General features: G+C 44.9%; 6 protein-coding genes and 4 long non-coding RNA genes across 44 annotated transcripts; 3 read left to right on the forward strand and 7 right to left on the reverse strand.

Moving 5' to 3' along the window:
- Nucleotides 1-9,945: 9,945 nt before the first annotated feature.
- LOC139051227 (uncharacterized) lies at nt 9,946-14,888 on the reverse strand. Its single transcript, XR_011509278.1, has 3 exons — nt 14,537-14,888; nt 14,299-14,467; nt 9,946-10,104 (listed from the first exon to the last, which is right to left on the reverse strand). It is a non-coding gene; the product is annotated as an uncharacterized lncRNA (long non-coding RNA).
- Nucleotides 14,889-16,412: 1,524 nt separating this feature from the next.
- On the reverse strand, nt 16,413-17,295 carry LOC135910370 (uncharacterized). Its single transcript, XR_010567033.2, has 2 exons — nt 17,019-17,295; nt 16,413-16,499 (listed from the first exon to the last, which is right to left on the reverse strand). It is a non-coding gene; the product is annotated as an uncharacterized lncRNA (long non-coding RNA).
- Nucleotides 17,296-57,203: 39,908 nt separating this feature from the next.
- On the reverse strand, nt 57,204-179,071 carry Mvd (mevalonate diphosphate decarboxylase). Of its 9 annotated transcripts, none has more exons than XM_065442819.2 (13): nt 178,824-179,066; nt 178,642-178,712; nt 161,145-161,212; nt 159,018-159,085; nt 156,518-156,655; nt 147,870-147,924; nt 146,188-146,332; nt 141,396-141,566; nt 128,798-128,920; nt 127,311-127,469; nt 100,985-101,050; nt 71,620-71,687; nt 57,228-57,702 (listed from the first exon to the last, which is right to left on the reverse strand). In XM_065442819.2, exons 1-13 carry the CDS (start codon nt 178,903-178,905, stop codon nt 57,582-57,584), a joined length of 1,335 nt encoding a protein of 444 aa, XP_065298891.1. In that variant the 5' UTR covers nt 178,906-179,066; the 3' UTR covers nt 57,228-57,581. The 9 variants fall into 9 exon arrangements, 8 of the variants coding, with proteins under 8 accessions (XP_065298949.1, XP_065298957.1, XP_065298891.1 ...); XM_065442838.2 differs by having other exon boundaries at nt 57,336-57,702; nt 159,018-159,064; nt 178,824-179,063; XM_065442829.1 differs by lacking the exon at nt 57,228-57,702 and adding an exon at nt 67,551-70,611.
- A 192-nt stretch (nt 179,072-179,263) lies between these two features.
- Nucleotides 179,264-185,032, forward strand: LOC135910889 (disks large-associated protein 5-like). Of its 2 annotated transcripts, XM_065442954.1 has the most exons (6): nt 179,264-179,475; nt 179,577-179,702; nt 180,847-181,007; nt 181,510-181,632; nt 183,674-183,887; nt 184,697-185,032. In XM_065442954.1, exons 2-6 carry the CDS (start codon nt 179,585-179,587, stop codon nt 184,813-184,815), a joined length of 735 nt encoding a protein of 244 aa, XP_065299026.1. In that variant the 5' UTR covers nt 179,264-179,475; nt 179,577-179,584; the 3' UTR covers nt 184,816-185,032. The 2 variants fall into 2 exon arrangements, with proteins under 2 accessions (XP_065299026.1, XP_065299034.1); XM_065442962.1 differs by lacking the exon at nt 184,697-185,032 and having other exon boundaries at nt 179,267-179,475; nt 183,674-184,063.
- Nucleotides 184,855-276,749, reverse strand: Naam (Nicotinamide amidase). Of its 10 annotated transcripts, XM_065442933.1 has the most exons (4): nt 244,681-245,012; nt 234,847-234,879; nt 216,628-216,689; nt 184,855-187,736 (listed from the first exon to the last, which is right to left on the reverse strand). In XM_065442933.1, the coding sequence occupies exon 4, from the start codon at nt 187,697-187,699 to the stop codon at nt 186,662-186,664; it is 1,038 nt and encodes a 345-aa protein (XP_065299005.1). In that variant the 5' UTR covers nt 187,700-187,736; nt 216,628-216,689; nt 234,847-234,879; nt 244,681-245,012; the 3' UTR covers nt 184,855-186,661. The 10 variants fall into 10 exon arrangements, with proteins under 10 accessions (XP_065299005.1, XP_065298987.1, XP_065299008.1 ...); XM_065442915.2 differs by lacking the exons at nt 234,847-234,879; nt 244,681-245,012 and adding an exon at nt 276,598-276,749; XM_065442936.1 differs by lacking the exons at nt 234,847-234,879; nt 244,681-245,012 and adding an exon at nt 275,880-275,902.
- On the forward strand, nt 245,350-294,296 carry LOC135910677 (putative ankyrin repeat protein RF_0381). Of its 14 annotated transcripts, none has more exons than XM_065442784.1 (19): nt 245,350-245,456; nt 250,221-250,313; nt 250,376-250,519; nt 251,046-251,144; nt 255,294-255,341; nt 255,402-255,488; nt 255,570-255,653; nt 257,152-257,247; nt 266,228-266,344; nt 266,415-266,534; nt 266,609-266,737; nt 266,819-266,887; nt 266,968-267,066; nt 267,155-267,217; nt 288,100-288,223; nt 289,687-289,796; nt 289,870-289,971; nt 290,043-290,123; nt 294,052-294,296. In XM_065442784.1, exons 3-19 carry the CDS (start codon nt 250,478-250,480, stop codon nt 294,265-294,267), a joined length of 1,686 nt encoding a protein of 561 aa, XP_065298856.1. In that variant the 5' UTR covers nt 245,350-245,456; nt 250,221-250,313; nt 250,376-250,477; the 3' UTR covers nt 294,268-294,296. The 14 variants fall into 14 exon arrangements, 13 of the variants coding, with proteins under 13 accessions (XP_065298856.1, XP_065298880.1, XP_065298870.1 ...); XM_065442775.1 differs by lacking the exon at nt 245,350-245,456 and adding an exon at nt 249,653-250,086 and having other exon boundaries at nt 290,043-290,118; XM_065442727.1 differs by lacking the exon at nt 245,350-245,456 and adding an exon at nt 249,653-250,086 and having other exon boundaries at nt 288,106-288,223.
- Nucleotides 294,297-301,935: 7,639 nt separating this feature from the next.
- LOC135910873 (vesicle-associated membrane protein-associated protein B-like) lies at nt 301,936-344,849 on the reverse strand. 2 transcript variants are annotated; one of them, XM_065442943.1, is made up of 7 exons: nt 344,634-344,849; nt 334,857-335,009; nt 333,426-333,529; nt 325,796-325,876; nt 324,583-324,663; nt 304,670-304,768; nt 301,936-303,028 (listed from the first exon to the last, which is right to left on the reverse strand). In XM_065442943.1, exons 1-7 carry the CDS (start codon nt 344,683-344,685, stop codon nt 302,819-302,821), a joined length of 780 nt encoding a protein of 259 aa, XP_065299015.1. In that variant the 5' UTR covers nt 344,686-344,849; the 3' UTR covers nt 301,936-302,818. The 2 variants fall into 2 exon arrangements, with proteins under 2 accessions (XP_065299015.1, XP_065299019.1); XM_065442947.1 differs by lacking the exon at nt 324,583-324,663 and having other exon boundaries at nt 344,634-344,846.
- On the reverse strand, nt 314,004-317,283 carry LOC135910901 (uncharacterized). Its single transcript, XR_010567156.1, has 3 exons — nt 316,848-317,283; nt 316,457-316,588; nt 314,004-316,368 (listed from the first exon to the last, which is right to left on the reverse strand). It is a non-coding gene; the product is annotated as an uncharacterized lncRNA (long non-coding RNA).
- A 181-nt stretch (nt 344,850-345,030) lies between the features above and the next one.
- LOC135910658 (PWWP domain-containing DNA repair factor 3B-like) lies at nt 345,031-437,169 on the forward strand. 3 transcript variants are annotated; one of them, XM_065442693.1, is made up of 12 exons: nt 345,031-345,241; nt 352,148-353,613; nt 356,725-356,789; nt 358,362-358,426; nt 358,526-358,596; nt 358,673-358,736; nt 378,319-378,442; nt 397,789-397,882; nt 410,489-410,555; nt 410,639-410,770; nt 431,391-431,495; nt 434,174-437,169. In XM_065442693.1, the coding sequence occupies exons 2-12, from the start codon at nt 352,157-352,159 to the stop codon at nt 434,396-434,398; spliced, it is 2,469 nt and encodes an 822-aa protein (XP_065298765.1). In that variant the 5' UTR covers nt 345,031-345,241; nt 352,148-352,156; the 3' UTR covers nt 434,399-437,169. The 3 variants fall into 3 exon arrangements, with proteins under 3 accessions (XP_065298765.1, XP_065298780.1, XP_065298772.1); XM_065442708.1 differs by having other exon boundaries at nt 352,148-353,595; XM_065442700.1 differs by lacking the exon at nt 345,031-345,241 and adding an exon at nt 345,622-345,836.
- Nucleotides 417,425-444,227, reverse strand: LOC135910908 (uncharacterized). The gene is made up of 3 exons (XR_010567160.1): nt 444,156-444,227; nt 420,964-421,053; nt 417,425-419,555 (listed from the first exon to the last, which is right to left on the reverse strand). It is a non-coding gene; the product is annotated as an uncharacterized lncRNA (long non-coding RNA).
- Between the last annotated feature and the right edge of the window lie 27,217 nt (nt 444,228-471,444).

Below are 471,444 nucleotides of genomic sequence, written 5' to 3' on the forward strand. Positions count from 1 at the left end.
CCTCATCAACATCAATATCAGCAGCAATGGCGGATTTGCGCATGCCGTGGCGCTTGCAAAGTTTTCAATAGTGTTCGCCTATTAAGTGATTCTTTTGCTATTTTAACGTGTGGAGGTTCATTGTACGTCTGTTTTTTCAAGTTTGGCATGTGTTTTAACACATGTGAAGGTGTAGTCTTTTCTTCTTCAGCGGATATATGTACAAGACCCCGTTCACCGTCTATCAGGTAAGATGTGTACGTATGCTACACGCAAGCGTAGTGCTTCATTAAGCCACAGTGCACTACAAAGTTAAGCATGAACGGTACACAAAATTCACAAGTTCGAAGTATTGCCAAGAACAACCATTAATTGGCGAAGTTCTCACAGGCGTTGCAGAAGTTGTTGGGCGCGGCAGTGCTGAACGTAGCGTTAGCGGCTTAAATCGTGTTTTTTTACTAGTAACAACGTGTCACTATTTCATATTATTGGCGGCGTCTCCAGGACACCAAATCGGTAACGGGGACACCAGAGCTAGAACCCGGACTGGTCCATGGGTTGGGGCTCGCCGAGGCCTGCGCGTGCTAGTAGTATATCTATGATGCCCGTAGGCTGTGTGTAAGTCGTACTTCCCGAATTTACTGACGCATTTTAAGATCAGCTGTCCGCTTTCGCAGACAAAAAAGCAGGAGTCAGGGTGGTCCGTGGGTTGGGGCAACATAACCTGCTTCCAGTTTCGATCCCTCCGCTACCCTTTGGGTACCCTGCCGCCTCCTTGATTATAATCTAATGCTCTCCTGAGGCCTCTGTTTGCCGGTTACATGTGCCCTCCTGGAGCAGTACTTGTAAATGAATCCGATCTATCGTCGCAACGAAAAAAGCGCCCCGCGACTTCTACAACACCAGTCAGAACCTTGCCCATCGGTTTACCTATGTGTGGCCGCAAATACCTGAAACTCAATGCCAGTTCAACATATTTGTTGGCAAGGGTGTCAGGTCGTTGCTTTGTGTGGAATCGGCCTTTTCTCAATTCTTAAGAATTTAACTGGAATGCACCTGACCAGTGCTGCTCTGTGGTGCTTGCCACCAATCCCTTGGACAGGGAAGACATGAGTATCCCTGTGCATACACTTTATACGCAGTGGTGTGACCGCTTCCTTTGGGAAACTACCACGTTAGCGATATTGTGAGCGCAATGTGGCTTTCCTTCATCTTCCTCATCCGTACGTAGTGTGTCGCTTCTTCCTCGCCATAGCTCTAGCTCGGCAAGAACAAAGCGGTTCCTTAGAAGTGGTGAAGGTGCTGGGGTTCTGCATACCAAGGGCATATAAGGTAACAGTGCTTGTGCCTTTAATATGTCGCATTCGATCATTTTGAGACGTGGTGGTGTTCATGCGTTAGCACAATTCCAGGACATCCACAATGTAAGAGGTACATGATTCTCTAATTGTATACTCTCTCCAGGCCTTTCTCACAACCTCAGCACAAGTATTGGGAGCATAAAAAAACTGACAAAGCTGGTGCATGAATGTTGCCCGATCAGAAAGATCTGGCTCTTGGACCAAAGCCAATTTTTTTTTACATTGTAGAGGCAGACGGGCATGCTGTAAAGTTTCTAAGAACTGTCCCACCATTGCTGACTCTGTTGTACATTTATCAAACCACTTGATTCTCACCAAGCTCAAGCTATGGTGACAAAGACGCGCCACATGCTTTACAGTCACATATTGCACTCGCAATACATCTGTTATGCCAGTTTGCCGAAATGAGCATGCACAGTAGTGACGAATTCACTATGCGTGCACAGGGATTTGCCTTTCCTGTCCTATGGGCTGTTGGCAAGCATCACAATGCTACACTCGTCAGGCACACCTCAGCTTTCAGGATGTTTACATTCGGTTGCATGAACATGGAGGGAGTGCATTCGCTGTAATCAGTACCACACATTTTGCTAATGTAGGCTTGAGTGGCTTTCCCATGCCTCCACTAAATAGTCGGAATACTTCCATGTATGATAGAATGATGAGCATTTAACCTCCAGACATGCAGCAGTCTTTACACCACTGCAAGGCAGAAGCAGCCTTCTCACCATGTTCATGCTCAAATAAATCCCATTATTAAGGCATTTTATGGGCCTCCCAAACCGCCTGCACCACCTGAATGATGTCACTTGTTGTTGCACCTGGCTGTTCATTTCATTTGGCATCCTCTGTTCGCACATATTCGTTTCCAATACAAGAAAATTGCAGGGCTGGTTCGCAATCTTTTCTGTTTTCCTTATTTTTTTTATGGCCTTGTAAAACTGAGAAACGATAATGAAAAAAAGAAACAAAGGCTGCCTTCCTGTTCACCAGTGAAAGCATTGTTGCTTAGAAAGAGGCGCAGAAAAAGATGTATATGCATGTCGGACAGCCTGCACAAGGTTTTGTCTGTCTCTTCAAACATCGCGTACCTGCGTCAGTGGACTCGCTGTTCTGTAGCATTATCCCTGGCAGCGGAAGCACTGTCCCAGAGCTCTAAAGAGTCATCGGAAGCACAGTGCTGAACCTTCATCCTTGAAATGTGAAGAACGTCACTGGACAGGACGAGAGATGACAAGGTGAGACTGATTGGGGCAATGTTGTGGTGATGGGTGCCACCTGGTTGAGCGCACAGTATGGTCCCCTGTCCTGAGAAAAGCTTTTCTGGGAGCTCTACACAGTGGAAAGGGGACCAGAGAAGTACAAGCGCACCAGGGGAGAAATGAAAGTCTCATTGTGAAGCATGGTACTGTCATTTCTGGTTGCTTCATGATGCAGTAATGATAGTCGCAGCACAATATTTTCAATTTATTCTGGCAACTCACGATATGCAAGTGAATGCTGCTTACTCTGATCATGTGGCTGCGTTTCAGTGCTTGGATATTTAAGGCCACGTTGCAAAATGCACAAGAGATTTATAATCGACTTCGTGTACACAGAAAATACAAGAACAGTTCTAATAGCACTGAAAAGACAGAGCATTCATGGCGTCGTTCAAGCTCAGTGTCCTTGAGCGTGCACAAGAACTAGTCTAACTGATGTTATGACTGGCCTGTGTGGTCAACGATTTGTGTCGCGCCACCAAAGCAACAGCGAAAGGCTGGACCCTTTAGATATGCCGAGCCGCCTGCAACCGTTGGAAAACGCCTAGGAGGCCCCAATAGCAATAAGACCTTATCATTTGTGCAGGCATTTTCGCCAGCTTACCCACGGCTTGCACAACACCCTGATGTCTGCTTAGTCTCCACAGTGTTGTCTCCCTTCAGCAAGTGGGACGATTAAGCTTTGTGTGTGCATTCGTTCTTTCTCTGCGTCCTCGGCAGGGAAGATGCCAGCGTTGTGTGCGTGTGCACATGTCAGTGCCTTTCCTTCTACTGAGCCAGTGGGGGTTAGAAAATTCGTTGAACACTTGCATGTATCAAGCGGCAGCTGCCAGCGTGCAGAGTGTTTTCTCTCTCCTTTTCTTGAGCGAGGGTATTCCAAACACTATAAAGGATGTCTTCGCTAATGGACTTCAGCCTTCAGTTTTTGAGCAAACTAGCATGTCTGTCGCTCACCATCGGGAAACTTGCAGAGTTGACCACTCCGTAACAATGTGAACTAAACATTCATTGCTACTCGTTGAATTGTTGCCGTATCTCCTGCCTGGCCCCCTCGGCACTCATGAGCCGCTGCAAAATGCAGTCAGCGGCACGATCCGACAACCAATGGTAAGCTCCAGACCACCAAGCCCACGCTACTTCCACAGTCTTGGGTTCCCATCTTTAATACGGAGCAGCAGCAAAAAAAGAATTGACATCTGTGAATAAGGTATGCGGATGTGGGCTGCTTCCCTTGAACATAGGAGGCAAATGCCTTCAGGAAGTTCAGTTGCACTTTGTTATATGAAAAGGCGTCTCACCAAGATTGGAAGTTGCAAACCGACAAGTGCAGTGCATAGATCACACACTAACAATCCTGTCTCCAAATTATCAAAATTATGCACAGTGGGAAAACAACTGAAATTTTAAACAAAAGCCATCATGGTCTCAACGAAGCCCTGCTTCAGCCAGAGTCAAGGTTACATGCACAAATGTCTCTATGTAAAACGTGCTGCCTGCAATATCACCAACCATGGCACGTGACTTTCGTAAGCCAACCAATGTTAAGTGCCATCCCTGGATGTGTGCCCCACAGCAAAAAAGGAAGAGAAGAAAAAAAGGAAAGAAAAGACGGCTCGTCATGCGAGTGTGACGTGAACCCTTGGCTCCGTCATGGGGGAAGATGAAGAAGGAAGATCACTTGGAGGCAAAGGGGTTGAGTGCCGTCACTTTTAGCACTCGCCTCCTGGCAGCGTGAAAATGCAACATTTCAATTTCTTCCATTTCCTTTAATAATGAACTAATTAGAAATATTTGTTTGAGGAAATGCTCCCTTGACGGCATCTTACAACTTCCAATGTACCTATAACTAAAATTTGCCATGGTGCTTAATGAGAGGGGCTTTTCAGCCCAAATTAGATCCTGCAGACTATAGTACAGTATGGAAAATATGGTACATGGAACTGTAAAATTTAATTTTCCACAGCAATTTCTATCTGTGCAGTTGGAGTTGGCTTTGTCATAGCATAGATATGAGGACCGTGAAACAACCTTTATTCCCTAAAGATCCTGTCCTGTAGTATATTTGAGCATTTACATAAAGGCATGGAGACCCTCAGTGTGTTGCAATCTAAGTGGCAGCATATAGGTGGTGTGTGCTGCCTGTAGAGATGCCACTGTAAGCCATCTATGTATTGGCGGATTTCTGAATTGTGGATGGGAGAAGGCTCATGGCTGTTCTGCCTTTGCACCAAGCACTGCAGAGCACAGTGCTATAATTTTCTATTTGTGCAGTTCGAAGAAAATTATTCCTGCAGTGGCAGTCACTACACAGAAAATGCACCCTACGAGAGTGGACAGAGTTCCAATGTGACTGTGGTTTGAAATGGTCCAGCCCCTGTGTATACAAGCACCGATTTTCCCAGACAAGTGTGACAGTGCCTGGCTTTGAATGCAGTGTGCTGCTTCATAAATATTGCAGTTGCCCAGCACTAAGCTGCCTGGATTATGTGGTTGCCATAATGACTTCTCTGTACCCGTGGGACAAATATTTGCACTCGAAATAGCGACAGCAGCCATGCATTTCCTGCTGACATAGAATTAGGTTCCACAATGTCATCTGATGTATGCACATGCTGTGATGTGGTTGGTGTGGCCATGCTCTTTTTTCCTCCCTTCAAGTATGCTGGTAAACTGCCACTAGTTACAGATGTCCGCAAGGAGTGCACACTGTGTGAGTGCTGCACATGAATTGAAATTACGATCACCACAGTGATGATAAAGGACACATTAAAAGGTAATCTGACAACACTTATCAAGACTGTCTACAAGTTTTCTGTGAGAGATTTCCTCAGGGTTGACAAAAACCATCTTAGGGACCATTTAATGGGGTGTTACCGCCCACATTATGAGATGGAAGAAAAGGAAGCCATTAGGATTTCTCTGGTGGTGCAAGGTGCTCAAATAGATGGCTTTGAATTGCAGTAGACATAAATATTATCATTCTTTCTGTCTGGGCACATAACTTCTTTGCCAACCTCTCTGTCATCTCTGTAGCACATTAATTTAGGATAGTAACTCCACTCTGACGCAGGAGATGAAAGTGCATGCCAGACATGCTGACCACACTGACTTGGAGAGTGCCACTTTCTTAAATGTGGCAAAAGTCTGTGTTTTGGGCGAAATAAGAGCTCATAGGCAATTTTTATCTGTGATAAACAGAAATATGTGCTGCCAGTGGTCAGACGTCATTGAGGTCGAGCTTCTCAAGCAAGTAGATGCCATCGAGAAGACCAAAGAAGCCAGTGATTAGCCATTATGCGCAGCAGCTTCAGATGGCAAAGTCCAGCTGGGGTTTCTCTGCACAAGGTCACCAAGTGGCATTCCTAAGTAACAGATATTTTTTACCCTAAACTGCTACCCTAGAGTGGCTGGAACATGCACCGTTCGTTCCAAGCATGCAGCTGTTATCAAAGCTTAGTTTAGTCAATTATTGAGGCTTAAGATGGTTTTAATGAATGTACATTAGGAAACAATTGCAAAAGAATGTAAAAAAAATTTGAATTGTGTTGACTCTTTGGTGGCATATTGTTGCTATTCCTGAAGTTACGTCCTCAAATGACTTTTGCTCCAGGTATTTGAGTAAAAACTATGGGTGTGGAAATATCAATTTTTTAATTTCAAAGCTAATTCGAATAATGAAACCTAAGTGCAAAGCGAATATTTTTCGAATATGAATACTATTGGTATTGCAAAAATCCATTTCTTTTCACCAACCAGAGGTGCAAAATAGTTATACTACATAGACTGCATAGCAAATAATGTACAGGGATATTATGTTTCGTGGTTAACAAAATTCTCTAATACAACACTTTTGTTTGACAATGTCATAATTGTAGTTACTTAATGTTTCATGAAGCAAGGACAACAGCTCAACATGTTCGAAGAGCAATGACACCTAGTGCATGTCACCATCGATTCAGACATCAAAAAGAGCTGCTTAAGTGTCTGGTATCAGCAGGTCGCTCTTCGCAAGCCGAGCCAACAGTGGGCACCACGCTTACACCATCGCTCAAACGGATCTTCTTTTTGGACCAAAATGTCATCATGCAAATATCTTTGAACCTGCGATTGTGGCAGTGAAAATTTCTGCCACGAGTGAAAATTTCTGCTGGTTGATAAGCTCATCAGAGTCTTTCCACAGTGATGATGTGGAAGTTGCCCGTTCAGAAGCTTTTGTTGTTGAATGCATACTTCGGTTCCTTGGTGATGAAATTACCCTTCCTTTCTCTAAATCCAAGGGCGAGATCTCGCATTCTGAATGTTTGCTTGCGCTCTCACTATTCGCCTTCACTGTGCTTTCGTCAGCGGTCGTCTGCTTGGTGAAGCGGGAGCGCCAATTGAACACTGCCTACTCACTGATGTAGGAGGTGAAGCAAACATTCAGAAAGTTAGAAGCTGGCGCAATTTCATCCCAGGTTGTTAATCCAGTTTGACATTGAAGCATCCTGGTAGTATTAAAGTACTTTAGAATGAGGTTCCAGAAGCATTGCCAAGTTTGCCACTTGGTGAAATTTGTAGTTTCGAACAATTTAGGCTCTTGGCGAGATTAGCAGTGAACACAGAGGTTTTCACATGGCGATTGGTGTTGTCCAAATGCATGAAGAGGTCACAGTATAGGTACTTAAGCTAGTGTCGGGTAACCATAAGCACCCGCAGGGGCCCCGTGACAGTGTCTCCTTTAACTTCAGATATGCTTCACTGCATGATGATAAATATGCTTCGCCGCATAACACGACTTTGCTGCAGCAAAGGTGACTTAAACCGACAACAGCCGAGAAGGTGCAAATAGCACTGCACTGCCAGGTTCTTGCTGTTGGCCTTATTTTTCTTCTTTTCACAGTGTCCTTACTGTAAGTGCACTCCAGAGTTACAATGCAGGAATATGCATGTGTGCACAAGCTTTCTTTCAAGAGTAACTCATGATCATAAGTTACGTCATCATGGTTTCGTACTATGTTACGGCATCATAAGCGAGACATAATAAAGGGGGCCCCAAAGGCTGCGGGAGAGACTAATCTTTTGTGCGCGATTGTGCTATCCTTGCTGCACGCAGTGCAATATTATACGACTCTCATGTGTATGGTGGCATTGTCGATTATGAATGTTTCCTTACTGCGTTAAAAAAATGTGTAGTGCATCTTTCAGATAATGATGGCATTATAGCTTCAGAGTTGTTCCAAGTTTTGGGGACTTGTTCACTAAAAGTACATTATTAGAAAAGCTTTAGAATGTCTAGGTCATAATTGCATTTGAAGAACTGTAAGTCTTCCTATACATAGCAATTAGTAGCTTACTGTGCGATGTTGAAGGTGGTTTTTATTCATAGGCCCTACGCAGAGAGCAGCAACACAATGCCTGGCATGTGACCAGGGTTCGTAACAGTGTTTGCATTTCCAGTGCTCGTAACTGATTCAAGTATTAATGCATAAATTTGCTTTATGAATTCTTTGTAGACAGAAGGTGCTTGAATATTGGTTGCATGAAATGCGCCAATACACACTGTATACGTATAGGGTGTCTTTTATTACCATACAGATTTTCTTGTTCAAGTTATGAGCGCGGAAAATGTGGCATTCTTGCAGAGGAATTCCTCTAATGCACTCTCATTTCTTACAAATCTTGAAAGTTGCACCTAATTCAAGATATTCATCATTGAATTTCACTGGTAAATCGAGGTAATATTGGAACTGAGTGTGCTGGGAGTGCAGAAAAGAAGGTCCCGCTATCTCATCAGATGGAAACATCTTGGCCAGTCATTGTAGCTGCTGATACGACACACTTTGCCTGGCAAGCATGTGCGTCAGTGTGCCATGTCAGGCTATCATTTAAGCTTTGTCCCACACTTCTTGACAGGGCACTGCCGCCTGATGTGGACGAGGATGCACCAAGTTTTGATTATAATGAATATCTCAAAATAAGTGCAATTTTCGAGATTTAGAAAAAGAAAGGGTGTGCGTTCACATGCGACTGCCTCCAAATATGCCATTTAGAAGGCTGCCGCCAAGTTACTAATAAAGAAGCGACTGAATTTTTCAAAATTAATTTTCTGAAACTCGCATTATTAGCAGCATAGTGTGTCCACCTCACCTAGAAACTCCTTTGCAAAAACGCCGGGCTCTCCGTGCTCAAAACTTTTTGCTAAATATCTGCATGGTTAAAAAAAAGTAGATATGCACAATTGTTTATGCATGAAAGTCGTACACTATCACTTTTCAAGATTTTTGCCCTTCTATGCAACACCAGAAAAATTGGAAATAGAAGCTTCAGGTGACCTATCTGATTTGTTGCAAGTTGCATGGCCATATTATTGTTTTAATTTTTCGCTATTACCTTTTACTGTGATGTCGCCACTGCAGCAGCTCGATCTCGATGGCTGTGGCTTTTCATTCCAGGTCACAAAGCTGCACCCATGTAGAGGCAGATTCCAAAAATGCTTGTGTACTTAAGTATAGCTGCACATTACAGAATCCGAGGCCCTCAACAATCATCCGTAGCTCACAAGTTCCTTATATTTTATTGGGATTGAAGAGCAACGTTTGTGCTATATCCCTCTATTTCAGACGAAATAATGTGCATGCAAAATTATATCTTCATTACTTTACACCATAGTACCAATATCTGTCGTGCGTTGATTTTTGATGTCTGCATTTGCTATAGCAAGGATTTTTAAACATCAGCCACAAAAGAAAAAATAAATGGTCAAAGAACGAAGAAATGGTGTGTAGCAGCTCCCTTCTTTTTTTAATTGGTGGCAAGTTTTGCACTCGTTGTGTACTTCAATAGAAGTGTTACCTTCCTGCTTTGGAACTTTGTGGTTTTGTTCTGCCAGCTGCTTGACCAATACAAGCAAAATGTACTTCGGATATTCCACAATTCTGTATGCATTTGGTACAATAAAATTTGTTTCAAGAATGGACAAATGCAGTGATGGTTGTATTGAAAACTGCAACATGCCAATTTTAGTTTCATGCTTCATTAATTTTCTCAGAGCCCCAAAGAAAGCATGCGAGGTTTGAAAATATATCATGCGACGAAGTGCTGGCCTGCCATGATATTAGTGCACTCGGTCTAGAGAACTGATTGATGCTGCACATACATTGAACATGGTGGCCATGACCATCCCTCATGAATTGGCATTCCCTGCCTAAACCACCTCACCAACACAGCCTGTTAACAGCAAGAAAGCTGTTGAGGCTTCCAAGAATTTCTATGCACTATAAGTATCGCCCTACTGAAATTACTCCATTTGTTTGCTGACAATTGTCTTGACAAAAGTGAAAGCCGAATCAGTTGTGTTCGATCAGTTTTATTTACATACAACCTATTATAATGTGGACCTTTCTTCCCCTCTTCAACTGTTCCACAGCTGCTGCTGCTGCCATCTTGCATGCCACATCGAGGAGGGGGCGGGGGCAATGTACATGGCAGGTGCATGGGAGGATTTTCCAAGGAACTCTGGAAAGCTGTAATCAAATTGTGGGCAAAGTTTAAAAAGTCTTAAATACAAAAAGGGTGAAGAGTATTGTAACCCTGTACATGATCACACCACATGTTTCAGCTGCAGCTGTAAGTGCCTTGTCTCAACCAAGCTACAGTTCTTGCAATGTTCCACTTTGTGATACTCAGTATGAATTGATAAGACTAGCTGCTATTCTAGTGGTTGTGCAGGCCACAAGGGAACAGTGCCTGGCCTTTGTGCTCGTATGTGTAAATTTCTCTCTTTCGGTCTCGCCCAAGTCACACCAAAATGTTATCCACAAGTGTCGTGCCAAAAAGGCCTGGCAACATCTCGTATTAAGCCGTTTGACCCATTTTATTGCACTGATGCACACGGTGCAACCAAATGTAGGAAATGACATCGCCTAGGTGATTAGTAAATTACCCTTCTAAAATACCACAAGAGCAACTTTGCTGTGGCAAGAGCCTTAGCAAAAACATAAGAGACACAAAAATGAAGGAAAAGCGACACCTTCAAGTTCCCGCACCAACTCACCGTGACAAGCACAGATTTTGACAGTGTCTGCTTAAGCTTAGTTATTTGGAGATACATGCAGTTGAATGCTTTTACGAGCATTGAGATGCCCCACTATGCTAGCTTGCCTTTTATGGCTATAGAAAGTTGTATACTGCCACAAGTCTGCCTATTCCGATTAGAATCTATATTGAAGCTGCTTTGAGCAACAGGTGGTGTTCTATTTCAGCGCTAATGATACATTGAGAGTAGTGTGCCTGGAAGGAATAGAAAAAAGCATTGCAGAAGCTGCAGTACTTTGTGCTCGCTGAATGATCACACGAGAAGGTAAAGATGCCATCAGAAAGCATCTTTCGTATGGAGTCTCTTTAAAAGAAAAACACTACAACTAGACATGGTGACAGTTGTGGGCAAACTAAAATATAATGATAGTTCAAGGTGTGGTATGGCATGTTTATGCTATTTCTAAAAAAATAAACACGGCAAGTGTGTCCATGCCAACAATTGACACAGGATGTGCAGATGCAAAACTGCAATACAGCACCACGCCGTCAAAACGACAGTATGCAAGTGGTGGTCCAGCATCAAAACTTCAATGTCCCTACACTGCAACACTGGGAGGCCATGCTGCGTGACAGAAGCCTGGGTGGCCAGCAGGCACTGCTCTGTCGGGCACAGGACGTGGCAGCAACTATTTCTCCTAAGGATTCAATGAACGGATTTCTCTACCTCACCCACCATGCGATGCACCATGTGAGGGAATGACAGTGCCACTACTCTCACAGGATATGGATGGTGCACAACACCACCTTGAGCATCGGAGCGCACGTCTGCCTGTGAGCTCTGTGTACTACAAACACAAGTGGTGCATGCAAGGTAACATTTAACACATCACTGCCAAATGTCATCAATGAACAGAAGCAGCAAAGAAAGCTGCTTACATAATTTTCACAGTGTGTCGGAACTGCATATTTTTTACATCCTGTCTGCATGCCGCATTGTTCATCACTGCTAAAAAGTGCATAGTTGCATGGTACTTTTTTTCAATTTTGTGCACTTTCTTTTGTCTTGAAAAAATAAAGCAGATGTCTCTCAATGAGCCGTAAGTACTAAAGTTGCTCAAAAGGGTAGTTTACTGAATTGATTGCATTTGAGTACTGCAGGCCTAGTTTCTTTCGGTCTTTCTCTTTTAAAGCCTCGGCACAAGTTAGCTGAAACACCCTGTATACTGGACAGCTTGCCTGGCTGCCCGCACCACCGAGGCGGGGTATCTTACGTTTTTGTGGTGCACTTGTCGCCGTCTCGTAGCACCGGTCGTCCATCCTTATCGCGCACACACCAGCGTCGTCTGGTGTTCCAATTGGCTGCAGCAAAGCGGACAGTTCTGGCGGGCAGGAAAAAAGTGGTCCGCGAGCGATCGGGCTTGCTGCCTCGTTTAACGCCTGCTTTTATACGCCTGGCCAAGAGCTTTGCCCGGTTTAGCCGCTCCGTCTTCAGTATGAACGTGCCTTTAGAGTAAAAAATCAACAGCTTACGCTTCCCCATTTTTTGCTTGGTAGCTACATTCAATTTGCTTGCTCCTCGTCTTTTAGATGTCTAGGCTCCTCACATTTTAACGTGGCTGAATAGTGCACAAATCAGAAACGAGAGTTTCTGTGGCCTAGCCTTCTCACACTTGCAAGGATACCATCCAAAATTGACCTATTTTTCTTATGAGGTGCCCACTGATTATGAGGATGCTGACATCGAAGGATCTCGAGTGGTTCTCTAGCATTTTGGTGACAAACGGAATACAGTAAATGCCGAGCTACAACTGACTTGATATCTGTCAGCACCAATGAACGCAGTAGTTAGTATTCTCACTAAATTGAGAATCCAGCCCAACAGCAGATGGACACCAGTGGTTTGAATCCCCCGTGTTGGCAAATTTAACTGGCTGAAATCAAGCATTTAAAAGACACGCACTTAGTTCCATCCCTTCAATCTGTGAGCATAATGAAGATCAAAGGTCAGGTTATGTGGCTGCAGCACCTTCTGTTCATGCAGCATACCTTGTGTGCAAGCCACATCTATTTACAACAGAAACAGCGCTTTTTCCACCCGTGAGCAAATGTTTGGAGTTAAAATATGGTAGAATTTTTTATCCAGCCAACGCGTGCACGCTGAAATCCAAGTGGTACAGCCAATATGTGCCTGTTTAATCACTGCAATGCATTGAGACACTTCCGACAACGCACGGCTGTACCAGAAAAGGTTTTAATTTTTTTCACTAATGCTATGTACTTATGAACTTTTATGAATGTACCTGCAGCTTTCGCAGGCTTTTGAGTAGCTCGAGCGTAAAGTGGCCTGTGTGTTATTGCTATTCAGCCGGAGTGCAATTGGAGCCAGTCAAATGAGTAAAACATGAAGTCAATGTGCACACAAAGACTACATGTACCCTTGCATGACTTCGTGCTACAGGTAGCTAACAGCTTCCAATTCACAGTTCTTGTAATATGCTTGTGGCAGCCATCTACAGTGATCTATTTGATTTAACGGGGATGTGTATGTTGGCTGAAAAAGAGAAAATATGCCAGGAAATATATTAACACCGATGGATGCAATATATCCTTTCCGGTAGAGTTTTGCACAGAAAAGTTAGCAGATTCCATGCATATGTGAAAATCGGTTATAAGTGAAACCTTTGTAATGTTCAGTAAAATGCAACCACTCGTTCACTTCTATAACTCTGCACACAATGCATGACCTGGTCTCGTTTAGTTCATTTTTGTCCATACTCGGTTGCTTTCGATGCTGACTTTCCAACTTCTCTGTGGCTGACTTCTTAAATTTCCTGTTGTATACCTAATTTCTTGCCTCTTGTTCTACGTGTCTACCCAGTGGTACATGTTGAGCTGCACTTAACAGGTAATCCAAGTTGCCATTTGGACACATGCCAAGCAGCACATATCCAGTGCCATACACAGTGACCAATATTGGCAGGACTGCAGCAGCCACCACCCACTAAGCAAGGAAGAGGCAAAGAGGGTTTCGTTTTAAGAACCGCTCATTAAAGTTATTCAATCAATCAATCAAAAATATGTAGCAGCTTGCATATGTAGGAATGCGATTTATTCGCGATGCTAATAATTTGATCACCTGTTTTGGTAGCTGTGGGCACGAGAAATTTAGACACCTAACCGCACCAAAATTCAGCTATTATGAAAACGCGGAATTTCGATCAAAAGAGTCCATTTGCCGCTGTGGTGGTTTGAAGGACGGCGACAGAATAAACCAAACATTGTAGAAAGGGAAGTAAACAATCTGCGCAACCGCTCTATCGCGTGTTTCACAAAGAAATTGACGAAAAAATGTGCTTAACGTGATTCAGAAACATGTCTACACAGGAACGTTCAATGGTAGAAATCACACTTCACCGCTACAGAGTAGCGAAGTTGCCCTGAACAGTGGGACCAATATTTTCCGACCGCCCAACAAAGGGTGAAGTGCGCACAGTATGTACGGCAACACTTGCTTTGTTCACCGCAGTAATGCCACCCTGTAATGGAGACAACTACGACAAACGGTCCGCATTTCTTCAGCAGCGAGGAAAAGTGAAACATTTTTTTACCGAGTCAGAAATAAGCCAAGCGTGTTCCTGACGGTATGTAACGGCATGCCGCTGGAAAAAAGGGGTCCATACCTCGGGGTTCAAATTCCGCAGACACGGCATGCGCTTCAGCGTAGCCGTCAATTTGCGGTTGAGCAAGCGACGTTTTTGCATTTTCTGTTCCGCATCAGCATCTTCTAGCCAGCGAGAGAGCACCTTGAAAACCAGCACGACGGGCGCCGTCTCGCTGAACAATCAAGGCCTAAAATTTAAAAGAAAACACAACTATTAGCGCTTATTGTTTCAAATTCTGTGATTTCAGTAGACTTACCTTGATGTTGTTGCATATTTCTTGTAGATCCATGTTGCTTTCACGGTCATTTCCGCCAACATAAAGAACGGCGAAATCGACACGCTCGAAGCGCATCCTGGAGACAGCCCACGCCAGCCACACTGAATTGTAGCCAGCAAAACTGAATGTGCAGTCTTTAATAGACTCAATTAGGCGCAGGCGCGACCTATTAAAGAATTTAACCTGACTCGCCGACAATGACGCCGCGCAAGGACGGCATGAGTGAACACGATCCAGCGAGGCGTAACAAGACCACGCGAACGAACCTACGTGAGCCGGCAGAAACCACAGGGATTTAGCAGCAGCACCTAGCAGCGTCTTTCCCTAGGCTTACAAGTACCTATCTGGGGGCAGGGAGTACGGCACTGGCCTACGTCACATCCGGTTTGCCTCTAAACCGGGTACAGCCGGCCTGCGGGGATACGCTTCTCACAAATACAGGCACAAATCGCACAATGGATGGATGGATGGATGGCGGCTATACCCTTTGTATGGATGGATGGATGGATGTTATGAGCGTCCCCTTTGGAACGGGGCGGTGGCTTGCGCCACCAAGCTCTTGCTACTATGCTGTCTAATATCCTACCTAGGTTAACCAATGAAAAAAAAAAAAACACTATGAACTACCACATCCAAATTTTCTGATACCCTATTGTGAACTGTGCTTTTGTACGTCTCCGTCCTTTGTCGTTTCCCTACTTTTCTTCCACCAATCCTCCAATCGCCTCTTACTGATGTCTATTGCGGACCTGTTTGCTTTACCACTGCTCCCGCTGAACCCAAGGGCTTCAAGGAGGCCAGTGGTGCCTAGATCGACCGCTGGATAGACGTCTTCACATTCTAATAAAATATGCTCCGTCGTTTCCCTAGCTTTACCGCAGCAAGCACATGCTTCTTCTTCCTTCCTATATCTCGCTTTATAGGCATCCCGATCTCGCTTCGAAAAGTAATGAGCTTCCCTTTGAGTTATCATAAATCGTTTCTTTCCTAATTTCGTTTTTTCCCCTTAAGTAGTTACTCATGGCAGGTTTCTTTTCCATTGCCGCCACCCATGAGATTAATTCAGCCTCTCTGACTTTCCGCTTGACCTTCTTTGTTGCTGTGTTGCCCACCCCACAGGCCGCATACTTGCTGGTAAGCTTCCTAGTTCTTTTCCTCCACTGCGAATCAATGTTTTGCCTGTACAGATACCTGAACACTCTCCCAGCCCATTTACTTTCCTCCATATTCCTCAGCCGTTCTTCATACTCAATTTTACTGCGAGCTTCCCTCACTTCAAAACTACCCAGTTGAAAAAAACAATTGGACCCAATTGGAAAATTTCCACTTGTTTCCAATTGGTCCCATTTGTGTATTAGTACCCAATTGGGCCACTTGGAACAATTGGGCCAATTGGTTGTATACCATCTGGCTCAAATGGTGCAGTTGGCATAAAACCAATTGGTTGTATACCATTTGGCTCAAATGGTGCAGTTGGCATAAAACCAATTGGTTGTTGCCAATTGGGTCACATGGTGCAGTTGGCATAGAACCAATTGGGCCAATTGGCATGGAACCAAATGGTGCAAATGGAGCCGCTCGACGGGTCAAATGGTTTCGACTATGCACCGCCTGCCTGCGCTGTGTGAATCTGGCAAACTAGCACAGCAATAAGGAACCACATTATTACGTGTTGCTCGGCTAGTTGGTTCATATATATTGCGATCTAATATGATGCAATACAATACGAACAGCACAGAAAGAGAATCTCTTCATTAATACTCTTCCCCATGCTTTTCTTGCTTCACATCATATCGCACAAGCAGCCACTACCTCCTTAAGATGATAACTACATGTGACAATGAGGCAACAAGTGAAAAGTAGGATTTAAAGCTTTATTACTAAGAAAAATGCAATGCGGGATACTGTTCATGGTCCTTTTCCGGTCTAGTCGCGCCACAACCTGCAGAAATGGATAAAAAAGAAAGACAGCATTGTGTACGGAATCCTGAAAAACCTGTTGCCCTCAAAAGCTGGCACGACAGGCAAGCTGATATTAGATAAAAAGGCACTTCAATTTTAATATTCAGCAATCCAACCAGGTTGAAGAGAGTCACAATTTGCGGTTTATGTAGCTAAGGTTCAAGCAGCAAATGCAAGAAAATTGTTCTAATCAGTATACCTTTTCGCTGTTCTGTCAATGTCAGCAATGTTCTCCCTCACGTAAGTGATTCATACGTTTCACCAGTGCTGTCACGACGCTCTCGGGAAAACCTTGCTTTTAAAGAAACGCTCATGCAATACACTTGAAGCATTTTTGTCAAAATTAGTTCAGTGCATCATGCATATTTGCTACATTACACAAAAGCGTATACATATATATGTGCAATCATTTAACTCAAACGAGTGTGCGTGACCCGTGCACTCGTGTAGTGCAGTAATGTAAATTAATTACAAGAGCTTTGGAAACGCGGAAACTTACCTCCGATCTGCAAAATTCTGGCAAGGTAGTGGGCACACGTGCTGGCCGCGTTTGTCCACTTCACCATATAAAAACCCGCCGAAAAGTCGTCGTCAGGCTTGAAGTTCTTCATGTCTGTCACTGACACAATTGCCAAATGTTTGTCGATTTCGTGCCGCACGAAGCACGCAAGGCGATCAGGACAAAGCACAGAATGCAGTGCAGCACGCATGCACGACTGTCGGTTGCTGCCATGATTGCTGCACACACGAGCACATGTTGCTAATGTTGATGTCGATTATGCTGTCCCGTTCGGTCGCCAAGGAAAAATGACGCTGAGACAAAATTTAATTCCAAGGAAGAATTATTTCATAGATGTGAAATATAAAATTTAAACAATATTACTAAATTACAAATTGCATTATGCCTAAAAGTTGTTTGAGTCGTGTGTTTAAGAAACACATAAAAAGTGCAAGTTTTTTTTTTTTACTGTTTAATTCATGACCAATACATCGCGACCACTTTTTTTTACGGTTGTTCCCCATTTACTTGCCCTCCAAATGCCAAATAGTGTCTTCCAATCTCACGAATCCAATCTCGAATCTCACGTCCAAATCTCAAAAGAGAAATCTCAAAAGGAAAAGAGAAATATGCAAATTTTGTACACAAGAGACATTAACATTTTCTCACTTAAATTTTATCCAAATGGTTTTGATAACTCCAATTGGACCATGTGGCAATTCGGATTTACCCAAATGGTCCTGCTGGAGACTCCATCTGGCCCAATTGGAAGGGAGGGTTTCCATATGAACCAATTGGCCGTTCTAACTGGTCCAAATGGTCCTGTTGGAGAAAACACTTGGTCCAATTGGAAATTGCCGTTTCCAGTTGGACCAATTGATATTTCCAAATGGTTTCAATTGTTTTTTTCGACTGGGTAGTCCAGCCCATATCCCCTTGCACAGTTCATTTGTAGTCTTCCCGTGAGTGCCCAATGCGAGGCGACCCACTGACCTTTGGTTCCCGTCGAGTCCTGATTGTACCCCTGATTTAAAGCAAACAACCGCATTTCCAAAAGTAAGTCCTGGAACCATTACTCCTTTCCACATACCTCGGAGGACCTCGTACCTATTGTATCCCCATAGCGCTCTGTGCTTCATTATGGCTGCATTTCTCTTCCCCTTGACTGTTATGGTTTTTTCCTGTGTTTCCATATATCCGTTGCCTTCGTTTATCCATATACCAAGGTATTTATATTCTGTTACCCGAGGTATTTCTTGGCCCTGTATCTCCACTGTCTGTTCACTGTTTTCATTGAATACAATAACACCTGATTTTCTAACACTAAATTTCAAACCTAAATTGTTGCCTTCCTGTCCACAGATATTAGCCAGACGTTGCAAATCACTTTGCTTGTTTGCGAGCAACACAATGTCGTCCGCATAAAATAAACCTGGGAGTTATTTGCTGCTCTATTACTGTACCTGCCTGTTTGTATGAGAGATTAAACCCGATATTACTTCCTTCTAGCGCCCTCTCCATCCTCACCATGTACAGTCGCGGACAGAATATTATGGACCATGAAATCTGAGAAAAAGCTGAATATCTCCGCAACATCACAACGCAATCTGGTTTTTGCATTTTGAACCTCGACTAGAGTATGCTAACAACGTTGTCGTGGGCAGTTTTACTGGTTACTGCTACAGGCTGCTCGGGAATTGAACATTTTCGGAGACCCCGTGGTCCATTTTATTCTGTCCGCGACTGTACATCATAAACAGCAGCGGGGATAAAGGGCACCCCTGCCTCAGTCCCTTAATTTTGTTGATATGAACTTTCTCCGCGCTCCTCATCCCTTCCCATTCAACGCAAACAGTATTTTCAAGGTAAATCTCTCTCAAAAGCTGTATACAATCGTTACCTAAGCCTTCCCCTTCCAGAATATCCCACAAAATGCTGCGGTCTACGTTGTCGTATATATGCTCCTGTAATGTCCAAAAAGGCCACATACAACGGTCTGCTTTCTGCTTTTGATATTTCAATACACTGAGTAAGAACAAACAAGTTATCATCCAAACGCCTACCTATTCTAAAGCCATTCTGAAGCTCTCCCAAAATGCCATTATTTTCTGCTCATGCTTGAAGCTTTAATTTGATTGCCTGCATTGCTAGCCTATATATTACCGATGTAATGGTCAACGGTCTATACGAGTGAATTCTGTCTTTCTCCCCCTTACCTTTATAAATTAAATTCATTCTACTTTGTCGCCAACTGTCTGGTATTCGTCTATCTTTTAAAGTTTTTTCAACTGCTTTCACGAGAGCTTCCTTACTTTTTGGTCCCAGTTCATTTATCAGCCTAACGGGAACCTCGTCTAGCCCTGTGGCTGTGCGCTTAGGAATTTTCTCTTCCGCTTTCTTCCAGTTTAAATTTGTAAGCACTAGCTCCTTTCCCCCTTGGGTCTCTTTCATGCTCTTTTTTTCTTCAAATACAACCTCGTCCTTGCCTTGGAAAGATTCGGCTGTTACTTTTTGGATGTATTTTATTGCTGCTTCTCCCTCCAGTCTGTTTTCATCTTCGTCTAGGATATGTTGTTGTATTGTTGTTGCCTTCCTGCCTAATAATTTTATGTGATTCCAAAATATTCTAGGTGCGGCCTTCTTTTTTTCACGTATTTCTGACAACCAACTTTCACTTTCACCTTTTAATTTTGCTTGCACCAGTATTTGAACCATAGACTTTTTCTCCCGGTATATTTCCCATTTACTGGTTACTTCATCCTGTGGCAACTGCGCCTTCTTTGCCTGCCTGTGCTCTCGAGATGCTTTCTGTCGTTCGGCGATCGCTTCTCGTATCTCCTTGTTCCACCAGCTTTTCGGTTTCTTTTTTCCTTTCCAATGAACATGTTGTTTCTCTTTCCGTATTTCTGTCGTTACTACACTTAGAAGCTCACCATCTTCCCACCCCTTACTTGGCGACTTGCCAATTTCTTCCTCCACTCTAGTGACTATATTTGCTATTTGTTCAGCGTTCAAATTTGGACTGGCCATTTTGCTTTCGTTGCTCTCTTTCCCAACTACATATCCCATTTTCAAAATGATGCGTTTATGGTCACTCCCTATGCTGCTAAACCCTTCTTCATCGATGACCATTTCTCTCAACTTATCATGAATTCCTTCTGTCATCAGACAGTAATCAATGGTCGATTGCCGGTTTCCCACTTCCCACGTGATCTGTCCTTCACACTTAGGCCCTGTATTCACGATCACGAGGTTATGTTGCTCGCAAAGGTCTAGCATTGACTTCCCGTTATTGTCGGTATAGCCATCTAAATCCTGTATGTGGGCATTCATGTCACCTAATAGGACTATCTCAGCACCATTCCCGAAACCCCTAATATCAGCGCTTATGCATTCCACGAACTCTTTATTCTTCTCTGTGCAATTTATTCCGGTCCACAAATACGTAACTCCAAGCCAAGTTTCTCTCCCACTCATTGTACCTGATAACCAAAGATGCTCTTGACATTCCGACTCCCCCTCCCTTTCTTTCCGACTTAGTTCTGTTGCACCCTTCCCATACATAATTCTCAATAACTGGCGGCTCTTCTGAGTCTCTAAGGTGCGTTTCTGTAACCGCATACACCCCTATTAGTTCTCTATGTAACTGCTCCTCAATCTCTGCCCACTTTTCCTTTCTTCTGCCGCCCTGCATGTTTATGTAGCCTATTGCATGGCGAGCTCTTGTTCTTGCTTTCCTCCTTTTTCTCTTATCGAAGGCGATGCTCTTCTGCTGTTCCCCTAGGGGACCTTCTTTATTACTACCTACTCTGACCTCCTGAGCGCCCGCGGGCCCCCTAAAAAAGAAACAGCGCGACCCCCAAGTCGCCAGCCCACTTCTCGTGCTAGCCTGTAATTGAAGTGGATCCCATCTCGTTTAAAACCACCACAACTTTTCACTTCCCTGTTTACTTCGACAACCTCGAAGCCTTTCTCTCGGCTCATTTTCCATATTGCCTCATTGGCAGCCATTACGGCTCTTTGTACGTGACTGTCACGCACAGGCACCTCCGGCACCGTGCACACCACGATCTGCACCTGAGGGGATAGCTCGCGCAAGTCGTCCACCCCCTTCGCCAAGCGCTGGGCTAGTCCTGGCCCTTTCCTGTTCAGGACGTCATTTAGCCCACCTGCTACTACGACAAGGTTGCGCACGTGGGCATTTTCCGTGAGCTTTTCTTTTGCTCGCTCCATGACAGAACCCAGTGTCTGCCCTGGAAATGTCCCTACCGCCACTCTTTTGTCGCCTTTCACCCTCTCCACAATTGCTTTTGAGCACCCAGCCATGTTTGAGTCGCCAGCGATAATCACCCTTTCACTCTCTCCTACCTCTCCCTGCTTCCCGGCTTCCTGTGGCTGCAGCGTCGCCTCACTCGGGGCGTGTTGCGCTGCTTCGCTATAGCTACGCCGATTCACCGGCGGCGAGCTGGCGACCGCTTGCTTTGGCTCCCTGCCTCCCACGTCACCCTCGCTTTGGTGTCCTGACCCGACATTATCCGCTGCCCGAGTCTCAAGAGCGTCGAGCCGCCTTTGCAGTTCGGCGCTCCTTTCTTTCGCCTCCCCAAGCTCGGCCACAGTCCTCACCAACTGCGCGGCCTGGGCCGCCTCCACCTTGACGAAATTTTCAACCTTCGCCTGCAGTGCTAGCCGCTTCTCCTGCTCCTCCCTCAGGTTTGCCTTAAGCTCTTCAAACTTAGCCGCCCAATTCCCTTCCAGTTTTTGGACGGCTTCCTTGATGCCCTCGCACGACCTGCACGTGAAGCTAGACCCCACCGCTTCTGCTAAATTCTGGAATTCCGTCTCGTCGAGGAAGCACCAGCGCAGGCACTCGTCGCACTGCACTTGCTCCCCGTCCCCCGCGGCCTTCACGTTTTTCGATTTCATCGCTAGGCCTACGTCCCTAGGCCCAACGAGCAAGTTCGCCGAATCACTCACGCAAGCCCGACCTCGACCGCTATCCCAAACAAAAACAAAGAATTATCACTCCCTACAGCATGTAAGAATCCGAAGAGCTAGCTGAAAGAACTACCCCCTAGGCCTAACGGGGGAGCCGCCAGACCTAGACAAAGCCGGTACGTTTCCTACTCCTACCAAAAATTCAAAATTTGCGCCCCTACTCCATGCAAAAGAAAACACTTCAAAACACTAGCTAATAAAGATAAAAGAGCACTTAGCTACGAGCGAAGTCGCTGAAGCCTCGTCCACAGGAGCGTCCGCGAGCCACGACCAACCGACGGGCGGCGGCTGGCGCCACCTAGCCTTTTGCTCCCCCTCCTATTTTATTATTATTCTTTTTTTTCCTTTCTTTATATCCTCTTTTCCTTAAACTAGTTTTCACTCCCCTCCTTTCCCCTAAATAATTATCTAAAAAAGTAGAGGAAACATCATCTCCCCGATTTATTGTATTACCTCTCCCTTGACAATTCCTCCACCAATCCTCTAGCCTCCCCTTCGTTACTGCCACTCTTTTCTCGTCTATTTGCCCTCGTTCCCCGGGAAAACCTAATGCCCCTTCCATATCTGCCACTGTTCCCTCTGCCAGGGTCGGGCGAAGGTCTGTGCATCTCAGCACTATATGCTCAGTGGTCTCCATTTCGGCTCTGCAAGCTGTGCACCGAAGGTCCACGTCTTCAAATTTAGCCCTGTATGTTTTCGTTCTCAAAACCCCCGTCCTAGCTTCGAATAATAGTGAGCTGCCCCGCGAGTTATCAAATAAGAGCTCTCTCTTAATCTGTTTTTGTGACCTATTACATTGATAGCGCTGGCTTTCCGAGCATTCTTTCTTCCCACATTTTTCTTTCTGTCTCCTTCACCTCCTTTCCCACACTAGAACCACGTTGGACCCCCTCCCTCGGCTGTAGGTATCTATTCCTCAGCTTCCTCGTTCTGAGTGTCCACTTTGCGTTCAAACTTTTCATGTACAGATATTTGTACACTTTTCCTGCATGCCCAACTTTTTTCCTCCAGTGCTGGGAGTCTCTGTTCAAATTTTAGTTTACTTATTGCCTCTCTACCTTCAAATGACGTCCATCCCATGTCCCCCTGCACTCCCTCATTAGGGGTGTTCCCGTGTGCTCCTAAGGCCAATCTGCCTACACTTCTCTGTCTCGTTTCCATGCATGCCTGAACTTCCGATTTCATGCACAGTACTGAATTTCCGAATGTGAGGCCAGGTACCATAACCCCTTTCCATACGCCCCTAACCACCTCGTACCTATTATAGTTCCAAAGTGCCTTGTGTTTCATTACAGCTGAGTTCCTTTTCACTTTTTCAATCATAATTTTTTCCTGTTCCAAGTACTTTTTGCCATCGTTTAGCCATATGCCCAAATACTTGTATTTTTCAACATGATCAAGTATTTCCAATGGTTCCCCCCTTTCTTCATTGTATACTATTATCCCAGACTTCTCTCTACTGAATTGCAGTCCCAATTTTTCTCCCTCCTCTCCACATATGCTCATTAGTTCCTGTAGCTCTACTCGGGTGTCAGCAAGCAGTACAATATCATCTGCATACATCAGTCCGGCTAGTACTTGAGCTACCTTCTGCCCTTCCAGCATATAGTTTATGTCAGTTCCTATTGTGCTCTGTTCTAGTCTCTTTTCCATTTGGCTCATGTAGATCATAAAAAACAGAGGCGACAATGGACAGCCCTGCCTGAGACCCTTTTAGCTGGCTTTGTAGTTTCCCCCTCCCATGTTATCTCTACATCATTATCTGTATAAACTTGTTGTAGGAACTCAATCATCTTTCTATCTAGACCATATTCTCTCAACTGGCTCCATAATTTATCTCGGTTTACTTTATCATAGGCTCCTCTAATGTCTAAAAAAGCTATCCATAGCGGTTTCTGCCTGGCTGTCGCTATCTCTATGCACTGTGTTATAATAAATAAATTATCATCTAGCCTTCTGTTCCTTCTAAATCCATTCTGCAGTTCTCCCAAGATCTCTTCACGTTCTGCCCATTCCTCCATTCTCTTTTTCACCATCTGCATTGCTACTCTGTATATGACTGATGTGATAGTTATTGGCCTGTAGGATTTAATGTTGTCCTTGCTTCCCTTACCTTTGTAAACTAATATCATTCTGCTTGATTTCCAGTCCTATGGAACATCTCCCCCTACTACTATTTGTTCAATAAGTTGTCGCAATTTTAATTTACTTTTCTGGCCTAATATGCTTATCAATTTCATAGGTATGCCATCAAGTCCTGCCGCTGTTCCCACGGGGACCTTGTGTTCAATTCTGTCCCATTCCTTACTTGTCATCCTTCTGTACTCCTCCTCTAATTCTGACCTGCTGTTGTCATTGTTCTCCATTTCGCTACCCACTGGCTCTGCAAATGCTGCCTCTATTGTTAGCCTAATATATTCCTGAGCTTCCTCTCCCTCTACCTTCGTTCCTTCTGGTGTGGTCAGTGAGTGCTGAACCACCTCTGTCTTCTTACTCTGTTGCCTTGTGTGTTCCCAAAATTTCTTAGAGGCATTTCTGTCTTTTTTTCGTATCTCTAACATCCACTATACCCCGCCTTTTGCTATCTTGGCTTGAATTAATGCCAATGCTTCTCTTTTCATTGCAAGGTAATCCTCCCATTTTGTCTTCACCTCTTCTGGTGTGGCTCCCCTTTTCTTCGCTGCTCTGTGTTTTCTGCACGCATCTTTGTGTTGCTCTATGGCCTCCTTAACTTCTCGGTCCCACCAGCTTTTCGGTTTATATTTTCCCTGCTTACTTCCTAGTTTCCTAATCTGTCCCTTCTCTAGCTCTCGTTTAAAAATACCTATTAACTCGTCGTATGTCCATGCCCTTTGCGGTTGCTTGGATACCATGCTTTCAATGTTTTTCGCCACTTCTTGTAGCTGCCTGTCATTCAATTTGCTCCTACCTTTCCTCTCTTTAGTTTCTACCAGTGGTACTGTCCTTCCAAAACTGATTTTGATTCGTTTGTGATCACTCCCCAGGCTTTTTGTACCTTCCTCATTAATTTCTATACATCCCAACCGTTCATACAGCTTGTGGGACATTAGGCAGTAGTCGATTGTCGAGTGGGTGTTATTCCTTTCCCATGTCATTTTCCCGTCGCATTTAATTTCAGTATTAACTATCACAAAATAATAACGCCCTATGGGCGTCTTGCGCTGTAGTTTGAGGTATAGTAGCGGCGCCTGATGGCGGCGCGCGAAACGTCATCTGGGTAGTACCGGCTTGGACAGTATTGAGCCCTGCCTGTGGCGAAGCACGGTTCTAGCCCGAGTTTTGCGTCGATTCGCACTTTTTTCTGCCCTGTTGCAAGTGCGAAAAGGCTCGTCACTTCTCACAGACCACGCTGACCACGCTGCGAGTTGGCCGCAGCCTATAGTTTAACGAAAACGGACTCTCCGTGAGACGTAATGCTGGAAGCAGAAGTAATCGGAGACGCTGATCCGGAGAGACCTAGCTCAGCCTCAAAAAAGCGTCACCGTAGTTACTTCTGCGTCGCGGGCTGCCATGAACAAGAAGGCCAGTAACGAACGGCACGCGCGTTATCAGCATAGTACAGTTTACACCCTTTGGAGTGCCTCTTCTGATAACGCGCGTGCCGTTCGTCAAAGTTCCGGGCTTGCAGCGATAAAGAAAGGAAACGCATCAAGGCAGATGACGATTATTTTTGTGTGGCAGAAGGGGCAAGCCAAAGGGTGTAAACTGTTCTTAGAGTGTAATCCCTAATAGCACGTCACGCCGACAGGGGCGCCTGCTTTTCCAGTGGTGGAGCTCGAGGCCAATACCCGCTGTTTTTTTCTGCGCCAAATAACACAGTGTGCTGCACTGATAACTTGTGATAAGCGCATGTGCACATCTTCAGTCAGACTGTAACGCTTGGCAACCAATACAAATGCGGCATCGTGGCAAATAAGGCTCACGTCAGAAGTAAAAAAAAAATATATAAGTTTTAATTACCAATTTTAGCGGCAACATTGCATTTGCAAAATTGAAGGCCGACATTCATATCTTGCCCAACAACAACTTCACAAAAATCGTCGTAGGTACTATGGCCCGCAGTATTTTGGCAGTGGGCAGCCCTGAACGAAAACGAAAATTAAATTGTGTCTCAGTGACGATGATCTCCCCGCTATATTAGAGAAACGGAAAACGCCACCTGCCTCCCTGCTGCGCGGGCGCCAATGTCATGATAATTACGACTTCTCTTTATTGTGATCACAAAAACTTTGTTTTTATTTGCTTCTATACGGACAAACGTGATTATCCTAGCTGCGGTACCACCAAAAGATTGGGAACAGAATAGAGCACGCTTCGCGTCGATTCTTTGCGTCACCATAAAAAAAAGGACCTCGATGAAGCCCGTGTCAGCGAAACCTGTTGGTCTGCACTCGCAATGGAGAGGGTTGAGGGATCAACCTCACTGGTCCACTATTTCATATTTCTTTCGCTACTGCCATACTGGGCGCCGCCCGCAGTGCCAAAGTACTGTAGGTTGTAGCAGCCAAAACGATTTTGTTTAAGAAGTTTTTGTTGCGTTAATAATATGACTTTGAATTCTCTATTCTGGAATTGAAGTGCTTCCTCTATAAGTACTAATTAGGGGATTATTAAGGATATTGTTATTACTTACCTGCCATACTTTTCACGCTACCGAGTTCCTAGTAATCACAGACACATAACTTCATAGAATATCCGGAAACAGGCACGTACCCAGGGGGGGGGGGGGCGGAGGGGCCCGGGCCCCCCCCGAAATCAAGTGGCATACCCCCCCCCCCCTCCCCACCCACGCCACCTCTCCTCACACATTCCTAAAGCGCCACTAGATCAATATTGAGACTTGACAGCTGTTCATCGGTCATCATTATGCTGCCTTTTTCACTCCTTTTAGACGGCGGTAGTTATCGGCACATCTTGTAATGTGAAGGACAGGTTTCTCATAGATTCCGCACACGCGCGATTAACTCGCGATGCGTTCAGTCGTCACCATCTATTCAACCGTCACGCATTCAACCGTCACGCGCATAGCTGTTGCTTTTGTTAGTTCAACCTTCTTTGTTTAGGCTGATCCTGGGACCAGGAGAGGGATGCGGCTGTTACTCAGCTGGTCTGTACTCTCATGGAACGAGTTGCGGCCGGAGAAAACGCAAATTGCGTTTAACTTTTCCCTTTGCTTCATTATTTTCTTGAGTTACGGCTCGCCGCGACGCTGGCAGATGCCCGGAACCATATACACGTGATATGGGTTAGATAAGGTGGGAAATAAAATAATGTGAAAGAGCGTCCATCATGAAACCCTGCAATAACCCTTAAACCCATAAGCAAGATGACTGTCGCCCGTTACCTCGTCTGTTTTTCCCTAACTGTATAGCACTTTTCGTGCAAAATTGGCAACTGGAAACAAAAATCGCAACGAGTTGAGAAATTAAGCAATATACTAAGGGAGAGAGCCAAGGCAACAACCAAACTGCAAGCAAAAGCGAATAAAAAAAAGTTAGGCGTTGTTTATGAGACTATTTATGGATCAACATCTTTTTATTGAAAAAGGAAGTAGAGAAAACGCCGCCGGAAGTCGAGAACAATTACTTGTTTTGAATGACGCTTCTACAGTTATCGGTCGAACCGCCTCACGCAGCCACTTCTCTGCTGTGCTTATGTGGGTGTTTTTCTAACCTTTCGTGGTGAGCGCAGTACGTCTAGAATCGCAGAGTCCTGCGCTCTACGCGGTTGTATGGGACTGGTGGCCGCACAGCGTTACGCAATTCGCGGAACTGTCAAAACTGATCAACAAGGCGAAAATAATTGATATTCGAAACTATAACATGCGAAACATTGATACAGGAGCTGCGAAATGCAGCTTACCTGTGGCGAGGCCACACTGCTTTCGTATAGCTTCCCACGCGTTGTTCTTGCGCTCTGTGTCGCGGTAGTCCATGCGTTTCACATCGTATACACATGGAAGGTTGCAAATCGCTTCAAGCAGGCGTCCTCACTCGCGCTGTCATCCCGCACGGGTGTTGAAAAAACCACAGCCGCACTGTCAGTACGCGCACCGCAGGCCGCCATTCTGCCTTCTGCTCGCTGCCGCTGCAGCGCGCAGTGCATTCTGGTCTAGCGGCAGCCGCGTGAAATAGAGCACGCTCTATGTCCGCGCCGGCGGCGTTGTGCTCGCCAAGCGCGCCTGGGCACGCCGGCTACGCCGTGACGCCGGACTGTAGAGTGCGCGCTTTTCACCGACGTCGCTTAACCGCGACGCGCGTGGCCGCGCGCGCGCGTTACGCCGGACTATATAGGCCCGTTTATAGTCCGACGTTCTCGGCGCGTGGGCGAGCGTCGTTCGCGGTCAGTCACGCTACGTCGGTTGCGCTGCGCCAGCCGAGATGCCATCCCCTCTATACTTCAACGTGCGCGCCGTAGGCTGCTATCTTCGGAGCATGCGCAGAAGGTTCACCAAGTCGCGCGCCGTCCGCAAAAGCCGTCTGCGGAGTTGTGTTGGCGCCTTTTTCTTCGCGCGCAGTGCATTGTGGTGCGAGAGTTCCGCCGACTTCGACGCGCGAATGGCTCCGGAGCCAAATTGGCGCCGGGGCCGCCGGGGCGCGTTGGAAGCCGCCGGTTACGTTAGCTGCGCCGGTGCGCCCGACTATAGAGGTGTCGTTTTCGCCGACGTGACGTAGCGTGCGCGCGTGCGTTACGTTGGACTATAAACGGCCCTTATCTTGCCCTGTATTGGCGCCTTAACGCGTCCTTGCGGCGTCTGCCAAAGACGTCTACTACGGCGTGCGCGATTCGCGTGTCTAACGCCGTAGTAGACGCCGCGGTTGTGTCCACATTGTACCTAGCGGCAGGCGAGAAGAACATCGAGGCACCGTAGCTAGGGTGGCTAGAAAGGCGGCCCCTTCTAGCCACCCTACCGTAGCTGCCGCCGGAGAACGTGCCTCCTCCCTCCTCACCCCACTACGTTGCGTGCCACAGGACAGGGCACCCATCCGCGCCGCTTTCCTCGCTCGCACACGCGAGATCGAACTGCATTCACCGGCTCACCCTCACACGCTTTCACTCATACCGAACCTCACGGCGACGGCAGAAATCCGCCTGGAATACGATAGCCAGGTGGATGTAATGCACGAGAGTGCCAAGTTGGAAGCAGCCAAGCCACAATAGCGCACCGACTGTTGTGCCAAGTCATGCTGTATTAGCTTGTGAAACTTTATCAAAATATTTTGGATAAAATTTATACAAATTAAGTAATAACTTCACACATATTTATTGAAAGCTGTTGCTGTATTGTGATCAAGGGCACACGAAACTTTCGCCGGGCTTTAGTTTCGGATGCCGCGGTAAATTTGAATTGGAAGATATTGATACGCGAGCTGTAATCGAGCATAATCCTTGTGGCACACTGGTTGATTATTGTATTTTGCGGAGCGCTATTACATGACGATGACATACCGATGTAGTCATTCTATTGATGGTGTTGCCGAACGAATCGTTGCAAGCCGGAGGTAAAAGAAAGATGCGCTCAATTTTTGCTTGCAAGACTTGGAGATCGATTTTAAAAACGTAATAGAGCCTTTACATCTCCATCAGATCTTACAGCAAAGGTCTTGAAGACATTTAATATAAGCTGTACACAAGACGCCTAATATGGAGCTTAACTTTAAGCCGGGCCAATTCGAGTCTGGAAGGCTTGTAGGCGACTTTTGCTGGTTTGCTTCCTGGGGTACTGCAATCGGCAATGCACCAGCTGAAAGGAACCAATGAGTTAGGCAGAAATGGGAGGAGGTGGAGGAAAAAAGCTTTATTCAGGAGTTAATTGGAGTTATGGCAGGTCTGGGTAGAGCCCTCAGTCCATGGCTCCACTGGCTCTTGCGGCTCGCTGAGCTTGGTCCAGGAGGGCCAATTGGCTCCCCCGGTCCTCGCTTGCGAGCAGTGCCTCCCACCACCGTACGAAGTCCGTGACCTTTAGAAAAGGCGAGTTGACGTTGCTTGGCCTAGCCATACACTCCCACATTATGTGGGCCAGCATAGGTTTTGCGCCGCACCCCGGGCAGCTAGGTGTTTGTGCAATATGTTGGGTGCTTCTTATGTAAGAGGTTTAGGTGTGGGTATGAATTGGTTTGTATGCGACGCCAGTCCTGTGCTTGTCTTCTGTTTAGTCTGGAGTGCGGAAAGCCGTAGGTCTGTCTCTTTCTCCTCTGATTCTCTAATATGTCGCGCACTGCAGATGGAGCTTCCTCTAGGGTTCTGGCCACCACTCGGTCGTTACTTCGTCGAGCTATACGGTCTGCCCTTTCATTCCCGTCCAGTCCTTTGTGCGCGGGGCACCACACAATACCGTGGTCCAGGTCCAGGCGTGATCCGAGTATTCTTTGGGCACTGCGCGGTAGCATTCCCCGCATGAAGAGTCGACACGCTGCCTGCGAGTCGACATGAGCCGACTGACCCTTGAAGTCGGCGTCTCGTATTGCCAGCGATATTGCTGCTGCCTCTGCTGTGCATACCGAGGCATTAACCGTAGCGGTTATCGTGGTGATTCTGTTGGTTGCGACGATCGCGTCCCACAAAACACACAAGCAGCTAATGATGTCTAAAAGATGTCTTGAACGGCTAACTCAAATGTATAGTAGCTGTCTTGATCAAGACATCTTGTAGCCATGGACGTCTAGAAGTACTTCAGTAAGCCCTGCTAACGTTACGCTAAAATTTGGCTAATGGACAGCTTGACAAGAACTAAGGACTTCTTTTAGACATACTCTCAAATTTTTGCGGCAGCTGTTACAGTAACACGAGGTTTTCCCACAGTTACAATTTATATTAAATAAGGCACGGACATCAGAAAAAAAAACTTTTATTGTCGGATAGAGTGATGCACAAGTAGTTTTTTCAGATGTGGATCATGAGAATATTGTAGTACAGCCTCATTGGCCAATTAGTGCTTTTTACTTAGACCAATCAATTGAATGCCGCCTGTCAGAATCATTTTGCAAATAAAACAAGATCTGTATTGTATGCTGATATGCCATGTTCGCCCATTGATCTAAACAAGAACATATCTGCATGAAACACGTCATTATTGACAAAACTTCGCCCTGCTGGGTCTCCTCCAAATTGAAAGTTTCTAGCAGGGAAATATTTTGTCAGTGATGCTGCAGTTCAGGCAAAAATTACATGCCGGTTTCAGCTACAGGGGGCAGAATAGCCTGACACCAGTATACGAAACAGAACGCCGTGCTGCAATGAATTGTTAATAGAGGATAGTACACATCTGGAAAAACACTCTGCGAACCACTCTAACTGGTAATATACATATTTTTCTGATGACCATGCTTCATTTAAAAGTAAATTGTAACTTACTCTGTGGGTGCCCCTTGTAAGGTAACGCCATACTTGCACAGCATTACGCAGAAATAATGCGAGTTCTTCAGCATACCATCCATTAGTGAATTGCTTGCACGTTGCATGTTACCAGAACTGAAAGACAGATCATAATATGCTTTTTTTTTTCATACACTGTACGGTGAGTTTTTCATGCATAAAAGATGATTACAAGCGAAAGTGCAGCAAGACATCTCCACACCATGTCACATAGTCATATTTATTACCTAATAAAGTAGAAAAGATGCAGAAAGTGTAATTAACAAGAGTGACAAATAGCAGCAAAGGTGATCATGGATAAATCTTGAAGATGATTCGTGCCGCTGCCAGAGTAGGCCAGCCTTCGTAGGAGAGCACTGGCTGCCCACAAAGGCTTGCTGTCACAGGCCACGCGTGAAGGTTCTTGTGTCTCGACACAACAGTTCTTGTAGGCATAGGCAAGCAATGCCTGCAGAGAAGAGGAAAAAAGACGAGGGAGGAAATGGGAATGTTGAAACTGGAACTTCAATTAGCAATATGTGCTAAGTAAGAAGTTTGGCTCACATTAAAAATAATTTTAAGCACTCCTTTCTCTTAAATTACGGGTATCTTAATGTATGTATGCGATGATGTTTGAAATGACTAGTATATATCCTGGCATATATTTATTAAATTGCAGAGCAGAGTCAGATAAAGTCAGCCTTGAAATTAATAAATGGTGTTTTGTGGCTAAAAAGGCACTTATCAACTTGTCAAACAAGTCTGAGAAGCTTTCTGCAAAATATAATCAGTTTAAAACAGTAATCCACTCTGCGCGTAAATGATGTATTAACTTAATTAAAAAGTTAAATAGCATTTTGTATTGTTAAATTAAAGGTAAACTAAACTGCCTATATAGTTGTTGCCTTTTTTTTCAAACCTAAACGTGACACAGTACAGAGTGAGCAGATAGCATGCAAAGGAGGACTGGTGATAAAGTAGTGTTCCAAAGCAACTCCTAGGTGGATCAATCACTTTTGTTGACATATTTTCATGTGACCCTAATTGGCTTAGGGCAATACTTCACACCAATGATGCATCCCTTTGGATGATGCGTCATACAAAATTAAAAGTATCTCATGATGTGATCAAACGATAACATTGCCCACTGTTTTGGAAGTGTTAACATGCTGTTTGCGCGAGAAAGTGCAAAGTGATTCGTATAGTAGCAAATTCATTAGTGCACCTATAGCCTCAGGCAATTCTGAGAATCTACGTTGACTTGCATTTGAGAAGCCACTGCACACAAAAAGATGCATTCAAGTAATGGTCCATGTTGAATAATTGCCCACCTAGTGAAAAGTCAAATATGGCAGGCTAATGGGCCAGGGTAAATAAATTGCTGAATTCTGATAACACCTCCAATGATATTATTTAAATAGGTGACAAAAACAGCACAGGTAAAATTACAGTTATAACAAAATTTTAAAAGCACCTCTGCAAACTGCTGGAACCCTCAGCATCATGCCCATTCTACACGCACATATGTTGCAGCACAATCTCTATCTCAGACGCAGGCACCTCCACACATCACTGTGTGATCTCCTCACAATAAGGTTAAAAAACAGTCTGGCACAAGCTACCTGATGTGATTCATTTTGCAAGCGCCAGCCAAGTGCTGACAGCGGTAGAGCGAAATTGAAGTTCCTGCTTGTATGGAAGCCTCGGCCCATGTTTTGTCAATTGTAGCGGCAAAGCATACCTTTTACACCACACATAAATCTTAAATTAGACTGCTTGCCGATGCTGTACAGTAAATTCCTGTAAAGAAACTAAATCACACAGAAAACATTTAGAATACAGAACTAATCACATACTGGCTTGAATACATTTGTGCATTAGGGAAGCAAGCAAGGTATGTACACTGTTGTAGCAAATTTTTACTCATGTATGGAATACTCGTATGGCACAAGAGAGTTAATTTCTGAGTTCTTGCATAGCACTGACTACCTACAGTTAAATTTGGTAAGGCTTAGGGAAACTAATTAATAGTAGAACTGTGTGTGTACACTGGCACTGAGAAATTGGTTATAATAGTGGCAGCTTAGAAGGGACCAGTGCAAAAAAATGCCAGTTTGTGAGACACCAACTAGCTATTTTACCGCGAAGCATTCCCATGATGAGGTACCGTCATCCAGCTAGCGCCAAGATACAAGAATGATGTCCAGCTGTCTATGGAGTGAAAAGAACAAAAGAGAGCATCAAGTCAGTTGAAAGACAGATTTGCTATTACAAATGAGGTGACCCAGTCACAGTCATTCATTAATAAATGCCAAACAGTCGTGATTGTACTCCCAGATGAAGCACCTGCTAAGCTAAAAGCTTTGCTGCTTATTTAGAACAAAACACAAGTGAAATTTGTACATCAGCAGACGATTGCATTTGGAATTGTATAGATGAAGTAAACATTGGTTACATTTTTGTTTTGCTATAAAGTGGGAACGCTACAAGCTGCATAGTCACTGACACGCGCACGCGCACACGCAACGCTGTAACCCGTGCAAGAACAAAAGGACACAAAATAGGGCGAGTTCAGTCTGGTTCAGGATTACAGCCAGCGCGTCGTCTTCGAATGCACTCCCTTTCGGTTGATTCGATCGTGCTACCTTAACCACAAAGACTAACAAGCAGGGCAAAGTTCTGACCGGTGTTGCGGAAGTCGTGGAGCGCGGTAGTGCTGAACTGCTGAACACAAGCAGAACACTCGTATAAAAGATGACGAAAACCCGCAGGGCAGGAGAGCCCATCCATCAAGAATTGTCGCGGGTAACACCTAAAAATATTCACATTGTTGACAAAAACGAAGTGCAAACGAAGTGGTCCAACGTAAAGCTGTCAGGTTTATTTTTTCTAAATATAGACTGAGTGACTCTCCTACTAGCCTAATGATTCAACATAATATCCAAACGCTACAACTACGCAGGAAAATACGACTGAAATTTCTTTTCTTGCTTAAAAACAACTGTTTGTCCCTCCAGCCGCAGGCTTATGTTAAACCACTTACAGCGCGCCGAACACGGCATCGTCACGCTGATTCTTTGACGCCTTATAACACCCGAACTAACCTTTTCAAGTTTTCATTCTTCCCTCGCACTGTAACAGATTGGAACAGCCTGGCATTATCACAATTGATAAACACAGATTCTATTGACCGCTTGTGTCTTTGATACTGGGGGTTTGCCATATGGGCAAACCTTGTTACTGTTTTCTTTTTTTTTTACACGTGAATATTGTATAATACTTTCCACATCATCCTTATTCTATACAGTATTTGTAATGAACGCTCGTTCAACTTCTGGTACTTTTTTTTCCCCTGTCTCGATAGTGGTTGCCAGTGCTCACATATGCGTGTGATACAGTTCTAATGTTTGTCAAGTTGCCTTCCTTCAGTGTACTTTCTCTTAATCTTATTAGTCGTCGCTTTCATTTTTTGTTTTCTTATAATATTTACATATGTTGCATTGCTTTTGTATTTTCTTTTCATGTCTGTATGTATATATAAGCACGTGCATACGCAAATATTTATGTATTCTGCCCCTCCTGCTTGGGCCCTCATTTGGGCCTGCAGTATTGTATAAATAAATAAATAAATAAATATGTATTTCACTTACCGAAAAAAGTCTCCTCCAACGTGCGACGTACAAAGACGCACCGAGACACGAAAGCGGCGAACGCAGATCCCGCCATTGTGGTAGTAAGCCGTCGGCGAAAACACGCAATACAGCCGATGTCACGAAGCACTGATGCAAAACATACACAAACAGCATCAGCACAGCTAAATGACTCCAGTTAATATCCAGCATAAATGTACAGAACGGCTTAGAATGACGCACAACTGGCACAACGAACCCACGACCGAGACATTGCGGGCGGCAGTGGCCGTTTTTTCAAACTTCCTGGCTCCCAATGTCCCCAGCACGGAATGAGATGTCTGACAAATTTGGAGCGTGCCTACTTGACTGCCGCCGAATTTATCGCAGCACGGTGGCTCTGCGACACCGCTGTGGTCACTGCAACACCGGCGTTTCGCTCCTGCTGTTGTCAGTACCTGCTGCGCGAGCATAGAATGGTTTTCAGGCGTCGTGTGCACGCCCCGTATGGAAAACAATAACACGCCCTTGATTGTTGAAGTTCTGGTGTGAAATTATTGAACATTAAAGCCAACTTATGTTGCTTCCAGCGAGTCCGATTTGGCTGTGGCGTCTTTTATTCGTTAACGCCAACGGCCGACGGTAACCGCACTTTAACACGTCGTTTGGCATTTTATGCACTTTTAAACAAAAAGATATAAAAAAGTTCTTGCGTCAGACATTCTGAATGTGTTTACCAAAATAGGCTCTAGTGACACCAGTAGTGGGTTTTACGGCAGATAGAATATATATACTGGCATATTCCAAGTGTTGAGGTTATGTTTAGAAGAAATTCTATTTTGGTTGGTTAGTTGGGGTTTAATGGCACAAAGGCAACTAAGGCCATGCTGCGCCAGTCACAAGACAAAAGGAAATGCAAGGTTAGAGCAGGCAAACCTGCATTGCATTATAGTTCATGTAAATAACCAGTTGTCTCTAAAAAGTAGAACAGGTTAGTAAATGGCACTAGCGGGTCATCTGCCAGTAATAGGGCAGGGTGCATAGGTATGTTTAAATTATATAGGTTGTGTAAAAGCTTCCATCGCTGGGTTTCAAACTGTGGACACGAGGATATGTATTACTGAAAGAGGTTGATTGTATTTTTCGCAAGTAGGCGGGTTTTCTTTTCAGAGGAGAAAGTTGTGAGTTAAATGTGTGTGTCCAATCCGAAGTCGGCACAGGATCACCTCATAGAAGCGTTGCTGGTGAGTGCACAACTTCCACTCCCCAATTACGGGTTTAGTAAGATGTAGCTTATTGCTTAAGCAATGGTCCCATGACTGCTGCCATTTGGCCGTCAAGGCCTTCCTAATCGCCGTGATACTATCCCGATATGGAAGCGCCGTGTTTGTTATGTATTTGCGCGCTGCCATTGATGCACACCTATCCGCTGCTTCATTTCCCGGTATACCGACATGGCTTGGTACCCAGCAAAACCTAATTGACCGGCCGTATTTGTTTAATGTTACCGTGTTTATAATATCCCCTAACAGGGGTTCACATTCCGATTTCGCGTGTAGAGCCTTCACTGTGCTTAATGAATCAGTGTATATTACTGTGTTTTCGTGTTTGTCAGCTATGCTCTTTTTAACTACAGTCCATATTGCGTATACTTCGGCTGTGTAGACAGAGGCATGTTGTGGTAATCGAATACTTGTTTCCCAATTTTCCGTTACGGCCCCTAAACCCACGTGATCTTTTGTTTTAGAGCCATCAGTGTAATATTGCATGTTATTTTGATATTTGTCCTGAAGTGCACGGAATTCTTGTATAATGTGTTCGTGTGGGATGTCTCTTTTCTTTAGATGTGTTAACGTCCAATCACATAAGTGTGTGAAATCGTACCACGGGGCCAACCGTTGTGGTTTCTTGGCAACCTGGAGGACTTCATGGGGAATGTCATAGACCAGACAGTATTGCTCATACCGCAGGACAAGTGGCCTAATCACGTTCGGTTAATTTGTGTAGTGTAAGCGTGAGTTGCATTGTGTGAGGATGTTGTAGCATATGTGTTGCGGTGATGACTGAATTCTGAGTACTATCGGCGTCAAATGAAAGTTGAACAGCGGAGCGCGTGGCCCAAGCATAAGTGAAGATATAGTGCGCGCCGTCCAGTCATCACCATTGACAAGCGCGCACATCCAATTTGGCCACACTGCGCGATCCCCCTCTAGTGAGATAATTTCGCTTCTGTCCTGGTTCTTACATTTGAAAGGGAGGAAATAAAAATAAAAACGACGCTAAAATATTGCAATTTACGTCGAGTCTTGTCGCACATATCGCCGAAGCCACAAGTGCTGTCGGCATGAACAGCGGTGCGCGTGGTGCAGTTTGCACCGTCATCGCCCGCACCGTGCACCGTCGTCGCAAGGTAGATTCGCTCGCGCGGTGCGGGCGATGACGGTGCAAACTGCACCACGCGCACCGCTGTTCATGCCGACAGCACTTGTGGCTTCGGCGATATGTGCGACAAGACTCGACGTAAATTGCAATATTTTAGCTTCGTTTTTATTTTTATTTCCTCCCTTTCAAATGTAAGAACCAGGACAGAAGCGAAATTATCTCACTAGAGGGGGATCGCGCAATGCGGCCAAATCGGATGTGCGCGCTTGTCAATGGTGATGACTGGACGGCGCGCAATATATCTTCACTTATGCTTGGGCCACGCGCTCCGCTGTTCAACTTTCATTTGACGCCGATAGTACGTAGGAAAAAGTGAGGAATGCTCTGCGCTGCTGTAAGGAGGGTTCATTACACTCGACGTATAAACTTGGAATAGGTGAAGTTCTGTAGGCACCACTTGCCAGTCGCAGTCCAAGATTATGTGCTGGATCAAGTCGTTGGATGTAGGACTGTCTGGCTGAGCCGTAAACCACGGAGCCGTAGTCTAAAAGGCTATGCACAAGAGACCGGTAAACACGTAAAAGGCACGTTCGGTCGGAACCCCAGTGCTTATGAGACAAAATTTTAAGGATATTTAGAGCTTTATTTGCTTTAATCTTTAGTGCTTTTATGTGAATTAGGAAGTTAAGTTTGGTGTCAAAGGTTACTCCTAAAAACTTATGGTCTGGTTGCACCGGCAGTATGGTGTCGTTCAATTTTAGGACTGTATCGCTGTGTAGCCCTCGTTTCTGAGAGAACAAAACAGTAACTGTTTTCTGTGTGGAGAAACGGAAACCATTTTTGTTAGCCCATTGTGTCAGTTTATTTATTGTCATTTGAAGCTGCCTCTCACAGGTTGGCAAATTTGAGGCACGGCAAGCCACTTGGAGATCGTCTACGTAAACAGAGTGCAAAAGAGACGACGGTATAATCTTATTAACAAATTCATTTTCACTATAAACAGTGTCGTGCTGAGAACACAGCCTTGTGGAACGCCATTTTCCTGAGTAAATGTATGAGAATGTACTGTACCCAGACGTACCTGAAATGTTCTATTAGACATAAAATCAGCTAGGCAATTTAGCATTTTACCACGGATGCCGAGGTCAGCCAGGTCTTTAGATTCCATATCTCCATGTGGTATCATAGGCTTTTTCTAGGTCGAAGAAAACTGCAAGACAGTGTTGTCTGTGTAAAAATGCATACCGAATTTCATGTTCTAGACGGACAAGATGGTCAGTAGTTGAACAACCTTTTTTATATCCACGCTGGTGGGGGTCTATGAGGTTTCTTGATTCTAAAATAAATGAGAGTCTTATATTGATAATGCTTTCATATGATTGTGCCAAACAGCTCGTGAGGGCAATGGGTCTGTAGCTGCTTGCGGATGCTGGAGATTTACCGGCTTTTAGAAATGGAACTACTATTGCTTTTTTACACTCTTCGGGCATTATACCTGATTCCCAGATTATGCTGAAAAACTTAAGAAGAGCTTCTACAGATGCCTGAGATAGATGAGCCAGCATGGCGTAGTGAATACGGTCGTGGCCTGGCGCTGTGTTTTTTCCTGCAGAAAAAACTCTATTTCTTGATGTGTGAGGGGGGAATTGTATGGTTCATTTAACGCGCCAGTAGTGAGCAGCTTCTGTTTTTCAGCAGACTGTTTGTATTGTAAAAATTCCTTCGTATAATTCCCTGAACTAGATACATCACGGAAATGTTCGCCAAGTATATCTGCCTGTTCTTGTATTGTTGTTTGTGTGTCTGGACTTGTAAGTAACGGTATTGTGTAAGATGAGTAATCTCCCCGAAACTTTCTAACCTGTTCCCATGGAAGATAAGTATTTCTTCCACGATGATTTTTCTGCCTGCCTTCTGATAAATAGTGCCTTGGCTTTGGCCTGTTTAAAGCATAAAAGGTTGGTATAGGTGGGGTGTCTTCGTAACATACCCCAGGCCCTATTTTGAAGCTTTTTTGTTTCTGTGCACTCAGGAGTACACCAAGGGAAATGTCTTTTTCGCACAAGGCTGGATGTTTTAGGTCTTGATTTCTCTGCCGCTGAAATTAAAACCGCAGTGAACTTCTCATTAATTTCATTTACGCTGAGTTCATTTAAAAGGACTTCTTCGAGTTTTGCATATTTCATAAAAAGCGGCCAGTCGGCAAGATGTGTTTTCCAGCGACGTGGCTTAGAGTTTATGGTAGGTAATGGGGATGTTAGCTAGATAAATGCTGGCCAATGATCACTTCCATATGAAGTGTCCAAGACTTCACACTTAAAATCGCTGAAAACAGACGGTGAGCAGAAGGCTAAATCTAGACAGCTAAATTTGCGTGAGCTTGGGGAGAAATATGTTGGTGAACCCGAGTTTAAAAGACATATGCTGTTAGACAAAATAAAATCTTCGATTACTTGCCCTCTTTGGTCTGTTCTATCGCTGCCTTAGAGGCTACAATGGGCATTAAAATCTCCTACTAGAATAAAAGGCTCCGGCAACTGGTGTATTAGATTTTCCAGTTGTCTAGTAGTAAAACGAGTATGGGGTGGGAGGTAAAGTGAACAGATGGTGATGGTTTTATGCGATAGAACGGTGACGGCAACAGCCTCGAAAGAAGTATTCAGCTGAACATTTCGTGTAGGGGTGCCGGCCTGAACGACTATGGCGACTCCTCCTGACAAACGGCTGGAGTGTTCGCGGTCCCTTCGGACAACGGTGAAACCTTTGAGAATGTTACCATTTTTTGGACCATGATTCGTTTCTTGAAGACACACTGCAACTGGCGAAAAAGTGTTGATAATGTCTTTGATGTCACCTATATTGTGTATAAGACCTCTGCAATTCCAGTGTACAATGAAAGCCATGGTTGTAAAATCAAAAATGTACTGATGTTTGCCAACTTAAAGTTAAAGGTGACATGCGGTACGGGACAGTACACGTTTAATGGGCGGTAACCGTTCAGGTTGCCTGTCCCTTTTTCTGTATAGTATAATAAAGCGCTCAGAAGAGCGCTGTTCTTTCGGCGTCGATGGCGCCGGAGTTTTGGTATCGACCTCCATAGCCCTCTCTGAGGCGCTGGATGATCGAGAGCCAGGCGCCGAGACACGCGCCTCGGGCCTTGGCGTTCTGTTTAGTCTTGGGACCTGCGGAACAGCTGTCTGCAGGGCCGTCTTGGATGATGGTGGAGAAGCACTAGCTGCAGCCACCGAGGGGGCGGATGGAGTTGCTACAGGACCACTGACTGTGACCTCTGTACACTCCTGAGGCCGATGTGGTGCTGCCCCCTGCCGCGCCACATTGGCATGGCTTATTTGAGGTAAGAGTGAGAGTCTCTTCCTTGCTTCGAAAAATGAAATCTCTTTTACTGTGAGAGCAATCACTTATTTCTCCTTCTTCCAACAGGGACATGATCGTGAATACGCTGGATGATCCCCTTTGCAGTTCACACAGCGTGGGGGAGCGTTACAGTTTTCAGGTGGGTGATCGCTGCCGCTGCATTTCGCGCATGCTTCTTTGCCTCTACATGATTGTGATGCGTGGCCGAACCTCTGGCACTTAAAACACCGCCTTGGGTTCGGTATGTATGGTCTGACATTTATCTTTAGATATCGTGCGTCGAGAGAAGTGGGGAGATTGCTAGTACTAAATGTGAGGATCACATGTTTGGTGGGTAGTTTATTGTTCCTTCGGATTGTAATTCTTTGTACTTTAATGACATTCTGTTGTTGGAACCCCTCGAGGAGTTCCTCGTCACTCACGCTGAGAAAATCTTCCTCTGAGATAACGCCCCAGCAGGTGTTTAGGGAGCGATGGGGAGAAATCGTAACTTTGATTTCACCAATACTGGCGAGTTCGGGCAGCTTTGGTACTTGTTCTTTGTTTCTCGGTTCTATAAGTAGGTCTCCACTGGTCATTTTCGAGGTTTTATAGTCTTTGCCAATTTTTTCTATGAGGCATTTCGCCACCAAGAAAGGGGATAGCTTACGCATACTTTGTGTTCCTTCACTATGCAAAACGTGGTAACGTGGAAAGTTGTGTAGGTCGGTTCGGAGGGTGAATTGAAAAGGTGCATCGGTGCGGCCTTTTTTCAGAGGCCCATCTGGAAGTCGCGGAAAAGCTTCTGCCATAATATGGTTTAAAATTCGGCGGCGGTGGTAGCCACCCACCACCGAGCCCAACAAGGGGACGCTACAGGTTGTGAGCAACCTGCACACGCCAGCTATGCACCGCCACTATAACCTAATGCATATAACCAAGACTGGATATACTACACACGGTTAACCCTTGCCGCCAGGAAATTCGGAAGTAAGAAGAAGTGAAAAGAAGACAGGAAAGATGAAAAGGCTAGAGAGAAAGACGAAGGTTGAAGAGGAGGACTGGAAAAGGCGACTGCCGATTTCCTCCAGGTGGGTCAGTCTGGAGGTGCGGTCTGTTTGAAGCAAACGCCAAAGGGGTGTGTTGCCTCCGCCGGAGGGCCTGAAAGGTCCAAACACCCGGCATCGGCTCAACCCCCAGGATCCCCCTTTCCCCGGACACGGCAGAGCCGCGCACGGCTACACGCGGGAGGGTCCAACCCTCATGTGCTCGGGTACGTGGTGTCGCAACACACCAAACGCCTGCTGACGCAGACGCCCCTGCGGGGTAATTCTATTTTCAGTCTTATCATAGACCACGACGTCTATAGCCGTTTGTAGCCGTTTCAAGAGGTTTTCAAGAGGTTCTGTGTTTCGTGGGGTAGAAGTCCCTGCGAGTGGTTGCACTCGCGTCCGTGTAGTATGCGGCCGGATCCTTGCCGTATCGCTTCTGCAGAGTCCTCGTCCTGACCTGTCTGCGGTGTGCGTGGTACCTGGCACTCATATTTCTTGGTATGAGTGAGACATGGACGTGCTCCCTCAAGTCTCGAGACAACAAGTCGGCTTCGTCTCCACAGAACAGGGGTCTAGTGTTGTATCCGTGTTCGGAGAATAGAGCAGCCCTGGGGCGTAGAGCTCAACCTTTCTCTCTGCGATATCAGAGCTGCAGCAGCATATATGTTCTTATTTTTTGTAAATACCCAACCGCTCCAGGTGCTCTGTGTTGACTGTGTTCGGGAGTCCCAGAGCATATTTGCATTCTGATAAGGGTGTCCAACTTCTTTACTTCAGTTTGGTTAAGTTTTTGGAATGTGAGGCCGTAAGTGTGATGCGGCTAAGCAAATGCTCGCGCCAGCCTTATAGTATCTTCTTCCGCGAGCCCGTTGCCGTTCTCTCGGACACTTCTGTTCTAAGCCAAGCATCCTCAGTTGGGTGACTGCACTAATGGCCCAGCCGTCGAGATCTAAGTCTGTCCTTGGTGTGGCAGCTTTTTATGATGCTTGCTGCGTACTCGCATGAACTACGATTTTTCAGGTGCGCACGTCATACGCGCGTGCTTGGTGACGTTTACCGCCTTGTCTATGGCCTACTGTAATAGGTCTTGTTTTTTTTCCATAGGAACCTAAGTGTGCCCACAACGTTATGTCATCGGCGTAGACTGTACACTCGCCCACAAAATATTGCGGGGTGCGCGAGCGCATGGCAAAACGACTCTCCTCCCCTGCTAGCGGGGCACTCCTGGTGTCGAGACCGACGGCTGCACGCATGCACGTACTTACATACCTCCGAGACTGCAAGCGTGCACGTTTCCGCGCTTCCTCCTTGCGCGCCGGCGATATCAGAATGCAGCCGCGAGGTGCCCCTCTTGCGTTTGGCGCTGTGGCGGCTTCGCCGGGCAAAACTTCCTTTATGCAACGGAAATCAAGAGTTCATTTTCGTCTTGCCTGTCTCCTTCTATGGAGCGCCTTTCTGCCACGCTCTTCTGCGGGAGAACGCCCCGTTCGTAAAAAGAAACAACGAAGATTGGGCACGAAAAGGCGAAGCGCAGAAAAAAAAAATTTGCGTTCGCCACCGGGCCCTATGCGTCAGCGATCGTGACTCGACAAAAAGCGGCCGCAGCGGCGCGCCCAAGCCGCGCTTCTAAACACGCTTCATAGTTGTACCCGTCGAAGCCGTCACAGCGCCACTCGCAAGAAGGGCACCTCGCGGCTACATTCCATATATCGCCGGCGCGCAAGGAGGAAGCGCGGAAACATGTACACTTGTAGTCTCGGAGGGACACGCACGCGTGGAGGCGTCGGTCTCGACACCAGGGTTTCTTCGCTAGCTGGGGAGGAGGGTCGTTCCGCCACGCGCTCGCGCACCCCGCAATATATTGACACGTGTATGTACTGTACATGTTTATCTTTCTCGGGTGACCATGTTTCACCGCTTAACAAATGTTATCGCACAGCGCAGGACGCGCCTGCATATATAGGAAGTTTCTGAAATGTTATCGATTGTTACATCCACTGTCTGTCACCGAACTTTGCGTAATCAGTATGCGCGACGCGAATAGTGTAGAACTTTGTGGAAGACACGCGGCTCCAAGCGATTAGTCTGGAACATTCGACGACTGATGTATAAAAGCCGACGCGCTTGACCCGTTGATCTGATTTTCGACGACCGCCGACCGTGTTCGCCGCTATCGTTGTGCTATAAGTGTAGCCTGTTTTTGTGGGCACAGGTTCCCCCTAAAAGTTGGTTTTGTCATTCACAGTATTGCTACTGTGTTCTTCAACGTCACCACCACGTGACATCTGGTGGAGGTGCTTTACGTTCATGTACCGGACGCCCCCGACAAGCCGTAATCCAAGCCCGAACCGCAAAGACAACACCAACGTCGTCCTGGAACATCGGGCAAGCCGCCGGCTACAGCAGCTGCCCCCGGAACACGGTCTTCTACAAGATACGACCAAGACAGTCCAAGAAGATCGTCCAGAGACGACCAAGAAGACATCCCCAATGGCAGCCGCAGCGGCCCCAATAATTCTGCAGCAGCCCAGGGAACTACCGACGTTCCGCGGTTCCACTTTTGAGGACCCGGAAAGTGGAGACGTATGACAGGGCCGCTACGTTTAAAAGCTGGGACAGCGACGACAAGCTGAGATATGTCTATTTCGCATTGGAGGACGCCGCCGGGGCGTGGTCAGGACGCCAGGACCACCGTAGTTGACACAGGGGCCGATTACTCCGTAATGAGTGGACACATCGCCGCCAAGTTGAAGGAAGTTAAAACTGCGTGGGAAGGCCCTCAAATTCGGACCGCTGGAGGACACCTCATTACGCCGACTGGAATCTGCACGGCAAGAATTACCGTTCATGACCGGACTTACCCTGCCACTTTCGTTATCCTCGAACAGTGTTCACGAGACGTCATTCTCGGCGTGGACTTCCTGAACCAACACGGCGCCATCATCGACCTGAGGTCGAAGTGAATAACGCTGTTGGAAGATCAAGCGATACCACCGGATAGCTCTCGTAGTCACCACGCCTTGAGTGTGCTCGAAGATCAACTGAGCATCCCGCCGCGCTCCAGCATTATTATTTCCGTCGCCACCGAAACACCCGCTGACGTAAAAGGCGTCATCGAGGGCGACCAACATCTACTGCTCGACCGTGAAATTTGCGTCACAAGAGGCATCGCTCGACTCCACCGAGGGAAAGTGGAAGTGATGCTAACCAACTTCAGCCAAGAATTCAACCACATCAACAAGGGTATGACAGTCGCCTACATCGAGGAAATTGTGGAAACCAGCAATGCCTTTGTCCTCTCGGATTCTGCCGCATGTACCCCGATGACCATAGTCCGCGAACCAGACTTCGACGTAAATTCAAGTCTTCCTATGAGTAAGCAGCAACAGATCAGAAGTCTTCTCCGACGGTACAAAGACTGCTTTTCGACGTCATCGACGATTCGACAAACACCAGTTGCAAAGCATCGCATAATAACCGAAGAGTGCGCCCGATCACTCCGCCAGAGCCCTTACCGAGTTTCGACGCGAGAACGTGAAGCTATTAAGCAACAAGTCGACAAAATACTGCGCGACGACATCATCCTGCCGTCGAAAAGCCCGTGCTCCTGTAGTCCTGGTGAAGAAAAAGGACGGAACCCTACGTTTCTGCGTCAATTATCGTCGACTGAACAAGATCACGAAGAAGGACGCATACGCCCTTCCAAGGATAGACGACGCATTGGATCGGCTCTGCAACGCTAAATCTCGTGGATGGACCTCAAGCCTGGCTACTGGCAAATAGAAGTCGACGAGAGAGATCGCGAAAAGACCGCCTTCATCACGCCAGACGGCCTCTACGAGTTCAAGGTCATGCCATTCGGACTGTGCTCGGCGCCTGCAACGTTTCAGCGCGTCATGGACACGGTGTTGGCAGGATTGAAATGGCAGACGTGTCTTGTTTACTTGGATGACGTCGAAATTTCCGGCGAAGACAACGATCACCTTAGGCGGGTTGCGACAGTATTAGAGGCCATCAAGTCATCAGGGCTCACTCTGAAGCCGGAAAAGTGCCGCTTCGCTTACGATGAGCTTCTGTTCCTAGGCCACGTCATCAGCAAATCCGGAGTACGCCCTGACCCGCAGAAGACAGCTGCCATCGCAAAATTCCCGCAGCCAGTCGACAAGGCAGTGCGCAGATTCCTTGGCATGTGTGCCTACTATAGGCGCTTTGTCAAGGACTTTTCGCGCATCGCGGAGCCGCAAACACATCTAACCAAATGTGATGTCGAGTTCAAGTGCGGGAAACGCCGAAGGCCGACGCATTTCAAGAACTCAAACGACGCATGCAGTCGCTGCCGGTACTAGCACACTTCGACGAGGACGCCGATACCGAAATCCACACTGACGCCAGTAGCCTAGGCCTCGGTGCCGTCCTAGTCCAGAGGAAAGACGGACTTGAACGGGTGATATCTTATGCTAGCCGGTCGCTGTCAAAAGCGGAAGGCAATTATTCTACGACTGAAAAGGATATATGTCTCGCCATCATTTGGGCTACAGCAAAATTCCGCACTTACCTCTTGGCAGGCCATTCAAAGTCGTCAGCGACCATCACGCGTTATGTTGGCTAGCTAACTTAATGACCCTTCAGGACGGCTGGCGCGGTGGAGCCTCAGACTGCAAGAATATGACGTCACGGTAATCTACAAGTCCGGAAGAAAACACTCTGATGCCTACTGCCTATCACGCCCACCGACCCCCCGCCGTAAGACGACGAGGACGACGCCTTCCTTGGAATAATAAGCGCGGAAGACTTCACTAAACAGCAACGAGCAGGCCCTGAGCTAAAAGGCCTCGTCGAGTATTTGGAAGGGAACACCGACGTTGTCCCTAGGGCGTTTAAGCGCGGGTTGTCTTCGTTCACGCTACAAAACAACCTGCGCGTGAAAAAGAACTTCTCACCAGTCCGCGCCAACTACCTTCTAGTTGTTCCGTTAGCGCTGCGTCCAGAAGTACTACACGCCCTACACGACGCCCGGCACCTCGGATGCTCCCGGACGCTGTCGATGATGCAGGAAAGGTACTACTGGCCGCGTCTGACCGCCGACGTCGCCCGTTACGTCAAGACATGCCGAGACTGTCAGCGACGTAAGAGACCACTGACAAGGCCAGCAGGATTACTACAGCCGATCGAACCTCCTTGTCGACCATTCCAGCAGATCGGGATGGATTTGTTGGGACCGTTTCCGACGTCAACATCCGGAAATAAGTGGATCGTCGTTGCGACTGACTCTCCCACCCGCTTCGCTGAAACTGAAGCTCTTCCAAAAGGCAGCGCAGCCGAAGTGGCGAAATTTTTCATCCTGCTGCGACATGGTGCCCCAGAAGTCCTCATCACCGACAGAGGAACGGTCTTTACAGCAGAGCTCACCTAAGCCATTCTGCAATACAGACAGACAAGCCATAGGAGGACAACTGCCTACCATCCGCAAACGAATGGTCTCACGGAGCGCCTGAACATGACCCTCGCCGACATGCTAGCAATGTACAGCCGCGGCCACGTCTGTGTAGAGCGCGCGAGCAGACGGCCTTGCTCTGCGGGGCGACACCGCGCGGCAGTTGCGGGATCTGACGCACTGTGCCCAGGAGCATGCGCGGCCTAATATACATGCAGAACTGCATTGCACGAGTGGCAACGTTGAAACGGGCAGTTGTTTAACCGAATATGTACGCTTCCTCAGGGCCCTCTCGGTATCGCCATGGGCCAAAAGATTACGCGTTTCAGCTGATAACACGCGCCCGACTCTATCGCTCTTTGGGACATTGTGCGCCCCATAATAGCAATTGCGCGTCGCTCATCCGCTGTGACTAGGGGAGCCATTGCGAATAAATTCTGCGAAAAGGTTTGACTTCTAAGTCTAATATATAGGCAGCGCGCATGCGATGTTGTCATTTCATTGGCCGATAACATTATCTGGGATTGGTGAAGACATAGCTTTCCATATCAAGTGCCCTGACAGAATCGCACACGCTATCACTCACGTGCGCAATTCCCTTGTGATCGCGCGTAGTAAGATGGCGCCCTCAGGTAATGCGCACAACCGGCAAAACACGTGCGCTTACCAACATAATTTCTGGTTTAAAGCAGCGTGCGCCGACCTGCATGTCTATTAGGCCGCACATGCTCCTGGGCACAGTGCGTCAGATCCCGCAACTGCCGCACGGTGTCGCCCCGCAGAGCAAGGTCGTCTGCTCGCGCGCTCTACACAGACGTGGCCGCGGCTGTACGTCGACGTCGAGCACAAGACGTGGGACGCGGTCCTGCCGTATGTAACCTTCCCTTACAACACGGCGGTCCAAGAAACAACACAGATCACGCCGTTCAAGTTGGTTTACGGCAGGAACCCGACGACGACGCTCGACGCCATGCTACCGCACGTCACTGACGAAGAGAATCTTGACGTCGCTACCTATCTCCAGCGCGCCGAAGAAGCCCGACAGCTCGCCCGCCTACTGATCAAGAACCAGCAGCGTACCGACAGCCGACACTACAACCTCCGACGACGCTTCGTCGAGTACCAGCCCGGCGACCGTGTTTGGGTATGGACCCCGATACGCCGACGAGGACTGAGTAAGAAACTATTGCGACGCTATTTCGGACCCTACAAAGTCATCCGGCGTATTGGCGCACTGGACTATGAGGTCGTGCCAGACGGCATTTTGCATTCACAGCGGCGCCGCGCACGATCTGAAGTGGTCCACGTGGTGCGTCTTAAGCCCTTTTACGCACGCTGACGAACTTCCATAGTTTGTTGTTTCTTTGCGGGTATTTTGTTTATTACTTTCGTTTGTTTGCAGCATCGGGTCGATGCTTTTTTAAGAGGGGGGTATTCACACGTGTACATGTTTATCTTTCTCGGGTGACCACGTTTCACCGCTTAACAAATATTATCGCACAGCGCAGCACGCGCCTGCATGTATAGGAAGTTTCTGGAATGTTATCGATTGTTCCATCCGCTGTCTGTCGCCGAACCTTGTGTAATCTCATAGCATGTATGCGCGACGCGAATAGTGTAGAACTTTGTGGAAGACACGCGGGTCCCAGCGATTAGTCTCGAACGTTCCACGATTGATGTATAAAAGCCGACGCGCTTGACCCGTTGATCAGATTTTCGACGACCGCCGACCGTGTTCGCCGCTATCGTTGTGCTATAAGTGTAGCATGTTTTTGTGGGCACAGGTTCGCCCAATAAAAGTTAGTTTTGTATTTCACAGTATTGCTACTGTGTTCTTCAACGTCACCACCACGTGACAATATTTTGTGGGCGAGCGTACATCCGAGGTCCTGTGCTTGTTCGAGTTGTAGGGCCAGTCGCCTCATCGAGACGTTGAAAAGAAGCAGTGACAAGATTGAGCCCTGTGGAGTCTCTCGGTTGCGCATTGCAAAGATGTCAGAACGCGTACTGCTCGAACCAGTCGTTGCCTTCCTGTCACGAAGGAAGGTAAGGACGTACCGAAACACCCTTCTTCTGCAACCTGTATTCTAGGCCTTCGAGGATTGCTTCGTGATAAATCGTGTCAAACGCTTTTTAGACATTGAACGCCACAACTATCCTGACTTCTTTGCTTCGTCGCGGGTCCAAAACTTCGTTGCGAAGCATAAAAATGCGTCCTGTGCCGACACGTGTGGCGTGAAACCGAGCATAGAGTCGGGAAAAAGTTCATTCCACTTGATGTAGTTGCTCAGTCAAGTTTGGATCACCTTCTCAAAAAGCTTCCCTGCGCACGACATGAGCGATATTGGTCTCAAGTTGTGCCATCTCTGGGTTTAGCCGGTTACAGTATGAATATGATAGTAGCCTCTTTCCATTCTTCCGGTACTGCCGCATCGTCGAACCACACATTATCGTTGAAGTAGGTCGTAAGCTGCCTTAGTGATTCCTGACTCGGGTTGTGCAGCATCGCATTTGTATTTTGGTCCAGACCAGGTGCGGTGTTATTCCGGAAATATTGTGCGGCTCCAAATAGCTCTGCCATTGTTATGGGTGCGTCCAACTCCGCATTGTCTGGTCCCTCATAGTTGTATCGCACTGATTTTGTGTCATGTACTCCTATGTAGACGCTCTGAACTCTTTCGTTACCGCGAGAATATTTTTTATAGGTCTCGGCAAAAAATTATTCACCACTACAAATAATATTCCAGCACACATTGCAGCACAGCATAGCGTGCATAATTAAATTATATTTCCAAAAACATACGTTGCCAAACAGAAAGAGTTCCGGTAAAACAAAAAAACCTAGAAAGCGCCATTTTTGCTGCCAGTTGATAAAAACAAAAAACATATCTACAAAAATATCAAAGAAAATTCAGAATATGCATTTCAAATGTAAATAGCCCAGGAATAATGTCTGGAAAAATAAATGGTCAGTACACCGCCGTTTTTCGGATAAGAAAAAAAAAAACTAAGACCAGTTCATCGCTCAAGCCATTAGGGTGAAGCAGTTCCTGGATTTTGTGATGCGTGCACTCCACAATTTTCCCACAAAACGTATGGTTTTGCTCAACTTTGTGGTCCTCATAATACATTTGGCAGTTCCGCCTTTCCAGCATCTTCTGAGGATTGTTCGATGAGAAGTCCAAGGAACGTAGTACTTCACCAGTTCGTCTAGAGTCATGCATCTCTTCCAGGACCGGTCGCTATCAGCGTAGCTCAGCAACTTCACGACTATGCATCCAAGAATATGTTTGCATTTTCGCACACTGTCTTTATCACCTCTGCAGAGAAGAACGGTAGAAATAAATCTCACGCCGTTGTAAACTGCCTTGCACTGATCGGTAGCGCTGGGCCGAGATGTGCTACGGGCGGCCTTCTGCGTGAACGGAGAGAGAGAGAGAAACTTTATTGTACTTGTAAATATTTGAAGGAGGGGTGGTCGGAGCCTCTCAGTCCAGGGCCCCACTGGCCTCTGCCGCCTGCCTGACCTGGCTAATTAAGGACTTTTGTCCTGCCAGGTCGGAGCGGGCGAGCTGTGCCTCCCACTGCTCCATTGTCCTACTGGTGTTTGGCCTATGAGGGTGCTTAGTGCACTCCCAGGTTATGTGCATTAGGGTAGGTATGCCACCGCACCAAGGACAGTTGGCCCTATAACGAGTGGGATACATGGCGTTTAGCAATTTTAAATGGGGGAACACCCCGGTCTGTATTTTACGCCAATCGGCGGCCTCTTCCCCGTTAAGTTGTGGGTGAGGCGGCGGGTATTTTCTTCGGACTCCACGCTGATGAGCAAGGATGTCTTTGGCATTTAAATTGGTGGAATTTTGTGAGGGGTAATGCGGGTGGTTGGGGTTAGAAGAGGACGCCGTCGCTCGGTTAGTGAAACCTCGAGCTAACGCGTTAGCCTTTTCGTTCCCCTGTACCCCCGCGTGGCCCGGGCACCAGAGTAGGCGATGATGGTGGGTGAAGGATTTGGGGATTATCGCGAGGCTAGCCGCAGTCACGTACCAGTTCCTGCCGATGGCAGCACATCATAACCAAGCGAAGTATGCACTCTGAAGGTAATCAGTAGAGCTCTCAGGTCGTGAAAAAAAAATTGGAAGATAAGCGCACACAAGGAAAGAGACTGCTCAAGGCCGTAAGGAAACTCGCCGGTGAACAGCTGCGGATGTCCCATGCTAACTCAAAAAATCGTCGCCATCAGAACTTGAATCTGCTTTACTGTCACCTCCTGAATCATAACTCGATTCCTCATCACTAAATTCAAGTGCGGGTACAGAATAGTTTCGAGCAGGACGCTAGCTTTTCTGGCGACAGGGCTCCTCAAGGGCTCCGCGCGGAGGCAGTTTTTATTGAAAATTGAGATGGCGCCGCCGTCGCCTTCTTCTGAACGCCACGGCCGCGCGCGCCGGAACAGAAGCACGGCGCGCCTGAACGCAGCGTTGCACTTGCGTTCGAACATGATCGCAATCAGATGGATCGCGTTTGTTTTCCTTTTTAAACCTTATGTGCGTGTTTTCACTGTGACGTGAGGAAACGAAATTCTGAGCTCATATTGCGAAGAAATGGGCTTCATGTACAGGAATGGGACGAGGTACAGGAATAAATGAAATGTGTGGCTTAATTAGGTGTTAAATAAAAATTGATAAACAATACATCGCCTTTCTCAAGGCGATGTATTGAATTCTAACAAAATTTCCCCAATGCCGAAATAACGGCAGCAATTTGACATTTAGGGAGGATGTAGGCCACATTATTCGTTACGTGCAGCACTTTTTTTTTGTAGGTTGTGTGTTTTGAAAATATTTAAGGAATAGTCGCTTTTTTTCTACTTTTATGCGTCATACGCCTGTGATGTAGTTGGTTTTCCAGGTCCCCTGGGCGAATAAAGCAAAAGACCTTGTTTATATTTGCTTTAAATTAGGAAGCATGTTACCCGCTGTGTTTGGCTTCGAGCTCGCGCAGGTTTCCATTGTCACATGCCTCCAATGTCAATGACGGTTCAACTGAGAGCGGGAGCATTCTCTTTGATGACCGGCCTTATCTGTTGCATATGAGGCTATTCTCTTTCGCATGGGCTGTTTGCGTGTGGGCTGCTGGTAGAGATACTCCGGAAAATACGGCAAAAGATCGTGGAAAATACGGCAAAAGATCGTGGATACCGCATCAGACCGAAGCGCAGGCTTTCCATGCTGTGTAGGTACTTACTGGCCTTCAATGATATGCACATAATGTCTCAGTATGTACTTTTAATCAAATTGCAGCTCACAAATGGAGTCGGTGGCTTCCAAAGGGCCGACCGGTGCGGTGAAGATTGAGCTCCCGCACCCGGCGCCTTCCTTCATCTTTAGGGACTCCGAAGAGCGAGAGCTTGTCCTAACCTTTCAAGTTTTGCAACCCACTACACAACAGTACTTTCACCCAGGTGTGCTCATCCTCTCATCCTTCGAACACTCTGCCGAGTTCCCAGACAAAAGTGTAGACATATGCGAGGGCCGTCTGCGCGCGTATACATCGTGCAGACGGCATCGTTTGACCGAAGTGAGGAACTTCAATTCATGGCAAAGCAGTAATTTTATTGTATTCTTTTTTTTCGCACATACTACGTACAAAAAATGTGACGAAAAAAAAAAACACAATCACGATAGTGTGTCGAGCAGACGACGGCACGTCGAGGAGCACCGCCTGTACGCGCGGTTCCGCCGAGCCGCCGAGGCACCGGATTGGCCGGAACGTCAGAAGAAAGAAGGCAACGGCAGCGCCGCCGCAAATTTCAAATCTTGCCGCTTGCCGTGGCGTCCGCTGGACCCACTCCCTTTTTCTCATCATCATCAGCCTGTTTTATGTCCACTGCAGGACGAAGGCCTCTTCCCTGCGATCTCCAATTACCCCTGTCCTGCGCCAACCGATTCCAACTAGCGCCTGCGAATTTCCCAATTTCATCGCTCCACCTAGTCTTCTGCCGTCCTCGACAGGGTTTCCCTTCTCTTGGTACCCATTCAGTAACCCTAATGGTCCAACGGTCGTATCCAGCTTTTCTGGACACGAGGGTTTAGTTCGTGTGAGTGCCACCTCGCGACGTAGTCACCTTTAACTTTTCAAACTTCCCGCGATGACGCGTGATGACTTCAACAAAACAAAAATAAAATAATTAGAAGCTATCCCTGCGCATTGAACTTCGCCACGAGGCTTGTCCAGCCGGCGTTATCAGTGGTCTTGATAAAGCATAGCCTCTCGTCGCCTGGAAATGACTTATCCTAAGAGCGTTTAGTCGTGACGAGCGACAATTGATTCTGGGCTTTTGACACGGTTTTCTTTTTCTTTTTTTCCTTTATGTACTAAGGAGTAAACAAGCTAGGGTAATCGCCGGAAGCACCCCGCAGCAGCCTTTCTTCAGTCGGGACATTCTTAACGTCCGAACATCGCACAGCGTCTACGAGAGACGCCGTCGTGGACGGCTTTTGATTTTGACTTATCAATTTCGTTAAGGTGCCCCCAATTATTTGCCTAGCGACTCTGCTATCTGCACTCATGGGCTATCGCAGCAGCTCCCAATCGAGATGTGCTTACGTGTTAAAACATATACATGGATACGTTGGTTTTGCACCTTTACGCAAAAGTAACGAGAGAAGAATTGAGCAAACTGTCTCTGTTTGGTCGTCCGTTAACATGCTATGGCCGAAGCTGCTCACAATATTACGTCCCATTTACTGGCCGTCGGGCCAGGTACACCTTTGGGCATTACATATTAGATTCGTCGGACGATCCTACCGCTGTCAAGCAGATGTAGGAGTCGTCGGACGACATCGCCGCTGCCCAGTGGCGTAGCAACAGGGGGGGCCGGGGGGCCGTGGGCCCCGGGTGCAAGGGACCAGTTGGGGGGGGGGGGGGTGTCATATACGCCTGAAGACACCCCTCTTTCCGCCGGCTTGACAGGGTGCAAATTCCAAAGAATACTCCGGTATCCAGTAGCCTGAGCTCATGCACCCGATGCGTTGCGCCGCAGAATTGTAGGCTGCAGCTCTATCAACACCCCACGAAATGATTGCACGAATGTGCGGGCTAAAAAAATGTATTCCGCGACATGGTCGCTAAACTACTCGCCTTAGCGGAACGTTTCATGTGGGGTGCGCTCGTGATGTACGTTCATGCTGGGAGCAGGAGTCGCTAAACATACAGTGAGGTGTTGTAAGGCGTTGGGGCTCTTGGGTCCCACTTCCGTTCAGAACGCGCAGCGAAGACGAACAAGGACAGCAGCAAGAGGGTGTTCAACCAGCACGCCCGGCGCTCGCGTTTACGGCGAAGCGTTCGTTGAGAGCGACGTTGCATAAGTGGGGCCGTCAAAAGTCGCGAATTGGATTCTCTGGATCGTCTTCAGACTCGGTTCGGCCGATGAGTTAGGCGGCGTATGACCCGACAGGCTGTATAGTCGTGGGCCCGCCGCGATGTCCGGCTCGCTTTTACTTCCCCTCTCCCGCTCGCTCCGAGAAGCCGCTGCGAAACCTGCCGTTATTTTCACGCTTTCCTTCTTACTCTCGAAAGTTTCAGAAAACTTGTTGTTGTGTGACTTAATGTCACAAGTGTCTGTATCAGCTGCACAGAATTTAAAAAAAAAAGATGAATTTTGTAAGATTTCTCGACCGAAATATTCTGAAGTTAGAGGGAAGCTGAAGAGTCTGTCGAATTCAATTATACGCTCATATACGGATACGGGAACCTTATAAACTATGTAGGTAAAATTCGGGTTTTTTTTTTCAATTAGGAGCGACGTAATCGTCGGTTAAAATTGCGCTGTAGCTCCGCCCCCCGTTGAGTGAGCGAGTGGAGCGGAGACCGGAAACCGCGGTGTTGTGACGTCAACTCTAGTGTTTCGCTTCTTCGCAGCGTCCGCGACCGTGCCTGACCGCGCTTGTTTCTGCGTGCGTGCCATCGTAATCTGCTTCGATAGATCCTGCATTCCTTTGTTGGTGCGTCTGCGTGTATGTAGAGTGGTAGTCAACGTGCGTGGTAGTCAACGTGCGTGGTAATCAACGTGAGTGGTAGTCAACAGATGGTCACTACACGTACTGCACAAACCGGGAAGGTTTTCACGCGTTTAAACCGTCTTTGTAGATTGCCGACAGCTTTGGACAACGCACAAATGCCGACGATCGCATCACCGCTTACGTTCCACGAGGAGGCATGCAGGAACACAACACTACAGTTGTTTGACCGGAAACGAGCTCACTAGATCGGCGAAAGATCGGCGAGATCACTAGATCGCTTTGCAAAAAACATACTTACCAAAGAGCATTTCCAACACGAAGAGATCCCAAGACTTTGCTTTCGTTCGCGTCGAAAGCACTGCTCGCACCAGCATCGTTTGCTTCTTCGAGAGGCCGGCTCTTCGCGATCGGCTCGTACATGTAGGGAGTAACGCCGAACTCCTCAGAAAAACGCAGTCTCTCTAAATTTTCCATTACCGTCTCAGAAAAACAGCACCAAACTACCTGGCACCGCGCTTCATGTGTAGCGGCAGCAGTCGGTTACTAGAGTTGACGTCACGAGTCGCACCGACCAATCACAGGCGGAAACGAGACGCGCGAGCTGGGCGTGTCCGCTGCTGCACTTTTCGTCGAAATAAAACATATTTGCGCTTTCTTTCGCTCAATTTCGATACGATATTCGAATTCGGAGGGTTGAAAACCATTATGTACAGATGTTCACTCATTTTTTCTGGAAAACCTTTCAGCTCGGTAGCGCTGAAAGGTTTTCTCGGTAGCGCGAAAAATATGGCAAATAAGTAATAACCGTATCCCTAATAACCCCGTAATTAGTAATTATAGAGGAAGCACTTCAATTCGAGAATTGAGGACTCAAAGTCATATTATTACCTCAACAAAAACTTATTAAACAAAATGTTTTTGGGTGCTACAATCTACAGTACTTTGGCACTGCCGGCGGTGCCCAGTATATGGCAGCAGCGAAAGAAATATGAAATAGTGGACCAGTGACGTTGATCCCTTAAGCCTCTCCATTGCGAGTGCAGACCTACAGTAGTGCAAGCTTTCACTGGCACGGGCTTCATCGCGGCCTTTTCTTTCTTTCTTTATGGTGACGCCAAGAATCGACGCGAAGCGTGCTCTATTCTGTTCCCAATCTTGCGGTGGTACCGCAGCTCGGATAATCACGTTTGTCCGTATGGCAGCAATTGAAAACAAGGCTTTATTGATCAGAATGAAGAGAACTCGTAATTGTCGTAGCATTGGCGCCCGCGCAGCGGGGAGGCAGGTAGCGTTTTCTAATAGGGCGGGGAGATCAGCGTCACTGACAAACAATTTAATTTTCGTTTTCGTTCAGGGCTGCCCACAGATAAAATACTGCGTGCCATACTGCCTACGACGATTTTTGTGGAGTTGTTGTTGGGCAAGATTTGAATGTCGGGCTTCAGTTTTGCAAATGCAATATTGCCGCTAAAATTGGTAATTAAAACTTTATTATAAAGATATATTTTGTTACTTGTGACGTGAGCCATATTTTCCACGATGCCGCATTTGTATTGGCTGCCAAGCCTTACAGTCTGACAAAAGATGTGCACATGGGCTTATCACACGTTATCAGTGCAGCACCCTGTGTTATTTGGCGCAGGAAAAACAGCGTGTATATTTGCTGCATTCGCGATCTCTGGGAAAGAAGGCGAAGGAGAGGGTGACCCGGGGAACGTGCGCAGTATCCAAGGCGTCTGTACTGGTGCTGAAACCCGGAAATTGTCGATATCCTCGCCTTCCTCGACTACATCAGGGGGGGGGGGGGGTGACAAAAGACCTATGGGCCCCGGGTGCCAGACGACCTAGCTACGCCACTGCCGCTGCCACCATTTGAAGGAGTTGAAGGTCGTAGAGAGGAACTCGGTGAACAGGATTTATTGACATATTAACATTTTCGACAAGACATACATCGGCAGTCTAGCGTGACTCCTATATGGAGTACGCAAGACGACGCATACAGCAAACAGCTTACGAGCACACAGCTCACTAGTACATTTCTAGCATGACAACGAGCACTCAGCTCCCGACGACAGACACGCTCTAACAGCCGGCAAACGCTGCTTATAAGCACTTGATCCCCCCTTGATTCCCAGTGGACGGAAACGTTCGTCCAGCCATCGTTCGACGTCACCGTAGACCAGCCCTTTTGGAGGATGAGGGCTGTCATACACGTTCCGCACACACACACAGGTGTAAAGGTCCGGAGCCGACGTCTGAGGGGTTCGTAGAACTCTGTTTTGTCCTGGGTGGCGCGGCCGAGTACCACATTCCTGAGCTCACCCCGCGCCACGTGGCTGCCGGTTTATTCGCAGTTCTCTGAAGGGCGCCCCGTCCGGTTGGATAAGAACACGTGCAGCGGGCTGAAAGCTGGCACGTTGCCACCCCGTCCGGCCATTCCTAACAATATACAGTATTTGCGGTTAGTTGTGAAAGTACTCTCCTGTCACGGTTATTCACGTGCGTGAAAGAAGACCATTATTTAAGATTATTGTGCAGTAGAAGAACTTCAGTTTGGCCTAGTTGGTGTTTACTGCATATCACATTGACCGCAAATAAAGACGGTACAGTGGAAGAGAACACAAAAACAACACAGGCGGTGTTGTTTTTGTGTTCTCTTCCGCTGTCCACGACTATATATAGTCGTGGACAGCGTATATATATATATATATATATATATATATATATATATATATATATATATATATATAGTCATATAATGAGAAGCCAACAAACACTGACACCAAGTACAACATAGTGGAAATTGCATGTGCTTAATAAATGAAAATAAAGTAATGATAAATTAATGGAAATTAAAGTGGATGAAAAAACAACTTGCCGCAGGTGGGAACCGAACCCACAACCTTCGCATGTCGCGTGCGATGCTCTACCAATTGAGCTACCGCGGCGGCGTTTCCCCATCCACTTTCTTGGGTATTTATGTGTACTACTATTACTATTACTACTACTATTACTATTACTACTACTACTATTTATGTGTACTACTACTACATGCGAAGGTTGTGGGTTCGGTTCCCACCTGCGGCAAGTTGTTTTTTCATCCACTTTAATTTCCATTAATTTATCATTACTTTATTTTCATTTATTAAGCACATGCAATTTCCACTATGTTGTACTTGGTGTCAGTGTTTGTTGGCTTCTCATTATATGACTAATAATTATCGGGTCCCTCGGTTAAGCCCCTTTCTTCTCGTTTATTACATAACGAGGGTCTCGAATCCGGCAACATTGATGCCTTCAGGTAGCATATGTGGGTTTATTGACCAGTTGCCTTCACCCGAAAAGATCACGTTCTCGTGACGCCTGCGGCAAAAAAAGACGTTCCACGTCCGCCACCAAGGTCTGTGAGTGGGGGCGCTGGCTAACACTCCCAGGGTTCTACTAGTACACATAAATACCCAAGAAAGTGGATGGGGAAACGCCGCCGCGGTAGCTCAATTGGTAGAGCATCGCACGCGACATGCGAAGGTTGTGGGTTCGGTTCCCACCTGCGGCAAGTTGTTTTCTCATCCACTTTAATTTCCATTAATTTATCATTACTTTATTTTCATTTATTAAGCACATGCAATTTCCACTATGTTGTACTTGGTGTCAGTGTTTGTTGGCTTCTCATTATATGACTAATAATTATCGGGTCCCTCGGTTAACCCCCTTTCTTCTCGTTTATTTATTTATATATATATATATATATATATATATATATATATATATATATATATACATACACTGTGCAATATTAAATGCAGGATTTGTCTGTTCTATACAATATAGCCGCAATGTAGACTAGCAGATATCGAACGCCAAAATGGCTACCCACATACTTAAAGACCTCGTGCACAACTCCTGACAGTTACTTGTATTCAAAGGCTGTGCGACCCTCAAGGACATCCTTAAGGAATGGTAAATAATAAATTATGGGGTTTTACGTGCCAAAACCACGATCTGATTATGAGGCGTGCGGTAGTTGGGGTTTTTGCTATAAATTGGACCAGCTGGGGTTCTTTACCGTCCACCTAAATCAAAGTACATGGGTGTTTTCGAATTTCGCCCCCATCAATATACGGTCGCCGTGGCTAGAATTGGATTTCACGGCCTCGTGCTTAGCAGCTCAACACTACACCCACTAAGCAACTACGGCGGGTAACGAATGTTGGCAGTTCGAGGAAGGCGACAGTCGGGGGCACGTGAAAAAATTTCGTAGGGCGCGTTGCAAATTCCCGAGCCCACAGGGGTATGTGCCATTGAGCTTGGACCCTTTCTGCACTATCACCAGGATCGGCCCACATGATTTTTTCTGTTGACGGATTACGAAAAAAATTGTAAGGTTAGTCATATACAGCTCTCGGTTTGAAAGGCAGCAAAATGTTTACTGCCAAATAGATTGATTTGTCAGCGCTTTAGGAATGTGTGTGAGAAGCGACGATGTGGTCGCGGAGAGGGGGGGGATATGCCGCTTAATACGAAGTGTCTATCAACTGCAAGGGTCCCAGAAAACTGGAAGAATGCAAAGATTATACTAATTCACAAAAAGGGAGGCGTTAGAAAACTGAAAAATTATAGGCCCATTAGCTCACTCCCAGTATTACATAAAATATTTACCAAAATTATTTCTAATAGAATAAGGGAAACACTGGACTTTAGTCAACCAAGGGAACAACAGGCTGGCTTCAGGAAGGGATACTCTACAATGGATCACATCCATGTCATTAATCAGGTTATTGAGAAATCTGCAGAGTACAATAAGCCTCTTTATATGGCTTTCATAGATTACGAAAAAGCATTTGATTCAGTAAAGATACCAGCAGTGATAGGGGCATTGCATAATCAAGGAGTACAGAACGCTTACGTAAATACCCTGGAAATATCTAGATTCTACAGCCACCTTAATTCTACACACGCAAAGTAGGAATATTCCTATAAAGAAAGGAGTCAGACAAGGAGACACAATCTCTTCAATGCTATTCACTGCGTGCTTGGAAGAAGTATTCAAGCTATTAAACTCGGAAGGTTTAGGAGTAAGGATCGACGGTGAATACCTCAGCAACCTTCGGTTTGCTAACGACATTGTTCTATTCAGCAACACTGCGGACGAGTTACAACAAATGATTGAAGACCTCAACAGGGGTGTGTAAAAGTGGGGTTGAAGATTAATATGCAGAAGACAAAGATAATGATAAGTAACTAGGCAAGGGAACGAGAGTTCAAATCGCAAGTCAGCCTCTAGAGTCTGAAGGAGTACATTTACCTAGGTCAATTAATCACAGGGAACCCTGACCATGAGAAGCAAATTCACAGAATAAAAATGGGTTGGATCGCATACAGACATTGTGAGCTCCTGACTGGGAGCTTACCTTTATCATTGAAAAGGAAAATATACAATCAGTGCATTTTGCCGGTGCTTACATATGGGGCAGAGACTTGGAGCACTAACAAGGAAGCTTGAGAACAAGGACCGCGCAAAGAGCAATGGAACGAAGAATGCTAGGCATAAATTTAAGAAACAGAAAGAGAGCGGTTTGGATCAGAGAGGAAACGGGTATAGACGATATTCTAATACAAATTAAGAGAAAACGTGGCACTGGGCAGGTCGTGTAATGCGTAGATTAGATAATCGTTGGACCATTAGGGTGACAGAATGGGTACCAAGAGAAGGAAAGCGCAGTCGAGGACGGCAGAAGACTAGGTGGTGCGACGAAATTAGGAAATTTGCGGGTGCTAGTTGGAATTGGTTGGCACAGGACAGCGGTAATTGAAGATGGCAGGGAGAGGCCTTCGTCCTGCAGTGGACATAAAATAGGCTGATGATGAAGACGATTTCAAAAACAAGATTAAGAACCAGATATAAAAAAACTTATGCACAGCTTTAGTTTTTAAACAAAGTTCTGTAGCAATGACCAGCCGTCACTACGAAAAATGACATGCTATATCGAATGGGTGCACAGCGACTGGGGCGGTTCCCACAGCCGTTTCTTGCAGCAGCACCTTGCTGATGTTATCTTCTGTGTGCTGCATAGTTGTATGCTTTTTTTTTTTTCACCGAGTATCTGGCATAGCAGACATGAATAAATCATTTATTTAAATGGCTAATGAAAATTTATGTTTACATATAGCTCAAAGCACCAAGCTGAACTTTTGATATAAAATAGGACAGTTCGAATACCGAAATGTCCTAACTGAATATAAATATTCAAGAAAAAGGACCTTTTAATATAAAATAAAATATTTTATAATTCCTAAACAATATAGCGGTTGCATGAAGTCAATTTGGTAAAGAAGGCTGCTTATTTACACTAAGGAATTGCACTAGGGACACAACCCACCAGGGGCGGTATTCTGTATGAGTCCACCTACTGGACTGTCCATTTCGGCCGCAGCTGATTGGCTAGGAGCACTCGTCTCCTACTCACTCGTACAGCTGCAGCAAGTCAGCAGCGGCCAAAATGGACAGTCCACTAGGTGGACTCCTACAGAATACCCCCCCCCCCCCCCCCTTCTCATCCTCCATCCCTGGAGGATGAGTGTGTGACGAAAGAGTGAGGAGGAAAGGAGAGTGCCGCATGACACTACGAGATGGCACCATAGTATTTGTAATGCACCTGTATGTGCAACGCAAATTGTGTAGTACTTTCTGGAAGCCACGTGGGCAACAGAGATTACACTGGAACCTTCAACGAATCATGTATAAAAGCCAACACGCTTGGCCTGCTGATCAGATTTTCGCCGATTGCCGACTCTGCTCGCCACTATCATTGTGCTAGAGTGTTACTTGTTTTGCAACACTTCGCTCCATTTACAACGTGCCGCACGAGACAGATTGTCCAGTCCGGATTGCACAGCCAATACATCGCAAAATGAAAACGCTTATAAAGCTGCGCTCAAATTTTGCATTAGGGAGTATTGTAATCATTGGTGAATTTTAAAAATATGTTTTCATTAAAATAGATAACGCGGTATAAACATCAAATAGCTTGTTCAATACTGCATGCTTCACAGAAAAAGAAGCATAATGAGGAACTGATTTGAATGAATTCTGGGGTTTTATGTGCCAAAACCACAATTTGATTATGAGGCACACTGTAGTGGGGGACTACGGATTAATTCTGACCACCAGGGGATCTTTAATGTGCCCCCAATGCATGGGACAATGGCGATTTTGCATTTCGCCCCAATTGAAATGCGGCCGCCGTGGCCAGGATTTGATCCCACAACCTCTTGCTTAGGAGTGCAACACCATGTGCACAAAAGAATGCAAAGAGCACAAAACCCAAATGGCCTACAATAAAGCTTGGATTTGGGCGTACATGAACCAACTTGGGTTTTTTATTTCTGAAGCTCCCTGTTATTTGATACATGTAATGCCATTCAAAACTGGGCTTCTAGTTAGCTGAGGAGCAGGGGGAGGTTGATATAATTGCTTTGCCTGAATCAAGAAAAAATTGTAGCTTGCCTTGTATGCGAGGAATCCTTATCGAATGACCGAAAGTTATTAAGCATAATTTAGCTACTCCATGCATTCACTTAAGAACTGGTGCCTCCCAGTAGCAACCACAGCTATCTTGCAGCAAAATCATTTGGAACAGTACCACTTCCGTCTGGTTTCCCCCTGTAGTCTCCATTAAGTGCTGTTTACCTTATATTTGGACAGACACAAATATTGACACAGAGATGTGGGACTCCCGCACCGCAGGACTGCGCGCGCAAAGGTCGGCGCCACGGAAGACGAAGTGCACAAGCTGCATGCTCTTGTTCTGGCCCGCCATTAAAGAGAAGCGTATATTTTGCAAGACTCCGTCTGCAATCTATGTTACATTTTTCTGGTGGAGGTGCTGGGTACATGCTACCACTCCCAGATCAAACACCGTCTACAAGCCCAGTATGAAGTCCGGTCGAGCTGACTCCTGTGCACGTACGGACAAGCTGCCGACTTCAAGGACTGCCACCTGGGTACGAGCCTCGACTCAATCAAGTCAGAAGGATGAATGCATCGGTTCCATCTTCTTCCTCAACTGCGCCGACCGAGGTCGTTCTCAGCCAGCCACGAATCCCCACTTCCTTCCATGGGGGCTTCGGGGATGTAGAGGACTGGCTCGATCACTTTGAGCGTGTTGCAGAATTCAACGGCTGGACTCCAGAGCGCAAGCTACGCAACGCCTACTTTGCCCTCAAGGACTATGCGCAGACATGGTTTGAGAACCGTGAGGCGGCCCTATCGACATGGGACGAATGTCGATAGGCCATGTCGTTGGTCCTCAAGGCGTCCGACCAGACCCCGACAAGTTAGCTGCCATCGCCGAGTTTTCACCACCCACAGACAAGAAGGCTGTCCAACGCTTCCTTGGTTTGTGCGCATATTATAGGCCCTTCGTCGAGGGATTCTCGAGAATTGCTGAGCCTCTGACACGGCTTACACGTGACTATTCACCTTTCATTTGGGCGGACGAGCAGCAGCAGTCATTCAATGAATTGCGCAAGCGTTTGCAAGAGGCCCCAATACTTGCTCATTTCGACGAAGATGCTGACACTGAGATTCATACTGACACCAGCAATGCGGGTCTCTGAGCAGTTCTTGTGCAGTGGCTGGTGCGGAACGCACCATTGCTTATGCAAGCCGAAGTCTTACCAAGGCTGAGAAAAACTACTCAACCACTGAAAAAGAATGCTTAGCGGTTGTGTGGGCAATTGGTAAATTCCGGCCCTACTTGTATGGTAGACCCTTTATTAAGGCTGTCAGCGATCACCACGCTCTGTGCTGGCTTGCCAACCTCAAGGATCCTTCAGGCAGACTAGCCTGTTGGAGCCTGCATTTACAAGAGTACAATATTACAGTTGTCTACCGATCTGGAAGGAAGCACAGTGACGCCGACTGTTTATCACACACACCACTCCCTATGTCATCGAACCCTGACCATGACTGGCCATTTGTCGGCGTTATCGACGCCATGAAGATGGCTGAGCACCAGCGTACTGACCCTGAGCTGCCGCCGCTGATCGAGCACCTCCAAGGAGTTCAAGGGGTTTTACCTCACTCGCTCGTGCGCGACTTATCATCATACTACTTGCACAAGAACGCCCTTTACAGGAAAATCTGCGGAAGCGGTCCCAATACGTACCTCCTTGTCATGCCGTAGGCGCTACGCCAAGACATTTTGCAAGCCTGCCATGATGAGCCATACCTGGGGCACCTGGGATTCGCTAAGACATTAGCAAGGATACGACAGAAGTATTACTGGCCCCGGCTTCATTCTTCTGTGCAACGGTACATGAAGACCTGCCGCAATTGTCAGCGCCGCAAGAAACCACCAGTTAAACCGGCTGGCTTTCTCCATCCTTTGGACCCTCCTCAAGCACCGTTTCAACAAATAGGAATGGATCTACTTGGGCCATTCCCAGTGACCTCTTGGCACAACAGAAGGATAGTTGTCGCTACCGACTACTTAACCCGGTATGCCAAAACCATAGCTATTCCGCAAGCAAATTCGTATGAAGTGGCGAAGTTCTTTGTACGCCACATCGTCCTACGACATGGTGCACCGTCTGTTCTCATCACTGAACGCGGTACAGCATCTACAGCAGAACTTATGCAGGACGTTCTCCAGGTGACGCATAGCTCTCACCGCAAGAGCACTGCGTATCACCCTCAAACCAATGGATTAACGCAACGTCAGAACAGAACGCTGGCTGATATGCTTTCCGTGTATGTTGACGTAGAGCACAAGACGTGGGACAAGATCTTACCCTATGTGATTTTTGCGTATAACACTGCTATACAGGAGACTACACAGTTTACGCCGTTCAAACTTGTATACGGGTGCCACATCACATCAACACTTGACGCCATGCAAAGAGCCGAAGAGGCACGCCAGCTTGCTCGGCATTGTATCCGGAGCCAACAGCATACTGACACCCTTCGATACAATCAGGGTCGATGCGACGTCCATTACTATACCGGCGCCTGCATGTGGGTCTGGACGCCTGTTCGTCACCGTGGACTCTCGGAAAAGTTGATCCGCCAGTATTTTGGTCCTTATAAGGTTACACGCCGCCTCAGTGACGTGACCTACGAAGTCGTCCCCTGCAGTTCTTACCCCGGTTCACTCTGTCGTCGTCCTCACCCTGAAGTTGTTCGTGTAGTGCGCATGAAACCATACTATGCGCGCACGTGAACGCCGACATGCACCTGAGGAGCCCCATTTCTTATGTCGCTGAAAGAACTTTTTGACGCGACCGAGACGGTCGCTTTTCGCATGGGGGCGCAATTGACACAAAGATGTAGCACTCCCGCACTGCAGAACTGCGCGCGCAAAAGTCGGCGCCACGAAAGACGATGAAGTGCGTAAGCTGCATGCTCTTGTTCTGGCCCGCCATTAAAGAGAAGCGTATATTTTGCAAGACTCCATCTGCAATCTACGTTACAATATTCAACTACTTTGCATAGTGAATTCTTGAATCGAAGTTGCTAGGACTATTCAGTTTATACTCAAGCATTCTCACATCCATAATAAAAACGACAGCATTGTCTTACTCTCAAGGGTTGCAATTACATTTAAACCTTGATATAAAGAAGTCGGCAAAATTGGCAATTTGCTTCATTATATCAAATTTTCTTTTTGTATTGAAATTCGACCTTTTATGGAAATAAGTACAGTCACCGACCGATTTTTTTACGCGGAAAGGAGCCACATAGTTTTCCGAATTATGGGGCAATCGAAAAAAGCAAAGCTGAATGAGAAAACAATTCATTTTGATAAATTTATAAGTCGGCGTTGAATGATACTGTTTCATGCCATCTACGTCTACCATCTCTTCACATCAGTGGTACGAATTAAGCGATGCCAGCCACGCTTTCGCGTGCACTCTGCCCACGCGCTTGATAGCGACGTCGCCCGCAATGCGACGACGCTATCAGGAAAGGTGCCGGCAGCGGGGAGCGAATGCTTGGTCTGCCTCTTGCTCCAACGGGTCACCGAAATTTGAGATTACGCAACCTCCAGCACTAAACGCGCGGGAAGACAGCTTACAAGGTGCCACGCCCTCTCGACATGTGCACTCTTTGCACATGCGGATTACTTTTAAAGCAGGGTGCGCGGCTGTGTATGTGCTCAGCCGCGCTTACAGCCATGTGCAGCCACAGCCGAGACGCATGCCAACGTAACCCCCCTCGTGCGCGCTTGATCGCGTAATCGCGAGCTCGCTCCCCTCCCCCTCTATGCCTTTGTTTGCGCTGGAAGGCGGCACTCATGAAGCCACCATCTTTCATGTTTGACCCTCGCACACTTACACTTGCACCTAAAGCACATAGTGCGCACAGCGCGATATGATCTTATTGAACTTGGACTTTATACGGAACATGATGCGGCTCCACTTCGGTGGTCGCTCTTGTCAGGCAGTGCGCGATTTGAGAGGTGCGTTTGCGAGCAGCCCCTTGTAGTTCAATCATTTGACCATCAGCATCCACAGAAGTTTCCATTTATTGTCTCGGCATTCCTTTGCGGTGGCAGTGAAATTTCGTTATATTGAAATCACATACAAACATACTTCGTTATATTGAGGTGGTGTTCAATGGAAAAGATGTTATGAAAAGTTAAATACCTCGTTATATCGAGGTTTAAAATTAAATTATGGGGTTTAACGTGCCAAAACCACTTTCTGATTATGAGGCACGCCGTAGTGGAGGACTCCGGAAATTTTGACCACCTGGGGTTCTTTAACGTGCACCTAAATCTAAATACACAGGTGTTTTCGCATTTCGCCCCCATCGAAATGCGGCCGCCGTGGCCGGGGTTCGATCCCGCAACCTCGTGCTCAGCAGCCCAACACCATAGCCACCGAGCAACCACGGCGGGTGTTATATTGAGGTTTAACTACTGTAAACATGCCACATGTCATACAACAATGTCCCCTTATCCAGGCTAACTATTTCGTAGGCTAACTAGACTTCTTGCAGTTTGTAAGGTGCCAAGTAATGTCAGTAAGTCCTGCAAAAGCTGCAAGTAGCCATGTCATCTGCTAGTGTAAAAATTTAAGTTGGGGAAAACACCATCAGAGGTGCTCTTCGCAACAGCACCAGCGGCAGCACGCTCTTATGACCATGTGGAGCCTTACTCTATGTGCTAAAGGAAGGCACAAACATCTTCAATGCAATAAAAAAGGAAGATTATCTATGTAATAATATTTTAAATGTACTAATAATTTTAAGTGGTGAATGTTAAACTATCACGCAAGTAAGATCAAGGCATACACATGGATTTTATTGCATAAAAAATGAATTACAATGGTCAATTTGTTAAGATCCCTTTGTATTGGCTGAAATAAAAGTATCAAGCTTCCTATCACCAAACAGGGTAAAAAAAGTTACAAATGAGCACATCATTATTCTTTTGTGCCTTGCAAGTGAAATAAGGTGTAAGATGATTGTGCACAATCAAGCTTACCAGGCACTGCTACCAACAAGCAGAGAATGCGAGTAGGTGTGAAAATGGTTTATACCGACCATCGCTACACGAGAGCATCCCGCTAGAAAGGTCATTTATGCACAGTTCATGGCAAACATTATGTTCCGATCAGGCAGCTTTAAATTTGAACACCTATATACAGGGTGATCTGTTTTAATGAAAACAGATTTTCTAAAAATAATATCTAATCGATGTGATGATGCTTTCTTTACTATTCTTTCAGCATAGCTGTCACAGCCCATTTGCTAATTAACGAATTATTGTACATTAACTTTTGAATGTCTGGCTTTAATACCCACGTTGCAACGATAGTATTAGAGGAAAATGCTACAGGATGGAAAAGCAACTTATGCGACTTTAAAAGTGCCATTAATTGTGCCATAATCCATTGTGCCATAATCCATTGAGTGCCATTAATTCATAAGTGAAAATTCACTTTTCCTCGCTCCGATACCAAAACTGGGCACAAGAAGGGCACCAGAAGCACTGGATATGTGATGCTTGAAGCCTCGTTTGGTTTCCTTACATAAATGAATCACATGAACACGCCTTCGTCTTACTTCTCGAAGATCGTCTTGGCGACCTGCCATCCCTTGGAGTACAAACACACTATGATAGATTGAATGCCATAGCAGATCGCAGCAAGCTGTTCTACATCATGAGAGCATTAAGAATAACTTCGGTAGTGCTTCTGGCACTGTTTGTGTACCTTGTTTCGATAATGGAGTAAAAAAAGGCAAATTTTCATTGAAGAATATCTCACCAACGAATAGAGTTTTTTAGATTGCGTAAATTGCTCTAATCTCCTGCGGTGCCCCCCACTGCAACAGGGCCATTGTAACATGGGCCTTAAAACTTGTAACTGAGAAGTTAACGAATTTTAGTTGATAAGCAAACGGACGGCGACAGCTACTTTCCCACCGAGTGTCCGCTGTGCTGAAGGAATGTGCAGTGGAGAAAGCATCCTTGCAACAGTTAAACCTCATTTTTTGAAGCACAGCTCTTAGGCAGCCGTTCCTGCAGCGAGCGTCAGTGTTGTCCCTAGAAACCAAGCGAATGAGAACAGCCAAACATGAAAACGAACGCGGAGTGCAGTGGGAGATAAAGGAAGAGAGTGCGGGGAGGAAAGCAGAGGATGAGAGTGTGACGAAAGAGTGAGGAGGAAAGGAGAGTGCCGCATGACACTACGAGATGGCACCATAGTATTTGTAATGCGCCTGTATGTGCAACGCAAATTGTGTAGTACTTTCTGGAAGCCACGTGGGCAACAGCGATTACACTGGAACCTTCAACGAATCATGTATAAAAGCCAACACGCTTGGCCTGCTGATCAGATTTTCGCCGATTGCCAACTCTGCTCGCCACTATCATTGTGCTAGAGTGTTACTTGTTTTGCAACACTTCGCTCCATTTACAACGTGCCGCACGAGACAGATTGTCCAGTCCGGATTGCACAGCCAATACATCGCAAAATGAAAACGCTTATAAAGCTGCGCTCAAATTTTGCATTAGGGAGTATTGTAATCATTGGTGAATTTTAAAAATATGTTTTCATTAAAATAGATAACGCGGTATAAACATCAAATAGCTTGTTCAATACTGCATGCTTCACAGAAAAAGAAGCATAATGAGGAACTGATTTGAATGAATTCTGGGGTTTTATGTGCCAAAACCACAATTTGATTATGAGGCACACTGTAGTGGGGGACTACGGATTAATTCTGACCACCAGGGGATCTTTAATGTGCCCCCAATGCATGGGACAATGGCGATTTTGCATTTCGCCCCAATTGAAATGCGGCCGCCGTGGCCAGGATTTGATCCCACAACCTCTTGCTTAGGAGTGCAACACCATAGCCACTAAGCTACCACGGCGGGTAGGAACTTATTTGCAAAAGGTAAGTAACAGTACTGTAGCACAATGCAGTTTTGCAATGTCACGATTAACATAAAGAAGGATTTCGATTGCAATAAAGTTAAACATGTTATATGGTGAACTTATGAAGTGGCACATTTGAACCAAGAAATCTGAGGATTACGTCTTTATACATAAATCACTTGCACATGAAGAGCTGAACAAGTATTATTGCTTAATGTAACAATGCTCATTGAACATTGTTACATTATTCATTGAAAATGAAGCTTCCACAAACAGGATCACAACATAATAAAGTGCGTTGTATGGTTATTATAAACCATTTTTATAACTTTTGCCTAGGGCATACATGAACACAAATTCTAAGCAAGCATTATGTAGCAACAAATACTTATGTGTGCACAATGCACAAAGCATAACATAGATAAGAAAAGCAACATCTGCAGATATGATAAACAGCACAAGAGAGACATATACTGTGCAAATTATAAATGTGCATGCAGCTTGAAGCATAGATTTTTATGTTGGTTAGAGTGAACTTGTGAATACATGGTACTTTGTATCCAAACAATACATTCAGGTATGAAAAGGCATCCTTTCTCTTAAGCTCACATTGTCAAGCATGCACTAGTACATTAACACCAACACTATATGAGCACAGTTGGGGTCTTGTTACTGTAATTTTCTATACTGGTTTTCAGCCTGAGAATAAAAAGAAAACTATACATATTTTAATTGCTTAACAGTTTTAGGCCCAGTTTGGTTGGTTTACATGGTCAGAGGATCTAGCCTCTACAGAGAAAGCAGGAGAGGTCAGCCTTATAGGTGCTTAGTGGCACTCTTCACATGACACACTAAGAACATGTGCCAGCAGGGCACATAGTCAACAACACAGAAGAAGCTGTCAAACTAAGAGGCCACAGCAAGTAGCTGATTGGTGTCATCAAGGAACAGGATGTTCTTGGAGAGAGAGAGAGAGAGACAAAGCTCTAGGTAAATCCCACTACATGCTATGCAGTAATGGTAGTGCTTTTACTCATTGAAGAAAAGTTTGCGTTTTGAGTGTTACACTTTGTTCTCTCTAATGAGGTCACTGCAGTAACTGATTGGGTGTTGAAACTAACACAGTGTACGCTTGTAGTTGCTGCCATTCTTAGTGGAACATGATAGCGTGTCCATTCACCCTGAATACTGCACATTGTATGCCTCTACAACACTGTCTCTCAACTGGCCTGCAAGTGTTGACATGGTAACCACTTTTGCATAGGCACTTAGCAGACGAGCTGCTGGTCCTGCTCGTCCATTCATTTTCTACCTCAAAGACACATATTCTAGCCAAAACCTCAAATAAGGAAGGTACAGCAAAGGCAATATGAGCTTAGCAGACAACACATGGCACAGCTGATAATGCACAAGTGCATGCATAACAATAAGCATAAGAAAGATAACTGTCAAACACACAGACATATGTACTACTAATCAAGAGTTCATTGAAACAGTCTGGGAAGGTAAAATCATCGTTAATACAACAGGTTGACCAATACTAGTGGCCTGCCATTAGTAAGTTTGTGAACAAAGGACATATACAGATCCCGAAACGTCAAGTTTTGTTTTTTGACATTGGTCTGTGACCTGTTGTATTAATGACACAAACAATCAGTGGCTCATTATGGTGCTACTACTTGAGAGTGCGTACACTCACCTGTTCCTCTCAAACAAGATAAAGAGAGTACGAGTGGGTAGTTTCAGAAGTTTAAGAGCACTGCAAACTTTAGAATTACATCATATTAAAGGTATAACATTGCAAAAGTATGAGGCTTAAACTTTGATCATGTTATATTAGTTTGTTAAGTTAGTTCAAGCTAGATCATCAAAAAGGTCTATTTTTGTCACCAATAATGTAACCATTAATGCCATATTTGTTTTTACTGAGGTATCTCCACGCATGAGTCATCGTGGTGTGCTCACTTCGGATAACCATGAATGTCCAGAAGGTGTGCCTCAGGATCGCCCAGTGGCTCTGGTCCGTGACCCACCTAAGTGAAAGTCCACCAACCCAAAGCAAGATCAATGCAATATCCTCTAGAGCACACACACAAAAAGGACTTTTTAATGCCTAGCATCTAGACAAATTATGCTCTACTGGTGCATCACGTATTTTCTATTTAAGACGCTCACTGTTTTTATACAGAGTATGTAAGTGAAATTGTTCCTCTATCTGAATCAGTGACAAAGTGACCACATCTGACATTTTCCTATGATGAGGTTCACATATCAGTGTGTTAAAAGAGGCAGGTTGGTTCATCTTTAGAATAAAAAATATAAACAGTGCGACACAGGACGACGGAGTAAAGAGCCCATGTCAGAGTGCTGACTAGCAACCAAATGCTTTATTTGCAGAAGCAGCATATAAAGACATTAATGAATGTGACATAAAGAACAGAAAAAGGATAAGCATCAGCCATGGAGATAATCCAGTTCTTTTGTTGATAGCGTGAGGGATGCAGAACTGACACACGTGTCGCTACTTGTCAATATGCAATATGCCTCAAAGATTTCCCCCACACGCTTTTCACTATATCTTCCTATTATTTCGCACTTCTTAAAGATGGGGGTGCAACCACACGTGTTACAGTGGGCAGCCAGACGACTGAACGGGTTTCCTTTTAGTGAAGAGGCACGCTCGTGCAGGCGATCATTAATGCATTTCCCCGTTTGCCTGATATAGCAAGGTTTACAATCGAGGGTGATTTTATAGACGACTTGCATTGTACAGTCAATAAAGCTGCGAACGCGATTCTTATAGCAACTTTTACGCACGACAGTATCCACCCTGTTGACTATTTTGCACAACCTGCTGAGTTTATTAGGGGCATTGCAGACAACCCTCACTCCTGCCTTGGCCGCAATTTTAGTAATGTTATGGGAAACATGGTGTACATAAGGAATGACAGCAAGCCTAGACCTCGAAGGCAGTGACTGCATAGTTCGTTTTCCGACGTTCTTTAACTCTTTTACAAGGTCACCAGCAACACTGCACAACACGCTGGTGGGTAGCCTGCTGATGTTAGTCGGTTAACTTGTGCTGAAAAGCTCTGTTCAACAGAGTGCTCGCACGAATGCTTGAGAGCAGCTCGCAAACATGCCTTAGCGATGCCTCGTTTTATGAATTTGGAGTGTGCAGACGAAAATGGGAGAAGCCCTTTCTTTGAGCGAGGCGAGTAGCTCCAGCACACGTAATGAGGTTTAAAAAAAAATTTCAGTGTCTAGAAACCTTAAATGGTCATTGGTGGGCTCTTCCGTTGTCAATGCAAAATCCCTCATTATCTCCCTGACGGCGTCTATAATTGTCTTGGAGGTTAACTCTATGTCACAAGGGTCAACTGGATAAAATACAAAAATATCATCAACAAAGTGGAATATTTTTACAGTTGTCAGCTGTAGACGAGCGAGTAAGCCCCTGTCATAGCGTGCCAACAAAGCGCCGCTAGGTACGGGTGCCGAACATGAACCTATACACCCTCCCTGCTTTTGAATTAAAAGCTTATTGTCATGACAAATGAATGTGGATTTTAGGTAGTAGGTGAGCATCTCCATGAAGCTGCCGATACTCGTTCATTTTGAAACCTAACTACCCCGTGCTCATTGATGCAATCACCAACTTCCTCTAAAATCAGGTTACTTGGTAACGAATCGTACAAGTCTTTGACATCAACGGAAAAGGCGCGGGAGTGCAGCGGGCACTCACTTTGCAAGAAAGTAGACACTTCATGTGGCTTCCAGGTGAGGAAAGGGTTGTCCACTTCCAGATTTCCCAGGGATTTTTGCAGGAAAGCACCTAGGAGTCGCTGCCAGGTTCCCCACTCCAACACAGTCACACAAAAAAGGGCTTCCACCTTATGTGTTTTTGCAGAGAAGAACACAGTCAAAGTTGCACCCTTTGAAGTCCTCACAGAGGATGCCAGCTTGGTCAGACTTGATGATTCGCACAGTTTGGCTGCTTCGGCCTTCACCTTTGCTGGCTTGACACCGCTTGCGTCCTAGAAGTGGCTGCTCAGGCCTTGCTCAGACTTAAGAAGGAAGGTCGCTGCACAGGCGACTACGAAGCCACCTTCCTTGTCTGAAAAGAGCAGCTTCAGGCCCTCATCTCGGAGTGAGGAAACAACAGAGGCTGCCTTTTTGCATTCCTTGCGTCCATTGGGTCGCCCTCGAGGAAGACAATAGACACATTCCTTGATAACACGATACGCTTCCTCATCCTTGGTCCTAGAAGCCGCATTTCTGACCAAACAGAGCGTTTCAAACTGGTCTATTTTCAAGCGTGGGTAGTACTTTGGCCCCAATTTGAGGTAGTGCTGTACATCTTCAAGGACGCGAGCGTCGTCCAAAAGTACGATGTATTGTCTGCAAGCCAAGTTTTTCACCAAGATCTGCGCCTCGGCTCTCAGGCAGCCGAATTCCTATGGCGTCAGCAGCTGCTCCAGTTACCCAAGAGAGAATCCACCATTCAAGGCTTGTATTTTACCCAGTTGACCCTTGTGACACAGAGTTAACCTCCAAGACAAATATAGATACCTTCAGGGAGATTACGAGGGATTTTGCATGAACAACGGAAGAGCCCAGCAATGACTATTGAAGGTTTCTAGACACTGAAATTGTTTTTAAACCTCATCACATGTTATGGAGCTACTAGCCTTGCTCGAAGAAAGGGCTTCTCCTGTTTTTGTCTGCACAATCCAAACTTGTAAAATGAGGCATCGCTAAGGCATGTTTGTGAGCTGCTCTCACGTGGTCGTGCGAGCACTCTATTGAACAGAGCTTTTCAGCACAAGTTAACCGACTAACATCAGCAGGCTACCCAACCAGCGTGTTGTGCAGTGTGACCTTGTAAGAGTTAAAAGAACGCCGGAAAACAAACTATGCAAACAAGCTATGCAATCACCGCCTTCAAGATCTAGGCTTGCCGTCATTCCTTATGTACACCATGTTTCCCATAACATTATTAAAATTGCGGCCAAGGCAGGAGTGAGGGTTGTCTGCAATGCCCCTAATAAACTGAGCAGGTTGTGCAAAATAGTCAACAGGGTGGATGCTGTTGAGCGTAAAAGTTGCTATAACAATCACGATCGCAGCTTCATTGACTGTACAATGCAAGTTGTCTATAAAATCCCCTTCTATTGTAAACCTTGCTATATCGGACAAACGGGGAGGTGCATTAATGATCGCCTGCACGAGCGTGCCTCTTCACTAAAAGGAAACCCGTTCACTCATCTGGCTGCCCACTGTAACACGTGTGGTTGCACCCCGATCTTTAAGAAGTGCGAAATAATTGGAAGATATAGTGAAAAGCGTATAATGTATAGAGATTGATATAGTACCAGTGGCACCCACGACGATAATGGAAGAGAGAATAGTCTAGAGAAACTTGAAATCCCACAAGTAACGCCAGAAGAAGTAAAGAAAGCCTTGGGAACTATGCAAAGGGGGAAGGCAGCTGGGGAGGATCAGGTAACAGCAGATTTGTTGAAGGATGGTGGGCAAATTCTTAAAGAAAATATGGCCACCCTGTATACACAATGCCTCATGACCTCGAGCATACCGGAATCTTGGAAGAATGCTTACATAACCCTAATCCATAAGAAAGGGGATGCCCAAGACTTGAAAAATTATAGACCGATCAGCTTACTGTCTGTTGCCTACGAAGTGTTTACTAAGGTAATCGCAAATAGAATCAGGAACACCTTAGACTTCTGTCAACCAAAGAACCAGGCAGGATTCCGTAAAGGCTACTCAATAGACCATATTCACACTATCAATAAGGTGACAGAGAAATGTGCGGAATATAACCAACCCTTATATACAGCTTTCATTGATTACGAGAAAGTGTTTGATTCAGTCGAAACCTCAGCAGTCATGCAGGCATTACGGAACCAGGGTGTAGACGAGCCGTATGTAAAAATACTGAAAGATATCTATAGCGGATCCACAGCCACCGTAGTCCTCCATAAAGAAAGCAACAAAATCCCTATAAAGAAAGGTGTCAGGCAAGGAGATACGATCTCTCCAATGCTATTCACAGCGTGTTTACGGGAGGTATTCAGAGACCTGGACTGGGAAGAATTGGGGATAAGAGGTAATGGAGAATACCTTAGTAACTTGTGATTCGCTGATGATATTGCCTTGCTTAGTAACTCAGGGGACCAACTGCAGTGCATGCTCACTGACCTGGAGAGGCAAAGCAGAAGAGTGGGTCTAAAAATCAATCTGCAAAAAACTAAAGTAATGTTTAACAGACTCGGAAGGGAACAGCCTTTTGCAATAGACAGCGAGGCACTGGAAGTGGTAAGGGAATACATCTACTTAGGGCAGGTAGTGACCGCGGATCCAGATCATGAGACTGAAATAATCAGAAGAATAAGAATAGGCTGGTTTGGGTTTGGCAGGCATTCTCAGATCATGAACAGCAGGCTGCGATTATCCCTCAAGAGAAAAGTGTATAACAGCTGTGTCTTACCAGTACTCACGTACAGGGCAGAAACCTGGAGGCTTATGAAAAAGGTTCTACTTAAATTGAAGACGACACAACAAGCTATGGAAAGAAGAATGATGAGTGTAATGTTAAGGGATAAGAAAAGAGCAGATTGGGTGAAGGAACAAACGCGAGTTAATGACATCTTAGTTGAAATCAAGAAAAAGAAATGGGCATGGGCAGGACATGTCATGAGGAGGGAAGATAACCGATGGTCATTAAGAGTTACGGACTGGATTACAAAGGAAAGGAAGCGTAGCAGGGGGCGGCAGAAAGTTAGGCAGGCAGATGAGATTAAGAAGTTTGCAGGGACAACATGGCCACAATTAGTGCATGACCGGGGTAGTTGGAGAAGTATGGGAGAGGCCTTTGCCCTGCAGTGGGCGTAACCAGGCTGATAATGATGATGATGATAGTGAAAAGCTTGTGGGGAAAATCTTTGAGGCATATTGCATATTCACAAGTGGCGACGCATGCGTCAGTTCTGCGTCCCTCACGAGATCAACAAAAGAACTGCATTATCTCCGTGGCTGATGCTTATCCTCCTTTTTCTGTTCTTTATGTCACATTCATTGATGTCTTTATATGCTGCTTCTGCAAATAAAGCATTTGGTTGCTAGTCAGCACTCTGTCCTGTGCTCTTTACTCACTCGTCTTGTGTCACGCTGTTTCTGTTCTTTATTTTAAAGGTTCACATATACATGCATTACAATGTTCAATTAAGCAACAAATTAAAACATTACAAAAGAAATTTATAAATAATATGTAAAGACAGTTCATCGATTGGTGCACTGTGCAATGAGGTCAAAATATAAGTTAACACCAAGCAACACTGCCTGCTTAGGGGAAATTTATTTTGTTTATTAAAAAAGATACCCATTGGTAAACTTTTCTGAATGATTGCAAAATGCTATGTTCTGGCTCAGATCATGTCGGTCTTTTATGACATACAAAGCTATGCTTGGGCATGTCAAGGAAGTGCACCGACCAATACATTGCACATATAAATCAAACACAATGGCAACTAGAGCTCGAGGTACCCAAAAGCATGTCCCTGAGAAACAACCTTTTACATCGCAAGTACCACTGAGGCTCGAAGGCAAACACTCTTATCACAGTGCCTTTAAAAAGAAGGATGTTTGATTTTTCTCTCCATGAGGCTCATTATAAGTTTAGAAGCAGCAACCTCTGCATAAGAATCGCCAATTTTATTTGAGCGTTTCTAACTAACCATTCTTTTACCATTCAGATACCAGGCAGCAACTTGCCACATAACAATGCTGTAGGGGCACCCTGGTCGAAGTGCGCAAGAACAGGAGGCGTTCGCAGGCATTAGCGTAGTTCGCTGAATGCTACTTGCACATTTTCACCCCACAGAAAGGGGACATTGTCTCATGTTAGGCATGTTAATGGCGCAGCAATACATGAGAAGTTCGCAATAAAGTGCCGGTAATAGGCGCACAGCCCCAAAAGGTGCTTCACTGCCTTCTTGTTGGACGGTGTGGGGAACTTTACCACAGTGTCTGTTTCGTATGGGTCGTACACCCTCGTGACTAACGACTTGGCCGAGGAAGCACAGTTCACTGAAACAAAATGACATTTCTCAGGCTTTAGCGTCAGGCCAGCGAAGCATATGGCTTGGAGAACAGTGAGTAACCAGCTAAGTTGCTCCTCGAATGTAGCTCAGAGCACAATGACGTCATCTAGATAGACCAAGCAAGTTTGCCACTTCATGGCTGATAGTACGATGTTTATTAGATGCTGAAAAGTAGCAGGCACTGAGCACAAACCGAAAGGAATGACCTTAAATTCATGAACACCACCGGGGGTCACAAAGGCAGTTTTCTCACGATCTCTCTCATCGACCTCGATCTGCCAATACCTGCTTCGTACGTCCATTGATGAAAAATAATGTGCACGCTGCAGCCTGTCCAGTGAATCGTCAATGCGTGGCAGCAGGTAGACATCTTTATTCGTGACCTGATTTAATTTGCGGTAATCAATGCAGAATCACAAACTGCCGTTTTTCTTTTTGTCTAAGACCACAGGTGATGCCCAGGGACTTTTCAAGCTGTATCACATCATCCTTGAGCATCTTCTTCACTTGCTTTTGAATCTCTTCACATTCCTTTGGAGCTACACGATAGGTATTTTGTCAGTCGAATTGGCCACATAGTATAATCCGTGATTATACGGTGCTTGGTCAGTGGTGTTTGTTTGACCTTTGACGTAGTCGAAAAGCAATCTTCGAATTGGTGTATCAGCTCCAACAGGCACTGCTGCTCGGATAGCGAGAGGGTGGAGCTGACATTGACAGGCAAATGCATCAAGGACGGGACGGTCGTTTCTTGTAGAGCAAAACAATCTTTTACTTGGCTGATGTCGTCGCAATATGCAATTGTGGTGCCCTTGTGGATGTGATGGCGTTCGTTGCTGAAGTTCGTGAGAAGGACTTCCGCATGTCCATGACTCATGTCGAGTACGCCTCTATCAATGAAAACGCCTTGCGTGAGCATTAGTGCAACAATTTGCTTTGCGATCATATCCCCGTGGTAGGGCTTCTTGCATGTAGATACAAGGCGGCAGGATCGCGGCTGAATAGTCACATCGTTGGCGATTCGCAAATGCTCATGTTGCCCATCATTCATGGTGTCAGCATATGGGCTGGCTGAAAAGTCACCATACGTTCCGAAATATTCATCCGGAATCCAGAAAATCACAGAAAATCCATCCCCAAGAAGAGGTCTATGCAGCAGTCAGGGAGAATGATGAAAGCAGCAGCGAAGCTGGAATCACCAATGTGGATTAGGGATTAGGGCGGTGCATGTTCCCGTTAATGTCATTAGCTGACCTCCGGCACTTCTTATGCGGGGTCCTGCCTACAGTGTCTTTACTTTCCTGATGCGGTCGGCATAATCAAGAAGTCTGCGCCTGTGTCAACAAGTGCAGTGATGTGATGTCCATACACCAGAATGCTGAGATCGGCACGGACAACGTCATCGGCGTGAGTATTCGTCATTGTCATATCGTCTTCATCGGCATTAGTATTCGTCATTGTCTTATCTTCGTAGGGAGCGTGGGGGGCATTCTTGGCGTCTCGACGCAGGACAACTTCCCCCCTGGTGGTCGCTGCGGACAGTTTCCCCAGCGTGGACTAGGGGAACGACTAACCCTGCCGATGTCAGTGGTGTAACTTTGGCAGTTTGGGGAAGTGCAATGCACAGGTGATGGGGACTGCCAGCAACGACGTGGTAGAGTTGCTTGGCTACACGACAGCTGATCACTGTTCGGGGCACGATGGTCGTCGAAGTGCAGAGAAGCGGCAGGTGAAAAGAGGCAGACTCCAGCATCTAGATAGGGACAGTAATGGGCAGTATGGCCAGCTTCCCCGCAGTGGAAGCACAGTGGTCAATGGTCAGCCACACGCCACAAGTCAGTATGGCAACCTAAAGGTAATCTCACAGACTCCTGTTGCCACCACGGCAAGAGAACAGGCCATGGCTGAAATGGCGCTACCAGCGGTGAAGGGGGAGGACGTTGGACCATGTCAGCAGAGGTCAGCGGACGTGTCTCTGGACATGGGGCTGGTACAGAGAAGACTTGCCGCAACTCCTGGTGCACGACTTTAGCAAGAGAAATGATCGGTGACTCCGTAGCAGGAACGCCGAGGGCTTGCAGCTCTTAACGCAGGATGTCTCGAATCACGTCCCATAAAGAAGTCTGATCAACAATCTGAGCCGTGGAGCTTATTGGTGTGCTGTTGAGCTGGCGGTCAAAGTGGCAGCAACATTACTGAAGTGTCCGCTTGACGACAGTCACTTCCTTGATAAAGTTGTGGACCGTTGTTGGCGGGTTTTGTACAAGGCCGGCAAACAGACGGTCCATATGGTCCGCATACATGGCAACGGTTTCGTTGGGTTTCTGTATCCGAGCCTCGATAAGTTGTTGCAGGAAATCTCGCCGGTCTGAGTTCGAGAATGTATTGAAAAGCTGACGACGAAAATTGCCCCACATTTGGAAGATTGCTTTCCTGTTCGCATACCATGTACGAGCGCTGTTTTCTAGTGCAAAATAAGCATGAGCGAGTTTTTCTTGTTTGTTCCAGTGATTTACCAGAGCGGCACATTCATACTGGTCCAGCCAGTCCTCGACATATTCAAAAGCATCGCCGTGGAAGATTTTGGTGACATGAGGGTATTCAAGAGTCACTGGGAAAAGCTAGTCGCCATCTGTGAAGGAGGGGAAAGCACTGATGATGAAGCCATGCTGGTGGGAGTCGCAATGGAAGGCAAGTCTGGGTTCATGCTGAGCAGGCACTGACTGAAATGGCGGAATGGAGTCGTTACGAGAGGTGGAGCTTCGGGACTGGGTGTACAGGTGTATGGATAGGGGTTGCCAGCACGAGGTTGCAGGCTCTAGCACCTCCACCAGTGTCGCAAGGTAAAAAACAAAACAAAAAGAAACAGTGGTCGTAGCGCACTATTCAGGAGGCAATATTGAGCGAAACTGTGACTTCTTCCCTCCACCTTGATAAAAATGTTCATGCATATTCACATTATCCTCTTCTTCATCGGAGTACAGGCATGGCAATCTCAGCTAACCTAGCTCTCGACTCTCTTGCAATGGAGTTGGAGCGACAAGGTTTTATCCTGTCTTTTCAGCTTGTCCTGGTAAATGGTTGAGTGAGCTGCACTTAACTCTGTGCAGTGATGACACCCTCAGAACCAATGAAAGTGCATTTACTGATGAGTGCAAAATAATACAAAAGGGACTGGATGGTAGAGACGCCTTTGTGGCTAACAATGACATCAACCCCTTCCCCACAAAGAATACAATACAAAGTCCTGCATGTCACACCAAAGGACAACGCATCATTCCTGCTAAGATTTTGGAGACAGACACTAGAACGAACAAATCGACCGATACATATGTGTATGAGCCATTTTCTACCAACAACACCAGAAAAGTGACTGTGCTGCTTATAGACCTAAAAAAAAACATGGCACAAGATGTTACATTTTGAGAGATGGATTACCCACTGCAACAGAGGTGCCAGCGCTATTGCAGCCAAATAACTAGTCATGGCTCTGCTTCTATAGCATTCACAGTATGAGGCTTAGTAGGCCTCTTCGATTACCATTTCCCAATAATCCCAGACTGCTTGGGACTGCTGTCCCACATTCAATTTTCTCGGATAGCTTTGGAAGCTCACCCACAAGTCCGAGAGCTGCCAGAATTGCGTTCATTTTTCACAGACTGGAAGTCGTGGACTGTCTGTGGGATCTCGGAGTGATCAGCAGATTTTTGCTCAGATCAACACAAGCAGCTAGCAGACAACGGCTGTCTGAAATAGATGCATGCCACTTTGTCACCATGTTGTGAAAGATGCCACATGCTTATGCGTACTTTTCACATTCCAGATGCCAAATATTATGCACTTAGCTATTGTCTGTTACATCGGTGGTCTGTGTGCCATCATGCAGTATGTTCCTGAGCGCTGTAATTGCTGCAGCTTTAGTCTTCATAAGCATGTGCGCCGATCAAGAGCACATGCTTGCTATCCCTCATGCATTTCACAAAATCTGTCATGCTCATTGCTATACGTGTACCTAACAGGTGGATTTCGCCTTTCATGTGAGTAAACCTGGTGTGCGAGGAAGCATATTGTTAAGTCCAAGCGCGTAAAAGGGACGCAGGGATTAAGAAGAGAAGAGAAGAGAAAAACGAAGACTGTGCAGCGGCCATTCCTGCTGTTCGTAGCCTGCCGCTCCTGCTCTCGCACGCCTAAATAAACCCCTTTTCCCAGTGCTTGTAACAAATTGGTGGACGGTGCAGGGTACACCTCGTAACCACGAAGCCTACGCTGCTACAACTTCGCCGAAGCTGTCGACTTGCCGGACTTCCGCCACCCTCACCTGACATGCCTGAATATGCCTGCCAGATTCCCGAAGGTTCTGACGCAGCTTCAAGGCCAGCACCTGGCGTTCCGTGGCAATACTACCGGGTGCCACTCACTTTTGGAGAAAAAGCCGCAGAAGATGTCGACGAGTGGCTTACGTACCGAAGGGTGAGCCGATCTAACGGCTGGAACTCGACCGCACAGATGTCCAATGTTGTGTTTTCCCTTACCGACACAGCGCTCGTCTGGTATGAGAATCACGAAGACACGCTCACTTCGTGGGAGCTTTTTGTAGAGGAGCTCAGGGCGTGTTTTGGAGACTCTAGCGCAAAAAAGAAACGTGCTGAACAAACGCTTTCGCAAAAAGCTCAGATTCCCGGCGAGACCCGTACGACTTATATCGAAGAAGTTTTGAAACTGTGTAAAATAGTCAACTCTCAAATGTCTGAAGATGACAAAGTCGGACATTTGTTGAAAGGAATAGCCGAAGACGTCTACAATTTTTTGATCGGCAAGGAAAGCTTGGATTCCGTGTCTGACGTCATTCGCCACTGCAGGACCTTTGAGACGCTGAAGATGCGACAGATAATACCAAAGTTTGGTCGCTTGGCTAATGTCACAACGGTGGCAAGTGTAGACCCGAGTTCGTGTGTTGACCTTCCATCAACAATACGGCAGATTGTTTACGAAGAGTTGCTCCATCAGGAAGAGATGTTGCGTTGTACACCCGGCATCGCTGGTGCGTACTTACCACATGAGATGAGAAACACGGCCGTTTCGACCGCATGTCAACCCACGGTTCATTCAGCGACCGTCGAGTATAGGTCTACCTCACAAACGAGAGGCACCATAAGCTATCAAGATCATGACTACGACCAACGCCCTCGCCGCATGCACGCCTCCCGGCGGCCGATGCCTAGCCGTGATGAATGGGACCCACCTGCTGGCTATGCAGTCGACAGCAACATGCGTGACTACATGGAAGAACACCGAAATTTGCGGCATCTGCCGGTGTGTTTCCAATGCGGTGTCGCGGGCCACATAGCGAGATTTTGCAATCGTCGCCCAACAACGTGGAATTGTCGATCGGGGTCTTCAACAAGGACCACACCTCCTACGAGGACAACTCAACAGCCATACACCACCTCTTGGTCAGCTGGCATCCCTCCTGGCAATGATTACTGGCAGAGAAGCTTCCAGAGCCGCTCGCCGGCATCTGATAGGAGTTTGACGCCACTGCCAACTTCTCGTGCACCACGTTTACGTGAATCTCCATCGCCAGTGCACCGCTCCGCCTCGCCTTCACAACCGGAAAACTAGCTAGCGTGGCCAATGGGGGTGAGGTCGCTCGACACGTGCTATCGACAGAAATGCCCCCTGCAGTTGCTATTACTAAGAACAAAGTGCATGTACTTGTTGATGGTGTTTCTACAATGGCTTTAGTGGATACCGGAGCAACTGTATCTGTAATGAGTCTCGGTTTTAAAGGTCGGTTGGGGCACACAGTTGTATTTCCGTGGGACCAGGCTGCAACGTTTTGTGGAGTGAGCAGCGAGTCGTTATGCCGTTTGTGTGTGCACTGCTGAAGTATCCCTGGCTGGTGGAGTTTTCGCAACGGAGTTTGTAGTTATTGCCTGATCGACACACGAAGTGATTTTGGGCATCGACTTTTTGCGGCAGTGTGGTGCGACCGTTGATTGTCGCACGGGGAAAGTTTGCGTCGACGGCCATGTTTCGTCCGGGCTCTTAGAGGAGACTTGCAGTCAAGGTGAACTTTGTGTGTCTGCAGATACTGTTGTGCCTGCGTCCACCTCTGTGCGCGTGCCGGTTTCTATGTCGCGGTGAAGTTCCAGACAGTTTCGATGCCTCCGTAGAGCCAATGCATCTAAATTGTGTGAAGAAGAACATTTTTGTCCCTCACTGAGTGGTATCTATCGGCAACGGGCGTGCTGGCTTGTGGACGGCAAACTGCTCGGCAGAACCTGTCCTGCTTCCAGACGGCTTGAAACTCGCCTACTTTACAGAATACATGTCTTCGTCCGTAGCCGTACTAACAGACCCGCCTTGTGAACCTGCTGACCTTCGCCACATCTCAGACAAAAAGCTTCTGTCTATGATAAACAAGTCGCTCAGCTCAAGGGAGCGCCATACCTTGTTGGATATGCTTTCTAAGCATCTGTCAGTGTTTGACTTTGCGCAGCCGGACAAAGTGTTCTCGATTCCCGAGTCACGAACGCGCCATACTATCAAAATGGGATCTGCGCACCCGATCAGGCAAAAGCCTTATCGGGTGTCGCCTAACGAGCGCAAGATAATCGAAGAACAAGTGAGTGACATGATGAAAAATGACATAATACAAGAGTCCTCGAGTCCTTGGGCAGCTCCGGTCATACTCGCCAGAAAGAAAGCTGGTAACTGGAGATTTTACGTCAAGTATCGAAGATTAAACGCCGTGACTAAGAAGGATGTCTACCTGCTGCCCCAAATTGATGATGCAATTGATTGCCTTCATTAGGCCTCTTATTTTTCTTCAGTGGACTTGCGCTCATGATATTGGCAAATCCCGGTACACCCGGCAGACAAGGAGAAAACAGCCTTCATAACCCCAGATGGATTATTCGAATTCAATGTGATGCCATTTGGTTTGTGCAACGCTCCAGCAACTTTTGAAAGGTTCATGGACACCATTCTGCGTGGGTTAAAATGGAACATCTGTATGTGCTATCTTGATGACGTTGTTATATTCGGGCGCACATTCAATGAGCACAATACGCGCCTGGATATTGTCCTCGACTGCATCAAAAACGGCCTGGTTCTGAACTCCAAGAAATGTAACTTTGGTGACCGTCAAACCCTTGTGCTGGGTTATCTTGTTGATGACGGTATCCGGCCTGACCCCTTCAAGATGGCAGCTGTTGAGGCATTCAGAGCACCGCAGTCACTGAAGCAACTTCGTAGTTTTCTGGGTCTTCGCTCTTACTTTCGCCGATTTATTCCTGGTTTTGCTCACGTCGCTTATCCTCTGACAAATCTGCTACATAAAGACGCACGATTTGAGAGGACACCCGAGTGCGAGTCTGCATTTCATCAGTTGAAGTTCCTGCTGACCTCCCGACCTATCCTTCGCCACTTCAATCCTACTATGCCGACAGAAATCCACACTGATGCTAGTGGCGTCGGTCTGGGTGCCGTCTTGGTCCAACGTTATGACGACCGTCAGCACGTGATTGCTTATGCAAGCCGCTCATTAAGCAAACCTGAACGAAATTACACGGTGACAGAGCAAGAATGCCTCGCTGTAATCTTTGCAGTTCAGCGATTTCGCTCATATTGGTACGGACGCCCATTCCTAGTCGTCACAGACCACCATTCCCTGTGCTGGCTCATGAACCTTCGCGACCCTTGTGGTCGCCTTGCGCGCTGGGCTTTGAGGTTGCAGGAATATAACTTCACTGTTCAAACTTCAAAATCGTCTGCGTCGCAATCCGTCGTGGTAAGCGGCATACGGGAAAGGCAGTCTGCGTCAGCGTGTTTTCGGCCTACAAGAATGGCCAAAAACACGCTGACGCAGACTGCCTTTCCCGTATGCTGCTTACCACAACGGATTGCGACGCAGACGATTTTGATCATCTCGTCGCTTCTGTGACATCCGCTTTTCCAGATATTGATGCGTTCAAAGCAGAACAACGGACAGACACCAAATTGGAGCCACTCTTCACTTCTGCCCATTCAAGTGCAACAAGCAGCTACTGTCTACGTGACGAGCTCCAGTACAAAAGGAACTACTCAAGCACGAGTGCACGCTTCCTTCTAGTGGTGCCGGAGGGTCTCCGGCCAGCAATCCTTCAGGCTATGCACGATGACCCTACCTCCGGTCACTTAGGCACTGTGCGCATCCTTTATCACATTCAAGAATGCTTTTACTGGCCCCATATGCGACATTCGGTTGAGTTGTATGTCGCCAGCTGCATACAGTGGCAACGTCGGAAACGCCCAACCACTGCCCCATCTGGGCTCCTTCAACCTGTGCCACCTCCCAGCTCACCCTTTCGGCAAGTTGGAATTGATCTGTTAGGCCCTTTTCCAAAGTCATCTAAGGGGAACCACTAAATAATTGTCTGCGCCGACTATTTCACGCGATATTGCGAGACGGCGGTTATACCACCAGCCACCGCCACCGAAGTATCGCTCTTCTTACTTCACGCTATTGTTCTGCGTCATGGACCACCTGGTGTTATCATAAGCAACCGGGGACGTCAATTCACGGCGGATATCGTGGAAGAGCTTGTGCGTTTATGTAACTCGGCCCAGCTCAGGCACTCGACGCCGTATCATCCGCAAAGAAACGGCCTCACTGAGCGCACCAATCGAACAATCACAAATATGCTTTCCATGTATGTTGCGTCCGATCACAAGAATTGGGATGAAGTTCTACCATTTATTACTTACGCCTACAACACCGCCAAGCACGAGACAACCGGCTACAGCCCCTTCTTCCTTCTATATGCTCGACCACCCCGGTATACGCTCGACACTGTCCTCCCTTTTTACCACCACGACAATCCTACGGTCGCCGATACGCTATACCTCGCTTAAGAGGCTCGGAGACTTGCGCGACTGCGGACTTTGACATCACAAAAAAACTCCAAAGCCCGCTACGACGCACGACATCGGCCTGTTACGCATCACCCTGGTGACCTCGTTTGGCTTTGGACTCCTACAAGGAAGCGCGGTTTGTGCCAAAAGCTGCTGGCAAACTACGATGGACCGTATATTGTCATCGACAAAGTCAGCGAAGTGAACTATACTCTCGCGCGCCTCACGAACACTGGTAGAGGTTCTGCTAGGACACAAGTCGCGCATGTCGCACGGTTGGAATCATGCACGCCACAACAAGCTAGTTGACTCACCCAGTGGGCTTTGTCTGCGAGGATAGGTATATGTTACGTCCAAGCGTGTAAAAGGGACGCGGGGATCGAGAAGAGAAAAACGAAGACTGTGCAGCGGCCATTCCTGTTGTTCGTAGGCTGCCGTTCTTGCTCTCGCACGCCTAAATAAACTCCTTTTCCCCGTGCTTGTAACAATATCATATTTCATGTGGCTGCTTCTCAGCGGTAGCTGGGGTAATATACAATCAGAGCTTCACCAATTGCTTCTCACACATGCTGACCACTTCTGTCTTGTGGGGATGCACGACTCTCATGCATCCCCTGATACATTGTTTTCCCGCATAGCTCCTGTCTCCTGTGATCCGGCTTTGCCGCGTGGCCTCATGCCGGCGGCAGTCAATGTGGTTGAAGCGCATTGCGAGAGATGGCGCGAGTGTGGCTGTGCTAATGCCACCTAACGGCGGGGTTACTTGGGCGTGGAAAGGAGAAGGCTCTTCCTCTTCGGCTTGGGGTCGGAAAGTGGCGCAGACGTTCCGTGCGTGCGCCAATCCATGCTTCTGTGAGACCGTCTCACGAGGCCTCCTTTAAAAGCGCCACTGTTCGCGTGACCACACGCGAGAATGACCAGGTGTTGATGTCCAGCATGGGGCGAACATATTCACTCGTTATTCGGTCGCGGTGAGTCAGACTTTCGCGATTTGTCGCACGCCCACCGGCATGTTTTGTGAATAGCAACTTGGCTAGCAGGCATTGATCTATGAAAGGTGCAATAAATGCCCTTGTGATTGTTTGCACTACTGTGTTGTCGTTACTTTGTCCCAAGAGCACGAGTGAGAACCCCACAGTCTCAAGTTCGAGTGTTTGCTTTTTGATGTGCGCAATTAAGATGGTGTACATGCACTCCGTATGAGATGCACATCAGGCCTTTCGTAGATGGTCTCATGAGCTTTGAGGATATCGGTGGGCACTTTCATGAACAGCGATATGGTACAATCGAGATTTTGTTTATGTTCATGTGGGAATTCTGCTTAAATTTTGCAGGCATTGAGTTAGCTTAATTACAGGGGTTAAGTGGCATGAAGAGCAAAAGCGCAACGTAAACTATGCTTTGCGAACATGTTGTAGGCTCTCAGCCTGCGATTCCAGTATGTAAGCTTTATGGTTGTGCCAGCGACATGGCCATCGAGACTGTGCCATCTCTTACACCATATTAATAAATTTGCTGAGTAGTGGGGATATCTATAAGCAGCTATGAGCAGACGGCGGCAGCCAGGAGAGTGACTACTGGTGACGGTGCTTTTGAGTGAAACCTTGGACAGTCCCTGGCAGCTGGATCACGCAACTGTGACATGCTCTTCTGTCAGGACATGTCGCGGCTAGTCGAACCGGAAGCCGTGGATGGTTTGCGGACAGTCCAAGACTACATAATCGAAAACGCCTACTGCTATCACCTACAAGGATGAAACTGGCAACAGCTTCAAGCATTACGCAGAGTGTATGTGACAACAGGCCTGCTGAAACCCACCACAGCAGAACTTACTGTTATACCAAACATCCCTCCATTTGCAATTTGCTACTGGAGGAGAGCAAGGCCATTCCGCCTCACTTTTCAATACCAAACCCAACATGTAATGACTATGGTGAACACATTACAATATGTAATCACTATGGTGAACCAATTTGCCATGCCCAAGATTGGGATGAGCCTGATTGCACCAGACATGCCACTAGACTTGCACTGAAGATGGGAACGATTGTAAGGACATTCCACCTTGTAAAGACACTACCATATTTAACCAAGAACTGCTTCTTTGCAACAAAAGGCACAATCAGACAGAATGATGCAAGTTATCTGCATGAAACCATGCCACAGAAGTCATGAAACTCTTAAAATATTATGCATGTTTGCATTGTGGCAATTACAGAGACCAACAAGAATAGTCGCAACCACCTGTGACTTGAGAACAGACAGCAAGCTGCAAACCCCTGTTGCAAATGAATTCAAGGAACCCAGCAAAAGGTAAACTGGAGACTATCCTCAAGCCTGTTAGATAAGTAAATCAAGCTCTCCCACGGCAAGAGCAGCAAGCAGTATACAGGGGTGTCCCAGGCTGTCATGCACCAAGTAGAATATTCTATGCAGACAGGGACGGAAGTTTCGGAGCAGCTCTGGGAGCAGCAAATTTGACACCTTGGAACAGTAAACACGCGTTTGGAGCAGCTTGGTAAACGTCAATATGAGTGAAACACAGGCATATTAAGAAAAAGTGTTCCTATTAAGAAAAAGTGTTTCTTATTTGACTTTGCAGAACACTTAGATTACGGCAGATCAGTTCTACGGAAGTCTGCAAGGTGACCAAATTCATGACAGGGAAAAATTTTCATCCACCTGACTGTGGCATGCAGCTGCAAAGGAAACCCATACAGGTTTCTGAGAAACTGCCATTAAGTTACATACCTGATGTGCCTAACCAAATGTGGCCAAGAAAAATATGACTGAGGGCTTTCCATGAACAGCGTCCACTCTTTGTTGATAGGCTTGTGTTAATGCTAGTTTTTTTTTTTATTATGAACAAGTAACTAGTACTTAATTAAAACAACATTTATTACCTTACTTATTCAATAACGTGCCACTGCAAAAGTTGTAGAATAGGTTGAGAAATGACCGACAACAGCGTATATAGCAACTTTGGTTTTGTGTGGTCCTTTTTTCCGACAAAAAGAAAAAAAAGAAAACAAGGAAAAGCCAAGGAATTTCTTAAAATCCTCGTGACAACACATCCCCCGCACCAGTAATATAAGTGGTCTCGGATGTTTCCGTCATCACCTAGTGCGCTGTGTATTGTATGAACATGCAAACCTGGACCAGTCTCATAATGGTTTGGAAAGTGAACCGTTACAAGATCGTGCTACTTTGCGTATGATAGGAACCGAAGATGCACGCCAAAAACTGCTGATGCGATGAGAAAAAAGCGCACAGCTCATTCCTAGTGCCCCTATTTGACTAGGTTTGTGTAAATATTTATGCAATATTTGGTGTGCAGAAGCATTGGCACTGTCACAGCATTTTTTATTATTATTAGTTTATTTCACAGGCTTTCTCGTTAAAAATAAGTCTTCACGAATCCTAGGTTACTTAAAATGCCATTATCAGTCATTTGTAAGCGTCATCCACAACTTTTTCATTGGCATCTCATCGATTAGGTAAATTTACAAATTTAGCTAATTAAACGTATTCATGCGCAATGAACGAGAAATATTCCCAGTGGCCACCATGAACACATGAACAACAGCCATCAAGGTACAATTAATGTCGTTCGCGCGGTGCCCTCTGCTAATTTTAATTCTTGGCAGCCTCCAGTTAAGATAGCAGAATACCACAGAATAAATGTGAAGTGATGCACTGGTCATTGCACATTTACTAGTATTTCGCATCACTCGGCAAGAAAAAGCTCCAAGATATTTTTTTAGAAAAATAAGGAGATAAAAATGTTTACTGGCTCTTGGGTCAGCGTTGTTGATCGATATATTGAATAAGCTAGATTGTTCGGGCTTATTCGCGGTTATGCCACAGGCGCCATAAAGGCAATGTAAAATGGCAGCCGATATTTGATGCACTGCACGGTTGTTTATTAAAATTCCTGGACTCAATCTGCACAAGTCGCGTCGTGAACATTGTTGCCGCGAACACAATATTGGAGGTTTGCGATTTCACCGAACCTTTAATTACGACTACAATTTGGCCACTAAGGTTCACTAAATACGAAACTTTACATCCTTGGCTTGCGTTCTGCAATGGCAAGAGCCTGATTTTGTGTGGTGTGGCCGGGCAGAAAGTAGTGTAGCCTGAGTGCAAATTAATTTGAGTGGCGATTGCGGTTGCCATTCGATATTTGTGACCAAGGAAGTTCATGAAAGTTAGCAGGTCATTTGTCGGCGTGTTGTGCTATCATCCTGGTAACCGGACGTGGTACACATGCAAAATAGACTTACAATGTCGAATACGTGGTGTTCGCCAATTAATTGGCACAGATGTGCCCATACAGCGCAAAATCGAGTGATAAAATGTATAATGAAACTAACGACTACATGCTGAGCAGGCTGTATGACCTTATTCAATGAGCGTGGCTTTCCTTCCAGACTACCCCATGAAATGAAAGCCAGTTCAAATCATCTTCACTTGGTCTGCATGTACAGAAACACGTAACACTTTAGTAAAACATTCTTACTGCATTGAATAGCACAAAACGGTTTTCATTTTCTTGTGGCCTAGTTACAATTATGCCACCACACACACCCACACTCCAAAGATGCTGACGCTGAAATGGATTGCGCAGGCTTGATTGCAGGGCTAAGCGGTAGCCAACACATGTCTATGGTTGTGTGGTCACCACTGAACACGCACATCCTGCTGGCCACTTCATTTGAAGTTAGTGTTTTGGCACAGGTTGACACAGCTCAATGGTTTGGCGCAAGATGGCGCAATCGGCGCAAGCACTTCCATCCCTGTGCAGATGAAAGCAATTACAGTGAAACCTCATTAGCACGAACACCACATTAACAAACTTTTCAGATTAATGAACTTTGAGAAATACCCTGCTGACTCCTTATTGTTTCAATGTAAAGATATTTCAGTACTACAAACTTCAGCATACCGAACCTTTCAGAACAGTGATCATTATTCAGTTTCCCTGTGATGTTAACAATGCCTCAGTACTACGAACTCATATTCCGAAATCTGGGGATTCTTAGATTTCCATGTGTCCTTCACAGAAGCCGAAACAGTAGGCTAACAGAGCGGACGTCGTGGCACATGGTTTCAGAAAATCTGAGACGGCCCAAGAAAAAAAGAATGCGGGTGAGCGGAGGCAACGATGCATCAGGTTTTACGAGCGCATGCTCCACCCAGAAAAGTGTCACCCAGCAACGAAGGTGTGTCACTTTCTTCTTTCACCCTTCTTTCTGCTCACAGATCTTTTTTTTGGCGCTTCTTTCTGCGGCCGTACTAGCTACGCACGCGGTGAAATGTATGTAACCTCCATACTCGCGGGAATGCCATGCAGTCACACTTTGCACTTTTCAGATGCTGTCGTTTATGTGCGCTTGCGCTTTGACATAGATCAGGTGTCTGCCTCGTGCCAGACAAGTGCGGTGTCTATGGCATGAAATGCGAAAAACAAACAAAAAACAAGAAACATTGCGCTTTGGAAGCGACATGGAGCTACCTTTTTGTCGGTAGTTTTTTCGGCGTCATTGTCTGTTTTGCGCACATCACTCTTATCATATGGAGTTTCGGTAGTGCGTGGCGGCAAAATGTATAGAAAATAGCAACAGCGCGTGCTGACAGCTAACAGTGACATTTTCGTGGATAGCTCATATGGTGATGAGTTATGAACTGATGAAATCATGGGTGGAATGGTTAACTTTGGGGCTTTCATTAAAAAGATTTTTCAGAATAATGAACAATTTACAGCGGCCCCCTGATGTTTGTTATATTGAGATTTCACTGTATATGTTGTTGGCACCAAACCAAGGAAGCACATCGTATATTGTGTTCTTTCTAAATATTCGATCCGTAAACAACTTTTTAATTATATTTATAACAAATATATCAACACTAGGTGTTAGGGCGAATTCGAAAACATCAATTTCAGTTGTTTGCAGGGTGACATCGTTGTGTGGCTCTTTTTTGCACATGTATAACCAAGAGTGCAAAATATTGTGGCTCTCTACGTTCCCGCGTGTAGCACCACAGTGCTCTCAAACGGGCTCAGCGGGAATGTAATTGCCTTGCCTCTAGTGCACGACCCCCCCAAACTCTTACTGGGACAATGAAAAAAGCTATGTCTTTTGTCTCCTGGAGCATGTTATTGCTTTGCTAATGAGAAATTGATGCCGCAATTTTTCAATCATGCATCATTGGTGTGTGCCATTCACTTCAGAGCCAGCTCAACCCACAACATACTATGCAGAGTGGTGCTCTAGGGGCAAGGCTATTACCTTCCCACTGAGCTGGTTTGAGAGTGCTGTCATTGCTGCATGTGGGAGTGTAGTCTGGTGGTAATCTTTTTATCATCTTGCGGGCTTTAAGTGTGACAAAAATCAACTATAGAATAGTGCACCATGAACACTTAAAATTGATGATTTCGAAGGCACATAGTGTTGACATATATTTAGTAAATATAATATTTAGAAAGTTTGTTAATCATTACAAACTTATTAGAGAACAAAAAATATGAGATGCTTTTTTAGGTTGCTGCTAACAAGACACGGTTGGCTTCATTTGCATAAAAGGCCTAATTTTTTTTCTTTTAACTTGGTACATGATAGTTCAGACATCCTATATACAGAGATTCATAGGCTGCTTTCAGAGAATGAAAGAAGTAAAGTGGTACTTCCACCATGCACCATGACAATATATAAAAAGAAAGAGTGCAGCAACTGCATACAAACAAAACTTCTCGGTACACTCAACACCAGGTCATGAAGGAATATCCGGCAGTGATTGAAAACTTGATAAGGCAAAAATATCTGATATCACTTGATTAAGTTCGAGGATGCCTGTTCTTTACTGAATCCAGTACAGAATGAAAACAAATGTTGCAATGAGGAAATTTTCTATGACCAAAGCAAGACCACATGAGACTTGCTAAAAATGCAAGGCAGCAATAAAAATGAGCATACCGCATAATGAACACCTGTTACCATAGGGATTTGCCCTGATGACAGACTTCGTCAAATGATGAAGGTGCTACACCAGCGGAAAAAGAAAGCACAGCGGCGGGAAATGACAACAACCACTTTTCAAGTGATTGTAACTACAGATAGTGTAGAGCAGCAAATAAAAGAGTCAAGTATGTAGAATATCCCAAATGCCAATGAATGATAGAATGAATGATTAATGATAGAGTCCCAATGATAGAGTCTCTGAATGATAGAGAGTCCCAATGACCAATAGCTATTTTTCAACTTTTTGCCACATGCAGTGGCATGAGCTAAACACAGTGCAGCTGTGATCAAGGACTACAAGAGGCAGACACAACTGGTGGCTTGATTCACTCTGGAATATTTCCTGACTTCCATTGGCTACACTTAAATGTTAAAAGGGCCATTGGCAACGCTCTGTTCCTGAGAGGCAAGATGCCTGTGCATGCCGAGGCAGCTGCGTTTACACAAATGAGGCCTTGTAGAGAACCCATCATGGTAAATCAAGTCACTGAAAACCTTTGAACCAATATTCCCTTTCCCCTTAAATTAGAATTAAATTCTGGAGATTTACGTGCCAAAATCGCTATCTGAATATGAGGCATGCTATAGTGTAGGACTCCAGAATAATTTTGAGCACCAGAGTTTCTTTAACATTCATATAATTTATTTATTTACTTATGAAGAATACTTTCAGGGCCCAAAGGCACTACAGAAAGGAATGGGGGGAAAAAATGGCAAGACATACAGTAATAAGAGAATATTAAAAGGCATCTTGTCTTAAAGTGATCTTGAACTCGTGGTCATCAGTTATGCTTGCGATTTTGGAGGGAAGGTGGTTCCATCAATGCTTGTTCTAGGAACAAAAGAGTCATTAAGTTCCATCGATGCTTGTTTTAGGAAAAAAGGAGTCATTACACAATCTTGTGCGACAATATGGCAGACCCACCTTGAAGCAATCATTGGTCCTTGAATATATGTAGTGAGTTGGATGAAACAGGACGTCCTTCAAATCGTTATAATAATAGATTTTGTTAAAATGATTAAGGTGAGATGATTTTCAATGCAATGGAAGGTCAGGCAAGCTTATGGTTTTCTTCATAACTGTGACACTGCAATGACACGAATAATTCGATAAGATGAAATGTGCTACGCGATTCTGAATTGCTTCAAGAGTTTGAATGAGTGCAGTCTGAGTAGGATCCCACATGGCACATACGTACTCTAATTTAGAACGTACCACGGTTTTGTAAAGTGTTAACTTCCGGGCAATGGGGTATCAAAAAAGTTTTGACACAGATAACCAAACATGCGATTCGTGTTGTTAGTTACATATTTGACGTGCTCATTCCATGAAAGATTACAGGAAATGTGAACACAAAAGTATTTATAACTGTAAACAGATGGCAATGAAATATTATTGAGAGAGTAAGTACATGGACAATAATTAGTAGTGTGGTGAGAAACTTGCATGCTTTTACATTTAGTTGTATTAAGTGTCATGAGTTATTTACTGCACGATTCAAATACCCTATCTAGATTGCACTGAAGGTTGCACTGAAGTCCAGGAAGAAAGGAAAGCAGGAAGATCATCAATATAAATCAAGAAAAGCAGAGTGTCCAAAACGGCCCTTGCGGGACCACCAGATGTTACGGCAGAATTAGGTGAACAACAGTCATTAGCTGTCACATACTGACTACGGTTAGAGAGAAATTACTTAATCCATGCAGGTACACAGGAATCTATGTTAAGTTGATTAAGCTTGAAGATAAGCAGACTGTGTGAGACGGAGTCCGATGCTTTAGCAAAATCCAAATATAAGCAATCAGCATCAAAGCCATAATCTGCATTACTAAATAAGTCATCAGTAAAACATATCAATTGTATTTTGCACGGAACTGTTTTATGGAATCCATGCTGATAAATACTGAAGCGATTGGACTCAAGGAATTGAATGAGGTGTGAGTATATAATATGTTCTAAGATTTTTACTAGAATGGATGTTAATGATATGGAACGGTAATTACTGGGAGAATGTACATCACTAAATTTATGCACAGGGACCACCTTCCCTATCTTTCTATCAGAGGGCAGTGTAGATATCTGTAATGACCCTTCTAAAAGCTTTGACAATACCAATGAAGAATAAACTTGTGTACATTTCAGTGTTTTTGATTAGATACAATCTGGACCAGCCGATGAAGACACTTTTAAATTGACAATCAGCCTTTCGACATCAACTGCATCAATAGCGAAGGGATCCATTGGTAAGATGTTGGTTGTTGGTATATGCGGAAATACTGTGGAGGTCCTCTTATGAAAATGAGTAACGAACACATTGTTCATGACATTGCAGCATTCGCTTTGCACTACTGGAACATTAGATTAGATTGAGTGCGTGTCCTTTTAGTACCGTTAAAAATGCTAGGAAATTTATGGAGGTTAGAATGCAGCAACAAAGGAAGAGTTTTATCAAAGAATTCCTTCTTGGCTTTTGAAAGCACAGTACAGAATTCTCGACTGAATTTTTTATAGCAAGACCAGCGATCTGTTCTGGCTGCTAATTTTTCATATGTGCGAAATATCCGCTTCTTTTTCTTGCGCATGCATTTTAACATGCTATTAAACTATGAAGAGTGAGGAGTCTATGAAACTTTTCTTTTAGGTACAAAACGATGAATCAGAGACAAGGGTTTGTTTTTATAAAGCAACCGATTGTCCTCAACTGATCGCTGCTCAACACCGGTAAAGAACCGATCAACAAAGGCCTGCAATTCCCTATTCATTCCAGTAACGTCTGCTTTACTGTAGTCTTGGATGACCCCGTTCTTTTTCTTGTTGGAAACCCCTGCCCGTAGAGTGAAGTGAATTACAGAGTGGTCGTTAATTGCGGTGAATGAGTTAAGCAGCAAGCTAGGTCTGATGCAGTGGTAAGTATTAAGTCTAGAATATTAGTGGAAGTGGGAGTTATGCGAGTGGGAAAGTGAACGAGCTGAGTTAAGTTGAAGTCCTGACAAAAAGTTAAAAATTTTGCTTTCAGCCGAGTTGTGTTTTAAGGAAACTGGGTCTCTTTCCCACCTGATGTCTGGAAAACTGAAGTTGCCAAGCATGAAGAGGGGCAATTTTGGGTCATTACAGGAGGACAGTGAAGCACTTGGTGGCCGATAACAGACACAGAAAATTATTTCGCGAGAATCCATGAGCACGTACACGCACGAGCTGAAGTGAGGATGGTGGTGGAATGCAAAAATACATGGCACACAAGCATTTTTGCATTCAACCACCATCTAAACGCAGCCAGGCTAAAACCCGCAACCAACGCATACGATGGTCTTCATAGGGCATGTAGGAAGAAGTGAACTGAGGACAGGCCCTGATGTCATGTTCTATGAAGCATCCAAGTACCTTTAACATATAGGGTACCTTTTCTTCCTCCTCTCTGCTTGCTTTTTCCATCCTACGAGAGTTGAGCGCACCTCCTCCCCGCTAACTAAGGCCATGCCAGGTGGAAAGGATAAGCGCCCATAGCAACCGTTGCCATTCAACACATGAATCAGGAGAGCGAAACCTAAAGAGCGACTTCTGCCATACATTTTACAATGCCCCTAGGATTGTAGGAACATCTCAGTTTATTCTTTAATTACAAATCAGACTACAGGGTTATCCCCAGGAAACACACAGCCTATGAGGCACACTATGAGGGCTGTGAGTGGATCAGGGCTACATAATAATTTCAATAATGATATGTGGAGTTTTGGGGCACAAGGGCCCTAAATTTCAATAACAAGCTTTTTGGCATCCACCCAAATCAATCAATCAATCAATCAAGTTTTATTTTCGCCGCAGACAATACATTGTTACTGCAAAAATAGGGGGCCAGAGAAAAAAGCTGTATCTGTGCAGCTTGACTAAGCTCTAGCCACCCGTACAGCAGCAGTGACACGACGATTTGTTATCTGGATTCAGTTATATAAACATATCAGCAAATAAAGAAACAATCAGACAATCCCATCACAAATGACAATTACAAGAACAATTAGAAGCATAAGCAGTTTCAATACAGTCAAACAAACAGGTCAAATAAGGTTTTGTTAGTAAAGGCCAGAACGCCCACACTTTTCCAGTCTAGCTCATTAAGTATAGTTTTAGGGCGTAGTCAAGTTTTTCTTTCCTATAATGGGGGCGCGGAAAGGGTAGGAAATTGTATTTTTCCTAAGATTTGATAATTCTTGGAATAGTTTCACCCTACCTAATGTGGCGTTTTTATAGGTTCTTAATAATTTGTATTTGTATATATTGTGGATTTTTAGAATTTTATGTTTGTGAAAGAGTGGTTCTGTGTGTTCTAATAATGAGGAATTTTCTATTGATCTAAGTGCCTTTTTCTGAATAAGGAAGAGTTTCTGCAAGTTCGATGCTGTCGTGTTTCCTCATATTAGCATGCAGTAATGTAAGTGAGAGTGAAAGAGTGCAAAATATAACATCTTCTTAATGCTGATTGGAAAAGTGTGATGGTTCTGGCTTAATACACCGGCGGCTCGACTTAATTTTGGTAATAAAGTTTTCAGATGTTCATTCCAAGACATGTTTTCTGAGAAAATGACACCTAGAATTTTAACAAACTTTTCTATTTTAATCTTGAATGGCCTGAGAGCAATACGGTTGTCTATATTTTCTCAATTCTAGCACAGAGCCACAAAGGAAACCCATATGGGTTTCTCAGAAAGAAAGCCTTGCAGTTGAAGAAAGATTCACTCTAGTACAGAACTCGAACCCCGGAGGAACAGCTACAATTCGGGTAGATGCCAATTTTTCCCTTACATGTACTTGCCTCCACCTTGTGGGCTTCCGCAGAAGTGATTTTCCATATTCATTATCCCAATGCCTCAAGCTGTCAATTAATTTGCCCTCGCTCTGCGATAACGGGTTTGAATCCTGGCACAGGACGAATTTTTCCTTAACTGCGAATTTTTTTTTCCTGAGAACATGGGTTTCCTTTGTAGCTTCGTGCAGCATTTGGGTGGATGACAATTTTCCCTTTCAAGACCCCTCCTCCACCTTGCGGGATTCCGCAGAACTGATTTGCCATATGAGTAGTTTTGCATTCCACCTCCATAGGAACGCAGCCATTGTGGCCAGGAATCACACCCATGGCCTCGTGCCCTGCAGAAGAATGACAACCACTGAGCCACAGCAGCGAATATTTCTTTCCCCCCCCTACCCCTTTCTTTGGCTACCTCATTTGTCATCGCTGGCAGATAACCATGGAGTTGGAGGAGTTATAGCATATCATTCACCGGTAGCGCAAAGTTCAAAGGTTGCAGGCATGAACATCGCACCACACACAAGGTTGCACAATAAAGAAAAAGTGTGAAAAAGTCTTCGTACATAATGCACAAGGACCAAGTGCAGTGCGCAGCAGCGGACACCACATATGGAAAGTGGCATACGTCGCATGAATGAGCTCACACAGGGAAAACGCATATTGGGACAAGTTGCAGTATGCCAGGATACAAATTAAGTGGACACTAATGCTTAGTCAATAGACGCTTTAACTTTAGCATGTTTAGTGTAATAGCAAGATCGAAATGAGCCGTTTCAACGACAGAGTATTATGGATAAGCTTGCAGAGTTTTCGAGATCACTTTTCATTTCGAATGCATAGAGGCCTAACGAGAGAAATTTTTGAGAATACAGCGCCACCTATTGGCAAAGTTGAGAGCTGGCCGCGATGACATAAGGCCTCTGAGATCAGGCAATCTTGAAGGCCAGGGATGGCAGGCTTGTGCCGATTTCACCAAGGATTGGCAGACATGGAAAGTACAAATACAGTTAAACCTCGATATAATGAACTTCAATATAACGAAATTCTCAATGCAATGAAGTATTTAACTTCTTATAACTTCTTGTCCCTAGAACATCGTGCATTTAGAACCTCAATATAGCAAAGTGTTTTATACACGATTTCAATGTAACGAAATTTCACTACCGTCGCAGAGGAATACCGAGGCAACAAAGGGAACCTTCCACGGATGCAGATGGACAAGTGGTTAAACTACGAATGGCTGATTATGAAGGCACCTCTCAAATCGCCCATGACCAAGAGCAACCAATGAAGTGAAGCAGTCGTGTTCCATATAAAGTGCCATAAGATCCCATCATGCCCCACAGGCTGTATGCTTTGGGTGCGAATAAAAGCATGCAAGGGCGAACAAAAAAGGATGGTGGCTTGATGAGCATCATCTTCCCACACGAGCAAGGGGAAAGAAGAGCAAGCTCGCAATAGCATGAAAGGGGGGGGGGGGCAGCTTGGAGTGCGTCTCCTTTTCTAGCACGGCTGACCGCATGCACAGACCTTATGCCCAGTTTTAGAGGTAATCTGCTGCGTGTGCAATGATGCCGAGAAGGTGTGGCATTATGTGCGCTGACTTCCTGCACGTATAGTACTGGAAGTTGCATAATCTTGAGTTTTGGAGATGCGTTGAAGTGAACGGCAGATGAAACATTCGCTCCCCACTGCTGGTGCTTTTCATGATAACGTCATCCCATTGCCGGTGATACTACCAGCATGCTATCAGCTGCGGGCGTGGAATGTACGCAAAAGTGTGGCTGGCTTCACTTCATACTACTGATGTGAAGATATTGTCAACACGGCCTGAAACCATATCTTACTTTGCCGACTCTCAAATTCAACAAAATGAAGTTTTTCCTGATTCAAATGTGCTTTTCTGAACACCCAGTAATTTGAAAACATTTTCGCTCCCTTGTGTAAGAAAAGTCTATCGGTGACTGTACTTATCTGCACAAAATGTTGAATTCTAATGTAAAGAAATTTAGATATAACGAAGCAAACTGCCGATTTTACTGACTTCATTATATTGGGGTTTAACTGTACAATGGGCTCCCGGCTGTCATTGTGCTGCCTCCCCCACTTTTCTGATGTACACACAAAGCTTGGTGAACAGACAAAATCACTTATGTGCACTAAGCATGCAAAATTTGAAGCATAATTGAATAGCCTCCAGTACGTAAACTACCCTATTACACTATACTAAAACTCGATTTCTGCGAAGTTGTTTGCGGAACAGTAACATTATTTTTCTTAACCCTGCTATTATGCTAATGTTAGCTAAAGCTGTCTAAATGAACCTTCTTCCAAGAGACCATCAACTGCAGAAGCAACAAATGAACTAAAGAGGAGCCAATGGACAACATGATACACTTCATGCAATATGCTGATACCACATGGAAGGAATGACCACGGACGACAAGTTGTGCACATTTGTAACGTCAAGGCAGAATATTCTCACATGCGTGATGATAGCAAACTTGATCGCATCTCGTTGTGGATTGATGGCCATGTACTCCACAAGCTCCTGGAAGAGAATAAAATTTGCTTCTATGAGAAAAGAAATGTGGCAATGTGATACAAAAGTAGGTCCTTCATTTATTTTGATATACAGTGAAAGCTTGTTAATTCGAACTTCAATAATTCGAATTTATGGATAATTCGAACTGTATGATTTGGTCCGGCCAAGCTCCACAGAAGTCTATGTATAAAAAAGTCCGTTAATTCGAACGCGAGAAGGTTCCCTCACGGATAATTCGAACTACGCTCACCTGGCACACGGCCAGAGAAAAGCGCCTACTGCCTACACACAAGGCTGTATTGCCTCCGAAACGGAGAGAACGGCAAGAGAAGGCAAAATCGGAAAAAAATCTAACCGACGCGGAGTCAGCCAGAAGGCAGTGGCGGCTGCCACCTCTCCGTTCTACGTAACGTCCAAGACTTCTTGCCCGTTGCGAATCTCGGAGGCTTTGCAAATCTTGTACAGCTGCTAATGTTGTACGGAGATGGCACGGCAAGCGCCAAAACACAGCGAATCAAGTACGTCGCAGCTGCGCTTGCAATCGAGAACCAACGAATCAGGGCCTTCGCCACCTTCACATGTTCAGCGTCTTTGTCTCGGCAGTCTTCATCGGTTGTGCACCTCTGTTTTCAGCTTAGGAGGTATCGGCCGTCGCGAATAATTGTGATAGTGTTAAGCCTCGGCTAACGTTCGTTTCGGTGGACATCGGTGGTGTGGCACAGTCGGACCCAGAGCTTCGACTTGAAAATGGCGTGTGCCCGCAGCACACGCCATCACTTTCTGACACGCCAAATTTCTCGCATGCCCTACTGCTTCCAAATCGCAGTGTACTGTTGCTCTCCTTCACTTTCGTTAGTTCGAACTTTCGTTAATTCGAACTGAAGCGGCTTCCCCTTGCGGTTCGAATTAACGAGCTTTTACTGTACACAGCCTCACAATATACGTAATTTGGTTTGAGGAGACAAGTAGAGGTGGGTGAATATCAACTTTTTCGAATAAGGATCGAATACAAACAGTAAGCATCAAAGTTCGAATAGAATATTCAAGCATAAATGCATATATTTACAGCAGGAATACTTATTTCAGTATAATGATATACCACTCCTGTACTGACTAGTGCAAGAAAGACAGCTATAAGGTACAAAGAATCAGTTTTAAACATAAGATCACTACATGTCATTAAAAACAACTGCATGAATAGCCTTTAACAACTTTAGAGCTTGGTTACGAACAAGCTTTACAAAAAAGAATGCTGTATGACCATCTTTCCAAAAATTTTAAATGGTTTTTGAAAAAAAATAGAAGTAGAAAAATGAAGAAAAGAAGGGTCCTGAAAGATGTATACACTGCAGACACACGTAAAAAGGCTGGTTGCAAGGAAAAGATCACAGGTCATTTAGTTATTTGATTGATTAATTAATTAATTAATGATACTCTGGTCCTGTTTCTAGGACTTTCGCAGAATGGATACAAAGTGAAATTGAAAAATCTAAGCGCAAAATACAGTGGTACATAACATAGGTCATTCGCTATGTGTCAAGGCAAACAGTAACTGAACCACACACAGTAAATCACTCGCTACATAAACATAGATGCGACTCAAACAATGGCAGTGAGCATTGCGTTACAACGTCATCAGTAAGATTATTTCATTCAACAATAGTTCTAGGAAAAGAAAATTTGAAGCAATTCTTTTTAGTTAACGGTGTTATTGTCTGTGAGTGTCGGTGATGTGTAGCATAACCAGAAGAAAAAGTGATAAAGCGCAATGTATCAATGTTGTAGTGCCCTTTTATTAGCTGAAATAAAAATAAAAGGTTGCAGTACAAAAGATAAAACTGCTACATGCCTGCCGAAAATACGAAATGACTCGCAACAAGAAAAAGTCGGATGCCATGTATAGCTCCACTGAGAAACCGAAAACAAAGCTTGCATTACTAATTTTGTTGCTGCATCACTCTGGAAACTTGTCATTCACTCCTGATAATTTGCAACACTTTGTTTAGCAAACAAGGAGCGCCAACCAGACTATCATTCGGTTGTTGCAAAATATCTGCTTTCGAACATTTCGAAATACCGAATATTTAGTGTGTGGTATATGATCCATATTTGCCCACACCGAATTACAAGTAATTAATGTTACTTTCAAGAATAAAGAGACACAGACAAAAAAACCTTCATCTAAAACAGTCAAACCTCAATATAAGGTAATGAGTTACAAAAAACTAATGGCATAACGAATTCATACAAATTTCTAAAATTTCATTTTAATGGAGCCAAAATTTTTTTAAAATGAATATGAGGAACTTTTCTGACCTCAAAATAAATATTTAGTGATAATTTTGCACTGATTAGGCTGAAATCTAGCAGTGCGCGATGCTGCTTGTGGAATCGGCACTGGAAAACTCCAACGAGCAGTTTGCTACCTGGCAACATGATCAAAATGGCTGTGCTCCTTAGTTGGTGGTTACAAATGCACTTTACCCATTGCCGCCTAGCAATGAGCTCTGCAGGTGCCATCACCTCGCACACTTTCCAGCACTCTGGTGCACACGTCACGCTAAGCCTTAATCGGACAAGCATGTCGCTGGTGGTATGAAGACAAATGTGGGTCACGCTGAACCATCTAACAGTGGCCACAATAATTTGCTACACATGTGCAGCCAAGTAACCGTATTTTGAACAATTTATTGAATTATTCTCATTGGTCTTAGCGCGTCCCGTGCAACTTATACCACAGTTTAAAAATGTATCAATTTACCACTGTGGTACAGTGATGAAACTGAGGTTATATTTTTGGCTACAGTTTGAAGCAAACCAGACTATTTTTTTGTACTCTGGCCAATTAAAGAAGATTTGGATAAAAACATTACACCAATTTAGAAAATATTGCACCAAACTGCAATAAGAAAGTTGCAGAGCACCCTAAAAAAATCTGATCCAGCTGCTTGCTTGGAGACATCACCACCTCACTGCCACTGCTGCCAGCACAGAACCCGTACATGCTTAATTTTCAACTTAATCTCCGTTGACCAAGGCTGATAGCACTGAAAGAGTGTGACAGACTGACTGCCAATGGGTTCAGTGTTCAGCTTCAACAAAACGGAGATTCTTCCAAAGTGCTTCTTCTGCATACAGCTGTGATATGCCAGCAAATAAAACTTGTCATGTTTGGCATGGATCCCATTAAAATAATGTAGCTGTGGGCCTAGCAGCCAAATGGTACTCCAAGGTATGAAAAGGAAACACAAATTATCCTCTATAAGAAATGCAGGTAGTTCCACCATTTCAACACCAATACAAATTCTGTCCAGAAAATGAAACTATTATGAAAAAAATCAAACTAACTACATGTTAATACTTGAGTGACTCGGTACACATTCATTATGAATTGAAGGCAGTGAAACAGACTAAGGCAAAGGAAGACGACACCACAAGCACTTACTGGCAACTAAACATTTTGATTTTACGTACGCTCGGCTATCTTAAACGCAACCTTCGTGATGCTCCTGTCCTCACCAGACAAATCGCTTATCAGACTTTTGTAAGGTCACAACTGGAATTCGCAGCCCCTATCTGGTCACCTCGCCAAGCTTACCTAATCGCATCTCTCGAATCGATCCAAAACCGCGCCGCCCGCTTCATTGTCAGAGACTATCACCGCGACTCTAGCGTGACTAGCATTAAGTCATCTTTATCTCTCTCATCTTTTGAATCACGAAGAACCATAGCATTGCTTTGTCTATTTCACAAGATAATCCATAGCACGCACCCGTCCACTCTGCCGCTCACTCGTCCATCTCGTACATCTCGGCGTTTACATAATCATCTCAGTTTCCAGCGTATCTTTGGCCGAACAAATGCTTTCAATTCTTCCGCGTTACCACGTGCCATTCAACATTGGAATAACCTACCAAATGACATAGTTGACATTCTTGACCCAGTATCCTTCAAAGCACGCTTATGCATATTATTTCCATAATTCGTCACAACTAAACCATACCGCGCACCTAAGCAAATACTTGTTGCGAAGTTGTATAGGTTTTTCTTTTTGTTTTGTTTGAATGTTTGTTTTAATTGCTTTAACACTATTACAGACTTGTTCTTCCACCTTCACCTCCTACCATTTGTATAATCTCTTGGTACCTTTTTGTTACTTCACACAGTCGTTTGTTTCATTTATCCCGTTATTTATATTGTTAGATATTTGTTCTTTCATGTTTACTCGCTAACAATGTATAATTTCTTTTTACTCCTTTTTTTGGTAATTCCCTGTATCCTCCCCTCACGCAATACTCCTTCGGGAGCCTGTGAGGTAAATGAATAAATAAATAAATAAATAAATTTTGAAGAGAGCACATATTATTCAAAGGGCACTAAACACTTTTTCAACCTGGCAAGAAAATGTTCATAATCTATAAATAATGCTGCTGTAAACATGTCATCCAAATACAGTAGAACATCATCCATACATTCTTTGAAGAAAAAACGTGCGGGAAAGCGTATTAACCAGGAAAATGCACGAACCGAAGTAACAAAAAAAATTTGACAGACTCCTTGGTAGCTGACATCTGTGTAAGGCAAAGCATTGCGCGAGTTGTTGCGGCGTGAGACACCGACACGCGTCGAACGGGTGGGTTTCCGGCAGCCTGATATGTGTTTCGTTATTTCCTTATTGCGTAGTATTTTACGGCGGCAAAGGGAAACCGAAACAAAATCGAGCTGGTGGGCGACACCGGATGTCACCGGAGTGAAACGTGACGCTCCCATCACGCTGCCTGCAGCGGGGAATGGCGGTGCGTATTGGTTATTGCCTACTAAAAGCGTGTAGTATGCTTTTAACAGCACTACACCTCACGCGTTGTTAAGAAAAAGAAAGAAAGAAAGAACGAAGGAAGGAAGAAGCAGAAGTAGAAGATAGGTGAAGATGCTTATTGCAATAGGGTTGACGGCGATAGCTATGAATGCGGCGTGCGACGACCCAGAATAAGATTCGCTGACACCGGAATAAGAAACTGAGTGCGCGCCAGCGCTTTCACGCGAGACAGGCTGACGAGTATTGAAAGGAAGCTGAGCGATGGATGGCTACTATTCGCAATTGCGCACGCCTCGCGCCTTTTATTGTTTATATGATATCTAGCGGCTGGAAAACGTATCATACGATTGCAGTCTGCAGCAGGCAACGCGCCGCGTTTGGGTTATTGCCAATTAAAAGCGTGCAGTATGCTTCCAAAGGCACCAGATGCTGTGAAACAGACAGGTGAAGATGCTTATCGCAGGCGACAACTGTGAATGTCATCATCATCATCATCAGCCTGGTTACGCCCACTGCAGGGCAAAGGCCTCTCCCATATTTCTCCAACAACCCCGGTCATGTACTAATTGTGGCCATGCCGTCCCTGCAAACTTCTTAATCTCATCCGCCCACCTAACTTTCTGCCGCCCCCTGCTACGCTTTCCTTCCCTTGGGATCCAGTCCGTAACCCTTAATGACCATCGGTTATCTTCCCCCCTCATTACATGTCCTGCCCATGCCCATTTCTTTTTCTTGATTTCAACTAAGATGTCATTGACTTGCGTTTGTTCCCTGACCCAATCTGCTCTTTTCTTTTCCCTTAACGTTACACCTATCATTCTTCTTTCCATAGCTCGTTGCATCGTCCTCAATTTGGGTAGAACTCTTTTCGTAAGCCTCCAGGTTTCTGCCCCGTAGGTGAGTACTGGTAAGACACAGCTATTATATACTTTTCTCTTGAGGGATAATGGCAACCTGCTGTTCATGATCTGAGAATGCCTGCCAAACGCACCCCAGCCCATTCTTATTCTCCTGATTATTTCCGTCTCATGATCCGGATCTGCCGTCACTACCTGCCCCAAGTAGGTGTATTCCCTTACGACTTCCAGTGCCTCGCTGCCTATTGTAAATTGCTGTTCTCTTCCGAGACTGTTAAACATTACTTTAGTTTTCTGCAGATTAATTTTTAGACCCACTCTTCTGCTTTGCCTCTCCAGGTCAGTGAGCATGCATTGCAATTGGTCCCCTGAGTTACTAAGCAAGGCAATATCATCAGCAAATCGCAAGTTACTAAGGTATTCTTCATTAACTTTTATCCCCAATTCTTCCCAATCCAGGTCTCTAAATACCTCCTGTAAACATGCTGTGAATAGCATTGGAGAGATCGTATCTCCCTGCCTGACGCCTTTCTTTATTGGGATTTTGTTGCTTGATTTATGGAGGACTACGGTGGCTGTGGAGCCGCTATAGATATCTTTCAGTATTTTCACATACGGCTCGTCTACACCCTGATTCCGTAATGCCTCCATGACTGCTGAAGTTTCGAGCGAATCAAATGCTTTCTCGTAATCAATGAAAGCTATAAGGGTTGGTTATATTCCGCACACTTCTCTATCACCTGATTGATAGTGTGAATATGGTCTATTCTTGAGTAGCCTTTACGGAATCCTGCCTGGTCCTTTGGTTGACAGAAGTCTAAGGTGTTCCTGATTCTATTTGCGATTACCTTAGTAAATAGTTTGTAGGCAACGGAGAGTGAGCTGATCGGTCTATAATTTTTCAAGTCTTTGGCATCTCCTTTCTTATGAATTAATATTATGTTAGCGTTCTTCCAAGATTCCGGTACGATCGAGGTCATGAGGCATTGCGTATACAGGGTGGCCAGTTTCTCTAGAACAATCTGTCCACCATCCTTCAACAAATCTGCTGTTATCTTATCCTCCCCAGCTGCCTTCCCTCTTTGCATATCTCCCAAGGCTTTCTTTACTTCTTCCGGCGTTACCTTTGGGATTTCGAATTCCTCTAGATTATTTTCCTTTCCATTATCGTCGTGGGTGCCACTGGTACTGTATAAATCTCTATAGAACTCCTCAGCCACTTGAACTATCTCATCCATATTAGTAATGATATTGCCGGCTTTGTCTCCTAACGCATACATCTGATTCTTGCCAATTCCTAGTTTCTTCTTCACTGTTTTTAGGCTTCCTCCGTTCCTGAGAGCATGTTCAATTCTATCCATATTATACTTCCTTATGTCAGCTGTCTTACGCTTGTTTATTAACTTCGAAAGTTCTGCCAGTTCTATTCTAGCTGTAGGGTTAGAGGCTTTCATACATTGGCGTTTCTTGATCAGATCTTTCGTCTCCTGCGATAGTTTGCTGGTATCCTGCCTAATGGAGTTACCACCAACTTCCATTGCACACTCCTTAATGATGCCCACAAGATTGTCGTTCATTGTTTCAACACTAAGGTCCTCTTAATGAGTTAAAGCCGAATACCTGTTCTGTAGCTTGATCTGGAATTCTATTTTCCCTCTTACCGCTAACTCATTAATCGGCTTCTTATGTACTAGTTTCTTCCGTTCCCTCCTCAGGTCTAGGCTAATTCGAGTTCTTACCATCCTGTGGTCACTGCAGCGCACTTTGCCGAGCACGTCCACATCTTGTATGATGCCAGGGTTAGCGCAGAGTATGAAATCTATTTCATTTCTAGTCTCACCGTTCGGGCTCCTCCACGTCCACTTTCGGCTATCCTGCTTGCGGAAGAAGCTATTCATTATCCTCATATTATTCTGTTCCGCAAACTCTACTAATACCTCTCCGCTGCTATTCCTAGCGCCTATGCCATATTCCCCCACTGCCTTGTCTCCAGCCTGCTTCTTGCCTACCTTGGCATTAAAATCGCCCATTTGTATAGTGTATTTAGTTTTCACTCTACCCATCGCCGATTCCACGTCTTCATAGAAGCTTTCGACTTCCTGGTCATCATGACTGGATGTAGGGGCGTAGACTTGTACAATCTTCATTTTGTACCTCTTATTAAGTTTCACAACAAGACCTGCCACCCTCTCATTAATGCTATAGAATTCCTGTATGTTACCAGCTATATTCTTATTAGTCAGGAATCCGACTCCTAGTTCTCTTCTCTTCGCTAAGCCCCTGTAGCACAGGACGTGCCCGCTTTTCAGCACTGTATATGCTTCTTTTGGCCTCCTAACTTCACTGAGCCCTATTATATCCCATTTTGTGCCCTCTAATTCCTCCAATAGCACTGCCAGACTCGCCTCACTAGATAACGTTCTAGCGTTAAACGTTGCCAGGTTCATATTCCATTGGCGGCCTATCCGGAGCCAGTGATTCTTAGCACCCTCTGCTGCGTTGCAGGTCTGACCGCCGCCGTGGTCAGTTGCTTCGCAGCTGCTGGGGACTGAGGGCCGGGGTTTGATTGTTGTGTTCATATAGGAGGTTGTGGCCAAGTACTGCACCAGGGTGGCCAATCCTGCTTTGGTGAGGGAGTGCGTTACCGGTTCTGGTCACCGGGATCAGGCCACACTCCAGGCCTGTTTCTGCAATTTTATCAACACGCAGATTTTTTTTTTTTAATCCGGTGGATAATTGCCGGCACCGGGATTCGAACCACGGACCTCTTGCACGCGAGGCGGGTGTTCTGCCTCTATGCCACCGCTGCACTCATGAATGTGGAGTGTGAATGGAGTGTGTGTGGAGTGTGTGTGGAGTGTGAACTGTGAATGTGGAGTGCGACAACCCAGGAGGAGATTTGCCAGTACTGGAATATGAAGCTGAGCGTGCGCCAGCGTTCTCACGCGAGACGGGTGGGCGAGTATTGCAGGGAAGCTGTTGTGGCAGGCGGCTACAGCTCTCAATCGCACGTGCCTCGAAGACTACTAAAAGCGTGTAGTATGCTTCCAACAGCATTATGCCTCACGCATTCTCATGTCGCTCGCAATTACACTGCACTAGCATCAAAATTTTGTAATCAAATTACTCCCAGTAAGTGAAGAATTAAATTTTATCGCCGGCTTTGCTGTACGACAGTGCTGAGCAGTGATAATTAACCGAAAATGACGCCAGCTGTTCACTAATGAGCTTTGCTTTGAAGTCCGAGTCGTTTTATTCCACCAAAGTATTTCTGAAGGCCTGACGCATGTCTAGCATGTGGACCCGGCATTTTCAACCAGTTTCGAAGAGCATCGGTTTCGCTCCTCTCGTAAAATCCAGGCAAGAGGCGTTGCCGGTGTCACTGCGCAGTTATTGAAAATGGCTCCCACGGCGTCATCCCGTGCAGCTTGGTCGCGAGAAAAGCATCGTGCTCGAAACTAAGCTGCACTCACACTTCCATTTAGTGACGACGACTCGAGTTATGATTCCGAAGATGACAGAAAAGCATATTCAAGCTCTGACGGCGACAATGTTTTGAGTCAGCATGGGACATCCGTAACTGTTCACCGGTCAGTTTTCGTTACGGCCTTGAGCAGTCTCCTTCCTCATGCGCACTTATCTGCCAATCTTCTTGCATGACCTGAGTGCTCTCCTGATTATCTTCAGGGTGTATACTACGCTTGGTTATGATGTGCTGCCACCGGAAGCAAAGAAACTTCCATTCACGCCAAGATGGCCACCCGTAGCAAATCTCGACCCAGCACTGTGGATCAGCGCAAGACAGTTTGCAACGGCGTGGGATTTCTTCCTACTCTTCTCTGCAGAAGTGATAAAGACAACCTGCAAAATATGCAAACAGATTTGCTTGGATGTATAGTATTGTAGTTGCCCAGCTGCGCTGAGAGCGATTGGCCCTAAAAGAGATGCATGATTCTAGACGAACTGGTGAAGTGCGTTCCCTGGACTCCTCATCGGACCATCCTCAGAAGATGCGGAAAAGATGGAACTGCAAAATCTGTTATGAGGACCGCAAAAATAAACAAATACCAGACATTTTGTGGGGAAAATGCGGAATGCTCCTATGCTTCACAAAATCCAGCAACTGCTTCACCGCATGCCATGAGCGATGAACTGGTCTTAGTTTCTTTTTTTGTATCCGAAGAATGATGGTGTACTGAGCATTTATTTTTTCAGACGCTATTCCTTGGTTATTTATCTTTGAAATGTATATTCGGAATTTCCTTTGATATTAATGTTTTAGCAGATATCACTTTTTGATTGTTTTTATGAACTGGCAGCAAAAATGGTGCTTTCTAGAATTTTTATGTTTTACCTAAAAATCTTTTGTTTGGCAACGTGTGTTTTTGGAAAGAGAATTTCATTATGCACAACACGCTACCATTTCTACCATTTTCTCGCCGTAACGAAAGAGTTAAGGGCTCAAATTGCCACAGGCACGTTCGAAAAAGCTCTTAAGGCCTGCCAGTACACTTATTAGGCATGACGGTACTCCTATTGTGACAGGAGACGGGGGTGCACGTGTGTATAATTAAGGAATACATACTGTGCCCCGTAACAATTGCCCCTTCCTATGCCTGTTATGCTTCACTGCGTAACATTTTTATATTGAGGCAAAGCTAACTTTTGGAGAAGGGCAGTGCGCAATGCGCTGTGCTTTGCGAGCTTCGAAGCCAATCGCAAGGATTACAAAGGCGGAGTCAGTGCCATTGCTGACAACGGCGAATTCTTTCAATGAAAAACATGGCACCACACAGCAAGAAGCTAGTAAACGTAGAAGCAGCTAGGCCTAACGTTGTGCGGTGGTGGCTACGGCTACCAGCGGATCGGCATGTGAGAGCACTGGTTCGAGGCGGCGAGACAATCAAAATGGCAGCGGTGGTGGCTTTAATTCCATTTCAGACCGGCAGTCAGGGCAATATACATTGACTCTATGGAGTACGTGGTGGTGCCGCGAAGCCGTGCGAATTATTGGGCATGTCCGAAAAATCCGGCTTCTAGAAGGTCGGTCGATAACGAGACTGGCAATACCTTGTGCCGGTCAACAATGATTCGTTGCGATTCGTCTGTTACTGGAGCCAGCATTAGCACGACCTTCGTTCCCTTTCAATAAAAGTACAGCTAATTTTCCCTGATAGAAGCAAAAAATTCCCCCGAGTTTTCCCTGAGCATTTCCAGACTATTCTAATTCCTTGAGAATTCCCGGTTTTCCCGGTTGGTAGACACCCTGCACTCAAGTAGCCTCGAACCACGTGAAACTTAAGGTCAGACCACACGTACGCATGCCAGCACAAACTCACTCCTGGCCCCTCCTGGCTAGAAGCCTTGGCAGACATTGCTTTGTATTGAGTTATTGATAGCACTCTGAAATGAGCCATTTGTATGTGGCTACTATCCATCAGTCAGGCTGGTGCAGGACAATGCCAGTTCGCACCACATAGCACGGCCATGCTGGAGCGCACGAGCACGCACTCAGCCCTGTCATCAACGTAGGAAATGTTGCACAATACTCGCTATATGCACTACAGTTAGCCACTACAGTTGCATGTAGCTGCTTCTGTTATGTAGTGTAGATACTACGGCTGCCACAGGGTGCCGCAACAAGCTCACTCGCTGTTAGGATGCCTCAATTCGCTAAGGTGTCTCAGTTTGAACCGAGTCCAAGCTGCTGCAGGGAAAAAAGAAGGATAAGCAAATAACTCTTACTACAATACTTCACGAAATACACCTTCTGGAAATGCTTCACCACAGTTATTCCTTGCACAAACATATATAGGTATGTACATATTTTGCTTAATATGCTGGAAAAACATTTTGCACTTGCTCTTGGACTATTCTTCCACAATTTCGCACAAACGAGGGTTGCCGCTTGTTCCAAAAGAGCTGGTGATGCACGGCAACCCTCCCTAAGCAGCTGTTTTCTGCAGCTACCAGCAAGCAAGTTTATGCCAGTGCCATTGCAGCAGCAGCTTGCAACCCCTTAAATGAAAGCAACTTTACATTCCTGTCTGAACCCTTTGAGCGTCAGATACGTAAATATACAGTGTCGCAAGAAAGTCCCACATGATCGATACCATATATTTATGATGCCATCTGTACGTTTGAAAAACGTGCCAATTTTTCTACTCTTCAGGAGAGCACGTTGTTGGGCGAGTCGGTCGTACATACTTAAAGAAGGGATATCAATGTAAAAAGCCTCTGCGAGTTCATGTGCTACCTGGTTACGACTGCGCCTTAAGATTTTGGTTCTAGCCAGCAAAGGCTGGCATGCTTTATCAGGCGTAGCCAAAGGGCATGCGCCGCAATGTAAGGGCAAATTTGACCCTCTTTTTCGTTAACCATAGAAAGCTTATGTTCCCTTAGTCGTTCATTTATACAACAGCCTGTCTGGCCAATGTAAACTTTCCCACATGTCAGGGGAATTTCATACACAGCCCCGACACAGCCAAGCAAGTGCTTCTACCCTGTGTGAATACAATATATATTTTTTTCTTCGTAGTCCCTTGGTTTTAATTGCATGGGTTGTTTACACCGGCACGTCAGCTACAGCTTGTGCATCTGCACATGCGTGGGCGTGCAGAGGTTAGTTTTGGTTATGTCTGGTAGGTTGCTTTCATTTTTTGTGCTTGCAAAAACTCATGTCTGTTGGGATTCTAATCTCTGAAAGGGTCACCACTAGGTGGTCACTCATTTATTGCTCACAGGGCTGCCCTTACATCTGTTCACAGATGGGCACTGATACATATATACAAACAATGCAGCCATATGCAAATGATGATGCCATGCCAGCATTTCTTTTCATGAGACTCCCGAAAACTGATTGCCCTTCATTGACGATGGGATGAAGGATTACTTGGCGATTCCACGAGAGATCAAACACGCATGTCTGCTTGATATTTTTGTTTTGTCTGGTTTCTTTTATATGTCACGTAGGAATATTCAAACTGCACGAAACCGAAAATTTTATTCCGAAAAGCGTTCCCAGCAAACAAAGAAAAAAATATTTGAAGGTGGAAGTGCGAGCGTTTTCCTATTGTTTACCACAATATCCTTCGATTTTACTGTCAAATTAAATGCCAATTAAAAGCATGTTCAAAAACATTTCTGCTCATTTTAATGTTTTTTTTATTATGTCCACAAACGAAAAAAATGTAAAAAAAAATTCCGAACATGGCCCAAATCAGAAAAATTTTGTAACTTTGATGCATCTTGGTGCGGGTTCTATTTGAAACAAAAACATGACAAAAGTGTCAAACAGAACATTCTCTTTGCAGCATTTATGCAAAATATTATCTTCCTACATAAAACACAAGAGAAAAAAATGGTTAAACAAGTTTTTCGAGAAGACTCACTTTCAAGAAATAAACTCCAGTTCCAATTTTTGAAAACATTTTTGGATGGAAGTCCGCCTATGTCAGGCAAAACGTGGGTACAATAATATGTTTCCTCATTTGCTTTATTCCCAAAATATAACGGGCCAAAGCGGCCCACTTTGAGCGTGCTGGCTTTAGTGCCGCGAAGACTCGTTCTGGTTTGGTAACATTTGCTCTCTTTTAAAAATAGAAAAAGCAATGGTTGCCACAAATAATAATAATAATAATAATAATAATAATAATAATAATAATAATAATAATAATAATCCTGTTTTGTGTCCACTGCAGGACGAAGGCCTCTCCCTGCGATCTCCAATTGAAAGGAGGATTACCTCGGTTTTTCGTTGTGGCAAGAAGAGAGAATGCTTTTTCTGCTTTCTTTACTGGCATGCAAGAGAGAACAAACTCAACACTTCTTGTGGTGCTCGAACAAACTTATTGTGTGTCCTTTGCAGTTAGTATTTAAAAGGGTTTAATCACCATCAGCTCGTTGGCAACAGTTCTCGCAACGGACAGCGCATGTCCACTTGACTGACTGTGGGCACACATCTATACATGCCATGACTCAATTCCCGGCACACGTGGCACTGACTTCCACTCCACTGACTTCTGCTGATGATGCTCCTCGATGGCTGCAGCAAGGACATGAAGCATCGCCACATTCTTGAGGTTGCCACTAAGTTGGGAGACCATCTCATGTGCCGACTGAATGGAGGCAGCGCTTCCAAAACTCGGGTTGTGCAGGGAAGCTTGGTGTTTAAGGAGTCCACCCACACCGTCACAGGCATTCTTCCCATGCCCGGTAGCGGAAAATATCCACCTCATGGACATATATTTGAAATGGCACAAATCATGCAGTTGATACCTATTCTTAAAATGGCTCGCTGCACCATCACTGACATACATTACGTGACAATAGACGGGTGCTTTTTCATCTAACGCTTGATGCACTCTGCCTAGGGTGTAGGAGGCGTGCACTGCGTTGTGATGCATGTCGTCACCTGACAGCAAAGCAGTGTGTTGCTTTCCTTGTCATGGTGACACAGGTGAAAATGGAGGTTTGTTTCTTGTGCCAATGGTACAACTGTGTTTCATTTGAGAGAAGGACAGTCCAGTTTTCCAAAAAAATCAAAATGCAGAACAATGCTTCCATGCTGCTCGTACTTCTTTGCCTCATGAATGGCAATGGCTTGAGTGCGGCGTAAGTATTCTTGAGAAGTCCATTTGGTCACCCATTTTCCGAGCTCTTTAACAAAAAGAGTTGGAGATAACATCTTCTTGATCACGTCACTGCTTTCCCAAAGAGCAAATGTGACCTTGTCCTCGTCGATCATTTCCAGACTGGCCAAAGTGAGGCTTTCACTCCATGGGCAGCACATGCATTCACCTAACATACAATCTGTGGTTTGTAGGGGTTGAGTACGGACTCCGGGATGAAACCCAAACTTGGGAGTATTTATTCTACATTATGTACAGGGAGGTGAGTGACAAGTAACATTCGTACAGTCATTACGGGCCGGCAGCAACTCGGACGCTGCGGCCCGCGGCAAGAAGTTCGAGAGAGGTGAATCAGGGAATCAGGGAATGTCCCAGAATGCTCAGGTCTCTCTGGAAGGCTTCTTATAAACCCTTCGAGCACTGTAAGTCACGTCATGTTTGACCAATGGGAGAGTCCGCTCCAATGACGCCACTTTCAGCCAATGGTAGGCGCCCGTGTCGCGGTGTCACACCTGGCGGCTCTCTGCGGTCTTGCCTCGCAGACTGGCAATGCACTTCTAACGAGGAGAAGGGGAGGGCTGCTCATGCTCCATTGTCCGAGGCCCACCTGCTAATCCCGGCGGCGCACGAACTTGTTGGCACGTGAACTTGTTGCCTTAAACTTGTTTGCTCGGCCGCTCCTCTGGAATGCGCTTTCCTGCTTCTGCATTCCTCAATTAGCTGTGCTGCAATCCGATGTGGTCTGGGGAACTCGAAGTAATCGCAGGAAACAGCTCCATATCTAACAGCTCGTCCTCGCCCCGGTTGTTCTGAATGGCCGGTGAACTCAATTCGCTGGCCATGAGGAACGCTGAAAGAAGCTGCAGGGTACTGGGGTCGAGCCTCGTTTGACAACCCTCGGGATCCTGGGCCCTGGAGAACATACGTCAAACAAACCAAACAACACAGCGCTGCACCACGCGTAAGCGCAGGCTCTTCACCCCTGACTCGCCAGGCTATTACTGAGTCAAAATCAACCCTGATCTTTTAGTTCCCCAATTTTGACAAAGCAGTTCCAACCACCCTTCCAAACAGCTATCCATTTCTCCTCGATTGCCGACAAGACCAGAGTACTATTGTTGTTGCAAAACAAAAGGGTCGTTGACGATGCAAACAACAAATGAAAACAGCCGAACATAACTTAAGTGGCCTAACTACATGAACAGCATGTTTCCAATCTATCGCAGTGGCGTACTTATCGCACGTATTGGTGCCACTGAACAATCTGGTCAACCTCACAAGTTCGTAATCACAAGCGCGCTAGCCTTGTGGTCACTATCCAGAACGCGTACTTGTGTCGTAGGCAAACTTTTCATTTACGCTTACTCACGTTTCTTCCCTGAAAGTCCTACAGGACACGTGACATAAACGAACAATTAAACTTGCGGGACTTACACACTCCGCAGAACCCTTAAAATAATGCGTCTTTTAATAACTCGTTCCACGCATACTTATCAGAGAAGTCAGAATACGGCTGCCCTCAACAGACACGAGCAACCCAGTCATAAATCTGCTTCCTTCCGTCCACACAGGACATGCGCTAATGGAACTAAGAACGCTTCTCAGTGCAAATCATGCACTCACTGAAAATCTACGCGCTTAACCTTAGAAAATTCAAAAACACTTAAAAAGAAAGAAGGTTAAATAACACACGCGCTTTACCATAGGCCTTTCGACGATAACCTTGACCTTCAGGTTACTCACACACACATACACAAAAAAAAACCTATCTACTTATTAATGAGCATCTCGCGAGACTACATGTTTACTTAAAACGCATCTTTCAAATCTCGAGCTTCTCGAACGAAAACACAAACAAAGCTCAAACCTTACATATTGAAAGAAATCCTAGTCTCAAATCGCGAAAACATTCAGATGCTCAAAATAACAAAATAACATTTCACTTCTACGGAAGCTCTCTTGGCTTCCCGTTCCCGATTGCTTACGACTGGCTCATACTCTGAGCCGTCCCCGAGGCGGTTGCCTTTTGAAAACTACTCTGGCTGCCGAGGAAACACAAAAGGGCTGACTCACTATCAGCTCCTTCAAAACGTTATGGTCTCCTGCCAATTTGCGTCCTCCCGCCCCGCTTTCAACACAAACTCGATTGACCGCGTCGCTATTCCCCACCTGGTCTCGTCCTGCCACCTTGCGTTTCTTCGAACTGCACGCTGAGCTTTGAAAAGAACTACGGAACGACGAGGAGTTTAACTGCCCCGTGCCCTTTGTCCGCGTCCGTGCAGAACATTCTTCGCGGTCCCCCTTTGACCGGTGGCTTGAACGTTTTCGATGCATCAACATCGTCCGAGACGACCGCATCTTTTTCCTCGCGCCCTGCCCTTTTGGGTTTCTCGCCATCTTTGGCGGCGCTGCATTAATTACCGTCTTTCGGTCTTTACCGTGCTTCTTTTTACGGCGCTTTCTCTTTGCACTTGCTTTCATGTCGCCTTCTCGTGCCTCGTGCTGGCCGGTACACATTTCGTCGGCCCGGATCGGTCTCTTACCCGCACAGTCTGATTGATTTTCCTTTAAATCAACATTCTCTCTGCCTCGACTGGCGGACAGCCCAACCGACTCTGGAACAATGCAGCAGGCTTTACTCGAATTAGACAACTCGCACTCTTGCGAACTGCCCTCTACTACATTGCCCAGCTCACGCTGTGCATCGGCACACAGCCCGTCGGTATCGATCGCTGTCTCACGCGCACAGTCCGAATGATTAATAACGGAATCATCCCTATCTAGGCTATCTAGACTGGCGGAGAGCCGCACCGATCCCTGAACAATGCAGTTGTTCTCTCGTGGACTACGGAGCTCGCCATCCAGAGAACTACTCTCAACTGCATCGTCCAGTTCGCACCTCACTTCTGCACGCAGATCTGACCTGACATGGGTGCTCGCGTCTGTCGCGTCAACAGTACCCTTTTCTTCGCTAGCAACCTCGCTAACATTACCAGCGACGCACACACGCGGTAACTGTGCCAATTTGTTCGCAGCTGGCCTAGCTGTCTCCACAGTCATCTGTTGGCACAGCACCTCGTCGCTCTCACTCTGGCCTTTAACGGCCTCTATTGCCACTAAGGCATCGTTAGCAGCTAGCCTTTTCCCTTCACTTATGAATCGGCAGCCAATCTCACAGGCACTACTCTTCTCGTCGGCTTCTGGCGAAAGTCCGCTAGACACTTCCTCATTCTTTCGCTCTGTACTACCTACAGAATTCTCAGACAGCCGTTCTCTCTGTGCCAATAACTGATCACAATACTGTATCTCTTTGATCAGTGCTGCCTTCTCTCTCTCATACTTTTCCTCTCGCTCACGTTCGCGTTCATTCTCACGTCCGTGACGCTCACACCTAAGAGTAAGTTCTTGAAGCTCATGCTTCCGTTCATTCTCGCGTTCTTCACGCTGACGCTCACTCCTAAGTTCACGACGCTCTCGCAAACGTACACGACGCACACGCTCCCATGGCTCCTGTATCACCTCCCAAGCAAGCTCAATGCTTTTCTCATCATTGCCACTATCTTGAATCGCCTTTATGATAGCTGGCGTCTTCATCCGTTCGTCCGCCTCAACTCCCAAATCGTCGCACACCAACAACAAGTCTAACCTCGTCAACCTTCTAAGATCCATGGCAGCTGCCCCGACAGGTGGTTAAAACTGTTTTCCTTAATTAATTTGTGCAAACACACAATGCATCAAACTCCCGATTCCCAGAACTATCAAAATGAACACACAACATTTGAGTCTGGCGAATCATAAGGAAAAAAACCACGCGCTCACTTACGGTTGCAGCACCCTGCCATCCGGTTCACTTGTCCGCTGTTCCCGGTTCCTCCGGACTCCCTGGGTTGAAGGCTCGCTCCTTCTTCGCTACTCCCAGTTTCTTCGGACCTCTTTCGACGAAGGCTCTCTCTTCTTCGCTCTTCCCGGTTCCTTAGGATCTCTCTCGACGAAGGTTGATTCGTAGCGCTGCCACCAGCTGATGCATTCGGAGGCGATCCTACCGCTGCCAACCAGATGTAGGGGTTGTAGGACGGGCTTCGCGGATGAAAACCCAAACTTGGGAGGGTTTATTCTACATTATATACAGGGAGGTGAGAGTCATTTAACAGTCGTACAGTCATTACGGGCCGGCAGCAACTCGGACGCTGCGGCCCGCGGCAAGAAGTTCGAGAGAGGTGAATCAGGGAATCAGGGAATGTCCCAGAATGCTCAGGTCTCTCTGGAAGGCTTCTTATAAACCCTTCGAGCACTGTAAGTCACGTCATGTTTGACCAATGGGAGAGTCCGCTCCGATGACGCCACTTTCAGCCAATGGTAGGCGCCCGTGTCGCGGTGTCACACCTGGCGGCTCTCTGCGGTCTTGCCTCGCAGACTGGCAATGCACTTCTAACGAGGAGAAGGGGAGGGCTGCTCATGCTCCATTGTCCGAGGCCCACCTGCTAATCCCGGCGGCGCACGAACTTGTTGGCACGTGAACTTGTTGCCTTAAACTTGTTTGCTCGGCCGCTCCTCTGGAATGCGCTTTCCTGCTTCTGCATTCCTCAATTAGCTGTGCTGCAATCCGATGTGGTCTGGGGAACTCGAAGTAATCGCAGGAAACAGCTCCATATCTAACAGGTTGGGGAGCCATAAAGGCACAATGATTTCATGCCTTTGAATAACATTTCCATGCCGGTAATGTCCTCAAGTGCAGAGACACAAAGGTTGGCATTAGCGCAATAAACGCAAAAGCAAACCTCTGGTTGTGGTGCGAGTAGCACCTATTTTGTAAACGATGGCACTTTCAGAATGAGCTGCTTTGAGCATCTGGTACATCTCGTGGATAACACGTGTCACAAGCCGCTTTTAAACGTACTCCCTCTGGTTGTTCGTGATGACTCACACCACATCCTTCTTGTTCAGGCTCTGCCGAGAGCACCCATGTTTGGCCTTGGTGAAGTTGTCAAGCACAGCTTGTACATCTGAAGGGCTTAACCTTTACCTTGTGTACGGATCAAAATCTGAGAACATTCCATGCTTCTCACGTCAATTTCAGGCCTTTCCGAGTATGTACGCTGTGACAGCTGGGACTGCCTCTTGAACATGTTTGTTTTCAACTTCTGGTGGCACAATAGTTGAGAGACGCAAGTGCTCTCGATAGGACTTTGAAGTTAGTATTAGTGAAGTGAAGTTAGTGAAGTTAGTAAGCTTGCTTAAAGCTATTTAACCAGCCAGCGCATGCACAACATTCTGTCACAGACGGTTCAGGTGTACTGACACTTCCGTATGCAGCGCTTAAAGTTGTGAGTATCTTCGTCACCACAATGCTTTCAGTCTCGACCAGTTTTCTCTTTCCGTAAGATCGTCTGCTGCATTTGCGAATGGAAGATGATGGCTTTAATGGTGAAACATCAGAAGAAAGGTGGACAAACTTGTTCAAGTCGTCAATCACTTCTTCCTGATGGAATGCCTCGTCTGCTTCATCGCAGTTGTCACTAGATGAAGACAGGATTTCCTTGAGGCACGTAAAGCACTGCTGGCAGACCTCGTCAGTGTTGGGAATATCTTCAGCCTCTGGCAGTAGCTTCCGCAGGGAGGCAACATCCAAAACACGGACGCAAAGAAAATTTTTTTCTTAGCAATCTTCTAGTGAACGCGTAAATAATCGGCACAGAATACTTGGAACTGAGCTATGAGCCGCATGCAACGCATGTAGTGTTCTGAACAGCTAGACCAAGTCAAAATGTTTATACTGGACAGCACCGCACTCTTTCTGTCACTTTTTTTGTGCCGCTGTCGTGATCGAGCCTCCAGAATGTCTCATGGTTTCATGTTCTATGAACAAGGCCATCTAAAGCTTTTCAATGTGAAAAACGTGTGGGCCACGTGCATTATCGAAGGATAATGTCCGTCTGGCGCCACCAGTGATCTCTGCTGTTCTCAGCGTGGGAAAGCGTGTCACCAAGGTGCTCACAAAACATAAATTAGGCAACTTCGGCAGCCTTTGGCTGAGTCATGCTGCACTGCACTTTTTCAGACAGATGAAACGCAGAGATGAAGGTCAAGAAAGACAGGAAGATGTTAATTGTGAGCGACACAGAAAACGTGTTAACGGGAAGTGAAATAAACTGCTTGGGATATGACTCAGATAAGTTTTTAGAAAAGGTGCGCACAGTGCGAGATGCACACAGTGGTGCCGAAGAAGGTTCCAGTATCCACTGCACATGGGGGATGGGGAGCAGGTGTTGAAGTACCACTTCCATAATGATGCACCTGCTGACTTTGGAAGTGCTCCGTCGCTTACGAATTAACCTGCTTTGGCGCCGCTTACAGGTGATTTACTGGGTGCACCAAGCGGGTTTTGACAGTCAGCCCCAACGTGCACTCATAGTGTTTCGCATGCTGTTGACAAGCGAATAATAGGTGCGTAAGTGTGATGCCCACAGAGGTTGTAGGCTGTAAACTCAGTACGGGTTAGCACTTCAGAGGGTGGCAGCCCTCCACCCCGGCGCACGCTAGACACAAATAAAATCTGACAATACATTTTTGTTGAAAACAAGCTGCCAGAGTGAAGTTCTGAAACAGCAAAGAAATTAGAACTAGATTTGCATACAATGTAAACTGACAGACAACATACTGAAGCCAACATGTTCAACACAGGCCACTTTGGCCTGTTATATTTTGTGAATAAAGCAAATAAAGAAATATATTGCTGCACTCACGTTTTGCCTGACATGAGCAGACTTCCATTCAAATTTTTTTCAAAAATTGGAAACACATTTTTTTATTCTATTTTTCTAAATGACTTTTTTATTTAACTATTTTTTTTCTTCTCTTGTGTTTCATGTAGTAAGATAATAATAGAAAACGCACCAAGACGCATCAGTTACAAAATTTTAATGATTTGGGCTATGTTTAAAAATTTTTTACATGTTTTTCGTTAGCGGACAGCATAAAAAAAATGCATGGAACTCATTTACTGTGAATCATATTAAAATGAGCAGAATAGTTTTTCAACACAACATTTTTAGTTTGCATTTCATTATGCCATGAAATCGGAAAATATTGTGGTAAGCAATAGGACGACGCTCGCACCGCCACCTTCAAATATTTTTTTGGCTTGCTGGGAACGCTTTTTCAGAATAAAATTTTCGGTTCCATGGAGTTTGAATATTCGTACATCATATAAAAAAAACACACAAAACAAAAATATCAAGCGGAAATGCATGTTTGATCTCTCGTGGAATCACCTGCTGCAAGTTTCCGACTCATTTGGCTTTTCTGACCAGTACACAATTATCGAGTTTTCTTGCATGTGCTCATATACACAGTTTGATTATGCTATGGACGCGAGTGCCAGTTGTTCTTTTGCAAGTGAGTCGAGCGCCAATTCCTTCAATGCGGACTACTGCCCAAGTGCCGAATCTGAAAATATCTATTCGAGTGTATCTACTTTTTTATTCTTAACTTAAGTATTTATGCAAGCCCATCTGTATTCATTAATAAACAGTGCATGTTTACCTATGGAAAATAATTTATATTTTTTTGTCACTTTGTGGTCACTATGAAAAAAATTATGGAAATATTTTTTTTCAACATAGGTCACTCAGATTTTATATTGGCAATAAAGAAATCAACCCTGCAGGAGTCACATTTGGCTGAATAAAATTCACCCTCAAAGGGTTAAAAACTAGGCAATTAATTGTGCCAAGTGTTAAACTGAATGACATAGACTCCAAAATGCAATCTTTGTATGAAATTTGAGCAACAGTGCGGTGGTAAGCACAAAATCTTTTTGCTGACATGTTAAGCAAAATATGTAAGTCCCTGTATATATACAGAAAGACCACCTCGTGTTACCTTACTAGGCACACGGTGCTGCAAAGTGGGATTTAGGGAGCCTTCATAAGCACATGCTAAGTGCTAGGCTTGCATATGAAGGCACTCTAGTGGGATTGAGCATGGTGCATGCTGTAGCAGACGACGCGGTTGTTGCCGCCTTGCACTGTGCGGCAGGCGAGGAGACGACAAGGCACCCAAGCTCACTGTAAATTTGTATTGCCTAGGGACCTTGGCTTGCTGCGGCTCTCTGTGAAACAGGTTGTCTGTTTCCGAAGTTTCATACCTTTGAGGTGTGTTGCCAGTTTGCTATATTAGTAATCCTTTCAATGTGAGTCCAGAGCAGGGAATCCTTTGCTTAGCCAATGTGCGCACCGCCAATGTGCTCGCACGAGTGAACACAAAGACTTTTCATTTGACTCTCGAAAATTGTGTGATTGCCATAGATAATTGTGAAAGGATATGTGCTGTTAATGCCACTTGGTGAGAGGGAAGACGGCCGCACATAGCTATCTAGGACAGTGTAGCACAGCAAAGGGATGAATGAGACACTGAACTCAACCGTAAGTTGAGTGATGGCCTCCACGTTTGGGGTGTTGTAGCAACACTTGCTTTGGTCGTATGCTCCAAAATTGGAAGGAATGGCCTCTACGTGAACATCCAAACTAAATTTGAACTGCACACCATGGTGACATTAAAGGGACAGTAAAGGCAACTATTAAGTCAAGCAAAAGTGATAGATTAACGTTCAAGAATCTCCAATGCGTCAATATTATTGGAAACAGAGCCTTAATAATAGAGAAATTGAGGTAAATGCAGGGACATGATTAGAGACTCCCCTGGGACATTCAAGCACTTGCCCGATGAGGAAAGCACTCCTCAGTTAAATTCTGTCACTAGTACTAGACCACTCCTTGCGAAAAGCATCCTTGTACAGTCGAACACGGATATATCAAACCCACATATATCGAATTATTGTCTGTATCGAACTCGTAAATTATCCCCTTGAAAATTCTGTGTAAAAGTGTAGAAATTCGTACGTTTTATCGAACGATATTTTTACCCGCCATTGGATATATCGAACGCCGCGCGATCTCGGCACTCGCTGCACCCGGGTGCTCCGCGCCTCCCCCGAAAGGCTCGGAAAATGTGAGAGCGAGAGGGAGGGAGGCTCAGACGGTACTCCCGCTGCGCATGCTCTCCGGCTTGCGGCAACACCCTGCTTGCGGAACTGCTTTTATTTTTCTCTCTCCCAATGTCTCTCATCCTTCCCCCGCGTAACCATAGTGATCGGCTCGGAAAAGGTAGCCAGGAACGAAGGCGGCGGTGGCCTCCTTCTTTTGCCTTTTTTTTTCTTGTTGCTTTTTCACGAGTTTTGCTCAGCCAACCACAGCTCGTGCCTTTCGTACGTCGCTGTCGCCCTCGGAGGTGGCCATCGCGAGCGCTTTGTTGGCGGTGGCTGCGCACGTGAATTCTTGTGTTTTGTGCGCGTTCTTGTGTTTCGTGTTCATTATTGTTTTGCGTGCGTCTCAGGACACGTGTGACTGGATCGTGGTGAGCTGACGCGGAAGCAATGGCCGCAGCAAGCACAAGCAGCGTCAAGAAGCGCAAGAACCTGGACTTTGCGACAAAGCTGAAAGCCATTCAGCGTGTTGAGGCGGGCGAGAAAAGTGCGACGGCGGCAGACGACTTAGGGATTCCTCGGAGCACTCTAAGCACCTTGTTAAAAAACAAGGCGGACATAAAGTCGAAAGCGGCGGAGTTACGAACGTCGGGAGCTTGTCGTGTGCGCGCTCCTGCCCACGAGAAAGTTGAAAAGGCCCTCTATGCGTGGTTTTAAGAGGTGCGGGCTAAGAACATTCCGGTGGATGGCCCAATGCTAATGGCTAAAGCCAAATGGTTTGCCGCTGCACTCGGTGATGACAACTTCGCCGACAACACAGGGTGGCTGCAGAGGTTTAAGAATCGCCATAAGATAGTTGGCAAAACCATTTCTGGGGAAAGCGGAGCCGTCATCAGCAAGGATATCCTGCAGTGGATTTCGAAGGAATGGCCGGGAATTAGCGCGAAGTTTTCACCCGCGGAAATCTTCAACGCCGACGAGACCGGGTTGTTTTGGTAGATGCTGCCCAGCAAGACGCTCGACGTCCGGGGCAGCACGTGTCACGGGGGCAAGATGAGCAAAGTCCGCGTGAGCGTTCTGCTCGCTGCTAACATGGATGGCTCTCAAAAGCTCCAGCCCTTTGTGATTGGCAAAGCAAGGGCACCGCGCTGCTTCAAAAACTGTAAGCAGCTCCCCGTTCGCTACGCCTTCAATAAGAAGGCGTGGATGACGCGTCAGCTGTTCACAGAATGGCTGCAAGCGTGGGACGCCGAACTGGGCGAATCGGGGCGTCACGCTTGCCTTCTCGTCGATAACTGCTCGGCCCATCACACAACCTGCAAGCTCGAAAACATCGCGCTCAAGTTTCTGCCGGCGAACACGACAGCAAAGTTGCAGCCGCTCGACCAGGGCATCATTAAGTCGTTCAAAGTCGGCTACAGGAGGCGACTCATTGATAGGCTTTTGGTGAACCTCCGCATGGGCACCGAGCTTAAGGTTGACCTGCTGGGGGCCATTCAAATGATGACAGGCGCCTGGAGAGACGTGAAGCAGGATACTGTGGCCAACTGCTTCCGGAAGGCAGGCCTCGTGACAGCCAAACTTCCCGAAACCTGCGAAGATGGCGACGGCAACAACGAGTGCATGGACGACGCGTTTCGCGAGTTGTCGTCCCTTTTCCCGGCTGCCGTTCCAGCCGAAGTGTCTGCTGACGATTATGTGAACGTTGACAGCAATGTTCAGGCTGTTGCGAGCCTCGCCGACGAGGATATTGTAGCTGCAGTCGGAGGGACCCAGGCTGACAGCTCGAGTGGCGACGAAGATCGTCCGGACGAGGGCGCGGCTACACACTCGTACTCGGCCGCTGAAGTGGCGGCAGCGTTCAGCTTGATTCGCCGTTGTTGCGGCGACATGGAAGGAACCGGGCTTTCGCACCTGAACAGCCTCGATAAGATCGAGGTTGGCGTCTTTAATTTCATTTGCAAGGCGAAGAAGCAGACCAACATAAGGGATTTTTTTTCACGCAAATAAAGCATTATGTTGCGTCGTGTGTGCGGAAATAGTTGTCATTCTTGAATGCGCCGATCGGTAGGTCATCGTCCGCCACAGGTAAAGTCTCTGGGCCTGTATTTTTTATATCGAATTTTTGATATATCGAATTAATTCGCAATCCCCTTCGAGTTCAATATATCTGTGTTCGACTGTATTATAAAATGAAAGAAAATACTACTTGTCCAGTTCTATTTCATTTTTAGAAAAAAGAACTGATTGAAGGTTGCCGCAAGCTGTCGAAATGGTTCGTTTTCACTCGACTCCGCTCCACCCACGCTTTCGCATTTCAGTAGTTTCATTATCGTGTAATGCTGCGCTGGCTTTCCTGGCTCGCGAAACTAGCATATACTACAAGTAGCAAAAAATTCAACTTCAGTGTGATGTCACGGGATGCCAGAAAGGTCTACGCCAATTGACCATAAACCAGCCGCGCAGCGGGCAGCGCCACCTGTCGGGTGACATTTGACTCGCTGACGGCAGAAAAGGGTGTATGCAACATCACCACTTCCCCGATTGGGTGGCGGGAGGTTTGAATCTCGAAAAGGGTATTTGGACCCTTCAGATGCAATTTTCTCATAAACTAAGTCGTTTCTTGGCACAAAACAAGCATTGTGAGGTTTCTGGAATGGTATTTAAACAGTCTACGTCGACTTAGTATTTGCCTTTAGTGTTCCTTTAAGTAAGCACAGTGTTTTGGGCGCCACCCCACTCCGCTGTAGCCTTCACAGTGAAAGACATTTAAGGAGTGGGAGTACTATGAAGGGGGTCAAAAGCGATCTTCTATTGCAAATAACTCTGCTTCTGCTGAACACATCAAAGAACTTTTTTGCTGCAAAGTGTTTCTGAAATAGCATATTTAACATCAAATTCATTTCTCAACTTCAATAAAAGTTTTGCAGGGCCCCTTAAAAGAGCTGGCCAAGTCAAAGGCAATCCTACAAGGGCTTACCTGTGACATCTTTCCAATAACTGCTGGTCTGCCCCGGAAAAAATCCACTTCATTTGTACTTGTTGGAAAAGCATATTCAATAAGGGCAAGCACCTCAGGGAGTGATTCTTCCAACAAAAAAAGGCAGGCATTTGGACCAGCATCAAAAGAGTATGCCAGCTGCACAGGAAGAATGAATGAAAAGTGCAGAAATTATTAGCAGCGTGAAACAGCCTAAATGCTACAAATTGTTTCATACTTTTCTAGATCACATTACGACATCAACATCTAAAAAAATAGACAAAAATTACCTGTAGAACTGATATAGGAAGCTGCAAAAAAATTTTGAAGCCTACTATATTTACCCCTTAACGGCCCAATTTTGCACATTTATGACATAGCAATCTTATGCCACCTACGCGTCCTCACTTTTATTACTGTTTTTGTAATTAAACATTCCAGGAAAGGGACACTTTAAAACATTTAAGGTGTAAAGGAGATCGAATTAGCTACATGAACGGAGAGAGCTTGATTAAATTCTGGAGTTTAACATCCCTGCACAGTGGGTTATGAGGGCTCTGGACTCATATATGACTCTGGATTATATTTGACCACCTTGGTTTCTTCAATGTGCACCTAAAATACACTACATGAGCATTTTTGTATTCTGCATCCAACGAAATGTGACCCCTGTGGCTGGGAATTGAACCCGTCACCTTATTCTAGTGCAATTCCTTAATAATAATAATATTTGGGGTTTTACGTGCCAAAACCACTTTCTGATTATGAGGCACGCCGTAGTGGAGGACTCCGGAAATTTTGACCACCTGGGGTTCTTTAACGTGCACCTATATCTAAGCACACGGGTGTTTTCGCATTTCGCCCCCATCGAAATGCGGCCGCCGTGGCCGGGATTCGATCCCGCGACCTCGTGCTCAGCAGCCCAACACCATAGCCACTGAGCAACCACGGCGGGTCGTGCAATTCCTTAGCCATTGAGACACTATAGTGGGTTGAAAGGGGACTGATCCTGACTTTCCTACAGCAGGCCTCGAATCAACAAAGGGCTCCACATTTTCTTAACACTGTAAGCTATAAAGCAAGGTAAGTTATTATCAAGAAAAAAAGTTGTCATGTTCTAGCCTTCAAGATTACCTCCTGCCTTATAGGCATCCAAGAAAAGGCAAATTTATTAAATGATGCATTGTTTTGGGGTAAATGTCAAATTCCTGACACTGGGCATTTGTGCCATATGTACATTCTATAAAATGAACATTGAAAGTAACCACAAGGAAATATTCGCACGTCTTTTGACAGGGAACTAACAGGTGCCGCTGTGCCGACGACTTTTGATGCGAAGCTTTATCAATTACGAGACACACCTTCGCCACTGCCATGCTGTGCCATCAGAGCACCTGCTCTTGCACTATGGTCCAAGTACTGCCTTACTTTAGCATACAAGAGCGATCCAGTTGGTTGTACACTTCATGCACTAAAAAATGGCATACCTTGTTAGTGCCATAGAACCGATTGTAACGGTGAACGAGGCTGATAACATCCCAGGATGCAGAGGTCATATAATGGATGGGTGGATAACTATCCAGGCACACTGCATGCAGCTGGTTACTTTCCTGAAAGAAAAAATCCAGGACACTGAAGTACTTCTTACGAGTTGTGAATGTGAAAGCATTCATGTCCAATTGAACACCACTAAGCGGTCCTAGTTTTGTGCTGCGAGTAATGTTTTCGAGTTGTGCAGATCAGGTGTTGTCTGAATGTATCAAATCAACACAGCTGCACTTCATATTTCTGCTAAATGTTCACTATGTTCCTCAGAGCTCATTGCCACCACTCGACGCTGCTCTGCTTCGCATTTTTGAGCCAAGAGGTGCTCGCATTATGAGCCACACTTCGCCACATATCGAAGACATTCTGCATTGCACCACTGTACCTGCTCCAACGAGGCGCGCTGGTGGCATGGGATCATGGCGATGCCCTCTCCCCTCACACAACACCTGGTGTGCTATCGTAGTAGCAGGTGTTGCAATTTGCCCACTCTGGTCTATCGAGGCACGCTCATCCCATGGCGTCGCAGCCAACGGAAATTTAGGTGTTTCACTGCTGCAGACAACACCAGGTTTTTCGCTCAATAGGCCATTTGATGCTTTCACATCAAAAAACAAAGGGGGGGGGGGGAAGAAGAAAAGCATTAACATACAGAATATTTAGGCAAGGAAAACACCCGTGTACTTAGATTTAGGTGCCCATTAAAAAACCCCAGGTGGTCGAAATATCCGGAGTCCTCCACTGCGGCTTGCCTCGTAATCAGAAAGTGGTTTTGGCACGTAAAACCCCATATATATATATTTTTAAATATTTAGCAAGGAAGACGTCACTGATTCAGCAGATTAGTGTGAAAATTTTAATGGGATTAACATTCCTCGAGAAATTGACCCAAGTTGTGGTATGTCTAACCTCTTTCACCCAAAGACCCAAGTTGTATACTAGCTTGTGCCACTATGTATGTGCTGGCTGCTGTCTTGCCAAGCAGGCAACATGGACCACTGGGACCATGGACCATGCTCAGTGACCCAAGCGGAACACTTGGGTCACTGAGCATGTGGCTCTGGGCATTAAGTGAACCATCTATAATTCTTCATGAGAAAGAATTTCGCTATTTATATCAGTCCGGATAGTGTTCACTTTTACATCGTTGAAGTGTACCATTTCTCCTGTGCACATCCAGATTTTTGGACTTCGGTTCTTATGTATATAAGTGTGAGCTTTATGAATAAAATATCAGTTGTGAGTCAGCACCGTGTTGTGTTGTGCTTTTCTTTCTTTTGTCCATGTCACTTCTGTGCTGTTACAAAATGTATGATGAAAAGTAATCAACTCGCCCACCTTGCTATCTTGCTGCAAGATATACTGTGTCATGATATCATTTGGCATTATGGTTGGCAGCGAGATTGCCACTTCAGCTGTCTGCAGTGGAAATATGGTGCATCGCTAAATTGCTTATTGCTAATTGCATGATTGTCGGCAATGGAAATGGAAATACATAGTTGTAAAACTATTTTCCTAGGTGTAGAACTAGATAAGCACTTAAAATCTGACAGACATATCACAGCGAAACTGCATATGGCTAGGATCCTGGGATTCTTTTCCGTCCGTCGACAGAAAACTATCATCATCAATGGCTCATACACCCATAAGCACAAAGCACTCATACCCCCGTAAGCAAGCAAAGAATGCAATGGCTCACAGCTCCATAAGGCAAAGGCTAGAAGCACTCAACAAAGTGCAGCGGACAGTGGATACATTCTTTGGAATCATACACACAACATAAAAGAACATACGTTTCAATAAAGAACGAGCTCAAAAAAAGCATCTGAGCCACTTACTACAATAAGGCGCTCGCGATAGCAATGCGAAGCACGTAGCGCTCCCCCCATATGTTTCCGGTAAAGATCACTGTCGTGCAAGCTGCTGCAGCAACACTAGCTTGCAACGTGGGCTGCGACGTCCCTAGCCTTTCGTATATAACCAGCCCAGCAAGTGATTTCAATGTCGTTGCAGCACCACTATTGGTGGCAGTGTGCTGTCATAATTACGATTACTACCATTCCTACCATTACTCTAAAGCCATAAAGCATTGCATACCACCCTCAGCAGTTGTACTGGTGGTTTTGAAGAGCTTCACTGTACATCCACCATCACATGGCCGGGATGAAGAGTTCCTTTCTTTTTTTTCTTTTTTTTTTCACTTAGTCACAATAGCAGTGGCCTATGGTATAAGGGTACTAATAGAAGCTTGTTTCTTACTAAAGATTCCCTCATGACTATTTATTATGCGTTCATTCACAGCTGTATCAATTACTGTATTTCTTCATGGGGCAATTCACACACAACTCATTACACTCCTTTAGAGCATGTTCAAAATCAGGCCATAAGAATTCAGCAGTTTTTATGCAATGTTTTGTAATTGCTTTGCTGCCATAATGTGATGTCAGTTATCAAACCTAACAAGCATTCCCCTGGTATTCTACTACACAGATTTATTTTTGGTAAACTTCCTCCATTTGTAATTAGCAGCTGTCACATTCCTATTCATAGCTCCATGTGTTTTGCAATGCGAAACAACTTGTTACCTATGCTTAAAACCAACAACTATGCTAATTCCACATCTAAATTTGCTGCCACTTCCTTCTGGAACTACCTGCCACCAAACATTAAGAATAAGACTGATATGATGGATTTAAAATCGAATGAATGCTCATTTCTTTTAATTGTAATTTTTATTGCATTTTACCTTGCTGTTTTTGTCTCTCCCTTTTCTTTTTTCTCTTGTTTTTTCCCAACAAATTACATAGACAAAATGTTCGCATAGTTTTGCACAAGGCCTAAATACTGCAACATGTCATTTAGGGAAAGCACGGAGAAGGCGGGACGTGGAAATTCAAGATGAGTAAAACGAGAACAAGGCGAAAGCAGGAGCCAACGTTTCAACAAGCGGACTTGTCTTCTTAGTCCGTATGTCTCCTTGAAGAAAAAAAAATTTAATTATGGGGTTTTATGTGCCAAAACCACTTTCTGATTATGAGGCACGCCGTAGTGGAGGACTCCGGAAATTTTGACCACCTGGGGTTCTTAAACATGAACCTATATCTAAGTACACGGGTGTTTTCACATTTCACCTCCATCGAAATGTGGCCGGCATGGCCTGGATTCGATCCCGCAACCTCGTGCTCAGCAGCCCGACACCACTGCCACTGAGCAACCACATAGGGTCTCCTAGAAGAGGACATCTACTTGTCAAAACGTCTGCTCCTGCTTTCACCTTGTTCTCGTTTTGCTTATCAACATGCTTATAGCTTCGTGTCATGCATTGTATACGAGGTCCCCTATCGGTCTTTGACCCTGGGACCTCCTTTTGCAGCTACCTTTTACCATGTGTATGTATATATTTGCAGTATTAATAATAAAGCTTGATTGATTAATACAAGTTCTTTCTATGATGTTGGCTAAAAATGTAAATTTGAAGTCACCTTCAAGTTTACACTTTCGTTGTGAAGTGCAGTTTCAGCCCTTTCACAGTACTACTGTGATAAAGCTGTTAATAACAGCCTTTACATTGACAAAGTGTTTGTAGTAATAATCGGCTTCCTTTAATGAAGTTCTTCTGCAGATTGTAACATTATAAACAAAATGAGGCTAGGACAAAAGGTGGAAAAATAGAAATTTTTAGCCTCCGAATATCCAGTACAGTAAAACCTCGTTATAATGAAGTTGAAGGGGGGCTCGTAATTACTTCGTTATAGCCACTATCCATTTCTATCCAGAATTATCAAGCAGGAGAGGATGTACTCACCACCAAATCTCACAGCAGCCCGCCACGTGAAAAATAAAACGGCCGTTCCTACTTTAACATAAATTATAATAAATTGCTACTTTATTCACGCCAAACGGCTCATCACTGATCGATCAACAGCACACCAGCTGGCAGCTCACTTCGCAGAAAAAAGTCCTTGATAGATTTTTACTGCACCTTCTTCAGGCAAATGATGACTTTTTCAGCTGCAGCCGCTATTTCGAGTCCGTCCTCGCTGTCATCGCGAGCACCAAAGAAGCGGCACAGCAGGCCTGCTGCATCCAGCGCTTGTGCGGGCGTCGGTACGCCGGGTTCGCCAATACTAGGCTCCGGGCTGTCGTTGACACATTCATCACTGTCTTCATTAGGCACCACCGTCACCACGCGCACAATTTCCACCTCTGTTAGCTCTTCCGTCGTCACCGCGTCAGTATCGGCACTGACGTACGTGCAGAAGGTGTAGCAGTCGGGCACAACGCCGGCGTCAAGGAGAGCGTCCCATGACGCTAGGGCTTGGTCGCCCGCGGCACCCTCATTGGTGGCAGCACCGAGATCTTCGCTGTAACCGCCGCTGCTGATGCCAAATGAGGCATGCCGGTAGCAATTGGCGATCGTGCTTGCCAGTACAGCCATCCAAGCAGCCTGTAGCATCCCGATCACCATGCACAAGTCGATCGCGGACTCGCGCTTCATGCTCATATTGAGCAGAATCCGGTCAATCACACGCTTGCGGTAGCCAGACTTCATGATAACATGAAGTTCGTGATAACTCCTTGGTCAAGGGGTTGCACAACTGCAGTGCAGTTTGGCGGCAAGAAGCATAGCTCAATGTTTTTGAGCACAGTGGCATTGTGGTGAGCCGCGTAGTTGTCCAGTACGAGGCATACCTTCCGATTCAGCTTGCCCAGCCGCTCGTCCCACTCCTGCAGCCACTGTGCGAAAATTTCTCTCGTCGTCCAAGCCTTACGGTTGGACACATAACTCACTTGGAGCTTTTGTTTGCCACTGAAGCATCATGGTGACGCACCTTTTCCGACCAATCCATTTTGGCACAAAGCAACACGGTTACGCAGACGTTGCTCTGCTTACCGCCCTGGCAATGTTTCCCTTTGATGGCCAAGGTTTTTTGCGGCAGCATCTGGTAGAACAGGGCTGTCTCATCTGCGTTGAACAAATCCTTGGCACTGTATTTTTCTAACAGTTGTCCAACGTTTGTCTCCACTGTTGTGACTTCGGGATGGAGGTCGAAAGACGGACTCTTTCCGCTGGTGAAGAAGAAACGAAAAACTTTATACAATATTTACAGATAGTGGATGATAGCGTACAGGTAGCAGTATGAGCGCATAAGACTGACTGGGCAGCTGGAGGCGACTCTCTCTGCTCACAATGGGCCGGTTCTCCCTTAAATCCCTTCGGCGACCCCTCATTGGCAGGAACCAGTTTGGGCGAGTTCTCGTCGGCAGGGTGATGACGTTGCCCATGTCGAATTCTTGATTTGTCATGGAGATGACTGGGCTCTTCTTGAAGTCGCCTCCCATGTCAAATTCTTGATTCATCGCGGGGATGGCTAGGCGTTTCTTGAAGTCGCCTCCCATGTCGAATTCTTGATTAATCGTGGAGAAGTGGGAGCTCACTTCGCCTTGTGGTAGCCATGTGGTGCATGTAGTATGGCAGCTGCCATCGCCTCGTGGTTGCCATGGGGTGCTCGTAGTATGGCACAATACCACCCACGCCACTGCAGCTTCGCGGTCGACAGACTGCGCTTCCCCGCCGACAGCCCTGCCGACGATGTCATGGCGCTCCTTGAAATGCTGCAGCCAGCCGACACTCGCCACAAAATTGTCATGCCCCATGCTTTGCGTCCCTCACTTGAAGACCGCCTTCTCTACAGCTTCGAAAGCGGGGGCTCGCAGCTTCTTTCTGTCGCCTTTAACGCCACATGCGACAGCACTGGTGACAGCTTCTTTGGTGCTCAAAATCGTCGATAGCGTGCTCAACACTATGCCGAAATCTTCAGCCACTTTTTTTCTTCTTCACGCCGAACTCGACGACTTTCAGCATAGCCACCTTCTGCTCGATTAATATCGTTTTGCGCTTCCCTTTGCCGTCGTCCATCTCCTTTCTGGCGGCGGGAACTCGCACGAACGAACCGATAGAACAATGATATCGTTGTTGTGCACGGAGTGAACAACAAGCAACAAAACCGCAGTCGGCACCACTCCATGCATGCAGTAGAAGAGCGGGAGGGTCCACCAGTTTCACGGGAAAGGGGAGGCCAGGAGATGACGGGTACCGAAATGGTCAGTAAATGCTTGTTGTGGGAAAAAAAGAAAAATTGCCGACAATTACGTTACTTCCTAATGCGAAATTTGAGCACAGCTCTTCAGCTGTTTCGGCTTTTCTATGTACTGAAGCAAATAATTCGAGCGAGACATGTATGTACAGTTAAAACTTTTTATTCTTCACTTTTTCAAGAAACACTCCACTCCCAGTTCTTGATAGTCATGAAGGTAGCTCTATGGTCGGAAAAATAGATGCACATACATATGCTAGACTTGCTGCACCAATGCCTGGTTTGGCGTAGTGCACCTCTAGATTCTGGCGGCGGCAGCAGCGGTAGACAGACTTCCACCAGTTGCCTCGCTCATGGCTCAGAAAGAACTGACTGAGAATAAACTACTTATATAGGCAGACGGATTATATAATATAAACCGTCTGTGAGCCTTGGACAGTCCATCTGGTGCGGAACATTTCACACCAGCCACCGCAATAAAGCGCAGCTGCCTCGCTTATCAGGAGGTTGCGGGAGGCAGTGCGTATGCGCATAAGAACGTTGCACAGCGAATACACGGGCGTCTTATTGCATCGCCTTAGAAGGCATTACAGCAGGGGGGTACATACATATCTACATCAGTTGACACTCATTTCAACACACAAAGCGCGGTGAAATGTTTCATTACATTGTATACCAACAATATTTGACGGGAGAGCATTCCACTCCCTCGTGGTCCTGTAAAAAAATTTATAACGGAAGGTGTAACCCTTAAAAGGAAATTCATGGAGTTTCAAGGCATGGTCTCTTCTACGGGAAATGTAAGATGGTAATTTAATATATTTGTTCCTGTCAATGCCTATTTTAGAATAGTAAACACTGTGAAAAAATTTGAGTCCGAGGCACTTTCTTCTATCCTTTAGATCTTGCCAATAAAGTCTGCTCTTGCTTTCGGTAATACTGAGGTTTTTGTCGTAATTACCAAAAATGAATCGAACCACCCTATTCTGAATTTTTTCAAGTAAATCGACTAACTGACACGTATGAGAATCCCAGCAGATACAAGCATACTGAAGTACCGAACGTACGTGAGTAAAATACAGCTGTTCTTTCAATGTACTAGGTAATTGGCCAAAATTTCGACCGAATTGGAATTTCAAGGGGAACCACGATTGCTTCGTTATATCCATTAGTTCGTTATATCCCGTTTCATTATAACAGGTTTTAATGTATAAGTAACAACATCGAAATAGGCATTTACCATATAGGCATAATAAATGTGTCACTAAAATGCTTCTCGGTTCATAGTTCGAGCTTATATGATAAACAGGCACGATAAGGATGCAAGGAAAAAAAATAGGCATTTTACCTAATGTTCCAGTCTCAAGTTATAAGTAGAGACCGAATTTTTACGAACCAAAAATGCAGGTTTTAGGTATCTTAAAACTTGAAGCCTCATTTTACTAATAATAGGGGCCAAAATAGGCACCATAAACAGTTCACAAACCGAAACCTGTTTTACGTGTTGAGTGTGCATACTGCCATTTTCATAGTAAGAAACTGACTTAGAGTTCACTTGAGGAGGTCTGAAACGCTACCATATTGTGCAAGCCATCACTTCACAAGGTTTGGCTGGGCGCACAAGAGGGGACTTTTTGGTCAATCGCATGCTGCAGTGAACAGTGAACACACTTGTTGATTTTAACACAATAAGCAGGTAGTGCACATTATTAGCCAAACTTTTCTGCTTACAATAGCACATTAAGAGCAGCAAGCATGAAAAACAAAATATTCCGAGAAAGCTGCCAAATTGCTAATGAGAGCAGCTAAAATCAGTGCCAAATGAACTGAAGCACACAAATGTTCCAGTAAAAAAATACATACTCACAAACCTTTGTAAAAGTAATGAGAACAGTAACATGCAATTACCATCTCTAGGTTTTGGGGTTCAAGATTGCACCGTTTCTCACTCAGAATAAGCTTGATAGCTGAAAATTAAAAAATGCTGGGGTCTCATGAGCCAAAACCATGATATGATTATAAGGCATGCTATAGTGGGCTACTCCAAATTGAATTGGATCTTTAACACACTCCCACTGCATGGGACATGAGTGTTTTAGCATTTCACTCCCACTGAAATGCGGCCGTGGTGGCAGGCTGAAAACGAGCGCTCATCGTCAACAGAGGCGAATGGAGCGCTTTTTTATTTCCATATATTTGACGGCTTCACACACACCAGGATTTTAGAATGCTTGTTCATAAGAGCCTTCAAAATTTCTTTAAGCAGAATAAAAAACCTGTTTTTCTTCAAGACAAACTGCGCCACTGCACAAACTTTTTTTGACAGTGGCTGTAACACACATATGATTTAATAAGCTTTTGTTATGGTGCAGTAGCTTTCTTGTGACTCTTGTCTTGTGACAACATGTTGGAGAACAGGAGTATGTATCTCCTCACATACACTAGATATTTGAAGAAAGAACGGAAAAGGGCAGATTGAGGCACGCAGTTTATTGCTCATCTATTGCACAGTTATGAGCCACTATTGGATGATGTGTCTGCACAACCAAATAATAATTGGAGGCATCAAAAAAGGGGACCATGGAAAGGGGCCAACATAAATTGCAGTCAACTGTACTTCGGGCGGACTTGTGGCTTGGTCCCCAACCTAGCCACTGGGTGGGCACGGCACACCACAGGGCGCAGTGTTATCCCCTCTCCTTTTCAATATCGCCCTAATAGGCCTTCCGCCGCTCCTCAATAACATCCCGAGGATCCGGCATGGCCTATATGCCGACGACATTACCATCTGGTCCTCCACAGGGTTTATTGGGGCAATGGAGAGCCGCTTGCAGGAAGTGGCAGACGTGGTGAGCGACTATGCTAAGTCATGCGGCCTCAGCTGCACCCCCCAAAAGTTGGAGCTACTCCTGGTGTCGCCGCGAAAGAAGCACGCATCTGACTCGCCCACTATCAACATACAACTGGAGGGACACACCATCGTTCCGTCTCGGAGCATAAAGATATTGGGAATGGTTTTCCAGTCGGATCGCACCAACACAATATTAATTCACAAGCTTAAGAATACAACAGCCCAAGTTACCCACATGATCTGGCGAATAACAACCAAGGCAAGAGGCATGGGGAGGCGGACACGCTTCGACTTGTCCAAGCCTTCGTCATGTCTCAAATAACTTGTGCTATTCCATATGCACTACTCAATGCGACGGAATTCAAGAAAATCAACACAATGACCAAAAAGGCATATAAGCAAGCGATCGGCCTGCCGATCAGTACGTCTACAGAATGCCTACTATGACTAGGAGTGCATAACATGGCTGAGGAGCTGATTGAGGCACATTTATCCAGTCAGCGAACAAGGCTGGCGGTTACGGAAGCGGAAAGGTCCATTCTCTTACGCCTAGGGCTCTCTGCCCCTCTCAGCCATCCGCCACCTCAGACTGTGAGCTTACCCCATGCCATCCGGAGCAACATCACCGTACGTCCTCTACCTTGCAACATGCACCCAGTGCACCACGCACAGCGAAGGGAGGCCCGTGCCCTGGCCATACACAAACAATACGGGACTTTACCCGCTCTAGCCTACACGGATGTGGGGTCTTACCCCAGACGTGCAGCCACAACAGCCACCGCATAGTCGTCAACAAAGAACACAGGAGCAGCATTTCGCTCACCCAAAACAATCCTCTCCAAGAAGAGGAAGTGGCCATAGCCCTCGCATTCTACCAAACAGAGGTTGAAGTGATGGTGACCGACTCCCAACAAGTATGCCACAACTTTGCCAGCGGCAGAATTCATACCACTATTCTTATGTGGCAAGATACGTCCCAAAGGGTGTAATTTTGTTTAAGAGTGTAGAGCAAATGCAGAAAACGGGAAGACGGACAGTGAATTAACCTAAGCACATGGAGGAAGATACAGCATTTAAGCTCGAAGTGCGTAGGAGGCAGCCATTTTGAAATGCCGATGGCAATATGGTAACACAGATATAGGGTCATACTCGATTCTAACGCGCACACAATTTTTGGACCCGTTTTATCGGGAAAAAAGTGAGCGTTAGATTGGAACAAAGTCACTCCCTCACCAGAACAGGAATTGGCCTTTCTGGTGCAGTATTCGGCCACCACCTCCCTGATGATACCAGCATAGTGCAGGATGTAGAAGTGATAGGTAGGGTGAAGTGCAGTGATGATAGGTTAGTGAGGGCTAGGATTCACCTCAATTTGAACAGAGAAAGAGTAAAATTGGCCAAGAAAAAACAGGTCAACTTAGAGGTAGTAAGGGTAAAAGCAGACAAATTTAGGCTCATACTTGCAAACAAATATGCAGCCTTAGAACAGAGATGATGATGATGGCATAGAGGTAATGAATGAAACCGTAATGAGGCTGCCTTCAGAGGTAGCAATTGAAGTGAGAGGCAAGGCACCAAGGCCACCAGTAGGCAAGCTCTCCCAAGTAACAAAGGACCTAATAAAGAAACAACAAAGAATGAGTGTCCAACTCAAGAGATAAGATAGAATTCGTGGAACTGTCAAAACTGATCAAGAAACGACAATAAGTAATATTCGAAATTATAATGTGAGAAAGACTGAAGAAGCCGTACAAAATTGACGCAGCCTGAAATCAGTAAGAAGGAAACTTGGCATAGGACAAACCAAGATGTATGCACTGAAAGATGAGCAGGGTAACACCATCAGCAATCTCGAAGGTATAATAAAAACAGCGGAAGAATTCTACACTGACCTTTACAGTACCCAGAGGACTCAGGAGCACTCTATTCGAAGCAATAATGAACAGTATACAGAAACTATATAACTAGAGGTGAGGTCAGAAAGGCCTTGCAAGGGATGAAACGGGGAAAAGCAACAGGAGAGGATTTTTAATCAAAAATGGAGGAGACATAATGCTAGCAAAACTGGCGGCTCTCTACACGAAGTGTCTATCGACTGCAAGGGTCCCAGAAAATTGGAAGAATGAAAACATTATACTAATTCACAAAAAGGGAGATGTTAAAGAACAGAAAAATTATAGGCCCATTAGCTTACTCCCAGTATTATATAATATTTACCAAAATAATTTCCAACAGAATAAGGGCAACACTGGACTTTAGCCAAAGAACGGAACAGGCTGGCTTCAGAAAGGGATACTCTAAAATGGATCACATGCATTGTCATTAATCAGGTTATTGAGAAATCTGCAGAGTACAATTAGCCTCTCTATATGACTTTCATAGATTACAAAAAAGCATTTGATTCAGTAGAGATACCAGCAGTCATAGAGGCATTGTGTAATCAAAGAGTGCAGACCGCTTAAGTAAATGCCCTGGAAAATAACTGCAGAGATTCCACAGCCACCTTAATTCTACACAAGCAAAGTAGGAAGATACCTATAAAGAAAGGGGTCAAACAAGGAGACACAATCTCTCCAATGCTATTCACTGCGTGCTTGGAAGAAGTATTCAAGCTATTAAACTCGGAAGGTTTAGGAGTAAGGATCGACAGTGAATGCCTCAGCAACCTTCAGTTTGCCAATGACATTGTTCTATTCAGCAACACTGCAGACAAGCTACAACAAATGATCGAGGACCTCAACAGGGAGTGTGTAAGAGTGGGGTTGAAGATTAATATGCAGAAGACAAAGATAATGATAAGTAACTAGGCAAGGGAACAAGGGAACAAGAGTTCAAATCGCAAGTCAGCCTCTGGAGTCTGTGAAGGAGAACATTTACCTAGGTCAACTAATCACAGGGAACCCTGACCATGAGAAGCAAATTCACAGAAGAATAAAAATGGGTTGGATCGCATACAGACATTGTGAGCTCCTGACTGGGAGCTTACAGTTATCATTGAAAAGGAAAGTATACAATCAGTGCATCTTACCGGTGCTGACATATGGGGCAGAGACTTGGAGACTGAAAGAAGCTTGAGAACAAGTTAAGGACCGCGCAAAGAGCAATGGAACAAAGAATGCTAGGCATAACGTTAAGAGACAGAAAGAGAGCAGTTTGGACCAGAGAGCAAACGGGTATAGACGATTTTCTAATAGACATTAGGAGAAAAAAATGGCGCTGGGCAGGTCATGTAATGCACAGATTAGATAACCGTTGGACCATTAGGGTGACAGAATGGGCACCAAGAGAAGGAAAGTGCAGTAGAGGACAGCATAAGAGACTAGGTGGTGCGACAAAATTAGAAAATTTGCAGGTGCTAGTTGGAATCGGTTAGCACAGGAGAGGGGTAATTGGAGATCGCAGGGAGAGGCCTTCATCCTGCAGTGGACATAATATAGGCTGATGATGATGATGAGATTCGAGTAAATACAGTACGTAACGGGAACGTACCAACAAGGTTCTATTGTATTGGCCAAATATGTGGAACTATGCAAGACCAAGCAAGCACTAGGTGTTTCCTTTTTTTTTTTTTATTCTATCGATTACACATACCTTCATTGTGATTTCAGCAAACTTGTTGAAGTCTTGTTCAAGGATAGCATCTGCCATATCTTTCATGCGCTGTGGCACAATGTTGCTGGCTCTTTCCTGTATCAAGGCACTCGTTTCCATCGTTCGTGCCATCCCATGACTACTTGATGTGTCTTTCTTAGCATCACTTGCCTGTCCAAACAAAAAGAAAAGTGATGTAGCTTCTGCAGAAAATGGTGAAGTACAACCATCCCACTTCCCCCCAGAAATTAAAAAAAAAAAATGAATCGTCATTGTACTGTCACGAGTTCTCGTAACACAGTTCTGAAAAAGCGCGGATGACTACGCAGCCAGAAAGTAGTGAAGGAAGACGACATTCGGCTGGCTGGCTGGCTCTGTACCAGTTCTGAAAAACGCCTGTCATCCAGAGTCATGTTTTGTATCTGTAAAGTAAATGCCTCGCACGTAACAGTACGATAAAGGTAACTGCAAAATATAATGAAAGCTAGTGTCACTTTGGCAGGGTTTCGCGAGGCTTGACCCACGAAAGCCAATGAGCTTCTCTTTCACATTTGCGTGACGCTCGTGAACATGCGTCCAGCGCCAATTCTTGCGAAATCTCATGAAAGTGAAACTACCTCTGAAAGTGATCGTACGGGAATACATTCCCTGCAGGGTTCAACAGATGTTTATGGAGAATGGGTAGGTGGGGATGGCATGGAGACATGCATTACGTTAAGTACCGCAACAATTGTACAGTGTTCGAATAAAGTTTCTGAAGTGCTGTCATAGAGGTCTTTTCTTATGCACCAAGAAGGCATGCCAGGGTGTTGTGAACTCTGGGTCCATTCTATTCGCCTGCACTTCCTGAACTAGTTCAGGAAGTTCAGGACGAGCTATTCGTTTCCCAAGCCCAACATGAAGGCATGGGAATGTCACTATTCATTTCACCCAGTGCAGGCTTTGTGCAGGACAAGTTCACAGCATTCCCTGCCCCCACCAGAGACGTAGTACAGGGATTGTGCCAGTGGTGCTGTGGCAGTTCTGCAGAAGTAAGAAGTGCCGAGAACTAGTTCATGAAGTGTAGGCAAGGGGAATCGAATGGACCTTCGAGTAGCCTCTGTCTATTGAAGTCACATGCACGCTTTTGAAATAAATACCACTCAGCAAACATAGCAAGGACATTGTCTTCCATAAGCTTTTATAGCCATAGCACAGGCAAGAAGAAAAAGGGACTCCAACTGATACTGCATGAAAGGACAGGCAAGAAGAGAAACGCACTCCAACTGACACTGCATGAAACAGTGCAAGACTTATTTCGCTTAATACTATCACGCTTCTGCTTGCCTGTATAGGCAAAACTGCAACTCTCTTTTTTAGGAAGGCAAGGGAGGGGCCATGCTATATTTGCAGTCTTTCACAAAGCAATGAAAGTAAGCAGAAGCCAAAAAATGAGCGGACGTATTGAGAAGAACAGCGAGTCATGGTAACTAACTTTGGCTGGGTCAGGTCAGATGCATGCATTGTGAACAAGATGGCACAATATGGCAATGTCACCGTGGCCAAAGTGGCATTTGGTAGAGTTAAGTTAAAGACCACCTTTGCAGAATAGCCAAGCTGCTGTAGAAGACTGCAGAATACAAATGAAAAAATAGGAATAACGTCAAAGTAGCACATGCAAGTAGACTACACGAAACCATAAAGGAGAAAGTTCATCAGATGAATGTTGGTGGGGCACTGAACAACCCAAAGCAACCCACTTTAACGTGGTAGAGCCCATTTGGTACAATGAAGCGAATTTTCTCCCAGCTTTTTTTGTCAACGGAAATTTTACAATATCCATACTGAAGGTCTACAGAAGAAAAGTACTGTACGCCATGGAGAGAGCAGAGTGTGTCGTCAATTCGTGGCAAAGGGTAAATGCCCTTCTCAGTACGGTAATCTTGTTGAGGTGCCAATTGACAGAGAACCACCAGGTGTTGCCTTTTTTCTCTGTTGGGTATTAGGGGGACTATAGGGGGACGCCTAAAGACTTGCAGATGATTCAATGTCATTCTTAGCCAGAATTTTCTACACTTATGTTTGGATCATCTTTGAATTTACTTGTCCAGCGCAAAAAACAACATGGATGACAGAGAAGCACACACTGACAGCACTGTTCTATTCTGTTTGAATGACACAGCGTTCAGACGCAGGAGGCTGTTTCAAGGACACTTATGGATAGGTCTGGCATCAATGCAATGGGCTACGACTGATGTTTGGCCAAGTTGAAATGAAGCAAAATATAAAACTGCTGTAGAATGCTGCCATGCAACGGTCACCAGAGTGAGAAGTCGAAAGGTCAAAGGCAGACATACAGTCAAAAGGGTTGCCAAGTGTATTAGGTCAAGTGCTTGTGCCGGTTCTTTCAGGAGGCAACTATAGAGCACTGACAGTCACGGCTTAAGGGTTATTTTCATCTAAAGCTTTCCTTCTGATCTGCAGAATAAGTGGACCATAACAATATAAGTTTTTTTAATACAGTTGACTCTTGCTACAATGGACCCTGATAATCCGACAAAAAACATCCATTTTATCCGAATTCCATAATATCTGAAACGCCTCACTTCCGGAACTTTGCTCATATGTCTAACAACGTTATTGCAAAGAGTGAGTGACGAACGTCCAAAGTAAAAGTTGCAGTTTCACTTGAAACACGAAGCATTGATTGCGATAGCAAATTAGTAGACAGCTATACGAAGTAAGGATAGTAGTTCTATCAGCCATATAAAGTTGTGAACATTTGCTTACTAACTAAATTAACAAGTGTGGTGTCACGCGCACACAGGTAAACAAGGACACACCTCACTCGATGACCGCAGAAAGTTGCTGCCAGAACTGAGTGAGGAAGCGTGGCAGCAGCAGCGAGTGAATTGACCTTCGTGCTGTCTTCTGCTTCAACGCAAACATCGAAAGCACAGCGCATACAAAGCTACTGGCACTGGCAGCAGTTTTTCCACATTGCAGATTGCTTTGAAAATGAAGGCTCACATGGGCGTGCACTTTGTGCACATTGCAGATCACGTTCAAGATACGGCAGCCATGTGCCCGCCCCGTAAGCAGCAGCCACTGGAGTAGAACCCCTCCCTCTTACAGCTCCCCTCCCGTACCTCAAGTGCGAAATAAGACGGCACGCTTCTGCCCCACCTTCCGCAATTGTCGGCTGACCCTCGCAAGTCATTTGTCAGCCCGTGTCGATATGGCAAAAGTATGTTTTATATGTCTGATTTTGAAAAAATATGCCTCTAATTTTGTCCGCTGTAGCTGATAATCTATTGTAGCGCGGTCCTTTAAAAGCGAACTTCGTTGCATTAATAAAATAGGTAGAAAACTAAGGTTGAAATATGGTTTGTTATATCCGAAAGCCTGTTGTACGCGGTTCCATTGTAACAAGCGTAGACTGTATAGCTGTTTGAAAATGACCTTCAAGCAGAGCATGGCATCAGGCATGTTGAACATGCTTCCCCATTACACCATTGAGAACAGACGTAATAGTGATGTGGTATTACAAACCACTGATCTGCAGGTCACTCAGCCCAATGCAGTGGCCACAGACCAGAAACCATGACTGTCTCTTCAAAAAAGCTGGGCATATTAGGCACTCAGCAAACAGAAAGAGGGTGTCGTTTGTAGCTTTGTGCTACATTCGAGGAGATGATTTTTCGTTTTATGAACCTTTCTCTATCTTGCGGGATTCAGCAGAATGGATTTGCTATACCCAGTGTCCCTGAACTTTGAGTTGTCCATAAATCTTCCCTTGTGCTGCGTGCGATCTGCTAGCCTCCTGGTTATCTCGGATGGCAGAGCGCCCGCCCCAGAAAGGCGGTCCCAGGTTCGAATCCTGGACCAGGACAAATTTTTTCTGAACTGCGAAACGTTCTTTCCGAGAAACCCATATGGTTTTCCTTTGTAGCTTTGTGCTCATTTGGGTGGATGACAATTTTAGCTTTCATCAACCTTACTCCACCTTGCAAGAAGCTGCAGAATTGATTTGTCAAATAGAAAGAAGGGGTAAGCTGCACTCCTCATTCTGAAAGAAGCAACTATAGAGAACTAATCTGTTAAATATAGAAAAGTGCAGACTGAAGGAGGAAAGACTGGCTGACATGGCGATCTGCATAGAGTTTCATAATAAAATTACTAGAAGAAACTCTGGCACTACTATGATTCAGCTTGTGTTAGTACATGCATTTGTCTGATCTTCAAGCTTGCGGCCTCGGACATTCTTGTGGCTTTGCTTACTCTGCTTCATCTGCCTTTATTGACCCAAACTTTGCAGCAATCCTTTGTCTAAATGCTCAACGCAATAAAACTCTCCACAGATGCATAATCACTGCCAGATGTTGCACTTATAGCACAATACCTTGTTGGAGATGACAAGTTTGGAAAGTTACAAAACTGTTTGAAGCCTGATGAAGTTAGGCAAATCCATGTACTAACCATCATTCTCCACGCTGGCTGAACCGCCATACTTAAGCTCCTGTACACTAGAGTGTCACAGTTCCCTCTAGTAATTTTTGGAAGCTGTATGGTGGTGTGTCTGAATTCTGCCAGCACAGTCATGGTGTGATAAGCAACAACAGCACTGGGTTGAATAAATTAGAAATTGCATAATTATTTGTTGTACATTCAACGAACTGAAGCCTCATCACATGACTATGGAATCCACAGCTACCAAATAGCACAAAAAGCAAAACACATTTTATATGAATACTCATTTAGTATAAAATCAGAAACCGTGAGAAAGAAAAGTAATCCCTAAAAGAAAGCTTACCACAAGAATGATCACCCGCATTTGTGGCCAATGATCACTCGAAGCAATCTGTTTTGCAACAGAATCTGAGCCATCAGGTTTACTTCCCTTCACCCAGGCCACAAAACCACCATACATGCTTCGGCAGGCACTTCCTGAACCTCGCCTGCAAAATATGTAGAAGAGAACACTGCAATTGTGCTGCTTGCCTCTGTCCATGTTCCACATCTTCCCCTCGAACCTGGACAGCAATGCAATATTTCACTATACTGATACATTGTTCAGAGCCTCATTTCTATCAGTGCCTTGAGTGTAGTTGCCACATGCCACCTACAAAAAGGACACTAAAGAACAATGTGAAAGAGTACAGAGAGAGAGAGAGAAAGCCCAACCTTCCCATTATCAATTAACCTACACTAGCAAAGCAACCATAAGAACTAGTTCAAATAAAAACTAGGGCTGAGCAATTGATCGGTTAACCTTGCAATTATTTGATTAGTGCTTTGTTCATGATTAATCAGCTGAAATCACACGAGCAATATCAGGCAAGCGTTGGCCCACTTGAACAACAACAACCAAGGGAACAACCACATTTGGATGAAATATTCAGTTTAAATGGCACCTGTAGGTGTCTCGGAACAAAAGCCACCCCTGCATGCTCTGCTACTAGCTGGGGGAGCGAATATCTAGTCTTTACTGCAGCTGCTAGTGTGTGGGCATTAAAAAAAAGTCGGCGGCATGCTAATAATCTTTTAGAACAAATTCCTTTCTTCCCAATAAGTGAAATGGGTAGACAGAAGAATGCTGCATCCAACATCTCTAGTTAGACCTCGAGCTAATATTAAAGAAAAATCAAGTCGGGTTACACATACCCAATTACAACAAAGGCGCAAATAAAACAATGCACGGAGGAAGGCGACAAGGGACAACCACGTAGGCGCCAACCCGGGTCGCCTCCCTTCGCCCGTTTCATTTGGCACCTTCGTTGTAATCATGTATAACCAACTCACCCACCAGCATGTGCTCAGTTACACATACCAAAATCTTAACTCATAATGCAACATGCCCTAGTAGGAGACTCCACATGAGTTGACTACCTGGGGTTCCTTAAAATTCACCTAAATCTAATCACACAAGGATTTTTGCATTTCGCCCTCATCTAAATGTGGCCGCTGCAACCGTGAACGAACCCATGACTTCCAAGGTGAGCAGCACAACGCCATAGCCACCAAACTACTGTGGTGGGTGCCCTCAGTTAACGGTACTTGCCTACACAAGAGGGTTTGCATGTCCCGTAAGGTAGCTGCTAGACTGCATTGCATTTCTTTTCCTTTGCAGCTGGACTTGCAATTTCAGTTAAGTGAGCTCGAGATGCCCACTCAAGAAAATTTTTGCTGATCTGATATGAAAAGTAAGCATTGATCTGTAGCATGGTTCCTTTCGTTTTTTTCGAAGTTCATGTACGAAATCCACCAGTTCTTGGGCACACATATATGCCCCTCTCCCCATGCATATGCATAAATAAAATATATCTTAACTTTATTAGTTTACAGAATCCCAATTAATCAGGCTAGAAATTTTAGATGATGTCCAGCCCTAATAAAATTTCAGTTGTTCAAATGCTTTCAACAAATTGTTTATTCTTCAAACACCAGATCTTAATTCATAAAGCAGGGAACAATCACAGGACAGTGGCTTCCTACCGTGCAATCCCAGAGAGGTCCCCTTCAATATGAAAAAGTGTTCCTAATGATTGCACTGAAATAGAAAAAAACGATGTGTTCACTGGCTGGTGCTGGGCATTACATATTTCAGGAACAACCCTATAGAGTATCCAAGGTCCTTTTTGCATGCTACCACAACACTGAAACAAGAAATGCTGTGCTTTGCACTCTGGTTGTTCATTGTTTAATTAAGAATCATGCCCTCTTGGGAAGGATTTAATTGAATTATGGGGTTTTACATGCCAAAACCACAATTTGATTATGGGGCCCGCCGTAGTGAGGGACTCCAGAATAATTTGGACCACCAGGGGTTCTTTAACGTGCAACTATTTGGGAAGGATTGTGTATATCAGCTTGCACCTATGAAATGAGCCACAGGCACAAGAAAATTAACAGGCGGTCAGATTTTGTTTCCACCAATGTTATTAGCATACATCCGTTGCCAGTAGGCAAAAATTTAATTTTCTACACTATTAAACACAATACTAAGTCAGTTCACTTCTTTGTAAAGGATGCGTACCAAACCACTCACATTAGAGCATGCCAGGCATGTTCAACAAAATAAAACCTTTATTTACCATGAATTCAAAAGAATTAGTGAAGTAAGTTAAAATTTTTTGTGCACATTTCATCTGACTGAATGTGCAATTGCAGCCAGCCTTACTGCAGTGAGGTTCACAGCGCGCTTTGTAGTGAAAAATGCAGGAACTACACAAGGTAAAGCCGAGATTATCAAATGCCGTGAATGCCTCCCTTGCCACCAAAATTTTTAACTTGTTTACAGAATAATCACTATTTCATTTGTTGACATTCGCATCCTTTCTGTCCTAGATAGCTTTGAAGATGTCAACGGTCGTAAGTTATGATTGCACCATCACATTGTCATCAACTGCAACGTATCCGTCAGCCATCACACCCACTGGTGCGTTGCAACCAGCAGTGTACGAGTTAAGTGATTCCTGAAGCAGTGCAGCAGATACTTTTGACATTAGCACGTTTGTCAAGTGCATAGCTCGCGCTGCCGTTAGTGCTAGCGCACAGCACTCTTCAGCGACAACTGTAAATGGCAGTAATAGCCTCGCTACAAGCAGTGGCATAGGCAGAAATTTATTTCGAGGGGGGGTCTGCCAACAACTTCCACTCCTAACCCTCCCTCTATCTCTACACACACCTGCGCACGCACGCACACACACCTGCGCACGCACACACGCGCGCACGCAGACAGACAGACAGACAGACAGACAGACAGACAGACAGACAGACAGACAGACAGACAGACAGACAGACAGACAGACAGACAGACAGACAGACAGAGACAGACAGAGACAGACAGACAGAGACAGACAGACAGACAGACAGACAGACGCTGTACACCATGCAAAGACAAAGTCCTAGCACTCCACGGAAAATAATGCTTCAAGGAGGATGCACATTTTGCAGCCACTTTGCATGAAATTATGCTATCACCCTTATTTAAAAAATTTAAACAAAAAACAAATTTTGTTCACGATGCATTTAATAATGTATGTCGATGACCAAGCTCGTACATGACTTGGAAGAACTAACAGAGCTAAAAACGGGGCCATAAAAAAAAGGGGGGGGGGGGAGTGCACTATCATGCGTCTTTTTGTTTGCAGGCCAGACTTGTTGCAGTCCAGGTAACAGTGGAGATCACCGTTGTTTTCCAGCCAGATAGTCGGCTAGAAACTATTTGGCAAGGTTATTTCTTAAGGGCACTATTTTGCAAGTTTCCTATCACTCAATAGTGCTTTCGGCATTGTGGAAGAGCGAAGCTTTGCGCTAGAACTTCGATAGTATCATATGATGCCAGTTTCACTCACTTTTGGTGACCTGCTGTCCGATTTGTTAGAAAAGATGTTTCGAAGTAACTTGCGATCATGGTATTGTAGTCATCACATGACGCATATTGTCATTTGATCAGAATGAGGAACTCATGAGGCAGACAGTCCAAAGCAAGGCTGCTTCCTGTCTAGAAGCCCTTGTGAAAATTACAACATCCGTTGTTCGCAGTAAAATAAGGGCCAGTAGCTCAGAGATTTGAAAGCGTTGCGTCTCCCGACACAATCTTTTCTGAAAAATGCCGAGACTGTTAGTTAGGATGGGCTCTCCGCAGTAAGCAGCACATGTTACCATGTGGTAGGTGAGCCTCATCTAGGCGAGTGGCCACGACTGTCTGGTGTTGAGAGATCGGGCAGTGACGAGACGCGCTGCCTATACCCATAATTATCCGCCAACATCGCGCATGATGCCTTTTATGCATGCGTTTCTTCCTCCTCATATCCATCACTCCACTCCCCTTCATAACATTCTTTTCTGTTAGTCACTGTCACACTCTTCAACATTCACCCATTTGATGTAAGAGTTCTGCAGAAACCCTCAAGGTAGAGAGAAGTAATTATTTAAGGGAAAATTAGGCATGCACCAAATTGTAGTGATTGCTACAAAGTAAACCCATACGGGTTCCTCCAAAGAAAAGCCTCGAGCCCCGGATCAGGACGAATTTTTCTTTAACTGCGAAGCTTTTCTTTCGAGGAACCCATATGGGTTTCCTTTGTAGCAATCGCTACGATTGGGTGGATGTCTAATTTTCCCTTAAATAATTACTTCTCTACGCCTTGCAGATTTCCGCAGAACGATTACATCAAACTGTTGCCTTTGCTTTGAGTTGACAAATTCGACTTCGCCCTGCCATCTGCTAGCTGCCTCGTTAGCTTAGACATTAGAGTGGCTGCCCCGGAAAGGCGGTAGTCCTGGGTTCGAGTCCCAGACCATAACAAATTTTTCTTCAACTGTGAGGCTTTTCTTTTAAGGAACCCGCATGGGTTTCCTTTGTAGCAATCGCTACGATTGGGTGGATGACTCATTTTCCCTTAAATATTCGCCAGTTTATTAAACGGCATGGCGGCCGCTAATATTCCTATATTTCTGTCTCTGTGTGGACTTCAAGATCATACTTCTACCTGCCCTCCCAGCTGTTTATTGTGGCAGTTTCTAGGCTTCCCTGGAGCAGCACACCTGTCCTTGATGTATTTTGCCACGCAAAGCATTCTTTTTAAGGGAAGCTTTTTCTTTTTCGTAAGTTTGCCCGCATTGGGGGTGCATCAGAGCGTGTATATATTGTCACGTAAGTGATGGCGAGCTGGCTGGCACAAATGCAGACAGAAAGTGACATGATCGAGGCGTGTCCAGCACTGCCGCACGTGTTGCTGCGCATTGACAGAAAATTTATAACATGTGTGAATGGTAAAGCAGAAATAAACGCGCGTGGCAGTATATGGAAGGAGCATGGCAGAGAGGAAGGAAAGAAGACACAAGAAACTCGTTTGGACTTTTGCACTGCGTCAAATGTGCACAATGCCGTCTGGAGCCCCTGGGCGTCGATCGGCACATTAGCCTCTTCACATCTGTAATTATCCGTGACTGCCCGCAAAACCACTGCAGAAATTGCAGTGCTTACTTTTCTGCTATACTCAAGTCCAGAGGAAAGCTAGATAGAATGGCAGAGAGGAAGGGGGAGAGGAGGCAGAGAATGGGTAGATGAGTGGTCCTATTAAGCCGCTTAACATGGCCTAATTGAAACAATCTCTCTTGGTGCAAACTTTGCCACATTTTTTTCTATCACACCACAAGGAGCTCAGCTTGCGTGTACGTTGAGGAGAAGTGATAGTTAACTAATACAATTAATCTTACTCAGTGCAATGTTTTTAACGTGCTGCAAGGACCAATATCTAGTCTGCAGTATGTCATAAAATCATCATCATCATCAGCTTGGTTACGCCCACTGCAGGGCAAAGGCCTCTCCCATACTTCTCCAACTACCCGGTCATGTACTAATTGCGGCCATGTTGTGCCTGCAAACTTTTTAATCTCATCCGCCCAATTAACTTTCTGCCGCCCCCTGCTACGCTTCCCTTTCCTTGGAATCCAGTCCGTAACCCTTAATGACCATCGGTTATCTTCCCTCCTCATTACATGTCCTGCCCATGCCCATTTCTTTTTCTTGATTTCAACTAAGATGCCATTAACTCGCCTTTGTTCCCTCACCTAATCTGCTCTCTTCTTATCCCTTAACGTTACACCCATCATTCTTTTTTCCATAGCTCGTTGCGTCATCCTCAATTTAAGTAGAACCCTTCTCGTAAGCCTCCAGGTTTCTGCCCTGTACGCAAGTACTGGCAAGACACAGCTATTCACTTTTCTCTTGAGGGATAATGGCAACCTGCTGTTCATGATCTAAGAATGCCTGCCAAACGCACCCCAGCCCATTCTTATTCTTCTGATTATTTCAGTCTCATGATCCGGATCTGCGGTCACTACCTGCCCTAAGTAGATGTATTCCCTTACCCCTTCCAGTGCCTCGCTACCTATCGTAAACTACTGTTCTCTTCCGAGACTGTTAAACATTACTTTAGTTTTCTGCAGATTAATTTTAGACCCACCCTTCTGCTTTGCCTCTCCAGGTCGGTGAGCATGCATTGCAATTGGTGTCCTGAGTTACTAAGCAAGGCAATATCATCAGCGAATCACAAGTTACTAACGTATTCTCCATTACCTTTTATTCCCAATTCTTCCCAATTTAGGTCTCTGAATACCTCCTGTAAACATGCTGTGAATAGCATTGGAGAGATCGTATCTCCCTGCCCGACGCCTTTCTTTATTGGGATTTTGTTGCTTTCTTTATGGAGGACTACGGTGGCTGTGGATCCGCTATAGATATCTCAGTATTTTTACATACGGCTCGTTTACACCCTGATTCCGTAATGCCTCCATGACTGCTGAGGTTTCAACTGAATCAAATGCTTTCTCATAATCAATTAAAGCTATATATAAGGGTTGGTTACACTGCGCACATTTCTCTATCACCTGATTGATAGCGTGATTATGTTCTATCATTGCGTAGCTTTTATGGAATCCTGCCTGGTCCTTTGGTTGACAGAAGTCTAAGGTGTTCCTGATTCTATTTGCGATTACCCTAGCAAATATTTTGTAGGCAACGGAAGGTAAGCTGATCGGTCTATAATTTTTCAAGTCTTTGGCGTCCCCCTTCTTATGGATTAGGATTATGTTAGCGTTCTTCCAAGATTCTGGTTCGCTCAAGGTCCTGAGGCATTGCATATACAGGGTGACCAGTTTTTCTAGAACAATCTGCCCACCATTCTTCAACAAATCTGTTACCTGATCCTCCCCAGCTGCCTTCCCCCCTTTGCATAGCTCCCAAGGCTTTCTTTACTTCTTCCAGTGTTACTTGTGGGATTTCAAATTCCTCTGGACTGTTCTATTCCATTATCGTCGTGGGTGCCACTGGTACAGTATAAATCTCTATAGAACTCTTCAGCCACTTGAACTATCTCATATTAGTAATGATATTGCTGGCTTTGTCTTTTAATGCATACATCTGATTCTTGCCTATTTCTAGTTTTTTCTTCACTGCTGTTAGGCTTCCTCCATTCCTGAGAGCATGTTCAATTCTATCCATATTATACTTCCTTATGTCAGCTGTCTTACACTTGTTGATTAACTTGGAGAGTTCTGCCAGTTTTATTCTAGCTGTAGTGTTAGAGGCTTTCATACATTGGCATTTCTTGATCAGATCTTTCGTCTCCTGCGATAGCTTACTGGCATCCTGTCTAACGGAGTTACCACTGACTTCTATTACACATTCCTTGTTCATAAAAAATAGCCTTCAAATTTGAAAAAAATTTGCTAATCTCAACAAAGGAAACTTTCACTTTCAGTGATGTATCATTTTGTTGCAGAAAAGATACATGGTATTTCACAAAACCAAGGTGGATTCCTTTCATCAGACATATTTCCCTATCTCATAAAAAAATTGTTGAGGAGTAGTAGTCATTGGACACCCTGTTCATTCTTAACTGAACATACCCTGTAGGCAGTTACATTAAGTGTCAAAAAGCAATGCTGGAGCTGCATATACAGTCAAAAGTACTCTGCATAACAAACACTGGTTCAAGGAATGTTTTGGCATAACGAAGTTATCATTTGTAGTCATTATCCGACAGAAGTCAAAGCATCAAAATCAACACTAGAAAAAAGTCCACAAAGGGCACACTTTCGCTTCCTTGGTGCTTTCATGCTTTCAAGCCTAGACACTGCCACCGCCAAAAGAGAAAAAACTGAATACTTAAAAGCCACTTTTGCGACTCCCGACACCAAGAAAATGTTGATAAACAAATAGAAATATCATGCGTATCCAGCATTCCGCGCACAATTTGTTGGTGTGCAGCAACTGCATTGGAACCCCTGAGATCATCAAGGTTTACTTCCACAATGCCGTTCTCAAAGAAATGAGCAATGACAAAATCATCATGAGTTTTCACAACTTTGCTTAATCCTGTGATGAAGACACCAGAACACACAGTATGCAGCCATTCAGGCTGCCCCTCATGTATACGAGACCTTTCATACCATCTAGACTTTGTCGAAGTGCGTCCTGACACCATCACAATGGCTCACCCAACAGAATATGAAAACGTCGCATTGCTGCTCAGCAAGCGCAAGAGCCAAAATTATACTTTCAGAATTAAAACTTACTTTCTGTGCCACTAAACCTAAGTCTCAGAGTTAATAAATTTCACATCAATATTTTGTAGCAACTAAACTTTTTTTTTCTGAGACCCGCCATTTTCATTGTTGCAAGATTCAACTGTACTCAACACTAGAGTCGGTGAAGAGAACTTCACGAATGGCAGACTTAAAACAACCAGTTCAATGGAATAAGAAAGGAAAGGAAGTCAGAAGCTCCTAAACATCTTTTTCAGATAGAAGCATAATTTATTGCCTAGCATAGCCCAATCTCTACGCCAGAATATGCACCTGGCTGAAAGAGTGCTCTCATGGGCTTCTTTAATGTGCATGCAAAGCTCAATGCAGGAGCATTCTTGCATTCTATGGAATGAAATGAATGAATGGAATAGCCTTTGCTGTGAATCAAACCTGTCGGTTCATGCCCTGCCCAGGAGCAGAGTGCCATAACCTTTGAGCTGTACCTGCAGGTTATTAAGATACAGTTGTGTCACCTCACCAAGGTAACGCAATATGTTCAAAGAAAAATGTACTGGGCAGCAACTATAGAGTTTCTTAATCAAATAGCTCTTCACTGCAGGGTAGCTTTCACGTATTGAACCACTCAAACCGGAAAAGTAAGAACATTAAACTGTTGCCCACATCTTACTACTGTATCCACTAAACTTGTATGTTAAAAACTGAAGCCTTTCCAGAACTGCCGAACACAGGGCTATACCCAGAGGGGAGGGGGCTAGGAGGTTCCAACAAACAAGCTATGCTGCAATAGACATGAGAAGTTATGAAAAAAGATTTGGCAAAATGCAGTACTTTCTCAACAACATGCTTTTCAAACTTGCGAAGGTCAACGGTTGGAGGGAACAAAGTGTAGGTTGAAAAAAAAGTCCACAGAAAAGCTATATTCTATTAAAAGGCCCCTCACCAGGCCCCATAGCTAATTTCGGTTATATGCTGGAAGTTGTTACATGTCCTCTAGGGAATGTTCTGCCGCAAAAATTTTTCAAATCAGCTCATTAATAGCCGAGATAAAAATATTTTAGCGCCGTGAACCCACGATTTCAGCAGGCGGGCTCCACTACCAAGCAAGACGCTCTCTTCACTCGCCCCATCTAGCCTATGCAAGTGAAATTCCTTCCCTGCGTTCTCCCATACCGGACCTCGAGGATCGCGTGACACGTATGTCACAGGCACCGCCTTCATATCTTTTTCCGCTCGCCTTTTTCCACCTTTTTTTCGGCGCTACGCATTTTCGCTGATGACTTCACAAGTGAGCTGTTGTCTTGTTCACGCAGTGCATGTTTTTGCGCGCTGTGCACAACGAAACATGACTAGCGGTATAATTCAGTCCTACACGAATACAGAGGCAGAACAAGCGGATCACTGAGCGTGATCGCACGCTGGAACACGGTAGAAAATGGTATAGTTTCGGTAACTCCGCACGTGACCACACAACCATGGGAACAAGCAGACGAAGCAGAAGTACATCTCTCTTGCTTTGGTGCCAAGTAAAACAAAAAACACGCAGACATTCCGTTTGTGCGTTTTATTATTTTATTTTATTTTTATTTTATTATTTTATTATTATTATTTTATTATTTGTGCGTTTTTTATTTATCATTATTATTTCATTATTTTATTATTAATTCAATTCGTCAATTCAAGCAACAGATCACAGAGATAACAGAGGTCTTGAATAACTCTCGAAGTCATGTGTCACCACAAGCGACGTCACACTGCGGACACGATTACATAGGCGCAGGGGCACGATTACGTCACCGCCCAGCTTGGAGCGTGACGGCCGCGAGTGAAGAGGGAAATGCCGTTTGGATTGAAATTTCAGACCTTTCCACGGCGCGTAGCGATGTAATGCTTTGCAGACATGATTGCTTTGCCACGACAATGTATGCTTTGCGCTTGTCAGCTCAAAATTGCCAGACCTGGTGAGGGGTCCTTTAAGAGACACATGAGGGAAATGTCTCATGAAAAGATTAACAAGATTACATTTCAAATTGACATGACATTCCCCACAAAGCTCTGTTGAGCTATTTTGAAAGATGGCGCACCTAAGCATGCATAGCCAGCAGCAGATGATGCCAGCCCTGCAGATGTTGGAAAATTGTTTATAGAGCATATGTGAACGTTCCAATCCGCATAGTCAGGAAAGTCGTGTTTATGGAGGCACTCTCGACTCCTCTTGCGGACTGAAAGAAAAAAATACATCAAACAAGAAGGCTGAGGGGGATTAGAATTCAAAAAATGTGAGGTAATGCACTTTTGGAAAGGCTAACTTATTAGCAGTCTGATAGCACTTCATGATTGCGTGCAAATTATTACGGTCCGAAAATTTCATTGTATGGTTCCGTGTTGAATGCAAGCATACAAAGAGGTGTATGCAAATGCGTGCTACTCAAATTGCAAAGTTTTTTTTAAATATTTGCATACTTTAAGTGTGATTTTCTATAAAACTGCCTTTGCATGATATAAGTGTCATAAAATGTGCATAAATCTTTTTTGTGCTTTTTCAGTGGTTATCAATGTTACCCAGGCTTTCAAAACAATTACAGCAGAAACCATGCTCGATAATTATTTAAGTCAATGCGAAGCATTTCTGCCCCTGCAACTGGTGCAAAGCCCAAATGAACTCTCATCCTGCTGGGGAAGCGTTCACTCGAGGACCGCCACATGTGCAAGCCATGACAGTGACGATACACTATCAAAAACAGAGGTGGTCACAGAAAATTTGTCTTCGACAAAGTGCTTTTGAAAGTATGCATCTCAGTCCTGCAAGTGGCGGTACTACAATCACTGCCGCTTAATCTTGGCGGCCTGTTCAATGGCCATTCGCATGGCATGCCACTGCTCTTCTGTTGTTGCATGCAGCGCTTCTGTTGTTGCTGGCGCTCCACAGTCATGCTTATCTTGTCAGCCCATCACTTTGCCTCCTGCCTCGCCACTTCTGCATGCACTGCACACCTCTTCACTCTCTGCTCCTCTTCTGCTTGATACTTTCGAGGGTCCATTATATCTGCAAGTAGAGGCCTACACGCAACGTACGAAACAAATACCCAAGAAAGTGGATGGGAAAATGGCGCCGCAGTAGCTCAATTGGTAGAGCATCGCACGCAAAATGCTAAGGTTGTGGGTTCATTCCCCATCTATGGCAAGTTGTTTTTTCATCCACTTTCATTTCCACTAATTTATCATTTATTTCATTTATTAAGCACAAGTAATATCCCCTATGTTGTCCTTGGTGTCAGTGTTTGCTGGCTTCTTATGATATAACTAAGAAAAATCGGGCCCCTCGGTTAACTCCCTTTCTTCTCGTGTAGTGCCACCAAGTCGCATCTTTTTGTGGCATGCACACCTGCACCTTTGAGTGAAGCAAGGAGAGGAGGCACCAAGCCAGTAGCGACATGCGAGTGGGCACATGGGAGAGCGTGCACATGTGCATGGATCAAGGAGAGGCCGAGCAGGGAGGTGTGCACGTATCGGTGACAAACTCTGTGACCTTCGACAGCCCCATATTTGACCTTGGCTCCAAGTGGGCAAAGAAATGCTCCGCATTTAAAATGACCTTGCAACTTATCCTAATGTGACTGAGGCTTTGTTTTTAAATCACCTGGTGCAATTCAGAACATTTTTACATAATAACTAATCAGATGATTGCCTGTAATTAGTTAAAATGTTTAAAAACATATTTAAAGGATACATTAGAGCATTGTCGAAAACATTCAGGTGCATTTTTTTTTAGGTTACATATAAAGTGTAGGAAATTAGAATATTACACTGCAGTAGCTGGCTTGTGCGCTTAAACAGCCCACAAATGAAAGAACCTGGCATTATTCCTAATGTGCAATTTCATAGAAGCGACAGTGCACTGATATAATTCTTGTTGTATGGTAGCCAGCAGGTTTAGCTGTGCTCTTATGGGTCATTATTTGTTTTGTGAATAAGTGCGCTGGTTTCACTTACGACATTGCAATGAAAGAGCAGCTAAAGACTTTTCAGCTGTACTGTGGCCAACAATGTCATCGACACCTTGTCAAATTAGGGGGTCATTGGGTAAAATAAAGTATCAAGTTTGTTTCCTCACAGCTCGCTTGAGGGCAGTAGAGTGGCACCCTGCAAGCCAATAAGTAGTACAAAACATATGGCTTTCATACGCTTCCATTTTAGTGTGGAAAAATAGCATACAGGAAAAGGAATGTGGCACAAACATGCTAGTTCAATGTTTTTAACGATGGTCGAAGACTATCATTTTGATAGAATTTGAAAACGTTAATATTTCAATTGTGAACTACTTTCAGTTAATTACACATACCACAGGTTACATCGATACTTTTTCAGATCATGGCTAACATTTACCTGGGCCAGCCCATATGCACATAAAGGATTCCTTGTACCCTATCCAGCTGTCAGTGGATGGTAATCGCAACAAATTGCCAGCCATAATTGTTTTTCAACTAATGTAGGAATTAAAGCCCGCCATCTAAAACAAGCACAAATGTGAGAAGCTGGAGACCTGTTCTGAAACTAATCGTCAAAAAAAAAATGTACACATACTTTCATGTAGGCAGTTCTGCAGTCTTGGTGAATGTATTAATTCCTCTCTAGAGTGAGAAAATACATAGCTGTTATAGAGCACAATACAATCAGTCAGCAAGTCATTAGCCAAGAAAAAGTATCAAATCTGAGAGACATAACCAGCTATTACATAGCCATCAAATGCCTAAAACTAAATGTCATTTGCTTGGTATTCTTTGGCCATACCTAGCCCTTACACCACAAAACACCACACCATCATAAAACCAAATGTAATTTCTTACAGTGAAATGTAATAAAAAGTGTCACTCATGCACAAGTACACAATTTTCTGAAACACACAGCACAAAACAAAGCTCAAAATCACTGAAAATATATAAAGTAAGCTACCTGTGCCTGTATTCATGACTGATCAGCTTCAAGGACACTTCTATATGATATAAGACACAATGTCTCGCTGGAGTGAATGGCATAGCATTATTGCCCTTGACAACTTTATGCAACATGAAAATAAGGCCGATGAGAAGTGAGCAATACCTTCTTTCACACCCACTTCTGACAGCTTAGACAATTAATGTGCACTGAAAGGGATGTCACTAAAAATTATTGAACAAGAGTATGTTCAAGCATTTTCACAATGCATGTCACAATTTTTAAAACAGTCGAGCTTCGTTATAAGGATGTCAGACCTGTCAAAAAAATACTTTCATTTTATCTGATATTTGCTTAAGCCTACAAGCTGATATAGGTGGGAAAAAAAATCACAATCTGGCCTTTGCAAAAGAAATGCAGGCATATGTGATGCCTTTCATGTGCCAGAAAAGGTCTTGTCAATTTTAAAAGCTCGTTGGCAACTTGCCATGCCAACACATGGTACATGAACAATGCTAAATTAAAGACACACTTTGCACTGTTATAAATGTGCAACTATGCAATCGGTGTGATCACAAGGCATCCCCATGTAGGCGACTTATATGCGCTATGCAGGCCATTGGCCAAAACGTTTTGCACACGTACATCCAGAATGGGCAGTTTCGCACTGGCCTTACCTGGTATTTGATATCTTTGCTACCAGAATACGTACACTGAGGTGCCTCATAATCAGATCATGGTTTTGGCACGTAAAACCCAAGAATTTAATATGTGCACTGAGGTGCCAAGAAACAAATATTTACTTCACTATCACCAATAGTGACTCAGACCTTGCATTTTCAGTTTTCTTATAGCAGCAGAATACTAATGAATAAAGTACGACCAACAGAATTTTAGATTTACTTTGTTATATCAAATATTTCGTAATACTACAGACTAAATAGCACCTTTAAAATGTATACTTCATATTTACAAAAATAAAAAGTTACATTGAAATAATCATGTTTGTTTATCGATATGCGACTACACAGGCTATGATTAATCCAGTGCAAACTGGCACAACAGTCAGTAAACTGGAACTGTAGAGTGTGAAAGATCTTCAATGCAAAGCAAATTCATTTTTGAAATTTGTACAGACAGTACAAAGTTCCATTTTTGTTTTTACCTTTTGTACAGCACCCATTATTTCCATGGGAAAGAATACTTGTCACTATATGCAACGTCCAGGCAATAGAACAAAACGTAACTAACATGGCAAATGGCAATAAATACAAGTTATGTCAGTCAAGCCTGGACAAATTAGTATGGAATTGCTTGCTTCACTTTTATCTCCCATTTGTTTCTTGGCCACAAACTATGCCAGTGAACAATGAAACACCAAAAATGTTGCTCAATATGCTTGTTTTTTCCTTATTTTTAAATTCAGAAGCATATGGTCAAAATAAACTGCAAACAGGTAGGTGGCAGACTTATGGGCAGACTCACAGCTGCAAGCCATAATACAAATGCACATCAAAAAGTATCAAGAAACTCCAAAATGAGGGAACTTGGCCTATTTTTAAGCTTTTGCAGAGAACTCTGCAGCAGTTATGAAAGCAGGAAAACCACTTCTATGATGATGAGAATCACAGTTTGAGCAGGAGTGTTTGTGAGAACAGAAAGCATTCAAGTATATCAAGTACTAATCTGACTACTCATTGCAAGTCTTTAAGCAATTTTAACTAACAATCTCAGGATATCTTATACAATGATAAATTGCGCATAAAGAATACTCACTTTCCATTAAGCCAAATTCTATCCTCTCTAAATTTCTTCCCAACTGCAACTGTGGTTGTTGCACACAACTGTAAAAGAAATTTTAAGTTACAGTGATTAAAACCAAAAACAATTTCAAAAGCCATAGTAATCGTACAACACGGCAAGCCAATTTGTGACTGGTCTGTCAAGTCTACGCAGAGTCCTTGCAACTATATTCAATAAGGATACCATGGTTGTTGAATGTTCAAACAAGACTACTCAGCTATAGAAGCAACAAATAAAACTATGCAGCACCCATAACAATCAGCTGCTTTAGCATTGCTTTTTTTGCATCAACTCGTAGCAAAGCTGCATGTAACAAAGGGATAATAAATACGTATTTAACACAACACTCAAATTCTGCATTTGGCAAAGCTGTTTACCAGAAAAACTGGACATCAAATAAAATAGTGAAAGTCTAAGCAAATGGCAGCAACAGATGCCAATGTGCCAGGACCATGGTACTTGTCCTGTCAAGTGCATTTTCTGCCCCTTTCGTTTGATACCCCAGTTCCTTGAAGTCAAGAAGCGTGACCAAGTAACACTAGGTGCTCTTGACTGCCGTTAGATATGCAATTAGATATGATTGTTATGATCGAACTGTCAAATGTGAGAAACGTTCAGGCATGCATTCCCATGACAAAATAATTGCCCTCTTCCTCGAAAAAGCGTCGCCCCTTTATGCCCCGAGCAGACACAAAGGGAAAAATGAAGAAGACCCAATGGGCAGGAGCTCGTCGACTGCAGAACCTGACAAAGGCACTGATACTTCCACAGGTTCCCCAAGTTTTCCAAGAAGATATCGACTACAAGAAGACCGCAAGGGATTACTGAAGGCCGTCTTGGCCCCCGTGTAAGGCAGGTTATGATCGACTTATCAAGCGTGAGAAACGTTTAAGCAGGCGTTCCTGTGTCGACATAATTGCCCTCTTCCCCGAAAAAGCGTCACCCCTTTGTGCCCTGAGCAGACACAAAGAGAAGGACGAAAAGAGGAAGACCTGAAGGGCAGGAGCTCGTCGACTGTAGAATCTGACGAAGGCACTGATACTTCCACCAGTTCCCTAAGTTTGCTAACAAGACATCAATGACCACAAGACCGCGAGGGGTTACTTAAGGCCGTCCTGGCGCCTGTGTTTAGCAGAACCGCTCGAGACTCATATAGAGTCACAACCATGTACCAATGAAGTGAATAGATTCTTTTCTACTTTCTTTTCATCATCACCATGATCAATGCCCACCTTCGTCGTCATTTCCTGATTCTTGCGGTGAAGACCCACATCAGCCAGTCAAGACTGTATCACGATGCACATGATCATCATCCTCCCCTCCCACACAACCAAGCAGCGATTCGAAAGATGACCAGCTTCTTTAAATGACTAACACACCGTTTCATTAAAGGCCAACTGCAACGAAATTTCATTTTGGTTATATTGGCAATAGATGTGTAGTATATACTACAGAAGCAATCTTGGCCAAGCTATACGCCTGGTAGTTGTGTAATCCTCTATTAGCAGCCTTTAAATAGCGCCGAAGGAGATGATGCATGCATGTGGTTCTTAGCGGATATGGCACGTCCAAGTATGCCGATTCCAACACTTTTCAGCCCGTCGCAGGCAGCCATGGGTGCAGCCCAATTTTGGAGGTCATGCCAAAGAGTATATTTTTCAGTTTCAAAATAAAAAATGTCAACTTTTGCGAGCCTTTTCTGACACATCCACTCGTATTTCAAATGCAAAATTTTGCAAGGAGACCTGCTCTATGCCTACACAATTTGAAACATGACTCTTTATGCAGCCCAAAATTTTGTTTTGCAGTTGGCCTTTCATTTGTTGTCTCAATGTTGCTGTCCATTATTTAAATCAAACTCTGTGGGCCCACATGGTTTTTCCAGTCATCAGAAGCTAAGCACCTGGGTTATGCAGCTGCCAATGCCAAGTGTTGGAGCTGGCTGCAATTAATGTTGTAGATCAAGTAGTGTCTTATGCGCAGAAAACAAAAAGCTAGGCACAAGGCAGCACTGGTTGCTTAAAGTTGCAGCTTAGAATGTGACTGCTTGAAGTGTAACTGCGAGTCGGCCTAGTTGGAACAGATTCATTTTTTTTTTTTTTACTTTTTGTGCGCAAACAGGGACCAAGAAGAGGAGCGCTCGTCCTTGTGTTGCTCCTCTTCTTCGTCCCTGTTTGTTTGCGTACAAAAAGTTTTTAAAAAGTGCTTGAAGTGGTTGTTTAAGAAGCACCTAGCTCACTCACATAAACAAGACTAACACCAAGAATCCAAATAATACCAGCATGTGCATTCACCACTTCATTTCGCCCAAGTTGCAGTCATAAGTGATGCATTTAGTGAGTGAGGGACTTAAGGAGTGAGTAAATTATTGAGTGATTTCTATCACCTTTTTTGCAGCAGTACTAGACACAGTGCTTAAATTGCTGTCTTAGTTAGAACTTTGATCAAATTCATTGCCTCTAATTTGCAACCGTGTGGCACTGCATTGATTATCTTTACTTCGGTTCAGTAATTTCATGCTGTTCATAGCATCTAGTAGTAAAATTGCTTTTAAATTATAAACATTCAGTAAACAGCAAGCAGCCAGTGTAGTACGAGACCATACCACAAAGACACGCTACGCAAGGTCATGCGCATACATACTCTGAACAAGAATAGCAGTATGTATTAAAGCAGTTCTTTTAAGTGCTTCTAAGCTCATTCCATTCTACGTGACAGTGCACTTGATGAAATAAAGTTTTCAGTGTAAACAAGATGATCACGAAAGAAAAACACATGAAAAGGACCAGCGTGTGTACTTCAATCTGGCAGTGTGCTGCATCACCGTGATAACTTTCACCCAACAACTAATGAAGCAATTGTGTGCTTTAAGGACTTTTCCTTTTTCAATTTTAATAAGTTGTACTGGGTTTACTGATAAAACAAAGTGGCTAGTTCACAATGACAGTTATTCTGACAGGCAGTAAGTGATTGATGGTTATTGTTTTTTTGGCACAAGAGCCAGAAATGGCCAAATAGTGCCATGACAATTGGTGATGAATGACAATGAGGATAGTTGAAAATGGTGGAAATCGAGTGGCTGTATATTGGCCTAAAATATTCGTTGTTAATGGTGTAAAATATGTATCCATTAAAATATTGTCAATGAGAAGTGAGTCCTATGGTTCTAAAAGTACGTTGTGAAGGAATAGATACTAAAACGTGTTAACTTATAGCAACACCAGTGCTTCTGCGGAGCCCTTCAGCGCAAGGGCTGCGAGGCATGTGCTCTGTAAGTGATTTCATTGCAGCTACAGCCTCTAGGTAGAGGCTGTGCTACGAATAGCTTGGCCAAATAATTTCAATGGTATTCGTTTCTTCTAAGAACTTGAGTACTAATTTAAAATTATATAGAAGGTCATTGCCTAAAAATAAAACTGGGTGTAAAGGTATATTATGACAATACAAGAAAGGGAAGAACTTTCTTCTCTCCTTTTCTAATAATGGGCACTGAACGAGAACATGAAGGACTGTTCCAGTTCCAGTTAGAATATACGAGTGAGTGCTATAGGTATGCCCAATTCTTAATCTACAGAGCAGTACTTCCTGGTGTCTTGTTTTCTCAGAGATCCAGTTCCCTATCTTTGGTTTGATTAGGTGCAGTTTGTTGGATACCTGAGTGTCCCGTAGCCTTTGCCAATATTTCCGTAGTTTATATAGTAAAAATGGCTTAAGGTCTGTGTAGGGTACAGCTATATTGATGTTTGCATCAGCCCTTTCGTCAGCAGCTACGCTGCCCTCTAGGCCTCTATGGCCAGGCACCCAACAAAGAACAATTATTTGGTTCGACATGTATGCTGAGCACAGAAGGTTGTAAACTTCATTAAGGATAGGGTTTTTGTGTTTTCGTAGACTTGATATGCCACTAACAACGCTTAATGAATCTGTGAATATGACAGCCTTTAATATACCTGTTTGTTTTATATTGTCACGGTACAATGCGGACGGAAGACGGAGACGTTCAAGGTCAACAGGACAACCTGTTCAAAAACAAACGGAACGGAGGGACGTCATCGTCCTCTCCCAAATCTCAGCCACCCACTAGACGGAGTCCATTATTGCCCTCATCGTCGTTGTCTTCTAAGTAGAATATATGCTTGTCCCTCCCTAAAAGAGCATTGCCCCGATGCTAAACCAGAAATGTCACTTGCGGAAGTAAGAGTCTCTCGCATAGTTATTCGCTCACATACGGCTTCATGCAGACAACATGCACAAGTTCAGGACGGTGCGTGCGGCGCCGCGTACAATTGAGACTATCGGGAACGACCTCGTACTGAGTCGGCGCAATACTGAATATGGTACGAAGTATCGTCTTAACAGCTTCTCGAAGAGGCCTCGTTTCCGTATGGGTGTCCAAACCCACACCCTGTCGCCGACGTCATAGATGACCGTTCGACGATTAAGATCATAGCGCCTTGAGTCGTCTTGCTGCTGGCAGATCTGCAAGCGTGCGAGCTGCCGAGCCTCCTCTGCGCGTTGCGTAAGCACATAGGCGTCCGTACCAGTGTCGTGAAAGTCGTGTGGAAGCATTGCATCCAACATCGTTCATACATCCCGTCCGTGAACAAGAGTGAACGAAGTCATGCGGGTTGTCTCTTGTTTCGCCGTGTTGTATGCAAAGGTGATATAAGGTAGGATGTCGTCCCAATTTTTCTGTTCAACATCCACGTACATAGAGAGCATGTCTTCAATTGTTTTGTTTAGGCGTTCTGTTAATCCGTTGGTTTGTGGATGGTAGGCGGTTGACTTCCGATGAGACGTTCCACTTAGTAGCAAGACGTGATCGAACAGTGCAGCCATGAATGTGGTTCCTCAGTCTGTTATTATGATGGTTGGTGTGCCGTGTCGCAACACAACATGCTCAATGAAAAAGCGCGCCACCTCGGGTGCTGTACTTCTCTGGATTGCCTTTGTTTCAGCGTAACGTGCGAGATAGTTGGTTGCGACGATAACAAAGCGATTCCCTACAGTCAAAGTAGGAAGTGGGCCCAATATATCCATTACGATTTGGTCAAATGATCGTCGAGGAACCTGGACGGGTTGTAGGAGGCCAGCTGGTTTCGACGGAGGCGACTTGTGCCTCTGGCAGTCGAGGCAAGTGCAAACACAATTTTTCCCGGTGGTGGTAAGTCTCGGCTAGTAGTACCTCTGTTGCACTCTGGCCAGCGTTCCCGTGTAGCCTAAGTGACCAGAAGTCACCTCGTTGTGACAGGCTTCAAGTACTTCTGTACGAAGAGCTGCAGGAATGACGAGCAGATAGGTGGACCCCGTCGAAGAAAAGTTTCGTCTGTAAAGTACTTTCGCCCGCAAACAAAACGACAACAGTCCTCTTGCGAAAACTCTAGGTGGTTTCGCAGATCTGCCCTCCAAGTAAATGATGAGTTCAAGCAACTCAGGGTCGTCCCGTTGTTGCGAGATGGTGGATGTGTCCAGAACACAAAGAAATGTCGAGTTTTCTTGGGTGGAGCAGACGACTATCGGCGATCGAGACAGACAGTCAGCATCCATATGTTGTTTCCCCGACTTGTACTTGACAGTCATGTCAAACTCTTGCAACCGTAGGCTCCAACGCGCCAGTCGTCCCGAAGGATCTTTAAGGTTTGTCAGCCAACACAGTGAATGGTGGTCGCTTATAATGGTGAAGTGGCGGCCATACAAATATGGGCATAATTTCATAACTGCACATACTACGGCAAGGCATTCTTTCTCAGTCGTGGAGTAATTAGCCTCTGTGCGTGAGAGTGTTCTACTTGCATAGGCAAGTACTCTTTCTGTGCCCTCCTGCTGTTGCACAAGAACAGCTCCCAAGCCAACATTGCTTGCATCAGTGTGGACCAATGTAGGAGCGGTCTCATCAAAGTGAGCAAGCACTGGAGGTGTCTGGAGACGTTCCCGCAAGTCGTTGAATGCACCTTGCTCTTCGTTGCCCCATACAAAAGCAAAGTCGTCTCTCGTCAGGCGAGTTAACAGTGACGCAATATGAGCGAAGTCTGCAATAAACCGCCGGTAATAGGCACAGAGGCCGAGGAAGCGCCTGACAGCCTTTTTATTGGATGGTACGGGAAACTGTACGACGGCGGCAATTTTTTCGGGATCCAGGCGGACACCGGCGTGGCTGACGATGTGACCGAGAAACTGTAGTTCCGCAAAGCCAAAGTGGCACTTCGGTTTCAGGGTAAGGCCGGTGGACCGGATGGACTGCAGAACCACTTCAAGCCGTTCGAGATGTTCCTCAAATGTTGCGGAGAACACAATGACGTCATCGAGGTATACTAAGTAGGTTTTCCACTTCAGGCCTGAAAGCACAGTGTCCATGAGGCGTTGGAACGTAGCAGGGGCAGAGCACAAGCCGAAAGGCAAGACCTTAAATTCGTATAGGCCGTCTACTGCAACAGAAGCAGTTTTTTCACGGTCTCTCGGGTCTACCTCGATTTGCCAATATCCGCTTTTTAAATCCATTGAAGAGAAGTAACGCGCGTGTCGAAGCGTGTCAAGTGAATCGTCTATACGGGGAAGCGGGTACACATCTTTCTTTGCCACCTGGTTTAGTTTTCGGTAGTCCACAAAGAAACGCAAGCTGCTGTCCTTTTTCTTGACTAGAACTACAGGAGATGCCCAGGGACTCATTAATGGTTGGATCACGTCATCTTTAAGCATTTTTGTAACTTGATGCTGTATGGCTTCACATTCTCTGGGAGCAACACGATAAGGATTTTGGTGAGTTGGTCTTGCCGTATCCTCTGTAATTATTCGGTGCTTTGTTAGAGGTGTCCGACCGACGCTGGATGTCGACGCAAAGCAGTCGCTGAATTTGGCCAGTAGCGTAAGAAGCCGTTCTCGATCACGTGGCGACAAAGCAGTGCTGACGTCAAGTACAGGAGCTGGGTCTTGCGTAGGTGCTTCTTCGAGTAGTGAACAGCAGCCGCGGACATCCGCAACACCGTCAAAATAAGCCACAGCCGTGCCCTTTGGAAGGCGCCGTCGCTCAGTGCTAAAATTTGTTAGCAACAGGTTCGTGCGCCCATTTGTGACATTTACGATTCCTCGTGCAACCGAGATACCATGAGTGAAGAACAACGTGGTTATTTGGTCAGCAACGCCTGTGCAATGAAATGGTACATCACATGCTACCGAAACAAGAATACATGATCGAGGTGGGATGACAACGTCGTCTTCTGTTAGACGAAAGGAGTGGTGTTGCGGCGATAAGCAATAGACTAAACCAGGACTCTTATAAAACGTCACCATGCGATCCGGGATGTTAATTACGGCGCCATTTTCTTTCAGAAAATCCATTCCAATAATCAAATATTTACAGCACACAGGCAGAACGATGAAAGCGGCCACGAAAGAAGAATCCCCGATATCAATTCTAGAAGTACATCTTCCAGTAGGCATCAGTAATTGACCGCCTGCTGTCCTTATGTGAGGTCCCATCCATGGTGTCTTTACTTTCTTCAGGCGGAGGACGAGTTCTTGACTCATTATCGAGAAGTCGGCACCAGTGTCGACAAACACTGTCACTGGCTGTCTGTCCACCAAAACATCAATGTCGGCGTTCACAATTTCTTCGGTGTTTATTGGCTTCACAGCGTTCTGCAGTGGGAGTGTCGGGGGCTTTTTATTGCCTTGCGGTGGGCCTGCAACCTTACCCCCAGAGGTCGCCGCCTTCAGTTTCTCCGGCGTGGGCTGGGCGACCTTCGTCCTCGGAGGTCAGCAAATGTACGTCAAGTAGGTGAAGCCATCTGACGGGGAGGGGTTGGAGAACGCGACCAACGGCCGAAATCGGACATATCGTTGGGCACGGATTCGTCATTCGAGAGCGCTATTGGAGGTTCCCGAAAAGTAGTGTCGCCGCGGCGTAGCATGGAATCGTCATTTGCACGTCGAGCATAGGACCACAGACGATGAGGTCGAAATGACGTGTCGCGATGCCAGCAATTACGTGAAGTATGGCCAGCGCCTCCGCAGTAAAAGCAAAGTGGTCGCCTATCAACGGTGCACCATACGTCGGTTTTCCGAAATTGCGGTCGTCCCGTAGCGTCGTTTTGCGGCGTTGACCAAGGGGTGGCGAACGACGGCTGCTGGTGTGACTGCAGCGGCATAACGGGTGCGCGCCTCGAAGCATCCTCTTGCGGCGGCGACCAAGGAGCGGCTGTTAGAGGCTGGTGGTACGGCGGTGTGGTTGTGACGGGTGGTGGACACTGGACAGTGGCAGCGTAAGTCATGGGACACTGGTGACCTTGAAAATCGGCTGCCGGAAACGCCTGCCTGATTTCGTCGCGCACCACTTCGGCGATTGATGCTACAGGTCTATCCAATGTCGGGGTCAGAATATTTTGCACTTCCTCTCTGACAAGCTCTCTGATCAATTCGCGCAAGGAATTCTGATACTCGGCAGTCCCTGCGGCGGCATTGATTGCATTGCTGGTGGACAGTCGATTGTACTGCCTGCACCGTTGATGAAGGGCCCGCTCAATAGCCGTAGCCTCTTTGATAGTCAGTGACAGTGACTGGTGGATTCCGCACAAGCCCCGCGAACAACTGCTCTTTTACACCTCTCATGAGGTAGCACAGCTTCCTATCTTCAGTCACGTTCGTTCGGCTCTACGAAAGAGGCGGGCCATGTCCTCGGCAAACATTGTGACCGACTCATTAGGTTGTTGCACCCGCAGCTCCATTATCTGCTGGGCGCGGTCGCGTCGGTCGGCACTTGCAAAAGTATCCATGATCTTCTGTTGAAAGTCATTCCACGTCGTCGGGCTAGCTTCACGGTTCTCGTACCAAGCACGGCATCATCAAGGGCGAAATAGACATGGGAAAGCTTTTGCTGCTCAGTCCACTGGTTAATCTGTGCGACGCGTTCATACTTGTCAAGCCAGTCTTCAATGTCTTTGAAGACTGCACCGCAATAGTGATCGGGAACCAGTGGATGCAGAACGGTTACCTGTTGTGGACTGGGAAACCGGCTGCTTTGGGGTGCTTTGGGTGAGCTGGTTTCGGCCATTACGAGATGTGTGCCGCTGCCGGAGAGAGGTGGTTGAAGAGGGGAAAACTCCAGGGAAAGGCCTAGCAGTCGACGACTAAAGCAATGCACAGGTGTCGTAACTGGTGACAATGCGTCCGGGCTGGATGAACGACTCCCAGAAGGACTCCGGTGCATCAGGCGAACTCAGTACCCAGCACCTCCACCAGTGTCGCGGTATAACGCGGACCGAAGACAGGGAGACATTCAAGAACAACAGGACAACCTGTTCAAAAACAAACTGAACAGAGGCACGTCTTCTTCGTCCTCTCCCAAATCTCAGCCACCCACTAGACGGAGTCGTTATTGTTCCCATCGTCATTGTCTTCTAAGTAGAATATACGCGTCAATATGTTTCACAGCAGAGAGGGTTGCGTATGCCTACGCTGTGAAAATGCTGGTGTTTGGATTTAATGCACCGGACGTTGAAAATGACGGTCCGAGAGCTGCATAAGCTACACCATAAGTAGACTTTGAAGCGCCTGCATAAAACTCCGTGCAGGAGTACTTCGCCTGGAGTTCGAGGAAGTGTGAATGTATGTGTACCTCAGGCACATGTTTTGTTAATGCGACGAAAGACATATCACACTGGATATTCTGCGATTGCCAAGGTGGTGCAATGTTAGTGGGAGTGATTAGAACTGTTTCTTGATGTTGAATACCAGTTTCATGAGCCAGTTGTCCTAAGCGAACAGACAGAGGAGCTCGAACAGATGGGCGGTTCAGTGAAGTCTTGCAGAAGACAAGTCAAGTACAGTTGAGTAACACGGATGCTCGTTATTCAACTTACATTTTAACAAGTAGGAGAAGCTTAGATATGTTCTGCGCACATGTAAGGACCATTCGTTCACCTCGACATACAGACTTTCCACAGGACTTGTCCTAAATGCACCTGTTGCCAGCCGTATACCTAGATTGTGGACAGGGTCAAGAATTCCGAGAGCACTATTCGATGCGGATTGGTACAGCACGGCTCCGTAGTCGTCGTGTGATCGCACAAGGCTCTTATATACGCTAAGCAAACACCTCCTGTCACTGTCCCAGTTTGTTCGAGAAAGTAGCTTCAGCAGGTTCATTGTCTTCAAGCATTTCGCTTTAAGATATTTCAAGTGGGGAATGAAATTAAGTTTTGTGTCCAAGATGATACCTAAAAATTTGTGTTCAAGGCTGACCGATAGTCGTTCTCCATTAAGGTGAATAGCAGGTTCTGGCGATATGCCTCTTGTTTGAGAAGAGAACACATGTGCTTTTTTGAGGGTTAAATTTAAAACCATTTTCTTCTGACCACTTTGAGAGTTTGTTTAGGCCAAGCTGTAGCTGTCTCTCACAGATGCTAAGATTGCACGACCTAAAAGCTACCTGTACAATGTCTACATAAACAGAGTAAAAGAGTGTGTGAGGTATGATGGTATGTAAGGAGTTCATTTTCACAATAAAGAGCGTACAGCTCAGCACTCCACCCTGCGGTACACCTGTCTCCTGTAGGAATGATCGAATGATGTAGGAATGAACTAACACAAAACGTTCTGTCAGACAGGTAGCTTTCAATAATGTTCAGCCAAGTTGCCACGTATACCCATTCCAGAAAGATCCCGAAGGATTCCAAAGCGCCATGTAGTGTCATATGCCTTTTCCATATCAAGGAATACAGATACGACAAGCTGTTTGTGGATAAAGGCTTCCTGGACGTACATTTCTATGCGAACAAGCTGGTCTGTCGTCAATCTACCTTCCCTAAAACTGAATTGGTATGGGTCTAATATTTTGTTGGTTTCAAGATAGTGGAGCAAGTGTTTGTTCATCTTTTTGATGAGTTTGCATAGGCAGCTTGTCAACGCTATAGGCCTGTAACTGTTTGCAAAGGAAGGGTCCTTACCCTGTTTCAGAATGGGAACTATAATGGCCTCTTTCCAGACTGAGGGAATCTGGCCAGAGGACCATACATTATTGTAAAGAAAAAGAAGGGTTTTTTGTGTTTCAGATGGCAAGTGCTTTAACATTTCATATATTATGTGGTCAAAACCTGGGGCAGATTTATTGCAGCCGTTTAGTGCTGCTTGAAACTCTCATCATCATCATCATCATCATCAGCCTGGTTACGCCCACTGCATGGCAAAGGCCTCTCCCATATTTCTCCAACAACCCCGGTCATGTACTAATTGTGGCCACGCCGTCCCTGCAAACGTCTTAATCTCATCCGCCCACCTAACTTTCTGCCGCCCCCTGCTACGCTTCCCTTCCCTTGGGATCCAGTCCGTAACCCTTAATGACCATCGGTTATCTTCCCTCCTCATTACATGTCCTGCCCATGCCCATTTCCTTTTCTTGATTTCAACTAAGATGTCATTAACTCGCGTTTGTTCCCTGACCCAATCTGCTCTTTTCTTATCCCTTAACGTTACACCTATCATTCTTCTTTCCATAGCTCGTTGCGTCGTTCTCAATTTGAGTAGAAATCTTTTCGTAAGCCTCCAGGTTTCTGCCCCGAGGGTGAGTACTGGTAAGGCTTGAAACTCTGCTATGCGCCAAATGGTCCATTGTATACCTCACATTTTGCACTTTTTCGTTCTAATGGCTACCGTTCTATTTGTGTTTTGTGTCTTTGGAACGTGTCAGAGTAGTGCGACGAACTGGATATGTGTTCAAAATGTGCGCCTAGAAAGTTCGCCTGGTCTTCCATACTATCTCCCTGAGTATTTACTAAGGGTAGCGAGTAAGGTTGTCGACCTTTTATTCTGTTCACTCTATTCCAAACCTTTGTCTCGTCTGTGTAAGAATTAATTCCCGATATATATTTTTGCCGACTCTCTCTTCTAGCTTCTCGGCGTGTTCTCCTACCCCGAGATTTGACATGCTTATAATTAACTAGGTTTTCTGGTGTCGGAGAATCGCGGAGTAACCCCCATGCTTTGTTTTGCTTTTTATGCGCATTACGACACTCCTCGTTCCACCACGGAACACGGCGCTTGTTAGATGATCCCTTTGTTTCTGGGATACATTTGGTCGCGACATCAATCAGAAAAAATGTGAAGTATTCAACCGCAGCATCCAGGCTTAGAGCAGAAATGTCAGCCCACAAGATGAGAGTTATTTTTTGGAACTGTTCCCAGTCGGCCGAATCAGTTTTCCACCGAGGAAACTGTGGGGGACATTCATTCATCTTTGCTGTACACAGAACTATCGGGAAATGGTTGCTCCCATACGGATTTCTAATAATACTCCATTTAAGATCAGGTAAAAGGGTCGGAGATGCAATACTGAGGTCTATAGAGGAGTAGGTCTTATGTGCAATATTATAATATGTAGGTGCCTTGCTATTCAAAAGACATGCACCAGAAGAAAAGAGAAACTGCTCAATCAGTCGACCTCGCACATCGCAGCAAGAGTCACCCCATAGGTTGCTGTGTGCATTTAAATCTCCTAGAACCAAATAGGGTTGGGGTAATTGATCTAATAATGTTTGGAATTCATGTTTATGGAGCTGATAATGCGGGGGCATGTACAGGGATCAGACGATAATAAGTTTGTTTAGAAGTATGGCTCGAACGGCCACTGCCTCCAGGGGCGTTTGTAGTTGTAGATGTTGACACGCTATACCTTTGTCAAGTATAATGGCTACACCGCCAGATGATGCGATGGCATTATCACGATCTTTACAAAAAATAACATAATGAAGAAGAAAGTTAGTGTGTTTAGATTTAAGAAGGGTTTCCTGTACACACAGCACTTTTGGAGTGAGTTCACAGAGAAGTTTTTGAAAATCATCAAGGTTTCTGAGGAGACCTCTGACGTTCCACTGCATAATTAGCACGTCCATAACGAAGTTTATTTGGTGCTGTGCATAAGAAAAAGAATGTGTTTAGCCTACAGAGCCGTTTGCGGCCCTGTAATATTGGTTTTGTCTTTTCTGGAGCGGTCCGAAGAATTTCTCCGCTCCTTAGGTGGTTGCTGCACCACCTTGCTCCGGCTACTGGCATATTGCAGTGGACGTTCTCGACCACAAGAAGGCTGCTTTTGTAACACCCGACGGTCTTTATCAATTTGAAGTGATGCCGTTCGGTCTATGTAACGCTCCTGCCACTTTTGAATCCATGATGGACTCCCTTCTTCACGGTTTCAAATGGTCCACGTGCCTGTGCTACTTGGACGACGAGTGCCAATTCGGCCGTCGCCAGATTACTGTCCTTGGGCATCTCGTTGACGCGAACGAAGTGCAACCGGGCCCAGGCAAGATTCATGCTGTTACGCACTTCCCTGTTCCGAAGTGTGTCAACGATGTGCGCAGCTTCATTGGCCTTTGTTCGCACTTCCGCCGTGTCGTGAAAAATTTCGTGGCCATAGCACGACCACTAACCGAGCAGCTAACCGAGCACCGTGAGCAGCCTGCATGGTGCAGCCACCTGGTGGCGCAGCAGAGCTCAACCAGCCAAACAGAGCTAATATTGCTGTAACAATTTAAACATTTAAAAATACATGTTCATTATTATGCTACTGTCATACATTTACACCAGCAGCAAACTAGAATACACTTCATCACTATTTTAGCTGTCTGGCTGAGCTGTGTGCCACCAGGTGGCTGTTCACGTTTGCACCTATGCCCATCCAGCAAAACACCCAGTCCTTGCACATTTACCAGAACACCAGACATGCAAAAACTCTCCGTTTTAGTAATCCTCTGGCATGAAGTGGTGGCCGCAAATGCATAGATCCTGGCTGTCACATACTGACAGCATATCAGGCTGCCACATACCGACAGCCTGGAGCACTGCATCCACTCCACTCGCCTGTCACCTTGCAGAGGGACACGATGTTGCAGCTTGGCATGTCGCCAATTGCTAGATTTGCAGCCCAAAATGCAATAAGGGTGATTCATGGTCCTCAAAAAAAAAAAAAAAAACCATTGAGACCAACATTGACCGGGCAGCTCGCATCAACATGGAACACATTGTAACACAAGCAGACGATACTTGCTGTGTGCTGGAAGTGCTTGAGCGTAGATAAATTGTCATGTGTTCTCTTACTTCTACTTTTTTTCTTTTGTTAGAGAAACAAATTAACCAATATTTGATCTATTAGGAACAACATTTGTTCACCATAATGTTTGAAAAGTTAGCGATGATGCAATGTGGGTAGTCAATCTGACAGCTCGCCAGAATGATGTTTTGCACCCCTGCTACGTAGCAGGGGCGGTGTGGCTGAAAACTCGGGGGAGTGGCGCTCCTGTAGTTGGTAGTGATGCACATTTTTAAAACTTTATATTAAATTGCACGCTTTATGTGGAGCACTTAAATGTGCCACTTAATGATAAGCAGGACCTACCCTAATGATTCAGTACATTTGCATAAAATTGTCAATATAATTTCAGGGTTGCTTTAACTCTTTCTGTACCGCGCCCATTTGGCATTGTTAGCCCGCTAACGATGGTTTCAAATGCCACTTTCAAGACCTTCCGCACCACTCATGGATACACTGCGCTATCGGATGTGAAGAAGGAGAACTATATTTTTGTTTTCTAAGCAGTTTGCTTTTTCCCCGCCAGGCTTAATTTTTGAATTCACTGTGAGCAGTAGAATGTTCAAGTATACTGATGTTTGTGTCACTACCGAGCACAAGAGTATACTTTTCTTTGCGAATCCAGCATAGGAATAGATCAAGAAAAGTGTGGAAATCCTGCTGCTGGGTGGTCAGTACACCACAGTGAAAACAAGAGCACTGCACTGTAAAGAGATACCTTCATAATCATTAGTCATCACTGAAAACTGTACAATAATCTAACATTTGATCCCACTTTTTGACAGTATCAGTACACCACCTCCTCTCTTATCTTAGGTGGTTAGAAATAAAGCATCAGTAGCAAGGTAAACAAAGCACTTCATAATCATCATTGTATAAAGTTTCCATTATCATCACTATGTCACAATGAAAACTGAAGGTGGCAAGAAGTGTGCAGATATCACCGCCTTTACTGCAAACTGATTGTGCGTTTAAATAAAGAAACGAAAAATATTTTGGGTTTGAACTAAAGCAGATGCCAAGTTCACCTGGCCATTAAAGGGTGACATCCGGTGCCCAAATCCATAGTTTTTCAAAGGAAAAACTAATTTTAACATTAATTTTATAATAAATTACACAAGCATCAGTCCTACGGTCAGGTGCACATGACAAGAACGTACAGAAGTATGTACGATACAAATTTAATTCAAATTAAATGGCTGCAGTTGCTCTTAAGTGACTCTCGTCTTTTGTTTTACATTGAGACTGGCCAAAATTGGGCGAAGTACTGCCCTTGGCAAAGTGCAAAAACATTTATGAGTCTGGTTACTTAGTTCAGCCCACATTTAATGATCACTGGTCAAATTTTCCTTTTGTAAATATCATACATGTGTTTATTATTGCATGGGTAAATTTAGGTTTTACGATTCTCTCTGATAAATATAGGTATGCAATGCTTTCAATGTGACCCAAACCACATTTATATTAACAAGTGTTCTCATACATAGCACAAAGTTAAATTATAATGTGCGCTGCTGTAGCACATTTTCAGAACTCTCTCAACTCTTAAAAAAATCAAGGGATGGATCCAGGGCCAGATTAACCTACCGGCTAAGGAGGCTGCATGTAAGAGCCCCTGACTGTCAGGAAGCCCCATCGAAATTTTTCCTTTTTTAGTGTGCCAAAACCTCCATAGGATTATGTGGCATGCAGTAGTGGGGGACTCCAGATTAATTCTGACCCCCTGGTACTCTTCAATGTACACTTTTCGCACAGTACAAAGGCATTTTTGCTTTTCGTCCCCATTGAAATACAGTCACTGTGGCCAAAATTTGATCCCACACCCTCGAGCGTAGCAGCGCAACACCAAAGCCACTACGCCATGACAGCGGGCAAAAATTTCGGTTATACAACAGAAGTTGTAAAGCGTTTTCCAGGGAGAATTATACCACAAGAATTCTTAAAAAGGGTTTAGTAGTAGCCAAAATAATGTGTGGTGCGAAGAGGCAACCTGCCCTTCGTGCAGAGAGGCTCTTCCTTTGCTGAACCAGCCCTTGAGACATTCCTCTCTTGCCTCCTCCCATATAAAATATTATGGGGTTTTACGTGCCAAAACCACTTTCTGATTATGAGGCACGCCGTAGTGGAGGACTCCGAAAATTTTGACCACCTGGGGTTCTTTAACGTGCACCTAAATGTAAGTACACGGGTGTTTTCGCATTTCACCCCCATCGAAATGTGGCCGCCGTGGCCGGGATTCGATCCCGCAACCTCGTGCTCAGCAGCCCAACACCATAGCCACTGAGCAACCACGGCGGGTTCCCATATAAGAGAGGAGGGTTCACCTAGTACATGTGCTTTCTGGTATTTGCCTAGACTGTATGGCACATATGCAGAGAAATTTAAGGTGTCCATGTACAACTAAAACATTTGTTGCTTTCATTTAGGTAGAGGCCTAGGTCTCAAATCTGCTGTGCACAAATAAAGTTTATTCCTCCTCCTCCTCCTTTAGAACACAAGATACTCTTTTTCCCGAGTGATAGCAATGGAGCAGTTTATGGATTTGTGACCAACTTCGAAGCAAAATGACAGCAACATGTCCATTAGACAATAAGCATTAGATAACAACCCAACCAAAGCAAGAACGTTTTCTTAAAGCAGAAATATTGCGAATGTCATATCTGATGTAAGATGCCCTCGTATGGTATGTTCATAAGCAAGTAACTTTTTATCCAAGAATAAAGTTTAAAACAGCACGCAAGACTAGTAAAGGTCAAAATATTCGGCGTTGTAACTGATAACCGTGATTGCCATCACTGGAGCCCCAAAGCAAATACAGCCCCGGGCCCATAATTTCTTCATCCAGCACTGGCTGCAGCTTTTTAACTTTTTAAAATAGGATTTTAACAGGTCAGCCTAGCAGCGCACTTAGCAAATATGATAAGTGTCTTGAAGAAAATACAACTCCTGCATAAACAACTTGCCAGAAAGTTGCATGGGCTATCAGTAGGGCTTTATATAAAAAATGAGGCTCGATAGGCAGCGATGTAGCAGTACACTTGGGAAGCTATCACCATTTTCCTCTCACAAGAGCAGATGAGGAAACGTTCCTAGTTTTCCGTGTATGCGTGAATGTTCGCAAGCAGCGACCTGGCTGCAGGATGCCGAGGAGTGGGCATACTGCACAGATTTAGTCTGTGTGGTCTAAACAAGCCAATGTCACCAACGTAAAAGAAACTACATCGTAATGTTTCAGCTGGCCCAGTTCTCAAAGAATTGGTGGCACGAATACAAAACAGCATCCGCCTGTCACATGAAGTTCCCGGATTAGTCCTAGATAACTGCTCCTGTATTTGTTATAAAGCTAAAATATCCACTGCCGGTATTCCTTCCCGCTTAATAAACACCACTCACGTGTTCAGTGCTCAACGTTAGGCTGAGCGACTCATTCGCAGGAATTATCAAGTCTTCATTGGTTTTCCCCCCTGAAAAAAGAAGACAGGACATGGGCAAAAGAGCACGTCAATCATGCAAACAGTAACTCCATAACTGCGAATTTGCGCCAGTAAAGGTGCTCCGAATTAGCGTTTACTTACAGTATTTAATCACAGCGATGTTAACCGGCGCTTTGGTGGTTGTCATGTATAATTCGTCATTAATTTTGGTTACGTGGTCCATTCTGACTAGTGCACAAACCGCAGCAGCATGCAAGTGAACGAAGCGAAACAAGCACTCAAGCTCAAGCGCTCTTTCCTTAAGTATATTGCACAGACATGAAAGTTGCGAGACACGCACGAATGAGGAAATGTTAATTTTCGTGCCACAGATACGTCATAAAATAAAGAGCCGGTAGCGTCACCTTGCGACTCAAAACGAAAAAAAAAATACCAAAATGCGAAAGGCCATCTGAAGCGATATAATTAAATAGTACAAATAATTAAAAGCTACTTATTAGCTTTCAGTTTTAAAATTCCGTTCGTAATATGGATAGTAAAGACAGCATAAGGTGATAAAGTCAAGTGGCGGGAATTTTAGCGCGACCGTTGGGCAGACCATTGGCAGCTCTTAATTCTACGATTGGCAGACAGAACTGACAGAACGCTCAGCACGCGACAGTTTAACGGCTGAAGCACTTCTACGTGTAGGTGTTCTATAGTTTCAGCTGTTGCAGTGTGGAAGCAAGGCGCGAGCATCGCGGTACGACTTCACCGCTGCGGAGTTTGGAGGACCTGTACACTTTCATCCGAAGTGCGTTCTTCACCTTTCTTCTATATTTTTAAATAGCATTAACGGTTTTCCGCGATAGCAATGTAGCGTTTTCCATTCTATTTCTTTCCCCCCCTTTTCAGTTGTAGTCATGGCACTTGCCCCAGCACACTTCCGTGGTTTAGTAGAAGAAGAGACAAAGCGTTTGACAAGCATGTGCCGTTATTGGGAAACTGTTGCTGCTTCTGAACCCGACGTATCCGAGGACGGTAAGTGCAGTGAACTCTCACTTGAGTGAGCTTCAAGGGACCTAGGGAAATAGTTCACTAAACTGAATATTCACTAGAATATGGAACAGCATAGAGCACAGCAGACATCCAGTCGAAGTGTAAAATGCAATTTACGGAGTTTGTAATTCAATATATATAAATTGCGTAGCAGTTACGCTGCTGCCTATTTCATTTTGAAAAAAAAAAAAGAGAATGTCATTTTTTCCTGGTGCTCCTTAAGCGCAAGAAGTAACAAAGCTGTCCAGAGAGTGCGTTTTTGTGCACTTCCTCTGGCACAGCTTGTTGCTGAGACTCGAAGTCGCAACTTTCCAAGGCATCCTACAGCCTCGGCTAGAGTTACAGGATTTGAATTTGCCTCTGCCATTACATCTTCCTCGTCGCACTCTTCCGTTTGGGACGAACCCGAGATAATTTCCAGATGTGATAGTTGAGCACAGGTAACGAGCTCACTGCCACACTGCACATAGTGTTCAAACGAAGTGTCGCTGTCAACGTCCAGCTGGTGACACACACCTGTCCACATACCGGGTTTGATCACTTTCACTGCACAGAGGGGAAAGGCAGGATTTATGCTAGCAGTTTCTTATTGTTGGTGTTACGCCTCCGGAGGGGTGATTTGGGGGTGGTGAGCATCAGCTGCGCCAGCGCTGCAGAATGCAAAACTTTGTTGAACCGATTTCAAAAATGAGCCTGCGTCCACAGATCAAGTTCGTCAACTGAAGTATTCGCTATTCAGAAAGTAGTTTGATATATTTTTGCATAGAATACTTAGAAATACCGCCGGGGATTTTCTAAAAGTTCGTTATGAAATATTCATAAAACTGACGTTCGTACAACTTGAGAGTTTACTGTAATACTATCTCTGCTCGTCGCACATCTTTGCCAAGCCCATGAATACATTATAAAGCTTTTCTCAGTCTCCTGACAAACTTGTCATGCAGTGTTTTAATCAATGCATGCCTTACATAATCTAAAGTATGCCAACAGGCACTAAGTTCTACATTGCGTTTTGCTGTGATAAAGCCTACCATTTTCGAATTATTAGCATGCTGTAGGAATAGCCACAACTTTCATGTGACATGCTTATGCTTACGAAGGTGTTTGACTAACTGCTCATTTCCAGCACAAGGTTACATAAGGAGTGCGACAGGACAAGCGAAGTTGCTCATCACCGAGCGGTTTGCACAGTTCACTGGATTGATTCACATTTGTGAGAACAACGTCGGGGAAAAGAAAACCACTTGCGAAGACCTTCAAGGTTTCTGGGACATGGTTTACCTCCAGGTACATGGTGTCTTGCAAAGTTTGTGCCGATGCCAGTAGTCAATTTATGAAAAAGGTGCAATGCCTGTGAACTGACTGTCAGAACTCAAATTCTTGTGCACTACGATAATAACTTAGACAGTTACTTACATGTTAACATGCATTGTTTATGTTAAGGCTTGAATGTTCCTGCCATTGAGTTTTATTGTTAAAGTTGCACAATTTTGTATTGTATGGTTTATGTCGTGCAAATTCTCACAGTAAACACAGGAATTTTCTTGAAATAGAGGTAGTAGGGATGGCTAAGAAATATTGGAACACCATGCAGTATAGCTACTAATAAGGTCTGCGGTAATAAAAACAATGTTGATCCTTTAGAGGGACAAAATAAGTAGAATTCAGCATGTAGTACTGTACAGTGAGCACAAAGTACTTTGCTTTGTAATGAATCAAAATTTTTAAATAATGCTGTTACATTTGCACCTCATGTTTCAAGTACATAATGCCACTGTTCTGTTTTCAGGTAGATGATGTTCAGAAGAAGTTTGATCAGCTTACCAAAATGCAAGAAAATGCATGGCAACTTGGTCAATGGGAAGATGCTGACAAAACAAACGTGCCAAACATTGGATTAAAAGCTAATAATGTGAGTTGTTGTTGGGTTTTTTTTTTTTTTTTTTTTTAGTCATGACAGCTGCTAGGTTATTTCCGTGCTTCAATGCGTATGGTGCCCACGAAACTATCGCACAGAACTGAAATGCAACTTACCACGGTAGGTTAGTGCCTATGGTGTTGTGCTACTGAACTCGACGTCACCATTTCAGTCTTGGCCATGGCTGCTGCATTTTGATGGGAGCAAAATGCAAAACCGGTTGTGTACTTAAACTGAGGTGCACAGTAAAAAAACTCCAGCTGGGTCAAAACTAACCCACTACAGTGTGTCTCATTATCATAGCAAGGTTTTGGCTTTTAGAACATCAGGATTTATTTATTTGCTTTTTTTTTTTTAGAACTGAAATCTATTTGCTCTACAAATTTATTTGTGCACCTTGAGCATTTTGCTCCTTGAAGCTGTCATATTTGCGTATTTGTTTGCATAAAACTGTAGCTAAAGGTAAATGTGCGCATTAAACTAATGTGTATGACTGGATTACTTAATATGGCCATACAATGATTCTCTACTTAAATATGTATTAATTCTTACCGACGTGACATTTAATACTATTTTTTTATATTCACCTTGGCTCGCTACATCGCTAAATCGCTACAGCATGTGTGAGGGGCTCATATCATGCAAGCAACACCATCTTGCACATGAAACCTTGCATGCATTTTTCACTTGGGAGCTCCACAGTTGAGTGCGCACTTCCACCTGGAAAACCTATTATGTGCATTCTTTAAGAAGCAAATTAAATTAAGCTTACCTTTCTCCTTTGCCCATTTTGTCATTTCTTACAGGTGGAAAAATCTGTCGTGTTCGATTCTGCTTTATATTAAACTCTTCCAAATATATGTAAACTGCCTTTCCATTTCTATAAACTGCTTATGCTCACACACTCTTTGATATTGCAGTGATGGATATGGTGCTAAATGCTGCACAAAATTGTCGTTTATCGCATGTATTGCGCCGCGCTGCTGCTCCGAATGTTCGAGCAGAGAAAAAAATTTTCCACTTTGTTGGCGCTTAAGTATAGGAGCATATCTCAGGCAGGGCCCAGGACCCCCCTCCTTTTCTGGATCCACCAGTGTGTAGGGAGAATGTGGCAGTGCCATGGGGAAGTCCAAATAATCGGAGCAGGTGCAAAAATCTATCAGCGACGGATATATTGCAGTTGAGTGAAATAAACTCTCTTCTTCTTGTTTACTGTTATTGACACCTATTTGTCACCATGACCGCTTCGGTGGCACACGATTTCTCGCTACTACAAGTGCTGGATATTTGCGGTCACTTCGTGATCCATCAGTGGTATCTATATGCCTTTTATTAGTGTTCTACATTGGCTGTATTAGTTTAGAAATAATAATTTTATATAATTATGGTGACAGACAACTAAGTGCTCAGCTGCTTGATCCCCCTTTGCATACAGTGCATTTTGTTACGACTAGGCAGCCTGTACATGGAGCACACAAAAAATTCAAAAATGGGACAAGTAGGCATGGACGCACAAGCTAGACAACATAGATGCTATTCCAGCTATCTACGCCTGCGAGGACAACAAAAATAGCGTCCTTGAATCGGGTGGCTGTACACATCAACTTGTGGACATGACTTTAGCAGATGAAAGGGATAAAGAATCCAGCGACAGCTTGGGAGGAGTGAACTCTTCATAGAAACGTATTGAATTCTGGAGTTTTATGTGCCAAAACCATATTTATTGGAATGCAGAATTACCTGTGAATTCAGGTTAATCTGCATTTGTCTTCATTCAACAGTAAGTTGCATCATAGCATTCAGAGGGTACTAACACATTCAGCGTCTATTTCCGTTAACTGCATGTGGAGCTTTGCACCAGAGCAGTAAGTTGCTGCTCCAAAGCATTGTTTCCCTGCTCCAAAAGGTCAAGTGCCACTTCCATGACTGGTATTGTTTTGCTCTTCATGGAGCAAAGCAGTTTGAAATGTTTGTGTACCAGTTGGCATTGCTAAACTCGTGACCAGTTAACAAAGACCCCCCTGTTCTCTTGCAGGTGAAGACCACAAAACCTGCAGCAAAAAAATTTGTGCCCACAGAGATGCAAAAAGCAAGGATTGCAGCATCGCGAAAGCGTCTCGCTGAAGCAAAAGCTCGCATAGCTACCAGTGTTCAAGCATCTGCTGGAATTGCTGACAAAGAGAATGCTGTTCTCTTCGAAGCACCAAACTTCTTTCTTGTATCAAGCCCTGCTCGACCAAAGCAAAATAGTTAGTGTTAAAGTGTTATTTGTCCTGTAAATTTTTCCTTCAGCATATTTTATTATAGTTTTGCCTAAACTGAAATCAGCGTGGTATAAAAGTGCACACCTGCTTTCATACGTGTTATCACGGGTTTGCACTTTCATGCATAGTCTACATGGCAATAAAGACATGCTGCATACAAATCTCGCAGAGTGTGATCACAAAAATAACTGAACGTTGTCATCAGCAGTTTTGGGCAAAATTTTACAATTGTGCAAGAATTTCTTTAAAGGGACACTAAAGAGAAAAATAGTTTCAGCTGCATTAGTAAATTACTTTCCTACAGTAGCAAAGAAAAACAAGCAATTCTTATATGGAAAACGACTCGTGGCGACAACTCGCTTCAAGTTATGCAATGTCGTGGATTTCAAAGCGTGTGCTTGGGCCTGGTTAATTTTTTCATTGTTAAAGATGGACTACCTTTTATTCTGAAAGAGCCATACTTACATTGTGATGCTGCAAAGTTAATGAGACTCTTTTTGGAATAATACTGCGTCAGCCCAAACTGCTGTAGTGCAACAGGTCAGAATGGTTCGTGGTGAAAATTTTGGCAACCATCTGCACTGTCTTTGGCTTCGTAAGCAGGAAACTGCCACATAATGTTGCATTTATAATGGAGTATTTTCTTGGAACCCTGCACCTCTTATTGCCTGCAGTGCACCATTATACTTACTGATTACAACTGCTTCATTGAATGTGCTTCAGCATGTTAAAAAAAAAAGTTGCATGTTACACCGAACAACAGGTTTGATATTTATGTCGACTCAATTTTTCAGAAACAAGATGCCCTCAAGGAACACCAAGAAGCCTTCAAAAATCTCCAAAACAAAAGGATTTTTCACCACTTGTGCGTGTTACACAATCAGCAAAAAAAGTGCTCCTTCAACATAACTGATTTTTCACTGATCTGAAAAAAAAAAAAAGCTCTCCTGCATAAATGAGCGAACACCTTTATTCATTTTATTGGGCGTCAACAGAAATATTGCATATAATTGCTACAGAACAATTGTTTCAAGGCATAAAGTTTATGCAACACCAAAGCACATAGCAAGATTTACTTACGCTCATATTCACTTTCCATGTCTTTCCAAATAAATGCTTGTTTGTCTGCACTCATGTTGTCTTGTGTCGTACCCTCCCCCCCCCCCTTTTTTTTGTGCACAGTCTTCATGTAGTCGGGGGGGAACAACAGTTTTCTATGCTACTAACCAAAAGTTTTGCAGCAAGCATTTAAAAAAAAATGTATACCTTGGCCACGCCACACTTAGACATTAATAACTGCTTTTAAAGGGCAGAAAAATCGTTTGATGGAAAATTTTGAATTTTACATATGCGTATCAGAAATGTGATGTTTTTTTGTGGCTTTGTGCTATCCAGGCTCTTGCCTGTTGCAAGCATAATAAAGATGTGTTCTGATGTTTACAAAGGAATGCAGTTGGATGGCTTTTGCAGCTTGCAGTTTAGAATGATCAACTATATTTTAACACCAATTACCAACAGGTTAACTTCAGTGCAAAGGAGAGTTAACATATGTTGCTTTAAAAGTAAACAAAAGGAAAATGTCTGGTTTAGTATAACAAAGGTGTATCAGGCTGATTAAGGAAACAAAGTGACATACTAGAAGTAGATACAAAAAGTATTCTGCGGCTAAGTTCAGGAGTAAAAATCTGTTGCAATAACTTTATACACTCGGCTGTCATTACTTTCTACAAGGTACTCGTAGAAGTGACGTCAATTCTTCCTGCAAAAGATAAAAATGCATATAAAAATTATCTAGGTCGTTACAGGGGGCATCGCAGACAGCCAAGATCAATACGGATAGCAATCATATTAGATGAGTGTTTGTGTACAAAGCCAAGTATGGCCCACTGTACCCTTGGGCTAAACACAGTACTTGTCACAGACATGCAAGTGCTTTCTTGTCAAACAATGGAAAAGGAATAGTTTCAGAAATAATCACATTTGCAAATTATCTGGGTCATTACAGGTGGCATCACAGACAGCACAAGATCAATACATATAGCAATCAGGGTGAGTGTTTGTGTACAAAGCCAAGTATGGCTCACTGTACCCTTAAGCTAAGCACAGTATTTGTCACAGACATGCAAGTGTTTTCTTGTCAAACAATGCAAAAGGAATAGTTTGAGAAATAATCACATTTGTAAAGGCACTCTAGAACAAAATCTTCAATATGTTCCATATTGAGAACTAATGCTACATTCTAAATTAGAGAAAAATCATGCTGCTGCATCATTTTTAACAACACAAAGGTAGCTATTAATGTTGGTAAATTATACTTGCAAAAAAAAATTTTGGGCTTAACATAAGGCTGGCACAGTGGCAAACTAAATACTTAACACATAAGAATATATCACTGCTTGCAAGTAAAGCATCCACTTGTTCGTATGGCACACATTTATAGAAAGATTTGATTACTTCTTAAGTAAAGCAGTATTCCCACATACAAAGCAACTGCATTATAAACACCAGTTCCAAGCAGACATTGTCAAATAAGGCTGGAACGGTAGTCTTGCAGACTACCGTTCCAGCCTAAGTTTGCGGGCTTCTATGTACTGGCGCTGTTCTCGGTCACAATGGCCCACTGCAAAACTGGGTTCTTGCTGTCAACAAAGGTGATAACAGCTCTAACATACAGGAGCTTAAGTGCTCTGGCAACAATAGTGGCCATTACAGTTCTGTGATAGACTCACATTTTCATCGCTGCACTAAATGAAAGATAATCACTTGCTTGTGGCTGCGATGGCCTTTGCAAGCTGAATGCCTAATTTATGCGGCCTCGTACCACCAGAGACCAGTTTCTTTATCTCTGAGCTGCTCAGCAGCATACAATGCTGTGCAACTAAACGGCTCTTGGTGGCTTCTGTGGCTGCAGCACAAGTGCCACATGAAGCATCATCAACAATAACGGTCCTGTATCCCAACTGTATAGCGTGCGATGCTGTGGAGGCCACACAAACATCATACGCTATTCCACAAATAACAACATCAGTGATTCCATGTGCCTTCAACTCTTTGTCGAGACTAGTGCACGAGCGTTTGTCATTATCCCAGAATGCAGAGTAGCTGTCCACATCTGGGCTTGTGCCTTTGCGGATTATCAGTGCATTGTCACGCACTCTGAGGTCTTTGTGCAGCTCTGCCCCCCAGGTATCTTGTATACAATGGGCTGGCCACAGGGTTTGCTCAATGCAACCAGTGCAGCATATGGCATCGGCAAACATCACAGTATCAAAAACCTTGGCATCTCCAGCATTCACTTTGCTACTGGCATGGAAAGGTCGGCAGTCCTTGTTTTCGTAAAATGAAATGTGGTCTTTTGGGTGCCAGTCTTGTGAATACACAATTAGTTTCCATGGGACATTTTCTACAAGGTCATTAATAATGGGCACAATGCCTTCGGGGTCCCTGTTTTCAGCAAGATTTTTCACTGAAAGACTTCCAGTGATGAAATCATTCTGTACGTCAACAACAATAAAAGCCCACTTTGGGTGTAGTACAACTTCCACCCATTGTGTCCAGAATGTTTCAAATTCTGAAACATCTATTTTTCCATCATGGTTACGATCAAATGTCTCAAATAGCAGAGTAACTGCATGTTGTTTATCACTGGTTTGGAGCTCATCAAAGTCGGTGAAAAGCGAGCTCAGAAAAGCAGAAAAAGCTTCCTTGGATAACATGTCCTGTTGGCCAGCTGCAAGCTCAGTGAACCACTCCTTCGGTGATTTGGAGTCACTGTCAAATTCCAGCTTGCTCATCATGAAGGACGACTACTTGCTATACCATCAACGTAGTCACCTAAAAAGAAAAACTGCATGCCGTTACAGTCCATGGAGAGGCAATTCAGTCAACAACAATGCATTGGGAAAAGCAAGCGCAAGAATACTTAATACAGTTGCACAATTGCAACATAGAAATATCTGTTCAGAGCATGGCATACAATTGAGAATATATATAAATATATGTATTGTTAAATGAACTGTAAAAAAAAAACTTATATTAGAGTCTACTAAACATTAGCCCTATCACACCATGAATATTTCATAATACAAGGCTGAAGCAAATGGACGAAAGTAAACTGTGGATAAGTTTACAAATAATTTTACTACCATCAACAACAGATGAAGCTATATTTATGTTGACAGGGAGAACTATGTTAAATAATGTTTAAGTTTGCTTTACAATATGATGCAAGAACTGCTGCAAACAGACGGAAAACTGCATAGAGAGGTAGGAGAATAGGAAGGTTAGAACACAGCTTTGAATTATTCTCATACTGATATGTATGCCACTAATGTCGGAAGAAAAAGTGCATCCAAATGGTAGTGCAAGTGGCCACCATGAAAACATTTCTGAAAAGCACTATAAAACAGGGACTTAGGATGCAAAGAAAGTGTCAATACAACTTTTTCGTATATTAATAACATCTGTAACCTCACTAAAATTTTTATAACTTTACAAGCAACAAGGGCAAGCTCATTCTGTTGTAACGCTAAATAATTTTTTTTTAATTCTTGTGTTTTCTTTGAGCGAAAACCACAATATGATTATGAAGCATGCCATAGTGGGGGACTACAGATTAATCTTCATTACCTGGGGTTCTTTAAAGGGTACACAATGCACAGTTGATGGGCATTTTTGCATCTCATGCCCATCAAAATGTGGCTGCCATGGCTGGGATTTGATACCCTGCCCTCAGGCTTATGCCATAGCCACTAGGCCACCATGGCAAATCATCCCATGGTGCTCAAATGTGTGCTGGTAGCAAATTCAGCAGGGCCACAATTTTGTAGCGATGCCTATTCCCGATGCTAACACCTTTCGGAACTTTTCGTGTTTGTGAGTGGCCGCACAGAGCTCATGAATGCGAAAAGTGCCGAAAGGCATTAGCATTAGTATAAGGCATTGCTACAAAATACAAGCCCAGTATCATCACCACATTGATAAGTGCCCTTCCCTGCACCAAGAACTTCTGCAGCATGTGTGAAGCAAGAGTACCACCAGTTACAAGGGCAACCCGGATGAAGTTCTCAGCTTCACAGGTGAAAAATTCATTCCGGTATGAAAATCAAACCTGTGACCAGTATCTTTCAGGGGCTCGACCAGTGTCTTTCAGGGCACTACCATCCGAGCTAAGCAGCACAGTAGTATGTCACAGAGGAAACAAGTTCGTGGTCTGCTAGTTGATTTTTGTGTTGAAAAACAAACTAAATTCCAGGGTTTTATGTGCCAAAACCACAATATGATTATGAGGCACGCCGTAGTAGGGGACTCCAGAATAATTTCAACCACCTGGGTTTCTTAACATGCACCCAACGCAGGATACACAGGTATTTTTGCATTTTGTGCCCATCGAAATGCGGTTGCCGTGGCAGAGATTATATTCTACGCCTTCCTCCCCCCCCCCCCCCCCCAGGTTCAGCAGCACAACACTAAAGCCACTAATTTTTTTTGTTGCAAACATTCACCTAAGTCAGTAAACGTAAAGTACATCCTTGTTTATGAGTGAACAGCCATGTCTTGCGCATCTAAATTTTGTCGAAGACAAGAATACCATGCCACTGGTATAGACCCTTTATGGCCATTCAAAATGCAACTGTACTATCTCACTGTCTAAATGCTGGGTAAGAGGAAAATGTCATTTTGACAAAGAAACTTGTAGGTAAATGGATCAAATATGTATAAAAAGAGGCACATCATAGCTCATGATTCAGGGTACCACCAGTTTCTTTTGGTAGTGGCTTTAGCCACTAACAAGTCCTCTTCTCTGAGCATGCAGTCAGACTGTGGCAATTCAAGCTTGCAAAATTTTTCTTCCACTATTGCATTAGGCGTTGCTTTTGCATTATTCCATTTTCTCATTACTTCCTATTTCAGTCTTTTTGCTCACTTGATCAGCTGGTTCTTTGACTTCAATACTGCACATATGACTCTTCTTAGGGATGCCATTTGCTGAGGGCTAAATGGTATATGAAATTAATGGCATGGCCTATGCTACTTTCATCCAAAGAAGCCTCTTGTGGTGAATACGAAATGCATACAGTAATGTCTAGCCACAAGGAACATTCCTTGTGCCTCCAGTGACCACATACACCAGTGTAGGTGTTCATTTGGTGTACATCAGAGAAAAGGCACCTGTCAGCCATACACCAAGATATTGAATGCTTATGAATAGCATTGATGATTTGTATTGTATTCCTGTATTGTACTTCTGCGATTCTGCTGTCTTTGTATACTATTTTGCTTCTGAATGTTTTTCCATACTTTGTATTCAATCATATTAAATTTAATGCTTTTCCTGATCATCCCAGCCACATACGCAAGCACCATCGTGAATTATGCGATTCAAAATAGTATTTTGAACAATTAGATCCTCCTTGCGTGGCTGCACATCTCTCTCTCTCTCTCTCTCTTGTCTCCTTCCAGCTCTTGATTTCAGAGCTCCAAGACAAGCAGTCACAATGCCAGATGTTCACTTAGAATAAATCAACAGTTCTTGTTCCTCATCTCCTTCAACATAGAATGTACTTGTTGGCCTGTGCACTCCAAGTAAAACACTAATTTGGCGTGTTGGTGAAAGACGAAGGCGAGGTCAAAAGCAACTGAGAAGTTAAAAAGCGACTTCTCATTTGCGTTTTGATTATTGTTCTTGTGGTCATGATTCCTTCACACACTCTCTACTTTCAGCATCTCAAATCCCCTTTGAAATGTTTTACTTGAGGAATGCAAAGGCTGACTACCTTCTATATTAAAGGAGAATAATAAGAATTGCTGATCTGTCCTAAGCGAACATCTCACACTGTAAACGACTGCTTATAATAGAACACAGCAATGAAGAGGTGAGAGGCGAGGAAAGAGAGAGAGAAATTGGAGAGATATGGAGCCAACAAAGAGTATCAAATTGTTCAAAGTTTAAGTTGATGATGATGATAATATAATATGTTAGCTCTATTAGCATCTTATTTATATTGTTCCAGAAGGCTACTTCTTCACCACTTATTCCATGACATATGCACAGATAAAATGTGTGACTGACCACATCTACAGCTTCACTGGCATTAGTGTCAATATTGCAATGCATACCTGCAAGTCACTTCCAGGCACCTTGCTAACCGAGTGATTTCTACCCCATACTACCCACCCATCACAGATACTCAAATATTAGTTGGTCAATGCCAAAATTTGTTTTCAATGTCTACACCACGAACAAAATTCATGAAAATCTGGTTAAACCTGATTTCACATCGAAATATGGTCTTACTTAAAGTATAATAATTAAATGCAGGTATTAAAAAACTGATGAATGCTTTGTACTTGTGAGCAAATGGTGAAGACATAATTATCAATACACCGCACATACTTGCATAAGGAACGTGCCTGCATAATAAATGCACTCCGAACTTTGCTCTCGAGAATTTTATTTTTGTTTTCTCCCTCACAATAATTGCACTCCCAACTTTGCTCATACAAAGTCCCACGATCAAATGGCTGTGCTGTAGTTTTTCAGATACGATCTTTTACTCTAGAACATGTATTTAAAACAAATGCACATAATGCTTAACACGTGCTTGTTGCCAGTGATGGTCCAAAGGCACCTCGCAGACTCGAGAGAGAAAAAAAATATTACACGCAGAATCTCCTATGGGAGTTATCTAAATTGTGCATAAGCATTTGCTATTAATCACCTGCTGTTTCGCCGTCATATGCTCTTGTGTTTGGTATAATTGCAAGAAACACCGCGAAAGAATCATGAAACAGAGAAGCGCAGTTGCAACATTGAAATGTTAACTGAGACCAGCATGAGACGATGAAGAAGAGGCGTGAAGTAACTGTTCACTCATGTTATAGATAACTTCCCAGAGGATGTGGACGTGGGATGGAATGACGAGAAGGATTTTGTAAACGAAGCCAATATATACAACATTCATTATGTACACTGTCTCTTGTTAGGCTTTTGTTGTGTTTCTTCTTTATCTTCAAATTGGATTATTTGCATTTGGATGATGCCACTTCTTCGTGCAAGACGAGCACTGGCCAATGTGTGTTGTAGTACATGACATAATTGAACAGTGTTGTGCCTGCTAGCGATCCTCCAGAACAAAGGATGCTCCAACAGCAGACATGCAGCTATCACGGGTGCTGATCACACCTCATTCTTCACTCAAGGCAGCTCACTTCAAGACAGCAACATCACCCCTCCTAACCGTCATGAAGAGGCCACTGATTCGGTGTGCTGTTATGGCTGGCGATCCTACGGAGCAAAGGATGCTTCACCGGCAGACATGCAGCTGTCGCGGCTGCTGTTCACGCCTCATCATTCACTTCAAGACGTCTCCCTCCGACTACCGCGAAGGCCGGTCTCCTGATCCTGACAGAAGAGGCCACTGACTGACGACAGGGTCATTGTTAAGGACTCCCGGGGAAAGGGTGTCAACTGCGAGTTCACAGTTTGCCACGTAGTTCCTCGTATTGGGTGATGGTGGGACATGGAGATCAGTAAAGGGGGGGGGGGGTAATTAAGAGGCGGAGACAGTGGAACGTTGAGGTTGGGCAACAGTGCGGATGATAGGGAACAGGAGATGGTGAACGATCCAGCGTTTGTAGTTGGCCAATAAATTCCCTCAACGAGAGAAAGAGGGAAGTAAATGGCATAAAGAGCAGATCTGGACGGCTGTGAAAAAGGAAGAGACGCTTGGACATGCAAAGACTCTAGCATGTAGTGTGCTCCGACAGTTGGAGCCATGTTTGTAAATCTGAACCATGTACCTTTTTTGAATATAATCCATTTTCTCATTCTCTTCAACATCGCTCAGAACCCTTTTTCTCTCGACACCTGGCACAGCAGCCATCTATGGAACCTTCGTGGCCACACAGACCCCCCCTCCCTCCCTCCGACTTTCACAACGGTGGTGGCAGCAGTGCGATTAACATTACAGAACTTGGGACATGCTGACTTCACAACAACAGTGTCACGTTTGCTAGACATTGTACATAGAGATGGTCGATGACGTTGTCTCCTCTTGATGCAAACCATTATCAACCATAGTCTGGCAGCGGCTGCGTGTGGCGTGACCGCGCAGGTCCTATCTTGAAAGTGATCTGCGATGGAGACACAGTGCACTGAATGCTGACAGCTTTGTCTGCACTGTGTTCTCACTGCTTAGTTCACGCTGTAGCGAGAGGCAGCACACAGGCCCTATCTTGAAAGCGATTATCTTATGTGACGGACGGACGGGTTTCCTTTTTGAGTAGGCATAGAAATGCTTACACATTTTAACAATGCAACTGGCTCTCTGAAACAGTAGATAGTACAGTTTTAGTTTAGTGTGTTTAGCGTAATAGTGGGGTTAGCGTAATAGTGGGGTTAGCAGAATAGTGGGATCGAAATGCGCACGCGCAGAACACTAAACGACCCACACCATTTAGTGTACCATTTAACATTACCGTCTTAGCATAGTTTACATGGTTTACGTAAAACATGGCAGCAGTCCCAACCACCTGCTTCGAATTGAATTTGGCTTTGTTTTTGTAGAATTCACTTTGTTCATAGCAAATGACTGTGTAAACAGCTTTCGCTTAGTCTCGGGCCGCTTCAACGAAGTAGTATTATGGATAACCTTGAGGAGTTTTCGAGACTGCTTCTTGTTTCAAACACGTCCAAGGCTAATGAGAGAAATGATGATGATGATTTATTGGCATCCCCTTTGAAACAGGGCAGGAAAAAATTGTCACCTAGCCTGCTTGACTGACAAGTATAATATCAATGCTTCTCCTTCTAACATTCTTGTACACCTTTCATTAATCTTCTGAACCTACCCTGTATCGCTGCATATGCCTGTAATGGATCTGGCCGTATGTCTCTTCTCTGCTTTTTTTCCACCAATACTCTAAACGTTCCTTGCTTATCTCGACTGCTGACCGGTTGATACCTCTGTCTACTTTAATCCAAGCACTTCTGGAAATTGTATGTTATGTACTGGTCACATTAGGTGAATCCCTTCGCATTCCATTAGGACGTGCTGAGTGGTCTCCGAATTTTTGCCGCAGCATACACATGCCTAATCTAACTTCGAATATTTGCTCCGGTATGTTTTTGTCCTTGGGCAACCAGCTTGAGCCTGTAATAGCACGGCACTTCCCTTCATGTTATCATACAGATTTTCTCTTCTAACTACTTTTTTCTCCTTGTAAATCTCTATGATCTCTTTTGTTTCCATTCTTTGCATCCAATTAGTTGTCTGTTTCTCTCACTTTTTTTTTATTAGTCCTGGTTGTTTATCTACACTTTCAATTACCCTGTACTTTCTTGAGCTCTCCCTCCATTCTGTGTCCACGCTTTTTAGATACAGATACTAGTGCACTTTAACCATCCATTTATTTTGTTTCATGTTCCTGAGACTTTCTTCAAAACTACTTTTGCTCTGCAGTCTCCGACTTCAAATGAAAACCAACCTATGTCCCCTTGCACTGCCTCATTTGTGGTTTTGCCATGGGCCCACCAAACTTGCGACCCCGGGGTTTGTCCATAAAGTACTGAGACTGCCCGCCGAGTGGCGCTGCAGTCGCCAGTGGTACGCTCCTCGGAGGCGGGATTTGTGGTGGGGGTTCTAAGACAAATAACGCACTGGGTGGCAGTCGTACCCACACTCTGACACAGTGAGGATCTGAAGTGGCGCAAAAGCTGTTTTTGAGTTTTTGTCATGGCAAAAAATGTCAAAAATGTAGCATTTTCAAGAGCAGTGGTACGTGATTAAATTTTGCTTTCGCCTGGGCAAAACCGCTTCTGAGATGCTTGCTTTGGTTAAGGAGGCTTACAAAGATGACGCCCTGTCAAAGGCTCAGGTTTTCCGGTGGTTCAGCGAGTTCAAGAACGAGCAGGAGAATGTTGAAGACACAGAGCGATCTGGACGCCCTTCAACAAGTATTTTGGATGAAAATGTGGCCAGAGTAAAACTCCTGGACTCCAACAGTCGTTTGGCATCAGATTAATTGCTGAAGACCTCAATATGTGCAAAACAGTGGTTCACAATATTATTTCTGAAAATTTGAACATGCGAAAGGATTGTTCGAAATTGGTGTGAAAAGGGTTGAGTGATGAACGCAAACAAAGACAAGTTGAAGTTTCCCGTGAGATGTTAGGTTTGTTCGATTCAGAAATGGTGCACGGCACCATAAACGAAAAGGTACATGGCACCACAAACGAAAAGGTGCAGGTGGCGCCAGTTATGGTGTGCCGGGCTGCACCCACTCACTGCAAGGTTCAAGGGTGCACTGCACCACGGCAGCACCTGTACCAGGGTGCACCACTGTACCTTGGGGAATCGAAGGTGCACCATTAATAGGTGCAGAGAAACTCGGCTGAATCGAATAAGCCTGCTGATGCAGTTAGAAAGAGAACGGGACTTTTTAGATAATGTAATAAGAGGTGATGAATTATGGGTGTTCCAGTACGACCCTGAAACCAAGCACCAAAGTTCGCAGTGGTACACTGAAACTCCCCGCACTCCAAGAAAACAAGAATGTCGAAGTGCAAGACAACGTTCATTGTCTTTTTTTTGACAAATGTGGGGTGATCCACAAAAAAATTTGTACCTCCAGGACAAACTGTCAACACCGTGTTCTATAAAGAAGTCCTTGAGCACATTCACAGAGCCATCAAATGGAAACGACTGGAGATTGCCGATTGGCTGGAAGCTCCACCACGACAACGCTCCAGCCCACACTGCCTTCATTGTCACCGCCTACCTGACCCAGATAAGGGTCGCAACCTTGCCACAGCCACCATACAGCCCCAATGTCAGCCTGGCAGAGTTTTTCCTGTTCCCAAAGCTCAAGAGAAGCCTGAAAAGTCACCATTTCAACGATATTCCCACTGTCCAACGGTCTGTCACAGAGTCTCTGAAAGAGGCTACAGAAGCTGACTTCCAGGGAGCCTTTGCAGCATGGGAATCACATTGGCAGTGGTGTATTGATGCCCAAGTAGACTGTTTTGAAGAATTTTAATAATATGTACTGATTGAATCAATCAATTATTTTTACCAGACTCAGTCTCATTACTTTACGGACTAACCCTTTAGATCTGATTTTAAGCACAGAATGGCATTTGCGAACGTTAGCGCTGGCACCATGACTCCTTTCCAAATTCCACGCCCCAACTTATACTTGTGGCCCCAACATGCCCCATGTTTCATCATTGCTGCATTCCGCTTTCCCTTTTATTTTCAGGTTATCTTGCTGGGTGCTTGAGTAAGTCTTTCCTTTGTTTATGTAGATGCCAAGGACGAAGGCAGTCGTACTAAAGTTGTTCAGCACTTCAGCACGAATATGCACCAGTAGAGGAAGATCGAGGCAAAGGGTACCGGCAGAGCAGTCAATCGAAGCTGAATGCGCCGTAAGAAAGTCGAGTTCGAGGATTAGGTCATGTGAACAACTGGTCAGCACTGTAAAAAGAACAGGAACGTGGCGGTCGGCGATACTGATGCAAGAAGTACACGTTCCAGTAACATCAACAGTGCTACCATTGGCCACGCGTATGGCTCAAGCAGTAGGAGGCGTGAGAACCTTCCTCAATGACGGACGTTACAACTCATTAGGGACATCTGGGCTCCAGTATCTATTAATGCTGTCAAAGGGACACTGTCGACGTGAACATCAAGTAAGTTCTGGTTCGTTGGGAGTGTCAATGGAGGATTTGGACACGACAAAGATAATGCAACACTACCCCTAGGAGCTGCATGGTCTAGTTTTCCATCTGGGAGGGTCCATAATTGGTCGGCAACGAATAACGGCGTGGCTGGGGCGACAGGGACCAACAGCGCTGCGGTGACGGCGAGCGAGCAGGACGACTGTCATCGACGGATACACCTGAGGTAGGATGCATACTGCGAGGCGAGTAACGGCGCAGGTCAGCATATGGGTGAGGAGACGGGGAAAAGGAGCTCGAATACAGTGACGTCCAGGAGGTGTGGTAGTGGCGAGCGACATGGCCAATGAAGAGGCAACGGAAGCAATTGGGCTTGTCGTCCAGAGTTCTCCACTTGGTAGGGTTGCGGTATCTGGGAGGGGAATACAGATCGCTGTGAGGTGTAGCTGTCGGCACTGGTCGGGAGACGGAGTGGGCAGCAGGAAAACCGAGGTTGGCGAATTCTTACCGCACAACTGCCTGAATGAGAAAGCTTGCTGGGGCTGGTTGGTCAATGGTGGGGTCAAGTGGGCGTGGATGGAATGGCACAGGACTTGTAACCTCGAGCTCGCGCAAACAATAACACTGACGTGCTCATTTAAGGGTAGTGAAGCAGTAACATGGCTGCGCAAGACGATACCACAGCCTTGTTAGGGAGCCGGGAGAACTGTGGAATTATGCGGCGGCTTTTGGCGAGCTCAAAGCGGTGGCATTACTTGACAATAGCCGCGTTTACATGAATACGGTAGAAGCGTATCGTATTATCTTGCCGTATCGCATTCCACTGGTGCACCTCCGTTTACATGTATGCGCATCTCACTGGCTGGCAAGCTAGCGCCATCTGGTGTCACATTTCAAAATGAGCCTCCTACTTCCGGTAAACATGCTTCCGCTGCCATACGCCCGCGCCGCTGGTTGGTTGGCCGGTTGTAATCCCGCAGCGAATGCTTTCCCATAATTCCTGATGCGATACGCTTCTGTTTACATGCTCCGCTGAAATGCGCATTCTCCATCTCAAACTACCCTTGTTTGGCGTATTGGATGCGATACGCCTTCCTAGCGAATTATCTCGTTTACATGAGATGCGGTACGCTTGAAAGTTGATACGATACGCTTCTGTCGTATTCATGTAAACGCCGCTAATGACGTCGATGGTGGACATATTGTTGAAGACCAACAAGTTGAATGTGTTGTTCGCGATCCCTTTGAGTACGTAACTGACTTTGTCAACCTCGGCCATTTTGTTATCGACTTTCCGGCAAATAGTGAGCATGTCTTGTACGTACAAGACATACGATTCAGTAGAAGACTGAACTTGGGTAGCAAGCTCTTTTCTAGCAACCAGCTGCCAACCGGTGGGATTTCCATAGATGTCGCTGAGCTTCTCTTTGAAAGCATTGCAGCTAGAGATCTCGTCCTCGTGTGTCCGGAACCAGACACGAGGAGTTCCACCCAATTAAAAATTAAATTATGGGGTTTTACGTGCAAAAACCACTTTCTGATTATGAGGCACACCATAGTGGAGGACTCCGGAAATTTCGACCACCTGGGGTTCTTTAATGTGCACCTAAATCAAAGTACACGGGTGTTTTCGCATTTCGCCCCCATCAAAATGCAGCCGCCGTGGCCAGGATTTGATCTCGTGACCTCGCGCTCAGCAGCCCAACACCATAGCCACTGAGCAACCACGGCGGGTAAGAGTTCCACCCAAGTAGAATAGGACATTCACTAGCATAATGGTAGGGTCCCAGTGGTTGTTCTGGCTAACACGCTCATACAGGTCAAGCCAGTCCTCAACATCAACATTATCTTGGCCGGACAATATGCCAGGATCGCGGGAGTTGGTAACCGTCACGTACGTTGTTGGCGGGATAGCAGTAGAAGCAGACGAGGTGTCATCACCGGGAGCCATGGCGGAAAGCAGGATGGTGCGGCTGCTGCGGAGCTCCGTGGCAAGGACGAGGACGGCACCCTCCACCAAAATGTTATGCGAACGAAGGATTAAGAACTGGAGACTATTTACGAAGTATATTTACAATGGATGATGCAGCGCTAGCCAGTTCAGCTGACAGCTCGAGAGCCAGAGAGCTTTCATCGGGGTGCCCGCGTGCATCGTCCACAAGAAACACACAATATGCATGCATCAATATTGCTTTACTATGGGTATGACTTGTTGTTGAATCAACACCACGTAGTTACTCGTCCCTTCATTAAAGATCATAATTCCAGATTTTTCTGTGCTAATTTAAGGCCTAGATTTGTTGTTGCATTACCACACATATTGGCCAGTGTCTCTCTTGCATTGTCCACTATTAGCGCTACATTGTCCATATACATCAGTGCGGGGGCCTTCCATTATGCATGTATGATAAATCAAATCCTAATTGACTGTTTTCCAGTTGTCTTTCTATGCCCTTAACGTAAAGCATGAACAACAATGGAGAAAGGGCTTGATGCTTACTTCAGTCCTTGGTGAATTTCCACCGCTTCACTACAATTTTGGCTTTTCCATATAATTTTTCCATACAGAACAGAGCTTTCGCATACTATCAAAGAGGCTCTCAACTCAGCAATATTGAAAGGACAGTTATATGGCTCGTTCTGTGTGCATTTATAATCAAGTGTCTTACTTTCTACTATTTGTTTGTGTTTTACAAATGACTTTGAATAATGGATCATACTGGACACACCTTCGAAGTGCTCCCAGAGGGCATTGTCCTGGTCTTCCAGGCTATGTCCTTTATCAGTCACCAAGGGTAATGGTTGAATTTGTTGCCTCTTTAGCCTTCTTATTCCATCCCATACATTTTTCTCTTGTGTCTAAGAAGTGATACCTGATAGAAACCTCACCCAGCTTTCTCTTTTCGCCTGTGGTTGTGTACGCCTCCCCTGTGATTTTATATGTTTGAATTCAATTAGACTCTCCACGTTAGGTGATCAATTAACAAAGTATGCCTCATCCCCTATTCTGCCTCTTTTACGCATATTTGCAATCTTCGTTCCACCAAGGGACACATTTTCTGCATGAAACACCATTTGTTCGTGGGATGCACTTTTGCACTGCGTCAATAATAATATGAGTAAAATATCACATGGCATCATCTATGTTAAGATAGCTTAAAAATTCTTGTGATAATTAAGTACATTCTTTAAAATGTTTCCAATCGACTGAGGCTAGTTTCCAGCGAGGGAAATGTGGTGGAGAGTCATATTGTGCTGCTAAATTTAGAGTGACTTGGAAGTGGTTACTCCCAAAGGATTCTTGATGGCATTCCATTTCAGGTCAGGCAGAAGAGAAGCAGTGCTAATTGCAAAGTCTATCAATGAATATGAGTTGTGTTGTACATTGTAACAGGTCGGCTTCTCATTAAATAGGCATGCACCAGATGTCAGAAAAAATTGTTATATCAGCCGACCACTTGAGTCACCACGGGAGTGTCCCGAAAGGGTGTTGTGACCCACAAGTATGTAGGGTTCCGGAAGCTGATTTATGAGGTCATGGAAATCTATTTTTTGGAAGTGATAGTTTGGGGGGTATGCACAGTAGAACCTCACTGATACATTTCCGTTCCGTACGTTTTCCCAGCGCCTATGTTTGCAATCGAGAACACAAAAAATGACCCAATAGAGTTAAGCTCATTTTTTACCGGTTCCCATGTTCCCGGAAAACATGATTTTTCAGCACCAACGTTCAGTACGTCACCAAACTGCGATCTTATGATACGTTTTCTGGTCGCTTGATCCTGTGGAAACAAGAACATGCGCGAGGCACGCACGATCAAGGACAGTATGTAGCTGCCCGCCGCGGCAGCTTCACCGCAATACTCGCCTGTCCATCTCACTTGAAAACGCCGGCGCGCACTAAGTTTCTCATTTTGGTACTAAATAATCTTCTCTAGGGTCTTCGCACGCGGCATTCACAGCTATCACCACCAATCCTATTGCGATAAGGATTTTAGCCTATCTGAATTCCACAACGCGTGGTGCCATATCGAAAGCATAGCTCAGGCTTTTAATAGGTGATAATAGAAACGCGCCGCTGTTCCCAGCTGCCCAGACTGCGATCGTATCGGTCGCTAGATCCCATATGAATGAGGAAAGGTGCAAGGTGCACGCCATCGAGAACAGTATGTAGCCGCCCGTCTCACGTATGTGAAAAACGACGGCGCACAGTGTCGCACGCCGCCAATCCTACTGCGATAAGCATCTTCATCTATTTGTTTTACAGCGCGCGGTGTGTAGTGCCATTGTTAGCGTACTGCGCGCTTTTAGTATAGGCACTAACCCAAACGTGCTGCCGTTCACTGCTGCAGGCGGCGCGATGTGCGCATCACGCATCGCTTCGGCAGCATCCGGCGTCGCCCACCAGGGGCGCTATAACGTAAAACTATTCCAAACTTTTCTATTCCAATTCTGTAATCAGCCCTCCGCGATTGGTGGAAAACTTTTTTGGGCCACCCCCACTTCACTTGTCTGTCACGCGACGTCACGAAAACGCGATAGCTCCCCATTTGATATGACGTGTACACACTGATTATGCATGATTTGACCGAAGAAAAGAAATATATTTATTTCTGATTCGACACCTTTTCGTCATTAGCCCTCGGCTATTGGTCAAAAGTTTTCTGGTTGCACCCACTTCACCTACCTGTCACGTGACATCACGAAACTGCAAAAACTCACCGCGTCAAAGTTACGTGTACGCGATAAAGATGCATTAATATGCCGAACAAAACTGAATTTCCTTCTGAATAGCTGCAGGCTGCACCGTTCTGAAAGGAATAAAAGATGGCTGCCGCCGATCGTTCAGGCACTGGCTACTTGCGCCTGCTGGAGAGCATGGGTTTATTTGCGTGTAATAAAACTTTTTGCGTGGCCGTGTAACATTTACGAGCATTTTCGGCATGCTTATGGTGTCGTTCTGCCAGCTCTTCTTTGCTGAGGATACGTTTAAATTTAGTGTAATCCTTAAGCTTCCATTGCATGCCGCTGCGATTGTCGACGAGCCACCGTAAGCTAAGTAAGGGAAAGCGGACAAATCACAGATGCCGGCACCACCCTCTTCACCCCGTTATCGATTTTCAGTTCTGTGGCTCGGCCCCATCGAATCCCTCTCCACTTGAGCATGCTCCTCGCCTCGTGTAAGCCAATTAGATAAGACAAGCCACTCAGTGTAGGCAATGTTATTCGTTTTTCAAGCAAACAAAAGTGACATCCTATGAACGAGAAGAGCATTTGATTGGTCTGTTGAGACAACGCTGCGGGTGACCACCCGATGCTTGCATTGGTGGTTATGCAAATTTGATGTCAGGAGATTGGAATAAAAACATATTGGAATAGTTTAATGTTATAGGGCCCCAGCTAGATTTTGTTCCAGCTCCCCAGTTGCCCTCCTAAAACACACCACGCAATAGAAAAATATGCCGGTTGTTCACCGTCACAGTTTGCGCATGCAGTGAGGTGGGTCGTTGCAGTTGTTCGCAGGGTGGTCATGCGACACGCACTTTGCCCAGGTGGCACAGCCCCTGCAACTCTGAGAGCCGTGAACAAACCTTTGGTACTTAAAACAGCATCGAGGGTTCGGAATGTATGGTCTGACATTTATTTTGATGTAACCTGCTTCAATGTGTTCGGGGAGCATGCTTGTACAAAAGGTAAGTATGAGGTGTTTTGTCTGAATTTCCTTGCTGTCTCGTTGGATCTTTATTCACTGCACATTCCTGACATATTGCTTTTTCCAGCCTTCTAAGTACCTGATCTGATACTACCCCTCGTAGTATCAGATCAAAATTTGGGTGTCACCAAACAAGATGAGTTTTCGCATATTTTCATGCTGAGCTTTGTCACAAACTTCAAGGGGCCATTTTCTGGCCATTTTCATGACTTTCTATCCAGGGCCCAGAGTGTCAGTCAGGCATTTTGCGACCACAAAAAGTGATACTGTTCTTAAGGGCTTGTCGGGGGATTCACTGTGAATCATGTGGAAATGTGGGAAAATTTTGGTGGACTTGGTGAAAAAGTTTAAACGTTCATCGGTGTACCCTCTTTTGTGAGAGAGCGACCAGGGAGTCTGGAGAATGAGGAGGCCATACAAATTGGAGTGATTTCGGCGGCGGTGCCAGCCGCCCACTGCGGAGCCCAACAAGGGGACGCCACAGGATTTGTATATAAACAAGACCTGCCAAAGCCAGCTGTACACAACCACTATTACCAAATACGACATAACCAAGGTTGATCATTTCACGCAAGGTTGACCCTAGCTGCCTGAAGGATCAGAAAATCAGAAGTGAGAAGAAGACAGAAAGACTGAAAGCGAGAGAAAAAGATGATGGTTGAAGAGGAAAGGAAAAGGCAACTACCAATTTTCCCCTGGTGGGTCAGGCCGGGGGTGCCATCTACATGAAGCAGAGGCCAAAGAGGTGTGCTGCCTCCGCCAAGGGGCTACAAAGGTCCGAACATCTAACATTGGCTCAACCCCCAGGAGCCCCCTTTCCCCGGACACTGCTAAGCTGCGCAAGTCTACACGTGGGAGGGTCCAACCCCCATGTTCTCGGGTCCGTGTGTCGCAACACACCAAACGCCTGCTAATGCAGATGCCCATTGCAGAGAGATCCAGCACTAGAGAACCGTTGTAATCAGTATATCATTCCAAATCATCCATGTGCACATTAAAATCTCCCACTAAAATCTCCTGGCCCAATTTCTTGAGCTCTTTAATATCGCTTCTAATGCAATGAATCAATTCCTTATTTTTATCTCTGCTATCACTACCTGTCCATAGGTAAGCTACTCCCAGTCACGTCTATTTGCCTTGCCATGTGCTGCCTATCCATAAATGCTCCTTACATGTCTCTTTTACCCTTTGTCATTTCAAACCTCGCCTAATCAGCATTCCTACACCTATGCCTTTCCGTGACAGTCAATCTGTTGCACCCTTTTCATACAAAATTGTCCATAACAGGCTGCTGCTCCAAATCTTGTAGATGCATTTCGGTGAAGACGTACATGCTAAGCAATTCGTCATTCAGCTGTGTTTGAATTTCCAGCCATTTTTCCTGCTTGCGGTCGACCACTGCATGTTTATGTAACAAACTTTACCTTCTCTATTCTTATCCTTTGTGCATCTCTTCCTAACTCCTTGTAGTCTAATTCTGCACTTTACTGTTGTGTGGCTAAATTCACTACTTAATCTTCCTTCCTGATTGCCTGCGGCCCACCTAAAAAAGGTACAGCCTGCGCGGCACATTGGCCTCCAACCGGAGTTGCTACACTATGGCTAAAATGTATCCTGTCACGCACAAAAGCGCCTTCGCAGCCTGCTTGGTGCACTTGTCGGTTGATGTCAATGACAGTAAAATTCATGGCTAGCATCCAAATTTCCCTGTTTACTGCAAGCACTGCCCTTTTAACCTCTGGCACCATGCACACTGTGATTTGCACTTCCTTTGAAACATTCTGGCCGCAGATTGGTTGGCCTTTTGGCTATTTTTTTTGCGATCCCTGTCCCCACGTCCCTACAGTATGTCAATCACTTCGCCCATTATCACTACTAGGTGCCTCTCTGCCATTGTGTCCCATATGTGTTGCTTGGCTTTCGCTATCACTTCCCTAATTGGCTTCCCCGGAAGCACGCTAGCTGGACTCAACAAAGACAACTCAATGCTTTTCCTCCTCCTCGCAACCGAAAGATGCACCTGGGGCCGCAATGCCCTACCCTCCAATCTCATCCTCTCCCTTCGGTTTGTTGTCTTCCTCCACGTCAGGCACGTCATTGGCAGCCCCTTCGTGACCATCATTGATGTGTCTGCCACTGCGTTCCAGCTTGGTGGTATCAGCTTCCTTACCCGCGCTCGCTTCAAAGCCAGCCCCATCTGGTGTTCGCATAGAAGCTTTGTGGAATGGCGGCAATCAGCTTCATTTCTACATTAGCTTGTCTTCTACCACTTTCCTCTACTTTTGCTCGCTCCTGTTCCCTTTTTTAGATTACCAACCCGCTTAGCCAGCTTATCCTTCTCCTGCTCTAGACAATCCACACTGTGATTTGTACTTCCTTTGAAACATTCCGCAAGTCGGTGGTCCCTTTGGCTATGTGATCCCTACGCCTCGTCCTTGCAGTACTTCAATCACTCCGACCTCGAGATGCCCTCCACCATCGAGATGCTCCCCGCCCTGAAGAATGGATGGATGGATGAATGCTATGAGCATCCCCTTTGGAATGGGGTGGTGGGTTGCGCAACCAAGCTCTTGTCATTATATAGCCTAATGTCCTACCTATGTTAAAAAAAAAAGGACAGGAAATAAAAAACCCACTGCAAATTCCCATAACCCGATCTCTATTGTGAACTTTGTTTTTGTACAACTCCGCTGTTTGTTGTTTCCCTACTTTTCTTCCATCAATCTTCCAATCACCTCTTGCAAATCTCTATTGCGGACATGTTTGCTTTCCCCCTGCTCTCACTGAACTCAAGGGCTTCAAGGAGGCCAGAGGTGCCTAAATCTACCGCTGGGCAGATATCCTCATATTCCAATAAAACATGCTTTATCGTTTCCCTAGATTTGCCACAGTTTCTTCTTCCTTGTTGTATATTGCTTTATAAGTGCGTGTAAGGCATCCTGATCTCGCTTCGAAAAGGAACGAGCTTCCCTTTGAGTTAACATAAATTGTTTCTTTCCCGATTTCGCGTTTTGCTCTTAAGTAGTTACTCATAGCAGGTTTCTTTTCCACTGCCACCCCCATTAGATTATCTCAGCCTCTCTGATTTTCTGCTTGACATTCTTTGTTGCCATGTTGCTCATGATACAGGTCGTATACTTGCTGGTAAGCTTCCTAGTTCTTTTCCTCCACTGTGAATCAATGTTTTTCCTTACAAATACCTGAACATTCTCTTAGCCCATTTGCATTCTTCCATATTCCTCATTCGTTCTTCATAATCAATTTTACTGTGAGCTTCTCTCACTACACAGCTTGTCCACCCCATATCACCCTGCACAGCTTCATTTGTAGTCTCCTGGTGAGCTCCAAATGTGAGGCGTTTCACTGACCTTTGGTTGCCATAAAGTCCTGATTGTACCCTTGATTTCAATCAAACAACCGCATTTCCAAATGTAAGTCCTGAAACTATTACTCCTTTCTACATACCCTGGAGCACCTCCTACCTATTGCATCCCCATGGCGCTCTGTGCTTCATTATGGCCGCATTTCTTTTCCCCTTTACAGTCACTGTTCTTTCCTGTGTTTCCATATATCTTTTGCCTTCGTTTATCCATATATCAAGGTATTTATTTATATTCTTTCATGTGAGGTATTTCCTGGCCCTGTATTGACACTGTTCACTGTTTTCATTGAATATCATAACACCTGATTTTCAACGCTAAATTTCAGACCTAAATTCTCACCTTCCTGTCCACAGACATTAGCCTGACATTGCATCTCACTTTGCTTGTTAGCTAGCTACACAATGTCATCCGCATAAAACAAACCTGGAAGCTGCTGCTTCGACTACTGCACCTGCCTGTTTGTATGAGAGATTAAACCCGATATTACTTCCCTATAGCACCCTTTCCATCCTCACCATGTACATTATAAACAGCAGTGGGGATAATGGGTACCCCTACCTCAGTCCCTTGTTGATATCAACTTTCTCCTCGCTCCTCATACCTTTTCATTCAATGCAAACGTATTTTCATTCAATGCAAACGGTATAGCAGATTATATACATGATCTGCTGCAGATGATATGGCATACTGGAAAAACGGGTTTGTATATGGGATCCTATATGTTTCAAATCAAATTATTGGATATGGGAGTCATAGGGCATATGGATTTTTCAATAAGGTGTAATGTCTAAAAAGGCCACATATAATGGTCTCTTTTCTACTCTGGATATTTCAATACACTAAGTAAGGAGAAATAAGTTATCCAGATGCCTACCTATTCTGAAGCCATTCTGAAGTTCTCCCAAAATGCCATTATTCTCTGCCATGCTTGCAGCTTTAATTAGTTAGCCTGCATTGCTAACCTGTATATTACTGATGTAATGGTCAACAGTCCATATGAGTGAATTCTATCTTTCTCCCACTTTATAAATTAAATTCATCCTACATTTGTCACCAACTATCTGGTATTCGTCTGTCTTTTAAAGTTTTTCTACTGCTTTCAATAGAGCTTCCTTACATTTTGGCCCTAGTTCATTAATCAGCTTAACAAGAACCTCATCTAGCCCTGTGGCTGTGCACTTAGGAATTTTCTCTTCGGCTTTCTTCCGGTTGAAATTTGTCAGCACCAGCTCCTTTTCCCCCATCTGGTTCCTCTTTAATGCTCTTTTTTTCCTAAAATACAACCTCTTCATTGCCTTGGAAAGATTCAGCTGTTATTTTACGGACATAATTTAATGCCGCTTCCCCTTCCAGTTTGTTTCCATTTTCATCTAGTATATGTTGTATTGTGCCAGATTTCCTGCCTAAGAAATTTATGTGGTTCCAAAATATTCTAGGTGTGGCCTTCTTTTTCTCACTTATTTCTGACAACCAACGTTCACTTTCACCTTTTATCTCTGCTTGGACCAGTATTTGAACCATAAATGTTTTCTCCCGGTATATTTCCCATTTTCTGGTTACTTCATCCTGTGGTAACTGCACTTTTCTTGCCTGCCTGTGCTCTCAGGATGCTTTCTGTCGTTCGGCAATCACTTTTCGCATCTCCGTCTTCCAGCAGCTTTTCGGTTTCTTTTTTCCTTTCCAATGAGCATGTTGCTTCTCTTTCCGTATTTCTGTCAATACACTTAGAAGCTCACTATATTCCTACTCCATGCTTGGCCATTTGCCAAGTTCCTCCTCAACTCTTGTGACTATATTTATCATTTGTTCAGCGTTCAAATTTGGACTGCCCATTTTGCGCTCCTTGCTCTCTTTCCAAACTACATATCCCATTTTCAAAATGATGCATTTATGGTCACTCCCTATGCTGCTATGTATACCCTTCCTCGTCAATGACCATTTCTGTCAACTTATCATGAATTCCTTCTGTCATAAGACAGTAATCAATGGTCGATTGCCAGTTTCCAACTTCCCACATGGTCTTTCCACTTGGGCACTGTATTCACAATGACGAGATTATGTTCACAAAGGTCTGGCATTGACTTCCCATTGTTGTCGGTATAACCATCTAGATCCTGTATGTGGGCATTCATGTCACCTAATAGGATAATTTTGGCATCATTCCCGAAACCCTTAAAGGGACCCTGAAATGATTTTGACAATTTTGAACAAACGTACTGAGTCGTTAGAGTAGGTCCTTCTGATCATTAATTGACGCATCTATGTGCTGGACGTAAAGCGTGTAGTTTATTATAAAGTTTTTAAAATGTTCATCGCTGCTGATCGCAGCACACCGCTCGGCTGAATTTTCAGCTGCTCGTAAATTGCCCTAAAGTCGCTAGCAGGGCGAGCTATCCGATTGGCTGCCCAGAGTGTGTTATCGATAATTTTTCCAACTTTATGGTGAACAAATGTTGTTCGTAATAGTTGGAATGTTAATTTGTTTCTATAAAAAGAAAGAGAATGGACAAGGACAATATCTTACTACACTTAAGCACTTCCGGCGCAAAGCAAGTGCTGTCTGCTTGGATTGCAATGTGTTTCTTTTTGCAACGTGGTTGCAAAAAGAGCTCCACGGTCAGTGTTGATCTCGATATTTATTTTTGCCTGTACCATGGCTTGCCCTTCTTACGTTGTGGGCTGCAAACATAGTGACTGGCAATATGTCAAGCTGCGACATCACGTCCCTCTGCAAGGCAGCAGATGAGCAGAGTGGTTGCAGTGCCTCTGGCTGTCGCTATCCGATCGGCACCAGGATTTAAACAGCCGTCACTTTACGCTGGAAGATAACTACCACAATAGTGTTTCGCGTGGCCAGTATTCGGGTAAACGCAAGCGTAAGCGGACTGGGCCTGCCCGTTTCATCATGCCATTTTACGGGATGAGCAGAGGCGCAAACGTGAATGGTCTGGACGGTGCAGCCACTTGGTGGCAAGAGCTGAACCAAACACAGTCTATTCTACTTTGCTGCTGGTGTAAATTTTCCTCAGGAGTGTAATCACGAACATGTTGCTTATGTAAATGTTTAAAATGTTTTACACATGGTTACAGCAATATTATCTCTTTGTTTGGTTGGTTAAGCTCTGCACCACCAGGTGGCTGAACTACGCAGACCTATCAGGCCACTCACGTACGTCTATGCTAAAGCTCCATCAGCTGGAGTTTATGCGTCCACCTATCCATCGAAACGCCCATCTTGTCTTTGGTTACCGGAATACCGGACACGCTCGGCACTGCGACAAAATGCTCGCAATGCTTCGCTGCTCGCTGCTTCGATAGCTCTTGCTTGGGGTCGGATGCCAAGCTGCTGGCAGAGAGGCTGGAGAGGCTTCGTGCGTTTGCTCCTAGATAACTGGAAGTAGACGACATGACATGCCACCGTGATGCAGAGCCAGTGAAGGTGAAGCTTAGCCCCGCCCACTTCGCGAACGGGTTAGGGACAAAATGCATGGCTATGGAGGAGGGTAACTTGTAATCGTCCGTAGCTCTCTTAATATGAGATGCTTCACACGAAGTGTGGTGCGAATGATTAACTGTAGCTGTACCCTACGCGTCTATAAAATTTGTCCGAACCATTTCAGGGGCCCTTTAATATCAGCATCTAGACATTTTACTAACTCTTGATTCTTCTCTCTGCAATTATTTCCAGTCCACAGGTATGTTACGCCCAGCCAAGTTTTCTTTCCACTCATTGTACATGATAACCAAAGATGCTCTAGACATTTTGAATTAACTCTTTTCCATTTGGCTCCCTGATGGATGAGCATTCCGACTCCCCCTCCCTTTCTTCCTTTCCGATCTTTCAGAAACAATTCTATCAGACACATGACAGGAGGGTCTGGGGAACCTAAATATTCTATTACCTTGACTTGTGTCACAGTTTCACATATTGTTCAACTGCCCTTCTCTTTTGATATTCACCTTGCAGTATGTTGTATGTACACTCTTTTCAAGATTATTTTTTATACATTGTTTTTTTACTTGTATTCTCCTGCCGTTTTTGTCTCTTTAATGTGTACGTGCACCAGCCCTCAGACCTCATGGTTGTTCCTGGGCATAGTAAATAAATGATTGATTGAAATGACTGATTGATTATTATTTTTATTAGCAGTTTACAAAAAGCTCCTTACTACAAGTTTGGAACAAGCTTAACTGGAACAGCAATACATTTTCTTTTTTAAGTTTTGGGGAATAGATACGTCGAAAGTGGTGGGAGTCAGGACTTATGCTAAGCAGACATGACTTCACTACAGATCAGCTTGAATTTTGCAATTGCAACTTGTCCTTTAAAGTGAAGAATTCAAAAGGGAACCTTTTTTTCACTATCTGGTCATTGCAATTTTTCATACACGTCCGGCTGCTTCCTCAATTCCACCTCAAAAGGCAGAACAGTGGTATCTATCACAGGCAATTTTTCAAAAAAAAATAAATGTATATCTGATTGGGCTAAATGCATCTTTTTATGCACGCACAGATATGGTTTTGAAAGTCAATATTGCTCTCTCAAAGCATCTCATATAGGCAACTATACATATAGGAAACTCTACAACAGGCAGTGGATATTGTGGAGGAGCTAGCGGGGGAGGCAGGACTCTCGTGCTCTCAGCATAAGTCCGAGCTTTTTGTGCTTAGGGATAAACCAAGAGAGATACATGCGAGGCACTATGTGCCGCTACCACCGCTGAAGGTGAAAGTGGGGGGTGCACCAGTAGCTGAGGTCCAAACGATCAGGATCCTGGGTCTGTATCTGCAGACTAACAGTGTTGTATCTGTGCAACGTTTATCAAGCGTATTCTCTTGTTACTGTGCGCCGCGTATCTGATGCACGCGGTCATTGTTCACATGTGCCATTGTATCGCTAGCCAATCGCATGCCTCGGCTGCACCCATGCTCCCTTTATAAGGCGAAGCCACTGAATCGTTGCTGTCTGTTATGTTCATGTTGCTGTCCGAATAAATGCTTGACTTCACGGCGTCTCTGGTCAACATGGCGACGAGGATGGGATCGTTCGGGCAGTGGCAATGACCAAGCCTGAGGAAACGGCAACGACGCCACGGCAAGCGAGGACATCAGTGATGACCAACACCCTGGGATCTTTGGCCGAGTTCTGCCCAGACTCTGGCAATATCGAAGTCTACCTGGAAAGGTTCGACCTGTATTCAAACGCCAATGGAATAGACTCAAGTAAGAAGTTGCAAGTCTTCTTAACAATCCTGGGTGAAAAGGCTTACGTGACTCTGCGTAGCCTGCTGCTGCCGAAGAAACCAACGGAAGTCAAGTACGAAGAAGCTACAGAAGCTCTCCGAAAGCACTATGCTCCAAAACGGTCAGTGGTTACCGAACGGTATCACTTTTACCAGCGAAAGCAAGAGCCGGACGAAAGCCTAAAGCAGTTCATCGTCGAGCTGAAAAGACTGGCTGCAACGTGCTCGTTTGGAAGCTTTTTGGAAGAAGCGCTCCGGGATCGACTGATTGCTGGACTCAGGACGGATTCGATTCGATGCCGTCTTCTTGCCTTGTCAGACGACGAAGTCACCTGGGAGAGAGTATGCAAAATTGCCACCGCCTTGGAAACGGCCCAGAAAGACACCCGAGAAATGCTACCGGAGGGGTCAACCGCCAGTCCTGCCGACGTTTACTGGCATCGGGAGCCCACCACGCAAGGCAGGCGACACGCGACGAAGACCGCTAGCAGCGAGCAGCGTGCCCCCCAAAACGGTCCAAGGAAGCAACGTGGGAAAGGCATTGTTCGCGCCTGTCATAGATGCGGCGGACTGCACGCGCCAGTGAGTTGTCCTTTTCTCAAAAGTACCTGCTTCAAATGCTCGAAGCCAGGGCATGTAGCGAAAATGTGCAAAACTAAGGTCGTGCACAAAGTTGAGGAGACCTTGCCGTCAACAGACTTGCTGACTGTTAGTACGACTAACCAAGTTCATAGCTCTCCGCCTATTGTGCTTAAAGTAAAGGTAAATGGCAAGGAGATTCCGATGGAACTAGACACGGGAGCAGCTGTGACCATAATGTCTGAAAGAGACTTTGATGAAAATTTTCCAAATTACCCATGTTCCAACGACGACGTGCGTCTAGGAGTGTATAATGGCACTGCACTTAAAGTGAAAGGCGTAGCAAAGGTCAATGTGTCTTATCAGAACCGAAGCTACGATCTGCCTCTGATAGTCGCAAAGCAAGAAAATGAAGCCCGCATGCCGACGCTTTTAGGTCGAGATTGGATGACTACACTAAAAGTTGACCTGCAAAATGCTGTTCAGCAGTTGCAACGTGACGTGGATAACGTACAGGAGGGCAGGCAGATGGTAGCAGCGGAAGCTGAAAAGAAGTTGAAACAGTTGTACCGTGATGTGTTTGAGCCAGGCTATGGTTCTATCAGAGGATTCACTGGTAGTATACGAATGAAAACCGATGTGCATCCAACTTTTTGTAAGGCGAGACCAGTACCATATGCCTTGCGCGAACAAGTGGAGAATGAATTGCGTGACCTTGAGAAAGCTGGTGTGGTGTACAGAGTCAGGCACAGTGATTGGGCTACACCGCTAGTTATCGTGCCAAAGAAAAAAGGAAAAGAAATTAGGATATGTGGCGATTACAGAGTCACGGTCAATCGGGATATTGAACTTGACCACTATCCACTGCCTCTGCCAGAAGACATATTCGCGTCACTGGTTGGAGGGACCGTGTTCACCTTACTAGATTTGTCGAAGGCTTACCTACAGCTTGAGCTGGATGAGCAGGCACAGCAACTGCTCACGGTGAATACGCACATGGGACTTTTCAGGTTCCGGCGATTGCCGTACGGAGTGGCAAGCGCACCCGCAATGTTTCAGGCCGTGATGGACCAGGTTTTACAAAACATACCTGGGACAGCCTGTTACCTGGACGATGTGTTAATAGCAGGTAAAAACCTGACGGAGTGCTATCACCGTTCCCAGAAAGTGCTAGAAGCGCTTAGTAAGCACGGCATTCGTGTAAACGCAGGGAAATGCAAATTTTTCCAAGAAAATGTTTGTTACTTGGGGCACGAGCTAGACAAGCATGGCGTACACCCAGCAGCGGAAAAAGTAAAGGCGATTCGAGAAGCGCCAAAACCAAGTAATGTGACTCAGTTAAAGGCATTTTTGGGCCTAGTAAACTACTACGCTAAATTTTTGCCTGACCTAGCAAATGTGCTAGAACCTCTCCACCAACTGTTGCGCAAGGGCAGCACATGGAAATGGTCGAGCCAGTGTGACGCATGTTTCAGTCGCTGTAAAGATTTAATCAGTGAAGACACGGTCTTGGAACTGTATGATGTAACGAAAGAAATACAGCTGACATGTGACGCTTCTGCTTACGGCTTAGGCGCAGTGCTGTCGCACGTGGTTGAGGGCGTAGAGCGACCGATCGCGTTTGCATCGCGGACGATGACGCCTGCTGAGCATAACTACGCGCAAGTGGAAAAAGAAGCGCTTGCAGTTGTTTTTGGAGTGAAGAAATTTCATAAATATTTGTATGGGCGTACGTTTAGTGTAATCACTGATCACCAGTCGCTCACAGTCATATTTGAAGCAAAGCACCACACAAATGCAGTAGCTGCAGCTCGTGTGCACCGCTGGGGAATTTTTCTTGCTAACTACAGTTTTCGCATTTTGCACAGACCAGGAACAAAGATAGCCAATGCAGATGGTTTATCACGCCTTCCACTGCCGGAAGCCGGTGACGAGGCAGAAGAAACCTTTTATTTTTCGCCTGTCAATAAACTCCCCATAACTGCGAAAGATATCGAGCGGGAAACTGTGAAAGATCCAGTTCTCAGTGCTATTCGTGAAATGGTATGGCACGGATGGCCGCGGGCTGTGGACGCTCATTATCAGCCTTTCTTCGTGAGGCGATTTGAACTTTCAGTGGATTGCGGCTGTTTGGTGTGGAACAACAGAGTCGTGATACCACATTCGCTTCAAAGTGAAGTTATGTGTTTGTTGCATGAGCAACACATTGGCATTACAAAGATGAAAGATCTTGCAAGGTCAATGGTTTGGTGGCCAAAGATAGACAACTGCTTGGAACAAACTGTAAAGCAGTGTGAAATTTGTCAAAGCACAAAATCTTTGGTGCCACTAGCGCCGCTTTCATCTTGGAAGTGGTGCACAAGCAGTTGGGAGAGGATACATCTAGACTTTGCTGAAAAAGAAAAAAAGATGTTCCTTTTAGCTGTAGATTCCTATTCCAAATGGTTGGAAATAAGAGTCATGACGTCAACGACCGCGCAAAGCACGATCGAAACAGTGCGCTCGTTGTTCGCAAGTCATGGCCTACCTAAAGAGGTAGTCACTGATAACGGGCCGCAGTTTCGTGCAAAAGAGTTTGAGGACTTCCTATTGTCAAACGGGGTTAAGCACACGCTTACTCCACCATATCATCCTCAGTCCAACGGTTCGGCCGAACGTGCGGTTCAAACAGTAAAGCAGTCGCTGTTGAAGCAATTGCTGGAAGACCAGAGGAATAAAAGTTCCAGGTCACTGCAGCACAGAATTGATAATTTTCTGTTCGCCTATAGAACAACGCCGCATACATTCACCGGCCAAACACCAGCTGAACTCTTTGTGAGGAGGAAGTTGCGCACAAGGTTGTCGTTATTGAAACCAGATCTGCAGGATGCAATAAATGCCAAATGTGAGAGTAATGTACGTAGTGCAAACAAGAGGAGGAGTTCACCCAGAGTATTTTCTGTTGGGGATAGTGTGTTTGTGCGTTCAGTACGTGGGGAACAGGTGAAATGGCGTCCAGGCAAGATTGTGGATGTGAAATCGGCAATGACATACCTTGTGGTTGTGGATGGACAGACACGGTTTGTGCACGCGGATCATTTGCGACATTCTTGTGTAAAGCCTGGTAGTGTTGTGAAAGAAAAGGATGTACCTTTGCCACATGCAAGTGAACTGCTTGAAAGTGAGTTTCCTTGCACCCGCCTCAAACCGGCCAGTGTTGGATCGTAGTGATGGTGGCCCACTCTCACATGGAGCCCAAAGTGCATCAATGTCAGAACAAAATGATGCCGGTTCACCTGTGCTACCCAGGCGCAGCGCTCGTGATAAGCGGAAGCCGGATCGTCTGACGTATGACAGATTCTGATCTTGTTGGAGGGGAAGTGTTGTATCTGTGCAACGTTTATCAAGCGTATTCTCTTGTTACTGTGCGCCGCGTATCTGATGCACGCGGTCATTGTTCACATGTGCCATTGTATCGCTAGCCAATCGCATGCCTCGGCTGCACCCATGCTCCCTTTATAAGGCGAAGCCACTGAATCGTTGCTGTCTGTTATGTTCATGTTGCTGTCCGAATAAATACTTGACTTCACGGCGTCTCTGGTCAACAAACAGGAATAGGGAGACCTTGGAATAGCTTAAAAATACAGTCAATGCTACCATGAGACTAATCAGGAGAATCGCCAATCGTAAGCGAGGGGTCAAGGAAAAAGACTTGTGTAAGCTGGTACAGGCATTTGTGCTCAGGAGAATAGTGTATACGATGCCTTATATGAAGATGGACGCAACGGAGAAAGGCAAGGTGGAGGCTATGATTAGGCAGGCGTACAAGGCAGCCCTTGGGTTGCCTAACAATACGTCTACCGAAAGGCTGCTAGGATTAGGGGTGCACAACGCCCTGGAAGAACTGCGGAAGGCACACTTGGTGATGCAACTCAGTAGGCTTTCCAAAATGAGAGTAGGGAGGGATATATTGGAGAGGATCGGCATTGGAGTTGGTCCTCCAGCCAGGGATATGAAAATTCAGGTGAAGCGAGAAATACACAAGGGCTTGTACATAAGGCCTTTGCCCAAATATTCATCACGAGAACCGCAGGAAGGCAAGAGCCAAAGCTTTACATGCTAAAGTACGGGAAGTACAACGGGGCAGTCTACGTAGATGTCGCCGAGTACAAGAACAAGGAACCATTTGCAGTTGTGGTGGTGGACGGGCGGCGACGCTTCGTCACCTCTGAATCAGTCAAAACCCGCTCCTCAGAAACAGCAGAGGAGGCGGTGATAGCGCTAGCTATAGGTAATACTAATGCTGACCTGATTTTCAGTGACTAAAACAGCCATCCGAAATTTGGCAAGGGGCAGAATCTCTGTCACAGTGGCAGGAATGCTAAATCAGGCCACGGGGGGGGGGGACTACGGAGGTGGAAATTGTCTGGGTACCGGCACACTCTGGGAACACTGGGAACGAGGCGGCTCACATGAATGCTCGAGGTTTCGTCAGCCGAGCAGGTGAGCCGGATGTTTCGGGAGGTCCACGAGAGATGGGCTGGTGTCCTTTCACGACATTACTAACCATTACAAACTTCAGTGGATAATTTACCCGCCCCCGGACAAGCAATTGGTGAAGGCGCAGGAAAACATCTGGCGGAGATTGTAGACGAGATCGTTCTATAACCCATATGTGCTAAACAAAATCTACCCGGACGTTCAGCCGGAATGGAAATGGTGCCAGGAACTGGCCACCTATGACCACATATTATGGAGCTGTAGCATAGCGCTGCCACCGGCGGATATTATGCGTGATCCTTCTCTCGAGCAGTGGGAGGCCGTGTTGGCCAGCTCAGACCCGGTCGTCCAGACCAGGGCCGTGGAGTGGGCCACCCAGGTCGCCGTCAGCCACGAGCTGATGGCCATCTAGCACGGAATCGTCTGCACATGCGTTCTGACGAAAATAAAGTTTTTTTTATTCATCCATTCCTTTGCAAGTACATGCCTTATATAGCTATATCTATGCCCTTGACAAAAACTGCAATACAAGAAGTAGCATTACTCCTGCATGGAAAACTAACTTTCTATCAAAAAAAAGGCATGCTAATATTTAAAGGTTTGTCTCGTGCCATTAGCAGACTGCACACATATGTGAAAGTGCACTCACCACAGCTGAACCTTTCTAGGAGGTCCTGGCTTTTTTTCACAATGAAGGGCACGCAGTTTTATCTGTAAGAAACAACAAACTCTAGGTAACGTACTTCAGCAATTTCTAATCATTGGGAGGGGTTATATATATACTTTTGGGACAGCATTAGATTCCTGGCTACAGATAACAAAGATGCACTACCATTGCATATTATTGTGCTAACTGCCATCAATTGTTTATAGTGCTTATGTATGGAAGAGGATTTTTTTTTTTTGCAATTCGGATATGCAGCTTGTACATCTATTTCCAAGAAAGTATGTTAGATTTTGTAGGGGTTCAAAAGGTACAAGATTATGTCTGCGTGGCTGCTTGTGGGTGACAGCCTTGACTAATGCCTAATGAATTTTAATATAATGTAAATCCGGTTTATGCTGTTGCTACTTTTTGATGTGCCATTTGAGGCAATATATATGTTGAAGACCGGTAATTTAAAATATGATGCAGATCACACACGCTGTGGGAACTATGTAAGAGAAGCTTTCCATGCTGTTTACGTTGGCGACAATTGGCGGTGATGTTGACACCAGACAACAGCCGTGAAGCGACATTAAATGTTACCTCGTGCGCACCGCTTGTGTTCCTTTATGTAGTACAACGAACACAAAGCAAGACATGTTTGCTCGAGGCATTGTTGTATGCAACTGTTTGTAGCATTGTCATTGTCTCACCCTGCGCATCACATCATGGCTAAGTTTTGATTTGCTGGATAGCATCATTACGATGCTACAATGCACTAATGCAGCTTTGAGTCTCCACACCCTTTGTCAGCTGTCTGCGTGGACAAACTTGACTGGCGTTTTTTTTTTTTCAGAAATAAAAAAACATACCATGCATTGAATTAAAAACTTTCTAGTTTATCTGCAATGGTTGCCATGTCTAGTAGCAGTGCTTGCTCATTTCATGAGACATCAAACATGGCATGCGTTCTGACAGCGCTTTTGCCCTCTCCCACGCTCATCTTATGTGAGTAGCCACAAGTGAAGGGCAAGGCTGTTATTCACTCATTTTGTCACCTGCAGTGGCTCTAACTATTCTCTACTTTCCCTTTCCCATTCCATCTATTTCGTCTCTGGAGTAATGAGCATGAGTACAAAGCACTGATGCTTCTGCAATGCTCTTGCACGGTGCTGACGTGTAATTACAGCTATCCAGAGGGCATTGTAGCAAAGGCCAAGGAGCTCCAGAGAGCATATTAAAATTAAATTCGAGGGTTTTACATGCACAAGCCAAGAAACATTTATGAGGCACCCCATAGCGGGGGACTGCAGATTAATTTTGATGCCATGGAGTTAACGTGTACCAACTGCACGGTAAACAGGAGTTTTGCTTGTTAAAATCAGCCGGGATTTTATCCTGCGTCCTCACTCTTAGCAGCGCAATCATAGAGAAAGACATTTAACAAGATCACAAACTCCCATAGAGACCAGCAGCCGAATTTACTGTAGCACACCAAGAGACTGGCATTAAAACCTGAACCACACTTCCAGTTTCGAGTGCACACATTTTGAACGCCAGCTGGTACTCATTATGCCGGCTGTGCTGATCTGCACACCATTTGTTTTTGCTTCTACTGCTCAACCACATGCTGTCTTGGTGAGGAATCTTTCTCTCTCTCTATTTTACTTAGTAAAATAAATATGACTGATCTCTACAAACCTCCATCGAATCTGTCCTCTATGCAACGTGCAATTTCATAAAGTAGACGCAAGATGCCTTGTGAAATGAGGAAATGTTTATTTTGCGCTATATTTTGCGCTCGCTCTGGGCTTCTTGTGCATTTGTCCAATGTTGTCGCACCAGGTAAGCAGCAGTAGTTCTCGTACAAAGCTCCACCAGAAGGCATCAGCTGAAAAAAGTAAATTACAAGTGTGTGTCATTTTAGTAGTTAGACCTTATAGGAAAAGTGCATGCAGAGGTGAAACATGCGAAAGTGGTGAATGAGCGACATTAAGAACAAAGGCAATTTGCTTTTACAAACATCACGTAGAAAATACTCGACTCATTCCCTACATAAAATATGACAAATACATCAGATTCCCAGGCATTCCCCCATTCACAGACCTTATTTCCTGCTCTATAAGAGCACAAATACATGGGCAACCATCTTTTTGACACAACGTGGCCTCAACTGATGCGATGGCACCCCACATAATAGTGGTGGGCACAACACAGGCTCCCAACAAGACCATGAAGATAGTCACAGAATTCCTTATACTCGCACTCAAGACAAATATGCATAGGTGCAAAGCCTGTTCTCAGTCATTCAGAAGACTATATATCTAGTTACAAGTTCTTGGTTTTATTGCAATAACAATTATATGGACACTCCAGGCACATTTGTGCCATTGGCGTCGACGTGATGTTTCGCATAAAGGCCAAGCACAATAACATTGTTGCCGCGCGTTCTGCACTGCATGTACGAGTGAAAGCTTGCGAGGGTCAGCCGATGATTGCGGCTCAATCTCCCGCTCACAAGGGAGGAAGCATGCCGCGTCTCGTTGCACGTGAGGTGCCGGGTGGCAGGGGGGGTTCTACGTAGTGGCTGCTGCATATAGCGCGGCCGCCCTATCTTAAAGTGATCTGCAATGTGGACAAAGTGCGCAGAGTGCTAGTAGCTTCGTATGCACTGTGCTTTCGACGCTGAAAGTTCGCGTTGAAGTGAGACGCAGCACAAAGGTAATTCACTCGCTGCAGCTGCCGCATTTTCTCACTACACTCTTTTGACAGTGACATTCTACAATAATCATGTAAGATGTGTTCATGTTTACCTGTGTGCATGATGCCGTGCTTGTTAATTTTGTTAGTGAACAAATGTTTAAAAGTTTATAGAATTGATAAAACTACTACCTTTTAATTGTATAGCTGTCCAATTGCTAACGCATCGATGCTTCGCTTTTCGAGCAAAACGGCTACTTTTTCTTTTTTAATGTTAACCTGTGTGCGTGACGCCGTGCTTGTTAATTTTGTTAGTAAACGAATGTTTAAAAGTTTATAGAACCGATAAAACTACTACCCTTTAATTGTATAGCTGTCCAATTACTAACGCATCGATGCTTCGCCTTTTGAGCAAAACTGTTACTTTTTCTTTTTTAGTTTTCGGTGTTATCTTTTGCACGTTCCGCCAGTGCAAGCAACACACTCGCTTATTATCACTCTTGGCGATTGCTCATCGTGTTTTCAACAATCTCAAGTACCCAAACAAGGTATACAGGGTCCTGCATATTTCGCTGCGCCTGTTCGAAAAGATGGTTTTGTGCTCACCACTGCAGTGTCCTTGCTAAAATTCTGCAGAAAGGTCGCATTTTTGGAGTCTACGTCATTTAGTATAACACTTACCACAGTTAATTACCTGGTTTTGAGAAAAAGTGAATTTGCCTTCACTTATGGGGATGCCTGGCAACGCTTGTTTCGTGCCCACAAAAGACTTAGTTTATGAGAAAACTGCATCTAATCGAAATTCAATCTCCAGCCACGCAACAGGGAAAGTGGTGATGTTGCATACACCATCACTGCCCTTTGCTGCTGTCGGTGAGTAAAACGGTGCCCGACAGACAACAGTATGGATTTCTGCCCAAAATGCAAATGCATGGCCATGGAGAAACCGAGTCAAGATAGAGCAGTGGATTTGCTGCTGTAGGTAATTTTTGGACAAGTGACGTGGACCGTTCAGGCAACGCACAACATCACATCGAAGTTGAATGCTCTGCTACTTGTTTGTGCGAGTTTCGCGAGCCAGTAAACCAGCACAGCACTACCCGATAACGAAACTACTAAAACGCGAGAGCGTGGGCGACACAGCGTCGAGCGAGAACTAAACCTTTCGACCGCCTGCATCATTGTCAAGGGCAACGTTGTCAAGTACAACATATCACAACGATGACATTTGGGATACCAGTCCCAGTGCTCCTTTGCGAAAAACTGCATGCGACTTCCGCCACACTTTCTCCAACACGTCCATGCTGACCAGGGCCTCTCCTACGCTTTCCTCCCTCCATGGTGGGAGAGCATACCGCAACGCGATTGAAGCCAACCGGGTGGCCCAACACGTGATTGCATGTCGAAGTGCACGGTTTGTTTAGTGTTCCCGCTCTACAGGCTGAGCCACGGCAGGGAAGCTGAACGCTGAAAAAACACTACTGGCATAACTACTGGGAACCAAATATCTCAGCAAATCTTGATTCTTGTGCCGTGATCTCGACACAAGAGGTCATGTGTTAGGCCACCACTGTGGCTTCACGGAACATTATTCGCTTGCCAAGGCTGGCTGCATGATGTAATGATCCCTTATATATTTTTCCTTACTCCATGCATTTGAGGTTGTTTGGTATGTGATAACCTTTAGGCAGCACTTGCCATCACAGGCTTGAAGGGGCCCTGAACCACCCCTCGGGCTTGGTGAAATAACATAATCCACGGGCAGCCTATGTTGCTGTGAACATCTCAGCCAAATTTTGCTGTCGTACGTAATGTGTGAAGCTCACAAGCGGATCGCGAAGTCACCTTTCTCTCAAATGCTTTCTTTTCAACAGAAGGCCCTGTCCTCACTCTCTTCTGGACGCATTATTTCATCATCGGACGCACTATTTCGTCATTCTCTTAGACGGCTGTTACTGGCCGATAGCTGACATCAAGCTGCGGTCGACTACATGACATAGATATCGCGGCCACCGCGGGGTGCTGCCATGAGTCCAGTTTTTCTTTCGCTCATTCGGTTGTTAGAAGTGTTAGGTTAACCAAGCAATCTATATATATTATTTTTCATGCTTTTCAGTTTCTTGGTCTTTGTAATTATATATAAGTATGTAACGAATAATCGTAGTTTTTTGGAAGTCAGTTGTGGCGCACATGGAGCATGGTGTAAGCGGTGTAAGGCGGCAGTTTTAAACCATGGTAGGTGCAAGGAGCCTAGCTAAGGTAGCTGTAAAGCGAGCTTGCCATGCGGGCCGAGAGTCTTTGATTAGGAATTCTGGCAGGCTTTTTGTTAGGTGCTCGGGCGAGTCACTATGCGTGATGTGAATAGTGTAGGGCAGCAGTTTTAAAACAGTGGTAGGCGGAGGAAATCTAGTGGAGGTAGCCAGATAGCGAGATTGCCGTAGGGCTTACCGTGGGGCTTCGGGTATTTTGGCGGGCATTTTTGTTAGGTGGTTGGGGGGCAGATGGTGCTGCAGGCTAGGAAAGTCTAAAGCTGCTTAATAATTTGAAAATAGCAACACTGTCCTAACCATGGCACTTTCCTCCATGATTCTCCGCGCACAGCGCATGGCATGCTCTTTCTCGTTGGCTCCCACGGACAGGCCGCAGTATTCAATGGAGGCGCGTGATTTTGGGCCACTTGCGCACTCCAGTGGTGTAGAAAATTTTGAAAAATGGTGATAACGGCATTGAGAATGCTGAAGGTAATGTTTATGAGGAGGGTGGTTTCTTCTTAAAGCCGTATGAATGGGGCATACTGATGTAAAAGGAGCATTGAGCGAGTTCTATACTCCACACATTTTTCTACCAGATATTAGATGCTTTACTTTGCAGATCTGATCTAGTGTTGGTTGTGGCACATCCCTCTGTGTTTGGCTTTTTCTTTCTTTCCTGCATGCGCGCGTGCACCGCAGGTATTATATTCAGCATGCTTTCTTATAATGAATTAGTCGCGAGCGCATCGTCAGTCCATATGTTTGTCTTCTCAATATGAAAGTAGCTTTTGCACTGTGGCCTCTAAATAGGACAGTTGTGCAATATTTCAATGCGAGCAAGCGTACACAATCATGTGAACACCACCTGCACATTGCCTGCCTCCGTGAGGAAACCAAATAATAATCGTCACCCACTCATTCGTGCGTGGCAGCCCAATTCAAAGCAAATTCAAGAACTGAAAAATAATGCAAACTCTACTGGAGTTGTCCAAGTATGTGTACACATACCCCCAAATTTCAGTTAGCCCCCCCCCCCCTAAATTTCGGTTCGACCACACCCAAATTTAAGTTGGCCCACTCCCAGATTTCAACTTGGCTTATCCCTTAAGTTGGCCAACCCCCAAATTTATGCTGGCCCACCCCTAAATTTCAAGTTGGCCCACTCCAGAACTTCAGTTGGCCCACGCCAAATTTTAACTTCGCCCATGCCCAAATTTAAGTTGAACCGCATCCAAATTTCAAGTTGGCCAACCCACAAATTTCAGTTGGCCCACCTATATTATAAGGTTCCCCAAGCATTTTCTAAGGAGCCCCTATGTATTTCTATGGGTACCTCTTTTTACTTATATTTTTGGGGGTTTTAAATTGTTCCTTATCACTTATGAAGCTACCAATCATCTACATTTACACTATCATAATGATTAAGTATCTTAACTGTGCAAATTACGTAATTCTGTGCAGATACAAGGCATTATACTTTTCACGTGACGGAGCCGGGGTACTCGCCAAAGAATGCTTACACATTAAAAAGGCAACGTAGACTAGCTGGCGCTCATCACACACCATGCCATGGGTATATTTGGCATTAATTTTTTCAGGGCCTGCATTCACTGCATCTAAGGGACTGACGCACACATCGAAGTAAGCTAGAAAGCTCCTCTACAAGCTGCTATTTCGATTTTCAGTAAAACAGGCAACAGATCCTAACAATCACGAAAAGTGCGATCAGGAGGCCATATCTTCGCACATAATTGTTCAGTGGAAAACAGAACCTCTAGTGCTGCATTTTTGACTGAATAACAGTACAGTTTACAATGTGCGAGGTGACGAGTCCCAGCAGAATATTCAGTATACTGAGGAAGCCCCCATTTTTATGCAACGTACAAATTGTCGCAGTAAAACACTGATGAGCAGACCGGGACAACAAAAAAAATAAAGCATTAGAGGATGCTTTGATACAAGCAATAAGAAAGGAGCCTTACCTCGCAAACAACACTGTTCTTCGTCAGAACAAAGCTCTTTTGGCCAATGTTGTGCAGCCACTGCTTCTTGCGCATGCCGTCATGCTTTCTTTCTGGTATAATAAAAACTACATACCAATCTTCAGGCTTCTTGCTGCAGTTATGGGGCTCTTGCATTGCCCAGGGGGCGCTGCGAAAAAGGTGCTAAAAAGCGCCCTCTGCGCTAAAATGGGTCGTACCAAGCTCGGTCGTCTGCTTCGGAAAGCACGTTTACACTATGGACCCGCCACTTTCGGTTGTGTTGTTTCACGGCCTGCAGCGAATATCGGGCGCCGAAGATTTTTTCAGGGGTGGCACGCTGCGTAAAGGCAAGAAATTATGCAGTGCCGAATACGTGTACGCCGTTCAAGAATTGGGCGGCGAAGTTTTAGCACCGTGTCAATCGCAAGTGAAGCGAGTCGCGTACGAAGTGGAACTTCAGGTAAGGTTTGCACGCTAGCTGCTAGATTCAGGCGCACAAACGCGAGGAAATGCTTGCTATAAATGAATCCACAGCGGCAATAAGCAGACATCATGTGTACGGAACTGCTCGAGCACACGACGGTACGCGCCGCGATGTACGAACTGCTCGAGCGCACGATCGTACGCGCCACGACGGCAGCGGTCTTTCGACATGCCGCGAACGGCGGGCCTCCTGCAATCTTTGTTGACTGCATGCCGCTAAACAAGTAGTTATGCCTGCGTTGTAGTAGCGGCCATCTGTCCCTTTTAGTAACTGGTAATAACTGATGCAATATGCATATGAGCTCGCACGTACGTGCGAATCGCGCTGCAGCGCGAGCTCGTGCGCCGCTCGCTTGATGTAGGTTTTAATGACAGCGCTCGAACATCGATGTGCTGCAATCCTTGCTACCTTGCTGCGCTGCCTCAACGTGCTGGCTTGAGGTCAAGGATGAGCACATTTATCTCTCTATTATAACCTGTGCTGCTCGTAGTGGGTTAGTGAATTGTCACCGAATCAGCCCGACCATTTGTGCTCATTTGCACACACCTGGTCACTTCACCACTTCGCATCGGTCGAATTGTTAATTGTCGCTGTGGCCGGGTCTCGAATCGTGAATTGCCAGCCATGCCAGCTGCTATGTCGGTCTGCTGTCGGGACTGTAGGTGCAAAAGACCGAACATTAGAACGCAGATAATCAAGCAAGCTTCAAGACAGGCGAAGCAGTCAGCATGGCGCGAAGTTTCGCTTACTCAGCGCGACGAACTGCAGCTATGCAGCGCGCCCGATGCTCCACTTCGTGAGGCCTTGAAGGAAAACGGCAGAATATGATGTTGGGATTCAGGCCTTCATGTTCATGGCAGCCCACGACGCAGAAGTAATGACGGTGACGCCTTCTCGAGGCTGGGCTAGGTCTCTCCGGATCAGCGCCACCGATTCCGTCTGCTCCCAGCATTGCGTCCCACGGCACACGGAGAGCCCGTTTTCGTTAAACTATAGGCTGCGGCGAGCTCGCAGCGTGGTCGGCATGGTCTGCAAGAAGTGACGAGCCTTTTCGCACTCGCAACAGGGCAGAAAAAAGTGCGAATCGACGCAAAACTCGGCCTAGAAACGTGGTTCGCCACAGCCAGGGCTCAATACGACCCAAGCTGGTACGACCCAGATGTCGTTTCCCGCGCCGCCACCAGGCGCCGCTACTATACCTCAAACTCCAGCGCAAGACGCCCATATGCGGTACAGCACAGCATAGCGCTAGCACAACACCGCAGGAAACAAAGCGTGCAACGTTTGCTGCACTGAACCACCCGAGCTCAGGAGAAAATGGCACCAGCAAAAACGTAAAACACAAGCAAAAATCAAGATCCAAGCGTTCCCAAGGTATATGGCAATGAGACTAATTGTCATGCAGAAAAACAGGGGCAAAACTGGTTCACACGGGGGAGATGTGCAAGGGGCGAGGAGGAGGCGAGGTCACGCGGCGGTGGCAGAGTTCAAAGAGTGGCAGTACTTCCAAATTATCAAGGAACTTTCGGAAAGCCATGGGTGATGGCGAGCTAGTGCAGTGCAAAGAGAGCATAGGAGTTACTTGGTCGAGATGGACTTCGCAAGTTTATCCGACGCTGAGAAGGCGAGCTTTGAGTGCAGGCAGCATGAGGGATTAAAAGTGGCTGCATGGCGGATGGAAGGGGAATGGGCAGGTACAGTTGAGGAGCTCAAAGGGGAGCTGAAGGTGTAGCGAGAGCCGAGGATTGAGCTCAAAACTCAGGTCGGCGAGTTGCTCGAGAGGGAGAGCGCTAAGGCCAAACTGCTAGAGTGAGTAACTGGCGAGCTTAAAGAACTGGAAAAACGGGTCAAGCTGGAAGAGCGTGCGGAGGTGCTAATGACGCAGGCGGTGCATAATCGCGGTTCGGAGCCGTGTCAGGCGGAGGATGAGGACAGCGCAGAGTCTCAAGCAGAGGCACGTAATACGAACAAAAGGACAGGTAAAAAGGGACACCTAGGGGACGCAGAACAGCACGCTGGAGCTAGTAGCAGCACGAGGGCTCTATAACGATACAGTGTTGTAGCACAGCAGGCTTTGGGAGGGGCGGGACGAGTGGCAGCGAACCCGTTGCTGCGTGACAGTGGCGTACGGCGGATGGAGGGCTAGCTAGCGCGAACGAAAGGACAGAAAACGCAGGCTGGAGGCAAACGAGTTCAGTGAAAATGGGTCCTGGTAGAGGGGGACTCCAACATAGCGAGAGTTGAGGAGGGCGTCTTTACAAGAGTGAAGGAAGACAGGTGGGTGGAAGTAGAGGCCTAGTCAGGGAGACACCCTGACATGCAAAGTGGCAGGAATAGGCTGAAGTGGGAGGAGATAAATGAGCAGCCAAGACAGTAGGAGCTGATGGTATATGGTTTTGTGAAGACATATCTTAGGGACCTGTAGCAACCTCCCTGTAATCCTGACTATGCATGGGAATATTGCAACAGAACAGAGGGCCGCAGAAAGGGGTAGAATTGGGGCATTCATTCATAAAAGTATGAATTGGCAAAGAGTTAAAGAGGAATGCAAGCAACATTCATGGCAAAAGGGAAAGTGGCAGGGGAGCAGACACTCCTTGGCTTTGTATACCTGTAGACAGGAGCAAAGGAGAAAGAGAAAAAAACAAAAAAAAATTGTAGAATGCATAGCAAGTGACATTAATAAGCTAGGAGGAGGCTTCAAGATAATTATACTAGGAGATATGAATGCACACATAGAAGATATGCACGGGTACACAGACTCAACAGGCAACATGCTGCTGGATATGTGTGAAAGGCATGACTTAGTTGTATGTAACAGTACTAAGAACTGTGAAGAGCACCTAACATGGGAAGTAGGGAGCCTGCAGTTGACGACAGATCATGCACTAATGTAGCATAGGATGTTTGATAGGCTAGGGGTAATGAACAGAGATGAATATGGCTCCAGAAGTCTGGGTAGTGGTCACAAGCATATCAAGCAGAGTTTTAGAAAAGAAACAAAAGTAGTCAAGATGAATGACCAGATGCGATTTTTTTACTCGGAAAAGCAGCTGGAAATAGCAACCCAACAAATTGAAGTAATTTCTGAGGATACTATAACAGAATGGACATATGCAAATTTAACAGGGCTATTTGAGCTAGAGCTTGCTAAGGTACGAGTCAGGCCCAAAGGGAAAAGACGGAAACCCAAGAGCTGGTGGGATGAGGAGGTTAGGAAGGCCATAGAGAAATGTCAGGAAGCATCCAGGGAACACAGATACTCTAAGCAGAGGGTTGAACAAGAAGCTGATGTAAACAGAAAATGGGATAACTTCTTAATTTGTAGAAAGGAAGCATCCCATTTGATCAACGAGAAGAAGTAAGGGGACCCAGTGGTTGTCAGAAGTAAACAAAAAGGATAGGGAAGCAGCTAAGAAATTGTGAAAGCAAGGAAAGTTTACAGTTACTTGCACATGACAAACGTTAACATAAAAAGGAGGAAGCAACCCAGAAAACTGTCATGCAAATATTTGGGCAACGGCATGGAAGCTAGCCAATAAACATCAGCTAAGAAAAAGGTTGAAGGAACAGAGAGGGTTCCGTGGAAAACAGATGCAGACGAAATCAGCACTGGGAACATACTGAATTTTCAAGCAGGAAATTGCCAAAGAAAACATCTACGATAATTCTAGGGGAAGCTCTTTGTTGTTTGAAGCCAGGACAGGAATATTGCAGAGTAAGACGTACCAAGTACCAAGGGATAATCACATTATGCGGTGCGTGTGGAGAGGAAGAGGAAATGGCTGAACTGATACTTTTCTGAAAAAGGCTTCACCCTACAGTTCAAAGCAACAGGGTATACTTTTTCAAAGCATTGGGGTTTAGGGACAGTGAAGAAAAAATAGACTAGAAAAATAGACGTGGAGAAAAAATATAAATAAACGGAGGTAATCTGATTGGTGGCTAAAATCAATGCAAGAGTGAAATTTCACCCTCCACAAAGTACAAAATATATTATTAGCCATGGCTAGGTGGCATGTGCCGCTACCTGATTTTAAAGGTCCAGCCTCATCCATCTATCCATCCATGGCAAAGCACCCTGCAGCTCACTGAGGACAACTGCATTTGGCTTATGTTTAGCGCGTCATAGGCACCAAAGGCAGAAATCATGGCATCTACTTTAGCATCTAAAATGAAATTTGAACTGTGCATCACAGCGACATTTAAAAGGCAGAGCGTTGTGGACATGCCCCACTGCGCCATAGCCTTCGCAGTGCAAGGCATTTAAAGAAGGAACGAGAGGACAGCGGAGGCCGTGTTTGATTGCCAATAACTACACTTCTGCTGAACGCGTTGAAGTACTTTTTGTGGCAAAGTATTTCCTAAATAGCTCATTTTCACTTCAAATGCCTTTCTCCGCTTTCGTCTGTGAATGTTGTAGCGCATAGCATTGCGTTACTGTGTGAATTTTTGTTTTTTTTTCTTTTCTCTTTTTTTCCCTTTACCCCTTTCCCAAGCACAGGGTAGCCAGCCGGTACTTAAACTGGCTAACCTCCTTGTCTTTCTTCCCCTTCTGCCTGCCTGTCTGTCTGTCTCTCTCTCTTACTTTCTCCGCTTCAATAAAAAGTGGTTCAGGGCCCCTTGAAAGGCACGTATGGGAGGTTTTCGGCTACTGCGCGCGGCAGTCTTCGCTTCAAATGTGATGCCTTGAAACGTGGAAAAAGACTGGGGCGCCCGACTCATAACTCTAGGGCTTGGATAGCGGCGTTACAGGGGCATCAGGTACTTGTACGCAAAGCACCTCCACGAGATGTCATGTTTTAGTGACCATCAAGAACACAGCAGGAAAACTGTGAATGGCAAAACCAACTTTTATTGGGCAAACTTGTGCCCACAAAAGCAAGTGACAATGAAACCACATCTAAAGCAGCGAACACAGTCGGCGATCGTCAGAAATCTGGTTTGCAGGTCAAGCGTGTAGGCTTTTATACATGAGTGAAGGAAGGTTCCAGAGAAATTACTGGTGCTCGTGTGTATTCCAGAAAGTAATACACAATTGACGTCGCACATACATGCAATCAGATAACACAAGGTTCAGTGACAATAGACAGCGGATAGAACCATCAATAACATTCCAGAAACTTCTGATACATGCAGGCGCGTCCTGCGCTGAACGATAACATTTGTTAGATGGTGAAACGTAATCACTCAATGAAAGATAAACAAGTACATATGTAAATATTGCACGTAGTATTAAATGTAGCTGCAGTTTTGCTTACAAATGCATTGTATGGAATGTTTCCGCTACAGGGTTATAACTGTATATTTGTGGTGTACTAACAAATAGCCGGAGGCCTCGGTGATGGTGCTTGTAAAAAAAATAGGCAAAACATATGTAGAAATTGCAAAAAAAAAAGTCGTAGTTCACAAAGTGAAGGTTCAAAAAATTGACCCACAAACTAAGTGTGTCAACATTAAAATATAATGCATTTCGCTGCAAGTAAAATGTACAAAAAAAAGCTTATGTTGAATCACTGACAAAGAAAAAAAAAAGCACTGTCCAAGCTCAGCCAACACACAACAAATTAAGAGGCAACAGATGTATTATGGTGTGAACCTCAAATAAATGAATATTTCATGGTACTTAAAACACTCATTAAGTGGTATACACCAAATGTTCATGGTTACAGTAAATCTGGCATCATAAAAGACTACTGTAAAGCAAGTAAACAAAGACCACAATAAAATATTTTGGAAGTAGTAAAACCAACGGCATTCCAAGTGAGAGGCAAACTTCCACAAAGGTGAGGTAAAAGACTTGCAGGAGCAAACTTTGAAAAATACACTGTCATCCACAAGAGCATAATTAGCTCATGCATAATGCATTGGGAGCATTTCACAGAATGTCAATATCGCACAGTTTACTCTAGTGAAAGGTAGGCCAGCTAACCTACCTTCATGGTCCCTACTGTTTAGCTCGGCACTGAACAGAACAATTGTTTTAGCAGAATTCGCATGCAGGGGATTCAAGCTACAGCATTCAAGAAGGCAACAAACATGTATGTGCACAATTTACAATACGGCATCAGATTCCTCTCCTAAAAAAGATTGATGTCTGCATATGAGACGCTTGAACAATGTATGTGCTTTACAAAGTCATTCAAAAAACCAAATGCCTTAAAATAGAATCTTGTGGGGCAGCCGAAGTTGACAGATAAAGGAATTGTGCGAGCCATCACGAACATAATTTATCGATGAGGAAACTTGTGTCACAGTTATTCCTGCACTGCCAGTCGCAGCAGCTAAATAAGATGACAAGCCATGGTGGCTCAGTGGCAGTAGTGCTTTATGAGTGAAAAGTCACGGGTCCGATTCCCAGATGTAGTTGCATTACTATGAGGGCAGAATGCATATGTGATAATGTAACGATTCTAATTCAATGGTATTCCTTTTAGCACTCTTGATCACTATGTTATTGCCGAGACCCGTCGGTCCTAAACAATGGACAATAAAAAAAGAATTGGAGGACGCTTAAGCATCACCTTAAGTGTAGAATGCGACAGCACTCAAAGATTCCCGACTGCATCTCAAGCTCCCAGGCAACTGCAGCTTATGCAACCATAATGTTTACCGGGAAACGCTGGCGGCGAAACCTATGCACGAAGGCAAACTTTCTGGTAGAAATGTTGCCTCTTGCGGGAACCGATCTTCTGTTATGATTCGCACTTTTAATATTTTAATCTGAGAAGATTTAACATAAAAGGGATGCGCTGTCGGTGTTTTCTTTCACAACATTTGTTTGTGGGCTGCCATTCTCAAAATTCTGAGGAATAACTTTGTAAAGAATGTGACACAAGCTATGAGCAACTTTAGTGATAGAACAACTGTAGTGCCATATAGAATATGTGTGGTTCAGGATGATTTTCTCGGACGCCGGCCCCCAACACCGATACCGGATTTTCTACAACACGGGGCTCTTAACAATATTGCTTTAAAAGGTATAGAGTTGAGCAAAAGAGATCTTGCTCTGCATGAGGTTGCAGGCAGTATCCTCACCTCAGTGGCCACACATTGTTATGGCAACATTAGAAAAGGCCAATCTACTGTTTGGCTGCCAATTGAAGAAGCTCAGGCGGTCTAATTTAACCCCGAGCCCTGTAATACAACATGGTTGATAACCCACTGAGTGGTGTTTGCTTGTGAAACATCACCTTTTATAATTCAGCTCTACTCTAATCAAAGATTAGCTACGCTTAAACCTACATGTATGTCATGCACTTCGACATAAAAAAATGTGGAGAAGTTGTGAATAATAAGCCAATGATAGTACAAATTTTGCAATATTTTCTAGATTTATTGGCTTTTGAACTGTGTCAGCTTTGTGCGATTTCGCCTAATCCTTTCCTGATGGAGACTTTCCGTTGTCATCTTGGCAACATAGCCTCAAATCTGGGTACTTGTCTATGATTGCCCTCACAAGATGAGATGAGTGGCATTCAAGTGGGTGATTTTCTAGCATGTGCTGACCTAATACTTTGAAGAAGTCCTTGCCGGCAAAGGTTGTCATAGTGGCCACTGCAACTTTAGCTGCAACCCTTTGGAGCCCTACGCAGCTTTTCCTCACACTGTCTACACATGTCTAGAACATCATTTGAAGCGCAGATCAGTCCGCGTCGCATTTTTCGCCGAATCAGGGAATATGCAGGCAAGGATGGAGGAGTCGACACCTTTAAGCCAGAAGCAAACTCATCGCACTGTAGGTGAATCAGTAAGCTGCTAACTACAAACCTGGCTGTGAGCAGAACAATTGCATCTCCAAGCTCAGACACCCTGCCTGCGTCGGCAGAGTAGCCATGATCTTATAAAAATTGCTTCCCTGAGTGGTTCATTGACTGCGGGGCTTCTCTGAGGGGCAGTAAATTTAATTACACCGATGGAGGATGGCTTTTCCGAGGAGCTTACAAAGAGAATTTCAATGTGTTCCAACGGCAAGCAATTTGTGCCATGAATGTCCTTTACCTCATCGTGAATTATCAGACACTTGTATGCTGCTGCAAACTTATTTGCTGTTGAATTGTCATTGCAGCACCCAAATGATCCTACTGCAGCAAACAATAGCTCAAGGTGATCCTGACTGATCTTGGAAGTAGGAAGATATGCCAATAGGCCATTTTCTGTAACCATGTGGTTGTATACACGGATGGAATTGTCTAAGCACACCACAAAGCCAATGAAGCCTGTCTTTCAGTTGGTCTCTGTCGTTAGTTTACTAGCTGCTAATCCCTGAGTGAGCAAAAGTACGCCTTCATTCTTCGACATACACAGTGACAAGCCACATTTTTGGGACACAGCGGCCTTTTCCATCCTTCTTGCCTTGGATGTCTTGACCTTCAAATGTCAAATGCATTGATCACATGTCTGATAAACTCTTCTGTTAGCAAGGAATTTGAAAATTTTAGAATTTTTCGAGTTCTGCATTCACTAAGAGCATCTCCTACCAATTGACTAAATGTTTGAGCCACCAATGAGACTATCATGGGTTGGTTTTTTAAACTGATATGCGTCTGTCTAAGTTTGCCAAACGTAGGCCTTCTATGTACTGGATTTCATGGAGCTCATTAATGTGCTTCCAAAATAGGAACTGTTTGTTCGCATCGACAATAGCCTTTTTATCACACAGGACGTTCCGCAGCAGCTTCAACATGTGACAGGGATCCAACATGGCAAAGACAGGCTTTTTTGTCACTGGATGAGGAAAAGAAGCATCCAGCTCAGTCAGGTCCAGCTTGCAGCCAAGGCTGCGCAGCACTGACAAATTCACTGCAGCACCATCGTAGGTCATACTCACTCACAAAATACATCAAGTGCAATGATGGACTGTTTACTGCAACATAGCTTCAAATTGCTGACCGTGCAAATGAAACACCAGATGCACAGTTTAAGCTAAAACCCCACACTAATAGCAATTAAGACCACTGGCTTGATTTATAATTTAAATGCAATAATGACCAGCAAGCAGGATATTGTTGGGGAGATCAGTGGCTGTGGCCATGTGTACGTACTGTACTTTTCATCTACTGACACAAAAAATTATGTTGATCAAGCTTACAAGCACAGTTGGCATGTTATAAATTTTATTACTGTAGTAAATGTTGGAGCCCACTAAGGATGTTATTTACGCATGTAATGAGAGGACACGGTTGAAGTATAATTCAGACAAGGACTGTGTTTTCCTTATGCCCACTTTAATGAAAAAAGAAAAGCTTTTCATTTTGCATAGCATTACTTTGTTGCACATTGTTTTATTTTCCTTTAATCTTTTACTTATCCCAGATTGACTTAAATGAAGTTATATGTAGTATATATGGCTTTCATTGATAAGCACTTGCTTTTGCCAGTGTTTACAATGAAATATGAACACAAAACTTGTGTATTATGCTTGCAACCTCTGTCAAAAAAGGGCTGTAACATAGCTGATGATAGGTTGAATTGTATCTTTCTCTTTGTTCTTAGCATTACTATTAGATCTTCTAAATCTGTCAAAAACATCTCGGAAAAAAAAAAATCACCACCCCTTCCAGTCCATGAACATGGTCGAACAGCAAAGCTGTGTTACTTACACCAAGTGTTACACCATGCAAGTCAAACTTCGCAAGCCGTCTACATGGTAAATCTTTTGTTTCACCATTCTTTCACCTCGTTTTCTCTGGCGCACAGCTCAGAGTCGGCCTCCCGGCACTGCCAATGTGTTTCCGCGTCTCGAGTGCGCACTTCGGGATCGGCCTCCCAGCGCTGCTGTTTAAACTCAGCCTCACTGGCGTGCAGCTCGGAGTCAGCTCTACGACAACGAGTCCACTCATGAGCCAACTCTCGCTGACGCTCGCGGTAGGCAGCTTCTTCCTCAGGAAAACGCACTACTCGTGGTCTTCCCATAGTTGTAGCTGGGATGGAATGCGCGGAACCACTAATGCAAAGCTCCATATATTGGGCGCAAGGCCTAGCACTGGTGATGCGGGCACTGCAATTGTTTTGACGATTGGTTGGATTGGTTTGATGACCGATGTGGGTGCCAGCACTTCTTGCTGGCCGGCAGCCACACGCTCTTAGTATTGCATTTCAATCGCTGGGCACTGTTCGTTGGCTGCAAAGATTTGCACATAAGATAGCATTCTCACAGGGAGAAAGGGGTCACGGGGTCACTCCAACCCCTTTCCCTCTGTTGAGACATATTTTCTTTCTCTATGGTTGAGCTCGCCTTTTCCTCTTCCGCTAGGTCACGTGGCCCCTTTTTAGTGAAGTCCGACAATGACAACACAGGGTCCACATAAAACAGCTTCGCTGTAAAACTGTATGACAAAGTCTCATATGCATTTTTGAAACTGCAATAATTACTTTAAAGGCGAAATCCAAAATACTATACATTAGAGGGAAACACCAGATTTTTGGATGTCAACTCATTGCTGTGGCATCCTCCTTTACAAGGATCTGCAGTTAAATAATAGAGGACCAGATATTTTTATTATCGTACAATAATGTTTGCTGTGAAATGAAGTTACCCAACCTTTGCAGAGGCATGCAAAAGGCCTCGCATGGTCTGTGCATGCTGTCCCTACACACCACACCCGCTTGTGCAGAAAACTATGTTCTAAGTGTGCTTGTAAAATACATGTACAACAAATGGAATCTCTGGGAAAATAGAGCTATAGTAACTTCACAGTGCATGTTTCACACAGACATCATAGACATAGCTGCAACACATACATAATGTTCACTCCCTTAATTTAAAGTACAACTGCGTAATTTTATCTTAACTGTTATTTACCTGTCGTTTAAAGTTTGTCGACCACCACCATATCTTCTCGAAAAAAAAATTTTATTTCACCTCAACATGGGAAATACAACCTTGAGAGATTTCTTTATGTAAAAATATTTTATGACATGATTGAACTTTGCACACAAAAGCAGAGCTACTATGTGCAGAATACTTCCTACAAAATTATTGGTCTTATTGACTATTGCAAATCTTAGTATGTTACGTGAAGACTAACCTTTAATGTTTTCTTCAAATAATTAGTTTTATTGCAATTTTAATTGTTTTCAGCCACAAGAAATGCATACAAAATTCAGTCAATAATTTTTACAGTAGGAAATGTCACTGTTCGACAATAAATAGTTTCACATCGTGGGCTTTTTAGAAGTGTATACTAGCTAATAAAATTACCTTGAGGAGAAATAAATGCATAACACTTTGTGGGAAGTATGACAAAGTTGGGAAAAAAATGACTCCATTGATCACAGTGCGGATGTCCAAGTAAAAACACGGCATATAGAGAAAATTTTAAGGCAGTACTTCTTTTAACTGAGAGTTTGAAACGGCTTAGCATGCAATTTGGAATACAATGGAAGTTTTGGGAAAAGATTGCACAGTTCCTAAAATATGAAGATGCAATTAATCGGTGATAATCTTGGTATTTTACCATTAAGGCATATATATTGAAATGACTCTAGCCCCAGTAGTAAAGTAAGTAAATATGAAAATTAGACTAAGTGTTCTAATCGAAAGAGTCAGAAACTTGATTGTAAGTGCATGACTTGAATCCCTTCATCGTGTGAAGGAGTCTGAATTTTATTTTGCTTGCAACAATGTTACAAATAAAATATATTGAAATTTCTTGCATGAGACCCATCCAGCAGGCTTAGCAGGTCGCATGGGTCTACGAGCTCCTCGCCGTCTAGTGCACCCTCTAAAAATTAGATGAATAATGTTTTACCGAACTGAAACACAGAAAATTAGTACTGCAAGCAGACATGTAGTGTCACAACACAAACCGTGGTGCCTGCAGGCAGTGGTACTGCATTCGCCGTCAAGTGACCCTGGCCTCTGGTACCACTCGCAAAATCTCCATCATTCATTACTCTGTTCATGTTCATTACTCTGCACCAACATTTCAACTGAACAGATATAAAGAACACTGTGACTCAATTGTTGGCACTTACATATAATGCAGAACGAAGACTTCCATTTCTCCTTTTGGTGTTGTCATCTATCAAGGGCAAATTTATATTTTCTAAGTTTTACACCATAATGCACTTCTTTTTAGGACAACACCTCAATATTTCATCAATTAATTCACACGAGCACGTAGTCGCTAGTGAATATTGCAGCTCCATTTTCATAAATAAAAGAGACGTTCATTGTGCTTACCCATGGAAGGACAGACCATCATGCTGCTTTTCTGTATGATTAGAGCATCCCGGTACAACACTTCATCATGCAGGTGCGCCTGCTGCTAATAGGAGTTCCTGCCGGTCTGTTGAGAGGCCAAAGACTGAGCAGAACGACAGCATCGACCGGGACTGTCTACCTTGACTATGGGCTGGCAAGGCCTTAAATATGCCTCGGAGTCCCCGGCTTACCAGTCCATCCATAGGCACAAGACGGGACACATTTTTCTCCCGTGGGAAAATAGTCGCTTCTGACCTTGTACTCGCAAAATTTGTTAATTTTCGTTTCTCCTTCCTGTTTGGCTTTTGCCTCGGCTCTCTCCTTTAGTAGATCGCTTAATTACTGCTACTCTTGTTCCCAGTTGCCAATTTTGCATGAAGAGTGCTGTACAATTAGGGAGAAACCAGACGAGGTAACAGGTGACATTCATATTGCTTATGGGTTTAAAGGTTATTGCAGGGTTTGATCATGGACGCTCTTTCGCATGATTTTATTTTCTACCTCATCTAACTTATATCATGGGTATATGGTTCCAAGGATATGCCAGCATCGCCGTAAGCCATCACTCGAGGAAATAATGAAGCAAAAGGAAAAGTTAAACGCAAGTGTCATTAGACAGCTTTAGAATAGCGTTTGTCGCCCGACGTACATTAAACATAATCACCTTTGCGGGATGTTATGGTGTGTGTCCTTTCAATACCTTTAGTTTACCATATGAGAAAGCAAACGTAACAAAGACGTTATAAAACATGGCGCCGTCTGGTGCCTTGTGCCAAACTTATTCAAGCCAAGACAGTCCATTACCAATCATCCTGTTGTTGCTACGCCGACAAATCTCGTTGCGTACAGGCGCCGGAATCGCTGAACGATCTCAGAAATTGGACGCGCTATGTGCTCATAACTAACGTTCCAAGTGAGTTTAGAGAAAGCAAAAGCTCATTTCAATAGTTACTGGCAATCAACGCAACTCAGAGCGCATCCATCACGAAAACTCATGCTGAAGCAGGAGCCATGGGTGCCGCCATGTTCAGCAACGCAATTTCTTACCCTCGTATTCAGAAATGCATCTTAACTTGAAGCTCATGCTTGACTTGATTTAAATGACGCCTATCGTGAACACCTCAAAAGGAAACGCAATGAGCGTCTTGGGCACGTTCACGCGAGGCATCAGTTATATCAAGTCAAGCATGGGCTTCAAGTTAAGATACATTTCTGAATATAGGGGTTAGCATACATAAACATTTGAATGTTAAACTCGCCAAAAACGTACGTTATCACAGCGCACGTAAACTGCGGAAACCCAATAACGTTCAGAGCATCCGCAGTGATGGCAATGCTATTTCTTTACTTACATAATGCGTTTACATTTGGTTGCAAATGCTAAACTAAACTGTCTGTCTCCGGTCACAACTCGTTCCACGAGCATATGGACCAGCTGAGTACGAACTGAATCCCTATCCTGGTCACTAGATCAGTCTAAACAAAGATGGTTGAACTAAAGAAGCAACAGCGATGCGCGCGACTGTTGCACTAGATGGTGACAATGAACGCATCTCGAATCAGTTGCACGGGTACCGAATCGATGAGAAAACTGGCCTTCACACTCCAGGCCTTTAACCTTTGCCTTTAACTACCGCCATCCAAAGAAGTGAAAAAGGCAGCAAAATGTTCACTGCCAAACAACTGTCAAGTCTCAAGAATGATTTGGCGGCGCTTTAGGAATGTGTGTGTGAGGAGTGGTGGCGCGGGTAGGGGAGGCGTTATGCCGCTTAGTTTAAGGGGGGGGGGGGTCCTGGGTACGTGCCTGCCTCCAGAAAAACTTGGAATTATGAGTAAGCTGCCAGCACTAAGTGATTTCAACAGTGCCTTGTTGCCAGTGTCAAATCGACAAGGTTAGTGCCAGCAAAGTGGCCCTGGCAGACGCCTTTTCCCCGACGTACACCCAAAGAATGCCTACGTCGATGTATCCGGCCACTGGAGGCACAGGGAATGTTCCATGTGGCTAGAACCCAGTGAGAAAACTTGCAGTCGCTGTGAGAGGTTGCCGGATACACTTCACATTCACCACACGAGGCTTCTTCAGGAGAAACAAGAGCGCAGGCCATCAGAGCGATTTCGCATACCAGCTACCAAATGGCAGCCTTAAAGGGCCCCTCACCAGGCCACATAGCAAATTTTGGCTATACGCTGAAAGTTACTGCGTGTCCTCTAGGGAGCGTTCTGTCGCAAAAATTTTTGAAGTCGGCTCATTAATAGCTGAGATAGAAACATTTCAGTGTCGCGAACCCATGATTTCAGCAGATGGGCTCCACTGCTAAGCATGACGCTCTCTCCACTCGCCCCATTTAGCATTCGCATGCAAAATTCCTCGAGACCAGACCTCGAGGATTGCGCGACGCATACGTCAAGGGCACCGGCTTCATTTTTTTTCTCCTCGCTTTTTTTTTCCCCGGCACTACACATTTCCGCTGACGGCATCATGCGCGAACTGTTTTCTCGTTTGCGCAGTGCACGATTTTGCGCACTGTGCACAAGGAAACATGACTAGCGGTATAATTTAGTGCTACACTAATACTGAGGCAGAACAAGCGGATCGCAGAGCTTGATCACACATATGGCAAACTATGGCAAAATGGCATAGTTTCGGTACCTACGCACGTGACCACGCAACCGTGGGAACAAGGAGACGAAGCGGAAGTACATTTCTCTTGCTTTGGCGCGAAGTAAAACAACAAACATGCAGACATTCCGTTTGAGTGTTTCATTATTTCTCTAAACTTCAATTCATCAATTCAAGCAACCGATTGCACAGATAACAGATGTTTTGAATAATTCTGGAAGTCCTTTGTCACCACAAGCGACGTCACACTGCAGACACCAGTACGTAGGCGCAGGCACACGAGTACGTCATCCTCCAGCTTGGAGCGCGGCGGCCACAAGGAGAAGGAAAAACGCATTCGGTTTCAAATTTCAGATCTTTCTGCCATGCATAGCGATGTAATACTTTGCAGACACGATCGTTATCGCGCAATGTATGCTCTGCGCTTGTCAGCTCAAAATGGCCAGACCTGGTGAGGGAACCTTTAAGGAGGGCAAGATATGCGGTGATGAAGTCAAAGAGCCAACTGATCAAGCAAACAAAAAGACTGAAAGCAGAATTAAAGAAAGAATGGAGTAAAGTGAGTGCAATGTCTGATGCAACAGTGGAAGAAAAACTTAGCAAACTTGACTTACCACTAGCTCAGCGAGTGCTCATAGAAGAGTGCTTGTCAGTGGCCACAGCCACCACTAATAGGAACCGGCGTTAGACTGAATTGTGGCCTATGATGTGCCCCCTGCTTCTCCACATACGCAATACGACCACCCACAAGTTCTTGCGAGAGAACGACATTCTGCCTCTTCCGAGCGTTTTTTGTTTCAGTCAGGAAGTACTACCATGAGCATGGTTCAAGTCAACTGCAGATTTGACAAGAGATTCTTCGATGCATTTCAAAAAAAGATGACCACAAAGGATTCATACCAGCGTCATGGTATTCTTGTCTTCGACGAAATTCAGGTGCGGCAAGAGATGACTGTTTACTCAAGAACAATGACATACTCTGGGTTCACCGGCTTCAGTGAATCTTTGCCATGCAAAGAACAACTAGCCGACAACGGACTTGTTTTTATGTTCCGCTTTTTTGGGGCGAACACTCAGCCGGTCGCCATTTTCGCCAGCAAAAGCCCAACAAAAGGGATTAACCTCGCTCATCTGGTCATGAAAGCAGCAATACTTTTAGAGCAGGCAAGGGCATTCGTTGATGCTTTGGTTTGCAATGGCGCTGCTACCAACCGCAGAATGTGGAAAGAGTACTCAGTGAGTGGCAAGTTGGAAAATCCCATCAATTATTTTATCCATCCTCTTGATGATGATCGCAAGGTGTTCGTCTTTGCAGATGCCCCACAAGTGATCAAATGCATTAGAAACTGCCTGCACACGCAAGAAATTCTTCTAACTGCTGAAGATCACATCTTCTGGGCTCACTATGACAAATCACTAGTTGCAGACACCAGCAATCCAGGTTGCTTGCGCGTTTGTCCTAATTTGTCATCTGCCCACCTGACCCTTACAAATGCCGAAAAAATGACGGTGAAGCTCGCAACACAGATTTTCAGTAGAAGTGTGGCTGATGGCTTGCAGCAATATTCTAAATGAGGTGTTTTTGGACTGGAAAATATCCAAGGAACAGTCAAGTTTACCATGAAGTTCAATTATCTGTTTGACATGTTAAACTGGAGTTTTCACACACAAAGCATAAGGCGAGAAAGCAAGAACTTTGAAGTCTTAAATGTATTTCTCCACATGGCTCGATTCTTGGGAAACAGAACTGCCTGCAGGAAGAATCCAGAAAGAACTCTTTTTAATGGAGTCAAAGGCTGAGGGACTTCGAGTGACAGTTTTGTCTACAATGGATTTAACTTACTCGAAGTCTGCCACTTCAAGTATGTGCTGACATCTCGCTTCAACCAGGATGTTTTGGAACGCTTCTTTTGGCACTATTCGCAAAGACGGGGGTCAGAACGATCATGAATTGCTCGAGGAGCACAAGTTTTCATTTCCATATGCCCTCGGCACAAGGTCGATGTGGTTGCACATGTTTTGCACTACTTTGTCTCTATGAGGATGAGGCAATACGCCAAGCAAAAACGATCCAATAGCAGCAAGTCGCGCAATTTAAGAAAACTGGCTAAGCTAGTTTAAAAGCCAGCTAAGGAGTTTAGGTTTAGGAGTTTAGGAGCCAGCTAAGGAGCAGTTTAAAAGCCACACAGGGATATGTGTAACCTACATCAATGAACTTCCTTTCTCTTGGTTTGCAAGTTAATTCCATATTGGTTTTCTGTTGCCTCGTGAATTCTGAATAAAAAAAACGATCAGCATCTTCTATCATGAACATTTCATTAAGGAGCATGCACACACTGATTCCATTGAACGCTATAGATGCATGGACAGCGCAGCATGGTTCATAAGAAACAAGCAGTCTTTGTATTGGTGCTTTATGAACTCTACTATTCGTGGAGCCCGTATGTGAAAAGCGCGATATTTAATTTTCGTTTGAGTCTACACAACTATGATGGTACAGCTCACTGCATTACGCGAAAGCGCTTATATACACGCAGGAGAACAATGTACGCAATACTCCCCAACACACTGCCTTTGCATGAGAAATGAAAACAGGGACGCAGTGTATAGTGACGACAGATAGCAACTCTTCAACTAAACAGAACTTGGAAATTGAATTGTCAGCTGCTCCAACAAAAATCGCAACTGCGAGCACCGCATTGAGCAAAATACGCGTTTTTGATTTAAAAATGCAGCACGCATTGTGGCAATGTCAAATAACTATAAGCTTTCAGGAAATTAAGATTGTAAGCTCAATATGAGAGCATTAAAACTTACACGCACTCTGAAAAATGCAGGCTGAAATGCGCGTGCTCGGGGCTCGTCAGCCTCTGGTGCCAGCCTCCTAGATGTGTGCGCCACCTGCCGGCTCCCCAACATCAGTGAGACGCGCCGCGCACTGCCATTGGACCACCTGTTCTTACACCGTGGTCTGGACCAAGAGACGAACAGTCACGACAGAATACGCGCTTGTGAAAGCTACACATTTATGTGCAAATCGAGCTGCAGTTTGTTGAATATTGTGAACGAAATGGTTTGACATCTTCAGCTACATAAGTGGAGGAACTTTAGCAACATACCAGGCTGCGACAGCTATTTGTGATCAGATGCATTTCTTCATTAAGTGGCGGACAGCTTGTGTTCACCAGAAATGTGTGGCTAGACTATACGTAGCATCTTCTTGCACATAAATACTTATGCATGTTATGCACCAGTATATTTTCTGAAACGCTATTCACATGCCTTTTATTTGATGTAAACATCGATGCTGTTATAGTAAAGCTGTTTATTAGCAGCAAGTTGGTATGCAGCAGTGCCAAGCTTTAAAGGTAAATGTACAAGTTAATTCTTAGTCCTAAATGTGTATATATATATATTATGTGAACGAGATAAAATTGGGATATTCCCTGCCACAGCAAGGGGGCACCGCAACAGCAATAGCAGAAGCAGACGCCGCCGCCGTCGGTCGTCTCCTGCGAGGTACTCTTCACATGCGTTCATTGCGCTTTCGACACACATTTAACTTTCTAAACAACTAGAAATTATTCAGACGTCGCCTGTCATTTTAAATTTTAGATCATAAATGAATAATATTGAAAACACCATCCAGTACATGGAGGAAGGAAAAAAACTGAGGAGAGGCCCTACCAATGAAGCAGTACATGCTCACAGTTTTCGTACAGGTCAGGTGGAGGTATGCTGCCGGTCACTAAGTTTACGACATACAGAAACACAGATATCCATCTATTTAATGGAACTGAAAGCTGAAATCGAACGAAGCTTACTCGTTGTGTTTAGCGTACCGGTAAAGCAGGGACAGCATACTTCAGACAATTATATTAATTCTGGGCTACCCACGTACTTGCGTACAGTGCTACTTGATGTGTTTCATACTATACGTTTATTGTCCGCACTTGACAATTTCAGGTAGATTAGAAAAAGAATCACAAGACGTGCTCGGTAAAGATACGTCAGCAAGATAAGCTCTAGCTGCAATGCCCCATTGTTTTGATAACAGGGGCAAGAGGCACGTAGTGTAGGGGGAGCGAAATATGCTAACTTTAACAGCACATATTGTCTGCTCTTAATGCTTGCGCATTTAGTGACACAAATGGTGTAATCGTGGGAAGCCCCCAGATTTTCTCTCTTGCGCCTGCGCACAAACGGCTGGCGATTCCTCAAATGAATGTCTCGTGTTTTCGCCAAGTGTTCGCTCTTGTTGGAAATTGAGCGATTTCAAAAATCTTTCTGCGCATGCACCAAGCCGGTGCGGCGCGAGTCCCCCTTGCGATGGTTATCGTAACTAGGTTGGAAAACAACACAGGGCAACGGCGACTGCTCCGGACAGTGTAGCCACGGAAATACAGGTGGATGCGCTTGTGGTTTTATTTTTTCGAGTATGCCAGCTAATTGTGCCGCCTTCGGTTGCAAGAACTGCTACTATGGAAACGGAAACTCGAGCTTCTTCAGATTTCTATCTGCAAAATAGTATGCAAATAGTATGTGGCAGCCAACAGAGCATTCTCAAATCTGCAAGGCGCACTTCATCACCGGCAAGCACTCTTTAAAAAAATTTAAAAAATGGTCACCATCGTGTCATAGCCGCCCTCTGTCAAATGTAGGCCAGCCGTCGAAGCTGATAAATCATACGGACTACATATGTGACGGCATGTTCATATACAGCAAGACTCCAGGCGAGGCTGCTGCACGGCGGCACATGCGCTGCGTGGAAAGGCAAAGGGCCTGCAAACTTAAGCAGACAAACGTGCTTTGAAGAAAATTTGTGTTGCTGTCCAGTGGGTCACAATCGATGTTACATCACCATGAATAGGGACTGCGAAAGGAGTGTAGGGTCACATCAGAGTATTCGAGTTCGCTCAGCTCCGCATCCTTCCGGGGCGTCACTAGGTAGTTCGGTTGCCTTGTTACTGTAGGCGCTTGCATAAGGCCAACACGTAGTCCTGCCAACGTGAACGTGGTTCGTTGTCACGTCGGCTAGCCTGTTATCCGCCACTCATATTAAGCGTGCTTAACGTATGTACCATCGCTGGCCGTGTTTCATCTTTGGTATGCACACTAACAGGTCAGTGTGAGCCGAATCGCCCCCCTTCCTTCACCCCTCTTCTTCTTCTCCCTCCCCCCTTTTTTTTGTGCACTCAATTTTGCACTCTGCGCTGCTTTGAGTTGCACAAAGCCACACTGGTATTATTTTCTAATCTAACTAAATACAGCACACGAGTTATTTTATGAAGCCGACGCACTAAACCACCCGGTCAACTGTATTTGCTTGTAACACAAGCATGTCATTACTTTGCTGTGCAACAATGTGGTCTGCTAGCATTTCCACTTATTGAAAACGGAACATGGCCTGAAACTTAGAGGCAGCAAAAATGTGTTATTGTAATACAGTACATAATGATCCGAGTATAAAGAAAATTTTGACATTATTCTAACGATTTCTAAAAGTATCTAGACATTGCTGCTTGGCTATATATAACACAAGGGTTGTAATGTGGACTTGTTGGTAATGCGTCTTCAAGGGGTGTACGGTAGCGCGATTAAAAGAGGGGACAAAAGAGGACACACATAGCGCTGTGTGTGTCCCTGTGTGTCTTTTGTCCCGTCTTTTAATCGCGCTACCGTATACCCCTTGAAGATGTACATAACGCATCGTGTTATGTATAAACTGTACAGGAGCTGCCAACACAACACCACGTACACGCTACCCGTCTCATGGACGGCTTAGACGTCGCTCGCACCAGTCAACCCACCTTCTGAATCAGCTGTGGGGCAGCTTATAATTTGATTTGCCACGTAGCCTTTGTCATGTAGCGACCAGCCTCGACACGCTCGACGAACGATCGAAGTGTTCGAGGACAGATACCGCCAAACGCCGTCGTTTGTTTTGGAGCACTTCAAGAAGTCACGCGTGCGCAAACGGGAGGGGTATACATTGTCTTCTTCAATCATTACTCACGCACTGATTGAAACCAATTCAATAAAGCACTGAAGCAATGCATAAAGCGTATAGTATCGATACGCGGAGCACGGAGTGCACGCTAGCGTCGGCCTTATTTTCCAACCAAACGGCATGGCGCGAGGTTCTTCGTTTTCCCTGCAGGTGGCGCTCACAATTTTGGAATCGGTCAATGCCACTCCATCACGGCGGGTTCAGAGGGCATATTGCGGCGACGCCCACGCAGGGAGCTCCCGTTGGAAAAAAAATCCCACAGACCCCAAACGAGGCCTGCTGCTTTCTGACGTCGTCTTTCGCCTTTTCCGGGCTACGTTCTCGACCATCCCTGAGGCGGCGTGCAAGACAGCAGCAGCAGACGATAAGTAGAAAGAAAGGAGCAAAGAAAGCTTCTCTTTAAAAAGCTTTGCTTAAAAAAAGAAAAATAGTTCTGCGTCTCGACGAGTGCACCCAACTTTCGAACGTTACTTACTGGCCGGGAGCTCTGTGGAGTAAAGCACCCGCCAACTGTTGCAGTCGGGACTTTGGGCTGCGCTGCGGGCCTTGCTAGATTCGCCACGGGAAGCAAGAATCGTAAGTGATAGGATAGCCAAGGCCAAGGGACTCGCTGGTTAGAGGAGGCGCTGTAACAAACGCAGCTGAGAAAAGGTTGAATAAGTCTGGCAATAAAAATTCTTCGTTCTTTTTTTTTTCCAACATAGGTAGGACCCACCGTTTATAAAGCTTATCTATAAACCGTGGTAGGACCGGTTGGACATTATGCAATATAATAACGAGGGCTTGGTGGCGCAACCCACCGTCCCGTTCCAAAGAAGACGCTTATAGCATCTATCCACTCTAAAAAAAAAAAACGGGGGGCACCGTGGGGGGCGTAAGCATACACTATAATTAGGCAAATTTACACCCTTTGGCTTGCCCCTTCTGCCACACAACAATAATCGTTATCTGCCTTGATGCGTTTCCTTTCTTTAAAGCTGCGAGCCCGGAACTTTCCAGTAACGAACGGCACGCGCGTTATCAGAAGGGGCACTCCAAAGGGTGTAAACTGTTCTATGCTGATAACGCGCATGCCGTTCGTTACTGGAAAGTACCGGGCTCGCAAAAGGAAACGCATCAAGGCAGATAACGATTATCGTTGTGTGGCAGAAGGGGCAAGCCAAAGGGTGTAACTTTGCCCAACACTCTAAGAACAGTTTACACCCTTTGGCTTGCCCCTTCTGCCACACAAAAATAATCGTCATCTGCCTTGATGCGTTTCCTTTCTTTATCGCTGCAAGCCCGGAACTTTCCAGTGACGAACGGCACGCGCGTTATCAGAAGAGGCACTCCAAAGGGTGTAAACTGTTCTACACTCTAAAAACTGTTTGCACCCTTTGGGGTGTATATTTGTCTCACAACAATAATCGTCATCTGCGTTGCTTGCGTTTCCTTTCTTCAAAAATCGGCGCTCGCTACTTTCCTGTCGAGAATGCTGCGTCACACTGATAACGCGCATGTCGTTCGTGACTGGGAAGTACCGGGCTCGCAGCGTTAAAGAAAGGAAACGCGGGCAAGACAGGCGACGATTATTGTTGTGGGACAAAAAAACACCCCAAAGGGTGCAACTGTTTTTAGAGTGTATGCTGATAACGCGCGTGCCGTTCGTTACTGGAAAGTTCCGGGCTCGCAGCGATAAAGAAAGGAAACGCATCAAGGCAGATGACGATTATTTTTGTGTGGCAGAAGGGGCAAGCCAAAGGGTGTAAACTGTTCTTAGAGTGAAGAGTGTAGACACCATATATCACTCTTAGAAAAATTTACACCCTTTGGGGCGTATCTTGTCCCACAACAATAATCGTCTTCCGTGCTGCCCGCGTTTCCTTTTTTTAACGCTGCGAGCCCGGTACTTTCCAGTCACGAACGGCATATGCGCCTTATCAGCGTGACGCAGCATTCTCGACAGGAAAGTAGCGATCGAGCGCCGAGTTTTCAGGAAAGGAAACGCACGCAAGGCAGATGACGATTATCGTTGTGGGACAAATATACACTCTAAAAACAATTTACACCCTTTGGGGTGTATATTCGTCCCACAACGATAATCGTCATCTGCCTTGCTTGCGTTTCCTTTCTTGAAAACTCGGCGCTCGCTACTTTCCTGTCGAGAATGCTGCGTCAAACTGATAACGCGCATGCCGTTCGTGACTGGGAAGTATCGGGCTCGCAGCGTTAAAGAAAGGAAACGCGGGCAAGACAGATGACGATTATTGTTGTGGGACAAATATACCCTCCAAAGGGTGCAACTGTTTTTAGAGTGTAAGAACAGTTTACACCCTTTGGAGTGCCCCTCAATGATAGCATTGCCGAGGAAGTGCTATCATGCTGATAACGCGCGTGCCGTTCGTTACTGGAAAGTACCGGGCTCGCAGCGTTAAAGAAAGGAAACGCATCAAGGCAGATGACGATTATCGTTGTGTGGCAGAAAGGGCACTCCAAAGGGTGTAAACTGTTCTTAGAGAGGAAGTACCGGGCTCGCAGGGTTAAAGAAAGGAAATGTGGACAAGACAGGTGACGTTTATCGTTACAAGATACGACTCAAAGGGTGTAAACTTTTCTTAGAGGAGGAGGAGTATATTTTAATGAAGAGAAAGGAGGAGAGGTCGGCCTGGAGAGCGTGTCTCTAGCTTAGAGTGTGGGAAGCGGTCATGAATCGTTCCCCACGTGCGGCAAGTTGTTTTTATGCGAAGCATATTACTAGAGCTCAACCCAGCTCCTCAGGCGCGGCGGTGTCGCCTTCAATACCACGTACGTGACACCGTGACGTCACGACAGAGGAGAAACGGGGCTCCAACTCGCGCCGTCGCCCCCCGCATCGGACGCGGTGAGCGTCGAGCAACGGAACGTTCGGCGCGACAACGAAATGTGCGCCTGAGCAAGCGCCGCACGCCTGAGCCGACGCCGACGACACCGGCTTTTCTGCGACACGAGCTCCTTAACGCTATCGCGTTAAAGGCTAGTATGCTTCGCATCCTGGGCTTAACCTTAGCTAAGCCACAGCCATTTTTTCATCCACTTCCATCAATTTATCATTTCTTTAATTCATTTAGTAAGCACAAGTAATTTCCCCTATGTTGTCCGCGGGCGGTGTCAATGTTTGTTGGCTTCTTATGATATGCTTATTACCTAAATTCATTGGTCATATTTGAAACTCTTCGCGCCACAGAGTTAATAAACCTCATTTATTTCACTATAATATTGTTTTGCTTGATCATTGCCCCTGATCAATATTCAACCAACAAGAAGCGCGCGTAAAATGACACGATATCAATAAAAAAAAAATTACGTAGCTTCATGTTGCAGATACAGTCAAACCTCGATATAACGAACACGCATATAACGAATTATTGAATATATCGAACTCTTCCGAAATATTTTTGTCAAACACATGTATTTTTAACTTCCTATAGCGAACGCGTTTTGGCAGAAAACGGATATAACGAACTTCGCGACGCCAAGCCCTACCTTACTTTAATAGCAGGCGGCAGGCTTCGTTGCACTACAAGTCTGTTGTGCGGAGCAGCAAACGTTCAGGACTACCTCGCAGGCGCTGACAGCGCCGCAGATGCCACGTCGTCATCGAAAGTTGACAGCCAAAGAAATCGTCCGCATCTCACAACCGCTGACACCGCCGCTTCAGCAGCGGCGGCAGTGGCGTGATCGAATGTTGCTTTTGCGTTTTAGTGTTAGCAGTGGCGTGGCCGTTGGTGACATGCCCACCAACGGCCATGTTGGTGTTGGTGACATGCCCGCAACAATGACTGTAGAAGACTTCGTAGTTGGCGACGACATCTCAGCGACCACGGCTGTACTGACGGACGCCGAAATCGCTGCGGAAGTCTCTGAACATCCCGCATGCGAAGCTCATGCTGACCCTGTAGACGATGAGAAAATTCCGACTTCACAAGAAGCACTTGCTGCGTTGGATTTACTGCGCCGCCACTGCAGTGCTATTGAGGGCAGTGGGTTTGCCCTTGTTGAGTGTTTGCAAACTGTGGAACAGGGCGTGATACGGAATGCGATGAACACCAAGAAGAAGGCCGCGATAACGCAGTTCTTTGTGCGTAAATAAATGAACGTGACCCAAGTAAGCATCGTTCGAGTTGCTGTGCCTTCTCTGATTGAATTTTGCTCCTCTTGCATGTATTTTTTACGAAATTTTATATTACGAATTATGGATATAGCGAACTAATTTCCGACTTTTTAACTGTTCGTTATAACGAGGTTTCACTGTAGGCGGCTTCTGTGGCAAAAATAACGGGCTACTCTTAGTAAACAATGTTAAAAATAGCAGCTTACCTGGCTAAAACTACAATTGACACCGGTCGACAAGAGTCGCGGACGCACCAAAGCAAGTAAAACCATAAAAAAGTTTACTGCACAGACGACTTGCGAGAAAAACTGGGCGTCCGCCAGCGTACGCGCGCTCGTTAACAGACGACGCACTTGTTGACAACGGCAGCAAAATTGAAAACGTCATGTTGTATAACCCATGTCTCAAATATCTATACGTAACAGAAAGGTGCCAATATAAATTTGCAGTGGAAAGAAAGCACTATTATAAGAGCGTACGCGTGCAATCGGCCTCAGGGCCCGCAGCGAAATTACGTTGAATATGCCGCGAAGCGCGTACATATAGAGATGGCACGAATGTGCCCCAATCCAGTTCGCTTGCAGCGCCCTCGTAAATTTTTCCACACGCGCCTCAGCGAGAAAGCGCCGTTCGGTCCACTCGACCATAGTCTAGTACACTCTAATTTGAGTGCACGAATCGCTTTGGGGCCCTAAGCGCTAGAACGACCCGGGCAAAATAACGCTTAACCCACCCCCCAATCACTCCGTCGACCGGGTAGCAGCATTGGGGACCATGGGAGTGCGGGTAATGGGACGAATGGGACGGCCGGAGCAAAGCTAGACGGTGCGCGCCAATCTCGGAGGCCATGACCTTCGCTCCAATGGGAAAACTGCAGGCTGGGGGAAACGAGCGAAGGAGGCACTTCACAGTGATCAGCTGCGCGCGGGCGGCGCGTTTGTGCTAGAACTTCGTTTGTGCAGCATTAATGACGCTCGAATGCATACGCCGACTAAAATTTATCCACATGCCCAGGGAGAACACGGTGTCTAAGATATGCAGGTGACGTTTATGTATCCGATGCCGTATGATATTACGGTAACTATCGGACAGAAGATAGATAGGCTTTTCTGCACATACAAGCTGTTGTGCGGAAAAGACGAACTCAACATTTGTAGAGTTTTTTGTTTGCAAAAAGCACTGAAGTATTTCTCCCTTTCTTGGCACTCAAGGAATCGGCCCTCTTTGATGCGGTTACAACAGGCGATGAATTATCTGTTCGCCGACTCCTAGACGACAATGCTCCATTTACCATCACCAACAATGTGAGTGAAAACGCTCAATAGCTTTTCAAGCACCTTAATTCATGCTACCCACTTCTTTTCAGGATGGCGAAAACTACCTTCATCTGCTGGCTAAGCAAAATTTCAGTACATTGTCACCACAAGACAGTGCTTTAAGGCAGAAACGTCGGCGCAACATCATTTATATGCTTTCCGATGAAGGGCTTCGCCCCGACCTCCGCGATTCGGTAAGCTTGAAAGCTATCCAGTTTCTCCTGGCAGGAGCTATGTATGTATGTACGCTGAGTTTTGTGTGTGCAAGTTTACGTGATCCGCATGGTAGCATCTCAAGCAGACACCTAATGCGATGACGCCGCGTTATGTCGCGGACAAATCTACGAAGTTAACTGCATTTCGTGTAAGCTAATTGCGTTAGAATGTCACCTCATAATAAGGTAAATGAAAGGTGTTTGGGATATGACGAAATTAAACAATATTCTATCCCTCAAAACGAATCATCACGTATATATTTCCACATTTCTGTCCTTCGTGAGATTAACGTACATTAATTTAATTGTTAGCCGCAGATATATAATATTGTCCAGCTTCCTGCTTAATCGACTTCCATATAATGTCAAAAGGTTTCATAGTTCTCTATGTAGACTTGCATACCCCTCCCTATTTTTTAATATATAATATATAACTTTATACGTACCTAGCAGAGGAAAACTTAACCAATGTACATTTATTATTATATGTGTTATTGTGCTTCAGATGGGCAGAACTCCTATGCACTATGCCATCCAGAATTCAGACCCACACCTTTTCAAGATATTACTTCAGTGTTCTCCAAATCCACCTGATGACATATGTGTGAGTACTTAATTACTCTGCACGTAGACATGCATGCACACACACACTTTTTGATAAAAACTTGTGGCAGCGATTAGGATGGCAAGGCAGACATCAAGTGAACGCACCGCAAACATATATAACAAACTATAAATATGTATGTATCATTTTGAGCAGGTGACACTGGCAGCTGGACAGTTCAGTAGGGTTACTTTTCTTCCAAAACTGATCGAATACACTCACAAGTATGTAAGTACATACATGAAATGGCAATGGTCAGTGTGTGCTTTTTTAAGCATTACCTCCTGTATTATCACTAATGCTTTCACTAAAGTTAAGCTGTGCATTTCTATTGAGCCAGCAATGAATGAACGAAAAACAAGTTTACTAAGAAGTATGGCAATGGTATGATAGTTGACATTGGAGATGATTGTGATATACAAGATAGCATAAAATAGTTTTGAGACTGGCTCTGTTTTAAAGAGAGCAATTTATTTATGTTCATTCAAACACTATCACCTTCAAAATAGCCCCCTTGCACAGCAATACAGCACTCACAGTGTTCCTGCCAGTTAGCGAATATGTCCTGGAAGTCTTTTTTTTTTCTCAAACGAGTCGAGCACCTTTCTGCAATTCAAATTTCAGTTAAGCAATCATGTCAAAATGACAACATTCAAGCTGGGTTTATAAGATTGTACAGAGAGTGAAATCAGTGGGAGCGAAAACTGACGAATGACCGGTCTTTCATGTTGAGGGTCACCACTACAGAGACGAAACTTAGGTGCAAGGGTACAACCCTGAGACAAAGCAGCAGACGTCACAGTGGCAAAGCCTAATGTCTCCACGATTGAAAAAAAGGCTAAGGCCGTTATTTGTAGTGCTGCTTTTTTCAATACTATTCCTTTTCGAGCTTCATCAGTGGTCATTCCACCTGCATTATCAGCGGGATCAGCTGACTGTGGACGGTGAATGATAAGAGTGGCATAAAATCATGCAGGAGGCATCGCTACAAAATTGCAACCTAGGCTTGTTTGCAGCTTGATAAAATACATGCTCACAGTCCTTTTCAGCACTCATTATATCGATGAGATCAGCTGGCTGTGAAGAGTAGGTGACAAGAGTGGCAGTTGAGCAGAAGGCATTGCTACAAAATGGTGGGCTAGGCATGTCCACAGCTCGACAGTGTGCATTTGCATAGTCTTCATACGACAGTGAAATCCTGATTAATTCGAATTCTCTTAATTTGAATTGATTAATAATTTTAACTGCTCTGTTGGTCCAAGCCAGTTCCTATGTATCTAAACAGACAAACACTCCTGTGAATTCGATTTCCAAAAACCGTGCAACGGTTATTTCTAACAAAATTTATCACTCCCATAGACTGTTCTTTGGACAAACCCAAGCCAAAGGCGAAGGGTCGGTGCGTCACTAGCTACCGTAATGTCACTTGCCGTAAATATTATGAAAGACGTGCGGGAAGCAGAGGTGTATGTGCCCTGCTTTCCCATTTCCCATCTGGCTTCAAAGGAGCAGGAAGGAGTCCCATGGCACGCTTGATCATGTTACCTAGCACTCACCAGTGTGGCTTAGAAGATGGAATGCAAATAGCTGCTGGTTGTGCCTTTGTCAGAAAACTCGTGCATGTACATCCACAGAGCAGCTTTAAAGGACTGTTACATGAAAGAAAACATTTAAAAACGAGGGCATGTCAATGTATGCAAACGAAACTGTTTACTGATGGTGTTAAAAGTTTACAGATGGATTACTGCTCAACTTAAGTTTACAAGCCACTGTATTGTTTGCACATACTAGTGCAGGCTACAACTTCCAATTCCAGGCTTTGTGGCAAGGCTTCATGGAAATTCAGCTTTTCTGTACATCGTCTTCACCATAAGCTTTTTACAGTGATGATAGAAAATCAGCACATAATTTCCCATTAACTGCCACAGCTTCAAGTTCCAGATGTCCTTGACATTCTGAAAGGGCATGTGGACCATCAACTTAATGATAAATAACCATCATTGCTGTTTTTACGATCATATACGAATTCCACTTTGAACACACTCCTCAAGTCCTCAGGAGTACTGCAGTTGTGGCATAGTGATAGGTGTGCCCCAGTCATAATCTAGGCTTACTTGCTCATTCACTCATTCATCAGCCTCTCTGAGTTATCAGCACAAACACCTCCATGGCTGTACAACTCCTTTAAACATTTCCCCAAAACAAACAATGCACTCCATTTTGTTTGGAAGTATTTAGTGCCAGGCAGTATCAATATATTACCACTTTCCCATCATCTTCTCTGTTCAGTGTGTGATGGGCTGTCGATTGCAGATTCTCACTGATAGACTTTTTCTCCAGTCTGTATTACCCATAAAAGTTCCTAGATTTATGTCCTTAACTCTCTTCATATGTGTGTGTTTGTATAACCAAAATTTGTTAATCACACGGCACATTTTTTTTCAGTCTTTGCAATATTATCTAATACTGCATAATACTGTATAACTAGAAGGCTGCTTACATGATACACACTCCTTTTTGCTATTTACCAGCAGCTAAACTTGTATAATTCGAAAATTACATTTTACTCATTGTATTCTGTCTGTTTATCCTGCTCAACCCACACCCCTCTGTGATGCCTTCGGGCCCCGAGGGTGTAAATAAATAAATAAATAAATACTGAGGAAATACACTTAGCAGGGACATTAGCCTGAGTATTAGGAATGAGGTATTTATGTTTTCATTGACTGTCTGTTACGACCATGTGAAACAGTATAACATGATCTTGGCTTGTAGCGCGAAGTGAACACGGACACAGAAAGTCTGTACCTTTCTGTGTCCGTGTTCACTTCGCACTACAAGCCAAGATCACGTTACCATACCAACTCGCCCAACTGTCTATCCTTTTGAGACAGTATACTTCATTCAAAAAAAAAAAGAAAGAAAGAAAGAAAGGAAACCTGCTAATAGTGACTTTCTGCATTTTGCTTGCAGTAATAACCCTTTTGCTTTTTTTACCATCCTCAAAAAGTAATTGTGCATATTTCTACCACTGCAATTTGCAAAATGTTGCCTCGGAAGGTATGGGAGCTCTTCAGATAGCTTCCTTGCAGGCGAAAGCAAAACATAACGCAGGTTCTGAAATTCATGAACTTTAGCCATAAGACATTGAGTGATAAATGTACATGTAAGTTGACGGAAACTCCATTATTAGAAAATGGGGCTTTTTAATTAATTAAGGGGCCATGACACGGTCATCCAACAGTTCTCTGGTTATATTTATAACTGAAAGTAGAGGGTTCAATGTGGTTATACACACGAAAAACTAAGCTCTCAGCACATATTTTAACCCGAAATTTCAATTTGAAATTGCTGCCTCTCATCTCCTGCCACCGACACCAACCGCCATTTTGGCAAGGCTGTGTGTGACATCAGGAACTACAGCGGCCACCTCTATGTTATCCGCTTTGAAACAGTTCGAGACCATGTCGGATGTCATTCTCCACACGCTCTAGCCACTAGGTGGTAGCAAAAAAATTGCATGACCGCTGAATTGTGCACACAATTCCTTCACTTGCGCTATAAAAATCAGTAGTAAACCACAGAGATGCACCAAAACGCACATGCAAAAGTGAAGCAATGCATGGCGGCCATGGCATATTTTCAGCTCCTGCAATCACTTCCGGTGCATGCAGTACACAAAAGCATGGCCTTTGAGACCGATTTCTAGTACCCGAGGAAGCTGTTTCTGTGGGTGCTTATTTATTTCGTCACTACTTAATGACACCAGACTGCTTTACGGTTCAACTGTGACATTAAAAGAATTCACATACAAATTATTTACTGCAACCAATGCACTCAAATTTTACCAGCTTGCTGTGAGATGCATAAGGTTTGACATACTTGCATAATTTAAGCTCGAAAATTTCATGTCATGGCCCCTTTAACGATTGAAGATATTTATTTCGACAGCCTGTTATTTATCATTAACGTTCCTGTTTCAAGTTTTGTTAAGTATTACAAAACATTAGTGCATATGGTCAAGGTGAAGGGCGGATACGGTCTTTTTTAAAAAGTGGTTGGGAACACTGGCACATATGCATTTAAAACAAGAAGTAGGTACAATGTTCTGACCAAAAAAGCAATGACCTATGTTATAATTGTTTCTAGGCTGCCGCCATGCCCACATTATTGCAAGACGTGCTTAACAAGTTTAAGGTAAGAAAATATAGATGGACAGAAGTGTACAGTCTATTCTTATTTGTATATTTCTTGTAGCCTGGACTATGCGCTGCTATTCAACAGCATTGTATAACAGACGTACGTAGAATAGTTAACATGTGGTGCCGCACTGATGCCCTCACGGTGAGTGCAACTGAATAAAGCAGGATTTTCTGTACACTAGCTTTGTAAATGTTCAGATATCTTCCTACACTTTTCTTCCAGAATGGCTGCAATCTTAAGGAACTTGCTCTGGAGTCCGGCCACGAAGAAATCATAAGCTTGATACTTGGAGTCGAGCCATCAATGGTAAGCATGCAGCACAACTTCTGACTGTTGGTCACTTAAAGAAGCACCAAAGAGGGTTAAGTTTAGCTGTACAGTCGCTAACCGATAATTCGGACTCTATGGGGACCATCAAAAAGTCAGAAAAATCTGGACTTCGAAATACCAGATTCGCCCGAAAATAAGTGACTTCATTCTGCAAGTGGCCAAGAAAGGTGTGCCATATTCTCAGACCGTCACTTTCTCGGATACCATCAATTTCAATTTAATAGGGCAAGACGCATTGGTACCTACAGGTGATGCCATTCTTGGCACAGTGCCAAGCACGCTATCTTATCTGAGTGCAAAAATGCTGCCACTCATTGATGCATCCCGTGCTAGTCACGCGAAATATTGTTAAAATTTTCTTCAGGCTGCCTCATTTTTGGTAATTTTTTTGTCCTCAATGTGTCCAAAACATTGGTCCCCGATTATGCCGTACCTGTTCAGCCGGAATTAAATGGACGTGAATGAGCTTCTGCTTTCTGCACATTTACTTATTTATTATACCTTCAAGCACATAAAGCATTGTAAAGGGTTACACATCAAAATATGAAAATAATACAGCAACATTTAGCACATATACAGTGCTAGAGATATCGTCAGTGTTGCAGAAAAAAAAAATGAACAAAACACGTGGCCTGAGTTAGTAAGAACATAAGATCAAAAAGGAAGGAAAGGGTGTCAAACAGTCATCCTGAATTGTCACAATAAATATAGGTGAATAAACATTGATGAAAAAGTGGAATCTGCTATTAATACACTATCTCCAGAAAGGTGGTTTCAGTCGTCGTATGTGTATGGAATGAATGATTTTGCAAAAGTGTCATCCTGGATGATGCAAAGTTCAGATGATTGATAGTGCACCATTCAGACTGATGTTGATTCGGCTCCCACCTGTGGCAGGTTCTCTCTTTCTCCACTTTCATTTCCCTTGTTATTTCTACATTTCAATGAAATACAACAATTTGCCTCCCTATGCTCTCTGACTTCATTGTCTCTTGAGATCATGAGGGTGGCTTGTTCGGCTAGTTGGTACATGGTTATGCTAGGAGAATGCCAGCAAACCAGTCACCTTCCTGTCACTTTGCCTATGTATGTCTGCCTCTCGATATTTTCCCTTTTTCTAGTTTGCTGGCATTCTCTTAACATAATCATTTTCTCTTATTTCATATGGTTGTGAGTAACAAAGAAAACCAAGCTCCCTTGGACCACCTTATTCTTCTCACCCTGAAAGATTTGTGTTATGAGATTATACTATAGTTAATTACTGCCATACACATATTTTGAAGTTTCATTTACCAAAGGCTTTCTTATGAGCTAAATATCATTCCCATGCATCTGCACTTATGCTCAAGAACACATACATTTTGAAATTTCATGTACTTTGGTTCCAACCATAATCTCTGTATATACTGCCAGTATAACTTTTAGCAGGTTTTTAGTTTTCAATGGATAGAAATGATGCAAGTATATTTTGCAGCGTCTAGTCCACCATGTGCTTGCAAGAAAAGTTGAGAAAGTAAGAAACCTCCTTGGGACGGAAAGGGGGAATCTGAACCTGGATCTTCGAAACATGGTAAGTGTAGCATATACGCAGATCCAGGGGTGATGTTCGAATATCCTGACCCCCCCTCCTCTAATTTATGTGTGCTGCACATGACAAACACATGAAGTCCTTCTTCCCAGCTGTTACTGTTCTTATGCTTTGGAGAGGTAAGAAAGGTTTAATGATTATTGAAGAGAATCCACTGGCAAAAAAACGTGCTGTAATGAAAGCTGACATGGATGTCTAACTTGGCTCTGCTCTCCAACCTACAAGGCAAAAAGAAAGGGGGGGGGGGGGACAGCACACCTCACTACTCAGTATCCCTTAATTGCTGTATGACTACTGGAATGCTAGTAGCTGCCCTTCTGGCATCCCTCTTTGGTGCCTGCAGAATGCATGTGAGTGTACACTTAGTAGAACTACCAAATGCACCAGTGCATTTTCAGTGAGGATGTCCACTTTGGGTGAGTGGAGTGGCCACCTTCTTTGATTTGTATTTTTGACATTTTAGTTGATCCTCAATGCCCTTATCCCTGTAATAAATCAGTGCCACGGTTATCTGCTTGTGTGCGTTTGTCACCCGCGAACTCGGTGGGAGGACTGGCATCACTGTCAGGCTTAATGCAATTAAGGTTCTTTTAATATTTATGTCACAAGTAAGTTGTATTTTCATTAAAATAAAGTGCACTTGGTGTCACAAGTTAGCCGGCATGTGCTTGATTTGTTTAAAATTCTGTTTGACGTTGACTATGTTAAGTACTGGCTCTTCACTACTGGAGTGCACACAGCTGACTTACATACTTCAACTTTAAAATATTTTTGTTCCTTTTATATCGTGCCAAAGCTAACATAGAGCTGAATGATTGTTGTCTCTGTATACCTCAGGCAATCAGTTGCATTGGTGCCAGCATAGAAGTATGCTTGAATGCAAACGCTTGTTTAAAAAAGAATGTGTCTTTAGAATACTCACTGGGATGCAAATAATAATAATAATAATAATAATAATAATAATAATAATAATAATAATAATAATAATAATAATAATAATAATTGATCATAATTGCTTCCATACAGTCATCATCATCATCATCAATCACGATCTCAAAGCCAGACCACCCACAAAGTCACCTCTGAAAAAAAAAAAACCTGGATCTGCACCTGGTACTGTAGCCTGCCATTCAGTGTGCAGATACAGAGGCGTCAATGTGTATACTCTTCCTGGGCTGGGATAAAATAAGATATTTAATCGTTGCACACATTTGTAATGTATTTCACTTATTGCACTAACATGGTTTAGACATTACTGCCATTTTGCTTTTTACTTTGCCCTTTACCTCCCAAATTATTTTTGAAGAAACATTCTCAAATGACCAATTTCTTTAGTGCTTTAATGGAATTGGCATATTGAATAAACACAAGAAGTGCATTTAAACTATATTTTACTGAAGAACACATGAAGCGGTATGAGCCTTTGTATAGAAGATGAAGTGCAGGAACCAGGGGAGGGGAGAAAAGGAGAATGAAGTTGGAATAAATGTAGACATTATGGACATCAGTTCCACAATAAAGCTAAATATATTGTGTCCTTTTAATTAGAAATGCTACAACACAGACCAAAGAAAATGTTCAAGTAGAGGATACAGTTGGCTTCTCAGCACAATGATGATACCATTTTCCTCTTCGGCAATGTCAAAAACATCTATATTTTTTTAAATGTATTGCATCATCATCTGTGCATAAAAGAGAAAACTGGGCACATGGCTTACTTGCTCAGATAATCTTTGGTAAGAGAAATTGGGATTTTCTGTCAAGGACGATCCCAGCTTGTTCACATAGAGGGCGTGCAAAATGTGTGGACGTGTTGAGCTCATCTACAAGAGGTAAAGGCGGTTATGTATACGGGATTTGTTTTTAATTCTTTGTTGGACAGCAGCTGGGGACCTGTGCCTTCGTGGCAAATGTCCAGGATGCATCATGCTGTCGGCTTCCTGCACTGCCGTTTTGTGCCAGACATGTGATGATCACCAGTGACACCCGCTGTGGTTGCTTAGTGGCTTTGGTGTTGTGCTGCTAAGCATGAGGCCATGGGATCAAAGCCAGGCCATGGCGGCCACATTTCAGTGGGGGTGAAATGCAAAAATACCCGTGTACTTAGATTTAAATGCACATTAAAGATACCCAGGTGGTCAAAATTAATTTGGAGTTACTTACTATGGATCATGGTTTTTGGTATGCAAAGCCCCATGATTTAACCACTACAGTGAGTGGCAGTGAAAAGTGCTTGGTAGCTATGTACTGTTGTGGCTATATATGTTGCAACAAATGCATGCACACTACTGTTAAGCTACCAAAGGTTGCTATTGCTTTATTATAATTGTAATATCATACAAGCCTAATAGGAGACAGTGCTATATTAGAGGGGCCCATTGCACATTTTTCCAGTGAGAGGCACTGGTTACTGTGAGCACGGAAATAGTACAACTACTTAGGTTAGTAAATGTCTCTAGAATCGTTTATCCCTGCTTACAACAGCAACACCAGCAATATATTATGCCATCAAAATTTGAGTCTTCAGAATTGTTTTTTTTTCTTTTCATAGTCAGCATGGTCAACTCTTGAACATTTTGAAATTTATAACTGATGCATCGTCAATTTTAGTGACTTATGTTAATTCCCATCATCGTATTCATTTTATCCACTTGTAGTCATTGTCATAAAATTTGAGCTATTCGTTGCTCTCGTGAAAGTTATAACAAGCAGATCATGCAACTATTGTTCTCAATGGTCAGCCGTTGAGTCTCGATCGTTGCATAATTGGGTGAGAGCAGCCAATTTTAGTGAAAGTTTGCAATATATTCATATACCCTTATGACAAAACAAATGTTACTTGAAAGCTTTAGCAATACTTGGTCTCACTCCCAAATAAATTCTTTGTGGACTATTTTTCATTGTGTCTGACTATTAAACAACTGAAAATTTTCACTTCACGGCAGCACATATAGCCACACTTCCAGAACTTGAAGAAAGAGGGTTAACCGAGGGGCCCGATTTTTAATAATCATATCATAAGAAGCCAACAAACAAAGACACCAAGGAGAACACAGGGGAAATTACTTGTACTGACTAATTGACATAAAAAACTTAAAATAATGGAATTGACAGTGGGAGGCACAGCTGACATGCTCGACCCCTGAAGACCAGCATCGCCTGGTGAGCAGGGCCAAGCTGTCAGCTCAGGCCCACGGCATCGTGGACTAGGGACGCCGCCCACCTCGGACGATTTTACCGTCGGCTCATTTCAACTAATAAAGTTTATTCCTCCTAATGGAATTGAAAGTGGATGAAAAAACAACTTGCCGCAGGTGGGGAACGATCCCATGTCTGCGTTACGCGTGCAATGCTCTACGAATTGAGCTACCGCGGCGCCGTCTTCCAATCCACTTTCTGGGGTATTTATGTGTTACTACTAGAGCTAACCCTGGAAGTGTTAGCCAGCACCACCACTCACAAACCTTGGCAGCGGATGTGGAACATCCTTTCTGCCACAGGCGTCACGAGTACATAATCTTTTTGGGTGAAGGAAACTGGTCAATAAACCCACACACGCTACCTGAAGGAATCGATGTTGCTGGATTTAAGACCCTCGCTATGTAATGAACGAGAAGAAAGGGGGTTAACCGAGGGGCCCGAATTTTATTAATCATATCATAAGAAGCCAACAAACAAAGACACCAAGGAGAAGACAGGGGAAATTACTTGTACTGACTAAATGAAATAAAAACATTATAAATTAATGGAATTGAAGGTCCGAAAAAAATTGGGCCCCTTGGCAACATTGATGCCTTCAGGTAGCATGTGTGTGCTTATTGACCAGTTTCTTTCACCCAAAAAGATCACGTGCTTGTATCGCGTTTGATGTAATGGACCGAGGCGACTTGTTGCTGAACAAAGAATGACCAACTGGTCGTTTATTCATATGCTTATGTGTAGGCAGCGAGGGAAAGGAGAGCCAGGGAAAGAAGTGGCAAACGATATCGGCGCACATGCGCGATAGCCCATTCTGATACATCTTTTCTTCATACAATTGGGAGACACACACACAAAAAAACTATTAAGCTAGCAGACTTGACGAAAGTTTTCATCGTAGCAAAGACGCTTCGGCTCCCTCCGGGATCTGGTAGACCGACGAATTGTTGGCAGTGCGGATGGGTTTCCCGGTGTGTCTTGTTGCCCGGCTGAGTCAGGAACCCCGGTCATTTGCCGGCTTGAGCAGCGGTCGGCTGCCGGAGTGTCACCTGCGTCGTTTACCGGTTCAAAATCTTCGATCGGTTGTAATACGTTATTCGGTTCCGGCTCAGTGTCTTCCCGGCTACTCTCGTAGTCGTTCACGTTTGCGCAGTGCTCGTCTGTTCGCCGCAAATGTTGTCGATTGCGCCTCAGCTGCTGATCGTTCTCAGTTTGGACCATATACGAACGTGGTGCTGCTTCTTTAAGCACCGTTGCTTTGCGTGACCAGTTCCCATTTTTTATCCGAACGACGTTTCCTGCTTCAAGAGGCGATAGTGGCTTGCCTCGCAATGATTGCCGATGTTTTGATACAGGGCATCCCCCATCAGTGTTGAACTCGAGAACAGTTGTCCGAAGACGACGACCTTGCAGCAACTCTCCGGGAGACCGTCCATCTTCTAAGGGGGATGATCGATAAGCCAAAAGGCCCAACCAGAAATCCTCACGGCACTCTGTAGCTTTCTTGAGAATTCTTTTAACAATCTGTACCCCCTTTTCGGCTAGGCTGTTTGAGCGCGGAAAATTAGGGCTGGATGTTATATGTTTGAAGTCGTACCGTCTTGCGAAAGCCGCGAAGTCACTTGAGGCGAACTGGGGCCCATTGTCAGTGCAGACTTGCGCAGGAATGCCATAGCGAGATAATATGGCAGATATCTTAGAAATGGTTTCCGTCGCTGTTGTGCCCACTAACCTTTCAACCTCTGGGAAGTTCGAGTGGTCGTCATACACTACCACGTACGAGTGCCCTGCGTATTGGAACAGGTCAATTCCGACACGGTGCCATGGTCGTTCCGGTGTAGGCCGTAGCAGCAGGGGCTCGCTCGGTTGGCTGTGGGCGTATTTCTGACACACATGGCACGTTCATACCAGGTTCTCAATATCACTGCTGAGTCCTGGCCAAAAAACTAGCCTACGTGCCCTGGCCTTGCATTTGTTCTGTCCCAAGTGACCCTCGTGTATCCGCCGCAGAATTTCGGCCCTCATGGCTTTTGGTATGACAATCTTGCTTCCTTTTAGCAGTATGCCATCCACTGCCGCCAACTCAGATGTGAACGGCTTAAGTTCCCCTTGAATGGTCGCACCAGTGTTTAGTTGTTCTATAATGCTGCTTAAATACGGATCCGTGCGAGTTTCTTCTTCCAGTCGTTGCTTTGTTCTTGTGCTTACAAGGCTCGAGACCACTTGAACTGCGTGGATATCCACGTCTTCCGTTTCTTCAGCGCACCCAGGCAGCGTGGCAGCACGGGACAGCATATCTGCGAGCAGCAAGTCTTTCCCAGGGATGAATTTCAAGACATAATCATATTTGAAGAGACGGATGAAAAATCACTGCAGCCTTGGTGGCATGTCCACAACACTTTTTTGAGCGATAGCAATCAGTGGTCTGTGATCAGTTTCGACCAGGATCCTGCGGCCATACACAAACTGATGAAACTTTTCGCACGCAAAAACTATAGCGAGCGCCTCCTTTTCGATTTGAGCATACCGCGTTTCACTCTCACTCAGAACCCGCGATGCGTACGTGACTGGACGCCAGTCGTTTCTGTGCTTTTGCAATAAGGCGGCACCAATGCCGGTTCCCGAGGCGTCTGCCGTTACCTTCGTTTCTTTCTTTGAATCAAAGAGTGCTAGAAGCGGTGGGTGTATCAGTGCTTCGCAGATCTGAGCCCATTCCTGCGCGTGTGCTGATGTCCATTCAAACACCATGCTTTCCTTCATAAGGCCACGAAGTAATGACGTCTTTTCACTGCGTGAGGGTACATATTTGCGAAAGTAATTCACGACGCCCAACATTCTTCGAACCGCCTGCTTATCTTTCGGAGGTGGTATGGCATGTATGCTCTCAATTAAGCCTGGGCTGGGACGGACCCCGTTTTTGCTGATAACGTCACCAAGAAATGTCACCTGTGTCACGCAAAATACACATTTTTTTTCAAAAAACGTCAGCCCAGCTTGCTCCGCTCGCTTTAGTACGGCTCGAAGCCTTTCATTATGCTGCTCTGTCGAATCTCCCCAGACCAGAATGTCGTCAATGTATACGCGTACTCCTGTCAGGCCTTCGAATATTTCTGTTAATGTCTTCTGGAAGACCTCGCTCGCTGAAGAGATTCCAAACGGCAGCCTTAAAAACCTGTAGCGCCCAAAGGGCGTTGCGAAAGTCACACGCGTGACGTGGCATCGTCCAATGGTATCTGATGGAAGCCAGCGTTTGCGTCAAGCCGAGAAAAGTACTTTGCGCCCGATATTTCGCTTTCAATGTCTTCCTGGGATGGCATCGGGTAATGTTCCGGCATTATGCTTTTGTTTATGGCCCTTGGATCCAAACATATGCGAAGCCGGCCGTCCTTTTTTCTTACTACAACTAAAGGGCTTACCCAGTCGGTAGGCTCGTCCACTTTCGCAATGATAGAGGCCCCTTCCATGCGGTTCAGTTCTTCGCGAAGCGGTTCCTTCATCGCCAACGGTACCCTTCGGGCAGGCTGCACCACTGGAACGGCATCCCGTCGCAGTACCATCTTGTACAGTCGCTTTACGCAGCCGGTTCCGCGAAATAGGTGGGGAAAATCCAGCTGGGGAGCGCCTTCTTCACTTGAGTCTACTGTATTCACTGTTTGAATCAGTCCGAATTCCCGACATGCCTCGAGACCAATGATGGCATGGTGACCTTTCTTCACAATAAAAAATGTAACGTCACGTTCTTGGCCGTTTATGCTCAGGACTTCTGTTGAGACTCCCACATGCTTGATAATGCTTCCGTTATATGCCGGTAAAACTGCTGTGCTTTTTCTTGGCTCCATTGCTCGATTGGCACGCCTGAACACAGACAGAGGTAGTAGGTTGGCTTGCGAGCCAGTGTCTACTTTAAATCGCAATTCTTGGCCGGCTATCTTGCCGCGAACTGTCCAATCTGCTCCCGCGCCGTCAGTTATGCCGCACACGCCAATATTCAAGATATCGAAGTTATCATCGGCCTTTTGTGCTTCGTCGACTTGGTTTATCTGGCATCTTCTGCAATATGCCGCAAAGTGGTTCTTTTTCTTGCATGCGTAGCAAAACTGTCCGCGAGCCGGTCATTCTTCTGGCGCATGAATTCTTCCGCATTGACGGCATCGATATTGTTTTTTGCTGTCTCGTTCAGTTTCTCTCGTGTACTCTACTTGCAGCCTTTCCTTCGACCATGATGCATTTTGCTGCACAGAAACTTCGGCTGCTTTGCACATTTGCTCAGCTTTCTGCAAGCTAAGGTCCTTCTCGCCAAGTAACCTCTGCCTGAGCTTTTTATCGCTGATGCCAAAGACCACTTGGTCCCTTATCATGGATGGTTCAAGCTCTCCAAGGTTGCAGAGTTTCGCTTGCTTCTTGAGATCCCGCAAAAAGCTTTCAAATGGTTCTGCCTCGTCCTGCACTCGAAGGCGGAAAACGTGCCTTTTATAAACCTCATTTCCTTCGGGGAGACAGTACTCTTCAAACTTCCTGACCAAAGTTTGATAATCTTCTTTGTCCTCACCTTCGGCAAACACGAAGTTGTTGTACATGACCAAGGCATCGTCACCTGCGGTGCTGAGAAGTATTGCCGCTTTTACAGCTTCCTTCCTTGGCTTGCCTGACGACGTCGCTGTGATGTAGAGTTCCAACTTCTGCTTAAACAGTAGCCAGTTTCTTCTCAAGTTTCCGGAAAGCTGCAACGGCTCTGGGGGCTTGACGGCGTCCATTCTGCTGCCGTGACAAACACTTCTGACACCATGTATCGCGTTTGATGTAATGGACCGAGGCGACTTGTTGCTGAACAAAGAATGACCAACTGGTCGTTTATTCATACACTTATGTACTTGCGTAGGCAGCGAGGGAAAGGAGAGCCAGGGAAAGAAGTGGCAAACGATATCGGCGCACATGCGCGATAGCCCATTCTGATACAGTACTCGTGACACATGCGGCAGAGAGGATGTTCCACATCCGCTGCCAAGATTTGTGAGGGGTGGCACTGGCTAACACTCCCAGGGTTAGCTCTAGTAGTAACACATAAATACCCCAGAAAGTGGATTGGAAGACGGCGCCGCGGTAGCTCAATTCGTAGAGCATTGCACGTGTAATCCGAAAATGTGTAATCGCTCCCCACCTGCAGCAAGTTGATTTTTCATCCACTTTCAATTCCATTAATTTATAATTTCTTTATTTCAATTAGTCAGTACAAGTAATTTCCCCACTGTTCCCCTTGGTGTCTGTGTTGGCTTCTTATGATACTTCCGGAACTTGTCACTCTTGTTGACTCAATGCACATACCCTGTCTAACGCAGTGTTGCATGTAAGCCCTCCATTTAACGCATTTCCTTTAATTCAAACTTTTTTTTCTAGCAAACTTTTGGGCCCCTTCAAGTTCAAATTATCGAGATTTGACTATTATTCTTATTATTATTACCTATTTTGTCATTTCACATAATTATGCATCCACTATTAAATTGTGTATGCACAAATATAAATTACTTATAGGCTAATAAGTAGCAAATGCAAATACCTAATTTACATTAATCTAATAAAAAGTTGTATAGACAAATATCTTATTATCAGACTAATTAGGTTGTACATTAAATGAAACTATTAGTTTAATACAAATCCGTATTGAGATTTTTGCAAGGGTATGCTCACATATTCAGGTTAAATATAGCAGCAGCAGCACATTTTTTTTTCTGGAATCCAGAATACACAATGCATGTTTCACTTGCAGAGTGACCACGGTGCCCCAATTCTATACTATGCCATTGCTAACAAGGATACGGACATTGTGAGGCTTCTTGTGTCAGCAGGCTGTCACATCTTTACACTTATGCGTGATGCGGACAATGTAAGTTATAGTGTATCTTGATACTGCAACTTGACAAGCTTAACTTTCACGTGTGTCCCTCCATGAGCAGCAAGAGATTCCCGTTCTTTTCTCTGCTCTTACCACGGATATGAGCCCCAAATTGGCCAATGCACTGATGCCAAAGGACTTGCCAAGTCAGCGGGAAGTCATCAGAAGACTTTTGTACAAGGTGAGGACCCTGTAAATACGTGACATTTTCAGTGTTGATCTGCTAAAATACATTCATCACTTGTAAATTTACAGAGCAGGACTATTCTGGAAGTTGCCCTTGAGAAAAGAATACCTCCAGTGACATTAGAAATACTTATATACCGTGGAGGTGCTGAGTTGCTGGCTGGAAGAAACCCGGTAACAATACAATCACATCTTTTGGTAATTTCATAGTTTCTGGACAGGAGTAATGAACTGTCTAAGTACTAAGTATATAGGGTACTGTTTTTTGTTTTAATCTAGGATAACAAGACAGTGAGAGACATTGCTCAGCATGCTGAACAATATGAATATGTTGAAGCTGTTGATAAGGTAAGTTCCTATATTATTGTCACATGTCATCATTAAAATGTCAACTTGATTTTTTTGTGTGGCTGTTTTGAAAAATTCAGGTTGTTAGGGAGTGGGTGAAAAATCCCGCAAGTTATCCTGATCAGCGGCAGCTACTAGCCTTATGTGGGTATGACCACATTACAGAGCTTTTTCCGAGAGTAAGAATCTTAAAAATTATAGCATTAGTTAATCAGATAACTACTGGCCACTTATGTGTTCTTCCTTTTTTTAATTTCTGCTGAACAGGAATCACTGATGCAGTTGGCACCTGATACTGTCAAATACCTGGAAGGTATAACGGATTACCAGGTGTGGTATATGTTCTAGTAGTTACAAGCGCAAGACTGAGTGCAGAATGACATGTTTGAATCTCCCTAGAAAAAAAAATGTGTTAAAGCAGCACTAAAGAGCAACATTAAATTAGTTTATATGTACTGGCAAAGTAGTCTTTCAATACTGTTGTTTACTAAGGTAGAATACTGGGCTAGTTAGGAATTTGGAGTAGCGCATCAAAATCAAAGAAAAGGAAAGGTTCAGGACCAAGAAAATGTGCAGATGCTCTTATTTACATTCATTTGAAGAAAAACAAGTCAAAAATCACCCCGCCCCCTTTTTTTTTCCCTGTTTTTGAATTTTTGGTTAGATCTGGGCACTGGTATGTTAGCGTGACATCATGAATTTTAAAGTACTTTCATGTAGTTTGGCCATCTTGTTGCAGGAAAGGTTATGAAAACCTTACAGGTTGAGCCATCTGGAATGGAATATTGTCCTTCTTTACTTATAACTACTAGGCTCGAGTAAACACTGTCAAAAGCAAGGTTACTTTGCTTTAGTATTATGCTTTGCTACCATGTTACAGTAGCTGTTTTACCTTGCAATGATGCTCTGCTATTATAAATGCATGATTTGCTGATACAGCTTAACATTCCTCTTTAAAGAAAAGATCACGTCTCTCTTGTGATGTTGCTCATGAAAGGCTTGGCATCACCTTTGGATAAAAAAAATTTACAACTAGGTCTGATCACATTTTGGTAAATGCAAAAAACACCCGTGTCCTGTGCAGTGGGAGCACGTTAAAGATCCCCTAGTGGCCAAATTAATCCGTAGTCCCCCACTACAGCATGCCTCATAATCAAAATCATGGTTTTTGCACATAAAACCACAGAATTATATTCAGTTCACATTATGGGTAAGCGTTCTGTGGAGCAACACAATTTTAAAACCAACTGCACGCCCCTCTTTCTGTGGTCTGTTAAATTGAGCATCTTCTATGTGTAACCTGGGATATTCGATTACACCGAGGTGCCTTGCATCACCCTACTTGTGGAATAGGGAAGTAAACAATAACGTCATACTATATACATCCTTTGGTGAGGCATGTGTGGTTGCCACTTGCTGGCATAGTCTGTTATTTTGCTCATGTAGCCAATCACTGGTTTATCCTTCAAACTGAAATGCCTTTACTAGTTTCCCACTCTCCACAGGATGAAAGCATTAAAAACTACATAATGAAAAGCTCTGTGAAGTCATTGGAGAGCTTCAGTATTGGAACAAATATAGCCACTTTCAAGAGTGTCCAGGGCCATCAACTCTAAAAGCTTGGAGGACAGTAAATTGTCCCTTATTTTTTAGTTCTTGTTGTGGTAGCAATTATACGGATACTCCAGGTGAATTTTTGCCGTCAGCATTGCCTTAATGTTCCGTATATATTTATGTATATGTATGATATATGTTTATCTATGCCATGTATGCGAGATAGATGCTGTACTGCTTAACCGCCAAAGTTGCTCATACCAGGTCTTAAGTTCATGACTGAATTATTCTTCAGAATATTTAGAATTCTAGTGTGACAAAAAGTCGTGAAACATTTCTTTGACAGCGCATGCCTTTTCTTTTTTAATCCTCAGACTATGAAAAAGAAAAAACTGGCTGTGGCTTAGCTAAGGTTAAGCCCAGGATGCGAAGCATACTAGCCTTTATTTTAACGCGACAGCGTTAAGGAGCTCGTGTCGCAGAAAAGCCGGTGTCGTCGGCGTCGGCTCAGGCATGCGGCGCTTGCTCAGGCGCACATTTCGTTGTCGCGCCGAACGCTGCGTTGCTCGACGCTCACTGCGTCCGATGCGGGGCGCGTAGTCGCTGCGCCGTAGCAAAGCCACCTAGAAACAGTCTCTGTAGCACGCCGCAACCTTCGCTTCTCATTCCAACGAGCAGCTCTGTCTCCAGGAGGCATCTCACCTCGTGAGTGTCTAGCAGAGGCAAGCGCAGCTGCTTATATACCGCCGCGACGGCGCGAGCTGGAGCCCCGTTTCTCCTCTGTCGTGACATCACGGTGTTACGTGGTCAGCCTTGAAGGCAACGCCGCGAGCGACGGCGCGAGTTGGAGCCTCGTTTCTCCTCTGTCGTGACGTCACGGTGTCACGTGGTATTGAAGGCGACACCGCTGCGCCTGAGGAGCTGGGTTGAGCTCTAGTAATATGCTTCGCATAAAAGTGTATAACAATATTAATGCTCACAATCTGAAAGTGATGTAACCTCATTGGTGCCACTCTTTATGGGCAGTGCAGTGGCACTTGTGTAATGCCATTACAGGCCTTACACGGCATGTCAAAGCTTATAAGGGAGCCGGAAGTTTTGGCACGTGCGCATATGCCACATCCGCAATAGTTTTACCCGCGCATAGTTAATCCCAGTTGAAAATAGCCATTGGGATTTCCAATTGGTTTTTTGAACACAATTGGACCCAATTGGTCTCTCAATTGGATTCGTTGGGACCCATTTAAAGAACAACAAAAAGAAGAAAAAAACAAGCTTGTATGGGTCTTAACTTTAATATGGCATTGATAGACTTGAAATTCATGTCGAGAAGCTTAGTCATATATGAACACATTGTGGAAATTCTCTGCAGTGACATACCAAGCATTCACCACTTCACTATGAGATACATGACAGGTGCTATATATGTAAGAAAAGTTTGGTTGACCAAGTGGTGCCGTATGGTTAAAGAGAAATTGGTAAAGTTTCGAGACAGATTGTTAACTTCACAAAAAGAAACTGAATTCTTTTCTGCTATTGATCGCACCAAAATACAAATATATTTTATTTGAAGACACATCATAATTATGCTATCATTATGAACTATTTTGTTGTTTCACGGCATTACTCATCCATTGACTTGCAATTGGGTCTGATAGGGACCACCCGGTATATCTAGCCCCACTAACTAATTGGATGTCTAGTGATGTCTAATTGAAGCCAAATGGGCATCCAATGATGTCCAATTGGACTTCTGATAATGTCCGTTTAGAACCATTTGGGTCCCATTTAAAAACCCTTGTTTGACTTTGTTGAAATTGATCTTTTTTAATGGGTGTCACCATCCGAGGACTTCAGGCGCAATGCTAAACCTTGCTATTGCTCTCATTTCTTCACCCTTCAGATGAAATTGCCACTTTTATTCGAAGTAACCACCAATAGCCATGGGATATCCATTTAAGAGTCAAACAGACAATTACAAACATATCTAGGTGTGCTTTATGTCCAAGGATATAACAACAACAACAACAACAACAACAACAACAACAACAACAACAATAATAATTGATGAATACGTTCAAGTATGCTTACGCATTAATCAAGCTTATTGGACATCCATATAGGATTTATGATGGATATTGAAAGTACAAATATAATTTGTGCCAGTTATATTTGTGTACTAGTTGCTTGCAACTGAAACAAAGTGTAAAATGTCACTGGTATGCTTCTGTGCTAAATTATGACAGATGATAATCTCCTGCTGTGTTCTCAAATGCTTGGAACATCTAGGGTGGTTGCTTGGGCTAGTTGGTAATTCACGATAAAAAATGGTGTACAGCACGAAGGACAAGGACTGCGAGAGACGACATACACTGCGCTGACTTCCAACAATATTTTATTGCGTTGCCACATCATGTGTATATATACAAGAGGGGGCATGCGCAGAAAACGAAAGGCAGTCACAAGGGGTGTTCTGGCAGCAAGTCATACTACTAAGAACATGGTCACTTGAAAAAGACTACCATTACAACTTCTATCTGTTGAGATACGTGACTTCACTAGGGGTCAGCGCAATAGAGGGGCGAATAATGCACACACTACCCAGTTTTCTGATGAAATCAGCTTCTATAGTTTTCTGCATGAGCTGCGAGCTGTGCCTCGCTAAAGCTTCCCTATCTTCAAAGAGGGGCACGCACTGCAGTCCTGGCAATGGATACCCAAGCGGCCGTGAACAGTGTTATGGATGTTGTAACAGTGCTCTCTTAAATGATTGTTTAAGCTCCTGCCTGTCTGTCCAACATATTGACTGCTGCAAAACAGGGGAATCTGGTAAACCACATTCGTTGCGCATGTCACAAAATGTTTTCTGTGCCCGACGGAGAAACCACTCTGACGTGATTTAGGCGTGTTGACACGTTTACAGAGCCTTGCCAGCTTTTCCAGGGCTGAGAAAATGACTGTGATTCCTGCACGCTGCCCAATCTTTTTTAGCCTATGGGAGACATCATGCACATACAGAAGCACTGCAAACCTGTGTCTTTCAACCAGCTGGTTCCTTGACTGAGCATCACATTTTGTGCGCCTCAGAAGCTGCCGCTATGGCTGAAATTAAGGCCAAAGGGTAGCCAGCCCAAGAAAGGCGATCAACCTGTGCAGCAAGACTATGTTGCATCTCGTGTGAGCAAGGTCGTAGGCTGCGGCTGGATGTGGGCCTCTCATGACGTCATCGAACTCATCAGCTGCCTTGATCAGAGGAAAGTGCTGAGATGATGTGCATGTACATCACACGTTGCGATGTGATGCGCCGCAGATCAAAGAGGGCTTCTACTTGCGTGAACCACACAGCGGGATCCTTCGGCCAAAACGGCGGCAGCCGCACCTGGGTACAGTGAACTAGAAGTATTCTAGTACACTGTAACCTGGGCAACCTGTGCATTGGAAATAGCGTCCATGGCAATGCTGGGGGCAGAGATGTCGGCTGTCACTGTTGACTTGGGCTGAGGAGCTGGGGCGTCGTTGTTGGACATTGTAGCGTTCGTTTCGTCATCCATCATGTGTGCTTGCTACGTCCCGGTCACCAGGCCAACCAGGCTATGGGGCTCCTGCTTTGCCCAGGGGGCGCTACGAAAATAGTGCTAAAAAGCGCCCTTTGTCCTGAACTGGGTAGTACCAAGCTCGGTCGTCTGCTTCGGAAAGCACGTTTACAATATGGACCCGCCACTTTCAGTTGTGTTGTACCACGGCTTGCAGCGAATATCGGGCGCCGAAGATTTTATCAGGGGTGGCACACTGCGTAAAGGCACGAAATTATGCAACGGCGAATACATGTATGCCGTTCAAGAAATAAGCGGCGAAGTTTTAGCGCGGTGTCAATCGCAAGTGAAGCAAGTTGCGTACGAAGTTGAACTTCAGGTAAGGTTAACTTGTACGCTGCTAGATTGAGGCACACAAACGCGAGGAAATGCTTGCTATAAATGAATTCACAGCAGCGATAAGCAGACATCATGTGTACGGAACTGCTTGAGCGCACGACAGTACGTGCCGCGACGGTAGCGGTCTTTCAGCATGCCGCGATGTACGAACTGCTCGAGCGCACGATCTTACGCGCCGTGACGGCAGCGGTCTTTTGACATGCCACGAAACGGCGGGTCTCCTGCAACCTTTGTTGACTGCATGCCACTAGACAAGTAGTTATGCCTGCGCTGTAGTAGCGACCATTTGTCCCTTTAGCAACAGTTAAATAACTGATGCAATGTATATGAGCTCGCAGTAACGTACGTGCGAATCGCGCTGCAGTGCGAACTCGTGCGCTGCTCGCTTGATGTAGCTTTTAATGACAGCGCTCTAACATCGATGTGCTGCAATCAATACTACGGTATAATGCGGAATATAGGTCGAGGCGGAATATAGGTCGACCCCCTTATATTGAAGCAAAGAAGTCAACATAAAAGTTATAAGGCACAAAACTTCGTTTTATTTAGTGGTGCCGCCAGACTCGTCACCTGCTCATTCGTTTGAGCTGTCTGAACTCTCGTCCGAAGACGACTGCTTTTCACTGGCTGCGTCTCACAACATTTCATCCTCGGTGCCGTCCAAGGAGTTGCTAATGCAACACTTCTTGAATGCCCGCACCACCATATCGTCGGGCAGCGAGCGCCAAGCCTGCAACACCCATTGTGGCCACAGTGGAAGGAGGCGGCCTGCGCAGCCGGCCGGTTGGGGTCGTCGGGCTGTCGCCGGCCATCCACTGATTATATTGTTCACGGGCACGGTCTTTAAAGGGCTTATTGAGCACGACGTCCAGTGGCTGAAGTGTTGACGTCATGCCTCCCGGAATGACGGCGAGTTCCGTCCTCCCGTCGCGGAGTGCCTGCTTCACACCTGCTCGTCTTGGATGCCCGCGAAAGGCATCCAAGACGAGCATGCTCGGACACCGCAGAGTGCGCCGGGTCGCCGATTCCAGACGGTCTTAATTCAATAGCCCTTTTCATTCACGTGAACGACATCCTGTGGGAAAGCCTCTTTTGGCAGCGTCATCCTCTTGAATATTATGTATGGGGGCAGCTTTTTGCTGTCTGCAGTACACGCGAGCATCACCGTGAAGCGCGAATGCTCGTCCCCCGTAGAAAGAAGCTTGACTTCTTTTGCGCCGCGTTCACACACTGTGGTGGGCGACGGCATGTTGAACCACACCGGCGTTTCATCAGCGTTGCCGATCTGTCCCAATATGTAGCCATGCTGCTGCCAGAGACGGTTAACATAGCACTGGAATTCGACCAGCTTGTCCTTGTATGCCTCTGGCAGCTTCTGGTAGATTGATGCGGCCGTCGAAGTGCGAATCCCTTGCATCGCATGAAGTGACGAACCCAATAAATGGAGCCCTTGAATTGTTCCTTAGGCAGTCCGGATTCTCGGGTGATCTCAATAGCTTTGATGCGGATGAGTTCTGCTGTCACTGGCAAAGATCTGGCATGATGCTTGCGGACGAAATCCGCCACCGTCTTCGAGCTCCGGGTGCACCGCGCCATAGTATAAAGAACCGCGCGGCGCCCGCGAGTTGGGCCGCTGGATGGATGGATGGCGGCTATACCCTTTGTAACGGGCGGCGGCTGGTGCCACCTAGCCTTTTACTCCCCCTCCTATTTTATTTTTTTTCCTTTCTTTATATCCTCTTTTCCTTAAACTAGTTTTCACTCCCCTCCTTTCCCCTAAATAATTATCTAAAAAAGTAGAGGAAACATTATCTCCCCGATTTATTGTATTATCTCTCTCTTGACTTCCTCCACCAATCCTCTAGCCTCCCCTTCGTTACTGCCACTCTTTTCTCGTCTATTTGCCCTCGTTCCCCGGGAAAACCTAATGCCCCTTCCATGTCTGCCACTGTTCCCTCTGCCAGGGTCGGGCGAAGGTGTGTGCATCTCAGCACTATATGCTCAGTGGTCTCCATTTCGGCTCTGCAAGCTGTGCACCGAAGGTCCACGTCTTCAAATTTAGCCCTGTATGTTTTCGTTCTGAAAACCCCCGTCCTAGCTTCGAATAATAGTGAGCTGCCCCGCGAGTTATCAAATAAGAGCTCTCTCTTAATCTCCTGTTTTTGTGACCTATTACATTGATAGCGCTGGCTTTCCGAGCATTCTTTCTTCCCACATTTACCTTTCTGTCTCCTTCACCTCCTTTCCCACACTAGAACCACGTTGGACCCCCTCCCTCGGCTGTAGGTATCTATTCCTCAGCTTCCTCGTTCTGAGTGCCCACTTTGTGTTCAAACTTTTCATGTACAGATATTTGTACACTTTTCCTGCCCACCTTTTTTCCTCCAGTGCTGGGAGTCTCTGTTCAAATTTTGGTTTACTTATTGCCTCTCTACCTTCAAATGACGTCCATCCCATGTTCCCCTGCACTACCTCATTAGGGGTGTTCCCGTGTGCTCCTAAGGCCAACCTGCCTACACTTCTCTGTCTCGTTTCCATGCATGCCTGAACTTCCGATTTCAAGCACAGTACTGAATTTCCAAATGTGAGGCCAGGTACCATAACCCCTTTCCATACGCCCCTAACCACCTCGTACCTATTATAGTTCCAAAGTGCCTTGTGTTTCATTACAGCTGAGTTCCTTTTCACTTTTTCAATCGTAATTTTTTCCTGTTCTTTGAAGTACTTTTTGCCCTCGTTTAGCCATATGCCCAAATACTTGTATTTTTCAACATGATCAATCTTAGTGTTTTGTATTTCCAATGGTTCCCCCCTTTCTTCAATGTATACTATTATCCCAGACTTCTCTCTACTGAATTGCAGTCCCAATTTTTCTCCCTCCTCTCCACATATGCTCATTAGTTCCTGTAGCCCTACTCGGGTGTCAGCAAGCAGTACAATATCATCTGCATACCTCAGTCCGGCTAGTACTTGAGCTACCTTCTACCCTTCCAGCATATAGCTTATGTCCATTCCTATTGTGCACTGTTCTAATCTCTTTTCCATTTGGCTCATGTAAATCATAAAAAGCAGAGGCGACAATGGACAGCCCTGCCTGAGACCTCTTCTTATTCTTCTTGGTGACAGAGAGGTCACCAAGGAGGCGATAACGATGCGGATGCCGAAAGGTCTGCGCTCCTACATGTTGCCAGACGACTATTCATGTTGTGCCAAGGGCCGGTATATAAGTCGAGGGGTGAACTTTTAGTAATATTTTTTGGAAAAAACCTCGACCTATATTCCGCACTATACGTACCTTGCTGCGCTGCCTCAACGTGCTGGCTTGAGGTCAAGGATGAGCACATTTAGCTCTCTAACCTGTGCTGCTCGACATAGCAGCCATGCCTGCTGCTATGTCGGTCTGCCGTCGACACTGTAGGTGCAAAAGACTGATTTTTAGCAACGCAGTTAATCAAGCAAGCTGCAAGACAAGCGAAGCAGTCAGCCTGTTGCGAAGTTTCGCTTACCCAGCGCGACGAACTGCAGTTATCCAGCACGCCTGACGCTCCGCTTCTTGAGGCCTTGAAGGAAAACGGTAGAATCTGATGTTGGGATTCAGGCCTTCTTGTTCATGGCAGCCCATGACGCAGCAGTAACAATGGTGACACTTTTTCGAGGCTGAGCAAGGTCCCTCCGGATCGGCGTCGCCGATTCCTTCTGCTTCCAGCATTACGTCCCACGGCACACGGAGAGCCTGTTTTCATTAAGCTATAGGCTGCGGCCAGCTTGTGGCGTGGTCTGTGAGAAGTGACGAGCCTTTTCGCACTCGCAACAGGGCAGAAAAAAGTGCAAATCGATGCAAAACTCGGGCTAGAAATGTACTTCGCCACAGCCAGGGCTCAATACTACCCAAACTGGTACTACCCAGATAACGTTTCTCGCCACCACTAGGCACCACTACTATACTTTAAACTTCAGCACAAGACGCCTATAGGGGCGTGAAATGTGTCCGCTATTAGGGGCGAGCTCCACCACTGGAAAAGCTGGCGCCATCGTCGGCGTGACGTGGCATGAGGGATCACGTGGACACAGCGGCTGCATCGGCTGCTTCGGAAGTGCCGAAGCTAGCTGAAAACAAAAGTTTAAAGTCCCATCTGTGCTGCGGTTCTGATTAAGCGCTGAGGCTTTACCGCCTTGTGTGTCTGCTTGACAACATTTAAACGTACTATAATAGGTAGTGGCTACCTTTAGAGGTGTGCAGCATGGTAGACTCGGTGCCGCAGTGCTGGACGTACGCAACGGAGCCCTGTGTGAGCCTTATTCACACATAGCTGCAGGACAAGGAGCTGCGTGAAGCTTGGCTTGCGAAACTTAGAACCGTTAGACAGCCATCGGCTACAACTCGCGTATGCAGCAAGCACAGACGTGCGAGGAAAATTTCTGCTATGGCGCCGGGACTGTGCGATGTCCGGTGAGTAGCAGAAAATGCGCACTGAGACGCTCGCTTGCGCCCGCTGCCGGGCTAATGTGATGAAGCTTTATTAGGTCTATGAACTTGTTGGTACTAGATTCTGGCAAGTTCACTAAAATGAAAAGGGAGCGGTAAGAAGCGCATTAAAAAAAGCCATGGCATATATGGTCATGTTTGTGTTATGAATTAATGCACTGGATTACAAAAAAGGAGCGGAGGGAAATCGCACGCTGAGAAGACCGATAAATATACAGTGCGACACAACTTGAGAAATAATATTGAAATGTCCAAGAATTTAGAAGACAAGAAAAGATTGAATCGTCACGACGGCACATCAGAGTCGCCGTAGGCGTCGAAGTCTTTACAACAAAATTATTTTAACAGTTCTGATAGCGTCCACGCAACAATGGTTGCTAGTGTGCTGTCAAATGCTCATATGCTGCGGCCTGAAGCTCACGACACGGTGCGAAAACTCGCTAACAGCGAAAGCAAAACATTGTGCACGGACATATGCATGCAGATGCGCAGTCGGTCACTGAACCCGTGCGATCGCTGCATTGACGCTTCATTCTGTTATGCTCCATTTGGTTATACAGACAGCCCACTACAAGAACATATTTCACATAGTTTACTCTCAGCCTGTGCCTACCTTTCACGCAAGAAGCCGGTTCGGGAGACTCCATCACGGCGACCGCGCACAGTGGCGTTCGCTCTACGTATTCGGTAAAGAGATAGCATCTGTAAATGATTCTGTGCGTTCAGTTTGCCCAAGATTACTATATCGACAGTCAAAAACTTCCCTCATTTTGAGAGTGCCTACATAAGTTTCCAGGAGGGCTGCCGCATGGTGTTATTATTGAGCGCTGTAAGCAAAACCGATGAGGTGAGCACCGCGTGATCCCTCATACTATGCAAGGGAGGTGTTTCCGACAGATGGCGGCTCCATAACTCCTCGCCGCCAATACCGTAATGCACGCTTTAAGCAGGCGACGATATTCCAAATGCACCGCCGTTCCCTGCTGCGGAGGCCGTGTTGTGGGTGTCACGTTTCACTTCGGCGGCATCTGGCGTGCCCCCCAGAACGATTTTGTTTCGGTTTCCCGTTGCCCTCTTAAAACACCACGCAATAGGAAAACAACAAAATGCATCTCAAGCCGCTGGAGCACAATAGCTCGACGCGCGTCGGCATCTTGTGCCGCAAGGATCTGTGTGGCGCTTCTCATTACGTAGATGTCAACAATAGTTGTCTCAAATATTTTAGTTAATTCAGATCATATATTTTCCTGGTTAGTACGTTTTTTCTCTCAGTTTTTTTCCAGAGCCTATGAACGAAGTTCTACTGTACATGGAACAAACTGTAACCAACTTATTAAAAAGAACTCGCCAAACTGACATTGCCTCAAGGGGTGTCTGTAAGGCTACACAAGCTATACATTGTTAGGAATGGCCGTACGGGGTGACAACGTGCCAGCTATTTCAGCCCGCTGCACATGTTCCAATCCAATTGGACGGGGCGCACTTCAGAGAACTGTGAATAACCGGCAGCCACGTGGTGCGGGGTCAGCTCAGGGGAGTTCTCGAGGGGAGGTAATTGGCGGAACCTCCTCATGAGCTTTTCGAGACAACAGACAATGTGCAACCCGGCGTGCCACCCGGGATGGAGCAGAGTTCTACGAAGCCCCTCTGACGTCGGCTCCGGACCTTTACACCAGTGTGTTTGTGTGGCACGTGTATGTGAGTCCACCTCCAAAAGGGCGGGTCATCTTCGGTGACATTGAACGGTGACATCGAACGATGACTGGACGAACGTTTCCGTCCGCTTGGAATCAAGGGGGGACCAAGTGCTTATAAGCAGCGATTTTCGGCTGCTAGTGCATGCTCGTTGTGTGCTCGCTGTCATGCTCCAGATGTACTAATGATCTGCGTGCTCGTTGTCATGCTCGAAATGTACTCGTGAGCTGTGTGCTCGTAAGCTGTTTGCTGTATGTTAGTCTTGCGGGCTCTATATGGGAGTCACGCTAGACTGTCGATGTATGTGTTGTCTAAGATGAAAATAATGTAAATAAATCCTGCTCTCCTAAGTCCCGACGAAGAGTCAAGCTCCTTCCTACAGCTACGACTGCCAAATCTTACATCTGAATGGCAGCGGTGAGATCGGCCTACAGCTTGTAGATCGTCCGACAACTCTAACAAATGGTGGTAGCGGCGAGATCGTCCGACGACTCTGATATCTGGTTGGCAGCGGTGAGATCGGCCTTCGGCTCCTAGATCGGCCTACGGCTCCTAAATCGGCCTACGACTTGGAGACAGCAACGGCAGCTGACGGACATTGGCGCATGGTGACCGACCGGTATCCTGATCCAGTTGGAGGCGACTTGGGATTGACCACCTCTTGCAACTGACTGGGTACGGTGGAGAAGGACTGGTGATATGGTGCTGCTTCAGTGGGTAAGCGTTTGGTTTTGGCTGTAACATTTACCAGGCTTCAATTTCTCTGTGTTTTTGAATTTGATTCGCTGGGGATCTTTTACTTGTATTTTTATTTGCGTGGGTATCGCAACAAGTATTGTGTGACAGCAGAGGCAAAGCTTAAAGTAGCGACCATGGTCCTAATGTGTTTGACAACAGCTGACCTGTTCTGGTTGTGTGAAGAGATCGAGGTACACGTAGAGGAGGACTTGACGGAAGAAGAAATTCGTAAGACAATTCTAGAAAATAACACTGATTCGAAATTCATAGAACAAATGAGTAAACGAATTCTAAACAAAAAACAGGAACAGGAAGCAATTAGGCAAGAGCAGGAAGAATTTAAGCAAGAACAGGAAAAAACTAGGCAGGATCTGAAAAGAATTTCTCAGGAAGAAGGCCTAACAGAGGCAATGAGGCAGTACATTGATGCATTGAACGAAGAGATTCAAGGTTTGGAGCTGGAAATCGAGCGAAGTCAACAGGGGCTTGAGAAATCTGTAGGCTAGACGTAGCGAAAGTGGGAGGAAGTAGACAGTAGATTTCAGTCGAAAGCCGAGAAAAGTAGCAGTACCTGTGAGAGTGGCAGCACGTTCACAGGTGAACTCGAAGTGCTAGCAGCTAACAATGCCTTTGTGGCAACAGAGGCCAATAAAGGCCAAAGTGAGAGCGACGAGGTGCTGTGCCAACAGAGGACTGTAGAGACAGCTAGGCCAGCTGCGACCAAATTGGCACAGTTACCGCGCGTGTGCGTCGCATCTCATGGTAGCGAGGTCGTTAGCGAGGTACAGGGTACTACGGACTTGACAGACACGAGCACCCATGTTGAGTCAGATCTGCATGCAGAAGTGGAGTGCGAGCTGAGCGATGCATTTGAGGGCAGCTCTCAGGATTGCGAGCTGCGTAGCTCACGAGAAGACAACTGCATTGTTCAGGGATCGGTGCGGCTCTCCGCCAGTCTTGGTAGCCAAGAGAGGAATGATTTAGTTAAGGATCATTCAAACTGTGCGGGTAAGAGACCGATCCGGGCCGACGAGATGCGTAACGGCCAGCACGAGGCGCGAGATGACGGCATGAAGGAAAGGTCGAGGAGAAAGCGCCGCAGAAAGAAGCGCCGAAAAGATCGGAATGCGGTGGCTAATGTAGCAAACCCAAAGACGGCGACAGGCGTGAAAAGGCAGGGCGCAGAGAAAAGAAAGGTGCGGTCGTCACGGACGACGTGTGCGCATCAAGCACGTTTTAGCCACCGGTCACATAGAGACCGAGAAGCATGTTCTGCACAGACGCGGAAAAAGGGCACGGGGCAGTTAAATTCCTCGTCGTTCCGTCGTTCTTTTCGAAGCTCAGCGTGTAGTACAAAGAAGCGCAAGGTGGCAAGACGAGACCAGGTGGGGAGTAGCGACGCGGTCAATCGAGGTCATGATGAAAACGGGGCGCCAGGACGCAAATTGGCAGGGGACTGTAACGTCTTGGGGGAGTTGATAGTGAGTCGGCCCTTTTGTTGTTCCCCCGTAGCCAGAGTAGCTTTCGGACCGCGACCACCTCGGGTACGACTCAAAGTATGAGTCAGTCGTAAGCAATCGGGAACGGGAGGCCAAGAGAGCTACCGTGGAAGTAAAGCGTGTTGTTTTGTTTTATTTTTGAGCACTCAGATAATTTTCGCGATTTAAGTTTCTTCCAATATGTAAGGTATGAGATCTGTTTGTTTTGCTTGAAAAGCTCGAGATTTGAAAGACGCGTTTTAAGTAAACATGTAGTTTCACGAGGTGTTCATTAATAAGTAGATAGGCTTTCTTTCTCTTTGTGTGTGCGAGTAAGCTGAGTGTCAAGGTTATCGTTGAGAGGCCTATGATAACGCGCGTGTGTTTTAGTTAACCTTCTTTTTTTTATATGTGTTTTTTTATTTTCCAAGGTTAAGCGCATAGATTTCCAGTAAGTGCGTGATTTGCACTGAGAAAAGCTCTTAGTTCCTTCAGCGTGTGTCCTGTGTGGACAGAGTGAAGCAGATTGTTAATGCCTTGGTTGTGCTCGTGTGTGTCGAGGGCAGCGGTATTCCGACTTCTCTAGTACGCGTGCGTAGAGCTAGTTAGTAAAAGACACATTTGTTCAAAGGTTCCTCTGTGTTGCGTTAGTTACGCAAGTTTGGTTGTTTATTTAAGGAACGTGTCTTGTGTGGATTAAAGGAACAAATGTGAGTAAGCGTCGCAAGTACGCGTTTTGAATAGAGACCACAAAGCTAGCGCGATTGTATTTACCTACCTGTGGAGTTGGCCAGACGGTTCAGTGGCAGCAGTACATGAGATAAGTATGCCACTGTGATAGGATAAGAACTGGCTGTTCGCGAAGTTAGGCTGCTTAAGTTACGTTGGGGTATTGGTATTTGAGAGCCTTCGGTAAACCTTTACTCTTGTGCAGCGCGACGGTCGGGTTTGGTCGAACTCAAGAGGAACAGGAACGCTTGCTTTGGCGGCACAATATTTTGGGGAAAAATATGGGGTTTCCCAGTTGAGTGTCTTGCATTGAAATTGTGATAGGAGGCCTGGTGGATTAACAGCTGATTCCGGGCATTTGAACGCTGAGCGGTATTGTGTTGCCGGGTCGACTCTTCTGTGCCAGTTGTTGTGAGATGGTTGAAGGCATTCCAAGTATGCAGGGGTTGCAGAGAGCAAAGCCATCGTCTTGCTCGCCAGCCATTCTCTTCCTGCCCAGCGGTTGCCAGCACTGGCCAGGCGAGATTTTCTGGGCCATGGAGGAGCTGTTAGGAATGGCTGTACAGGGTGACAACATGCCAGCTATTTCAGCCCGCTGCACGTGTTCCAATCCAACCAGACGGGGCGCACTTCAGAGAACTGCGAATAACCGGCAGCCACGTGGCGCGGGGTCAGCTCAGGGGAGTTCTCGAGGGGAGGTAATTAACGGCACCTCCCCATGAGCTTTTCAAGACAACACACAATGTGCTACCCGGCGTGCCACCCGGGATGGAGCAGATTTCTACGAAGCCCCTCTGACGTCGGCTCCGGACCTTTACACCAGTGTGTGTGAGCGGCACGTGTATGTGAGCTCTCCTCCACCTCCAAAAGGGTGGGTCATCTTTAGTGACGTCGAACGATGACTGGACGAACGTTTCCGTCCGCTTGGAATCAAGGGGGGACCAAGTGCTTATAAGCAGCGATTGTCGGCTGCTAGAGCGTGCTCGTTGTTGTGCTCGAGATGTACTAGTGAGCTGCGTGCTCGTGTCGTGCTAGAAATGTACTCGTGAGCTGTGTGCTCGTAAGCTATTTGCTGTATGTTAGTCTTGCGGGCTCCATATGGGAGTCGCGCTAGACTGTCTATGTATGGCTTGTCTAAGATGTAAATAATGTAACTAAATCCTGTTCACCTAGTTCCTCCCAAGTTCATTCCTACAGCTACAACTGCCAAATCTTACATCTGAATGGCAGCGGTGAGATCGGCCTACAGCTCGTAGATCGTCCGACAACTCTAACAAACGGTGGCAGCGGCGAGATCGTCCGACGACTTTAATAACATACTTGTCTACAATGATTGCTGCACTGCATGCCGCACAAGGCGTGAGCCTCGTCGTGGTCTTTTCAGAAAATGGTGCACTGACAAAGAATGTTTGTGTGTGTGTTTCAGATGCGTCTCTTTAACACACAGCAACTTTGGATTATGTTTATGTAGGAGTTCTTTAACGTCATCAAGATTGTGGACAAGACCCCTGACATTCTTATACAGTATTTGTGTATCCACAGTGAAAGTGTTTTGTGATGTGTGTTTAAAAGAGGAAAAAAACTATGTTAGCCCACTGGGCCCTTTCCGGGCCCCGTGATGCGGGGTTTGTCTTTATTGGGTGCTCCTGAGAGCTGCACCGATCCTTTGGCATCTGAGACACCGGTACACTTGGTAATGTATCCATCAAGGCCTCCGCCGAGGTCTGGAGACAGTATGTTTCCCAGTTAGTAAATTTATTATCTCGTTTTTTTCCAAAATGTATGAACAAGTTGCTACTCTTTTGCAAAATGTATAATTATCATTGAAATACTATCTTAAAGGGCCCCTGAAATGATTCGGACAAATTTTGTAGGCACGTAGGGTACAGCTTAAGTAGAACATTCGCACCACAATTTAAGTGAAGTGTTACATGTTAATGGAGCTACAAGCGATTACAAGTTACCCTCCTCTCTAGCGATGCTTTTCCCCCTCAACTCGTTTGCCGAGCGATCGGGGCTAAGCTCCGCCTTCACTGGTTCTGCGTCACGATGCGACGTCACATCGTCCACTTCTGGTTGTTTTGGAGCCCCTCGCCTGCGTGAAACCTCTCCGCTAGCCGCTTGGCCGTCGACCCCAAGCGAGAGCTATCGAAACAGCGTGCATTGCGATCATTCTGTCGTAGTGCCGAACGTGTCTGGTATTTCGGTAATCACACACTAGCTTAACGTTTCGGCAGAACGGTGGAGGCATAAACTTAAGCTGATGAAGGAACTTTAGCGTAGACGTACGTGAGCTGCCTGATCGGTCTTCACGGTCCAGCCACCCGTTGGCGCAGAGCTTAACCACCCAAAGAAAGAGCTAATATTGCTCTAACCAAGTGTAAAACATTTTAAACATTTACAAAAACAACGTGTTAACGATTACACTGCTGCAAAAAATTTACACCAGCAGCAAAGAAGACTACATTTTGTTACTGCTGTTGTGTGTGGTTGAGCTCTATGCCACCAGGTGGCTGCACCGTGCAGACCATTCACATTGGCTCTTCTGTTCTTCCCCTGAAATGACATGCAAGGGGAGACGGCCAGGCCCTGTCCCCTTGCGCTTGGGTTTACCCCAATACCGGACTCGCAAAACGCTATTGCGTTAGTAATCTTCTGGTGTAAAGTGACGGCCGCAATCGCGCAAATCCTGGCGCCGATCGGACAGCGGCAGTCCGATGCGCTGCAGCCAGTTCTCTCGTCTACTGGCTTGCAGAGGGACACGATGTCGCAGCTTGACATATTGCCAGTCGTTCCGTTTGCAGTCCACAACGCAACAAAGTCGAATCATAGCGCTCGCGAAAAGACAGACCGACACTGACGGCGGAGCCCTCGTCAAAGACGAAGCACATTGTAACACAAGCACACGACACTTGTTGTGTGCCGGAAGTGCTTAATGTACTGAAAAATTGTTCTTGTGCATTCCCTTTATGTTACTTTCTTTTTATAAAAACAAATTAACTAACATTTCAACTATTACGATCACCATTGACTGACCAGTGCCCTGGTCAGTCAATCGGATAGCTCGCCTCACTGACGTCACATGGGTGATTTGCGTCATATGGGTAGGGGCAGCTTAAAATTCCGCCGCGCAGTGTGCTGCGATCGGCAGTGATGTGCATTTTTAAAACCTTATAATAAATTACACGCTTTACGCAGAGCACTTAGATGCGTCAATTAATGATCAGAAGGACCTACTCTAACGACTCAGTACGTTTGTAGAAAGTCGTCAAAATCGTTTCAGGGTCTCTTTAAAGCAACATTCTTCACACGGACTGCTTTAGAAGATGACATAATTACAGGGCGTCATAAAAGTTCTGCACTCTCCGAAAATCAGTTATACAAAAGTCTCTGTGTTTATTTCATTCGGTTTCTAAACTACTGTTTTTATATGTGCCTTCTCTTTTCCACCGCTGATATGCAAATGTACATTTTTGCTCTTGGGATGACCATAACCAGATATTTGCAAGCCGGAATGGAAAAGCTTTACAACAAGGAACTCCATGCTGCAGAAATTTAGTGAAAGCTTGGAATTTTGATAAGAATGGTCTATGATGGTATGGAAGGGCTAAAATTGACTGGATCTGTCGATGATAACAAGTGTTCTGGAAGACCTAAAGTCACCACAGCACCCCAAATAATCACGAAAATAGAGGGAAAAAATTCTACAGGACACCCATAGATTTGTGCATGAAATGGTGCAACCTAAAGGATTTTCTGAACTTTCTTTCATAATTGTGAAAGAGATCCTGCAGAATTTCTCCTAGAAGGTTCAGAAAACCCATGGACTGACTGAGCACATGAGAGAGACCAGGCTCGGAAGATGCAAGGTCCTGCTCAAACACTTTCGCAGCATGGTACGCTACCACAGCAATCTCTTCACACACAAGACTGTGTTCAACATTCAACACTTTGTAAACCACCAAAACAATAAAGCATTGACAGGAGAGTACGCATTTGGGCTGGTTGGTTCATGATTACGAGTGCTGTTGTCTGTGTCCCTCTCCTTGTCCTGTTTAGCGCTGTTTTACTGCTCGTAATATTGACAGGAAGCCTCAAAGAAGCCAACATTAGTGGAAGGATTACCTCGAGTGTTTCTCACCCTCAATCTGTGATGGTTTTTTGGGCAGTCATTTCTGATGAAAAGATGCTGTTGATTTTCTTGATGCAGAGAGTGAAACTTAACAGCACCAACTATCTGGAAGATGTCCATAAGAAGGTGGTTCTGCTTTGGGATGAATCAAACTTCACAAATTGTCAGTGAAAGTATCAGAAGATTTGGCTCCAGCTCGCAAGGCAAAGGTGGTGTAACAATGGTAGGCAGAGAACTTCCCCGACTTCAACTCTCCTTCAGAATGGCCCCCAAAAAGTCTGGATCTAAGCCTTCTCGACTATTCAGTCTTTCCTGTGTTCAAAAGCACAGCTTGGTCTATTCCGCATAGGAATTTGACCTCTCTTCATCAGGCGCTAGAGAAAGCTTGGAATGAAACAAAGAATACTGCATATCCACGCAGCTATCAATTCATTTGTGAAGTGGCTCAAAGGTTGCATTTGGGTGAGAGGCGGACTTTTCGAAAAGTAGAATTGTTATGTACATTGTATAACATGCTATGTGCGCATAAAGGTGCTTTTTGTTACAATGCAGCGTGAGCTATTTGTGGGTGTTTATATGAGTGTGGGAACTTGTGCCACACCATGTACTTCTTTTGTTCTCAAGAAATTGAGACTTGAAAATGTAATTATAGAGCCAACAGCTACCTAAAAAGCAAAAAATGTGAGACACAAGGTTTTCATGCAGTACTCCTTCAATGTCAACAATATACCTCTGAGATGATGAATGTTGTTCCAGTACTGTCAATCACACAAACCTATACTGGCTTCAAATACTGAGATGAAAAGGCGAATGAAATGGTCTAAGGCTGTTGAAAATCCAGTGACAAAAAATTTAAAGAAAAAGAGAACTGTATGTAGAAATCGGCACCATCCCTCTGTGGCCACTTGGGGATGAAACATCCAATGTTCAGGGTATGTCGTTCTGAAATTTGAAACAATGCCAGAGTGTTCCGAAAAAGGTGTACACTAGGAGATGGGTTTCAATCTGGCTTTACGTGTTGCCACTGGCTATCACCATTTGTGGTGCTGCCAAGCATTTCTTTTTTTGGGAGGGAAGGGGGGGTAGGGGGGGGCTACAAACTTGTGAGGGTTGGCTGAGTTAGAATGGGCTAGGAGGAAGAGGGAAATTTGGAAATATCTTGGGGAGGGGGTGTAAGGCTTCTCATGGGGGGCAGGGGTGAGGTTAGGTGGATGTGTACGAATGTGTGTGTTGTTCTAGCACAATTTTTACAGCCATGGAGTTGTTGTTGGTGAAAAACCCTTCATGGGTTTCTTGCAAGATCTGGTAAATGATGAGAAACTGTTTGTACTAAGCGAATGTTTGCTTTAAACAGAGCTACTTTTATATGGGTGGCTGCATATGAAATGTTTGTTGTCTGGAGTATGGGTGGTAAGCACGTTGACAGTTGGTTTTTCCTGAAACTGAATGACCACTCTGGATGTTTGATGGATATACAAAGCTCTTACTTCAGAATTTCTCATCGATATCCATGGGGCATATAGCAAAAATTTAAAGACATCCCACAAATGTCCGAAAAACCAAAGTAGATGTGCAGTGACCATAAATTGATCACTTCAGATGCTTTTCCTAATTTCGAATCCTCCTCTAATAAGCTATTCTTTTACATGAGCTGTCTTGATAAACAGACAAAATGCACTTTATTTTCTAACCACTGCCTCAGCCATTCCCACACAGTTTTACTAAAAATGCATTGATGTAGAGCTTTTGATGACGGTGACTTCTTGTGATAAAGGCCAAGACAGGAAAATATGGTGCATTTGGCCAACCACAAGTGCTTCAAAAAGCCCAGTAGATGTGTCTAATGATCACTTTGGTAGGAACTATGTTTCCCTAGCCAGTGGCAATGCTATGCCATGCCAACAACATGATTATCAGTTTCCACAAAGCAGTCAATCTAAAGACATTATGACCATCCAAACTGAAATTCAATGTTTGCAATTGTTCCCAGTGATTTATAGATATAAAAATTAATGCAAAAATTATGATGCACAATATTGTAACACCGCACCGGAGGAGCATGGAAGAGGAAGAAGAAGCGGTGCAAGGTTTTTGGGTGATCAGCTGTTTCGAACCATCCCATGTCTTCTCTACGCTTTTCTCTGTAAATAAATCCATTCTACATCCGTAACAAGTGGTGGAGATGCTGTGTACTGGACACCCTGGACAACCCAGTCCTACAAGATCTTCGAAGAAGCAGATATGTGGCTGGACTACCACCAGAGCCAACAAGTATGGCCGATCACCCAAAAACCTCACGCCGCTTCTTCCTCTTCAACGCTCCGCCAGTGCGACGCATTTTCCTTTGGGGCTTTAGTTGAGCTCAACAGATTTAGTTGAGCCCAAAACTAAAACATTTAATCAACCAAAGTACAAAAGTGGAAAATTGTGCTGCTTTGGTGGTGCTAAGCCTATGTCATTGCTTTCAGAAACAGATTGCAGAACTCTCACGAGCTGTTGAGGACGGAAACTTTGAAAGATTTGAAGAATTGAGAACATACAGTTCTGCAGTGTTCAGAACAAATATATCCTGGGAAGCATGTCAAAAGGCAAGTAGCTTATCATTAATATGTGCGCTATTTTGTCTCAGCTGCATTCAATTATACCGATACCAAATTGCCCCTCATATGGAGATAAGCAAGTTTTTACAATGCATCAAAGAAAACACTGTTGTGCCTTCCTGCACATATCAGCTTGAATTTTCATAGCAACTCCGTTTTGTTTCTAAATTGGTGCAAGTGGTGACACAAGTTTAAAATAAGGCATTCAGGACCCAGCTAAACATCAATTATATTGGATGTTTTACTACAAGCAGAGAAAGTCGAGACCACACTTCAAATATTATGTCAGTAAATAGAACTGCTTGAAAACTGGAAAAAGAAAAACTTCTGTTTATTAGATCACAGATTACATGAAGTTATTACTCATGCTAGCCAGTATTATCTGCTTGAATTACTATCCTGCAGTAGTCATTGCTGAATATGGGATGTATATGTACTGGTAAGAGTAGCTAGCCATAACAGCTAGAATGATTCCACTGAAAACTGCTGTCAAACTCGTGGTATGCTAGTATTGGATCCCTGGAGCAGTTTTAGCCCAATTACGCCTTCATAGACCCATGTTTCTTTGGTGCACTTGTTGTTAGGCCACTGTTCCTAAAGGGGGCCTGAAACCCTTCTTGAAACTGAACAATGTCATATTGGAATAAGTGCAAATATGCCTTTCAAGAAATGTTTGAAAATGGCCCAATATGAAGAGAGGTATAAAGAGTGCAATATTCGCTTTCCCAGATCCCCTTCAATGCTCAGTTCCTCTCGGATGGGGTGATGCTGATAGCAGTGTTCTATCCATCACTCCTTTCTTCTTTCCACAGTTCTTATAATAGCCCTTAAAAGCTGGTGTTTGACACTCGAAAGGGAATGGTGACAGGATGGGCATTTCCTCCATATCCTAAATGATTTGAAAGGGTGTGCGTGCGTGCACCCAATGGCTGGAATCTAACAGCTGTTATGCTTCTTGTAATGTCATCACTGATGTTGCCTAAGGGGGAGAAAAAAAAAGAAGCAATGGGTATTTGGAAAATCACATAAAAGTGCAAGTGATCTGTTGTGCTAAATGTAGGTTCCCAACTGCATGCTACAGAATAATATTTGGCTTGCATGATCTCAGCAGCATTGTCTAGAGATCGTGGATGTTGTGTTATCATGCTTAAAAAAATGTTTTAGTGTAGTAGACTTGTTGACTGCAGACCTTTATATGATTTTAATCATAGAAACCCATTTAAATCATAACTAATGCTTTCTTTTACAAAAGCAGAATTAATGGAATCTTGTTTTACTGTTGCACAAAAGGCGACTCTTGGCCCCTTTGAAAAATTTTCATATAGTTACAGTTTTGAATGAGCAATACAGCTGTCCAGATTGGACCCGAGCTGTCAGTGTAAAGCATATTGTAGGTTCTCTGGATGTTTTGGTATCATCAAAGCTGTTTTAAGAAATTTTGTGGCTTCCAGGGAGATGGCCAGCCACTTCTCCATAGAGCTGTGCTGTTCAACCGTCCCCATATTGTAAAAACAATTTTACACAATGTTCCTGCTGGTCAGTCTGTGGACACCCTCTTAGATCAGGTAGGTTCACTGCTCAAATTGACATGTTTGCTGCCTCTCTTATCAGCCCTGCAGCTGCCGGTATTTTTTACAGCATCACCGCACTGCCCTCCACTATGCCTATGCCATGCCTGATGGCGATCATTTAATTAAGCTCCTCATGAATGCTGGCTGCTCTGAGCACACACTTGACAGGGTAAGCTGCTCTGACTGAACACTTCTTTTGTACAATTTTTATTTATTGGGAGTGCCTTTTTCCTTCTCCAGAAAGGAATGGAACCATTAGACTTCAAGATGCGTTGTGGGTCACCTGCGATGGAAGCACTACTGAAGCATATACGCTGTAAGGTAAAACATACCTCTTTCATGCTTTGGTGAACATGTTCTTTCTATGAGCACAGCTGCTTTGCCAGATATGTTGGAAAGTGACATAACCTAGGCCATAAATAGGGGAGGTGTTATGGCATTGGAACACCTTAGACTTTTTTTTATTGCTGATATTTTTAGTTCTGGGGAATCCCGTGAACATCTTTTGTTTATAACTACTAACTAAACACTAATAACCAGTATAATTATTTGTCAGAGTTGTCACTTATTCATGCTAAAAAGGTCATATACTAGCATGATCTTTAAAAAAATGTTTGTGGTTTTGCATGCCAGAGCTCTAGTTATGAGGCGCACCGTAGTGGGAGACTCCATTAATTTTGACCACTTGGGGTTCTTTAACACCGAAATCTAAATACCCAAGCATTTTTGCATTTCGCCCCCATCGAAATGTGGCGAACACAGCTATTATGCAACTCTTCACTTGAGCTCAGCAGTGCAATGCCACAGCCACTGGGCTACTATGCAATGTCACAACCTTCCAAGATGGCATCTGTGGGCTTCTAGATTCTGTCATTACCCCCTCTGACAACCACAAATGTGGAAAAGTAGTTAGTCATCACAGTCAAACCTCGATATAGCAAGCACGCTACAAGAAATTATCGGCTACAATGAAGCAGTTCCGAAATATTTCTAATTTATATCAGCATGCAAGAAATATGCACTTCAAATGAATATTCGATATAACAAAGGTATTTTAGTGTCGGATGCAACTTCACGATAACGAGGTTCGACTGTATTCAATATCAGAAGTGTGCACTTAAGTAAAAATGCAAAGGCCAGTGTATTGCTGTGCAGTAGTGGGGCTTCAGTGGCTGCTGTTCATTTATAGACGAGAAAACCATGGCCAGGCGGCGCTTAGGCGGCGCTACTGCGCCTCCTGACAGCGCCCCCAATGTGGAAGCGTCAAGCCGGGCGGTCGCGCCGTGGCGCAGTCTCCGCTTTGTTTACATTGTGTTGTCCGCGCTTTTCTTCGCTGCTCGTGCTCACGGCGTTCCGTTTTCGACGGCAGCAGATCGCCTGCTTGCGCAACGGCCATGCAAAGATTGCCGTGCGGTTTCAAGAAGGCTGCCGACGCCGACAGCTTTTTTTCGTGGCGGCAACCTCACGATAGGGGAGCGTCTGCTTCCGAACGTGTACGGCGTTGCACAAATTGTGGACGGTGATGTGATAGTGAAAGCCAAGTGCGTGTCACAGGTGTCCGACAAGATCGTAGACGACGTCGAGTTAGAGGTGCGCACCATGTTCAGAAATTTAGCCACTTTTATTTCAATTACAACATAAGTCACACTGGCAGCAGGAACTTCTGTTGTCATACTACTCAATGACTGCAGATCCATTGCGCTGCTTCCTGACGGTTCCGTCACTTCACAAAGGCATGTTCTGGAGTCTGTTTCACACGTGTCTTGCCGCTGCTCAAGAGCTGCGTCGCTGCAGTAGGAAAGCACATGTCCCGGTGGTGCTGACTGCTGAGAAGACTGTTGTGATTGCCACTGGTCTGTTTGGCGCCGCTTCCATCTGCATCGCATATGAATGAAACAGTATGTGTGCCTATTTGTTGTGGGGATTAAATTACTCCCAATAATATGTTTGCAAAGGTAACGTTCCTGTGATTGTGTGCATATATTATTCTACAAGAGTGGTACCACTACAAGTTATGATACTTGCACACTTAGATACTTCGAAAGCATGGGCAAACAACAAACATAACGCGCACGTCTCGAGCGGCTGCTTTCCGATCTGCCGCTTCCCGACGCACGCTACGACCGCGGCTTGCATTAAATACGGTCTGCTACCACACAAAAGGAGCGCGCGGCTCCTTTCGTTACCTGCACAACTAGTAATTTAAGTTGCAGCGTTTGGAAAAGGGAAATAATTCTCTTGAGCTCGTCCATGCCGATCGCGAGGGAAGGCACAGTGCAATCAAATAAATTCGGGGGTTCTAAGTGCCAAAACCATGCCAAAACCACGAAATCATTATGAGGCCGGCTGTAATGGGGAGTCTCAGGAATAATTTTAACCTCTGGGGGTTCTTTAACCTGCACAAAAATCAAAGCACACGGTAACAAGGCTGTTCTTGCATTTTGCCCCTATCGAAATGCGGCGGCCGTGGCTGGGAATCGAGCACGCGTCGTAGAGCTTAGCGGCGCAACACGCCTGCATTTACCGCTAACAAACGGTGGATGCCACCACAATTCAACAACGCGACACGACTAAACAAACAGCCGTGCACTAAAAACAGGCATATGACTATTCCGCTTTCAATATATTACACGCGAATGCGAAAGTATGAGGCTTACTTGACTCGGCGCACTGCAGTTATCCATGCTTGTCGTCTGTCCTTCTCGTACCACTTCCCAGGAAATTTGTAGAACTTCACGGGCGGCGTACGACCTTTCGTGTTTTCGAGGCTGCTGTGGCAATCAACAACACATCAGTATTGCGTGCTACCTTTCCTGGCTGATGAGGTCGCACTCGGCATCGCAAAAACCACGCGCACGAGCGCTCCCGCCGTACAGAACACAGGCGCGCGCTAGCGCAGCGACGACCCTCCAAACTTCCATCGGTCCGCTAGGGGAGCATTCGGCGCTGGTGCCGCGCGGGCAAACTTTAGGTTGCCTCGTCTATAAAATGAAGCTTTTGAGTTGCATGCATAATTTTTTGTACAAGTTCAGTGAGCACACTGTCTTGATTAGGTATTCTAACTGTTATCCTCTTTGCACTTTGCATTGAGCTAGTCAGTGTGCCAGGGATGTTTTGCAAGTCTTATGCAGGACTTGCAAAAGATAGCATAAAATAAATCCACTACATTAAAAAAAATGTACTATTATTTAATACATACCTTTAGCTGTTTTCACATAATAGCTTGATTGATGATGATTGACTGATTGATGATGGGCCATTTTTCACATTCCTGACAGTTTTCATAAAGTAGTACAAATAATGTTGACTACAGGGGGGGTATATAAGTGTCCACCTAGTGGAGCGCCCACTGTACCAGTGAAGCAGAAGAGACTAACTGGGGAGGAGGAGGAGGAAAAACGTTTATTGAGCTCTAGAAAAATTTGATGAATTTCATGCCAAGATGGTGTCCTCCATCTTCTTAGCAATGGCCATCTGCCCCTAGTCCAGGGCTCCGCTGGCATCTTTCTCTTTCTCGCTTGTACCCCAGGCCAGCCTATCGGCACTGCAGCAGCAGCCTTGCAGCCGAAATGGACATGTCCATTAAGTGGACGGTTAAAAAATACCCCCTCCTCAGCTTTTTTAATCCAAGTATAGAGGACAGTTTGGTTTGTGCACATTACAAAGTATATATTTACCCATATATATATTACCCATTCTCCATGTAATGAGGAGGGAAGATGGTCATTAAGGGTTACAGACTCGATTTCAAGGGAAGGGAAGTGTAGCAGGGGGCGGCAGGAAGTTAGGTGGGCGGATGAGATTAAGAAGTTTGCAGGGACAACATGGCCACAATTAGTACATGACCGGGGTAGTTGGAGAAGTATGGGAGAGGTCTTTGCCCTGCAGTGGGCGTAACCAGGATGATGATGATGATCACCCATTACCCATATATTTCTTTGCAGGAAATTAATGTCTAATTATGGCCTATTTCTATATTGCCAGCAGTTTTTACAAAGAATCTTCGAGCTTTTAAAATTTGGAAACTCATTATATTTTGGGCTAGAGGCTTGTTCCCATGCCCAATTAATCAGTTTCCAGAATACGAGATGAATATGAAACTCTAATGAGTGCCGATATTTAGAGTCCTGGAACCCCAAGTGTTGAAACGTATATGCACACAGACGTGGCACTATTTTGCTTTCAGATTTCCATTTCTTAGATTCTGTTGCAAAGAATCACATCTATACTACAATATTTCATTTTTTAGGTACCCCTTGAAGAGTCAAGGATATGGAATTCCAAAAACCATCATAAAAAGGACTTGCCAAAGTGCTGTCAAGGGGTCGAATGCAAATTGCCCCTTCTACCACCGAAGCAGATCCATGCAACTGGGTGTTCCTGCCAAGTTGGTCATGTGCCAAACAAAAATGCAATGCAAGGCCAAATTGACCACCGTGACACTAGCTGGTGCACCATCTTGTAACATAATTAAATTTTCTATATTCAACCAAAGGCAAGTGTCAAATTTGTGCTGAAATGAAACTTGGTTTTGTGCTTGTGCTCCTCCTACATTTTATGGACCATCTTCATTATTTTGGAAATAAACACAGTTACATTGCAATATGAATTTTTTTTTCATACAGGTCTCTATACAAAGGTCACTAAGAAAGTATTGCAATGATCTTTTTTTTTTACATTTGCTCAAAATACTTTACACAACAGTCAATAAATTGATGCATCCATTGGATCAAACCAGCCCTCCCATGTTTCTTCCCATATTTCTTAAGGAAGCTGGACTTAGCATCATCCAAAGTCCCAAGAAGTTTCTCCTTGTTGGAAAACCTTTTTCCTTTCAGCGCGTTCTTTACGTAAAGGAGCAATGCGAAGTCACATGGAACAAAGTCTGGGCTGTACGTAGGATCCTCTACCAGCTTCAGCTTAGTAGTTGCTAAATAATTCATACAAGCTTTATAACAGTGTAAAGGTACATTGTCAAAGTACAGAATTAATGTGTCTAGTCATGAACCTGGATGGACGTTTTTTGGTGCATTAACAACTCTGGGCAGACATCCTTTCAAGTACCACTTCACTGTGACAACCTTCAGTGTCTAGCATCATATGCTCCATGACACTTTTGATAACAACAAAAATGGCAGTTTTGCCCAAATGTGAAGCATTGAAAGTGATAGCAAAGTTTAGTGTTGTGCTCAAGGCGTCTCAGAAAGCTCGCATGATGACGAGCACGACCAACGATGTTGCAGGTCTTGAATCTTGATGGTGCATGAGAGTGGCATTAGTGTCCAAAGAAAGGATTAGATAGGTTTACCTAGACGTACCGTACATTCCACTAAGACCAGTGTATGCTGCAATGCTAATGTGTGTATGCACAGTGCTCATGCCAGCAGCAAAAGCTGAAATGCTGCCCTGGCACCGACAGAGCAGACTTGTGCATGTTAAAGAAGAAAAGTAACCGATTACAGTAACAGTTAATAATTACTGTCTCACGAAAGTAATTGAGCAATAACTAAAAAGTCATCAATTACTTTAACATTACTTTCCTCCTCCATACTTTTATTAACATTGCACAAATACAGTCAATCGAACGAGCTGGCCTGGCTCTTTCAATATGTCCTGTACAGACCTTCACGTGTTGTTTGGCACCATAAACAGGCACCTAAGAGCTGCGCTCTTAGGTGCCTGTTTTTGTGGCGAGCGTCGGCACTGGCGTAACCAAGCAAACGGAACAGGGAAGGATGCAAGAGGGAACGCAGAACGCAACGGGGGATGAAAGATGTGAGGAGGAAAGTGGAGGAGGAGGGCACAGCAAAACAATTAGGCAGAAAGCGGAGGAGGAGGGTATGGCAAAAGTGTGAGAAGAAAAGCGTAGTGCAGCTACAATGACTACAAGATAGCGCCAGAGTAGCGCGTGTCGTGTGGGAGGTCTGTCTGCGGTCGCTGCTGTGAATCACACCCATGCATCATCCATGGGTTGCCTCTCGTATCTACAGATTAGCAAGGCAGTCACGCCACACTTCACTGCATTTGCAATGTGCCACACGAGACAGATTGTCTGCACCAGCCAATATATCACAAAATGAAAACGCATATAGACCTGCACTCATATTTCACATTAGGGAATATCTTAATTATCGGTGAATTTTTACAAATTTTCTTCGGTAATTTTCTGTTGTTTTCTTGTGAAGCCATCTGCTGTGACACTGAAAGCTTGCTCGATATGCTAGCTTGAGAGAAGGGCTGTATTGTAACATACAAACATCTTGATCACAAAATTATAGTTACTCAATGTCTCAATGCTCATGTCTGGATCTTCTATGAAGCGCAGGGCTTCATTGTTGCTGGGCTATAGGGGGAGGCGCTCTTGCCTGGGCCAGTGAAAAACTGAAAGGTCATTCATAGCTTTTTCGTGGCAACAATGTGCAATGTCATAGAAGAGCCACTTCAATTTGTCACGCAACATCTGGTGGGCCTCCTCCCGATGCCCTTCACTCGTTTGCCATTTTAGACTTAAAAACCTAATTTTAACGGATGCAAGCAGATGCTCACATTCCATGAAAAGGTGGCCAGATATGTAATGTAATTTAATATAAAGCTGCATGTTATTCAGCGCCAAGAATACTGTTTGTGTTACAATCACAAAAATTGGTGCATACAAGTCACACATGTCAAACAGAAAGAAACGCATGCATTTGACCAAAAGCTTGTCTATAGCAGAGAAGTCACAGACTGCACTAAGTGAAGAATATAGCAGCAGCTCTTAGCACCTGTGAATGCTGCTTAAAAGAGCTACCAAGAGCGAGAGAGAAAGTATTATCATATGAGAAAAGCTCCGACGTCGCCAAGAGAAGTACACAAATCTGAAAGCCTGCCATGTTCAGGTCATGGAGGTGTAGCTGCAGGATGCCGATTGTGGAAAAGAGATAATTCATGTACATGTTTCAATACATTTGGACACTAGTTCCCGCCAAAATCAAGTGCTAAAAGCTGCGTCCCCTGCTATAGCTTGTTTCTGTAAAAATATAACTGGTTACTAGTAATAGGTTACCGAAGAAAGGAACTGAATTACAATGAGCATTATCGTGTAAACAAAGTAATTGTTAAATAAGAAAATTACCAAAAGCGTAATCAACCACAAGTAATTTGTTATATACAAGTCTGTGGCAGAGCTTCGTCGCTTTTGGAGTCAAATGCACTGCACATCTTGGAGACCTCCTAACCCTCTTCACATGGGCCGTGCGTGTACATCGACACCATGACAGCATGACCAAAGGCAGTGACACAAACGTGCCTTGAGTGTCCATATAAGTGCTATCACAATAAAAACGGTCACCATTCTCTTTACAGGTCTTGGTTTTCATACAGGCACAGGTGTAGTTTCGTCTTCAAAAACACAGACTTTGCTCTGGGCTCGTCATAGTACAGCCAGGTTTCATATCCATAAAACAAGCTGCACCATCTTCTCGTCAATCAATGCATGAGGCACACAAAGGGAACATACTATTCTAACGTGAAGGTCTTTGTGCAGTGCACAAATACAATAAATTGCTGGTGCAGGACTATTCAGTCTCCTTTATTTGGCGTAAGGTCACACAGCTGTCTGCCTCCAGCATCTTATGCACAGGAGCGATATTCTCCTCTACGACATGCAAAACTGGGCACCCTAACCTCTGAATCTTCCACATTGAAATTTGTCCTCTGGAACTCCCAATACCATCTCAATATTGTCGCGCAGCGAGGACAATTACCACCCAGCACAGGAGTCATTACTTCCAGACACTGATCCATATTAAAACCATGTGCAAAGTTGTAGTGAGAGATTGCTGAATATTCTGCTGCACCGTGCTCTCTAAAGTATTGTAGAACTATGCGCCTTTCCTATTCCTAAATCACTTATCATTTCACTTTCAACTGTGAAGTATTGTGGGCACTTTGTCCACAGCTCAGAAGAAACTAAATCACGGGGCTTGTGCTGGCACTGAAAAGCAATAACGTCTCGACACATGTGCAGTTGCAATGACATGTGGCCATTGGCTGCATCGTTTTGCACAACTTTCCTAGCGACTTTTGTACTGCACCTATTGCTGGTACTGCTCTACAGTGGTGTCTGGGATCCTGCCTCACAAATAGCACAGTGCTGTCTAAACCAGTTCTAAAATTCATGCTAGGATAATGTGCAGTTGCAGCCACATCTGTGCCTTTGTAGGTTATGAAAAGAGCTTATTACCCACTAAAGTCATTAATGACAAGAACTCGCACATTTCTGCTTGCAGTTTACACACTACATGCTTAAGCACTTCCTTCAAGTGCTTGAAGAGGTCGTCATAGATCACAATTGGGTGTGTCACTTCGTCACTTGGCAGATCCAGAGTGGGGGGCACATTTCTTTGACTGCCTTCACCTTTGGAAATTCTTTTGTTCTGCCATCCTCGTTCAAGGGTTCAGCCCATTTCATATGCTATGAATTATAATTACAGCTGCAGCAGCCATAGAAGCCAGTCCTGCACAGCAGCAGCGGTAGAGTTCAGACCTAATGGAAATTTTGCGGCGACACTGTATTTGACCAATGGAAGCACGGCAGCAGGGTGTGACATGTTGGAATTACATGTTCCAATATGTGAAACGAACCTTCCACAATAGTGGAGCAACACCGCTCATCGGGTTGTTTCGCACAACAGAATTGCAGCATGTGAAACATGCTTTAGACAGCATTGGCTGTACTGCCAACCACACACTTGGTTCTTTGCTTTTCACTTTGAAATCCAGTGTGATAATACACGTAACCAAGGCACAGCATGTCATGTGCGAAGATGCTAGTGCCAATGGTAATGTGTGGTGACAAGGCAATAGTGGTACAACACAGGAAGGAGTGGCCGCCAACTTAGCCGCGCAACCACTTTGCACATTGTCAAGTGGCCGACAGTTTGTGGTAGTTTTGAACTGCCGGATCAGGCGAGCTACTAGCAATGTCGAGCAGATTTTGCCCTACATGGCATGAAATGCTAAACCTTTACTGAAACAGTTTTAAAAATATATTTAAAGGACATATATATACTGTGCTAAAAGATTTCAAAAATGCATGGGTTCCGAGAAAGATTTGTTAAAATCAGTTTTGAGGTTTGGCCATTTTTTAAAGAGCCAGGAGTTTCGAGAGATACTGAACAAGCATGTATTGAACCTTTAATGGCTCCATACGTTTCTGGGCCCTGTGCAACAAAGCACTTGTATATACTGCACGTGCCTCGGGAGGAGACCAATTCTGCTTTTAGTTTGCCAATTTCAAATTGGGCCTTCTGCAGTTTTTTGTCTCTTATTATGCTGCACTGCACAAATCTCTCTTCACACCTAAAAGCATAATTTCTTTTGCTTGGCTGTGTGGCATTATCCTTGTGTTATTATTATCCATAATGATGACCTAGCCTTAATTCACGAAGTATGATACTTTGGCTTACGGTTAGAGGGACAGGGGGTTGGAATGAAGTGGGCCAACTATAATGGTGCTCCCCGTGGTGTCGAGGATGCCAGACTCCAAAGGTAAGTTCGCAATACAGTGCCAGCCTTCACCGACAGAGCCACTTGTTGGCTGGCCACGTAGCTCTAGCACTTACAATGGAGGCCCTCAAATTTCGGGCAGTCTCTGAACAGGTGTACAACTATTGGTGCAGGCCCTATGCTGCATGTAGAGTAACCCAAGTAAATATTTAAAAAAAGTTATGGGGTTTTACGTGCCAAAACCACAATCTGATTATGAGGCACGCCGCAGTGGGGGACTCCAGAAATTAGGCCACCTGGGGTTTTTTAATGTGCGCCTAAGTACACGGGTGTTTTCGCATTTTGACCCCATTGAAATGCGGCTGCCATGGTCGGGATTTGATCTCGTGACCTTGTGCTTAGCAGCCCAACACCATAGCCACAAAGCAACCACGGCAGGTCCCTGTATATAAAGGGGACAACTGTGGTACAATGTCTTCAGAGCTTTTTCATCTCTTTATGTGCCTACCAGTATGTCCGGGGCTAGTGCCACCCCCTCCCCACTGAGGGACTTGTGCACTAGCACTTCACATCATCTATGCAAGCCAGAGTCGTAGAGGTTAGTACATGGACTTGTCCCATTTTTGTCCTCATGGCTTTGACATTCTTGTGATTTGTTTATTATGCTTTATCCGCTTTTATTGGCCTAAACTTTAAAGCAAAATATTTTTTTTTAATACAGAAGGCAATAAGACGTTGAACCCACAATCACTGCTAATTGCAGTGCTTCCATGCGTGCACGGCTTAATGGTTCCAATATCGGGCTTTTGTGCTTGAGCTGCAGTGTTTGAATCCTGCTATCAGACAACCTTAATAATGTGTAATTATTTATAACATTACTTTTTTTTAAAATGACAAGCTTGCAAAGCCACGAAGCTGTTATTTCCTTGCTGGCTGAACTGCCCTGCTGGCAGCTTCCGTAGACACTGGTGCCACAGTTCCCTCTAGTGATATGAAATTGAGGCAAGCCTGCAAGTTGCGGGTTGTCCTTGGGCAAGTAGCACGACACTAGGGCCACAGTTCCCTCTAGGGACGGCATGAAACTGAGGCAAGCCTGCAGGTTGTGGTTTGTCTTTCGGTGAGCAGCATGAACTATGAGCATCTCCTCCGCTGTTCAAAGCAGCTATTCACTGCATTACCATCATGGGACACTAAGGATGCTACGTCGCTGCAGTTGCTGCTGGAGGCTAAAATCTTGCTTGCAGCAGTGTGTGCCATTTCGTTGCCTGATACACCACAGCGGCGGGAAACTTGCGACATGTGTACCTCACGCGAGTGCAGCTGGTTTCTGCAGTCATTGTGCCAATGGGGTTAAGAAGAGCACGTAGTACGTGCACTACCGTCTGGCTGTGTATGTAGACAATCTGTGTTTTAAGGTTCAGGGGCTTCTCAGGGGCCCAAGTCGGTGTCACGGACGGCTAGTGGTTCAGCAGTCGGGACGCTGGGGGTCCTCAAAGACAAAGATGGTATTCCTGGGCTCGTATCGATTCCAGTTCAAGGAAACAAAGACAAACTGCAGTTCATGTACCAACGAGCATGGTGTGGAAGGTGGCGTCCGTGTAAATGTGAGCACGTCCAAAACGGGCAAAAGAATTAAATGTGTGGTGAAGGACAAATTTTATACCTCTGCCACATACACTTTGAAAGTACTTTACAATAAATGGCATCTTTGCCTGCATTTTTCAGAGTGCTTTGGGAGTGGAAAAAATTCATGTAAAAGAGCACTGTAGCTATATTCAAAGGATCAGCATGCTCTAACAGTGATAATTGTGCCCCATTATAGACATTTCGAGTGGCTTAGTTTTGTTATATTAAGCGTAGTTGCTGTTTTAAGCAACTGTTGGGCTGCATAGTGTCACCTGTGTTCAGAGTGGCTGTGGGGATTCAACCGTCTCGCTGGAGATTCACAAAATGCTGAAATGCAAATCAAACACTAAGAAAAAGTGAAATTACAAACAGCTCTTCAACCTATTTAAGTGTTTTAACATTCCACAGCAGGCACAAATTACCTCTCTGACCCACATGTCAATGCTGTTACACTGTGGAGAAAGACGAAGCAAAATTTCATGTTCAACCACTTTTATTCAGCTTTGCTTAAATTCACACGTCTTTCCCTAAGGTTGGGCAATGTGGCTCGCAATAGAAGGACACAAACAAGTCTAAGTAGGGTAAAATGCTGCCCAGCAAAGCCCCAAACTTCAGAAACTATGCTCTCTTCAATGTGCCTCAGCATTATTGACTTTCTAAATGTGCAAAAAAAGGACCTGCTAAGGCCAAACATCACTGTCTAATGCAGTGCTATGCAATTTAAAGGCAAACGACTTATCCCATATCAAGATTTTATCATGGAACTAGGCGTCCATGACCAACGAGCCATCATGCACTCTGAAAAAAGCCAGTGTGCAGCCTCACTAATGTTCCTCCAACAATGCAGGAACAAAGCAGGCCATGTTACATAGTACCAAAGCACAGTCATCCCAGGACTACAACTTTGGTAAGGCTTGCACTACACATTTTGTCCCTGAATAGGTTGTGCTTGTTGCAGATGATGAACTAGTGAAACAATACAAACAAAACCTAAGCAACCAAAAAGTAGCCTCAAAAGTGCATTAGTGGACAAAATTTATTTCACATTTTTTTCTTGAACACTGTCTGCTTCTAGTGCAATAAAGAAACAGCGTCGCGAAGAGGGAGGGTTTGCAGAAGTTAGCCCCTAGACACACGCGGTGTGGCCACCCTTTGACAATGTTCTCCCTTCTCTACTGTCCTTTCTCAGAATCCAGGAAAAGCGTGGGAGAAGAGAGACAAAATAAAGAAGGAGAAAAAAACAAAAACCCACACCTCCACTCCTTCCATCTACATCTGCTCAGGCAAAAAAGGGTACTGGTTGCTCTTTCCTATGGTGCAAACAGTGTTGTCAGATCACTCAGTCTCAAAATGGAGCAGTGATAACCTTCTGGGCACCCTCCAGCCTCTGGGAATGAAGATCGTGCCCAGAGTGCTGCACAGACATACTCACATGCACACAAACACACAGGCACACATACACACAAGCGCTCATAAAATAGATGGCAGAGCTGTTTGGAGACTACCATAAAATTAACATCACGAGTTAAATGTGCAAAACAGACCATTAATATTTGAATTTAATTTGTGATACCACTGTTCCGGCCCTAAAGAAGCAGTCCAACTTTTAAGGCCTTACATAAGAGCTTGGGCAAACTGAGAAAACCTTTTAGCCTGTGCACAAACAACATTCACAGATTTAAAAAGAAAAAGGTAGAAAAAACTGGGCGACAAGCTGCATGGAGGGGTGCCCACAAGGAACACAACTGTTGGCAGGCACCAGTCTGCACATTCAACTGAACATCTGTGTTAAGAAATGCCGCCAGCAGAAGAGATGGGCAGAGGAAAGGATAGTTGTAGAGAGTGAGGGCAGGGAGAGTGCCACACAGGGATAGGCCTCATCTTGTGGCAGAAGGGGGCGATCAAAAGAACCACTTCCCGACCAGCACTCCAATGACCACCATGAAAGAGGCAAAGAGCGTCAACATCAGTGGAGAAATGCCCGAAGAATGAGCCATTGACATCTCCTTGGTACGGTGTGTCATCTGCGACGTGGTCTCCGGAGCTGCATGGGAGGTCACAGTCTCCGATGTGGCAGCAGTTTGGAGCATCCGCTGCCTCAGGCCATCCTCCTACAACATCAACCATTCATCCTGTTGATCTCTAGGCCTCAAGCAAATCTTCCATAAATGCTATAAGCAGCAGAGGAGTGATTACTGCCACAAATTTCAAGACCTTCATCCCATGGCAATGCATTACTAGTAGCTGCAAAAAGCAAATGTACTCAAGCTTCAGAAGAACTTCAGTTTGGCATAGTTGGTGTTTACTGCATATCATATTGACTGTAAATAAAGACGGGGACAGCGAACGAAAACAAAAATAACACAGGCAGTAACTTTCAACTGGTTTATTCACAGCAACTCGTAAGCATATACAGGCAAATAGAACATGCGCAGAAAACAGCAAACAAGGACACTCATCAGCCTAGCGGAGCAACGAATTATAAAAAAAAATCTATTTCCGATTGAAACAACCTAATGGAAGTGTAACTAACACAGTCTTGGCTGTTCTTTTTTATGTGATATGCCTCCATCAGTTCGCGAGCAGTCTGCTCTTGGCTTCTCCCCAGAATCTTTATCTCCTTAAAAAGTGGTGCACCGGGGCAGGCATTGCAGCAACCTTCTTTAGGTTGTGAGTGACCCTGTGAATATACGGCACCACTTCAGGTCTTGTGGCCATAGTAGTCGTCCTCACCCTTGCTTTGCTCCTAGATACTTTTACCTTCTACAGGAGGGGTTTCCACCAGTGGCGTTACCATCAAGTCAGGGAACCCTGCCGTCTTAAGATGGGAAACCTGATTGTGAAAGGCAAGCTGCATCTTGTGCACACACGACTTGCAGAGAGCCGATTCTAAGCAGAGCATTGCTACTCCTCATTTAACAATCTGACTGGGAGGAGTCATATGGTACCAAAGCCTTCTGTGCCCGAGGGAAGCACTGCCAGCATGCGTGGCCTTTAGCGAAGGAAATGCATAGGTCTAAAAAATGCAGGGAATTGTCGAGTGGAAGTTCGTGAGTAAAAGAAAGCCCTTTATCGAGTTGTTTAAAAATGGCTAGAATGCTGTCACAAGAAGTTGAACTTCCTTGCCCGTTAAAAACAATTAAAAAATCCATCTTATCTAAAAACATTTAAAATGTTTAAAAACGGCTCCCCCAAACGCCTGATCAAGTGCTTTGTCTATGGTAGCTAAAAAAATGTTACACAAAAGCGGCGCAAAGCACGAGCCGATGCAGATTCCAGTTAACGAAAGACAAATTGCCGCACTTACCTGCGCACAGCAATGCCTGCCCCTGTGCATCACTCTTTAAGGAGATAAAGGTTCTGGGGAGAAGCCAGAACCAGACTGCACGCAGAACTAATGGCGGCATATCACATAAAAAAAAAAAGATCAAGACGGTGTTAGTGACACTTCCATTAGGTTGTTTCAATTCGAGATCAATTTTTTTTACAATTGGTTGCCCTGCTAGGCTGATGAGTGTTCTTGTGTGCTGCGTTCTGCGCATGTTCTATTTGCCTATATATGCCCACAGGTTGCCGTGAATAAACCAGTTGAAAGTTACCACCCATGTTGTTTTTGTGTTCTCTTCCACAGTCCCAATCTTTATTCGCGGCCAATATGATATGCAGTACTCAAGCTTGCATCTGTTATATATCAACAGTTCTGCAAAGCTTGCCAAAATAAACACACGAGCATGCACATCAGAGACATCTACCTTTAGAGCAGCATTTTCCTGGCGTAGATTGGCTACTTCTTCACGCAGTCGCCGACACTCCTCAGTTGCTTTTTTCAGGTCTGCTTCCAAATTGCTAGCCTGGAAGAGTAATACTCGTCAGACATTGCTACTTGTGTTGATAAGCACATTTACTGCAATTTGTAGACAAGAGCACAGAAGACAGTTAAATTTCTGTCCATAGTGCACATAAAAGACAAGAAAATAACTTGACCATTTTTTACTAACAGAACTGCTCACCGCTACATTGTGTCATTGCATATATGATGTCCACAACAAATGCTTGCCCTGCATGTACTAATGGCTAACATAAAGTCTAGACAGAATGTTCAGACGAGTAAATAAAACCAATTGATGAGGTATAACATCCCAAAGCAAGCCAGGAGCCATGCGAGATGCTGCAGTGGAGAGCTACAGATTAATTTTGATCTTCTGGAGTTTCTTAACATGCAGCCATTGATAATACACAAGTGCTCCTGTATTCTGCTCTCATCAAATACGGCTGATATGGCTACAAACTGAATGCGCTATCTCAAGCTCAGCAGCAGTGTGCCATTGAGTCACTATGGCAGGCAGTACAAAATTAACATAGCTATGTTCAAGCAAGCCAAAACTGTAATTACGCTAGTCCCTAATGTTTAAAGCAATGAAGAATTACTCCTTCACTCCACCTAATATATGCCACTGAAACTCAGCACTGACAAATTTCAAACACTATCATCTGACATTTCTTATGAATAAAATGTCTCTAAGGATGCATAAGCTGCATTAGACATGTTCAAAAGTAATAGGACATTATATATTGGGCATTTCTTTTAACCGTTTACAGCATTTTTAAAGATCACCTGTAGCAGATAGCACAATTCTACTTCTTGAGCTGGATTACTCTTGAAGGGAGACATTAGTTAGACGAGAAATCAAAATGAATAATTAACAAAGCTTTTCCAATTGCCTTCTAAACAATTACTTGTGGCAGATATTGCAATTAACTAATTGTAGCCGGTGATTTCAAAGTAATGTTGCCTTGGAACCAATTCTGAGAACAGTTTTGAGATATGCCTTCCTAATATTTGTGACAAAAAGCATCGATGTTCTTATAAGCGCCAAGTGGGTGTGCGAGTAATGTTTTAGCTTCAATGCATAAAAAAAGTTTTTTTCTATGAGAAAGTGAAACAATAGCGCAATATAACAAGTTTCAGCACTTTCTAAAAACTGGTGCTAGTTTTGAAACTTGTTCCACGTGGATGCGCCTTGTTAAATCATTGGCTTCGATTCATAAATTTTAACATGTGCACTAAGTAATCAGTTAAAAAGTTTTTAAGTGAAATTCTTAATTATTCAATTGGGCATTTTAATTTGCAGTCTAAGTCATATCTGCCTTTTCGAATAATTCAGCTCAATGAGTAGCGAGTAGATTTGTGCTATATGCCACAGGCAATATAAAAAAACTTAACATAACAAGGAGAAAAACAAAACAAACAACAAAAATTATAAAAATGCCAATTTGCCAAATCACAGCACCTAAACCACAGCCATTCTCACCAAATTGCTTTTGCAAGTTTAAACCACTACAACTTAACCAAAGTACCATGTCATTAGAATTTTCAGGAATAGGCATACCTGCCAACTATCCTGAATTTTTCACAAGTTTACCAATTTGGGCCTGTTTTACAATTTTACGAATGTTGCATCAAGTTTTACGAAACATTATTTCCACTAGCAAAAATGTACCACACGTCGATCTCCACACACTCATACCTTCTGTTGCAATTCTTTTGATGGTGAAAGGATGGAAGAGGAATACTTGCTTCGAGCAACTTTATAGAAACAAGTTCTTGAAGCAGGCAACTTTGGCAACAGCTAAAGTCGCTAAAAAAGTCACTGCAATCTATAACAAGTTCGTTGCTTGTCAGTAGTTGCTGTTCAAAATTTGCTGCTGCTCAATGTGCAGTGTCTAAAGCTAAATCTCGTTACTCATGTGAGTGTCTACTATGGATCCCTGAAAATATATGTGCTTAAAGCAAGCTTTGAAAAGAAAAAAAAAAGGGGGGGGGGAATTGTGTGCTATCTTCCCTCGTTCTCTCACCCCCACTCCCTCCCCATGGTATTTTACGAATTGTGTAAAGTTTACAGGCTGGTATGCATGAATAGGGGAGCCAAACATAAGGGACACCATTGGTCAGGTTTAGAAAAGAATGAAAAATGCATACGAATGAGTTTGGGTTTTTGGGTACGCTAAGCCATTTGGGGACGCAACTTCTATAATTCCCTATTATCTCAAAACATTGATTATGCTGCAGACATGGTCAAGCAATCATTCAACCCAATGTTGCTTTTTTTATTCTTGCTCTACAATCTAGACCACATTCTGCCTATTCCAACTAACAAGAAATAAATAATGGAGGGCTTTACATGAACAGCACCTACTGGGTGTTCTTAGGTAATGTTCATGCTAGTTATATGTCTTTTTTCCCACTGTGCACAAATAATGATTTAGTATAGTTCAATTAGCTAATTTCAGTTAAACTTCATTAATCAATAAAGTGTCAATGAAAAAGTTGGAGTGCGTTGATAAATGACTGACACTAAAAAAGCCTGCAATATTTTTGAAATACCATATGACAACACGTCCATTCATCAGTGATTGCATTGGTCTTGAACATAAACATCATCTAGAGAGAGAGAGAGAGAGGGCTCTTTATTAGAAGAACAGAGAATTCTGCCGGCGCGTATATAACCGCTGGCATGCTACTCTGTATAGGGATGGGGAATGGGATTAAAAGATTCCAGAAGAGAGCGGGAGAAAAAAAAAAGGATAAAAATAAATATTAAATGTCCGAGTGGACCTGATACTAATTTTTACACGTGACATGGCGGGTTAATTTAGGCTTTTGTATAGGAAGGATGCAATTTTTAAAGTTTTCCTATTTGACAAGTTTCTGTCAGGTATTTGAACAATAAATCCAAAACCCGTCGCTGTTTTGAAGGGCCGGGCATTGGACCTAAGATGCTCGGTAATGTTAACGGTTCGTGGCGAATCATGTCCATTTGGTGCTCAAAAAATTGTCTCTCGTCGCGGTATGCGGGGCATTCTAGTAATATGTGCTCAATTGTCTCTAAGCTGCGACAGTTATCACAGTATGGGTTTGTGGTAAGTCCTATGCGGTACAGATAATTGTTCGTATATGCCACGTTCAGTCGAAGACGATGGTACAATGTCTCTAAGTGTCGAGGAAGTGGTTGTGGAATTTTCGGTCTCATGTCTGGGTCAATGTAACGTAGGAAGTTATCTTGGTGAAGCGGCAGATTCAAGATGCAGTTTTTTTCTCGATAGGCATATTTTTTTGCCATGGTTGAAGCGTCGGCTTTTGTAAAATATGTTCTTCTGAACTTGCGGTGTTGGAGTCCATTTCTGGCAGCTTCGTCCGCTCTTTCATTTCCCGAAATGCCGGCATGGCCAGGTATCCACTGGAACTTTATGCAATGCCCAGCAATCTTAGCCCTGTGGTGAAGATAAGCAATGTCAAATGCTGCTGGTTGATTATTGCAACGCTTGTGCCTGTTCCATATACTTTGTAGGGCTGCTTTTGAGTCTGTGAATATCACCCATGTCTTTGGCGGCTCCTGTCGAAGTATATACGCAAGGGCCTCCTTAATGCCATATGGCTCCACTGAGGTAGATGATGTCGCTCGCTCAAGACGAAACGAGAATCGTTGTCCTGTAGAGGGAACAAAAAGTCCGCATGATGAACGATGTGGAGTTGTAGAGCCATCTGTGAAAATGTGCGTTGCAGCTGTGTATTCTTTGTGCATATATTCTAAAGCTATCTGATAAGTCGCTGCTTGAGGCATTTTCTTTTTCGCACTGATTCCAGGTATGTATGGCACGATTTCCAGTGGGGACAGTGTCCATGGTGAAATGTTTCGCGGCATAATTTGTGACGCCTGAGCAGGAATCGAAATAGATATGCTTCCGACGGCCTGCTCAAAGCTAGATGTAGCACGGGTTCTGGAAATATCCTTTAAAAAGTGAGTCTTCGTATGAATGACGTGGCGGAGGTGTATCCGAAGTGTCTCCTGCGAACATAGCACTTCCAGAGGCAGGCATCCAGCTTCTGCTACAGTCCCTGAGCGGGACGACCCCTTCGGAAGGCCAAGACATACGCAAAGGCAGTTGTTTCATGCTGCCTCGAGTTTTCTCTTGCTTGTGGGAGATATTTTGTGCAGGATCGGGAGGTAATATCGGAGTGTTCCATTGACGTAGGCCTTATGGAGGAGCACCATTGATCGACAGGTGCTGCCCCACTGTGATCCGGCTAGAAATCAGAATACGTGCGACGCCGAGGAAATCTTCTCACTCAGTTTTTTCACTTGGGGCGACCATGTGAGGTTCCTGTCGATCGTCACTCCAAGAAACCTTTGCGTCTTGACGTATGGAAGGGCGTGACCACCCAACACTAGTGGGTATTTTTCCATACACCTCCGCGTGAAAGCCATGGCAACGCTTTTGTCGGGGGACAATATCAGACCCCTTGGATTTAGGTAGGCCGATATATTTGCTAGCGCTCTCTGGAGGCGTTGTTGGGTGGTACTGCGGGAACGCGCCGCACTCCAAATGCAGATGTCATCCGCATACAGTGCGATTTTGACGCCAGGGGGCAGGTTTCTTTTCAGATGGATGAGGACTAAATTAAATAATACCGGGCTTAACACAGCTTGTGGCACTCCCTTCTCGACGGCATAAAGCGCCGTGGGGCCATCCGGGGTACACATGAAAAGTTGGCGTCCTTGAAGATGGTCTGCAATCCATGCGTAGAGCCGTCCTCCAAGACCAAGGGTTTCCAAAGCGTCAAGTATTGCTGTATGATAGACCGAATCATATGCTGCCTTAATGTCTAAAAATAACGCAGTAGGTATGTTGCCAGAGACCAATTCCTCTTCAATTGATGAGACCAAGGCAATGACATTATCAATTGCGGATCTATTTTGCCGGAAGCCATTCATTTCCTCCGGGTAAACTTTTGCAGTTTCCAGGAACCAATTTAGTCGTTTGTAGATCATTTTTTCGAATAGCTTCCCTACGCAGCTAAGCAGAGATATGGGTCTGAAGCAGGCGTAATTTGTTGGCTGCTTCGATGGTTTCAATATAGGAATGACTTTCGCAAGCTTCCATTCCGTAGGAACCTCCCCAGTTATCCACGAGGCGTTGTAGTACTCCAGAAGGCGTAGGCGAGATGTGTGACATAGATTTGCGAGTGCTTCATAACTCATGCCGTCATGGCCAGGTGATGATCGCTTGTTTACGTCGCTGATTGCTGCCGTGAGCTCTTGGATGGTGAATGGTAATTCTAAGTCAGGAAGGGTAGCTGGAGGTGGACTAGGCTGACGACTTGCAATTTGCCGCAAAGGTTGTGCCCCGTTGGAAAGGAGCCTGCAGTACTGCTCTGCCACCTCTTTCAGGGATGCGCGCTCATGTAATGAGAGGGCGATAAAAGGATAAAGCTGTTGCGGCTCTTTGCGAATGCCTCTGACGACTCTCCAGATTTAGCTCAGCGGTTGTCGTATGTCCAGTGTCCCACAAAAGTCCCTCCACCTTTTTCGGTCCAGTTTGGTGAGGTAACGTCGTATATGTCTTTGTGCCCGTCGACAAGTTCTGAGGTCTTCGATATTCTTAGTACGTAGAGCCTTCCTTTCGGCACGCCTTCGAATTGCACATAACCTTTCAAATTCCTCGTCGTTTGTTGGTACATTACAATGCTTAGTGGCAGAGCGGGTACTTTGTTTGAGGCAATGAGCTATTGTCGGTATTATTTCTGTATTCGTAGTCGAGGCTGTGATTCCTTTGTCTACGGCTGCTGTGTAAGCTTCCCAGTCTACCGACTTCAGTTTCACTTTTCTGGGCGACATCCGAAAATGAAGGGCAGAGATTAGGATCGGGTAGTGATCACTACCTCGAGTCTCGAAATCTGTACACCATCCGAACATAGGGGCCACTTGACTTGATATGAATGTGACGTCAATGCAGCTAACAGTCGTCGGATTTTTCAGGTATGTTATGCTGCCATTGTTCAAGGGCTCTATATTGTATTTTGCAAAAAGCTTCGCCAGCTTGGCACCCCGAGCACATGTATGTGAACTGCCCCAGATCTCGTTATGTGCGTTGAAATCGCCACAAATAATATGTGGAGACTGAGTGTTTGTCAACAAGTTTTCCAATCTGGTCACGTCGAAAGGTGATCCTGGTTCTGAGTAGACGCCGATCAGGGTAAACACTTTGGATGCAATCACTGTGGTTGCGCAAATATATTCGTTCTTGTCATGTGGAGTTACGTCAATCGCAGAGGCAGGTATGTCGTTGCGAAATCCAACGAGCAGTCGGCTAATTCCATTTTGTCGCCTTGAATGATGAAAATAATACCCCTTTATCCTAAAGTGCTCGTCGACGCGAGACTGAAATGACTAAAAAAGGGAATCGGTACACTCGCGTAAGATGCTTAAAGTCTGCTAACTTCGAGCGCAATCCGCGAGCGTTCCACTGGAATATAGTACATGTGCGGAAGTGTTTGTTGGTGGACACCGCTTGTGAGACGATTGTTGGCGAAGCCATCGTTGCTACTGCAAAGAATCACGGCTTTGCGCCGTGAAAGAAGATGACACTAGCAGTTCCAAAGCCAGGACGGCCTCTACTTCAGGGATGCTCTTAAACGATGGGCTGGCACGGAGAATAGCCTTGATTGCGGCGAACATCATGGGAATCAGCATACTTGATATCTCATTTGCAGCGCTACCATCTAACAGCTTTTCTCGGTTCTTCCTGTTCTTCTGCTGCGACCTTGAGGACACTTGTTGCTGTCGTAGGGTTGAGGTTATATCACTTGAGGGCTTTGATGGATTCGTTGCAGTTGAAGGCCTTTGCTGGTTTTCTGTCACGACTGAGGCGTAGGACTTTTTCAAAGCCGTGTCGCTGCGCTGCACCGTGTCGTGTTGATTTTGGTTTGTAGATGTATACATCACATCCGGATTCGGTGGTGGTTCTCGTCGTTTCCGTACTTTTCCTTGGATTTGCTCCATCGTCCGTGCAAGAGTGGCTGATTTCTTTTTAGGACACCCTCCGTATGACGCAGCATGCTCAGCTCCACAGTTGGCACACAGAGGCTGGGAACGTGACGTACACTCCTTATGCGTATGTGGACCAGCGCATATCTTGCAGCGGATGGGGCCTTTACAATATTTCGCTATATGTCTGTGTCTTTGACATCTGAAACATTGAGTAGCAGACCCCATGTATTCCGTCACGGGATAACTGCAGAATCCAAGCGACACTCGGTTTGGTAAAGGGGCGTCCTTAGAGAATTCCAGGATGACCGAGCGTCTTCGGATTTCCGTTACTACGCCATCTTCGTTAGGGACATAGAAAACTTGCCTTTTAGCAGATATGACTCCTTGTTCGCTCAAATACTCCTTGAGGTCGTCATCTGAGTATTCGACAGGAACGTCCTGTATCCTCCCATATGTGGCAGAGTAGGAGTATGGAACTCGAGCTTCTACAGGAATACCCGATAGATCTGTCACTGTGAGGAGACGATTGGCTGCGGGAAGTGTAGACACTGTCACCAAGAGGCTTCCATCCTTGTTGAGACAATGGCTGAGTATCTTTTCTTGGGCTGTTGTCACGACCGCTGAAGCCAGAAGATTTGGGTTTACTCTCCATAAGCTGCTGTCAGGCTGAGTTGGCTTGAATATAACAGGAACACATGCGGCTCTTTTCTTTTTGTAAGAGACAACAGTGAAGGCTGTCTGATCCATCTCTTCGTTGTCTCCTGCAGATTCTCTTGTGTCGATGTCATCTTCACGTAGCCTTTTCCTTGCTTGCTCTTCTCCGTGGTCTACAGAAGCAACGTGCTGACCTGATTGCTGATCCTGACCTGATTGCTGATACCTGATCTAGTAAACTATGCATCATATGAAAGCCAGTGCATTACATTAGACAGCAATTGAAGATGGGTGCCGAAAGCTGCTCATGCACTGGGGAAACAGCACAGCTGTTTGTTCCTAGTGCATAAGCTAGGCCCACCATTTGAGGTTACATTTAAGACTGCTACAATGATGCATGCATTTTATTGGAACAAGGGCACGATATGGCCAATGAGCACAAAGCAAAAGATAATACATGAAGTGTTTATAGTAGCAGACAAATGTCAGGCTTGTGAATCAGGATGTGAATGGTACATGTAACTTGGCAGTAGAGAGGCCTAAAAGTTGGTCACTATAAAGTGTGTAAAATGCACAGGTATTAAAATAATGGCTATGACTAGTGGTGTATGCTATGAACATAAAAGTTCTGTTACCAAGGGATGATTTACTAAATAAGCGAGTAAAGGTACATTTAGACTACATACGTAATGTGCAGATATTTCGCAAGAAATACAAGCACAAATGCTAAAAGCGCGATTGTTCAGACTACGATTGTACGAAGCGTGAGGAGTGCAACAGTCGTCATACACGTAAGCGTATTTGTTGGAAGGTTCGCTACTTTTACGTTTCCTACAGACAACAGTTATGGCATGGCCAACAAGCGCTGCAGTTTCAGTTTCAATTTCCTGTGACAACTTTTGGCATTCCCAGTTAGAGCGATAGCCATGACTGCATATGCTATGTGCGTTGTTCAAGCTGCAACGGCACCCGCATTTCTTTGGTGCCTTAGAGTTTTTTGGTAGTTTTGCCATGTTGAAATCCACTGAGACGCAACTGGCCAGCTCATGTTTCGATTGGCCAGTCTTAAGAAGCTCAACGTATCCAACTTACAAAGTGCACCACCGGCATTGTTAACAATTTCAATGCTAGTAACGCACCCGCCGCGGTTGCTCAGTGGCTATAGTGTTAGGCTGCTGAGCACGAGGTCGCGAGATCGAATCCCGGCCACGGCGGCCGCATTTCGATGGGGGGCGAAATGCGAAAACACCCGTGTACTTAGATTTAGGTGCACGTTAAAGAACCCCAGGTGGTCGAAATTTCCGGAGTCCCCCACTACGGCGTGCCTCATAATCAGAAAGTGGTTTTGGCACGTAAAACCCCATATATTATTAATGCTAGTAACGCGCAATACAGGCTTTACAACAGATGCGCACTTTGCTAACGTTAGGACCGCAGTCTGAACATGACTCAACAGTAGCACTCGTACATCAACAGTGAGCTCTCGAATGCAAGGGCTGGGAGGCATGTTCTTTACAAAAATGGTATCCCAGAAGCAGCCTCTGGTGAGATGATGTACTACATATACCCTGGCCTGATAACATGCAATGTGCTAACATCTCGTAAAAACATTAAAGCTATCTTGTTGTCAAACAGTGGTTCAAAGCCGAAAAACAATGCGGGGTGTGGAGGGCAATGTGTTGTCTATATGCCGAGGAAAAGTACATTTTTCGTTGAGCTTCTATTTATCGACACTCTAAGAAGATGTCAAGGACCGCAAGCATCACGCCACATTTATCGCAGATAGGAGTATCATCACTTGTTAACAGGTAGGAGCGAGTGCCATAAGCATGACCTATCCTATGGCGTCAGAAGATAACCTGCCTGTCGTACATTTGTTATTGGTGGCTAGTTTCCTACGTTTGGCTTAATAACATGCAGTTAAGTGTTTCAGTGTGCCACATATGTTGCCAATGGACCCTCAGTTTCTTGCACAGGAAGGGCTCTAAATCTATCACAGGTACACCTACGAAAGAATAACTTGGTTCTCTGATTAATGTTGTGGCTAAACGGTCACCAAGTATATTACCCTCAATGCCTCCGCGGCCACATACCCAGCATAACCCCTTCAGGCGCGAATTAAGAAAAACAGCCAAGAAAATTATAATTATTTTCAAAAGGAACTTTATTAAACACCCAGAAAAGAAAGAAGTTTCCTACAATTGTTTTTTGTTCACACAAAAACTCTTGTTGCATGCACAATTGTGCACATCACGCCTCAATCACAACCTTCCAGCTTTTGTCTAGGAGTAAGGCTTTACGGTAAGAAACTGCTTGTGCAAATAAAACATTTTTTTTTGAAACAGTTAAGCACTACAAAACAGGATTTCAGATTTTGGTATGAAATTCGTTAAAGCAGTCGTTTGCAGCAGACAAGCAAAGAAAGACTTCACACTTGCGGAAGCAAACTTGGGACCTCGACGTGCATCCATGGTTCTTGCATTGTTGAGCGAAGAAGCGAAGCATCAACCACTGGGCATTGGTGTAGAGTTATGTGCCTTCCGAGAATTACTTGACCTCACAGCACTGCTCGGCCGTCCCTTCTTGGGCCGCTTGCTTTTGTTGATTGCGATGAGACGGCGGGCTACATCCGTTTGGAAGGCCATCACATCTATGTCCTTCTTGGAGATGCCTTCTTCATTTGCATCACGAATGTACTCTATCCAGCCATTGCAAATGTAACGAAGTACGAGATTACACAGACTAGCCACTTCTTCGTCTTGGCTTCCAGGGGGCACAAAGACAAAAAAATCTAATTTGTCCACACCTCTCATGAAGCTGTTGTATTGTGAAATGACTTCCGGGCAGTCAATTTCAACATACTGTTTTTGTGACTCGCTCCACCTTTTCACCTTTGACAACTCTCCGATGCCAATGATTGTTGACACCATGTTCACCGGACCGTTGTCATGCACCCCCCCCCCCCGCCCCCTCACCTAACTATTACAATATCTCCTTCGCTGACCTTCCTATTGTAGCTACTGCACCCTGTCTGCTTTAGTTTCTTGTCGCTTTTCAAGGGGCATCCGAAGAGATGGTTCGATCGGATGGTGCCACTTCATAAGATTCCAACCTCTCAGTTCCCACAAGAGGGGCACAGAGGAAAAATAGTTAACCATGTAAACCCTCATGTTGTGCCCATGTGGAGCATGTTCTACAAGCCACATCACAACAGAACCCCCTAGGCCGAGGTGAGAATGGTTCTCACTTACGCCTGTGCCTTTCCCCTGGTAAATTTCCAGGTCGTGGGTCAAGCCATCAGCACTACAGCAAATGAACACTAATCCCTTCTGGGTTAGGCTTCCCTTTCACAAATTGCTTCACAACAACCCTTTCCGTAAAAGGAATCATTTGATCATCAATGCTTTGAACTGGCAATGGGACAAGCTTGAGACATTGGGTTTGTATTGCACTGATTATTGGTCTTACTTTCCAAAATTTGTCGATGTAGGGTCCCTTGGACTGTTAACGTCAGTCACATGGAGCATGGCCCAGAGTTTGAAAAACCGCTTGCATTACATCATGTCAGCAATTGTGGGAACCTTTGTATCCTCTTGCCAATACAATCGTATTCTTGGGTACTTCAGGACTGCCATTCGCATCATTACACCGAAGAATACCTTCATTTCATCAGCTGTGGTCTGCAGCTCAACTCCCTTTTGTTGCAAAGCATAAATGTTAGTGAACTTGGCTAGCTCGCTGAACATTTCTGCAAAATACTTCAGGAAGTATTTAAGAGGCTCTAGCGGAGCAGTCGCTTCTTGGTGACTGAATGTGCAATCAGTGCTTCTAGGTGTAAAATTCTTGTCAATGCGTTTCACTTCCGCTTTCTTTTTGCGTTTAGGTTGAGATGGCTGGGGTGGCAAGGGCTCTTCGTCCTCGCTGTCCTTGTCAGCAGTACCTGCTGCCGGTCATTAGCTCTCTTGAGGCTGTGTTAGGGTGGATTACAAAAACAAACAAACCAGAATTAGACAATGAATGGTATTGCTGCAGAATTTTCGGGAAACAGACACTTACTGTTATTTCTAGTCTCATCCAGCTCATCGCCGGAGAAGTTGCCATCCGACACATTTCCATCGGCAATATTTAGTAAAAATTGCTCAGCTGATGACATCGCTACTCTTCTTGAGCAGGAGTGATCTTCGAGACCTACAAGACGCAAAACACGCGCTACGAATCAGTACAACACGCATAAGTTGCATGAGCAACCTCCGTATCTTTATTAGGATTGCGGCATTGAGGCGCATTGTGCATGCTTATGTATTTGTCTTCTTAACACGAGACCCGCTCCAGCTAAGCTAAAGTAAATATCAGCAAAGGTCAGAAGCCTAAATGAGCAACTTACAATAAAAATTATTTGCTATTAAAAACTTATGGCAAAATTAAGAGACTTGTAGGGGGTACTCACGTGCCGACCTGTAGAACGCGGAGGCATCCATCTTGAATGATTGTGCTTGAGCTTCGCTATCCAAAGAGAGATGGCGCTAGATGTTCCCGTGTGATGCGTTTACGAAACTGCGGAAGGCACCCAAATTCCCCACGGAGGCTTTCACTTGCACCGGCGGGCGATTCAAATTTGCGTACACAAACGTAGCCAGCACTGCTGAAGGGGATATGATATTTTGATGAGATGCTTACAAAGCATGGATGATTGAACAAAGTTCAGTAAAGACAGGATTTTTATTCTTTCATAGAGAAATTAGGACTTTGACAACACTTAATAAATCTAAATATTATTCCCTTCTGTAGTTTTATTTCCTTGATGTGTCTTACAGCTGACAATAGTGCATAAGCCTCCGCTGTAAAGATGCTTGTTTCCAGCTGCAAACAGCCAGATTCCGAGAAGGAAGGGCCGACTGCATTTCCTTCTCATTTCGAAAGGTAACTCAATTACATTTCGAAAGTTAATAATATAATAATAATATTTGGGGTTTTACGTGCCAAAACCACTTTCTGATTATGAGGCACGCCAAAGTGGAGGACTCCGGAAATTTTGACCACCTGGGGTTCTTTAACGTGCACCTAAATCTAAGCACACAGGTGTTTTCGCATTTCGCCCTCATCGAAATGCGGCCGCCGGGATTCGATCCCGCTACCTCGTGCTCAGCAGCCCAACACCATAGCCACTAAGCAACCACGGCGAGTCATTTCGAAAGTTAACTGAACAGCATTCAGCATGTTCCCCCACCCCTATACCCATTCGTGACAGGTTTTGGAGGATTCCATAGCACCACGTGGTGTCGCTGGCCTTTTCCATGTTAAGAAAAAGGGATAAGAACAACTGTTTATGGAACAAAGACTCGCGAATATTGGCCTCCATACATGCAAGCTGGTCAGTTGTTGACTGGCCTTCCCTAAATCTACATTGGTATGGATCAAGCATTTTGTTCGAAGGTAATGTAGAAGGCGACTATAATTTTTTAAAACACGCAGAGGCAACTTGTTAGCACTATCGAATGATAGCCCGTTACTGAGGCAGTATCTTTACCTGTTTTAACAGGGATGACAACAGCTTCTTTCCATGAGGATGGAAGATGCCCAGCTACTCGGAGAGTATCAAGGAGGGCAAGTAGTGCGATTTTTGTGTCTTTGTGAAGGTGTTTAATAATTTTGTACATAACTATGTCAAGATCCGGAGCAGAATTCCGACATGCGTTTAATGAAGCTTTCAGCTCAGCAAGATGGAAAGGCCGGTTAAAAGGTTAGTTATCTACATTTACGGTTGGGTGGCTTTCGTTCCTCCATTTGTTTGTATTTCAGGAAAGGTAAGGAATAGTGCACAGAGCTGCCTGTTCCAACTAACACTTGCACAACTGCTAGGAAATAAATAATGGAGGGCTTTCTATGAACAGCGCCTACTTTGCTTATCAAGGGCAACGGATGGATTTGCTGCCACTGCAGTCTTCTCAGCCCGTCCCCTACTTTCACCTTCTGCACATACGAATAGTGGAAAGAAACCCCTACCACCTTGCCTTCGCGTCTTCCTTCACTGCTATTTAATCTGTTTGAGTGCAATAAGGTTTTCCACATTAGGATATTGACTAAGAATGCACCATGCTTTGTTTCTTTTGCACCTGCCTACAGTCCTCGTTCCACCAGGGAACTTGTCCTTTGCAGGAGTTCCCGTTTGTCTTTGGGATTCATTTTTCTGCCGAGTCTCATAAAACCGGTAAAATATGCTACTGCGTCGTCTATGCCGAGTTCACTGATAAAACCTCTTCATACATAGCTTGATTCTTTAAAATGATCCCAGTCGACAGATTGTAATTTCCACCGAGGAACATCTGGAGGGCATTCATGTTGCTGTATCAGATTTAGTGTCGCAAGGAAGTGGTCACTTCCAAAGGGACTTTTTTATTGCACTCCATTCTAAATAAGGAAAGATGGCCGTAAAGCCAATTGCTCAATCTATTGACGAGCATGAATTATGTCAAACACTGTGATATGTGGGCTCTTTTATTAAAGAGGCACGCAGCAGAGGATACGAGAAAGGTTTCTATTAGCCAGACTCTCGTGTCGCGACGGGAGTCTCCCCAAAGAGTGTCATGAGCATTACACTTTCCGGTGATAATGTATGGTTCCGGGAGCTGGTCAATGAGGCTGCAAAGTCTGCTTTGCTGAGCTGATGCTTGGGCGATATGTAAATAGAACAAATGGTTAACAACTTGTTGAAGAGAAGTGCTCACACAGACACGGACTTGAGAGGTGTCTGAAGGGCCATATGTTGACAAACATCGACAAATGCTACTCCAGCAGACGAGGCACCAGTGTCGTCACGGCCTTTGCGAAAAATTGCATATTGCTGGAGAAAATTCACTTGTCTGGAATTTGTGTCTCCTGGACACGGAACACCTTCGGCTAATATCTAAATAATCAGTTATGTCCAGATTATAGATTAGTGCCCTGGTATTCTAGTGCATTATCTGCATGGCCATTGTAACATTCTAACAAGTGTGTTCTGTAAGTTAAGGAGAAAATAATTTATATTCATGTGTCCTTGCTTGGACACATGATCTTTTGTTTTTCTTTCTTGGCGCGGTCGAGAGAACCGCGCCACTCTTTCGGCACCTGCTGCTCCAAGGTCTTGTGGCCCGATGGCCCAAGAGTCGTCGAGCTTTTTTGCTGAGTGGGTGGAGTCTTTTTACCTACTGCTACCATGGGGGCAGGCGCCACACCCGAAGGCTCGCATGGGCCGGGGAAGTGGTCGACGATGCAGCACTACCCCCCCGATGCACCCCATCCGCATAAGCTATATTGTGAAAAACTGAGCACCGTTTCCTGGCTTCTTTAAATGAGATATTTTTTTATTTTCAAGGTAATTATTTCTTGCACTTTTTTCCACGTTTTGCAGGATCGGGAATATGCCAGGTATTGCCTTTGCAGTTCACACGGTGGGATGTGTCAATGAATTTATCAAGCATGACAAGCACCAACGCGAGAGCGAGGGTACGAAGGAGAAGTTTGACGTCACATTGGGCACTCTCGTTGCGAGCGTGCGAAGCGCGATAGCAGCGCCGGCCCCACAGCTGCTCCAGCCGCCTTCGCCGTGGTCCATTTTAATCTGTCCGCGACTGTACGTAGACACACTCATGCATATATGTTACTGCTCTGGCTGGGAGAGCGGCACTCACGAGGATAATGGCAAATGCCGTTTGGTTTGAAATCTCAGCTTATTCCGCGGTGCGTAGCGTTGTACTTAGCAGACATGATCGTTAGCATGCATTGTATGCACTGCGGTTGTCAGCTCAAAATGGCCAGACCTGGCAAGGGGCCCTTTAAGTCATAGCAACAATAAGTTGGGAGAGCCAGTAGATTATCACTTTCTTGCTACAAAGGTTCCAGGTTCAAAATGCCATCCCCAGTAAAACTACTCAATCCTAACTAGATCACACAAAGCAGTGCCCATTTATCTACTTTTCATCTGTATTGCTGTGTGATGAATCAAGTACTAATTATAAGCATGTAGTGCAGGTCCTTATCAAGCAGTTTTATACATGTAAATCCAATTCTACTTGATCTTAAGATCAGAGAAACTACGAATTTTGGACATATTCTGCTATCTATACAACTTTTTATGTCCCTGTCCGCCTCTCCATAAATTCTTATAGGATGGCTGTCTTCCATATCTTACCCACTTGCATCTTGGCTTTTTTGTGTCAACCAACACAGCGTCTGCATCACATTTCAAGCGTTAGAACCAGTCTGGCCTTGTTCTTATTTTGAAAAAAAAATTGTTTTTGATGATTTTTTTAGTACGAACTTGGTCACCACCTAAAGTTTAAAGGTCATATTCTTTGAAAAGTTATTACAAGCGTGTCTCTTGCACAGTTTTTCTTGGCAACATTATCTTAGTCTATGCACAGTGAATATAAAGAAGTTTTTGCTCTCTTCCCAAAATTAAACAACCCAGCTCAAAGTTTATTTCGACATGGTTGCTCAAATCCAGCGTGAATCAAAAGGTGTTCGACTCGTTCCAAACATCAGACTTCCAGGACAAATGTATTTGCAAAGTTGCAGGAGTGCTGGTAGTGCTGTATAGCTGTACAAGGGGACTATTTCAAAGGAGTGTTTGAATGCACATAAATAACTTTCTCCAAAACAGAGCCAGTCTCGTAACTTCTGACACCTTATACAGTATGACATCCTTCAGACATTTTTTCCTATCTCACATCTCTACCCTACTATGCTGCTCTCCCATGCTAACAGACATGCTCCAAGTCCAACCTTATTCACTTCTTTCCATCTTAGCCTGTATAATTTGCTGAATTCCTTTATGAACTCAGCAGAGTGCTATATGCCCTGCTACTCATGCTTCATTGGCATGTTGACACTCATCTTCCTATTGGTTTCAAGCCCTGTTCTACACTCAGCTTGACCTAAAATTGTTTGTCATTATTTTGTCCCAGTCCACCATCTTCAGCACGCAAGAATCTGTCACAGGCAGGGAGAATTCCAGGAGGCACAAGAAATTACAGATTGCAATGAATAAGGGAGAGTCAGGGATGTAGGCAACATTAGTGAAGGAACATTTAAGGCAAGCAACACAGAGAAGATGTTAAAATCAGATACTTGCAGCACATAAAAAAAAAAACATCATGCATCAAAACTAAAATGTATAAAATTTTGCTCGTCAGAATGCTGCCTGCAGCCACTCACATCACAGTAGCAAGATGACATCAGGGGCACAGGATGGAGCCATGCAAGTGTAAACATAAGCCAAGGGAAGCAAGTGTGGTGGCTATCAGTACATGAGATAGGGCTGGTAATAACAGTTGGATCTTTGACTGGTGCTCGCAATGCACAGCTGTGGTTCTGGCAGGGGCAGGCCAGGTCAGTGCACTGCCAGTGGTACCCCTCCAGCTCTGGACTTGCCGGTCATACACTGCCCAGCTTGATAGCATGTCTCAAGGCACCACTCGCCCAGCAAACACTTTTTTCACTCCCAGCTTCTTTCCTGCCTTCAAAACCACACGTTTTAGCGTGGCTGATCACCCTGTCTTGATTGGTGCCGTTGTCTCTCAACGTGTCTTCCCAAGTTACAGAAGCGCAGGTAGATCTCAAGTGTAAACATTCCCTGCATGGCGTTACTTCTAGCATGGGTACTTATCGCATCAAATAGATAAGGTTTCAATGTCATGATAGAACTAGGCTATGAGAGATGCCATAGTGAAGTGCGCTGGGATAATTCTGACCACATGGAGTCCTACAATGTAGACCAAAATTTCAATATATAGGTGATTTTGCTCTCTGTCCCCATTACAATGCAGCTACCATAGCCAGCAATCGAGCCTGATACCTTGTGCCCAGCAAAAGTACACTGCCGCCAAGGACTATGTGCCTCAAAACCATAGCTGCTATCCTTAAGAGAACACAACAAAAGAAGTGGTGCTTTCAGCAACTGAAGAAAAAAACAAGAAAGCCCTGCCAAAAAAAGTTATGTTATACATGCTAAAGAAGATAGATACAGTTTATTTCCAAAATAAGAACCACAATATCAAGCTCCAAATCTACCCCTCCTAGCAAGAAACTACACACATTATAAGACAACCCTACCAAGGCTACGAGTAACCTATTTACTGTTAAACCATGTCGCTTCAGAAAAGAGCTGCATTGGCCATTAACCAAGAACCATAAGTGGGTTGCAGTTGAAGCAACAGCTTCAATCCGCTTTGTGGGAGCCACAAAACTATGACACTAAGTTGGTAAGACAGGATGAAATAAAAACTTAATTGAAGTAGATGCAGAAGAGAAAAAAAGCACACGTACAAAGCATTCACAGTTGCATGCACTTGGGCATGCAAACTTCAAAATGAAACAACTGCCACAATTAGCAACTGGTCCATTCACACAACTAGTTTACTGTTGAAATCTCCGTAATGCCATTACACGCTGCACAGAAGCTGAAAAGTGAAAAGCTCATTGAGCATATTGCATACAGCCATAATTGGTCATAGAGCTTTCTATGGCTAAAAACTAAAGAATCAAGACTATTTTGCAAGTACATGAATGCATATACGTATTTTATTGCAGCTAACTACTACCTGCAATTTGCTTTTGTAATTTGCTTTATTGACTTTTGGGTGGGGTGCTGAACCGAGCTGAAACTGAAAATTGCACTCCGAATGGAACAGCTAGAACTGATTGCAAACCCAAACTGATACTTTTAATATGTTCTGGACTAAAAGATTTGGAACAGAAGATTCAAGCATACTTGGCTACATGGTGTAAGAAGACAGTGTCCTTACTGATCTGAACAAGCTCTATATTGTGGCAGAACTACTACCTGCAATTTGATTTTGTAATTTGCTTTATTGACTTTTGGATGGGGTGCTGAACCGAGCCGAAACTGGAAATTGCACTTCGGATGGAACAGCTAGAACCGATTGCAAACCCAAACTGATACTTTTAAAATGTTCTGGACTAAAAGATTTGGAACGGAAGATTCAAGCATACTTGGCTACATGGTGTAAGAAAACAGTGTCCTTCCTGATCTGAACAAGCTCTATACTGTGGTAGACTTTACCAAGCAGGTAAATGTTAATGAGCTCCGTAGCTTCATAGGCCTATGTTCTTACAAGAGACACTTTGTCAAGAGTTTTGCTTCTATCACTGCATAGCTTACTAAGCTCCTGAATGGCCCCGTGATTTCTCTGCATGGATGTCACTATGCAAGGATGTCACTACGCAACAATGCATTCACTATGTCGTCGCCTCTTTATCACATTGTTGAAGCCTATAGCGACACTAGTAATGTTGGCCTTAAAGCAGTCCTCGTGCAACATAATTTAGGTCTCTCTCAACATACTTTTGCTGTGATGTGCAAAGCCCCATCAATTTGGCTGCATAAATTGCATGTTTTGTTGTCCGAGTTGCCAGAGCCCCCCCCTTCTAGATGACCTACAAACCAAAACTGTCCTAGTTGAAAACTCCTGAAATGTAGCTGTGTCTGGTGTTCTCCAATACTTGTCATGTACAGTAGCACAGTAACTTTCCGTTAGTGTCTTAGCATGGCACTCACTTTTGAAAAGATTAACAGCAAAAGTGGAACATTAACTAAAAATTTTAATACATATGAACTTTAACACACGCCACATCTATCCGACTGCAGCACTCAAAGGCACCATATTGACCGATGCTGAACAGGAAATATTTAAGACAGGATGAAGTTTGATGCCCAGAAAGAAATTAGCTCCGTGATCAAATGCATAAAAATTCTGTATGTGAAAGCTTATTTCCACAACAAGAAATTATCAAGGGCCAGATTGATAATGCTTATAGTACACAAAAAGCTTCACTAATGTGGTCTGGATGTTTTGCTCCCAAAGACTACCTACAGCTCCGAACTCTAGTTGTGATGCAAGTAAACAGAAGAACAGATGAGAACAAGCAATTGTACACTCCAACACATTAAAGAAATCAAATGGAATTTAAATGTGGCATTAAAAAGGCACACCTATTCGCCGACAGGCTTTCCACGAAGAGCACAAACAAACGGAAGCAAGCAAGACTAGCCGCAGACCACATGCTCACAAAATGTGCAGCCTGGACTGAGGCTCCAATGAAGTGCGTGAGGAGCACGTGTACACACTGCAATGGTCAAAGAAGGCAAGGGAGGGCAGAGAAGGGGCACCTATGAAACTCACCTTGGGGGATTTGGGGGCACACTCTCCCTTAGGGGCAGCTCCCTTCTCGTCCCCATGGGACGTGCTCACGTCTAGGTTATTCTATGGGAAAAGGGGGAAAAAATTTCGGCCGCGGGGCACACACAGTGACCCAGTATAGGCTGACCCACAAGGCTTTAGAGGCAGGAGGAGGGAAGACAAACACACCTACACAGAGCCATGCACACGCACTGACGCCAGTTAGTTGTAGGTCTATAACACAACCACAAACATGTTCCAGTTTCCTACCACAAACTTTTTGACTAAGATATAAAACAATTTTGAAACGGGTGCATATGAGCTAGCACACACAAATTCACAGTGCCAAGTGGGCCAATGGCTGAAAGAAAGTAATGCACAAAAGATGCAATAGAACAAGTGGAATGACAGTCAGTTTCAAAGAAAACTATAATGCAAATAAGATGTACCTTTTTCGGTGTTCAGATTTAATGAACAAAACTGCATCTCTAAGTATTATATTGAAGATTGCCTTCAAGATGTCTAATGTGCCAGGGCAAATAAAAAATAAATTAATTCCGGATGTCGGACTTGCACAGTGGGTTATGAATGATGTCGCTGTGGAAGGCTCCGTATTATTTTGGTAACCTGTAGTTTTTTAATGTGCATCAAAATCTAAATGCGCAAGCATTCTAGTGACTCTCATCGATTGAAATGCAGCTACCGCAGCCGGGAATGGAATCTGCAACTTTACATTCAAAAGCAGAATGCCATAGCCTCTACACCACAGCAGCAGGTGTATATCAATAGAACAGAATCTTTGTTTCCATGAAGACAAAGGTATCCGAGATTGCAAAGGCAACACACAAATATAAGCAAGGACCAAATTTAGCTTTCAATATATATGGCATTCTGCATGATTATATGCCGACAACGACACAACTTGCGTGACTACTGATATTTTAAGCATGACAAGAACACACATGACACATTGAAATAAACATAAGCTCTATATAGAATAATGCGCACTGTTCGGCAAGCAACACAAATGTATCAGTTTATTGTCCACATCTGTCTTCAGTTTTTGCAAATGTACAGAACAGCCATGAACTGTAGGAATACACTCCTTGCTTCAAATAGTTTCCTATACAACACACTTTACAGACAAAATACCCCGTTACTGAAATACAAATGAGCAAAAAGGAGGTAAAAGTGTGCAGGTGCAGCTTAAACTCACCTGAGGAGTAGCCTCAGTTGGCATTTCGAAGACACACCTCAACTTTGAGTCCATGAGGCTTTCAGGGTTGGCATCTCTCCACTGAAATGAAAACATTAATGTAATGAGCAATATAAGCTGTTTAGAGCAGTTAAAATACTCTTTGCTCATTAACCACACATACATACATGCACACATACATACACAGACAAAAGAATGTAATTGGCATTTTAGCTGCAGCTGCATTATCCCAGACAGTAGCCTCAACACTCATCACCGCACTATTTGCAGCGCATATCCTACTCACTGTCAAGAAAACTTGCATGTATCAAGAATGAATAATAAGAAAACTGTACACGTCTGACACATCAGAACATGCACACAGATGTGAGGAACAAATAATTTTTCATGATAACTATACAGGTAAGTCTAGCGACAGGCTTGGTGAGCTAATCCTGGTGAAATAGATGATGAAACGAAGAAAATACTCGCACAAGCACATGTGAAACAAACTAACGTGCAATTGTAAGATCTAGGATACTGTGGGCACCAGAAATGAAAAAAGTATGAAGTGACACTGTGGCAGCAGCAATAAACAAAACATACATCATCAAAATGTGGGCACCTCAGCTGGGAATAGAATCTGTGACCTTATTTTCAGCAGCAAACAACCACTGTCAATGAGGTACCACATTTACAACTTATGGTGATTTTCAATGGCAATGTCAGCACAACCTTTTCTGCTCATTTGGAGCAAGTGTGTTTGAATGACAGAGTGAGGGCGCAAGTTGAATATTACAATGAGAGATTGAAAGCAGATTTCAAGCCATGACCATGGAGCTGTCAAAGTGGCGGAGTGAACTAAATGCTACGTGACGCATTTCCTTCATGCAGGCTTTTTCGTATTTTTACTACTCGCCGTGCTTGGTGGCACTATGGTAGTTGTGGCTTTCATGGTAATGGTGGACACCTGGACAACTTGTTGTGACATGCAACATTGCTTATGCTGCTCGATAGTGACAGCCGTGACTTGGATTTCTGAAGTTCTGATATGGACACAGACAGAGATGTTGATGCCGCTGATTACAAGCACGCATTCAACAGTATGTGTCACCAGCACCAGCAGCTAAGTGGATGACCACATGCAGTGTAGGCTAAATCAGGATCTAGTAGAGCACTTTCGCTATCACACTTAGCTCTGGTAGCAGGAATTTCGTTTCAAATGCAGATTAGGAGGCATTGTTCAACGCCAGACAGGGGCACTTGCTCGTGGAATTGATCAGCTGCTCTGATATGCCACCGGAATTGATCATTAGTTGCTTAGCGCTATCAAAGTATAACGAAACCCATATTGTTGAAAGTTAAATGTGCTTGTGACATGTGGCACAAATCCTAAAGCAGGTAGCTTCCAGAGGTGTCTTGATTTGGTCATATACAGTTGAACCCACTTCTAACAATATTCAAGTGCCAAGAAAACATGTTATAACCAATAATTGTTGCAACACGGCTGCAAGAAGAAAACAAAGAGGTGAAAGACACCAAGGCATTTAGACAGAAAGGAGTACAGTTGAACCAATTCAAAACTTTACCGGTGTTAACAATACTCAGATGTAACAATGAGCGGCCGCAGCACCGTGAACATGTATGGGCATTCCATGGTAAAATAATCACTCACTATTCTCATGCCATATTATTGGTTACAACTAGCGGTGCGCGAATATTTGAACCTTCGAATATTTGATTCAATATACCCACAAATATGGCTGTCGTCAATTCTTTATGTCAGCTTCGCCGCAGTACAGCCAAGTTATGCGGCAAAGCGTATCAAAAGTAAAAAGGAGCTGTTATGGGGCCCTGCTGGTTCTTACGGCTACCCGACAGACACTATCTGCTCAAGTACCCTTGATGTGCTTTGTCCACCTGCCTTTAGAATAAGCAAGTAAAATTTAAACACCAGCCCAGATATGTACACCAAAAGAAAAGCTTCAGAAAAGGCTTCTTGCAGATCAGTGCTGTTGAAAGACTTGATAAGCTCATCAACCAGCAGTAATTTACACTACCACAAGCACAGGTTGCGAGATTTGGGGCCAAGAAGATCAATGCGATTGGTCGTGTAAGCATGGTGCCCAGTGTTGGCTTGGCTTGCAAAGAGATACCTACCGATACCAGACACTAGTGTGTCCAGTGAGCAGCCTTTCTTTCGGTGTGTGAAGGATTTGAGACATGCAAGAGGGTATCCCTGCTACCCTGACATGTTTAGTAGCTAGTCTACCTCCAGGACAACATTAAATAACTGCAGTTATGACACTTTCAATCAAAAGCGTGGCACCTGAGAATTTTTTTGACCATGAAGTATCATTTTTCTGCACATTATTTGGAGTGCAATAAAACAGCTTTTTTTTTCGTACCTCTGGTTGGTGAAAGAAATTGAATTTTTACAAAATAAATAGTAGTGGTATTAAAAAAATATTTGATTTATCTTGCACTTCGTTTTTATTATTAAAACTTACGAATTAATTGAACGGAGTTGAATTCTGCAATTTTATGCGCAGAAACCACGATTTAATTATGAGGCACCCCATAGTGGGGGTCTCCACATTAATTTTGACCACCAGGGGATCTTTATGTGCCCCCAATGAACGGGACAAGGGCATTTCTGCATTTTGTCCCCATCGAAATTGGGCTGCCGCAGCCAGGATTTGATCCCACAACCTTGTAATTTTGAAATTGAAAATTTGGTACTCGCAAACCTTTAGTTGCAACAATTAAATCTGGCTACTGGTGTCTTCACTCTGAGGAAAAAGATTACAAAATCCTGGAAAAGAAAAAATCACGAGCCATTTTGCTATGTGAAGGTGGATGACCAGTGAAGCTGTTTAGCATACAACACAGAGCTGAAACAGAATTTTGAACAAAGGTACGGGCCCATTTATTGTCTTAATCGATGGTGATCGCGACTATTGCTATGCACACACACATTCTCATATCACCTCTGTTATTATATTAATTGCATCATATTCATGTATAGTCAAGACTCCCAAGAGCAACACGCCTACAAAGAGGAATGGCAGGAACAGAGACGAGAATGCAATCGGCGCTGGAGGGCGGTAAACAGCACCGATGATTGTGCACAAAACGCCAAGCGCATTTGGGACGTCGCTCTTCGTAGGCGTGTTGCTCCTCAAGAATCCGAGCTATACGCGGCCTCCCCATTACGATGAGAGAAGTGAAATTCAGAACAGAGAACGGTAACTTGTCTTTCTGGTTTTCCATATACATTCGTGTGGACAACGGGACCACCGCCCCAAGGAACAGGAGGAAAGTAGACACGCGCAACACTTCAGCAGCCCGCTTGAAACACCGATAAAGAGAATGCAGTGTGAATGGAGACATGGCCGATGCAGGTTGCCTTTTTGGGCTAAGATCCAATCGTAGTATCTGTTCTTACCCTTGTGCCTCGGACCTCTTTATGTCCCAGGTGTGACAAGGGTAGTTCAAGGGCGCGTTACAGGGCCCGGAGCCCACCACCCAGAGTCCACAAGGGTATGTGCCATTGCACTTGGACCCTTCCTGCACAATCCCCAGGATTGGCCCACATTTTTGTTGACACAGAACCAAAGTACATGGAACCCGGCATGCCGAACACCTTCGTCCTCCGAAACACGAGTAGACTGCGCTGACAGCGCCAATGGGCGCCATCAAGAGCGGCCGTGTAGCGTAGTATACTGATGGCAGCCAGCAGATGACCATAATAATCAGGTTTGTTTCATTTGTTCTCATGAGTCAAAGCTGCAGTAAAGATTGAGGAGCGATTGCAACGCGTCTACAGGTTTTTTTATTATTACAATCGTTTGATGTTGATACTATATAGCGTTGCAATTTTTGACCTCTTCCATTTATAGCATGTTATACCTAGTTTCGTTTCTTCCCCATGTTTTCCGATACTCTTACTGCCAACCACGTGTACTATTATTCCATGGTTTTAAAACCTATTCAGGATTTCTCTTCAGCACAAATTGGATTACATCCTTTTATTTTCTGTAACTTCTGTTTCTATGCTTGATTGTTCAAGCAGCTTGATGAGCCGTTTGATTTACTAGTGATATCTCGGAAAGCGAGGCTTGAATTTGTCAATATGATACACATAAATTTGGTGCCGAGTGGGGAGAGGCGTATACAATTTTTGCCTGAGGCAGCAAAACACCTTTAACTCTGAGGGTCAATGCCGCAAATGTACGGTGCCCCAAACAAGTCCCAAGTGGTCAGCGCCGTATACTTACGGCACTATCTGTATATTTGAAAAACGTGCCAATTTTAACAGTGGAGCTGTTCTAAGTTGAGCCTTCACAGTCTGGCATCCGGTGTCACACAGGGGGGGGGGGGGGGGGGCAAATTCCAGAGCTCACCGCCAGAGGGTACGACGAGGGTAGGCGTGAGTCCACTCCCATCCCGCCGGAATGTGAGCGGACCAATCAGAGCATGCGCCAGGGGAGGGGGAGGAGAGGGTTATAGGAGCAGGTGTTTCGCCGGCACGTGCCCTTTCACCCCATGGATTGATTCCGCTTGGTGTGAACTGCAGTTCGCACGAGAAGGACAGCACTCACGTCAAGCAAATCCTGAGCTTCGAGAGCGAGAAGCGGGAGCGGAATGAAGCTGCTATCGCCGAGGATCGAGAAGGGAAAACATAAGCCAAGTGTCAGTGGAGGCAAGTCAAGCACTAGCAGAGGCAAGCTAACCCCCAACTTCGAGAGTAAAAGGCCGAGCAGAGACGACACGGAGAGATTCCTCTCATGGAGGGTGCCGATGGACGGTTCAAGAGAATTTTTAGATCGTGAGCACGGCCACAGCTGCAAGGTGTGCGAGAGACTGTGGTTTTATCACAACCTCACGCAAGTGAAGAGTGTGTGCAATCCGGAACCGAAGCTTGAATCTAGCAAAACGGCGACGAGACAAAAGACTCATAAAAGTCGTGCTAAACACGAGTTCAAACTTGAGAAAACGACCACCAGTTTCGCTGTTTTGACAGCTTTTACTGCATGGAACTGGCTTAACTTTTTCAACTATTTGTTGCCCAGCAAGTGCTGCCACCCTGTGTGGATACAATGAGTTTTATTTTTGCTCTGCAGTCTCTTGGTTTTCATTCCAAGGCTTTTTTATGTTGGCATTTCAGTGACCGCTCGGCGCTCGTGCATTCGCATGTGCGACTGCGTGCAGCGATTACTTTTGGTTTTATCTTGCGGGCTGTTTCCATTTGTTGCGCTCCTAAAAATTTGTTTCTTTGGTTTTGCTAGATGCTCGCTCGTCTGTTGCAGCGCCTGCTTGATTACAGGCGGGTGCTGGTATATACAAACGATTTCTCGAGATCCAGCTTGCGAAAACTCATTGCCCCCTTGTTAGCGACGGTACGAAAGATTACTGCAAGTTTCCGACTCCTTAGGTTTTTCCGACAAGTGCACAACCATAGATTTCTAGCATGTGCTCACATACATGGTTCAATTACAATATGGCTGTGCATACTGGTTGCTCTGCTACAAGCAAGTCCAGCGGTGATCCCAGCAATGAGGACTATTGCCCAAGTGCCAAACCAGAATATATCTATTTCAGTGTATCTACTTTTTTATTCTTATTATAAGTATTTATGGAAGCCTATCTGTATTCATGAATAAGCAATGCATGTTTACCTAATTAAACTTTTTTTTGTTACTTTATGGTCACACTAAACTGCAGTAATATTTTTTCTGAATAGGTCCGCCTAAAAATAATAAATCAGCAATAAAGAATTCGACCATGGGAGGTCGCATTTGGCAAAAAAAAAAAAAAAAACTTGACCCTCAAAGGGTTAAATGCTCCTCCTCTTGCAGACTTTGATCACCCGTCGACCTCATGTCATGGTGATACGAGACACAAGAACAACAATAAATGACATACACGCACTCTGCAACGCTGCGAATAAGCACCCGTACGTCCAGTATTATTGTGCAGGATAGGCACGTTAACTTGCAGACTGTAGACCGACCAAGCCGAGCCACCGGCCAAAGAGCACACATCATCGACAAACTTGTTGAACACTCAGTGGGCCACACAGGCTCTGTACTCCGCTACTTCGGCCGTAAGTCTAGCTCACGAGTCTAATCTCATGCTCAATCACCAATAAGGTCTACAATCGAGTGCAAACAGCTGCCCACGATGGCTTGTCCCCAGCCTCTTCTAAAGCCCCTCAAACTACTTAGCCACTCCGGCAGCCGTCAGACTACTTAGGCCATCAGGCGTCGTTTCAATGGGAGTTGGCAACCATAGTTGCAGTTTGTGGGGATGCGCGACCCTCGCGCCTCCCCTGATGTTTTTCCCGCACAGTGCGTCTCCTGTACTCCCGCTTCGCCGCGTGGCCTGCGTGACGCCCGCGCGGTCGATGTGGTTGAAGCGCAGTGCGAGAGATGGCGCGAGTGTTGCGCTGCTAACGCCGCCGACAGGCGAGGTTACCTGGGCGCCGAAAGGAAGGCGCTTGCTCTCTTGGGGTTCGGGAAGCAAGCGGGACGGACGTGCCGTGCCGCGCGCCGACCGATGCTTCGGCGAGACCGTCTCGCGTGGCCGCCTTCAACGCGCCACGATTCGCGTGACCATACACGCGAACGACCACGCGTTGGGATCCAGCATGGAGCGAACATATTCGCTCGCTTCCGGTCGCGGTGAGTCGGACTTCTAGATTTGTCGCGTGCCCATCGGCATGTTTTGTGGATAGCAACTCGGCTAGCAGGCATTGATGTATGAAAAGTGCAATAAATGCCCTTGTGATTGTTTGCACTACTGTGTTGTCGTTTCTTTGTCCCAAGAGTACGGAGGAGAACACCACATCTCCCACAAGTTTCATGCTAATTGACATGGTGACAACTTGGTTCATAGCCACCATGTTTGAGGCATTGCACACGCGGTTTGTGCCCAAATCATTGTGCAGCGTCCAAAATGTTTGTTATTGCTGTCATACATTAGTGCTAGGGGTAGGTGGCAGTGCCACAGGAATCATTTCAGCCCAAAAAGTAAGTCGTCTGAAAAATCGGTTGGTGACAGTATTTGCCATTTTGCTACTTGAGTATATATTTTGAGGCATGTGCAAACAAAGATTTGTTTCGCAATAACAAATACAGTGTCGGATTCCACATATTCAATTTTGTTATGCACGAGAATACTCCATTGAAGTATGACCAACCAAATTTTATATTTACTTCATTAATCCAAACATTTGTTATCCCATGTTTGTTATATCAAGGTTCAACTGTACTAAAGCTCTAAGCATTCAATAACCTCTGCATTTTTTAAATAACACGAACTGTTACACACAAAATGTGTGGAGAAAGTATCTTTTTTTTTATTATTATGGGGTTTTACGTGCCAAAACTACTTTCCGATTATGAGGCACGCCGTAGTGGAGGACTCGGAAATTTCGACCACCTGGGGTTCTTTAACGCGCACCTAAATCTAAGTACATGGGTGTTTTCGCATTTCGCCCCCGTTGAAATGCGGCCGCCGCGGCCGGGATTCGATCCCGCGACCTCGTGCTCAGCAGCATAACACCATAGCCACTGAGCAACCACGGCGGGTAGAAAACATCTTAAACGGACAAGCACACCAGAATGAAATATAATGTTTCACGCACCACAGTATCCTGATTAACATCACCATCCGGAGCAATCATGGTCTGGACCATAAACTTGTGCTTGTTCTTTTCCGTTGGGTCATACTCAAATGGCTGGAGCATGACTGCAAGTCCAGGTGGCAAACAAGTATTAGGACAACCTAATAGTTTCAAAGGCAAATTATAGCCTGCAATTATCACATCCATGTATATACTTATTACATTTGAGCAAAGGCCATTGCAACCAATAAACAACCAAGCAATGGCTAAATATACACATAAATGCATGATCCTAATCAAATAACACGTGAGACTAACTACTCATTCTACCTTGCACCATCACTGAACAAAATGAGGGAGCATATGCGAGTATGTAAAGAAAGGTCTATATAGACTCCACAGCTACTGTACCATAATTCCTTCCAGTAAAGGCACAAAAAGACACCTGGTTAACAAGGGGATCAAGCAAGCACACCTTTTATTCACTGTGTGCTCAACAAGTGCGCAAGATGTCAGATTGGCAGAAAGAAAACACACACTAAAGGACTGGATTAAATGGGAACATTTAAGCACATACAGGTTTCAGATATTCCCTCATTCAGCAATGCTGGAGATGACACAAAACCAAAACCAGCGATGGCTAAGGGTCAATTTAAAGATTACGCAGAAACTATGTAATGTTATATCAGCTGGCAAAGGAATTCATTATGGTTACCTAAACTGTACGAACATACATGCACTATACAGAATTCTCATGGTGGTAAAACGACAAGATCACGGATTTGATTCAAGGCAGCCACACTTCGGTGGGGAAAAATGCAAGAATGCTTCTGTATATAAATTTAGGCGGAAATTGAAGAACTCCAGCTGGTCAAAATTCCCAGTGTTACTTTGGGATGTCAAGCCCCACGTATCAACCAATAGGGATCCATACCAAAATTACTAGAGGGATATTCCAGTTGAGATTAAAAGGAAGAAATAAAGTTGGGTACGTCATGATTGCGTAGAGCTGATAACCAGAGGTCTACAATAGAAGCAATGGGTGCCAAGAGATGGGAAGCGCAGACTAGGATGGCAGAGGATTAGGTGGGGTAACGATATGAAATATACAGGTATGCCCTGAGGTTGGCCGATGCAAAATAGTGATAAGGATAGTGCAGTAAGAGGCCTTTGTCCTGCAGTAGACATGACTTAGGCTGATGATGACAGCGATTCATGAAAAAGAGCAGACTTGTTAAAGTTTGTAGACTGACTTTGGAAATTTTTTAATACTGTCCTAATGCATCAGCTCCTATCTGAGCAACTAAATGCATGCTCTTTAAAATATGGGGTCAACTTTGCAATGAGACTGAAATAATAAAATGAATTTTGTGGACACAGAAATTAAACATGACATACTGTTACAAATAAAGGCTTTTAAGGCAAACCAGAAAATTAATACAGGGCACCTACCAGCCACTTGGACGGCTTGCTTGGGTTCAAGGATTCCACTGTTGGGCCGTACACAATAGCGCTTCGGTGCCGTTGTTTTTACTTTGAAGCAGATTCGCTTGTCTGTTGGGTTGGACAACTTTAGGTGAGAAGTAACCACGTCATTGAAAGGGCCTGTGCATTATGTAACAAGCATGGGAAAAAGAAAAGGACACATTAGACAATGTTTTACTGAGTGGAGCAGCAACTTGTAAACCAACAACCAGATAGCTAAGCAGAATAATGCTATTCATTAATGCGTTCGGATACACACATAATAATGCATTCGGAAACACACAGACGTACAGTTTTGACAATGCTGAAGACTAAACTGCAAGAACTTGTTTCATTTTCTAATACAAGACTCATGCAAAATTTTTGAGCTATAAAATTGCACCATTATTCAGACCTGGGCCAAGGATTTGTAATTATTTTTTTTTTTAATCCATTGCTCCTGCCTTTTGTCAGTGGCTCACAACCATTGCAGCACCGTTTTCATAGGGTTAACCAATTGGCACAATAAATATGATGACTTATGGAGTTTAATGGCACAAATGCTACTATGGCCATACAGCGCCAAAGCAGTGCTGACTGGTCAGCTCAAGGTAATGGTAGTAAGCAAATGATCTGTGTATATGGAAATAAACATGCTGGTGTATAGTTCCACAATAAAAAGAGGAAAGGAGTATTACAGATGTTTATAAAACCGTTGCTGGAGATGAAATGTATATTTCCGATGGTTAAAATCCCTACTATGGTGGTGACAAAGGAGCATTTATTTGCGCTTACATTGGCAAAGGTCGTGAGGTACAGTGCCAAGTGAAATATTTCAATCGTCACTGTTTAACAGTGTCTCATTAACCGAGCAGGACTGGGTTTAGCCAGATGCTAAAACTACTTTTAAAAATCTAACAGACTTAAGAAGATCATAAAGGCATTTAAAAAGAATCGAGGGTTCATGAGATAAAAACATGGATGGATGCAATGGTGTGTGCGGCTTGTAGAGGGAGCTGAAGTATCAAATATTTTCTTGCTCCATTTTGTGGCATTCAATTATGAAATGAACAGTGATGATCACACCGACTGCAGATGGGCAGATCAGCTGCGCCCTAGGGGGACGTAGGAGTGTGTTCCGTAAGTGTGTTCTATTCTCAAGCAGCTGAAGATGTTTCTGTCAGAGGCAGTTGTTTGTTGGTCAGAGTCAGTTGTTTCTGCCATAGACACTTCATGTCTCTGGCAGAAACAAGTGTATGCAGAGCTTATTTATCGTTGCATAGTGTGGAGCTCATTATTTACTTAGGGATTCCGTTCCTTCTGCCAGCGCATTTGCAAATTGTTGTGCACCAGTGCTTGTAAGTCTGAGTATGGAACATAAGGTAATATAGGCTGATCCAGCTATAGCATAAGCTTCCTCATTCACAGCTATACCACGACGGCGAGGGACCCAACAGATAGTTATGTGAAGTTTGCGATTGTATGCTGTAGACATTTTACAAAGGAGTTTAGCAGAGGATTACAGTGCGTTTTACATGTGCATCACGCTTGCACAATGATTATGGAGTCACTGAACACAACTGATATGGGTATGCATATCTTGTATCTGTTTCACAGCCATGCTTATAGTGTATTCCTCGACTGTAAGTATACTTGAGTGAACATTTAACCTACTGGCATCAGAGAACTCTGGTCCTGAGCAGCAAAAATCCCCGTTTTTAGTTTTTGACGAGTGTATAAAATTCTGTGGAGTTGTATTTGTGTTTTAGGGACATAAAATGTTTCGAAATTCTTGCTGTTGGTGCATGGTTAGCTTTGAGTAACTGATGTGTCGCACTGTACGAGAGAAATGTTCCACGACAGTGTGAGCTGTCCCATGTCGTCCGAGTAATGCACAATAAACAATGAGGGAGGGGGATGCAGTTATGACATGCAAAGAATTTTCAAAATATGAACCCAGCCTCATGTCAACATTAGATTTTGGAGACTCACTCATGTCAGCAGTTCTCAACACTGCTAAATCGATAAGGTTGCATTATGCAACATCAGAGCTTAGTGTCACCACCACAAAGTAAACTGCAAAGCTCCATAGCCATCATGTGCACAGTATCAGAGGCAGTGCCAAAGGAAAACAATTTATGCAGCACAGGCCACATTCTTAAACAATCAATGCCTACTGTTTCCTTATATGTTATAATGAATATATCTTCATTCAGATAGAGATGGCTTATTGGCTTGTTTTGTGCTTCGGGAAGGATACAAACTGGCTGGAGTAACACAACACAAAAGGCCCTTGTTTCACTCTCTAAGCCACCACAAGTAAACACAGATATGCATGAAACTTCAAATATATTCCAGTACTTTATAAAGACCACAAGGGCTTATTCTCGCAAGCCAAGCATAGCCAAAATGCTGATACTGATAGAGAACATGACTATACCTTTCATGCCCACTTCACCCCAAATGCATCGTTGCATACACAATATTTTGTGCATTAATGAAAATACTGCACGGATTGTCGCCTTGTCTCACCTTGACCCCAGAGGGAATGAGGAAATGTCCATTTTAATATCACAGCTCACCCAAGCCTAGGGAGACTTGTATAGAAGCATTTGCACCATGGAAGACATTTAAGCAAATCCTTTTGTCCTTTGACAACTGTGTGTTGATCGCTAACATGATGCATTCATTGTTACGAATTGTAACTTCACAACAGCACCTAGTCACACACACAACAGAAGGGATCTGATACAGTGTCAGATTTACAGCCTGCTTCTGTTGAGTCATCTGCCATGATACAAATATGTCAGCTCTGAAATTTGAGCAGTGGAAACTGCATCCTGCAAAATTTAATTCATTCTTTCAGTAGAAGAGGAACAAGAAAATAACTAGGGATGTGGCAAAAAAAGGGGGAAAAAATTAGAAACAAGTCTAAGTGACAAGCAAAATGTCAATTTATGGGGTCTATGAAGAAACTCGTATATCAGTGGTTAAGGAGATATGAAAAAGATAGCCCCAATTGGTTAGCCATGCCAAACCACTGGTGGCTATGTTTATTAATTTTTATCTACATATCAAGCACAGGAAAAATCTTTTCAATCACTATTTCATTTAAACTGGTCACAACATAAAAACATCACATGCATCCGGTGAAGCCAAAAATCACTGCCCCTTCCGGTCCATGAAGATGGTTGAACAGCGAAGCTGTTTACAGAGTTACACCGAGTGTTACACCATGCAAGTCAAACTTTGCAAGCAGTCCACATAGAGCTTTTGTTTCACCATTCTTTTCCCTCATTTACGGTTTTGTGTGCATCGCGTGGTGAGTATACTTTAGGAGTGCTTTATTTTTTCAATTCTTCCAGTGTTTTTCTTTTTTTGTGCGTTTCAGCACCAACTCTCGCTGGCGCTCACGGTAGGCAGCTTCTTCCTCAGGAGTACGCACTACTCGTGATCTTTCCATAATTGTAGCTGGGATGGAATGTGCGGAACCACTAATCCAAAGCCCTGTATATCGGGAGCAAGACCCACCACTAGAGATGCAGGCGCTGCAATCATTTTGACAATCGATTGGATTGGTTTGACAATCGACGTGGCTGCCGGCACTTCTTGCTGGTGCAAGAAATGCCAGCGGCCATGCGCTTCTAGTATCGTGTTTCAATCGCTGGGCACTGTTCAGGCGCCACAAACCGCCAGCATAACAGTTTCTTTCACGGCAGGGTGGAATCAATTGCCAAGAAGTTCGATGCCAATCTTGCTCGATCGCCGAAAATGCATTGTGTGACAACCGTATAAGATTCGCATATAAGATAGCATTCTCACAGAGATAAACAGGTCACTCCAACCCCTTTCTCCCTGTTGAGCTCCTTTCCTCTGCCGCTAGGTCACATGGTCCCTTTTTAGCGAAGTCCAACAACGACGGCACAGGGTCTGCATAAACAGCTTTGCTCTAAAACTTCATGCCAATAAAAGAAAACGAAATATTGTACCTCACAGGTAGACTGGTGCAAATGGCTATTTTCGCCAATTTGGGCGGAGAAAATGTAACAATTATATTCCTTTTTTCTTCCACACTGTCAGTGGTCCTAGCCACAATCCACCTACATTATCACCAGGATCAGCCGATTGTGAGTGGTAGCTAATAAAAGAATAGAATTAAATGAAATGTTTACTTTATACCAGCCCTGCTGGCTCAATAGCGCTCAAATTTTTAACACAGAGATGGCAGGTAGACTGTTTAATAACACATTTGGGTGTGCCACTTGCCATTTTGTCCAGATTGAATTTAGACAACTGCAGCACTTTTGGATCGAAAACCATCTCCAGACGAAGATGCAACTTTGCACCGACTAGTGGCAGCCAGAAAATAAACATTAAACATAGCACTGAATGTAAGCCTAACCCTCTGCTAACCAAAAACACTGTTGCAATCCACTTTAGTAGCACTGCAAGCGGTGTACTACTAGGCTTGACAATAGGTTGAACATGCTTTGTATCAACACTGTCAATTTGTAGGTCAGAAGGATCTCAAACTCAACAATAACCAGCACATAGCAAAAAAAATTTCAATATCTGTAATCAACTGTTTCTTGTAATTATGAAGAGTGGCCCGATGGCATTAAATATTCATGTTATAGGTCCAAAATGTTTGCGATGGCAATGTTTGTGCCATGTGTTTATAAAAATAAATTTGGGGACCTTAAGAAGCTGCACTTATAATTCGTGACTGAACGGGTTATAGCTGCAAAATGCCAGCTGCTAATGTGATAAAAAGTGAGGAGGACATTATGCACTCTTAATGACAGGTGGTGCCACTATTCCACTAAGAAAACCTGGGCCAGTATATTACAAGGATTCTATTCCAATGCTATTCCTTTTTGCGTTTTGTCAGTGGTACAAGCTGTGCTCTATCATCGTTACCACTGGGATTCCCTGGTCATGAACGGTGCATGACAAAAGGAATAGAATGAAAATTTTTACATTATACCTACACTGCTCTCGGTGCATAAAAGTGCAGGGTCATGTTAGTATGTGCACTGTTTTTTCACTCGACAAAGATTGTTCAGGCAGTTTTGTTTTACGCTGTTGAGATCTGCTTCAGGCACTGATAAATTCTCCCCCCCCCCCCCAAAAAAATGGGCTTCATTTATTGCAGCTTAAACCTCGATAAAAACAAAAGCCAGTGTAATGCAACAAGTATTTATTTTTTTTTTCTTATCCTTAGCTCCTTACTGGCATACTGTGTTGATAAAGTAGGCATGGCAATGGTCAAGCCAGTGATGGAATATAAAAATAAAGAAATGGAGTAGAATTAAGCATTATTCCAGCTGAGCTGAGCACAGAAAAGAGTAAAACAAGGGCCTCTACATGATACTCTCTAATGTTGCCACCATGTACTGCCTGCATTTCAAGCGACCTCTTTTTCCAAGCACACTTTCCAGCCTGTCTGTGTGTGTGCTGCTTTTCCGTTCAAAGATGAATCAACAAGTTCAAGTTTCGCAAGATGCTATTATTTCTCAACCTGCCCAACTAGCCTCTGCTAGGCAAAGGAAATGTACTTCTACCTAGGCATGCCGCATAGTACACCTAAATGCTCTGTAACCAAGTCTGTGGTTTAAACAAGTCCTAAAGTGCAGTAAAGATCTATCAAGCTGGTAGGTTATTGAGTCAATTAAAGGCACCAGATGGCCATTGCAAGTCATCAGTGGTGCCCTCACAAACGACACTGCCAGTGATGAGGCAACCCAACCTGAAATGCCGTGCCAACAGGTGATGCAGCTGCTCAAGGAGTTTCTGGCACTGACCAGCCTCTTTTGGCCCTTCACAAATTGCAAGCAGCTTAAGTAACCTACACAATGGCTAGCTTAGATAAAAGAGCACTCTTGTGTAATGAAAAATCACACTCAAAGAGTTAGTCAGTTAAAAGCAATGCAGTATTACAATTTTTCTCAAATGTTCAACAAGCAGAGCTTGCCATTCCATTTCATCGTATGGAAACAAATCAGCATTGCTTGCCATTTGTTCATCCATGCAATGCTAAATACCTAATGCCAAAACACTCAGCAGCTGCCCATAACAAGAACAATAAAAGTGGCAAAAAGTTCTAGCACCAAAACACCCTTGAGGGCCGCTCGCGTAGGCATGCGTCCCTTTCAAATATAGCATGCTAGCCTTGATATCCGCGACAATTTACTGCAGCGAACTTTTTTAAAAGTTCGAGCGAACATTTCATTTACCTCAGCCAGTATAGATTTCTGTATAAAGAATGTAAAAGCTTGACAATTTCCTGCTATATAATGCCTAAGGAAACAGACTACCAGTTTAGATTATAAACTATGTTAAAGATAATTGAAAAAGAACTACGATTGCAGCACTGCTGATATTTAAATATTTTCCTATATTAATTTGTCTACAGAAAAATTCAACGAAGAACCTTTAGTTATATGCAATATGAGTGACAGTACCGCAACTTGCATGGTATTTAGAGGCCAATTATATAACAACTAGGTAAATAAAGCTACGAATGTGTTTAGCATATCTACATTTAAAATTTCCAAATATTGTGCGACTGCACTACCGTACACCACTTACAGGCCAAGCATGTTAACCTATCTTCTCACTGACCACTATGCTACCCTCAACAAAACCTACAGAAATGTATAGGTCACATTTAGCCAGGCATTAGCAGTTTACAGTGCTAGTTGCCATGAAAGGTAAAAAACAAGCAATTGCCGTACTACACCACCTTTGCAATGATAATTATGGTATTATGATAGAAATGGTGAACTGGTGATGCTGCATGACAAGCTATAACTCACAAATGGGGTAAAGCGTGCAGACACGGACACAAGAGAAGTGTACAACACGAATGTCGACTATGAACTGAAGAAAGCACCGAGGCGAAAAAAAGAAAAAAGACACGCCAAGAAGCACACCTTACCCCTCTTTTGCATTATGAATCTTTACCAACTAGCTCAGCTTTCTGTCGTTCTAAGCTGCAACTCTCTTTAGGGTATACATAATGCAGAAGCAACTACATCAGTAGAGTTGGCTATTACCGCGTTCAAGAGAAAATACACATTGTGCATATATGATATTGCTTATCTGTAATAATGAATTGGCTGTGCATCTTTGTAAGATTGTTAGCATAGCCCATGATGAAACATGTAAGCCTTGATATTGTAGAGCAAGTCATTTATGCATGCGGTACAATAAAATATGTGAACTTGCAATGCTTGAACGCTACTAAGAGAGCAAGAGCAAACCAAGTCACATGTACCACTAGATGATGCCACTGCCCAAAGTATTCGGTGCTTATAGATCACACAAAGCATTACATCATGCGACCAAAACAAGCTTTGCCTGGGCCTCACAGACAGGCTCCTAGGAAGTGATCTTGTTATGCCCCACAAGTGTAATAGTTTAGGTGAGTTGTAATGCATAAATTGGCATAGGCAGCACATGAAATTCAAGGAAAAAGACTGGGATATACATAGCAATAACCTCCATGCAATGATGAGTTCTTCCACCACTGAAGAAAATGTTCCAAGCATCTGGCCAGACAATTCATTGTAGCATTTCTTCAATGGTGCAAGTGATGCAGAACATTTACCACAGTACTTTTGAATTATAGGAGCAGCTACAAGTATCCTTCAGCCATGGACTGGAGTTCCTGTTCCATTTAGCATCTTAAATTTCATTCACATATTTGTTTCTTAAATTTTATCACAATATCATCTTAAATTTCATTCACAATATACCGTGGCGAGGAAAGCGTACATCGCCTTGATGAAGACAAGTCCACTTGTCGAAACATTGGCTCCTGCATTCACCTTGTTCACGTTTTGCTCATTCACATATTTAGTACTTTTTGGTGGAAAGCATGCCATAAAATTCAGATAAGGGGGTCTTCACAAGCATTGAAATTTAGGTGCACAGTATTAAATGAGCAATATGATCATGGTCTGCTAGCAGCACAATCATGAACATGAAATATGTATATCAGTTGCACTGAAATTTTGACACCACTGAAATACCTAGTGTATGTAGCTTTAGTTGGTTAGCACACAGAACACAGCTAAGCTATGCAAATTTGTTGCCCTTGGAGAATATGAACTAAATTATTTAAATTAAATTCTGGAAATTTACGTGCCAACATCATGATCCGATCTTGAGGTATGCTGTAGTCGGGACCTCCAGATTGATTACGACCACTTTGGTTTCTCTAGAGTGCACCCAATGCACAGTACATGGGCGTTTGTTGTATTTCACCCCCATCGAAACGTGGCCGTCGCGGCTGGGATTTAACCATGGCAGGTCATGAACTAAAATGCTAGAAAAAACTGACAAACAGCACCTCAATCAGCAGCTGTGTATGTAGCACAACAGTCAGAACAGAGTAAAAAGTACCATTTGCACGTCTATACATATATGTGTGTTTTACATTCAGAAGTCATAATCTAGATAGAAATGAGCTACTGTGGTCGTGGATTCCGTTTTTCTGTCACCTGAGGTGCGCCTAATGATAGTTCTACGAAGATGTACGCGTCAACTGTGCTTCGCACAGCAGCTCGATTCGTGCATGACAGACGGCGCAGCAGAAAGCACCGCACACATCAATGTAGGCAGGCGGTACGTGTCAAGGTCGTATTATAGTGGTTCATGAGGAAGACGAACGCCGCCGGTTATTCCATCCTAGCTAGGCAGTTAGGTGCGAAGGGCAATGTCAAGGTCTAGGGACACAAACATAGTTCAGGCTGGTTCTCGTAACGTTTTCCGGAAAGTCACGGAGAAAAGAAGAGGAGGGAGGGGGCTGGTGCAGTCGCAACAAGCAGCCGGCTTCGGACGCTGTCAATGCCCACATGACGCCCACACACTAAACACCGCTGAGATGCGATCGGACAGCAATGTCACTGCAACCCGCGGCAGGCAGTGTCTTCGCCCTACATTGAGAGCACCTCTTTGCCAATCCAGAGGACTCCTCGGCCCCGCCAAGAGGCGGCGGCTTCGAGCTACGGAAACGAACGGTCAGCGGCGCGCCTGGTGTACACAGCTACATTGTTCGCGGCGAATTACGCACACGCTATAATTAGGCACCGCAGCTTTAGGGCACAATGACTCGTTCGGTAGACTTTAAGATCGAGCACGGAAATGTAGTTGTAGGAGAAAGCGTACAAATACGCGATTTACGATTAGTCCACAAAACAAGTTATTTCCTTGTTGCAGGAAGTATCTTGCATTCAAGGAAATTAAGATTTATTTTCGTGGATTAATTACTGATGAAAGCTCACGCTCCTAACCTTACACAGCAAGCACAGCGTTAAGCAAACTGATGGAAGAACAAAAACAAAACGGGACGAAGGAGCAGCGCCGACCGACAGGCCACTTGAGGTCCCCTCCCACGTATGTAGGCAATCACTGCAGTCTCGCACTTTGATAAATAAAATTGTCACAGCGAATAAACATTCACAACTAGCAAGAGTTCTGTCGAAGCTGTAAGAAATAAGAATGCAATAGATGGGTTTCGCAGTTTCTGGCGGAAAGGCGACATGCGAGCCGCGAAGAACATTGCTCTCTGCAACCAAAAGGAACAGTCGCAGAACCCATTCCATTCCCAGGCCAACCATCCTTACATGCAGCCAAGCATATTTTCGCGCCTGCAAAGCGCAAGACGTATAGCAGAACCGCAAAGCAGACGCTGGCCGTCAATATGGCCCCCGCATGTCGCCAAACTTGTTCGAAAACCGTACTTCAGCCGAGTGGTACCTTTGAAGTGGAGCTCGGAGTCAGGCTCCAGCTGTAGGACTTGCTTGCTCATGATCTCCCGTGCTTCGCGAAGGACCTAGACAACGAAATACGTATCGCTATGTCTATTTATCCTTGTTTCTTCGGCCCAATAGGCCTAGATCATCCGACCGTCAGCGTCCGATATACGAACATGGGCGCATGCGTCGAGAAGGAAAATTTCAGCGCAATCCGGGACACGTTACGAAAAAGATTGAGCGTCTGGTGTTTGGTAGCGCTAGTAGCGCTACTGGCGACAGTGGTAGACGGCGCACAATTGCATCACATTATATGTAGCTGTGAATTAATTATCATTGCATTATTAGCGACTATTTTTTAGAACCAAGATATAAACGTGACATAGTTGCCATTTTTTTGTTCTGTTTAGTTGCAAAAGATATGACGCCAGCGATGCGTGCTTTTGCCTTTTGCGCCATCTTCGTTGCGTTTTTCTGCGTTATGGAACGCGATAGCCGCGCGGAAGTCTTGTTTTTTCGTAGGTAACGAAAAGTTTTGGTTAAATATAGAGTAAACGCGTTACATAAGTTCCGTAACAAGTAAGAAGCCTGAAAAACGGCTGCAAGCTTAAGGTAAGCTCGCACCGCAAGAAACCCAATTGTTGGAACTTGCATGCAACGCTGGCGTCTGGGCGGGCGGGCTTTCCCTTCCCATTATCTTAGTCCAGATTGTGCCGATGTCGCCTCGCTGGTTTCGCCTCGTGTAACATTGCACACGCATTGTGCCAAAGTGACCTGTTTTAGTGAAACTTATCGGCCTGCCAGTTCACTGCGAAAAAAAAAAAAAAGTAATAGAGACGTGATTTCCGGTAAACATATATACCCCCCGCCCCCCTCTTTAAGATTTTTTGGACGCTTTTTAATGTAAGCATGTGCGCTACTGTCAGAACAGCGTTAGAAATGATTTTTTTTTCCACTGCTATATTTTATACATTTTACACTGAACCATCGCGAGGTTTAGGGCACGACTCAAATGTGTACAGCATTCTACAAAAGCCCTTGAAACATTATCGTATCCAGAAGCAGTGTCAGTATTAAGAAAAAAAGAAAAAACGACGTATCCCTTCGTAACCAGCTGTTCATGGCCCTGGTGAAAAACCAATTTCTTCGTTAATTCAGCGTACGAACGTCTGAATCCGGAAAAGCAACACATACCGGACATTTGCAAGTACTTGCGTTTTTTTTTTCCTTATTCTTAATGCTTTAATGCTGTAGCAGCAAGTAAATGCTAAAGTTCTACACAGAATAATTGATTGCGAAAAAGGTAACGCCACAAATAGGTACATGAAAGCGTGAAGTTTGTTGATTGCCTTGTCTGTTCTTTTCGTGTGCTGTCCTTGTGCATGTGTTTCGTGAATCTGAATGGTCTAGAACACCACTTGCGTCATGCGACCTGCTTTATTAATTGTGAAATACAAAAAAAAAGAATTACATCATTTGCATTTACTTTTTTTAACGGACACTTAAAGCACCCCCTGAAAATATTACTGCATTTGTTCTTTGCGAGATGTAATACACACATAAGTGGAGGGGGGGGGGTCATCAATTTAAACAGCCTGCTATAGAAGGTGTATGTGTCTTTCATCTCTGCATCGATTGTGACCTCTGAGAGGGTTACCCTACGACAGTGCAGGGAATCATCCACCATGGAGGTAGTTGAAAATTTGGAAGCCCATGCAGCTGCCTGTCAGATTCATATCCTGTAGGATACCTATTTCTCAGCTTGCAGATAAAAACACAAACCTCAAGAGATGAGAACGTTTATTCGATGCTATGTGCTACACGCTACATTTTCTTGCCGTAATGTGTTACATGGCATTGATCCAGCTTAACTTTTGGGCTGCCTTCTGGAACATTTTGCCCTGCACTCTGCTTACAACCTCAGAGGTCAAATTTCGATGCTCTTGCCTAGTTGGATAACATGACACCAACTGAGTAGCACAAAAAGCTAGTCAGTATGTATCTCTATTAAGAAATCCTATAAAAGTGCCAAGCTTCTATTTTCTCTCATCTTGAAATGTGATGCTCTTAATCGGTTGGTTACTCTGGCAAATTGTTGCCATAGGTGTACAGGGTCTGTTCTGAAAGTAGTAGGACTCATTAAAAAAAAAAAAAAAATTCACGAGAATATCACAAACGACTAGAATTTTTCAAAGTAGCACCCTTCCGCATCTACACACTGCTGCCAACGAGTTTTCCAGTTTTTGTACGCCTCCAGGAACGCCTGGACCGGAATGTGTTTTAGCTGTCTCGTCACGGCCTGTTGAACCACCTCTACCGATGCGTGATGCTTCCCCTTGAGTGTCAATTTTATTCTCGGGAATAGAAAAAGGTCTGGCGGGGCCAAGTCGGGGCTGTAGGGGGGCTGAGGCAGCGTTGCCACCTTGTGCTGGGCAAGATACTTCACTACGCGGAAAGCTGTGTGGCTCCGCGCGTTGTCATGGTGCAGCTGCCAATTGTTGGCGATGGCTAGGTGGACACGAACAATGCGTTTTCGCAGTCATTTGAGGACTTCCACATAAAAAACTGCATTAAATGTTTGTCTGGGTGGTACAAACTCTTTGTGGATGACTCCGTGTAGATCAAAAAGTTAATATGCATGGACTTTTGCTTGGATTTGCTCATTTGTGCTTTCTTGGGGCATGGGGAAGAAGGGGTGTGCTATTCTTAGCTCCGACACTTGCTCTCCAAGTCGTAATCAAACACCCACGTCTTGTCACCGGTCACTACATTGTCCAAAAAGTCTGGGTTGAAGATCCTGGCAGTTCGCTTTCCGGTTGGCCTTTTGCTCCTCTGACAACATTCGCGGCACGAACTTCTCGCACACTTTCCTCATGGCTAAGTTTTCTGTCATGATCTCAAAAACTTGGGTATGAGGAATGCTCAAGTCATCAGCAATCATTCTAATACTCATCCTATGATCAATGTTCAGTAAATTTTTCACTCGCAACACATTTTCGTTGGTCTTGCTGGTCGAAGGGTGTCTGGAGCGGTCGTCATGTTCTACTCCTTCCCTACCTTCTCGGAACAGCTTGTGCCACTCGAAAACACCTTATCTACCCATGGCAGCGTCACCGTAGGCCTCCTTAATCATGTCGTGAGTCTCTTTGCCCGTTTTACCGTGCCTTACACCAAGTTTGAACGCGTATCGCTGATCCAATAAACGCTCCTGATTCTCCGTGACGAGGCGTTTCGACAGGAGTTCAGAGTACAAGCGACCTGCTCTCTTCAACGGCTGAGAACCGACTGCTGATTTTTCCCAGCGTTCCCAATATCCCATTTCACCGATCCTGCATGCACAGACCGCCTTTTGTCCACCTGTTCGCCAAGGAAAAAACCAGTCCTACTTTCAGAACAGACCCTGTATGTCAGTTGGAGCTGGCCTTGCATTTTCTAAGTGCTTGTGCCATTTCTCAAAATTACATAAATAAAAAAAAAATAGTGTAGAGTATGCCAGTGAACAGAAGAGTGAAATATGCTCCACATATATCAGCCTGTTTGTCAAGGGAATTTAGTGTACTAGTGTTTTTCTTTCGTATGCGCATCATGCTGCCAGTTCTTACCATTCATTTTTTGTACTGCTTATGTCATTATCTTGCTTTTTTCTTTGCCATGTGCTTACAGAGCTTATTTTGTTAATTACCTACCTTTTTTAATCATTTTGTACCATTTGGGGTTGATCTTTGTCTGAACATTCTCAGAGTTAAAAGCCAACTGCAGCAAAATTTTACTTTGGCTAGATTGGTTATTAACGAACGTGTTCCTAAGGGTGGGCAGCGCAACCCGGACAAAAGACGAGAGGAACTACACAATACAAGCGTATGCTTCCTCTCGTCTTTCGTCCGATTGCACTGCCCACCCTTAGGAACATGTTCAATCACCAACTTGCCCAGCTTGCCATGTTAATTCAGTTATTAACGAGTTGTATATACTACGAAAACAATCTTGCTAAAGTTGCAGGGTTGGCTGTTATCTAATTTTCTTAAGTCTTTAAATAGCACCAAAGCAAACAATGTGTGCATCTCTTGCTTTGCGGCAATCCCATACCGTGACCTTAGATTTTCAGTGTCCCACAGCTGTTGCTTTATCTCTGAAGTTGTGTTGAGACACTGCGCTGGTTCTCAACCGTTTTGGTTTTGTGTATTTCTGATGAGGAGTAATGGTGGTGTTTTTCAATTTCGGAGCCAAAAATGTCTATTCCCAAATGCGAATTCCCCTACCCCCCAACGTAGACCTTTCCAATAAAGGTGTCATACATTCATTCATTTTTACAAGCTTTTGGTGATGCATTCAGTCATATTTCAACTGTAAAAATTAGCATGGAGGCTGTTTTATATCTGTATCTAAAGCTAGGCTTTTAATGCAGCCCATAATTTTGCTGCACTTGGTCTTTAACTTTTGGCATTGATACATGACCATATGTGCAGAGTAATCACTAGGCGTCTGTAAATTCAGGAGGCCTACCTGTGTGCATAGATGGGCAGAATAGGTAAACACTCACTCACCAATATTTTTTTTTTGTTCATGATATGCACTTACTGGTGCTCATACTCGCTTCCACTCACACTCGTCAGCACCTACTCACATTCATACTTGCATCCACTCGCACTCACTGGCACTCGCTTTCGTTCACATGTCTACTAACACTCTCATGTACTCACTTCTGTTCATACTAACATCCACCCACACCTTTCATCGCTCACTCATGCTGCCACACTCAAGACTGTGAAATGAGTGGGAGTATGAATGAGACATACTCATGAGTGAATATGCCAATCTATGCCCACATCAAGGGTTGCTCTGCTTGAAGGCACCAATCATATGTCCAACTGCGACCTGAAGAAAGTTTACTGCTGCAGATATCATGCACTGAACAGGTGACTGTTTCCACGGCTTCCCTTTTTCCCTCCCCGAGTGCACTTTATGCTGCTCTGCAGGTTTGCTGGCATGCATGTTTTATGCGTTTTCTAGTTACTGCAATTGCACTTTCTTTTCTTTAAGGCTACTGCTTATAGGTCACTTGGCTTATCAAGGGCAGAATTGTAACACCAGCATGAATATGAATGCAAGTACCAGTAAGTGTGACTAGACACAAGTATGCATCTAAGTCATAACCAGTGAGCATGAGAGGATGTGTGAATGTGAGTGCTCGCAACTGTAAGCTGATGTGTGTGTACGAGCAAGAGTTTCAGTGAAAGTGAGTGATGTTGAGTGAGTGTACGTGAGTGCAAGTCAGTGGAAATGTATGACTGGGCGTAAATATAATGAGAATGAGCATCTGTGCTCACTGGCCGCGAGCTCATGAGTTGACTCATGAGCTCGCGGCCAGTGAGCACAGATGCTCATTCTCATTATATTTACGCCCAGTCATACATTTTCACTGACTTGCACTCACGTACACTCACTCAACATCACTCACTTTCACTGAAACTCTTGCTCGTACACACACATCAGCTTACAGTCGCGAGCACTCACATTCACACATCCTCTTACGCTCACTGGTTATCACTTAGATGTATACTTGTGTCTAGTCACACTTACTGGTACTTGCATTTATATTCATATCAACTCACACTCACCAGCTCTTGCTCAGGCTCATACTCTTGCCCATTCAGTCACTCACTCCTGTTCATACTCACATCCACTCATACTCGCCGATGCTCTCCCACATTCATGCTCATGTTCACTCATGCTGTTCATGCCCCACTCATGGCCATACTCGAATTGGTGAAATGAATGTGATTATGCTAACTTATGCCTGTGTGAAGGATTCACGTCATTCAAGGGTTGTGATTTGGGTTTGTCGGTACATCATCAAGAAAGTGTTAAGTGTAGTGCTGCTAGGACACGGATGCAGTCCTGTACCTCCTCTGACCGTGTGGTAGTTGAACTACATCGAATACTTTTGTGGGTCGTGTCATGTCTGCTACTTCCTTAATCCTTTCTTTAAGACTTCTACACAGCCTCTGCCAGATTTCTTTCGCTTGTTGGTTCAGTGGACATTTCATACTACTTAGAAGCTGGGTTTTCGTTTCCTTTTCTCTCACTTCAGTATTGGTGAATAGTTAATGAATTCAGTTGTCTTTCGCAATCCAGATGGGCGGACATGTCATGCTGGTCATGACCACAGCTGCCCTTCTGATACCCACTCATGGCAGTGTTTTTCTTTTTCTCTTGTTCGCTCAGCGGACATTTCATGCTACATAAAAATGGTTCTTAGTCGTTGGTTTTTTTTTTTTTCGATTGAGAGGCTATCGAGTATTCCTAAATCACGTAATAGTTCTGCGGAAACCCGCATGGTGGAGAGAAGTAATTAATAAAGGGAAAATGAGACATCTACCCAAACGTAGCTAAGTGCTACAAAGGAAACCCATACGGGTTCCTCGAAAGAAAAGCTTTGCAGTGGAAGAAAAATTCGTCCTGGTCCAGGACTCGAACCTGGGACCACTGCCTTTCCGGGGCAGCTGCTCTACCATCTGAGCTAACCTGGCGGCTAGCAGATGGCAGGTGAAGTCGAGTTTATCAAGAACTCAAAAGCAAAAACAAGAGATTGATGTAATAGTTCTGCGGAAACCCGCAAGGTGGAGAGAAGTAGTTAATATAGGGAAAAATACCCAAACGTAGTTAAGTGCTATGAAGGAAATGGATACGGGTTCCTCGTAAGAAAAGCTTCACAGTTGAAGAAAAATTCATCCTGGTCCGGATGAATTTTTAGAAGATTAGTGAAGCACAGTGGGTATGCCTTCCTCTTTTTTTCTGGAGCATGCAGCTGGCTCTCATTACTGATTGGCTGATACAAGCCCCAGCCTCTACTGCTCAGAGTTCAGGAGATGGGAGTATGCACTTTACTGAAATGTCATAAAACAATCTCCATCTACGATAGGTGTGTCTTACCCGCCGTGGTTGCTCAGTGGCTATGGTGTTGGGCTGCTGAGCACGAGGTCGCGGGATCGAATCCCGGCCACGCCGGCCGCATTTCGATGGGGGCGAAATGCGAAAACACTCGTGTACTTAGATTTAGGTGCACGTTAAAGAACCCCAGGTGGTCGAAATTTCCGGAGTCCTCCACTACGGCGTGCCTCATAATCAGAAAGTAGTTTTGGCACGTAAAACCCCATAATTTAATTTTTTAGGTGTGTCTTCTAGTTAACAAAAATTCTGTCTTGAACCATGCCTCAATTAGCCACAAATAATTCAACCAGCTCATAAATTAAGAAAAAGTCAGTGGTCCCTAGGAGTTAATGCATGTTGACTCTATTGTGCTTTGCCTATTGCAATATAGCAAATATTATTCACCTAAGTGGGACAAGCATTTGATGATCAATTGAACCAGCAAATGTTTTTTAAGTGTTGCTTTATATTCCCAAAGTTGATAATATTTTTTGTATGTGCCTTGTAAAATTTGTGTTCTCTCCCTCACTTTTCTTTTTGAACTCAAGAGCCTCCCACTTTAATAAGAATAACTTTTCTCTTCTGTAGTTGCACTGAATGGAGCAGCCTGAGCTCAGCCAATCCATACCACCTGCAGCAGAAAAACATGCAAGCGAAAGCTCTGTTCATGACATTTTGGTTGATGCTGCACTGGAGTCAGTATACAGAAATGAGGCACTTGATCCAGGTCAAGCTGAGCAACTTACAGCATCAGAAACACCTGCTCAGGAAAGCTTTGCAGAAAGCGCACCTCCTTCAATGCACCCTGGCATTGAAAAGCTGGAGCCAGTTTTGGGCAGTGTGACAGTACCTGGATGCAACACTCGAGAAGCATTGTTAAAAGAAAAAAGGAAATTGAATCTATTGGACAAGGAACTTGAGAATTTAGGGAAACCATCTTCACAATGTTCCAAAAAGCCAGAGAATGAGTCTGGGCCTGGCGCCAGTCAGGACTTCACTGAAGTGCCAACTCCACTTGGCAAAGCAGTTCCGCAAGATGTTCCCTTACAACCAGGTCCACCTGGTGAAACAGTTCAGCCAGATGTTGCCGAGGAACCTGCTCCAACTTGTGAAACAGTTCCGTTAGATGTTGCTGAGCAGCCAGCTCATGTTGCTGGAGCAGTTCCACGAGATTTTTCTGAACAAGCTGCTTCAGTTGCTGAAGCGGTGTCACAGGATGTCGTTGAACCAGCTGCCCCAATTAGTGAAGCAGTTCCAGAAGTTGTTGAACAATCAGCTTCATTTACTGAAGCAGTTCCACAAGATGTTGAGCAGTCAGCTACATTTTCTGAAGCAGCGCCACAAAGCAAAATAGCTGAGCCAGTTGATGCAGTTACACAAAATGGGTCAGCAGCTACCTCCGAGCCAGAACTGAGGCGGTCATCTCGTCCACGCAAACCCTCAGTGCGTATGAGATCCCCTGGTGGTGAGACTGTGGAACGCTCATCAGAACCTGCAGTTGTGAAACGAAAATCAGCCTCTCACAAAATACCAGATAACTTGCAAGCTGTGGTTCCTATAAATACTGAACCTCCTACGCCAACAAAGTCCCTCCCATCCAAGATGGAGCGCATGAAGTTTGGCAACAGTAGTCCACCTCTTTCAAAAGCAAAGAGAAACATTTCAACCGAGGAAAAGACTTGTGTTACTCATTATCGGCAGCAAAGTGCTGCATCAGGAAACACTTCTGACAGTCGTCTTAGCCAGTATGCTTGCCAAAAGTGCAGTTTTCGTACTAGCCGCATGGACAATCTTGTGCGACACAACAAGCAAGATTGTGCATATGTGAAGGACTTTTTCAGCTGGGATGCGAACACTTTTACGGAAGCTACTCAAATGCCCAAGAAGAGGTCTTTGTCACCATCTGTAGTTTGTGTGAATGATGGCACTGAGGAAGCAAGCAACTCTTCATCTGCTAGGCGCAAGCGGCATATGCGAAAATTTGAACGAAGCCCCAAAGCCCCAGAAAAGAAGAAACCAGCAACAGCGTCCCCAAGGTACATCCACATAATTGAGTGAGCGTTTTTGCACTTCCTGATTTTTTTTTTCTTGCATGTTGTAACTCTTACAAAAAACTTGTGCATCTGCTACTAAAGGTTCTAATATTTATTAATATCTTGATTTGTTGGTGTATGAATGGTATGCATTTTCATAGTTGCTGACCATAAGGTTTAGCAAGAGGTACTGAATGTCTAAATTCTGATGAAAAGTGCAGTGGCTAATGCAATTGCTAAGCATGTTGCTGATAGCTGAGCAAGTCTCATTGTGTGCAGTGTTATTGTATCTGGTGATGTAAACACATTTGCATATTTTTCAGTAGCTCTAATGGCCAGATTTCCTCTATTGTTTTCGTTTTATGGTGCCCTTGAGCCTTGAGTGAAGCATCTGCTTAACAGTGTAAAAAGTGTTCACTATAATAGAAACTTGCTACATTTGTAGTTGCCATCAAAGCAGCCGAAGTTATGCATCAAAGTTATGCATCTGTTTGAAACACGGAAATAATGCATGTGATTTTTTTTCTTTTTTTTTGTGCTGACTGTTTTATTGAGGTCTGCTTGACCAGAATCTGCTGGATTGCACTTTCAGGGTTTGCCAGGCTGTCCACAGGCTACTATGTGTAACGGATTGCTGCAGTTATGTGGTGTTGTAGCATGTTCAGATTTTCCCGCTTGAACTTAGCTGTAAAACTGTTTTATTTTTTGCTTAACTTACTGCTTAAAGTCAAAACTCTCTTCAATATTCCAGCACAGGTGGCCGCTCAGTCCACTTGCATGCACCCGTTTCTGGCATTGCTCATTGTACCAGGAATGTTACGTTAGATAATTAAAATGGCCTGTAAGATCACATTTAGTACCATGTCGGGCATCAAAAATCACACTGCATAAAGTTTACACTGTGAAAGCTATCGGGGTGTTCCTTGTGTCTCTTGAGTTCTGCATTGGGTAAATATGAGCTGCTGCGCCACAGTTTGTTCTACTTGTTCTAAATGAACTGGTGTGAAAACCAGGCTATTGTAAGTGCGTGTACCTACACAGGCTGCTTGCAAAGTTTCTTGAATGATGAAAAATGCTTTGCATTAAGGGAGAGTTTCCTCTCAGTAGAGAGTTGGGCTTGACTGTATTTCAATAGCATGCCATGGTCACCTGTACATTGTGTTACGAAAAACACCTGATAAAAAAAAAAGAATCGAGAACTTCGGGCTGTTGTCAATAAAACATATGTGAAAGTTTAAGCATTATGCAACAGTCGACTGCGAAATAATGTTTGGAATAGTTGCAGTTTTCATGCCTAGATTTAATTTTTATGCAGGCAGTTCACTTTATGCCTAAAGTTGCATAATTTTTAGTGTCCACTGTTGGGTTTTCTTTCTGTGATACGCTGTGCACCTAACAACTGGTTAGATAAACATGCAGCCTATTTACATTACAAAGTTAGCCATATCATGTTTGGTATCAGTAATCCTATATTGCGGTAATTCTCTGCTTTGTTGCAGCTTTGTTTTACTGTGCAGAAATACTTATAAGGTCATGCACTTTTTTTATGGTAATACAGCATGCTTAAAACTTGCCATTTATACAACCATACTTTCTTTGATGTAGAGAATGTGGATGTTCATCCAGAGCAACTGTTATTGTATAATTGAGTATGAAGGCAGCACTTACAGGTTTAATTCAGCAGTTTAACACTAATTTTCTTTGTGTCCATTGTACTTCTGTATGGTCACAGGTTGCCACTTGATTGCATTTAATACTCATCATGGTGGTGTAGTGACTATGGCATTGTGATGTTAAGGGAGAGGGCACGGGATCAAATCCCGGCTGTAGCAGCTGCCGTTCTATGGGACCGAAGTGCAAGAACACCTGTGTACCCGAGCAATGGGTGGTCAAAATTAATCTGGACCCTCTCCACTTGCCCCCATCTAGCTTCTGCAAGCGAAATTTCTTCCCTGCATTCTCAAATACCTGATCTTGAGGATTGCATGATGCATAGGTCATGGGCCCCACCTTTTTTTCTCTCTCTTGCTTTTTTGCTGCACGGCACACTTCTGCTGATGGTCTCACACACGAGCTGCCAGAACATTCTCAAGTATACACAGTAACAGTAGGAAGAAGCGCACTGATAGCAGCCTTCTTGATTGATGTCAGCTATTAGCCAATAGCAGCTGCGTATGGGAATCTGCTATATTCTAAAATAAAGCATCCAGAAAAGAGTGAGGAGCAAGATTCTGTTGAAAAAAAAGCGTTTGCAAGCTCCATGTACCGCTCACGACTGCAAAACTTGGTTGAAATGCTCACAGTAGCGTATGCTATCCGCGGACTATGATTTTTTGCCAAGGTCGAGGGCGGGTTCAGGATCCTTTTAATTCAGTGTTTGTATGCCACCTTGAAATCCTTGAAAACCCTTGAATTTGGAAGAAAGATTCATATCCCTGGCCTGTAAAACTCCTTGAAAATAAATGTGCCCCTTAAATTCCTTGAAAACTGAACTTCGGGACAAGTTTTGAACACTCAAAAGTTACAGAACCCACTAGAGGCTATGTCATGGACACTGTCTATCGGGAAAAAAATCTTTGACATATTTTTTATAGTGTTGCTAAACAATTGCAATGTGGCTTGTTCGCAGTAATGTAAGACAAGCTAGTTTAAATCCCATTGCCATCGTGGAACTAGAGAAAGTGAGATTAAGTGACCAGGCCATGCCACTATATTGTTGCTTTGCTGTTGCACACCACAGCCATCATGGCTTAAGTTTCGAGCCCTAGGCTCTAGAAATGCCTGGTGGAAAGCTTCAGACAATATACTAACCATCATGCCAGAAGGGGATCGACATCACTAAAGGAGGAAAACCAACTTAGAAAAGTGACCTGAATAGCTTGAAGCATGGGTCCAACTCAGCAGCTACGTAACTGCAAGGAATTGTAGATGAGAAGCAGATTTCACTATTTTTCAGTGTATGTCTACGAATAAGGTTTGTTTTCCCCTCTTTGCATTTTGTCCTTCAGTATTATCGAAATACTTGAAGTGTCCATGAATTTTAGTCTAATGTTTTGTACAGACTCAGTGTTATGGTTCTATTATGTTTCATGCACCATTCTTCTTATTGATTAACCTTGTTTCACATCTTAGGATGCATGGGGAGAGCTCTGAAGATGACAATGATGCATCTGTGTCTGATGCCACACCACAGGAAAGTATGCACTGCATATGTGCCGTTTTTCCGGTAGAAAAGTAATGGGGTCATTTTGTTTGCATTGCAGGGAAACAAAAAATGAGAAAGGCATAGACATGTGCACACAGTGGCATCACTAGAAGGGGGGGAGGGGGGGGATGGACCGACCTGGGTGCAACTTAATGAGTGGCGGCTGTGCTGCGATCACCACTCAAGCCATTGTTTCATCCGCTGCTTGTAGCCGAATGCAGTAAACATTTCTAGGATGCTTACAAAATATGACCCGTCAAACTGCTAACCATATTGTCTATTTAAAAAAAATTCTAAATGTCGAATTTCAGGCAAGAATAAGAGTTGCCCTTAAGGCCTTTAGATGAATGCACATTCTCTGTACAAATTGTGTGTTAAGAAAGAGGAGGGGCTGGCAAAAAAAAAAAAGAGGGGATGCGCGCACGCACAAACACATCAAGCAGTTGCGCCGGGTGCCGGGAACCCATTCTATGGCACATGTGCTTGCTGCTAACTCATTCACAGATGTGCTGTTGTGCTGTGAATGATGAGTTGATAATTTAATTACAAAATTATGCACATCCAGCACACATCTGTGTATGCGAGAGAGAAAGTGAATGAGAAAGAGAGCTATTGTGAAATAGTTAATCAAATGCTATAAATTTGCCCATTTCATTCCTGTGACTTTGGTGTAATGAAAACTGGCGCATGTGTTCTCATGCACCCATGCTATGCAATGCGACATGTGCGACAATCGTATCAAAGAGCTAGTTGGTGTTGGCACAATAGGAGTGTATGTGCAATTGTAGCCAAATGGTTAGAGCATCAGGCTGCTGTTCTGGAAGACGGAGGTTTGATCCCATCATTGAGCATGTGATTCATTTTGTTTTCTTACGTGTGAGCGATTAGGCAAAACAGTAGCAGTACCCAGTATTCGAGATGAGGAAAGTCCGGTAGGGTTTGCAGAGAAAGCTTCACTTTAATATTTATCGTGTCTTCAGGGATAAATCCAGCCTCCTACGTGTTAAGAAGTTGCTTTCCTGTCTACACAAGGATGTGCTGATATGCCTCCATACAGCTGTATGCTTTTGACCGACCGTACCAAATTTAAATGCAGCCATTGCAGAAAAGAAAAAAAAAACTCAATTGTAAAGGCTTTGTCGTGAAATCAAGAGAGAACAGAAACTACTCTTACTGTAAGGAGAACAAGCTTTCATGTAGTAGTAGCTGTTTCCTGTGTAAGTGGGCTAACCTATTCAAGATCACACAGAAAGTAGCCCACATAGTATACGTACCACATATATTTATGCAGATAATTCGTTTTTAACTTATTCCTTGGCTCTGTCAATAAACTTCATCCTAGAGCTTTGCGGTTTCATCTTCTTTGAAATAGCTTATATATCGAAGGATATCTTCTTAATTGTCCTCCATTTTGGCAGTAATTAGCACTTATGCTTTTGCTCAAGTTGGTGTGACAGATTTTGCGTAGTTTCAACTTTGCTTGTGTTAAAGGCTGTTCCCACAAGCTACTGCTATTTGATATTGTAATATTGTTTTTTGTCTCATATTTGTCCTGTTTGCACAGAAATTGAGTTTGCTGAAGATGACGTTGTTTGGGTGGAGTGGAAGCGGTTGCACTGGCCTGCCTTGGTTAGTAGAGTTGTGTTGGTTCTGCTATTCTCAACTAAATGACACTTCAAAAAATCCATGATTAAGTGCAACAAAATGTTTTAAATTCTCGTTTTTCAGGTTTTGAAAGTTTATCCGAAGACTAGGAAAGCCAAAGTGTTTCTAATTCATTCAATCACGGCAAAAGAGACGTATGTGGGATTTTTCGCATGGAATGCATGGAATGTTGTGACTGACCATTGAAGTATTCCTCTCGTGCTTTTTCAGTGCCTTAGTCAACATTAAAAAGATGTTCAACTTCAACAACGCCGAGAGGAACAAACAATTTTTGGTGAGTTGGGTGTGCTAATGACTAACCACACCAGGATTATTTCTATCTTGGCGGGGGGGGCGCACGGGAGTGGTGGCAAGAAGTCCTGATAGTTTTTAGAACACACACACACAGAGGGTGTTTCTACGGAGACCTTAAGAAATATTTAAAAACAGCCATTATGAAATAAAAGGACGGTTCTTTCAGAGACATGCCGTCAGTGGTGATGACCACGAGGGGACAGGTGATGCATGGTAATTAGTTGCTAATTAAAGGGACACTAAAGGAAAATATTAAGTCCAGCTAAAGTGATAGTGCTCTAGAATCTCTAAGGTGTCAACATTATTCCGAACAGAGCCTTAATACAGTCGCTGACTGTTTATTCTGACCTCATGGGGACTGCGGAAATGTCCGAATAAACAGGTGTCCGAAAAATCAGATTAAGGAAAAAAAAAAGAAATCCTTTATTTCCACGCGCTTATTCGGGCTCGGCAGTAGGCTTGAAGAAATCGTGAATGCGCCGTTGCACGCTGTTCTGTTTATGCGCAATCAGATAAACCTGAATCTCGGAGAGGGTCGTACGGTTACTATAGGCAGCTGAAAGCACAGTCACTGCTTGTACACGCTCTGCATGCGACGGCAGCATAGCACATGGTGCGTCATCTTTCAACTCGGAGTTGTCGTAAGGCGGTGCAGCAGAAACCTGACGAATGATCTTGTCGTCTTCGGGTTCTGCGCATGTCAGTACAGCAGTGTCAGCACCTGGGAAACTGTCAAATGAGGCTGTTTCCGGAATCGCAATGCAACCACTGCGTAGGTCTCGGCAGAACATCTTCGGCGTCAGTAGGGAGCACATCGGAAGGCGACAAATCCTAGGCCTCCCGGCACCCGCTTGCCGGCATTCCCCAGCGCAGTCTGCGCGGGCACAGTCGGCGCCACTAGACACTTACGTGATGTTTCCGTATGCCGCATTGGATCACCGCAACCTCGACACAGCACACAAAGCAAACATTACTGCGCCGTCACGCCGACACCAGTCGCACAAACGAAAAACGTTGCCTCTCTCAGCGTCGTGCACAAAGAAACAAACAAATCGGCTTCTGGATTGTCTTGACATGGCTTACTAAGCTGAGACTGGAACTGCTGTAGCCACGAACCAGGCAGAAACGATGATGAGCGGGGATTTGCAGTAGCACCACTTCGTGGGGCAGCAAAGAGGCTCTGTTCAAAACAAAAATGGTGTTCAGCAAGTCGAACCATGCACCGGTCAGAGTCAGTGCATGGTGCTCTCAATCAAGTTGGCTCAAGGAGTGTTCGAAACATCAGACAAAAGGTTGCAAGGTGTCCGAACTTTCGGCAGTTGTTATACATTATGGTCTATAGGGAGAATGGCGGTGCCGTGAAGCAGACCGAATAATGAAGCATGTCGGAATTTTTTGAGTCCGAAAAATCAGTCGGCGACTGTAATCGAGAAATCGAGGTAAATACAGGACATGGTTAGAGACTACCTTGGGACATTCAAGAACTTGGCCGATGACGAAAGCACTCACCACTTAAATTCTGTCTCTAGTACTCAACCATTTGTTGCAAAAAACATCCTAGTATTGTAAGACAAAATAAAGTGCTGCTTGTCCAATTCTATTTCATTTTTTTAGAAAAAAGAACAAATTGAAATTACCCTTGACGACAACACGTGCGGTCGAAAGGTTTCATTTTTGCTCAACTTCACTCCGCCCGGGTTTGTGAACGAGGGAGGGCTCAAGGCACCCACCATTACAGTGACGTTCTGCAGCATGGTGGTGGTGAAAGGTGACTGCCCCCCAAGCAGCTGTGCTCGTCGGTGTTTTTTTGGTGCGGTGACCAATCTTGCCCCCGCCGAGCTTGGCGGGCCAACGATGATTATGCCTGAGGGGGTGTCACATGCTTGTCACACCCCTTACCCCCAGTTTGTTTGTTCAATACAAACAAAATATGTCCAGGCTCATGTCCAGGCTCAATGCAAAAAATAACATGTCCCAGCCAGGTCAACAGCACCTGTTATAGGCCAATCCACACGACGGACCAAGTCTACGGGCCGATCGGTCACGTGATGCGACGTCATGGCCTGCCGCAGTCCGGCGCAGAGCACATCCACACGGCGGACTGCCATATAGCAGACGGCAGAGCAGACCTACCAGCTACACTAACGCTTTTCCGCATTATCTTGTAATCATTCCTGCTCGACTCCCACAAAGCAGGGAACTGTTCAACGAGGGATACAAAATAAAAACCTCCTCGTCACTCCTAGAGGATACGGTGTTTAAAAAATATATCTGCTGCACGCACATGTAGGTGGAACGGCGGACATGAAACGTCTGGCTTTTGCTGAGCCGAAAACTAGTTTGGATTTGGCTGAAGACACTCTGTTGCCGGACAACATTCGTTGGCTACGCCAAAATGGCTGCGGTTTGCGTGCGGTCCGCCGCCAAAACTGAAGCAGGAAAAGCCTCGATGATTTGTTGGACCGCGAGGGCCGCGGTTTTGCGCTTGCCAACAGCGGTATGCACGAACTGGTGACGTCCTATCACGTGATGCGCAGACCACGGTCCAAAATAGCAATGTGGTCCGTCGTGTGGATCGGCCTTATCCAGGCGAGTAACGGTCCGGCGGCCTCCGCGTCCAAGTGCTTTGCCTGGGCACCAGTGTTCACGGGCCGGATGCGACAACACTGGGGGCTGCCTGAGCCAGCCACACTCTGTCCGGAGGGTGCACAGTGGCCAGCCTTGAGAGTGCTGCCGGTCTTCACACCGGCCCAACAGGCGCCGCAGCACTGGTAACACTTGCCGCCTCCGAGGTCGGCGGTGCTTCGCTGGAAGTGACTGGTGTTGCTGCAGGTCCTCTGAAGCGGCAGCCGAGGGTGCAAGCCAGGTCCTGAGGTGAGGCCTAACATGATCAGCGTGCCTGTGCCACATGGTCCCGTTTGGCATGCAGACGAGCAGCAATGAGGCGCTATCAGGAGATACAACCTGTCCGGCAGACCAGGGTGGGCGAGGACGGAAGTTCCTGGCAAAGACTGGAATTCCCGGCAACGGCCCGGGACGGCACCCTCGGGCAGCAGCCAGCTTCTGCTTCAGGAGCACTGTGGATCAGAGGTTCAGATGCAAGACGTCCAGGGTGTCTTGACCATTCGACCCAGCAGGAGCTCACAGGGGGCATGGCTAGTGACATCGTGGGGCGTGGTCCGGTACTGGAACAGTACCCGGGCAACCTGCGTCCGGAAATCTCCAGCCTGGCTCTTCTTGAGCTTGTCCTTGATGGTCTCCACCAGCTGCTCAGCTGCCCTGTTTGAATCGGTGGTAAGGCAGAACCGTCATTCGGCGGATTCCGTTTTTCGTCAGCTAGGCCAGGTACTCTGTGCTGGCTAAAGCGGGACCATTGTAGCACACGATGACATCCGGCAACCTCTGGGCGGCGAAGACCTGTCGCAGCGCCGCCATGGTCGCACCTGTGGACAGAGTGGTAACAGGGAGAACCTCAACCCACTTTGAGAAGGCATCCACTACCACCAGGAAATTATGGCCCTTGAAGGACCTCCCCGAAATCGACATGCAGGCGGGACCAGGGTCTCTGTGGGAACGGCCAGGGGGTGATTTCCACATGATGTGATGCCCGCTGGTGCTCTTGGCAGACTTGGCTACTCCGCACCACGTGAGCGATGTCCAGGCCAGGCCACCATCTTGGTCTTTTCCACGCCAGGATGACCCGCATGCAGCAACTGCAGGACCCTGGACCCGCGACTTTGTGGGATCACCATCCTGGAACCCCACTGTAGGCGGCCCTGCTGCGGGCTCAGCTCAGCAGCCTTGTGGCTATAGGCCCGCTGAACCAACTGCTCCCCTCGGGACACCTTCTTGACCCCCCGAGACAGGACTGGGTCCCGGCTGGTCGCCTGTGACACTGCTGATCTGGACAGTACATCCGGGTATGCAGGCTCTAGCATGAACACTTCGGCAAGATCTGGAACAGCAGCAGGCACCTCTGGCCGGGACAGGCGGCTTAGGGCATCAGCAGGTTCCAGGTCCTTCCCGAGACAGTAGACCAGCTGGTTTCTGTAGGCCGCCAGCCTCAAGGCCCAGTGTACCACACGAAATGATACCTGCACGGTAACTGCCTTGTCAGGCCCTAGCAGCCGCAACAGTGGCTTGTGGACTGTGACCGCCCTGAACTTCCAGCCCCACAGGTACTTGTGAAAGTGCTCGACCCCGAACATAAGGGCCAGGCCTTCCTTGTCCAGCTGGCTGGAACGTTGCTTTGCAGCATGAAGCTGACGAGAAGCAAACTCGGGACATTCCTGGCCATCCTTGTCCTGGTGCGCCAGGACGGCTCCCACGCCGTACGGCAACGCACCCATGGTCACGACGACAGGCTTGGCCGCATTGAAGTGTACCAGCACTGGAGCCTTTGTCATTAGCTCCTTGCTGCGCTGGAAGGCCGCATCCTGCTCCTCCTCCCAGACTCACTGCTGACCATTGCGAAGCCAAAGGTGGAGCGGCTGTAGATGCGCCGAATGGTTCGGCAGGAAACTCCTATAGAAGTTGGTGAGGCCAAGGTGGCATTGAAGCTCCTTTTGGCGTTTAGGTGCCTTGAGCACAGCGTCAACTTTGCGGGGGATGGAGCCAGGCCAGCCTGGGAAATGAAATGTCCCAGGTACTGAACACTGGGATCTAGGAAAACACACTTTTCCAGCTTGAGATTGGCATCCTGCAATCATGCCAGGACGTTGTGAAGGTTCTGCAGGTGGTCCCAGTCGTCGGTATCGGTAACCAGGATGTCGACTAAGTACACCGCCTCATGCCCCTGAAGAGGTTGTCCATCTCCCTCTGAAAAATTGCTGGGGCTGAGGCCACGCCAAATGGTAAGCACGTGTACCGGAAGAGCCCCAGAGTTTTCGATATTGTGACATACTTCCGGGAGGAATCGTGGAGCACCAGCTGCTGGTAAGCACCTCTGAGGTCGAGCTTGGTGAACTTCTGTCCTCCGGACAACGCTGACCAGAGACCTTCAATACGAAACCGCGGCTTTTTCTCGACGGTAGCAACGGGGTTGATGGTAATCTCGAAATTCCCGCAGGTCCTGACACTGCCGTCTTGCTTGAGGACTCGTTCGATGGGAGTGACCCATTCAGATGTCTTGACATTGACAGGCATCAGGATGCTCTCTAACTATAGACCGTTTCATCGGGCGAGGAGGATGGGGCGCGCGGAGAGCCTTTCCTCCTCTCTTGCTTGGGCGATCCGGCGTGGCGCTGCTTGAAAGTATTTCTGTCGCGTGCTGCGGAACGATTTCGAGATGTTGTAGATGGTACTTTGTGAACTTTACGCCATGTCCGTTCATATAAGGTCGTCAGGGAAGCATTTCGGTGTATCGGTAACTAGAGTAGGCAGAAATATCTCTTGGGGGCGCGAAAATGTGACGCGCTTTATCAGCCGCGGTGTACGAACATTATCAGTCGCGATGTATGTATGTGCTGTGAACTATTTTGCTTATATCGGTTTTCATTCAGCAAAGAAAACTGGTGTCTGTATTAGCACCATGAAATGGTAAATCTGCTCACTATCTGATCGCTTGGCGTAGGGAGCAAAACCTAAAGCATAAGAGCACATGCTCGTGCACGGCCAATATAAGGCAACCACAAAACATCTCAGCGGCAGGCGCTATAAAAAAATTGTGATGCACCGGCATCGTTCTCGCGTGTTTAAAGTCTAGTAGGCTTCAAATTACCACGTCTATGCTAGCATTCCCGCATGAGGCCGACGGCGCTGCTCAACAAAGCGATCACTGCAGTTGATGAACCAGCACGATACATATGTAAGCTGTGCGCTTCGGCGTTGTCTTTTTGGCCTGCATACAGCCGTAACATATGAGAGGGATCGCATAAAAAGAATGCGATGCCAACATTTCCATAATACGTGCGAGTGCGTCGTAGAGAACGGAACGAACACAACCGAAAAAAAAACTTGGTTATCATCCTCTTTCTCGAAAACGCAATAGAAAACTGGCTAACGCCCCGATAGGACCTCGCATACTCACTCCGCACAACGTTTATAAATATGTAACTGCTGATGCCGTATGCTTGGACCACGCGGTATATAGAACAATGATATATGTAATCCAGCACCTACCACTGCTTAGGACGCTCGCGCAATTCGTAAACAGTCCCTTTGCTGGAGAAGCGTAATTCAGACATTAAGGTATGTTGCTATTGCTTGCCAAAACTATTTTATTCAGGGGCAGAAACCTCATCCATGGAACCAAGTAGTCACGCAATGTAACCTGCAGCGGAACAGTTTGAACGCATGTCATAGTATAACATCACAGCTCCTATTGTAGCACAACGGTACCGGCGCTGTTACGATCGTCGCGTATGTTTCATGGCTCGTAAACCACAGCTTAGAAATAGAGGATAATACTGCAATATGGTCACATTAGTGATTGAAATGTTCAGAAATACACAATTGATCTCCGAGGCTGATTGTAGGCTCAAGTATGCGCGCACACATCGCGCTGCGTGTTCTGTTCACCTCAACGCCAGCATAAATTTATGTCATGATGCCTTAAACCACTTCAGCACGTCGCACAGAACCGTTTACCACGTAGAAGACGCACGTCATACTAAACAGACCGCACGACCACGAAAACAAACGGCGTAACCTACCGCCGAGCGTATACCTGCCATGCAAAAGACCGCTTTCACCCAAGCCAGTATGGCGCTGCTCATAGGCGGCGCCACTGCGTTCACAATATGGCGGCGCCTACGAAAAAACGGTCTATAACCGTTACAGCTCCTGGGTGACCCCGTCCTTCAGGGTGAACGGCAGTCAGCGAAGCCTAAAAAAACGATGCCGGACTTCCTCAGGTACATAGATGCCTGCTGTCGTGCCAGTGAATGTGCCCACCCCTGGCTCGAACAGGGACTTGAGATCTCTTGAGATGTCTTTCACCACATGCAGGATGGCTTCTTGTTACTCTGCCAGATGAACGCCCAGTGCGTGAATCCAGTTTTGGCCCAGTAGCATCGTTGACGACCCCTTGGTTAAATAAAGGGGAAGGATTGCCTCCCTATTGCCAAAGCAAATGCTGACCTGGGCCTGACCCAGGGAGAGCTGCCCAGAGTAGCTGCAGAGCATCATGACACGCCAGGGAAGATATGCTTGAACAGTTTCCCGGCCATGAATGACACGCTGGCCCCTGTGTCCAGCTCCATGGAAATGGGGTGCCTGCAGACTTCGACAGTCAGCATGAACGGGGGCACAGACGACAGAACAAGGCCTGTGTGCCACATGTTGAAGATTGGTGGCTCCTTGGCCACGACTTGGAGCCTGGCCGCGGAAGAACTTGAGCCTCCTACCGCATATCCCCGCCACGTGCCCTTGCGACGACTACCCTGGCCGCGGGCTTATGTTGAACCTGGGCGGGATCCAGGCTGCTGCTGCAGTCTGCCATTCGTTCTCCCCCTTCGGCATACCCATGCCAGGTGCCCAGTTTTTCCACACGTGAAGCATTGTGCTTGAGAGCACTGGCACTGTGAGGGGGAGGGGGCACCACCACAGCGACTGCAGGCGCTGCCCTTTGTCGCCAATGTGTTGACAGCCGACAGCGAGCCCGTCGCTTGTGCAATCTCGCCGGCATCTTTGGTCGTAGCTTCCATCGCCAGCGCTGCCTTCACGGCGTTGTCCATCGAGGGGTCGGGTAGCTTCAGGAGTCGCATCTGCATGGCGGGGTTGTTAATGCCGCAGACGAAACAGTTTCGGAGCAACGAGTCCAGCTGGTCCCCAAAGGCGCAAGCACTCGCTAACTTGCATAGCACAGCGGCGAAGTCTCTCCTTCCTGGCAACTCCAGTTGTTGAAGTGGAAATGCTCCATTAGCATGGGCGGTCCCGGGCTGAAATGCAAACGCAGTATGGTGAACAACTCACTCAACTTCTTAACATGCAGTGTGGCTGGCTTGAGGAGGTTGAGCAGGAGACTGAAGATGCGGGTCCTGCAGCTGGCCAGGAAAATGTCCTGCTGTTTGGCTTCGGGTTTGTCGTTTGCCCGGAAGAACACGCAGACTTGCTCCTCGGAGACTGGCCAGTTGGACCTATCTCTCTCGAATGGCTCGAGCCTCCCGTGCAGCGGCATGGCGGCTGGAACGGGGGGCGGTGCTTCGCCGCTCATGGTGGCGTGGGTCGATAAGTGGGCATTGATCGCCACTGTAACGATCCGCCCGGCTTTGTGAACGAGGGGTGGCTTGAGGCACCCACTGTTATAGTGACTCTCTGCAGCGTGTTGGTGATGGTGAACATTGACTGACCGCCGAGCAGCCGTGCGTGTCAGTGTTTATTTGGTGCGGTGACCAATGTTGTCTGACGGGCCAACGAAGATTATGCCTGAGAGGGTGTCACATGCTTGTCACCGACGCTTTTATGTTTCACTAGTTTTGTTATCGCGTAGTGCTGCGCTGATTTTGCTGGCTCGCGAAACTCGTACAAACTGCATGTAGCAGACAATTTAACTTCCATGTGATGTCATGGGATGCCGAAACGGCCTATGCCACTTGACCAAAAAGCAGCTGCAGCTGCGAATCCATCGCTCTGTCTTGGCTCGGTTCCTTCAAGGCTCCACGTTTGCGTTTTGGGCAAAAAGAAGGTACCGATGTCTGTCGGGTGCTGTTTTACTCACAGACGGCAGCAAAAGGTGGTGATGCCGTATGCAATGTCACCACTTACCCGGTTAGATGGCTGGAGACTTGAAAGGCATTGAGACCCTTCAGGTGCACTTTTCTCGTAAACTAACTCTTTTCTTGGCATGAAACAAGCGTTGTGAGGCTTCTGGAATGGTATTTAAACAGTCCGTGTTGACTTAGTATTTGCCTTTAGTGTTCCTTTAAAAAAAAGCTAATAACTTCTAAACTTCTTCTTTCAGCAGGCTCATTGTAACTAAAATTGAAGCAAGCTCTCCGTACAAGCCATATCAACTTTTGGTTCTAGAAAAATGGGATTACCTGCGGAATTGTGGCACGCCAAAATGCATCTATTGCATTGTCATGCCGCCTCGCAGGGGCATCTGCGTCAGCAGGCATTTGGTGTGTTGCGACACCACGTACCCGAGCACATGAGGGCTGGACCCTCCCGCGTGTAGCTGTGCACGGCTTAGCCATGTCTGGGGAAAAGAGGGTTCTGGGGGTTGAGTAGATGCCGAGTGTTTGGACCTTTAAGGCCCCTCGGCAGAAGCAACACACCTCTTTGGCCTCTGCTTCACGTAGACGGCACCTCTGGATTGACCCACCCGGAGGAAATCAGCAGTCGCCTTTTCCTGTCTCTCTCTTCGCACACCTTCATCTTTCCCCTCTCACTTTTAGTCTTTCCTTTCTCCTTTTTTCTTCTGATAACTTCCAACATTCCTGGCGGCGAGGGTTAACCTGGTGTGCTATGACCTACCTTGGTTATAACATATGTGGTTGCAGCGACGACGTACAGTTGGCATGGTAGGGCTTGTTTCACCACATGCCCAGCCTTGTCCCCTTGTTGAGCTCGGTGGTGGGTGACTGTCATCGTCGCTGAATGCTCAACATATTTCATGGGAACTTCCAACCCATTCTCAACCGGTCGTCCCTCTAAAAGGGGGCGCACCGGTGCTACATTTCAGTTTTTTCTAAAAGACACTCAGCCTTTCTCGAAATTTCACATTGTCCACAGTGATAAACCTGGTAAAAAAGCAACAATGATTTCACCGTTCGTTGTGGTGAAGTATCTCAAAGAGACCATTGGAGGCTGCTATAAAATCACCAAGCTGGCCATTGGGGACCTATTACTCGAACTGAAAGACAAAGTACAACACGACAAGCTAACAAACCTTGTACAACTTGGAGACATTCCTGTCAGTGCAACAGCACACCGAACCATGAATACGGCCAAAGGCGTAATTTCTGACATTGACTTGATGGACTTGACCGAAGAAAAACTCCTGGAAGGATGGAAGGGTGAAAACATAATAAGTGTAGAAAAGAATAAAAATCAGACGTGACAACAAGGAGTTGCCAACTAAGCACCTGATAGTTACCTTTGGCTCTAGCACGTTACCAGAGACATTAGAAACTCTATTTACCAAAATCGGAGTACGACCGTACATTCTAAACCCGCGACGTTGTTTTAGATGCCAGAGGTTTGGTCACACTTCCCAGAGTTGCCGAGGGCGGCTAACATGTGCGAAATGTGGCATCAATGATCACTCTGCAGATGGATAAGGCTGAGCCCCGTTCTAGCAATTGTAATGGTGGCCACCTTGCATATTCTCGATCATGCGCAGTCTGGAAGAAAAAGAAATAATTGCGATAAAGGTAAAGGAAAACATAACTTTCAGAGAAGCAAGGCAACGCATCTTACCAACATTCGCACAGAGCGCACCTTTTGCTGAAGTGGTACGTCGGGGGGCAGTACCACAACGGCACTTGGCGGACGCTAGTGCCACGCGTAGCGAGCGTGCGGCAATGCCACCCGCCCCATGGTGGGAGCAGCAAAGGCTGCCCTACCTCTCCCGAACTTGACCACAGCGGAGGCCTCTGCTAGTGCTGGCACCAGTCAGCGCAGCTCAGAGGTCAAGACAAGCCCATCAACCACCAGGACGGTGGGCTACAAGGCCTTGTCTTCCGAGACAAGGCCTTCACAGAAAACATACCGCTTGCAGGAGCACGTGTCCAGTGCCTCGCAAGAGGCCATGGACACAACACCCAGTCAGAAGGCGCAGTTGACGCCTAAGGAGCGGCGCGATTTTGTCGACCGCTCCAGGAAAGACAAAACTCCAATTACAGGACCCTAAAAGGGCACTGTAAGCTAAACCAAGTTCATTCCAAGTTCAAACCATGTTATTAAAAACCCTTACCGGAGTGACCATTTCCCTGTAGTTCTATGCACACCAATGTCTAATGAATGTCCTCCACAATTGCCTCGCTGGAGAACTGACTCAGCTGACTAGGAAAAGTTCAAAAATATTGCTTCTTTATCCTGGGACGACATGTGTTCTTTAAGCATAGACGCTGCGGTTAAATATTTTACGGTTTTTCCCCTTGACACCTCCTCCAAATGTATCCCTGTAACAAGTAGATTGTCCACAAAATGCTGTCTTCCGTGGTGGAACCATGAGTGTCGAATAGCACGTAAGAAGCAGAACAAGGCATGGTGTTTACTTCGGGATTCTCCGAAACGCAGGTCAAATCCCAGGGACGGAGAACGTGGCGACAAGCTAGAAGAGAGAGTTGGAGAAAGCATATATCGGACATGAACTCTTACACTGATGAAACAAAGGTTTAGAATAGAGTGAATAGAATAAAGGGTCGGCAGCCTTACTCGCTACCTTTGGTGAATTCTCAAGGTGACAGCATGGAAGATCAGGCGAACTTTCTTGGCGCAAATTTCGAACAGATATCCAGCTCATTGCACTACTCTGAAACATTCCAAAGGTACAAAAGGCAAATAGAAGGGCCATTAGAACGGAAAAGCACAAAATGCGAGGCATACAATAGACCTTTTTGCATGGCAGAGCTTCAGGCAGCCCTAAACAGCTTCAACAAATCTGCCCCGTTCTGACCGCATCCTATATGAAATGTTAAAACACCTGCTGTCTGAAACACACAAAAAAAACCTTGTTTGTCTCCACAATTCTACATGGTCGTCCGGCCACATTCTCTCTGCTTAGAAAGAGGCCGTCATAATTCCTATTTTGAAACAGGGTTAGAACCCTTCTTTGGTAAATAGTTATAGGCCTATAGTATTGACGGGCTGCTTATGCAAAGTTTTTGAGAAGATGGTAAACAGTCGCCTGGTCCACTATCTAGAAATAAACAAGAAATTAGACACATATCAATGTGGTTTCAGAGAAGGCAGATCGACGACAGATCAGCTTGTACGAATGGAAATGTACATCAGAGGTGCCTTTGTCCACAAACAGCTTGTATTATCAGTGTTTCTTGACATGGAGAGGGCGTATGATACTACGTGGCGCTTCGGGATCCTTCGGGGATCTTTTTGCAATGGGCATTCGCGGCAACTTGCTGTGAATAACTGAAAGTTATCTCTCTGACAGGACAATTCGTGTTAGAGTTGGCAACGTGCAATCTCGACCATTCATACTGGAGACAGGTGTACCGCAGGGTGGAGTACTGAGCTGTATGCTATTTATTGTTAAAATGAACTCCCTATGCACCATTGAATTAATAAAGGCAAGGCGCAGAAGACCAGGACTCAAGAAGATGAACACAAACGACAGGACCGGCGCCTTCACAACTAACTGTGTTCTTCACACAACTGTGTTCTTCTTCTTGAGTCCTGGTCTTCTGTGCCTTGCCTTTATTAATTCAAGCATGAACCAACTAGCCAAAGCAAGCGTTTTACCTACACACCATACTACCTCGCACACTCTTCTACTGTGGATTATGTACTGAAAGGGTTCAGATCGTGTAACCTTAGCATATGCGAGAGGCAGCTACAGCTTGGCTTGAATAGATTCTCAAAGTGGGTGGAGGAGAATGGTTTTAGATTGAACCCTCAAAAAAGCACATGTGTCCTGTTCTCAAACAAGACAGGTGTACTACCACAACCAGATATTGACCTTAATGGAGAAAGACTAACTGCCAGCCTTGAACACAAATTCTTAGGTGTTGGACACAAAACTTAACTTCATTCCCCTCCTAAAATATCTTAAAGTGCCTGAAGACCATGAGCCTCCTCAAGCTGCTCTCTTGAACAACCTGGGGCAGTGACAGGAAGTGTCTGCTTAGCTTGTATAAGAGTCTCGTACAATCACGCCTCGACTACGGAGCCGTGGTGTACCACTCGGCAACTGAGAGTGCGTTAAAGATTCTCGACCCAGTCCACAACCTCGGTATATGACTGGTAAGAGGCGCATTTAGAATGAGCCCTGTTGAAAGTCTGTGCGTTGAGTCCAACAAATGGTCCTTACACCTACGCAGAACATTCCTAAGTTTTTCATACTACACTAAGGTAAAATCAGACACCGAACATCCATGTCATTCCATTGTTAGCGACCTGTCCGTTGCCAGACTTTACAGTAACCGCTCACGTATTAGAACTCCTTTGAGCCTACGCTTGGAAGCAATGGCAGAAGAAACAGACATCCATCTCCCAGAAAATATTCTAATGCCTCCCAATTGCCCTCCACCGCCTTGGGAATGGCAGACCATGGAATGCAATATCTCTTTTGTCGAAATAACAAAACGTGCACCTGAGGCACACATACGATCACACTTCGTCGAACTCCAAGCGAAGTACTGCTGTGCCGAGTTTTATACAGATGCTTCCAAATCATCTGCTGCTGTCGCGTATGCAGCTCTTGGGCCATATTTTTCCACCTCCAGTACTCTAAATCCCGACACAAATATTTTTATGGCTGAAGCGTACGCGATACTCTCAGCTGTAAAGCACATCAGACAAACAAATCTCAATGAGGCCATCATCTTCACAGATTCATTAAGTGTAGTAAGGGCCTTAATGAGTTTTCGAAAACATAAGAACCCTGTTTTTAATGAACTATACACACAACTATGCTTAGCCTTAATGTACAACCAAAACATCGTCCTATGTTGGTTACCTGGCCATAGGGGCATAAAAGGTAATGTAGCTGCTGACGAAAATGCAACGTCAGTCGCCTTTACTGAAACGGATATGAATAAACCCACACCAGCAACAGAACTTAAGCCCTTCTTATGCCACAAACTGAGGAAGTACTGGCAGGACCAATGGGATAATGCAGTAGTGAATAAGCTACATGTTATCAAACCAAAATTAGGGAACTGGGTATCTGAAAGAACAGCAAGACATAAGGAAGTGCTTCTTTGTAGATTAAGAATAGGACATACGTACGCCACCCACTCCTACGTTTTGACGGGAAGCGAACCTCTGACATGTACCAAATGTGGCAACAGGCTTACAGTTATTCATGTTCATATCCAATGCACTGAAATAGAGGCAGAAAGGAAAAAGTACTTCCCCTCCGCTTATCTCCAACACATACTGTTACACCCAGTATTCTTTCTGAGCAATGAACCCCTTTTTACTTTTCAAACAATGTTAAACTTTTTTACTGCAACTGACACCTTAAATGTAATTTGGCCAGGCTACTTGTAGCACGGCCTCCACCTGGAGGTCGTAGCTGCAATGAAACCATTTTCTAGAGCACGTGCCTCCCAGCCCTTGCTTTCAAGGCCTTGCTGAGGCATTACAAGGCCGTGCTATAGCCATTACATATTGTTACGGGGTTAAAAACAGTCAGACGTATATTTACAGGATGTTTACAATAATCGTAGCAGCTGACAAGATGGTAGACAGCGCACGAAGTCTAGAGCGTCGCCGTCTTCCGACCAAGCTGACATCTTCTTCGTCAGCGTGTCACATGACCCCCGGTGGCGGAAGTACCGGCTCGGTGCTAGTTAAGAGGCGGGCGAGTGATACAATTTAAGACGCGCGACATGGACCACGTCGGAGCGATGCTGAGCCACGGTTGGCTCAAGAGGGGCGATTTCGTACGTGACGTCAATTACTTTACACAAGACACGGTAAGGGCCAGATTAGCGTGAAAGTAACTTCTCTAAGAGGCCAACGCGTCGTGACAACGACCAAAGGAGAACCAGGGTGCTCGGTGTGTAATGGATGTCACGATGGCAGGCGTCATATAAGCGCCGCTGATTGTCCTGCGACTCCACAAGTCGACGTCGGGCAATATGGGCGTGCTTCTTGAGCTTTGAGTATGGCTTCACGGGCGTACTCGGACGTGGAATTCAGGCTAGCAGGCAGAATGGTGTCGAAAGGTAGCGTGGTGTTGAGGCCAAACAAGAGGAAGAATGAAGAGAAGCCGGTGGTATCATGGCGAGACGAATTATCGGCGAAAGTAACGAACGGCAGCACAACATCCTAGTTGCGATGGTCAGCGGAGACATACATAGACAGCATGTCAGTAAGGGTGCGGTTAAGGCGCTTGGTTAGACTGTTCGTTTGTGGACGGTAAGCAGTAGCAAGTTTGTGTTTAGTCGTGCACGATTGCAGAATGACGTTGACAACTTTAGAAAAAAAGTAGTGGCCGCGGTCGGTGAGGAGCTGTCGAGGGGCGCCGAGGTGAAGGATGATGTTCTCTAGGAGGAAGTCGGCGACATCGGTTGCACAGCTTGTCGGAAGAGCCCGTGTGATTGCATATCGGTTGGCATAGTCTGTTGCTACAGCAATCCACTTGTTTCCCGAATCAGACGTAGGAAAAGGGCCTACAAGATCAACACCTACACAGAAGAATGGTTCTGATGGTACGTCAAGTGGTTGAAGGCGACCAGCAGAGAGTGTGGTCGGCTTTTTGCGTCGTTGACAAAGGTCACACGCAGGGACATAACGGCAGATGTCACGGTATAGACCAGGCCAATAGAAGTGCCGATGAACACGGTCATAGGTCCGTGACACGCCAAGGTGGCCGGCAGTCGGGACATAATGAAGCTGGGCAAGAACAGTCTGACGCAGATGCTCAGGCACAACGAAGAGTCGGGCAGGGCCGTCCGGCCGCATGTTAGAGCGGTACAATATACCATCTTGAAGTTCAAGCATGTGAAGGGAAGGATCGGGCGTCGTTGAAGTGAGCCGTTGAATAAGGTCTTGTAAGGAGGTTTCCCAACATTGTTCGGCTCCAATATCGCGAAAAGCAGCCAGGGAGAGAACGGTGACTGGTATGCCGGCCGCAGAAACGTCAGGAGGGTCGACAGGATGGCGCGACAAGTAGTCCGCATCTTGATGTAACTGGCCGGTCTTGTATACAGCTGAATAGTTGTATTCTTGAAGGCGCAGAGCCCAGCGGGCAAGGCGCCCTGAGGGATCTTTCAGGGACGAAAGCCAACACAGAGCGTGGTGATCAGTGGTGACTGTGAATTGACGGCCGTACAAATAGGGGCGGAATTCACCCACTGCCCAAACGAGAGCCAGACACTCGCGTTCAGTGATGGAATAATTGCGCTCAGCAGAGGATAGAAGGCGGCTGGCGTAGGCAACACATTCTTGCCCTTGTTGTTTCTGTGCCAAGATAGCGCCAATACCGTGGCCACTGGCATCGGTACGGACTTCTGTTGGAGCTGACGCATCAAAGTGAGTGAGAATGGGCGGGGACGTAAGCAGCCCAATCAGCTCGGTGAAAGCAACAGCTTGCTCATTGCCCCAAAAGAATGCGGCGTCTTTCTTGAGGAGCTGACATAGAGGGCGCGCAACGTTCACAAAATTTCGGACAAAGCGACGGAAGTAGGAGTAAAGGCCCAAGAATCTGCGAGCATCCTTGGCACATGTTGGCACTGGAAAGTCTTTCACTGCCCGTATTTTATCGGGATCAGGGCGTACACCAGAAGAATCGACGAGATGCCCGAGCACAGAGATTTCCTGACGACCGAAGTGGCACTTGGATAAATTTAATTGTAGCCTTGCCTGACGGAAAACAGATAGGATCTTCGATAGGCGTTCGAGGTGTGTCGCAAAAGTCGGAGAAAAGACGATCACGTCGTCCAGGTAACAGAGGCAGATGGACCACTTGAAACCACGTAGGAGGGCGTCCATCATTCGTTCAAATGTGGCCGGTGGGCGAAAAATATTGTGCTCCATGCAGGCAATCCAGGGCATCGTCAATGCGTGGTAGCGGATAGACGTCCCTCTTGGTTACCTTGTTGAGGTGTCGATAATCCACGCAAAATCGCCAACTGTTGTCCTTCTTTTTAACTAGTTCAACAGGGGATGCCCATGGGCTGCAGGAAGGTTCTGTGATGTCTCGAGAAAGCATCTTGTCAATTTCGTCTTGGATGATATGTCGCTCAGTAGGCCAGACGCGGTAGGGTCGCCGATGGATCGGGCTTGCATCATCGGTGTTTATTCGATGTTTTACGACATTTGTTTGTCCTAGAAGGACAAAGAGGGACTCCAAGTTCGAATATGTCCCAGTATGAGGCAAGGAGGCAACGTAGTTCATTAGCACGCTGGGGCGGAAAGTTGGGAGCAATCATTTTTGTTAGGGCATTCAAGTCTGAAGGGACATGGGGCGAAGCAAGAGTTGAACACGAGGAGCTGTTACAAGTTAAAGCCGAAATGTTGTAGTCTCTGGCCGGCGTTATTTGCGCCAGGGATATTCCGCGCGGGAGTACTTGTGTGCAAAGTCCAAAGTTCACAAGTGGAAGGCAGGATGCGTTGTCTGAAATGGTAATGACGGTGTGAGGAAAAGCGACGTTATGCGATAGCAGGTGTCTGGTACAGGTGGAACACCTATGTAGGTAACGGCACGGTGAGGGAGGCGAATATGCTCGGTGGAGCATAGCCGTATCGGAGCACTATCGGGAGGGTCAGTAGCAGCAGGTAGAGCGAGTTGCACAACACCAGCAGAACAGTCTATCAAAGCGGAATGTGTAGACAGAAAGTGAAGGCCCAGGATGAGGTCGTGAGGGCAGTGCTTTAGTACATAAAACAAAACAGAAGTATGATGTCCGGCAACACTCACGCGAGCCGGACACATGCCAATAATGGCTGGTGTTCCACCGTCGGTGACTTGGACCACAGGCGAAGGAGTAGGAGTGAGGACTTTCTTGAGACGATTCAGAAGCTGAGCATTCATCACAGATGCGTGCACGCCAGTGTCCATCAGGGCCGTAACAGGTACACCATCCACATTCACTTTAATGAGGTTCCGATGTGTGGGCAAGGTCAGAAGAGGATTTTTGTGTCGGGTCGGTTCGGCAGCATCACCTCCAGGTGCTGCACCCGTAAGTTTTCTGGAAGGGTGCGCCGGAAGGTGCTAGGCGAGATGGTGAGATGGGGGCGATCGGGAGAACCGGCGACGTGGCGAAGGAGAGCGGCTAGAGCGGGTAGGCAGAGAAGTATCGCCAGAATGTACTGGCTGCGTTTGCGGGGGGAACCGAGGCGCAGCATGAGGGCCATGGGATGGGAGGTAGGGCCAGGGGGGCGAAATCCACGAAGACCGGCAGTGACGTGAAATATGGCCGACACGGCCACAAGTTATGCATGTAGGCTTGTCGTCCGGAGTGCGCTATTCGGCCGGATTGCGATGCCGCGTTGGGGCATTCAGGCTGTGGGTGCGTATGACAGTGCTGGACGGAGTGTAGTCCGGTCGATTAACTGAGCAAACGCTGGTCAAGCCAATGTTGGCCAATTCCTGGCGCACGACGGACTGTAACAGTGAGATGGTCGCCTGGCAATTGGCGGGGCCATGGGTTGGGGTTGTGACAGGAGATGTGGCTTCTATTTCACATCGGATGATATGTAGGACGTCGTCAGAGCGATCGGGCGTGGGCGGACTGCGGAGGTCTTCGCAGGTGGACGTAGCAGCCGTGTTGGGAAACCGGGGAAATCGCTGGGCAATGCGGCGACTCTTGGCTTCTTCAAACCGCCAGCATTCGGTAATAATGGCTTGCACAGTGGAAGATTTCTTGAAAACAAGGAGGTGGAAGGCATCACCTGCTATGCCCTTAATGACATGTGCAACTTTATCAGGTTCGGACATCTTCAGATCAACTTTGCGGCACAGAGCGAGCACGTCCTGGATGTATGTGAGGTAGGATTCAGTGCACGTCTGGACACGCGAAGCAAGGTCTTTTTGGGCGGCGCGCTGATGTCCAACAGGCTTGCCAAACAGATCTTTCAGCTTCTGTTTACAAATGTCCCAGCTGGTAAGTTCCTCCTCGTGGGTCTGAAACCAGACGCGTGCCGTGCCCGCGAGGTGAAATATCAAATTAGCGAGCAGGATGGTCTGAACCCAGTGGGTGCTGGAGCTCACCCGCTCATATAGTTGAAGCCAGTCTTCAACATCAGTATCGTCGGTGCCAGAAAAGGTTCCCGGGTCGCGGTGTTGTGCTAGAATGACGGTGGGCGTGGGTGCCGACGGGCCCGAAGCATCCTTGCCTTGTGCTGGCATTGTAGATGCAGCCAAGGAGCGCCCGCTGCGTAAATCCGTCTTGGTAATGATCCCGCAACCTCCACCAAAAATGTTACGGGGTTAAAAACAGTCAGACATATATTTACAGGATATTTACAATAATCGTAGCGGCTGACAAGATGGTAGACAGCGCGCGAAGTCCAGAGCGTCGTCTTCAGACCAAGCTGACATCTTCTTCGTCAGCGTGTCACAATATTTTACGGATCATCCATATCTCGTGAAACACCTATTTGCCATCGCAGACACGATCAATCACTGTCATTTTTTAATATGTATATACTTGTATTTTACGTACTTTAGAGCGAATAAACTTGAGGCCCTTTTACAGCCACATTGCACCACATGTATATTTTGCGCTTTCTAGCAAATATTTTTAGGCCTCTATACAGCCGTGTTTCATATACTCCTTGCAACTAACACTCATAAATCGTTGAGAAGCCCGAATCATCGGCTTGGCGCTCTTTGGCCACATCTGGCCCTTGCGCCAATAAATGCTACAAATCAATCAATGCATTGTCATGCCCACTTTCTTTAACCTTCCTGTTACACTTCTGAGGACAGTTCATATTTTCGGGTTTGATGCAGAATGGTTATATTACCTTGTTTTGCATTCCAGAATGAAGGCCGTGTAGGGCACAACAGCGGTGCCTTGGTGAAAGCAGCACAAAAGGCTGAAGAATTTCTTCGTAAACGATGCCTTGGTAGCAGTATTGATGCCAAGAGATTTTTCTGGAATGAAGGTAAGATAACCCTGGGCATATCACTGTGTCAATAACCTCTTGTCCTTGTTCGTATTTGGCACAGCATCTTTTCTTAAGCATCATGAACCAACTTGCCCAACAACAAGTTTTATTTTGCATAGAATACCATTTTGCTCAGGATATGCACTTGTTTATCTCTGAAGCATTTTTGCCCATGTCAATTGAAAGTAATACAAATGTAGACTTGTTTTGTTGTAATGTACATGTATTACCAGTAATGCACTACTTAAAAACAAATGAGGCCTTTTTTCATGTGAGCTTTAAGTTTAGGTAAAGATTTAATATTTAAGCTTATTCTAGTGTATAATTACACAAATGAGCAAACATCTTTTCATTCTTCCCGAGATCTAGCTCTAGATCAGAACCAAGAAAGTTGCCGTCTGCCACTGCACCAGACAGTAACAGTACTTGACGGACACATTTGCACATATGTTTATGTTCCCATCACAGTAGACTTGTGGATATACGTGTACAGTAAGAGAGCAATGTGGCCATGGCTGTGGCAGCAAAGACAGTAAAAATAATTTGAACATTCAGCATACTTCAATAGTTGTGGCAGACAGTGGCGTTTATTTATTTTGGGAGGAGCAGTTCTCTGCCGACAACTACCACTCCTCCCCTCCTTGACCCCCCTCTCTCTCTGTGTGTTTGTGTGTGTGTGTGTGAATAGGTTGCACACCACGCAAAGACAAACTCCAAGCACTCCCAGGACAAGAATGCTTAAACAACGAGGATGCACATTTTGCAGCCACTTCGCATCAAATTATGCTATCATCGTTATGCTATTTTTAAAAATGATGGTATTTAAAAAAAACTAATTTCATTTACAAATTGATACATATATATAATGTATGTTGATGACCTACCTGGTACATGACTTGGAAAACAGAACAGCGTTAAAAACGGGGACCGGCAAAAACAAGACAGTGCACTATCTTGACAGCTGTAATTATCCGTGACTCCACTCAGAAGCATTGCAGAAACTGCAGTGCTTCCCTTTCTACTAGAACTGTAGAGAAGAAGCAGTTACCATACAAGAGAGGGGGAGGTGACATGAGAAAACAAGGAAACCCCACTGCTATACGACAGTGGTTGGGGGGACACAGGATAAGCTTAAGTTCAATGTATGGTACAGTACGCTGCTGCTATTTCTGAAGAATAAATGCTATGCAAATATGTCAAGCAGGCAACTTACGCAGGGCATGCACAAGCAGAGCCGCATTAATTAAAGTGCACCGCAGGGTCCAGGAGACACTACAGAAGCGGTCGACCGTCAAATCAACACTTCCGTGCTCGCTGCATTAGCTGTGTGGCTATGGCGTTGCTAGAGGTTGTGGATTTACTCCTGATTGCGGCAGCCGCATTTCGACGGGGGCGAAAGAGAAAACACACGTGCACTTAGATTTTGGGACACGTTAAAGAACATCACGATGTCAAAATTAATCCAGAGTCCGCTACTACGGTGTGCCTCATAATCCGAGTGTGGTTTTGGCACATACATCCCCATAATCCAATTCAATTTTAATATTTCTGCCACAATGCGATGTGCCATACGAGGTAATGACAATGCTCAACCCTCTCAGAGGTTATAAAATATGGCGCACAACACCTCAAGCAAACACCTCTCCCTGTGTGTGTGTACTACGCAGACAAACAGCAATGGTGCACACTAAGTAATGTTTAACATCAACTCACCACTCTCGTGGTAGCCTAAACATTGAAGAAATTAAGCTTTAGCCGTCATCATTACCGCTAATTATCGTCAATCAAAGCATCCAGCACGGAAAGCTTCGCTTACATCGATTCCCACAGTGCGTGGGATCTGCCCAATTTTTATTCTAGATTTAAAAATAAAGGAATGAAGCTTTGCGCTATAACTTCGATAGTATCATATGATGCAAGCTTTACTCACTTTTGGCGACCTGCTCTCCGACTTGTTTGAAGGGATATTTGGAAGTAACTTGTGATCATGGTATTGTAGTCATCATGCGACACATATTGTTATTTGATCCGACTCGGGAACTGATGAGGCAAACAGGGCTGCTTCCTGTTTAGACGCTTTTAAGAAAATTGCGGCATCTGTTGTTCGCAGTAAAATAAGGGCCAGTAGCTCCGAGAGATTTAAAAGCGCCGTCTCTCCTGACACCTGTCTATTGGGCTGTCTATTGGGCTGTCTGGTGTGGAGCAATCGGGCAGTGATGAGATGCTCTCCCTATGTCCATAATTATCCACCAACTTCGTTCTTGATGCCTTTTATGCGCGTCCCCCCCTCCTCATATCCATCAGTCCACTCCCCCTTCCTAACATTCTTTTCCATTAGCCACTGTCACACACAACAATCTCCGGTTTGTTGAACGGCGCAGTGGCTGCGGAATTCCTGTATTTCTGTTTCTACGTGGACTTGAGGCCATTCTCCTACCTGCCCTCCCACCTGTTTGTTGTGGCAGTTTCTTAGCTTCCCTTGCCCAGCATCCCCTTCCTTGATATATTTTGCCGTGCGCAAATCAGTGTTCTGTAGGTCTTTCTTGTCCTGTTTTAAAGTGAAGCTTTTTAAAGTGAAGTTTTTATTGCCACTTAATTCGACTTTCCCACTGCTGATCCTGCTGCAAGACTGCTATGGCTGTCTTGCACGCCACAGAGGTATTTTAGAACGTGTACAGTCGCCGACTGATTTTTCGGACTCCAAAAATTCGGACATGCTCGATTATTCGGTCTGCTTCGCGGCACCACCATTCTCCCCGTAGACCATAATGTATAACAACTGCCGAAAGTTCGGACACCTTGCAACCTCGCGTCTGATTTTTCGGACACTCCTTGAGCCAACTCGATTGAGAGCACCATGCACCGACTCTGACCGGTGCATGGTTCGACTTGCTGAACGCGATTTTTTATTTTGAACGGTGCCTCCTTGCTGCCCCACGAAGTGACGGTATTGGAAGTCCCCGTTCATCATCATCGTTTCTGGCTTTTTTGATGGAGTTGCTACAGCAGTTCTGGTCTCAACTTAGTAAGTAATGTCAAGACCATCCAGCAGCTGATTTGTTTGTTTCTTCGTGCATGACGCTGCAAGTAGGCCATGTTTTTCGTTTGTGCGACTGGTGTTGGCGTGACGACGTGGTGGTGTTTGCTTTGTGGGCTGTGTCGAGGTTGTAGTGATCAAACGCGGCACGAAAACATCGCGTCAAGTGTCTAATGGCGCCGACAGTGCCCGCACAGACTGCGCTCTGCCATGCCAGCAAGCGGGTACCGGTAGGCCTAGGATTTGTCGCCTTACGATGTGCTCCCTGCTGACGCCGAAAATGTTCTGCGGAGACCTGCGCAGTGGTTGCATTGCTATTCCGGACACCGTCTCATTTGACACTTTCACAGGTGCTGACACTGCTGTACTGACATGCGCAGAACTCGACGACGGCGAGATCATTCGTCAGGTTTCTGCTGCACCACCGGACGATGACTCCGAGTCGGAAGATGACACACCATGTGCTACGCTGCCGTCACACGCGGAGTGTGTACAAGCAGTAACTGTGCTTTCAGCCACCTATAGTGACCGTACGACCCTCTCCGAGAGTCAGGCTTATCTGATTGCGCGTAAACAGAACAGCATGCAACGACGCATTCACGATTTCTTCAAGCCTATTGCTGAGCCCGAATAAGTGCGTGGAAATAAAGGATTGCTTTATTTTTTTTTTTCTTAATCTGCTTTTTCGGGCACCTGTTTATTCAGACATTTCTGCATTCCCCGTGAGGTCCGAATAAACGTTCGGCGACTGTATATACATGGAAGGATCGTAGCAGAGAGGAAAGGAGATGCAAGAAACTTGTTTGGACCTTTGCACCTCTGCAGCTCGCTGGGCATCAGTCGCCACATTATAGGCACTGACTACCAGGGCCCGAGCCCCCTCTAAAGTTTTCCAGAAGGCCGCAGCAAATGCATCCCGCAGCAAATGCAGGATGAAAAAAAATTTTTTTATTCACGGAAAATTTAACCCACGTAATGGTCGCACCCCTACATTTGCGTCAATTTTTTATTTTTTTTTTTTACAAAAAAGTGTGATCATTATGCGAGTAGATACGGTATCTAACATGAGATGTACTATCCTAATTATCAAAGTGTCAATGAGGCATTTGTGGTCACAGCCAAGGGACATCAAATTGCGGTATTTTCAGCGATGTACTAACTGGGTACAAATTTTTGTCAATCGATAAATAAACCCTGCAAAATATGAAAAATACAATGTTACCCTTGGTAGCATATACATGAACTCTAACCCGCATCATAAAGCAGTGCCCTCGAACAAGTTCCCTCTGAGTTAGCCAGAATGAAATAAAGGAAATAAAGAAAAACATAATGATCAAGCTAGTTCCTTATCTCCCGTGCCCCGGCTCAAGTAACACGTCGTGTTTGGTGTTACAGTCGAACACGGATATATCGAACTCGAAGGGGATCACGAATTAATTCGATATATTAAAAATTCGATATAAAAAAATGCAGGCCCAAAGACTACCTGTGGCGGACGATGACCTACCGATCGGCGCATTCAAGAATGACAACTATTTCCGCACACACGACGCAACGTAATGCTTTATTTGGGTGGAAAAAAATCGCCTATGTTGGTCTGCTTCTTCGCCTTGCAAATGAAATTAAAGAAGCCAACCTCGATCTTATCGAGGCTGTTCAGGTGCGAAAGCCCGGTTCCTTCCATGTCGCCGCAACAACGGCGAATCAAGCTGAACGCTGCCGCCACTTCAACGTTCACATAATCGTCAGCAGACACTTCGGCTGGAACGGCAGACGGGAAAAGGGACGACAACTTGCGAAACGCTTCGTCCATGCACTCGTCGCCGTCTTCGCAGGTTTCGGGAAGTTTGGCCGTCATGAGGCCTGCCTTCCGGAAGCAGTTGGCCACAGTATCCTGCTTCACGTCTCTCCAGGCGCCCATCATCATTTGAATGGCCCCCAGCAGGTCAAGCTTAAGCTCGGTGCCCATGCGGAGGTTCACCAAAAGCCTATCAATGAGTCGCCTCCTGTAGCCGACTTTGAACGACTTAATGATGCCCTGGTCGAGCGGCTGCAACTTTGCTGTCGTGTTCGCCGGCAGAAACTTGAGCGCGATGTTTTCGAGCTCGCAGGTGGTGTGATGGGCCGAGCAGTTATCGACGAGAAGGCAAGCGTGACGCCCCGACTTGCCCAGTTCGGCGTCCCACGCTTGCAGCCATTCTTTAAACAGCTGACGCGTCATCCACGCCTTCTTATTGAAGGCGTAGCAAACGGGGAGCTGCTTACAGTTTTTGAAGCAGCGCAGTGCCCTTGCTTTGCCGATCACAAAGGGCTGGAGCCTTTGAGAGCCATCCATGTTTGCAGCGAGCAGAACGCTCACGCGGACTTTGCTCATCTTGCCCCCGTGACACGTGCTGCCCCGGACATCGAGCGTCTTGCTGGGCAGCATCTGCCAAAACAACCCAGTCTCGTCGGCGTTGAAGATTTCCGCGGGTGAAAACTTCGCGCTAATTCCCGGCCATTCCTTCGAAATCCACTGCAGGATATCCTTGCTGATGACGGCTCCGCTTTCCCCAGAAATGGTTTTGCCAACTATCTTATGGCAGTTCTTAAACCTCTGCAGCCACCCTGTGTTGTCGGCGAAGTTGTCATCACTGAGTGCAGCGGCAAACCATTTAGCTTTAGCCATTAGCATTGGGCCATCAACCGGAATGTTCTTAGCCCGCACCTCTAAAAACCACGCATAGAGGGCCTTTTCAACTTTCTCGTGGGCAGGAGCGCGCACACGACAAGCTCCCGACGTTCGTTGCTTCGCGGCTTTCGACTTTATGTCCGCCTTGTTTTTTAACAAGGTGCTTAGAGTGCTCCGAGGAATCCCGAAGTCGTCTGCTCTGCCACCGTCGCACTTTTCTCGCCCGCCTCAACACGCTGAATGGCTTTCAGCTTTGTCGCAAAGTCCAAGTTCTTGCGCTTCTTGACGCTGCTTGTGCTTGCTGCGGCCATTGCTTTTGCGTCAGCTCACCACGATCCAGTCACGTGTCGTGAGATGCACGCAAAACAATAATGAACACGAAACACAATAACGCGCACAAAACACAAGAATTCACGTGCGCAGCCTCCGCCTACAAAGCGCTCGTGATGGCCACCTCCGAGGGCGACAGCGATGTACGAAAGGCACGAGCTGTGGTTGGCGGAGCAAAACTCGTGAAAAAGCAACAAGGAAAAAAAGTCAAGAGAAGGAGGCCGCCGGCGCCTTCGTTCCTGGCTACGCGGGGGAAGGATGAGAGATATTCGGAGAGAGAGAAAAAAAAAGCAGTTCCGCAAGTCGGAGAGCGTGCGCAGCGGGAGTACAGTCCGAGCCTCCCTCCCTCTCGCCCTCACATTTTCCGAGCCTTTCGGGGGAGGCGCGGAGCTCGCGGGTGCAGCTAGTGCCGAGATCGCGCGGTGTTATATATATCCAATGGCGGGTAAAAATATTGTTCGATATAAACGTACTAATTTCCATACTTTAACACATAATTTTCAAGGGGATAATTTATGAGTTCGATACAGACAATAATTCGATATATGTGGGTTCGATATATCCGTGTTTGACTGTAGTCGGAAACAAGCTCTGATAGCTGTTGTCTTAGCGTAGATAAAGTGCACGAATGGCTTTTTTTTTTCTTGCCTGACCACAAAAGTGAATTGGCAACGTCAGGGCGAAGGTTTAGAGGTGCGTCTTGTTTCGTCCCAGTTGCCATGTCTTTCTCTGATGAGCAGAAGGAAAACATGGTTCTTGCTTTGGGAGCTGCAAATGGCAACAAGAGGAAGGCCACAAATATATATCAGTCACGGAAGTGTGGCGGTAGAGTAAACACATAGACTATCGTCAGAAATTATGAAAACCTGAGATAAACCAGCAGCTTTCAGAAACGGCAGCGGAGGACTCCATCTTTGAGTCCTAGCTTACGCACGTATGTTCTAGCATTTATAACTTAAACCATCGTGCTATCGTGTGGTATGTGGCCGCCCAGCTACCAATTTCCAAGTTATCAGTTTGGAGGATTCTTAAGAACTCAGCCTTTCACCCGTGCCACCTTATCCTGCACCAATGCTTGAAAAATATGGACCTGCAGAATCATCTAGATTTCTCGAATTGGGTCCTCACAAAAGCCGATGAGTCACCGGACTTTTTGAGCAACATCATGTGCGCAGATGAAGCCAATTTTTGCAGAAACGGCCAGGTTGGTTTGCATAATGCACACTATTCGAGTGGCCCCAATTCACACTGGGTAGGGCGCACGTGGCACCAGTACCAGTGGTCGTTCAATGTGTGGTTCAGAATTTACGCCGGCGCTCTAATCGGTTCCATCTTCTTCGATCACACGTTGACTGGTGTAAGAGTTGTCGGACGATCCCACCGCTGTCAACCAGATGTAGGAGTCGTCGGACGATCTCGCCGCTGCCGCCATTCGAAGGAGTTGAAGCTCGTAGAGAGGAACTCGGTGAACAGGATTTATTTACATTATTTACATCTTAGACAAGACATACATCGACAGTCTAGCGTGACTCTCATATGGAGCCCGCAAGACTAACATACAGCAAACAGCTTACGAGCACACAGCTCACGTGTACATTTCTAGCACGACAACGAGCACACACTAGCAGCCGATAATCGCTGCTTATAAGCATTCCCCTCGACGTCATAGTTTGACATCATTGAAGATGACCCGCCCTTTTGAAGGAGCGGGGCTCACATACACGTGTTGCACAGGTTTCAGTGCCGCACAGGTTTCAGTGCTATCTCCAGGGCCGACGACCTTTGCAGAACCGCCGTCGCCGCTAAATTCCAGAGCGGACCTCGCACAGGGGCCTCCACCGCGGTCCATTGTCTGGCATCTCGAAAAGCACATGGGAAGGAGCCTTCGTCGGCTTTCCCGCGGCAACTCCCCCACCCGTAGCAGATCAGGTCCACGTTGTTGTGTTGCGCACAAAGCCTGCTTCGTCGAACGCATCCTAGCTGAAGCGACAGAGAGTGGAGGATGCGCGCATTGTTCCAGACACAAAGTAGACTTAGTCACGCCGTGGCTAGAGGTTGGCGGCGGCGTTCCAAGATGAGATTGCCACCGCTGGCGTAAATGGCTGGCAAACTTGCACTGCAGCTGGCCGTTCTTAACACTGGACAGCGTTACGTGAACAAAATCCTTGAAGGAGTGGTGGATGAGTTCCTCAGCGAAGTCCCGCTGTCACTTCTGTGGTATCAGCAAGATGGGGCGCCAGCAGACAGCAGGAGCCGAGCATGAAACTTGCTGGAAGCAACTTTTCATGCACAATTGACTGGAAGGCACGGATGGGCCTGTAAATGTTTACATAGTCAAGACGGACATCAGATAAGCTAAAGGCAAGGATACCGGATGTCTGCCATAGAATTCCAGCATCAGTCATCAAGAAAGCCACAGAAGATGTAATCAAGCGGACTCGGTACAGTCGAACCCACTTATAACAATATTCAGGTGCCACAAAAATTCCATTGTTATAACCAATAATTGTTATATCCGGGTTGCATGAAAAAATCAAAATAGGGGGATGGCAGAGCTGTTGTGGCAAAACTATAATGGCAGGGAGGCCAGTGCCCCTCCCCACCACCTTCCTCCATCCGGCTGCTGATAGTGTTCACTCATTTAACTGCTTCCTGGGCGCTTCGATCGTGTGTAACAAGTCGCGGCTCTCGGCGTTAAAAATGGCGCTGCTATAACAACTGCAGAGAGGTGTCACGGGTGGTAAGCGATATGCGAGTACCACCGAGGCATCACTTTGGTGGCCCCAAAAGGGGTCTTTTAAAAATTGCGAGAACGCTGCTGCGGCAACCTGTCAGCTTGAGAAATCCAGAAGAAACGCTGAGGTGGGATCGCTACAATCATGTCGACACGTACTTCTTACTGGCTTGCACGAGAAAACCCTACGTCCCTCAGCCTTGCATGCTTTACACGAAGCTTGCCGACATCCTTCTCCAAATCATCCAGGTGCTCCACGCAGTGCGGCAGAAGGTCTCGCAAGAACGAAGCCCCGGAGCGACTGAATCATCTGCCCGGCTTCCTGTGAGGACGTTGAGGCAGCCTGCCCTACCGCATCATTGCTGCCGTTGTCTTCGTCGCTATCTGATGCAAGCACGTTCACGACGGTCGTTTCATCGGACAGCCTGCCCTACTGCATAATTGCTGCCGTCGCTATCTGATGCAAGCATGGTCGCGACGATCACCTCATCATATAGAAGCACTTAGTTTCCAAATCTATAGCCGTGCGCTTCCTTTTCACCGGCAACGTCATGCATTGCCGATGATCAGTGGGCGGATTGGCCATCTTCCGTTTCGGCAGGAGAAACCGCGTGGCCAGGAACTATTTTGATGCAAACAATGATGACCAACGTGAGCAATTAAGCTGTTTGCAGAACTGCGCTTAATGAGGAGCCAGTGAGCAACATGCAAGCAACCTGCAAGCAGCGCACTTGGCGCGGTCCATTCGTGTTTCGGTGGGTGGGGCAGCATAGAGCTGTGCACGCAGCCGAGCTGTGCGCACAGTTCGTGCTCGGAGGGGGGAGGGGCAACGGGGCAGAGACGCTCGGAGAAGGCTAGAAAATGAGTGCGCAGTGGCTGTTGGAGCAGTGGCCCATCGTGCAGCAACTCAAATTTCCTGTCCCCCCCCCCCCCAAGGATTTCGCATTTCACTACCGTTCGGCTCGGACACCCAGCAGCCAAACTTCATCGTTATATAACTGATCATGCGGCATGGGGACATTGTAGTAAGCGCATTATTCCGCCATAGAAAACATACAAATGTTGATCATGCAACAGCTTTTCATTGTTTTAACCAATATATTGTTAAAAGCGGTATTGTTATAATATAATTGTTATAATATAATCCACTGTGCTGCGTAGCTGCAGGAGGAAACCTATTTGAACACGTCGTCTAGGTAGCAGATGGTGTTCGACGGCACTTACGATTTCGTAGATAATAAGGGCACACTGAAATCTGATGGTTTTAAATGCGTAAGCATTTCTATCCTTACGCAGCAGAAAAACCGACCCTCCATCCGTCCCATAAGACGATCGTTTTCAGCACAGCGCTCGCAGCAGTGAGAGAATTCATCTATGCGCTGCCTCTTGCTTAAACGAATGAAGCTGCAAGAACACAGCACTCACCGAGCTCTCAGCACATGCCGCATTCTGCCGCTTTTGCAAATAGCTTTCAAGATACGGGCCGCACCACCACGCCAGACGTAGCCATTGCGGGAGCACGGTTGATCACTGTTCATAATGGTTCGCTGTACCTAATCAATGCTGCACATATTTACTCCATTTGCTGGATCTCCCTTGCCATTTCATCCCACGTCCACATCCGCTGCGGGCTATTGATAACACCAGTGAGCAGTGCTTCTACTTGCCTCTTCTCAGTCTTCTTGTGCAGGCCTTACTTAACAGTTCGGCGTTGTAACCGCGCTTCTCTATTTCATGGTTCTTTCGCGGTCGCTCTAGGAATTATACGAAACACCACGCCAGTACTACGAAATGCTTTCGCATCATTCAGATAAATCCCATTGAAGATTCTGCGTTGAAACGTTTTTTTCTTTTTATGTGCAAACATTTTGGCTCATTTGGAAGTGGTACATTTACTTTTTTAAACGCGTCGGTTTTGCGTTTTCTCTACACGTGAGTCACTTCCTGACAGTCTGTTTATTTCGCTTTTATTTTTTGCCACGAACCTGTTCTTGCAGCACGTATACACTCTAATGAAAAATAAAACAGCACTTTAATTTGGCTTTTGTCTGAAGCAAGTTTCTGGCACGAAATATAGCTGCATGCATGCGCTCTTTCGATGCGGTGCGAGCAGAGCCGGGATCTTGAAACATTCTATGCCTATTCCATTGCTTTTCGTGTTTAGTGCACGGCTAGAGCGGAGCTTCAGCCATGCTATCAAGGGCGTTCATTGTCAGTGAGATCAGCCGGCCTCGAGAGACTTATAATAAATGTGATGTAGAAATTAGAGGAAGGAATCACTGCAAAGCCGTGAAGCCTGCTGTTGGCACTCCTTCTGTACCATTATCATGGTAATGTGCTGTCTCTGTGGGTTTGCGACAGGCAAAGCAGTTGCTTTGAATCAGCTTATTTGAGGGCGCTGCTTTATGATGAGTGTGGGAGCGCGGTCACGTGGTATTTTTCATTTATTGTGGGGTTTCTTTAGCAGTCGGAAAAAATGGTATGCAATTAGTATGTCACTCTAATCATGTCATAGACACTTAATTATCACTACTTCTCGAGTTAGCTAATGAACTTTAATTACCTAATTAAATCTCGGTAACTAAAAAATTACTGACACCTGCTCCACTGCACAGGAAACAATATACACTAGGTTTTCTTCAAGTAACACAATTTCTCTTTTTTTGTCTTGGTGCATGATAGTTGGGACACCTTGTATAATTCACTCAGTAACCAAAACAAAGCCAAGCCAGATTCACTCGAAATCAGAATCAACGGCAGTCATGCGCAGCAGCACTTATACTCAGACTCAAAGAAAAAAAAGAGAGATGCTGCAGTTTCTCTGGAAAGGCGAAGCAGTATTAGTGATAGTGAAGTATAAAACAATTTCACGAAGGAAGATTACACCACCGTGAGACGCCAGATTCTTGGTGCTGCGAGAAGGCAGGCTGTGAAATGGAACTGCCTCCTACTGTGAAGTCCTGTATACCGTCACGCAGTAGTGACGGTGAGTAATACAGGGGCAAATCTGTGAATGATGAAACTAACTTTTGTTGGGCGAACTTGTGGCCACAAAAGCAAGTTGCACTCTAAAGTACAGCGATAGCGGCAAACATGCTTAGTGATCGTCAAAATCTGATCTGCCGGTCAAGTGCGTCAGCTTTTATACTCGAGCCATCGAACTTTCTAGAGTAATCGCTGGTGCCTGCGTGTCTTCCAGAAAGTTCTACACCATTCGCGTTGCACATACATGCAATCAGCTTACAGAAGGTTCGGTGACGACAGCAGATAGAACCATCAATAACATTCCAGAAACTCCCGATACATGCAGGCGCGTCCTGCGCTAAGCGATAACATTTCTTAGGTGGTCAAAAGTGCTCACCCGAAAAAAATAAACAAGTCCACGTGTCAGTATACTCATATAAGGCTGTCACTTCATTGAACCAGTTGTTTGACGCCACAGAATGTTTCTTCAAATGCAACTGTTAATAAAGGTTTTATATATATATATCAATAAAAAGTTCTGTAGGTCTGGTGCATAGGTAGTTGAAGAAATGAAGGGGCGCAGTTACGAAAATTGCATGCTTAATGGCTTAACGCTTTGGCTGTGGCACAGACAGCCTTCGGCAGAATAAAAGCCCCCCCCCCCCCCGTGTGTGTGTGTGCGTGCGTGCGTGTATATATATATATATATATATATATATATATATATATATATATATATATATATATATATATATATAAGGGGTATGGAAAGCTCGTCACCCCCCCTCCCCCAGAAAAATTAAAACTTTCCGTCTATGGCCTGAGTAGCCTCTTCACAGCTGTAATTATCCGTGACCCCCCTGCAAAGGCACTGCATAATTTGCAGTGCTTACTTTTATACTATACCCAAATCCAGAGGGAAGCGAGATGGAATGGTAGAGAGAGGGGGGGGGGGAGGCAGAGAATGGGTAGAACCGACCCAGTCACGAAACAAGTGAATAACGAAAAGTCTTACCACTCTTCACTCGAAGTTCCCATACAAGGGGAGGGGGGGATAGGGAAAAGGTGTCGTGAATAGGCAAGGAAATTCTACTACTATAGACACGACAGCAGTTGTGGGGAAACTAGATAAACTTTAGTTCTAGGTTCGGTAACATGACCCCCCCCCCCCCTTCCCCTTTGGATCAGCACTAGATCTTGCCTTGCTTTCACATTCAAGCTTTCCCTTCATCCATGTCGCTCTGTCTAAACCCACCTCCTGAAACTTGCTGTTTTGAGGGGTGGGGGGTTCATCAGGATAGTCTAGGGAGGGGGGGGGGGGGTCGACTTGTGCCCTGGCTGCGCCAATGGTGACGGATACCTGTGGCCTATGTCACATGTATATGGCCCCCATACAGGTAGTCTATCAAATCAGTGAAGTTATTGCTGCTGCACAGCTGCCGACGTAGTTGCCGAACTCAAAATCTCAAAGGTATTTCAGAAACGCGAATGTGTAGTCTTGTCAAGAATATTACTGCTTCATTTTACAAACAAACCACTGCTGTGAATTAAACCTGATGTGACAGGTTCAACAACATTTTCAAGTTGTGCCTGCAACCAAACGAAGTAAATTTTTCAGCTTGCTTAATACTGAACATGCAATTTCATGCAGTTTTTAAACACTGAATTTGAATTTTATTCAGTTCAACTTTCTCTAAATGGTTCCTTCAACATTGCTCTATTATTGCACACAGGCATTAGGGCACCTAGGCACAAGTGCAAGTATAGAACAGGTGCACTCTTTTGTTGCTGCAAGATCTGAAAAGTAGTGCTGCTCTTGAGTGCAAGGGTTTTCCTGGAATGCAGTTTACTTGTAAGATATAAAAATTTTATGCTCCGATTTCAGAAAACTTTAATTGCAAACTATTTCCACAAGTGGTTGTTGGTCACATGCATGTTCCCTTGCTTCTGTTTTCCCCAAACTGCTAAAATATGAGTATGAAACACAGTACTAACACAGTATTTAAAAACTTTACAGTTCAGGAAATAAAAACTGTTAGCTATTTTTCAAAATCCGAATAAGAGACCAGGGGCACAATTGTGCTAGCAGCTCACTTTCTGAGTGTTCGCTTTGCCTCCTATGTCACTGAGTTGGCTTGCAGAATTAGGGAGAACGCGAGGGAAGCCACAGGCCATTAGACCAGGGGGTGCAGCCCTGGAGAATTGCGTCATCGATTTTTAGTTTTCTTTGGGACAATACATACTTGCTCAAAAACTTTCTTCTACTCTACACTCCAACAAAAGTTTGCACCTTTGGGGCTTATCTTGTCCTCAAACAATAACTGTGGTGTATCCTGTGTGACTTTCCTTTCTTTAACACTGCGCACCTTGTACTTCCAAGTAACCAGTGGCATGCATGTTATCAGCGTGACTTAGTAGAAAGTGGCAAGCACAGAGTTTTCAAGAAAGGAAATGCAAACAAGACAGGTGACGATTCTTGTTTGGGGACAACATACACTCTAAAGGAGGTGAATTTTTTTTAGAGTGTAGCAACATATACCTGTGTGGTCTGTGTTGTGAAAGGTAAAACAGTTTAATATGTTTGTTTGTTTCTTTTTTTTTCTCTCGTTTTTAAGGCCACTGGATGGTATTGCACACTGCTAAACAAGTGGTGACAGTGTTGCTTGCTCCTTTTTGTTTGCTTATCTGTTCTTTCGTCATGTCATCGCATACCGTTCAGTTGGGCCCCATGTATATCAATGCCAGCCTGCTTGTTGCTTTTATGGACAAAGCTCAGCCAAGCACCGCTTGGCTGGGCTTATTCTTGTGGCTGTGCGATGGCTATAAGCACACAGGCAACCATGCCATCGTGGCAGCATAAAAAGGCCATCTTGGTGCTGGCCTCACTGTCTGTTGTGAGTGGAAATTCCAGCTGGTGCTGCTGCTGGCCCACCAATGTTATCACCTCTGACACTTTGTGTTTGGCATTGTTTACGGATGACTTGAACATTGATGATGTCGCATTCCATGTACCGAAGGTGAAACTTGTTTCCAGAAGAACAAGCAATGCTAAAATCACAGCCATTCATTGGTCATCGAATCAAGGTCTCTTCAATTTGGCTGCACTTGCTGTACGGCACACTGGCAGGTAGAACTGTAAACAGTTTATTTGGCAAACCTGTGTCCTCTAAGCTATGATACAGCGCAGTGGCGGGGACAATAACAAATGTGGCTAATGGCCGCCAAATCGAATGATGGCTACTTGCGTCTGGATGCTTAAACAGGGTGTCTCAGCTAACTTCAGCCAGAGTTTAAATATATGCAAATGCCACGGAGCTGGACAGAACAAAGGTAATGTTGCTTGCTGTTGCTTGGAGACACTCAAACAATTTTTTTAATCCTTCCGAATTAGGTCATTAGTCTTAATCAGCTTCTCAAATATTATAATTAGATGAAAGTGTCAAATTAGAAAATTGTAGAGTGACACGAAAAATTTGGAGGACGCTTAAGCTTTGCCTTTAAGAGTGGAATGTGATAGCATTCAAAGATCCCCGACTGCTTCTCGCGCTTCATGGCAGCTGCAGCATATGTGGCCGTAATGTTTACTGGGAAGCTCTTGCGGCGAACGCTATGCACGGAAGGCGGGCATTTCTGGTAGAAATGTGGCCTCTTGCATGGGCCGTGATGCGGCGGAGGCAAGCACCATCTGGAAGTGTTTCAGGGAAGCGGGTGTGCTGCTTCGTGGACTCCCAAGATATTTACGTGCCGGTGTGCACAAATGGCAAAAGCCGTCTCTGGACTATGCATTGCAGAAACACTGGAAAAGGGGTTTGTTTGAGTTTTCACATAACAGAATTATGTTTTCTCGTATATGCAAATTACAATCCAAGAGCTATCATGTCTGTAGGTGGTGTGTAAGTCGTAGTTTGATTTTTCTACGTATTTTAGCTTGAGAAATTCAATTCAGTCAATTCTTTGCTTCGCATGGAAGGCCTGGGTATACGTGGCTTGAAAACCTTTTTGCTGAAATGACTCCGGATGCGGGACACTGACGCAAATGCCGATGCCGGATTTTCTGCGACACGGGCTCCTTAACGCTATCGCATTAAAACTAACCATACAGCTTTCTATTGCTCATTACATGCCACATAAAAGTGTTTTTCCGAGCATGAAAGAAGCCCGTGAATACACGCAAAGTGCCTTGAGCTGCCAGTCACGCGACAGTTTTGCGTGCATTTGTGGGCTTCTTTCACGCTCGGAAGAACACTTTTATGTAGCGGGTATTGAGCAACAGAAAGCTTTATCAGGGGTTTTTTATGTCGCTCTACAATTTTCTTATTGACGCGTTTCATCTAACTATATTTGAGAAGTTGATTAATTAATACTAATTATCTAATCAGGCGGAAAGAAAAATAGTTATCTCCAAGCGACTGCAAACAACAGTACCTTGGCTCTGTCCAGCTACGTGGCATTTGCATATTTTTAAACTCTGGCCAAAGTCAGCTGGGACACACTGTATAACATACACTATGTCTGTTGTCAACCCACTTGCCATCTTCACGTGGTATCGGGAAGCACGTGGTATCGTGAAGCACTTGACACCTGTGGATTTACTATGTGACTAACTGTAACTGTGCTAAAAAGTTAATGTTCTGAAAAGTGCAATAACTAAGAATTATGTTCATCACATTAAGATAACTAATTTTATGAGTCAACACATTCTTGTTCTGACGTCTCTGCTGAGTGACATTAATTGCCCTTTCGCGGTGTTGTCTGTCAGGCTTAGGTATGCTTAACATGGAGCTGCTATCCAAAAAGAAAAAGTAAGTAAGCGAAAGCTGTTTTCTTGTTTTGTCATTATGCTTTACATATAAAAAGAAAGAGTAAGGAAGGGAAAGATGATTTATTGTTCTGTCATTGTGCTTGAGAAGGAGTCGGACAAAATTAAGTGCTATTGCTGCATTTGATTTATTTTGAGCATGAGCTACAACATTGAGGCTACGGTGAGAGGGCACGAGTGCCGCTGTGTTTTTAGGAAGTATCACATTTAAAGTTTTGGGCTACAATATGAAGCCATTGTACTTTATTGGACACAAAAGCAAATACGTTTTCTTTATTTGTGGGCAGCTCTTGTGTTCGGTTGCAGTGCTGTGATAGGTTTCACTGTCTTTGCTTTCTACTTTCTGAATGTTTGCTGTTTGTTTTGACATTCGTTTCCACCCAGAAATTGGTTTTTAATTCAGAAAACATATATTTTGAGGTAAAATGTCACTGGTATTTTTTTTTGCATGATTTATTGCACTCTTAAAAATTTATAAAAAGTTGGCGTATTATGTTTCTTTTTGTTTTCGGCTTAGACTGAAAGCACTGAACCCTAGCTATAATAGTAAAAGAATAAACTATTTGTATATTTCGGAAATTCATTCTGAGAAAGCATAATGTCACTCATTCGGTAATTTCAAACAAGATTGTGTTTATACATAAAATTAGTTATCTTAATGTTATGAATATTTTTAATTATTGCACCTTTTAGAACGTTGAACTTACTATGTAAGCGCAGGTGACAGTCATATAGGAAGCCCATCGGTGTCAAGTGCTTCCTGGTGATGGATGAAAATGCCAAGCAGGTCGGCAACAGACTGCAACATGTGGTTTGACTTGCTTGACAGAGGCTGCTCGTAGCTACCCCAGTGCTGAAGAATCAATGCAAGAATGCTTGCATTCATGCATCTTATATTTGGTGCTGCTAAAGCTTGGTGGTGGAGATGAGACATGATGCAAATTTCAAGTCTGGTGGGAGACATCCTCAAAAACTTTTTTTCATGCTTGAAAAAAAAGAAAGAAGAAAATACTTTGAGAAAGCTTTCTAATTTTAGAAACTTTACAATGTCGCACCAGATGTGCTTTTGGCATATTTTTATGAAGACCAGCTCAGCGCTCATTTGGTGGCTAAACATACACCAAAAATGAGTTCCTTGCATATTTATCATCACCTGTGCACAGTGCTGCTCAATGTATCTGTCTGAAAACATTTTTCATGCAAAGTGCAGCTCCTGAGAATTTAGCTGGTATAAAATTGAAGTTTAAGACTTTGTAAAACCGTTTTTTTTTTCTTTCCCAAATATAGACTGTTGCCCATTTCTAAGGTCATAAAAATATGGAGGAATGGCTAATAATCAAATATTGCAATTTTAGGTGTAAGGCACCTCTTCATACTCCTTAGAAAAATAAGTCTTGCTTTTTTAAAAGGACTGTCTACCACTTGGAACACATCTTAATGGCGGTGCGAATGAGAAAATTAGGTATTTTAGGAAGAGGTATTTTCCTTAGATACGTTGATGCTGTGTTTAAAACTGTACTTTATAGACTTCTGCTAACTTTTGGTTGCATCAGAGAGTAGCAATTTCTTTCTTTTTTTTTAGTTGGGACATGTTGAAAAGTGGCATTGCCTTGATGTGGACAAAGGGAGTGATGCATCAATGGGTCCTCGAATGTGCCCTTTTGATATGGTGACACACAGCTGTGCGAGTAGCATTCGAGGAGTGGTGCGATGGTTGCTGTTCTATTCAGGATTTCGAAAATTTCTTGTGCTTTTAAGGCATGCCGGCAGCATCCCAACACCAGATTAGGAATGCCTTACCACAATGTACCTGCTAGACCATCACACAAAAGGCTTGGATTTTGGAAGCAGTGCCAACTGAAAGACGCGGTTTGTTACAAAGACTGCATCTATAGGAAAGACATGAGATTGTAGATGCCTAAGAAAAACAACTAATGACTTATGCAACTGTTTACATGCCGAGGATGGCTGTTTAGGTCATAATTTCAAAAGTGTGGCAATTTGGGCTAGTTGGTACATCTTGACCGTGTATACGGATGCACACACAAAAAGACAGGGATGAAAATTAGAGATATGTGTGCAATATTCCTTGTCAGTAAACAATCGTTTGTGATTCAGCTCTACATGTGACTCTCTCTTTTTCTTTTTTTTGTCCATGTATTTTCGTGTGCTACATATTGAAGTCATAATTTCAGTGTTATATACTAACTACTATCCATTCATGCGGACAACCTACCAGAAATTCTATGTGGTTCCAGTTTCTCACTTCCATTGGCATTGTATTGCCATCACATTCAGTAATCAGTGTTGCAGGCATCCATACAGTTTTAAGAATAGACAACACAGCAACATTATTGAAAAATTCATTATTGAAAATGTTCTCTTTTGCAAAGAAATTACTGTACATTTAGACACTTCGATTGGTAGGCTTTGTATTATGCTACAAAATAGGAGGTGCATGAAAAGCGGTACACAGCAATAAAGAAAGGAGATTTTACGCATATTTATGAGGAATTTCAAGTAATTGTTGAGGTGACGAAAAAGTTTTTTGCAAGAGATGTTTCATGAAACAATTTTGTAAAAGTGGAGTACCTAACTTTTGAAAAAAGAAAAAATATTTGGTGATCAAGTGTCATGAGAGTTGGCATAGATAATTGGCATAGATAGTTGGCATAGATAGTTGGCATAGATAGTTGGCATAGAGTGACCCGCTTGAGTCACTGAATAGTTTGTTTGATGAAGATACAGGATTTTGACATACCTCTGTCTCACTTAATACCTTTTACAGAAGGAGACACATGTAGTACAGACAGCGATGATTTTGACTTGGACCCTTTTTGCCCAGAAGGCGAAGATGATGGGTTGGATACAGCTGCTGCACGGTAAAGAAATATGTTTTATGTGCATATGGACTCTATGTTCTTAAATATGTATACATGCACCATTTAGTTTGCACCATAATTTTAACACAAATATGTTGGTTGAGTTTCGACCATTAGCAGTTCAAATAAACAATGAACTATATTTCCAAGATGGACTGTAATCTGTCTGGGCCTTATTGGTGTTACTTGTGAACTCTGATGCCAAACGCAGAACCATGTATTTATTGATGTGCAGTATTACTGGCATAACAAAATGGATAATGAATTATAGCTAATTTAGGTGCATTCTTGTACATTCATGAGCAGAAAACACTATGGTACATTTGTGTCAAACCTTTTGTGGTATGCATGTTTTGCTGTATTTGACTAGATGTTTGTTCTTCTGGCTGATGTGTTTATAGGCTCTTTTTATTTCATTACTCTAAATTAGGGATGAGTGTCCTTAAAAAAATTGTACCCCTAATCAAGTGGAAACTTTTAATCCACTAATTCATTAATATAATTCATGTATTTACATACATAGGCTAAAAATTTATTATTTTTGCGCATCGACACCAAAGAAAAATTCTAGCCATGCTATTTAACTTGACATTTAACTTGCCTTTATTATGGCAGCTTCAGTGAAGTATCATAAGAAGCCAACAAACAAAGACACCATGGACAACACAGGGGAAATTACTTGTACTTACTAATTGAAATAAAGAAATTATAATTTAATGGAACTGAAAGTGGATGAAAAAACAATCTACCACAGGTGGGGCTAACACTCCCAGGGTTAGTTCCAGAAGTAACGCATAAATACCCCAGAAAGTGGATGGGAAGATGGCGCCGCCGCGGTAGATCAATTGGTAGAGCATCGCATGCGTAATGTGAAAACGGGATCGTTTTCCACCTGTGGCAAGTTGTTTTTTCATCCACTTTCAGTTCCATTAATTTATAATTTCTTTATTTCATTTAGTAAGTACAAGTAATTTCCCCTGTGTTGTCCATGGTGTCTTTGTTGGCTTCTTATGATATGATTAATAAAGATGGGCCCTTCGGTTAACCCCCTTTCTTTTCATTCAGTGAAAGTGGTATATTAAGCATATCAAACTTGCACAGACTAAGTCTAGCTGCAGTGAGGGTATTCACTTGAGCACTTGTCTCTCTGGTTCGAAGGCACTTGTCTCACTGGTTCGAGAGACATGCAGACGGGCACGGCATTAGTTGCAAAATTGTCGCTTGGTCCCTTTCTTGCTGTTGAGCAAGCAAAGCGACTGCATCAATGCCAACTCTTGCCTGTTTTTGGTCATGTCACTTCAGCTGATTAATCGTGATTAAAGCTACACTAAACATATTTAATAAATTCAGAGTGCACACTCAGCGGGCCTGCCAGTACCATGACGACAGTAGTACTTGCTGGTTTTTTGCTTCTCTTGGGTGCAAGGCAACATTAAGGGCAATGCAGAGGAGGGTGCTTTTGGATTTTAGGGGGAAGTTGCAGGGTGTGTTTCAACTCGACTCCTATTGTGAAATCTTTTTATTCTCGTCTCCCTGGCTTTTTAGGGCTAATGGGTTTGACAGGATACAAACACGTCTCTTGCCATTGCTGCCTTTCAGCCTACCAAGGCCTGTACTACTACTGGTATGCTTTGTGGCTGCGGTGGCTCAGTGAAACTCATCATGAATTAAGTCTGTTGATTAATCAATCACCCAGCCCTACTCAAAATTAATTAGGGCATGTACAGAGTGCTTGGAAATTACTGTTCATTAACAATACGGCCTCCATAAGGTCTGTCTGTGCAAGTTAATTTCATTATGATTTGGAAATGTGTTACCTGATTGGTTTCTGGTTATAATTAACACAAAATTAAGAAAAAGAATTTGCTCTTGAGGGCAGCTTTCACTCACTGCCAACCATAACTCGTTTTTAGCAGTGGGAGCAGCACAACGTCAGGCTGAATGAGTGTGGCTCGTCATTGGCGATATTTGTACAACCTCCCATGATGACTACAGCTCGGGATTGGGGGCTTAACCCTTTGAGGGTCAGTAATGTAAATTCTACGGCGCCGCAAACAAGTCCAAAAATGGTCGATGCTGTATATTTACGGCACCGTCTGTATGTTTAAAAAGCGCACCAATTTCCTAACTTTTTCTTTTCTATCATGTGCTGCCACTATGTAGGAATACAGGGAATTTTTTTCACGCACCGCCCCCTCTCGGTTTTCGTTGCATGGTTCGTTTTAGAGCTAGTTCGCTCCCGCATGTCTATATACTACCACTCGCGCATTGGCATGTGCGCACGCAGGCGGCGGTTTGGGTTTTGTTCTGCGGGCAGTTTCGGCTTCTTTCGCTTGCAAAACTGATGGCTTTCTTGTTACTAATCGCTCAAAGGGCGACAGGATGGTTCTCGCTCGCTTAGTGCACACGAGGGTGCGCATAGGAAGGATGCCGCCATACATGCATTTCCATTGCTTTTTTGGGGGGGACACTCGCGAAAACTAATTTGGCTATAAGGTGAAGATTAGCAGAAGTTTGTCACACGTTTTGCTTTCTTGACGGGCATACAACCACACAGTTTTCTTGAGTGTGCATACCTACGCAGTTCGATTATGCTAAGGATGTACAGTGCTCACGGGATGAAATAGGACACGGAGCATTTAGTAGAACCCTACAATGTGCAAAATACGCGAGAGCACCATGTCATGTCGCTAGGAATTTGGTCACCAAAGGTGAAGAGGACTCCGATGTAAGTGTACGCGCCACAATTACGTCGATGTGGCACAAACTGCAGCCGGTTGAAACGAAAGTATGCGCATTACTTAGCCCTAAATTGATGCGTTTCATTCCGTGAGCACTGTACATATTAGTGTAAAAGCAGGAACATTTGAGTCTTGCGAAATATTCTTGTGTGCGCATTTTCAAAGCCTTGAACTCTGTGTATATAGCCATGCATCAAATTTTTAATTCTTATAAGTTTATAAGTTTATTTCCATTTTATTGTTGTTATTTATGAATGAAGAGTACATATATACCAACAAAAAATTTGTTTCTCACTTTACGGTCACCATAGACAAATTACTGTAATTTTTTTTTCGAACTAAGAAGAATTGGAATCCGCAATCAAAAAAAAAAAATGACCGTGGGCGGTCACATATGGCAAAAAAAATCGACCCTCAAAGGGTTAAAGGGAATGCATTGCAAGAAATAGCAATAGCTGGCAAAAAAATGGCTGTGGCTTAGCTAAGGTTAAGCCCAGGATGCGAAGCATACTAGCCTTTATTTTAACGCGACAGCGTTAAGGAGCTCGTGTCGCAGAAAAGCCGGTGTCGTCGGCGTCGGCTCAGGCGTGCGGCGCTTGCTCAGGCGCACATTTCGTTGTCGCGCCGAAGGCTGCGTTGCTCGACGCTCACCGCGTCCGATGCGGGGCGCGTAGTCGCTGCGCCGTAGCAAAGCCACCTAGAAACAGTCTCTGTAGCACGCCGCAACCTTCGCTTCTCATTCCAACGAGCAGCTCTGTCTCCAGGAGGCATCTCACCTCATGAGTGTCTAGCAGAGGCAAGCGCAGCTGCTTATATACCACCGCGACGCCGCGAGCGACGGCGCGAGTTGGAGCCCCGTTTCTCCTCTGTCGTGACGTCACGGTGTCACGTGGTATTGAAGGCGACACCGCCGCGCCTGAGGAGCTGGGTTGAGCTCTCGTAATATGCTTCGCATAAAAGGAACATGTTTAGAGTTTCCTACAGTTTTGGGTTCCTGAACTATTCGGGAATAAGGCTGCAAAATTTTGACCACATCTGTGCTGTAATAAATTGAGAATTTGTATTTTTTGATGCGCTGGTGGTGCCTCATATTAAAAAAATGTGCTCGTGACTACTGTTTCGGAAGTGCATTAGCAGTGCAGGTAAAAGGCTTAGTAATATGAAATGGCTATCATCATGGTTGAGATCATTTTTCTCTCTATTTTATAAGCTCAAGCAGTGGCAACAAGGGTACGACAGGATAGGTTGCGCAAGCTCTGTAGCCGATGCCGATATGGCCAAACTTTCCTCAAATATTAAACTACTTTCGAACAAATGCGACGACGACAAGAATCCTCTCCAACACTCGAACTTACTGTTTTTTGGGATCACCGATAAGCAAGATGAAACGTGGTCACAGTCTGAATCACGTATCATTTCATTCTGCTCCCAGGAGCTCGATATCACCATTAATAGTCATGATATTGAACGTGCCCACAGACTTGGCCGCTTCCAGCCAGGAAAGAACCGCCCGATAATTGTCAGTTTCATGAGATTCAATGACAAAGGGCAAATTCAGTCGGCCAGTTCAAAGCTAAAAAACTCGTCATTTTCACTCCGTGAAGATTATTCTGTGCGTGTGCGCTTAGCAAGGAAGAAACTTTTTTTTGTATGGTCAGCAAAGTACTGCTTCTTTCAAAATTCGTTTTGATAAGCTTATTATGAACAACAAACAGTTTGTGTACAATGCTGGAACTGATTCTGTGGTTGAGCTAAGTTCATAGTGCTCACCGCATGCACCTAAGTCTTTGGTGCACCACCCTTTGGGAACTACCAAGCGCACAAACCCTCCCCAAGAAATAAATCTGTATCAGTTTTACTAACCAATATTCAAAGTTATTTCCCAAAGAAAGACGCTGTCGAAGCTATATTGAATGACAACAGCACCAATATCGCCATCTTTACTGAAACTTGGCTCACACCTGATATACAGAATTATGAACTTTTGCACTATCAGCAGCCTTTCGCTTTTTTCTGGTGTGACAGATGTGGTCGCCGGGGAGGCGGCGTGATGGTTCTTGTTAAAGGCGCTCTGGTTTCTTCTCCTGTTGAAATCGGTAGTAAAAGCGAAATCCTTTGTGTGAACATTTCATTGGCTAATCGCATTACTATTATCATTGCCTGCTACTGGCCACCTGATTCTGATCACTCCTTCATTGACGACCTAAGTACCATTCTACTTGATATCAAAAACCGGTTTCCCTGCACTAACCTCATGATTTGCGGTGATTTTAACTTTCCAGACATTGATTGGCAATTGCATCTTCGTCATTCCAGAGATTTTTGGATCTTATTCTTTCAACCTCACTCAAGCTGTTGGAATACCAACTCGTGGTAGTAATGCCCTCGATCTTGTCCTTGTGTCAAATCCTGAGCTATAATTCAGTCATTGTCATCCACCGACTGTCTTAGTGATCATATGTTAGTGTTTTTCAACCTCGCTATTTCAATTCCTTTGTGCCAACATTCAGTACAGTACATTCGCGACTACAGCAAAGCAGATTTTTACAAAATCAATGAGGAAATGGTCAAATTTCTCCAACACATTGAACAAATCGGCTTCTAATAGGTCTATTGATGAAAATGATGAAAACTGGTCTTCCTATACAGAAAAATTATCTCTCTAATATAATCCTATGTAACCCTCCTTTGCATTCGCGGTGATGCCGGGAAACCGTGGTTTACAAATTCGTTAAGAAATTTATGTAACAAGAAAAAGCGGTTGTTCAGGGAAGCCAAGAGCTCCAATTTCAGCACTAAAATGGGAAAAGTACTCAGAGTGTCTGCATAATTATACGAAGTTGCTGAGGGGCACGAAATGACACTTCTACAACAAGGACTTACTTGACATCCTCCGAAATAACCCAAAAAAGTTTTGGACTTTGTTAACTCCCAACCGGAACGCCTTAATCATCACCTTAAGGGTGATGACCTAATAAACACCTAATAAGCACCTTAAGAATCAGGAACACCTTAGACTTCCGTCAACCAAAGGACCAGGCAGGATTCCGTAAAGGTTACTCAACGATACACCATATTCACACTTTCAATCAGGTGATAGAGAAATGTGCGGAATATAGCCAACCCTTATATATAGCTTTCATTGATCACGAGAAAGCGTTTGATTCAGTCGAAACCTCAGCAGTCATGGAGGCATTACGGAATCGGGGTGTAGACGAGCCGTATGTAAAAATACTGAAAGATATCTATAGCGGCTCCATAGCCGCCGTAGTCCTCCATAAAGAAAGCAACAAAATCCCAGTAAAGAAAGGCGTCATACAGGGAGATACGATCTCTCCAATGCTATTCACAGCGTGTTTACAGGAGGTATTCAGAGACCCGGATTGGGAAGAATCGGGGATAAGAGTTAATGGAGAATACCTCAGTAACTTGCGATTCGCTGATGATATTGCCTTGCTTAGTAACTCAGGGGACCAACTGCAATGCATGCTCACTGACCTGGAGAGGCAAAGCAGAAGGGTGGGTCTAAAAATTAATCTGCAAAAAACTAAAGCAATGTTTAACAGTCTTGGAAGAGAACAGCAGTTTACAATAGGTAGCGAGGCACTGGAAGTGGTAAGGGAATACATCTACTTAGGACAGGTAGTGACTGCAGATCCGGATCATGAGACTGAAATAATAAGAATAAGAATGGGCTGGAGTGCGTTTGGCAGGCATTCTCAGATCATGAACAGCAGGTTGCTATTATCCCTCAAGGGAAAAATTTATAACAGCTGTGTCTTACCAGTACTCACGTACGGGGCAGAAACCTGGAGGTTTGCGAAAAGGGTTCTACTTAAATTGAGGACGACGCAACGAGCTATGGAAAGAAGAATGATGGGTGTAACGTTAAGGGGGGGGGGGGGATAAGAAGAGAGCAGATTGGGTGAGGGAACAAACGCGAGTTAATGGCATCTTAGCTGAAATCAAGAAAAAGAAATGGGCATGGGCAGGACATGTAAGGAGGAGGGAAGATAACCGATGGACATTAAAGGTTACAAACTGGATTCCAGGGGAAGGGAAGCATAGCAGGGGGCGGCAGAAAGTTAGGCGGACGGATGAGATTAAGAAGTTTGCCGGGACAACATGGCCACAATTAGTACATGACCGGGGTAGTTGGAGAAGTATGGGAGAGGCCTTTGCCCTGCAGTGGGCGTAACCAGGCAGATGATGATGATGATGAACTCCCAACCGTAGTGGCTCGCATATCTCTCTATTATATCAGGATGGTTCTGTTCTTCCGAAGGAGCTTCGTTCTGACGTTTTGAATGCGAACTTCACGTCCGTTTTCACCCAGGAACCAGCTGCTAATATTCATATATCACTCGGCTCAAATAACGCTTAATCCCAGCCACGGCGGTTGCATTTTGATGGGGGTGAAATGCGAAAACACCCGTGTACTTATATTTAGGTGCACGTTAAAGAACCCCACGTGGTCGAAATTTCCAGAGTCCCCCACTACATCGTGCCTCATAATTGGAAAGTGGTTTTGGCACGTAAAAACCCATAATTTAATTTTTAAATTTCGCTCAAATGCCACCAGTTAGTATTTCGGCAGAAGGAATCTGTAAAATAATTGATAATTTAAAGATATCCAGTGCCCCTGGGCCTGACCATATATCTCCTAAAATCCTTAAAGGCACAAAAGTAATATCCAGTCGCGAGCTACAAATAATTTTCACGCAGTCTATTTCCAGTGGCGAAATTCTGGCCGCGTGGAAGGTAAGCAGAGTAGTACCGGTTTTTAAGGCAGGAAGCCGTTCCGATCCATCAAATTATCGTCCTATCTCGTTAACATGCATTGCATGCAAACTTATTCACCGTATAATTTACCCCCACGTGGCAAAGCACCTGGATAATAATTCCTTTTTCTTCTCAAACCAACACGGATTTCGGTCTGGCTTTTCGTGCGAATCTCAACTTTTTGAATTTATAACTGACCTGCACTTAAACCTAGACTCATCCTTTCAAACTGACGTCATTTACCTTGATTTTTCTAAGGCTTCTGACCGTGTTCCTCACCAGCATCTCATGACTAAACTTTCTTTCCTTTCACTCGACCCGCTGATACTTGCATGGATTCACTGCTTTTTAACTAATAGTTCGCAGTATACTGTCATCGAAAGTCATCCTTCTGCCCCTACTAACATTATCTCCGGAGTCCCTCGGGGCTCTGTTCTTGGCCAGCTTCTGTTTCTAATCTTTATCACTGACCTTCCTGCTGATATTTCATCATCCATTCGTCTGTTTGTGGATGATTGCATTCTCTACCGACGTATCTCTACTATTAACGATCAGTCATTGCTGCAGGATGATTTAACCTTAAGCCAAAATTGATGTTCGACCTGGCTCATGCAGTTAAATGTATCGAAACGTAACTTGTGCACATGTCTCGTAAAAGATCTAGCCTACACTTCTCATACATGCTAAGCAATACCGCGCTATCACAAGTGGAATCTTATAGGTAGCTAGGCATATAAATAAGTCATTTAGGCTGGTCAGAGCACATCACGTAGCTTTCTGAGTTTCGAAATCACTAGGTTTCATCAGATGATCACTCACGTTTGCTTCGCCGACGGTTAGACTAATCGCATACAAAACCTTCATCCGTACTAAACTTGAATACGCATCCCCTATCCGGAACCCCCATCAAGAGCACCTAATCCAATCGTTGAGGCAATACAAAATCGAGCTGCTCGTTTTATAACATCCAAATATTATTCTCAGTTGAGCATTGCTAACATCAGCTTTGATTCATCTAACCGATCAACTCCTGCTTCCACTCCTGCTTGGGCTGCACTATTGTGAAAAAAAAAAAAAAAAAACCCTGGCATCTCGTCGTAAGATAGCAAGTCTCTGCCTTTTTCGTAAGCTATATTATCATTTTTCTCATTTACGTGAGAGTCTAATTCTGCCGCCCATGAGATCATCATGACGTCTGTTTAATTGTCACAGTGTTCAACACATTCGTGGTTCAACTAACGCATTCAATAAATCATTTCTGCTGACTGCCATATCGGATTGGAATGTACTTCCCGACAGTATCGTCAACGAAACAAATTCTGTATAATTTAAAATGTTATTATTATGCCATTGTCGTCCACAGCCCCAGTAGTAAGCCCTTTTATCGGCTTTCTCATTTTCAAGTGTTTACTGTGTTTACCAGTTCTTGCAATCTGTATTAATGTGTTTTATCTTTGTGACCCGTGGTTACCATTCGTTACCCCCCCCCCCCTTTATCTAATGCCCCATCAGGGGCCCTCAAGGGTAAATAAATGATGATGATGATGATGATGATGATGATGATGATGATGTGTGCAAAGGCTGATGAATGAAGTCAGAAGCTTGAAATTTTGGCAGTGACTGCAAAGAAGGCATAACTCAAGGCAGTTTTGTAGCAGATGGTGTCACTTGCCTGCGACATGCCACCGCATGAGGCTTGCACCATCGCGACATTTTCATGGGACATGTGGCTTCACATCCTCAGACCATTTTCGACTGCCTCTTTTTGTGAATTTTGTGGCCTAAGGTCCCTTTGCCATTTCTAGTACACAAACTTACACCTGTTAAATGGCCCCAAAGTTCGGCACCTGCTAAAGCTTTGGCAAGTGTCATAATTTCACAAAGCTGAGGAACACAGCCTGAGGTGGCTTTCCAGGTCACCATGAGATTGTCGTAGCATCTTCTTCCCTGATGCTGGATGCATTTGTTTGGCAGGCTCTGGTGTTTCGAATGGCTGCATCCTTGGCAGTCTTAGAATATTAACCTGAAAGGATTCAGCAACTGAGGAGTTCACCACTGTTTATAGCATGCACACAGCCATCCATTTGGAAAAGAACTTCAAAGAGTGCCCATCCACAGCGAGAGTAAATGCAGCATTGTTCAAAAGTGACCAGAAAGAAGTGGAAGTGTAAGCCCATTTTCACAGAAGAATGCAGTATTCTAGAAGGCCCCATGTATGCTCCAGGGGAATTCTAGTGACCATACATGCAATCAGAATAAAACGGCACTCATGTCTACTCTTTAGAAGCCGTTTTTCCAAGTGTGCGTTACTGAAAAATATTGTTTCTATGTAGACAAGGCAGACTTGTTTATAAGGCATTTTCTGGAGTAAAATTTTGTGCTGAAAGCATCTGTTGACTCATTCAAGTTTTGCTTCCTTGTAAGAAAATTTCTAATGCAAGGTGCAAGTTAGTATAATGCAAATTATGACTTTTTTTCTTTTTACAAAAATTACTGAAATGTAAAAAAAAAGGGCACCAAATATTAACTTGTCATTTTAGAGTGGTAGTTTTTGCGGCTAAACATAGTCACTTGAACGTTTGAAGAGCCATGTCTTTTTGAACAAAAATTGCAGGGTCTCTTAAGATCTCTCCAAAGAGGTGAACGGCGAAAGCCTGCTATTCCTCCTACATTCGCCTTTCTCTGTGCCTCTTCTCTTTCTCTTCTTTTTTTTTAGTAAATACTGCTCACTACTAAGCATTTTTTGTCATTTGTAATCAATTGTGGTCATTACAAGCCATCGTTAGACATGTTGGTCATATCATAGTCATTATTAGTTGTTACAAGTAATTTCAGTCATTATTAGTCACTGCTGGCCATTACTAAGCCTCTTTAGTCATTTCTAATGAATTGTAGTCATTACAAGTTGACATTGGGCATATTGGTCATTCCGTAGTCTAATAGATCTACAAGTCATTTCAGTTAGTAGTCATTACTGCTCACTACTAAGCATTTTTAGTCATTTGTAATCAAATGTGGTCATTACAAGCTGTCATAGTTAGTAGTCATTACAAGTCATTTCAGTCATTATTGGTCATTACTGGTCATTACTGAGCATTTTTAGTCATTTCTAATCAATTGTAGTTCTTACAAGTTGTCGTTAGACATGTTGGTCATTTCATAGTCATTACAAGTCATTTCAGCCGTTAGTCGTTATTGCTCACTAGTAAGTGTTTTTAGTCATTTCTAATCAATTGGGGTCATTACAAGCCGTCGTTAGACATATTGGTCATTTCAGAGTCATTGGTAGTCATTACAAGTCATTAGTAGTTATTACTAGTCATTATTAACTTCTATCAATCTCTAATATAACATTATCATTCACTAACTCTCACAATCAACCATTTTTCACTCTTTAATCTGTCTTTAATCTGGCTGCATATTGCGTGATGATGCTTTGGTGGACACTCCGGCGGTCTGGTTCTGACACAAACTTCACCGTGAGCCTTAGAAAGGCTTTCGCCTTAGTATTCTATAGTAAAATTTTGCATTCATACCTAGGATATATATCAAAGCATGCTTCCTATTTTTTGTTTAAATTGACCCAGCGATTCAACAGTTCACTTTCAAGGGCCATCTCCCCCCTTAACGGTACATTAAAGTGAATTTCAAATTTGAGTGGATGTTGTTGACCACATCATATACACGTTGCCAACACACTTTCGGCCAGCATTCGGAGTTCAAATTTTGTAAAGTACAGAGAGATCACATGGCTGTGGCCTGGACTGTTGTGAGTCATGATTCAATAGCGTGCATTTGGTCAAGCGGTAATGTCATTTATAGTAACTGCGCTAAAATTCAACAATCTTTATTTAATTTTTTAGCAAAGCATACTTGTGACATGTGTCTCTGTAAAGCTTTAAAAGAATACCAAAAATAAACAAGCTATGGTACCAGTGCTCTCAAATGGCCTGCTCCCAAAGGCATCATGCCAAACTTGACTTGGGCTGCTTTCAGTATGGTTGTCTGTGGTGTACAATCTGGACACTAGATAGTGGCTAGACTCTGCACATAGAACTGAATTAGTAATCGCGATAACCCTCAACACAAAACGACAGGTGGGGAAATCTGGGCTATGATTTTGTAGCGATGGCTTTTCCCGATGCTAAAGCCTTTCACACTTCTCACGTGTGTGAGTGGTCAAGAGATGCTCTGCCCTAGGTGGAGCATCAAACGCGGCCACTCATGAATGCAAAAAGCGCCGAAAGGCATTAGCATCGAGAAAAGGCATCGCTACAAAATCGCAGCCCCACGTTCATATTCACTAGAACAAAGTAGTCTCTTAGCTGGAGACTTCCTTGGCATGCAGAACAATTCGATGGCCAACCTTCCGTGTGCATTCTGGAGAGAGTTTGCTCGAACCAGAGCCATGTATTAAGTGATTTGCATTCAAACATCTCCCCATCTACCTCCACTTCGTATATCATTAGCTATTTATCATAAGCCAAATTATGATGCCAAGCCAAGCTAAAACCATTAAGGAGTTCAAGTTATGTCTACTCTTTAGAAAACCAGCACCTCATTGACAGGCGGCTTGTACCATTGTGCCATCAGTCACCCAGAAAGTACAAACAGGCTTTTCTTAACTTGCATTTTTACAGAAACTTGCACTTAAATATTTTTCATAAAACCCATCAAATGCTGTGTAAAGAGTCTTGACTCATGTTTAGAAGCAAATTAACAAAATATAAATTCGTCTTTACTCTCCCCTTTAACACTGCAAATGTGTCTAAACATGCACGCTGCTGTTATGACACAAGGAGCTGTAGTCTGTAGCGTACAAGCAAGTGGTGACAAGCCGTGAAGCTTTACGCCAGCATGTCTTTGTAGCAACTAAGGTAGATTCACATGGGGGACCAAATCACGAATTTTGTCTATGCAGTGAATTCATCACAGTGACAACTACACACTTTCAGCATGGCACATAGCTGTTTAGTAGAATTGCTGTGAATGATTGCAAATGAACCTTGAAAAATTTGTCAATGTTGGTACTTATGCTATCTTTATGTGTACATTAGGCTGATGTAATGTTTTTTCTCAACAGCATCAAGGAAAAGCGAAAACAACGCAATGAGAAGCTTGTCCAGTGCATTAAAGAAGGAAAAGTAAATGTAAGCATAACTACCACCTACTAATCTTTTGCTTGAATTTTCAAGTTCAAAAATATTGTCAAAAATTGCCAATGAACTTGCAGGATCATTTACTGGGTGTGCTGAATGGCACGGTGCCAAGTGAACGCAACAAGTTATTTTATAGCACCAGCCGAAATGAAAACCTGCAACTCAAGGATTGGTCATGGTTTGGGCCTATTGAAGATGTCTCACAGGTGAGGTAATCTTGTTTGTGAAATGGTCTTTGCTGCTTACATTTTACAACTTCAGTAAGATCTCATTAATTTGAATCTTGGTAACAATAAATGAAATAGATTTCAAACATTCTGCCAATCCCAGCATAGTGCAGAATGTAGAAGTATTAGATAGGGTAAAGTGCAGTGATCATACACCATTTCTCTGAAGAGTCTCTTGTCCTCTTGAGGCAGTTTTCTCAAAGGATTCCCAGACAGTGCTTTATGGGCGAGGCTGTCCGCCATCTCGTTGCCTATGATACCTATGTGCGAGGGCACCCATTGGAATCATATGGAGAAGCCTTTGATATGGAGATTGTGCACCGAGCGTAGGGAGCTTAGACATAAGGCATCAGTAGGGAACCCGTGCTCTAACCTTTGAAGGGCGGATTTCGAATCTGTAAGAATGACAACAGATTGAGGCATACAAAACCGTAGCTTCTTTAGAGCTGCCTCAATGGCAACGTTTTCGGCCGTTGTGGAGGGCACGACTGCAGTGAAGCGAACCGACCAATCATACTTCAAAGAGGGAATGTGAAAAGCAGCTGCACTATATGTGCCACTGCACTAGTGTCGTGCCACTTCAGCTCTTTGTGGAGCTCACCTCACAAGCCATGTGTGACCAAGGGTCTTAAAAGAAACCAAGCCACTTTATTGCTCCGCATTCGCACGGGCTCTGCTCGTACCCCTGCATGGATGTATAGGACTAGCCTGGCGTCTCCATTATCTTCAACGTGTGGTGTGTGCGGTGACATAGATCATTACCTTATGTGCTGTACTCTGTATAACGCGGAAAGGAGTGTGTTATTCAGGTCCCTCGAGAAGACAAGAATTCCCCACAGTTCTCTTCAGGACATTGTTTTCTTGCGCGGGAACCAGTTAGATAGGAAGGAGGTTTCTCGCCTTCTTTTAAATTACCTGCAGGACACGGATTTGGCCTCCACATGGTGACCTTAGAAGTGACTATGTGTAGTTGTGAGGTCTGTGTCTGATTTATATGATTTATCATATTATAAGAAGCCAACAAACACTGACACCAAGCACAACATAGGGGAAATTACTTGTGCTTAATTAATGAAATAAAGAAACGATAAATTAATGGAAATTAAAGTAGATGAAAAAACAACCTGCCGCAAGTGGGAACCGAACCCACAACCTTCGCATTTCACGTGCAGTGCTCTACCGATTGAGCTACCGCGGTGCCGTTTTCCCATCCACTTTCTTCGGTATTTATGTGCCGTGGTAGAGCCCTGGGAGTGTTAGCCAGTGCCACCACTCACAGACCTTGGCGGCGGATGTGGAACGTCCTTTTTGCCGCAGGCGTCACAAGAACGTGATTGTTTTGGGTGAAGGCAACTGGTCAATAAACCCACATACCTGAAGGCATCAATGTTGCCGGATTCGAGACCCTCGTCATGTAGTAAACGAGAAGGAAGGGGGTTTAACCGAGGGGCTCGATTTTTATTAGTCATGTTATAAGAAGCCAACAAACACTGACACCAAGGACAACATAGGGGAAATTACTTGTGCTTAATAAATGAAATAAAGAAACGATAAATTCATGGAAATTAAAGTGGATGAAAAAACTCTAAATGCTAAGGTTGTGGGTTCGGTTCCCTCCTGCGGCAGGTTGTTTTTTCATCCACTTTAATTTCCATTAATTTATCGTTTCTTTATTTCATTTATTAAGCACAAGTAATTTCCCCTATGTTGTCCTTGGTGTCAGTGTTTGTTGGCTTCTTATAATATGACTAACAAAAATCGAGCCCCTCGGTTAAACGCCCTTCCTTCTCGTTTATATGATTTTTGTACTTTAAGTGTCGCTACGGTGGAGCAATTGCCGGCAGCTACTGCAAGGCTAATCCCACCAGTAGCCTACAACCACTCAACTCAACTGAACTCAGTGATCATAGGTTAGTGAGGTCTAGGATTCACCACAATTTAAAGAGAGAAAGAGTAAAATTTGTCAAGAAGAAACAGGCCAACATAGACGCAGTTAGGGTAGAAACAGACCAATTCAGGCTGGTACTTGCAAACAAATATGCAGCCTTAGGACATAGAGGTAATGAATGAAACCGTAACTAGGCTGGCTTCAGGAACAGCAATGGAAGTGGTAGGTAAGGCACGAAGGCTACCAGTAGGTAAGCTCTCCCATGTAATGAAGGACTTAATAAAGAAACGACAATGAATAAAAGTGTCCGACTCAAGAGGTAGAATTCATGCAACTATCAAAACTGATCAACGAGGAGAAAATAAGGGATGTTCAAAATTTGAAAACGTGAGAAAGACCGAGGAAGCCATAAAAAATGGATGCAGCATGAAATCAGTGAGAATGCAACTTTGCATAGGACAAACCAAGATGTATGCACTTAAAAATAAGCAAGGTAATATCATCAGCAATCTTGAAGATATAGTAAAAGCAGCTAAAGAATTCTGTACTCAACAGTACAGTACCTAGAGCAGCCACGGTACCTCCATTCGATGTAGTAATTGACAGGTTACAGAGGCTCCTTCTATAACTAGCGATGAAGTTAAAAGGGCCTTGCAAGACATGAAACGGGGAAAAATGGCAGCAGAAGATGGAATAACAGTTGATATGATCAAAGATGGAGAAGACATAATGCTTGAAAAACTGGCGGCCCTTTATACAAACGTGTCTTCAAAGCGACTTCAAAGGTCCCAGAGAACTGGAAGAATGTCAACATTATACTAACCCACAAAAAGGGAGCCATTAAAGAATGGCACGTTAGCTTACTTCCAGTATTATATAAAATATTCACCAAGAAAATTTGCAATAAAATAAGGGCAACACTGGACTTTAGTTAACCAAGGGAAGCGGCTGGCTTCAGGAAGGGTACCCTACAATGGATCACATCCATGTCATCAATCAGGTTATCGAGAAATCTGCAGAATACAATAAGCCTCTCTATATGGCTTTCATAGGTTACGAAAAGGCATTTGATTCAGTAGAGACACCAGCAGTCATAGAGGCATTGCGTAATCAAGGAGTACAGAATGCGTACATAATTACCTTGGAAAATATCTACAGAGGTTCTACAGCTACCATAATTCTATACAAGGAAAGTAGAAAGATACCGATGAAGAAAGGGGTCAGACAGGGAGACAGAATTTCTACAGTCCTATTCACTGCATGTTTAGAAGTATTCAAGCTTTCAAGCTATTAAACTGGGAAGACTTAGGAGTAAAGATCGACGGCTAATATCTCAGCCACCTTCGGTTTGCCGACGACATTGTTCTATTCAGCAACAATGCAGACAAGTTACAAGAAATGATTGAGGACCTTAACAGAGAGAGCGTAAGAGTGGGGTTGAAGATTAATTTGCAGAAGACAAAGATAATGATCAATAACTGGGCAAGGGGACAAGAGTTCAGGATCGCCAGTCAACCTCTAGAGTCTGTGAAGGAGTATGTTTACCTTGGTCAATTACTCTCAGGGAACCCCAATTATGAGAAGGAAATTTACAGAAGAACAAAAATGTGTTGGAGCGCATACAGCAGACATTGTGAGATCCTGACTGGAAGCTTACCATTATCATTAAAAAGAAAGGTGTACAATCAATGCATTCTACTGGTGCTGACATATGGGGCAGAAACTTGGAGACTGACAAAGAAGTTCGTAAACAAGTTGAGGACTGCGCAAAGAGTGATGGAACGGAGAACACTAGGTGTAATCTTATGAGACAGGAAGAGAGCGGTGTGGATCAGAGAGCGAACAGGGATAGCCTATATTCTAATTGACATAAAGAGAATAAAAATTGAGCTGTATAGGTCATGTAATGCACAGGTTAGATAACCGGTGGTCTATTAGGGTTACAAAATGGGTGCCCAGAGAAGGGAAGTGCAGCGGAGGGCGGCAGAAGACTAGGTGGTGTGATGAAATTAGGATTTTCGCAGGTGCTAGTTGGAATCTGTGGGTGCAGGACAGGGGCAATTGGAGATCGCAGGGAACGGCCCTCGTCTTGCAGTGGACATTAAAAAGGCTGATGATGATAATGATGAATTAAGAAAGATAATTTGGGTTCGCCTTGTTCCGGGAAGCCTATGCTTTTTTGGCATAAAGCTTTTGTTAAGTTTGGGGTATTTAGCAATGCACTGGTTAATTTGGACTACATGAAGCAATAAGGTGTCTGAGTCCTCATTGCCATAGACATCAGCAGAAACCATAGTTTGGCGCCACACATTATACTGCATTGGTTGTGTGCATTCAGAACTATGGGTTGTTATGCTTCACCACTTAACATTGCTGTACTGAGACGAAGCTGACTTTCGGGAACCGGCATTATGCAACACGCTGTGCTTTCCGAGCCTTGAAACAAATCATGAGGACCTCAAAGGCGGAGTGGGTGCCATTGCTGACAGCGGCAAATTCTTTCAATGGCAAACACGGCACAGAATGGCAAGAAGCTTAATAGCAAACGTCGAAGCAGCTAGGCCTGGCATTGCCACTGTGGTGGCCACGGCTGCCAGCAGAGCTGCGTGCAAGATCGACGGTTCGAGGCGGCAAGGTAATCAAAATGGCTGCGATGGTGGTGGCTTTGATTAATGCTGTTTCGGACCGGCGGTCACGGCAAAAAGTCAGAAAACTCGGACAGCGAAGGGTTCTCGCATCCGAAATTTCAGATGTTCTTATACATGTGGTGGCGCCGCCAAGCCGTCCGCATTATCAGGCATCTGGAAAATCGGTCATTGACAGTACACTGGCAACTCCTCCAGCAGATCACACGGTGTCAAAAGGATTCTTTACGATTTCTCTCTGTTACTCGAGCCAGCATTACCGTGACTTTCGTTTCCTTTCAACAAAATTATGGTCAGTTTCCCTGATAGTAGCACAAATTCCCTCAGTTTTTCCAGCCTGTTCAAAATCCATGAGAATTCCCAGCTTTCCCAGTTGGTAGACATCCTGGGACATGTGATAGTGCATAGTACATTCAAACCTTGATTTAATTAAATTTCCGATACAACAACTACAGAGAAGTTGGGTCTGACACCAAAATTTCTTTTCATTATTCTGCCATTTTATGGCGCCGAAAACCTGTAGATACAGTCAATCCCGGATATATTGAATTCAAAGGGAATCGAAAATGGTTCAATATATTGATAATATAAAATATTAATATCTATTACAGACAGTTTCTGAGACTGAATAGGGGGAATTCACCGATTTGTTTCTCCAAGGCGGTGTCAAATGCACAAAGTTTAATAATTTGTTGCTGAACAATGTTGGAAGTCACTCTCTCTGCAGAATGGTCTCTGACATAGTGATTGCAATGCTAACCCTAAAAGCCAGCGTCCCTATGGTGCAAGACCATGGTACGCCTCGAAGTGCTTGTTAGTATTTTTTTTTTCAAGATAAGGTACACATAGATGCAGCACAGAAGCAAATGAGCCTGTGTGGATATGTGCCATGCCACCATCAGCACACTTGTATTGTGAATTCACTGTGAATGAGCCCGGCCGCATGTCCATTATTATACGTCACTTAAACAACTAATCGTCATTACCCAACAGTGAGTCAATCAGGCTGGTGCTCAGGCATCTCCAGTTTGGCATCCCATGGCCAGAGTAGTTTAGTGAGAAGATTGAATGTCAACCGAGCTTTCTAGTGGAATGTGTATTGCACCAAGAGGCCCTTCGTGTTCTTGAAGCAGCGTGGTGATCTCTTGCCTATAACCAATGGCTGCAGCTTGTACGAGCCATTCACATTTTAAGCAAGCAAAGCTGAGAAACACAAATTGCTCATTTTTCTACTATGGCATGTGCTAGCCTTCAGATTCAATGCTTAGTTTGACAGCAGCTTCCAAAACAGGTTTGTTGGCAGTGAATATTTCAGATGGTGCAAGAAGCGATTGCATCCCCATTAGGAGAAGAGCAGTGCAGCACAGCATTCAGTATGTTAAATGCAGAAGTAAATGGTAGTTCAATACATGCATACCACAGTGAGTGGCATTTTTCGTACATGTCCAATAATTTGGATGCCTTTATGGTGCTGCCACATGCCCTACTGAGCCAATGTATAAGGATGTCCGAAATTTTGGACATTGAAAGCCTTCGCCGTACAATTTTCCAGACATTTTGCCATGACCACAGATCTGAAACAAGTTTCAGCCGCTACCATGGCCATTTTGATAATCTCAAAGCCTCGAACAAGGGCACTTGCATGCTGAGGCGCTGGCAGCCATGGGCACCACGGCAATGCTAGGCCTAGCTGCTTTAACATTCACTGCCAACTTTTCTGCTATTCAGTGCCGTGTTTTTCAGTGAAAGCATTCGCTGCTGTCAGTAATGGCGCTGGCTGCACCTTTGTCCTCCTTGCCAATGACTTAGAAGTGGGGAAAGCACGGCAAAGGTCAAGCGTTGAATAATGCCTGTTCCTGAAAGTGAGCTTTGCTGCAGTGCAGCAGTTTTGGGCAACAAGCATAGGCAGTGTACTAAGGTGAAGCATACCATGAGTAGAAAGGGCCCACTGTCACGGGACACAGTATGTATCCCTTAGTTACTGTGATGCCCAAATATGGGGCAAAGGTTCGTGTACTCAAATGTTTTAATGGTTCTCTTGGGCGGAGCCTCCGAGAACCCAATTGAGGACAAAGCCGTTCTTTTCGAACACACACACAAACTTTTAATGGAACTAAAAAGGCTTAAAAGAAATAGAAGAAAATAGAAAACATAAAAGAAACACTCAAATAGACATCATCGCAGAAAGAAACACACTTGGGGCTAGTATGGAGCTAACTAGTGCGCAAGTCCGGGCTTGCCACGGCGGCAGGGACACACAACAGTCTCGACACGGCGACATGCTGACGAAAGGAGTGGCGCCGGTCTCGCCAAAGGTCGTGGTGTAAGTCAATTGACTGGGTGACTGGAGCTGGCCAGCTCTGGCTTGGAGAGGTAAAGCAGGCGTCTTGGTGGCACGAACAGACGGCGGCGGCGTTCTGGCCGGGCAGCTGGGTGTAGAGCTCGGGCCCGTAGCCCGACTGCTCTTGTCCTGCCCATGGGCACAGAAGCTCGAACGCCGGCCTCGGGCAGCAGGCGGCACGACCGACGGGGGCGGCGTTCTGGCCGGGCAGCATGCGTAGAACTCAGGCCCGTAGCCCGACTGTTCTCGTCTTGCCCACAGGCACAGAAGCTCACCGGCCTTGAGGAGCGGACAGCACGCTCGGGTAGAGGGTGACGCACAGGAACGAGCTGGCAGGAGGCCCCGGTCGGGTGAATTCCTGGTGGCTCGGGTCCGGAACCCGACGGCCCGTCTTCAACGCCCGCTCCGGTGGTTGACCTCCTCCTGGCGTCGCTTCCTGGACCTCTCCTGGTGTCTCCTCTGCATCTCCCTTGCGTCTCTCCTTCTGCCAGCGCACCACGCTTTTTCTTCTCTCTGGCCGATTAGGCATTCTCCGATTGGCTGCCTGACGCCCCGTGGTCTTTGCTAATTGGTTCGCTTTTCTTCTTTTAGTTGTTTTTCTTGCGCCGCGCGTTCACGTGCCGGACGCTCTTCGGCGTTGTCGTTTTTCTCCTTCCAGTATGAAATTTGCCTTTGCGCGTGCACTCCTTGTCGTCTGCTCCTGACCATCCCGATCACCGCACCATGTCGCGCACCACACATCACAGTTACACACACGTGCACCTTCTGTCTCTTGTCACAGTATGAGCTCCAATCCACCTGATAAGTGCACTGGCAGGCCTTTAGAGCTATCTTGAATGGGCCTGTGGTGATTTGAGCCCTTAAAGGGACACTAAAGGTTACCAGAAAGTCAAGTTAAAGTGGTAGAGCAATGTTCTAGAACGTCTAAGGCGTCAATCTAATCGTGAACAGAGCTTTAGTAACCGAGAAATTGAGGTAAATGCATGACACGATTTGAGACCCCCCAGCGACATTCCGGTACTAGCCCGATGACGAAAGCACTCCTCATAATTTGTGTTACTAATACTCAACTACTCATATTAAAAATATCATTTCATTCGATTATAAGACGGACGAAAATGCTACTTGTCTACGTCTATTTGATTCTAAGAAAAAATAACATTTTGACGTGACCCTTCAGTAGTTTGGGTGGTCGAAAGGTTTCGTTTTCGCTCAACTCTGCACGCTCGACTCTGCGCCATGCACGCTTTGGAGTTTCAGTAGTTTCGTTATCCGGTCGTGCTGTGAGGGTTCTGCTGGCTCGCGAAACTTTCATTTCGAACAAGCAGTGAGAATGCCACGTCCTTGTGATGTCGTGGGAAGCCCTTGTTGCTTTCCCGCTCTGGAGAGCTGATGTCGAGGCCGCCGTCGTAGTACGCAACGACGCCGGCAGCGCGAGCCCTCAGCAGCAGGTCGCGCTCGTCAGTGCTCAAATCGCTGAAGTTGAGCCCAGCATCGCGAGCCAGTTTGTCGTTGTCAGGGTCCATTGCGACGAGCGTCGAAGTTTGCGTCATAGAATAAAGTACCAGCTTATGGTCGCGCATTTCCTCTTCCGCTAGCCACCATAATCCCGCTGTTTCTGGCCGCGCCTTTGCGTTTTGCGCAGAAAAGCCGTAGCGCCGTCTGCGGACGCCGTTCTACTGACCGATGGCGCAACGTAACTATGAGACCATGATGTCAGTACTCCTCGATTGGAGGGCGGGCGATTTGAACTGCGCTAGAGGTACGCGACCGCTTCAGAATGCGTTTTCTCTTAGAATAAGTCTCTCCTTGGCACGAAACAAGCGTTTCGAGGTTTCTGGGATGGTATTTCAACAGTCCACGTTCACTTAATAGTAACCTTTAGTGTCCCTTTAAGGGCAGTAAAAGGCACGCATTAATATTTTCCAGATTTCCACCCAATTTCTTGGATGTTTGCACCCCCTAGGGAGTCTGAAAAATTAGTCGTTGACTGTACAGCACTATACGTTTGTATAGGATTTCGAAGGGGATGAGTGTTTGTTATAGCCAATATTGATGTATATTTATCTAGGTTTAATATATTCAGGACCGACGATACATGTAACTTGATGTACTTATTTGAATATGAGGACTATTTGTTTTTCATCTTACTCTAATTTTATGAGTTTCTAATTATATTCGAAGAAAATTTTGCAATAAATATCAGTTCCTCAGCTTTCACTGAATAGGGCATCAATGATTTCTGTATGGTTAAAGAAATCCAATAAGAGCAACCTTATAGCTCTGCCTACACCAGTACAAGAGTGGCAAGGCTTCGCAACTGATTTTTTCTGGTTGTTCAACGATGCACTTACGTGATGCCAGCGGGGGGGAAACACCAAAAAACCAAATCTCATTTTACATAAACAGACCAAATACCTAAATGCAGAGGCAGTGGAAAAACAAAGCACCATTACACACATCAGTGCAAGTTATCATGTAAACAATTAAGTGTTCTACATGCCTTGCTAAGTAATCGGCACCACTGGCACAGGAGCATGCGTGCAGTCATTTGGAACAAAGGTTGCAGGAATGGCTAGGTATTTCTGGCTGAGTCAGCTTCACAGTCAGTATAAGTGTCCACTATGCACCCACCCTTCATAGTTGTTTTGCCCTAACCATAGTGTTTAACTATAGTTATCCAGCATCATTTGACCTTAATGAATGATAAAAAAAGCTTGGAATATCCAATCTTACACTGAACACAGCTTCAGTAACAGGGGCCACTAAGAATTAAACCTGACATTTTTGATATAGTTGAATCTCAGTATTACAACATTGCATCTGACACAAATGTATCTTCATAATAAGCATATTCTCATTGCATGCTTGATTTCAATGGGAAAATGCAGAACCTCATTGTTATATTCATCTCTGTTTGTTATATCAAGGTTCGACTGTATAGCTGCACAAGCTACTCAATACTATTTAGGTTCAGTGCATAAATTTCATAACTGCAATAAATTTGCCTGCAGAAAGGTTCCTTTTTTGAGCAAACCTTTAAAGTATCAAGTGCATGCTTGGAAGGACACACATTAAGCCCTACAGTTTTCTGCAGAGAAAGCAAATATTACCATTTAGTATGAAACATGCATTCGCATTGTCAAGATATATATTATAAAATATCCATACGAAGTGATGTGATTGGTGATTCCAACTTAATTGCATGTTAACTAGGCCTGAACATAGTTGGACAGTGCCAGAGTAGTACAGATACCACTGCATCATGATGACAAGGCAACTTAATACAAAACCTTACATCTGCATTGTTGGCATCCAAAACCAAGAAATCCCCAAAGCGGGTCATGTCCCTCAAGCTTGACATGGTTCCAAACTGCTTTCCCAGGTTCTGCAAGATTAACAAGGTGCTATAGGGCCATGCTACACATAACAAAAAGGTTAAAATAAACATTTTCAAAATCTTGCAATCCTCTAAACGGATTGTGACATTCTTGCTGAGAAAGTTTTGACATTTTGACATTCACCTTCATACAGGCCAATTGATGCATTGTGGGGACAGCACAAATTCAAGCAAAAACTTTACGCACAATCTCTGGCACCTTCAGTTGTCACCAATAAAAATACTGCAGCTGCTGTCTGCAGCCAAAGTGCCCTGCCACTAGTTTTAGGGAAGACAGGCAGTGTTGCCATCTTGGTGGATATTCCACCAAATCTAAAAGACTAGCCTTCTTCCACTGCAAATTGCCTTTTAGCAAACAGCAGACGTTTTAACAGATAATGAATTAAGATTTGGGAATAACAAACATTTCACTAGAATATGAGTCGCTTAGTGAATATTTATTAGATTTGGAATATCCTGAGCAGAATATAAAAACTGAAAGTCGAGCAAGTTGGTGCGGATTCATTGTTACCGACAGCATGACCAGACAAAGGACAGAAACAAAAGGAACACAGAGCAGTGACGCTCAGCTGCTCTTATTTGAAGAAATAAACAAAAGGCAAAAGAATAATACACATGCAAGAGTGCATATTAAAAAAAAAAAATTCCCGGGCTCAAGCTAGACATGTTGCACAAGCATTGCTGCAGACTGCTAGCCCATTTTTACCACACATACGCACATCAACATTAAGAATATAAGAAAGTGCCCCCCCCCATCCCATATTAGTAAAAACGAAAGAAAAGTATGTCGGCCAGGCATGTGTGACACTGATTGATAAGGAGGTAGAATTCTTCCGAAGCAATCATAAATCAAAATGTGGTGACATTCACAGTGCACAGTAATCCTCACATTGGTTCTCCCTCTTTTTGTTTTCTTTCTGTTTTTCACTTGCTTGTGAGAAAGTGTTGCTAGCCTTAAAATTTATGCTAAGCAGACATGACCTTGCTACTGGTCAAGTTCAATTTCACAATTGAAACATGTTCCTCAAATGAAAAAATCTGACGGCACCTAAGCACGCCGCTGAGTGGTCCTTCCAGTTATGAACTCCTTACGGGCAAGCGAGCATGTTCACGCTTGGCCAATGCTGCCTAGATAGCACAAAGCGGTGCACTTTGATCTGTGACGTCATGCTACCTTGCCCAATTGCCATGTATTCTAATGCGGACGCTCCCGAGTAAGCTGCTTTTGTCACGCCGAGCTTGGCGATGGAAATTTCGGTCCAAGTAGCATGATGTCATTAATCAGAGTGCACAGGTCTGCTATCTAGAAAGCACTGGTTTAGCCCAGCGGGTAAGACACTTGGCTTCTAAACATGGCGTCATAGGAAACTTACTACTGTCAACGTTTTTCCTTTCGAATATACTGTTTTTTTTTGTTCATTAATTTCTTTATAGTAATTACCGAGGCGAAATTAGAATGCAGGCGGGAGCTTGCGCGGACAAGAAACGAGCAGATAACACAGGCTTCCGAGAGAGCAAGGGTGACATGGTGTCGCAGCGATGCCCTCAAGCAACACCTGGTGTGCCAGCGTAGCAGCGGGTTTTCCCTTTCGCCCGCTCTGCTCTGTCGAGGCACGCATGTCACATAGCGTCCCAGCTCATGATAATTTAGGTGCCGTTTTGGTGCCACACATGCTGGATTTTTCGCTAGGGTGTCTACCAAGCTGACACTTCCAGATTCCTTGAGTTTTCCAGGTTTTCCCTGAGTGACACAGAACTCTGTTACATGTCAAGATGGACTGACACCATGTCGCCCGGTGCTGTCACTTTCTAGTAAGCATGGTAAAAAAAAAACACTCCATCCAGTTTGAATAATGAGTAGTGTTTATTTTATTCAAAAATAAAACAGAAGGGAAGCATTAGTAAAATGCACAGTGACTAAAATATATGTGAAAAAAAAAAGAATGGTAAAGCCCGTTGCAAATTGAGTCAAACATTTTCAAATACGAATAAAAATAGATGCATAGTGAAGCAAATATTTTTGAAAATGAGTTATTTCTATCAACTGATAGCAAGCTCATTGGTAGGAGCCCCGTACTTTGTCACAAATGAGATTCTCGCTCAGCAGCTGGAAAGTTAACCTCAACTGTCCTGACATACTCTGAGCCCATGCACAACACCTCAATGTTGTGCTTCACTGCTTTAGAGACTTTATTTTGGTTTGGATGAGGGTCACTTTCCTTTTTGAGCTCAAGCTCCTTCAAAGAAGCGCTAATACACTTCCTTTCCCGCTCATTCCTCAATGCGTCTATCCTTTCTGTTCTCGTCTTCCTTCCACCGCGCGTTTGCCCCATAGACCATTTGAAGCATCCTCTTGGTCAGTTGTACAGTCAACGGCCGATTTTTCGGACTCCCTAGGGGCCGCAAAAATTTCCGAAAAAATGAATGCATGTTTTTTACTGCCCTTAAGGGCTCAAATCGCGACAGGCACATCCAAAAAAGCTCTGAAGGCTTGCCAGTAGACTTACTAGGCATATCAGTGATCATACTGCGACAGGAGACTATGGGTGCATTTGTGTATAATTAAGGAATACATACCATGTCCCGTAAGAGTTGCCCCCTTCCCATGTTTGTTAAGCATCACCGCAATACTCCGCATATGCTTCACCACGTACCATTGCTGTATTTAGGAGAAGCGGACTTTTGGGAACTGGCATTATGCAACGCCCCGTGCGTTCCCTAGTTTTGAAGTCAACCGCGAGGATTGCAAAGGCAGAGTTTGTGCCATTGCTGACAGCAGCGAATTTTTTCAATGAAAAACACGGCACTGAACGACAAGGAACTTAATAGCGAACGTCAAAGCAGCTCGGCCTAGCGTTGTAGTGGTGGTGGCTACAGCTGCCAGCGAATCGACGTAATCGACGCCGCCTCAAACTGGTGCAAGAGCGCCAGTTAGAGGTGGCGAGATAATCAAAATGGCAGTGTTGGTGGCTTTGATGAATGCCGTTTTGGACCTGGGATCCTGGCGAAAAGTTCGCAAAATCAGACGATGGTGGGTTCTTGCATCTGAAATTTTATATGTTCTTATGCATTGACTCTCTGGGGCATGTGGTGGTGCCATGAAGCCGTCCAAATTATCGGGCATGTCCCAAAAATCGGGCGTCCGGAAAATCAGTCGTTGGTTGTACACTGACAACTCCTCCAGCCGACCACATGGCGTCAAAGATTATTCGTTACAATTCCTCTCCGTTACTCGAGCCAGCATTAGCACGACTTTCATTCCCATTCAATAAGATTGCAGCTAATTTTCCCAGATAGAAGCACAAATTCATTGAGTATTTCCAGACTATTCAGAATCCCTGAGAATTCCTGGTTTTCCTGTTCCACACACCCTGTTCACTAAATCGGCACCCTGTTCACCCAATGGGCCATTTGATGCTTTCGCATCAATAATGAAAAAGTTAATCTTTATACAGGCTATTTGGGACACTGCAATTTCCGATGAAAGCAATTTCCACCTCTTCCAGAAATCCGCCTCAAAAGGCGCAACAGCATATCTGTCATGGGTGCATTTCCTTAAAGGCGCCCTGAACCACGGGAGCACAATAGAGTGTTTGAATGCCAATAACTCCGCTTCTGCTGAACGCATTGAAGTAGTAGTAGTAGTAAAAACTTTATTAAGAAATGGAGTGGGTGAAAAGGGATCAAAGAGCAATGGGTGGCTCCCTTAGTCCAGGGTTCCACTGGCCTTGCCCACCCGCTGGACTTAATGGAGGAGTGCCCTTTGCACCCCCAGGTCCGAGCTGGCGAGCTGTACCTCCCACTGCTCCGCTAATGATTGTTTGTTTGTGTACTTTTTGCAGCAAAGTATGTCTGAAGTGGCCTATTTTCACTTCAGATGCCTTTTTTCACTTTGATAAAAACTGGTTCAGGGCCCCTTTAATATCATGTGCAACATACTTGCACGAAAATTTAGAGCAAGCAGCAAGGGTGATCCATCCATCCATACATTATTAGTCTGTCTGGAAGCAAATAGAACATCGTATAACACGCCCTGGAGGAAAAGCGCAGAGGAGCTTGCATTTGTATATTAGAATGAACTAGTTTTTGGGTAGGCATCTTTCTTTAACACACACGAACAACACACGATCTCCAAAGCCAGCTTCCTCGGGAAATTAAGGAGAGACTTGGTTCAAGGAAAGAGACATGCGTCCAGAGTTTCACGTACAGGCACCTTGTCCACCCACATTTTAGTAGTGTTGGACTAGATTACATTAGCTAGTAAGCCAATGTGATGAAGTCGGAAAAGACAGACATCAAGCACCCCAGTAGCCTCTAGAGTAATAGTCAGCAAACTATTTTAATTTTCCGATCTTAGTTCCACTGAAAACCATGTACTCTTTTTCGCAATTTAACTAATTTCGTGACAATTTAGATTTAACGAAGCTTTCACCCATTTCAAGCATGTACTTTGAGCCTGAATGACTAGTAAATCTAGCAAAGAACTAAAGGAATATCAGCCAAGGCAAAATTTATTCCAAGCCTCCTTTTGCATGAAAAGTTTGAGTGGCAAAAAAGCCTTCAAAGAGCGTGCGCCATTCATCATGTTGGGAAAAAACTTGAGGGGGCCACAGGGTGTGGGACGTGCAGCAGCTCCCAGCACTCAAAGGAATACAAGAGCCGACCATTCCTTCTGCGCAAAGGCGATGAGGAGGGAGTGAACGTGTGGTAATGTGATCAAGCAAGCACGGGGAGGGGAAGGCATGCCTATCTCCTTCTCCCACCAGCCCGCAGGTCTCCTCCTCTCACGCTGGCCACGTGCCGTATTTTGGAGCTTTAAAGCTTGAGCTGAGCCGGTTGGTGCTTTGATGCGCATTGTTTTCCCGCGCGTCTACTGTTGACGGTCACGTAATATCAAGTTTCTGAGAGACAGTATGAAGGCTTCGCTCACATTGTGACAGGAAGTTCGTAGTCATTAAGCAATATCTGTTCATGTGTTTGCCTGAGCGCGTGACACCGATAAAACTGCTAGCCTTACTTTGTGTAGTTGTCTCTTTGCTATAACCATTGAGGCTCAGCCTCTCTAGCAAAACCGTGACTGTTTTTGTTGCTGCTCAGGACGAATATTTGTTTCCTTTTACACTTATTTTGAATTTGGGAGCATCATCTGACCACAGCTGTGGGCACTAGGCACAGACAGCCATGACTACAGTAGCCATGGTGCCCAGGATTTACAGCGCCACGTGACACAACATACGCAAATTTCAGACACCGTCACGTCAGTGCATTGCTCTCAGTGCGATCTACACCGCACGCACTGGCGCTCATAACAAGGATATTGTGGCCTGACCTTCCGATTTGCTTAGAAGTGTTCACTGACAAGGTACTATCCACATGGAATGCTCTGGGAATTTAAAGTTGTTTTTACTGCTGAAACTTTAAAACCTTGAATTGATGAAATTTGCTATATTTTAGCTGCGAGTACAACTTTATTATATCAAGGTTTGGCTGTATGTATGTACGTACGTATGTATGTATGTACTTATGTATGTACTGTATAGTAAAAGGTTGGTAATTCATATCTCACGGGACCGGGAAGAATGTTTGAATTATCAGAATGCCGAGTTAACGAATGAACAGGAAAAACAACATTAAAATCAAGTTGGAGAAGCATACCTTTATTTACTGAAGTATTTTGCAATAGTCTTCTGCTTTTTCGCGCAGATTCCGGCTGACATCACAATTTTTCTAAACTCTTCCAAGTAGCGAACAGCCCGCAAACTGTTGGAAGTGCTCAGGCAAACGTCCTCCAATATCAAAAGCGCCTCCGTGACTTCTCGTGAGGCAAGATGAGGTTGCGGCTGCACCTACTCGCAGGACTCTTCGTCTGAATCGTGGTCTTTTTGGGTGCCCGTGACATCATTAATAATTTCTTCATCGGTCAGGAGATCAGTCGTGGCAACACAATCATCAATAGCGATTTAGTCCTGAAGGGTCACATCTGTGGGAAGGACAGCATCGAAGGTCGAGCAGTCATTATCGGTGGACTCGGCTAACACCTCATCGGCTACTGCCGCATTCTCGGGCCTCACAAATACCACTGTGCCAAAAACAGTTGGCAATAACTTGCGGAGGTATATTTTTCTACATGTGGACGATGATGTGCACTGCACCGAGTAAGTCCACTTAATACAGCTTTCCAACTTCTGAGCATAAGATTATTCGCTGTAGCAGGTGCTTTTGGTACTTCCTATGTCCGAAGTCTTCCAAGCTTTCCTGTTCGCCCTGTACTCGACAGGAAGGCTATTGATGTTTTTAAAACCACGTGGCTGATGTGCCTTCCCGATCACAACAAGCGGCGAGCGCTCCGTGCCAGTCATGTTGGCGGCAAGAAGCACAGTTATTCTTTGCTTGCACTTCTTGCCACCAATGCACGGGTCCCATTTGAAAGTCACCGTCTTGTCAGGCAGAGCTCTGAAAAATGGAGTAGTTTCGTATGCATTGAACGCGTCACTTGGTTCATATGCGGCGATGTGCTCAAGCAGCTTCACATTTTTCCACTGGGTAGTCACGCTTTCGTCAACGCTGGCCTTTTCGCCTCACACACGCTTCTGAAGACGAGTTCGTATCTCTCCCGAAACCTCGAGAACCACCCTTCTGAAGCTCTGAACGATTCAGTGCTCATCATTGCAGCGTACTTGTCACCTTGTGGCATGATGAGAGGTCCGCTCAAAGGCAGGTGCACGTTGCGACAGTCAGTAATCCACTGTAGCAAAGCTTCTTCAAGCTGGGGATGAGCTGTGGTTCGCAACTGCTTTCTTGATGCATGAAACTTCTCGCTTTCGAAGGCTTGAAGAATCTGTTAATTTTTCACGTTGTACTTGGTCATAATGTGCTGTCGCGATTTGCCGTTCTTCAAAGCCTGCAAAATTTCCACCTTAGTCGCCAAGTTCTTGGCTTCGTACTCCTGCCGCTTTGCCGGCGTTGCCATCACTGTAGCGCTCGATGGTGGTGGCATGCAAAACATGGTCACAATGAAAAGAGAAAACTCCGCAAGAAGATATCATGCCGACTCAACAACACAGGAATATGGTGTCGAAAGCGCAGTGAAGCGAAGAAAGGAGACACCGACGTTCGCTGATGCTGCGATCGCCCCCACTAATTGATGACTATGGCGATGCCTCTCAGGTTTCGGTTTCACTCCAGTGGTGCCAGCACTGCTTTACCACACTTTCGTGTAGCGGCAGCCGTCAGCATTTGTCCAAATTAAGCAGTGCAGGGCCGAATTCTGATGAATTAACGAAGGTTTGGTCCTATAGACTAACATGCACTTTGGCCGGGACCAATAGAGCCGTTCGAATTATCCGAAGTCCCGAATTAACAGGTGTAAAATAACGAGTATGGTGGCTAGAGGGGGGGGGGGTAGTGTGACGGGCGGGAGCGGAGGGGTGCACAAATTTGTGATGAAAGATGGCAGCCCCAGTAGGTGGCGCTCGCTGCGCGACAGGTGCCAGCGGCGCTGGCTGGTTTCGCGTTGGGCCGCGTGCGCAGCCATCCGTGTTAACACGCACGCCGCATTCGTGTTAACAGGACATGAACTAGTCATTTTGTTAGTTCGTTGAAAAGCGTGCATTTGAAATTGTAAATGGTGCTACTTAACATAAACGAAAACCACAATATCTTTGATAGACGCAACTGGCAAGCGGCGTTTAGTTTCTAATTAAATGTTTCTCAGCATTGACCAGATTTGACATGTTTCGCCAACTTCATGTGAATTAATCCATTTACGTGAGCGCACTCAAACTGTGTCTTGAGTATTTGTTTCTTTATGGGCTTTGTTTGGAGTGTAAACTGCTTAATATTTTCTCCTATAAGAAGCAATGGTTCGCGTGTTTATTTTTTGCTCTCGAAGGTTTTGTTCAGTGTTGAAATTATTTAAATTTAATTTTCTCTTTTCCTTTTCCTTGGATAGCTTATATTTTTAGAGTAGAAATGGCAATGCTGTAGTCAGGGCTCTGTTGCACCGAACATTTTCATTCATTATTTTTTTTAACTGTTTCTCTCCCGTTTCGTCGCTTTCTTGAAAATTGATTCTGCAGCAGTTTTCTCAAGTATTTGCAATGAATGCAGGGGCCGTTGCTTTCACATAAGTAAGTGCACTTGATGGAAAAGTAACCCCCAGCAAGCGATATGTATCTTCCTTGCTTCTCTGGTTTCACGCCGCAGCCTCCACACAATATAAGTGCATGTGTGCTGTCGAGCACTGACTGCGCTTCCTCCGGCGAAGAAACGGTGCACTGTGAGCGCAATTGACCCCTGAGGAATACAGAGCAACACAACGATTCCGGTTGGTTGCTTTCCGACTTGAATTTCACTAACTTCGGCACCAAGATGTGGTCAACCTGCTCGCCCTTGAGCTCACTGGCTCTGAAAAACACACTGTAATGTTCACTTGGAAACGTTACCTTATTCCATGTTGCATCAGGTAGGCAGACATTATGACACGCACGCTCAAGTTGCATGGCGTGCTGTTTATCTGAGGCAATGATATCTGGTATATCTGGCCCCTGGCGTAGCAGCCTGTGCACTACGGTGTCTTCTTGCTGGGCGTCTTGCCTATTGATTGCGTTCAGCTTTTGCCGTTTTGCAGCAGGTCCAAGCTGCTCGCATATATTTCTCTCTTTCCTTTTCATCGAAGCTTTCTTCGTGAAATACTTAGGTGCCTCAGGGAACACAGTGGGCACGGCGTCTGCTTTCAGACGCGGACGATCGCGCGGCAATTCCACAACCTCACCGTTGACTGTGTGCCGGTAGGTCCTTTCGACGAATCTTTCGTCGAAGTGCCATTCACAAACCACGCTGTCGTTGTTAAGCTCTTTTTCAGCCCGTTTAATATCGGAGGCCACGCGCGGCAGCCGCGCGTGGCCACGGCAGCTGTAGCAATGAATAATCGCGCCGCTCCAAGAAGGATGGCGTTGCGGGCGGCTGCGGTGGCGATGACACCAACGCGGAGCACGGAACTGTTGCAACACTTGAAAAATTGCACATTCTACCAAAGAATGACGGTCGCCTCGAGGATCCCGGCTGAAAATTAACTTCCAATTAAACAATATTACTGGATGAGGACTTCGAATTATCGAGCGATTTCTTCTATAGGATTACATGCGATACTGATGGGACCAGCACTTCACTTCTAATGAACCGAAAATTCCAATTAAGCGGCTTCTAATTATCGGGAGTCGACTGTATAATGTAACTTTGTGTTTGGTTCAATGAGAATCTTTCTTGGAATTTTCACGCCGCAAAATTATTGTCTGATCTAAGTAAAACAGTTGGTTGTATAAAATCTCATTTGTTGCCCCCCTAGTTAAAGATATCCTTGTATTACGCACTTCTGTACTCAAGGTTATCATACTGTATTCTTGTATTGGGGAACTACTATGTCCAGTAATTACCGCTATTTCAGAAACATGGCATCCATTACAAAACAAGTATATAATTTCTGTCTACTTAAATTCCATCGTCATCGTTTGTACTTTTCTTGTCTAGATAATTCCAGCATCCGATATGCTCTGCGCACGAAATGTAAACTTTTTCTAACCATGCACACCAATTGTGGCAAGCAAACACTAAGCTACCAAGTTGACACAGTAATAAATCAATTTCCTTTTTAAACTGAATATTACCTTCCTCAAAAACGTTTTAAATGTATAAAAAAATGCCTATTGTAACAGATGGAATGAGATATTTGGTCAATATACTATATTTTATTTCACTACCTTTAATATGATTTTCTCTTACACTCATGCTGTCAGCTTTGTAATATTGTTCTGTGTTCTATGACTGACATTTTTAATATATTTGTCAAAAATTATGTATCTTTGTATCACTCATGCAATTAGTTGTGTATGCTTGTTTAGTTATTCTTTTTCTGGTACAAATTTCATGCCTGTTGACTTACTGCGTCATGCATATTACAGTGCTTGTAAAATTCCTGGTGAAATTGTTGTAAAGTGCTTGTGCACAATGCCAGCTGCTCTATGGGTGATTAGGACCTTGTCAGGCTTCTTGCCTTTTGCTTGATGCCTTCTTTTTGTCGAAAAGGAATAAACTTTCATTTTCACTCTCAGATAAAAATTGTGCCATCAGGTGAATGCTTCATTATTTGCACGTTTTATAGTAATTCACTAAGTGCACTGCAAAAACTACTTTTGCTCAAGACAACAGTGAACATATGCCACTGGTCTTAAGCATATGTGAATTAACAGTTTTACATTTGGTTCAAGTTGCTTAAAATGCACAGTATCAGTAGCTGATGTGCAGTATGTCACGCTTTTTATTTTCAGCAAGAAGAGATTTACGAGTTCTGCTTTGAGCTCCTGAAGGCTAATTCAGACTTAGGCCCTACTTTTGACATTGCATCTTATGTCATCGAGGTGTGGTGCCCTGAGGTAGGTGTATAGAACTTTGATATTCCTTGCAATGCTTCCTAGCTTTTTCCAAGTATATGAGCCTTTTAAGTTTTAAAATGTGCAGCCAGTATTGTCTGCAAGTTGCCATACTTTTCTAGCCTGAATGATTGGCCTCCTGGAGCACAAATTTTTTCACCATGTGGCATTCAGTGGTAAGATTTGTTATAGTGTCCTTGATCAAAGTGCCTTGGAAGTTCCCCGAAACCCACACGAAGTGGGGGCAACCCCAAGGAGAAATCGCTCCATGTAAGTCTCGACACCTAGCACCACTACAATTTCACACACAAAAAATTCATCTACGGTTACGGCAAGCAGCGCACACCTTTTGGCCATCACCATCTCCACAGGTCTTGGCTGCCTGCTATTCACAGTTCATGCACTTTCACAATTAAACTGCAATATCTTTTGAGGTTGCGTGCTAGTGCACCGTTGATTATCTTGGTGCGCGAAGGGGCACGCAAAAGTTGTCCCATGAGAGTGCAGCTCTTTAATCAAGGACTGCTGGCGTGCACTGGTGCGGTTTGTCAAGGATGAGGAGGCACACCCACTGCACACCAGTGCGGGTTATCAAAAATGCTATTAGTGTTCTTGTACATGGCTCCTGTAGGGAGCCAGAGTTGTGCAACTGTGTTCCATGTGCTACTTGCCCAGCCATTTGCAGAGTGCCATCGCACAGTCAAAATGGGCTGTACTGCACTGCAGGGAAGTAGGCACATTGGAAGCAACACCAACCCTCCACATAATGCAGCCAGTCATGCCCAATTGACATCGTCAGCTTCTGCCTCAGTGCCAGTGGTTGCAAGTGTTTCCTTGCTGTTGTACGGTGCACTCACTACTCTGGGACTGGTGTAGCATTCTGAATTGTCATAACCGCTGGGAAAGAGGTTCATTTTTTACAGTGCCGCACAGGAACTTTATCTTGCATCCTCAGCTGCACTGGCTGCAAAAAAAGTTTTTCTGTCTTTTGATCTAAGCAGGCCAGTTGCATAAGACAATGTGCCCACCAGAACTTATTTTTTTGTGATGTGAATGAATAAGGCATGCAGCTTCAGTCTACATGAGTACTTTGTTCTTTAGTGCATACTCTCGTAACGTGAATTCTTGAGGCAGTTTTGTTTATTAAGAGGAAGCTTTAGCTCGGGTGCTCCTATCTAAATACATGTAAAAGGAGAATTCGTTTTTCTCGGCAACCACTGCACCAAATTTGACGAGGTTTGTTGCATTTAAAATAAAAACTTAAAATTTAGTGACTGTTCATTTCGAATTTTTGAGTTAGGTCGTAAATTTTTATTAAAAATTGGCAAAAATTGAAAATTTTCACGAAACGAAACTATGAAGTTTACAACTCTGTAACTCAACCATGAAAAATGATAATACAATTCTGTGAATTGCATCTCATAGTACCTCTAAAGCGGACAAAATTGATATGTTACACATTAATATAAAAAAATTTAGTAATATGGCAATACAGCTTTTGCAGAACTCTTGTAACCAACGTAACAAATTCATGTAAGATGTAAATGACATATCAAATTTGTCTGCTTTGAATGATCTAATGGATGCCGTTTTCAGAATCGCAATATCTGTTCTTGATGCAGAGCTATGAATTTGTAAACGTGCTTCTATTTTTTTCGAATGGTCGGATACTTGAACATCTTTTTAACAAAATTCAAGCCCTAAATCGAAATTCCGCTTCCAACAGTCACTAAAATTTAACTTTCTCTCTCAAATGCAAGAAATTTCATTAAAATCGGTCAAGGGGTTATCTCAGAAAAACATTTTTGCATTTTACATGTATTTGAATAGGCCGCGTCGGAGTTGGGCCCGAGCTAAAGCTTCCTCTTAAGCACATACAGTAACTTTCTTTGAATCATTGGTACTTGCTTCATATAGTATTTCTCAAGGAATTCATCCAGATGAGGTTGAGCTTTCATATTGAAACATCACAATCTGCATGCATAATGAACATTGTAGCTATTTTATGAAAGCTTGGCATTATGATCAACCCTTCGCATGTAAATATGAAAGGCTCACAGATGCTGTCACCATGCACTAACGTGTGCTCAGCTCGCACCGCATCTTGAGCAATTCCAATTAGATGTAAGCATACAAATTGGGGATATATACTCGAAGTGAGAGATTGAGTGCTGCTCAAAGTCAAGAAAGAAAAAAGAACGTTTATAAACCTAGTATGCTGCTGACAGTGGTTAACATGAGTGGCTGCTGGGTGCACAGGGAGTGGCTATCCAGCATAATCTAGGGGCTCAAGATAGTCCAGCTTTGCACAACTCTTGGCCCTCATGGGGATCAAGGGACACTGCAATCTATTTATTGCCACTTTTAGTGATGGCGCTAGCATTACCTGGTTCATACAAAATAATGTTTTCCAAGTGCTTGGCCTTTTTTGAAAGGATGTGCCACCTACCACCTTTCGAGAGACAGTTTTTACCTTCAATGCATAATGTTCACACTGCTATATTCTGGAGACATTCCACCATATGTTGTTGCTGTGTGAAATAGAGGTGTGTGAAAAAATGCGAGTCTAATGAAGCCAGTGGTTTAGGCTCCCTTCTTAACAGTGCACATTGTATTTGCTGAATGCCTTATTACTGATGTGTGTGCTAAGTGCTGATGTTTTTCTTACATTTGCGACACAGGCTGTGATGAAGGCTCTGAGCCTAACACGTGGCATTAACATGGACAAAGCAGAAGAAGTCCTGCTGCGAGCGGTGATTCATACCAGGGCCGAGTTCGAGGCACACCGACAAGAGTTTTCCTCCACTCCTTTAGATCCTGAAGCAGAGCGGGAACGTTCTGAGCGCATGCATACTGAAATTCGGGACAGTGGCATTGCAGATGACATTATTGCTGCACTCCTCTAAAAGGCTGCACAACCATTTTTGACAGCAGTTTCTTTGCACAGATTGCGTTTGCTTAAAGGGGTACTGACACAAAAAATTTGCTTTTGCTTTTTTGCTTAGTGAGATAGCTACCGACACCATAGTGGCAGTGTAGTGCATGAATTCTATGAACATTCAACAAATCAATTATTATATCTTAATGCGTTCGTTTAAAACCCGCCAAAAGCAATGTGGCTTCATGGCATAGGGTGTGTTAGCAAGCACATCTTTTACATCACGAAAATTAGAGGTAGTGTTCAGGTCATATTACAAATGACTGGTACTCAGATCAGGCAGCTTGGTGGGCCAGGTGCAGTGGCCACAAGCCACACAATCGCCTTGTCACTTAACGCTTGGCTTGCCACTTTGGCCACTCACGCCTCTTTTATTCTGCACTTGGCATTCTACACTGCTTCTGTGCTGTGGCTTCTCTTATAACAAGCAGAATTTTTCCCACTTATTGTGCTGACCTTTCGGCAACATGATCACAGTGCGCCTTTGACCATTCCACTGGGTCGACCTGCACTTGGGTGATACCGTGCAACCACAACCCCCAATTTCCATGACCTGTTGGATGTTCTGGTCAAAACACACAGCATCGCTCTATTTGGGCTATGTTTTGAATTCATTGCATCAAAAGATTGTATAAATATAGTTTGTTGCATGTTTGAGGAATTAAAGCTTTGTACTTCCGTTACAGAATTAGTTTCTAGTTAACTAAATAAGCAGAAAAGGAATGTTGTGTCAGTATTCCTTTAATATTAAATTTTTATTCTTTGTGTATATCCACACTTGTGAGAGGGCTTTCCAGGTCCACTAATTGTGTGTGGTTGCAGAAACATTGTGTGTTGCATTCTTTTGTTTCCTACCACCATAATTCTAATGCACATATTGTGTGAAAATATCATTCAATCTTACCAGTCTGTTCTGAAGTATTTGTTTTTTGGGCTAAGTCAGCACAGTATTTCTTACTTTTATTCTTAATTTTGAAATTTCTCGTTTAAGATGTTTGTTTTATTTGAATGTTCATTATTGCAGTTCATAAATTTTCTAAACTATAATTATTGTTTATGCATGATTCCAGTGAGTGGATTCTCATTCTTTGTGCTTTTCCTGGTATGTGTAGTGTTTTCTTTGCCTTGAAACTTTTCTGCGTATTCGCATGTCTACTTGCTGAACAATTTGTGCAAGCCTATTCATCACTTAAAATTATTTTGTCCTCACTTGTTACTTCTGGGAATTTACATGTGATTTTCCTCGGTCATTTGTGCACATTTTTCTCAACAGTTGGTTTTGATAATTCATGGCAAGTAGGTAAAAGATGTCTTTAGGTTAATTTGTGCATTTGGCAAAGTCCTAAATATTTATTTCTGCCAGTAGTTAGTGTAGGGTTAAATGAACTGTGTTTCTTTCTTCTGGCGCAATTGCATCATTTCATATAGAAGAGCCATTACAATTCCAGTAACCAGCTAAGGGGAAACAATTTTGTAAGCATGACTCACCAATGCTATTTCTGGTAGTACTGGTTCCAATCCGCGTGCATTCTTTTTCTTTATCTCTGTGTGGTGTGGGGTTGCGTGAATTGTCTTTACCAGAAATGTATTTCTCGCTGCCCTTCCTCGAGTCCTTTATGTCTGCTCGATGAATTTTTCCTGACTTCCAGCTTTTGTTCATAATGTAGTTTTCAGTTCACTGGCATGTTGGCTAGTGGTAAGCAGTAATGCTTGTCTTGGTTGATGTCAGAAATGTTAATGGCTCCCTAACAGACTGTTTCATATTTTGATCTGGGGCCAGCTGCTTCAAGCACTTTACCTTTGGGTAAATTTGCCATAGCAGTTGTAATGCTTCAAGCAAGTGGCTGCAAGTTTCTGCACAATAAGTTGTCAAATGACCGACCAGTGATACTGGCATGAAACTTCTGATATTTTTCATTCAACAACTTGCTGTGCTGCAACTGCTACTTTTGCAAAGTTTTTTTACTGTGGCTATAATTATATCCACGGGTATATTGCTTCGTGCCAATAGGCCGAGAACATCAACACATCACAAGTGTATGTGGCTAATGTTAGTGGGTGTCCCAGTTGCTGGGCCTGCCTGCATTGGCTTATGTTTCTACAGATGAATGCAGAGTTAAGCATGTTTATTCATTTATCTCATCATTACATTGATTCCTCTGAAATTTACATTGTGTATGGCTAGTGCGGCCAGCTAGGCAATGCTTGATTGCTTATGTACCTTTTAAATTGCATATTTCATCAATACATGTAATGGTTACATCATGTAAAGTATGGCTGGTGCTTTGTTGTTGTGCCATTTGATTACCTGAATTGGTTTGTACAGGCGGTTCAAATGAATGCACTAGACACCATTATTTTCATCTCATTAATATATATTGTCCATAGTGCTAGATTTGGACTATCTCTGGCAGCTGAGCATATTCCTGGTATATATCTTAATTTTCTTATTGGAGCAACAAATAAAATCAAACTTAAATGCAAAATAATTATGTTCATTTCACTTGGACTAGCTCGTTCTCTCTCTAAGCAAAGTTCTGCTATCAGCTACTGTTTTGTTTTCACCCAAAACCAGAGATGTGCAGTAAACAGCAGCAAATGGCCAGCTCTACTGCAGTTCATGTAGGTTTCTTTTGTCTCAACATAAAACACTGTGCTGTCTGAGAAATGAATTAGGTATTCTGTTGCTTGTAAAAGGTATTCGAGTGGTGCTTGATTAAAAATTTGCTGTTCCATCAACATTATTTTTTTTTTACATATGCATCAGTCATATTGGTTTGCAGGAAGCAACACTGATCTGGATTTGTGAAGCCTCAAATTTTTTGAAGTGGCCATTTATTTGCTGTTTAGTGGGCGGGAAGGCTGTGGGCATCATAACTGTCTCACATTTGCACGGACACCCGAATTGTCCTGCGGCCAGGGATGGGGCCAGAAAAGCTTACAGCCACTTTCCACTGACTTGTTTGCTTACTCAAAACTAGATGGCACTTCCCGTATGAATACCCTAAATAAAGCCTGGAGTTCTTTGCCTCAAGACTCGCTAGGGGCATATTTAAGCAGTCCCATTTTCTTGGCGGCAGTTCATTCAGGAAACGTCTGGAAATTCTTAAAACGTAATTTTTCTATCAGAAAAGTCTGCTTGCTTTGTACAGACACCGACAATAATAACTCGTAATATGGTCCCTAGAATATTGTCTATCTGCCGCCCGCGCACTGCGCTGTATGGAGCAGCAGGCTGGGCACTTCCTGAATAAAAGCACAGAGGGGGCTGCGAGCAGTCCTAATGACTATCCTACTGCTGTGCTCTTTGCTGTCGTCTGCTTGGCGCGGGTGGGTTTACCACCTCTTCTACGTCTCCGGTTTTTCACGAAGTCACAATAATAAAAGCACAAGCAGAGAAAGAAAAAGTAGAACATTTTAAAATGAGAAGATGCAAGTAATTGCATTTCGCCAATTGCATCACATCAGGGATGCACGCTCAGTGGCCTTGTATTTGTCTTTTTTTCCTAGAATTTTTCATATTCACGAACCTCTTCCCATTTCATCAGATGTGTGCTGTAATTTGTTTACACTGTTTTCTGAAGGTTCTTCATTCTTTATAATTTGTTTTGAATGTGCTTGATTACTTGCGCGGGATTATCACAGAGTGGAACGTACTTCCACAATTTTATCTAATGTCGAAACATATTCGGGTGCTCGCCTTGACCACGCACAATATAAACTTGACATGCTTGCTTCACTTCCTTGCACCACATCGGCGCATGCTTCGCAAGTGATATCTTTTTTCGTTTTGTTTACTTTTGCCGTCTGCAATTTGATCTAATTTGTGTTATTTGTTTTTGCTCACCCTTAACTGGAAGCGTTTTCTTTTTGTCTTCTATAGGTTTTGAGTGAGTTTGGGTTTGATTTTTTTACCCTCTATTATGCCAAATCGCACACCTGTACCTCATGTTTAGACATGCACAGCATCCGCATGCCAGATCTAGTATGCTGATGACGTGTATGCCATTCATGGCCGGGAAGTACCGATCACGCAGCGGTAAAAAAACAAAAGGCGCGCAAAATATATGACTTATTGTTGCGGTACATAAGCCATAAACTCACTGAGGACGACGTTTTCTTGCCATCTTGGATCAGCCAAAATGGACTGAAACGTCTACAACTATTCAAGATGGCTACAAAATGTATTTTCATGTATGTCCAGAGGACATCCTGTGAAAGACATTTAGAAGACGTCTTGTTAACCTGTTCTCAGTTTACATCTTGCTTAGATAGTTAAAAAACATTTCATAAAAATGTCTAGAAGGTATCTGTGGTGATCTTTATCTAGATATAGGTGTGAAATAGACATTTCGGTGCATTCCTCTGCTTTATACGGTTAGCTATACAGTGCCCGAATTGGCCATACAGCTTACACTTAAATAACGTGTACATGCACTGCCTTTCTTTCTGGCTGTAATTTTACCATCCTGAAAGGTACCTATTTCCGTTAGCCGCACATGTGTCGTTGTACTATATTTAAAATCGTAGCATCTATACATATTTCACAAAAAAAGAACATGAAACAAACAATAGCGCTTGACTGAAGCAAGCATACATAGAAGACTCAAGGCATTTCACCACGTTAATTGTGAAAACAGAAAAAAAAACTTTAAAAATAAATTGTTTTGCGTGCCAAAAGCACAATCTAATGATGATTCAGACTGTAGGTGGAGACTCCGGGATAATTTTGACCACCTGGGGTTCGTAACGTCCGCCTCAATCCAAGTGCGCGAGCGTGTCGTACCCGCGACCTTGAGCTCCGCAGCGTAATGATATTGACACGTGCGTTTGTTTATCTTTCTCAGCTTACCCCTTTTCACCGTTTAACAAATGTTATCACTCAGCGCAGGACATGCTAGCATGTGTTTAAAGTTCCTTGAATGTTACCAATGAATTCTATCCACTGTCATCATCGAAGCTTGTGTAATCTGACTATATGCATGGCACGAATTGTGTCGTACTTTCTGGAAGATACGCCGGGCACCAGCAATTACTCTGGAACATTCGATGACTTGTGTATGGAAGCGGATGCGCTTGACCCGCAGTTCAGATTTTCGACCATCGCCGCTATCTATGCTTTGGGTGTAGCTTGTTTCTCTGGGCAGAGGTTCGGCCCATAGTTTCACCATTCACAGTTTTGCTACTGTGTTCTTGAGCGTCACTACCACATGACAATATATAGCCACTACACTTAAGCTACCACGGCGGGTAACAGAAAACGTGCGCCTACGCTGAGCAGCTGCACAATATTAGTGCGAGCGCTAGTTTCGGGTAGATGGATAGGCGAGTCCAATTATATATTTTAGTTGCAGAAGATTGTGCGCAGTGACTCGGGTTTCCGCCTGGCCAGTTTTTCTCAAGTTGTCACAATCGGCTTTTTGTCATGGTGCTGGTTCAACCTCTACACCAGTGCCTTTTTTGAACGTTTCTCGCTTCTAACTAAATCTGCACATTAAGCTGCATTACAATTGCGCTTTCTAGGTGTTCAGTCAACTAGTAAAAAACTAGTATCGCAAGTTAATTTCTTACCCTTTTCACCGTTGTGCACTCCCATGTTATGAGACTGAATCATTCATTCTATTGCTCTTTAAAATAAATGCCTATATATATATACACACACATTCAAAAGCTATAGTTAACATGGGTGCTATACATATTCATGTGCGCTTTGGGGATAGAGTAGCATATCATACATTTCATCTAGACGCATTTGTTCTGCCCAATTATTTGCAACAACAGCTAGGCAATGTTAGAAGTGTACCACGTGAAGTGTGTATCATCCGGCAACGACAGTGGCAGAAACTCGGTGGACGAACAGAACCACCCCAACGAGGGCAGGCAAAGTAGATCGCGAGAACGCCGATCGACGCAGAACAGCCAAGCAACCAGTGCAAGCTTTTTTCCCGGAGGATCGAGCAGTAGAAGCCGATCTCGATCTTACCAGAGACTAGGTTTAACTCCGAGTGCCACCGACTCCGACGGGACATCGCGGAAACGGTCGAGTTCCGGGAGACGAACGACCCCGACTAACAGCGGTCCACAGGTGAGCTGGGCTAACATCGTCTCTTCTCCCAATGCTCAGTATCCTAAGATGCAGGCTCTCGAGGCAGAACTCCAACAAATGAGGCAGTTAATAGAACAACAGAGAACCGAAATCACTAAGCAGCGTGCAGAAATCACCCGACTACAAGAAAGACAACAGGAGCGCAGTCAGACGCCGCGCCCAACCCCACCATCTAATCCCTCGCACAACACCACAGCACCACCACAGAAACTTAAGGCAGAAGATCATACAGACAACTCTTCAGACATATCCCCAAGATTCGAGAAACTAGAACATATGATTACTGAACTTGCCAACCAGATGCTTCAGCAACATCGGGAGAATGGTGCCCACTTGCAATTAATAAGCGCACGTCTAGACGCTCTGAAAACGAGAACCACCAACCTAGAGTCTCGGGTAGCCGCGACCGAAGCCAAAGTACTTCGCTGGGAGTCGAGATTTACATCCACGGCCTCCGGCTCCCTTAAGGGCGTGGCATTCAAACCCTATGACCGTCCGTCCCTATCCGAAATCTCCAAACCGATCGCTGAACCACCGCCACCTCAAAATGGCTCGCACTCCTAACTACAATATCTGGCAGCGGAACTGCCGTGGGTTTCGCCGCAAACGGGGAAACCTTCAGCAGTTCCTTGGGGGTAAGGCGGCCCCGGATATCATTGCCCTTCAGGAGACTGGAGGCCACGCAAAATTGGCAGGGTACAAATCCTATAATGCTTCTGGGTCGGATTTCACCACAGCTATTCTAGTTCACAGAAATCTAACAGCCATTAAACATGATATTGAAGAAGTCAACATAGACCACGTCTTTATTGAACTCATCCCTAAACGTAAGGAGGATGAAAGTGAATTCATTCTTAACGTCTATAGTAGCCCAAAGTGCCGACGTCACAAGTTCGGAACTCTATTCAGGAAGGCTCTCAGAATCTCTCAACAAAAGGCCATATTATTATTAGGTGACTTTAACGCTCCCCACACTGCATGGGGATACCGCACAGAGGTAGTCAAAGGTCGTAATCTTTGGCTAGAAGCCCAACAGGGACTGACTATCATCACAGAACCCCAGACACCCACCCGTCAGTGTTGACGCCACTCCCGACCTAACTTTCATCAAAAACATAGGCAACTATGATTGGGCTAATACCGGGGAAAGCCTCGGTAGCAATCATTATATCATAGAAATCCACATTCAGGCGGGTCCACCCCGCAAGAAGGGCAAACGAGTTTCGCTCACGGAATGGGACCCCTTCGCCAGATTCGGGAGACAACCGCCACCGAGCATATGAACGATCACGAGGCCTGGATCGGGGATCTCAGAGATTGCGTGAAACGCGCCACGAGGGAATTCCCTGAAGACGATGGTCTGGTCGAGGTAGATAGCCGCCTCCTACACTTGTGGGAAGCCAAAAAGAGCATGTAAACCCGCTGGAAGAAGAATAAACTAAACCGTACACTCCGCTTGCGCATCGCGCAAATGAACATAGAAATCGAGGAATACGCTAACCAATTAACCAAAAACCAATGGGAAAAGGTATGCGACAGCATGCAGGGACAACTCGGTCTAGCCAAAACGTGGAATCTCCTCCGATATATTATGGACCCGGATAAGAGTAAATCCGAGCAGAGGAAATGCCTCAGTAGGATCACTCACCAATACCAGGGCACGAACGACGAGCTCCTAACAGAGCTCAAAACCCGACATAGGCACAAATGCACAAATCCCCCAGAAGCCATACACTGGTCCGGAGAATCTTAACCTAGACGCACCCATCCTAGAGGCTGAAGTACGAGCCGTCTTGCTGAAACTCCGAACTAAATCTGCACCAGGCCCCGATGGCATAACAAAAAAGACCCTCCGAAATCTAGACGACGTATCTATCACTGCCCTAACAGAGTACTTCAACCGCTGTTGGGAAACAGGTTCTATCCCCTCGCAATGGAAACATGCACAAATAATATTCATACCGAATCATGGTAAGCGACTACAGCTCTAGAACTTACGCCCGATCTCTCTGACCTCATGCGTAGGAGAACTCATGGAGCACGTTATACTTAACCGCCTCCACAATTTTGCGGAGGACAACAACTTATTCCCGAACTCCATAATTGGCTTTCGTCCAAAACTTTCCACGCAAGACATCATGCTTCAGCTTAAGCATCAAGTTCTGGACCACATACCCAAGAATGATACCCGGACTGTCCTGGGCCTTGATCTTACTAAGGCCTTTGACAACGTAGCGCATCAGGCTATACTAGAGAATCTGCAGTACCTAGGTGTGGGCCAGAGGACCTACAACTACATCGAAGATTTCCTCAACCACCGCACAGCGGAACTAAGAATAGGAGAACTACACTCGGACAAGATCCCTCTTGGAAGTCGTGGCACACCGCAGGGATCAGTCTTATCCCCCTTCCTCTTTAATTTAGCGATGATCCGATTACCGGAACAACTTAATCAGATTCCAGATCTACACCACAGTCTGTATGCCGACGACATCACGCTGTGGGTGGTTAAAGGTAGCGATGGGGATATAGAAACCACGCTGCAACAAGCTGTAGACACGGTTGAAAAGTACGATACCGACAAAGGCCTCGCCTGCTCCCCGCAAAAATCAGAACTCTTCCTACTCGGAGCCCCTACAAACCGCAAATCCGACACTGCGCCACCCCCAGAAATCACTGTGCGAGCCGGAGGAGACGCGATCCCGGTGGTGACCACCATCAGTGTACTAGGCCTCTTCATGCAAGCTCACGGGCGCAACGGCAACACAATAAACTTGAAGCATGCGTTCAGCAGACGATGCGACTCATTTCAAGAATTGCCAAAGTGTCTTTCATGCCAGAGTGTCTCTGGCATGAAAGAAGCCAACCTCATAAGGTTGGTACAAGCCTTCGTTCTCAGCCGCATCACCTACATCACCCCGTACCTCTGCCTCAAAGCGGCTGAGAGAGAGAAAATAGAGGGAATTATCACAGGCTCTTGGGCTACCTATAAGAGCGGCCGACGTTAAATTGCTAGCCCTAGGTGTGCACAACACCCTCGATGAACTTATAGAAGCGCACCTTGTATCTCAATACGAAAGGCTAGCTCAGAGTGCCGCCGGGCGAAACATCCTCCAGAATCTCGGCATCAACTACGAGTCGATGCAAAGCATTAAAATAGACATTATTCACGATCAGAGGCGCCATCTCAATATTAATCCGCTCCCTAAAAACATGCACCCCGAATTCCACAAGGAAAGGAGGGCCAAGCGGTCCAAAACCCTACAAGTGTCTACCTATATTGGAGCACTTAAACGGACAAATTTGCTATAGGAATAAGTTTGCAGTCCACTTGAACTTGTCACGTTTGCAAGGGTTTTATAAAAATCACATTCGCTAATTAGCGGTATCTTTCACAGCAACATATACTGAATCTATTTTGTCCGCTTTAGATGTGTTATTAGGTGCAGCTTACAAGATTGTTATATTGTTCCTTATTGCTTATTCCTTATGTCGCAGAGTTGTAAACTTGATTCTTCGAAATTTTTGATACCTTTTCTAAAGATACTGACGGCATAAAATGAACATCTGCTTCCAGCACTTACTAGATTTTACATTTTATTTAATGCGACAAACTTACCAAATCGAAATCGGTGCAGCGATTGCGAGAAACTCGAATTCGCCATTTTCACATTTACCTATTCGGGAGCTCCCGTGCTAACGTAGCAAGGGCGCTATTCTGGACATTCCGCCATTTTCTTCGATGCGTGACGTAGGCGCGACGCAAACAAAATGGCGCTGGTGGCCCGGTTTTGCTTACGTAACGTGACGCCAACTTGACGTTTTGCCTAAGAAACTGAAATGAAGGCACTGAATGTAGCGTTATCGGTAAAGTAGAACAGTTTTCCTCCGCGGTAAAAATAAAGCAGCTATCTCAAAGCGTATGATTATTCCGTCGAAAACGCTTCTCGCTTCCGTCGTCTGCTGCGTACAAGCCGTCGTCTGCTTCAATAGCTAGGATGCGTGTCCCTGGAAAATGGAATGAGTCATCGCATGTTGGCGCCAACGCGCTTGTTTTCTTTCTTGAGACAACATACGCGACCTACCAGTGGTGATGCGCGCACGTTCTAGGCCACGTTATCGCTATCTCGTGAAACGCAAGTGACTCAGCCCGACTCAGCTGGCTGAGAAACGGACGAATATCACCGATAGCGTTGCGCGCGCCAGAGATATCCACTAGAGCGACGCAAGCGCCGGCACTGCCATCTCTTGTTCATTTCGCTGGTTTCTCGCACCGCGGGAGGAAACTTCAAGGCGCCGCCTTGCGTACATTTCTTTTTAAAAATTAGAAAGAGGCCGTTGTCATAACGTCTGATTGTGCGAAAAGGCATTAATCTCGATTACAATACAGATGCAGCAGTGAAAAGTGGACAACATTGCTGAAAGTTTGCTATATTCAACCAATATTATTTCGTATAAACGCGTTCTTTTAAAAAACGATGGCCCCAAACACAAATGCCAACACCACCCGAGAGCGATGCGAATACTATGCGCACGCGTTATGAACAAAAGATTTTCGTGGCGCCAAACGACGGGGAAAATGTGGCGATACGCATTCCTCTCGGCTGCCATTGCATATGGCTGCCCATTAGCATAATTCGCGCGGCTCGTCGCAGTAAAAATTATGGCGGAAAATCTCAGCAATGGCGGCCCAGCGCAACGTCACGCATCGTCAAAATGACGATTACGAAACAGCCCTTCCTGTGACGCTCCTCACGAGATATTCCTCCAGCCAATCAACAAGCTGGCATGGCGCATATCTTGGATCGCCACCACATATTCGCGCAATTTCAGATGCATTGCACTGGCTTCTGCACGCTACCGCTCACATTCTTTTTGAAGCGCTAACATCACAATATATCTGCCAAGGACCACAAAAATGTATTAGTATATAAAATTTGCAGCTCCACGTCACGTTTCGTCATCTTGATGAAAACGCAAAATTGCATTTTGCAATACTTCCGCTTCCCGGCACAAATTTCAAAACACGCGACCTCTCGACAGCCAATCATAGAGTAAACATGGCGGATAATGGCGGCCGTGCAGCCGCCATGCGTGTCCAGAATAGAGCCCCAAATGTGCATTTCAGGCCGGCTGCGTTATGCTAGCACTTTTCTGGAGTTTACTTTCTGCGTGCTATGAACGAACACTGCGACTGGCTGACGTGCAAGGATGATGAGGTTGGAATTTTCTACCGTGCTCCATGCCCGACGCCACTGGCTGCATCTTGACACCTCGAACTATCATGTGACCGAACGCCTTGAGATAGGGTGTTGCGTAGCTTGCCGTCGCTTTGTCTGATAAGTTTTCTCTCCCCAATTTGCACCTCCAATCTTTCGCCCTTTCACGTCTTTCATAACAGGAAGCGACGCCGGCTGCTCGGAGAAATCGGTTGGTGCCTTTGTTTTTAATTTAAAACACTCGGAGAGCATGCGCTCCGTTTTGTAGTTTTAATGCATTAACCAGCGACCTTTGTTGACGCTTGGAGTACGCGGCGGTGCTTCTTTGACTCGAAAGCGGATCCAGCCTCGTGGATGCCTACGTTTCGCCTACACACGCGCTTAATTTGAAAGGCATACTGTGAGCTTGCGACGGTGTCAAATTAAACGTTGAGACGTATGTAATCGCACAGATAAATGAATGCCTTTTCCGCATTGTGAGCAACTATTTCATTTTCATGTTCTCTGTCATCCTGACACGCGTGTGAGATATAATGCTACACAGACAAACTTTAATTCCGAATTGTCAATCCATGGTCCGTCAAATGCATTCAGGGCAATTAGTGTCCCTGTGTATATAGGAACATATAGGAAGTTACTCGTGACAGGCTTATCACAGGGGGTGCTGTGCTCATGCCAAAACTTTAGGACTTTCAGTCAGTGTCGCTCATTTGGTGACATAGAACTGCGTTGCTTGCCCTTACTGGCCTGCCATGCGCATTGATTGTGATCACGAATGCGATCACACAAACTCACGCAGCCGAAGTAATTTATTTGGCATGTTTATTCTTCAATATCTGGGTGGCAAGTAATTAGCGCTGTTCAAAAAATATTCCTGCCTCGAGTCTGTTTTCTCTTCGTCCTCGCGCTAATTCGCACGTATGCTGTTATGGCAGCCAGTTTTGATTCAACTGGTACTGGTTGTGTGTCACACACCTGTTTTATTCTCATTTGCTTTCGGACGTCACTAAACTCGAACACCACATCATTGACAGGGACACCCGGGACGTGAGGGGTACCCTAGCGCTGGATCTCGAAAAGTGCTTCGGTAACATTTCGCATATTGGCATGTCCTCCATTCAGTTTTGGACATGGGCCTTGAGTTTAAGTTCCACGAGTTCGTCAGTTCGTTCCTTCGGGGCAGGTGCGCCATGGGGCTCTTGCATATCCAGGGGGCGCTGCGAAAAAGGTGCTAAAAAGCGCCCTCCGCGCTAAAATGGGTCGTACCAAGCTCGGTCGTCTGCTTCGGAAAGCACGTTTACACTATGGACCCGCCACTTTCGGTTGTGTTGTTTCACGGCCTGCAGCGAATATCGGGCGCCGAAGATTTTTTCAGGGGTGGCACGCTGCGTACAGGCAAGAAATTATGCAGTGCCGAATACGTGTACGCCGTTCAAGAATTGGGCGGCGAAGTTTTAGCACCGTGTCAATCGCAAGTGAAGCGAGTCGCGTACGAAGTGGAACTTCAGGTAAGGTTTGCACGCTAGCTGCTAGATTCAGGCGCACAAACGCGAGGAAATGCTTGCTATAAATGAATCCACAGCGGCGATAGGCAGACATCATGTGTACGGAACTGCTCGAGCACACGACGGTACGCGCCGCGATGTACGAACTGCTCGAGCGCACGATCGTACGCGCCGCGACGGCAGCGGTCTTTCGACATGCCGCGAAACGGCGGGCCTCCTGCAATCTTTGTTGACTGCATGCCGCTAAACAAGTAGTTATGCCTGCGTTGTAGTAGCGGCCATCTCTCCTTTTTAGTAACTGGTAATAACTGATGCAATTCATATGAGCTCGCACGTACGTGCGAATCGCGCTGCAGTGCGAGCTCGTACGCCGCTCGCTTGATGTAGGTTTTAATGACAGCGCTCGAACATCGATGTGCTGCAATCAATACTGCCTTGCTGCGTTGCCTCAACGTGCTGGCTTGAGATCAAGGATGAGCGCATTTAACTCTCTTAACCTGTGCTGCTCGTAGTGGAGTAGTGAAATGTCATCGAATGAGCCCGACCATTTGTGCTCATTTGCACACACCTGGTCACTTCAACACTTCGCATCGGTCGAATTGTTAATTGTCGCTGTGGCCGGGTCTCGAATCGTGAATTACCAGCCATGCCTGCTGCTATGTCGGTCTGCTGTCGGGACTGTAGGTGCAAAAGACCGAACATTAGAACGCAGATAATCAAGCAAGCTTCAAGACAGGCGAAGCAGTCAGCATGGCGCGAAGTTTCGCTTACTCAGCGCGACGAACTGCAGCTATGCAGCGCGCCCGACGCTCCACTTCGTGAGGCCTTGAAGGAAAACGGCAGAATATGATGTTGGGATTCAGGCCTTCTTGTTCATGGCAGCCCACGACGCAGACGTAATGACGGTGACGCCTTCTCGAGGCTGGGCTAGGTCTCTCCGGATCGGTGCCACCGATTTCGTCTGCTCCCAGCATTGCGTCCCACGGCACACGGAGAGCCCGTTTTCGTTAATCTATAGGCTGCGGCGAGCTCGCAGCGTGGTCGGCATGGTCTGCAAGAAGTGACGAGCCTTTTCGCACTCGCAACAGGGCAGAAAAAAGTGCGAATCGACGCAAAACTCGGCCTAGAAACGTGCTTCGCCACAGCCAGGGCTCAATACGACCCAAGCTGGTACGACCTAGATGTCGTTTCCCGCGCCGCCACCAGGCGCCGCTACTATACCTCAAACTCCAGCGCAAGACGCCCATTCTCAAGGTGGGCAAGGTAAAGTCCGATCCCTACAAGCTGGGGGCGAGGGGCACCCCTCGGGGGTCGGTCATCTCGCCGCTTCTCTTCAACGTCGCCATGCGCGGCCGCTCCGCGCGTCCGAGGTGAACAATGGCTTGCTTTGTGCAGATCTTGTAAGGCTCACACAATATCTTTGCAAAACTTTGAAAGTTCGGATTTTCGCCCAGTGAGTTACATAAATGGTGACGAAAACTTTTCCAATTAGTATATTTTGAGTAGCGTCGGGTCCCCTCACTCCGAATGAGGCGATGTTTCACCAGGATCGGAAAATGATCACTACCGTGCGTTTCTATGTCCGTTGACCATTCAACGCCATCAAGAAGGTCTTGTGAGCAGAGCGTAACATCTATACAGATTGAGTAACGAAACCCCCACAAGAACGTTGGAGAGCTGTCATTTAACACGATCAGATTACTTTTTTCTGCGGCAGACTCTATATATATATATATATATATATATATAATGCTTCCACAGGAATCGTTATATTCACTACCCCAGATGACGTTATGTGCGTTGAAGTCCCCACAAACCAGCACATGTGAGTTTGTGATACCAAATACATTCACAAGCTGTCTACTGATATTTTGCTAGAACATTGTAGATAAAGACTGATCACTGTGACGCTTGTATTTCTAAAAGATATATTGCATGCTACGAACTCCGGTATATTTAAATCGCTCGACCGTATTAAATAGGACGGCAGGTCCTTTCTCACGCATAACATCGCTCTGCTACTTCCAGCAATGCTGCGATGATTTATATATAACATAGTTTGAAAGACGAAAGTCATCTCGTACGCCTGCCTCCTGTATACATAAAACAGGGAAGTTATGTTGAGCTAGTAGTTTGCGAAAATCAGCTGACTTATTTCGAAGGCTATTAGCATTCCACTGAAATATGAAAACATTGTTGTAGCGATTATTCATTGTAAGCCTGCCGTGCACCTGTTGGTGGTTGTGGAAGCACCAACGATTACATAGAAAGCCGTGCTTTTACCTCTGGTAGGTTGTTTGCTTGTGGAATGGCACTGAGAATTACACGCAGAGCTGTGAATAGCACGGGCAGGATCATCTGTGCTACGGGTAAAGACGCGTAATCACCGAACGACGCTGAAGCTCCATGCGTGCTCGAAGCAGGTCGCTGAAGAGTTGACTGTGATGGTCGCTGGGATGACTGGTGTGGTTGAGGCGAATGCTGAGGTAGTCGCTCAGATGTTAGATGAGGTTGCTGTGTCAATGGCTGAGGGCGTTACTGAGAAGGTCGGCGAATTTCACTCGAAGCCTGGGCAAGATGAGTAGCATTCTCTGAAGGTGCACGGATCATGTCGCTCGCTGTCAGAACGTTGTCGACCTGAGTGCTTTAGAGCTGCAGAATAGCTCATATGGACCCCTTGCTCTTTTTCTTTGTTAGGAGTTGGAGGCGCACATCTTACAGCATCAAGGTTGGGTGGGGGCGCATTACGAGGAGGCAACCTTCCGTATTTTAACTCATGTCTGCGTAACCTTGACACAGCTCTACTCTGAGGGCACCCGGAGTAGGAAGCTGTACGGTTTCCGCCACAGTTGGCACACTTTGGCTGACACACAGACTTGCACTCTGAATGGTTGTGGTCTTCTGAGCATATCTTGCAGCGACGCTGACTGCGGCAGTTCTTCGATAGGTGTCCAAATCTCTGGCAGTTGTAGCATTTTAGAGCAGGGCCATGATATTCTTCTACGGGGTGACTCGTGAAACCTAAATGCACTCGTTGCGGCATTGGTTTGTCTTCTCTGAAATGGAGGATGACGGTTCTCAGAGGGCGTGGTTCTACCACTCTGTCGTCTTGGCGATTGTAGCGTGCCTGACGACGGGCAGATGTCACTCCAAAATTCTTCAGGAGGTCAACCAGTTGTTCTTCCGTATACTCAACTGGCACATGGCGTATCTTGCCAACATTCTTAGTATAAGACGCCGGAATTATATGGCTTGCCTTCCAAACCAGCCACTTTGCTCATCGACAGTAGATGTCTTGCAGATGAGACTGAAGTAACGTTGACAGAGAAACTTCCATCTCTATTCACGCGGAAAGACTGCACTTTTTTCTTTTGCCGCGGAGACAATTTCCGACGCAGCTCGGTTTGGATTCACTTGCCAGAAGTTGCGTCCTTCCTGTGAGGGACGAAAAACAACTGGAATTCCCTCAGGCCGCTTCTTTTTATACCTTACCAAGGAGAACGGCGTTTCATCGCAGTCTATGTCTTCATCTTCACTTAGCTCATAGGTAGATGTTTTGTCGTCGTCAACCCGTGGTTTCTTGGCTTCACTTTCGCTTGTCTATGCCATATTCACTCAAGGTGCGCTGGAAGGTAGGGCAGCGTTGAAAACTAACGTCGCCGGCTTGATGACATTGGGCGCTTTTTTGTGGCACGTCCGAGTGCGGCGCCGATTCTGCGGCACTCATGCAGGAACGCGCTGTCGGACATATGGCTTGTGCCGGTGTTCTTTGCTGCCTACCGCCGTAGTAGGCGTAGATGCGCTGCGGAGAGCAGCCAAACCACGCGATATTGTGCGTGATCTTTAGCACACAGGAATCCCACGGGATGTCTGTTCTCCCTGGACAACAGTGAAGTCTGAACACAGCACTCATTCTTCCAAAGAAAACAGAAAATAATATCTCACCGAAGAAGCAGCGGCCCTCTCATTAATGCTGTAGAATTCGTCAATGTCGCCCGCTATGTCCTTATGGATTAGGAATCCTACCCTGCATTGCTTTTACCTAGGAGACCGCTATAGCAGAGGACATGTCCGTTATTCAGCAATGTGTAAGCCTCACCAGTTATTCTAATCTCACTAAGGCCGATAATATCCCAAGCAATGTCTGATAGTTCTTCGTAGAGTCCTGCTAAGCTAGCCTCACTCGAGAGGGTTCGGGTGTTAAACGGTGCATGGGTCAGTCTCCATTGGCGGCCTGTCGCTGTGTCTGAAGGGGCAAGGTTCTGACTGGTGTTGTATAAGTCGCGGGTCGCTTTTTCGTCGTGACGATAGATTGGCTTTTTTTTTGCATGCACTGCTTCAGGGGTGCACATATGTAACCGCCAAACGGAGGCCTTACGAGAGCACCTGAGGTTATAATAAAGCAGGCGGCGCAAGATCTGTGGGGCACCCAAGGGGTAGCGGGGGGATCAAAGCTGGAAGCAGGGCGGCCCGTGGGCAGGGACGCGGTGGCCGAAGCGTGCCAGGGGTGTTCGCATAAAAAATTGGCTGTCCGGCAGACAGCTAATCTCGGCGAGCCCCAATCCATAGACCGGTCTGGGTTCTAGCTTTGGTGTCCAGGAGGCGCCGCCAATAATGCAAAATAATGACGCGTTGTTACAATTAGTAAAAAAAGACGATTGAATAAATATATTTACGTCCAGCCGTTGTGACGATAAGTTAATTCAGCACTACCGCGCCCCGCGACTTCTGCAACACCAGTCAGAACTTTGCCTACGTCGGACAGACTTCCTCGTGCCTGCGGCGCTGGTGCTGAGTCAGTCATCGTCACCGGCGGCCTTTCACCCACTTGCGTTCAACCGCGGTTGCTAATAGCGTCCTCGATCACCCGCACCGGTGCGCACCGACCATCCTCGATCACCGGATGCGCACCCTGTTGGAGCGGTTTTCCGTTGCCCCCTCTCGCACCGAGAAAATCAACGGTGCGCCGGGGTGCAATCCCAGCAAGCACTGCGGGACGCGCGCGCGCACTGCCGACTGCAGAACCGCGGACGCTCTAGAGTTGGCGGAGTTAGCTAGTGGATATGTCGGCATTGAGAAAGGAAGCGCTGCTAATTGCCGCAATCGGTTAGCTTTTTTCAAGTTCGTCTGACAGCGAAGACGACATGCTGTCCGAATGCTCGTCCGAAAACAATGTGGTGAAGAGCGGCCGAAAGTGGACAGGTTCGTTGAACGGGTCGTCAGGATTAATTATAAAATCCATTGCTGTTTGCTTGCAACCAGGTATGTCGGAGCACGCAGTTTTACAAGGTTAGAGCGGTTGCCGCAGATGCTCAGCACCTGCAAACAATAAAATGTGCGCGCGCGCGTGTTCGTGCACGTTTTGCGCGCCAGGGGAAAAGTAGCGCTGCATGCAAGCAACCTGCAACGATAACATCATCAACGACAACATCATTTATATATAGGCTGGCGATGCAGGCGGTGAAATTAAAAATGCAGTCATGGGTAGAAAGTAATGGAATACTTGGAGAACTTCAGAACGGGTTCAGAAGTGGTAGGCGCTTAGATGATAGCCTGCTCGTGCTTACCCAGGGCATAGAAATAGCTAAGGCGGAAAATAGACCTCTGTATTTAGCCTTCCTGGACATAAGTGGTGCATACAACAATGTGAACAGGGAACTCCTGAGGAACATATTAAAAGCTGAAGGTATCGGTAATGAGGTAATTGATTTTCTACAGGAACTATATCGAGAAAATAATGTTGAAATAACATGGGAAGGAATCAAGAGTACGACAACTGTCGAGGTTCACAAAGGATTAAGGCAAGGTTGTCTTCTATCACCGCTGCTGTTCATGCTTTATATGATAAGCATGGAAAGAAGGTTACAACGAAGCAATCTAGGGTATAATCTGTCGTACAGATTAGGCGAAAAGGTTGTTGAGCAACGACTACCGGGTTTAATGTATGCGGACGATATTGTACTGTTAGCAGATAGCCAGGAAGATTTGCAAACTCTGGTTAATTACTGTGGGGACGAAGGAGACAGTTTAGGTTTCAGTTTTAGTGCAGCTAAGTCCGGTGGGATGTTTTTCAACGATACAACTGATCAGGAGCTTACAATACAAGGCCACGAAATAGCCCGAGTGGCCGAATACAAGTATTTCGGGGTATGGATAAACAAAGGGCAGATGTACACGGAAAAGCACGAACAGTCTCTAATAGCAAAAGGGCGAAGAGATGCCTGGATAATGAAACATAAGGCATTGTGGGGTTACAACAGGTATGAGGTACTGAGAGGCATTTGCAAGGGAGTAATGGTGCCGGGGCTTACTTTCGGGAATGCGGTCCTGTGTTTAAGGGCAGAGGTTCAGTCGAGACTAGAAGTAAATCAGAGAGCTGTGGGAAGGTTAGCACTATGTGCCCACAGGAAAACCACAAACGAAGCAGTACAGGGAGATATGGGCTGGGCATCATTCGAAGCAAGGGAAGCTGAGAGTAAAATCCTATACGAAAAACGTCTGAGGAAATTGGATGATAACAGGTGGGCAGCTAAGGTGTTTAGAGCGTTGACTCACAATGGCGGAAAAGAACTAGGAAGCTAACCAGTAAGTATGCCAGACACGAGGACGAAAAAGGACAGAGCATTAAACGACAGGTTGAAAATGCGGAAGGTAAAAATTGGATAAATTCAATGAAAAAGAAGCAGTGTAGAACTATATCGACACTGGAAACAGCAGATCAGGAAGGAAGCGTTTTATGATAACTCAAGAGGCAGTGCCCTACTCTTTGAAGCTAGATCAGGATGTCTTAGAACGCGGAGCTATAAAAAGAAATTTAACGAAGAAGAAGACACATGTACTGTGTGTGGTAAATATGTAGAAACAATGGAACACCTATGTGATGGTATCAATCCCGATGTCGATGCGGCCACAGTCACCCTTCCTGAGGCCCTAGGGTTCAGAGATAATGATATTCATGTAAATAAATGTGCGGTGGAAATTAGCAAAAGGCGATTGGAGGATTGGTGACTCAAAAGCAGAGAGGTGACATAAGGTTAAAAGGGTAGGAAGACGTATTTAAAGAAAATCGAGAAATTCAATAACATACAACACAGATAAAAATAAAAGGCAAAATAAAAATCTGAGCATGGTGGCAACTGCCATCGCCCCGTTTCAAAGGGGACGCTCCTACCTTCCATCCATCCATCCTGCACGGGGTGCAGTTTTTTCCTCGATGTTGACCCTGCACAGTGCGCCGCCACGGCGGTGCAAAGCGCACCATTCTGGTTTCGGGGCAACCCCGGGGCAAGGTGATCGAGGACTCTTTAAAACTGATGGTAGCGCTAAAAAGGAACGGACACACGAAGAAAAGACGACACGACGACGGAGAAACGCTACTGACAACTGGTTTATTTTTCGCAAGAATTCTATATTTAAAAGAATCGCAACACATGCGCACAACCGAACTACACCAGCCTTCTTTATCGCCATATCAAAAACAATGTCATGCACGCGAAGCGAGATGATAAAACTCCCGAGCAGCAAGAAGTGAACACATGACCAATTGAAGGAAAGCCATACCGTTACGGTTTTTTAAATTTCCCCAGAAGTGTGCGCTCAGCCGAGTACAAATTAATTGAAGCATCGCTGATGCACAGACCCGCCCTTTCTTGTATGTGGAAAGCTTCCAGCAAAACTCTAGCTTTAGCTCTAGCTCTAGCTCTAGCTGATCGAGGACGCTGTAAGACGCTGCCTAGGTTGCTGCCCTCTATATTTTCAATATATGCGGCCCGGGCTCTAATACGGTCACAAGCTATGATCCGCCGCGACTGACTTACGTGCACCGCAGGTGCGAGACAGTCTGTCCGACACAGCGGTCCGTGCCTGCCGCTTCATCTACTTTACTGGGCCGGCAGTCAGCGTCCGAGCGTAAACTCGACCCCACTCCGCCGGCTCGCCTAGGGACAAACGCCTACAACACGCACTAGAAACCCCCTCTGTGTAGTGGCTAGGCAGAGTTGTATAATAAAGGAGCAAAAGTCCCTACATTTTCTTTCTCACGCCCCCCTCTTACTCGCGCCAGCGCACAAATGTCAGGCGATCCCTCAAATGAACGTCTCGTAAGCTTTTGGGGCCGCTATTTGGGTTCCTGCTAAATCGGTGAAATGGCTTTCTCAACGCAAAACCCAAACGCAGTTTGCGTCTCGCGCATGCGCAGTGGCTTCGACGCTATTTCTTTGGGGCCCCAAAACGTTTGGGGCCCCTATTCTAAAACTCTCTACTTTCTTTTATATCATGCGTTGGATTTGGTCTACAAGACCGCCTCCCGCGCTCTGCTCTTTCCTTCTTAACATGAAAGTAAATTTAGCAATTTATTCTGTATGCTCGCCGGTTCGTACGTAGCAATTATACTTGCTGATCAATGAATATGTAGTTGTGATTACATAATGAAAAGAGACAACTTATAAGGACGTAAACTTGTCACGTTTTAATGCTATTGAAGGCAATGGGCGTCGTGCTACCATAGTCTTGCGCTAGAGTTTGAGGTATAGTAGTGGCGCCTGGTGGCGGCGCGCGAAACGTTATCTGGGTAGTACCAGCTTGGGTAGTATTGAGCTCTGGCCGTGGCGAAGCACGTTTCTAAGCCCGAGTTTTGCGTCGATTCGCGCTTTTTTCTACCCTGTCACGAGTGCCAAAAAGCTCGTCACTTAATTCTCACAGACCACGCCGACCACGCTACGAGCGCGCCGCACCCTATATAGTTTAACGAAAACGGACTCTCCGTGAGACGTAATGCTTTCTTTATTCTATCGTAATGCTGTAAGCAGAAGGAATCGGCGATGCTGATCCGGAGAGACCTAGCTCAGCCTCGAAAAAGCGTCACCGTCGTTACTTCTGCGTCGTGGGCTGCCATGAAGGGCTGAGTCCCAACATCAGATTCTACCGTTTTCCTTCAAGGCCTCACGAAGCGGATCGAACGTCGGGCGCGCTGGATAGCTGCAGTTCGTCGCGCTGGGTAAGCGAAACTTCGCGCCATGCTGACTGTTTCGCATGTCGTGAAGCTTGCTTATCTGCGTTCTAAAATTCGGTCTTTTGCACCTACAGTCCCGACCGTAGACCGACATATAGCAGCAGGCATAGCTGGTGATTCACGATTCGAGACCCGGCCACAGCGGCAATTAACGATTCGACCGGTGCGAAGTGGTGAAGTGACCAGGTGTGTGCAAATGACCACAAATGGTCGGGCTGATTCACTACCCCACTTCGAGCAGCACAGCAAGGTAGTATTAACTGCAGTAGTATTAACTGCAGCGCACGAGCTCGCGCTGCAGCGCGATTCGCACGTACTACGTTACTGCGAGCTCATATGCATTGCATCAGTTATTTATCAGTTGCTAAAGGGACAGATGGCCGCTACTGCAGTGCAGGCTTGTCTAGCGACATGCAGTCAACAAAGATTGCAGGAAACCCGACGAATCTTACATGGGACATAGGGATCGCCGAAGCACAAGGACTTTCGACCACCTAGAGCGGCTTGAGGGCGCAGCCTTCCTCTTCCCCTGACCCCCCCCCCCCCATGACCTGACCCAGTCCTTGGTGTCAATAAAGTTGTTTCCTTCTCCTCATCCTACCTAGGCAAAGACTCGAGCAAGAGTGGAGAATGCAGCCTTATTTGTATTATTAACAAAAGCGTCATTTGACAATAACATCAACCGCACCATTCCGCGTAGACATCGGAGACGTAAAAACATACGAACGCATGCAAGAGTTTAGAAATATCTCCACCCTGGCACAACTCGTGTTAACCTTGCCCCGATAACGAACTACAGGGGCGCTGCGAGCGCCGCTCGCGTGACGTCAGGGCAATGACTCGCGCCTGTCGTCTGCTACAGTGCGGGCGGTGTCCGGTCGCTTTCTGCGGTGTTTTCGTTTGCTCGCCCTCGTACTCTCTGCTTGCATACTTATGGCGGGCGTCTCAAATATATTTTTACGACGTCTTCATTTGCGAAAATTTATTCAAAGAGCTTATTTCTTAGACGACAATGCAGCTCTCGAAGGCAACGCTACAGTGCCAGCCGAAGGAACGCAGACCAGCCCATTGTGCGTTTTTCAATCGACAACCGCAAAAATATAGAAAATAAGAATCCAGTTACGATACCATGCCTGCCGCGGTGCAACAAGTATGTCACAGACGCTGGCTATATATGACTTCTACAACAGTTACAATCCGCTAAAACTGGTTTGCTCACGATGATCGAGTAGTTCATGGTGTAATATCGAATTTTTGCGTTTCTTCACAGAAACGCTCGGCACTAACACGAGGACTTAACTAATACTGCAGTTAGGTTCTACAAACACAACTTGCTTCTTTGTCTGCTTCTTAAGATTGGGCGGTTCTTCACGTGTTTATTTTAAGCGGTGGTAACTTGAAGTAAAGCTAATGAAGGCTTACGTCTATTTACAGAATACAAAATGGAATGTACCAATATATATGCCTTTTCTGTGCTACACGTTCAACTCACTTGAGAAATTTACTGGTGCTTGTTGCTTGAGGAATATACATGACGAATTTGTTTGGCGAACTGACACAGGTTGCTCGGCCTAGACTTTTTAGTGAAATATGCCTGTTGGACCGCATGCTGCAGCCAGAAAGATGTCGAAGCGTCAATCATTAGTAGTATGGGACATATTGAAGATATAATTCCCCTGTGGAAGGTCAAAAATCAAGTGAATATATATGTAAGTTTTGTGGTGTTTTCTTTATGAATGTTTGCGATTGGATTGGAGCAAACTTTATTTTGCCTGCAGTTGGGCAAGGTTCTCTTTTATGTACCGACGAAGCGAATAGCTCTCCGTTTGCATAATTAAACAACGCTGGATCGAGACATGGTGAGACAGAAAGTGCTTGAATTTTCCTTTTCTAGGCAATCTAAGCTGCGCTGTAGTAGCTCGAGAATATTTTAGCCATTCCAATTGGAGCTGTAAAAAAATGCATTATGGTTTCAATTCGAAATTGTAGTGAACTGATGGGTTTCACGAATAAAGCGTGCTTCGCCATACCGACAGTCGGTTGCTACCTTTGCGTGCTACCGTTGCGTGATGGGTGTGCCATATTGTCGATAAAGGCTACTGAGGGCCACTATGAAACATTTCATCGCTTGCAATTGATTGGCTCTCGATCATAACAACGAAACTTTTCTCTCAGGTGATTGCTACTATGGTATTTGTGAATTAACTATGTAAATACTCCACATGACGCGCCGTCGTGTTATCAGCGATAAGCGTTTCGTTTTTTGGAGGCCTGTTTCAGAGAGGGGTGAAACTAGCAGCAAACTTTTTCATAAAAAATGGGCGCCTAACTCTTTCTTTTACGCATTAATAAATGGCCATATTTGGCTAGAACAACTCACCAGAGTAATAAGAAACATGATGACGGCTTCGCTGGGCAATGTCTTTCTCACACGGATAACATGCTGGCCCCAATTACCAAGATTTTTCTTTCATGTAAAATGCAATGTCTCTCATAGCTAAATACTAAGGGAATGTTAAGCGTTTAGCCAAGCATCGTACACAACTTCGCGTATTGAATTTACAGACATCCTTTTTACGCAGAATTTATGGACAGACACGGCGAATATATGCATTGTAAAACCAGTTGCCCCGTTCAACGCTACATAGCTTGCGATATCCAAACCGCAAAGTTTCTCGACGCGCGCGCTCTTGAAGAAAAAAACTGTGGTTAAGGCATGGCAGCTGAAAGAAGCCGACGTATCCTTCAAAACGTACGGCTCGAGCCACCCAAGCATACACGAAGGGAACGAGCGCACGCGGCCGCCGAGCGAGACGGAGCGAGCGGCGTCCTGGCCGTGACGTCACACGCGAGAGGGCGCCACTCCTAATTCTCGCCGCTAGCTCGAGCAGTTCCGTACACATGCTTATGTCTGCTTATCGCTGCTGTGAATTCATTTATAGCAAGCATTTCCTCGCGTTTGTGCGCCTGAATTTAGCAGCGTGCAAACCTTACCTCAAGTTCAACTTCGTACGCGACTCGCTTCACTTGCGATTGACACCGCGCTAAAACTTCGCCGCTTATTTCTTGAACGGCGTACACGTATTCGGCGTTGCATAATTTATTGCCTTTACGCAGCGTGCCACCCCTGAAAAATATATTCAGCGCCCGATATTCGCTGCAAGCCGTGGTACAACGAAACCGAAAGTGGCGGGTCCATATTGTAAACGTGCTTTCCGAAGCAGACGACCGAGCTTGGTACTACCCAGTTCAGGACAGAGGACACTTTTTAGGATAGGATTTTGTGGTGAATGGACGTGCTTTTCGGGGCTCCGTGGCGGCGACGAAATCATAAGTTTTTGTGCATGCTTTGAGCTTGCTTCTGTTTTTGATTTGCTGATTCTTTGCCTTTAAATAGTAATTGAGTGATTTTTCTTTTTTTGTCTCGTATTTCGGGTGCGCTGGTGTGTTTCGTGCACATTTGGTTTTGCAGGATTGTTAGAGCGTCCTTTCGCGCCACGTGCTTCAACATGTGCAGCCGGTTGGGACGTTGAGCGTTTGTAGTCTAAGTGGTAGCTTGGAGGTGGCAAGATTAATAGCTATTAGGTGGTTTTACTGTGCATGTTTTTGGTAGGAAAGTGAGAGCGTGGCCGCGTGGTTGAGCGCGTGCGAGAGCGTGTCGTACCTTCGGTCTCCGCGGCATTGATTGCTTTTGAAACAGTGCTGAGTTGCTTTGCGACATTTTGAGGATTTGGATCCTGTGCGTATCGGTTCTTTCTTAAAGGCACGTGCTCTGAATTGATATAGCGGTACAGCATTGTAGTATTTGCATCAGTAGTAGCATTATTATAGTATTATAGTATTTGCAAAAGGCCGTGCAATACATGGCGAGAAAGCCGGGAAAGCAGGCAGTGCGCGGGGAGTCCCTCAAGGCAGATGAGGATACGGATGAGAATGGAGAGGGCATCGAACCAACCGGCACACAATGTGATGTCGATACTAGGCTGCAGAAAATGGAGGCTTTCCAGGAAGAGCTTGTCAAACAGGTGCAAGAGCTCAAAAATGAGCTAAACAGGGGGCGTGATGCACGGAAGGTAGTTGAAAAGAGACTTGAAGCAGCCGAGGAAAAGCTGAACAGGCCCGCCATTGTGAACGAGAATGTGCGTGACAATGGAACGCAGACCGCCGACGCGACAGGCGAGGGAGTGTCACCAGGGTACGTGGAATTCGTGCGGCGTGATGAAGAGTTAGCTGGAAAGATCGGCAGCTACCTCGAGGCCGCCGCGCGGAAAAAGCAGGAGCCCAGGGGACAATGCCCCTTGTCGAGTTCGAACCACGCGGAAAAGGACAAAGGGAAGCAGGGAGAGGTAGGAGAGATTGAAAGGGTGATTATCGCCGGCGACTCAAACATGGCTAGTTGCTCAAAAGCAATTGTGGAGAGGGTGAAAGGCGATAAAAGAGTGGCGGTGGGGACATTTCCAGGGCGGACACTGGGTTCTGTCATGGAGCGAGCAAAAGAAAAGCTCGCGGAAAATGCCCACGTGCGCAACCTTGTCATAGTAGCAGGTGGGCTAAATGACGTCCTGAACAGGAAATGGACAGGACTAGCCCAGCGCTTCGCGAAGGGGGTGGACGACTTGCGCGAGCTATCCCCTCAGGTGCAGATCGTGGTGTGCATGGTGCCGGAGGTGCCTGTATGTGACAGTCAGGTACAAAGAGCCGTAATGGCTGCTAATGAGGCAATATGGAAAATGATCCGAGAGAAAGGCTTCGAGGTGGTCGAAGTAAACAGGGAAGTGAGAAGGCGTGGTGGTTTTCAACGAGACGGGATCCACTTCAATTACAGGCTGGCACAAGAAGTGGGCTGGCGAATCAGTTGTCGCGCTGTTACTTTTTTAGGGGGCCCGCGGGCGCTCAGGAGGCCAGAGTAGATTGTAATGAAGAAGGTCCCCTAGGGAAACCTCAGAAGAGCATCGCCGTCGATAGTAAGAAAAGGAAGAAAGCAAGAGAGATAACTCGCCATGCAATAGGCTACATAAACATGCAGGGCAGCAGAAGAAAGGAAAAGTGGGCAGAGATTGAGGAGCAGTTAAATAGAGAACAAATAGGGGTGTATGCGGTTACAGAAACGCACCTTAGAGCCTCAGAAGAGCCGCCAGTTATTGAGAATTATGTTTGGGAAAGGTGCAACAGAACTAAGTCGGAAAGAAAGGGAGGGGGAGTCAGAATGCTCATCCATCAGGGAGCCAAATGGAAAAGAGTAAATTCAAAATGTCAAGAGCATCTTTGGTTATCAGGTACAATGAGTGGGAAAAAAACTTGGCTGGGCGTTACGTATTTGCGGACCGGAAATAACTGCACAGAGAAGAATAAAGAGTTAGTGGAATACATAAGCGCTGATATTAAAAAGGGAGCAAGGAGCGCAAAATGGCCAGTCCAAATTTGAAGGCTCAACAAATAGCAAATATAGTCACTAGAGTCGAGGAAGAAATTGACAAATGGCCAAGTAAATAGTGGGAATATGGTGAGCTTCTAAGTGTAATAACGACAGAAATACGGAAAGAGAAACAACATGTTCGTTGGAATGGAACAAAGAAACCGAAAAGCTGGTGGAACAGGGAGATACGAGAAGCGATCGCAGAACAACAGAAAGCATCTCGAGAGTACAGACAGGCAAAGAAGGTGCAGTTGCCGCAGGATGAAGTAACCAGTAAATGGTAAAAATACCGGGAGAAAAAGTCTATGGTTCAAATACTGGTGCAAGCAAAATTAAAAGGTGAAAGTGAACGTTGGTTGCCAGAAATGCGTGAAAAAAGAAGGCCGCACCTACAATATTTTGGAACCACATAAAATTATTAGGCAGGAAGTCAACAACAATACAACAACATATCCTAGACGAAAATGAAAACAGACTGGAAGGAGAAGCGGCAATAAATTACATCCGAAAAATAATAGCCGAATCTTTCCAAGGCAATGACGAGGTTGTATTCGAAGAAACAAATAGCATGAAAGAGACCCAAGTGGAAAAGGCGCTCATGCGACAAATTTCCACTGGAAGAAAGCGGAAGAGAAAATTCCTAACCGCACAGGCACAGGGCTAGACGAGGTTCCCGTTAGGCTGATAAATGAACTGGGACCAAAAAGTAAGGAATCTCTGGTGAAAGCAGTGGAACCATAGAGTTTCTCACTACATTACCTAGAGGGAAATCTGGCGCTGCTGCGCTGTGGTATGCATGGGAATGCCGGTATATTGTGGATTCGGATTGGCATCGTTCTCGTAATGACAGGACGCCTTGAAGACGCGCTTGGCAAGTACCGTTCCGTCTGTCACAATGATTCATTTTCTACTAGAACAGCACATGAAAAGCTGTTTTAGCTTTATTATTACACGAAAGCATGTTTTGTTTAACTATGAGAACTTGTTATTGTGTGTACGACTACGTGTTACGTAAAAAGTATCAGTGGGCCGCTAAAGTTGGAGGACAGACGACAAGGTTCGCGCTCGCTTTGAAACAGTTGGTTGTCTGTTCTTGCTTTTCTTCCCTTGGTCGTGCATCGTGGGTGAGTAAAGATGTAATATGCGTGAATGGAAACATTTTATGAAGATTTTACTTTGAGAACGCGTTATTTGCGTAGCCATATCCACGTTTTAGACGAAGCCTCTTACAACATCAGCCAACACGAGCCTCGCAGACACATATACCGTCATTCCCATGACGGCACGGTGCCCCCTTAAGAAACTCCCATAGACGGTGGCGCCAGATTACCCTCTAGGTGCTATAGTGAGAAACTCTATGAGTGGAACAAACTTTAAAAGATAGACGAATACCAGACAGTTGGCGACAAAGTAGAATGGATTTAATTTATAAAGGCAAGGGGGAGAAAGATAGAATTAACTCGTATAGACCGTTGACCATTACATCGGTAATATACAGGCTAGCAATGCAGGCAATCAAATTAAAGCTTCAAGCTTGGACAGCGAATAATGGCATTTAGGGAGAACTTCAGAACTTGCCGCGAAACAACTTGTAAAACCTTATGGAAAAAAGTTTACCTGACATTGCTTTTATTTCGAATGTGTGCATGTAATACAAGCTTCGTCTAAGCACGGCGAAGCTCGTTGCTGCACGCTATCTCTGAAGCGAAATTAGCTAACATGATTACAGCGCTACGGCAGTCGCTACTCTTTATTTCGTTTCCCTTAAGCTCTCTTTCGGTGCTCTTTGGATAATAAAGTACTAGTCAAAGCTAATAAATTGTAGAATGAAGAATTTGGATATGGCTGTAAACCACTGGCAACCGTGACTGGAAAGCTCGTAGTGGTGAGCGAAGCTGTAACTACACCTATGTACTGCAGTTGACTGCGCGAGCAATTTAGTTTTTTTTTCGTTACTTTTAATTATTGCATGTGTCACCTTTTTGCCCATTTACCCATGCGAATAACTTTGTTTTCGTTCCCTCCTTGTGCGTGCGACTTCATTTTGCGCGTTTCTACGCACGTACAGCTCCTGCATTACGTTTCCGAACTCAAGCACCGCAACTAGGCCGCGCTGATGCCGTTCGACACATGAATTTTCTATTATCTTGCTGCTCCAGCACTAAGACAACGCTTAAAGATGGGAAAGTTCCATACCGTACCGCACCATAGAAATTAAATAGCTTCCAAGTGTCTTCCGTAGAAGGCATAGCATAGCAGGCATAGCGTAGCAGGCTATGCATAGCAGGAGAGCCTGCTATGCATAGCATAGCATAGCAGGCTCTCCTGGCTTTCCACTTGCTTCCCGGGCGCACAAAGCCCACGGGTCCTGGGTTTGGGGCCCTGCAATTTCTCGCAAAAGCCTCACGCGGGAGCCGGCGCTTTGAAGATTCTCCCAGTATTCTAGGAAACCGTGCTCGTGTTCCAGACCGCCGTGTGAATCGATCTCTGGCTCCCATTGGTCGAATTAAAGGGCCCCTCACTAGGTCTGGCCATCTTGAGCCGACAAGTGCAGAGCATACAATGCGCGCCAACGATCGTGTTTGCAAATAATTACATCCCTGCGCGCCACGGAAAGGTATGGAATTTCAATTCGAACGCCGTTTTCCCTTCCCCTCGCTGCCGCTGCGCTCCAAGCCGGACGGTGACGTACTCGCGTCCCTGCGCCTACGAACTCGGACCCGCAGTGTGACGTCGCTCGTGGGGAACGTGACTTCGCGAATTATTCAAGGCACCAACTGTTATTTGTGTAATCTGTTGCTTGACTTGACTACTCGAAGTTTAGAGAAATAATAAACCACAAGCTGAATGTCTGCGTGTTTTGTTTTACTTGGCACCGAAGCAAGCGAGATGTACTTCCGCTTCGTCTGCTTGTTCGCACGGTCGTGCAGTCACGTGCGCAGGTACCGAAACTGCCATTTTCTTACCGTGTTCCATGCAGCACGTGATCATGCTCTGCGATCCGCTTGTTCTGCCTCAGTATTCGTGTAGCACGAATTATACCGCGTCATGTGTCCTTGTGCACAGCAAGCAAAATCCTGTGCGGCGCGAAACCAGAGTCACAACAGCTCGTGCGCAGCACCGAAAAAAGAAAAAGAAAAAAACGGGGGAAAAAAATGAAGGCGGGACTTGTGACATATGTGTCACGCTCTAGTTGTAGGCACTATAGTCACACGATCCTTGAGGTCCGGTATGGGACAATGCAGGAAAGGAATTTCGCTTGACAGACAGGGCGAGTGAAGAGGGTCTCGCTATGCAGTGGACCTCGCCTCCTGAAATCATGGGTTCGCGGCACTGAAATATTTCTATCTTGGCTATTAATGAGCCGATTCGAATTTTTTTTTTTTGCGGCAGAACGCTTCCTAGAGGATACGTAACAACTTCCGGCGTATAACCAAAATTTGCTATGGGGCCTGGTGAGGGGCCCTTTAATGCAGCCGCTCTTTTCGACGCTAGCGCCAAGGCGCCCTTCAATTACGGCCCTTTCGGGCAGGCAATACTTCAGGAAAGTGGCAGCGCACATGGTTATTTACGTCGTCATGACAACAGGAACAACAGCCGCGCGACACCTTCTCTCGAAAGCAGCTTTTTAAAAATTATTATAGTGACTTGTCCGGCTCGCTATCGCAAAGTGTGGCGCTGTACAGCTTGCCGACGTATAAAAACTAATGAAGAAGCAACCGAACAACTGAGCACAGAATCTGACTCATGAAAATGTACACTTGTGGATGCAGGAAATCATTGCCAAACTTGACAAGTTGCTGCCTTAGACGGAATCTCTCCACAGCATTGAAGGCGTTGCAGTTCATGAGTGAAAAATATGACACCCTTTTATTGCGTACAGAACAACAAGAAAAAAAAAGATGTCAAACAGAAGCTAGAAAAAGTGGAAAAACAGGATGCTGAGATAACCAAGCTAAAAGCCGATGTTGATGCTCTTGAATGGCGAAGCCGAAAGTTGAACCTTGAGTTCCACGGAATTCCAGTAATGCAGAACGATAATCTGCTGACTAAAATAAATAAGCTGGCTGCGCAGACTGAGCTGCCACAGTTATCGGAACAGAATGTAGTTACTGTTCATCGCCTGCCAGCTAAGAAAGGCAAAACGCCGGGTGCAATTTGCCGGTTTATGAAACAAGCTGACTGAGACAAGTGGTGGCAGAGCAGAAAGGAACTGAGGAAAAACGACGATACGGTCTACGTGCAGAAAAATATGACAATTAAAACAGGCGCGCGACCTACTTTTCCAATGAACTGGGCCAAACTGAACAACTTTAAGCACGCTTGGCACTTAAATGGTCGAACCCTAGTCAGGAAGGATGTAGGGGAAACGGCAATGGTCATCTCAAGTCCTTTTGATCTTGAAAAACTCAATTAAAGTTATACAGTATGGCAAATTCCGATACTGACACCTACGTATACTCCCACAATCCTTCGAGAACTACATCGGAAAACAATTCCTCAAGTCCTTTAAATGCTTTCACCTTATTGTGTGATCAATTAACAGAAAAGAATCAGACTTAAGCTTGTTTTTTGACCAAGTAGGACAACGTTTTGGCGTTATGTTAACCGAAACATGGAGCACTGATGAAACAATGTCTTCAGACTTCGGACACACGAAACATTTAATCTAAATCGTCCCTCTGGTCGCGGTGGCGGGATATGTATTTTGGTTAGAAAGGACTATTATTTCAGAATGTTCAGTAATAACAAGCGACTATGAAATTCTGACAGTTAAACTACAAAACACAGCACTTGTGTGTTACCACCCACCAAACGGTTCACCATTGCATTTTTTTAACTACTTAGACAAACTATTTACCTGTATCACTAATAATAACGTGAGCCTCATCTGCGGTGGGGAAATGAATATTGATATGATGAAAAATGACAGCACAAAAACCAATTTTGAGATGCTGTTAAATACCAATGGGCTTAGAAATGTAATTAATCTCTCGACAAGAGTAACTGTGAATTCACAATCGCTTATTGACATGTTTCTTACAAATATAAGCCAGGATAAACTTAGGTCGGGGGTATTTTCTTTCGACCTGAGTGACCACTTACCGATATTTCTTTGCACTAAAGGATACGTACGCAGTAAGTCGTCAAGACAGACGTTGACAGTCCAACATATTACAGAACAGAACCTTCTGATATTCAAAAAAAAGAAAAAGAAAAGAGGAAGTATCCTGGAAGAACGTCTTAGAAACTGACGATGCCAATGTAGCTTATGATATGTTTCTTGAAATACTGCAGCCTATATATGCAACCAGCTTTCCTGAAATATCTGTTAAACAAAAGAGAAAGACAAGGAAACGTTGGGTTACAGCTGAACTGAGTGTAAGAATAAATCATAAAAATTACCTTTACAATCTACTTAACAAAGCTAAAGATCAGAATAAATATAAAGATTTTAATGTTTACCGAAATTGTTTCAACAAGGATTTAGCAATAGCGCGCGACATGAATATTTTGCAAATCTTCTAGATTTCAAAACAGGATCCACAGATGTCACATGGAAGAGCTTCATTACTGAACTATAAGGCCTCACCAAATGTGACCCAGAAACTGATTATAAATGGTACCGAACTAACGGGGAAACCACTTGCAGATGTGCTTAATAAATATTTTGTTAATCTTAAGGTACGAGATACCGTTGAAAACAATCTGGAAAACCTTCGATGAAATAGAGAAAAAATTTTTCTCAACCCGACAAGCGAGGCTGAAGTATTTACAATAGCTAGCCTAAATAACAGTAATAGTAAAGACGTCAATGGTTTTAAAACTAAACCTCTTAAGTATATCGCTGATCTCCTTGCACCAGTTATATAACATATTTTTAATCTTTGTCTCAGTCAAGGTGTCTTTCCGCATAACATGCGGCTTGCACGGGTATATATAACTGTTGTTTATAAAAAGGGAAACAAAAATGATATGAACTGTTACAGACCTATCTCTATTCTACCTATTCTATCTAAAGCATTCGAGAAAGTTACATAAAGCCGATTTAACAAATTTGAAGCGACACACAAGATAATAACTACTCTCAGTATGGGTTTCGGTGAAAGCTAAGTACAGAATTTGCCCTGCTATCACTAAAGGAACATATTTTAACGCATTTCGAGCAAGGTAATTTCGTACTTGGATCATTCCTGGACTTTTCCAAAGCGTTTGACCTCATATCAGTCATAAGATATTACCGTATTTACTCACATAATGATCGCACCCCTAAATTTTGTCGTCAAAATTCGATTTTTTTTATTTCCCGTGTAATGATCGCACCCCGAACTTGCCGCAGCGATATGTCGTGTGCCAAGTCTAGCTAATATTGATCGCGCTTACCATCTGTCGAATGCTACGCGAACAACTCTTCAAGACAAACCAAGCGGTCTGCACGCACCAAACATTCCTAAGTAGATGCATCATTTCATTACTTTCATCACTTTCATGACTAAAAAAAAGCTGCAACCAAACTTGCCTTTATTATGTGTAGTCTTTATAATGGTTGTTGTCAAGAACAACAAAAAAGGCGCCTTTCGATTCTTCTCATCTGCACTTTGGGCACGCAACAAATCGCGAGCGGCAACGATAGTAGCCACGTTACGCTGATACGTTAAAAGTGTACCCTATTCATACGCCGACGCTTGTAACACAGCTAAGATATTCACCTACCCTTAGCAGAAACGTGCCGTATTAGGATAGTAGTGAAGAGAGATGCCGCAGTTTCCGCAGCATGCCCGCCATGTGTTTCTATGTCACTGGAGGCTAAGCGCGCCCATCTGTTTCTGTCCCCTCAAAGTGGACATGGCTACGTTATTGCCGCAAACTTGCCTATATTAACGATATTATTCATTACTGATACGGAAGAAACTGTTTCAATGCACGTAATGTACTCACGAGAAGAAAAAAAAAATCGCGTTCGGCTTGCTCCGCCGGCCGCAATTTTTTGTTTTGGTGTCCTGCAGCAAAGGCGGGACGAAAAAAAAAATTTTTTTCTTTTCGCGGGAAATTTAACCCGCGGAATGATCGCACCCCTGACTTTGCGTCAATACTCTGACAAAAAAGTGCGATCATTATGCGAGTAAATACGGTATTTCGAAAATTTGAGCAGTATGATTATCGTGGCAAAGCCTTAAGTGTATTACAGTCTTACTTGGAACATCGAAAACAAATTATTAAAATAGCTGACTATCTCCGAACCACTACGGGTTTTTAGCAGCCCACCTCAGGGCAGTATTTTAGCCGCATTTCTGTTCAATATGTATATAAATAATGTTGCAAACATTTGTCCTATAGCACAATTTATTATATACGCCGACGACATGAGCGCTTTCCTAACAGGAAAAGATATTGAAGAATTATTTAACTCCACAGAATCCACACTGCTTGCTTTAGAAGAATGGACTGAAAGAAACCGCCTGACGATCAATGTGTCCAAGACGAAATGCATATTATTCAGGTCAAAAGGAAGAAATATAACTGTAAATAGAAACATTAACCTTACACTCTATTCCGATCGAAATTGTGTCTACATTTAAAACATTAGGAGTAATTTTTTCATCAACCTTTATCATAGGATCATCATATTAACCATCTAGCAACAAAACTATCTCAAGTTATACCTCACATACCGCAACCGCAGTATTCTGTCACGGAAGATTATGCCATTCATCTATAACACCCTGTTTTCCTCATGGTTAAACTACTGTCAATTAGTGTGGGCGTCTAAAATGAAGGGAAATATACGAAAGCTCCATATACTTCAAAAAGGTTTCTTCGTACAGCAGAAAATGTGCACAGTCATTTTCACGCACACGAAATATTTTCAAAATACAATGTTATGCCTATTACGAGGATATACGATTACCGAGTAAGCAAGCTTTATAAACAGGAAATAAAAAAATGGCGGCACATTCTTAAAACAGTTAGCAAACCTACATAGCGACGCCCCTAGCCATGTCACCCATTACAACTAATATTGGAATGTAAAAACATACCGCACGGCGTATGGCCTTCAAACACTGGAAAATAAGTTGCCGAGATTGGAGATTATTAAATAAACTGAATAGAGAAAATATACAGCCGGAAATATGTACACTTAAAGAACTCCGGAAATATTATATGTCCGAATGATCGTGTCTTTGACTGTCACTGACAATCTGGAATTACGCTGCTCTCTTTTCATCCTTATTCCATTATCCTTGTTCTCAACCTACTTATGTTTTAATTAAGTGCTTTCTCCTTATTCTAAGTGACCATGTTTTCATTACCCACTGTTATTGTATGCATGTGGATGTTATTTCCACCTGATGAGTGAATTGTATTTATGACATATTTTAAAATTGTATTTTGAATTGTAATTTGAATTGTTGTGAATTGTTTTTCTTACCTTAGTAAGCTACCTTCGTATGAATTTTTTCTTTTTTTAATTGCTTCAAGGTATTTGCTCTGTCATTACTTTCTACCTTTAGTATCACGATCATTTTTGTTTCTATTTCCGGAAAATGGAATTCACTTATCAGGGTGTATTGTGTACTGTACTGTGTCTGTTTTTTTTTTCTTTTTCTGATGTAATCAATGCCGCTATACTGCTGTCAAGTGCATGAGGGCCTGCGGCTTTGTCAAGCTGTCATTTCTGACAGCTTTTACTGTTGGTCTCCAGTGTCGTGTACCCTACATGTGACACAAATAAAGGCATCATTATTATTATTATTATTATTATTATTATTATTATTATTATTATTATTATTATTATTATTATTATTATTATTATTATTATTATTATTATTAGGTGTTCTAGAGTGCTTGTGGAGTGTTGACCTAGAACAACTAGAAAAACTTCATACGAATGTGTAAATGGTTTTGTCACTATAAATAAATTGAAACAAAAACTTTAGTCGTGCTAGTTCTGCCCTACTTTGAAAATGTTAATAAACCGGCTCTTTTTAATATTTCAATCGATCAATCCATTTACTTGCATTTATTATAAATGAACCTTATTGCCTTCCTCTGCACCCCTTCTTTGAGTTCTTTTGTTTACGTAAATCAAACAATACATGCGCACTCCAGCACTGGTCAGACAAGCATTTTGTAGGCCAACAGATTTGTATCTGCTGGCACAAGTCGAAGACGTTCTCTCAGAAAGATGAGTCGCTTCGGTGCTCAGCAAATACATTGATTTCCACTTGAGGTTATGTTGTTAGCATGGGTTTCCTGTCAGAGCGCACATGTTAAAAGGGCACTTAAATATTTACCCTGAAATACACAAGTGAGAGGTGTGTCATTAAAAATGTAAGTAAAATCAGATATCTGTTTCTTTCTACTTCATATTAGCATTACTTATCTTTGGGCATTTAAAGTCATCTGCCACTCCTGACACCAAGAAGAGGTAGAATTTTGTACATGATGATCATCATTGCAATTAATTTCGTGGTACGAAAAACAATCGTCAGCGAATAGAGGGATGTTACCATGTAATCAGAAGACAAATCGTTCATGTATCTTAATAATAAAGCTGGGCCCAAAACACAGCCTTGTCGTACTACTGGTGTAAAGGTGCTAAACTGGAAGCTTCAGTCGAATATACACAAATTATGAGCGGCAGAGGGCAGCACACTCACTCATGAGTGCACTCGCTCACATTCACTCACACTCATTTAAAAGGTGTGAGTGCAATTGAGTGCCAGTGAGTGAGTGTGATTGAGTGCGAGTGAGTG

The sequence above is a fragment of the Dermacentor albipictus genome, chromosome 1 (genome assembly GCF_038994185.2).
Source record: "Dermacentor albipictus isolate Rhodes 1998 colony chromosome 1, USDA_Dalb.pri_finalv2, whole genome shotgun sequence".
Classification (NCBI taxonomy): domain Eukaryota; kingdom Metazoa; phylum Arthropoda; class Arachnida; order Ixodida; family Ixodidae; genus Dermacentor; species Dermacentor albipictus.

Bases quoted from the DNA above. Each gene is read 5' to 3' on its own strand.
- LOC135910677 (XM_065442719.1), top strand. From the start codon at position 250,045: ATGCAGGTGACGTTTATGTATCCGATGCCGTATGATATTACG. The intron at 257,248-266,227 runs GTAAGTGTAGCA...TTTCACTTGCAG, and splicing joins ACCTGGATCTTCGAAACATG to AGTGACCACGGTGCCCCAAT. The intron at 288,224-289,686 runs GTAGCTTATCAT...GCTTCCAGGGAG, and splicing joins GGAAGCATGTCAAAAGGCAA to ATGGCCAGCCACTTCTCCAT.
- Mvd (XM_065442819.2), bottom strand. From the start codon at position 178,905: ATGGACCACGTAACCAAAATTAATGACGAATTATACATGACAACCACC. The intron at 161,213-178,641 runs GTGAGTGGTGTT...TTTCTTTTACAG, and splicing joins TAACGTTGAGCACTGAACAC to TTGTGTGCAACAACCACAGT. The intron at 147,925-156,517 runs GTGCGCCATCTT...TTTCTATTTCAG, and splicing joins TGCTGGCTATGCATGCTTAG to TGCAATCATTAGGAACACTT.
- Naam (XM_065442915.2), bottom strand. From the start codon at position 187,699: ATGATGAGCAAGCTGGAATTTGACAGTGACTCCAAATCACCGAAGGAG.
- LOC135910658 (XM_065442693.1), top strand. From the start codon at position 352,157: ATGGAGCAGCCTGAGCTCAGCCAATCCATACCACCTGCAGCAGAAAAA. The intron at 356,790-358,361 runs GTATGCACTGCA...CTGTTTGCACAG, and splicing joins TGATGCCACACCACAGGAAA to AAATTGAGTTTGCTGAAGAT. The intron at 410,771-431,390 runs GTGAGGTAATCT...TTTTATTTTCAG, and splicing joins CTATTGAAGATGTCTCACAG to CAAGAAGAGATTTACGAGTT.
- LOC135910873 (XM_065442943.1), bottom strand. From the start codon at position 344,685: ATGAGCAAGCAAGTCCTACAGCTGGAGCCTGACTCCGAGCTCCACTTC. The intron at 333,530-334,856 runs GTAGGTGCCCTG...CTGGACTTGCAG, and splicing joins GCAAGCCGTCCAAGTGGCTG to TCATGCTCCAGCCATTTGAG. The intron at 325,877-333,425 runs GTGCGTGAAACA...TTTTCATTTCAG, and splicing joins ATGTTAATCAGGATACTGTG to TGGAGAGATGCCAACCCTGA.
- LOC135910889 (XM_065442954.1), top strand. From the start codon at position 179,585: ATGGCACTTGCCCCAGCACACTTCCGTGGTTTAGTAGAAGAAGAGACA. The intron at 181,633-183,673 runs GTGAGTTGTTGT...GTTCTCTTGCAG, and splicing joins TTGGATTAAAAGCTAATAAT to GTGAAGACCACAAAACCTGC. The intron at 183,888-184,696 runs GTTAGTGTTAAA...TCAATTTTTCAG, and splicing joins TGCTCGACCAAAGCAAAATA to AAACAAGATGCCCTCAAGGA.